This window comes from Lepidochelys olivacea, assembly GCF_965140295.1.
Source record: "Lepidochelys olivacea isolate rLepOli2 genome assembly, chromosome: 2".
Lineage (NCBI taxonomy): Eukaryota > Metazoa > Chordata > Testudines > Cheloniidae > Lepidochelys > Lepidochelys olivacea.
The window spans coordinates 22615755-23112579 of record NC_140412.1 but is presented as its reverse complement, the minus strand read 5'-3'; the positions used below and the strand labels follow the sequence as shown (position 1 = coordinate 23112579).

The window sequence follows — 496825 nt, the reverse complement described above, 5'->3', positions numbered from 1 at the left end:
GTTATAGAAAGCTTTGTGGGCCAGATCCTCAGCTGGTGTGAACTGAAGTAGCTCCATTGACTTCTTTGAAGCTACACTGATTTACACTAACTGAGAAGCTGGCCTTAAGGATGGAAAGAATATGAACACCATGGATCTCAAACTTCTCCTGCTTTAACTGTATTAAAATAACATTATTAAGGCCGCCAAGTCAAGCACTACAAAGTTAGGAGATGCCAGAAATCAGGTTGCCTGTACAATCTTAACTCTGTCCTCTTGTGCATACACATTATGATCTAGTCTTTAATTACATCATCACATGCTATTTTTTCCATAGAACCTCATTCAGGGCACAGGATGGACAGTGCTCACTGAATGAGCAGCTATTCAATATTTTGTTTTTCCCTAACTGCTCAATGTGTGGCCCTAGACTTTATTTGCTGCAAACTATTCAAACCCTACTACGCAGATTTATTAATTTCCTCATGGGCTTTTCTCTGGCACTCATCATTTTAGGATCTGGTGCTTCGGAAGTATTAATGAATTTATTTTCACAACACCCTTGTGAGGTGAGGGCGTGGTATTATCCCACAGGTGGGGAGTTGAGACACAGAGATTAAGGTCAAAAGTTTGAGTTTTGGGTGCCCAATTTGAGTTGTGTAGAACCTGATTTTTAAGAGTACTTAGCATTACATAGTACTTAAATGTTCAAAGCACAACTCCCATTGACATCAGTTGCAGCTGTGAGTGCTCAGCACTCTGCAAAGCAAATCCCAGGATCTCAAGTCGGGCACCCAGAAAATGAGGAACACACAATTGGTGCCCAGCTGTGAAAAGTTTTGGTCAAAGTGACTTGCCCAGAATCATGTAGGAACTCTGTGGCAAAAGCAGGGATAGAATTAAAATCTCCATGGAGGCATTTGACTGCCTGAACCATGTGATCCTCCTTTCTCTTCCTGCAGTCCCCTGCCTGATTCCCTACTCACCTTTCAACTCGACACCAAGTGGCAGAACCTGCTGCCACCAAAAAAGGGAGAGGACTCTCAGTGGGCCAGTCTGTGCTTTCCTTTGGTCCAGTGGCCCACTGCGGATATCAGCTGACAGCTCCTTCATGGAGCCATGAGCAGGTACCTGGCACAATTCACAGACTTCCCCAATGCTTTCCCCTTTTCCAGCGAGAGGGAGACCCTTGCACACATCTACATAGAGGTGTCAGGTTGCAGCCCCTCTTCTGATTCCCCAGAACCTCTTACTGAGGTTCTGTCTGCACTTCTCTCCACACCTCCTGATCCTGGCACACCCCATCTGTGGCCCCACAAATTTGCAAGGCCATCCATCACTCCAGGAGGAGGAAGCTTGTCAGAGGGGTGTTCTGTGACTGTGGGGCCTATTTCTGGTCCCTTACCCAATCACGCCTCTGGGCAGAGTTCCTCTGGGCAGTGTCCACTGACTTCCTTGATACCGTTAGGCACTGTTGGTGGTTCTCTGCTCAGTGTCCTCTTCTGGACACTGATTTTTGCCCAGTGACCTTCACGCCTGTTCCTGTTTTTTTATTTGTTGTTGCCAGTAATCAATTGTTGCCTAGGTTCAATGGTTCCTTCCCCATAATTGAGGGGAGGGCCTTTAGTTTTGGGCAGGCCAAGACCCACCTCTCCCAGTACTTTCAATTAATACTCGCCTCTATGAAAGAAGGGTTTTGTGTAATCTGAGGCGAGTTGTGCTACCCGTCTCAAAGCACCCTACCATGGTCAGCACCATTCTCTTTTCCATTTGTCCCCTATTCAGGAAATATTAAAAGCTGTATGCTCCAAAAGTTGCTTGTCTGTTTTTCGCAAGCATCACTCTGTCCGTGTGCCTCACTCTGGTTGTCACACCTTGCAACTCCTGGATGTCACACATTCTGGGTTCTTGGCCAGGTGTGAGCTGCATTTGATTATGTCCCTCTGCTGCAGCAGATCTATTGTGCCAGTTCACACAGCAGCCCAGACAATTTTAATGAGTGTTTAATTTCTGTAGCAGTATTTCTCCGGCCCTTCAGCCCTCAGAATCTGATCTGCTTAGGTTGCTGTTGCTCTCCTAAGTGCTCTGAAGTCTGTATATGCTAGAGTTGCCAGGTGTCCGGTTTTCAACCAAACACCCAGTCGAAAAAGGACCCCCTCCGCAGCCCGGTGAAAATGAGCGAGTGAGGGCAGGGGAGAGTGAGTGATGGAGGAAGTGGGGATAGCGTGAGCAGGGCAGGGCCTCAGAGGAGGGACGGGGCAAGAGGATTTAGTTTTGTTTGGTCAGAAAGTTGGCAGCCCTCTCAGTAATATTGTTTGTTGTTAAAGAGTACGTCCCACATCACAAACAACTCTGAAAATCATGTTGTGTGACTTATCTTCCCCCTGCCCCTCTGATGGACTTGTGCAGATTCACCCCCTTCATCAAACAAGGAAGGCCTGTTCCACTGTCTGACACCTTCCCCCACCAGTAAGGTGACATCACCATGGCTGCAGGCAGAGACTGCTAGACATTTACTTGTTGCCATCCTGCTGTCATACTGCTTTGAGCAACATCTGCCAACCAGACAAACCCTGCAGAGACGCCTACAGGAGATGCTGGGGAGGGAGCAGGATGGTGGGTGGAGAGGTGCTATGCTGGGCTGTATGGCATTCGGGGAGAGGAGAGGGACTGGGAGTGTAAGGGATTGGTGGATTTAGAGGATGGAGTGCTTGTGGAATTTGAGGAGGGGAGAGAGCATGGGATTGGTGGATTTGAAGATGTCGGGGAACGTGTGATGCTGATGGATTTTTGCGGGGGGTGGGTGGTTAGTATAGTTTCCTCAGGGCATGTGACTTGCAGACCTCTCAACTGTAAGGCATTGTGAGAGAGATTCTCCTTGTCCTACTGCATGGCATCCTCAGATGGCTTTCCCCAGGATACAGGCTGCCAGCCGGCATTCTGCTCCCCTCCAAGCAACAGAGAGGCCTGGAAGGGGAGCTGCCCAATGGAAGCAGACAAGCTTCCCGGGGGAGGGGTGATGATGGTGTGGAACTATTACCATTATCACCAGCAGAGAGAAGGGAGCAGAGCCAGCCCTGAGTCGCTTGTGATCTTTCCACTCCCTCTTCCCGCAACCCTGGAAAAAGTGGTATGGCTTGGCTCAGGTCCCTCCCTTCCTCTGATCCCCTCCCCTATCTTAAATCTTTCAGCTCCTGTCCTGGGCAATGCCCCCAAGACACAGGAGCAGCTGGGAGTCCCTGTGCCAAGAAGCCAGCAGAGGTGCAGAAACAAAGTAGGGAGGGGCTCAGCCTGCAGGAATTGGGGAAGGAGTGAAGAGCTGCATTAATTGTGAGGGTGTAGGGGATACTCTGTGTATGTAGATGCTCATGGGAGTGGCAAAAAGCTGCACTAGTTGATTTAAGGCACAGCCTAGGCAGGGACCCCCAATCGGGTGCCAAGTGGCCAAAATACAATTGCCTGTTGGGTTCTACTGTAGTGGATGGCTTACAATGGTTTAAAAATATAAAATGTTTGTCTCACTATTGTGACTCAAATCAACCAGTTTTCAGTCTGTTACTGGCTTTCCCCTGCCCTCCAAATTAACCTGTAACAGAAAACTGGTTGATTTGATTCACAGAATGAGCAAATCCATTAGAAATAGATTTTATACTTAAAACCATGCTAGGCTGTCAATTATGGTATGACACGCAATCTGACACAGGTGTCACACCTTTTGGTGGCTTGTGTCATACACTGGAGGTTGAGCGGTATGCTCACATATATTTGCCCACTGAACCAAAAAGCTTTTGAGGGAGAGCCTTGTTAAAATCTTGGACACAAGTCACTGCCTGGCCCTCAGGACACCCTCAGAACAGAAGCAGAATTTTCAACAATGTTACCCCAATGAAAAGCATTCATGAAGCAATTTTGTAGTTCCTGCATTTTTTAAGTGTCAAAGACCTTACTGGAGAGACCCTGCAAAAAATTCAAAACTCTAAATCTCAAAAACAGACCTTTGAAAACTTCATGCACTGCATCACATCTAAAATTAGTTGGCAAGGTGATTAGCTCAGAGACTTTGTATTTTTATGTGTTTTGTAAAGCACCTAGGCCCAGATCCACAAAGGGTTAGAACTCTCACCTGGGATGTGGTAGACCCAGGTTCTTGAATCAGGGACTTGATTCTGGCTTTCCCACATGCAGGTTATAACTTCCAGGCTATTCTGGGATGGGGGGACTCTCCTCTCATTTTGACCAGAAATTCCATCCTGGCCCTGAGAAACCACTGACTAAAGCTTTGTTGAAACTGGTACGTTCCCGCTAAAACCTTTTGGATTTGACAAATCGGCATTTTCCAATGAAAACCTGCTATGTCAGAAATTTCCTGGTCAGCGCTAAACATGAGTTAGCCGTTTTTTTTCTAGAGAAGAAAAGGCCTTCTAGCGGATGTTTGGGGTTCACATGTTTTTATAACATACCCTAATGAAAGAGCAATAAAGATTCAGAGGAGTGGGGGAGCAGACGTCTCTATAGTTAGGTTTTCCTTTACTGCAGATTCATAATTAGTGGATTGCATGGTTCTGCAACATAGTTCTGAAGTGCTTGTACTATAAAAAAAACCTAACAAATTCAGAGAAAGAGAATTTATAAGGAGAAAAGAGGAGGAAAAAGCCACCCAAAAGATGCGGCAATGTTTCTGAGGTGTTACACAGCTGAACCATATCTAAATTAGATTATTCCAAGCACTGGTGAAGGAGGGATGACTTGAGTGACCAATAAATTGCCAGCTCTGGTCACAGAATGTACATTATTTGTGCAGTTGGTGAAAGCAATTTTTTTCATAGTTTCACTGTTTGAAGCAGGGAGGTGTCCTAAGGTGCTGTAAATTAGCACTTACACTGTACTACAGTTCTCATTATTTAAACAAGATCACCACATGGCCAGTAAACTCACTGGGAAATGTAACTGGGATATCTGTAAACACCCCCAGAACACAACATGGTCCTTCTCTCTCTTTTTAAACTGTAAACACTACATAATCCCACGTGTGATATACTATATTAATATTTAGCATTTTTCATTTTCACACACCTGATTTAATCCAGGAGTGTTTGTGTGAGGTAGGTCAGTTTACAGGTGGGGAGATTAAGGCAGAGAGCTATATGGAAGCAGGGCCTTGGTCCCACTAATGTGAGGAACTTTCCTGATTTATATGCTACCCCAGTGGAATTGGCTAGTGAAAGGGTCTGAGTCCTCTCTCCCATTCCCTTTACCCGAAGGCCTATCTGACCTAAAGGACTCCCCTTCCTCCATCCCGTGAAGCAGAGTCCTTGTGACCCTGACAAGGCTGGACCCAGGATTCCTAGGAAGCTCAACCCCCCAGTCTTATTGTGGTTACTTTGGACAGGGGCTAGGGTGTCCCCGCTTAGGGGTACTGTGACAAAGTGGGACTGTTCTTAATGTTTTCTCTGAATACTGTAGGGGTACCTCAGTTTCCCCTATGCATTTCTTAAGTCTCTAGGTAGTGGGATAAGGGGGTGTATTTGTTGCAGAGCAAAGGGCCAGTGTACATAAATGGCCGACACTCTGTCTCCTGGCAGACAATGGCCTGGGCCTTCCCCCCTGCAAGGTGATAGCTAAAGGGTTGGAGAACAAAGGAATCAGATGACCTCCTGGCCTGGGAAAGGGACAAAGCCCAGAGGGGGAGGGGGTGGAGAGTAAGTCAGTTTGGAGCTGGCTGGGGAAGTGGAGTGAAGTGCAGACACGGTTGTCTGGCTCACTGCCCCCCAAAATGGACCCGGGTGAGGGGTCCTGTTCTCTGTACCTACAAGCTCTGTTTTAGACCTTGTTCCTGTCATCTAATAAACCTCTGTTTTACTGGCTGACTAAGAGTCACGTCTGACTGCGAAGTTGGGGTGCAGGACCCTCTGGCTTCCCCAGGACTCGCTGTGGGAAGCGCACAGAGGGGCAGAGGATGCTGAATGCTCTGAGGTCAGACCCAGGAAGGTGGAAGCTGTGTGAGCTTTTTGCCCTGAAGACAGTCTGCTCACAGAGAGGAGACTTTACCAGAGTCCGGACTGGCTTCGTAGACAGCAGTTCCAGAGCATTGCCCGGGGACTCCATGACAGGTACTCTCTCCTCACCGGACACTTCCCTGACCCACTGATCACTGCATGTCGTTCAAAGCAAATACAATTTATTAAACAGCAACAACTAAAAAAATAAGGAAAAAATGGGACAGGTTAAAGGAAACAAGTAACTCCGCTCTGTGGGCCTGGGGACACCACAAGCAGCGGTCTCTGGAACGTAAGGAAAGTTCACAGTCTTTTCCTCACATTTCCCAGGCCCTGGCTTGGCTGTGCTTTGTGATACCGCAGGTCGGACACTGGCTCTGGTAGTGGCCACACGTCCTCAGGCTCTAGGTGGCAGGACCTTTCTTTCCAGCATCGGCCTTCCCCTCCCCATCCCCGTTGGGGTTATGATCTCCTCCAAGTCCGGCCTGCAAGCCCTCTTGGCTGGTGGCATCTCCCTGTGCTGGGACCTCGCTGCCCAGGGTTCCCCTTTGCTCTCCTCAGTCGTTCACTGTGCTCAGTTCTGGACTTCTCCAGATACAACTCCACTCTGTCTCAGCGCTGCTGCAGCTCTGCCTCCAGCTGTGCTCTCTGGGTTGCTCCTCTGGCCTCTCTGGCTCTGGCTGCTGCTGTTCTGCCTCCAGCTCAGCTTTGCTCTCTGGGCTGCTGCGGCTCTGCTCCCAGCTCGGCCCTGCTCTCTGGCCCTCTGGCCCTGGCTGCTGCGGCCGGGCTCCCAGCTCGGCCCTGCTCTCTGGCCCTCTGGCTCTGGCTGCTGCGGCTGCGCTCCCAGCTCGGCCCTGCTCTCTGGCCCTCTGGCTGCTGCGGCTGGGCTCCCAGCTCGGCCCTGCTCTTTGGCCCTCTGGCCCTGGCTGCTGCGGCTGGGCTCCCAGCTCGGCTCTGCTCTCTGGCCCTCTGGCTCTGGCTGCTGCGGCTGGGCTCCCAGCTCGGCCCTGCTCTTTGGCCCTCTGGCCCTGGCTGCTGCGGCTGGGCTCCCAGCTCGGCCCTGCTCTCTGGCCCTCTGGCTCTGGCTGCTGCGGCTGGGCTCCCAGCTCGGCCCTGCTCTCTGGCCCTCTGGCCCTGGCTGCTGCGGCTGGGCTCCCAGCTCGGCCCTGCTCTCTGGCAACTGGCTCTGGCTGCTGCGGCTGGGCTCCCAGCTCGGCCCTGCTCTCTGGCCCTCTGGCTCTGGCTGCTGCGGCTGGGCTCCCAGCTCGGCCCTGCTCTCTGGCCCTCTGGCTCTGGCTGCTGCGGCTGGGCTCCCAGCTCGGCCCTGCTCTCTGGCCCTCTGGCTGCTGCGGCTGGGCTCCCAGCTCGGCCCTGCTCTTTGGCCCTCTGGCCCTGGCTGCTGCGGCTGGGCTCCCAGCTCGGCTCTGCTCTCTGGCCCTCTGGCTCTGGCTGCTGCGGCTGGGCTCCCAGCTCGGCCCTGCTCTCTGGCCCTCTGGCTCTGGCTGCTGCGGCTGGGCTCCCAGCTCGGCCCTGCTCTCTGGCAACTGGCACTGGCTGCTGCGGCTGGGCTCCCAGCTCGGCCCTGCTCTCTGGCCCTCTGGCTCTGGCTGCTGCGGCTGGGCTCCCAGCTCGGCCCTGCTCTCTGGCAACTGGCTCTGGCTGCTGGGCTCCCAGCTCGGCCCTGCTCTCTGGCCCTCTGGCTCTGGCTGCTGCGGCTGGGCTCCCAGCTTGGCCCTGCTCTCTGGCCCTCGGGCTCTGGCTGCTGCGGCTGCGCTCCCAGCTCGGCCCTGCTCTCTGGCCCTCTGGCTCTGGCTGCTGCGGCTGGGCTCCCAGCTCGGCCCTGCTCTCTGGCCCTCTGGCTCTGGCTGCTGCGGCTGGGCTCCCAGCTCGGCCCTGCTCTTTGGCCCTCTGGCCCTGGCTGCTGCGGCTGGGCTCCCAGCTCGGCTCTGCTCTCTGGCCCTCTGGCTCTGGCTGCTGCGGCTCGGCTCTGCTCTCTGGCCCTCTGGCCCTGGCTGCTGCGGCTGGGCTCCCAGCTCGGCCCTGCTCTCTGGCCCTCTGGCCCTGGCTGCTGCGGCTGGGCTCCCAGCTCGGCCCTGCTCTCTGGCCCTCTGGCTCTGGCTGCTGCGGCTGGGCTCCCAGCTCGGCCCTGCTCTCTGGCAACTGGCTCTGGCTGCTGCGGCTGGGCTCCCAGCTCGGCCCTGCTCTCTGGCCCTCTGGCTCTGGCTGCTGCGGCTGGGCTCCCAGCTCGGCCCTGCTCTCTGGCCCTCTGGCTCTGGCTGCTGCGGCTGGGCTCCCAGCTCGGCCCTGCTCTCTGGCCCTCTGGCTGCTGCGGCTGGGCTCCCAGCTCGGCCCTGCTCTTTGGCCCTCTGGCCCTGGCTGCTGCGGCTGGGCTCCCAGCTCGGCTCTGCTCTCTGGCCCTCTGGCTCTGGCTGCTGCGGCTGGGCTCCCAGCTCGGCCCTGCTCTCTGGCCCTCTGGCTCTGGCTGCTGCGGCTGGGCTCCCAGCTCGGCCCTGCTCTCTGGCAACTGGCACTGGCTGCTGCGGCTGGGCTCCCAGCTCGGCCCTGCTCTCTGGCCCTCTGGCTCTGGCTGCTGCGGCTGGGCTCCCAGCTCGGCCCTGCTCTCTGGCAACTGGCTCTGGCTGCTGCGGCTGGGCTCCCAGCTCGGCCCTGCTCTCTGGCCCTCTGGCTCTGGCTGCTGCGGCTGGGCTCCCAGCTTGGCCCTGCTCTCTGGCCCTCGGGCTCTGGCTGCTGCGGCTGCGCTCCCAGCTCGGCCCTGCTCTCTGGCCCTCTGGCTCTGGCTGCTGCGGCTGGGCTCCCAGCTCGGCCCTGCTCTCTGGCCCTCTGGCTCTGGCTGCTGCGGCTGGGCTCCCAGCTCGGCCCTGCTCTTTGGCCCTCTGGCCCTGGCTGCTGCGGCTGGGCTCCCAGCTCGGCTCTGCTCTCTGGCCCTCTGGCTCTGGCTGCTGCGGCTCGGCTCTGCTCTCTGGCCCTCTGGCCCTGGCTGCTGCGGCTGGGCTCCCAGCTCGGCCCTGCTCTCTGGCCCTCTGGCCCTGGCTGCTGCGGCTGGGCTCCCAGCTCGGCCCTGCTCTCTGGCCCTCTGGCTCTGGCTGCTGCGGCTGGGCTCCCAGCTCGGCCCTGCTCTCTGGCCCTCTGGCCCTGGCTGCTGCGGCTGGGCTCCCAGCTCGGCCCTGCTCTCTGGCCCTCTGGCCCTGGCTGCTGCGGCTGGGCTCCCAGCTCGGCCCTGCTCTCTGGCCCTCTGGCCCTGGCTGCTGCGGCTGGGCTCCCAGCTCGGCCCTGCTCTCTGGCCCTCTGGCTCTGGCTGCTGCGGCTGGGCTCCCAGCTCGGCCCTGCTCTCTGGCCCTCTGGCTCTGGCTGCTGCGGCTCTGCTCCCAGTTCGGCCCTGCTCTCTGGCCCTCTGGCCCTGGCTGCTGCGGCTGGGCTCCCAGCTCGGGCTTGCTCTCTGGCCCTCTGGCCCTGGCTGCTGCGGCTGGGCTCCCAGCTCGGCCCTGCTCTCTGGCCCTCTGGCTCTGGCTGCTGCGGCTGGGCTCCCAGCTCGGCCCTGCTCTCTGGCCCTCTGGCTCTGGCTGCTGCGGCTGGGCTCCCAGCTCGGCCCTGCTCTCTGGCCCTTTGGCTCTGGCTGCTGCGGCTGGGCTCCCAGCTTGGCCCTGCTCTCTGGCCCTCTGGCCCTGGCTGCTGCGGCTGGGCTCCCAGCTCGGCCCTGCTCTCTGGCCCTCTGGCCCTGGCTGTTGAGGCTGGGCTCCCAGCCTGGCCCTGCTCTCTGGCCCTCTGGTTCTGGCTGTTGAGGCTGGGCTCCCAGCCTGGCCCTGCTCTCTGGCCCTCTGGCCCTGGCTGTTGAGGCTGGGCTCCTAGCCTGGCCCTGCTCTCTGGCCCTCTGGCTCTGGCTGCTGCGGCTGGGCTCCCAGCTCGGCCCTGCTCTCTGGCCCTCTGGCCCTGGCTGCTGCGGCTGGGCTCCCAGCTCGGCTCTGCTCTCTGGCCCTCTGGCCCTGGCTGCTGCGGCTGGGCTCCCAGCTCGGCCCTGCTCTCTGGCCCTCTGGCCCTGGCTGCTGCGGCTGGGCTCCCAGCTCGGCCCTGCTCTCTGGCCCTCTGGCCCTGGCTGCTGCGGCTGGGCTCCCAGCTCGGCCCTGCTCTCTGGCCCTCTGGCCCTGGCTGCTGCGGCTGGGCTCCCAGCTCGGCCCTGCTCTCTGGCCCTCTGGCCCTGGCTGCTGCGGCTGGGCTCCCAGCTCGGCCCTGCTCTCTGGCCCTCTGGCTCTGGCTGCTGCGGCTGGGCTCCCAGCTCGGCCCTGCTCTCTGGCCCTCTGGCTCTGGCTGCTGCGGCTCTGCTCCCAGCTCGGCCCTGCTCTCTGGCCCTCTGGCTCTGGCTGCTGCGGCTCTGCTCCCAGCTCGGGCCTGCTCTCTGGCCCTCTGGCCCTGGCTGCTGCGGCTGGGCTCCCAGCTCGGGCCTGCTCTCTGGCCCTCTGGCCCTGGCTGCTGCGGCTGCGCTCCCAGCTCGGCCCTGCTCTCTGGCCCTCTGGCTCTGGCTGCTGCGGCTTTGCGCCCAGCTCGGCCCTGCTCTCTGGCCCTCTGGCCCTGGCTGCTGCGGCTGGGCTCCCAGCTCGGCCCTGCTCTCTGGCCCTCTGGCCCTGGCTGCTGCGGCTGGGCTCCCAGCTCGGCCCTGCTCTCTGGCCCTCTGGCCCTGGCTGCTGCGGCTTTGCTCCCATCTCGGCCCTGCTCTCTGGCCCTCTGGCTCTGGCTGCTGCGGCTGGGCTCCCAGCTCGGTCCTGCTCTTTGTTCCTGTAGCTCTGGCTGCTGCGGCTGCGCTCCCAGCTTGGCCCTGCTCTTTGGCCCTCTGGCCCTGGCTGCTGCGGCTTTGCTCCCAGCTCGGCCCTGCTCTCTGGCCCTCCGGCCCTGGCTGCTGCGGCTGGGCTCCCAGCTCGTCCCTGCTCTCTGGCCCTGGCTGCTGCGGCTGGGCTCCCAGCTCGGCCCTGTTCTCTGGCCCTCTGTCCCTGGCTGCTGCGGCTGGGCTCCCAGCTCGGCCCTGCTCTCTGGCCCTCTGGCCCTGGCTGCTGCGGCTGGGCTCCCAGCTCGGCCCTGCTCTCTGGCCCTCTGGCCCTGGCTGCTGCGGCTGGGCTCCCAGCTCGCGCCTGCTCTCTGGCCCTCTGGCCCTGGCTGCTGCGGCTGGGCTCCCAGCTCGGCCCTGCTCTCTGGTCCTCTAGCTCTGGCTGCTGCGGCTGCGCTCCCAGCTCGGCCCTGCTCTCTGGCCCTCTGGCCCTGGCTGCTGCGGCTTTGCTCCCAGCTCGGCCCTGCTCTCTGGCCCTCTGGCCCTCTGGCCCTGGCTGCTGCGGCTGGGCTCCCAGCTCGGCCCTGCTCTCTGGCCCTCTGGCCCTGGCTGCTGCGGCTGGGCTCCCAGCTCGGCCCTGCTCTCTGGCCCTCTGGCTCTGGCTGCTGCGGCTGGGCTCCCAGCTCGGCCCTGCTCTCTGGCCCTCTGGCTCTGGCTGCTGCGGCTGGGCTCCCAGCTCGGCCCTGCTCTCTGGCCCTCTGGCTCTGGCTGCTGCGGCTGGGCTCCCAGCTCGGCCCTGCTCTCTGGCCCTCTGGCCCTGGCTGCTGCGGCTGGGCTCCCAGCTCGGCCCTGCTCTCTGGCTCTCTGGCCCTGGCTGCTGCGGCTGGGCTCCCAGCTCGGCCCTGCTCTCTGGCCCTCTGGCCCTGGCTGCTGCGGCTGGGCTCCCAGCTCGGTCCTGCTCTTTGTTCCTGTAGCTCTGGCTGCTGCGGCTGCGCTCCCAGCTTGGCCCTGCTCTTTGGCCCTCTGGCCCTGGCTGCTGCGGCTTTGCTCCCAGCTCGGCCCTGCTCTCTGGCCCTCTGGCCCTGGCTGCTGCGGCTGGGCTCCCAGCTCGGCCCTGCTCTCTGGCCCTGGCTGCTGCGGCTGGGCTCCCAGCTCGGCCCTGCTCTCTGGCCCTGGCTGCTGCGGCTGGGCTCCCAGCTCGGCCCTGCTCTCTGGCCCTCTGGCCCTGGCTGCTGCGGCTGGGCTCCCAGCTCGGCCCTGCTCTCTGGCCCTCTGGCCCTGGCTGCTGCGGCTGGGCTCCCAGCTCGGCCCTGCTCTCTGGCCCTCTGGCTCTGGCTGCTGCCGCTGGGCTCCCAGCTCGGCCCTGCTCTCTGGCCCTCTGGCTCTGGCTGCTGCCGCTGGGCTCCCAGCTCGGCCCTGCTCTCTGGCCCTCTGGCCCTGGCTGCTGCGGCTGGGCTCCCAGCTCGGCCCTGCTCTCTGGCCCTCTGGCCCTGGCTGCTGCGGCTGGGCTCCCAGCTCGGCCCTGCTCTCTGGCTCTCTGGCCCTGGCTGCTGCGGCTGGGCTCCCAGCTCGGCCCTGCTCTCTGGCCCTCTGGCCCTGGCTGCTGCCGCTGGGCTCCCAGCTCGGCCCTGCTCTCTGGCCCTCTGGCTCTGGCTGCTGCCGCTGGGCTCCCAGCTCGGCCCTGCTCTCTGGCCCTCTGGCCCTGGCTGCTGCCGCTGGGCTCCCAGCTCGGCCCTGCTCTCTGGCCCTCTGGCTCTGGCTGCTGCGGCTGGGCTCCCAGCTTGGCCCTGCTCTCTGGCCCTCTGGCTCTGGCTGCTGCGGCTGGGCTCCCAGCTCGGCCCTGCTCTCTGGCCCTGGCTGTTGAGGCTGGGCTCCCAGCCTGGCCCTGCTCTCTGGCCCTCTGGCTCTGGCTGTTGAGGCTGGGCTCCCAGCCTGGCCCTGCTCTCTGGCCCTCTGGCTCTGGCTGCTGCGGCTGGGCTCCCAGCTCGGCCCTGCTCTCTGGCCCTCTGGCCCTGGCTGCTGCGGCTGGGCTCCCAGCTCGGCCCTGCTCTCTGGCCCTCTGGCTCTGGCTGCTGCGGCTGGGCTCCCAGCTCGGTCCTGCTCTCTGGCCCTCTGGCTCTGGCTGCTGCCGCTGGGCTCCCAGCTCGGCCCTGCTCTCTGGCCCTCTGGCTCTGGCTGCTGCCGCTGGGCTCCCAGCTCGGCCCTGCTCTCTGGCCCTCTGGCTCTGGCTGCTGCCGCTGGGCTCCCAGCTCCGGCCTGCTCTCTGGCCCTGGCTGCTGCGGCTGGGCTCCCAGCTCGGCCCTGCTCTCTGGCCCTCTGGCTCTGGCTGCTGCGGCTGGGCTCCCAGCTCGGCCCTGCTCTCTGGCCCTCTGGCTCTGGCTGCTGCGGCTCTGCTCCCAGCTCGGCCCTGCTCTCTGGCCCTCTGGCTCTGGCTGCTGCGGCTGGGCTCCCAGCTCGGCTCTGCTCTCTGGCCCTCTGGCTCTGGCTGCTGCGGCTGGGCTCCCAGCTCGGCCCTGCTCTCTGGGCCTCTGGCCCTGGCTGTTGAGGCTGGGCTCCCAGCCTGGCCCTGCTCTCTGGCCCTCTGGCTCTGGCTGTTGAGGCTGGGCTCCCAGCCTGGCCCTGCTCTCTGGCCCTCTGGCCCTGGCTGTTGAGGCTGGGCTCCTAGCCTGGCCCTGCTCTCTGGCCCTCTGGCTCTGGCTGCTGCGGCTGGGCTCCCAGCTCGGCCCTGCTCTCTGGCCCTCTGGCTCTGGCTGCTGCGGCTGGGCTCCCAGCTCGGCCCTGCTCTCTGGCCCTCTGGCTCTGGCTGCTGCGGCTGGGCTCCCAGCTCGGCCCTGCTCTCTGGCCCTCTGGCCCTGGCTGCTGCGGCTGGGCTCCCAGCTCGGCCCTGCTCTCTGGCCCTCTGGACCTGGCTGTTGAGGCTGGGCTCCCAGCTCGGCCCTGCTCTCTGGCCCTCTGGCCCTGGCTGCTGCGGCTGGGCTCCCAGCTCGGCCCTGCTCTCTGGCCCTCTGGCCCTGGCTGCTGCGGCTGGGCTCCCAGCTCGGCCCTGCTCTCTGGCCCTCTGGCTCTGGCTGCTGCGGCTCTGCTCCCAGCTCGGCCCTGCTCTCTGGCCCTCTGGCCCTGGCTGCTGCGGCTGGGCTCCCAGCTCGGCCCTGCTCTCTGGCCCTCTGGCTCTGGCTGCTGCGGCTCTGCTCCCAGCTCGGCCCTGCTCTCTGGCCCTCTGGCTCTGGCTGCTGCGGCTCTGCTCCCAGCTCGGCTCTGCTCTCTGGCCCTCTGGCTCTGGCTGCTGTGGCTGGGCTCCCAGCTCGGCCCTGCTCTCTCCTTAGCTTGGCCTGCTCTGGCTCAGGCAGCTCCAGCTCTCACAGAGAACGGAACCCCAGGCTCCTGACTCCCTTATTGGTCTGCCAGCCTGATCTGGAGCATTGGCCCCTCCCCATTTGCCCTGGGGACTGTCAGTCTCAGGATCTTGATTTCTCATCAGCCCTTCCCCTTTCCTTTGGTACTGGGAGAGGGCCAACTTGAAACGCTTCCAAGTTTCAGTAAAGGGCCAACAGTCCCCTTCCATACATATGATTTTCACAATAAATCTGTGTTAGATTTGAGACTAAACAGTTTAGGATTTCCTCGTTTTGAATCCTGCACTCCCCCTGACGCTAAGAGACCTTTCTTCTGTATTACTATGTAGAATTCATTGTTGTCGTCATCCCTGTTTTGCCTCTTACTTTAGACCACGTTAAAAGAGAAGGGAAACTTTCCAAGAGGTGAAAGCATGCGGGACAGAAAATAAGTGTACTGGGCTGATTAACTTCTAAGGCATAGAGCAGAGTCCTGATTTGTATTTCAGACACACCCATCCCATGCTTCTGTCTTGGCATCACCTGTTCCCTGGCAGAAGATGAGTTCTCAGATTTACTGCCCTATCCAACCTGAACTATCTCCCTCCAAGCCACTGAGTCTCCATTCAGTCTCACCCTAAAACCTTCTTTCTGGCTCCAATTTATGACTGACTCTCTGAGCATTTTGTGGCCCACCTGGAGCTGCTGAGCTCTCTGAGAATCTGGCCCCAAAACTCAGTCATGCTGACACTTCAATCTGATAATGTATCTGTTCCTTTATGACTGCTGAGGGCGAATTTCTCTCTCTTTTAAAACTGAAACTTGCTGAGTGCCTCTGGGTGTTTTATAATGCATTAGTATGCATAGTGTATGTGATTAAATTCCTCTCAGTATTGAAACCATCATTGTCTCCTCAGCTCAAGTGAGACAGAGCTGCTCATCCTTTCTGGTCCTGTCCATACCACTCATATGCTGTCACTAATGTCAAAAGAGACTTACTTATAAGTAGGTGTAGGTATATATAGATATAGATATAGATACACACACAACCAATATAATACATTCCTTTCTTTCAAGACCCCATCCTCTAATCCCAACAGGAGCATTTAGTTTAGACTACAGTGCAGCAGGATAGTGCTGATTAATGATTAGCAATTCTCCAGGGAGCTGGAAATAATCAACTTTGCCTTATGCCTCAATATGCTCCCAAGATGTGCTTTAAACAATACAATTATGTCTTATTGCCTGACTGTTAAACGTCTTATTCCCTGTTGTCTATTAATTGTGACCACACCTACAATTTAATTCAGGTTTACTGACTGCTCCTTAAAATAGTCTGTAGTCTGCAACTTTCTTTTCAGGTTTCTCCAGACAGTTCTTAACATTTCCTGCATCTGAGATGTTTGTAGCTTTGCTCTTTGATCCAGATTCTCTGTTGATTTGGTGAGGGGTCAAATTCTCCCCTCAGATACGTGTACACAACCCCCATTAAGTCAACAGGAGTTGAGCATATGTAACTGAGAGGCAAAATTTTAACCTACAAAGCCCTGACGTCGCAATAAATAAATCAGCAATAATTTTTTTTGTTGCTGTTATCCATTCCTGTTTGTACACCTAGCCCAGCTGAGTGGCCTCACTATCCTAGGCCCTGCACAAACATAAGGGACAGTGCATGCCCTGAAGAAGTTACCATTTACATAAACAAGATAGACAAAACATGTGAGAAGGATGGTATTTCATCCCCATTATACAGATGGGGAACTGAGGCACAGGAGCTGTACAGGAAGTATGTAGCAGGGCTGGGAACTGAACCAAGATCTTACAAGTCTAAGTCCAGTGTTTTAACTACAAGCTCTTCTTTGAGTGATGGTCCTTATTGTATTCCGCTGAGGGTTAAACACATGCACTATACACCCAGAGCTGGAGCTTTTAACAGTAGTAGATTCTGTTGGTTCGCATACGCAGCCTTCCTCTGCCTCAGGGTTTCATCCGAGGCAATAAAGGGCAGGGCATGGCAACCGCACCCTCAATTCCTTCTCACTGTTGCATGGTTCGAGTTGGAGCTGCTAGTGTTCTCTCATCTCTGATGCACTTTAAAAAAAAACTGTTTTAGATTTGTACACAGTTTTTTTTGTTGTTTTTAGTGTTAGATTTTAGGAATTAAGAAACTTTGAGAACTCCATTGTCTACAGTTCCCCCGCACCCACTCACCCCACCCCAGCACCCACACGTGGGTACTAGATTATGCTGAAGATGCCAGGGTTCAAGATCAGCACATCCTGCCTGCATTCGTTCTCGGTCAGTGACAAGCACCAATGCTGCCTGTACTGCTTGGGAGAAGTGCTCATTTCATCCACGCGCAATATCTGCCTCTCTTCCCAAGCCATATCCCGGAAGGCTGGGCTCTCCGCCTCAAGAAGCACCTCATGGAGGTTGCCAGGAAGCTGCAGTTGGACCCACCCTGGCGGACAAGGATGGCAAACGACTGGACCTTCTGGGGCACAAGGTCTTCTCATTAGCTAGCCTTCAAATTTCAGATTTCCAGCTACCAGACGTTCTCAATTACAGTAAACTGGCGGACTTTACAGACAAGCTTCCCCAGCAGGATCCTGCCCGCTTCCAAGCTATCTTGGAGGAGGGTAAGCTAATCATGAGGATGATACCGCTTCACACACAATGGCCACGGGGATTGTCATGAGAAGGAAATCATGGCTGCATTCGTCAGTTTCCCCAGGGAAGACCTCCCTTTCAATGAATCTCACCCCTTTAATCAGAAGACCGATGATTCTCTCCACTCTCTAAAGGATTCTAGAGACACTCTACAATCTCTGGGTATCTACACAGCTGCACTCAAGCACAAGTTCTTCCATCCACCGCCTGCCCAGTGGTTCACAGCTCCTCAGTTTATCCATCAATGGCACTACAATCCTCCTTGAAAACAGCAGAAGACTCAAAGATCCCATCCTTCAGGTCCATCGTCACAGTCTTCAACATCGCATACTCAGTCTTCGCAGAAGCAATATTTCTGAGTGCACCTAGAGAGACACCAACCACCATGCCTCGTGCTATATACCCAATCCATGCCCTTTGGGCAGTGTCTAGCACTCTTTTGACCAGGTTGGAGTACAATAACAATGGACAAATGGGCCCTGGATGTCATTCAACATCACTGTGCAATTGAGTTCACAATGCTACCTCATCCACATCCTGCCCCAAGGACCATCCTTGTGACAGTATCCTCTAACTAGAGGTGGACTCCAAAGGGGAGCGACAGAACCTTTTCCTCCAACCTATCAGGGTGCAGGATTTTATTCCACTTATTTCCTAGTACCCAAGAAGAAGGGTACGTGAAGACCAATCTTAGACTCCATCATCTCAAATGGTTCATACACAAGCCGAAGTTTCATATGGTCACCTTAGCAGCCATCATTCCTTCACTAGAAAAAGGCATGTGATTTATAGCTCTCAATATGTAGGATGCCTATTTTAAGATCGACATCCATCCAACCGACAGAAGGTGCCTGAGATTCACAGTCAGCCTTCAGCACTTCCAATAGAGGATCCTACCGTTCAGACTCACCATGGCTCCATGGGTCTTCACCAAAGTTTTCTCTGTAGTAGCAGCCCACCTCCAGCATCAAGGAGTCTTTATATTCCCATATCTCAACAACTGGCTCCTAGCAGTGCGATCCATGGGATAGGCTCGAGCCTCAACCTCCACATTGCTCATTCTCCTTCACCCTGGGGGTGAGTGTAAACATTGAAAAATCGACTTTGGATCCCACACAGTCCCTAGAATTCATTGGGACCTCCACTAATGTGGTCTTGGCATTAGCCTTCCTACCAAGGGACAGATTTCAGGTCCTGCAGGAACTGATTGCCAAAGTAGTTCTGTTCCAATGGGGACTTGCCTTTCCCTCCTTGGCCACATGGCAGCATGTACATATGTCACCACCTGTGCTTGTCTTCACCTTTGCTGCCTTCATCTGTGGCTCCAGAAGGTCTATTCTCCCACGTGACATACCATGGACCTCCTGCTGACAGTTCCCCCCACTGTACTCTCCTCCCTCCGATGGCGGACAGATCCGGTTCAGGTCTGCATCAGGATACACTTCCTTCCATCCTCCCCAGACATGATGATTCACAGATGTATCACTCGCTGGATGGGGTGCCCACGTGGGTGAGCACATGACACGTGGGACTTGGACCACTTGGGAATCCAGGATGCACATCAACACTCTAGAGCTTCAAGTAGTGTGAAGGGCGTGTCACACATTTCTCCCAAATATTTGCTCCTGTCATGTCCTCATTATGTCGGACAACACTACCACCATTTATTACATCAACAAACAAGGGGGGCATGTAGTCACCAGCACTTTGTGCAGAAGCACTTCAGTCGTGGGATTAGTGCATTGCCCACAAGATTCTATTGTCAGCAACCGGGGACTCAGAACTTGACTGAAGACTCTCTCAGCAGGAAATTTGTGACTGACCATGAATGTGAGCTCCACGACATCGTAGTCAGCGATGTTTTCGACCAATGGGGGACTCTGATCAGGGACCTTTTTGCCTCCCATGCTAACAGCAAGTGCATCACATACTTGTTCCAGAGGGACCTTGGCACCCATTCCCAAGGCAATGCCCTCATCATACATTGATCCAACCAGATCTGCTACCTGCCACATGTCCTCTACAAAATCAGGCAGAAGAGGGCCGTGGTTATTCTGGTTGCCACATTTTGGCCTCATCAGTTCTGGTTTCCCCACTTTCTCTGCATGTCAGCACATCCCCCACTTCCACTGCCAACTTTACCAGAACTGCTCACACAACACGGCGGCAGGATTAGGCATCTCAACCTGTAGAGACTTCACCTCAGAGCTTGGTTTTTGGATGGACATCTTCACTAGAACAGGACTGTTTGTTGGCAGTACAAGACATCCTCTCGAGTAGCAGGAAAGCGTCAACGAGGTGTTCTGATCAGGCCAAGTGCAAGCGTTTAACTTCCTGGGCCCAGCAGAGGGGCCTTGCCCCTGAGGACACGGACAGTCCCCTTCTATTAGATTACCTTCTGTCCCTGAAGACACCAGGGCTCAGTCTCAATTCCATCTATTAGTGCTTTCCACCCCCACCCCCTGTGGAAGAGCATTCTGTGTTTACTCACCCATTGACTACCAGGTTTTGGAAGAGCCGCCTTAGAATTTACCCACCTGTTCAACCTATTGCTCCCCATTGGGACCTCAACCTTGTCCTCCTGACACTAATGAAATCGCCCTTTGAAACTCTGGCTTCATGCTTCCTGTCTCTACTTTCTATGAAGATCGCCTTCCTGGTACCTATTACTTCTGTGAGAAGAGTAGGAGAATTGGAAGCCATGATGGTGGACTCCCCTTTTACCACATTCCATAGGGACAAAGTTTCCCTGCATCTGCACCCCAAGTTTCTACTGAAGGTGCCATCACACTTTCATCTAAACCAACCTACACACTTACCTGCTTTCTTTCTGAAGCCTCATGTCTCGGCAGAAGAGCAGCACATTTACTCTCTCAATGTCTGCAGGGCCTTGGCCTTCTACTTGCAGAGGACAAGACCATTCAGGAAGTCATCTAGACAGTTTATCACTATAGCTGAATTAATTAAAGGGTATGCTGTCTTCACACGAGAATCTCCAAGTGGGTTTAAGGTGCATTATGCTTTGCTATCGGTTATTGGGACTGTCCCCACCCCTTAGAGAGAGAAAGCCCATTCCACGAGGGTGCACACATCAAGTACAAAAAGAAAAGGAGGACTTGTGGCACCTTAGAGACTAACAAATTTATTTGAGCATAAGCTTTTGTGAGCTACAGCTCACTTCATCGGTGTACTGCTTCCAGACATATTAGGGCAGCCATGTGGAGTTTGGTACATACTTTCGCTTCACATTCAAGATTCTGCCACAGATGCCTCGTTTCACAGAGGTGTCCTCCGTTCAACCGTTCCGTCCTCTTCCTCACACCCTCCACCTACTTCAGTACTGCTTGATAATCACCCTCAGTGGAATACAGTAGGGACTATCACTCGAAGAAGAAGAGGAGGTTACTTACCTGTAACTGGAGGTTCATCGAGATGTGTGGTCCCTATCCATATTCCAGTCCCGCCCTCCTTCCCCTCTGCTGTGGATCTGTTCGATTTACGGTGGAGAAGAAACTGAGGGCAGTCGGTCCATGCTGCCCTTTATTGCCTCAGACAAAACCACGGGGCAGAGGAAGGGCACATATGTGGACCAACGGATACTACTACTATCAAATCCTCTGGCTCCAGATGCATGGCACATGCATATAACCCTCAGTGGAATAATGATAGGGCCCACCCATCTTGAAGAATCTCCAGTTACAGGTACATAACCTCTTTATCTTTCCTTCTTTTAAAATTCATTTGCTCAGAGCTTTAAACATCAAAAGGAACTTTAACCTGTTTTTGAGGGACGGGGGAATGGGAAGGGAGATTTGACTTGACCCTAATTTTGAAGTCCTTACTTAGGCAAAGCACACATTGACTTCAATAAAATCACAAGGGATACCAATCCTGATGTTTCAGGGCATAATCTAAACACCTACTTTGATCAAGAAGAAATCACTCCATAACCACCCATGGTTTAGTATTGAACAGAGGTAGCTGCTGAATTTAGACGTGGTGAAAAGCAGTTCACATCTTCCTTTGAAACACCTGCTATTGTCCTATGACCATGACAGGACACAGGTATACTGCCTACTATTCCACTTCCACTCTACTATGGCAACTTCTAGTAAAATCATATACACAGTCATAGGCTTTTCTCTCACATGGGAGTTGTTTTGCCTGTGTAAATCCAAAATAAGGTAACTTTTTTTTTTTTTTGCCTTTGGTACTTGAGCTAAGTTCTCTGAGTGTCCTCTACCCTCTGTTTGCCAGAAGCTTGGAGTGAACAAAAGGGAATGGATCACTTGATGACTGCCTGTTCTGTTCATTCCCTCCGAAGCACCTGGCTTTGGTCACTGTCAGCAATCAGGATACTGGGCTAGATGTATCATTGGTCTGATCCAGTATAGCCGTTCTTATGTTAAATGAGAACCTGGACAGTACTTCATCCATTTCAAAGCTCAAAAGCATGAATTTTACAGTGTGCAAGGGGAAAGAATTTGATGCATCAGCAGAGCTTCATGAAGATGCTACTATGTAACTGAATTAAGTAGTTACGCAGAGTCGTTTCTGCTGTCACAGTGGCAGATTAGAGCACCTTATCACAGAACGGTTTGTGACAACACACTGTACAGCTTTATCACCAAACTACCACCTCTAGGTGGAATTTGCTTTCAAGGGCATTTAAGCATCTAAACTGTCACTGAGCATGTTGTTACGGAGATTTAGGAGACTATCTTGCTTTACTGCACAGTTCTCAAGAATTGAAACATGATCACACTCTAAACTCATTTTATTGACAGTGTGTTTGGTGTTTAAATTTTTGAATTGTTTTGTTGAGCCTAGAACACAGAAGTGACATGCAGAAAAGAGGTGGTGGAAACAGAAAAAGAAGAGTGGGGAAGGAAGAGCAACAAAGGTCAAAAATAGCAGTGGCCCAAGATGGAGGGGCATATTTTCCCAATGAATGATCCTAAAGTTGGCACTAAAGTACTTCATAAATAATAGCAGCTAAACTTTTCATTACTATGTAAAGGTCCAGTTCTATCCTCGGCCTGTGTACAACCCTTCTGCTCACATCAGGGGCGTCCTTTTGTGGAGGGAGGGGGATGTGGAGTCTTGAATGTATAATCTTGGCCCGTGGACCATAACTGAAAGTGGAATCTGGCCAGTAGTTTTAACACTATACCTTTAGTCATTGCATAATTTTAGACAGTTTTTGACAATTTTTGAATTTTTCCACATCTTCTTTTGGATACAATTTAAACATTGCAAGAGGACACAAGGAGCTACATGATGATGCTGAAGAACTAGTAGGGTTACACTTAAAGGACAAAATGATCTATTGGGGAACAAATGCATTAGCTTGTTTTGTTTGCATTGGCATTAAATTATACAGTAATTATTCGGTGCCAGTGAGCTGTGATCTAATGGCAGATATAGCGCTGTCTTTCAGACATTGCATTACAGGGTTTTCATCCAGCTGGAAAACTCCCTATCCATTTAGTTACTCAACCGAAAAATAAAACTGTAGTGCCTATTGTTATCTGCCTGGTTTTGGAAGATTAGACTGTGGTACACAGAGATTTACTAGACCTTCAGATGCTATTTCACCATGCCACAGATATAGGATTTTCCCCCCTCCATGCTATAATCACCTTGCCGAGCAAGATTGAATAGCATCATTTTTAAGGTTATGATTTTACAGCTAACTTTTCAAATTTCTATTGACCTTCCATCTTGTATTTGTAGATGCAAAATTACACATGAGAATTGGGGGACTTTTGGGGGGAGAAGGAGGAGGGAGTCTGTACCTCAGTTGATGATCTTGTCTACACTGGGGATTTGCCCCAATTCCAGCCATTGGCTGCCAGACAACAACTGCTACTCTGGTAAAGGATTCCACAGCTGGGATTCCCAGTCCTGAGAATGCTCTGCTCCCTACATGTCGGAGTCTTAGTTTGGGCCTGCCTAGTGGAAGCCTGTGGACTGCAGCTGGCTTGGTGGGTAACAAATAAGACATCTCTGATATAGCCAATTCAGGCCTCGTAGAATAGAACTAGGATTTTGAATTCTATATATTAGCATCAGCTGTGCATGACCCCCATGATCAATGTCCTGGTTCTGTAGGGGAGGCACTGGTGGACCGCAGTCATTGCCATCTCCTTTGTTTCTTTCCAAAGCGCACAAGCCCCAGTAACAGCCATACAGAACAGGGCCTAGGCAGTGCATAATGTAGCAATTTCCATTTCACATCAGCTATTCCTAACTTGCCGAAACAACTTCCATTTGGGCTGAACTGATCCAGGCTAGGTCTCAGCCCAGAGAGGCAGTTTTTTGGGGAAGAGTTTGAGCAAAATCTCTTCATTATAATTAGCTGATTTCAGAAAACTAAAGGCCAGATTGCTACTCTCGCCAGGTGAGCAGGAGAGGCTGGGAGGAGCTCCTTCCCCAATAGGCAGCACCTTCTGCTCACTAGAGACCACATCTTCACAACTCTCTGAGCACAAAGGGAGGGTAGAAGATTTAAACCTACCAACAGCACTTAACTTTAGAGCTTGTGGAGAACAGATATTCCATATTGTGAAGGATTTTGAGATTTCAAAATGTTTTCTTTCCAATTAGGAACAAAACCCAAACATTTCTAAATCCCCAATAAAGGAGAATTTGGGGAGAGGAGTGCAAGTGGGGGGGAGGATTGTTTGGGATAAATCAAAACATTTTGCGTTGACAAAATCAAAATATTTCAGTTGCAAAAATGTTTTATGACTTTGAACTTTTTTATTTTAAATCATCATATGTAATATCACACCAAAAAGCTCAAAAAGACGGTGAAAGGAAAAATAAAAATATTTCATTCCTAAACTGTCCATATGGAACATTTCAACGCTGTCAGAATTTCTTTCCCTTTTGGCTTTTTTAACTCTAAGTCAAGACTTTTGTGAAACAGACAAGATTCCACAGAGCATTTTGATTTTGACAGAAGTGCAGTCTTCAACAGAAAACTTCCATCACAGTTCCTCTGACTAGCTCTGCTCAACACACCAGAAAGGGGGTGTGCCTGGGCTGAGGGGGGGAGAGGCGAGGCCATAATCCTGCAACCCCCATCTCCAATCTTTTGTTGGAAGGATGATGCACTAGAGGGGTACAAATTGCACCTTTTCCATAGCTATATCAGGGGCTGCCAGCAAATGTGCTTCTGCTGAGGCTGTGGAGGTATTATACCACCTCCTCCCCTATGCAGGCATAAAACATCCATCCATTGCACTCACCTCTTTGCCTTTATATCCACCTTGGTGTATAGCTCTAACCACCCTATAAGTTAGGCAGTTTCAATTCAGTTACTTTTTCTTACACACCCTCAAAGCCTAGGAACAGCCTACTATTGCAATATAGCCAGGGATCAAAGTGGGTTGTCTTGTTGGTTCTGGAGGCTGTCGCCTTGTGTTCTGTAATCCAAGGAGATCAGTTTGTGCATGGAATGGGTGATGAGCTCTTCAGGCAGGGCTTGCCTCTTCCATGCTGGGGCTCTAGGCACTATTCTAATACAAATACTGATCAGGAATTGGGAGGGAATTCAAACACTTTTGGAGTACAGAGAGGACAGTTGAGAAGGTGCAGAAAAAGCCATGCATTCTCACTGTTCTCAGCCTTAAAAAAAAAAAAAGAGAGATGTGAATTCATCATACAGCTGAGATTGGTGCAGAGACTATAAGGAACAGCCCTGCTTACAAGATTGTGTGTTAATTGCTATCTAATATGCTGGGTCCATGGAGCAAACTGCTGCTTTAGTGCTGCCCCCTGGGCCAGTGACATCATGGTGTCATTGGGATTTCAATGGAACATTGGCCCCATCTGAAGGACATGCAGGTGCGAGGCTGGAGGCCAGCAGCAAAACAGCTACATCCCTTCCTCACAGACATGGCCAACTTCTCTTAAATCCATTGTCTACAGACCCGCAGTGACACACTCCTTACTGCTACATACAAACTCAATTTTGGCATCACAATAGACTGCACCAGAATACACAGGGAACTTCTCACTTGGACAGCGATCGTGATCCTTCTATTTGCCCTCAAACCCCCAACTGGGAACAATTTTTGTCCCTTCCTATTCCTTTTATAGCATGAGTCAACTTTATCTCCACAGGCACAAGGGGATGTAACTTGTACTCCCAAGTACCTACAGGGATAGCTGTACTGGAAAAGGTGTCCTAAGCCAGAGAAGGGCAGCTTTAAAATCTGGTCAGGGCTTCACAGACAGAACCCAGCTAGGAAGGGTTGTCTTGCAGAGGTGCTGAAGCAGTGCATCACGGTTAGGCCAGCCCCATCCCTTCCCAGGCCAGCCGCACCCACACTGAGGCTGAGCCAACTTCTGGCAGAACAAGGTTTGCAGGTGGCCTGTGACCCAGCTCCAGGGGGAGTTGCTGCCACCTGAGAAACACAACATGGGATACTCTGGCAGAAACCAAAGCCAGCACAACCTAGGGTGCAAATCAGTCCCAAGAAACAGACATGGGGAGCAGAAGCAGTGTTTAGATTTGATTTTAGCTAGGACTGCGCTTTGAAGTAAACTAGGATTATATCTGAGATTCAGCTTTGACTGCGTTGTAAGGTCAATAGCTCTTTTTACCTGATTTCAGCAGAAACTATTGGACACTACACAGTGTTAGCTGCTCTTGCACAATTCCTGCCAGGTGGGGCTCCAGGCTCCCATGAGAATGGCTGCTCCTGCAAGCTTCCACCCCCAGTTAAACCACGGTTTTTCATGTTAGCACAGCCAGGGCTGAAGGGACTGTTATGCTAACAGCTGCTAGAGGATTTGGAAAGGTTCAGGTTCCTTAATACCATACACTATCTTTGCTCTATACACTTCATTCCCATCAGAAAGTTCTAATCGTATCTAACTACATTTTGAGGAATAGAGAAGTTGGGACTAGAAGTCAACATTTAAGAAAGGTTAACCGGGGCATACAAGCTTCTAAGAAAGAAAAGGCTGAAACATGTCATTTGTTTGTTAGCTAATTCAAACCTATGTCACAGCCTGAAATGAATGAGGAGGCCAACGCAGAAATAATGCTGGTTCCATTTTCTTTTCACAACTGCTGAAGTCAACAACAGCAGTAAGTGCAGATGCTGCAGATAGAGTGAACGAAATCACTGCTTTGAAAAGCAGAGAATAGTGTGGTACCAAGTTCAGGCCTGATGCAGAAGGGGGCATCTGCCATCTTATTCCAATTAAAATACAAACACAGAGTGGACCCTGCCCTTCCTCTTTTGGGATTAAGATGGAGAAGAGGACTGGCATTTCTTATATTTAGGTACAGAAAGTAAACATAGCTCTCTCTAAGGCATTTGTGTCCTAGTGAAATATGCACCTTTAAAATCAGTCTGTGATCTATCAAAGAACAAAACCATCAGCAATACTCTGTCTCTTCTCAAAACCCAGTCAAAGCAACTCATAAAATGTAGTTTTGTATTCTTTGAAAACACGGATCCGCTCCTAGTGGTTGGACAAGATTGCTTGTTCCACTGATACTTTATTAGACTTGGTTGCCTCTTCTAGCCTCCAATAGCGTGTGCTCACTGGCCATTGCCTGACCAGGAAGTGGAGCGTATAACCCAGCTTATTTCTTATGACAGAATTTGGAGCCCATGAATCACAGCCTTCACTTCACTACCCACGTTCTCCTTCCTGGATGGTGCATCCAAAAGCATAAGGTCCCAGATCCACAATCCTTTCCACCTATTCTAGGCCATGCAGAGTTTAACATGCCTTGGAATGACAGATTGCAGAAGCCTCACATTGACCGACTCCAGTGCCCTTTTACATTCTGTAATTCACATGCACTAGGTAAGAGTGTAGGGACTTTGGTGCAGCAGGGACTTTGACTTGGTTTTGTTTGAGGAGAGGCATAGCAGGAGGAGTGATGGGAAACCCAGCACACATTTTTCCACTGTGGTAAAGTGAAACATTGTGCATTGGTCATCTAATGAAAAAATGGCAGAGAGTTTTCACAAGCACAAAGTTTGGACAATGAAAACTGTCAATGGCCATTTTCAGTCATGGCAATGGACACACTAGAGACGGTGGATATGGTTTCAGTTAAAGACAGCTATCCTATCACTGTAAACCTTTCTAGTTTGAAATTGATGGGCTTTTATATTTTGAATGGGGACTTTTAAAAAGTTACTTTCTTTTTTAAGCTAATTTTTAAATGTTTTTTAACTTCATAACCATACAAGTTACTTGAAATTGAAGGGAAACAATATTGCTCTAACAGAAGGGCAAGTCACCCACAGCTTTAGTCAATTGAAACTGTGGGTCCTCCACATCTCTGAGAAGTCAGACCCTAAAAGTCCAGAAGTTAGTTGCCCAAAGTTAGAACCTTGCAGTGAGGTTCCCTTGTTACCACTTTGGCAAATCATACAAAAATCTTATTAATGAAGAGATGTTGAATAATCAAACTACTGTGAGTATCCTGCCTTTTGTGCCTGTCTCTACACTACTTTGACTTTACAATTGTGGGTTTTCCCCCCCTTCTAACCTTGTTTAGAGGTGTTCATTCTGCAAAAAAATATAGGGATCAGCCACTATTATATGTTTAGTAAAACTTCCAAAACTATTGAAAAAATCCTCTTAATGAGTCTATAGGAACAGCTGCCAACATGAGTTTATTGTTTTTCAACACAGGAAAAGCAGCACGTTTTCATCTTTTAGACATTAGTACTTCTGCTTCATATGCACACAGTTAGCTTAATTTAAAAAAAAGCTGTCGTTTTGAATTGCAAGTTTGTTATCTCCATCTAGACTTGGCAGAATTCAATTTTGGTAATTTCAGTGGATAATAGATGTTAAATAAAAATGGGGAGGATGATTAATTTAAATTTCTACAGTTGCACAAAATTCTGGGTTTTTAAGCATTACTTTCACTGCTGTGGGAAATCATGATGGGGGGGAAGTCAGAAAATTATTTCGTGTCAGTAACATTCAGTTTCAAAAAGTTAAAGCTTTATAACCATTAAACACAAATTGGCAATATCACAGGTCAAAATACACATCTGTGTTCTTAAATGAAACAAAAAAGTTCTCAAGCAGCATTTTTCTTACTTTGTCTCTGTAAATTTCAATCATCTACAAAATAATTTTTCATGGGGGCAGGGGGTATGGTGAAGGTAAAACTGACATTTACCTATTAAAAACGTAATCCTTCCAAGCCTACTTACATCTAGGACAACGAGAAAAAGTTGATCATACATAATATCAGATAAACAAAGAGCTGTTTATTCCTTGTTAGGACAGTGAGTAAAGGACCACAACTGAGATTAGGGCTCTACTATATTGTGCACTGTATAAACACATAGAAAGGGACAGTCCCTGCCCTACACTATGATTACACAAGACTAAGAGTTGGAAAAAAACTGTATTATCTCCATTTTACAGATGGGGCATGGAGGTACAGTGAGATTAAGTTATTTGCTGAAGGTCACACAGGAAGTCTGTCGTAGAAGCTGGAAATTAATACAGATCACTGGAGACCCCTTAGGCCAATCTCCTTCATTTTCTTCTCCCCTAATCCCATAACAAAATGAAGTAAATTCTCAATGGCATCACCATGTAGCAAGCTTCCTGTTAGCCTGTAATGCAGAGAGCGAGCTCATCTGGAAGGTAAAAATATCACCATGAGAGCTACAAATTTGCATTACTATAATGATTAGGTAGTAGCAATATGAAGCATGACCAGTCCAGTTTCTCAGTAAACCATTCACAGATTATACTGCGAGCAGAGACATAGGCAAGGATTATTACTGAAGAGCCCTGGGGGATGAGGAGCTTGACTCAAAAGAAGAAAAAGTGACAGAGTAGTGGAAGATTAATATAGTCTAACTAGCAGCATTATGAATAGATGGGTGGGAGGAGAAAGAACATGAGGGCCACAGAGAAGGGTGTCATTGGACCTGCTCAAAAAATGGGATTAAGTTTTTCCCAAAACTTCCATCCTGTTTGTCAAGGTTTTCCTAACCATCTCTAATAGATCAGGAACCATCTTATTTAGCAATAGGAAATGAGGGCAAAGGATTGATAGTAAAAAATTATATAGAGCAAAATAAATTTGGAATAAATGACAGCTTGGATGTTGAGGGTGAAAAGGCAGAGTGGCCCACCAAATAGGGCACAAGAATGGCTCTTCCCCTGACCCATGCTTCTGTTTCCCCGCTTGCCTGTTTTATAGTAGGAGACCGTGCAGTCGTTGGGCCAGAGACAATGTGTTTGCACAGCACCTTGCACAACATGGCTGTGATCTCAACTGAGGCCTTGGTGCTAATTCAATAAATAAGGAACAAGAGGAGTCAGATGGACAATGAGGTTATGAATGTGGCTGACAGACTAGTCACTCATCGGCGAGAGGGTGGCAGTTGGGGCACAGTTTTAGACAATGAATTTGGACACCCAAAAGAGGACATGGAAGAGACAGACACTTACCTGGAGAGATGATGCAAGGACATGAAGTAGGCTTCAGAGTTATCAATGTAAGGGTCAGAGCTAAATCTACAGGCTTCACTAAAGTCACCCAAGGAGAAGGCTTGAGTGATCAGAGGGGCTTCCAGGGTATGTTCTCGGGAAAATTCCAGGAGGAGGAAGGACACTGAGAAGGGTAAAAAGAGAACCATGAAATGACAAGCACAAGGAGGAGAGAGGGATGCAGCAGACTGTCAAAGATGGGGGGACAGGCACGATAGAAAACTATAACAGAGAGGCAGAATGACGACAAAGAAGAGGACATTAGGCAGCTGGTGACTTTGGTAAGAGTAGTTTCAGTGAAGAGGATGAGATCCAGAAAATGGATCATTCTCCTAAGGATTTTGATGAAGGAGGAGAGATGGCATGAAACAGGGTGGTGTTAGAGGCTCTTGAGAGTTCTATCAAAAGCCTGTGGAAAGTTTAAGCGTGATTTAGCAAAAACAGACAACTTCAGAGATTAAAACTTTAATTTAAACTTTGCCAACAAAAAAATTAGTTACAAAAAGGGAAATTCTCTGTACAGAAGAATGAGTGCCTCCTTATAACAAGAGAATGTGCCTTGTCAGTGTAGATTCAAGTACACATAGGTACAGCTGTAGGTCAAATGGGAAATGCAGAATATTCAAAGTGAATTTAAGATTAGTTCAGGGTTTCAAATTTGCAAGATTAGTCATCTCAGTCTTTGAAAAATGTTTAAATCAAGAATCTCATGTCAAAAGCTTCTCCTTTCCTTGAAACACATTTGACTTGTGATGCCATAGAAGGCATTGCTCATGCAGGGTGCACTGGAAAGTGAAATTCACCCTCTTTGCAGAGGGACAACCCCAACACTTAAGCCCTTGTGCTATCCCTCAGCACAGAGATGAACTCACCTGGAATACATGTAAATCATAACTTATATGACAATCACTTAAACTGTCACTTTGCTTAACAGTTAGATACTGCTTCTAAAATGAAGACCACTGCTTTGAAGACAGTGACATACACAACTAATTGGAGACCAGCTGCAACATGACTACTGTATACATGATGGCTCCTGGACTACCACAAGTCAGCATTACTAATGGTAACAGGTACAGTAACATTTACACCAGTGGAGTCTTTCCACTTACCATTATTAAAATATAAATAAGGCAAGGCAAGAGCATCTTTAAAACTCAATTACTGAAACTAGAAAGGCTAAGTGAGTTCCGAACCTCTATATACCTGCACAGCCATGAACATGTAACATGATCACCAGTTCCCTGCATTCATCCATGAGCCAGAAAGACCACCACAACTATGGTGTTAAAGAAAATGCATCCTCTTGAAGCCAGTCACAGATAAAAGGATTAAATCCAATTTGCTTATTTTCTCCCAGGTTCAGGGTGAGTGGAAGTATTTAGAAACCTACAAGTTGCTGCTGGAAGAAAAACAGCAGTAACAACAATAATAGTATTTAGGACTTTCATGGCACTTCCCATTTTCACAGCACTATATAAAATGAACTGAGCCTGTGCGGTAAGTACCAGTCCCATTTTACAGATGGGAAAATGCGGAGGCTAAGTAACTTACTCAAGGCCACATGGTGAATCAGTGGAAAGAGCAAAGATTAACTTCCTGGCTCCTAGCCATGCACTCAGCTCACTAGAACCCACAGCCTTATGATTCTATTAGGAGAAGACTGTGGACGTCTCTCAATCATACCCCTCACCCCCACTCCACAATAAGAAAAAAAATGGAGATATTGCAAAAAGAGAAACTGATTAACAGCTTTATATAGTTCCTTTTTTGAGAATGAGAAAGGCCTTAGAAAATCAAATCAATTCTATTGTATCTTGTAACCTGGACTAAGTTTATTTCCAGTTCTGATTATTTAATTTCTTAAAGCTTTTAAAGAGAATGCAGTGGTCTCATTTTATTAATACAAACATAACTCTGCAGTCAGTACCCTTTACATGAACACACAAAATATGTGACATTTTCTACTTGTAAAGTAAGATTTGTTCTATTTAATTTTGCAACTAAAATATGAACCTGGAAGCCAGCCTTTTTCAGATTTCAGGATAGTAAATGACAGCTGTAACCTTGGTTTAAACACACCAAACCATGTACATTACACCGAGGGTTCGGAGAGATTTAGATATCCAGGAATATTGGCAATGGTCATAAGAAACTGAAAAGAAAGCTGTTGTTCTTATCCTTTCCCCTCTCTTGCTGCAGTACATAGGGTAGCATCTCCATCACTGTTGCATGGCAAGAGAAAAAAAAACTGCTTTCCTGAAATACAGTTTGATAACTGAAAGGAAGCTTCTAAAACTTTTAGTCTTGCTTTATGAATGCAGAGCAGTTACTGCCACCTAACAAGTTATTGAAGACTAGAATCCCAGCATAAATATTGACGAATCAGTCTTTTAGATGTACAGATGGAGACATTACTTTGAGCCATCCTTTGGCCAAGGACTGGTTCTTAACTCTTTGCGTATCAGAAGAAGAGAAACAGACAAAACCCATCAGCATCTTCCATCAGAGAGGTGGAATGGATTCACTGTGACAGATGGACAATACTAAGGTGGCTTTTTTAATGGCAGTTTGAACTTAGCACTACTTTCTAACCTGGGGTAAAATCTACATTTATCTTCAAGAGTTCTTAATTTTGTCTTGTGCTAGAAAAGTTATTTATGGGTCAACTCCAAAAGCACTAGAGAGAACTCAGTTCTGAAGTACACTCTGCACTAGGAAGGAAGCAGCAGTTTTTCATTGGTCACCTAACCGAAAACCTTGGCCCCAGTTGTGTCTTCCACCACCCTGATGATCTTCTGCAGCCCTGCGCACACTAGCGGGTGGAATGCCAAATCCTGATACCCCTCCTCTCCTGTTTGGCAGCCAGCGGTATCTGGAACACACAGGGAGGGCAAAGCAGAAGAGGGGAGAAAGAGACCAAGAGCTGAATGTAGGAGTAGTTGTTTACTGTTCAAAGCTCATTTTAGCTGCTAAAACTTATAAAAATATGGCTTTATATTTATACAGGGAACCATCACGTAATTTGCTTTACAAATACTAAGTCTCAACACCCTATGAAACAGGTATTTACAATCCACCTAAAAAACCTCACAAACTTATATGGTCTTATACCATGACTGAGACAAGAGGTGTAGAGAAAATTCTGTTAGATACCTATATGGCCCCCTTTACCACAGTAACTGAGGACCTCCCAATCTTTCAGTAGATTTTTCCTCAACATCCTTGTGAGGTAGGGATTCCCATTTTACAGGTGGGGAATTAAGGCAGAGAGTAAGTGATTTGTCCAAGGCATATCAGGGAATAAAACCCAGGTCTCCCAAATCTCAGGCTGGCACTCCAACCACTGGAGCATTCTTCCTCTCTGGCATAGCAACTCTTGAATAAATTCAAATGTCCTACAGATCTAGAGTCAAATCCAGCTCTGGAGTAAATGGCTGAATCTAGCCATTGAAATCTGATCTTTATGGAAAAATTAGGCTTACCAGGAGGGCCTGAAACAGCAAAGACAGTTGAAGTTTAAGGCTGAGCCCCCCACCATGCTGTTGAAAGTTGTACAGTGTTATCTGAATGTAATTCAATCCTGTACCTCATTTTATAATTGACAACTCAGGTTTTAAAGAGGGGTCAACTTAAAGTCATCAGCAAGAGCCTGGCAGGGGAAAAGCATGCACCGCCCAAAGGCTGAGGCATTAAGACAAGGGAATCTGGAGCAGTGATCCTGGACTTTTACTTGCCTTTTAGCTAGAGGAATGGTGCAGAAAAATGGGTAAAACATAATTAACAGGAGAGAGAAAAAACCCAATTAGAAAGTAAAATAAAGACAATTCTATAATCAAGATAGATACTTCCTTTCTACTACTTCCAGGGATGTCTCTTTATTGCCATGATTACACTACACACCACATTTCCTTGGCCTAGAAAAGAGCATAAGCCAATCACTGGCTGACAGTGGAAGACATTTCCCGTATGGGCTTTTTATTCCACAATTACGTACTACCAGGTTTCTTGCACCTTCCTCTGACGCCATCCATGATTAGAGATAGATCAATCTGATATGTTAGTGTCTGTGTGAGAAGGTATGGCAGTTGTCCCAATCACTGGCTGATTAGCCTAGGGAAGCAATCTTATGCCCCCAATCCCAGCAAATGTATTTAAGAGGGGATACACAAGTCCTTTTAGTTCATAAATTGCAGTATCCCTAGAAGATTATGCCAAAGAAATGACTTGTTTAAAAAACAAAACTTACAGAAACAAGGGTGTGGTTAGGAAATTCCTTCCTCCCAAGTCCATTGGATATTTAAACATTAAGAAGAAGTATAGGTGTCCAACCAGATTTCCTATCAGCTCATTGATGATGCTGCAAGACAAGAAGAAAGATTTCAATTTCAGAACTTGTTGATTTCATAAAACCTTTCAGCTACTTATTGTGTACCCACTACAGGTGTCACAGGCATTAAAGCCTCATCTTCCCTCTACTCCCCACCCCAATAACACATTTTCCAGGTTATTGCGGACTACCTCTTTGGTCAACTGCATTATCACCATCAACACTTCAGCAAGCGATTCCAACACCCTCCTTCCAGGCCTTCTCCAGCCAGCCGTGAATGATACAATCCCATTAACACTTGCACTGGGAAACAGACTTTATAGCGATCAATGGCTAGAATAGTGGTCCACACCTCCTGAAAAATTATTGCTATTTCCACTACACTGCCTGCTCTCTGCTGTATAAAACTTTTCTTAGGCCCCGATTCAGCAGCTGGCCTTGGAGTATTTTATTCCATGTGTAGAAACAGCAAGTATCTAGCAAGCAGCAGTTTCCTGAAGTGACGGATGACTCAAACATGAGGTAGAACCAGAATCTTAACACAGAAAATCCTGACTCCCTATCCACTTCTCTAATTAGTAGACCACATAACATTATTTGTATTACAGGGCCACCAAAAGATTAGGGCACCATTGTACAAGAGACTGCAAGAACATAGATAATCCCTACCCCAAAGAGCTTACAATCTAAACTAGGGGTTCTCATACTGGGGGTCAGGACCCCTGAGGAGGTTATTACATGGGGGGAAGGGGGTCGCAAGCTGTCAGCCTCCACCTCCGCTTTGCCTCCAGCATTTATAGTGGTGTTAAATATATTAAAAAAGTGTTTTTAATTTATAACAGGGTGCGGGGGTTGCACTCAGAGGCTTGCTGTGTGAAAGGGTCACCAGGACAAAAGTCTGAGAAACACTGATCTAAACAGACAAAACAACAACAAAATAGAAGCAGACTGCAGAGTGCTCAAAGGGATGGTAGGAAAGTGTCATGTTAGTTTGGAGGGGCGGACGGTGGGAGAGAAGGGTTGTTGCTGTTTCTCTATTTTTTCCCCCTCATCATTAAATGCACTGGGCAGGGGGAGAAACAGGCTTGGGGAAAAGGCAGCAGGAGAAGAGTTCACAGGAGGAAGGGAGCAGGACGTAACTACTCCATCAGAGGCATTATTTAAGCCTGGGCTTTTAGGAAGAACAATAGCTGCAAATCCTGATGATTGAAATTTTCCTTTTCAAGAATATCCATACATTGAAGGATTAGGTTTGACAAGATTTCAGAATCGCATTTATTTTCTGGTTTAGTTTAGAGTCCTCATATTACAAAAATACAATAATCATATTGCTAGTCTATCAGTTGGCTTGAAGCCCCCTTATTTTGATGTTACTGCTTCCGAACATCCTCTTAATGGGCAAGATATACAACTCTACAAGATCAAAGAAAATATTTATAGCTCATGTAAACAAGCATAATGAAGACTTACGATCCTCCAATGATGTAGTTGAACCCCAGAATAACCCATGGTAGATAACAAGCCTAGCAAAAAACAAACAAAACAGAGAAGTCATGAATGCCGAAGGAGAGTACAAGGCTGCACAAATTCCTTTGCATCTTCATCAGTGTAATCACTGCATCTTTTAAACATAGTTACTAGACAAATTCTGGTACGTTAACAACCAACACATTTTAAATTAAGTCTAAGCATTTTATGATGTTTTACATTTATTCAAAACTTAGGACTGTCAAGTGATTAAAAAAAGTTAATCGCACAATTAATTGTACTGTTAAACAATAACAGAATACCATTTATTTAAATATTTTGGATGTTTTCCACATTTTCAGATATATTGATTTCAATTACAGCACAGAATACAAAAAGTGTACAGTGCTCACTTTATATTTTTTATTACAAATATTTGCACTATAAAAAACAAAAGAAATAGTATTTTTCAATTCACCTAATACAAGTACTGTAGTGCAATCTCTATTACGAAAGGTGAACTTACAAATGTAGAATTAAGTACAAAAAATAACTGCATACAAAAACAAAACAATGTAAAACTTTAGAGCCTACAAGTCCACTAAGTCCTATTTCTTCTTCAGCCAATCGCTCAAACAAGTTTGTTTACATTTGCAGGAGATAATACTGCCTGCTTCTTGTTCACATCACCCGAATGCGAGAACAGTTGTTCGCATAGCACCGTTGTAAATATCTTGCGATGCTGGCTACATGCCAGATGCACTAAAGATTCATATGTCCCTTCATGCTTCAACCACCATTCCAGAGGACATGCGTCTATACTGATGATGGATTCTGCTCAATAGCAGAGCGGACTGACGCATGTTCATTTTCATTATCTGAGTCAGATGCCACGAGCAGAAGGTTGATTTCCTTTTTTGGTGGTGCGGGTTCTGTAGTTTCCGCATTGGAGTGTTACTCTTAAGACTTCTGTAAGCATGCTCCATACCTGTCCCTCTCAGATTTTGGAAGACACTTCCAAATCTTGGATCAAGTGCTGTAGCTATCTTTAGAAAGCTCACATTGGTACCTTCTTTGTGTTTTGTCAAATATGTAGCGAAAGTGTTCTTAAAATGAAGATGTGCTGAGTCATCATCTGAGATTGCTATAACATGAAATATATGGCAGACTGCGGGTAAAACAGAACAGGGGACATACAATTCTCCCCCCAAGGAGTTCAGTTACAAATTTAATTAACACTATTTTTTAAATGAGCATCATCAGCATGGAAGCATGTCCTCTAGAACGGAGGGGCTGAAGCATGAAGGGGCATACAAATGTTTAACATATCTGGCACATAGATATCTTACAATACCGGCTACAAAGGTCCCCTGTGAACGCCTGTTCTCACTTTCTGGTGACACTGTAGATAAGAAAAGGGCAGCATTATCTCCTGTAAATGTAAACAAACCTGTTTGTCTTAGCGATTGGCTAAATGAGAAGTAGGACTGAGTGGACTTGTAGGCTCTAAAGTTCTGCATTGTTTTGTTTTTGAGTGCAGTTATGTAACAACAACAATCTACATGCTGTAACAGATAACCATCAGGAAAAAGGAAAAAAGCTAAGATGGAACTTCACTGCAGGCTCAAACAAAAAGAATCTGGCTTGTAGAAGAGAAAATTTCTCAAAACATGAACATTTTACTGAGCAGTAGTGAAAACTCTGACTGATGAAGGAAACTGTTTATTGCAGAAAGGTGGCTTTTATTCAAGTTATGGGTGGCCAGAAAGTCTTTTTATTTTGGTGTCAGTTTTTCAGATAAGTTGATTTCTATTTTGGGGGCACCTATGGCAGTTTTATACTGCAACAGCTAACACCATATGAGACACAGTGGGGACTGAACTCTGATCTTCTCCCACCAGAAGAGGGTCAGGAGCTCTAGGAAGACAGCAAAACCTCTCTCTGAAGAGAGGATCTACCATTTGTTGATAGCTTGTGGCTGACCCAGAAGTGACTGACTCCAGAAGGAATTTCATCCAGCCCCTGCCAATCTGAAACTCTTTTAGACTTTTTTTTTGGTGGGGGGGGGAAGGAATTCCAGAAGAGAACTGTGCCAACAACCTGTATACTGTACCTTAAATCTTGTCCCAAACCAAAATGATACAATCATGTCTCTGTTCAGCTGGGCCCAGACATAAAGCACTGACATGATCAGGGGAATCATCAACAACTGCAATACAAAGAAACAAAGCAAAAATTATTACATCCACCTAAAACTTCTGAGGAACACAAACAGATGGCTAGCTTTAGAAATGCTTTGTTAGCATGATACGTCAGCATAGATCCTTTAACAACTACACTGCAAGCCTTTGCTGCATGCATACACTCATGACCTAACAAGTTCATGAGGGTAGTGGTGAGCAAGTGAACCAACGAGTCATTCTGTTTTATAATGTGGGAAACTGGTCTATCTCACTAGCTTCCTGGGGCTGCAACCCCATTGGTAATATACTTCCACTTATGTGTCCGCCAAAAATATTACAGACTTCCCATTTCTTCGAAGACTTTAAAAAAATCTGATGTACATTTGTTTCAGGGTTCACTCAGACTTTAGATGCACAATCATGATTTATCTGCCGGGATAGTACGGTGAATTGTCTCAGGGATTATCAGCAAGGTTTTATGCAAGACACTAGAAATGTAACAGGGGAGGAAGTGGGGACAGAGAGGTACAGAATATATGTGAGAAGTGGTCAAAGACAGGAAGAGAACAGCAAAAACACACAAGACTAAAAACAAACATACCTCAGAAACAACATATCTGTGACTCAAGATAAGTCATCCCCCCCCACCCAAAAAATCACTTTAAGACAACTGACCTGATCCAAGACTCTTATTAAGATCTATTTTAATCATTCCTGTGATATTCTCCCACTTTACATTTTTGACATGTACCCTGAGTGGTGTTTGTCATAGAAACATGCACCACTTCATATACCCTTAAATTTTGCTCTTTAGATGATCAGAGCTTTTGTAAAGTAATGTGAATTCACCTAAAATGGCATTCCTTCTGAGGAGTCTCACTACTGAACTCTAACCCAAGAACTGTTTTTTAGCTCAAAGGGTCAAGTAGTAAATGGCCATAATGTTAATCCATCAGCAGGGGAAATAAAGTCGATGGATGAAATCCTGGCTCTTTTGAGATCAATGGCAAAACTCCCATTGACGTCAATAGGGCCAGGATTTCACCCCTTCATTCCTTAGTTGTGCGACTGATTTCCACAATGCACCCATGCCTGCTATGCCACAATGAGTTAATTACCTCTAGTTTACAGCAAAAAGATTAACAACGTTTATTTCTCTTCTAAGATAGCCCCAGCAAGAGAAGTCAGCGATTTTCCAAAATACTGATGTGTAACGATAGATACTTTAGTGACATTAAAAAAATACTCTGCCTAGAAATAAATGTAATATTATAAAGCTTCCTTGGAAAATTGTATCCTGCTTACCTGCATGTCCATCACCAAGCCGGTTATCTTTCATTGGACTATTAAGGAAAATATAATAAAAATAAGTGCTAGACGCATGGTGATTTTTAAACTGATTCAGCTTTTAATTTTACTTTTAAAAGTAAACTTAGTGCTCCTGAAAAGTGACAGATCGACAGCCATGGCAAATGAACTCCTCTAAGCATCCACAGAGCAGATTCGGTCCAAGTTTTCCCACATTGCCATGCCAATGGGACTCAATTATGACATGAAGTGACCCCACCTAGACCTGAGAGACCACGCTCATTTTTCATGCCCATTCAATCCTCTGCTTTGTGCCGAGATTAAGCAGGCGGGAGCTGGCCGTCCTTTTTAAAAAGCATGTTTAAAAGGACCAGAACTTCGTCATATACTTGTCCTTCAGTTTGTTTAAAGTTATCAAGAAAAAATGCTGTATTCTTTATTACCTCAAGGAAACAAACAGCAAACAGATTACCTGAAAATTTAATATCGCTAATAAGAAAACAGAAAACAAATACTGTCTCGAAATTTACTGATGAAGTCTTTCAATGCTACTATGAGGATGAGGAAACTGAAGTACCTGCTTGCTGTTTTAACAGATAATTGTGTCTTTTTTCAGTAATTGTTTGTAGTATCAAAATGCAGTTGTACTCAGAAAAGGAAACAAATATGACACGGTGGGCGTGTGAGTTTTTCTACAGACTTCTGTATCAAGTGTGCTCTATTTGTAAATGAGGAGAAATATTCCAATTACAAACTCTACCTGGGGCTCTGAAAGTCAGGCTGTGATCAGAATCTTACATGAGCACCGATCCAAGATTCTACAGCCAGAATTCAGCTAACAGCTTTGTTGGTGGTGTAGCAGAATCCAGCTCATCTTCCAGTTGCTCTGTTGGGCTAACAGGAGTAAAGATTCTCTCTATACACTGAAGTCAGCAGATATGAAAGAAAAACAGGGAGCATATCCACTGATTAAGAAGGTGCCATTTCTATATAGTAAGTCTCCTGACTATAACCACAGTTTGTGATAAAGTCACATCTTCGGTTCCTTCTCTGGGTAGAGTGCTGTCATAAGTGACCATACAGGGATAAAGGATTGCAGGAAGAGACTAATAGGAAAGGAAATTAATTCAATTTTAGGAAAACAAAGTGGGGTAGAGTGAAGAAGTAGCGCCAGGGAGGCCATTAAAATATACCAGTGCAACTTCTAAAGCAGCAGTTCGCAACCAGGAGTCTGAGACCCTCTGGGGGGCCATGAGCACATTTCTGGGGATCCACCAAAATAAACCAGAGAGCAGGGTTGGCATTAGACTCGCTGGGGAGCAGGGCAGAAAACTGCAGCACAAGCAACATAACTTTGCGGGGCCTCCTCTGGCGTGGGGCACTGGGCAATTGCCCTGCTTGCCACCCACTAATGCCAACCCTGACTTTTAATCTATTGGATATGCAGAAAACAGTTGTTGTGGCACAGGTGGGCAGTGAAGTTTTTACAGCATGTTGGGTGAGGGGAGCCTCAGAAAGTAAAAGGTTGAGAACCTCTGTTTTAAAGGATGGCCTGAAAGGCAGGGAAGTAAGTGACCCATGGAATTGCTAACAGGACATTAAGCCTTTTGCCTCAAGATCACTGACCTGATTCAGGCCTGGGTCGATACTGAAAGCTGTTGCCACCTGGTGGTCTTTATTACATTAGCTTTGTGGTCTCTGTATAGTTCACAGTGAACAAGAGTTCACCCAAACCTCAGCAAAACTGACAATCTTTTTGGCAGCTAAGGATTGGATAGACATGAGCCCTAAATTTGCTCCCAACCCTAGTGGAGGTCCATAAACGGTCAGCAGAGAGACACGCTATCAGTGAACTCTGGAAAAGCCTGTACTGCTTTGATGTTCTTTTGTGTAAACAAAACCACAGTCTCCAAAGTTGTCAGACAAACTGGAACTTTGAACTAGCACAATTATAGTGTTTTCCCTCAAAAATAATCCCACTGGCTTGCCCTGAAGGGTAGGAGCCATCTTTAAATGTCTATGGAAATTATATTTAAGTGCTTTTAGGTGATAAAAACTGGTTTATGAAACAGCCTTATCTTAGGCATAAACACAAGACGCAAAATGTGCCAAGAACTTGATGAACAGAAGGATACAACAATGCAAATCCAGTTAAACAGAAGCATGAACATATAATCCGCTGGCCTTCCATCAAAAGCACCTATAAACAAATAAAGCAGTTAGCAGAACAGTTGTCAAGATTTCAGATCACACTATATCCCAAGAACTACCTCAGTTCTTGGCCAGTGGAAACACATGGTGCCAAATGCAACCCTCTTGTGTTTGAGTGTACTAGAATTGCAACATTTGAGAAAGTGGTACTTTCAACATGTGATCAAGTTCTTTTAAATGATCATTTTTGTGAGCAAATCCCCAAATACTCCAAATTATTTTTAAAAATCCATCATTATTCCTTTTTGATTTATCTGTACACAAATTGTAAGTTTACACTCTGCCTTTCTAAAAAAGTTAAGCATTCCTCCTCCTTCCCTAAGTTGAAAGCAGACTGAGCTGCTACAGCAAGAAGGTGCTATCTTGCCTTGATGCTTCAAAGAACAGGCAGACTGGATAATGAGGGTAGATTGCATCAGTTACAGAATTGTGTCAGGGTTGGTTTGTTTGGTTTTTTTTTTTTTTTTTTTTGACACCACAGACTGTAAAGAAGCCAGTTATTTTTCACTGCAAATGAGTTTTCCTGTTCCATTCCCCGACATACAAGCTTCTTCCAGGGAGCATCAGTAGGAAGGGACACAAACAGAGATGGGAATAGAGGTTGGGGCATATGTGGATATAACAGAACCCAGTATATCAAAAGGACATAAACATGGCAAGCAAACATGCAAGTTTTCTGCTCCATCTTCTTTTGGCTTTCTTGCTTTCAAGAAGCTTAAACTAGGGTTACCATACGTCCGTATTTTCCCAGACAAGTCTGGCTTTTTGGTTCTTAAATCGCTGTCTGGGAGGAATTTTTAAATATCTAAAAACATCCGGGATTTTGCCATTATTATTTTTCCCCCAAAGAAGAGTCGATCATTCAAGAAAGAGAGTGAATGCTGATTACTCAAGAGAGTGCCCACTTTTTCCCCCTAGCTCCCAGTGCCTGCAGTGCAAAATAGCGGTTTCATGTGGCTGGGAGGGATGGGGGAGGAGGGGGAACACAGCGCGCTTAGGGGAGGAGGCGGGGCCGAGGCGGGGATTTTGGGAAGGGGTCCAATGGGGCAGGGAGGGGATGGAGTTGGGGCGGGGCCGGGGGCAAGAGCAAATAAACCCCCCCGTGGAGTTTCCTCTTTTTCTGAATGTTCAAATATGGTAACCCTACTTAAACATCAGATTCTGGCAGTTATCCAAACCATAGGCCTTTTGTAGTTTAATTTAGTTAAAAACAAAATTTAAAGAAACCATAAAACAAAGTGTCCTATAATATAAACTCAAACAATCTACAAGTTGAAAGACTGAAGACGCTCAGTATATTGCATAAATGATGTGCACATCCAGACAATTTCTAAAAAAGCCAATACCATTCAGTGAGATTTGTACTTAAACCACTAAGTGGAATTTTGACTCTACAAATCTTAACAGGTATTTAACACAGTCTTTCACAACAAATCAATTACTGGCAGGGAGAGGTTAATTAGGAAGAGCAGCCTATGTACAAACATTAAGGTATGGTTCTACTCGGACATATAAAAACTGGTAACTTCTTATTCAACAATCTCCTCCCTGTGTCAATTTAACCATTTTAGTCACTAAAGTGAGAAGATAAGGAGTTTGGTATTTAGCTCTGCAAAGCCAACATTGGTGAATGAGAGCGAGCTAGAGTCTATTTCTTTTTGTGAATTGGAGTTGTGGATCAAGTTCCAGTTTCTAACATGTCCAAAACCTCTGAGAAGAGTGAGACTCCGCATGTGTCACACAGTATAATTTTACCAACAGACCCTTTGCTATTAGTGATGAACAAAAGAGAAACCATCCTGATCTTTAGATCCCAGGCTGAGTTTGCAGATCTGGCAGTCAAAAAGCAAGACTGCTAGGCTCATCTTTACAAGTTAAAAAACTAGCCTTTTTTAGATTCCAATCCTGCACTGGGATATGCTAGCATGGGCCCTGGCATTTGTAAAAGTCCCACTGACTTTTATGAAACTTTGCCTAGATCTACATCATCAGATCCCAGGATAGGCTCAAAACATAGGTGAGGATCTCACTGAGACACAGACAGAGACCACCACAATGATTAACAAATCAAGTGTTCTACTTTTTTTGTTTTTTAGAAACTTCAGTATTCATGCACAGCCCATGAAAAGTGAAGTAGAAAGGATGGAGTTCTGTTTATAAACATTTGAATTCCATAGCACCTAGAAATTTCCTACAACTATGTTAAGTTTCCACAATAAGAAAAGTATATACCTGTTGTTAAAAAGAGTAGCTATTAACATCTGAGGCAGTTCAACCTACTTAAAATGGGACACCATCACCTTTAAAGCTAATCATCTTTTAAAAGTTAGTTGAAAGTTTCATGCCCTTTCCCTGAGCCTTTTTCTTATATCTTATTATATATGTTTTTCTCCCTACTGTTGTTGTAGAGAGATCCATGCAAACAAAAGGGGACAGTGACTGATGATGCCAGGGAAACTGATCATGACAAAATGAACAGACTGAAAAAAAAACCCCTAGAATGATACTTTTTTCTCTAGCCTTTTTCACTTGTACTAATCTTGGGGTTTACTTGTAAGAATAAGACACCAATAAATAAATAATACATTGTCACTTTAAATGCCTGAGAAAAAATGAGCTGTAGATTTTCTGATTTCTGTACCAGACAAAGTGACATAAGTACCACTAAGGTCTGAAAGAACCATCTAATTATAGCCCCTTATTTTAGTTCCTTTTTCATACTTGGTAGTAGTGAAGACAGTCACTCTGACAGAAAAACCGTGCCATCAGAATCTTGGTTTCCACAGGAATTTAGGGAAGTAGTTGTTGTTAACCAGTAACGCAGGGATACAATCTACTTTCCAGCCTCTTCTAGAGTTTTGCACTGTTTATAAAAAAAATTAGCATAAACTTTGAAATTCATCTTTAACATCAGTGACTGCCCAAAGCCATGCACAGCCCTTCAGATGTAGGCTATAAATTCTTAAAGAGACGGCTAAGGATGACTTGCTTAGTCTACAAGTACCTACGTGGGGAACAAATATTTAATAGGCTCTTCAATCAAGCAGAGGAAAGTATAAACACAATCCAATGACTAGAAGTTGAAACTAGCCAGAGTCGGACTGGAAATAAGACATAGATTTTTAACAATGAGAGTAATTAACCATTGGAACAATTCACTAAGTGTTTTGTTGAATTCTCTATCACTGATGATTTTGAAATCAAGGTCGGATGTTTTTCTAAGAGAGATGCTCTAGAAACTATTTTGGGGAAATTCAATGGCCTGAGTTACACAGGTCAGACTATATAATCACAGGTGTCCCTTCTGGCCTTGGAATCTATGACTTCATAAGCTAGCCCCAAGGGCCATTTACTTCCCTCAATCATACTGATAATGAGAGCTGTGCTCATAGAGTTATAGCAGCACGGGATTACATTATAAACAACCTGCAAATGTTCCACTGAAAGTTCCAATAGTACCCAAAAAAGTTTTTAAAAGGGGATAAAAGAGTTGGTGGAAGGGTACTGAACCAGTCAATTTTTTTGTACTCCTACAAAAATCACTAAATTACATTTTTGGAACATGCATATTGCATCTTATCATGGTAGTATAATCTGTCTTCCTACAAGTGGGATGTAACTTATTAATAAAAATGTACAATTTCATTTGACATTCAGTACAATAAGTGCAACATAAGATATCTAGATTTCCCATTGAGACCTCATTGTTCATAGATGAGCTACAAGAGCACATACAACTAAGAACTGCAATATGTTTATTTTATACAATGTTATCATAGATATCGTCATTTTGAATATTTTGCTTTTGGGAGTTTGGGTTTTTTTAAACAAATACACAAACATTTCTTTCTGTGTTTTATTTAGTTCAGCCTGGTACCAAGCCAAGCATTTTACTTTTTTACCCTTTAAGATGTAATATAAATGAGGTACTTACATACAACCACTTGGCAAAGAAGAGGTTTACCATAGACACCTTCTGCATACCAATGCTACTACTTTGCTCTTCTAGAGCATCTATAAATCTGATCATTTGCAATTACTTTATAAACATTAAGACTCCACTCTTTAAACACCACTCTTTACAAATGAGCAAACTGAAACAAACAAAGAGGTTAAGTGACTTGCCCAACATGGACTATCTCCCTCAGTGGTTTGGACTATGTCTTCTGGTTCCTTTATTTTAAGTGACCCTATAACGATGCAAAAGAGCAGTAGAGTCCCCTCCTACTGCCCCAAATCCAACAACTGAAAGTCCCAATCCTTAGTCATAGGAGTGGTCCCACAGAATGGCTGCAGGACTGGGTCTTAAGTGACTAGAGACCCAAAAGTCACTTCTAGACAACAGAGGGAAGTGTAATGAATTGATTTTTCAAAAATTCCATTTTCTATTGATTAAGTGAACATAAAGGCATGCACATTGCTATCTTTCTCTTTCAGAGCTTTGCCTGAGTCAGAGTCACTGATCACTCCCACAAGCTATTCTGAATGGAACTGTATATATGTAAAGATATTCAATCTCTTTGCTACACTCATGTTAAATCCTATAGCATGCACATACTGCAATTATTAACATACCTGTTTCTAGTCGTGATGAATACTGATACAAAAAATATAAGTTCACCAAATAGAGAAATCCAGTTCCTGGGCCCACTGGGAAGTAGAATGTTGCAGTTAATGGCCTCCATATCTGTCCAGACCAAAAAAGTGAGTGCTGTTACATAAATTAAAGATGAATGAATAATCATGATGTTCCATTTTTAGATTAAGGAACAAATTTAAGATTCCTGTGTATCAAATTTTTTATTCAGTGTTATCACTTCAAAAGCCCTTGTAGCTTATGTCTTACTTGCTATAATCAATTAAGCTAATAGGGTTTTATGAGTAGTTTCCAGATACAGCATAGTTGGCTTCAAAAGGGACCCAGAGAACAAGACAAATCCTCACAACTGTTCTACGCTATTTTAAAGGCATCCAAACAGAATCCTTTCTACTTAGTCCAGGGATCGGCAACCTTTGGCACACGGCCCATCAGGGAAATCCACTGGTGGGCCGGGACGGTTTGTTTTCCTGCCGCATCCACAGGTTTGGCTGATTGCAGCTCCCACTGGCCACGGTTCGCCATTCCAGGCCAATGTGGGCTTTGGGAAGTGGCGCAGGCCGAGGGATGTACTGGCCACTGCTTCCCGCAGCACCCATTGGCCTGGAAGGGTGAACTGTGGCCAGTGGGAGCTGCAATCAGCCGAACCTGTGGATGCTGCAGGTAAACAAACCATCCTGGCCCGCCAGTGGATTTCCCTGACAGGCCGTGTGCCAAAGGTTGTCGATCCCTGATTTAGTCCAATGGAAGGCAACACTGAGCAAGAAACTCATATGATAACCTTCTGAGTGTAATTTCCTTCAGATAATATCGCACATTATTTTTAGCATTTATGCACCTGCTTTATGAAAATCCCTGTTTATCGACATCATAAACAGTCTTTAACTAGGCTGCAAACAGTAGTCGGCACAGACAATCTTGCCGCTTCTTAGCTGACGTGAGACACTCCAAATCTGCAACATTTCAGAATGATGTGTTCAGATCCCAGATTCCGTAAATCAGCAGGGACTATCAGCATTAGAGATACAGGACTCTAACTTCACAGTAACCACTTTGCGGCTGATACTTGGAACAAGGACAAGCTACAGAGGGAATTGTGTTCAGCCCTTCTCAGTTAGGCACACCATTAGCACAATGATATAGGATCCACATCCTTTAAGGCTCCTTCTCCTCCTTCCCCGTTTTTGGGGGGGAAAGGGAGAGGACACTTCCTACCATATACACACAGAATGGGCACTGAAGCAATTGTCTCCTAATACAAGAGATCATTCAGTGTGGGACCTAAGCAGCCAGAACACTGATCCCAACAAGCACCTCCCTGACCTGGGCCCCCTCATCTATAAACAGCCCACTAGTGGGGCTAACCCAAGTGCCAGCTCCCACTGCTTGGAGTGCCCACACCTTTACTACAGAAGTGAGCTACCCTGAGCAGATAGCCTGGGTAACCAGGACAGGGCACCTGGACCTAGTACCCTCTAGGTCTAACGGAGGCTTCGAGAGCAGGGCTAGGATTCAAACCCACGTCTGCCGCTGCTCGCCCACACGGACCCTTCAAGCGCGAAAAGACTACACATCCCAGCAGCCACAGCCTCACCCTACTGCACCTCCCAACATGCAACGCGCTCCCCAGAGTGGCCCGCCTACAATTCCCGGCAAGCGGAGCGCAGCCCCGTGCCGAGCTGCCTTAGAGCTCTGGAGGCGCTCTGCATGCCGGGACTTGGAGTCCACCCCTACCTGGAAGCGGTATATGAAGGCATCGGGCCATAGGAAGAGATAGGCGGGGCTGATGAGGCCTAGTTTGCCGACAAGCGGCACCGCGATGGAGCTGGCGAACCAGTAGCGGGTGATGAAAGGGATGCTCCGGAACCAGTCCCCCAGGTCCGACATCTCCCCGAGCTCAGCCGCCGCCGGGACCTCGCTACACACCGGCCACCGAGCTACCGCGAGATCGTTGATCCAGCTCGCGCCGAGGCCGGCCTCCAACTCCGAGGAAGCTGCCGCAGCCGCCGGGCGTGTGGCGCAGGCGCCGCCGAATCGACTCGTAGCCAGACGTGTCTCCTGCGAATCCGGCCCCCACCAGCTACTTCCGGTTCCGCTTCCCAGGCGTCGGAAGCGCCGGAAGTCCCACCTCGTAAGGGGACAGCGCGACCCGCCAATGTGCGCTACTTATGTGCCTCCTTCCGGCGACGCGCTGCAGGATCACGTGACATCCCTCCCCGTCATTCGTCCCTCCCCCAGACCGCCCCCCCCCCCCGGCAGTGCCCAGGGCAGCTCGTTCTTGGGGCGCTGCTCAGCGGGCGTAGGCGCTTTCTGGCCGGCCGAGAAGACTGTGGGCTCGATCAGAGCGGCATCCCCTCTGTGGGGGCCACGTGGAGGGGTTTGGACAGTCACAGTAGTGGGAACAAGACAGTACCGGGTTTACCATGGCGCCGGGGCCCCGGCCCGGCCCGCTCTCAGGGGAGGGGCTCGGAGCACCCCCAGCACCCTGGCCTGACTCCTGTCCCTCATCCTGACTCCTGCACCCCCACATCCTCCCCCCCACGCTGAGCACCAAACGGGAGCTCCTGCACCCCTCGCACCAAACAGGAGCTGCCCTAGGTAAGTGCTCCACGCCCCAACCTCCTGCCCCAGCCCACACCCCCCTCCTGCACCCTAACTCCCTCCGAGACCCTGCAATCCCACCCCTGAGCCCCCTCCCGCACCCTAAGTCCTGACCACACCCTGCACTCCAACATTTTTTTAAAAAAGAATTATAAAGTGTTCTTATCCAAAATGCTTTGGTTAGTCTCTAAGGTGCCACAAGTCCTCCTTTTCTTTTTGCGAATACAGACTAACAGGACTGCTACTCTGAAACCTTACACTAGCTAGCTAATGGTACAAATAACATTTGGAAAGATCATTAAGTGGTCTGCAGAGACCCTCAGCGATTTTCAAGTGGTCTGTGGAAAAATAAGTTAGACTACACAAACAATCAAGATGCCTCACTTTATTTTCATGTACTTGCTATTACTTATAGGAGGAGGATGAAGAAAAAAAGGATGAAAAACGGGAGTGGGCGGGGAGATAAGAGAGAATGTTCTTTTTCTTGGCTGGGTCCCAAGGAGGGGCCACAAAAATGAAGCTGAGCACAGGGCCCCAATAACTATAAATCCGCCACTGTGGCTGACGCCTGCCCCACAGCTCCCCACGCCACAGCCAGGGGGCTAACCCCTGCCCCCGCCCGAGCACCATATACCGCTGCATTTGTTAAAAAGCATTTACATAAAAGGGGCAGTGTTGGAGTACATTTGGTTACACCCAAACAACTGCTCAGAGTTATACAACATACCAACATTCTTATAAACTGGATTTTCAAGAGGATACAATTTCTGCTGTTTTTCCATTGGTTTTTTGACTTGGAGCTGAAGTCTTGCCGTCTCCTGTTGCATCTGACTCATAGAATATCAGGGTTAGAAGGGACCTCAGGAGGTCATCTAGTCCAACCCCCTGCTCAAAGCAGGACTGATCCCCAAGTAAATCATCCCAGCCAGGGCTTTGTCAAGCCTGACCTTAAAAACTTCTAAGGAAGGAGATTCCACCACCTCCCTAGGTAACGCATTCCAGTGTTTCACCGAAAAAGCTTTTCCTAATATCCAACCTAAATCTCCCCCACTGCAACTTGAGACCATTACGCCTTGTTCTGTCATCTGCTACCACTGAGAACAGTCTAGAGCCATCCTCTTTGGAACCCCCTTTCAGGTAGTTGAAAGCAGCTATCAAATCCCCCCTCATTCTTCTCTTCCATAGACTAAACATCCCCAGTTCCCTCAGCCTCTCCTCATAATTCATTTGTTCCAGTCCCCTAATCATTTTTGTTGCCTTCCGCTGGACTCTTTCCAGTTTTTCCACATCCTTCTTGTAGTGTTGTTGGATCATATTAAAGAAGTTCTGTATTAAAATCACAAATGAGCTTGATTCTCCATAGTTTAAATTCCAGGGTATTACTAATTAAGAGGCCTCTTGGTTTTTGGTGCTGTTTCTCTCCCTCTATGTGTGAAACTTGCAAGCTGCTAATTGCGTTAGTACATTCTAAGACCGAGTCTGTTCTCAAAGCAATTCACAGAGAGAGAGAGAGACTCAAAGCAATACTCTAACAACAGAAACAGCACCCAGAGACTCCCCGCCCTTTTGTTGTATTAACAATTGTGATTAAAATAGAGATAGAGGATGTATGTGGATGGATGCTTGGTGTGGATAATAACTGAATGATCAGGGAGGTGCCATCTTAAGAATCCAGTGTCCACTGGCTGAAGAAGGCGTCAAGTGGAAATAACCAGAGGACCCCCCCCCCCAGGGCAGACTGGAATCCACCCAACAGCCTCAAGAATGGGAGAACCAAAGAACAAGATAACATCTGGCAGCACGGAGCCATCAGGAATGTGCTATCTGCTGATTGATTCAGCAACAGCATGATGAAGCAATTCCCACAGACTGGCCTAGGAATAAATTCCTATAAAAATAGACTCTAGAAAGTGAGAACTTTGGGGGGGGTCTGATTCTGCAAACCAACTTCCAGAAGCATCAGATGAGCATCTAACAAGGCCCTGCTCCCTCCTAATGTCCAGGCCACCTGGCCAGTGGCTTGGCATGAGCAACTCTAAGGCTGGTAACTATGATAACAACCTTTCAGAACCTCTGTGTGTGTGTGTGTTTGTATGAATGAATGTGTGAATAAATATGAGATTGAATGGAATGTTATAACTATAACTAACTGCTTACTATGATTCTTTCTGTATTCACAATAAATGTGGTATTTTGCCTTTTTCCCTTTAATAAGATCCTGCTGGTTTTTAATTTATTGGTACAAAAGTGTGGGGCCCAAAACTGGACACAGTACTCCAGATGAGGCCTCACAAGTGTCGAATAGAGGGGAACGATCACGTCCCTCGATCTGCTGGCAATGCCCCTACGTATACATCCCAAAATGCCATTGGCCTTCTTGGCAACAAGGGCACACTGTTGACTCATATCCAGCTTCTCGTCCACTGTAACCCCTAGGTCCTTTTCTGCAGAACTGCTGCTGAGCCATTCAGTCCCTACTCTGTAGCGGTGCATGGGATTCTTCCGTCCTAAGTGCAGGACTCTGCACTTGTCCTTGTTGAACCTCATCAGATTTCTTTTGGCCCAATCCTCCAATTTGTCTACGTCTCTCTGTATCCTATCCCTACCCTCCAGCGTATCTACGTCTCTTCCCAGTTTAGTGTCATCTGCAAACTTGCTGAGGGTGCAATCCACACCATCCTCCAGATCATTTATGAAGATATTGAACAAAACCGGCCCCAGGATCGAACCTTGGGGCACTCCACTTGATACCGGCAGCCAACTAGACTGGAGCCATTGATCACTATCCGTTGAGCCTGACAATCTAGCCAGGTTTCTATCCACCTTATAGTCCATTTCTCCAGCCCATACTTCTTTAACTTGCTGGCAAGAATACTGTGGGAGACAGTGTCAAAAGCTTTGCTAAAGTCAAGGAACAACATGTCCACTGCTTTGCCTTCATCCACAGAACCAGTTATCTCGTCATAGAAGGCAATTAGATTAGTCAGGCATGACTTGCCCTTGGTGAATCCATGCTGACTCTTCCTGATCACTTTCCTCTCCTCTAAGTGCTTCAGAATTGATTCCTTCAGGACCTGCTCCATGATTTTTCCAGGGACTGAGGTGAGGCTGACTGGCCTGTAGTTCCCAGGATCCGCCTTCTTCCCTTTTTTAAAGATGGGCACTACATTAGCCTTTTTCCAGTCATCCGGGACTTCCCTAGATCGCCATGAGTTTTCAAAGATAATGGCCAGTGGCTCTGCAATCACATCCGCCAACTCCTTTAGCACTCTCGGATGCAGCACATCTGGCCCCATGGACTTTTGCTCGTCCAGCTTTTCTAAATAGTCCCGAACCACTTCTTTCTCCACAGAGGGCTGGTCACCTCCTCCCCATGCTGTGCTGCCCAGTGCAGTCTGTGAGCTGACCTTGTTCATGAAGACAGGTTTCAGAGTAACAGCCATGTTAGTCTGTATTCGCAAAAAGAAAAGGAGTACTTGTGGCACCTTAGAGACTAACCAATTTATTTGAGCATAAGCTTTCGTGAGCTACAGCTCACTTCATCAGATGCATGCTGTGGAAACTGCAGAAGACATTATATACACAGAGACCATGAAACAATACCTCCTCCCACCCCACTCTCCTGCTGGTAATAGCTCATCCAAAGTGACCACTCTCCCTACAATGTGCATGATAATCAAATTGGGCCATTTCCAGCACAAATCCAGGTTTTCTTACCCCCCTCCCCGCTTTTTCCAAAAACCACACACACAAACTTACTCTCCTGCTGGTAATAGCTTATCCAAAGTGACCACTCTCCTTACAATGTGTATGAAACTCAAGGTGGGCCATTCTCCAGCACAAATCCAGGTTTTCTCACCCCCCCCCCAAAACACACACCCCCAAACTCACTCTCCTGCTGGTAATAGCTCATCCAAAGTGACCACTCTCCTTACAATGTGTATGATAATCAAGGTGGGCCATTTCCAGCATAAATCCAAGTTTAACCAGAACGTCTGGGGGGGGGAGGGATAGGAAAGAACAAGGGGAATTAGGCTACCTTGCATAATGACTTAGCCACTCCCAGTCTCTATTTAAGCCTAAATAAATAGTATCCAATTTGCAAATGAATTCCAATTCAGCAGTTTCAGAAACTAGAGACTGGGAGTGGCTAAGTCATTATCTCCCCCCCCTCCCCGAGACGTTCTGGTTAAACTTGGATTTATGCTGGAAATGGCCCACCTTGATTATCATACACATTGTAAGGACAGTGGTCAGTTTGGATGAGCTATTACCAGCAGGAGAGTGGTTTGTGGGGGGCGGGGGGTGAGAAAACCTGGATTTGTGCTGGAAATGGCCCACCTTGATTATCATGCACATTGTAGGGAGAGTGGTCACTTTGGATGAGCTATTACCAGCAGGAGAGTGAGTTTGTGGGGGGGCGGAGGGTGAGAAAACCTGGATTTGTGCTGGAAATGGCCCAACTTGATTATCATACACATTGTAAGGAAAGTAATCACTGCTGGGAGCGGCGGGGATGTTCCTTCTGGTGGTGATGTCTCGACAGGCTGGCCTCTGGGTGCGGGATCTGTCTGGAACAGCATCTCGGAGGGGGTCCTTCGGGCAGTCGCCGGCCTTCCTTTTTGTGCTGCTGGTCTGTAGTGTCCTGGAGGCACCGAGGGTTTTCTTTGTAGTCGCTGCTTGAGGGGCCTTCTGTGGAGCAACAGCAGCGGTGGTACACAGAGCAGCTGACGATGTCTCGGTAGCAGGAGAAGGAGTTTCTTCTAAAGCAGCAGCGCTAGCATATACCTCCAGGGCAGCATCGATTTTCTCAAGGAGGGCAGCTGGGGAATCCATCTACGGTGCATGTGTTGCGATATGTTTATAGCAAAATAAAAGACATCAAACTGATAAGAACAGATTTAATAATTTTATTTGAGATAATGTTGAAATAAGGAACGGTACAGAGTTCAAGCATAGGAGTTTCTGGTCGTCAGGGCATAAGGTACAGATTATCGAGGGGTGCAAAATGCGATTTAGGAGCTGGTGGAGCAAGGATCACATAATAATCTGCAAATTCCCCGACTGGGGGAAAAGTTTAACCGGTCAGAGTACAGACATCGGGATATGGGGTAAGTTATCCACACAACAGCTACATTCGGTATGCCGGGTATAGTGAGTGAATACGGGGGTGGGGATGGGTCTACCCTCATTTGGTAGGGTTTAATGTTCAGCGGGTTTACGGTTCCAGTTCATACGGTCCGATGGGGAAGGCCTCTCAGTCTCTTTCCCACAGTGTGTGCACAGTGTCGTACCGGCTCACTCCTCCTGGTACTGTCGGTGGCCGGTGATGTGCTCGATATAGATGTCCCTGGACCATCGGATGGTGTCCGAGACCATGAGGCGCCGCATGAGTCGTGCGTAGCGTCTACCGATCCCGCAGGTCCGCAGCACACGCTCGTTGCAGGGGTCCCAAGCGCCCAGGGCTCCGACAATCAGGGCGTCCAGCTGCACCTCGTAGCCCTTCGCTCTCAGGGTGTCGGCCAGAGGGGCGTATTTTTCCAGTTTCCGAGCTCGAGCTTCTCGGAAGGCCGGGGTCCTGTTCTCGAAAGGGACCGTAATGTCGACGAGGATGATTTTTTTCTGGGTTTCGTTGGTGAAGACCACGTCGGGTCGTAGCGGGCTGTCGGTACCGGAGATGGCGCAGTTCACGGCGACCTCCCCCAGGCTAGGTGAGATGGCTTTCACCAGGCGGTTCTGGATGGCGTTGTGGCGCAGCTGCCAGGCTCTGGAGTGGGGCTTGCAGCTGCACAGGACGTGGGGCAGGGTCTCGTTGGAGTAGCCGCACTTCCTGCAACGCTTGTCTCGGTTCCCGTGGCGGACGGCTCCGTTGAGCGGGACGCAGTTGAGCCGGGCGCGGTGGATGAACCGCCAGTCGGCGAAGCGGGTGAAGCCGCCCCCGGCGAGGAAGTGGTTGCTGGCGTCCCACTTGCTGGTCAGTTCGAAGGCTTTTCCCTGGTCCGGCTTGCGCTTCAGGGCTTCTACGTACAGCGAGTGGGTGGCTGCCTTCAGGGTCCTTTCCAGCAGGCCCCTGGCGCTCGGGGTGACGATGGTGTTGCCCTCGGACCCGATCTGTGGCACCAGGACACCCAGCTCCTGGCGCTCCTCACACCACTCCCAGCGGCAGCCGATGCGTTTCCCCAGGCGGCGCGTGGCATTGCGGGCGCGGGACCACAGCGAAGCGATGTCGCCCCCATCTCGGCCGAATTCGCCGTCCAGGGAACCGCTCAGGAAGCTGGCGGTGTCTTGGCTGGACGGGGCTCTACCGATCCGCTTTTGCGTTACGTCGTGGAGGGCTTTCGCTGCGATGCTCTTTACCGTGGCATCGGGGCACGTCAGCAGGCGGAAGGCGTGGGTGATCACTGCGATGTCACCCAGGTCACCCATGCGGGGGACATTGGCACCGCCGTGCCTGTGGGTGATATAGACCAGCTCGTTGCTGGCTCTCTGGGGAAGGAATAACCACTTCTTCACCAGCTGCCGGATGACCTTGTCCGCCTTGTTGAGGGGTACCTTTGCCACGGCGGAGCCCCTCAGGACGAACGAGATGCGGGGGATCAGGAAGGTGTTCAGGGCATTTATCTTTTGCCACGGTGCTAGCAGGGAGGTGTCGATCTTGGCGGTATCCTGTAGGATCTCTTGGATGGTGTCCTCGGGCGTCTGGCGGACACGGAAACCCGTCGGTGTGCCGAGGTGTCGGTAGGCCTGCCCCTCTGCCAGGGGGATGACGGGCTCGCCCTGAATCTGGAATTCCGTCCCCTGCACGGAGTCCCTTTTGCTGCCATCTATGTGGAGGGATGCGCATTTCTTCGCGTTGAAGCGGAGCCCCATCCAATCGGCAACTCGACTGGTGGCATCTAGCATACGCTGGAGGTTCTCTGGGTCGTCTGCGGTCAGGACCAGGTCATCCGCGTAAGCCAGGACACTCACCCTCTCGCCGTGGAGGTTGAAGCCGCCTGCGCCCTTGGAGATCGCTCGCAGCAGCGGCTCCATGGCGAGGTTAAAGATGATGGGGCTGAGGGGGCAGCCCTGCTTGACTCCGCACCGGATCGGGATCTCGGCTGTCTCTCCTTCGACCGAGCGAATGGTGGTGCTGCATCCCTCGTACATCTCTCGGATCGCCCGGCGGAAGTTCTCTGGCATCCCAAACTCCTGGAGCGTGGCAAAGATGTGGTGGTGGGGCATGGACCCAAAGGCGTTGGCCAGGTCCAGCCATGCTATCGTACCCTGCCTCCGCGCCCTTCTGGTCGTATCGATGATGGTTTGGAGGACAAAGTTATGTTCGTAGCAGCCCTCGCAGGACATGAAGCCTTTCTGGGTGGAGCTGATGGCCCCCCCACGCACTGACCACTCCGTGATCCTGGACACCAGGCAGCTGGCATAGAGCTTGTACATCGTGGAGCAGAGGGAGATGGGCCTCCAATTGCTGGGGTCATCGCGCTCACCCTTTTTGTACACCAGAACAGTCATGGCCTTTTTCCAGGAGCTGGGAGTCCGGCAGAAACGCTTGCACTGGTTGAAGAGCGTGGCGAGGACCAGGCAGCCGGGATCTCGCTTTTTCAGGAGACTGTAGCGGATGCCATCTTTCCCGGGAGCTGTGTTTTTTGTTTTTGAGAGCCTGGCCAACACTTCCTTGGGCGTGAAGTCAGCTTCCAGGACGCCCGCTTCGTCGACACGGGGCAGGGGGCGGAGGCACTCGGGGCGCAGCGCACCGTCCTGGGCTGTGTGGTCGAATACATCCTTGAAGTAGCTGTAGAGGCGTTCGGGTGGGATCGTGCAGTAGGGCGAGGGCCCGTCGAGGATCTCTCTCATGGCTTTGGGGCGGTTTGCCTGGTACAGCTTCTGGATCCTTGAAGCCGCTGCTGGATCGTAGCGGCAGTTGGCGCCTCTCCTTCTGGTTCCCCTGGCGGTGGTGTTGGGGTTTGGAGCAGGCGGTCTGTGGGCAGGCGGGGCGTTCTCCTGGGTGGGACGTCTCCTGGGAGCGGTTTCTGCAGACAGTTCTTGGGTGAGTCTGTCTACGAGGAGGTCAAAGTCGTCGAAGGAAGCTGTCGCTCTTAGCTCCGCGGTCCAGGCAGTCTGCCACGGAGTGGCAGCCCTCTCCACCGGCTGCTGGCCCTCATGGTCCTCGACCTTGTCTGAAGCAGACTCGTCACCCGCACAGTCGACCCGCCGTCCATCCCGCGAGCCATCGTTCCCTTCGGTTGGGGGCTGGGGCGGAATCTCCGGCGGGATGCTGGCGTTACTAGTGGTCGGAGGGACGCGGTCCGGCTCGGGGATTGCCGGGACGTTGCTGGTCCTCCTAGGGGTGGCTGGTGCTTGGGCGGCTGCTGCTGGAACGTGAGATCCGCTGTTGGCAGCGTCCCGCAGGATGGACTCGGGGGTCGTGCTGGGCTGTCTGGTGAGGAGGGCCCGGTGGTTTTCTGTGGCTGCGGGGTTGGTTTCTCCAGTAGTGCGTGGAGCTTGCTGAGCGGCCTGTGACTGGGCACTGGCTCCCTCGGCTGCTGGAGTTTGCAGGGCAGACTGAGGCGCGGCTCGGGCTCCTCCGGCGGTTGGGGTTCGCAGGGCGGCCTGAGGTGTGGCTCTGGCTCTTCCGGCGACAGGATCTCGAGCCGCTATGCGCGAGGGGGCACTGATCCGTCTGGGGACGGGAACGTGCTGGGCCGGGGGTGAGGTAGTGCTGAGCCGTCTCAGTATGGAGATTTGCCTGGCGACGTGGGAAGGTGAGACGGGCCTCCTGCTGCCGAGGACCTGGGTGGCATTTCCCGCGGCAGCAGGCACCTTCTCGATCGCAGCACCCTGTTGCGCTGGTCTGGCGACGGGGGCAGCCTTCTTGACGGCAGCTTGCACCATCGCTGTTCTTTGTTGCGGCTCAGGAGCGGTGGGGCGGCGCACAGCGGCAGGGCTGGGAGCCGGGGCAGGAGGCCGTGCGGTTCCTTTGGAGCGCTTCCTGCAGGTGACTTGGTGCGCCTTGCATTGTTTCTGTGTCTCGAAGGGCAGGCTGCAGAGGGCACAGCTGAAGGCGACCCGCTTGTTGTGGCATCGCTTTAGGTGCCTGGTGACTCCACCAAGGAGGTGGAAACTTCGGGGAGGGAAGCAGATGGGGCAGATGAGCGCGTCCGCCGCGAGGGGGTACTGCAGGTAGACGGTGTCCTCATTACCTTGCAGCGGGGGGGTGCCGGTGGCACCAGCAGTATCGCTGGCTGGTTCATCCCGGCGCGGGCGAGTGGGGTCGAGAGGTCCGGCTGGGGGCGCATCTGGCAGGGGCCTGCTGACTCTTTGGGTAGTTTCGGAGGCTGGGCAGGCATCTGGTAAGATGCTGGTGACCCTCTGGGTGGTCTCTGGAGAGGTGCTGGTCCCATCAGCGGAGATTCCTCTCTTGCTGGTGTGTAGAGGAGTGGGGCCACCCTCCACGACCTGGGCAGCTGCGGGGGTGGGAGGTGGTTGCCTGGGAGCCTCTTGCAGTGGCGGGGTGGGGGTGCTCTCCGGTGGCGGCTGGTGTTGCTGGAGAGCGGGGGGACTCTTGGTCAGCAGCTGCTGTAAGGCGGGGGGGCTTGCCCTCGGAGCCTCTTGCAGTGGCGGGGTGGGGGGGGCTCTTCAGTGGCAGCTGGTGTTGCTGGAGAGCGGGGGGGCTCTTGGTCAGCAGCTGCTGTAAGGCGGGGGGGCTTGCCCTCGGTGGCTGGCGCTGCTGGGGAGCGGCGGGGATGTTCCTTCTGGCGGTGATGTCTCGACAGGCTGGCCTCTGGGTGCGGGATCTGTCTGGAACAGCATCTCGGAGGGGGTCCTTCGGGCAGTCGCCGGCCTTCCTTTTCGTGCTGCTGGTCCGTAGTGTCCTGGAGGCACCGAGGGTTTTCTTTGTAGTCGCTGCTTGAGGGGCCTTCTGTGGAGCAACAGCAGCGGTGGTACACAGAGCAGCTGACGATGTCTCGGTAGCAAGAGAAGGATTTTCTTCGAAAGCAGCAGCGCTAGCATATACCTCCAGGGCAGCATCGATTTTCTCAAGAAGGGCAGCTGGGGAATCCATCTACAGCACATGTGTTGCGATCTGTTTATAGCAAAATAAAAGACATTAAACTGATAAGAACAGATTTAATAATTTTATTTGAGATAATGTTGAAATAAGGAACGGTACAGAGTTCAAGCATAGGAGTTTCTGGTCGTCAGGGCATAAGGTACAGATTATCGAGGGGTGCAAAATGCGATTTAGGAGCTGGTGGAGCAAGGATCACATAATAATCTGCAAATTCCCCGACTGGGGGAAAAGTTTAACCGGTCAGAGTACAGACATCGGGATATGGGGTAAGTTATCCACACAACAGCTACATTCGGTATGCCGGGTATAGTGAGTGAATACGGGGGTGGGGATGGGTCTACCCTCATTTGGTAGGGTTTAATGTTCAGCGGGTTTACGGTTCCAGTTCATACGGTCCGATGGGGAAGGCCTCTCAGTCTCTTTCCCACAGTGTGTGCACAGTGTCGTACCGGCTCACTCCTCCTGGTACTGTCGGTGGCCGGTGATGTGCTCGATATAGATGTCCCTGGACCATCGGATGGTGTCCGAGACCATGAGGCGCCGCATGAGTCGTGCGTAGCGTCTACCGATCCCGCAGGTCCGCAGCACACGCTCGTTGCAGGGGTCCCAAGCGCCCAGGGCTCCGACAATCAGGGCGTCCAGCTGCACCTCGTAGCCCTTCGCTCTCAGGGTGTCGGCCAGAGGGGCGTATTTTTCCAGTTTCCGAGCTCGAGCTTCTCGGAAGGCCGGGGTCCTGTTCTCGAAAGGGACCGTAATGTCGACGAGGATGATCTTTTTCTGGGTTTCGTTGGTGACGACCACGTCGGGTCGTAGCGGGCTGTCGGTACCGGAGATGGCGCAGTTCACGGCGACCTCCCCCAGGCTAGGTGAGATGGCTTTCACCAGGCGGTTCTGGATGGCGTTGTGGCGCAGCTGCCAGGCTCTGGAGTGGGGCTTGCAGCTGCACAGGACGTGGGGCAGGGTCTCGTTGGAGTAGCCGCACTTCCTGCAACGCTTGTCTCGGTTCCCGTGGCGGACGGCTCCGTTGAGCGGGACGCAGTTGAGCCGGGCGCGGTGGATGAACCGCCAGTCGGCGAAGCGGGTGAAGCCGCCCCCGGCGAGGAAGTGGTTGCTGGCGTCCCACTTGCTGGTCAGTTCGAAGGCTTTTCCCTGGTCCGGCTTGCGCTTCAGGGCTTCTACGTACAGCGAGTGGGTGGCTGCCTTCAGGGTCCTTTCCAGCAGGCCCCTGGCGCTCGGGGTGACGATGGTGTTGCCCTCGGACCCGATCTGTGGCACCAGGACACCCAGCTCCTGGCGCTCCTCACACCACTCCCAGCGGCAGCCGATGCGTTTCCCCAGGCGGCGCGTGGCATTGCGGGCGCGGGACCACAGCGAAGCGATGTCGCCCCCATCTCGGCCGAATTCGCCGTCCAGGGAACCGCTCAGGAAGCTGGCGGTGTCTTGGCTGGACGGGGCTCTACCGATCCGCTTTTGCGTTACGTCGTGGAGGGCTTTCGCTGCGATGCTCTTTACCGTGGCGTCGGGGCACGTCAGCAGGCGGAAGGCGTGGGTGATCACTGCGATGTCACCCAGGTCACCCATGCGGGGGACATTGGCACCGCCGTGCCTGTGGGTGATATAGACCAGCTCGTTGCTGGCTCTCTGGGGAAGGAATAACCACTTCTTCACCAGCTGCCGGATGACCTTGTCCGCCTTGTTGAGGGGTACCTTTGCCACGGCGGAGCCCCTCAGGACGAACGAGATGCGGGGGATCAGGAAGGTGTTCAGGGCGTTTATCTTTTGCCACGGTGCTAGCAGGGAGGTGTCGATCTTGGCGGTATCCTGTAGGATCTCTTGGATGGTGTCCTCGGGTGTCTGGCGGACACGGAAACCCGTCGGTGTGCCGAGGTGTCGGTAGGCCTGCCCCTCTGCCAGGGGGATGACGGGCTCGCCCTGAATCTGGAATTCCGTCCCCTGCACGGAGTCCCTTTTGCTGCCATCTATGTGGAGGGATGCGCATTTCTTCGCGTTGAAGCGGAGCCCCATCCAATCGGCAACTCGACTGGTGGCATCTAGCATACGCTGGAGGTTCTCTGGGTCGTCTGCGGTCAGGACCAGGTCATCCGCGTAAGCCAGGACACTCACCCTCTCGCCGTGGAGGTTGAAGCCGCCTGCGCCCTTGGAGATCGCTCGCAGCAGCGGCTCCATGGCGAGGTTAAAGATGATGGGGCTGAGGGGGCAGCCCTGCTTGACTCCGCACCGGATCGGGATCTCGGCTGTCTCTCCTTCGACCGAGCGAATGGTGGTGCTGCATCCCTCGTACATCTCTCGGATCGCCCGGCGGAAGTTCTCTGGCATCCCAAACTCCTGGAGCGTGGCAAAGATGTGGTGGTGGGGCATGGACCCAAAGGCGTTGGCCAGGTCCAGCCATGCTATCGTACCCTGCCTCCGCGCCCTTCTGGTCGTATCGATGATGGTTTGGAGGACAAAGTTATGTTCGTAGCAGCCCTCGCAGGACATGAAGCCTTTCTGGGTGGAGCTGATGGCCCCCCCACGCACTGACCACTCCGTGATCCTGGACGCCAGGCAGCTGGCATAGAGCTTGTACATCGTGGAACAGAGGGAGATGGGCCTCCAATTGCTGGGGTCATCGCGCTCACCCTTTTTGTACACCAGAACAGTCATGGCCTTTTTCCAGGAGCTGGGAGTCCGGCAGAAACGCTTGCACTGGTTGAAGAGCGTGGCGAGGACCAGGCAGCCGGGATCTCGCTTTTTCAGGAGACTGTAGCGGATGCCATCTTTCCCGGGAGCTGTGTTTTTTGTTTTTGAGAGCCTGGCCAACACTTCCTTGGGCGTGAAGTCAGCTTCCAGGACGCCCGCTTCGTCGGCAGGGGGCGGAGGCACTCGGGGCGCAGCGCACCGTCCTGGGCTGTGTGGTCGAATACATCCTTGAAGTAGCTGTAGAGGCGTTCGGGTGGGATCGTGCAGTAGGGCGAGAGCCCGTCGAGGATCTCTCTCATGGCTTTGGGGCGGTTTGCCCGGTACAGCTTCTGGATCCTTGAAGCCGCTGCTGGATCGTAGCGGCAGTTGGCGCCTCTCCTTCTGGTTCCCCTGGCGGTGGTGTTGGGGTTTGGAGCAGGCGGTCTGTGGGCAGGCGGGGCGTTCTCCTGGGTGGGACGTCTCCTGGGAGCGGTTTCTGCAGACAGTTCTTGGGTGAGTCTGTCTACGAGGAGGTCAAAGTCGTCGAAGGAAGCTGTCGCTCTTAGCTCCGCGGTCCAGGCAGTCTGCCACGGAGTGGCAGCCCTCTCCACCGGCTGCTGGCCCTCATGGTCCTCGACCTTGTCTGAAGCAGACTCGTCACCCGCACAGTCGACCCGCCGTCCATCCCGCGAGCCATCGTTCCCTTCGGTTGGGGGCTGGGGCGGAATCTCCGGCGGGATGCTGGCGTTACTAGTGGTCGGAGGGACGCGGTCCGGCTCGGGGATTGCCGGGACGTTGCTGGTCCTCCTAGGGGTGGCTGGTGCTTGGGCGGCTGCTGCTGGAACGTGAGATCCGCTGTTGGCAGCGTCCCGCAGGATGGACTCGGGGGTCGTGCTGGGCTGTCTGGTGAGGAGGGCCCGGTGGTTTTCTGTGGCTGCGGGGTTGGTTTCTCCAGTAGTGCGTGGAGCTTGCTGAGCGGCCTGTGGCTGGGCACTGGCTCCCTCGGCTGCTGGAGTTTGCAGGGCAGACTGAGGCGCGGCTCGGGCTCCTCCGGCGGTTGGGGTTCGCAGGGCGGCCTGAGGTGTGGCTCTGGCTCTTCCGGCGACAGGATCTCGAGCCGCTATGCGCGAGGGGGCACTGATCCGTCTGGGGACGGGAACGTGCTGGGCCGGGGGCGAGGTAGTGCTGAGCCGTCTCAGTATGGAGATTTGCCTGGCGACGTGGGAAGGTGAGACGGGCCTCCTGCTGCCGAGGACCTGGGTGGCATTTCCCGCGGCAGCAGGCACCTTCTCGATCGCAGCACCCTGTTGCGCTGGTCTGGCGACGGGGGCAGCCTTCTTGACGGCAGCTTGCACCATCGCTGTTCTTTGTTGTGGCTCAGGAGCGGTGGGGCGGCGCACAGCGGCAGGGCTGGGAGCCGGGGCAGGAGGCCGTGCGGTTCCTTTGGAGCGCTTCCTGCAGGTGACTTGGTGCGCCTTGCATTGTTTCTGTGTCTCGAAGGGCAGGCTGCAGAGGGCACAGCTGAAGGCGACCCGCTTGTTGTGGCATCGCTTTAGGTGCCTGGTGACTCCACCAAGGAGGTGGAAACTTCGGGGAGGGAAGCAGATGGGGCAGATGAGCGCGTCCGCCGCGAGGGGGTACTGCAGGTAGACGGTGTCCTCATTACCTTGCAGCGGGGGGGTGCCGGTGGCACCAGCAGTATCGCTGGCTGGTTCATCCCGGCGCGGGCGAGTGGGGTCGAGAGGTCCGGCTGGGGGCGCATCTGGCAGGGGCCTGCTGACTCTTTGGGTAGTTTCGGAGGCTGGGCAGGCATCTGGTAAGATGCTGGTGACCCTCTGGGTGGTCTCTGGAGAGGTGCTGGTCCCATCAGCGGAGATTCCTCTCTTGCTGGTGTGTAGAGGAGTGGGGCCACCCTCCACGACCTGGGCAGCTGCGGGGGTGGGAGGTGGTTGCCTGGGAGCCTCTTGCAGTGGCGGGGTGGGGGGGCTCTCCGGTGGCGGCTGGTGTTGCTGGAGAGCGGGGGGACTCTTGGTCAGCAGCTGCTGTAAGGCGGGGGGGCTTGCCCTCGGAGCCTCTTGCAGTGGCGGGGTGGGGGGGGCTCTTCAGTGGCAGCTGGTGTTGCTGGAGAGCGGGGGGACTCTTGGTCAGCAGCTGCTGTAAGGCGGGGGGGCTTGCCCTCAGAGCCTCTTGCAGTGGCGGGGTGGGGGGGGCTCTTCAGTGGCAGCTGGTGTTGCTGGAGAGCGGGGGGGCTCTTGGTCAGCAGCTGCTGTAAGGCGGGGGGGCTTGCCCTCGGTGGCTGGCGCTGCTGGGGAGCGGCGGGGATGTTCCTTCTGGCGGTGATGTCTCGACAGGCTGGCCTCTGGGTGCGGGATCTGTCTGGAACAGCATCTCGGAGGGGGTCCTTCGGGCAGTCGCCGGCCTTCCTTTTCGTGCTGCTGGTCCGTAGTGTCCTGGAGGCACCGAGGGTTTTCTTTGTAGTCGCTGCTTGAGGGGCCTTCTGTGGAGCAACAGCAGCGGTGGTACACAGAGCAGCTGACGATGTCTCGGTAGCAAGAGAAGGATTTTCTTCGAAAGCAGCAGCGCTAGCATATACCTCCAGGGCAGCATCGATTTTCTCAAGAAGGGCAGCTGGGGAATCCATCTACAGCACATGTGTTGCGATCTGTTTATAGCAAAATAAAAGACATTAAACTGATAAGAACAGATACTACACTTGATCTGAGCTCCAAGGAGCCGAGAAGCGATGCTGAGAGTCTGCGACGCACCGCACACCTCTGCGCCCACCGCTTTCTACCTCACCGTGACGAGCTCCCAGACACGCAACAAACACCATAACTAGGTAACTCTAAGTGAGGAACCCTTCCCCAAAATGACTCCCGTGGAAGAATTCAAAGCAAGAACCCTTAACACACAATTCTGTTCAAAGACAGACAAGTCTTGCAGCCGCCTTCCTCTTGCTGGTTTTCCTGTACGCTCCTAATTTGCACAAACCCACCCACTGACGTGGGACTAGCAATCTCTCACTGTTAACTCTTACAGCAAAACAGGGCAAAGAAAGCCTATGCAAGTGCTATACCGCAGCTCCTTCCCACAGGCTGACCCCTCCCCCACAGCTCCCCACACCGCAGCCAGGGGCTGACCCCTCCTTCGCCCCGGCTCCCCCCACCACTGCCAGGATCTGGGGCTGACACCCTCCCCACACCGCTGCCAGGGGCTGGGGCTGGCCCCTATTCCCCCCCCCCCCCAAGCTCCATTCTACCTGGGGCTAGGGCTAGGGCTAGGGCCCCGCCCCCGACAAGCCCTGCTGCCTGACACCTCGTGTCGCCACTCTTCCCCCCCCCCACACACACACACACGCACGTTCCTCCACGCCCCGCTAGGGGGTCGCACCGGACTTTTTTGGTAAACTGGGCATTTGCTTATTTGCTCTTGCCAACTCATCAGTTGGCAAGAGCAAACGGGATAAATGGCCGTTTTTGTCAAAAAAGGGAAGAAGAAAAAAAAAAAAAGGCAGGATGGCCGGAACAGAGCTTAAAAAGGGAACTGCTCCAGCCAAACGGGGACATATGGTCATCCTATCTCCAGGCAAGTGGTCCTGAGGGAGTCTGGCCAGGGTTGGGGGCAGACCCTGACCTGGCTAATCGCACCACTCCCGAGAGAACGGAGTGATTCCCCGTCCTGGCACTGGACCGGCCCCGGCCGCGCTGCCAGCTCAGCCTGGCGGACACCATAAACGGCAGAGTAATGGAGGCCGTTAGAGGCCAAAAGTCATCCTTCAAAATTTGGAAATCAAAGCCTAGTGAGGATAATAGGAAGGTGCACGAACTCTGGCCGGGTAAGTGTCAAAGTATAACAAGTCAGGCCAAGAAAGAATCTGAGAAGCAACGTGCTAACGACACAAAAGCTAACCATAAGAATGTTTTAAAGTACATCAGAAGCAGGCAGCCTGCCAAAGAGGCGGTGGGGCCACTAGCTGACAAAGGAGCACTCTAGGAAGACAAGGCCATTGCAAAGGAGCTTCATGAATTCTTTGCAGCTGTCTTCACTGCAGAGGACGGGAGGGAGAGTCCCACATCGGAGCTGTCCTTATTGGGTGACAAATCTGAAGTCCCATCCCAGTATAAGAGGTTTTAGAACAAATCGTTAAATTAAACAGGAATAAGTCACCAGGACCAGATGGCATTCGACCACGAGTTCTGAGGGAACTCAGAGATGAAATTGCACAACTACTAGCCGTAGTACGCAAGCTACCACTGAAGCAAGCCTCTGTTGCAGACGACTGGCAGGTAGCTAATGTAATGCCAATTTTTAAAATGGGCTCCAGGGGCGACCCTGGCAATTGCAGGCTGCTGAGCCTAACTTCAGTCACAGGCAAATTGGTAGTAAAGAATGATCAGGCACCCAGATAAACAGGATGTATTGGGAAAGGGTGAACACAGCTTTTGTAAAGGGCACTCCTACCTCACCAATCTTCTAGAATTCTTTGAGGATCTCAGCAAGCATGTGGATGAGGATGATTCAGTCGATACTGCGAACTGGGATTTTCAGAAAGCCTTTGACGGGGTCCCTCACCGAAGGCTCTAAAAGAAAACTTAAGTGGTTATGGGATAAGCGCGTAAGAACGGCCAAACTGGGTCAGACCAAAAGTCCATCTAGCCCAGTATCCTGTCTTCTGACAGCGGCCAATGCCAGGGGCCCCAGAGGGAATGAACGGAACAGGCAATCATCCATCCCCTGTCGCCCATTCCCAGCTTCTGGCAAATAGGGGTTAGCTAGGGATACCACTGGCTGAGTGCCATCAATGGACCTATCCTCCATGAATTTATCTAGTTCTTTTTTGAAACCTGTTATGTTCTTGGCCTTCGCAACGTCCTCTGGCAAAGAGTTCCCCAGGTTGACTGTGTGTTGTGTGAAGAAATACTTTCTTTTGTTTGTTTTAAACCGGCTGCCTGTAAATTTAATTTGGTGACCCCTAGGTCCTGTATTATGAGAAGGAGTACATAACACTTCCTTATTTACTTTCTCCACGCCAGTCATGATTTTATAGACCTCCATCGTATCCCCTCTTAGTCGGCTCTTTTCCAAGCTGAAAAGGCCCAATCTTAAGAATCTCTTCTTATACAGAAGCTGTTCCATACCCCCTCATCATTTTTCTTGCCCTTTTCTGAATCTTTCCAATTCCAATATGCCTTTTTTGAGATGGGGCGACCGCATCAGCACGCAGGTATTTTCTGTCTTATTATCTATCCCTGTCTTAATGATTCCCAACACTCCACTGCACATTCAGTGGATGTTTTCAGAGAACTGTCCACAATGACTCCTAGGTCTCTTTCTTGAGTGGTAACAGCTCATTTAGACCCTCCCCCTCCCCCGCCCCCAATCGTTTTATAGGTATAGCTGGGATTATGTTTTCCAGTGTGCGTTACTTTGCATTGATCAACACTGACTTTCCTCTGCCATTTTGTTGCCCAGTCACCCAGTTTTGCGAGAGCTCTTTGTAGCTCTTGGCAGTCTGCTTTGGCCTTAACTATTCTGAGTAGTTTTGTATCGTCTGCAGATTTTGCCACCTCACTGTTTACCCCTTTCCCCCGGTCATTTATGAATAAGTTGAACGGTACTGGTCCCAGTACAGACCCCTGGGGGACCCCTGGGGATAAGAGGGAAGATCCTCTTCTCTGACACTGGCAGACCAGGTGCCAGCTTATGCCAAGGCCCCTAGAAAAGTGACAAATGCATGGCTGGAAACTAGTCTTGCTCACCTGTGTGTTAGTGTTGTTAAAACGGGCATTATTTTTATAAAAATGTGTTTCGTGTTTAGACTTTATGAAAAGCTGGTGAGTTGCTGCATGCATTCTTCTCACCTATAATATCTGTATCCCACGTTATAAGGTGATATATAAGCCTTGGCTCTAAAACTGTAAACCCCCTGGCCGCCACCAGTCAGGAGAGAAGCATTCCCAAGTGTGAAATGCTAGTTTACCAGAAGAGGAGTCATCTCCTTTCCACCAAGAGAAGACCCTGAGACATCAGACAAGCCACTGTGGATCACCCGTGGACAAAAGGCTTGGTTGATTGCTCCGCCTCACACCCCCACCCACGAGGAGGCGGAGACCTGCACAAACACTTGCCCCATCAGCTCTGGGGGGAATGGAATAAAAATCCCTGTCGAGAAGACACTGTTGTCCCTGTGCTGCTTGGACTTCAGGGGGATGGCATGCCTTACAAGCATAAGCATAAGCAAGGGATCCCGGCTGTTTGGCTAGGGTTAACCCTAAAGGATCTACAGAGCTTGCATGTTCCAGCAGCTTCTACTACTTTTTGAAACCTCAGACTGTAACTCCTTTGTGTGTATGTTTCCCTGCTTTAACCTGGTAAATAATTTCTTATTTCTTTTCCTAGTTCGGAAAGATTTAGCTAGTTTATTATAGGATTGGCCACGAACATTGTCTTCGGTTTGAGATCTGAGGTGCAATTCAGCTGGCTGAGTGACCAGTCCGAGGGACCGGAATATTGTTATGGTTTTTGGTGCAAGGGACCATCTGTCACAAAGGCAGGCTCACCTGGGTGGCAAGATGGATTCAGGGTGCCCAAGGGGGCTGTCTGTGACTCCATGTTAAGGCTGTTCTAGTGGAGTTCACATTTGATACTTGGTTGGTGAAATGGAAGTCTGGAACACACAACCACGAGGAGCCCCCTGCTGTCTGCCAGCCCTGGGTGTCCGGGGCTCCTGCTCTCTGGAGCCCTGGCTGCACTAGAAAGGTAAGTTTCTATCTTGCCTGGTTCAGAAACCGGAAGGGAAATAAAGAGAACCCACATTACATTTTTTTTTTTAAGAATCCTCATGATTTTTAAGCCAATCTCGTGATTTTGGGGAGTCTGACTCACAGGGTGGCAACGCTGAGAAGTTAAGGATTATTATTTAGCGTTTACATTACAGTAGGTTCGGGGGTGGGGGGGGAAATCAGGATTGGGACCCCTGTGTGCCGGGCGCAGCGTGACACCTAGTGCCTTGTCTTGATCTGACAAACCAAGACACATGGGACATGGGCTGGGTGGGGAGAAGTCTGTGTAACTCACACAGCTGTTGAGATACGTGTGACCTCAAATATTACTGATCCCCGCCCCGCTCCTCCCAAAACAAACAAACAAACAAACAAACAACCGACTCCCCAACAGCCCCACAGTCTGGAAAGCATTTGTCCCTCATTACTGTTGAAAAGACTCACAGCAGAAAGAAGGATCCCAGCTTCTCAAACAATCCTCTAGTGAGACAGAGAACCCTACATCTGTAGAAACCACAGCGGTACAGATTTCAGATTTTTCAACTACTTGAAAAAAATCTGCTTTAAAGAAGCATCATCACAGTAAAACTCTTTCTACTTTTCAAACCAGAACATTCTCCCCAAAAGGAGATGCACCGTTCCTGGAGACACTGCAATACCAGGTCAATGCATGGGGTGGGCAGAGCAAGCTCCTAGTCCAGCCCCCTGTTCCAAAAATCAATTTAATATACAGTCCTTAAATAAAGGACATATCAGATATCAAACTGATAAGAACAGATACTACACTTGATCTGAGCTCCAAGGAGCCGAGAAGCGATGCTGAGAGTCTGCGACGCACCGCACACCTCTGCGCCCACCGCTTTCTACCTCACCGTGACGAGCTCCCAGACACGCAACAAACACCATAACTAGGTAACTCTAAGTGAGGAACCCTTCCCCAAAATGACTCCCGTGGAAGAATTCAAAGCAAGAACCCTTAACACACAATTCTGTTCAAAGACAGACAAGTCTTGCAGCCGCCTTCCTCTTGCTGGTTTTCCTGTACGCTCCTAATTTGCACAAACCCACCCACTGACGTGGGACTAGCAATCTCTCACTGTTAACTCTTACAGCAAAACAGGGCAAAGAAAGCCTATGCAAGTGCTATACCGCAGCTCCTTCCCACAGGCTGACCCCTCCCCCACAGCTCCCCACACCGCAGCCAGGGGCTGACCCCTCCTTCGCCCCGGCTCCCCCCACCACTGCCAGGATCTGGGGCTGACACCCTCCCCACACCGCTGCCAGGGGCTGGGGCTGGCCCCTATTCCCCCCCCCCCAAGCTCCATTCTACCTGGGGCTAGGGCTAGGGCTAGGGCCCCGCCCCCGACAAGCCCTGCTGCCTGACACCTCGTGTCGCCACTCTTCCCCCCCCCCCACACACACACACGCACGTTCCTCCACGCCCCGCTAGGGGGTCGCACCGGACTTTTTTGGTAAACTGGGCATTTGCTTATTTGCTCTTGCCAACTCATCAGTTGGCAAGAGCAAACGGGATAAATGGCCGTTTTTGTCAAAAAAGGGAAGAAGAAAAAAAAAAAAAGGCAGGATGGCCGGAACAGAGCTTAAAAAGGGAACTGCTCCAGCCAAACGGGGACATATGGTCATCCTATCTCCAGGCAAGTGGTCCTGAGGGAGTCTGGCCAGGGTTGGGGGCAGACCCTGACCTGGCTAATCGCACCACTCCCGAGAGAACGGAGTGATTCCCCGTCCTGGCACTGGACCGGCCCCGGCCGCGCTGCCAGCTCAGCCTGGCGGACACCATAAACGGCAGAGTAATGGAGGCCGTTAGAGGCCAAAAGTCATCCTTCAAAATTTGGAAATCAAAGCCTAGTGAGGATAATAGGAAGGTGCACGAACTCTGGCCGGGTAAGTGTCAAAGTATAACAAGTCAGGCCAAGAAAGAATCTGAGAAGCAACGTGCTAACGACACAAAAGCTAACCATAAGAATGTTTTAAAGTACATCAGAAGCAGGCAGCCTGCCAAAGAGGCGGTGGGGCCACTAGCTGACAAAGGAGCACTCTAGGAAGACAAGGCCATTGCAAAGGAGCTTCATGAATTCTTTGCAGCTGTCTTCACTGCAGAGGACGGGAGGGAGAGTCCCACATCGGAGCTGTCCTTATTGGGTGACAAATCTGAAGTCCCATCCCAGTATAAGAGGTTTTAGAACAAATCGTTAAATTAAACAGGAATAAGTCACCAGGACCAGATGGCATTCGACCACGAGTTCTGAGGGAACTCAGAGATGAAATTGCACAACTACTAGCCGTAGTACGCAAGCTACCACTGAAGCAAGCCTCTGTTGCAGACGACTGGCAGGTAGCTAATGTAATGCCAATTTTTAAAATGGGCTCCAGGGGCGACCCTGGCAATTGCAGGCTGCTGAGCCTAACTTCAGTCACAGGCAAATTGGTAGTAAAGAATGATCAGGCACCCAGATAAACAGGATGTATTGGGAAAGGGTGAACACAGCTTTTGTAAAGGGCACTCCTACCTCACCAATCTTCTAGAATTCTTTGAGGATCTCAGCAAGCATGTGGATGAGGATGATTCAGTCGATACTGCGAACTGGGATTTTCAGAAAGCCTTTGACGGGGTCCCTCACCGAAGGCTCTAAAAGAAAACTTAAGTGGTTATGGGATAAGCGCGTAAGAACGGCCAAACTGGGTCAGACCAAAAGTCCATCTAGCCCAGTATCCTGTCTTCTGACAGCGGCCAATGCCAGGGGCCCCAGAGGGAATGAACGGAACAGGCAATCATCCATCCCCTGTCGCCCATTCCCAGCTTCTGGCAAATAGGGGTTAGCTAGGGATACCACTGGCTGAGTGCCATCAATGGACCTATCCTCCATGAATTTATCTAGTTCTTTTTTGAAACCTGTTATGTTCTTGGCCTTCGCAACGTCCTCTGGCAAAGAGTTCCCCAGGTTGACTGTGTGTTGTGTGAAGAAATACTTTCTTTTGTTTGTTTTAAACCGGCTGCCTGTAAATTTAATTTGGTGACCCCTAGGTCCTGTATTATGAGAAGGAGTACATAACACTTCCTTATTTACTTTCTCCACGCCAGTCATGATTTTATAGACCTCCATCGTATCCCCTCTTAGTCGGCTCTTTTCCAAGCTGAAAAGGCCCAATCTTAAGAATCTCTTCTTATACAGAAGCTGTTCCATACCCCCTCATCATTTTTCTTGCCCTTTTCTGAATCTTTCCAATTCCAATATGCCTTTTTTGAGATGGGGCGACCGCATCAGCACGCAGGTATTTTCTGTCTTATTATCTATCCCTGTCTTAATGATTCCCAACACTCCACTGCACATTCAGTGGATGTTTTCAGAGAACTGTCCACAATGACTCCTAGGTCTCTTTCTTGAGTGGTAACAGCTCATTTAGACCCTCCCCCTCCCCCGCCCCCAATCGTTTTATAGGTATAGCTGGGATTATGTTTTCCAGTGTGCGTTACTTTGCATTGATCAACACTGACTTTCCTCTGCCATTTTGTTGCCCAGTCACCCAGTTTTGCGAGAGCTCTTTGTAGCTCTTGGCAGTCTGCTTTGGCCTTAACTATTCTGAGTAGTTTTGTATCGTCTGCAGATTTTGCCACCTCACTGTTTACCCCTTTCCCCCGGTCATTTATGAATAAGTTGAACGGTACTGGTCCCAGTACAGACCCCTGGGGGACCCCTGGGGATAAGAGGGAAGATCCTCTTCTCTGACACTGGCAGACCAGGTGCCAGCTTATGCCAAGGCCCCTAGAAAAGTGACAAATGCATGGCTGGAAACTAGTCTTGCTCACCTGTGTGTTAGTGTTGTTAAAACGGGCATTATTTTTATAAAAATGTGTTTCGTGTTTAGACTTTATGAAAAGCTGGTGAGTTGCTGCATGCATTCTTCTCACCTATAATATCTGTATCCCACGTTATAAGGTGATATATAAGCCTTGGCTCTAAAACTGTAAACCCCCTGGCCGCCACCAGTCAGGAGAGAAGCATTCCCAAGTGTGAAATGCTAGTTTACCAGAAGAGGAGTCATCTCCTTTCCACCAAGAGAAGACCCTGAGACATCAGACAAGCCACTGTGGATCACCCGTGGACAAAAGGCTTGGTTGATTGCTCCGCCTCACACCCCCACCCACGAGGAGGCGGAGACCTGCACAAACACTTGCCCCATCAGCTCTGGGGGGAATGGAATAAAAATCCCTGTCGAGAAGACACTGTTGTCCCTGTGCTGCTTGGACTTCAGGGGGATGGCATGCCTTACAAGCATAAGCATAAGCAAGGGATCCCGGCTGTTTGGCTAGGGTTAACCCTAAAGGATCTACAGAGCTTGCATGTTCCAGCAGCTTCTACTACTTTTTGAAACCTCAGACTGTAACTCCTTTGTGTGTATGTTTCCCTGCTTTAACCTGGTAAATAATTTCTTATTTCTTTTCCTAGTTCGGAAAGATTTAGCTAGTTTATTATAGGATTGGCCACGAACATTGTCTTCGGTTTGAGATCTGAGGTGCAATTCAGCTGGCTGAGTGACCAGTCCGAGGGACCGGAATATTGTTATGGTTTTTGGTGCAAGGGACCATCTGTCACAAAGGCAGGCTCACCTGGGTGGCAAGATGGATTCAGGGTGCCCAAGGGGGCTGTCTGTGACTCCATGTTAAGGCTGTTCTAGTGGAGTTCACATTTGATACTTGGTTGGTGAAATGGAAGTCTGGAACACACAACCACGAGGAGCCCCCTGCTGTCTGCCAGCCCTGGGTGTCCGGGGCTCCTGCTCTCTGGAGCCCTGGCTGCACTAGAAAGGTAAGTTTCTATCTTGCCTGGTTCAGAAACCAGAAGGGAAATAAAGAGAACCCACATTACATTTTTTTTTTTAAGAATCCTCATGATTTTTAAGCCAATCTCGTGATTTTGGGGAGTCTGACTCACAGGGTGGCAACGCTGAGAAGTTAAGGATTATTATTTAGCGTTTACATTACAGTAGGTTCGGGGGTGGGGGGGGAAATCAGGATTGGGACCCCTGTGTGCCGGGCGCAGCGTGACACCTAGTGCCTTGTCTTGATCTGACAAACCAAGACACATGGGACATGGGCTGGGTGGGGAGAAGTCTGTGTAACTCACACAGCTGTTGAGATACGTGTGACCTCAAATATTACTGATCCCCGCCCCGCTCCTCCCAAAACAAACAAACAAACAAACAAACAACCGACTCCCCAACAGCCCCACAGTCTGGAAAGCATTTGTCCCTCATTACTGTTGAAAAGACTCACAGCAGAAAGAAGGATCCCAGCTTCTCAAACAATCCTCTAGTGAGACAGAGAACCCTACATCTGTAGAAACCACAGCGGTACAGATTTCAGATTTTTCAACTACTTGAAAAAAATCTGCTTTAAAGAAGCATCATCACAGTAAAACTCTTTCTACTTTTCAAACCAGAACATTCTCCCCAAAAGGAGATGCACCGTTCCTGGAGACACTGCAATACCAGGTCAATGCATGGGGTGGGCAGAGCAAGCTCCTAGTCCAGCCCCCTGTTCCAAAAATCAATTTAATATACAGTCCTTAAATAAAGGACATATCAGATATCAAACTGATAAGAACAGATACTACACTTGATCTGAGCTCCAAGGAGCCGAGAAGCGATGCTGAGAGTCTGCGACGCACCGCACACCTCTGCGCCCACCGCTTTCTACCTCACCGTGACGAGCTCCCAGACACGCAACAAACACCATAACTAGGTAACTCTAAGTGAGGAACCCTTCCCCAAAATGACTCCCGTGGAAGAATTCAAAGCAAGAACCCTTAACACACAATTCTGTTCAAAGACAGACAAGTCTTGCAGCCGCCTTCCTCTTGCTGGTTTTCCTGTACGCTCCTAATTTGCACAAACCCACCCACTGACGTGGGACTAGCAATCTCTCACTGTTAACTCTTACAGCAAAACAGGGCAAAGAAAGCCTATGCAAGTGCTATACCGCAGCTCCTTCCCACAGGCTGACCCCTCCCCCACAGCTCCCCACACCGCAGCCAGGGGCTGACCCCTCCTTCGCCCCGGCTCCCCCCACCACTGCCAGGATCTGGGGCTGACACCCTCCCCACACCGCTGCCAGGGGCTGGGGCTGGCCCCTATTCCCCCCCCCCCCAAGCTCCATTCTACCTGGGGCTAGGGCTAGGGCTAGGGCCCCGCCCCCGACAAGCCCTGCTGCCTGACACCTCGTGTCGCCACTCTTCCCCCCCCCCCACACACACACACGCACGTTCCTCCACGCCCCGCTAGGGGGTCGCACCGGACTTTTTTGGTAAACTGGGCATTTGCTTATTTGCTCTTGCCAACTCATCAGTTGGCAAGAGCAAACGGGATAAATGGCCGTTTTTGTCAAAAAAGGGAAGAAGAAAAAAAAAAAAAGGCAGGATGGCCGGAACAGAGCTTAAAAAGGGAACTGCTCCAGCCAAACGGGGACATATGGTCATCCTATCTCCAGGCAAGTGGTCCTGAGGGAGTCTGGCCAGGGTTGGGGGCAGACCCTGACCTGGCTAATCGCACCACTCCCGAGAGAACGGAGTGATTCCCCGTCCTGGCACTGGACCGGCCCCGGCCGCGCTGCCAGCTCAGCCTGGCGGACACCATAAACGGCAGAGTAATGGAGGCCGTTAGAGGCCAAAAGTCATCCTTCAAAATTTGGAAATCAAAGCCTAGTGAGGATAATAGGAAGGTGCACGAACTCTGGCCGGGTAAGTGTCAAAGTATAACAAGTCAGGCCAAGAAAGAATCTGAGAAGCAACGTGCTAACGACACAAAAGCTAACCATAAGAATGTTTTAAAGTACATCAGAAGCAGGCAGCCTGCCAAAGAGGCGGTGGGGCCACTAGCTGACAAAGGAGCACTCTAGGAAGACAAGGCCATTGCAAAGGAGCTTCATGAATTCTTTGCAGCTGTCTTCACTGCAGAGGACGGGAGGGAGAGTCCCACATCGGAGCTGTCCTTATTGGGTGACAAATCTGAAGTCCCATCCCAGTATAAGAGGTTTTAGAACAAATCGTTAAATTAAACAGGAATAAGTCACCAGGACCAGATGGCATTCGACCACGAGTTCTGAGGGAACTCAGAGATGAAATTGCACAACTACTAGCCGTAGTACGCAAGCTACCACTGAAGCAAGCCTCTGTTGCAGACGACTGGCAGGTAGCTAATGTAATGCCAATTTTTAAAATGGGCTCCAGGGGCGACCCTGGCAATTGCAGGCTGCTGAGCCTAACTTCAGTCACAGGCAAATTGGTAGTAAAGAATGATCAGGCACCCAGATAAACAGGATGTATTGGGAAAGGGTGAACACAGCTTTTGTAAAGGGCACTCCTACCTCACCAATCTTCTAGAATTCTTTGAGGATCTCAGCAAGCATGTGGATGAGGATGATTCAGTCGATACTGCGAACTGGGATTTTCAGAAAGCCTTTGACGGGGTCCCTCACCGAAGGCTCTAAAAGAAAACTTAAGTGGTTATGGGATAAGCGCGTAAGAACGGCCAAACTGGGTCAGACCAAAAGTCCATCTAGCCCAGTATCCTGTCTTCTGACAGCGGCCAATGCCAGGGGCCCCAGAGGGAATGAACGGAACAGGCAATCATCCATCCCCTGTCGCCCATTCCCAGCTTCTGGCAAATAGGGGTTAGCTAGGGATACCACTGGCTGAGCGCCATCAATGGACCTATCCTCCATGAATTTATCTAGTTCTTTTTTGAAACCTGTTATGTTCTTGGCCTTCGCAACGTCCTCTGGCAAAGAGTTCCCCAGGTTGACTGTGTGTTGTGTGAAGAAATACTTTCTTTTGTTTGTTTTAAACCGGCTGCCTGTAAATTTAATTTGGTGACCCCTAGGTCCTGTATTATGAGAAGGAGTACATAACACTTCCTTATTTACTTTCTCCACGCCAGTCATGATTTTATAGACCTCCATCGTATCCCCTCTTAGTCGGCTCTTTTCCAAGCTGAAAAGGCCCAATCTTAAGAATCTCTTCTTATACAGAAGCTGTTCCATACCCCCTCATCATTTTTCTTGCCCTTTTCTGAATCTTTCCAATTCCAATATGCCTTTTTTGAGATGGGGCGACCGCATCAGCACGCAGGTATTTTCTGTCTTATTATCTATCCCTGTCTTAATGATTCCCAACACTCCACTGCACATTCAGTGGATGTTTTCAGAGAACTGTCCACAATGACTCCTAGGTCTCTTTCTTGAGTGGTAACAGCTCATTTAGACCCTTCCCCTCCCCCTCCCCCGCCCCCAATCGTTTTATAGGTATAGCTGGGATTATGTTTTCCAGTGTGCGTTACTTTGCATTGATCAACACTGACTTTCCTCTGCCATTTTGTTGCCCAGTCACCCAGTTTTGCGAGAGCTCTTTGTAGCTCTTGGCAGTCTGCTTTGGCCTTAACTATTCTGAGTAGTTTTGTATCGTCTGCAAATTTTGCCACCTCACTGTTTACCCCTTTCCCCCGGTCATTTATGAATAAGTTGAACGGTACTGGTCCCAGTACAGACCCCTGGGGGACCCCTGGGGATAAGAGGGAAGATCCTCTTCTCTGACACTGGCAGACCAGGTGCCAGCTTATGCCAAGGCCCCTAGAAAAGTGACAAATGCATGGCTGGAAACTAGTCTTGCTCACCTGTGTGTTAGTGTTGTTAAAACGGGCATTATTTTTATAAAAATGTGTTTCGTGTTTAGACTTTATGAAAAGCTGGTGAGTTGCTGCATGCATTCTTCTCACCTATAATATCTGTATCCCACGTTATAAGGTGATATATAAGCCTTGGCTCTAAAACTGTAAACCCCCTGGCCGCCACCAGTCAGGAGAGAAGCATTCCCAAGTGTGAAATGCTAGTTTACCAGAAGAGGAGTCATCTCCTTTCCACCAAGAGAAGACCCTGAGACATCAGACAAGCCACTGTGGATCACCCGTGGACAAAAGGCTTGGTTGATTGCTCCGCCTCACACCCCCACCCACGAGGAGGCGGAGACCTGCACAAACACTTGCCCCATCAGCTCTGGGGGGAATGGAATAAAAATCCCTGTCGAGAAGACACTGTTGTCCCTGTGCTGCTTGGACTTCAGGGGGATGGCATGCCTTACAAGCATAAGCATAAGCAAGGGATCCCGGCTGTTTGGCTAGGGTTAACCCTAAAGGATCTACAGAGCTTGCATGTTCCAGCAGCTTCTACTACTTTTTGAAACCTCAGACTGTAACTCCTTTGTGTGTATGTTTCCCTGCTTTAACCTGGTAAATAATTTCTTATTTCTTTTCCTAGTTCGGAAAGATTTAGCTAGTTTATTATAGGATTGGCCACGAACATTGTCTTCGGTTTGAGATCTGAGGTGCAATTCAGCTGGCTGAGTGACCAGTCCGAGGGACCGGAATATTGTTATGGTTTTTGGTGCAAGGGACCATCTGTCACAAAGGCAGGCTCACCTGGGTGGCAAGATGGATTCAGGGTGCCCAAGGGGGCTGTCTGTGACTCCATGTTAAGGCTGTTCTAGTGGAGTTCACATTTGATACTTGGTTGGTGAAATGGAAGTCTGGAACACACAACCACGAGGAGCCCCCTGCTGTCTGCCAGCCCTGGGTGTCCGGGGCTCCTGCTCTCTGGAGCCCTGGCTGCACTAGAAAGGTAAGTTTCTATCTTGCCTGGTTCAGAAACCGGAAGGGAAATAAAGAGAACCCACATTACATTTTTTTTTTTAAGAATCCTCATGATTTTTAAGCCAATCTCGTGATTTTGGGGAGTCTGACTCACAGGGTGGCAACGCTGAGAAGTTAAGGATTATTATTTAGCGTTTACATTACAGTAGGTTCGGGGGTGGGGGGGGAAATCAGGATTGGGACCCCTGTGTGCCGGGCGCAGCGTGACACCTAGTGCCTTGTCTTGATCTGACAAACCAAGACACATGGGACATGGGCTGGGTGGGGAGAAGTCTGTGTAACTCACACAGCTGTTGAGATACGTGTGACCTCAAATATTACTGATCCCCGCCCCGCTCCTCCCAAAACAAACAAACAAACAACCGACTCCCCAACAGCCCCACAGTCTGGAAAGCATTTGTCCCTCATTACTGTTGAAAAGACTCACAGCAGAAAGAAGGATCCCAGCTTCTCAAACAATCCTCTAGTGAGACAGAGAACCCTACATCTGTAGAAACCACAGCGGTACAGATTTCAGATTTTTCAACTACTTGAAAAAAATCTGCTTTAAAGAAGCATCATCACAGTAAAACTCTTTCTACTTTTCAAACCAGAACATTCTCCCCAAAAGGAGATGCACCGTTCCTGGAGACACTGCAATACCAGGTCAATGCATGGGGTGGGCAGAGCAAGCTCCTAGTCCAGCCCCCTGTTCCAAAAATCAATTTAATATACAGTCCTTAAATAAAGGACATATCAGATATCAAACTGATAAGAACAGATACTACACTTGATCTGAGCTCCAAGGAGCCGAGAAGCGATGCTGAGAGTCTGCGACGCACCGCACACCTCTGCGCCCACCGCTTTCTACCTCACCGTGACGAGCTCCCAGACACGCAACAAACACCATAACTAGGTAACTCTAAGTGAGGAACCCTTCCCCAAAATGACTCCCGTGGAAGAATTCAAAGCAAGAACCCTTAACACACAATTCTGTTCAAAGACAGACAAGTCTTGCAGCCGCCTTCCTCTTGCTGGTTTTCCTGTACGCTCCTAATTTGCACAAACCCACCCACTGACGTGGGACTAGCAATCTCTCACTGTTAACTCTTACAGCAAAACAGGGCAAAGAAAGCCTATGCAAGTGCTATACCGCAGCTCCTTCCCACAGGCTGACCCCTCCCCCACAGCTCCCCACACCGCAGCCAGGGGCTGACCCCTCCTTCGCCCCGGCTCCCCCCACCACTGCCAGGATCTGGGGCTGACACCCTCCCCACACCGCTGCCAGGGGCTGGGGCTGGCCCCTATTCCCCCCCCCCCCAAGCTCCATTCTACCTGGGGCTAGGGCTAGGGCTAGGGCCCCGCCCCCGACAAGCCCTGCTGCCTGACACCTCGTGTCGCCACTCTTCCCCCCCCCCCCACACACACACGCACGTTCCTCCACGCCCCGCTAGGGGGTCGCACCGGACTTTTTTGGTAAACTGGGCATTTGCTTATTTGCTCTTGCCAACTCATCAGTTGGCAAGAGCAAACGGGATAAATGGCCGTTTTTGTCAAAAAAGGGAAGAAGAAAAAAAAAAAAAGGCAGGATGGCCGGAACAGAGCTTAAAAAGGGAACTGCTCCAGCCAAACGGGGACATATGGTCATCCTATCTCCAGGCAAGTGGTCCTGAGGGAGTCTGGCCAGGGTTGGGGGCAGACCCTGACCTGGCTAATCGCACCACTCCCGAGAGAACGGAGTGATTCCCCGTCCTGGCACTGGACCGGCCCCGGCCGCGCTGCCAGCTCAGCCTGGCGGACACCATAAACGGCAGAGTAATGGAGGCCGTTAGAGGCCAAAAGTCATCCTTCAAAATTTGGAAATCAAAGCCTAGTGAGGATAATAGGAAGGTGCACGAACTCTGGCCGGGTAAGTGTCAAAGTATAACAAGTCAGGCCAAGAAAGAATCTGAGAAGCAACGTGCTAACGACACAAAAGCTAACCATAAGAATGTTTTAAAGTACATCAGAAGCAGGCAGCCTGCCAAAGAGGCGGTGGGGCCACTAGCTGACAAAGGAGCACTCTAGGAAGACAAGGCCATTGCAAAGGAGCTTCATGAATTCTTTGCAGCTGTCTTCACTGCAGAGGACGGGAGGGAGAGTCCCACATCGGAGCTGTCCTTATTGGGTGACAAATCTGAAGTCCCATCCCAGTATAAGAGGTTTTAGAACAAATCGTTAAATTAAACAGGAATAAGTCACCAGGACCAGATGGCATTCGACCACGAGTTCTGAGGGAACTCAGAGATGAAATTGCACAACTACTAGCCGTAGTACGCAAGCTACCACTGAAGCAAGCCTCTGTTGCAGACGACTGGCAGGTAGCTAATGTAATGCCAATTTTTAAAATGGGCTCCAGGGGCGACCCTGGCAATTGCAGGCTGCTGAGCCTAACTTCAGTCACAGGCAAATTGGTAGTAAAGAATGATCAGGCACCCAGATAAACAGGATGTATTGGGAAAGGGTGAACACAGCTTTTGTAAAGGGCACTCCTACCTCACCAATCTTCTAGAATTCTTTGAGGATCTCAGCAAGCATGTGGATGAGGATGATTCAGTCGATACTGCGAACTGGGATTTTCAGAAAGCCTTTGACGGGGTCCCTCACCGAAGGCTCTAAAAGAAAACTTAAGTGGTTATGGGATAAGCGCGTAAGAACGGCCAAACTGGGTCAGACCAAAAGTCCATCTAGCCCAGTATCCTGTCTTCTGACAGCGGCCAATGCCAGGGGCCCCAGAGGGAATGAACGGAACAGGCAATCATCCATCCCCTGTCGCCCATTCCCAGCTTCTGGCAAATAGGGGTTAGCTAGGGATACCACTGGCTGAGCGCCATCAATGGACCTATCCTCCATGAATTTATCTAGTTCTTTTTTGAAACCTGTTATGTTCTTGGCCTTCGCAACGTCCTCTGGCAAAGAGTTCCCCAGGTTGACTGTGTGTTGTGTGAAGAAATACTTTCTTTTGTTTGTTTTAAACCGGCTGCCTGTAAATTTAATTTGGTGACCCCTAGGTCCTGTATTATGAGAAGGAGTACATAACACTTCCTTATTTACTTTCTCCACGCCAGTCATGATTTTATAGACCTCCATCGTATCCCCTCTTAGTCGGCTCTTTTCCAAGCTGAAAAGGCCCAATCTTAAGAATCTCTTCTTATACAGAAGCTGTTCCATACCCCCTCATCATTTTTCTTGCCCTTTTCTGAATCTTTCCAATTCCAATATGCCTTTTTTGAGATGGGGCGACCGCATCAGCACGCAGGTATTTTCTGTCTTATTATCTATCCCTGTCTTAATGATTCCCAACACTCCACTGCACATTCAGTGGATGTTTTCAGAGAACTGTCCACAATGACTCCTAGGTCTCTTTCTTGAGTGGTAACAGCTCATTTAGACCCTTCCCCTCCCCCTCCCCCGCCCCCAATCGTTTTATAGGTATAGCTGGGATTATGTTTTCCAGTGTGCGTTACTTTGCATTGATCAACACTGACTTTCCTCTGCCATTTTGTTGCCCAGTCACCCAGTTTTGCGAGAGCTCTTTGTAGCTCTTGGCAGTCTGCTTTGGCCTTAACTATTCTGAGTAGTTTTGTATCGTCTGCAAATTTTGCCACCTCACTGTTTACCCCTTTCCCCCGGTCATTTATGAATAAGTTGAACGGTACTGGTCCCAGTACAGACCCCTGGGGGACCCCTGGGGATAAGAGGGAAGATCCTCTTCTCTGACACTGGCAGACCAGGTGCCAGCTTATGCCAAGGCCCCTAGAAAAGTGACAAATGCATGGCTGGAAACTAGTCTTGCTCACCTGTGTGTTAGTGTTGTTAAAACGGGCATTATTTTTATAAAAATGTGTTTCGTGTTTAGACTTTATGAAAAGCTGGTGAGTTGCTGCATGCATTCTTCTCACCTATAATATCTGTATCCCACGTTATAAGGTGATATATAAGCCTTGGCTCTAAAACTGTAAACCCCCTGGCCGCCACCAGTCAGGAGAGAAGCATTCCCAAGTGTGAAATGCTAGTTTACCAGAAGAGGAGTCATCTCCTTTCCACCAAGAGAAGACCCTGAGACATCAGACAAGCCACTGTGGATCACCCGTGGACAAAAGGCTTGGTTGATTGCTCCGCCTCACACCCCCACCCACGAGGAGGCGGAGACCTGCACAAACACTTGCCCCATCAGCTCTGGGGGGAATGGAATAAAAATCCCTGTCGAGAAGACACTGTTGTCCCTGTGCTGCTTGGACTTCAGGGGGATGGCATGCCTTACAAGCATAAGCATAAGCAAGGGATCCCGGCTGTTTGGCTAGGGTTAACCCTAAAGGATCTACAGAGCTTGCATGTTCCAGCAGCTTCTACTACTTTTTGAAACCTCAGACTGTAACTCCTTTGTGTGTATGTTTCCCTGCTTTAACCTGGTAAATAATTTCTTATTTCTTTTCCTAGTTCGGAAAGATTTAGCTAGTTTATTATAGGATTGGCCACGAACATTGTCTTCGGTTTGAGATCTGAGGTGCAATTCAGCTGGCTGAGTGACCAGTCCGAGGGACCGGAATATTGTTATGGTTTTTGGTGCAAGGGACCATCTGTCACAAAGGCAGGCTCACCTGGGTGGCAAGATGGATTCAGGGTGCCCAAGGGGGCTGTCTGTGACTCCATGTTAAGGCTGTTCTAGTGGAGTTCACATTTGATACTTGGTTGGTGAAATGGAAGTCTGGAACACACAACCACGAGGAGCCCCCTGCTGTCTGCCAGCCCTGGGTGTCCGGGGCTCCTGCTCTCTGGAGCCCTGGCTGCACTAGAAAGGTAAGTTTCTATCTTGCCTGGTTCAGAAACCGGAAGGGAAATAAAGAGAACCCACATTACATTTTTTTTTTTAAGAATCCTCATGATTTTTAAGCCAATCTCGTGATTTTGGGGAGTCTGACTCACAGGGTGGCAACGCTGAGAAGTTAAGGATTATTATTTAGCGTTTACATTACAGTAGGTTCGGGGGTGGGGGGGGAAATCAGGATTGGGACCCCTGTGTGCCGGGCGCAGCGTGACACCTAGTGCCTTGTCTTGATCTGACAAACCAAGACACATGGGACATGGGCTGGGTGGGGAGAAGTCTGTGTAACTCACACAGCTGTTGAGATACGTGTGACCTCAAATATTACTGATCCCCGCCCCGCTCCTCCCAAAACAAACAAACAAACAACCGACTCCCCAACAGCCCCACAGTCTGGAAAGCATTTGTCCCTCATTACTGTTGAAAAGACTCACAGCAGAAAGAAGGATCCCAGCTTCTCAAACAATCCTCTAGTGAGACAGAGAACCCTACATCTGTAGAAACCACAGCGGTACAGATTTCAGATTTTTCAACTACTTGAAAAAAATCTGCTTTAAAGAAGCATCATCACAGTAAAACTCTTTCTACTTTTCAAACCAGAACATTCTCCCCAAAAGGAGATGCACCGTTCCTGGAGACACTGCAATACCAGGTCAATGCATGGGGTGGGCAGAGCAAGCTCCTAGTCCAGCCCCCTGTTCCAAAAATCAATTTAATATACAGTCCTTAAATAAAGGACATATCAGATATCAAACTGATAAGAACAGATTTAATAATTTTATTTGAGATAATGTTGAAATAAGGAACGGTACAGAGTTCAAGCATAGGAGTTTCTGGTCGTCAGGGCATAGGGTACAGATTATCGAGGGGTGCAAAATGCGATTTAGGAGCTGGTGGAGCAAGGATCACATAATAATCTGCAAATTCCCCGACTGGGGGAAAAGTTTAACCGGTCAGAGTACAGACATCGGGATATGGGGTAAGTTATCCACACAACAGCTACATTCGGTATGCCGGGTATAGTGAGTGAATACGGGGGTGGGGATGGGTCTACCCTCATTTGGTAGGGTTTAATGTTCAGCGGGTTTACGGTTCCAGCTCATACGGTCCGATGGGGAAGGCCTCTCAGTCTCTTTCCCACAGTGTGTGCACAGTGTCGTACCGGCTCACTCCTCCTGGTACTGTCGGTGGCCGGTGATGTGCTCGATATAGATGTCCCTGGACCATCGGATGGTGTCCGAGACCATGAGGCGCCGCATGAGTCGTGCGTAGCGTCTACCGATCCCGCAGGTCCGCAGCACACGCTCGTTGCAGGGGTCCCAAGCGCCCAGGGCTCCGACAATCAGGGCGTCCAGCTGCACCTCGTAGCCCTTCGCTCTCAGGGTGTCGGCCAGAGGGGCGTATTTTTCCAGTTTCCGAGCTCGAGCTTCTCGGAAGGCCGGGGTCCTGTTCTCGAAAGGGACCGTAATGTCGACGAGGATGATCTTTTTCTGGGTTTCGTTGGTGACGACCACGTCGGGTCGTAGCGGGCTGTCGGTACCGGAGATGGCGCAGTTCACGGCGACCTCCCCCAGGCTAGGTGAGATGGCTTTCACCAGGCGGTTCTGGATGGCGTTGTGGCGCAGCTGCCAGGCTCTGGAGTGGGGCTTGCAGCTGCACAGGACGTGGGGCAGGGTCTCGTTGGAGTAGCCGCACTTCCTGCAACGCTTGTCTCGGTTCCCGTGGCGGACGGCTCCGTTGAGCGGGACGCAGTTGAGCCGGGCGCGGTGGATGAACCGCCAGTCGGCGAAGCGGGTGAAGCCGCCCCCGGCGAGGAAGTGGTTGCTGGCGTCCCACTTGCTGGTCAGTTCGAAGGCTTTTCCCTGGTCCGGCTTGCGCTTCAGGGCTTCTACGTACAGCGAGTGGGTGGCTGCCTTCAGGGTCCTTTCCAGCAGGCCCCTGGCGCTCGGGGTGACGATGGTGTTGCCCTCGGACCCGATCTGTGGCACCAGGACACCCAGCTCCTGGCGCTCCTCACACCACTCCCAGCGGCAGCCGATGCGTTTCCCCAGGCGGCGCGTGGCATTGCGGGCGCGGGACCACAGCGAAGCGATGTCGCCCCCACCTCGGCCGAATTCGCCGTCCAGGGAACCGCTCAGGAAGCTGGCGGTGTCTTGGCTGGACGGGGCTCTACCGATCCGCTTTTGCGTTACGTCGTGGAGGGCTTTCGCTGCGATGCTCTTTACCGTGGCGTCGGGGCACGTCAGCAGGCGGAAGGCGTGGGTGATCACTGCGATGTCACCCAGGTCACCCATGCGGGGGACATTGGCACCGCCGTGCCTGTGGGTGATATAGACCAGCTCGTTGCTGGCTCTCTGGGGAAGGAATAACCACTTCTTCACCAGCTGCCGGATGACCTTGTCCGCCTTGTTGAGGGGTACCTTTGCCACGGCGGAGCCCCTCAGGACGAACGAGATGCGGGGGATCAGGAAGGTGTTCAGGGCGTTTATCTTTTGCCACGGTGCTAGCAGGGAGGTGTCGATCTTGGCGGTATCCTGTAGGATCTCTTGGATGGTGTCCTCGGGCGTCTGGCGGACACGGAAACCCGTCGGTGTGCCGAGGTGTCGGTAGGCCTGCCCCTCTGCCAGGGGGATGACGGGCTCGCCCTGAATCTGGAATTCCGTCCCCTGCACGGAGTCCCTTTTGCTGCCATCTATGTGGAGGGATGCGCATTTCTTCGCGTTGAAGCGGAGCCCCATCCAATCGGCAACTCGACTGGTGGCATCTAGCATACGCTGGAGGTTCTCTGGGTCGTCTGCGGTCAGGACCAGGTCATCCGCGTAAGCCAGGACACTCACCCTCTCGCCGTGGAGGTTGAAGCCGCCTGCGCCCTTGGAGATCGCTCGCAGCAGCGGCTCCATGGCGAGGTTAAAGATGATGGGGCTGAGGGGGCAGCCCTGCTTGACTCCGCACCGGATCGGGATCTCGGCTGTCTCTCCTTCGACCGAGCGAATGGTGGTGCTGCATCCCTCGTACATCTCTCGGATCGCCCGGCGGAAGTTCTCTGGCATCCCAAACTCCTGGAGCGTGGCAAAGATGTGGTGGTGGGGCATGGACCCAAAGGCGTTGGCCAGGTCCAGCCATGCTATCGTACCCTGCCTCCGCGCCCTTCTGGTCGTATCGATGATGGTTTGGAGGACAAAGTTATGTTCGTAGCAGCCCTCGCAGGACATGAAGCCTTTCTGGGTGGAGCTGATGGCCCCCCCACGCACTGACCACTCCGTGATCCTGGAGGCCAGGCAGCTGGCATAGAGCTTGTACATCGTGGAGCAGAGGGAGATGGGCCTCCAATTGCTGGGGTCATCGCGCTCACCCTTTTTGTACACCAGAACAGTCATGGCCTTTTTCCAGGAGCTGGGAGTCCGGCAGAAACGCTTGCACTGGTTGAAGAGCGTGGCGAGGACCAGGCAGCCGGGATCTCGCTTTTTCAGGAGACTGTAGCGGATGCCATCTTTCCCGGGAGCTGTGTTTTTTGTTTTTGAGAGCCTGGCCAACACTTCCTTGGGCGTGAAGTCAGCTTCCAGGACGCCCGCTTCGTCGACACGGGGCAGGGGGCGGAGGCACTCGGGGCGCAGCGCACCGTCCTGGGCTGTGTGGTCGAATACATCCTTGAAGTAGCTGTAGAGGCGTTCGGGTGGGATCGTGCAGTAGGGCGAGGGCCCGTCGAGGATCTCTCTCATGGCTTTGGGGCGGTTTGCCCGGTACAGCTTCTGGATCCTTGAAGCCGCTGCTGGATCGTAGCGGCAGTTGGCGCCTCTCCTTCTGGTTCCCCTGGCGGTGGTGTTGGGGTTTGGAGCAGGCGGTCTGTGGGCAGGCGGGGCGTTCTCCTGGGTGGGACGTCTCCTGGGAGCGGTTTCTGCAGACAGTTCTTGGGTGAGTCTGTCTACGAGGAGGTCAAAGTCGTCGAAGGAAGCTGTCGCTCTTAGCTCCGCGGTCCAGGCAGTCTGCCACGGAGTGGCAGCCCTCTCCACCGGCTGCTGGCCCTCATGGTCCTCGACCTTGTCTGAAGCAGACTCGTCACCCGCACAGTCGACCCGCCGTCCATCCCGCGAGCCATCGTTCCCTTCGGTTGGGGGCTGGGGCGGAATCTCCGGCGGGATGCTGGCGTTACTAGTGGTCGGAGGGACGCGGTCCGGCTCGGGGATTGCCGGGACGTTGCTGGTCCTCCTAGGGGTGGCTGGTGCTTGGGCGGCTGCTGCTGGAACGTGAGATCCGCTGTTGGCAGCGTCCCGCAGGATGGACTCGGGGGTCGTGCTGGGCTGTCTGGTGAGGAGGGCCCGGTGGTTTTCTGTGGCTGCGGGGTTGGTTTCTCCAGTAGTGCGTGGAGCTTGCTGAGCGGCCTGTGGCTGGGCACTGGCTCCCTCGGCTGCTGGAGTTTGCAGGGCAGACTGAGGCGCGGCTCGGGCTCCTCCGGCGGTTGGGGTTCGCAGGGCGGCCTGAGGTGTGGCTCTGGCTCTTCCGGCGACAGGATCTCGAGCCGCTATGCGCGAGGGGGCACTGATCCGTCTGGGGACGGGAACGTGCTGGGCCGGGGGCGAGGTAGTGCTGAGCCGTCTCAGTATGGAGATTTGCCTGGCGACGTGGGAAGGTGAGACGGGCCTCCTGCTGCCGAGGACCTGGGTGGCATTTCCCGCGGCAGCAGGCACCTTCTCGATCGCAGCACCCTGTTGCGCTGGTCTGGCGACGGGGGCAGCCTTCTTGACGGCAGCTTGCACCATCGCTGTTCTTTGTTGTGGCTCAGGAGCGGTGGGGCGGCGCACAGCGGCAGGGCTGGGAGCCGGGGCAGGAGGCCGTGCGGTTCCTTTGGAGCGCTTCCTGCAGGTGACTTGGTGCGCCTTGCATTGTTTCTGTGTCTCGAAGGGCAGGCTGCAGAGGGCACAGCTGAAGGCGACCCGCTTGTTGTGGCATCGCTTTAGGTGCCTGGTGACTCCACCAAGGAGGTGGAAACTTCGGGGAGGGAAGCAGATGGGGCAGATGAGCGCGTCCGCCGCGAGGGGGTACTGCAGGTAGACGGTGTCCTCATTACCTTGCAGCGGGGGGGTGCCGGTGGCACCAGCAGTATCGCTGGCTGGTTCATCCCGGCGCGGGCGAGTGGGGTCGAGAGGTCCGGCTGGGGGGGCATCTGGCAGGGGCCTGCTGACTCTTTGGGTAGTTTCGGAGGCTGGGCAGGCATCTGGTAAGATGCTGGTGACCCTCTGGGTGGTCTCTGGAGAGGTGCTGGTCCCATCAGCGGAGATTCCTCTCTTGCTGGTGTGTAGAGGAGTGGGGCCACCCTCCACGACCTGGGCAGCTGCGGGGGTGGGAGGTGGTTGCCTGGGAGCCTCTTGCAGTGGCGGGGTGGGGGGGCTCTCCGGTGGCGGCTGGTGTTGCTGGAGAGCGGGGGGACTCTTGGTCAGCAGCTGCTGTAAGGCGGGGGGGCTTGCCCTCGGAGCCTCTTGCAGTGGCGGGGTGGGGGGGCTCTTCAGTGGCAGTTGGTGTTGCTGGAGAGCGGGGGGGCTCTTGGTCAGCAGCTGCTGTAAGGCGGGGGGGCTTGCCCTCGGTGGCTGGCGCTGCTGGGGAGCGGCGGGGATGTTCCTTCTGGCGGTGATGTCTTGACAGGCTGGCCTCTGGGTGCGGGATCTGTCTGGAACAGCATCTCGGAGGGGGTCCTTCGGGCAGTCGCCGGCCTTCCTTTTCGTGCTGCTGGTCCGTAGTGTCCTGGAGGCACCGAGGGTTTTCTTTGTAGTCGCTGCTTGAGGGGCCTTCTGTGGAGCAACAGCAGCGGTGGTACACAGAGCAGCTGACGATGTCTCGGTAGCAAGAGAAGGATTTTCTTCGAAAGCAGCAGCGCTAGCATATACCTCCAGGGCAGCATCGATTTTCTCAAGAAGGGCAGCTGGGGAATCCATCTACAGCACATGTGTTCCGATCTGTTTATAGCAAAATAAAAGACATTAAACTGATAAGAACAGATACTACACTTGATCTGAGCTCCAAGGAGCCGAGAAGCGATGCTGAGAGTCTGCGACGCACCGCACACCTCTGCGCCCACCGCTTTCTACCTCACCGTGACGAGCTCCCAGACACGCAACAAACACCATAACTAGGTAACTCTAAGTGAGGAACCCTTCCCCAAAATGACTCCCGTGGAAGAATTCAAAGCAAGAACCCTTAACACACAATTCTGTTCAAAGACAGACAAGTCTTGCAGCCGCCTTCCTCTTGCTGGTTTTCCTGTACGCTCCTAATTTGCACAAACCCACCCACTGACGTGGGACTAGCAATCTCTCACTGTTAACTCTTACAGCAAAACAGGGCAAAGAAAGCCTATGCAAGTGCTATACCGCAGCTCCTTCCCACAGGCTGACCCCTCCCCCACAGCTCCCCACACCGCAGCCAGGGGCTGACCCCTCCTTCGCCCCGGCTCCCCCCACCACTGCCAGGATCTGGGGCTGACACCCTCCCCACACCGCTGCCAGGGGCTGGGGCTGGCCCCTATTCCCCCCCCCCCCAAGCTCCATTCTACCTGGGGCTAGGGCTAGGGCTAGGGCCCCGCCCCCGACAAGCCCTGCTGCCTGACACCTCGTGTCGCCACTCTTCCCCCCCCCCACACACACACACGCACGTTCCTCCACGCCCCGCTAGGGGGTCGCACCGGACTTTTTTGGTAAACTGGGCATTTGCTTATTTGCTCTTGCCAACTCATCAGTTGGCAAGAGCAAACGGGATAAATGGCCGTTTTTGTCAAAAAAGGGAAGAAGAAAAAAAAAAAAAGGCAGGATGGCCGGAACAGAGCTTAAAAAGGGAACTGCTCCAGCCAAACGGGGACATATGGTCATCCTATCTCCAGGCAAGTGGTCCTGAGGGAGTCTGGCCAGGGTTGGGGGCAGACCCTGACCTGGCTAATCGCACCACTCCCGAGAGAACGGAGTGATTCCCCGTCCTGGCACTGGACCGGCCCCGGCCGCGCTGCCAGCTCAGCCTGGCGGACACCATAAACGGCAGAGTAATGGAGGCCGTTAGAGGCCAAAAGTCATCCTTCAAAATTTGGAAATCAAAGCCTAGTGAGGATAATAGGAAGGTGCACGAACTCTGGCTGGGTAAGTGTCAAAGTATAACAAGTCAGGCCAAGAAAGAATCTGAGAAGCAACGTGCTAACGACACAAAAGCTAACCATAAGAATGTTTTAAAGTACATCAGAAGCAGGCAGCCTGCCAAAGAGGCGGTGGGGCCACTAGCTGACAAAGGAGCACTCTAGGAAGACAAGGCCATTGCAAAGGAGCTTCATGAATTCTTTGCAGCTGTCTTCACTGCAGAGGACGGGAGGGAGAGTCCCACATCGGAGCTGTCCTTATTGGGTGACAAATCTGAAGTCCCATCCCAGTATAAGAGGTTTTAGAACAAATCGTTAAATTAAACAGGAATAAGTCACCAGGACCAGATGGCATTCGACCACGAGTTCTGAGGGAACTCAGAGATGAAATTGCACAACTACTAGCCGTAGTACGCAAGCTACCACTGAAGCAAGCCTCTGTTGCAGACGACTGGCAGGTAGCTAATGTAATGCCAATTTTTAAAATGGGCTCCAGGGGCGACCCTGGCAATTGCAGGCTGCTGAGCCTAACTTCAGTCACAGGCAAATTGGTAGTAAAGAATGATCAGGCACCCAGATAAACAGGATGTATTGGGAAAGGGTGAACACAGCTTTTGTAAAGGGCACTCCTACCTCACCAATCTTCTAGAATTCTTTGAGGATCTCAGCAAGCATGTGGATGAGGATGATTCAGTCGATACTGCGAACTGGGATTTTCAGAAAGCCTTTGACGGGGTCCCTCACCGAAGGCTCTAAAAGAAAACTTAAGTGGTTATGGGATAAGCGCGTAAGAACGGCCAAACTGGGTCAGACCAAAAGTCCATCTAGCCCAGTATCCTGTCTTCTGACAGCGGCCAATGCCAGGGGCCCCAGAGGGAATGAACGGAACAGGCAATCATCCATCCCCTGTCGCCCATTCCCAGCTTCTGGCAAATAGGGGTTAGCTAGGGATACCACTGGCTGAGCGCCATCAATGGACCTATCCTCCATGAATTTATCTAGTTCTTTTTTGAAACCTGTTATGTTCTTGGCCTTCGCAACGTCCTCTGGCAAAGAGTTCCCCAGGTTGACTGTGTGTTGTGTGAAGAAATACTTTCTTTTGTTTGTTTTAAACCGGCTGCCTGTAAATTTAATTTGGTGACCCCTAGGTCCTGTATTATGAGAAGGAGTACATAACACTTCCTTATTTACTTTCTCCACGCCAGTCATGATTTTATAGACCTCCATCGTATCCCCTCTTAGTCGGCTCTTTTCCAAGCTGAAAAGGCCCAATCTTAAGAATCTCTTCTTATACAGAAGCTGTTCCATACCCCCTCATCATTTTTCTTGCCCTTTTCTGAATCTTTCCAATTCCAATATGCCTTTTTTGAGATGGGGCGACCGCATCAGCACGCAGGTATTTTCTGTCTTATTATCTATCCCTGTCTTAATGATTCCCAACACTCCACTGCACATTCAGTGGATGTTTTCAGAGAACTGTCCACAATGACTCCTAGGTCTCTTTCTTGAGTGGTAACAGCTCATTTAGACCCTTCCCCTCCCCCTCCCCCGCCCCCAATCGTTTTATAGGTATAGCTGGGATTATGTTTTCCAGTGTGCGTTACTTTGCATTGATCAACACTGACTTTCCTCTGCCATTTTGTTGCCCAGTCACCCAGTTTTGCGAGAGCTCTTTGTAGCTCTTGGCAGTCTGCTTTGGCCTTAACTATTCTGAGTAGTTTTGTATCGTCTGCAAATTTTGCCACCTCACTGTTTACCCCTTTCCCCCGGTCATTTATGAATAAGTTGAACGGTACTGGTCCCAGTACAGACCCCTGGGGGACCCCTGGGGATAAGAGGGAAGATCCTCTTCTCTGACACTGGCAGACCAGGTGCCAGCTTATGCCAAGGCCCCTAGAAAAGTGACAAATGCATGGCTGGAAACTAGTCTTGCTCACCTGTGTGTTAGTGTTGTTAAAACGGGCATTATTTTTATAAAAATGTGTTTCGTGTTTAGACTTTATGAAAAGCTGGTGAGTTGCTGCATGCATTCTTCTCACCTATAATATCTGTATCCCACGTTATAAGGTGATATATAAGCCTTGGCTCTAAAACTGTAAACCCCCTGGCCGCCACCAGTCAGGAGAGAAGCATTCCCAAGTGTGAAATGCTAGTTTACCAGAAGAGGAGTCATCTCCTTTCCACCAAGAGAAGACCCTGAGACATCAGACAAGCCACTGTGGATCACCCGTGGACAAAAGGCTTGGTTGATTGCTCCGCCTCACACCCCCACCCACGAGGAGGCGGAGACCTGCACAAACACTTGCCCCATCAGCTCTGGGGGGAATGGAATAAAAATCCCTGTCGAGAAGACACTGTTGTCCCTGTGCTGCTTGGACTTCAGGGGGATGGCATGCCTTACAAGCATAAGCATAAGCAAGGGATCCCGGCTGTTTGGCTAGGGTTAACCCTAAAGGATCTACAGAGCTTGCATGTTCCAGCAGCTTCTACTACTTTTTGAAACCTCAGACTGTAACTCCTTTGTGTGTATGTTTCCCTGCTTTAACCTGGTAAATAATTTCTTATTTCTTTTCCTAGTTCGGAAAGATTTAGCTAGTTTATTATAGGATTGGCCACGAACATTGTCTTCGGTTTGAGATCTGAGGTGCAATTCAGCTGGCTGAGTGACCAGTCCGAGGGACCGGAATATTGTTATGGTTTTTGGTGCAAGGGACCATCTGTCAGAAAGGCAGGCTCACCTGGGTGGCAAGATGGATTCAGGGTGCCCAAGGGGGCTGTCTGTGACTCCATGTTAAGGCTGTTCTAGTGGAGTTCACATTTGATACTTGGTTGGTGAAATGGAAGTCTGGAACACACAACCACGAGGAGCCCCCTGCTGTCTGCCAGCCCTGGGTGTCCGGGGCTCCTGCTCTCTGGAGCCCTGGCTGCACTAGAAAGGTAAGTTTCTATCTTGCCTGGTTCAGAAACCGGAAGGGAAATAAAGAGAACCCACATTACATTTTTTTTTTTAAGAATCCTCATGATTTTTAAGCCAATCTCGTGATTTTGGGGAGTCTGACTCACAGGGTGGCAACGCTGAGAAGTTAAGGATTATTATTTAGCGTTTACATTACAGTAGGTTCGGGGGTGGGGGGGGAAATCAGGATTGGGACCCCTGTGTGCCGGGCGCAGCGTGACACCTAGTGCCTTGTCTTGATCTGACAAACCAAGACACATGGGACATGGGCTGGGTGGGGAGAAGTCTGTGTAACTCACACAGCTGTTGAGATACGTGTGACCTCAAATATTACTGATCCCCGCCCCGCTCCTCCCAAAACAAACAAACAAACAACCGACTCCCCAACAGCCCCACAGTCTGGAAAGCATTTGTCCCTCATTACTGTTGAAAAGACTCACAGCAGAAAGAAGGATCCCAGCTTCTCAAACAATCCTCTAGTGAGACAGAGAACCCTACATCTGTAGAAACCACAGCGGTACAGATTTCAGATTTTTCAACTACTTGAAAAAAATCTGCTTTAAAGAAGCATCATCACAGTAAAACTCTTTCTACTTTTCAAACCAGAACATTCTCCCCAAAAGGAGATGCACCGTTCCTGGAGACACTGCAATACCAGGTCAATGCATGGGGTGGGCAGAGCAAGCTCCTAGTCCAGCCCCCTGTTCCAAAAATCAATTTAATATACAGTCCTTAAATAAAGGACATATCAGATATCAAACTGATAAGAACAGATTTAATAATTTTATTTGAGATAATGTTGAAATAAGGAACGGTACAGAGTTCAAGCATAGGAGTTTCTGGTCGTCAGGGCATAGGGTACAGATTATCGAGGGGTGCAAAATGCGATTTAGGAGCTGGTGGAGCAAGGATCACATAATAATCTGCAAATTCCCCGACTGGGGGAAAAGTTTAACCGGTCAGAGTACAGACATCGGGATATGGGGTAAGTTATCCACACAACAGCTACATTCGGTATGCCGGGTATAGTGAGTGAATACGGGGGTGGGGATGGGTCTACCCTCATTTGGTAGGGTTTAATGTTCAGCGGGTTTACGGTTCCAGCTCATACGGTCCGATGGGGAAGGCCTCTCAGTCTCTTTCCCACAGTGTGTGCACAGTGTCGTACCGGCTCACTCCTCCTGGTACTGTCGGTGGCCGGTGATGTGCTCGATATAGATGTCCCTGGACCATCGGATGGTGTCCGAGACCATGAGGCGCCGCATGAGTCGTGCGTAGCGTCTACCGATCCCGCAGGTCCGCAGCACACGCTCGTTGCAGGGGTCCCAAGCGCCCAGGGCTCCGACAATCAGGGCGTCCAGCTGCACCTCGTAGCCCTTCGCTCTCAGGGTGTCGGCCAGAGGGGCGTATTTTTCCAGTTTCCGAGCTCGAGCTTCTCGGAAGGCCGGGGTCCTGTTCTCGAAAGGGACCGTAATGTCGACGAGGATGATCTTTTTCTGGGTTTCGTTGGTGACGACCACGTCGGGTCGTAGCGGGCTGTCGGTACCGGAGATGGCGCAGTTCACGGCGACCTCCCCCAGGCTAGGTGAGATGGCTTTCACCAGGCGGTTCTGGATGGCGTTGTGGCGCAGCTGCCAGGCTCTGGAGTGGGGCTTGCAGCTGCACAGGACGTGGGGCAGGGTCTCGTTGGAGTAGCCGCACTTCCTGCAACGCTTGTCTCGGTTCCCGTGGCGGACGGCTCCGTTGAGCGGGACGCAGTTGAGCCGGGCGCGGTGGATGAACCGCCAGTCGGCGAAGCGGGTGAAGCCGCCCCCGGCGAGGAAGTGGTTGCTGGCGTCCCACTTGCTGGTCAGTTCGAAGGCTTTTCCCTGGTCCGGCTTGCGCTTCAGGGCTTCTACGTACAGCGAGTGGGTGGCTGCCTTCAGGGTCCTTTCCAGCAGGCCCCTGGCGCTCGGGGTGACGATGGTGTTGCCCTCGGACCCGATCTGTGGCACCAGGACACCCAGCTCCTGGCGCTCCTCACACCACTCCCAGCGGCAGCCGATGCGTTTCCCCAGGCGGCGCGTGGCATTGCGGGCGCGGGACCACAGCGAAGCGATGTCGCCCCCATCTCGGCCGAATTCGCCGTCCAGGGAACCGCTCAGGAAGCTGGCGGTGTCTTGGCTGGACGGGGCTCTACCGATCCGCTTTTGCGTTACGTCGTGGAGGGCTTTCGCTGCGATGCTCTTTACCGTGGCGTCGGGGCACGTCAGCAGGCGGAAGGCGTGGGTGATCACTGCGATGTCACCCAGGTCACCCATGCGGGGGACATTGGCACCGCCGTGCCTGTGGGTGATATAGACCAGCTCGTTGCTGGCTCTCTGGGGAAGGAATAACCACTTCTTCACCAGCTGCCGGATGACCTTGTCCGCCTTGTTGAGGGGTACCTTTGCCACGGCGGAGCCCCTCAGGACGAACGAGATGCGGGGGATCAGGAAGGTGTTCAGGGCGTTTATCTTTTGCCACGGTGCTAGCAGGGAGGTGTCGATCTTGGCGGTATCCTGTAGGATCTCTTGGATGGTGTCCTCGGGCGTCTGGCGGACACGGAAACCCGTCGGTGTGCCGAGGTGTCGGTAGGCCTGCCCCTCTGCCAGGGGGATGACGGGCTCGCCCTGAATCTGGAATTCCGTCCCCTGCACGGAGTCCCTTTTGCTGCCATCTATGTGGAGGGATGCGCATTTCTTCGCGTTGAAGCGGAGCCCCATCCAATCGGCAACTCGACTGGTGGCATCTAGCATACGCTGGAGGTTCTCTGGGTCGTCTGCGGTCAGGACCAGGTCATCCGCGTAAGCCAGGACACTCACCCTCTCGCCGTGGAGGTTGAAGCCGCCTGCGCCCTTGGAGATCGCTCGCAGCAGCGGCTCCATGGCGAGGTTAAAGATGATGGGGCTGAGGGGGCAGCCCTGCTTGACTCCGCACCGGATCGGGATCTCGGCTGTCTCTCCTTCGACCGAGCGAATGGTGGTGCTGCATCCCTCGTACATCTCTCGGATCGCCCGGCGGAAGTTCTCTGGCATCCCAAACTCCTGGAGCGTGGCAAAGATGTGGTGGTGGGGCATGGACCCAAAGGCGTTGGCCAGGTCCAGCCATGCTATCGTACCCTGCCTCCGCGCCCTTCTGGTCGTATCGATGATGGTTTGGAGGACAAAGTTATGTTCGTAGCAGCCCTCGCAGGACATGAAGCCTTTCTGGGTGGAGCTGATGGCCCCCCCACGCACTGACCACTCCGTGATCCTGGACGCCAGGCAGCTGGCATAGAGCTTGTACATCGTGGAGCAGAGGGAGATGGGCCTCCAATTGCTGGGGTCATCGCGCTCACCCTTTTTGTACACCAGAACAGTCATGGCCTTTTTCCAGGAGCTGGGAGTCCGGCAGAAACGCTTGCACTGGTTGAAGAGCGTGGCGAGGACCAGGCAGCCGGGATCTCGCTTTTTCAGGAGACTGTAGCGGATGCCATCTTTCCCGGGAGCTGTGTTTTTTGTTTTTGAGAGCCTGGCCAACACTTCCTTGGGCGTGAAGTCAGCTTCCAGGACGCCCGCTTCGTCGACACGGGGCAGGGGGCGGAGGCACTCGGGGCGCAGCGCACCGTCCTGGGCTGTGTGGTCGAATACATCCTTGAAGTAGCTGTAGAGGCGTTCGGGTGGGATCGTGCAGTAGGGCGAGGGCCCGTCGAGGATCTCTCTCATGGCTTTGGGGCGGTTTGCCCGGTACAGCTTCTGGATCCTTGAAGCCGCTGCTGGATCGTAGCGGCAGTTGGCGCCTCTCCTTCTGGTTCCCCTGGCGGTGGTGTTGGGGTTTGGAGCAGGCGGTCTGTGGGCAGGCGGGGCGTTCTCCTGGGTGGGACGTCTCCTGGGAGCGGTTTCTGCAGACAGTTCTTGGGTGAGTCTGTCTACGAGGAGGTCAAAGTCGTCGAAGGAAGCTGTCGCTCTTAGCTCCGCGGTCCAGGCAGTCTGCCACGGAGTGGCAGCCCTCTCCACCGGCTGCTGGCCCTCATGGTCCTCGACCTTGTCTGAAGCAGACTCGTCACCCGCACAGTCGACCCGCCGTCCATCCCGCGAGCCATCGTTCCCTTCGGTTGGGGGCTGGGGCGGAATCTCCGGCGGGATGCTGGCGTTACTAGTGGTCGGAGGGACGCGGTCCGGCTCGGGGATTGCCGGGACGTTGCTGGTCCTCCTAGGGGTGGCTGGTGCTTGGGCGGCTGCTGCTGGAACGTGAGATCCGCTGTTGGCAGCGTCCCGCAGGATGGACTCGGGGGTCGTGCTGGGCTGTCTGGTGAGGAGGGCCCGGTGGTTTTCTGTGGCTGCGGGGTTGGTTTCTCCAGTAGTGCGTGGAGCTTGCTGAGCGGCCTGTGGCTGGGCACTGGCTCCCTCGGCTGCTGGAGTTTGCAGGGCAGACTGAGGCGCGGCTCGGGCTCCTCCGGCGGTTGGGGTTCGCAGGGCGGCCTGAGGTGTGGCTCTGGCTCTTCCGGCGACAGGATCTCGAGCCGCTATGCGCGAGGGGGCACTGATCCGTCTGGGGACGGGAACGTGCTGGGCCGGGGGCGAGGTAGTGCTGAGCCGTCTCAGTATGGAGATTTGCCTGGCGACATGGGAAGGTGAGACGGGCCTCCTGCTGCCGAGGACCTGGGTGGCATTTCCCGCGGCAGCAGGCACCTTCTCGATCGCAGCACCCTGTTGCGCTGGTCTGGCGACGGGGGCAGCCTTCTTGACGGCAGCTTGCACCATCGCTGTTCTTTGTTGCGGCTCAGGAGCGGTGGGGCGGCGCACAGCGGCAGGGCTGGGAGCCGGGGCAGGAGGCCGTGCGGTTCCTTTGGAGCGCTTCCTGCAGGTGACTTGGTGCGCCTTGCATTGTTTCTGTGTCTCGAAGGGCAGGCTGCAGAGGGCACAGCTGAAGGCGACCCGCTTGTTGTGGCATCGCTTTAGGTGCCTGGTGACTCCACCAAGGAGGTGGAAACTTCGGGGAGGGAAGCAGATGGGGCAGATGAGCACGTCCGCCGCGAGGGGGTACTGCAGGTAGACGGTGTCCTCATTACCTTGCAGCGGGGGGGTGCCGGTGGCACCAGCAGTATCGCTGGCTGGTTCATCCCGGCGCGGGCGAGTGGGGTCGAGAGGTCCGGCTGGGGGGGCATCTGGCAGGGGCCTGCTGACTCTTTGGGTAGTTTCGGAGGCTGGGCAGGCATCTGGTAAGATGCTGGTGACCCTCTGGGTGGTCTCTGGAGAGGTGCTGGTCCCATCAGCGGAGATTCCTCTCTTGCTGGTGTGTAGAGGAGTGGGGCCACCCTCCACGACCTGGGCAGCTGCGGGGGTGGGAGGTGGTTGCCTGGGAGCCTCTTGCAGTGGCGGGGTGGGGGGGCTCTCCGGTGGCGGCTGGTGTTGCTGGAGAGCGGGGGGACTCTTGGTCAGCAGCTGCTGTAAGGCGGGGGGGCTTGCCCTCGGAGCCTCTTGCAGTGGCGGGGTGGGGGGGCTCTTCAGTGGCAGTTGGTGTTGCTGGAGAGCGGGGGGGCTCTTGGTCAGCAGCTGCTGTAAGGCGGGGGGGCTTGCCCTCGGTGGCTGGCGCTGCTGGGGAGCGGCGGGGATGTTCCTTCTGGCGGTGATGTCTTGACAGGCTGGCCTCTGGGTGCGGGATCTGTCTGGAACAGCATCTCGGAGGGGGTCCTTCGGGCAGTCGCCGGCCTTCCTTTTCGTGCTGCTGGTCCGTAGTGTCCTGGAGGCACCGAGGGTTTTCTTTGTAGTCGCTGCTTGAGGGGCCTTCTGTGGAGCAACAGCAGCGGTGGTACACAGAGCAGCTGACGATGTCTCGGTAGCAAGAGAAGGATTTTCTTCGAAAGCAGCAGCGCTAGCATATACCTCCAGGGCAGCATCGATTTTCTCAAGAAGGGCAGCTGGGGAATCCATCTACAGCACATGTGTTGCGATCTGTTTATAGCAAAATAAAAGACATTAAACTGATAAGAACAGATACTACACTTGATCTGAGCTCCAAGGAGCCGAGAAGCGATGCTGAGAGTCTGCGACGCACCGCACACCTCTGCGCCCACCGCTTTCTACCTCACCGTGACGAGCTCCCAGACACGCAACAAACACCATAACTAGGTAACTCTAAGTGAGGAACCCTTCCCCAAAATGACTCCCGTGGAAGAATTCAAAGCAAGAACCCTTAACACACAATTCTGTTCAAAGACAGACAAGTCTTGCAGCCGCCTTCCTCTTGCTGGTTTTCCTGTACGCTCCTAATTTGCACAAACCCACCCACTGACGTGGGACTAGCAATCTCTCACTGTTAACTCTTACAGCAAAACAGGGCAAAGAAAGCCTATGCAAGTGCTATACCGCAGCTCCTTCCCACAGGCTGACCCCTCCCCCACAGCTCCCCACACCGCAGCCAGGGGCTGACCCCTCCTTCGCCCCGGCTCCCCCCACCACTGCCAGGATCTGGGGCTGACACCCTCCCCACACCGCTGCCAGGGGCTGGGGCTGGCCCCTATTCCCCCCCCCCCCCAAGCTCCATTCTACCTGGGGCTAGGGCTAGGGCCCCGCCCCCGACAAGCCCTGCTGCCTGACACCTCGTGTCGCCACTCTTCCCCCCCCCCCCCCCACACACACGCACGTTCCTCCACGCCCCGCTAGGGGGTCGCACCGGACTTTTTTGGTAAACTGGGCATTTGCTTATTTGCTCTTGCCAACTCATCAGTTGGCAAGAGCAAACGGGATAAATGGCCGTTTTTGTCAAAAAAGGGAAGAAGAAAAAAAAAAAAAGGCAGGATGGCCGGAACAGAGCTTAAAAAGGGAACTGCTCCAGCCAAACGGGGACATATGGTCATCCTATCTCCAGGCAAGTGGTCCTGAGGGAGTCTGGCCAGGGTTGGGGGCAGACCCTGACCTGGCTAATCGCACCACTCCCGAGAGAACGGAGTGATTCCCCGTCCTGGCACTGGACCGGCCCCGGCCGCGCTGCCAGCTCAGCCTGGCGGACACCATAAACGGCAGAGTAATGGAGGCCGTTAGAGGCCAAAAGTCATCCTTCAAAATTTGGAAATCAAAGCCTAGTGAGGATAATAGGAAGGTGCACGAACTCTGGCCGGGTAAGTGTCAAAGTATAACAAGTCAGGCCAAGAAAGAATCTGAGAAGCAACGTGCTAACGACACAAAAGCTAACCATAAGAATGTTTTAAAGTACATCAGAAGCAGGCAGCCTGCCAAAGAGGCGGTGGGGCCACTAGCTGACAAAGGAGCACTCTAGGAAGACAAGGCCATTGCAAAGGAGCTTCATGAATTCTTTGCAGCTGTCTTCACTGCAGAGGACGGGAGGGAGAGTCCCACATCGGAGCTGTCCTTATTGGGTGACAAATCTGAAGTCCCATCCCAGTATAAGAGGTTTTAGAACAAATCGTTAAATTAAACAGGAATAAGTCACCAGGACCAGATGGCATTCGACCACGAGTTCTGAGGGAACTCAGAGATGAAATTGCACAACTACTAGCCGTAGTACGCAAGCTACCACTGAAGCAAGCCTCTGTTGCAGACGACTGGCAGGTAGCTAATGTAATGCCAATTTTTAAAATGGGCTCCAGGGGCGACGCTGGCAATTGCAGGCTGCTGAGCCTAACTTCAGTCACAGGCAAATTGGTAGTAAAGAATGATCAGGCACCCAGATAAACAGGATGTATTGGGAAAGGGTGAACACAGCTTTTGTAAAGGGCACTCCTACCTCACCAATCTTCTAGAATTCTTTGAGGATCTCAGCAAGCATGTGGATGAGGATGATTCAGTCGATACTGCGAACTGGGATTTTCAGAAAGCCTTTGACGGGGTCCCTCACCGAAGGCTCTAAAAGAAAACTTAAGTGGTTATGGGATAAGCGCGTAAGAACGGCCAAACTGGGTCAGACCAAAAGTCCATCTAGCCCAGTATCCTGTCTTCTGACAGCGGCCAATGCCAGGGGCCCCAGAGGGAATGAACGGAACAGGCAATCATCCATCCCCTGTCGCCCATTCCCAGCTTCTGGCAAATAGGGGTTAGCTAGGGATACCACTGGCTGAGCGCCATCAATGGACCTATCCTCCATGAATTTATCTAGTTCTTTTTTGAAACCTGTTATGTTCTTGGCCTTCGCAACGTCCTCTGGCAAAGAGTTCCCCAGGTTGACTGTGTGTTGTGTGAAGAAATACTTTCTTTTGTTTGTTTTAAACCGGCTGCCTGTAAATTTAATTTGGTGACCCCTAGGTCCTGTATTATGAGAAGGAGTACATAACACTTCCTTATTTACTTTCTCCACGCCAGTCATGATTTTATAGACCTCCATCGTATCCCCTCTTAGTCGGCTCTTTTCCAAGCTGAAAAGGCCCAATCTTAAGAATCTCTTCTTATACAGAAGCTGTTCCATACCCCCTCATCATTTTTCTTGCCCTTTTCTGAATCTTTCCAATTCCAATATGCCTTTTTTGAGATGGGGCGACCGCATCAGCACGCAGGTATTTTCTGTCTTATTATCTATCCCTGTCTTAATGATTCCCAACACTCCACTGCACATTCAGTGGATGTTTTCAGAGAACTGTCCACAATGACTCCTAGGTCTCTTTCTTGAGTGGTAACAGCTCATTTAGACCCTTCCCCTCCCCCTCCCCCGCCCCCAATCGTTTTATAGGTATAGCTGGGATTATGTTTTCCAGTGTGCGTTACTTTGCATTGATCAACACTGACTTTCCTCTGCCATTTTGTTGCCCAGTCACCCAGTTTTGCGAGAGCTCTTTGTAGCTCTTGGCAGTCTGCTTTGGCCTTAACTATTCTGAGTAGTTTTGTATCGTCTGCAAATTTTGCCACCTCACTGTTTACCCCTTTCCCCCGGTCATTTATGAATAAGTTGAACGGTACTGGTCCCAGTACAGACCCCTGGGGGACCCCTGGGGATAAGAGGGAAGATCCTCTTCTCTGACACTGGCAGACCAGGTGCCAGCTTATGCCAAGGCCCCTAGAAAAGTGACAAATGCATGGCTGGAAACTAGTCTTGCTCACCTGTGTGTTAGTGTTGTTAAAACGGGCATTATTTTTATAAAAATGTGTTTCGTGTTTAGACTTTATGAAAAGCTGGTGAGTTGCTGCATGCATTCTTCTCACCTATAATATCTGTATCCCACGTTATAAGGTGATATATAAGCCTTGGCTCTAAAACTGTAAACCCCCTGGCCGCCACCAGTCAGGAGAGAAGCATTCCCAAGTGTGAAATGCTAGTTTACCAGAAGAGGAGTCATCTCCTTTCCACCAAGAGAAGACCCTGAGACATCAGACAAGCCACTGTGGATCACCCGTGGACAAAAGGCTTGGTTGATTGCTCCGCCTCACACCCCCACCCACGAGGAGGCGGAGACCTGCACAAACACTTGCCCCATCAGCTCTGGGGGGAATGGAATAAAAATCCCTGTCGAGAAGACACTGTTGTCCCTGTGCTGCTTGGACTTCAGGGGGATGGCATGCCTTACAAGCATAAGCATAAGCAAGGGATCCCGGCTGTTTGGCTAGGGTTAACCCTAAAGGATCTACAGAGCTTGCATGTTCCAGCAGCTTCTACTACTTTTTGAAACCTCAGACTGTAACTCCTTTGTGTGTATGTTTCCCTGCTTTAACCTGGTAAATAATTTCTTATTTCTTTTCCTAGTTCGGAAAGATTTAGCTAGTTTATTATAGGATTGGCCACGAACATTGTCTTCGGTTTGAGATCTGAGGTGCAATTCAGCTGGCTGAGTGACCAGTCCGAGGGACCGGAATATTGTTATGGTTTTTGGTGCAAGGGACCATCTGTCACAAAGGCAGGCTCACCTGGGTGGCAAGATGGATTCAGGGTGCCCAAGGGGGCTGTCTGTGACTCCATGTTAAGGCTGTTCTAGTGGAGTTCACATTTGATACTTGGTTGGTGAAATGGAAGTCTGGAACACACAACCACGAGGAGCCCCCTGCTGTCTGCCAGCCCTGGGTGTCCGGGGCTCCTGCTCTCTGGAGCCCTGGCTGCACTAGAAAGGTAAGTTTCTATCTTGCCTGGTTCAGAAACCGGAAGGGAAATAAAGAGAACCCACATTACATTTTTTTTTTTAAGAATCCTCATGATTTTTAAGCCAATCTCGTGATTTTGGGGAGTCTGACTCACAGGGTGGCAACGCTGAGAAGTTAAGGATTATTATTTAGCGTTTACATTACAGTAGGTTCGGGGGTGGGGGGGGAAATCAGGATTGGGACCCCTGTGTGCCGGGCGCAGCGTGACACCTAGTGCCTTGTCTTGATCTGACAAACCAAGACACATGGGACATGGGCTGGGTGGGGAGAAGTCTGTGTAACTCACACAGCTGTTGAGATACGTGTGACCTCAAATATTACTGATCCCCGCCCCGCTCCTCCCAAAACAAACAAACAAACAAACAAACAACCGACTCCCCAACAGCCCCACAGTCTGGAAAGCATTTGTCCCTCATTACTGTTGAAAAGACTCACAGCAGAAAGAAGGATCCCAGCTTCTCAAACAATCCTCTAGTGAGACAGAGAACCCTACATCTGTAGAAACCACAGCGGTACAGATTTCAGATTTTTCAACTACTTGAAAAAAATCTGCTTTAAAGAAGCATCATCACAGTAAAACTCTTTCTACTTTTCAAACCAGAACATTCTCCCCAAAAGGAGATGCACCGTTCCTGGAGACACTGCAATACCAGGTCAATGCATGGGGTGGGCAGAGCAAGCTCCTAGTCCAGCCCCCTGTTCCAAAAATCAATTTAATATACAGTCCTTAAATAAAGGACATATCAGATATCAAACTGATAAGAACAGATTTAATAATTTTATTTGAGATAATGTTGAAATAAGGAACGGTACAGAGTTCAAGCATAGGAGTTTCTGGTCGTCAGGGCATAGGGTACAGATTATCGAGGGGTGCAAAATGCGATTTAGGAGCTGGTGGAGCAAGGATCACATAATAATCTGCAAATTCCCCGACTGGGGGAAAAGTTTAACCGGTCAGAGTACAGACATCGGGATATGGGGTAAGTTATCCACACAACAGCTACATTCGGTATGCCGGGTATAGTGAGTGAATACGGGGGTGGGGATGGGTCTACCCTCATTTGGTAGGGTTTAATGTTCAGCGGGTTTACGGTTCCAGCTCATACGGTCCGATGGGGAAGGCCTCTCAGTCTCTTTCCCACAGTGTGTGCACAGTGTCGTACCGGCTCACTCCTCCTGGTACTGTCGGTGGCCGGTGATGTGCTCGATATAGATGTCCCTGGACCATCGGATGGTGTCCGAGACCATGAGGCGCCGCATGAGTCGTGCGTAGCGTCTACCGATCCCGCAGGTCCGCAGCACACGCTCGTTGCAGGGGTCCCAAGCGCCCAGGGCTCCGACAATCAGGGCGTCCAGCTGCACCTCGTAGCCCTTCGCTCTCAGGGTGTCGGCCAGAGGGGCGTATTTTTCCAGTTTCCGAGCTCGAGCTTCTCGGAAGGCCGGGGTCCTGTTCTCGAAAGGGACCGTAATGTCGACGAGGATGATCTTTTTCTGGGTTTCGTTGGTGACGACCACGTCGGGTCGTAGCGGGCTGTCGGTACCGGAGATGGCGCAGTTCACGGCGACCTCCCCCAGGCTAGGTGAGATGGCTTTCACCAGGCGGTTCTGGATGGCGTTGTGGCGCAGCTGCCAGGCTCTGGAGTGGGGCTTGCAGCTGCACAGGACGTGGGGCAGGGTCTCGTTGGAGTAGCCGCACTTCCTGCAACGCTTGTCTCGGTTCCCGTGGCGGACGGCTCCGTTGAGCGGGACGCAGTTGAGCCGGGCGCGGTGGATGAACCGCCAGTCGGCGAAGCGGGTGAAGCCGCCCCCGGCGAGGAAGTGGTTGCTGGCGTCCCACTTGCTGGTCAGTTCGAAGGCTTTTCCCTGGTCCGGCTTGCGCTTCAGGGCTTCTACGTACAGCGAGTGGGTGGCTGCCTTCAGGGTCCTTTCCAGCAGGCCCCTGGCGCTCGGGGTGACGATGGTGTTGCCCTCGGACCCGATCTGTGGCACCAGGACACCCAGCTCCTGGCGCTCCTCACACCACTCCCAGCGGCAGCCGATGCGTTTCCCCAGGCGGCGCGTGGCATTGCGGGCGCGGGACCACAGCGAAGCGATGTCGCCCCCATCTCGGCCGAATTCGCCGTCCAGGGAACCGCTCAGGAAGCTGGCGGTGTCTTGGCTGGACGGGGCTCTACCGATCCGCTTTTGCGTTACGTCGTGGAGGGCTTTCGCTGCGATGCTCTTTACCGTGGCGTCGGGGCACGTCAGCAGGCGGAAGGCGTGGGTGATCACTGCGATGTCACCCAGGTCACCCATGCGGGGGACATTGGCACCGCCGTGCCTGTGGGTGATATAGACCAGCTCGTTGCTGGCTCTCTGGGGAAGGAATAACCACTTCTTCACCAGCTGCCGGATGACCTTGTCCGCCTTGTTGAGGGGTACCTTTGCCACGGCGGAGCCCCTCAGGACGAACGAGATGCGGGGGATCAGGAAGGTGTTCAGGGCGTTTATCTTTTGCCACGGTGCTAGCAGGGAGGTGTCGATCTTGGCGGTATCCTGTAGGATCTCTTGGATGGTGTCCTCGGGCGTCTGGCGGACACGGAAACCCGTCGGTGTGCCGAGGTGTCGGTAGGCCTGCCCCTCTGCCAGGGGGATGACGGGCTCGCCCTGAATCTGGAATTCCGTCCCCTGCACGGAGTCCCTTTTGCTGCCATCTATGTGGAGGGATGCGCATTTCTTCGCGTTGAAGCGGAGCCCCATCCAATCGGCAACTCGACTGGTGGCATCTAGCATACGCTGGAGGTTCTCTGGGTCGTCTGCGGTCAGGACCAGGTCATCCGCGTAAGCCAGGACACTCACCCTCTCGCCGTGGAGGTTGAAGCCGCCTGCGCCCTTGGAGATCGCTCGCAGCAGCGGCTCCATGGCGAGGTTAAAGATGATGGGGCTGAGGGGGCAGCCCTGCTTGACTCCGCACCGGATCGGGATCTCGGCTGTCTCTCCTTCGACCGAGCGAATGGTGGTGCTGCATCCCTCGTACATCTCTCGGATCGCCCGGCGGAAGTTCTCTGGCATCCCAAACTCCTGGAGCGTGGCAAAGATGTGGTGGTGGGGCATGGACCCAAAGGCGTTGGCCAGGTCCAGCCATGCTATCGTACCCTGCCTCCGCGCCCTTCTGGTCGTATCGATGATGGTTTGGAGGACAAAGTTATGTTCGTAGCAGCCCTCGCAGGACATGAAGCCTTTCTGGGTGGAGCTGATGGCCCCCCCACGCACTGACCACTCCGTGATCCTGGACGCCAGGCAGCTGGCATAGAGCTTGTACATCGTGGAGCAGAGGGAGATGGGCCTCCAATTGCTGGGGTCATCGCGCTCACCCTTTTTGTACACCAGAACAGTCATGGCCTTTTTCCAGGAGCTGGGAGTCCGGCAGAAACGCTTGCACTGGTTGAAGAGCGTGGCGAGGACCAGGCAGCCGGGATCTCGCTTTTTCAGGAGACTGTAGCGGATGCCATCTTTCCCGGGAGCTGTGTTTTTTGTTTTTGAGAGCCTGGCCAACACTTCCTTGGGCGTGAAGTCAGCTTCCAGGACGCCCGCTTCGTCGACACGGGGCAGGGGGCGGAGGCACTCGGGGCGCAGCGCACCGTCCTGGGCTGTGTGGTCGAATACATCCTTGAAGTAGCTGTAGAGGCGTTCGGGTGGGATCGTGCAGTAGGGCGAGGGCCCGTCGAGGATCTCTCTCATGGCTTTGGGGCGGTTTGCCCGGTACAGCTTCTGGATCCTTGAAGCCGCTGCTGGATCGTAGCGGCAGTTGGCGCCTCTCCTTCTGGTTCCCCTGGCGGTGGTGTTGGGGTTTGGAGCAGGCGGTCTGTGGGCAGGCGGGGCGTTCTCCTGGGTGGGACGTCTCCTGGGAGCGGTTTCTGCAGACAGTTCTTGGGTGAGTCTGTCTACGAGGAGGTCAAAGTCGTCGAAGGAAGCTGTCGCTCTTAGCTCCGCGGTCCAGGCAGTCTGCCACGGAGTGGCAGCCCTCTCCACCGGCTGCTGGCCCTCATGGTCCTCGACCTTGTCTGAAGCAGACTCGTCACCCGCACAGTCGACCCGCCGTCCATCCCGCGAGCCATCGTTCCCTTCGGTTGGGGGCTGGGGCGGAATCTCCGGCGGGATGCTGGCGTTACTAGTGGTCGGAGGGACGCGGTCCGGCTCGGGGATTGCCGGGACGTTGCTGGTCCTCCTAGGGGTGGCTGGTGCTTGGGCGGCTGCTGCTGGAACGTGAGATCCGCTGTTGGCAGCGTCCCGCAGGATGGACTCGGGGGTCGTGCTGGGCTGTCTGGTGAGGAGGGCCCGGTGGTTTTCTGTGGCTGCGGGGTTGGTTTCTCCAGTAGTGCGTGGAGCTTGCTGAGCGGCCTGTGGCTGGGCACTGGCTCCCTCGGCTGCTGGAGTTTGCAGGGCAGACTGAGGCGCGGCTCGGGCTCCTCCGGCGGTTGGGGTTCGCAGGGCGGCCTGAGGTGTGGCTCTGGCTCTTCCGGCGACAGGATCTCGAGCCGCTATGCGCGAGGGGGCACTGATCCGTCTGGGGACGGGAACGTGCTGGGCCGGGGGCGAGGTAGTGCTGAGCCGTCTCAGTATGGAGATTTGCCTGGCGACATGGGAAGGTGAGACGGGCCTCCTGCTGCCGAGGACCTGGGTGGCATTTCCCGCGGCAGCAGGCACCTTCTCGATCGCAGCACCCTGTTGCGCTGGTCTGGCGACGGGGGCAGCCTTCTTGACGGCAGCTTGCACCATCGCTGTTCTTTGTTGCGGCTCAGGAGCGGTGGGGCGGCGCACAGCGGCAGGGCTGGGAGCCGGGGCAGGAGGCCGTGCGGTTCCTTTGGAGCGCTTCCTGCAGGTGACTTGGTGCGCCTTGCATTGTTTCTGTGTCTCGAAGGGCAGGCTGCAGAGGGCACAGCTGAAGGCGACCCGCTTGTTGTGGCATCGCTTTAGGTGCCTGGTGACTCCACCAAGGAGGTGGAAACTTCGGGGAGGGAAGCAGATGGGGCAGATGAGCACGTCCGCCGCGAGGGGGTACTGCAGGTAGACGGTGTCCTCATTACCTTGCAGCGGGGGGGTGCCGGTGGCACCAGCAGTATCGCTGGCTGGTTCATCCCGGCGCGGGCGAGTGGGGTCGAGAGGTCCGGCTGGGGGGGCATCTGGCAGGGGCCTGCTGACTCTTTGGGTAGTTTCGGAGGCTGGGCAGGCATCTGGTAAGATGCTGGTGACCCTCTGGGTGGTCTCTGGAGAGGTGCTGGTCCCATCAGCGGAGATTCCTCTCTTGCTGGTGTGTAGAGGAGTGGGGCCACCCTCCACGACCTGGGCAGCTGCGGGGGTGGGAGGTGGTTGCCTGGGAGCCTCTTGCAGTGGCGGGGTGGGGGGGCTCTCCGGTGGCGGCTGGTGTTGCTGGAGAGCGGGGGGACTCTTGGTCAGCAGCTGCTGTAAGGCGGGGGGGCTTGCCCTCGGAGCCTCTTGCAGTGGCGGGGTGGGGGGGCTCTTCAGTGGCAGTTGGTGTTGCTGGAGAGCGGGGGGGCTCTTGGTCAGCAGCTGCTGTAAGGCGGGGGGGCTTGCCCTCGGTGGCTGGCGCTGCTGGGGAGCGGCGGGGATGTTCCTTCTGGCGGTGATGTCTTGACAGGCTGGCCTCTGGGTGCGGGATCTGTCTGGAACAGCATCTCGGAGGGGGTCCTTCGGGCAGTCGCCGGCCTTCCTTTTCGTGCTGCTGGTCCGTAGTGTCCTGGAGGCACCGAGGGTTTTCTTTGTAGTCGCTGCTTGAGGGGCCTTCTGTGGAGCAACAGCAGCGGTGGTACACAGAGCAGCTGACGATGTCTCGGTAGCAAGAGAAGGATTTTCTTCGAAAGCAGCAGCGCTAGCATATACCTCCAGGGCAGCATCGATTTTCTCAAGAAGGGCAGCTGGGGAATCCATCTACAGCACATGTGTTGCGATCTGTTTATAGCAAAATAAAAGACATTAAACTGATAAGAACAGATACTACACTTGATCTGAGCTCCAAGGAGCCGAGAAGCGATGCTGAGAGTCTGCGACGCACCGCACACCTCTGCGCCCACCGCTTTCTACCTCACCGTGACGAGCTCCCAGACACGCAACAAACACCATAACTAGGTAACTCTAAGTGAGGAACCCTTCCCCAAAATGACTCCCGTGGAAGAATTCAAAGCAAGAACCCTTAACACACAATTCTGTTCAAAGACAGACAAGTCTTGCAGCCGCCTTCCTCTTGCTGGTTTTCCTGTACGCTCCTAATTTGCACAAACCCACCCACTGACGTGGGACTAGCAATCTCTCACTGTTAACTCTTACAGCAAAACAGGGCAAAGAAAGCCTATGCAAGTGCTATACCGCAGCTCCTTCCCACAGGCTGACCCCTCCCCCACAGCTCCCCACACCGCAGCCAGGGGCTGACCCCTCCTTCGCCCCGGCTCCCCCCACCACTGCCAGGATCTGGGGCTGACACCCTCCCCACACCGCTGCCAGGGGCTGGGGCTGGCCCCTATTCCCCCCCCCCCCCCCAAGCTCCATTCTACCTGGGGCTAGGGCTAGGGCCCCGCCCCCGACAAGCCCTGCTGCCTGACACCTCGTGTCGCCACTCTTCCCCCCCCCCCCCCACACACACGCACGTTCCTCCACGCCCCGCTAGGGGGTCGCACCGGACTTTTTTGGTAAACTGGGCATTTGCTTATTTGCTCTTGCCAACTCATCAGTTGGCAAGAGCAAACGGGATAAATGGCCGTTTTTGTCAAAAAAGGGAAGAAGAAAAAAAAAAAAAGGCAGGATGGCCGGAACAGAGCTTAAAAAGGGAACTGCTCCAGCCAAACGGGGACATATGGTCATCCTATCTCCAGGCAAGTGGTCCTGAGGGAGTCTGGCCAGGGTTGGGGGCAGACCCTGACCTGGCTAATCGCACCACTCCCGAGAGAACGGAGTGATTCCCCGTCCTGGCACTGGACCGGCCCCGGCCGCGCTGCCAGCTCAGCCTGGCGGACACCATAAACGGCAGAGTAATGGAGGCCGTTAGAGGCCAAAAGTCATCCTTCAAAATTTGGAAATCAAAGCCTAGTGAGGATAATAGGAAGGTGCACGAACTCTGGCCGGGTAAGTGTCAAAGTATAACAAGTCAGGCCAAGAAAGAATCTGAGAAGCAACGTGCTAACGACACAAAAGCTAACCATAAGAATGTTTTAAAGTACATCAGAAGCAGGCAGCCTGCCAAAGAGGCGGTGGGGCCACTAGCTGACAAAGGAGCACTCTAGGAAGACAAGGCCATTGCAAAGGAGCTTCATGAATTCTTTGCAGCTGTCTTCACTGCAGAGGACGGGAGGGAGAGTCCCACATCGGAGCTGTCCTTATTGGGTGACAAATCTGAAGTCCCATCCCAGTATAAGAGGTTTTAGAACAAATCGTTAAATTAAACAGGAATAAGTCACCAGGACCAGATGGCATTCGACCACGAGTTCTGAGGGAACTCAGAGATGAAATTGCACAACTACTAGCCGTAGTACGCAAGCTACCACTGAAGCAAGCCTCTGTTGCAGACGACTGGCAGGTAGCTAATGTAATGCCAATTTTTAAAATGGGCTCCAGGGGCGACGCTGGCAATTGCAGGCTGCTGAGCCTAACTTCAGTCACAGGCAAATTGGTAGTAAAGAATGATCAGGCACCCAGATAAACAGGATGTATTGGGAAAGGGTGAACACAGCTTTTGTAAAGGGCACTCCTACCTCACCAATCTTCTAGAATTCTTTGAGGATCTCAGCAAGCATGTGGATGAGGATGATTCAGTCGATACTGCGAACTGGGATTTTCAGAAAGCCTTTGACGGGGTCCCTCACCGAAGGCTCTAAAAGAAAACTTAAGTGGTTATGGGATAAGCGCGTAAGAACGGCCAAACTGGGTCAGACCAAAAGTCCATCTAGCCCAGTATCCTGTCTTCTGACAGCGGCCAATGCCAGGGGCCCCAGAGGGAATGAACGGAACAGGCAATCATCCATCCCCTGTCGCCCATTCCCAGCTTCTGGCAAATAGGGGTTAGCTAGGGATACCACTGGCTGAGCGCCATCAATGGACCTATCCTCCATGAATTTATCTAGTTCTTTTTTGAAACCTGTTATGTTCTTGGCCTTCGCAACGTCCTCTGGCAAAGAGTTCCCCAGGTTGACTGTGTGTTGTGTGAAGAAATACTTTCTTTTGTTTGTTTTAAACCGGCTGCCTGTAAATTTAATTTGGTGACCCCTAGGTCCTGTATTATGAGAAGGAGTACATAACACTTCCTTATTTACTTTCTCCACGCCAGTCATGATTTTATAGACCTCCATCGTATCCCCTCTTAGTCGGCTCTTTTCCAAGCTGAAAAGGCCCAATCTTAAGAATCTCTTCTTATACAGAAGCTGTTCCATACCCCCTCATCATTTTTCTTGCCCTTTTCTGAATCTTTCCAATTCCAATATGCCTTTTTTGAGATGGGGCGACCGCATCAGCACGCAGGTATTTTCTGTCTTATTATCTATCCCTGTCTTAATGATTCCCAACACTCCACTGCACATTCAGTGGATGTTTTCAGAGAACTGTCCACAATGACTCCTAGGTCTCTTTCTTGAGTGGTAACAGCTCATTTAGACCCTTCCCCTCCCCCTCCCCCGCCCCCAATCGTTTTATAGGTATAGCTGGGATTATGTTTTCCAGTGTGCGTTACTTTGCATTGATCAACACTGACTTTCCTCTGCCATTTTGTTGCCCAGTCACCCAGTTTTGCGAGAGCTCTTTGTAGCTCTTGGCAGTCTGCTTTGGCCTTAACTATTCTGAGTAGTTTTGTATCGTCTGCAAATTTTGCCACCTCACTGTTTACCCCTTTCCCCCGGTCATTTATGAATAAGTTGAACGGTACTGGTCCCAGTACAGACCCCTGGGGGACCCCTGGGGATAAGAGGGAAGATCCTCTTCTCTGACACTGGCAGACCAGGTGCCAGCTTATGCCAAGGCCCCTAGAAAAGTGACAAATGCATGGCTGGAAACTAGTCTTGCTCACCTGTGTGTTAGTGTTGTTAAAACGGGCATTATTTTTATAAAAATGTGTTTCGTGTTTAGACTTTATGAAAAGCTGGTGAGTTGCTGCATGCATTCTTCTCACCTATAATATCTGTATCCCACGTTATAAGGTGATATATAAGCCTTGGCTCTAAAACTGTAAACCCCCTGGCCGCCACCAGTCAGGAGAGAAGCATTCCCAAGTGTGAAATGCTAGTTTACCAGAAGAGGAGTCATCTCCTTTCCACCAAGAGAAGACCCTGAGACATCAGACAAGCCACTGTGGATCACCCGTGGACAAAAGGCTTGGTTGATTGCTCCGCCTCACACCCCCACCCACGAGGAGGCGGAGACCTGCACAAACACTTGCCCCATCAGCTCTGGGGGGAATGGAATAAAAATCCCTGTCGAGAAGACACTGTTGTCCCTGTGCTGCTTGGACTTCAGGGGGATGGCATGCCTTACAAGCATAAGCATAAGCAAGGGATCCCGGCTGTTTGGCTAGGGTTAACCCTAAAGGATCTACAGAGCTTGCATGTTCCAGCAGCTTCTACTACTTTTTGAAACCTCAGACTGTAACTCCTTTGTGTGTATGTTTCCCTGCTTTAACCTGGTAAATAATTTCTTATTTCTTTTCCTAGTTCGGAAAGATTTAGCTAGTTTATTATAGGATTGGCCACGAACATTGTCTTCGGTTTGAGATCTGAGGTGCAATTCAGCTGGCTGAGTGACCAGTCCGAGGGACCGGAATATTGTTATGGTTTTTGGTGCAAGGGACCATCTGTCAGAAAGGCAGGCTCACCTGGGTGGCAAGATGGATTCAGGGTGCCCAAGGGGGCTGTCTGTGACTCCATGTTAAGGCTGTTCTAGTGGAGTTCACATTTGATACTTGGTTGGTGAAATGGAAGTCTGGAACACACAACCACGAGGAGCCCCCTGCTGTCTGCCAGCCCTGGGTGTCCGGGGCTCCTGCTCTCTGGAGCCCTGGCTGCACTAGAAAGGTAAGTTTCTATCTTGCCTGGTTCAGAAACCGGAAGGGAAATAAAGAGAACCCACATTACATTTTTTTTTTTAAGAATCCTCATGATTTTTAAGCCAATCTCGTGATTTTGGGGAGTCTGACTCACAGGGTGGCAACGCTGAGAAGTTAAGGATTATTATTTAGCGTTTACATTACAGTAGGTTCGGGGGTGGGGGGGGAAATCAGGATTGGGACCCCTGTGTGCCGGGCGCAGCGTGACACCTAGTGCCTTGTCTTGATCTGACAAACCAAGACACATGGGACATGGGCTGGGTGGGGAGAAGTCTGTGTAACTCACACAGCTGTTGAGATACGTGTGACCTCAAATATTACTGATCCCCGCCCCGCTCCTCCCAAAACAAACAAACAAACAAACAAACAACCGACTCCCCAACAGCCCCACAGTCTGGAAAGCATTTGTCCCTCATTACTGTTGAAAAGACTCACAGCAGAAAGAAGGATCCCAGCTTCTCAAACAATCCTCTAGTGAGACAGAGAACCCTACATCTGTAGAAACCACAGCGGTACAGATTTCAGATTTTTCAACTACTTGAAAAAAATCTGCTTTAAAGAAGCATCATCACAGTAAAACTCTTTCTACTTTTCAAACCAGAACATTCTCCCCAAAAGGAGATGCACCGTTCCTGGAGACACTGCAATACCAGGTCAATGCATGGGGTGGGCAGAGCAAGCTCCTAGTCCAGCCCCCTGTTCCAAAAATCAATTTAATATACAGTCCTTAAATAAAGGACATATCAGATATCAAACTGATAAGAACAGATTTAATAATTTTATTTGAGATAATGTTGAAATAAGGAACGGTACAGAGTTCAAGCATAGGAGTTTCTGGTCGTCAGGGCATAGGGTACAGATTATCGAGGGGTGCAAAATGCGATTTAGGAGCTGGTGGAGCAAGGATCACATAATAATCTGCAAATTCCCCGACTGGGGGAAAAGTTTAACCGGTCAGAGTACAGACATCGGGATATGGGGTAAGTTATCCACACAACAGCTACATTCGGTATGCCGGGTATAGTGAGTGAATACGGGGGTGGGGATGGGTCTACCCTCATTTGGTAGGGTTTAATGTTCAGCGGGTTTACGGTTCCAGCTCATACGGTCCGATGGGGAAGGCCTCTCAGTCTCTTTCCCACAGTGTGTGCACAGTGTCGTACCGGCTCACTCCTCCTGGTACTGTCGGTGGCCGGTGATGTGCTCGATATAGATGTCCCTGGACCATCGGATGGTGTCCGAGACCATGAGGCGCCGCATGAGTCGTGCGTAGCGTCTACCGATCCCGCAGGTCCGCAGCACACGCTCGTTGCAGGGGTCCCAAGCGCCCAGGGCTCCGACAATCAGGGCGTCCAGCTGCACCTCGTAGCCCTTCGCTCTCAGGGTGTCGGCCAGAGGGGCGTATTTTTCCAGTTTCCGAGCTCGAGCTTCTCGGAAGGCCGGGGTCCTGTTCTCGAAAGGGACCGTAATGTCGACGAGGATGATCTTTTTCTGGGTTTCGTTGGTGACGACCACGTCGGGTCGTAGCGGGCTGTCGGTACCGGAGATGGCGCAGTTCACGGCGACCTCCCCCAGGCTAGGTGAGATGGCTTTCACCAGGCGGTTCTGGATGGCGTTGTGGCGCAGCTGCCAGGCTCTAGAGTGGGGCTTGCAGCTGCACAGGACGTGGGGCAGGGTCTCGTTGGAGTAGCCGCACTTCCTGCAACGCTTGTCTCGGTTCCCGTGGCGGACGGCTCCGTTGAGCGGGACGCAGTTGAGCCGGGCGCGGTGGATGAACCGCCAGTCGGCGAAGCGGGTGAAGCCGCCCCCGGCGAGGAAGTGGTTGCTGGCGTCCCACTTGCTGGTCAGTTCGAAGGCTTTTCCCTGGTCCGGCTTGCGCTTCAGGGCTTCTACGTACAGCGAGTGGGTGGCTGCCTTCAGGGTCCTTTCCAGCAGGCCCCTGGCGCTCGGGGTGACGATGGTGTTGCCCTCGGACCCGATCTGTGGCACCAGGACACCCAGCTCCTGGCGCTCCTCACACCACTCCCAGCGGCAGCCGATGCGTTTCCCCAGGCGGCGCGTGGCATTGCGGGCGCGGGACCACAGCGAAGCGATGTCGCCCCCATCTCGGCCGAATTCGCCGTCCAGGGAACCGCTCAGGAAGCTGGCGGTGTCTTGGCTGGACGGGGCTCTACCGATCCGCTTTTGCGTTACGTCGTGGAGGGCTTTCGCTGCGATGCTCTTTACCGTGGCGTCGGGGCACGTCAGCAGGCGGAAGGCGTGGGTGATCACTGCGATGTCACCCAGGTCACCCATGCGGGGGACATTGGCACCGCCGTGCCTGTGGGTGATATAGACCAGCTCGTTGCTGGCTCTCTGGGGAAGGAATAACCACTTCTTCACCAGCTGCCGGATGACCTTGTCCGCCTTGTTGAGGGGTACCTTTGCCACGGCGGAGCCCCTCAGGACGAACGAGATGCGGGGGATCAGGAAGGTGTTCAGGGCGTTTATCTTTTGCCACGGTGCTAGCAGGGAGGTGTCGATCTTGGCGGTATCCTGTAGGATCTCTTGGATGGTGTCCTCGGGCGTCTGGCGGACACGGAAACCCGTCGGTGTGCCGAGGTGTCGGTAGGCCTGCCCCTCTGCCAGGGGGATGACGGGCTCGCCCTGAATCTGGAATTCCGTCCCCTGCACGGAGTCCCTTTTGCTGCCATCTATGTGGAGGGATGCGCATTTCTTCGCGTTGAAGCGGAGCCCCATCCAATCGGCAACTCGACTGGTGGCATCTAGCATACGCTGGAGGTTCTCTGGGTCGTCTGCGGTCAGGACCAGGTCATCCGCGTAAGCCAGGACACTCACCCTCTCGCCGTGGAGGTTGAAGCCGCCTGCGCCCTTGGAGATCGCTCGCAGCAGCGGCTCCATGGCGAGGTTAAAGATGATGGGGCTGAGGGGGCAGCCCTGCTTGACTCCGCACCGGATCGGGATCTCGGCTGTCTCTCCTTCGACCGAGCGAATGGTGGTGCTGCATCCCTCGTACATCTCTCGGATCGCCCGGCGGAAGTTCTCTGGCATCCCAAACTCCTGGAGCGTGGCAAAGATGTGGTGGTGGGGCATGGACCCAAAGGCGTTGGCCAGGTCCAGCCATGCTATCGTACCCTGCCTCCGCGCCCTTCTGGTCGTATCGATGATGGTTTGGAGGACAAAGTTATGTTCGTAGCAGCCCTCGCAGGACATGAAGCCTTTCTGGGTGGAGCTGATGGCCCCCCCACGCACTGACCACTCCGTGATCCTGGACGCCAGGCAGCTGGCATAGAGCTTGTACATCGTGGAGCAGAGGGAGATGGGCCTCCAATTGCTGGGGTCATCGCGCTCACCCTTTTTGTACACCAGAACAGTCATGGCCTTTTTCCAGGAGCTGGGAGTCCGGCAGAAACGCTTGCACTGGTTGAAGAGCGTGGCGAGGACCAGGCAGCCGGGATCTCGCTTTTTCAGGAGACTGTAGCGGATGCCATCTTTCCCGGGAGCTGTGTTTTTTGTTTTTGAGAGCCTGGCCAACACTTCCTTGGGCGTGAAGTCAGCTTCCAGGACGCCCGCTTCGTCGACACGGGGCAGGGGGCGGAGGCACTCGGGGCGCAGCGCACCGTCCTGGGCTGTGTGGTCGAATACATCCTTGAAGTAGCTGTAGAGGCGTTCGGGTGGGATCGTGCAGTAGGGCGAGGGCCCGTCGAGGATCTCTCTCATGGCTTTGGGGCGGTTTGCCCGGTACAGCTTCTGGATCCTTGAAGCCGCTGCTGGATCGTAGCGGCAGTTGGCGCCTCTCCTTCTGGTTCCCCTGGCGGTGGTGTTGGGGTTTGGAGCAGGCGGTCTGTGGGCAGGCGGGGCGTTCTCCTGGGTGGGACGTCTCCTGGGAGCGGTTTCTGCAGACAGTTCTTGGGTGAGTCTGTCTACGAGGAGGTCAAAGTCGTCGAAGGAAGCTGTCGCTCTTAGCTCCGCGGTCCAGGCAGTCTGCCACGGAGTGGCAGCCCTCTCCACCGGCTGCTGGCCCTCATGGTCCTCGACCTTGTCTGAAGCAGACTCGTCACCCGCACAGTCGACCCGCCGTCCATCCCGCGAGCCATCGTTCCCTTCGGTTGGGGGCTGGGGCGGAATCTCCGGCGGGATGCTGGCGTTACTAGTGGTCGGAGGGACGCGGTCCGGCTCGGGGATTGCCGGGACGTTGCTGGTCCTCCTAGGGGTGGCTGGTGCTTGGGCGGCTGCTGCTGGAACGTGAGATCCGCTGTTGGCAGCGTCCCGCAGGATGGACTCGGGGGTCGTGCTGGGCTGTCTGGTGAGGAGGGCCCGGTGGTTTTCTGTGGCTGCGGGGTTGGTTTCTCCAGTAGTGCGTGGAGCTTGCTGAGCGGCCTGTGGCTGGGCACTGGCTCCCTCGGCTGCTGGAGTTTGCAGGGCAGACTGAGGCGCGGCTCGGGCTCCTCCGGCGGTTGGGGTTCGCAGGGCGGCCTGAGGTGTGGCTCTGGCTCTTCCGGCGACAGGATCTCGAGCCGCTATGCGCGAGGGGGCACTGATCCGTCTGGGGACGGGAACGTGCTGGGCCGGGGGCGAGGTAGTGCTGAGCCGTCTCAGTATGGAGATTTGCCTGGCGACATGGGAAGGTGAGACGGGCCTCCTGCTGCCGAGGACCTGGGTGGCATTTCCCGCGGCAGCAGGCACCTTCTCGATCGCAGCACCCTGTTGCGCTGGTCTGGCGACGGGGGCAGCCTTCTTGACGGCAGCTTGCACCATCGCTGTTCTTTGTTGCGGCTCAGGAGCGGTGGGGCGGCGCACAGCGGCAGGGCTGGGAGCCGGGGCAGGAGGCCGTGCGGTTCCTTTGGAGCGCTTCCTGCAGGTGACTTGGTGCGCCTTGCATTGTTTCTGTGTCTCGAAGGGCAGGCTGCAGAGGGCACAGCTGAAGGCGACCCGCTTGTTGTGGCATCGCTTTAGGTGCCTGGTGACTCCACCAAGGAGGTGGAAACTTCGGGGAGGGAAGCAGATGGGGCAGATGAGCACGTCCGCCGCGAGGGGGTACTGCAGGTAGACGGTGTCCTCATTACCTTGCAGCGGGGGGGTGCCGGTGGCACCAGCAGTATCGCTGGCTGGTTCATCCCGGCGCGGGCGAGTGGGGTCGAGAGGTCCGGCTGGGGGGGCATCTGGCAGGGGCCTGCTGACTCTTTGGGTAGTTTCGGAGGCTGGGCAGGCATCTGGTAAGATGCTGGTGACCCTCTGGGTGGTCTCTGGAGAGGTGCTGGTCCCATCAGCGGAGATTCCTCTCTTGCTGGTGTGTAGAGGAGTGGGGCCACCCTCCACGACCTGGGCAGCTGCGGGGGTGGGAGGTGGTTGCCTGGGAGCCTCTTGCAGTGGCGGGGTGGGGGGGCTCTCCGGTGGCGGCTGGTGTTGCTGGAGAGCGGGGGGACTCTTGGTCAGCAGCTGCTGTAAGGCGGGGGGGCTTGCCCTCGGAGCCTCTTGCAGTGGCGGGGTGGGGGGGCTCTTCAGTGGCAGTTGGTGTTGCTGGAGAGCGGGGGGGCTCTTGGTCAGCAGCTGCTGTAAGGCGGGGGGGCTTGCCCTCGGTGGCTGGCGCTGCTGGGGAGCGGCGGGGATGTTCCTTCTGGCGGTGATGTCTTGACAGGCTGGCCTCTGGGTGCGGGATCTGTCTGGAACAGCATCTCGGAGGGGGTCCTTCGGGCAGTCGCCGGCCTTCCTTTTCGTGCTGCTGGTCCGTAGTGTCCTGGAGGCACCGAGGGTTTTCTTTGTAGTCGCTGCTTGAGGGGCCTTCTGTGGAGCAACAGCAGCGGTGGTACACAGAGCAGCTGACGATGTCTCGGTAGCAAGAGAAGGATTTTCTTCGAAAGCAGCAGCGCTAGCATATACCTCCAGGGCAGCATCGATTTTCTCAAGAAGGGCAGCTGGGGAATCCATCTACAGCACATGTGTTGCGATCTGTTTATAGCAAAATAAAAGACATTAAACTGATAAGAACAGATACTACACTTGATCTGAGCTCCAAGGAGCCGAGAAGCGATGCTGAGAGTCTGCGACGCACCGCACACCTCTGCGCCCACCGCTTTCTACCTCACCGTGACGAGCTCCCAGACACGCAACAAACACCATAACTAGGTAACTCTAAGTGAGGAACCCTTCCCCAAAATGACTCCCGTGGAAGAATTCAAAGCAAGAACCCTTAACACACAATTCTGTTCAAAGACAGACAAGTCTTGCAGCCGCCTTCCTCTTGCTGGTTTTCCTGTACGCTCCTAATTTGCACAAACCCACCCACTGACGTGGGACTAGCAATCTCTCACTGTTAACTCTTACAGCAAAACAGGGCAAAGAAAGCCTATGCAAGTGCTATACCGCAGCTCCTTCCCACAGGCTGACCCCTCCCCCACAGCTCCCCACACCGCAGCCAGGGGCTGACCCCTCCTTCGCCCCGGCTCCCCCCACCACTGCCAGGATCTGGGGCTGACACCCTCCCCACACCGCTGCCAGGGGCTGGGGCTGGCCCCTATTCCCCCCCCCCCAAGCTCCATTCTACCTGGGGCTAGGGCTAGGGCTAGGGCCCCGCCCCCGACAAGCCCTGCTGCCTGACACCTCGTGTCGCCACTCTTCCCCCCCCCCCCCACACACACACGCACGTTCCTCCACGCCCCGCTAGGGGGTCGCACCGGACTTTTTTGGTAAACTGGGCATTTGCTTATTTGCTCTTGCCAACTCATCAGTTGGCAAGAGCAAACGGGATAAATGGCCGTTTTTGTCAAAAAAGGGAAGAAGAAAAAAAAAAAAAGGCAGGATGGCCGGAACAGAGCTTAAAAAGGGAACTGCTCCAGCCAAACGGGGACATATGGTCATCCTATCTCCAGGCAAGTGGTCCTGAGGGAGTCTGGCCAGGGTTGGGGGCAGACCCTGACCTGGCTAATCGCACCACTCCCGAGAGAACGGAGTGATTCCCCGTCCTGGCACTGGACCGGCCCCGGCCGCGCTGCCAGCTCAGCCTGGCGGACACCATAAACGGCAGAGTAATGGAGGCCGTTAGAGGCCAAAAGTCATCCTTCAAAATTTGGAAATCAAAGCCTAGTGAGGATAATAGGAAGGTGCACGAACTCTGGCCGGGTAAGTGTCAAAGTATAACAAGTCAGGCCAAGAAAGAATCTGAGAAGCAACGTGCTAACGACACAAAAGCTAACCATAAGAATGTTTTAAAGTACATCAGAAGCAGGCAGCCTGCCAAAGAGGCGGTGGGGCCACTAGCTGACAAAGGAGCACTCTAGGAAGACAAGGCCATTGCAAAGGAGCTTCATGAATTCTTTGCAGCTGTCTTCACTGCAGAGGACGGGAGGGAGAGTCCCACATCGGAGCTGTCCTTATTGGGTGACAAATCTGAAGTCCCATCCCAGTATAAGAGGTTTTAGAACAAATCGTTAAATTAAACAGGAATAAGTCACCAGGACCAGATGGCATTCGACCACGAGTTCTGAGGGAACTCAGAGATGAAATTGCACAACTACTAGCCGTAGTACGCAAGCTACCACTGAAGCAAGCCTCTGTTGCAGACGACTGGCAGGTAGCTAATGTAATGCCAATTTTTAAAATGGGCTCCAGGGGCGACCCTGGCAATTGCAGGCTGCTGAGCCTAACTTCAGTCACAGGCAAATTGGTAGTAAAGAATGATCAGGCACCCAGATAAACAGGATGTATTGGGAAAGGGTGAACACAGCTTTTGTAAAGGGCACTCCTACCTCACCAATCTTCTAGAATTCTTTGAGGATCTCAGCAAGCATGTGGATGAGGATGATTCAGTCGATACTGCGAACTGGGATTTTCAGAAAGCCTTTGACGGGGTCCCTCACCGAAGGCTCTAAAAGAAAACTTAAGTGGTTATGGGATAAGCGCGTAAGAACGGCCAAACTGGGTCAGACCAAAAGTCCATCTAGCCCAGTATCCTGTCTTCTGACAGCGGCCAATGCCAGGGGCCCCAGAGGGAATGAACGGAACAGGCAATCATCCATCCCCTGTCGCCCATTCCCAGCTTCTGGCAAATAGGGGTTAGCTAGGGATACCACTGGCTGAGCGCCATCAATGGACCTATCCTCCATGAATTTATCTAGTTCTTTTTTGAAACCTGTTATGTTCTTGGCCTTCGCAACGTCCTCTGGCAAAGAGTTCCCCAGGTTGACTGTGTGTTGTGTGAAGAAATACTTTCTTTTGTTTGTTTTAAACCGGCTGCCTGTAAATTTAATTTGGTGACCCCTAGGTCCTGTATTATGAGAAGGAGTACATAACACTTCCTTATTTACTTTCTCCACGCCAGTCATGATTTTATAGACCTCCATCGTATCCCCTCTTAGTCGGCTCTTTTCCAAGCTGAAAAGGCCCAATCTTAAGAATCTCTTCTTATACAGAAGCTGTTCCATACCCCCTCATCATTTTTCTTGCCCTTTTCTGAATCTTTCCAATTCCAATATGCCTTTTTTGAGATGGGGCGACCGCATCAGCACGCAGGTATTTTCTGTCTTATTATCTATCCCTGTCTTAATGATTCCCAACACTCCACTGCACATTCAGTGGATGTTTTCAGAGAACTGTCCACAATGACTCCTAGGTCTCTTTCTTGAGTGGTAACAGCTCATTTAGACCCTTCCCCTCCCCCTCCCCCGCCCCCAATCGTTTTATAGGTATAGCTGGGATTATGTTTTCCAGTGTGCGTTACTTTGCATTGATCAACACTGACTTTCCTCTGCCATTTTGTTGCCCAGTCACCCAGTTTTGCGAGAGCTCTTTGTAGCTCTTGGCAGTCTGCTTTGGCCTTAACTATTCTGAGTAGTTTTGTATCGTCTGCAAATTTTGCCACCTCACTGTTTACCCCTTTCCCCCGGTCATTTATGAATAAGTTGAACGGTACTGGTCCCAGTACAGACCCCTGGGGGACCCCTGGGGATAAGAGGGAAGATCCTCTTCTCTGACACTGGCAGACCAGGTGCCAGCTTATGCCAAGGCCCCTAGAAAAGTGACAAATGCATGGCTGGAAACTAGTCTTGCTCACCTGTGTGTTAGTGTTGTTAAAACGGGCATTATTTTTATAAAAATGTGTTTCGTGTTTAGACTTTATGAAAAGCTGGTGAGTTGCTGCATGCATTCTTCTCACCTATAATATCTGTATCCCACGTTATAAGGTGATATATAAGCCTTGGCTCTAAAACTGTAAACCCCCTGGCCGCCACCAGTCAGGAGAGAAGCATTCCCAAGTGTGAAATGCTAGTTTACCAGAAGAGGAGTCATCTCCTTTCCACCAAGAGAAGACCCTGAGACATCAGACAAGCCACTGTGGATCACCCGTGGACAAAAGGCTTGGTTGATTGCTCCGCCTCACACCCCCACCCACGAGGAGGCGGAGACCTGCACAAACACTTGCCCCATCAGCTCTGGGGGGAATGGAATAAAAATCCCTGTCGAGAAGACACTGTTGTCCCTGTGCTGCTTGGACTTCAGGGGGATGGCATGCCTTACAAGCATAAGCATAAGCAAGGGATCCCGGCTGTTTGGCTAGGGTTAACCCTAAAGGATCTACAGAGCTTGCATGTTCCAGCAGCTTCTACTACTTTTTGAAACCTCAGACTGTAACTCCTTTGTGTGTATGTTTCCCTGCTTTAACCTGGTAAATAATTTCTTATTTCTTTTCCTAGTTCGGAAAGATTTAGCTAGTTTATTATAGGATTGGCCACGAACATTGTCTTCGGTTTGAGATCTGAGGTGCAATTCAGCTGGCTGAGTGACCAGTCCGAGGGACCGGAATATTGTTATGGTTTTTGGTGCAAGGGACCATCTGTCAGAAAGGCAGGCTCACCTGGGTGGCAAGATGGATTCAGGGTGCCCAAGGGGGCTGTCTGTGACTCCATGTTAAGGCTGTTCTAGTGGAGTTCACATTTGATACTTGGTTGGTGAAATGGAAGTCTGGAACACACAACCACGAGGAGCCCCCTGCTGTCTGCCAGCCCTGGGTGTCCGGGGCTCCTGCTCTCTGGAGCCCTGGCTGCACTAGAAAGGTAAGTTTCTATCTTGCCTGGTTCAGAAACCGGAAGGGAAATAAAGAGAACCCACATTACATTTTTTTTTTTAAGAATCCTCATGATTTTTAAGCCAATCTCGTGATTTTGGGGAGTCTGACTCACAGGGTGGCAACGCTGAGAAGTTAAGGATTATTATTTAGCGTTTACATTACAGTAGGTTCGGGGGTGGGGGGGGAAATCAGGATTGGGACCCCTGTGTGCCGGGCGCAGCGTGACACCTAGTGCCTTGTCTTGATCTGACAAACCAAGACACATGGGACATGGGCTGGGTGGGGAGAAGTCTGTGTAACTCACACAGCTGTTGAGATACGTGTGACCTCAAATATTACTGATCCCCGCCCCGCTCCTCCCAAAACAAACAAACAAACAAACAAACAACCGACTCCCCAACAGCCCCACAGTCTGGAAAGCATTTGTCCCTCATTACTGTTGAAAAGACTCACAGCAGAAAGAAGGATCCCAGCTTCTCAAACAATCCTCTAGTGAGACAGAGAACCCTACATCTGTAGAAACCACAGCGGTACAGATTTCAGATTTTTCAACTACTTGAAAAAAATCTGCTTTAAAGAAGCATCATCACAGTAAAACTCTTTCTACTTTTCAAACCAGAACATTCTCCCCAAAAGGAGATGCACCGTTCCTGGAGACACTGCAATACCAGGTCAATGCATGGGGTGGGCAGAGCAAGCTCCTAGTCCAGCCCCCTGTTCCAAAAATCAATTTAATATACAGTCCTTAAATAAAGGACATATCAGATATCAAACTGATAAGAACAGATACTACACTTGATCTGAGCTCCAAGGAGCCGAGAAGCGATGCTGAGAGTCTGCGACGCACCGCACACCTCTGCGCCCACCGCTTTCTACCTCACCGTGACGAGCTCCCAGACACGCAACAAACACCATAACTAGGTAACTCTAAGTGAGGAACCCTTCCCCAAAATGACTCCCGTGGAAGAATTCAAAGCAAGAACCCTTAACACACAATTCTGTTCAAAGACAGACAAGTCTTGCAGCCGCCTTCCTCTTGCTGGTTTTCCTGTACGCTCCTAATTTGCACAAACCCACCCACTGACGTGGGACTAGCAATCTCTCACTGTTAACTCTTACAGCAAAACAGGGCAAAGAAAGCCTATGCAAGTGCTATACCGCAGCTCCTTCCCACAGGCTGACCCCTCCCCCACAGCTCCCCACACCGCAGCCAGGGGCTGACCCCTCCTTCGCCCCGGCTCCCCCCACCACTGCCAGGATCTGGGGCTGACACCCTCCCCACACCGCTGCCAGGGGCTGGGGCTGGCCCCTATTCCCCCCCCCCCGCAAGCTCCATTCTACCTGGGGCTAGGGCTAGGGCCCCGCCCCCGACAAGCCCTGCTGCCTGACACCTCGTGTCGCCACTCTTCCCCCCCCCACACACACACACGCACGTTCCTCCACGCCCCGCTAGGGGGTCGCACCGGACTTTTTTGGTAAACTGGGCATTTGCTTATTTGCTCTTGCCAACTCATCAGTTGGCAAGAGCAAACGGGATAAATGGCCGTTTTTGTCAAAAAAGGGAAGAAGAAAAAAAAAAAAAGGCAGGATGGCCGGAACAGAGCTTAAAAAGGGAACTGCTCCAGCCAAACGGGGACATATGGTCATCCTATCTCCAGGCAAGTGGTCCTGAGGGAGTCTGGCCAGGGTTGGGGGCAGACCCTGACCTGGCTAATCGCACCACTCCCGAGAGAACGGAGTGATTCCCCGTCCTGGCACTGGACCGGCCCCGGCCGCGCTGCCAGCTCAGCCTGGCGGACACCATAAACGGCAGAGTAATGGAGGCCGTTAGAGGCCAAAAGTCATCCTTCAAAATTTGGAAATCAAAGCCTAGTGAGGATAATAGGAAGGTGCACGAACTCTGGCCGGGTAAGTGTCAAAGTATAACAAGTCAGGCCAAGAAAGAATCTGAGAAGCAACGTGCTAACGACACAAAAGCTAACCATAAGAATGTTTTAAAGTACATCAGAAGCAGGCAGCCTGCCAAAGAGGCGGTGGGGCCACTAGCTGACAAAGGAGCACTCTAGGAAGACAAGGCCATTGCAAAGGAGCTTCATGAATTCTTTGCAGCTGTCTTCACTGCAGAGGACGGGAGGGAGAGTCCCACATCGGAGCTGTCCTTATTGGGTGACAAATCTGAAGTCCCATCCCAGTATAAGAGGTTTTAGAACAAATCGTTAAATTAAACAGGAATAAGTCACCAGGACCAGATGGCATTCGACCACGAGTTCTGAGGGAACTCAGAGATGAAATTGCACAACTACTAGCCGTAGTACGCAAGCTACCACTGAAGCAAGCCTCTGTTGCAGACGACTGGCAGGTAGCTAATGTAATGCCAATTTTTAAAATGGGCTCCAGGGGCGACGCTGGCAATTGCAGGCTGCTGAGCCTAACTTCAGTCACAGGCAAATTGGTAGTAAAGAATGATCAGGCACCCAGATAAACAGGATGTATTGGGAAAGGGTGAACACAGCTTTTGTAAAGGGCACTCCTACCTCACCAATCTTCTAGAATTCTTTGAGGATCTCAGCAAGCATGTGGATGAGGATGATTCAGTCGATACTGCGAACTGGGATTTTCAGAAAGCCTTTGACGGGGTCCCTCACCGAAGGCTCTAAAAGAAAACTTAAGTGGTTATGGGATAAGCGCGTAAGAACGGCCAAACTGGGTCAGACCAAAAGTCCATCTAGCCCAGTATCCTGTCTTCTGACAGCGGCCAATGCCAGGGGCCCCAGAGGGAATGAACGGAACAGGCAATCATCCATCCCCTGTCGCCCATTCCCAGCTTCTGGCAAATAGGGGTTAGCTAGGGATACCACTGGCTGAGCGCCATCAATGGACCTATCCTCCATGAATTTATCTAGTTCTTTTTTGAAACCTGTTATGTTCTTGGCCTTCGCAACGTCCTCTGGCAAAGAGTTCCCCAGGTTGACTGTGTGTTGTGTGAAGAAATACTTTCTTTTGTTTGTTTTAAACCGGCTGCCTGTAAATTTAATTTGGTGACCCCTAGGTCCTGTATTATGAGAAGGAGTACATAACACTTCCTTATTTACTTTCTCCACGCCAGTCATGATTTTATAGACCTCCATCGTATCCCCTCTTAGTCGGCTCTTTTCCAAGCTGAAAAGGCCCAATCTTAAGAATCTCTTCTTATACAGAAGCTGTTCCATACCCCCTCATCATTTTTCTTGCCCTTTTCTGAATCTTTCCAATTCCAATATGCCTTTTTTGAGATGGGGCGACCGCATCAGCACGCAGGTATTTTCTGTCTTATTATCTATCCCTGTCTTAATGATTCCCAACACTCCACTGCACATTCAGTGGATGTTTTCAGAGAACTGTCCACAATGACTCCTAGGTCTCTTTCTTGAGTGGTAACAGCTCATTTAGACCCTTCCCCTCCCCCTCCCCCGCCCCCAATCGTTTTATAGGTATAGCTGGGATTATGTTTTCCAGTGTGCGTTACTTTGCATTGATCAACACTGACTTTCCTCTGCCATTTTGTTGCCCAGTCACCCAGTTTTGCGAGAGCTCTTTGTAGCTCTTGGCAGTCTGCTTTGGCCTTAACTATTCTGAGTAGTTTTGTATCGTCTGCAAATTTTGCCACCTCACTGTTTACCCCTTTCCCCCGGTCATTTATGAATAAGTTGAACGGTACTGGTCCCAGTACAGACCCCTGGGGGACCCCTGGGGATAAGAGGGAAGATCCTCTTCTCTGACACTGGCAGACCAGGTGCCAGCTTATGCCAAGGCCCCTAGAAAAGTGACAAATGCATGGCTGGAAACTAGTCTTGCTCACCTGTGTGTTAGTGTTGTTAAAACGGGCATTATTTTTATAAAAATGTGTTTCGTGTTTAGACTTTATGAAAAGCTGGTGAGTTGCTGCATGCATTCTTCTCACCTATAATATCTGTATCCCACGTTATAAGGTGATATATAAGCCTTGGCTCTAAAACTGTAAACCCCCTGGCCGCCACCAGTCAGGAGAGAAGCATTCCCAAGTGTGAAATGCTAGTTTACCAGAAGAGGAGTCATCTCCTTTCCACCAAGAGAAGACCCTGAGACATCAGACAAGCCACTGTGGATCACCCGTGGACAAAAGGCTTGGTTGATTGCTCCGCCTCACACCCCCACCCACGAGGAGGCGGAGACCTGCACAAACACTTGCCCCATCAGCTCTGGGGGGAATGGAATAAAAATCCCTGTCGAGAAGACACTGTTGTCCCTGTGCTGCTTGGACTTCAGGGGGATGGCATGCCTTACAAGCATAAGCATAAGCAAGGGATCCCGGCTGTTTGGCTAGGGTTAACCCTAAAGGATCTACAGAGCTTGCATGTTCCAGCAGCTTCTACTACTTTTTGAAACCTCAGACTGTAACTCCTTTGTGTGTATGTTTCCCTGCTTTAACCTGGTAAATAATTTCTTATTTCTTTTCCTAGTTCGGAAAGATTTAGCTAGTTTATTATAGGATTGGCCACGAACATTGTCTTCGGTTTGAGATCTGAGGTGCAATTCAGCTGGCTGAGTGACCAGTCCGAGGGACCGGAATATTGTTATGGTTTTTGGTGCAAGGGACCATCTGTCAGAAAGGCAGGCTCACCTGGGTGGCAAGATGGATTCAGGGTGCCCAAGGGGGCTGTCTGTGACTCCATGTTAAGGCTGTTCTAGTGGAGTTCACATTTGATACTTGGTTGGTGAAATGGAAGTCTGGAACACACAACCACGAGGAGCCCCCTGCTGTCTGCCAGCCCTGGGTGTCCGGGGCTCCTGCTCTCTGGAGCCCTGGCTGCACTAGAAAGGTAAGTTTCTATCTTGCCTGGTTCAGAAACCGGAAGGGAAATAAAGAGAACCCACATTACATTTTTTTTTTTAAGAATCCTCATGATTTTTAAGCCAATCTCGTGATTTTGGGGAGTCTGACTCACAGGGTGGCAACGCTGAGAAGTTAAGGATTATTATTTAGCGTTTACATTACAGTAGGTTCGGGGGTGGGGGGGGAAATCAGGATTGGGACCCCTGTGTGCCGGGCGCAGCGTGACACCTAGTGCCTTGTCTTGATCTGACAAACCAAGACACATGGGACATGGGCTGGGTGGGGAGAAGTCTGTGTAACTCACACAGCTGTTGAGATACGTGTGACCTCAAATATTACTGATCCCCGCCCCGCTCCTCCCAAAACAAACAAACAAACAAACAAACAACCGACTCCCCAACAGCCCCACAGTCTGGAAAGCATTTGTCCCTCATTACTGTTGAAAAGACTCACAGCAGAAAGAAGGATCCCAGCTTCTCAAACAATCCTCTAGTGAGACAGAGAACCCTACATCTGTAGAAACCACAGCGGTACAGATTTCAGATTTTTCAACTACTTGAAAAAAATCTGCTTTAAAGAAGCATCATCACAGTAAAACTCTTTCTACTTTTCAAACCAGAACATTCTCCCCAAAAGGAGATGCACCGTTCCTGGAGACACTGCAATACCAGGTCAATGCATGGGGTGGGCAGAGCAAGCTCCTAGTCCAGCCCCCTGTTCCAAAAATCAATTTAATATACAGTCCTTAAATAAAGGACATATCAGATATCAAACTGATAAGAACAGATTTAATAATTTTATTTGAGATAATGTTGAAATAAGGAACGGTACAGAGTTCAAGCATAGGAGTTTCTGGTCGTCAGGGCATAGGGTACAGATTATCGAGGGGTGCAAAATGCGATTTAGGAGCTGGTGGAGCAAGGATCACATAATAATCTGCAAATTCCCCGACTGGGGGAAAAGTTTAACCGGTCAGAGTACAGACATCGGGATATGGGGTAAGTTATCCACACAACAGCTACATTCGGTATGCCGGGTATAGTGAGTGAATACGGGGGTGGGGATGGGTCTACCCTCATTTGGTAGGGTTTAATGTTCAGCGGGTTTACGGTTCCAGCTCATACGGTCCGATGGGGAAGGCCTCTCAGTCTCTTTCCCACAGTGTGTGCACAGTGTCGTACCGGCTCACTCCTCCTGGTACTGTCGGTGGCCGGTGATGTGCTCGATATAGATGTCCCTGGACCATCGGATGGTGTCCGAGACCATGAGGCGCCGCATGAGTCGTGCGTAGCGTCTACCGATCCCGCAGGTCCGCAGCACACGCTCGTTGCAGGGGTCCCAAGCGCCCAGGGCTCCGACAATCAGGGCGTCCAGCTGCACCTCGTAGCCCTTCGCTCTCAGGGTGTCGGCCAGAGGGGCGTATTTTTCCAGTTTCCGAGCTCGAGCTTCTCGGAAGGCCGGGGTCCTGTTCTCGAAAGGGACCGTAATGTCGACGAGGATGATCTTTTTCTGGGTTTCGTTGGTGACGACCACGTCGGGTCGTAGCGGGCTGTCGGTACCGGAGATGGCGCAGTTCACGGCGACCTCCCCCAGGCTAGGTGAGATGGCTTTCACCAGGCGGTTCTGGATGGCGTTGTGGCGCAGCTGCCAGGCTCTGGAGTGGGGCTTGCAGCTGCACAGGACGTGGGGCAGGGTCTCGTTGGAGTAGCCGCACTTCCTGCAACGCTTGTCTCGGTTCCCGTGGCGGACGGCTCCGTTGAGCGGGACGCAGTTGAGCCGGGCGCGGTGGATGAACCGCCAGTCGGCGAAGCGGGTGAAGCCGCCCCCGGCGAGGAAGTGGTTGCTGGCGTCCCACTTGCTGGTCAGTTCGAAGGCTTTTCCCTGGTCCGGCTTGCGCTTCAGGGCTTCTACGTACAGCGAGTGGGTGGCTGCCTTCAGGGTCCTTTCCAGCAGGCCCCTGGCGCTCGGGGTGACGATGGTGTTGCCCTCGGACCCGATCTGTGGCACCAGGACACCCAGCTCCTGGCGCTCCTCACACCACTCCCAGCGGCAGCCGATGCGTTTCCCCAGGCGGCGCGTGGCATTGCGGGCGCGGGACCACAGCGAAGCGATGTCGCCCCCATCTCGGCCGAATTCGCCGTCCAGGGAACCGCTCAGGAAGCTGGCGGTGTCTTGGCTGGACGGGGCTCTACCGATCCGCTTTTGCGTTACGTCGTGGAGGGCTTTCGCTGCGATGCTCTTTACCGTGGCGTCGGGGCACGTCAGCAGGCGGAAGGCGTGGGTGATCACTGCGATGTCACCCAGGTCACCCATGCGGGGGACATTGGCACCGCCGTGCCTGTGGGTGATATAGACCAGCTCGTTGCTGGCTCTCTGGGGAAGGAATAACCACTTCTTCACCAGCTGCCGGATGACCTTGTCCGCCTTGTTGAGGGGTACCTTTGCCACGGCGGAGCCCCTCAGGACGAACGAGATGCGGGGGATCAGGAAGGTGTTCAGGGCGTTTATCTTTTGCCACGGTGCTAGCAGGGAGGTGTCGATCTTGGCGGTATCCTGTAGGATCTCTTGGATGGTGTCCTCGGGCGTCTGGCGGACACGGAAACCCGTCGGTGTGCCGAGGTGTCGGTAGGCCTGCCCCTCTGCCAGGGGGATGACGGGCTCGCCCTGAATCTGGAATTCCGTCCCCTGCACGGAGTCCCTTTTGCTGCCATCTATGTGGAGGGATGCGCATTTCTTCGCGTTGAAGCGGAGCCCCATCCAATCGGCAACTCGACTGGTGGCATCTAGCATACGCTGGAGGTTCTCTGGGTCGTCTGCGGTCAGGACCAGGTCATCCGCGTAAGCCAGGACACTCACCCTCTCGCCGTGGAGGTTGAAGCCGCCTGCGCCCTTGGAGATCGCTCGCAGCAGCGGCTCCATGGCGAGGTTAAAGATGATGGGGCTGAGGGGGCAGCCCTGCTTGACTCCGCACCGGATCGGGATCTCGGCTGTCTCTCCTTCGACCGAGCGAATGGTGGTGCTGCATCCCTCGTACATCTCTCGGATCGCCCGGCGGAAGTTCTCTGGCATCCCAAACTCCTGGAGCGTGGCAAAGATGTGGTGGTGGGGCATGGACCCAAAGGCGTTGGCCAGGTCCAGCCATGCTATCGTACCCTGCCTCCGCGCCCTTCTGGTCGTATCGATGATGGTTTGGAGGACAAAGTTATGTTCGTAGCAGCCCTCGCAGGACATGAAGCCTTTCTGGGTGGAGCTGATGGCCCCCCCACGCACTGACCACTCCGTGATCCTGGACGCCAGGCAGCTGGCATAGAGCTTGTACATCGTGGAGCAGAGGGAGATGGGCCTCCAATTGCTGGGGTCATCGCGCTCACCCTTTTTGTACACCAGAACAGTCATGGCCTTTTTCCAGGAGCTGGGAGTCCGGCAGAAACGCTTGCACTGGTTGAAGAGCGTGGCGAGGACCAGGCAGCCGGGATCTCGCTTTTTCAGGAGACTGTAGCGGATGCCATCTTTCCCGGGAGCTGTGTTTTTTGTTTTTGAGAGCCTGGCCAACACTTCCTTGGGCGTGAAGTCAGCTTCCAGGACGCCCGCTTCGTCGACACGGGGCAGGGGGCGGAGGCACTCGGGGCGCAGCGCACCGTCCTGGGCTGTGTGGTCGAATACATCCTTGAAGTAGCTGTAGAGGCGTTCGGGTGGGATCGTGCAGTAGGGCGAGGGCCCGTCGAGGATCTCTCTCATGGCTTTGGGGCGGTTTGCCCGGTACAGCTTCTGGATCCTTGAAGCCGCTGCTGGATCGTAGCGGCAGTTGGCGCCTCTCCTTCTGGTTCCCCTGGCGGTGGTGTTGGGGTTTGGAGCAGGCGGTCTGTGGGCAGGCGGGGCGTTCTCCTGGGTGGGACGTCTCCTGGGAGCGGTTTCTGCAGACAGTTCTTGGGTGAGTCTGTCTACGAGGAGGTCAAAGTCGTCGAAGGAAGCTGTCGCTCTTAGCTCCGCGGTCCAGGCAGTCTGCCACGGAGTGGCAGCCCTCTCCACCGGCTGCTGGCCCTCATGGTCCTCGACCTTGTCTGAAGCAGACTCGTCACCCGCACAGTCGACCCGCCGTCCATCCCGCGAGCCATCGTTCCCTTCGGTTGGGGGCTGGGGCGGAATCTCCGGCGGGATGCTGGCGTTACTAGTGGTCGGAGGGACGCGGTCCGGCTCGGGGATTGCCGGGACGTTGCTGGTCCTCCTAGGGGTGGCTGGTGCTTGGGCGGCTGCTGCTGGAACGTGAGATCCGCTGTTGGCAGCGTCCCGCAGGATGGACTCGGGGGTCGTGCTGGGCTGTCTGGTGAGGAGGGCCCGGTGGTTTTCTGTGGCTGCGGGGTTGGTTTCTCCAGTAGTGCGTGGAGCTTGCTGAGCGGCCTGTGGCTGGGCACTGGCTCCCTCGGCTGCTGGAGTTTGCAGGGCAGACTGAGGCGCGGCTCGGGCTCCTCCGGCGGTTGGGGTTCGCAGGGCGGCCTGAGGTGTGGCTCTGGCTCTTCCGGCGACAGGATCTCGAGCCGCTATGCGCGAGGGGGCACTGATCCGTCTGGGGACGGGAACGTGCTGGGCCGGGGGCGAGGTAGTGCTGAGCCGTCTCAGTATGGAGATTTGCCTGGCGACATGGGAAGGTGAGACGGGCCTCCTGCTGCCGAGGACCTGGGTGGCATTTCCCGCGGCAGCAGGCACCTTCTCGATCGCAGCACCCTGTTGCGCTGGTCTGGCGACGGGGGCAGCCTTCTTGACGGCAGCTTGCACCATCGCTGTTCTTTGTTGCGGCTCAGGAGCGGTGGGGCGGCGCACAGCGGCAGGGCTGGGAGCCGGGGCAGGAGGCCGTGCGGTTCCTTTGGAGCGCTTCCTGCAGGTGACTTGGTGCGCCTTGCATTGTTTCTGTGTCTCGAAGGGCAGGCTGCAGAGGGCACAGCTGAAGGCGACCCGCTTGTTGTGGCATCGCTTTAGGTGCCTGGTGACTCCACCAAGGAGGTGGAAACTTCGGGGAGGGAAGCAGATGGGGCAGATGAGCACGTCCGCCGCGAGGGGGTACTGCAGGTAGACGGTGTCCTCATTACCTTGCAGCGGGGGGGTGCCGGTGGCACCAGCAGTATCGCTGGCTGGTTCATCCCGGCGCGGGCGAGTGGGGTCGAGAGGTCCGGCTGGGGGGGCATCTGGCAGGGGCCTGCTGACTCTTTGGGTAGTTTCGGAGGCTGGGCAGGCATCTGGTAAGATGCTGGTGACCCTCTGGGTGGTCTCTGGAGAGGTGCTGGTCCCATCAGCGGAGATTCCTCTCTTGCTGGTGTGTAGAGGAGTGGGGCCACCCTCCACGACCTGGGCAGCTGCGGGGGTGGGAGGTGGTTGCCTGGGAGCCTCTTGCAGTGGCGGGGTGGGGGGGCTCTCCGGTGGCGGCTGGTGTTGCTGGAGAGCGGGGGGACTCTTGGTCAGCAGCTGCTGTAAGGCGGGGGGGCTTGCCCTCGGAGCCTCTTGCAGTGGCGGGGTGGGGGGGCTCTTCAGTGGCAGTTGGTGTTGCTGGAGAGCGGGGGGGCTCTTGGTCAGCAGCTGCTGTAAGGCGGGGGGGCTTGCCCTCGGTGGCTGGCGCTGCTGGGGAGCGGCGGGGATGTTCCTTCTGGCGGTGATGTCTTGACAGGCTGGCCTCTGGGTGCGGGATCTGTCTGGAACAGCATCTCGGAGGGGGTCCTTCGGGCAGTCGCCGGCCTTCCTTTTCGTGCTGCTGGTCCGTAGTGTCCTGGAGGCACCGAGGGTTTTCTTTGTAGTCGCTGCTTGAGGGGCCTTCTGTGGAGCAACAGCAGCGGTGGTACACAGAGCAGCTGACGATGTCTCGGTAGCAAGAGAAGGATTTTCTTCGAAAGCAGCAGCGCTAGCATATACCTCCAGGGCAGCATCGATTTTCTCAAGAAGGGCAGCTGGGGAATCCATCTACAGCACATGTGTTGCGATCTGTTTATAGCAAAATAAAAGACATTAAACTGATAAGAACAGATACTACACTTGATCTGAGCTCCAAGGAGCCGAGAAGCGATGCTGAGAGTCTGCGACGCACCGCACACCTCTGCGCCCACCGCTTTCTACCTCACCGTGACGAGCTCCCAGACACGCAACAAACACCATAACTAGGTAACTCTAAGTGAGGAACCCTTCCCCAAAATGACTCCCGTGGAAGAATTCAAAGCAAGAACCCTTAACACACAATTCTGTTCAAAGACAGACAAGTCTTGCAGCCGCCTTCCTCTTGCTGGTTTTCCTGTACGCTCCTAATTTGCACAAACCCACCCACTGACGTGGGACTAGCAATCTCTCACTGTTAACTCTTACAGCAAAACAGGGCAAAGAAAGCCTATGCAAGTGCTATACCGCAGCTCCTTCCCACAGGCTGACCCCTCCCCCACAGCTCCCCACACCGCAGCCAGGGGCTGACCCCTCCTTCGCCCCGGCTCCCCCCACCACTGCCAGGATCTGGGGCTGACACCCTCCCCACACCGCTGCCAGGGGCTGGGGCTGGCCCCTATTCCCCCCCCCCCCCAAGCTCCATTCTACCTGGGGCTAGGGCTAGGGCCCCGCCCCCGACAAGCCCTGCTGCCTGACACCTCGTGTCGCCACTCTTCCCCCCCCCCCCCCCACACACACGCACGTTCCTCCACGCCCCGCTAGGGGGTCGCACCGGACTTTTTTGGTAAACTGGGCATTTGCTTATTTGCTCTTGCCAACTCATCAGTTGGCAAGAGCAAACGGGATAAATGGCCGTTTTTGTCAAAAAAGGGAAGAAGAAAAAAAAAAAAAGGCAGGATGGCCGGAACAGAGCTTAAAAAGGGAACTGCTCCAGCCAAACGGGGACATATGGTCATCCTATCTCCAGGCAAGTGGTCCTGAGGGAGTCTGGCCAGGGTTGGGGGCAGACCCTGACCTGGCTAATCGCACCACTCCCGAGAGAACGGAGTGATTCCCCGTCCTGGCACTGGACCGGCCCCGGCCGCGCTGCCAGCTCAGCCTGGCGGACACCATAAACGGCAGAGTAATGGAGGCCGTTAGAGGCCAAAAGTCATCCTTCAAAATTTGGAAATCAAAGCCTAGTGAGGATAATAGGAAGGTGCACGAACTCTGGCCGGGTAAGTGTCAAAGTATAACAAGTCAGGCCAAGAAAGAATCTGAGAAGCAACGTGCTAACGACACAAAAGCTAACCATAAGAATGTTTTAAAGTACATCAGAAGCAGGCAGCCTGCCAAAGAGGCGGTGGGGCCACTAGCTGACAAAGGAGCACTCTAGGAAGACAAGGCCATTGCAAAGGAGCTTCATGAATTCTTTGCAGCTGTCTTCACTGCAGAGGACGGGAGGGAGAGTCCCACATCGGAGCTGTCCTTATTGGGTGACAAATCTGAAGTCCCATCCCAGTATAAGAGGTTTTAGAACAAATCGTTAAATTAAACAGGAATAAGTCACCAGGACCAGATGGCATTCGACCACGAGTTCTGAGGGAACTCAGAGATGAAATTGCACAACTACTAGCCGTAGTACGCAAGCTACCACTGAAGCAAGCCTCTGTTGCAGACGACTGGCAGGTAGCTAATGTAATGCCAATTTTTAAAATGGGCTCCAGGGGCGACGCTGGCAATTGCAGGCTGCTGAGCCTAACTTCAGTCACAGGCAAATTGGTAGTAAAGAATGATCAGGCACCCAGATAAACAGGATGTATTGGGAAAGGGTGAACACAGCTTTTGTAAAGGGCACTCCTACCTCACCAATCTTCTAGAATTCTTTGAGGATCTCAGCAAGCATGTGGATGAGGATGATTCAGTCGATACTGCGAACTGGGATTTTCAGAAAGCCTTTGACGGGGTCCCTCACCGAAGGCTCTAAAAGAAAACTTAAGTGGTTATGGGATAAGCGCGTAAGAACGGCCAAACTGGGTCAGACCAAAAGTCCATCTAGCCCAGTATCCTGTCTTCTGACAGCGGCCAATGCCAGGGGCCCCAGAGGGAATGAACGGAACAGGCAATCATCCATCCCCTGTCGCCCATTCCCAGCTTCTGGCAAATAGGGGTTAGCTAGGGATACCACTGGCTGAGCGCCATCAATGGACCTATCCTCCATGAATTTATCTAGTTCTTTTTTGAAACCTGTTATGTTCTTGGCCTTCGCAACGTCCTCTGGCAAAGAGTTCCCCAGGTTGACTGTGTGTTGTGTGAAGAAATACTTTCTTTTGTTTGTTTTAAACCGGCTGCCTGTAAATTTAATTTGGTGACCCCTAGGTCCTGTATTATGAGAAGGAGTACATAACACTTCCTTATTTACTTTCTCCACGCCAGTCATGATTTTATAGACCTCCATCGTATCCCCTCTTAGTCGGCTCTTTTCCAAGCTGAAAAGGCCCAATCTTAAGAATCTCTTCTTATACAGAAGCTGTTCCATACCCCCTCATCATTTTTCTTGCCCTTTTCTGAATCTTTCCAATTCCAATATGCCTTTTTTGAGATGGGGCGACCGCATCAGCACGCAGGTATTTTCTGTCTTATTATCTATCCCTGTCTTAATGATTCCCAACACTCCACTGCACATTCAGTGGATGTTTTCAGAGAACTGTCCACAATGACTCCTAGGTCTCTTTCTTGAGTGGTAACAGCTCATTTAGACCCTTCCCCTCCCCCTCCCCCGCCCCCAATCGTTTTATAGGTATAGCTGGGATTATGTTTTCCAGTGTGCGTTACTTTGCATTGATCAACACTGACTTTCCTCTGCCATTTTGTTGCCCAGTCACCCAGTTTTGCGAGAGCTCTTTGTAGCTCTTGGCAGTCTGCTTTGGCCTTAACTATTCTGAGTAGTTTTGTATCGTCTGCAAATTTTGCCACCTCACTGTTTACCCCTTTCCCCCGGTCATTTATGAATAAGTTGAACGGTACTGGTCCCAGTACAGACCCCTGGGGGACCCCTGGGGATAAGAGGGAAGATCCTCTTCTCTGACACTGGCAGACCAGGTGCCAGCTTATGCCAAGGCCCCTAGAAAAGTGACAAATGCATGGCTGGAAACTAGTCTTGCTCACCTGTGTGTTAGTGTTGTTAAAACGGGCATTATTTTTATAAAAATGTGTTTCGTGTTTAGACTTTATGAAAAGCTGGTGAGTTGCTGCATGCATTCTTCTCACCTATAATATCTGTATCCCACGTTATAAGGTGATATATAAGCCTTGGCTCTAAAACTGTAAACCCCCTGGCCGCCACCAGTCAGGAGAGAAGCATTCCCAAGTGTGAAATGCTAGTTTACCAGAAGAGGAGTCATCTCCTTTCCACCAAGAGAAGACCCTGAGACATCAGACAAGCCACTGTGGATCACCCGTGGACAAAAGGCTTGGTTGATTGCTCCGCCTCACACCCCCACCCACGAGGAGGCGGAGACCTGCACAAACACTTGCCCCATCAGCTCTGGGGGGAATGGAATAAAAATCCCTGTCGAGAAGACACTGTTGTCCCTGTGCTGCTTGGACTTCAGGGGGATGGCATGCCTTACAAGCATAAGCATAAGCAAGGGATCCCGGCTGTTTGGCTAGGGTTAACCCTAAAGGATCTACAGAGCTTGCATGTTCCAGCAGCTTCTACTACTTTTTGAAACCTCAGACTGTAACTCCTTTGTGTGTATGTTTCCCTGCTTTAACCTGGTAAATAATTTCTTATTTCTTTTCCTAGTTCGGAAAGATTTAGCTAGTTTATTATAGGATTGGCCACGAACATTGTCTTCGGTTTGAGATCTGAGGTGCAATTCAGCTGGCTGAGTGACCAGTCCGAGGGACCGGAATATTGTTATGGTTTTTGGTGCAAGGGACCATCTGTCAGAAAGGCAGGCTCACCTGGGTGGCAAGATGGATTCAGGGTGCCCAAGGGGGCTGTCTGTGACTCCATGTTAAGGCTGTTCTAGTGGAGTTCACATTTGATACTTGGTTGGTGAAATGGAAGTCTGGAACACACAACCACGAGGAGCCCCCTGCTGTCTGCCAGCCCTGGGTGTCCGGGGCTCCTGCTCTCTGGAGCCCTGGCTGCACTAGAAAGGTAAGTTTCTATCTTGCCTGGTTCAGAAACCGGAAGGGAAATAAAGAGAACCCACATTACATTTTTTTTTTTAAGAATCCTCATGATTTTTAAGCCAATCTCGTGATTTTGGGGAGTCTGACTCACAGGGTGGCAACGCTGAGAAGTTAAGGATTATTATTTAGCGTTTACATTACAGTAGGTTCGGGGGTGGGGGGGGAAATCAGGATTGGGACCCCTGTGTGCCGGGCGCAGCGTGACACCTAGTGCCTTGTCTTGATCTGACAAACCAAGACACATGGGACATGGGCTGGGTGGGGAGAAGTCTGTGTAACTCACACAGCTGTTGAGATACGTGTGACCTCAAATATTACTGATCCCCGCCCCGCTCCTCCCAAAACAAACAAACAAACAACCGACTCCCCAACAGCCCCACAGTCTGGAAAGCATTTGTCCCTCATTACTGTTGAAAAGACTCACAGCAGAAAGAAGGATCCCAGCTTCTCAAACAATCCTCTAGTGAGACAGAGAACCCTACATCTGTAGAAACCACAGCGGTACAGATTTCAGATTTTTCAACTACTTGAAAAAAATCTGCTTTAAAGAAGCATCATCACAGTAAAACTCTTTCTACTTTTCAAACCAGAACATTCTCCCCAAAAGGAGATGCACCGTTCCTGGAGACACTGCAATACCAGGTCAATGCATGGGGTGGGCAGAGCAAGCTCCTAGTCCAGCCCCCTGTTCCAAAAATCAATTTAATATACAGTCCTTAAATAAAGGACATATCAGATATCAAACTGATAAGAACAGATTTAATAATTTTATTTGAGATAATGTTGAAATAAGGAACGGTACAGAGTTCAAGCATAGGAGTTTCTGGTCGTCAGGGCATAGGGTACAGATTATCGAGGGGTGCAAAATGCGATTTAGGAGCTGGTGGAGCAAGGATCACATAATAATCTGCAAATTCCCCGACTGGGGGAAAAGTTTAGCCGGTCAGAGTACAGACATCGGGATATGGGGTAAGTTATCCACACAACAGCTACATTCGGTATGCCGGGTATAGTGAGTGAATACGGGGGTGGGGATGGGTCTACCCTCATTTGGTAGGGTTTAATGTTCAGCGGGTTTACGGTTCCAGTTCATACGGTCCGATGGGGAAGGCCTCTCAGTCTCTTTCCCACAGTGTGTGCACAGTGTCGTACCGGCTCACTCCTCCTGGTACTGTCGGTGGCCGGTGATGTGCTCGATATAGATGTCCCTGGACCATCGGATGGTGTCCGAGACCATGAGGCGCCGCATGAGTCGTGCGTAGCGTCTACCGATCCCGCAGGTCCGCAGCACACGCTCGTTGCAGGGGTCCCAAGCGCCCAGGGCTCCGACAATCAGGGCGTCCAGCTGCACCTCGTAGCCCTTCGCTCTCAGGGTGTCGGCCAGAGGGGCGTATTTTTCCAGTTTCCGAGCTCGAGCTTCTCGGAAGGCCGGGGTCCTGTTCTCGAAAGGGACCGTAATGTCGACGAGGATGATCTTTTTCTGGGTTTCGTTGGTGACGACCACGTCGGGTCGTAGCGGGCTGTCGGTACCGGAGATGGCGCAGTTCACGGCGACCTCCCCCAGGCTAGGTGAGATGGCTTTCACCAGGCGGTTCTGGATGGCGTTGTGGCGCAGCTGCCAGGCTCTGGAGTGGGGCTTGCAGCTGCACAGGACGTGGGGCAGGGTCTCGTTGGAGTAGCCGCACTTCCTGCAACGCTTGTCTCGGTTCCCGTGGCGGACGGCTCCGTTGAGCGGGACGCAGTTGAGCCGGGCGCGGTGGATGAACCGCCAGTCGGCGAAGCGGGTGAAGCCGCCCCCGGCGAGGAAGTGGTTGCTGGCGTCCCACTTGCTGGTCAGTTCGAAGGCTTTTCCCTGGTCCGGCTTGCGCTTCAGGGCTTCTACGTACAGCGAGTGGGTGGCTGCCTTCAGGGTCCTTTCCAGCAGGCCCCTGGCGCTCGGGGTGACGATGGTGTTGCCCTCGGACCCGATCTGTGGCACCAGGACACCCAGCTCCTGGCGCTCCTCACACCACTCCCAGCGGCAGCCGATGCGTTTCCCCAGGCGGCGCGTGGCATTGCGGGCGCGGGACCACAGCGAAGCGATGTCGCCCCCATCTCGGCCGAATTCGCCGTCCAGGGAACCGCTCAGGAAGCTGGCGGTGTCTTGGCTGGACGGGGCTCTACCGATCCGCTTTTGCGTTACGTCGTGGAGGGCTTTCGCTGCGATGCTCTTTACCGTGGCGTCGGGGCACGTCAGCAGGCGGAAGGCGTGGGTGATCACTGCGATGTCACCCAGGTCACCCATGCGGGGGACATTGGCACCGCCGTGCCTGTGGGTGATATAGACCAGCTCGTTGCTGGCTCTCTGGGGAAGGAATAACCACTTCTTCACCAGCTGCCGGATGACCTTGTCCGCCTTGTTGAGGGGTACCTTTGCCACGGCGGAGCCCCTCAGGACGAACGAGATGCGGGGGATCAGGAAGGTGTTCAGGGCGTTTATCTTTTGCCACGGTGCTAGCAGGGAGGTGTCGATCTTGGCGGTATCCTGTAGGATCTCTTGGATGGTGTCCTCGGGCGTCTGGCGGACACGGAAACCCGTCGGTGTGCCGAGGTGTCGGTAGGCCTGCCCCTCTGCCAGGGGGATGACGGGCTCGCCCTGAATCTGGAATTCCGTCCCCTGCACGGAGTCCCTTTTGCTGCCATCTATGTGGAGGGATGCGCATTTCTTCGCGTTGAAGCGGAGCCCCATCCAATCGGCAACTCGACTGGTGGCATCTAGCATACGCTGGAGGTTCTCTGGGTCGTCTGCGGTCAGGACCAGGTCATCCGCGTAAGCCAGGACACTCACCCTCTCGCCGTGGAGGTTGAAGCCGCCTGCGCCCTTGGAGATCGCTCGCAGCAGCGGCTCCATGGCGAGGTTAAAGATGATGGGGCTGAGGGGGCAGCCCTGCTTGACTCCGCACCGGATCGGGATCTCGGCTGTCTCTCCTTCGACCGAGCGAATGGTGGTGCTGCATCCCTCGTACATCTCTCGGATCGCCCGGCGGAAGTTCTCTGGCATCCCAAACTCCTGGAGCGTGGCAAAGATGTGGTGGTGGGGCATGGACCCAAAGGCGTTGGCCAGGTCCAGCCATGCTATCGTACCCTGCCTCCGCGCCCTTCTGGTCGTATCGATGATGGTTTGGAGGACAAAGTTATGTTCGTAGCAGCCCTCGCAGGACATGAAGCCTTTCTGGGTGGAGCTGATGGCCCCCCCACGCACTGACCACTCCGTGATCCTGGACGCCAGGCAGCTGGCATAGAGCTTGTACATCGTGGAGCAGAGGGAGATGGGCCTCCAATTGCTGGGGTCATCGCGCTCACCCTTTTTGTACACCAGAACAGTCATGGCCTTTTTCCAGGAGCTGGGAGTCCGGCAGAAACGCTTGCACTGGTTGAAGAGCGTGGCGAGGACCAGGCAGCCGGGATCTCGCTTTTTCAGGAGACTGTAGCGGATGCCATCTTTCCCGGGAGCTGTGTTTTTTGTTTTTGAGAGCCTGGCCAACACTTCCTTGGGCGTGAAGTCAGCTTCCAGGACGCCCGCTTCGTCGACACGGGGCAGGGGGCGGAGGCACTCGGGGCGCAGCGCACCGTCCTGGGCTGTGTGGTCGAATACATCCTTGAAGTAGCTGTAGAGGCGTTCGGGTGGGATCGTGCAGTAGGGCGAGGGCCCGTCGAGGATCTCTCTCATGGCTTTGGGGCGGTTTGCCCGGTACAGCTTCTGGATCCTTGAAGCCGCTGCTGGATCGTAGCGGCAGTTGGCGCCTCTCCTTCTGGTTCCCCTGGCGGTGGTGTTGGGGTTTGGAGCAGGCGGTCTGTGGGCAGGCGGGGCGTTCTCCTGGGTGGGACGTCTCCTGGGAGCGGTTTCTGCAGACAGTTCTTGGGTGAGTCTGTCTACGAGGAGGTCAAAGTCGTCGAAGGAAGCTGTCGCTCTTAGCTCCGCGGTCCAGGCAGTCTGCCACGGAGTGGCAGCCCTCTCCACCGGCTGCTGGCCCTCATGGTCCTCGACCTTGTCTGAAGCAGACTCGTCACCCGCACAGTCGACCCGCCGTCCATCCCGCGAGCCATCGTTCCCTTCGGTTGGGGGCTGGGGCGGAATCTCCGGCGGGATGCTGGCGTTACTAGTGGTCGGAGGGACGCGGTCCGGCTCGGGGATTGCCGGGACGTTGCTGGTCCTCCTAGGGGTGGCTGGTGCTTGGGCGGCTGCTGCTGGAACGTGAGATCCGCTGTTGGCAGCGTCCCGCAGGATGGACTCGGGGGTCGTGCTGGGCTGTCTGGTGAGGAGGGCCCGGTGGTTTTCTGTGGCTGCGGGGTTGGTTTCTCCAGTAGTGCGTGGAGCTTGCTGAGCGGCCTGTGGCTGGGCACTGGCTCCCTCGGCTGCTGGAGTTTGCAGGGCAGACTGAGGCGCGGCTCGGGCTCCTCCGGCGGTTGGGGTTCGCAGGGCGGCCTGAGGTGTGGCTCTGGCTCTTCCGGCGACAGGATCTCGAGCCGCTATGCGCGAGGGGGCACTGATCCGTCTGGGGACGGGAACGTGCTGGGCCGGGGGCGAGGTAGTGCTGAGCCGTCTCAGTATGGAGATTTGCCTGGCGACATGGGAAGGTGAGACGGGCCTCCTGCTGCCGAGGACCTGGGTGGCATTTCCCGCGGCAGCAGGCACCTTCTCGATCGCAGCACCCTGTTGCGCTGGTCTGGCGACGGGGGCAGCCTTCTTGACGGCAGCTTGCACCATCGCTGTTCTTTGTTGCGGCTCAGGAGCGGTGGGGCGGCGCACAGCGGCAGGGCTGGGAGCCGGGGCAGGAGGCCGTGCGGTTCCTTTGGAGCGCTTCCTGCAGGTGACTTGGTGCGCCTTGCATTGTTTCTGTGTCTCGAAGGGCAGGCTGCAGAGGGCACAGCTGAAGGCGACCCGCTTGTTGTGGCATCGCTTTAGGTGCCTGGTGACTCCACCAAGGAGGTGGAAACTTCGGGGAGGGAAGCAGATGGGGCAGATGAGCACGTCCGCCGCGAGGGGGTACTGCAGGTAGACGGTGTCCTCATTACCTTGCAGCGGGGGGGTGCCGGTGGCACCAGCAGTATCGCTGGCTGGTTCATCCCGGCGCGGGCGAGTGGGGTCGAGAGGTCCGGCTGGGGGGGCATCTGGCAGGGGCCTGCTGACTCTTTGGGTAGTTTCGGAGGCTGGGCAGGCATCTGGTAAGATGCTGGTGACCCTCTGGGTGGTCTCTGGAGAGGTGCTGGTCCCATCAGCGGAGATTCCTCTCTTGCTGGTGTGTAGAGGAGTGGGGCCACCCTCCACGACCTGGGCAGCTGCGGGGGTGGGAGGTGGTTGCCTGGGAGCCTCTTGCAGTGGCGGGGTGGGGGGGCTCTCCGGTGGCGGCTGGTGTTGCTGGAGAGCGGGGGGACTCTTGGTCAGCAGCTGCTGTAAGGCGGGGGGGCTTGCCCTCGGAGCCTCTTGCAGTGGCGGGGTGGGGGGGCTCTTCAGTGGCAGTTGGTGTTGCTGGAGAGCGGGGGGGCTCTTGGTCAGCAGCTGCTGTAAGGCGGGGGGGCTTGCCCTCGGTGGCTGGCGCTGCTGGGGAGCGGCGGGGATGTTCCTTCTGGCGGTGATGTCTTGACAGGCTGGCCTCTGGGTGCGGGATCTGTCTGGAACAGCATCTCGGAGGGGGTCCTTCGGGCAGTCGCCGGCCTTCCTTTTCGTGCTGCTGGTCCGTAGTGTCCTGGAGGCACCGAGGGTTTTCTTTGTAGTCGCTGCTTGAGGGGCCTTCTGTGGAGCAACAGCAGCGGTGGTACACAGAGCAGCTGACGATGTCTCGGTAGCAAGAGAAGGATTTTCTTCGAAAGCAGCAGCGCTAGCATATACCTCCAGGGCAGCATCGATTTTCTCAAGAAGGGCAGCTGGGGAATCCATCTACAGCACATGTGTTGCGATCTGTTTATAGCAAAATAAAAGACATTAAACTGATAAGAACAGATACTACACTTGATCTGAGCTCCAAGGAGCCGAGAAGCGATGCTGAGAGTCTGCGACGCACCGCACACCTCTGCGCCCACCGCTTTCTACCTCACCGTGACGAGCTCCCAGACACGCAACAAACACCATAACTAGGTAACTCTAAGTGAGGAACCCTTCCCCAAAATGACTCCCGTGGAAGAATTCAAAGCAAGAACCCTTAACACACAATTCTGTTCAAAGACAGACAAGTCTTGCAGCCGCCTTCCTCTTGCTGGTTTTCCTGTACGCTCCTAATTTGCACAAACCCACCCACTGACGTGGGACTAGCAATCTCTCACTGTTAACTCTTACAGCAAAACAGGGCAAAGAAAGCCTATGCAAGTGCTATACCGCAGCTCCTTCCCACAGGCTGACCCCTCCCCCACAGCTCCCCACACCGCAGCCAGGGGCTGACCCCTCCTTCGCCCCGGCTCCCCCCACCACTGCCAGGATCTGGGGCTGACACCCTCCCCACACCGCTGCCAGGGGCTGGGGCTGGCCCCTATTCCCCCCCCCCCCCCCAAGCTCCATTCTACCTGGGGCTAGGGCTAGGGCCCCGCCCCCGACAAGCCCTGCTGCCTGACACCTCGTGTCGCCACTCTTCCCCCCCCCCCCCCACACACACGCACGTTCCTCCACGCCCCGCTAGGGGGTCGCACCGGACTTTTTTGGTAAACTGGGCATTTGCTTATTTGCTCTTGCCAACTCATCAGTTGGCAAGAGCAAACGGGATAAATGGCCGTTTTTGTCAAAAAAGGGAAGAAGAAAAAAAAAAAAAGGCAGGATGGCCGGAACAGAGCTTAAAAAGGGAACTGCTCCAGCCAAACGGGGACATATGGTCATCCTATCTCCAGGCAAGTGGTCCTGAGGGAGTCTGGCCAGGGTTGGGGGCAGACCCTGACCTGGCTAATCGCACCACTCCCGAGAGAACGGAGTGATTCCCCGTCCTGGCACTGGACCGGCCCCGGCCGCGCTGCCAGCTCAGCCTGGCGGACACCATAAACGGCAGAGTAATGGAGGCCGTTAGAGGCCAAAAGTCATCCTTCAAAATTTGGAAATCAAAGCCTAGTGAGGATAATAGGAAGGTGCACGAACTCTGGCCGGGTAAGTGTCAAAGTATAACAAGTCAGGCCAAGAAAGAATCTGAGAAGCAACGTGCTAACGACACAAAAGCTAACCATAAGAATGTTTTAAAGTACATCAGAAGCAGGCAGCCTGCCAAAGAGGCGGTGGGGCCACTAGCTGACAAAGGAGCACTCTAGGAAGACAAGGCCATTGCAAAGGAGCTTCATGAATTCTTTGCAGCTGTCTTCACTGCAGAGGACGGGAGGGAGAGTCCCACATCGGAGCTGTCCTTATTGGGTGACAAATCTGAAGTCCCATCCCAGTATAAGAGGTTTTAGAACAAATCGTTAAATTAAACAGGAATAAGTCACCAGGACCAGATGGCATTCGACCACGAGTTCTGAGGGAACTCAGAGATGAAATTGCACAACTACTAGCCGTAGTACGCAAGCTACCACTGAAGCAAGCCTCTGTTGCAGACGACTGGCAGGTAGCTAATGTAATGCCAATTTTTAAAATGGGCTCCAGGGGCGACGCTGGCAATTGCAGGCTGCTGAGCCTAACTTCAGTCACAGGCAAATTGGTAGTAAAGAATGATCAGGCACCCAGATAAACAGGATGTATTGGGAAAGGGTGAACACAGCTTTTGTAAAGGGCACTCCTACCTCACCAATCTTCTAGAATTCTTTGAGGATCTCAGCAAGCATGTGGATGAGGATGATTCAGTCGATACTGCGAACTGGGATTTTCAGAAAGCCTTTGACGGGGTCCCTCACCGAAGGCTCTAAAAGAAAACTTAAGTGGTTATGGGATAAGCGCGTAAGAACGGCCAAACTGGGTCAGACCAAAAGTCCATCTAGCCCAGTATCCTGTCTTCTGACAGCGGCCAATGCCAGGGGCCCCAGAGGGAATGAACGGAACAGGCAATCATCCATCCCCTGTCGCCCATTCCCAGCTTCTGGCAAATAGGGGTTAGCTAGGGATACCACTGGCTGAGCGCCATCAATGGACCTATCCTCCATGAATTTATCTAGTTCTTTTTTGAAACCTGTTATGTTCTTGGCCTTCGCAACGTCCTCTGGCAAAGAGTTCCCCAGGTTGACTGTGTGTTGTGTGAAGAAATACTTTCTTTTGTTTGTTTTAAACCGGCTGCCTGTAAATTTAATTTGGTGACCCCTAGGTCCTGTATTATGAGAAGGAGTACATAACACTTCCTTATTTACTTTCTCCACGCCAGTCATGATTTTATAGACCTCCATCGTATCCCCTCTTAGTCGGCTCTTTTCCAAGCTGAAAAGGCCCAATCTTAAGAATCTCTTCTTATACAGAAGCTGTTCCATACCCCCTCATCATTTTTCTTGCCCTTTTCTGAATCTTTCCAATTCCAATATGCCTTTTTTGAGATGGGGCGACCGCATCAGCACGCAGGTATTTTCTGTCTTATTATCTATCCCTGTCTTAATGATTCCCAACACTCCACTGCACATTCAGTGGATGTTTTCAGAGAACTGTCCACAATGACTCCTAGGTCTCTTTCTTGAGTGGTAACAGCTCATTTAGACCCTTCCCCTCCCCCTCCCCCGCCCCCAATCGTTTTATAGGTATAGCTGGGATTATGTTTTCCAGTGTGCGTTACTTTGCATTGATCAACACTGACTTTCCTCTGCCATTTTGTTGCCCAGTCACCCAGTTTTGCGAGAGCTCTTTGTAGCTCTTGGCAGTCTGCTTTGGCCTTAACTATTCTGAGTAGTTTTGTATCGTCTGCAAATTTTGCCACCTCACTGTTTACCCCTTTCCCCCGGTCATTTATGAATAAGTTGAACGGTACTGGTCCCAGTACAGACCCCTGGGGGACCCCTGGGGATAAGAGGGAAGATCCTCTTCTCTGACACTGGCAGACCAGGTGCCAGCTTATGCCAAGGCCCCTAGAAAAGTGACAAATGCATGGCTGGAAACTAGTCTTGCTCACCTGTGTGTTAGTGTTGTTAAAACGGGCATTATTTTTATAAAAATGTGTTTCGTGTTTAGACTTTATGAAAAGCTGGTGAGTTGCTGCATGCATTCTTCTCACCTATAATATCTGTATCCCACGTTATAAGGTGATATATAAGCCTTGGCTCTAAAACTGTAAACCCCCTGGCCGCCACCAGTCAGGAGAGAAGCATTCCCAAGTGTGAAATGCTAGTTTACCAGAAGAGGAGTCATCTCCTTTCCACCAAGAGAAGACCCTGAGACATCAGACAAGCCACTGTGGATCACCCGTGGACAAAAGGCTTGGTTGATTGCTCCGCCTCACACCCCCACCCACGAGGAGGCGGAGACCTGCACAAACACTTGCCCCATCAGCTCTGGGGGGAATGGAATAAAAATCCCTGTCGAGAAGACACTGTTGTCCCTGTGCTGCTTGGACTTCAGGGGGATGGCATGCCTTACAAGCATAAGCATAAGCAAGGGATCCCGGCTGTTTGGCTAGGGTTAACCCTAAAGGATCTACAGAGCTTGCATGTTCCAGCAGCTTCTACTACTTTTTGAAACCTCAGACTGTAACTCCTTTGTGTGTATGTTTCCCTGCTTTAACCTGGTAAATAATTTCTTATTTCTTTTCCTAGTTCGGAAAGATTTAGCTAGTTTATTATAGGATTGGCCACGAACATTGTCTTCGGTTTGAGATCTGAGGTGCAATTCAGCTGGCTGAGTGACCAGTCCGAGGGACCGGAATATTGTTATGGTTTTTGGTGCAAGGGACCATCTGTCAGAAAGGCAGGCTCACCTGGGTGGCAAGATGGATTCAGGGTGCCCAAGGGGGCTGTCTGTGACTCCATGTTAAGGCTGTTGTAGTGGAGTTCACATTTGATACTTGGTTGGTGAAATGGAAGTCTGGAACACACAACCACGAGGAGCCCCCTGCTGTCTGCCAGCCCTGGGTGTCCGGGGCTCCTGCTCTCTGGAGCCCTGGCTGCACTAGAAAGGTAAGTTTCTATCTTGCCTGGTTCAGAAACCGGAAGGGAAATAAAGAGAACCCACATTACATTTTTTTTTTTAAGAATCCTCATGATTTTTAAGCCAATCTCGTGATTTTGGGGAGTCTGACTCACAGGGTGGCAACGCTGAGAAGTTAAGGATTATTATTTAGCGTTTACATTACAGTAGGTTCGGGGGTGGGGGGGGAAATCAGGATTGGGACCCCTGTGTGCCGGGCGCAGCGTGACACCTAGTGCCTTGTCTTGATCTGACAAACCAAGACACATGGGACATGGGCTGGGTGGGGAGAAGTCTGTGTAACTCACACAGCTGTTGAGATACGTGTGACCTCAAATATTACTGATCCCCGCCCCGCTCCTCCCAAAACAAACAAACAAACAAACAAACAACCGACTCCCCAACAGCCCCACAGTCTGGAAAGCATTTGTCCCTCATTACTGTTGAAAAGACTCACAGCAGAAAGAAGGATCCCAGCTTCTCAAACAATCCTCTAGTGAGACAGAGAACCCTACATCTGTAGAAACCACAGCGGTACAGATTTCAGATTTTTCAACTACTTGAAAAAAATCTGCTTTAAAGAAGCATCATCACAGTAAAACTCTTTCTACTTTTCAAACCAGAACATTCTCCCCAAAAGGAGATGCACCGTTCCTGGAGACACTGCAATACCAGGTCAATGCATGGGGTGGGCAGAGCAAGCTCCTAGTCCAGCCCCCTGTTCCAAAAATCAATTTAATATACAGTCCTTAAATAAAGGACATATCAGATATCAAACTGATAAGAACAGATTTAATAATTTTATTTGAGATAATGTTGAAATAAGGAACGGTACAGAGTTCAAGCATAGGAGTTTCTGGTCGTCAGGGCATAGGGTACAGATTATCGAGGGGTGCAAAATGCGATTTAGGAGCTGGTGGAGCAAGGATCACATAATAATCTGCAAATTCCCCGACTGGGGGAAAAGTTTAACCGGTCAGAGTACAGACATCGGGATATGGGGTAAGTTATCCACACAACAGCTACATTCGGTATGCCGGGTATAGTGAGTGAATACGGGGGTGGGGATGGGTCTACCCTCATTTGGTAGGGTTTAATGTTCAGCGGGTTTACGGTTCCAGCTCATACGGTCCGATGGGGAAGGCCTCTCAGTCTCTTTCCCACAGTGTGTGCACAGTGTCGTACCGGCTCACTCCTCCTGGTACTGTCGGTGGCCGGTGATGTGCTCGATATAGATGTCCCTGGACCATCGGATGGTGTCCGAGACCATGAGGCGCCGCATGAGTCGTGCGTAGCGTCTACCGATCCCGCAGGTCCGCAGCACACGCTCGTTGCAGGGGTCCCAAGCGCCCAGGGCTCCGACAATCAGGGCGTCCAGCTGCACCTCGTAGCCCTTCGCTCTCAGGGTGTCGGCCAGAGGGGCGTATTTTTCCAGTTTCCGAGCTCGAGCTTCTCGGAAGGCCGGGGTCCTGTTCTCGAAAGGGACCGTAATGTCGACGAGGATGATCTTTTTCTGGGTTTCGTTGGTGACGACCACGTCGGGTCGTAGCGGGCTGTCGGTACCGGAGATGGCGCAGTTCACGGCGACCTCCCCCAGGCTAGGTGAGATGGCTTTCACCAGGCGGTTCTGGATGGCGTTGTGGCGCAGCTGCCAGGCTCTGGAGTGGGGCTTGCAGCTGCACAGGACGTGGGGCAGGGTCTCGTTGGAGTAGCCGCACTTCCTGCAACGCTTGTCTCGGTTCCCGTGGCGGACGGCTCCGTTGAGCGGGACGCAGTTGAGCCGGGCGCGGTGGATGAACCGCCAGTCGGCGAAGCGGGTGAAGCCGCCCCCGGCGAGGAAGTGGTTGCTGGCGTCCCACTTGCTGGTCAGTTCGAAGGCTTTTCCCTGGTCCGGCTTGCGCTTCAGGGCTTCTACGTACAGCGAGTGGGTGGCTGCCTTCAGGGTCCTTTCCAGCAGGCCCCTGGCGCTCGGGGTGACGATGGTGTTGCCCTCGGACCCGATCTGTGGCACCAGGACACCCAGCTCCTGGCGCTCCTCACACCACTCCCAGCGGCAGCCGATGCGTTTCCCCAGGCGGCGCGTGGCATTGCGGGCGCGGGACCACAGCGAAGCGATGTCGCCCCCATCTCGGCCGAATTCGCCGTCCAGGGAACCGCTCAGGAAGCTGGCGGTGTCTTGGCTGGACGGGGCTCTACCGATCCGCTTTTGCGTTACGTCGTGGAGGGCTTTCGCTGCGATGCTCTTTACCGTGGCGTCGGGGCACGTCAGCAGGCGGAAGGCGTGGGTGATCACTGCGATGTCACCCAGGTCACCCATGCGGGGGACATTGGCACCGCCGTGCCTGTGGGTGATATAGACCAGCTCGTTGCTGGCTCTCTGGGGAAGGAATAACCACTTCTTCACCAGCTGCCGGATGACCTTGTCCGCCTTGTTGAGGGGTACCTTTGCCACGGCGGAGCCCCTCAGGACGAACGAGATGCGGGGGATCAGGAAGGTGTTCAGGGCGTTTATCTTTTGCCACGGTGCTAGCAGGGAGGTGTCGATCTTGGCGGTATCCTGTAGGATCTCTTGGATGGTGTCCTCGGGCGTCTGGCGGACACGGAAACCCGTCGGTGTGCCGAGGTGTCGGTAGGCCTGCCCCTCTGCCAGGGGGATGACGGGCTCGCCCTGAATCTGGAATTCCGTCCCCTGCACGGAGTCCCTTTTGCTGCCATCTATGTGGAGGGATGCGCATTTCTTCGCGTTGAAGCGGAGCCCCATCCAATCGGCAACTCGACTGGTGGCATCTAGCATACGCTGGAGGTTCTCTGGGTCGTCTGCGGTCAGGACCAGGTCATCCGCGTAAGCCAGGACACTCACCCTCTCGCCGTGGAGGTTGAAGCCGCCTGCGCCCTTGGAGATCGCTCGCAGCAGCGGCTCCATGGCGAGGTTAAAGATGATGGGGCTGAGGGGGCAGCCCTGCTTGACTCCGCACCGGATCGGGATCTCGGCTGTCTCTCCTTCGACCGAGCGAATGGTGGTGCTGCATCCCTCGTACATCTCTCGGATCGCCCGGCGGAAGTTCTCTGGCATCCCAAACTCCTGGAGCGTGGCAAAGATGTGGTGGTGGGGCATGGACCCAAAGGCGTTGGCCAGGTCCAGCCATGCTATCGTACCCTGCCTCCGCGCCCTTCTGGTCGTATCGATGATGGTTTGGAGGACAAAGTTATGTTCGTAGCAGCCCTCGCAGGACATGAAGCCTTTCTGGGTGGAGCTGATGGCCCCCCCACGCACTGACCACTCCGTGATCCTGGACGCCAGGCAGCTGGCATAGAGCTTGTACATCGTGGAGCAGAGGGAGATGGGCCTCCAATTGCTGGGGTCATCGCGCTCACCCTTTTTGTACACCAGAACAGTCATGGCCTTTTTCCAGGAGCTGGGAGTCCGGCAGAAACGCTTGCACTGGTTGAAGAGCGTGGCGAGGACCAGGCAGCCGGGATCTCGCTTTTTCAGGAGACTGTAGCGGATGCCATCTTTCCCGGGAGCTGTGTTTTTTGTTTTTGAGAGCCTGGCCAACACTTCCTTGGGCGTGAAGTCAGCTTCCAGGACGCCCGCTTCGTCGACACGGGGCAGGGGGCGGAGGCACTCGGGGCGCAGCGCACCGTCCTGGGCTGTGTGGTCGAATACATCCTTGAAGTAGCTGTAGAGGCGTTCGGGTGGGATCGTGCAGTAGGGCGAGGGCCCGTCGAGGATCTCTCTCATGGCTTTGGGGCGGTTTGCCCGGTACAGCTTCTGGATCCTTGAAGCCGCTGCTGGATCGTAGCGGCAGTTGGCGCCTCTCCTTCTGGTTCCCCTGGCGGTGGTGTTGGGGTTTGGAGCAGGCGGTCTGTGGGCAGGCGGGGCGTTCTCCTGGGTGGGACGTCTCCTGGGAGCGGTTTCTGCAGACAGTTCTTGGGTGAGTCTGTCTACGAGGAGGTCAAAGTCGTCGAAGGAAGCTGTCGCTCTTAGCTCCGCGGTCCAGGCAGTCTGCCACGGAGTGGCAGCCCTCTCCACCGGCTGCTGGCCCTCATGGTCCTCGACCTTGTCTGAAGCAGACTCGTCACCCGCACAGTCGACCCGCCGTCCATCCCGCGAGCCATCGTTCCCTTCGGTTGGGGGCTGGGGCGGAATCTCCGGCGGGATGCTGGCGTTACTAGTGGTCGGAGGGACGCGGTCCGGCTCGGGGATTGCCGGGACGTTGCTGGTCCTCCTAGGGGTGGCTGGTGCTTGGGCGGCTGCTGCTGGAACGTGAGATCCGCTGTTGGCAGCGTCCCGCAGGATGGACTCGGGGGTCGTGCTGGGCTGTCTGGTGAGGAGGGCCCGGTGGTTTTCTGTGGCTGCGGGGTTGGTTTCTCCAGTAGTGCGTGGAGCTTGCTGAGCGGCCTGTGGCTGGGCACTGGCTCCCTCGGCTGCTGGAGTTTGCAGGGCAGACTGAGGCGCGGCTCGGGCTCCTCCGGCGGTTGGGGTTCGCAGGGCGGCCTGAGGTGTGGCTCTGGCTCTTCCGGCGACAGGATCTCGAGCCGCTATGCGCGAGGGGGCACTGATCCGTCTGGGGACGGGAACGTGCTGGGCCGGGGGCGAGGTAGTGCTGAGCCGTCTCAGTATGGAGATTTGCCTGGCGACATGGGAAGGTGAGACGGGCCTCCTGCTGCCGAGGACCTGGGTGGCATTTCCCGCGGCAGCAGGCACCTTCTCGATCGCAGCACCCTGTTGCGCTGGTCTGGCGACGGGGGCAGCCTTCTTGACGGCAGCTTGCACCATCGCTGTTCTTTGTTGCGGCTCAGGAGCGGTGGGGCGGCGCACAGCGGCAGGGCTGGGAGCCGGGGCAGGAGGCCGTGCGGTTCCTTTGGAGCGCTTCCTGCAGGTGACTTGGTGCGCCTTGCATTGTTTCTGTGTCTCGAAGGGCAGGCTGCAGAGGGCACAGCTGAAGGCGACCCGCTTGTTGTGGCATCGCTTTAGGTGCCTGGTGACTCCACCAAGGAGGTGGAAACTTCGGGGAGGGAAGCAGATGGGGCAGATGAGCACGTCCGCCGCGAGGGGGTACTGCAGGTAGACGGTGTCCTCATTACCTTGCAGCGGGGGGGTGCCGGTGGCACCAGCAGTATCGCTGGCTGGTTCATCCCGGCGCGGGCGAGTGGGGTCGAGAGGTCCGGCTGGGGGGGCATCTGGCAGGGGCCTGCTGACTCTTTGGGTAGTTTCGGAGGCTGGGCAGGCATCTGGTAAGATGCTGGTGACCCTCTGGGTGGTCTCTGGAGAGGTGCTGGTCCCATCAGCGGAGATTCCTCTCTTGCTGGTGTGTAGAGGAGTGGGGCCACCCTCCACGACCTGGGCAGCTGCGGGGGTGGGAGGTGGTTGCCTGGGAGCCTCTTGCAGTGGCGGGGTGGGGGGGCTCTCCGGTGGCGGCTGGTGTTGCTGGAGAGCGGGGGGACTCTTGGTCAGCAGCTGCTGTAAGGCGGGGGGGCTTGCCCTCGGAGCCTCTTGCAGTGGCGGGGTGGGGGGGCTCTTCAGTGGCAGTTGGTGTTGCTGGAGAGCGGGGGGGCTCTTGGTCAGCAGCTGCTGTAAGGCGGGGGGGCTTGCCCTCGGTGGCTGGCGCTGCTGGGGAGCGGCGGGGATGTTCCTTCTGGCGGTGATGTCTTGACAGGCTGGCCTCTGGGTGCGGGATCTGTCTGGAACAGCATCTCGGAGGGGGTCCTTCGGGCAGTCGCCGGCCTTCCTTTTCGTGCTGCTGGTCCGTAGTGTCCTGGAGGCACCGAGGGTTTTCTTTGTAGTCGCTGCTTGAGGGGCCTTCTGTGGAGCAACAGCAGCGGTGGTACACAGAGCAGCTGACGATGTCTCGGTAGCAAGAGAAGGATTTTCTTCGAAAGCAGCAGCGCTAGCATATACCTCCAGGGCAGCATCGATTTTCTCAAGAAGGGCAGCTGGGGAATCCATCTACAGCACATGTGTTGCGATCTGTTTATAGCAAAATAAAAGACATTAAACTGATAAGAACAGATACTACACTTGATCTGAGCTCCAAGGAGCCGAGAAGCGATGCTGAGAGTCTGCGACGCACCGCACACCTCTGCGCCCACCGCTTTCTACCTCACCGTGACGAGCTCCCAGACACGCAACAAACACCATAACTAGGTAACTCTAAGTGAGGAACCCTTCCCCAAAATGACTCCCGTGGAAGAATTCAAAGCAAGAACCCTTAACACACAATTCTGTTCAAAGACAGACAAGTCTTGCAGCCGCCTTCCTCTTGCTGGTTTTCCTGTACGCTCCTAATTTGCACAAACCCACCCACTGACGTGGGACTAGCAATCTCTCACTGTTAACTCTTACAGCAAAACAGGGCAAAGAAAGCCTATGCAAGTGCTATACCGCAGCTCCTTCCCACAGGCTGACCCCTCCCCCACAGCTCCCCACACCGCAGCCAGGGGCTGACCCCTCCTTCGCCCCGGCTCCCCCCACCACTGCCAGGATCTGGGGCTGACACCCTCCCCACACCGCTGCCAGGGGCTGGGGCTGGCCCCTATTCCCCCCCCCCCAAGCTCCATTCTACCTGGGGCTAGGGCTAGGGCCCCGCCCCCGACAAGCCCTGCTGCCTGACACCTCGTGTCGCCACTCTTCCCCCCCCCCACACACACACACGCACGTTCCTCCACGCCCCGCTAGGGGGTCGCACCGGACTTTTTTGGTAAACTGGGCATTTGCTTATTTGCTCTTGCCAACTCATCAGTTGGCAAGAGCAAACGGGATAAATGGCCGTTTTTGTCAAAAAAGGGAAGAAGAAGAAAAAAAAAAAGGCAGGATGGCCGGAACAGAGCTTAAAAAGGGAACTGCTCCAGCCAAACGGGGACATATGGTCATCCTATCTCCAGGCAAGTGGTCCTGAGGGAGTCTGGCCAGGGTTGGGGGCAGACCCTGACCTGGCTAATCGCACCACTCCCGAGAGAACGGAGTGATTCCCCGTCCTGGCACTGGACCGGCCCCGGCCGCGCTGCCAGCTCAGCCTGGCGGACACCATAAACGGCAGAGTAATGGAGGCCGTTAGAGGCCAAAAGTCATCCTTCAAAATTTGGAAATCAAAGCCTAGTGAGGATAATAGGAAGGTGCACGAACTCTGGCCGGGTAAGTGTCAAAGTATAACAAGTCAGGCCAAGAAAGAATCTGAGAAGCAACGTGCTAACGACACAAAAGCTAACCATAAGAATGTTTTAAAGTACATCAGAAGCAGGCAGCCTGCCAAAGAGGCGGTGGGGCCACTAGCTGACAAAGGAGCACTCTAGGAAGACAAGGCCATTGCAAAGGAGCTTCATGAATTCTTTGCAGCTGTCTTCACTGCAGAGGACGGGAGGGAGAGTCCCACATCGGAGCTGTCCTTATTGGGTGACAAATCTGAAGTCCCATCCCAGTATAAGAGGTTTTAGAACAAATCGTTAAATTAAACAGGAATAAGTCACCAGGACCAGATGGCATTCGACCACGAGTTCTGAGGGAACTCAGAGATGAAATTGCACAACTACTAGCCGTAGTACGCAAGCTACCACTGAAGCAAGCCTCTGTTGCAGACGACTGGCAGGTAGCTAATGTAATGCCAATTTTTAAAATGGGCTCCAGGGGCGACCCTGGCAATTGCAGGCTGCTGAGCCTAACTTCAGTCACAGGCAAATTGGTAGTAAAGAATGATCAGGCACCCAGATAAACAGGATGTATTGGGAAAGGGTGAACACAGCTTTTGTAAAGGGCACTCCTACCTCACCAATCTTCTAGAATTCTTTGAGGATCTCAGCAAGCATGTGGATGAGGATGATTCAGTCGATACTGCGAACTGGGATTTTCAGAAAGCCTTTGACGGGGTCCCTCACCGAAGGCTCTAAAAGAAAACTTAAGTGGTTATGGGATAAGCGCGTAAGAACGGCCAAACTGGGTCAGACCAAAAGTCCATCTAGCCCAGTATCCTGTCTTCTGACAGCGGCCAATGCCAGGGGCCCCAGAGGGAATGAACGGAACAGGCAATCATCCATCCCCTGTCGCCCATTCCCAGCTTCTGGCAAATAGGGGTTAGCTAGGGATACCACTGGCTGAGCGCCATCAATGGACCTATCCTCCATGAATTTATCTAGTTCTTTTTTGAAACCTGTTATGTTCTTGGCCTTCGCAACGTCCTCTGGCAAAGAGTTCCCCAGGTTGACTGTGTGTTGTGTGAAGAAATACTTTCTTTTGTTTGTTTTAAACCGGCTGCCTGTAAATTTAATTTGGTGACCCCTAGGTCCTGTATTATGAGAAGGAGTACATAACACTTCCTTATTTACTTTCTCCACGCCAGTCATGATTTTATAGACCTCCATCGTATCCCCTCTTAGTCGGCTCTTTTCCAAGCTGAAAAGGCCCAATCTTAAGAATCTCTTCTTATACAGAAGCTGTTCCATACCCCCTCATCATTTTTCTTGCCCTTTTCTGAATCTTTCCAATTCCAATATGCCTTTTTTGAGATGGGGCGACCGCATCAGCACGCAGGTATTTTCTGTCTTATTATCTATCCCTGTCTTAATGATTCCCAACACTCCACTGCACATTCAGTGGATGTTTTCAGAGAACTGTCCACAATGACTCCTAGGTCTCTTTCTTGAGTGGTAACAGCTCATTTAGACCCTTCCCCTCCCCCTCCCCCGCCCCCAATCGTTTTATAGGTATAGCTGGGATTATGTTTTCCAGTGTGCGTTACTTTGCATTGATCAACACTGACTTTCCTCTGCCATTTTGTTGCCCAGTCACCCAGTTTTGCGAGAGCTCTTTGTAGCTCTTGGCAGTCTGCTTTGGCCTTAACTATTCTGAGTAGTTTTGTATCGTCTGCAAATTTTGCCACCTCACTGTTTACCCCTTTCCCCCGGTCATTTATGAATAAGTTGAACGGTACTGGTCCCAGTACAGACCCCTGGGGGACCCCTGGGGATAAGAGGGAAGATCCTCTTCTCTGACACTGGCAGACCAGGTGCCAGCTTATGCCAAGGCCCCTAGAAAAGTGACAAATGCATGGCTGGAAACTAGTCTTGCTCACCTGTGTGTTAGTGTTGTTAAAACGGGCATTATTTTTATAAAAATGTGTTTCGTGTTTAGACTTTATGAAAAGCTGGTGAGTTGCTGCATGCATTCTTCTCACCTATAATATCTGTATCCCACGTTATAAGGTGATATATAAGCCTTGGCTCTAAAACTGTAAACCCCCTGGCCGCCACCAGTCAGGAGAGAAGCATTCCCAAGTGTGAAATGCTAGTTTACCAGAAGAGGAGTCATCTCCTTTCCACCAAGAGAAGACCCTGAGACATCAGACAAGCCACTGTGGATCACCCGTGGACAAAAGGCTTGGTTGATTGCTCCGCCTCACACCCCCACCCACGAGGAGGCGGAGACCTGCACAAACACTTGCCCCATCAGCTCTGGGGGGAATGGAATAAAAATCCCTGTCGAGAAGACACTGTTGTCCCTGTGCTGCTTGGACTTCAGGGGGATGGCATGCCTTACAAGCATAAGCATAAGCAAGGGATCCCGGCTGTTTGGCTAGGGTTAACCCTAAAGGATCTACAGAGCTTGCATGTTCCAGCAGCTTCTACTACTTTTTGAAACCTCAGACTGTAACTCCTTTGTGTGTATGTTTCCCTGCTTTAACCTGGTAAATAATTTCTTATTTCTTTTCCTAGTTCGGAAAGATTTAGCTAGTTTATTATAGGATTGGCCACGAACATTGTCTTCGGTTTGAGATCTGAGGTGCAATTCAGCTGGCTGAGTGACCAGTCCGAGGGACCGGAATATTGTTATGGTTTTTGGTGCAAGGGACCATCTGTCAGAAAGGCAGGCTCACCTGGGTGGCAAGATGGATTCAGGGTGCCCAAGGGGGCTGTCTGTGACTCCATGTTAAGGCTGTTCTAGTGGAGTTCACATTTGATACTTGGTTGGTGAAATGGAAGTCTGGAACACACAACCACGAGGAGCCCCCTGCTGTCTGCCAGCCCTGGGTGTCCGGGGCTCCTGCTCTCTGGAGCCCTGGCTGCACTAGAAAGGTAAGTTTCTATCTTGCCTGGTTCAGAAACCGGAAGGGAAATAAAGAGAACCCACATTACATTTTTTTTTTTAAGAATCCTCATGATTTTTAAGCCAATCTCGTGATTTTGGGGAGTCTGACTCACAGGGTGGCAACGCTGAGAAGTTAAGGATTATTATTTAGCGTTTACATTACAGTAGGTTCGGGGGTGGGGGGGGAAATCAGGATTGGGACCCCTGTGTGCCGGGCGCAGCGTGACACCTAGTGCCTTGTCTTGATCTGACAAACCAAGACACATGGGACATGGGCTGGGTGGGGAGAAGTCTGTGTAACTCACACAGCTGTTGAGATACGTGTGACCTCAAATATTACTGATCCCCGCCCCGCTCCTCCCAAAACAAACAAACAAACAAACAAACAACCGACTCCCCAACAGCCCCACAGTCTGGAAAGCATTTGTCCCTCATTACTGTTGAAAAGACTCACAGCAGAAAGAAGGATCCCAGCTTCTCAAACAATCCTCTAGTGAGACAGAGAACCCTACATCTGTAGAAACCACAGCGGTACAGATTTCAGATTTTTCAACTACTTGAAAAAAATCTGCTTTAAAGAAGCATCATCACAGTAAAACTCTTTCTACTTTTCAAACCAGAACATTCTCCCCAAAAGGAGATGCACCGTTCCTGGAGACACTGCAATACCAGGTCAATGCATGGGGTGGGCAGAGCAAGCTCCTAGTCCAGCCCCCTGTTCCAAAAATCAATTTAATATACAGTCCTTAAATAAAGGACATATCAGATATCAAACTGATAAGAACAGATACTACACTTGATCTGAGCTCCAAGGAGCCGAGAAGCGATGCTGAGAGTCTGCGACGCACCGCACACCTCTGCGCCCACCGCTTTCTACCTCACCGTGACGAGCTCCCAGACACGCAACAAACACCATAACTAGGTAACTCTAAGTGAGGAACCCTTCCCCAAAATGACTCCCGTGGAAGAATTCAAAGCAAGAACCCTTAACACACAATTCTGTTCAAAGACAGACAAGTCTTGCAGCCGCCTTCCTCTTGCTGGTTTTCCTGTACGCTCCTAATTTGCACAAACCCACCCACTGACGTGGGACTAGCAATCTCTCACTGTTAACTCTTACAGCAAAACAGGGCAAAGAAAGCCTATGCAAGTGCTATACCGCAGCTCCTTCCCACAGGCTGACCCCTCCCCCACAGCTCCCCACACCGCAGCCAGGGGCTGACCCCTCCTTCGCCCCGGCTCCCCCCACCACTGCCAGGATCTGGGGCTGACACCCTCCCCACACCGCTGCCAGGGGCTGGGGCTGGCCCCTATTCCCCCCCCCCCGCAAGCTCCATTCTACCTGGGGCTAGGGCTAGGGCCCCGCCCCCGACAAGCCCTGCTGCCTGACACCTCGTGTCGCCACTCTTCCCCCCCCCACACACACACACGCACGTTCCTCCACGCCCCGCTAGGGGGTCGCACCGGACTTTTTTGGTAAACTGGGCATTTGCTTATTTGCTCTTGCCAACTCATCAGTTGGCAAGAGCAAACGGGATAAATGGCCGTTTTTGTCAAAAAAGGGAAGAAGAAAAAAAAAAAAAGGCAGGATGGCCGGAACAGAGCTTAAAAAGGGAACTGCTCCAGCCAAACGGGGACATATGGTCATCCTATCTCCAGGCAAGTGGTCCTGAGGGAGTCTGGCCAGGGTTGGGGGCAGACCCTGACCTGGCTAATCGCACCACTCCCGAGAGAACGGAGTGATTCCCCGTCCTGGCACTGGACCGGCCCCGGCCGCGCTGCCAGCTCAGCCTGGCGGACACCATAAACGGCAGAGTAATGGAGGCCGTTAGAGGCCAAAAGTCATCCTTCAAAATTTGGAAATCAAAGCCTAGTGAGGATAATAGGAAGGTGCACGAACTCTGGCCGGGTAAGTGTCAAAGTATAACAAGTCAGGCCAAGAAAGAATCTGAGAAGCAACGTGCTAACGACACAAAAGCTAACCATAAGAATGTTTTAAAGTACATCAGAAGCAGGCAGCCTGCCAAAGAGGCGGTGGGGCCACTAGCTGACAAAGGAGCACTCTAGGAAGACAAGGCCATTGCAAAGGAGCTTCATGAATTCTTTGCAGCTGTCTTCACTGCAGAGGACGGGAGGGAGAGTCCCACATCGGAGCTGTCCTTATTGGGTGACAAATCTGAAGTCCCATCCCAGTATAAGAGGTTTTAGAACAAATCGTTAAATTAAACAGGAATAAGTCACCAGGACCAGATGGCATTCGACCACGAGTTCTGAGGGAACTCAGAGATGAAATTGCACAACTACTAGCCGTAGTACGCAAGCTACCACTGAAGCAAGCCTCTGTTGCAGACGACTGGCAGGTAGCTAATGTAATGCCAATTTTTAAAATGGGCTCCAGGGGCGACGCTGGCAATTGCAGGCTGCTGAGCCTAACTTCAGTCACAGGCAAATTGGTAGTAAAGAATGATCAGGCACCCAGATAAACAGGATGTATTGGGAAAGGGTGAACACAGCTTTTGTAAAGGGCACTCCTACCTCACCAATCTTCTAGAATTCTTTGAGGATCTCAGCAAGCATGTGGATGAGGATGATTCAGTCGATACTGCGAACTGGGATTTTCAGAAAGCCTTTGACGGGGTCCCTCACCGAAGGCTCTAAAAGAAAACTTAAGTGGTTATGGGATAAGCGCGTAAGAACGGCCAAACTGGGTCAGACCAAAAGTCCATCTAGCCCAGTATCCTGTCTTCTGACAGCGGCCAATGCCAGGGGCCCCAGAGGGAATGAACGGAACAGGCAATCATCCATCCCCTGTCGCCCATTCCCAGCTTCTGGCAAATAGGGGTTAGCTAGGGATACCACTGGCTGAGCGCCATCAATGGACCTATCCTCCATGAATTTATCTAGTTCTTTTTTGAAACCTGTTATGTTCTTGGCCTTCGCAACGTCCTCTGGCAAAGAGTTCCCCAGGTTGACTGTGTGTTGTGTGAAGAAATACTTTCTTTTGTTTGTTTTAAACCGGCTGCCTGTAAATTTAATTTGGTGACCCCTAGGTCCTGTATTATGAGAAGGAGTACATAACACTTCCTTATTTACTTTCTCCACGCCAGTCATGATTTTATAGACCTCCATCGTATCCCCTCTTAGTCGGCTCTTTTCCAAGCTGAAAAGGCCCAATCTTAAGAATCTCTTCTTATACAGAAGCTGTTCCATACCCCCTCATCATTTTTCTTGCCCTTTTCTGAATCTTTCCAATTCCAATATGCCTTTTTTGAGATGGGGCGACCGCATCAGCACGCAGGTATTTTCTGTCTTATTATCTATCCCTGTCTTAATGATTCCCAACACTCCACTGCACATTCAGTGGATGTTTTCAGAGAACTGTCCACAATGACTCCTAGGTCTCTTTCTTGAGTGGTAACAGCTCATTTAGACCCTTCCCCTCCCCCTCCCCCGCCCCCAATCGTTTTATAGGTATAGCTGGGATTATGTTTTCCAGTGTGCGTTACTTTGCATTGATCAACACTGACTTTCCTCTGCCATTTTGTTGCCCAGTCACCCAGTTTTGCGAGAGCTCTTTGTAGCTCTTGGCAGTCTGCTTTGGCCTTAACTATTCTGAGTAGTTTTGTATCGTCTGCAAATTTTGCCACCTCACTGTTTACCCCTTTCCCCCGGTCATTTATGAATAAGTTGAACGGTACTGGTCCCAGTACAGACCCCTGGGGGACCCCTGGGGATAAGAGGGAAGATCCTCTTCTCTGACACTGGCAGACCAGGTGCCAGCTTATGCCAAGGCCCCTAGAAAAGTGACAAATGCATGGCTGGAAACTAGTCTTGCTCACCTGTGTGTTAGTGTTGTTAAAACGGGCATTATTTTTATAAAAATGTGTTTCGTGTTTAGACTTTATGAAAAGCTGGTGAGTTGCTGCATGCATTCTTCTCACCTATAATATCTGTATCCCACGTTATAAGGTGATATATAAGCCTTGGCTCTAAAACTGTAAACCCCCTGGCCGCCACCAGTCAGGAGAGAAGCATTCCCAAGTGTGAAATGCTAGTTTACCAGAAGAGGAGTCATCTCCTTTCCACCAAGAGAAGACCCTGAGACATCAGACAAGCCACTGTGGATCACCCGTGGACAAAAGGCTTGGTTGATTGCTCCGCCTCACACCCCCACCCACGAGGAGGCGGAGACCTGCACAAACACTTGCCCCATCAGCTCTGGGGGGAATGGAATAAAAATCCCTGTCGAGAAGACACTGTTGTCCCTGTGCTGCTTGGACTTCAGGGGGATGGCATGCCTTACAAGCATAAGCATAAGCAAGGGATCCCGGCTGTTTGGCTAGGGTTAACCCTAAAGGATCTACAGAGCTTGCATGTTCCAGCAGCTTCTACTACTTTTTGAAACCTCAGACTGTAACTCCTTTGTGTGTATGTTTCCCTGCTTTAACCTGGTAAATAATTTCTTATTTCTTTTCCTAGTTCGGAAAGATTTAGCTAGTTTATTATAGGATTGGCCACGAACATTGTCTTCGGTTTGAGATCTGAGGTGCAATTCAGCTGGCTGAGTGACCAGTCCGAGGGACCGGAATATTGTTATGGTTTTTGGTGCAAGGGACCATCTGTCAGAAAGGCAGGCTCACCTGGGTGGCAAGATGGATTCAGGGTGCCCAAGGGGGCTGTCTGTGACTCCATGTTAAGGCTGTTCTAGTGGAGTTCACATTTGATACTTGGTTGGTGAAATGGAAGTCTGGAACACACAACCACGAGGAGCCCCCTGCTGTCTGCCAGCCCTGGGTGTCCGGGGCTCCTGCTCTCTGGAGCCCTGGCTGCACTAGAAAGGTAAGTTTCTATCTTGCCTGGTTCAGAAACCGGAAGGGAAATAAAGAGAACCCACATTACATTTTTTTTTTTAAGAATCCTCATGATTTTTAAGCCAATCTCGTGATTTTGGGGAGTCTGACTCACAGGGTGGCAACGCTGAGAAGTTAAGGATTATTATTTAGCGTTTACATTACAGTAGGTTCGGGGGTGGGGGGGGAAATCAGGATTGGGACCCCTGTGTGCCGGGCGCAGCGTGACACCTAGTGCCTTGTCTTGATCTGACAAACCAAGACACATGGGACATGGGCTGGGTGGGGAGAAGTCTGTGTAACTCACACAGCTGTTGAGATACGTGTGACCTCAAATATTACTGATCCCCGCCCCGCTCCTCCCAAAACAAACAAACAAACAACCGACTCCCCAACAGCCCCACAGTCTGGAAAGCATTTGTCCCTCATTACTGTTGAAAAGACTCACAGCAGAAAGAAGGATCCCAGCTTCTCAAACAATCCTCTAGTGAGACAGAGAACCCTACATCTGTAGAAACCACAGCGGTACAGATTTCAGATTTTTCAACTACTTGAAAAAAATCTGCTTTAAAGAAGCATCATCACAGTAAAACTCTTTCTACTTTTCAAACCAGAACATTCTCCCCAAAAGGAGATGCACCGTTCCTGGAGACACTGCAATACCAGGTCAATGCATGGGGTGGGCAGAGCAAGCTCCTAGTCCAGCCCCCTGTTCCAAAAATCAATTTAATATACAGTCCTTAAATAAAGGACATATCAGATATCAAACTGATAAGAACAGATTTAATAATTTTATTTGAGATAATGTTGAAATAAGGAACGGTACAGAGTTCAAGCATAGGAGTTTCTGGTCGTCAGGGCATAGGGTACAGATTATCGAGGGGTGCAAAATGCGATTTAGGAGCTGGTGGAGCAAGGATCACATAATAATCTGCAAATTCCCCGACTGGGGGAAAAGTTTAGCCGGTCAGAGTACAGACATCGGGATATGGGGTAAGTTATCCACACAACAGCTACATTCGGTATGCCGGGTATAGTGAGTGAATACGGGGGTGGGGATGGGTCTACCCTCATTTGGTAGGGTTTAATGTTCAGCGGGTTTACGGTTCCAGTTCATACGGTCCGATGGGGAAGGCCTCTCAGTCTCTTTCCCACAGTGTGTGCACAGTGTCGTACCGGCTCACTCCTCCTGGTACTGTCGGTGGCCGGTGATGTGCTCGATATAGATGTCCCTGGACCATCGGATGGTGTCCGAGACCATGAGGCGCCGCATGAGTCGTGCGTAGCGTCTACCGATCCCGCAGGTCCGCAGCACACGCTCGTTGCAGGGGTCCCAAGCGCCCAGGGCTCCGACAATCAGGGCGTCCAGCTGCACCTCGTAGCCCTTCGCTCTCAGGGTGTCGGCCAGAGGGGCGTATTTTTCCAGTTTCCGAGCTCGAGCTTCTCGGAAGGCCGGGGTCCTGTTCTCGAAAGGGACCGTAATGTCGACGAGGATGATCTTTTTCTGGGTTTCGTTGGTGACGACCACGTCGGGTCGTAGCGGGCTGTCGGTACCGGAGATGGCGCAGTTCACGGCGACCTCCCCCAGGCTAGGTGAGATGGCTTTCACCAGGCGGTTCTGGATGGCGTTGTGGCGCAGCTGCCAGGCTCTGGAGTGGGGCTTGCAGCTGCACAGGACGTGGGGCAGGGTCTCGTTGGAGTAGCCGCACTTCCTGCAACGCTTGTCTCGGTTCCCGTGGCGGACGGCTCCGTTGAGCGGGACGCAGTTGAGCCGGGCGCGGTGGATGAACCGCCAGTCGGCGAAGCGGGTGAAGCCGCCCCCGGCGAGGAAGTGGTTGCTGGCGTCCCACTTGCTGGTCAGTTCGAAGGCTTTTCCCTGGTCCGGCTTGCGCTTCAGGGCTTCTACGTACAGCGAGTGGGTGGCTGCCTTCAGGGTCCTTTCCAGCAGGCCCCTGGCGCTCGGGGTGACGATGGTGTTGCCCTCGGACCCGATCTGTGGCACCAGGACACCCAGCTCCTGGCGCTCCTCACACCACTCCCAGCGGCAGCCGATGCGTTTCCCCAGGCGGCGCGTGGCATTGCGGGCGCGGGACCACAGCGAAGCGATGTCGCCCCCATCTCGGCCGAATTCGCCGTCCAGGGAACCGCTCAGGAAGCTGGCGGTGTCTTGGCTGGACGGGGCTCTACCGATCCGCTTTTGCGTTACGTCGTGGAGGGCTTTCGCTGCGATGCTCTTTACCGTGGCGTCGGGGCACGTCAGCAGGCGGAAGGCGTGGGTGATCACTGCGATGTCACCCAGGTCACCCATGCGGGGGACATTGGCACCGCCGTGCCTGTGGGTGATATAGACCAGCTCGTTGCTGGCTCTCTGGGGAAGGAATAACCACTTCTTCACCAGCTGCCGGATGACCTTGTCCGCCTTGTTGAGGGGTACCTTTGCCACGGCGGAGCCCCTCAGGACGAACGAGATGCGGGGGATCAGGAAGGTGTTCAGGGCGTTTATCTTTTGCCACGGTGCTAGCAGGGAGGTGTCGATCTTGGCGGTATCCTGTAGGATCTCTTGGATGGTGTCCTCGGGCGTCTGGCGGACACGGAAACCCGTCGGTGTGCCGAGGTGTCGGTAGGCCTGCCCCTCTGCCAGGGGGATGACGGGCTCGCCCTGAATCTGGAATTCCGTCCCCTGCACGGAGTCCCTTTTGCTGCCATCTATGTGGAGGGATGCGCATTTCTTCGCGTTGAAGCGGAGCCCCATCCAATCGGCAACTCGACTGGTGGCATCTAGCATACGCTGGAGGTTCTCTGGGTCGTCTGCGGTCAGGACCAGGTCATCCGCGTAAGCCAGGACACTCACCCTCTCGCCGTGGAGGTTGAAGCCGCCTGCGCCCTTGGAGATCGCTCGCAGCAGCGGCTCCATGGCGAGGTTAAAGATGATGGGGCTGAGGGGGCAGCCCTGCTTGACTCCGCACCGGATCGGGATCTCGGCTGTCTCTCCTTCGACCGAGCGAATGGTGGTGCTGCATCCCTCGTACATCTCTCGGATCGCCCGGCGGAAGTTCTCTGGCATCCCAAACTCCTGGAGCGTGGCAAAGATGTGGTGGTGGGGCATGGACCCAAAGGCGTTGGCCAGGTCCAGCCATGCTATCGTACCCTGCCTCCGCGCCCTTCTGGTCGTATCGATGATGGTTTGGAGGACAAAGTTATGTTCGTAGCAGCCCTCGCAGGACATGAAGCCTTTCTGGGTGGAGCTGATGGCCCCCCCACGCACTGACCACTCCGTGATCCTGGACGCCAGGCAGCTGGCATAGAGCTTGTACATCGTGGAGCAGAGGGAGATGGGCCTCCAATTGCTGGGGTCATCGCGCTCACCCTTTTTGTACACCAGAACAGTCATGGCCTTTTTCCAGGAGCTGGGAGTCCGGCAGAAACGCTTGCACTGGTTGAAGAGCGTGGCGAGGACCAGGCAGCCGGGATCTCGCTTTTTCAGGAGACTGTAGCGGATGCCATCTTTCCCGGGAGCTGTGTTTTTTGTTTTTGAGAGCCTGGCCAACACTTCCTTGGGCGTGAAGTCAGCTTCCAGGACGCCCGCTTCGTCGACACGGGGCAGGGGGCGGAGGCACTCGGGGCGCAGCGCACCGTCCTGGGCTGTGTGGTCGAATACATCCTTGAAGTAGCTGTAGAGGCGTTCGGGTGGGATCGTGCAGTAGGGCGAGGGCCCGTCGAGGATCTCTCTCATGGCTTTGGGGCGGTTTGCCCGGTACAGCTTCTGGATCCTTGAAGCCGCTGCTGGATCGTAGCGGCAGTTGGCGCCTCTCCTTCTGGTTCCCCTGGCGGTGGTGTTGGGGTTTGGAGCAGGCGGTCTGTGGGCAGGCGGGGCGTTCTCCTGGGTGGGACGTCTCCTGGGAGCGGTTTCTGCAGACAGTTCTTGGGTGAGTCTGTCTACGAGGAGGTCAAAGTCGTCGAAGGAAGCTGTCGCTCTTAGCTCCGCGGTCCAGGCAGTCTGCCACGGAGTGGCAGCCCTCTCCACCGGCTGCTGGCCCTCATGGTCCTCGACCTTGTCTGAAGCAGACTCGTCACCCGCACAGTCGACCCGCCGTCCATCCCGCGAGCCATCGTTCCCTTCGGTTGGGGGCTGGGGCGGAATCTCCGGCGGGATGCTGGCGTTACTAGTGGTCGGAGGGACGCGGTCCGGCTCGGGGATTGCCGGGACGTTGCTGGTCCTCCTAGGGGTGGCTGGTGCTTGGGCGGCTGCTGCTGGAACGTGAGATCCGCTGTTGGCAGCGTCCCGCAGGATGGACTCGGGGGTCGTGCTGGGCTGTCTGGTGAGGAGGGCCCGGTGGTTTTCTGTGGCTGCGGGGTTGGTTTCTCCAGTAGTGCGTGGAGCTTGCTGAGCGGCCTGTGGCTGGGCACTGGCTCCCTCGGCTGCTGGAGTTTGCAGGGCAGACTGAGGCGCGGCTCGGGCTCCTCCGGCGGTTGGGGTTCGCAGGGCGGCCTGAGGTGTGGCTCTGGCTCTTCCGGCGACAGGATCTCGAGCCGCTATGCGCGAGGGGGCACTGATCCGTCTGGGGACGGGAACGTGCTGGGCCGGGGGCGAGGTAGTGCTGAGCCGTCTCAGTATGGAGATTTGCCTGGCGACATGGGAAGGTGAGACGGGCCTCCTGCTGCCGAGGACCTGGGTGGCATTTCCCGCGGCAGCAGGCACCTTCTCGATCGCAGCACCCTGTTGCGCTGGTCTGGCGACGGGGGCAGCCTTCTTGACGGCAGCTTGCACCATCGCTGTTCTTTGTTGCGGCTCAGGAGCGGTGGGGCGGCGCACAGCGGCAGGGCTGGGAGCCGGGGCAGGAGGCCGTGCGGTTCCTTTGGAGCGCTTCCTGCAGGTGACTTGGTGCGCCTTGCATTGTTTCTGTGTCTCGAAGGGCAGGCTGCAGAGGGCACAGCTGAAGGCGACCCGCTTGTTGTGGCATCGCTTTAGGTGCCTGGTGACTCCACCAAGGAGGTGGAAACTTCGGGGAGGGAAGCAGATGGGGCAGATGAGCACGTCCGCCGCGAGGGGGTACTGCAGGTAGACGGTGTCCTCATTACCTTGCAGCGGGGGGGTGCCGGTGGCACCAGCAGTATCGCTGGCTGGTTCATCCCGGCGCGGGCGAGTGGGGTCGAGAGGTCCGGCTGGGGGGGCATCTGGCAGGGGCCTGCTGACTCTTTGGGTAGTTTCGGAGGCTGGGCAGGCATCTGGTAAGATGCTGGTGACCCTCTGGGTGGTCTCTGGAGAGGTGCTGGTCCCATCAGCGGAGATTCCTCTCTTGCTGGTGTGTAGAGGAGTGGGGCCACCCTCCACGACCTGGGCAGCTGCGGGGGTGGGAGGTGGTTGCCTGGGAGCCTCTTGCAGTGGCGGGGTGGGGGGGCTCTCCGGTGGCGGCTGGTGTTGCTGGAGAGCGGGGGGACTCTTGGTCAGCAGCTGCTGTAAGGCGGGGGGGCTTGCCCTCGGAGCCTCTTGCAGTGGCGGGGTGGGGGGGCTCTTCAGTGGCAGTTGGTGTTGCTGGAGAGCGGGGGGGCTCTTGGTCAGCAGCTGCTGTAAGGCGGGGGGGCTTGCCCTCGGTGGCTGGCGCTGCTGGGGAGCGGCGGGGATGTTCCTTCTGGCGGTGATGTCTTGACAGGCTGGCCTCTGGGTGCGGGATCTGTCTGGAACAGCATCTCGGAGGGGGTCCTTCGGGCAGTCGCCGGCCTTCCTTTTCGTGCTGCTGGTCCGTAGTGTCCTGGAGGCACCGAGGGTTTTCTTTGTAGTCGCTGCTTGAGGGGCCTTCTGTGGAGCAACAGCAGCGGTGGTACACAGAGCAGCTGACGATGTCTCGGTAGCAAGAGAAGGATTTTCTTCGAAAGCAGCAGCGCTAGCATATATCTCCAGGGCAGCATCGATTTTCTCAAGAAGGGCAGCTGGGGAATCCATCTACAGCACATGTGTTGCGATCTGTTTATAGCAAAATAAAAGACATTAAACTGATAAGAACAGATACTACACTTGATCTGAGCTCCAAGGAGCCGAGAAGCGATGCTGAGAGTCTGCGACGCACCGCACACCTCTGCGCCCACCGCTTTCTACCTCACCGTGACGAGCTCCCAGACACGCAACAAACACCATAACTAGGTAACTCTAAGTGAGGAACCCTTCCCCAAAATGACTCCCGTGGAAGAATTCAAAGCAAGAACCCTTAACACACAATTCTGTTCAAAGACAGACAAGTCTTGCAGCCGCCTTCCTCTTGCTGGTTTTCCTGTACGCTCCTAATTTGCACAAACCCACCCACTGACGTGGGACTAGCAATCTCTCACTGTTAACTCTTACAGCAAAACAGGGCAAAGAAAGCCTATGCAAGTGCTATACCGCAGCTCCTTCCCACAGGCTGACCCCTCCCCCACAGCTCCCCACACCGCAGCCAGGGGCTGACCCCTCCTTCGCCCCGGCTCCCCCCACCACTGCCAGGATCTGGGGCTGACACCCTCCCCACACCGCTGCCAGGGGCTGGGGCTGGCCCCTATTCCCCCCCCCCCCAAGCTCCATTCTACCTGGGGCTAGGGCTAGGGCCCCGCCCCCGACAAGCCCTGCTGCCTGACACCTCGTGTCGCCACTCTTCCCCCCCACACACACACACACGCACGTTCCTCCACGCCCCGCTAGGGGGTCGCACCGGACTTTTTTGGTAAACTGGGCATTTGCTTATTTGCTCTTGCCAACTCATCAGTTGGCAAGAGCAAACGGGATAAATGGCCGTTTTTGTCAAAAAAGGGAAGAAGAAAAAAAAAAAAAGGCAGGATGGCCGGAACAGAGCTTAAAAAGGGAACTGCTCCAGCCAAACGGGGACATATGGTCATCCTATCTCCAGGCAAGTGGTCCTGAGGGAGTCTGGCCAGGGTTGGGGGCAGACCCTGACCTGGCTAATCGCACCACTCCCGAGAGAACGGAGTGATTCCCCGTCCTGGCACTGGACCGGCCCCGGCCGCGCTGCCAGCTCAGCCTGGCGGACACCATAAACGGCAGAGTAATGGAGGCCGTTAGAGGCCAAAAGTCATCCTTCAAAATTTGGAAATCAAAGCCTAGTGAGGATAATAGGAAGGTGCACGAACTCTGGCCGGGTAAGTGTCAAAGTATAACAAGTCAGGCCAAGAAAGAATCTGAGAAGCAACGTGCTAACGACACAAAAGCTAACCATAAGAATGTTTTAAAGTACATCAGAAGCAGGCAGCCTGCCAAAGAGGCGGTGGGGCCACTAGCTGACAAAGGAGCACTCTAGGAAGACAAGGCCATTGCAAAGGAGCTTCATGAATTCTTTGCAGCTGTCTTCACTGCAGAGGACGGGAGGGAGAGTCCCACATCGGAGCTGTCCTTATTGGGTGACAAATCTGAAGTCCCATCCCAGTATAAGAGGTTTTAGAACAAATCGTTAAATTAAACAGGAATAAGTCACCAGGACCAGATGGCATTCGACCACGAGTTCTGAGGGAACTCAGAGATGAAATTGCACAACTACTAGCCGTAGTACGCAAGCTACCACTGAAGCAAGCCTCTGTTGCAGACGACTGGCAGGTAGCTAATGTAATGCCAATTTTTAAAATGGGCTCCAGGGGCGACGCTGGCAATTGCAGGCTGCTGAGCCTAACTTCAGTCACAGGCAAATTGGTAGTAAAGAATGATCAGGCACCCAGATAAACAGGATGTATTGGGAAAGGGTGAACACAGCTTTTGTAAAGGGCACTCCTACCTCACCAATCTTCTAGAATTCTTTGAGGATCTCAGCAAGCATGTGGATGAGGATGATTCAGTCGATACTGCGAACTGGGATTTTCAGAAAGCCTTTGACGGGGTCCCTCACCGAAGGCTCTAAAAGAAAACTTAAGTGGTTATGGGATAAGCGCGTAAGAACGGCCAAACTGGGTCAGACCAAAAGTCCATCTAGCCCAGTATCCTGTCTTCTGACAGCGGCCAATGCCAGGGGCCCCAGAGGGAATGAACGGAACAGGCAATCATCCATCCCCTGTCGCCCATTCCCAGCTTCTGGCAAATAGGGGTTAGCTAGGGATACCACTGGCTGAGCGCCATCAATGGACCTATCCTCCATGAATTTATCTAGTTCTTTTTTGAAACCTGTTATGTTCTTGGCCTTCGCAACGTCCTCTGGCAAAGAGTTCCCCAGGTTGACTGTGTGTTGTGTGAAGAAATACTTTCTTTTGTTTGTTTTAAACCGGCTGCCTGTAAATTTAATTTGGTGACCCCTAGGTCCTGTATTATGAGAAGGAGTACATAACACTTCCTTATTTACTTTCTCCACGCCAGTCATGATTTTATAGACCTCCATCGTATCCCCTCTTAGTCGGCTCTTTTCCAAGCTGAAAAGGCCCAATCTTAAGAATCTCTTCTTATACAGAAGCTGTTCCATACCCCCTCATCATTTTTCTTGCCCTTTTCTGAATCTTTCCAATTCCAATATGCCTTTTTTGAGATGGGGCGACCGCATCAGCACGCAGGTATTTTCTGTCTTATTATCTATCCCTGTCTTAATGATTCCCAACACTCCACTGCACATTCAGTGGATGTTTTCAGAGAACTGTCCACAATGACTCCTAGGTCTCTTTCTTGAGTGGTAACAGCTCATTTAGACCCTTCCCCTCCCCCTCCCCCGCCCCCAATCGTTTTATAGGTATAGCTGGGATTATGTTTTCCAGTGTGCGTTACTTTGCATTGATCAACACTGACTTTCCTCTGCCATTTTGTTGCCCAGTCACCCAGTTTTGCGAGAGCTCTTTGTAGCTCTTGGCAGTCTGCTTTGGCCTTAACTATTCTGAGTAGTTTTGTATCGTCTGCAAATTTTGCCACCTCACTGTTTACCCCTTTCCCCCGGTCATTTATGAATAAGTTGAACGGTACTGGTCCCAGTACAGACCCCTGGGGGACCCCTGGGGATAAGAGGGAAGATCCTCTTCTCTGACACTGGCAGACCAGGTGCCAGCTTATGCCAAGGCCCCTAGAAAAGTGACAAATGCATGGCTGGAAACTAGTCTTGCTCACCTGTGTGTTAGTGTTGTTAAAACGGGCATTATTTTTATAAAAATGTGTTTCGTGTTTAGACTTTATGAAAAGCTGGTGAGTTGCTGCATGCATTCTTCTCACCTATAATATCTGTATCCCACGTTATAAGGTGATATATAAGCCTTGGCTCTAAAACTGTAAACCCCCTGGCCGCCACCAGTCAGGAGAGAAGCATTCCCAAGTGTGAAATGCTAGTTTACCAGAAGAGGAGTCATCTCCTTTCCACCAAGAGAAGACCCTGAGACATCAGACAAGCCACTGTGGATCACCCGTGGACAAAAGGCTTGGTTGATTGCTCCGCCTCACACCCCCACCCACGAGGAGGCGGAGACCTGCACAAACACTTGCCCCATCAGCTCTGGGGGGAATGGAATAAAAATCCCTGTCGAGAAGACACTGTTGTCCCTGTGCTGCTTGGACTTCAGGGGGATGGCATGCCTTACAAGCATAAGCATAAGCAAGGGATCCCGGCTGTTTGGCTAGGGTTAACCCTAAAGGATCTACAGAGCTTGCATGTTCCAGCAGCTTCTACTACTTTTTGAAACCTCAGACTGTAACTCCTTTGTGTGTATGTTTCCCTGCTTTAACCTGGTAAATAATTTCTTATTTCTTTTCCTAGTTCGGAAAGATTTAGCTAGTTTATTATAGGATTGGCCACGAACATTGTCTTCGGTTTGAGATCTGAGGTGCAATTCAGCTGGCTGAGTGACCAGTCCGAGGGACCGGAATATTGTTATGGTTTTTGGTGCAAGGGACCATCTGTCAGAAAGGCAGGCTCACCTGGGTGGCAAGATGGATTCAGGGTGCCCAAGGGGGCTGTCTGTGACTCCATGTTAAGGCTGTTCTAGTGGAGTTCACATTTGATACTTGGTTGGTGAAATGGAAGTCTGGAACACACAACCACGAGGAGCCCCCTGCTGTCTGCCAGCCCTGGGTGTCCGGGGCTCCTGCTCTCTGGAGCCCTGGCTGCACTAGAAAGGTAAGTTTCTATCTTGCCTGGTTCAGAAACCGGAAGGGAAATAAAGAGAACCCACATTACATTTTTTTTTTTAAGAATCCTCATGATTTTTAAGCCAATCTCGTGATTTTGGGGAGTCTGACTCACAGGGTGGCAACGCTGAGAAGTTAAGGATTATTATTTAGCGTTTACATTACAGTAGGTTCGGGGGTGGGGGGGGAAATCAGGATTGGGACCCCTGTGTGCCGGGCGCAGCGTGACACCTAGTGCCTTGTCTTGATCTGACAAACCAAGACACATGGGACATGGGCTGGGTGGGGAGAAGTCTGTGTAACTCACACAGCTGTTGAGATACGTGTGACCTCAAATATTACTGATCCCCGCCCCGCTCCTCCCAAAACAAACAAACAAACAAACAAACAACCGACTCCCCAACAGCCCCACAGTCTGGAAAGCATTTGTCCCTCATTACTGTTGAAAAGACTCACAGCAGAAAGAAGGATCCCAGCTTCTCAAACAATCCTCTAGTGAGACAGAGAACCCTACATCTGTAGAAACCACAGCGGTACAGATTTCAGATTTTTCAACTACTTGAAAAAAATCTGCTTTAAAGAAGCATCATCACAGTAAAACTCTTTCTACTTTTCAAACCAGAACATTCTCCCCAAAAGGAGATGCACCGTTCCTGGAGACACTGCAATACCAGGTCAATGCATGGGGTGGGCAGAGCAAGCTCCTAGTCCAGCCCCCTGTTCCAAAAATCAATTTAATATACAGTCCTTAAATAAAGGACATATCAGATATCAAACTGATAAGAACAGATACTACACTTGATCTGAGCTCCAAGGAGCCGAGAAGCGATGCTGAGAGTCTGCGACGCACCGCACACCTCTGCGCCCACCGCTTTCTACCTCACCGTGACGAGCTCCCAGACACGCAACAAACACCATAACTAGGTAACTCTAAGTGAGGAACCCTTCCCCAAAATGACTCCCGTGGAAGAATTCAAAGCAAGAACCCTTAACACACAATTCTGTTCAAAGACAGACAAGTCTTGCAGCCGCCTTCCTCTTGCTGGTTTTCCTGTACGCTCCTAATTTGCACAAACCCACCCACTGACGTGGGACTAGCAATCTCTCACTGTTAACTCTTACAGCAAAACAGGGCAAAGAAAGCCTATGCAAGTGCTATACCGCAGCTCCTTCCCACAGGCTGACCCCTCCCCCACAGCTCCCCACACCGCAGCCAGGGGCTGACCCCTCCTTCGCCCCGGCTCCCCCCACCACTGCCAGGATCTGGGGCTGACACCCTCCCCACACCGCTGCCAGGGGCTGGGGCTGGCCCCTATTCCCCCCCCCCCCCAAGCTCCATTCTACCTGGGGCTAGGGCTAGGGCTAGGGCCCCGCCCCCGACAAGCCCTGCTGCCTGACACCTCGTGTCGCCACTCTTCCCCCCCCCACACACACACACGCACGTTCCTCCACGCCCCGCTAGGGGGTCGCACCGGACTTTTTTGGTAAACTGGGCATTTGCTTATTTGCTCTTGCCAACTCATCAGTTGGCAAGAGCAAACGGGATAAATGGCCGTTTTTGTCAAAAAAGGGAAGAAGAAAAAAAAAAAAAGGCAGGATGGCCGGAACAGAGCTTAAAAAGGGAACTGCTCCAGCCAAACGGGGACATATGGTCATCCTATCTCCAGGCAAGTGGTCCTGAGGGAGTCTGGCCAGGGTTGGGGGCAGACCCTGACCTGGCTAATCGCACCACTCCCGAGAGAACGGAGTGATTCCCCGTCCTGGCACTGGACCGGCCCCGGCCGCGCTGCCAGCTCAGCCTGGCGGACACCATAAACGGCAGAGTAATGGAGGCCGTTAGAGGCCAAAAGTCATCCTTCAAAATTTGGAAATCAAAGCCTAGTGAGGATAATAGGAAGGTGCACGAACTCTGGCCGGGTAAGTGTCAAAGTATAACAAGTCAGGCCAAGAAAGAATCTGAGAAGCAACGTGCTAACGACACAAAAGCTAACCATAAGAATGTTTTAAAGTACATCAGAAGCAGGCAGCCTGCCAAAGAGGCGGTGGGGCCACTAGCTGACAAAGGAGCACTCTAGGAAGACAAGGCCATTGCAAAGGAGCTTCATGAATTCTTTGCAGCTGTCTTCACTGCAGAGGACGGGAGGGAGAGTCCCACATCGGAGCTGTCCTTATTGGGTGACAAATCTGAAGTCCCATCCCAGTATAAGAGGTTTTAGAACAAATCGTTAAATTAAACAGGAATAAGTCACCAGGACCAGATGGCATTCGACCACGAGTTCTGAGGGAACTCAGAGATGAAATTGCACAACTACTAGCCGTAGTACGCAAGCTACCACTGAAGCAAGCCTCTGTTGCAGACGACTGGCAGGTAGCTAATGTAATGCCAATTTTTAAAATGGGCTCCAGGGGCGACGCTGGCAATTGCAGGCTGCTGAGCCTAACTTCAGTCACAGGCAAATTGGTAGTAAAGAATGATCAGGCACCCAGATAAACAGGATGTATTGGGAAAGGGTGAACACAGCTTTTGTAAAGGGCACTCCTACCTCACCAATCTTCTAGAATTCTTTGAGGATCTCAGCAAGCATGTGGATGAGGATGATTCAGTCGATACTGCGAACTGGGATTTTCAGAAAGCCTTTGACGGGGTCCCTCACCGAAGGCTCTAAAAGAAAACTTAAGTGGTTATGGGATAAGCGCGTAAGAACGGCCAAACTGGGTCAGACCAAAAGTCCATCTAGCCCAGTATCCTGTCTTCTGACAGCGGCCAATGCCAGGGGCCCCAGAGGGAATGAACGGAACAGGCAATCATCCATCCCCTGTCGCCCATTCCCAGCTTCTGGCAAATAGGGGTTAGCTAGGGATACCACTGGCTGAGCGCCATCAATGGACCTATCCTCCATGAATTTATCTAGTTCTTTTTTGAAACCTGTTATGTTCTTGGCCTTCGCAACGTCCTCTGGCAAAGAGTTCCCCAGGTTGACTGTGTGTTGTGTGAAGAAATACTTTCTTTTGTTTGTTTTAAACCGGCTGCCTGTAAATTTAATTTGGTGACCCCTAGGTCCTGTATTATGAGAAGGAGTACATAACACTTCCTTATTTACTTTCTCCACGCCAGTCATGATTTTATAGACCTCCATCGTATCCCCTCTTAGTCGGCTCTTTTCCAAGCTGAAAAGGCCCAATCTTAAGAATCTCTTCTTATACAGAAGCTGTTCCATACCCCCTCATCATTTTTCTTGCCCTTTTCTGAATCTTTCCAATTCCAATATGCCTTTTTTGAGATGGGGCGACCGCATCAGCACGCAGGTATTTTCTGTCTTATTATCTATCCCTGTCTTAATGATTCCCAACACTCCACTGCACATTCAGTGGATGTTTTCAGAGAACTGTCCACAATGACTCCTAGGTCTCTTTCTTGAGTGGTAACAGCTCATTTAGACCCTTCCCCTCCCCCTCCCCCGCCCCCAATCGTTTTATAGGTATAGCTGGGATTATGTTTTCCAGTGTGCGTTACTTTGCATTGATCAACACTGACTTTCCTCTGCCATTTTGTTGCCCAGTCACCCAGTTTTGCGAGAGCTCTTTGTAGCTCTTGGCAGTCTGCTTTGGCCTTAACTATTCTGAGTAGTTTTGTATCGTCTGCAAATTTTGCCACCTCACTGTTTACCCCTTTCCCCCGGTCATTTATGAATAAGTTGAACGGTACTGGTCCCAGTACAGACCCCTGGGGGACCCCTGGGGATAAGAGGGAAGATCCTCTTCTCTGACACTGGCAGACCAGGTGCCAGCTTATGCCAAGGCCCCTAGAAAAGTGACAAATGCATGGCTGGAAACTAGTCTTGCTCACCTGTGTGTTAGTGTTGTTAAAACGGGCATTATTTTTATAAAAATGTGTTTCGTGTTTAGACTTTATGAAAAGCTGGTGAGTTGCTGCATGCATTCTTCTCACCTATAATATCTGTATCCCACGTTATAAGGTGATATATAAGCCTTGGCTCTAAAACTGTAAACCCCCTGGCCGCCACCAGTCAGGAGAGAAGCATTCCCAAGTGTGAAATGCTAGTTTACCAGAAGAGGAGTCATCTCCTTTCCACCAAGAGAAGACCCTGAGACATCAGACAAGCCACTGTGGATCACCCGTGGACAAAAGGCTTGGTTGATTGCTCCGCCTCACACCCCCACCCACGAGGAGGCGGAGACCTGCACAAACACTTGCCCCATCAGCTCTGGGGGGAATGGAATAAAAATCCCTGTCGAGAAGACACTGTTGTCCCTGTGCTGCTTGGACTTCAGGGGGATGGCATGCCTTACAAGCATAAGCATAAGCAAGGGATCCCGGCTGTTTGGCTAGGGTTAACCCTAAAGGATCTACAGAGCTTGCATGTTCCAGCAGCTTCTACTACTTTTTGAAACCTCAGACTGTAACTCCTTTGTGTGTATGTTTCCCTGCTTTAACCTGGTAAATAATTTCTTATTTCTTTTCCTAGTTCGGAAAGATTTAGCTAGTTTATTATAGGATTGGCCACGAACATTGTCTTCGGTTTGAGATCTGAGGTGCAATTCAGCTGGCTGAGTGACCAGTCCGAGGGACCGGAATATTGTTATGGTTTTTGGTGCAAGGGACCATCTGTCAGAAAGGCAGGCTCACCTGGGTGGCAAGATGGATTCAGGGTGCCCAAGGGGGCTGTCTGTGACTCCATGTTAAGGCTGTTCTAGTGGAGTTCACATTTGATACTTGGTTGGTGAAATGGAAGTCTGGAACACACAACCACGAGGAGCCCCCTGCTGTCTGCCAGCCCTGGGTGTCCGGGGCTCCTGCTCTCTGGAGCCCTGGCTGCACTAGAAAGGTAAGTTTCTATCTTGCCTGGTTCAGAAACCGGAAGGGAAATAAAGAGAACCCACATTACATTTTTTTTTTTAAGAATCCTCATGATTTTTAAGCCAATCTCGTGATTTTGGGGAGTCTGACTCACAGGGTGGCAACGCTGAGAAGTTAAGGATTATTATTTAGCGTTTACATTACAGTAGGTTCGGGGGTGGGGGGGGAAATCAGGATTGGGACCCCTGTGTGCCGGGCGCAGCGTGACACCTAGTGCCTTGTCTTGATCTGACAAACCAAGACACATGGGACATGGGCTGGGTGGGGAGAAGTCTGTGTAACTCACACAGCTGTTGAGATACGTGTGACCTCAAATATTACTGATCCCCGCCCCGCTCCTCCCAAAACAAACAAACAAACAAACAAACAACCGACTCCCCAACAGCCCCACAGTCTGGAAAGCATTTGTCCCTCATTACTGTTGAAAAGACTCACAGCAGAAAGAAGGATCCCAGCTTCTCAAACAATCCTCTAGTGAGACAGAGAACCCTACATCTGTAGAAACCACAGCGGTACAGATTTCAGATTTTTCAACTACTTGAAAAAAATCTGCTTTAAAGAAGCATCATCACAGTAAAACTCTTTCTACTTTTCAAACCAGAACATTCTCCCCAAAAGGAGATGCACCGTTCCTGGAGACACTGCAATACCAGGTCAATGCATGGGGTGGGCAGAGCAAGCTCCTAGTCCAGCCCCCTGTTCCAAAAATCAATTTAATATACAGTCCTTAAATAAAGGACATATCAGATATCAAACTGATAAGAACAGATACTACACTTGATCTGAGCTCCAAGGAGCCGAGAAGCGATGCTGAGAGTCTGCGACGCACCGCACACCTCTGCGCCCACCGCTTTCTACCTCACCGTGACGAGCTCCCAGACACGCAACAAACACCATAACTAGGTAACTCTAAGTGAGGAACCCTTCCCCAAAATGACTCCCGTGGAAGAATTCAAAGCAAGAACCCTTAACACACAATTCTGTTCAAAGACAGACAAGTCTTGCAGCCGCCTTCCTCTTGCTGGTTTTCCTGTACGCTCCTAATTTGCACAAACCCACCCACTGACGTGGGACTAGCAATCTCTCACTGTTAACTCTTACAGCAAAACAGGGCAAAGAAAGCCTATGCAAGTGCTATACCGCAGCTCCTTCCCACAGGCTGACCCCTCCCCCACAGCTCCCCACACCGCAGCCAGGGGCTGACCCCTCCTTCGCCCCGGCTCCCCCCACCACTGCCAGGATCTGGGGCTGACACCCTCCCCACACCGCTGCCAGGGGCTGGGGCTGGCCCCTATTCCCCCCCCCCCCAAGCTCCATTCTACCTGGGGCTAGGGCTAGGGCTAGGGCCCCGCCCCCGACAAGCCCTGCTGCCTGACACCTCGTGTCGCCACTCTTCCCCCCCACACACACACACACGCACGTTCCTCCACGCCCCGCTAGGGGGTCGCACCGGACTTTTTTGGTAAACTGGGCATTTGCTTATTTGCTCTTGCCAACTCATCAGTTGGCAAGAGCAAACGGGATAAATGGCCGTTTTTGTCAAAAAAGGGAAGAAGAAAAAAAAAAAAAGGCAGGATGGCCGGAACAGAGCTTAAAAAGGGAACTGCTCCAGCCAAACGGGGACATATGGTCATCCTATCTCCAGGCAAGTGGTCCTGAGGGAGTCTGGCCAGGGTTGGGGGCAGACCCTGACCTGGCTAATCGCACCACTCCCGAGAGAACGGAGTGATTCCCCGTCCTGGCACTGGACCGGCCCCGGCCGCGCTGCCAGCTCAGCCTGGCGGACACCATAAACGGCAGAGTAATGGAGGCCGTTAGAGGCCAAAAGTCATCCTTCAAAATTTGGAAATCAAAGCCTAGTGAGGATAATAGGAAGGTGCACGAACTCTGGCCGGGTAAGTGTCAAAGTATAACAAGTCAGGCCAAGAAAGAATCTGAGAAGCAACGTGCTAACGACACAAAAGCTAACCATAAGAATGTTTTAAAGTACATCAGAAGCAGGCAGCCTGCCAAAGAGGCGGTGGGGCCACTAGCTGACAAAGGAGCACTCTAGGAAGACAAGGCCATTGCAAAGGAGCTTCATGAATTCTTTGCAGCTGTCTTCACTGCAGAGGACGGGAGGGAGAGTCCCACATCGGAGCTGTCCTTATTGGGTGACAAATCTGAAGTCCCATCCCAGTATAAGAGGTTTTAGAACAAATCGTTAAATTAAACAGGAATAAGTCACCAGGACCAGATGGCATTCGACCACGAGTTCTGAGGGAACTCAGAGATGAAATTGCACAACTACTAGCCGTAGTACGCAAGCTACCACTGAAGCAAGCCTCTGTTGCAGACGACTGGCAGGTAGCTAATGTAATGCCAATTTTTAAAATGGGCTCCAGGGGCGACCCTGGCAATTGCAGGCTGCTGAGCCTAACTTCAGTCACAGGCAAATTGGTAGTAAAGAATGATCAGGCACCCAGATAAACAGGATGTATTGGGAAAGGGTGAACACAGCTTTTGTAAAGGGCACTCCTACCTCACCAATCTTCTAGAATTCTTTGAGGATCTCAGCAAGCATGTGGATGAGGATGATTCAGTCGATACTGCGAACTGGGATTTTCAGAAAGCCTTTGACGGGGTCCCTCACCGAAGGCTCTAAAAGAAAACTTAAGTGGTTATGGGATAAGCGCGTAAGAACGGCCAAACTGGGTCAGACCAAAAGTCCATCTAGCCCAGTATCCTGTCTTCTGACAGCGGCCAATGCCAGGGGCCCCAGAGGGAATGAACGGAACAGGCAATCATCCATCCCCTGTCGCCCATTCCCAGCTTCTGGCAAATAGGGGTTAGCTAGGGATACCACTGGCTGAGCGCCATCAATGGACCTATCCTCCATGAATTTATCTAGTTCTTTTTTGAAACCTGTTATGTTCTTGGCCTTCGCAACGTCCTCTGGCAAAGAGTTCCCCAGGTTGACTGTGTGTTGTGTGAAGAAATACTTTCTTTTGTTTGTTTTAAACCGGCTGCCTGTAAATTTAATTTGGTGACCCCTAGGTCCTGTATTATGAGAAGGAGTACATAACACTTCCTTATTTACTTTCTCCACGCCAGTCATGATTTTATAGACCTCCATCGTATCCCCTCTTAGTCGGCTCTTTTCCAAGCTGAAAAGGCCCAATCTTAAGAATCTCTTCTTATACAGAAGCTGTTCCATACCCCCTCATCATTTTTCTTGCCCTTTTCTGAATCTTTCCAATTCCAATATGCCTTTTTTGAGATGGGGCGACCGCATCAGCACGCAGGTATTTTCTGTCTTATTATCTATCCCTGTCTTAATGATTCCCAACACTCCACTGCACATTCAGTGGATGTTTTCAGAGAACTGTCCACAATGACTCCTAGGTCTCTTTCTTGAGTGGTAACAGCTCATTTAGACCCTTCCCCTCCCCCTCCCCCGCCCCCAATCGTTTTATAGGTATAGCTGGGATTATGTTTTCCAGTGTGCGTTACTTTGCATTGATCAACACTGACTTTCCTCTGCCATTTTGTTGCCCAGTCACCCAGTTTTGCGAGAGCTCTTTGTAGCTCTTGGCAGTCTGCTTTGGCCTTAACTATTCTGAGTAGTTTTGTATCGTCTGCAAATTTTGCCACCTCACTGTTTACCCCTTTCCCCCGGTCATTTATGAATAAGTTGAACGGTACTGGTCCCAGTACAGACCCCTGGGGGACCCCTGGGGATAAGAGGGAAGATCCTCTTCTCTGACACTGGCAGACCAGGTGCCAGCTTATGCCAAGGCCCCTAGAAAAGTGACAAATGCATGGCTGGAAACTAGTCTTGCTCACCTGTGTGTTAGTGTTGTTAAAACGGGCATTATTTTTATAAAAATGTGTTTCGTGTTTAGACTTTATGAAAAGCTGGTGAGTTGCTGCATGCATTCTTCTCACCTATAATATCTGTATCCCACGTTATAAGGTGATATATAAGCCTTGGCTCTAAAACTGTAAACCCCCTGGCCGCCACCAGTCAGGAGAGAAGCATTCCCAAGTGTGAAATGCTAGTTTACCAGAAGAGGAGTCATCTCCTTTCCACCAAGAGAAGACCCTGAGACATCAGACAAGCCACTGTGGATCACCCGTGGACAAAAGGCTTGGTTGATTGCTCCGCCTCACACCCCCACCCACGAGGAGGCGGAGACCTGCACAAACACTTGCCCCATCAGCTCTGGGGGGAATGGAATAAAAATCCCTGTCGAGAAGACACTGTTGTCCCTGTGCTGCTTGGACTTCAGGGGGATGGCATGCCTTACAAGCATAAGCATAAGCAAGGGATCCCGGCTGTTTGGCTAGGGTTAACCCTAAAGGATCTACAGAGCTTGCATGTTCCAGCAGCTTCTACTACTTTTTGAAACCTCAGACTGTAACTCCTTTGTGTGTATGTTTCCCTGCTTTAACCTGGTAAATAATTTCTTATTTCTTTTCCTAGTTCGGAAAGATTTAGCTAGTTTATTATAGGATTGGCCACGAACATTGTCTTCGGTTTGAGATCTGAGGTGCAATTCAGCTGGCTGAGTGACCAGTCCGAGGGACCGGAATATTGTTATGGTTTTTGGTGCAAGGGACCATCTGTCAGAAAGGCAGGCTCACCTGGGTGGCAAGATGGATTCAGGGTGCCCAAGGGGGCTGTCTGTGACTCCATGTTAAGGCTGTTCTAGTGGAGTTCACATTTGATACTTGGTTGGTGAAATGGAAGTCTGGAACACACAACCACGAGGAGCCCCCTGCTGTCTGCCAGCCCTGGGTGTCCGGGGCTCCTGCTCTCTGGAGCCCTGGCTGCACTAGAAAGGTAAGTTTCTATCTTGCCTGGTTCAGAAACCGGAAGGGAAATAAAGAGAACCCACATTACATTTTTTTTTTTAAGAATCCTCATGATTTTTAAGCCAATCTCGTGATTTTGGGGAGTCTGACTCACAGGGTGGCAACGCTGAGAAGTTAAGGATTATTATTTAGCGTTTACATTACAGTAGGTTCGGGGGTGGGGGGGGAAATCAGGATTGGGACCCCTGTGTGCCGGGCGCAGCGTGACACCTAGTGCCTTGTCTTGATCTGACAAACCAAGACACATGGGACATGGGCTAGGTGGGGAGAAGTCTGTGTAACTCACACAGCTGTTGAGATACGTGTGACCTCAAATATTACTGATCCCCGCCCCGCTCCTCCCAAAACAAACAAACAAACAAACAAACAACCGACTCCCCAACAGCCCCACAGTCTGGAAAGCATTTGTCCCTCATTACTGTTGAAAAGACTCACAGCAGAAAGAAGGATCCCAGCTTCTCAAACAATCCTCTAGTGAGACAGAGAACCCTACATCTGTAGAAACCACAGCGGTACAGATTTCAGATTTTTCAACTACTTGAAAAAAATCTGCTTTAAAGAAGCATCATCACAGTAAAACTCTTTCTACTTTTCAAACCAGAACATTCTCCCCAAAAGGAGATGCACCGTTCCTGGAGACACTGCAATACCAGGTCAATGCATGGGGTGGGCAGAGCAAGCTCCTAGTCCAGCCCCCTGTTCCAAAAATCAATTTAATATACAGTCCTTAAATAAAGGACATATCAGATATCAAACTGATAAGAACAGATTTAATAATTTTATTTGAGATAATGTTGAAATAAGGAACGGTACAGAGTTCAAGCATAGGAGTTTCTGGTCGTCAGGGCATAGGGTACAGATTATCGAGGGGTGCAAAATGCGATTTAGGAGCTGGTGGAGCAAGGATCACATAATAATCTGCAAATTCCCCGACTGGGGGAAAAGTTTAACCGGTCAGAGTACAGACATCGGGATATGGGGTAAGTTATCCACACAACAGCTACATTCGGTATGCCGGGTATAGTGAGTGAATACGGGGGTGGGGATGGGTCTACCCTCATTTGGTAGGGTTTAATGTTCAGCGGGTTTACGGTTCCAGCTCATACGGTCCGATGGGGAAGGCCTCTCAGTCTCTTTCCCACAGTGTGTGCACAGTGTCGTACCGGCTCACTCCTCCTGGTACTGTCGGTGGCCGGTGATGTGCTCGATATAGATGTCCCTGGACCATCGGATGGTGTCCGAGACCATGAGGCGCCGCATGAGTCGTGCGTAGCGTCTACCGATCCCGCAGGTCCGCAGCACACGCTCGTTGCAGGGGTCCCAAGCGCCCAGGGCTCCGACAATCAGGGCGTCCAGCTGCACCTCGTAGCCCTTCGCTCTCAGGGTGTCGGCCAGAGGGGCGTATTTTTCCAGTTTCCGAGCTCGAGCTTCTCGGAAGGCCGGGGTCCTGTTCTCGAAAGGGACCGTAATGTCGACGAGGATGATCTTTTTCTGGGTTTCGTTGGTGACGACCACGTCGGGTCGTAGCGGGCTGTCGGTACCGGAGATGGCGCAGTTCACGGCGACCTCCCCCAGGCTAGGTGAGATGGCTTTCACCAGGCGGTTCTGGATGGCGTTGTGGCGCAGCTGCCAGGCTCTGGAGTGGGGCTTGCAGCTGCACAGGACGTGGGGCAGGGTCTCGTTGGAGTAGCCGCACTTCCTGCAACGCTTGTCTCGGTTCCCGTGGCGGACGGCTCCGTTGAGCGGGACGCAGTTGAGCCGGGCGCGGTGGATGAACCGCCAGTCGGCGAAGCGGGTGAAGCCGCCCCCGGCGAGGAAGTGGTTGCTGGCGTCCCACTTGCTGGTCAGTTCGAAGGCTTTTCCCTGGTCCGGCTTGCGCTTCAGGGCTTCTACGTACAGCGAGTGGGTGGCTGCCTTCAGGGTCCTTTCCAGCAGGCCCCTGGCGCTCGGGGTGACGATGGTGTTGCCCTCGGACCCGATCTGTGGCACCAGGACACCCAGCTCCTGGCGCTCCTCACACCACTCCCAGCGGCAGCCGATGCGTTTCCCCAGGCGGCGCGTGGCATTGCGGGCGCGGGACCACAGCGAAGCGATGTCGCCCCCATCTCGGCCGAATTCGCCGTCCAGGGAACCGCTCAGGAAGCTGGCGGTGTCTTGGCTGGACGGGGCTCTACCGATCCGCTTTTGCGTTACGTCGTGGAGGGCTTTCGCTGCGATGCTCTTTACCGTGGCGTCGGGGCACGTCAGCAGGCGGAAGGCGTGGGTGATCACTGCGATGTCACCCAGGTCACCCATGCGGGGGACATTGGCACCGCCGTGCCTGTGGGTGATATAGACCAGCTCGTTGCTGGCTCTCTGGGGAAGGAATAACCACTTCTTCACCAGCTGCCGGATGACCTTGTCCGCCTTGTTGAGGGGTACCTTTGCCACGGCGGAGCCCCTCAGGACGAACGAGATGCGGGGGATCAGGAAGGTGTTCAGGGCGTTTATCTTTTGCCACGGTGCTAGCAGGGAGGTGTCGATCTTGGCGGTATCCTGTAGGATCTCTTGGATGGTGTCCTCGGGCGTCTGGCGGACACGGAAACCCGTCGGTGTGCCGAGGTGTCGGTAGGCCTGCCCCTCTGCCAGGGGGATGACGGGCTCGCCCTGAATCTGGAATTCCGTCCCCTGCACGGAGTCCCTTTTGCTGCCATCTATGTGGAGGGATGCGCATTTCTTCGCGTTGAAGCGGAGCCCCATCCAATCGGCAACTCGACTGGTGGCATCTAGCATACGCTGGAGGTTCTCTGGGTCGTCTGCGGTCAGGACCAGGTCATCCGCGTAAGCCAGGACACTCACCCTCTCGCCGTGGAGGTTGAAGCCGCCTGCGCCCTTGGAGATCGCTCGCAGCAGCGGCTCCATGGCGAGGTTAAAGATGATGGGGCTGAGGGGGCAGCCCTGCTTGACTCCGCACCGGATCGGGATCTCGGCTGTCTCTCCTTCGACCGAGCGAATGGTGGTGCTGCATCCCTCGTACATCTCTCGGATCGCCCGGCGGAAGTTCTCTGGCATCCCAAACTCCTGGAGCGTGGCAAAGATGTGGTGGTGGGGCATGGACCCAAAGGCGTTGGCCAGGTCCAGCCATGCTATCGTACCCTGCCTCCGCGCCCTTCTGGTCGTATCGATGATGGTTTGGAGGACAAAGTTATGTTCGTAGCAGCCCTCGCAGGACATGAAGCCTTTCTGGGTGGAGCTGATGGCCCCCCCACGCACTGACCACTCCGTGATCCTGGACGCCAGGCAGCTGGCATAGAGCTTGTACATCGTGGAGCAGAGGGAGATGGGCCTCCAATTGCTGGGGTCATCGCGCTCACCCTTTTTGTACACCAGAACAGTCATGGCCTTTTTCCAGGAGCTGGGAGTCCGGCAGAAACGCTTGCACTGGTTGAAGAGCGTGGCGAGGACCAGGCAGCCGGGATCTCGCTTTTTCAGGAGACTGTAGCGGATGCCATCTTTCCCGGGAGCTGTGTTTTTTGTTTTTGAGAGCCTGGCCAACACTTCCTTGGGCGTGAAGTCAGCTTCCAGGACGCCCGCTTCGTCGACACGGGGCAGGGGGCGGAGGCACTCGGGGCGCAGCGCACCGTCCTGGGCTGTGTGGTCGAATACATCCTTGAAGTAGCTGTAGAGGCGTTCGGGTGGGATCGTGCAGTAGGGCGAGGGCCCGTCGAGGATCTCTCTCATGGCTTTGGGGCGGTTTGCCCGGTACAGCTTCTGGATCCTTGAAGCCGCTGCTGGATCGTAGCGGCAGTTGGCGCCTCTCCTTCTGGTTCCCCTGGCGGTGGTGTTGGGGTTTGGAGCAGGCGGTCTGTGGGCAGGCGGGGCGTTCTCCTGGGTGGGACGTCTCCTGGGAGCGGTTTCTGCAGACAGTTCTTGGGTGAGTCTGTCTACGAGGAGGTCAAAGTCGTCGAAGGAAGCTGTCGCTCTTAGCTCCGCGGTCCAGGCAGTCTGCCACGGAGTGGCAGCCCTCTCCACCGGCTGCTGGCCCTCATGGTCCTCGACCTTGTCTGAAGCAGACTCGTCACCCGCACAGTCGACCCGCCGTCCATCCCGCGAGCCATCGTTCCCTTCGGTTGGGGGCTGGGGCGGAATCTCCGGCGGGATGCTGGCGTTACTAGTGGTCGGAGGGACGCGGTCCGGCTCGGGGATTGCCGGGACGTTGCTGGTCCTCCTAGGGGTGGCTGGTGCTTGGGCGGCTGCTGCTGGAACGTGAGATCCGCTGTTGGCAGCGTCCCGCAGGATGGACTCGGGGGTCGTGCTGGGCTGTCTGGTGAGGAGGGCCCGGTGGTTTTCTGTGGCTGCGGGGTTGGTTTCTCCAGTAGTGCGTGGAGCTTGCTGAGCGGCCTGTGGCTGGGCACTGGCTCCCTCGGCTGCTGGAGTTTGCAGGGCAGACTGAGGCGCGGCTCGGGCTCCTCCGGCGGTTGGGGTTCGCAGGGCGGCCTGAGGTGTGGCTCTGGCTCTTCCGGCGACAGGATCTCGAGCCGCTATGCGCGAGGGGGCACTGATCCGTCTGGGGACGGGAACGTGCTGGGCCGGGGGCGAGGTAGTGCTGAGCCGTCTCAGTATGGAGATTTGCCTGGCGACGTGGGAAGGTGAGACGGGCCTCCTGCTGCCGAGGACCTGGGTGGCATTTCCCGCGGCAGCAGGCACCTTCTCGATCGCAGCACCCTGTTGCGCTGGTCTGGCGACGGGGGCAGCCTTCTTGACGGCAGCTTGCACCATCGCTGTTCTTTGTTGCGGCTCAGGAGCGGTGGGGCGGCGCACAGCGGCAGGGCTGGGAGCCGGGGCAGGAGGCCGTGCGGTTCCTTTGGAGCGCTTCCTGCAGGTGACTTGGTGCGCCTTGCATTGTTTCTGTGTCTCGAAGGGCAGGCTGCAGAGGGCACAGCTGAAGGCGACCCGCTTGTTGTGGCATCGCTTTAGGTGCCTGGTGACTCCACCAAGGAGGTGGAAACTTCGGGGAGGGAAGCAGATGGGGCAGATGAGCACGTCCGCCGCGAGGGGGTACTGCAGGTAGACGGTGTCCTCATTACCTTGCAGCGGGGGGGTGCCGGTGGCACCAGCAGTATCGCTGGCTGGTTCATCCCGGCGCGGGCGAGTGGGGTCGAGAGGTCCGGCTGGGGGGGCATCTGGCAGGGGCCTGCTGACTCTTTGGGTAGTTTCGGAGGCTGGGCAGGCATCTGGTAAGATGCTGGTGACCCTCTGGGTGGTCTCTGGAGAGGTGCTGGTCCCATCAGCGGAGATTCCTCTCTTGCTGGTGTGTAGAGGAGTGGGGCCACCCTCCACGACCTGGGCAGCTGCGGGGGTGGGAGGTGGTTGCCTGGGAGCCTCTTGCAGTGGCGGGGTGGGGGGGCTCTCCGGTGGCGGCTGGTGTTGCTGGAGAGCGGGGGGACTCTTGGTCAGCAGCTGCTGTAAGGCGGGGGGGCTTGCCCTCGGAGCCTCTTGCAGTGGCGGGGTGGGGGGGCTCTTCAGTGGCAGTTGGTGTTGCTGGAGAGCGGGGGGGCTCTTGGTCAGCAGCTGCTGTAAGGCGGGGGGGCTTGCCCTCGGTGGCTGGCGCTGCTGGGGAGCGGCGGGGATGTTCCTTCTGGCGGTGATGTCTTGACAGGCTGGCCTCTGGGTGCGGGATCTGTCTGGAACAGCATCTCGGAGGGGGTCCTTCGGGCAGTCGCCGGCCTTCCTTTTCGTGCTGCTGGTCCGTAGTGTCCTGGAGGCACCGAGGGTTTTCTTTGTAGTCGCTGCTTGAGGGGCCTTCTGTGGAGCAACAGCAGCGGTGGTACACAGAGCAGCTGACGATGTCTCGGTAGCAAGAGAAGGATTTTCTTCGAAAGCAGCAGCGCTAGCATATATCTCCAGGGCAGCATCGATTTTCTCAAGAAGGGCAGCTGGGGAATCCATCTACAGCACATGTGTTGCGATCTGTTTATAGCAAAATAAAAGACATTAAACTGATAAGAACAGATACTACACTTGATCTGAGCTCCAAGGAGCCGAGAAGCGATGCTGAGAGTCTGCGACGCACCGCACACCTCTGCGCCCACCGCTTTCTACCTCACCGTGACGAGCTCCCAGACACGCAACAAACACCATAACTAGGTAACTCTAAGTGAGGAACCCTTCCCCAAAATGACTCCCGTGGAAGAATTCAAAGCAAGAACCCTTAACACACAATTCTGTTCAAAGACAGACAAGTCTTGCAGCCGCCTTCCTCTTGCTGGTTTTCCTGTACGCTCCTAATTTGCACAAACCCACCCACTGACGTGGGACTAGCAATCTCTCACTGTTAACTCTTACAGCAAAACAGGGCAAAGAAAGCCTATGCAAGTGCTATACCGCAGCTCCTTCCCACAGGCTGACCCCTCCCCCACAGCTCCCCACACCGCAGCCAGGGGCTGACCCCTCCTTCGCCCCGGCTCCCCCCACCACTGCCAGGATCTGGGGCTGACACCCTCCCCACACCGCTGCCAGGGGCTGGGGCTGGCCCCTATTCCCCCCCCCCCAAGCTCCATTCTACCTGGGGCTAGGGCTAGGGCTAGGGCCCCGCCCCCGACAAGCCCTGCTGCCTGACACCTCGTGTCGCCACTCTTCCCCCCCACACACACACACACGCACGTTCCTCCACGCCCCGCTAGGGGGTCGCACCGGACTTTTTTGGTAAACTGGGCATTTGCTTATTTGCTCTTGCCAACTCATCAGTTGGCAAGAGCAAACGGGATAAATGGCCGTTTTTGTCAAAAAAGGGAAGAAGAAAAAAAAAAAAAGGCAGGATGGCCGGAACAGAGCTTAAAAAGGGAACTGCTCCAGCCAAACGGGGACATATGGTCATCCTATCTCCAGGCAAGTGGTCCTGAGGGAGTCTGGCCAGGGTTGGGGGCAGACCCTGACCTGGCTAATCGCACCACTCCCGAGAGAACGGAGTGATTCCCCGTCCTGGCACTGGACCGGCCCCGGCCGCGCTGCCAGCTCAGCCTGGCGGACACCATAAACGGCAGAGTAATGGAGGCCGTTAGAGGCCAAAAGTCATCCTTCAAAATTTGGAAATCAAAGCCTAGTGAGGATAATAGGAAGGTGCACGAACTCTGGCCGGGTAAGTGTCAAAGTATAACAAGTCAGGCCAAGAAAGAATCTGAGAAGCAACGTGCTAACGACACAAAAGCTAACCATAAGAATGTTTTAAAGTACATCAGAAGCAGGCAGCCTGCCAAAGAGGCGGTGGGGCCACTAGCTGACAAAGGAGCACTCTAGGAAGACAAGGCCATTGCAAAGGAGCTTCATGAATTCTTTGCAGCTGTCTTCACTGCAGAGGACGGGAGGGAGAGTCCCACATCGGAGCTGTCCTTATTGGGTGACAAATCTGAAGTCCCATCCCAGTATAAGAGGTTTTAGAACAAATCGTTAAATTAAACAGGAATAAGTCACCAGGACCAGATGGCATTCGACCACGAGTTCTGAGGGAACTCAGAGATGAAATTGCACAACTACTAGCCGTAGTACGCAAGCTACCACTGAAGCAAGCCTCTGTTGCAGACGACTGGCAGGTAGCTAATGTAATGCCAATTTTTAAAATGGGCTCCAGGGGCGACCCTGGCAATTGCAGGCTGCTGAGCCTAACTTCAGTCACAGGCAAATTGGTAGTAAAGAATGATCAGGCACCCAGATAAACAGGATGTATTGGGAAAGGGTGAACACAGCTTTTGTAAAGGGCACTCCTACCTCACCAATCTTCTAGAATTCTTTGAGGATCTCAGCAAGCATGTGGATGAGGATGATTCAGTCGATACTGCGAACTGGGATTTTCAGAAAGCCTTTGACGGGGTCCCTCACCGAAGGCTCTAAAAGAAAACTTAAGTGGTTATGGGATAAGCGCGTAAGAACGGCCAAACTGGGTCAGACCAAAAGTCCATCTAGCCCAGTATCCTGTCTTCTGACAGCGGCCAATGCCAGGGGCCCCAGAGGGAATGAACGGAACAGGCAATCATCCATCCCCTGTCGCCCATTCCCAGCTTCTGGCAAATAGGGGTTAGCTAGGGATACCACTGGCTGAGCGCCATCAATGGACCTATCCTCCATGAATTTATCTAGTTCTTTTTTGAAACCTGTTATGTTCTTGGCCTTCGCAACGTCCTCTGGCAAAGAGTTCCCCAGGTTGACTGTGTGTTGTGTGAAGAAATACTTTCTTTTGTTTGTTTTAAACCGGCTGCCTGTAAATTTAATTTGGTGACCCCTAGGTCCTGTATTATGAGAAGGAGTACATAACACTTCCTTATTTACTTTCTCCACGCCAGTCATGATTTTATAGACCTCCATCGTATCCCCTCTTAGTCGGCTCTTTTCCAAGCTGAAAAGGCCCAATCTTAAGAATCTCTTCTTATACAGAAGCTGTTCCATACCCCCTCATCATTTTTCTTGCCCTTTTCTGAATCTTTCCAATTCCAATATGCCTTTTTTGAGATGGGGCGACCGCATCAGCACGCAGGTATTTTCTGTCTTATTATCTATCCCTGTCTTAATGATTCCCAACACTCCACTGCACATTCAGTGGATGTTTTCAGAGAACTGTCCACAATGACTCCTAGGTCTCTTTCTTGAGTGGTAACAGCTCATTTAGACCCTTCCCCTCCCCCTCCCCCGCCCCCAATCGTTTTATAGGTATAGCTGGGATTATGTTTTCCAGTGTGCGTTACTTTGCATTGATCAACACTGACTTTCCTCTGCCATTTTGTTGCCCAGTCACCCAGTTTTGCGAGAGCTCTTTGTAGCTCTTGGCAGTCTGCTTTGGCCTTAACTATTCTGAGTAGTTTTGTATCGTCTGCAAATTTTGCCACCTCACTGTTTACCCCTTTCCCCCGGTCATTTATGAATAAGTTGAACGGTACTGGTCCCAGTACAGACCCCTGGGGGACCCCTGGGGATAAGAGGGAAGATCCTCTTCTCTGACACTGGCAGACCAGGTGCCAGCTTATGCCAAGGCCCCTAGAAAAGTGACAAATGCATGGCTGGAAACTAGTCTTGCTCACCTGTGTGTTAGTGTTGTTAAAACGGGCATTATTTTTATAAAAATGTGTTTCGTGTTTAGACTTTATGAAAAGCTGGTGAGTTGCTGCATGCATTCTTCTCACCTATAATATCTGTATCCCACGTTATAAGGTGATATATAAGCCTTGGCTCTAAAACTGTAAACCCCCTGGCCGCCACCCGTCAGGAGAGAAGCATTCCCAAGTGTGAAATGCTAGTTTACCAGAAGAGGAGTCATCTCCTTTCCACCAAGAGAAGACCCTGAGACATCAGACAAGCCACTGTGGATCACCCGTGGACAAAAGGCTTGGTTGATTGCTCCGCCTCACACCCCCACCCACGAGGAGGCGGAGACCTGCACAAACACTTGCCCCATCAGCTCTGGGGGGAATGGAATAAAAATCCCTGTCGAGAAGACACTGTTGTCCCTGTGCTGCTTGGACTTCAGGGGGATGGCATGCCTTACAAGCATAAGCATAAGCAAGGGATCCCGGCTGTTTGGCTAGGGTTAACCCTAAAGGATCTACAGAGCTTGCATGTTCCAGCAGCTTCTACTACTTTTTGAAACCTCAGACTGTAACTCCTTTGTGTGTATGTTTCCCTGCTTTAACCTGGTAAATAATTTCTTATTTCTTTTCCTAGTTCGGAAAGATTTAGCTAGTTTATTATAGGATTGGCCACGAACATTGTCTTCGGTTTGAGATCTGAGGTGCAATTCAGCTGGCTGAGTGACCAGTCCGAGGGACCGGAATATTGTTATGGTTTTTGGTGCAAGGGACCATCTGTCACAAAGGCAGGCTCACCTGGGTGGCAAGATGGATTCAGGGTGCCCAAGGGGGCTGTCTGTGACTCCATGTTAAGGCTGTTCTAGTGGAGTTCACATTTGATACTTGGTTGGTGAAATGGAAGTCTGGAACACACAACCACGAGGAGCCCCCTGCTGTCTGCCAGCCCTGGGTGTCCGGGGCTCCTGCTCTCTGGAGCCCTGGCTGCACTAGAAAGGTAAGTTTCTATCTTGCCTGGTTCAGAAACCGGAAGGGAAATAAAGAGAACCCACATTACATTTTTTTTTTTAAGAATCCTCATGATTTTTAAGCCAATCTCGTGATTTTGGGGAGTCTGACTCACAGGGTGGCAACGCTGAGAAGTTAAGGATTATTATTTAGCGTTTACATTACAGTAGGTTCGGGGGTGGGGGGGGAAATCAGGATTGGGACCCCTGTGTGCCGGGCGCAGCGTGACACCTAGTGCCTTGTCTTGATCTGACAAACCAAGACACATGGGACATGGGCTGGGTGGGGAGAAGTCTGTGTAACTCACACAGCTGTTGAGATACGTGTGACCTCAAATATTACTGATCCCCGCCCCGCTCCTCCCAAAACAAACAAACAAACAACCGACTCCCCAACAGCCCCACAGTCTGGAAAGCATTTGTCCCTCATTACTGTTGAAAAGACTCACAGCAGAAAGAAGGATCCCAGCTTCTCAAACAATCCTCTAGTGAGACAGAGAACCCTACATCTGTAGAAACCACAGCGGTACAGATTTCAGATTTTTCAACTACTTGAAAAAAATCTGCTTTAAAGAAGCATCATCACAGTAAAACTCTTTCTACTTTTCAAACCAGAACATTCTCCCCAAAAGGAGATGCACCGTTCCTGGAGACACTGCAATACCAGGTCAATGCATGGGGTGGGCAGAGCAAGCTCCTAGTCCAGCCCCCTGTTCCAAAAATCAATTTAATATACAGTCCTTAAATAAAGGACATATCAGATATCAAACTGATAAGAACAGATACTACACTTGATCTGAGCTCCAAGGAGCCGAGAAGCGATGCTGAGAGTCTGCGACGCACCGCACACCTCTGCGCCCACCGCTTTCTACCTCACCGTGACGAGCTCCCAGACACGCAACAAACACCATAACTAGGTAACTCTAAGTGAGGAACCCTTCCCCAAAATGACTCCCGTGGAAGAATTCAAAGCAAGAACCCTTAACACACAATTCTGTTCAAAGACAGACAAGTCTTGCAGCCGCCTTCCTCTTGCTGGTTTTCCTGTACGCTCCTAATTTGCACAAACCCACCCACTGACGTGGGACTAGCAATCTCTCACTGTTAACTCTTACAGCAAAACAGGGCAAAGAAAGCCTATGCAAGTGCTATACCGCAGCTCCTTCCCACAGGCTGACCCCTCCCCCACAGCTCCCCACACCGCAGCCAGGGGCTGACCCCTCCTTCGCCCCGGCTCCCCCCACCACTGCCAGGATCTGGGGCTGACACCCTCCCCACACCGCTGCCAGGGGCTGGGGCTGGCCCCTATTCCCCCCCCCCCCAAGCTCCATTCTACCTGGGGCTAGGGCTAGGGCCCCGCCCCCGACAAGCCCTGCTGCCTGACACCTCGTGTCGCCACTCTTCCCCCCCCCCACACACACACACGTTCCTCCACGCCCCGCTAGGGGGTCGCACCGGACTTTTTTGGTAAACTGGGCATTTGCTTATTTGCTCTTGCCAACTCATCAGTTGGCAAGAGCAAACGGGATAAATGGCCGTTTTTGTCAAAAAAGGGAAGAAGAAAAAAAAAAAAAGGCAGGATGGCCGGAACAGAGCTTAAAAAGGGAACTGCTCCAGCCAAACGGGGACATATGGTCATCCTATCTCCAGGCAAGTGGTCCTGAGGGAGTCTGGCCAGGGTTGGGGGCAGACCCTGACCTGGCTAATCGCACCACTCCCGAGAGAACGGAGTGATTCCCCGTCCTGGCACTGGACCGGCCCCGGCCGCGCTGCCAGCTCAGCCTGGCGGACACCATAAACGGCAGAGTAATGGAGGCCGTTAGAGGCCAAAAGTCATCCTTCAAAATTTGGAAATCAAAGCCTAGTGAGGATAATAGGAAGGTGCACGAACTCTGGCCGGGTAAGTGTCAAAGTATAACAAGTCAGGCCAAGAAAGAATCTGAGAAGCAACGTGCTAACGACACAAAAGCTAACCATAAGAATGTTTTAAAGTACATCAGAAGCAGGCAGCCTGCCAAAGAGGCGGTGGGGCCACTAGCTGACAAAGGAGCACTCTAGGAAGACAAGGCCATTGCAAAGGAGCTTCATGAATTCTTTGCAGCTGTCTTCACTGCAGAGGACGGGAGGGAGAGTCCCACATCGGAGCTGTCCTTATTGGGTGACAAATCTGAAGTCCCATCCCAGTATAAGAGGTTTTAGAACAAATCGTTAAATTAAACAGGAATAAGTCACCAGGACCAGATGGCATTCGACCACGAGTTCTGAGGGAACTCAGAGATGAAATTGCACAACTACTAGCCGTAGTACGCAAGCTACCACTGAAGCAAGCCTCTGTTGCAGACGACTGGCAGGTAGCTAATGTAATGCCAATTTTTAAAATGGGCTCCAGGGGCGACCCTGGCAATTGCAGGCTGCTGAGCCTAACTTCAGTCACAGGCAAATTGGTAGTAAAGAATGATCAGGCACCCAGATAAACAGGATGTATTGGGAAAGGGTGAACACAGCTTTTGTAAAGGGCACTCCTACCTCACCAATCTTCTAGAATTCTTTGAGGATCTCAGCAAGCATGTGGATGAGGATGATTCAGTCGATACTGCGAACTGGGATTTTCAGAAAGCCTTTGACGGGGTCCCTCACCGAAGGCTCTAAAAGAAAACTTAAGTGGTTATGGGATAAGCGCGTAAGAACGGCCAAACTGGGTCAGACCAAAAGTCCATCTAGCCCAGTATCCTGTCTTCTGACAGCGGCCAATGCCAGGGGCCCCAGAGGGAATGAACGGAACAGGCAATCATCCATCCCCTGTCGCCCATTCCCAGCTTCTGGCAAATAGGGGTTAGCTAGGGATACCACTGGCTGAGCGCCATCAATGGACCTATCCTCCATGAATTTATCTAGTTCTTTTTTGAAACCTGTTATGTTCTTGGCCTTCGCAACGTCCTCTGGCAAAGAGTTCCCCAGGTTGACTGTGTGTTGTGTGAAGAAATACTTTCTTTTGTTTGTTTTAAACCGGCTGCCTGTAAATTTAATTTGGTGACCCCTAGGTCCTGTATTATGAGAAGGAGTACATAACACTTCCTTATTTACTTTCTCCACGCCAGTCATGATTTTATAGACCTCCATCGTATCCCCTCTTAGTCGGCTCTTTTCCAAGCTGAAAAGGCCCAATCTTAAGAATCTCTTCTTATACAGAAGCTGTTCCATACCCCCTCATCATTTTTCTTGCCCTTTTCTGAATCTTTCCAATTCCAATATGCCTTTTTTGAGATGGGGCGACCGCATCAGCACGCAGGTATTTTCTGTCTTATTATCTATCCCTGTCTTAATGATTCCCAACACTCCACTGCACATTCAGTGGATGTTTTCAGAGAACTGTCCACAATGACTCCTAGGTCTCTTTCTTGAGTGGTAACAGCTCATTTAGACCCTTCCCCTCCCCCTCCCCCGCCCCCAATCGTTTTATAGGTATAGCTGGGATTATGTTTTCCAGTGTGCGTTACTTTGCATTGATCAACACTGACTTTCCTCTGCCATTTTGTTGCCCAGTCACCCAGTTTTGCGAGAGCTCTTTGTAGCTCTTGGCAGTCTGCTTTGGCCTTAACTATTCTGAGTAGTTTTGTATCGTCTGCAAATTTTGCCACCTCACTGTTTACCCCTTTCCCCCGGTCATTTATGAATAAGTTGAACGGTACTGGTCCCAGTACAGACCCCTGGGGGACCCCTGGGGATAAGAGGGAAGATCCTCTTCTCTGACACTGGCAGACCAGGTGCCAGCTTATGCCAAGGCCCCTAGAAAAGTGACAAATGCATGGCTGGAAACTAGTCTTGCTCACCTGTGTGTTAGTGTTGTTAAAACGGGCATTATTTTTATAAAAATGTGTTTCGTGTTTAGACTTTATGAAAAGCTGGTGAGTTGCTGCATGCATTCTTCTCACCTATAATATCTGTATCCCACGTTATAAGGTGATATATAAGCCTTGGCTCTAAAACTGTAAACCCCCTGGCCGCCACCAGTCAGGAGAGAAGCATTCCCAAGTGTGAAATGCTAGTTTACCAGAAGAGGAGTCATCTCCTTTCCACCAAGAGAAGACCCTGAGACATCAGACAAGCCACTGTGGATCACCCGTGGACAAAAGGCTTGGTTGATTGCTCCGCCTCACACCCCCACCCACAAGGAGGCGGAGACCTGCACAAACACTTGCCCCATCAGCTCTGGGGGGAATGGAATAAAAATCCCTGTCGAGAAGACACTGTTGTCCCTGTGCTGCTTGGACTTCAGGGGGATGGCATGCCTTACAAGCATAAGCATGGGATCCCGGCTGTTTGGCTAGGGTTAACCCTAAAGGATCTACAGAGCTTGCATGTTCCAGCAGCTTCTACTACTTTTTGAAACCTCAGACTGTAACTCCTTTGTGTGTATGTTTCCCTGCTTTAACCTGGTAAATAATTTCTTATTTCTTTTCCTAGTTCGGAAAGATTTAGCTAGTTTATTATAGGATTGGCCACGAACATTGTCTTCGGTTTGAGATCTGAGGTGCAATTCAGCTGGCTGAGTGACCAGTCCGAGGGACCGGAATATTGTTATGGTTTTTGGTGCAAGGGACCATCTGTCACAAAGGCAGGCTCACCTGGGTGGCAAGATGGATTCAGGGTGCCCAAGGGGGCTGTCTGTGACTCCATGTTAAGGCTGTTCTAGTGGAGTTCACATTTGATACTTGGTTGGTGAAATGGAAGTCTGGAACACACAACCACGAGGAGCCCCCTGCTGTCTGCCAGCCCTGGGTGTCCGGGGCTCCTGCTCTCTGGAGCCCTGGCTGCACTAGAAAGGTAAGTTTCTATCTTGCCTGGTTCAGAAACCGGAAGGGAAATAAAGAGAACCCACATTACATTTTTTTTTTTAAGAATCCTCATGATTTTTAAGCCAATCTCGTGATTTTGGGGAGTCTGACTCACAGGGTGGCAACGCTGAGAAGTTAAGGATTATTATTTAGCGTTTACATTACAGTAGGTTCGGGGGTGGGGGGGGAAATCAGGATTGGGACCCCTGTGTGCCGGGCGCAGCGTGACACCTAGTGCCTTGTCTTGATCTGACAAACCAAGACACATGGGACATGGGCTGGGTGGGGAGAAGTCTGTGTAACTCACACAGCTGTTGAGATACGTGTGACCTCAAATATTACTGATCCCCGCCCCGCTCCTCCCAAAACAAACAAACAAACAAACAAACAACCGACTCCCCAACAGCCCCACAGTCTGGAAAGCATTTGTCCCTCATTACTGTTGAAAAGACTCACAGCAGAAAGAAGGATCCCAGCTTCTCAAACAATCCTCTAGTGAGACAGAGAACCCTACATCTGTAGAAACCACAGCGGTACAGATTTCAGATTTTTCAACTACTTGAAAAAAATCTGCTTTAAAGAAGCATCATCACAGTAAAACTCTTTCTACTTTTCAAACCAGAACATTCTCCCCAAAAGGAGATGCACCGTTCCTGGAGACACTGCAATACCAGGTCAATGCATGGGGTGGGCAGAGCAAGCTCCTAGTCCAGCCCCCTGTTCCAAAAATCAATTTAATATACAGTCCTTAAATAAAGGACATATCAGATATCAAACTGATAAGAACAGATTTAATAATTTTATTTGAGATAATGTTGAAATAAGGAACGGTACAGAGTTCAAGCATAGGAGTTTCTGGTCGTCAGGGCATAGGGTACAGATTATCGAGGGGTGCAAAATGCGATTTAGGAGCTGGTGGAGCAAGGATCACATAATAATCTGCAAATTCCCCGACTGGGGGAAAAGTTTAACCGGTCAGAGTACAGACATCGGGATATGGGGTAAGTTATCCACACAACAGCTACATTCGGTATGCCGGGTATAGTGAGTGAATACGGGGGTGGGGATGGGTCTACCCTCATTTGGTAGGGTTTAATGTTCAGCGGGTTTACGGTTCCAGCTCATACGGTCCGATGGGGAAGGCCTCTCAGTCTCTTTCCCACAGTGTGTGCACAGTGTCGTACCGGCTCACTCCTCCTGGTACTGTCAGTGGCCGGTGATGTGCTCGATATAGATGTCCCTGGACCATCGGATGGTGTCCGAGACCATGAGGCGCCGCATGAGTCGTGCGTAGCGTCTACCGATCCCGCAGGTCCGCAGCACACGCTCGTTGCAGGGGTCCCAAGCGCCCAGGGCTCCGACAATCAGGGCGTCCAGCTGCACCTCGTAGCCCTTCGCTCTCAGGGTGTCGGCCAGAGGGGCGTATTTTTCCAGTTTCCGAGCTCGAGCTTCTCGGAAGGCCGGGGTCCTGTTCTCGAAAGGGACCGTAATGTCGACGAGGATGATCTTTTTCTGGGTTTCGTTGGTGACGACCACGTCGGGTCGTAGCGGGCTGTCGGTACCGGAGATGGCGCAGTTCACGGCGACCTCCCCCAGGCTAGGTGAGATGGCTTTCACCAGGCGGTTCTGGATGGCGTTGTGGCGCAGCTGCCAGGCTCTGGAGTGGGGCTTGCAGCTGCACAGGACGTGGGGCAGGGTCTCGTTGGAGTAGCCGCACTTCCTGCAACGCTTGTCTCGGTTCCCGTGGCGGACGGCTCCGTTGAGCGGGACGCAGTTGAGCCGGGCGCGGTGGATGAACCGCCAGTCGGCGAAGCGGGTGAAGCCGCCCCCGGCGAGGAAGTGGTTGCTGGCGTCCCACTTGCTGGTCAGTTCGAAGGCTTTTCCCTGGTCCGGCTTGCGCTTCAGGGCTTCTACGTACAGCGAGTGGGTGGCTGCCTTCAGGGTCCTTTCCAGCAGGCCCCTGGCGCTCGGGGTGACGATGGTGTTGCCCTCGGACCCGATCTGTGGCACCAGGACACCCAGCTCCTGGCGCTCCTCACACCACTCCCAGCGGCAGCCGATGCGTTTCCCCAGGCGGCGCGTGGCATTGCGGGCGCGGGACCACAGCGAAGCGATGTCGCCCCCATCTCGGCCGAATTCGCCGTCCAGGGAACCGCTCAGGAAGCTGGCGGTGTCTTGGCTGGACGGGGCTCTACCGATCCGCTTTTGCGTTACGTCGTGGAGGGCTTTCGCTGCGATGCTCTTTACCGTGGCGTCGGGGCACGTCAGCAGGCGGAAGGCGTGGGTGATCACTGCGATGTCACCCAGGTCACCCATGCGGGGGACATTGGCACCGCCGTGCCTGTGGGTGATATAGACCAGCTCGTTGCTGGCTCTCTGGGGAAGGAATAACCACTTCTTCACCAGCTGCCGGATGACCTTGTCCGCCTTGTTGAGGGGTACCTTTGCCACGGCGGAGCCCCTCAGGACGAACGAGATGCGGGGGATCAGGAAGGTGTTCAGGGCGTTTATCTTTTGCCACGGTGCTAGCAGGGAGGTGTCGATCTTGGCGGTATCCTGTAGGATCTCTTGGATGGTGTCCTCGGGCGTCTGGCGGACACGGAAACCCGTCGGTGTGCCGAGGTGTCGGTAGGCCTGCCCCTCTGCCAGGGGGATGACGGGCTCGCCCTGAATCTGGAATTCCGTCCCCTGCACGGAGTCCCTTTTGCTGCCATCTATGTGGAGGGATGCGCATTTCTTCGCGTTGAAGCGGAGCCCCATCCAATCGGCAACTCGACTGGTGGCATCTAGCATACGCTGGAGGTTCTCTGGGTCGTCTGCGGTCAGGACCAGGTCATCCGCGTAAGCCAGGACACTCACCCTCTCGCCGTGGAGGTTGAAGCCGCCTGCGCCCTTGGAGATCGCTCGCAGCAGCGGCTCCATGGCGAGGTTAAAGATGATGGGGCTGAGGGGGCAGCCCTGCTTGACTCCGCACCGGATCGGGATCTCGGCTGTCTCTCCTTCGACCGAGCGAATGGTGGTGCTGCATCCCTCGTACATCTCTCGGATCGCCCGGCGGAAGTTCTCTGGCATCCCAAACTCCTGGAGCGTGGCAAAGATGTGGTGGTGGGGCATGGACCCAAAGGCGTTGGCCAGGTCCAGCCATGCTATCGTACCCTGCCTCCGCGCCCTTCTGGTCGTATCGATGATGGTTTGGAGGACAAAGTTATGTTCGTAGCAGCCCTCGCAGGACATGAAGCCTTTCTGGGTGGAGCTGATGGCCCCCCCACGCACTGACCACTCCGTGATCCTGGACGCCAGGCAGCTGGCATAGAGCTTGTACATCGTGGAGCAGAGGGAGATGGGCCTCCAATTGCTGGGGTCATCGCGCTCACCCTTTTTGTACACCAGAACAGTCATGGCCTTTTTCCAGGAGCTGGGAGTCCGGCAGAAACGCTTGCACTGGTTGAAGAGCGTGGCGAGGACCAGGCAGCCGGGATCTCGCTTTTTCAGGAGACTGTAGCGGATGCCATCTTTCCCGGGAGCTGTGTTTTTTGTTTTTGAGAGCCTGGCCAACACTTCCTTGGGCGTGAAGTCAGCTTCCAGGACGCCCGCTTCGTCGACACGGGGCAGGGGGCGGAGGCACTCGGGGCGCAGCGCACCGTCCTGGGCTGTGTGGTCGAATACATCCTTGAAGTAGCTGTAGAGGCGTTCGGGTGGGATCGTGCAGTAGGGCGAGGGCCCGTCGAGGATCTCTCTCATGGCTTTGGGGCGGTTTGCCCGGTACAGCTTCTGGATCCTTGAAGCCGCTGCTGGATCGTAGCGGCAGTTGGCGCCTCTCCTTCTGGTTCCCCTGGCGGTGGTGTTGGGGTTTGGAGCAGGCGGTCTGTGGGCAGGCGGGGCGTTCTCCTGGGTGGGACGTCTCCTGGGAGCGGTTTCTGCAGACAGTTCTTGGGTGAGTCTGTCTACGAGGAGGTCAAAGTCGTCGAAGGAAGCTGTCGCTCTTAGCTCCGCGGTCCAGGCAGTCTGCCACGGAGTGGCAGCCCTCTCCACCGGCTGCTGGCCCTCATGGTCCTCGACCTTGTCTGAAGCAGACTCGTCACCCGCACAGTCGACCCGCCGTCCATCCCGCGAGCCATCGTTCCCTTCGGTTGGGGGCTGGGGCGGAATCTCCGGCGGGATGCTGGCGTTACTAGTGGTCGGAGGGACGCGGTCCGGCTCGGGGATTGCCGGGACGTTGCTGGTCCTCCTAGGGGTGGCTGGTGCTTGGGCGGCTGCTGCTGGAACGTGAGATCCGCTGTTGGCAGCGTCCCGCAGGATGGACTCGGGGGTCGTGCTGGGCTGTCTGGTGAGGAGGGCCCGGTGGTTTTCTGTGGCTGCGGGGTTGGTTTCTCCAGTAGTGCGTGGAGCTTGCTGAGCGGCCTGTGGCTGGGCACTGGCTCCCTCGGCTGCTGGAGTTTGCAGGGCAGACTGAGGCGCGGCTCGGGCTCCTCCGGCGGTTGGGGTTCGCAGGGCGGCCTGAGGTGTGGCTCTGGCTCTTCCGGCGACAGGATCTCGAGCCGCTATGCGCGAGGGGGCACTGATCCGTCTGGGGACGGGAACGTGCTGGGCCGGGGGCGAGGTAGTGCTGAGCCGTCTCAGTATGGAGATTTGCCTGGCGACATGGGAAGGTGAGACGGGCCTCCTGCTGCCGAGGACCTGGGTGGCATTTCCCGCGGCAGCAGGCACCTTCTCGATCGCAGCACCCTGTTGCGCTGGTCTGGCGACGGGGGCAGCCTTCTTGACGGCAGCTTGCACCATCGCTGTTCTTTGTTGCGGCTCAGGAGCGGTGGGGCGGCGCACAGCGGCAGGGCTGGGAGCCGGGGCAGGAGGCCGTGCGGTTCCTTTGGAGCGCTTCCTGCAGGTGACTTGGTGCGCCTTGCATTGTTTCTGTGTCTCGAAGGGCAGGCTGCAGAGGGCACAGCTGAAGGCGACCCGCTTGTTGTGGCATCGCTTTAGGTGCCTGGTGACTCCACCAAGGAGGTGGAAACTTCGGGGAGGGAAGCAGATGGGGCAGATGAGCACGTCCGCCGCGAGGGGGTACTGCAGGTAGACGGTGTCCTCATTACCTTGCAGCGGGGGGGTGCCGGTGGCACCAGCAGTATCGCTGGCTGGTTCATCCCGGCGCGGGCGAGTGGGGTCGAGAGGTCCGGCTGGGGGGGCATCTGGCAGGGGCCTGCTGACTCTTTGGGTAGTTTCGGAGGCTGGGCAGGCATCTGGTAAGATGCTGGTGACCCTCTGGGTGGTCTCTGGAGAGGTGCTGGTCCCATCAGCGGAGATTCCTCTCTTGCTGGTGTGTAGAGGAGTGGGGCCACCCTCCACGACCTGGGCAGCTGCGGGGGTGGGAGGTGGTTGCCTGGGAGCCTCTTGCAGTGGCGGGGTGGGGGGGCTCTCCGGTGGCGGCTGGTGTTGCTGGAGAGCGGGGGGACTCTTGGTCAGCAGCTGCTGTAAGGCGGGGGGGCTTGCCCTCGGAGCCTCTTGCAGTGGCGGGGTGGGGGGGCTCTTCAGTGGCAGTTGGTGTTGCTGGAGAGCGGGGGGGCTCTTGGTCAGCAGCTGCTGTAAGGCGGGGGGGCTTGCCCTCGGTGGCTGGCGCTGCTGGGGAGCGGCGGGGATGTTCCTTCTGGCGGTGATGTCTTGACAGGCTGGCCTCTGGGTGCGGGATCTGTCTGGAACAGCATCTCGGAGGGGGTCCTTCGGGCAGTCGCCGGCCTTCCTTTTCGTGCTGCTGGTCCGTAGTGTCCTGGAGGCACCGAGGGTTTTCTTTGTAGTCGCTGCTTGAGGGGCCTTCTGTGGAGCAACAGCAGCGGTGGTACACAGAGCAGCTGACGATGTCTCGGTAGCAAGAGAAGGATTTTCTTCGAAAGCAGCAGCGCTAGCATATACCTCCAGGGCAGCATCGATTTTCTCAAGAAGGGCAGCTGGGGAATCCATCTACAGCACATGTGTTGCGATCTGTTTATAGCAAAATAAAAGACATTAAACTGATAAGAACAGATACTACACTTGATCTGAGCTCCAAGGAGCGGAGAAGCGATGCTGAGAGTCTGCGACGCACCGCACACCTCTGCGCCCACCGCTTTCTACCTCACCGTGACGAGCTCCCAGACACGCAACAAACACCATAACTAGGTAACTCTAAGTGAGGAACCCTTCCCCAAAATGACTCCCGTGGAAGAATTCAAAGCAAGAACCCTTAACACACAATTCTGTTCAAAGACAGACAAGTCTTGCAGCCGCCTTCCTCTTGCTGGTTTTCCTGTACGCTCCTAATTTGCACAAACCCACCCACTGACGTGGGACTAGCAATCTCTCACTGTTAACTCTTACAGCAAAACAGGGCAAAGAAAGCCTATGCAAGTGCTATACCGCAGCTCCTTCCCACAGGCTGACCCCTCCCCCACAGCTCCCCACACCGCAGCCAGGGGCTGACCCCTCCTTCGCCCCGGCTCCCCCCACCACTGCCAGGATCTGGGGCTGACACCCTCCCCACACCGCTGCCAGGGGCTGGGGCTGGCCCCTATTCCCCCCCCCCCCAAGCTCCATTCTACCTGGGGCTAGGGCTAGGGCTAGGGCCCCGCCCCCGACAAGCCCTGCTGCCTGACACCTCGTGTCGCCACTCTTCCCCCCCACACACACACACACGCACGTTCCTCCACGCCCCGCTAGGGGGTCGCACCGGACTTTTTTGGTAAACTGGGCATTTGCTTATTTGCTCTTGCCAACTCATCAGTTGGCAAGAGCAAACGGGATAAATGGCCGTTTTTGTCAAAAAAGGGAAGAAGAAAAAAAAAAAAAGGCAGGATGGCCGGAACAGAGCTTAAAAAGGGAACTGCTCCAGCCAAACGGGGACATATGGTCATCCTATCTCCAGGCAAGTGGTCCTGAGGGAGTCTGGCCAGGGTTGGGGGCAGACCCTGACCTGGCTAATCGCACCACTCCCGAGAGAACGGAGTGATTCCCCGTCCTGGCACTGGACCGGCCCCGGCCGCGCTGCCAGCTCAGCCTGGCGGACACCATAAACGGCAGAGTAATGGAGGCCGTTAGAGGCCAAAAGTCATCCTTCAAAATTTGGAAATCAAAGCCTAGTGAGGATAATAGGAAGGTGCACGAACTCTGGCCGGGTAAGTGTCAAAGTATAACAAGTCAGGCCAAGAAAGAATCTGAGAAGCAACGTGCTAACGACACAAAAGCTAACCATAAGAATGTTTTAAAGTACATCAGAAGCAGGCAGCCTGCCAAAGAGGCGGTGGGGCCACTAGCTGACAAAGGAGCACTCTAGGAAGACAAGGCCATTGCAAAGGAGCTTCATGAATTCTTTGCAGCTGTCTTCACTGCAGAGGACGGGAGGGAGAGTCCCACATCGGAGCTGTCCTTATTGGGTGACAAATCTGAAGTCCCATCCCAGTATAAGAGGTTTTAGAACAAATCGTTAAATTAAACAGGAATAAGTCACCAGGACCAGATGGCATTCGACCACGAGTTCTGAGGGAACTCAGAGATGAAATTGCACAACTACTAGCCGTAGTACGCAAGCTACCACTGAAGCAAGCCTCTGTTGCAGACGACTGGCAGGTAGCTAATGTAATGCCAATTTTTAAAATGGGCTCCAGGGGCGACGCTGGCAATTGCAGGCTGCTGAGCCTAACTTCAGTCACAGGCAAATTGGTAGTAAAGAATGATCAGGCACCCAGATAAACAGGATGTATTGGGAAAGGGTGAACACAGCTTTTGTAAAGGGCACTCCTACCTCACCAATCTTCTAGAATTCTTTGAGGATCTCAGCAAGCATGTGGATGAGGATGATTCAGTCGATACTGCGAACTGGGATTTTCAGAAAGCCTTTGACGGGGTCCCTCACCGAAGGCTCTAAAAGAAAACTTAAGTGGTTATGGGATAAGCGCGTAAGAACGGCCAAACTGGGTCAGACCAAAAGTCCATCTAGCCCAGTATCCTGTCTTCTGACAGCGGCCAATGCCAGGGGCCCCAGAGGGAATGAACGGAACAGGCAATCATCCATCCCCTGTCGCCCATTCCCAGCTTCTGGCAAATAGGGGTTAGCTAGGGATACCACTGGCTGAGCGCCATCAATGGACCTATCCTCCATGAATTTATCTAGTTCTTTTTTGAAACCTGTTATGTTCTTGGCCTTCGCAACGTCCTCTGGCAAAGAGTTCCCCAGGTTGACTGTGTGTTGTGTGAAGAAATACTTTCTTTTGTTTGTTTTAAACCGGCTGCCTGTAAATTTAATTTGGTGACCCCTAGGTCCTGTATTATGAGAAGGAGTACATAACACTTCCTTATTTACTTTCTCCACGCCAGTCATGATTTTATAGACCTCCATCGTATCCCCTCTTAGTCGGCTCTTTTCCAAGCTGAAAAGGCCCAATCTTAAGAATCTCTTCTTATACAGAAGCTGTTCCATACCCCCTCATCATTTTTCTTGCCCTTTTCTGAATCTTTCCAATTCCAATATGCCTTTTTTGAGATGGGGCGACCGCATCAGCACGCAGGTATTTTCTGTCTTATTATCTATCCCTGTCTTAATGATTCCCAACACTCCACTGCACATTCAGTGGATGTTTTCAGAGAACTGTCCACAATGACTCCTAGGTCTCTTTCTTGAGTGGTAACAGCTCATTTAGACCCTTCCCCTCCCCCTCCCCCGCCCCCAATCGTTTTATAGGTATAGCTGGGATTATGTTTTCCAGTGTGCGTTACTTTGCATTGATCAACACTGACTTTCCTCTGCCATTTTGTTGCCCAGTCACCCAGTTTTGCGAGAGCTCTTTGTAGCTCTTGGCAGTCTGCTTTGGCCTTAACTATTCTGAGTAGTTTTGTATCGTCTGCAAATTTTGCCACCTCACTGTTTACCCCTTTCCCCCGGTCATTTATGAATAAGTTGAACGGTACTGGTCCCAGTACAGACCCCTGGGGGACCCCTGGGGATAAGAGGGAAGATCCTCTTCTCTGACACTGGCAGACCAGGTGCCAGCTTATGCCAAGGCCCCTAGAAAAGTGACAAATGCATGGCTGGAAACTAGTCTTGCTCACCTGTGTGTTAGTGTTGTTAAAACGGGCATTATTTTTATAAAAATGTGTTTCGTGTTTAGACTTTATGAAAAGCTGGTGAGTTGCTGCATGCATTCTTCTCACCTATAATATCTGTATCCCACGTTATAAGGTGATATATAAGCCTTGGCTCTAAAACTGTAAACCCCCTGGCCGCCACCAGTCAGGAGAGAAGCATTCCCAAGTGTGAAATGCTAGTTTACCAGAAGAGGAGTCATCTCCTTTCCACCAAGAGAAGACCCTGAGACATCAGACAAGCCACTGTGGATCACCCGTGGACAAAAGGCTTGGTTGATTGCTCCGCCTCACACCCCCACCCACGAGGAGGCGGAGACCTGCACAAACACTTGCCCCATCAGCTCTGGGGGGAATGGAATAAAAATCCCTGTCGAGAAGACACTGTTGTCCCTGTGCTGCTTGGACTTCAGGGGGATGGCATGCCTTACAAGCATAAGCATAAGCAAGGGATCCCGGCTGTTTGGCTAGGGTTAACCCTAAAGGATCTACAGAGCTTGCATGTTCCAGCAGCTTCTACTACTTTTTGAAACCTCAGACTGTAACTCCTTTGTGTGTATGTTTCCCTGCTTTAACCTGGTAAATAATTTCTTATTTCTTTTCCTAGTTCGGAAAGATTTAGCTAGTTTATTATAGGATTGGCCACGAACATTGTCTTCGGTTTGAGATCTGAGGTGCAATTCAGCTGGCTGAGTGACCAGTCCGAGGGACCGGAATATTGTTATGGTTTTTGGTGCAAGGGACCATCTGTCAGAAAGGCAGGCTCACCTGGGTGGCAAGATGGATTCAGGGTGCCCAAGGGGGCTGTCTGTGACTCCATGTTAAGGCTGTTCTAGTGGAGTTCACATTTGATACTTGGTTGGTGAAATGGAAGTCTGGAACACACAACCACGAGGAGCCCCCTGCTGTCTGCCAGCCCTGGGTGTCCGGGGCTCCTGCTCTCTGGAGCCCTGGCTGCACTAGAAAGGTAAGTTTCTATCTTGCCTGGTTCAGAAACCGGAAGGGAAATAAAGAGAACCCACATTACATTTTTTTTTTTTAAGAATCCTCATGATTTTTAAGCCAATCTCGTGATTTTGGGGAGTCTGACTCACAGGGTGGCAACGCTGAGAAGTTAAGGATTATTATTTAGCGTTTACATTACAGTAGGTTCGGGGGTGGGGGGGGAAATCAGGATTGGGACCCCTGTGTGCCGGGCGCAGCGTGACACCTAGTGCCTTGTCTTGATCTGACAAACCAAGACACATGGGACATGGGCTGGGTGGGGAGAAGTCTGTGTAACTCACACAGCTGTTGAGATACGTGTGACCTCAAATATTACTGATCCCCGCCCCGCTCCTCCCAAAACAAACAAACAAACAAACAAACAACCGACTCCCCAACAGCCCCACAGTCTGGAAAGCATTTGTCCCTCATTACTGTTGAAAAGACTCACAGCAGAAAGAAGGATCCCAGCTTCTCAAACAATCCTCTAGTGAGACAGAGAACCCTACATCTGTAGAAACCACAGCGGTACAGATTTCAGATTTTTCAACTACTTGAAAAAAATCTGCTTTAAAGAAGCATCATCACAGTAAAACTCTTTCTACTTTTCAAACCAGAACATTCTCCCCAAAAGGAGATGCACCGTTCCTGGAGACACTGCAATACCAGGTCAATGCATGGGGTGGGCAGAGCAAGCTCCTAGTCCAGCCCCCTGTTCCAAAAATCAATTTAATATACAGTCCTTAAATAAAGGACATATCAGATATCAAACTGATAAGAACAGATACTACACTTGATCTGAGCTCCAAGGAGCCGAGAAGCGATGCTGAGAGTCTGCGACGCACCGCACACCTCTGCGCCCACCGCTTTCTACCTCACCGTGACGAGCTCCCAGACACGCAACAAACACCATAACTAGGTAACTCTAAGTGAGGAACCCTTCCCCAAAATGACTCCCGTGGAAGAATTCAAAGCAAGAACCCTTAACACACAATTCTGTTCAAAGACAGACAAGTCTTGCAGCCGCCTTCCTCTTGCTGGTTTTCCTGTACGCTCCTAATTTGCACAAACCCACCCACTGACGTGGGACTAGCAATCTCTCACTGTTAACTCTTACAGCAAAACAGGGCAAAGAAAGCCTATGCAAGTGCTATACCGCAGCTCCTTCCCACAGGCTGACCCCTCCCCCACAGCTCCCCACACCGCAGCCAGGGGCTGACCCCTCCTTCGCCCCGGCTCCCCCCACCACTGCCAGGATCTGGGGCTGACACCCTCCCCACACCGCTGCCAGGGGCTGGGGCTGGCCCCTATTCCCCCCCCCCCAAGCTCCATTCTACCTGGGGCTAGGGCTAGGGCCCCGCCCCCGACAAGCCCTGCTGCCTGACACCTCGTGTCGCCACTCTTCCCCCCCCCCACACACACACACGCACGTTCCTCCACGCCCCGCTAGGGGGTCGCACCGGACTTTTTTGGTAAACTGGGCATTTGCTTATTTGCTCTTGCCAACTCATCAGTTGGCAAGAGCAAACGGGATAAATGGCCGTTTTTGTCAAAAAAGGGAAGAAGAAGAAAAAAAAAAAGGCAGGATGGCCGGAACAGAGCTTAAAAAGGGAACTGCTCCAGCCAAACGGGGACATATGGTCATCCTATCTCCAGGCAAGTGGTCCTGAGGGAGTCTGGCCAGGGTTGGGGGCAGACCCTGACCTGGCTAATCGCACCACTCCCGAGAGAACGGAGTGATTCCCCGTCCTGGCACTGGACCGGCCCCGGCCGCGCTGCCAGCTCAGCCTGGCGGACACCATAAACGGCAGAGTAATGGAGGCCGTTAGAGGCCAAAAGTCATCCTTCAAAATTTGGAAATCAAAGCCTAGTGAGGATAATAGGAAGGTGCACGAACTCTGGCCGGGTAAGTGTCAAAGTATAACAAGTCAGGCCAAGAAAGAATCTGAGAAGCAACGTGCTAACGACACAAAAGCTAACCATAAGAATGTTTTAAAGTACATCAGAAGCAGGCAGCCTGCCAAAGAGGCGGTGGGGCCACTAGCTGACAAAGGAGCACTCTAGGAAGACAAGGCCATTGCAAAGGAGCTTCATGAATTCTTTGCAGCTGTCTTCACTGCAGAGGACGGGAGGGAGAGTCCCACATCGGAGCTGTCCTTATTGGGTGACAAATCTGAAGTCCCATCCCAGTATAAGAGGTTTTAGAACAAATCGTTAAATTAAACAGGAATAAGTCACCAGGACCAGATGGCATTCGACCACGAGTTCTGAGGGAACTCAGAGATGAAATTGCACAACTACTAGCCGTAGTACGCAAGCTACCACTGAAGCAAGCCTCTGTTGCAGACGACTGGCAGGTAGCTAATGTAATGCCAATTTTTAAAATGGGCTCCAGGGGCGACCCTGGCAATTGCAGGCTGCTGAGCCTAACTTCAGTCACAGGCAAATTGGTAGTAAAGAATGATCAGGCACCCAGATAAACAGGATGTATTGGGAAAGGGTGAACACAGCTTTTGTAAAGGGCACTCCTACCTCACCAATCTTCTAGAATTCTTTGAGGATCTCAGCAAGCATGTGGATGAGGATGATTCAGTCGATACTGCGAACTGGGATTTTCAGAAAGCCTTTGACGGGGTCCCTCACCGAAGGCTCTAAAAGAAAACTTAAGTGGTTATGGGATAAGCGCGTAAGAACGGCCAAACTGGGTCAGACCAAAAGTCCATCTAGCCCAGTATCCTGTCTTCTGACAGCGGCCAATGCCAGGGGCCCCAGAGGGAATGAACGGAACAGGCAATCATCCATCCCCTGTCGCCCATTCCCAGCTTCTGGCAAATAGGGGTTAGCTAGGGATACCACTGGCTGAGCGCCATCAATGGACCTATCCTCCATGAATTTATCTAGTTCTTTTTTGAAACCTGTTATGTTCTTGGCCTTCGCAACGTCCTCTGGCAAAGAGTTCCCCAGGTTGACTGTGTGTTGTGTGAAGAAATACTTTCTTTTGTTTGTTTTAAACCGGCTGCCTGTAAATTTAATTTGGTGACCCCTAGGTCCTGTATTATGAGAAGGAGTACATAACACTTCCTTATTTACTTTCTCCACGCCAGTCATGATTTTATAGACCTCCATCGTATCCCCTCTTAGTCGGCTCTTTTCCAAGCTGAAAAGGCCCAATCTTAAGAATCTCTTCTTATACAGAAGCTGTTCCATACCCCCTCATCATTTTTCTTGCCCTTTTCTGAATCTTTCCAATTCCAATATGCCTTTTTTGAGATGGGGCGACCGCATCAGCACGCAGGTATTTTCTGTCTTATTATCTATCCCTGTCTTAATGATTCCCAACACTCCACTGCACATTCAGTGGATGTTTTCAGAGAACTGTCCACAATGACTCCTAGGTCTCTTTCTTGAGTGGTAACAGCTCATTTAGACCCTTCCCCTCCCCCTCCCCCGCCCCCAATCGTTTTATAGGTATAGCTGGGATTATGTTTTCCAGTGTGCGTTACTTTGCATTGATCAACACTGACTTTCCTCTGCCATTTTGTTGCCCAGTCACCCAGTTTTGCGAGAGCTCTTTGTAGCTCTTGGCAGTCTGCTTTGGCCTTAACTATTCTGAGTAGTTTTGTATCGTCTGCAAATTTTGCCACCTCACTGTTTACCCCTTTCCCCCGGTCATTTATGAATAAGTTGAACGGTACTGGTCCCAGTACAGACCCCTGGGGGACCCCTGGGGATAAGAGGGAAGATCCTCTTCTCTGACACTGGCAGACCAGGTGCCAGCTTATGCCAAGGCCCCTAGAAAAGTGACAAATGCATGGCTGGAAACTAGTCTTGCTCACCTGTGTGTTAGTGTTGTTAAAACGGGCATTATTTTTATAAAAATGTGTTTCGTGTTTAGACTTTATGAAAAGCTGGTGAGTTGCTGCATGCATTCTTCTCACCTATAATATCTGTATCCCACGTTATAAGGTGATATATAAGCCTTGGCTCTAAAACTGTAAACCCCCTGGCCGCCACCAGTCAGGAGAGAAGCATTCCCAAGTGTGAAATGCTAGTTTACCAGAAGAGGAGTCATCTCCTTTCCACCAAGAGAAGACCCTGAGACATCAGACAAGCCACTGTGGATCACCCGTGGACAAAAGGCTTGGTTGATTGCTCCGCCTCACACCCCCACCCACGAGGAGGCGGAGACCTGCACAAACACTTGCCCCATCAGCTCTGGGGGGAATGGAATAAAAATCCCTGTCGAGAAGACACTGTTGTCCCTGTGCTGCTTGGACTTCAGGGGGATGGCATGCCTTACAAGCATAAGCATAAGCAAGGGATCCCGGCTGTTTGGCTAGGGTTAACCCTAAAGGATCTACAGAGCTTGCATGTTCCAGCAGCTTCTACTACTTTTTGAAACCTCAGACTGTAACTCCTTTGTGTGTATGTTTCCCTGCTTTAACCTGGTAAATAATTTCTTATTTCTTTTCCTAGTTCGGAAAGATTTAGCTAGTTTATTATAGGATTGGCCACGAACATTGTCTTCGGTTTGAGATCTGAGGTGCAATTCAGCTGGCTGAGTGACCAGTCCGAGGGACCGGAATATTGTTATGGTTTTTGGTGCAAGGGACCATCTGTCAGAAAGGCAGGCTCACCTGGGTGGCAAGATGGATTCAGGGTGCCCAAGGGGGCTGTCTGTGACTCCATGTTAAGGCTGTTCTAGTGGAGTTCACATTTGATACTTGGTTGGTGAAATGGAAGTCTGGAACACACAACCACGAGGAGCCCCCTGCTGTCTGCCAGCCCTGGGTGTCCGGGGCTCCTGCTCTCTGGAGCCCTGGCTGCACTAGAAAGGTAAGTTTCTATCTTGCCTGGTTCAGAAACCGGAAGGGAAATAAAGAGAACCCACATTACATTTTTTTTTTTAAGAATCCTCATGATTTTTAAGCCAATCTCGTGATTTTGGGGAGTCTGACTCACAGGGTGGCAACGCTGAGAAGTTAAGGATTATTATTTAGCGTTTACATTACAGTAGGTTCGGGGGTGGGGGGGGAAATCAGGATTGGGACCCCTGTGTGCCGGGCGCAGCGTGACACCTAGTGCCTTGTCTTGATCTGACAAACCAAGACACATGGGACATGGGCTGGGTGGGGAGAAGTCTGTGTAACTCACACAGCTGTTGAGATACGTGTGACCTCAAATATTACTGATCCCCGCCCCGCTCCTCCCAAAACAAACAAACAAACAACCGACTCCCCAACAGCCCCACAGTCTGGAAAGCATTTGTCCCTCATTACTGTTGAAAAGACTCACAGCAGAAAGAAGGATCCCAGCTTCTCAAACAATCCTCTAGTGAGACAGAGAACCCTACATCTGTAGAAACCACAGCGGTACAGATTTCAGATTTTTCAACTACTTGAAAAAAATCTGCTTTAAAGAAGCATCATCACAGTAAAACTCTTTCTACTTTTCAAACCAGAACATTCTCCCCAAAAGGAGATGCACCGTTCCTGGAGACACTGCAATACCAGGTCAATGCATGGGGTGGGCAGAGCAAGCTCCTAGTCCAGCCCCCTGTTCCAAAAATCAATTTAATATACAGTCCTTAAATAAAGGACATATCAGATATCAAACTGATAAGAACAGATACTACACTTGATCTGAGCTCCAAGGAGCCGAGAAGCGATGCTGAGAGTCTGCGACGCACCGCACACCTCTGCGCCCACCGCTTTCTACCTCACCGTGACGAGCTCCCAGACACGCAACAAACACCATAACTAGGTAACTCTAAGTGAGGAACCCTTCCCCAAAATGACTCCCGTGGAAGAATTCAAAGCAAGAACCCTTAACACACAATTCTGTTCAAAGACAGACAAGTCTTGCAGCCGCCTTCCTCTTGCTGGTTTTCCTGTACGCTCCTAATTTGCACAAACCCACCCACTGACGTGGGACTAGCAATCTCTCACTGTTAACTCTTACAGCAAAACAGGGCAAAGAAAGCCTATGCAAGTGCTATACCGCAGCTCCTTCCCACAGGCTGACCCCTCCCCCACAGCTCCCCACACCGCAGCCAGGGGCTGACCCCTCCTTCGCCCCGGCTCCCCCCACCACTGCCAGGATCTGGGGCTGACACCCTCCCCACACCGCTGCCAGGGGCTGGGGCTGGCCCCTATTCCCCCCCCCCCCAAGCTCCATTCTACCTGGGGCTAGGGCTAGGGCTAGGGCCCCGCCCCCGACAAGCCCTGCTGCCTGACACCTCGTGTCGCCACTCTTCCCCCCCACACACACACACACGCACGTTCCTCCACGCCCCGCTAGGGGGTCGCACCGGACTTTTTTGGTAAACTGGGCATTTGCTTATTTGCTCTTGCCAACTCATCAGTTGGCAAGAGCAAACGGGATAAATGGCCGTTTTTGTCAAAAAAGGGAAGAAGAAAAAAAAAAAAGGCAGGATGGCCGGAACAGAGCTTAAAAAGGGAACTGCTCCCAGCTAGGGCTAGGGCCCCACCCCCGACAAGCCCTGCTGCCTGACACCTCGTGTCGCCACCCCCCCCCAACAGGCACCCCCCACAGCCGAGAGGCTAGAACAATTCCCTACCCTGGCGCTGGACCTGCCCGAGTTGCGCTGCCAGCTCAGCCTGGCAGACACCGTCAGCTTCCAGCAGGGACCATGAGTGTGGCCAGTGGGCAGGGTGTCAGGGAGTGTGTCTGGGGGCTGCTGGCCAGTGGGGGATCTCTTGCGGGGCTGTGGGGGAGGTCTATGTGTTGGGATGCTGGGCAGTGGGGGGGTATGAGTGGGGTGCTGTGTAGTTGTGGTGTACTGTGGGGAAGGTGCATTGAGCAGTAGTGATGCGGCTGTGTGTGGGGTGCAGGGCAGGGGTGGTGATGTTCAGGCCGCTGTGCATTTGTGGTGGAGGGTCTTTAGGTGGGTTGCTGGGCATAGCAATTCGAGGGGATGCTGGGAATAGGGAGTTGGGGGCTGTGTGGCATGGCATGGGCCCATCCCAGAGGGGAAGGGGCACGCTGGCAGCAGAGGGCTGGGTGGGTCAGTGTGCGCCTGGCAACTGCCGTTTTGTGTACAGTGCCATTGCACTGGGCTGGGTGGAGTGGGGCCAGCCCCACCATGCTATGCCCCATTTCCCCTGCTGGCCCCATGCTCTGGGGACCGACCTCCCCACGCCACGCTCCTTTGTCCCCATGAGGGCCCACAAATATGTTTCACACTGGGCCCATAAAAGGTTAATCTGGCACTGCACAGAACTGTTTCAAACATACAGGCAATCGCATGAAATCAATTCCTTTCCATTGTAGGGCCTCCGTCATTGGTGCACCTCAGTCCCTCTGAGGTGATCCGCTGGTTCCTTCTGGCCTTGAATCTGACTCAAAGGGCCACGACCTTCCTCCCCTAATGCAAGATCAGGCATTATATGCATGTGTTTATATTGCTTTCTCATGGCAAGGCTGCGGTTAAGAAAGAGCAGGAGGCCTTATATGCTGACAGCTAACAGAGCTATTCCATTAGTTCAAATATTAGCTATCTATGTTTCTGGGGTTATAGGATTCTAGGGTTCTGTGTATGTAATTTATTGTGGGAAGAAATAATTTCTCTGTAAGTAAAATTGCAAGCATGGTCCCACTAATAAAGCTCATTTTGATCCCTCTTGTAATTCCATTGACTTAAATTGAAGTTGTGTGCTCAGCACCTCTAAAAGTTATGCCCTAGGAGTCTAAGCATGGGTATCCAAAACCAATGGTCACTCTTGAAAATGTGGGCTGTTGAAAACGTGCCTGTTTTGTCATCTGTAAAGTGGAAATATTAATAATACATACTCAAAGGGATTCTGTGAATGTTTGTAAAGAACAGTGAGATCACTAGATCTTAATGGAAAAAGTAAAGGAATAATATTTTGATACCTAGATATTACTGTGATGGGCACATTAAAGATATATGCAATTGATTATGAAGATCTTTTTCCACTTCCTTTTGTAACATGATATAGTTAAATTAGCCACACTGTAACTAATATCCACCATGTTGTATGTAAATCCCAAGCACCCATCTAGCAAAAATATCTATTTTAGGGTTTTACTTAACATTTCTTTTAATCTCCCTTAATTTCGTTCCCATATAGTAACAGGGGGATTATATTTGACAATTTGACAAGTCACAGTACAGAAATACAGTCTGCTGCTGCAAGCCAACATATTGTCTTTCTTGGTGATTACTAAGAACCAGTGGAGAACTCCCTAAATCACAATGAAGCAATCTTTTAAAAAAGAGAGCATCCAGGCCCCAATCTCATTGGCCTCAGCCAATCCCTTGAGTCCAACTTCACTGAAAAATGGGAGAGATAATAGGCAAGTGGTGGAAGATGAGATTTGGGCTCTGCAGGCCACTACTGTTTTATTATTCAGCAAGCTTGGAGTCCTGTATGCATCCGACAAGTGAGCTCCAGCTCACGAAAGCTCATGCTCAAATAAATTGGTTAGTCTCCAAGGTGCCACAAGTACTCCTTTTCTTTTTGTGTATTCAAAGAGTTATTTTTTGGAGGAAGTAAAGAAAACGCAGGGAGGGAGTCTCCCCTGGGGGAAGCTATTCCCTTGGGTGCCTTCCTGACCCGCTCACGCTCCCCTCTTGCCCCGCCCACTCAGCTCAGGCCGGAGCCGCTGGCCCTTTTGTCTGTCAAACACGCACAGCCTCCCCAACCCACAAAGGGAACTACAGTTCCCGGCAGGCGCCAGTGCTTCCGGGATGCGTGGCCTGTTCCATTACCCCTGGGGTGGGGGTGGGGGCTAACTCTCCCGTCACCGCGCTGCATTCATCAGGTCCAACGGACTGTACCATGGTTCGGACACCCCCTATTCTCCTTTTCCCGCGCCGCGGCCGGCGGGAGAAGTGGCGGTTGGTGCGGAGCCGCCTCGGGGTCCGTGCAGCTGTGAAGCAGGGAAGCGCCTCCCGCCCCTCGCTGCGTGAGGATGCAGAGCTCCGACCTGGGCAACAGGGCGCAGGGCAAGATCTGGCACCGCAAGCCGGCCCCGGCCGCGCCGCAGGGGTAACGGGACGGGGACGGGGGCGGACTCGGAGGGAGGGGGCAGGTGGGAAGAGGAGGCCGCCGGAGGGCGGTCATACTTGTATTACTCATCTTAGGCTGGCACTTAGTGGCCTGGCTCACGGATCCGCTTGTGTGAGGCGCTGTACAAACCGAACGCAGCCAGGCTCGGCCCCGGGGAGTTTCTAGTCTAAGCGTAAAACCAAGGACCTCAGACGGGCACCGACAGAGGGGAGAGGACGGAGAAACAATGAGGCCGTAGGGGTCAGCGTGATAGGCCTTGGTCTCAGCCCACCCCCTATCCTAACTCAGGGGTTTTCAAACTGGAGGTCAGGACCCCTCAGGGGGTCGCAAGGTTATTACATGGGGGCTTGCGAGCGGTCAGCCTTCACCCCAAACTCCCTTTGCCTCCAGCATTTATAATGGTGTTAAATACATTAAAAAGCGTTTTTCATCTATGGGGGAGGGGTCACACTCAGAGGCTTGGTATGTGAAAGGGGTCACCAGTACAAAAGTTTGAGAACCACTGTCTAACTGTTACTAAGTATTTTGTAGGCTTCATGGCCAAGAAGAGTTATAAAGCGGGATTTGAAGGTAGATAATGAGCTAGACTTGCAGATGTTTACAAGGACACCACCTCCTGCCTTGTGGGGCAGCATGGGAGAAAGTACAGAGGTGCTTTTCTGGAAATTGAACATACTCAGTGGAGGCGGGTGCTTTGGGCTGATCAGAGGTGAGCTGAGAGAGTGCTTGAGAGATGTTAGCGAGGGTGGAGACTGAAAACAAGCATCTTATGTTTGATGCAACAGAGAGGAAAGAGACAGTGGAAGGACTCAGAGAGGGGTGACATGGTCGAAGTTATGGGCTAGGAAAATAATATTAGCAGTAGCATTCTGAGTGGCTGTGAGTGGGACAAGATTGCATTTAATGTCAGGTCTAGAGAGAAGGATGTTGTGGTAATCAAGATGAGAGATGAAAGCCTGGACCAGATTTTTAACTGTTGATGGCTAGGAAATGCCATATTTTAGAGATGTTATGCAGAAAGAGAGAGTTCTCAGTTGAGCGGTTTCAGAGTAACAGCCGTGTTAGTCTGTATTCGCAAAAAGAAAAGGAGTGAGTGAAGTGAGCTGTAGCTCACGAAAGATTATGCTCAGATAAATTGGTTAGTCTCTAAGGTGCCACAAGTACTCCTTTTCTTTTCTCAGTTGAAGATGACACACAGGTTACGGTCCAGGTGACACACAGGATGATGGTATTGTCCATAGTGATCAAGAAAGGAGATGGTGGAGAGATTTTGGGGGAGGAAAGTTAGAAGCTCTGTTTCAATCATGTTCAGTTTAAGATGGACATCAGCAAGGAGACGTCAGAAGGACAGTAGCATTCGCTTATAATTTTCCAGCAAACATATTTTCAACACCCCAGCCTACAAGGATGTTTGTTACTAACCAAAGCAATATCGCCTACAAATAATAAAAAACAATATCGAACATAGCTGCTGAATTATGTTCTCTTTGTGGAATTGTTACTGCAGCCCTTATCCTTGCTCCTTCCTACATCTCTCCTGCTGACTGCTATCCCATTGTCCAGTGTTCTCTTATTGTGCTGTATATAAACTTAGGATGAGGTCCTGCAAGTACTTTTAGGTGGGCAGCACTGAATCTGTGCAGAGCCATTTCCAAGATCTAGCCCCTCGTCTGTAATCTCTTTCAGCAGAGAATTATCAAGCACAGTACTGTATAAATAATACATGTCCTCCACAATTAGAGATTTTTCAAAATCAGGTACTACTTTAGGATACTATTTGTTTATCCCTCATGCACATCACACCATGCCCTGAGCAGTCAGGAGTTTGAACAACATAAGACATTCTGTGATCTTGCAGACTGTGGAGTAAAGATTATGAAGAAAAGCACAATACCCTGTGAAATGGGAATGATTAGAAAAAAAAGAGAAGGAGACCCATTGGCAGGCTAAGTAAGAAAATACCCTGAATCCTCAAGACTGGAGCTGTTTAAGGCTATGGCTTGGAGAGAAATCCCCTCCTATGGGCCTTCTGATCTGCCACCAAGGAGAGATAGGGCCTGTGTGTTTATATCCCCACAGGACATCTCTTAAACAGGGATTTGCTTTCAACAGGATGACACAGGATTGGTGTTTAAAAATGACAAACTTCCTGAAGAAAATTAAACAATTCTAATAGTATTGCAGTAAATTTATGTGTGAATTATTTTGAGGCATCATCAGTGTGAATAGCAAAAATATGCATAATCTCATTTTTAAAAATTGCATTAGACAAAATTGCTTGAAAGTTCCCAAGAAAGTTTATTAGAAATATAGGCATGTGATGGTAGAGAACAAGTGCAAAAGATGAACTGGTATAACTAGCATGTATATTGTATTCAAAAGTTGAGAAACTTTTTGTGTAATAGTTAGGTAGAGAGGTTCTGATTGTGACTCCATAAATTGAGTTTATTATCAGTTTTCTTTTTATTCCACTTAGAATGTAGCTGGGTTACTTTATTTTTAGAGAAGAGTTTGGGTGGAGAGGTGAGTTAAAGAATTAATCTTCTGTAAATATTGCAGACTGACACAACCACTCCTGTGGAAAAGTTGGCTTTTAATTTTTGATGTTGGGGTAATTTTCCCATTGTACTTTTTTAATGGTGTTCCTGATATTCTCCCATGATGAAAATATTACCAGTTACCATTATAATAAGAAACCTAAAATAAGTAAGCTTAAAGTCCATCTGGACTCATTCTTATTGACCCTCACTTCTTTTCTAAAAATAATAATATAAATAATAAATTTAGCAGGCAGTTTACAGTAAAGCCAGCCCTTGCCTCCTCCTGCCAGCTGGCCCATTTCTTTTGCCCTCTTGAAGACTACCTTATCTGGAGAAGAGAGGAACCTGGGCCTGGGCCTCTCCTTTCCCCTTCTATTGATTCCACTTCAAGCTGTAGTGGGTGAATCCCTTTTGAGAGATGCCCTGTGGGGTATAATCACACAAGAGGCTCTGTCTCCCCTTTCCACTTGGTGGTCAATTAGAGGGCCCCTCAAAAGGGATTTTCTTCCAGGCAATTGCCCCGATTCTTGAAGGGAGGGTCAGACCCATGTGCTCTTCGCTCTCCTACCCCAATCTTTTGGTGCTAGCTACTGCTTTTTAGACTACCAGTATCTCCTTGGCTGCTGCTACTACTCCCATCCCCTGCTAATATACAAACCCAAAGGATAGATACCCGTGAAAGACAGAAATGGAAGAGAGCCAGTTTGGGCTCATAACATCTTAAGTTATTAGTGTGACATGATAGAGATTGGGCTGACCCTAATTTTTAAGAACACAGATAAAAGCTGTCTTCAGTGATTTCCCTCCACCCCCCAGCATATAGTTCCTCACTCCACCTAATCTAAATGAATTTTTCTCATGAATCATAGCTACTTTTCAGTTTTTCATTAGATTTCTTTACAGAAGGTCTGTTTACTGCTTGTCAAGACAGCAGATAATCTCTTGTGTAATATGCTTTTAAAAACTTTTACAAGTGTATGTTCTTCCTCAAAAGTCAATGTCTAATCAGAATTGCAAGAACATAACCTACGAATATTTTTATATTGGATATATTTTAATGATTGTAGAGAAAAGTATGCTAAAGATGGTGTAATAAACAAAGTGATTTGTTTGCTTTCCTCATAGAATCATAGTAAACATTATTCACAGTGCCACAGGATATCATTCAAAGACAATACGTTTTCTGAATGTGGCCTTTGACAGTTCTGGAGATTCTTTACTTGCTGGAGACCACCAAGGGAATATCTATGTTTTTGACTTGACTGGAAACAGGTAAACATTTCTCTTGCCGTGTGGCTCTCAGTTACTCTTTTTGTTAATCTATATTGTTGTCTTAGGTTTCTTGACATACATAACAGTCAGTTTTTTGCAACAGACCTCCCCCTTAAGACACCCGTTTTTGTTCGTTAAACGGGGTTTGTTTGGACTGGGACTGGTTGGGAGGGGAAGGGAAGACTGCATGAAATTTTCTTTCACAAGGTAAAGTATGTTCAAACTGATTAGCATATTTAGTTCATTGGACACTGAGTTGAAGTGTTTCTGACACTATTGAGCTTTTGTTGGTTTTTGTTTTTCTTTTTAAATAGATTCCATCTTGTTCAGCGAACAATGCAGGCTTGCACTGCTTTGGCGTTTAATCTTCGCAGGAGGACTGAATACCTTGTGGCTTTGGCAGATTATTCCATTAAATGCTTTGATACAGGTAAGACGTATTTAAAAATCTGACTAAAAAAATAAGAATAGCTATATTTTCATAGCAAATCCATATCACAATTAATCAAGCACAATAATTAGTTATTTCTGATCTGACTAGCAGTTGAATGGCTAACAATATTGGCAATTCGTTGTTCAGAAGTTAATCTTCAGAGATGATGTTACTTCCCTTCCCCACCCCCCATTTAGGAAGTGCATTCTTACTGCTACTGTTTCAGACAATCTGGATTTAGACTCTTTTAATTAAGTAGTGAAAACCAACCAGATATAGTTCTGTACTCTGGTATTCTTCCACCAGTATAATTGCTGAGAATTGTAACCAACGATAGAACTAAATAGCTACTAATCAGGTTATAAAGAAGTATATTCATCAAAAAACTAGCTTGCAAAATGGTGAAATAGAAGTATGAAAATGTGTTAAACTCCCAGGCCTAAAAAATTAATTAGGATGTTGCATCTGAATATATGATCCTGTGATCATAGCCTGCTATTCATTAAACCAACCTTCCTTGTATGTATAAATAGGAACTTCAGTACTCACTCATTTCACCCACAAGTTAAAACAGGTGTATAATCCTGACTTAAGCCTGCAGACTATGTTGTTTTTTGAAGGAGGGCGGGTAGTTTAATATTGATGTTCCCACTGGCAAAGTCTGCCTAGGAGACATATCCAGCTTGTTTGGTGGGCCCCGTTCACAACTTTTAAGACTGATCGCTGAAGACAGATTAAACAAGTCTATGCAAGATAGCTGTAGAAAATAACTTACGAAATCCATTACTTCACACTGATCAGCAGGATGGTTTTTTCCATAATGTATAGGATTACATGAAGGAGAACTCACTTGTTCCTCATTTGTTGGATAGTGATGATAAATAAAGGTACATTAGGCATTCTCAAGAGACCACACCCTTCATATTGTTTGTACTGAAAAATACTAGCACTTGTTGCTTCACTTTGCTTAACTTTTTAATCAATTTCATATACACCATAGACACCAAGGAGCTGGTTAGTTGGATGAGGGGACATGATTCTTCAGTATCTTCAATCTCCATCCATGGTTCAGGCAGATATGCCATTACTACATCCACTGACACAGCACAACTCTGGGATCTCGATACCTTCCAAAGAAAAAGAAAGTTGAACGTCCGCCAATCTGTGGGTATTCAAAAGGTCAGTAAAGAGTCATTGTTAAACAAATGGTCTATAAACATACCAGAGAATACAACTACATACTAAAATCAGGAGTACTTTAAAAATATTCTTTAAAAAAAATAGATCAATCTTTTCTTTGTCCTCTAACCATCTCACCTTTGCCATCAGATCTCACAAGATAAGGTTATGGGATAGTAGTTGTGGAGATCTGCAGGGAACACCTAAGCACTGCATAAAGTAGTAATGTTTCGTCAGTATTGAAGCAATGTTAGAGGGCACTATGCTGCAGGAGATTCATTTGAAAGACTGTGCCTTAAGACGGAGGTCTTCACCACTTGTGGCCACTGAAAACCCATTACACTTTTTCTAAGAGTAGAGCTATTAACTCCGGTTTCTTTACTGGATTCTAGCTAGTGCTATTATATTCAGGAAGTCACCCTGTAGCTTCAATTAGAGATACATCTTTCACTTCCTGTCCTAAAATTGTTGTGTAGTGAGCACTGTTCAAATAATTGTCATGTTTATCCCTGAGGTGTCTGCACTTCATTAGGGGATGAATTTGATATATCCCTTATCAATCAGCAAGTGATTGTAGTGTATTCCACATTTAGCATATGTGAGTGGGTAAAGTTTTCTGCCAATAGCCTTTGGAATGTGGTAGAATCCATGAGTTATACTGGCATTAGATAAGATTCAGAGAAGGGCAACTAAAATGATTAGGGGTTTGGAACGGGTCCCATATGAGGAGAGATTAAAGAGGCTAGGCCTTTTCAGCTTGGAAAAGAGGTGACTAAGGGGGGATATGATAGAGGTTTATAAAATCATGAGTGGGGTGGAGAAAGTGAATAAGGAAAAGTTATTTACTTGTTCCCATAATATAAGAACTAGGGGCCACCAAATGAAATTAATGGACACCAGGTTTAAAACAAATAAAAGGAAGTTCTTCTTCACACAGTGCACAGTCAACGTGTGGAGCTCCTTGCTTGAGGAGGTTGTGAAGGCTAGGACTATAACAGGATTTAAAAGAGAACTGGATAAATTCATGGAGGCTAAATCCATTAATGGCTATTAGCCAGGATGGGTAAGGTATGGTGTCCATAGCCCCTGTTTGTCAGAGGGTGGAGATGGATGGCAGGAGAGAGATCACTGATCTTTACCTGTTAGGTTGACTCCCTCTGGGGCACCTGGCATTGGCCACTGTCGGTAGACAGGATACTGGGCTGGATGGACCTTTGGTCTGACCCAGTATGGCCTTTCTTGTGTTCTTATGAGTTTGGTTCCATGTTGAAATAAACGATTAAACCAACAAAATAAAAAATAATTATGTAAACTTTGAATGAAAATTTACCATGTTGGATGCTGATATATAATAAAATAATGTAACAATGCAGTACAAAGATAATAGGGCTAAGCTGAAAGCCCTTGAAGTCAATGGATACCTTCCCGTTGATTTCAGTAGGACTTGAATCGGACTCAGCATAAGGAAATTCTCTGAAGAATAGGTCTTAGGTCTCTTGTGGGTTATGCTATCACTTCAGTAGAATTATTTCCCTGTATTTGATTATCTGTTATTGTTGTATTACAAATTGTCAACCATGTAGTATTAGGTATATACAAATTTTGAGAATGCTGAATGAAGCTTCTATTTTAAAATGCCAGCTCAGCTGAAGTTCAGGAATTTGTCTTTGTAGTCTGTGTACGTATTGTGGAAACTTTAGATGACTATTATTTTTACCTACATAGTGGCCATTGTAATATGAGTGTATTACAGAAATTAACATGAATTGTTTCATTGAAATGGCACAGATCAGACCCACCTCACCATCTGCCATTCCTTTCCATGAATGAGATAATTGCCTTCAGTCTGTGGTCCAAATTAAGGAAAAGCCAGGGTGATTAATGTTGCACTACATCCTCAACATAAGGTAAACTTGGACTTCAGCTGGCTGAACCTGGTCACTGACAGAACGAATACTATGTGTGCTGAGAGGATTTTACTAAAATCCCAAACTAGTGCCTCTCCTTTCTAAAGGTGATAAATTCATACAGCCCCTAATGTAAAGAATCTTCTCATCAGGAAGCTGTGTGATTCAGTGGATAGGGCACTGAATTGGGAGTCAGGAGATCTTGGTTCTGTTCTTGGCTCTGCCATTCATTTGCTGTGTGTCCTTAGGTTAAGTGATTTGTCTATCTGAGCTTCAGTTTCCCATCTTTAAAGTAGGGATAATGATTCTTACCCACATTTAGTGCGTTAAGAGGTATGGCTAAGAAGTGCTAATATTATTATTAGAGTATGACTGGGGACACTGACTGTAAAGTTACATTCCGTTTACTTCCTGAACCATCTTGATGGTTTTGCACCAGTCCCAGCAGTGCACAGCTGGGATCCTATCAGTTAAACACAACTAGTAAGATCTATACCACCTATGCTCAAAAAGTGCAGGAGCAAAAGCTAACGAATGAAACAAAAAGCCCCTCGTGAGGTTGGTAGGTGAAGAGAGGCAGTTTTAATTGGGAGGGGAAGAAAAGAGATGAAAAAGGGACATTTTGTTCTGTCCCTTCTCCCAGAGTGCCAAACTGCCATTTCAACATCACTTTGTGGCCCTTTTTAACACACTTTTTAGAGTAAAACAAAAACCAGGAAACGAACAGAATACCCCAATTTATTAAAATAAAAGAACAGCAACTTTCAACTTGCTTTAGGGCAGAAACTGCTGCTGGAAGGGTAGCTGGGTTTCTGAGGAGCAAGGAGTAGGGAAGGGCCCAAAATCATATATTTTAAAGGCCAGAAAGGATCATTACCATCATCAAGGTCTGACCTACATGGCACAGGCCAAAAATTTCATCCAATAATTATTGTATCTAGGCCAATAACTTGTGGATGAACAGAAGTATAACTTTAAGAAAGACATCCAATCATGGTTTTACAATGCAGGTGATTTTATACAAAAGACTTCATGTAAACAATAAATATATTCAAAAGAGTTGAGAAAAGGTGTTTGTTACATTTTTCCTATTTTTCATTTATCATAATAGGAACTACTTTGACAGTGGAACAATAGTTTTCATAACTTCTGACAGCTGTGTTTATATTTTTTTTTAAATGATACATGAAATTAATGAGCTATACACTAAAAATAATAAACCACTTCAGGGACTGAAGGCAATTGGTACACTTCTGAAGACTTGCAAAGAGCTTGAGGAAGACTTCTGATATGTGCACTGATAGTACACTAATGTGCACACTACCATGTCTTATTGCTAGGGCCTATCAAATTCATGGTCTGTTTTGGTCAATTTCACAGTCATAGGATTTGAAAAATTGTAAATTTCATGATTTCAAATATTTAAATCTGAATGTCATGTTGTTGTAACTGTAGGGGTCCTGACCCAAAAGGGGGATGTGGTGGGGTCGCAAGGTTATTGTAGGGGGGTTTTGGTATTGCCACCCTACTTCTGCACTACTGCTGGAGATGGTGCTGCCTTCAGAGCTAGATGACCAGAGAGCTGCGTCCGCTGGCCAGGAGCCCAGCTCTGAAGGCAGTGCCGCCACCAGCATCAGTGCAGAAGTAAGGATGGCATGGTATGGTATTGGCACCCTTACTTCTGTGCTGCTGCCTTCAGAGCTGGGCCCTGGGCCAGCAGCCACCACTCTCCGGCCACCCAGCTCTGAAGGCACCGCAGAAGTAGGGGTGGCAGTACTATAACCCCCTTACAATAACCTTGTGACCCCCCACCCCCGCAGCCCTCTTTTGGGTCAGGACTCCAGTTTGAGAAACGCTGGTCTCCCCCATGAAATCTGGACTTTTGTGTACTTTTATTCTATACTACATAGATTTCATGGGGGAGACCAGATTTCACGGTCTGTGACGTGATTTTCATAGCCGTGAATTTGGTAGGTCCCTATTTATTGCTATATTATTCTGACGTTTCTGAAGTTCAAATGTAATCTTTCTTTTTTTATAGTATGTAAGGCAACTAGCCTGAAAATTATTCAATTTTTTTTCCTTTTCCATATGAACTCTTTCAGGTTTTCTTTCTTCCACTAAGCAACACCATCCTCAGCTGTTTCAAAGATAATTCTATCTTTGCATGGGAATGTGATACTCTTCAGTGTAAATACCAGTTGCCAACTCCAATAGAAGGCTCTACGTTGCATTATAAAGTCTTTGCCATTACCAGGTAAATTGCTACTTTAAATACTCAGAAAGAAAATATTACAAAATTCTTAGCAGACAATACAAATTTTTCTCTCCTTTTTCTAAAATATTTTGCACAAGTGTTGAGCTGTAGTTTTTCACCTCTAAACTAGATACCAAAGTTATTTTTAACAGAAGTCAAAATGTTAGTGTGAGATGTTTTTTTTCCCCCTCAAAAAAGTATTTAGGTTTTCATACAGAAAAGAAAAGCAGACTAATCACTCTCTCCAGCAATCTCTATGCAGGGCTGCACTCCAATAAAGGTGAGGAGTTAACAGAAAACACTTTTGGTACCAGCTCTAAGTGTATTCAATACAAAGAAGAAAAATGAACTCAGAATTGTGTGAGTCAACCATGTCCGCTTTAGGCCATCTCAATTTGCATGCCAGCAAAGAAAATATAATTGCTGCCAAAATTACTTATGAAGATAAGCAATTACAGCAATATTGCTATTGCTGAGAATAGTGACGTAGCTGGACAGCGATCCAAACTTACTACTATCAATAGGAAGTCTTTTATTTTAGAAAGGTGCACAACAGTAGTAGTCCATCGATAACGCTTGTTTGTTTTTAGTTTTTACTAAATGAGTTAATGTTTCCCCATACTTATCCAGCAACTTACTTAAGCTATTTTATAAACTCATAAAGGATATCCCTCTCTGCCACTTGAACATATTATTTTGTCTGAACAATCTAAAGATTTTTAACTGAAGATGAATCAAAGCCCACAACTTTGGAATCTCAACTTAAAGTTCTGTGGTGATCAGTGGTAGCATTTTGAACCCATCTATAGATTGCACCATTCCTTGCTGAGAACAGCAGCACCACTGTGTACTGCAAACCCATGACCACTGGGGGGAAAAGACCTCTTTTTTAATTTACACTGAAAATTAAGTTTATAAATGTCCACTACAAAACCTGCTTTTTATTTCATTTGAGAGCTGTTTCCACATTATATGCTTGCAACACAATACAACAGAAATGATGATCTTCAGCAGTGATGATTTGTGAGCATGGAAGGTAATATATGGCCCTACAATTGTAACTAGCAGTAGATTAGATTGGTCTAATTCAAACTTAGTCCTGTTTCTGATGCAGAGATGGCCGGGTGCTTGTAACAGGAGGAAAATCGAATCATCTTCATTTGTGGTGTCTGGAGTCAAAACAGCTGTTAAGAATAATCCAGATGCCTACAAAAGTACGAGCTGTTCGCCATCTGGAATTCCTTCCTGATAGTTTTGATGGTGGTTCTAATCAGGTCAGTTGTATAGGAAGTTTAAGAACGAAATCACTTGGTTTCTTAACTGAAATCACACACTTTCTGAGATTTACTTTCCTTATTCTATACTATATGCAGGAAAGTTACTACATTAAATATTTGCTCTGTTGCTGCTTCAATTTTTTTATTTCAGAATTTTGAATTCATTCTTTTCTATTTTGCATTAGGACTAATTTATAGAAGTCTCCTTTATTTCTAGGTTCTTGGAGTGCTAAGTCAAGATAATATTATGAGATTTATCAATATACAGACGTGCAAACATCTGTTTGACATTGGGAATCATGAGGAGGGAATCAACACAGCAACTATTAGCCCAAATGGACGGTATATTGCATCAGTAATGCAAAATGGTAGCCTCAACATATACAGTGTCCAGGCTTTAACGCAGGAAGTAAATAAGGTAGAATTATAAGTAAAATAAATCACAAAAACAGCATTAAGATACCAATAAAAGTCAGTCTCCCGCACCCAAAAATTCAGTACTGAAAATACAATTTGTCATTGACATATACGTTGTAGCTATGTAATATAGGATGCAAAATAAACAACATAGGGATTATAGACCTCACTTTGTGGTTACTCCAGTCTGTTAGGCAAATTTTGTTTTAAAAATATTTAATCATGTTCTATCTTCCAGTTTTTCTGTTCTTCTCACAGCAATTTAGTCTGTGCACACCTTTTTCTCAGCTTGGTTTGGATCATACAGCTTTTTGTCCATTTCCTTCTTGGAAATACCATGAAACAGATCTTGCCTTATCTGCAGACACAAATGAGTTTTGTGATGCTGTGTTTGTCAAGAAGTATTCCCAGTTTATTCATCAGGCCTTGGAAGCCATGATTATAAAACAATCATATAGCTAGTCCCTTATGTAAATAATACATATTATAAAGACTAGCTTTTATTTTACTAAGAAAATAACTTCTGTAGGTAGACATAGGGGGGAGAGACACTCTTCTAAATCCAGAATTCCGTATATCATAAATCATCACACACTAAAAGTAAGCATATAAGGCTTACTGTGTAATAAGGGAGCTGAGCACAGGCCTTCAAGTCATGTGACCTGATTTCCATTCCCAGCTTTAATGCTGAGTTTGAGTAGGGTTTTTGGGCAATTTACTTAACTACTTTATTACTCACTTTTCCTCATATTTAACATGGAATATTACACATTCTACACGGGTCTTGTGAGAATTTGCTAATGGTTGTATAGCACTCTGAAGTGCAAAGTAGTATAGTAACATTCAAGCACACACTGAAGTAATTTATTTTAAACACAGAACAATACTTATATGTTGGTCAAACTACATACTAGTGTGCATCCTTGTACATCTGATACAGAAGATACATTGTTTCTGGTTGAGTCAACATTTGAAAATCATGATTAAGATAGAACCTACGTAAATTTGCTTGTAACATACCTCGTTAAGTGTGTTTGACTTTCATTCACTTATCACATCTGTTTGGGTTTTGGTTTACACTGTGTGTCTCATCAAGTCATGTTTTATAACACAAACATCTTTCAACATTGGTCATCAAGTTAAAGAACACTGTATGTAAACTAAAGTGTGCTCATTATAAAGGTGGGCATTGTAAAATGTTCTTTCCTACAGTGTCATAAGATGTTAACTGTATCATTCTTATTTGATGCTAGCCACCACCACCCTTGGTTAAAGTAGTTGAAGATTTGTCAAAAGGCAAGTTGGGAGCAAGTAAACTTACAATGAGAGTAATATCAGGAAGGTCAGAGAGGCCTTGGAAATCGAGAGGAAGTAAAACTCAGACCAGAGTGCTAAAACCACAAGTGAACACATCACTTGAAAATAAAGAGGTAAGAGCAAATTGTAAATACTTTCTCTTCTCTAATCTGTAGCATTTGATTTTCATTGCCAGAACAACTCTCCATTGACTGTTTCCCCAACAACTTACTTTTCTACATCCAAATGCTTGCTAAATCTTTAATCTGACCAATGCACTGTTTGCACCTTTTACCTTCCTTACATATCTCTGCTGTAGAGCATTACTTCTAAACTGTTTCCCAAGGCTTTCACTTGGTCTATTGTTATCTATATATTTCAGTATTGTTACTCTCTGATACCACTGTTTATTTTCTTCTTCAACTACCTTGCTAATTCTCCTCAATTCTTATCTTAAATCACATGTGTATCCTCCTTACAATAATATTAATTACAGCAAAAGGCATTCATTTCTGATTTTTTAATTTATGTGTAAACTTAACTTATGGTTATATCCTGACTTTACTGGTAAATTAATCATATATATATTTAGTCATTTAGGGCAGTGGCTCTCAATCTTTCGAGACTACTAGACCCCTTTCAGGAGTCTGATTTGTCTAGCGTACCCCCAAATTTCACCTCACTGAAAAACTATTTGCTTACAAAATCAGACATAAAAATACGAAAGTGTCACAGCACATGATTACTGACAAATTGCTTACATTCTCATTTTTACCATATAATTATAAAATAAATAAATTGGAATATAAATATTGTACTTACGTTTTAGTATATAGAGCAGTATACACAAGTCATTATCTGTAGGAAATTTTAGTTTGAACTGACTTTGCTAGTGGTTTTTATGTAACCTGTTGTAAAACTTGGCAAATTTCTAGATGAGTTGATGGACCCCTGGTTGAGAACCACTGATTTAGGGTCTGATCCAACTCTCACTGAAATGAGTGGGAGTCTTTCCATTGAGTTCTGTAGGTATTGAATCAAGCATTTAATTTGTATTTTGTTGCAAAATGCCTAGAATATTGTGGCAGGTACTACTATAAATAAAATGTTTGCTATAGTAGGTGTTGCTAGTGGATGTACTTAAGGTTGAATTCCGGTTTCTATTAGGGAACTGGACTAGATGACCTCTCAAGGTCCCTTCCAGTTCTATGATTATAGCCTCCCTCTTTCATTTTTTTATAGTTTTCTCAAAACATCATTTTGTACTAAAATTTTCTATGCTTTTTCTCAACCCAAAGTGATACTTTTTTAAAGTCTGAGCAGAGTAGGTTATACCATTTTAAAAATGAACTTGATTATAAGTATCAGAAGGGTAGCTGTGTTAATCTGGATCTTTAAAAGCAGCAAAGAGTCCAGTGGCACCTTATAGACTAGCACCTTATAGACTGTTTGTTAGTCTATAAGGTGCCACAAGTCTATAAGGACTCTTTGCCGCTTGATTTATAAGTACTTCCCCATATGGTCTGACTAGAGATTTTACACTCGGTTATACAAACGGTTGAAGCTAGAAACCTGTATTTGGGTTTAGCCCTAGGGAAACTTAAATCAACACACACACACAAAAAAAAGTCAAGATTAACGGAAATTGATTCAGTATTTTTTAAAGTAATTAATGCTTTCAAGTAATAGTACTTCACGTTTCCTGGCACCTTTGATCTGAAGATCTCAAACCACTTAAACAGCTAAGCTTCACAGCCCCCTGTTTCCCTGGGTAGGTCACTGTTCACCAGATGGGTTTACTGATATACAAAGAGGTCAGACTTACGCATGAAGGATCATTAAGTATGTTGTGAATTTTTGTTTATATTAATTTTATCACAGTGCCTAAAGATTGGTATAGGGCAGTTAGTCAACAAGTCTAAATAAATACATTACTTGCCAAAAGCCACATGGTGAATCAGTGGCAGAACTGGGATTAGAAGTCAGGGTCCTGAGACCCAGTCCTGGGTTCTGACCATTATAAATACACATTTGAAAACCAAAACCACATGCCCCCGACCAACCATGTCCATCACCTCTATGAATAATAAATAGAGATTATTGGGACAAAACCACTATTTAAAATTACTGTTTGTTTCCTGTTTTGTAGAATGAGTTGCCAGATGGATTAAACAAGAAACGTCTACAAGCCTTACTGAAAGGATTTGGAGAATATCCAGCAAAATACAGGTGAATGTGGGTGTGCCCCGGTGTGCATATGCATGCAAATTTAAAATCTCTTTTGCTGTACTGATTTAACAAAGGGAATTCTCTTTGCTAAATCTACGTTTTACTTGCAGGATGTTTGTTTGGCGTGCCTTACTACAAGTTCCTGAAAACCACTTAGCATTTAGTAGCCTAATAGATAAAGGTATCCATTCTGCATTTGTGCACCTAAAGGACGAATACCCCATGAAAAGTAGGAAACTGTTGAGAGTCTTACAAAGGTAAATTTATGTGAACGTTCATTTATGTGACTGGGACCATCTCTGGGGAAGATTGGTTTATTTTGCAAAAATTAAGCCCAACATAAAGTAGTACCTTCTTATTGCACCAAAGTCGTTCTTAATTAGCAGTTTTCTGGTTGGTATGTTTTATGACTATAGATGCTTTCAACTTATAAAATATTTCCTGTAACAGCTACAAGAGAGTTAATTGTCCCCTATTCTTCCGCCTAGTTGTTCATAGAAAACCACAGTGTTTCTTGCTATACTTCAGTGCTATTTAACATAATAAACTTCAGATGCCTTATTGCATTTTTGTGCTATGATAACAAAGCAGGCAGAACTGTCATATTCCAGGTGGAGTCAAGGTTTATTTGGTTAGTGGGATCAGTCAGAAGATGCCTTCTGCTTGTGTGTAACATTACAGCTATAAATATACATATAAATATCACCGAAAGTGTTCTGTGCAAGTTTGGCTGTTAATTCTGTACAAAAAAAATGCATGAAGTTAACATAGGGTATCTATTAAACTGACGTGAGCAAAAAAGTAAAATTAAGGATCTTCCTATGCTAAATTCAACCTGTTTTGTGCCAGGGTTTAACAAGATCTGTGATAATAGTGTGTAATATTGCTTATGTGAGCTAAAATTTCTAGGAAATGTAGTCTGTCCAGGACAATGACAAGCTAAGCCTGCAATTCCCTACTAATGCAAGTCTACTCTAAACCAAAGTTACTTTAATGCAGCTTTTTAAAATAAAATTAAAAAAAAAAAGGTTTGACACCAGTATCTTTCTGTTTTATAATTACTGTTTATATGTTATGGCAAGTTACACATGATTCTCTTCCTCCGTACAGATATTTTTCTAAGTACTTTTTTGTCTTCGTATACAGGACCTTATCTGCTTTAGCTCACTGGTCTGCTATCTTTGGTGAGACACCATACATTCCTCTGCTAGCATTCCCATTTGTAAAATTATTCCAGAACAACCAGCTAATCTGCTTTGAAGTTGTTGCTACTGTAATAGGTAAGCAAGGATTTTTACTACACACTTAACTTATTTAGTTCCCCCAAATTTGCCTTGTTTGAAACAAAGTGGTGTGCGTGGATTCTCTTATAGGTCACTGAGGAGTTCATGTACTGTTTTAAAATGTATAAAAGGCATCCACCAGGAAGTATGATAAAATGCAGCTGTTGCAAAAAAAAATCATAGCTAACAAACACAATTTAATTTCCTTATATTGACTTTAAACAGGCATATTTATTTTATCAGTATCTTTTAAGTCTAATCAGTAAAAGAACACTCGTCCAATACAATTTTGTTGTCGTGTTAATCCTTTAAATTCTGGCTTGAGACCTGGCGTGACAGTAGTCAAAAGAAATAACTGTCTCAGTTTAAAAGATTTATTGTACTAGCTGGAGTTATCAATTGATTAGGACAGCTAGCATTTAGTAACTTGGCTTCTGAAGAAAAATAGTAAATTTAAAGTATCTTTCACTGAAATTAGTCATTGCAGCTGCTGCAAAGTGCACACATAGCATATAGTTACCTTGCATAAAAACCCATTTCGCAAAATACATAGTTTGGTTGCAAAATAAGTATCCAGATTTGGTCCTAACAGGTTAAAAATATTTTGATGCTCAGTGTCCAAGCCATAAGAGCCGATTACAATGGGATTAAAAAGAGCATCTTTGAATTAAGAATATAACAATGGCCGTACTGGGTCAGACCAATGGTCCCAGTATCCTTTATTCTGACAGTAGCTAGTGCCAGATGCTTCAGAGGGAATGAACAGAACAGGCAATTTTGAGTGATCCATCCCCCGTCATCCAGGCCCAACTTCTGGCAGTTGGAGTTTTAGGGACACCTGGGGCATGAGGTTGTATCCCTGACCAACTCGGCTAATAGCCATTGATTGACCTGTCCTCCATGAACTTACCTAATTCTTTTTGGAACCATGTTATACTTTTGGCCTTCACAACATTCCATGGCAGCGAGTTCCATAAGTTGACCATGCGTTGTGTGAAGAAGTAAATATATACATTGAATAACAGATATATGTGTAATAGAAGTATTAACAGATATTATAAAACTAAACCTCTGTTTAGTGGGTCTGCAGATTATAGAACGTTGAATTTGTAAGTACTGTAATGTAAGTGTATGAATCAAAGTGGAGGGAACGTCATTTGAAAAGTAAGATGATTTCAATAGTGTGCCATCCCTCAGTGTTAGAGGGATTAAGCTACAAATGGTTTGTTTTATTCCTTTTGTAGTTAATTGGTGTCAACACTGGTTTGAGTATTTTCCTAATCCTCCAGTCAATGTCCTTAGTGTGGTGGAAAATATCTTGGCACATCATGACAAGGAATTGCTTCAACACTTAATAAATTGCAATGTGACTTCACAGGTAAAACTCCAACCTAGCTTCATAGTTTATATAAAACTGTTCATAAATGGGAGTGTTCAAATGCCTCATTTTAGTTTAAACCTTTATATGCTCATTAAATGAATTCAGAGTAAAATGTGTACTTTTAGGAGTATAAAGAACATATGATCATTTGCCTGCAGCTTATCCTGTTGCATTACATCGTATGTCTCCTTATACATGCTTTAGTATGACTTAAAGTTGCCCTTTCTTGCAGTCATATAGATTCAGAAATCTAACAGGGAAAATTATAAATCCATTTTTTATATAATTTTATCTTGGTTTTTAAAATACACACAACTGTGGTGACTGAACTTAGTAAACAGACATAGTAACATAAAACAAATATTCAATTAAGCTAAAATATACAGTTAATTTATATATTAATAATTATCTAGTTACTAAGAATAATTCTAATTTGAAACATCATACATCAGGGGTCTTTGAGTAAATGAAAGAAAAAAGGTAAGAATGAGAGAGGTAAGAAATATATTTATATAAACCACATCTAGTTCATCAGCTGCATATGGTAGGGACCTTCTCTTTGTATCTTTTGGTATAGTTCCAATGTGCTGTGTATTTACAAATAGATTAAAATCTCAACATCAGATAAGAAAGATCCCCCTATATATTCAGATTTGACTTCCTTTGTAATATTTCTATGATGGGAACTGAGAAGCTCTACTAATGGATTATTTTATTAATTTTCCCAATTAATTTAGCTATATGCCTGGCCTCTTCTAGAAACATTGTTCTCTGAGGTTCTGACAAGAGAAGAATGGCTGAAAGTGTTTGATAATATCTTTTCCAACCATCCTTCATACTTTCTCATGATGGTTGCTGCCTATATCATATGTTCCAGAGCTCCTTTGCTTCACTGTAATCAAACAGAGGACTTTGAGGTAAACATCTTACTATGTAAGTCAGAGCCTTGCTACCTATATTAGGTAGGTTCAGAAAATTATAGTGTATAATATTTATTTTTAGAGAGCTTAAAAAGAAAAGTTACAATTGAATGTTAGTTATACTGTGCCTGTTTGAGCAATGTCCTCTAGTATCTAATATATTCACTGTGGAATTAATAAAATATTACTCAATTTACTGCACTTGATTGTATGGACAGAGAGGAGTATAAAGAAACTTAAGAGCTTTCAGAAATTCTTTTGTTGCCAAGGAAAACGTTTTTGAAATTTAATGCCAAGGAAAATGTTTTTTAATATGGAAAATTCATTACCCATTAAACTATTCTTTGTTTTCTGGTTCTCTTTCTGGACATAGGATTGACATCTGTATGTTAGGACAATATAAAGTGGTTCTGGCATTTTGATGCTTCATTAATTTGCCTTCTAAAATGCAAGTACAGTGAGGCAGTCTTGGTTGACTGCCTCTCAACTAAAATGAAAATATTTTATTGTACTTCTGAAGTTATCGGGAGGATTGGGGGAAGAAAAGCATTCTTTATATGGAAAAATCTCCATTTGCAAATATTAGGGCCTAATTTTGCAGACGCACATGTGAGTAATCGATTACTCATATGGGTAAAATTATTCTCGTGTTCCAGAATGGATGCCATAACTCATGAGCAGAGTTGAAAGCACTTCCTATTCTTCTCTCACTAAGTATGGCAAAAAGATATATACATATGGGAGAGAGGGCAGACTAACATTCCTAGCATTTGGAGTAAAGAGAGTGGAGCAGAGGAAGTTCTTTCAGGGTTAAGTGGTTTGGGTTAAGTCAATTGAGCCATTATTTATTTATGTATTATATTAACTAGTGGTGCCAGGATGATAACAATTCTGTATGCTAAAAGCTGATTAAAAAAATAACTAATATATTTACATATCTTTTGGGAAAGTGTAGTGACTTGTTTAACTTTTTGTAGGATTTAAAATGAAAAATTTTTCTTACAGTATTTCTTCCATCATCGGAACAATCTGGATATTAATGTTGTGATTAAAGAAGGCTATCATCTTATGGAAGCTACTCCAGCAGACATCCATCCACAACGTATGCTTGATGACTTCATACCACTCACAAAGGGCCAGTACCCAGTATTTAATAAATACCCCAGGTTTATTGTGGATTATCAGACTCAGGAGCGAGAGAGGATCAGACAGGATGAAATAGAATACTTACGAGAAAGGTATTCATGGGAAAATAGAAGGAAACCTTAAAATTGGGAGAGGGGGTAGATATCTGTTGGATTTACTGGAAACTGGAGTGATGCCAGGGGTGCCAACTTTTGAATCGCACAAAACCGAACACCCTTACCCTGCCCCAAGACCCCACCCCTTCTCTGAGGCCCCCACTGACTCCATTCCCCTTCCCTCCGTTGCTTGCTCTCTCCCACCCTCACTCACTCATTTTCACGGGGCTGGGGCAGAGGGTTGGGATGCGGGACGGGGTACAGGCTCTGGGGTGGGGCCAGAAATGATGGGTTGCGTGGGGGGTGAAGGTTCTGGCTGGGTGGGGGGGGCGAGCTCTGGGGTTGGGCTGGGATGAGGGGTTTTGTGGTGCAGGAAGGGGCTCCAGGCTGGGGATGAGGGGTTTGGCGTGCAGGAGGGGGCTCAGGGCTGAGGCAGGAGGTTGGGCTGTGGGAGGGGGTGCAGGCTGTGGGCTCCAGGAGGGAGTTTGGGTGTGGGATAGGGCTCAGACTGGGGCAGGGGGTTGAGGTACGCTCCAGGTGGCGCTTACCTCAGGCAGCTCCCAGGAAGCAGCTGGCATGTCCCTCTGACTCCTTGGTGGAGGTGTGTCCAGGCGACTCTGCATGCTGCCCCCGCACGCAGGCGCTGCCTCCGGAGCTCCCGTTGGCACGGTTCCTGGAGCAGGGGCAATGCGCGGAGGCCCCGTGGCCACCTAGGAGCTGGAGAGACATGCGGGCCGGTTCCCGGGAGCCATGCAGAGCTGGCCATGGAGCCTGCCAGCCCCATGCCAAATGAACTTTGAATGGCCCATTCAGCGGTGCTGACCAGAGCTGCCAGGCTTCCTTTTTGACTGGGTGTTCCAGTAGAAAACTGGACACCTGGCAACCCTAATGAAGACTAGAAAAAGGGAAATGTATGTGCTTGGAAAAGGAGAGAATGGTTAGAGGAATAGAAAAAAGTGGATTTACACCTTACCTTTTGATGTCTGTTTGGCTTGTTGGATTTTTTAGTTAGATGGATTAGCCGGCATTAATTGCTGCAAGTAACGTTAAGCTTAAAATCAACGTGTTTGTTAATTCTCTGAAAACACCTAGGTCAAAATTTTCAAACTTGAGTGCTAAAGTGAGGTACCTAAATCCACTTAAGATGGCAAAGTAGAAGTGATCTGGCTTCCAGAGATGCGGAGAATTCTCTGCTCTCCATTGAAATCAGCAGGAAATGTGGATTTTCAGCACCTCTGAAAATTAGGTCAGTTTCACTTAACCATCTGAATAAGACCTTTAGTGCCTGACTTCAGTCACCCAGGTTTGAAAATTTTGATTTTAGCAGATAAGCCATTTTATAGTTAAACAAATCTGAAATTCTCTTCCCAATAGAAGGCAGCTGCAAAATGTTGTTTGAGTAGCTAAATGTCTTCAACAGCCTGAGAAGTGCTAGTGTCGATTATGGCACTTGAAGGGTACTATTGCTTTTACCATCTGTGAAGCTGGAAGCTATGTAAGCCAATCAGCTTCATCCTCTTGTCATAATTCTCATTTTCTATTGTAGATCTCTCTCTTGCGCTATAGCTAATTTACTTTAGAAGACATGGTTCAAACTACTTCATCACTGGGCAATTTGAGCATAGACATAGCTTTTGTAATGATCTTAATTAATATTTTTCCAATATATGACCAGCAGTTTTTACTACCTGAATAATTTCTTGAAATCTATTTTGGTTTCTATGGTAATATATAAAAAAAATTTATTCAGACAATTAGTTCACGAAATAGAAGCTAAAGCAGTACAGCGAAAAGTAGAAGATGAGGCCTGGTACCGGAAGCAAGAGCTGCTTCGTGAGGCTGAAGAACAGAGGAGAAAAATTCTGCTGCAAGAAGAGGAAAAATTGGCAGATCAAAGACAGAGGTAGTAGTAGTAGTATGAAGCATGGCAATAACACCGTGCTATTAAATCTTTTATCACAAGTAGGGACAGAGATGGCCACTATTTTGTTCAAATTGAAATGTGCGGAAGCAGTGAGGTCTAGTGGGTAGGGCATTGGACTGGGAATCTGGCAATCAGGATTCTGTTCCTGGCTCTGCCACTGACCTGCTGTGTGACCTTCGGCAAGTCACGTAGTCTCCAGTCCCACTTTTTCTCTTCCCAAACAGCTTATATACCTGCCTCTTTAGACTATCTTTCACTATGTGTTTGTGCATTCAAGTTCAGTTGTTGCCTTTAGCTGCTACTGTGACAGAAGTTATTTATATTAATGAGGGTGCATATTCTCAAATTTCTATTGGAGTTAAGAATTTTTCTTTTAATTACCTACCAAGTCCTAATTTATAATGTAGAAAGAGTCTATAAACTTTGGGATTATAAACTGTGAGAGAAATTCAAGATCCCCATGAGGATTCTTTTTGTAAAGGGGGATTTTTTTTTAGACCCATAAAATTTACACACTTTTTTTTTTTTTTTAATTGAGAGTTGCGGATTAAAGGAGTTAAGTGACTTTCCTTATCTACTAATGAATGAGGAGTACAATTCTGGTCAAGAGGTGGTGTAATATTGTGAAATTCTCTCAACAAACTAAAGTGCCCTTTTTTTTTTTTTCAGTTAACACCAATAGTTATAGAGTTGATGGGACTTTTGTGGGAAATGGGGAGAGAGTGCCACTCTTTGGATTTAAGTTTGTCTTATAACAATGCAGTTTTTATTTCCAAAACAAAACTATGATGTCAAAAGTGTTAGCAGTTAAAGAGAGTAGTTTGTGACAGGTAATGGTTAGCTATTATGGAACATCACAGTCATCCGTGTCAGCTTTCCACCAGTAGCAGTTTATTTGTTCCTATTTCATTTTTGCCTTGAAGACTAGCAGCTGTGAAGAGAGAGTTAAAAGTAAAGGAACTGCAGCTATTGGATGCTGCAAGAAGCCGTTTCCTGAAGCATCAGCAGGATCAGCGTCAAATGGAGCTAAAACGTCTGGATGATGAAATTGCAAGAAAGGTTTGTTTTCCTCATCTAATCAATATTTCCTCCAATGTTTATTAAGAGAAGTAAACAAGAAAAAATTCATAACTTATGATAGGTAATGAAACCAGTTGTAGCATGTTTTGTGAAACAAGATGTATTTAGAAGTTGGGTGGGTGTCTGATTCATTCATATTTATATAGTTTAATTTGGCACCTGTTGCTGTCCACATGGTTTACTTAAATTAGCAAAATTTCCTGAGAAAAGCCAGATTGATCCAAATGTTGGCATTGCTGAAAAACGAAGTGAGCTGCCTAAGGTTCTAAACCTACTGGCTGGAGTATTTTTAAATGTGTGTGTATGCAGTAAAAGGAAAGGAAAGATGGTGGTATAGGAAAAACAACTTTTCCATTTTGGGGTTTTTATGTGTATATTTCTTTCCTCCAGGTGTCCATGAGAGAGCGAGAAACAGCTGCTACTGTTCAAGATGTAGAAGTGCGGCAAATAGAACTTGAATCTCAAAGACAGCTTTTTGAACAGGTATATGGCAATGAACTACATACAGTCTCTTGGGTTTTTTTCTATTTATTTTTTGTTAAACTTTTTTAAAATATGTATACAGAAAAAACAAATTATACATAAACTTCTCAAATATATTAACCATTTGCTACCTAACCTTAGCTATACTTGCAATACTGAATTATAGATAATATGAATGCTTAAAATATAAATGAAGTATTTGTATTACGTAACTTACAAACAAACATTTGTTTATAAAAATCCAACTAGTTAAAGTATTGAAATAAGATAAAGAATAGAAGCAAAGTTCAGAGGAGGGGGGATAGAGACTGGGAGGGAAGGAAGTAGATAGAGAGGAAGGAGAGGCAAGTGGTGGGACCCGTGCGTTTAGCTGGATCATTCAGATACTTCCAGGAAAGCATCCCATGTTTCTGAGAATTTTTCTTGGGTATTTGTTACCATATACAATTCTTTCCTTGGTGGCCAAGTTTACAGTGTCTATGCTCCAGTCTTCAAATGCTGGTCGTTTTTTTGATTTCTGTTGTTGTAGTACGAATCTTTAGGTAATTGTAAGTGCTCTGCTGAGCCAATGTTTTTTCAGATGTATTCAGCTTCCAATCAACGTACATTAGGTTTAGTTTTTAATACAATTTTATTTGATAGGAAAAAATTCACTGAAATTAAGTTCTTCCCAAAATGTACAGGTATAGGAGCATTCTTAGAGCATGTGGGCTAAGTGTGCACCTGCTGAATCACAGTGCAACTTTTTTTGACTTAGCGCTACCTGTTTTGAATAGTTGGAGTGGGGTCAAGTGCATCCTCCATGTGATTTTTCTGCTGGATTAATCTTAAATGGAGGTCCAAGGAACAGTTCAGAGCACTGACTAAAATTTGTTTTCATTGGTTAGCAGAGAATAATTGGCCTAGTTCCTTCTCCCATTTCTTTTTTAGGGAATCTGTGTTTAATTCAAATTTGCAGGCCAGGTGTGTATATGATGTTGCCATAGTTCTTGGCAATCTGGGTAATATCTGGAGAAATGACAGCAGTTCAGGTGGGTCATGGGTGGCGCAGGCATCGGGGCCAAACAGATCAGAGATGGCATGTTTAAGTTGGATATATTGCCACTCTTTCTTAGTCTCTAGATTGAACCTCCCTTTTGATATTGTAAAAGGGAGGAAGGTATCATTTGTATTAAATTGACTGATGGTCAGAATCCCTTTCCTAATCCAGTCTGGCCAAATGATGGGGTTGCATGCTATACAGAGTTTCGCATTACCCCAGATAGAGGCCCTGGTATGTAGAAGGGGGTGCCTGTTAAATTTAGTAGACATAATATGCCAATTATTTTTGACTGCCACAATAGATTGGTAATTGCTCTTTAGGGAATCGGTAGTAATCTGAGTGCAGTGCATTGGAAAGGGGTAAAGGAGTAATGAATTCTGCTTCTAGCTGGAGACAGCCTAAGGTTGTACACCATGAGGGAATGAGCCACTATGCTGCTTGACTAAGAATTATTGTCTGATAAAGTTCAAAGCTGGGAAATCTAAAACCACGTGTTTTGACAGGGAACTGTAATCTGTGTAGGAGATTCTGGGTTTGTTACCAACACCCCACAAGAAGGACCTGAACATGGTGTTGGTTTTGGTAAAATAAAAGGGAAGAATATGGAATTCAGAATAAAAAGGATCTTGGGAAGAGCATTCATTTTGATTGTTTATTTTTTCCCAAAGTGAGAGAGAGAGAGTGCCTGCCATCTATTTAAACTGTTGGTTAACTGCATGATTAATGGGGCTAGATTAACCTTGACTATGCTTTTAATTTCCTTAAGGAACAGGTACCAAGATATCTGAAGTTTGTCTGTTGCCATCTAAGGCTTTATGTACACTGGACTTTCGTCAGTAAAACTTTTGTCGTTCAGGGGAGTGAAAAAAGCACACAGACACCTGAACGACAAAAGTTTTACCAACAAAAAGTGCCGATGTGAACAGCGCTTTGTCAGCGAAAGAGATGTCCTGCTGACAAAGCTGACGCTGCTCATTGGGGGTGGAAGTTTTTTGTCTGCAGGAGAGCTCATTCCTGCCAACAAACAGTGGCTACACCGCGCACCTTTTAGCGGCATGGTTGAAGCAGCACAGTTGTGTCGCTAAAAGGCGCATAGTGTAGACATAGCCTCAATGTCCCTATAGGAGAGCCACTTCCAACTAGATCCAGTGAGCTCTTCATTGCTTCTGACTTATCCCAATTTATCTTCTAGCCAGAGAGTTTACCAAAGTTATCTATTGTTTGTGGGATATTTAGAAGAAACTTGTTTTGAATGGTTGTCCCTTTGCAGTTCTCAAATTCCATATTATTGCTTTGGCCAGATTGGGGGGAGGGAGGCGAGAGAGAGAGGCCTCTTTCTTTAATTTTTTTAATTTGATTCTTTAATTAATTTAATCAGTGGCACCTCAGGACTGCTTCTTTGTGCCATTTTTTTCTTCATGTACATACAAATATAACTTGGTTGTTACAAGTTGCATCTGCACACTTGGTTGAGGAGGATTACTGAGGAAAAAGTTACCATCAGTAGAAATGAGTCTAAAAGTAATGCTGTTCCTCTTTGCAACTCCTGTGTTAGTCTGTAGTATCCTGATGTTTACTGAAGCAATCCGTGTAATGCAGTGATACTCAGATGTCAGTGGTTCAGGAGCTCAATTAGTGATGAATATTACGCAAAAGAGCCACAGTAGTGTGAATTCATTGTTGCATTTACTATAGTACTATATATTCATATTTAAACAGTATGACCGGGGTAATATTTAGTTTTTATATAGATATAATTCTCACAGCAAAATGACTGACCAAGTATTATTATTTTATCAGTTGCAATTGGTTAATACCATAGTAAAAGCATCCTGATTGGTTAATAACTTAGATCACTTAATTAAATTACAGAGTCCTTTTCATACCATGTGCGGCAAAAAGCCACAGGAGACACATTAAAGAGCCACTTGCGGCTCTCAAGCCTCAGTCTGAGTATCAAATTGTCAAATAGCATTATTTTTTTAAAAAAAGGGATGGGGAAATGTTTATGGAAAAGGAGTGTTTTTCTTCATTAGTACTGTTCATAAAGCAGTTTCTGTTCTGTAATCCTGCTATAAAAATCAGAAAAGAACTCTACTGGGTTTTAAAATATTTCCTGCTTAAAGATAGAAAGTCAGTTTCGCATGACGAATGGCTTCTCGCCTGTTGAGAAGTGCTGCTGCCTGCAGGTAGCTTTAGAAATGCCAACTTTAGTTACAAAGATTGAGCCAGGTTTTCAAAACCCACCTGTGCCCATCTCGAACACCTGCAAAGCCCAACTTGCATGCACACAAGTGGACTTCTGAAAAATCTGACCAGTTATTTTCAAATGCACCTTCACATCACTTGTATGTGATTAAAAAATGCTTCTTGCCATATGATATTTCAAAATCTGTGCTGAGCACAATGGGGTTAACTGTCTTTAAGGGTTCACTTATTAAATATACAGTCAGCTGCAGTGTGGGTATTGTGGCTACGCAACACAAACCAGTCTAAACCTATTTATACTCAGTAACTGTAAAGTCAGCAGCTGAAGGAATTAGTCTTATAATGATCAGGACCTTTAGGATAAGGGGGTAGTGCTTATTTAGCTAATTGATCCATTTTAGAAAAGGGTACGGAGAGTCAGGATTTCTAGCTGTGCTACTGACTTGTATGGCCTTTAGCAAATAATTTAATTTCTCTGTGCCCTAGTTTACCATCGAGATAGTGGATATGATGATATCTCTGTATCTCGTATTGGTGCTGTGAAACTTAATTCAAATTTGAATTATTTTGAGATCCTTGGATAAAAGGTGCTGTAGATGTACAACGTATTTACAATGGGCCTGGTTCATCATGATAGTATTCCAGCTTTACATTGGGGTAATTCTACTAAAGTCCATTGAATGGAGTTATGTCAGTATAAACTTCCAGGTGCAGCGTATATGTTAATATAGAGTGGATAAAGCAATGTGGGGGAGGGAGATACTTATGGTTGGTTATGAAATACGTTAGGGTGCGGTGTATCTGATATCCTTGGACATGTTTGTTTCTGCACTGAAGTTTTCAATATGAAAAAGCTGTAATTATCTTTAATGTATAGCATTAGCTTAATTATTGTATTTTTATGCACAACTGTTTTTACAGCAACTTGTCAAAGATCAAGAGACAGTGACACAGGAAGTAAAAGGAGAGATAGATGCCAGTCGAAGAAGGGCCGATCTTGAAGAACATCTAGTTCAGAGGTTGATAGAAGTTAATCAGGATGAGGACCGTAAAGCTCAGATGGTAAGAAAATGGATTTAACTTGTATATTTGGAAGGAATGCCTCTTCCTGCAAACAAGCATGAAAATCTTTCAAAGAAAAAGAATCCTAATTTTTCCTGACAACTATACTTACTACATTTTGACCTTATGCAAAGAATCCCACTTTAAGTGCTGTTCAGACAGTTGGAGTATATTGAAGTCCTGCTAGGCATGGCTTGCGTGAAAGCCCTCCTTTGTTTTCCCAGAGACTGGAAGACATATGAGAATTAGCATGATCCTTCTAGTAGATATTGCTGGTTCCCAGGTTATCTTTCTGTCAAGAATATTGGATCTCATGGCCACAAACATCTGGGTTTTGGTTCTTTGTGTTCACTAGTGATGCTTCCTAAAGACTTAGATGGAATCAGCAGGCAATTTAACTATAGACATTGACTTCCAAATTACAATACTCAACAGATGCATCCAGCTTGGCATTATGAGCTTGTTTGGGTTTCCAAGCTCAGAACTCTTAGCAGCACAATTGAAAGACAGTTGAAGCTTACCCACTGTCCCAGTGCTTAGCTTGTCTCTGTAGTTCGTCCAGAAATAATCATATATGTCTTAATTTTTTTAATCTGCATTCAATTTTGTGGGTGCAGTTGACTGTGGGTAGAAATGGTAGTATTTAGGTGTCTGATTTAATTGTACTTGCAGATCAGGTAAATATTTAAATGTTAGCAAAATGGCACCCCTAAAATATTTGAGGTTCAGTTAAGTCTTCTTTAAAATATGCCCATGTATAAATAAGAAGATAGCAGAGGTGAGAGATAAGCAAAGGGAGAGACTTGTAAAGAAACAATTTGCTGTAGTGCATAAACGGGAGTTCTACTGCAGCGATAATTCTCTGGAACCTATTGCTGGTAGAGATCTTTAACAATGGCAGTGAAATAAATTTAAGTTTGAATGGAGAACGTTGTTCTTGATCTGTAATCGGATAGTGTGCTAAAGTTAAAGTAAGTGCGTTTGGCTGATCACTTTTTCTTAGCTGGCTGAAGAAAGTTTAGCAAAAGCTGATCAGAAGTGCATCGACACAGACTGGAGAATCCAAGCCTTGTATAAACAAAGATGTGATGATCTAGACCGTGAGGCACATTACGAAGAGATAGCTAAACTTCTTCATGACAACAGAGTAAAAGAAGCAGAGTTGCTAAAAGCAATGAAGGAAGAGCAGGATAAAAGGGTAAGCGTGTCTTTGCATTTCTGGGGAGATGACGTGCAAAAGAGAAAAAGTATGTGGCTGCGGCATGGTGCAGAATGAAAAGTCAAAAGGGTTTTACCAAAAAAGTGTCCCCCCAACATTTGTTTTTCCCCTAATGTCTTTTCCCTGATTTTGCTGGTCAACTAACAGTGTATAGCTAGACTCAATGTTTTTCCTAGTCTAGACCCAGAATAATATCTTCTACCTCCCTTTAGCTGCTTCAAGAGGACCCTGGTGGGCATCAGCAAAAGCTCTTCTCAAAAGTAGAAAACATTAACTCAGTGTCTTACAGCACTTTTTTGTGTTAAATGAATGATGGTATGTAATTGTAAATCATTCAAATGGCTTTCTGTGAAGCTTGCTTTTTGCATGTTGCACTTCTATTGAAAATGTACTGAAATGTGTCTGTTGTATAGTGGGAAGAAGTTACAGAGAAAAGAGCTCAACTGGAAGCAGAGCAGCTAGCTGTCGCTGCTTTGGACGCAAGGAGGAAGCAGTTCTTAGAAGATGAAATGAACGATGCAATAGACCTGGCTGAAAAGCTACAATGTGAAGATGGCTATTTTGGTGAGCATACAGTAGTACTTCCATTTACACTGTACATGTTGTGGATATTACACTAACTCATCTATGTAAATATATTTACATATATCATAAAAATGTAGGACTGGAAGGGACCTCGATAGGTCCTCTAGTCCAGTCCCCTTCACTGAGGCAGGACTAAGTATTATTTAGACCAAACTATTGTACTGGTGATCCCTTTCACACAGCAAGTCTCTGAGTGCAACCCCCTTATAAATTAAAAACACTTGTTTATATATTTAACACCATTATAAATACTGGAGGCAAAGCAGGGTTTGGAGTGGAGGCTGACCGCTCGCGACCCCCCATGTAATAACCTCCAGACCCCCTGAGGGGTCCTGACCCCCAGTTGAGAACCCCTGATCTAGACCATTCATGACAGGGGGTTGTTTAACCTGTTCTTAAAAACCTCTAATGATGGAGATTCCACAACCTCCCTTAGATAATTTGTTCCAGTGCATAACTACCCTTACAGTTAGGAAGTTTCTCCTCATGTCCAACATAAACCTCCATTGCTGGAATTTAAGCCCATTACTTCTTGTCTTGTCCTCTGTGATGAGCAGAACAATTTATCATCCTCCTCTATATAACAACCTTTTATGTACTTGAAGACTGTTATCATATCCCCCCTCAGTCTTCTCCAGTCTTCTCAAACAAACCCAATTGTTTCAAGTTTTCCTTGTAGGTCACGTTTTCTAGACCTTTAATCATTTTTGCTACTCTCCTCTGGCTTTTCTCCAGTTTGTCCACATCTTTCCCAAAGTGTGGTGCCCATAACTGGACACAGCACTCCAGTTGAGGCCTTATCCGTACTGAGGAGATTGGAGGAATTTCTTCTCATGTCTTGCTTACAACACTCCTAATATATCCCAGAATGATATCCAGTTTTTATGCAGCAGTATTACATTGTTGACTCACATTTAGCTTGTGATCAACTGTAACTCCCAGATCCTTTTCTCCAGTACTCCTTCCTAGGGAAAAACAACGAGGAGTCCTTGTGGCACCTTAGAGACTAACAAATTTATTTGGGCAGTCATTTTCCATTTTGTATTTGTGCAGTTGATTATTCCTTGCTAAGTGTAGTGCTGTGCATTTGTCCTTATTGAATTTCATCCTGTTTGTTTCAGACCATTTCACCAGTTTGTCGAGATCACTTTGAATTCTAGTACATGCCAGATATCCGTCCATAAGACTGACAAATAGGGCCAAACTTTTAAAAGAACCTCTATTTGTTCTCTTCCATCAATTCCAAACACAAATAACATTTAGAAGCTAACTTACTTCTGTATGTAGTTAAGAATCTAAATTCTGCAACTGGCACCCACAGTTGATTTCCACCCATAAAACTGAAGACCATTTTTAAAAAAAATCAACCCCTACTTTATATTGTTTTAAAATCTTTGTTGGGTGTGTGAATAAACGGAAGGAGAGGGGGCAGTGTGCTTTAAATTTTCATTGAACCAGAAACTTTCAATTAACTACTAGTCATCTACTGTCGTGAGAGATGGTGACAGTGGTGGTTTCCCATTATATAAAATATTTTACATAAATATACAAGAAGTTTCTCTGCAGGTTTTACTTCTTCCATCCCAGCATCAGATTCTTTTCAGACAGAAGAACCAGCAATGTTCCCTTCTCACACCATTAATACAGTTTCAGTTTAATTCTTGACTTTGCCGTCTCCTCTTACTGCCCCATTGCGAGTGGACGGGGACAGACCTTAGGCATATAGAGTGCAGACTCCATAGCATAGTCTATATATAGTTAGAGGATACAAAACATAATACCAAATTGCTCATTTTGCCTTTGTTCCTTTCACTACTGTGGTGTATGTGTACAAATATGTCTTTCCTTTGCCACTGGGATTTTGTAAATTCCTAGAAATTGGAGTTGGAAAATATCCGTTAAATCATCTAATCCTAAATCAAAGCAGGATTGTTCCCTATGGTGGATTTACCCATCCAACTCTTTGATCAGCATGATGACGCGGAAAAGCTTTAAAAAAAAAAAAAAGGGTACTGTACTTTAGAGGCACTCTAAAATTAAGTGGTATAATAGAGCACTGTTTAAATAATATCTCCAGAAATTTTTGTAAAAAGTTTGTTCTTCCTTCACTGTTTAAAAAACTCTTGAGAGAGAAACACCAACAAAATGATCAGGCCCCACCCCTTATTATCTTCTACACAGATACACTCGCACAAAGTTTGTCCAAGTGAGGTCACAACGGTAGCTTGCGGAAGTGCCTAATTCACATCATGTGAACTAAACTGCAGTTGTCTTAGTCTTCTTACTCAAGGTGCCATCCACTAAGACAACAAGTGCCAGTATGCAATATTCTACCTTAGTGGCCCATTTGTCATCAGCTTAGTCGTATTTTAAAAAATATTGCATTGTGGGACCTATAGTTTCTGAAATTTAGTAAAAATGTGTGGTCTTGGCCCCACAGACTGACAATTTGTGTTATGCATTTTCCAATCCCTACTTAATTGGAGCTGCCTGCACACTAAAATCTAAGGCCAGGTCTTCTAGATGGCAAGCCAGGTGCAAATCTACAGCATGCCACCTTGCCATGCAGCAATATCCCATGTGAATACTGCTATGCCCGGTGAAAGTCCCAGAGTGCAGTTTAGCCTACCATGCTTTCTAGTAGTATGCTATGCTGTACTCCAGGACTCTGGCTGCACTGTTGCAGTGTTCACGTGGGACATTACTTTGTGGCAAGGTGGCACTCATTAGATTTGCACCCTGACTTGCCATGTAGTAACTCACTGTGAAGACATGGTCGTAGATTTAGTGTGCAGGCAGCTCCAATTAAGTAGGGATTGAAAAATATGGCTTTTAATAAACATTAGCTATTAAATTCTTACAGTTTACAAAGAAACTTCTCTCCATTTCCCACAGAGAGATTGCGTGATTTGAAGACTGGGTGTGTACAGCAAGATTTAAAATTCCAGCAGGTGCCGAGGGAAGCCCAACCCAAGTCAGGATATGTCTGTCTAAATGACTTATCTACAGCAGAGTCCTCAGCACACTGTAAGTTGCTAAACTTCAGAATAATCTTTCTCTCACTTCTAATTTTGGAAGCATTACCCAGGCACCAAGGTGGGTGAATCAGTCTTTCATAAATGTACAAATTTATTTTTAATTGATTTCACACCTGAAAAATCCCTTTAAAAACAGTATTGTGAAGGCAGTAGGCAACTCAACTCTGCCAGATTATGAGAGATGCCTCTTGTGTTAGACCCAGCTATATCTCCACCCCATAGTTTTGTGGGATTTGCATTTGTATCTAGAGCTTAAACACCGTTACATAGCTCTCTGTGGCTTTTGGGAGTGGAGAAAATGTAGAATTACCTATCATTCAAATCATCTTGGGAGGACTCATTTGTTCTGGTCAATAACTAGTCTCTAATTATCTATTCCGGGCTATCTCTGCTTCTACAGCCAATGAAAATGCTTGTTAAAAGCTATTCTTTAGTTGTACATCTTATTGGTGAAATCCTCCTGACACTACAGGAAACCTTAATACCTTTGAAACTTTAATAGTGCGTTAGCTTCTCCATTTGCCACAAAGTACAGTATAGTAATGATACACTTTGCAAAGGACCTAAAAGAACCCCATGGAAGTCGGAGTTGCTCTCCACTTGCAGTATTTAGAGCTGTCTTCTTGATAATCAAGGGACTGAATGAAGGAATAGAAGTGCAGTAATTGTCTTGTTATATATTAAAGACAAAGCCGTGCAGTATTATTCTCCAACAAGAAATAACTTTGTACCAGTTTAGTCATGAAAAAACTGAATCCCATACAGGAGGTCAGACTAGATGATCATGATGGTCCTTTCTGAACTTAAAGTCTATGAGTCTGAATCTTTTTAATGGTTAGTTGCAATATTAATTCTGAGCCTCTTTCATTTCTAGTTTCTTTAGATAGAAGACGAGAAGAACTGGAATGCAGAGAACGGGAACTGATGGCAGAAGTCAGAGGGCTCAGGCAAAAACTTACTTCACAGGCCCGAGCTACATATCCGCTACCTCATTTTCCAGACACAAAGTGGACCACTTAAGAAAGCACACTTTATACTTTAGCAGTAACTTATTAATCACTGGAATTCTAAATAGTTATGTTGTGATCAAAGAAACTGATTTTTAGATTATTTATTATAAATGCTTTTGGAAATACTTTTGTATATAAAAATAAAATACTAACTAGAAATGTTATAGTTGCACACTTCTGATTGTTCTGTCCATAATGACACTTCATTCTTGATTTTTTTAAAAAATAAACGTACTTTTTTTTATTGCTGAACCACTGAATAGTCAATATTTGAGTACAAGGCATATTCTGATTACACCAATTCCCTGAAAAATCAAAGCACTGTTAAAATTATTTATTTGTCAATAGTGTTTAATGGGAGCCTCTTTTGTAATCATTTTAATGTTTTCCATCTGTCTGTTATCTGGTACAGTCAACCCGTGGAACTGCTTGCCAAGGAGAAGTCGTGAAGGCCAAAAGTATAACTGTGTTCAAAAAAGAATTAGATAAATTCATGGAGAATCGGTCCATCAGTGGCTATTAGCCAAGAAAGTCAGGGATGCAACCCCATTCTCTGGGTGTCCCTAAACCTCTGACTGCCAGAAGTTAGGACTGGATGACGGCTCATTCGATAAATTGCCCTGTTCTGTTCATTCCCTCTGAAGCATCTGGCATCAGCCACTGTTGGAAGACAGGATACTGAGGTAGATGGACTATAGGTCTAATCCAGTATAGCCGTTCTTACGGTGTATTCCAAATGAGGCAAAGGTGATCTAAAAGTAAAACTAGATATAGTGGCCAGATCCTTAGCTCCTGTAAATCATCTGATGCTCCACTGATTTTGATGGTGCTAAAATCAATTTAATCCCAGATGTGAATTTTGCCCAGTATAGGAGTTGGAACATCATGTAGAAGCTGTAATATGAGAAATAAGAAATGAAAGTAAAATAATGTCAGATGTTTTTGAAAATTCTAAAGCTGGAATCTGCCATGCCAATGTATAGTGATTTAGAATCAATTTCTTAAACAAAATTAGTATCCATAGCTTAGCTAGTCAAAATAAATATGTGGGCCTGGAAACTGAGTTGCTCATTCTCTGTGCTGAGGACTGAAGTTTCCTGTATCCATCTACTCTATCTCAGCTATCCACTTGTTTCTGCCGAAAATATTTCTCTTCATGTTTGGGAGCAAAGAGTAAACAGTCTTAAAGTCCTCAAAGCAGCAATTTCCCAAAGGCTGAGTAACACAATTTAAATTTCAAAAATGGAAAAAATGCTGTAGCTCAAGTGCTGTTTCTCTTATATATATATTCCACTTTTAGTGTGCGTGCACTCGAGGTTGGAATCTTTTGGCCAGTAATGTCTGTTAGGGCCACAACTGCATCATGAGTGCTTTCATATCTCCCACCCAATGGCATAAAGGGCAGAGTGGGGCCAGCCAACCCTCAGTTCCTTCTTGCCCATGGGTGTGGGACAGAACTGAGAGCAGTGGCTGTGTCTCTTACATATTTGCAATAAAACTGATATTTTCATACATAGTTACAATTTAGTGTAGGTTTATATTGGAATTGGAAAAGGTTCAGAAAAGGGCAACAAAAATTATTAGGGGTATAGAACGGCTTCCGTATGAGGAGAGATTAATAAGACTGGGACTTTTCAGCTTGGAAAAGAGGAGACAAGGGGGGGATATGATAGAGGTCTATAAAATCATGAGTAGTATAGAGAAAGTAAATAAGGAAGTGTTATTTACTCCTCATAATACAAGAACAAGGAGTCACCAAATGAAATTAATAGGTAGCAGGTTTAAAACAAACAAAGTATTTTTTCACACAGCGCACTGTCAACCTCTGGAACTCCTTGCCAGAGGGTGTTATGAAGGCCAATACTATAACGAGGTTCAAAAGGGAGCTAGATAGATTCATGGAAGGTAGGTCCATCAATGGCTATTAGCCAGGGTGGGCAGGAATGGTGTCCCTAGCCTCTGTTTGCCAGAAGTTGGGATTAGGTGACAGGGCATGGATCACTTGATGATAACCTGTCTGTTCATTCCCTTTGGGGCACCTGCCATTGGCCACTGTCAGAGGACAGGATACTGGGCTTGATGGACCTTTGGTCTGATCCAGTATGGCCGTTCTTATGTTAATAGTTCGATAGTCAGCTTAGGACAGTTTTTGTTAGGTGTCCATTCCAGATAGGGGTTTTTTTAATGGTTTTAGCATTTATGGCTGAGCAAAAATCACCAGCATTCAAATATTGTCCTTCATACTAGGTGAATGCTCCTCAGTGATGACAATATATGTGCCTGTTTAGTTTGAATGAGGGGCATATCACTGACAAATGCTCCATTTATCAATTATTTTCTAAAAATCCAAAAAGGGAGGGAAACTGGCTTAAAGCTTTATTCCCTGGGCAAATTGGAGACCAGCTTCTGATCTAGGTAAATAAGATCTACCCACATCTCCAGCAGAAGTGCTCCAGTGACTGCATGCTATAACCTCCTCTAACGCTTCAGTTCTTGAAAAGCACTCCTATGCTCCTAACACTTCTGAGCCCACTTCATCAGCAGAAGGAGTTAGGATGCAGCACTGCCCTTCTGAAGTGCTGGAGAACAGGTCTTCGTGTTAAGAAAAGGCTTAGATCACCTCATGTCTCCTCTGAAGCTCGAGGGCAGAATAAGGCCGGACTTAGGCCTTTCTGGCACCTGAAAATACTGGTACTAGCTAAGGAGCACCCACAAGCAGCCTCTATACTGCCTCTACGGCACCGCCTGCTGAGCTCTTGGTGCCAGAGCTTCTCTCTTTAGTACCCATAACCTTGGTACCAATCTTGTCAGCACATTTTATTCTGATACCACGTCCTTAGAATGGCTGCTCATGCTACAGTCTCAACACCAAGATTCATATCTCTGGAAGATCTAGCAATGTCCTTCTCCCTTGAGTCACTACTACTACTGTTGGTAGTAAACATTCCTCCAATGATACCTAGTGCCAAAGAAGTATCCATGGTCAGTATGTCTGCAGTACCAATGAAAAAGAGTTTGCAGTTCCTGGGTTTCCATCTGTCACCGCCAATAGAGGTGCCACATTATTCCTTTTTTTTCATTGGCATCAGATAATAGGGAAGTTCATCTACCTACTCTCTAAGATCCCTCTCATATGGCCCCTATTCATCTAACAGGGAATGTAGAGTTCATGATCACTATAGTAAAAATATGAGCTATAGACAAATATTTCTCCTGGTACAAAAGCCCTCCTCCCCAACTTACTTTTCTTACAGCCCTCATTCCTGGCTGTATTGAGCACCATGGTGCTTCCACCAGGCTAGGAAATCATCCTTCCTGGCCCCCACATGACCTAAAGCTCCCTCCCCAGTAGGGTCTATCAGAGTCCAACAACAACAGCCACCCCCAAATGGCAATTGCTGATCCTCAGCTATTAATTATTTGTATTACCATAGCATCTAATTGCTTGTCTCTAATGAAGAAATAAATCCGCCACCTGAACTGCTCCCACTGCCATCTTGTCATCTTCACCTTATGAAGCTGTGGGTCCTGTATGCTCCATCACACCCTGACAACTACAACGTCTTTCAAGACCACCTTTGTTGAATGGCAGAAACCTTAGGATTCCAGTTGAGGTAGTGCAGGAGAAGTCCCAAGAACTATTGGACACCTTGCCCAACTCTATGCCAGACAGACTGGCTATGCCAGTAAATGAGGAACTATTAGAACCTGTACAGTTCTGGCAGAAAACTGTATCTATTCCTCCAACATCTATAAAGACAAACGAAGTAGAAGGTGCCATCTTTGGGGTTTGAGTGCCTTTAAACTCATCCCACACTTAGATCTCTTGTTCACTGTTCAGAAGAGAACAAAACAACAAAGCTCTAAGCAACATGTACAGAAAAGGAGCCCAAATGTCTAGATATTTTTGGATGGAAGAGTTACTCTCTCTGCCAGCCTCCAGTTTAGGATTGCCAATTACCGGGGACTCCTTGCCAAGTATGATTACATAAATTGGAACTAGGATTCGGACTTTACAGACAAATCTCCACAAGAGTCAAGAGAAAGAATTAAGATCCTTAATTGCAGAGGGTCAGTTAACCTCAGACCTCCTTACAGGCAATGGTTGATATGTCGGGTCCTGCAAAGAGATCACGGACAACAGCAGTGACAATGATATGGGCATCGTGGTTGCAATCCTCGGGGATCCCCAAAGACATATGAAGTACAGACAATCTCCCTTTTGAGGATTGTAATCTCTTCATCAGCAAGGCAGCTGCTGCATTACACTTTTTAAAGGACTCCTGAGCTGATGTCCCTGGGTGTATACACACCACAAAGAAACAGGTTAAGCAAACCTATGCCAGGCTGACTTTCAGCCGTTTTCTATCTTCCATGCTACAGTTCATTGGAATCTCCTAGGAAGAAAAAGACATGGCATAGAACACCACCTTCTGCTTCTGCTTCATCCGAAAAGGTGCGGCAGATTTCTCCCTTGAGGTAGCCAGTTTGACAATTTAGATGAAAGCTGCTTAAAACATACCCAAAGGACTTGTACCCCTTCCCTACCCAAATGGGAAACACTTATTTTATCGCCAAGCTACTTAGGCAATGTCCCCTCAGATTGTTGGGGCCTGGAAATCATCCAGGGTGGATATTCAGTCCAGTTTCAGGCTCCCCCTACTTACCATTTACTCTCACTATTCCTTTTCAGGGATCCCTCTCACAAGAGATGATTATACCAGGAGATAGATGTGACATTACCCAGGGTACAATCTGGACTGTTGAACAGCTGTGTCCCCTCAATTCTCTAATGTGGGGTGCCTTTTATACTGCTTTGCTGTGAGAGCAACCACTCCTGATCTGCTCTCACACAGCCTCCCACATGTAAACGGCTGCCAGCTCTACTGTCTGAGTGCTATGGCCAGCCACTCTTGAATTACACTGCAGAGCAGCACCAGCAAATTCCCAGTCCCAGACTTTCCCCCAGAAATGTCTGTCTCATAGTGCTGGAAAACACAAGCTCATATAAAGTCTGTCATTTTATTCATAGAAAATGATATGCACACATCCTGTTATCTCAAATGGACTTTCCCAAACACTTCAATCCAAGCACACTGGTTTAAATAAAACAATAAAAAAAAACTTTAACTACAGAAATATAGATGTTAAGTGATTACAAGTAACGAGGCATAAAAGTCAGAATTTGTGTTTTATGTTTTATTTCTTTGCAACCAATACCTAACTGAACAAGGTAAGTGAGTTCAAAGCAAAAGTCTCTCTCACCCCATGCTTCAGCAGTCTTACTGGCTAAATTCCTTTCAGACAAGATCCAAAGCTGTTTCTTTGTTCCTCAGGTGTTGTGTCTGCTGTGGGTAAAGAGAAAGGGAGGAATAACTTGGGGCATCTGTTTCCCATTCTTATACCTTTTTCTCTTCCTTGAGAATCATTTCCAACTGGGATTTAGGAGACAAAAATCTGTGAGGATGGGAGCCTGCATCTGTTTCTTTGCCAATATGTAAATTTCTCACACCCTTTCTTCTGTCAAAGAACGGCTGCTTAAACAGATGGTAGTCCATTTGGTTTTGTTGACATCTGGCTGAGGTGTTGGCTAATTATCGAGCTAGCATCCTAAAAATAAACTAGTCGCATCAACCCCAGGAGTGGGAGGGGCTGGCTGACCAGAATACGTACCCATTCAAGACACTGGCATGTTCACAGGGCAACTAGCCGCCCTCGCCACCCTGGATGCACTCTATTTTTTAGCACACGAGTTCAATCAGAGCTATCATGGGTGACTCTCGTGCTGACAATCACATCCCCAGCTCAAAGTATAGGCATGCGCTACCTTTCATCCAAGGCACAAGAGTGAGGCTGCCAACAGACAACACATGGTGATGTTCTAAGTGAATAGACAAGGAGAAAAACCGTCAACCCGTCAGGCAGCAATCTGCTTGTGGTGTTGGTGCATCTGTTACCAGCCAGACAGCTGTGCACCTACCAGACTACAGAACACTAACAAATCACCTGAGCAGGAAGTTTTGAGAAGCTCACACATGGACTATAAAAGCCTACCATTCCGACAGTTTTTCAAAGTGGTCATCTTCATGTGGTCTCGTTTGCTATAGAAATAAACAAAAATTGTCCAACCTTATGCTCCAGGGGAGACCCAAGTCCAGGATCTCTCTGACACATTCATCGCTCCTCGACCTCCCCCCGAAGGTTTGATGTAAGCAAAACCAACCAGAAATTTGGTAGGAAGAGCCAAACAGCTATTTTTTTTCAGCATCAAATGCCTTTATTAATGCTGGGACCAGCTTTTTATTCTGTGTTGGTGGGCCTAGCACAGTGGGATCCTGGTTCATGTGATGCTATGGCAATACAAATAATAAATATAGCATCATAGTTGTGTATAGCACTTTACAGGCAAAACACCCCCCAAGACACCACGTGAAATCCTAACCCCAGAGACAGCGAAGGCAAACCTAACCCTAATTTTAATGAAGCCAGGATTTCAACAATTGTCAATACCCCAAATGGCCTACCAATGTAACAGCTTTTACTCTCCCATCCCCAGGCTCCAACTCCCCTGCTCCCTGCTCGGTCATCTGTTCCTTTGATTCCTGCAGCTACCATCTAGCTCAGGGATGGGCAAACTCTGGCCCAGGGGCTGCATCTGGCCCTCCAGATGTTTTTATCCAGCCCTCAAGCTCCCGCTGGGGGAGCAGGGTCCGGGGCTTGCCCCATGCCGTGCAGCTCCCAGAAGCAGCGACATGTTCTCCCTCCGGCTTCTACGCGTAGGTGCAGCCAGATGACTCTGCACACTGCCCTCCCCCCCCCCAAGCGCCGGCTCCGCAGCTCCCATTGGCTGGGAACTGTGGCCAATGGGACCTGCAGGGGCGGTGCCTACGGACAGGGCAGCGTGCAGAGGCGCCTCGCTATGCCTCTGCTTAGGAGCTGTAGGGGGGGACATGCCGCTGCTTCTGGGAGCTGCTTGAGGCAAGCGCTGCCCGGAGCCTGAACCCCTGACCCCCTCCCACGCTCTGAATCCCTTAGTCTCAGCCCAAAACACCCTCCTGCACCCCCAACCCCTAATTCCCAGCCCCACCTCAGAGCCCCTCACCCCCCCCCCACAAACTCCAACCCCCTGCCCCAGCCCAGAGTCCCCTCCCACACCCTGAACTCCTCATTTCTGGCCCCATCCCAGAGCCTGCACCCTCAGCGGGAGCCCTCACCCCAACCCCCAGTTTGGTAAGCATTCATGGCCTGCCCTACAATTTCCGTAGCCAGCTGTGGCCCTCGGGCCAAAAAGTTTGCCCACCCCTGATCTAGCTGCTGCTCCCCTCAGCCCAGTGAGTATACAGTATCCCCCAGCACCCCTGCCTCTCTGCCCATTCCTGTCACTCACTTCACCACATGCACTACTCTCCTCCCCACCCCCCCCCCACCTCCCGCAGGAAGGGCAAATGTCTCCTTGGCCTGTGGGGGCCTGGCCGGCCAATGGCAGGGTGTGGGGGCTGGGACGGATACAGCCGGAGGGGAGGCGTGGACCAGCACGGTGGGGGGCTCACTTCAGCGTGTTGGGTGACTGAGGGCTGCAGGGTGGGGCTGCACCCCCCCCCAGGTCACAACCCAACCTGGGCCCCTTCCACGTGCAGGGGTTTAGAAGCAGGATTTTGTAGTGCAACACTGGGGGGTGGAGGGGGGGGGCTCAGCTAAGTGCTTCGGCCTTGTAGCCCCCTCCTCGCAATAACCCTGCAGCCCCGGGCCTCAGGGGGCTTCTGAAACCCAGCGACCGAGCTCAGACCAGCGTTGGGAGGGCGTGGGGAAAAAAAGCAACCGCTGCCCCGTGTGAGGATCGAACTCACGACCTTCAGATTATGAGACTGACGCGCTACCTACTGCGCTAACGAGGCGGCTGGAAGCGAGGGCCGCGCGCCGCCCCTCCAGCCGGGCCCGCTCGCCTTGCAGCGTTCGGCGCCCAGGGGGCCGCGGCGAAAACGGAGCCCCCCAGGGAAGCCGGGGCGGGGAGCTGCGGGGCTCTGGCCCCACCGGCTGCCCCCCAGCACCACCGGGAGACGACTGCGCCCGCCCGGCTGCTCCGCTTCCCCCGCCCCGTTGCCCGACCCCCAGTGAGAGGGGCACCCCGCCGGCTGGGGCGCTGCCAGGGTGGGCCGGGTGCGCCTCAGGGAATGGGAGGGAGGCCGCTCGAAGGGCGGGGTTGGGGGGCCCAGCCCCCAAGATCCCCCCCCAGCAGCCCCCCCCCACGCGGCGGCCGCGCTCGCCGCAGCTCCCGAGGGAGGCGGGGACGTCGCTTCCCGTTACTGTTCGGGAGCCCCCCGGGGTGTGTGCGCGGCTCCCCGCCCCGCCAAGGGGCCTCCGGGACCCGGCAGACTTCGCCGCCCCTGTCCCCGGTCCGGGGGCAGCGACGTTGGGTGCTCGGTGCCCCCAGCGCAGGCAGTTCTGAGAGGGGGCTGTCTGTGCCGTCGCCCCGCTGCTTCCGACACCACCAGTGCAACAGAAACTCTTCTGAGCCCCGCCAAATCCCTTTGCGTTTATAACGGAGGCATTCAGCTGGCGCGGAAAGGAACAATGGTTTAAGCGTCCTGGAGCTGGGCGTGTGCGCTGCTTTAATGAGCCTTCTCCATTTTCTCTGCCATAACGAGCAACAGGAAGACGAATAGGTGTTTTTTTTTTAAAGCCACGACAAGCGACTTTAATGACTGTATGTGTTCAGGTGTTAACTGGATTGATTTATGTTGGCAAGGTGCTATTTTACATGACTAATTAATTATGCCAAATAATTTTCCATCCACATACTTGCACTTAGCAGGTCACTGAATAATTACTTTTTGGCACTGCTGATGCAGCTGCACGCCAATGCTGAGGGCAAACTACAGTTTATTAAAGTCAAATAGTCAACTGTTTCTTAGAGACCAGCACGTAGTAAACTCGTTTAATAGAGCAGGCAGGAAAGACTCCAAATACAATTCTCCTTCGGAACTTCAGGGTTGGCATTTTCCACCCATTTATTTCAATTTAAAAATATTAATGATTTTATAAGAGTGTGACATTTATCAATAACATAAGCATACTTTCTTCCTTTTTTATTATGAATTACATTAATTCATAAAGTAGCCACCACTGTTGGATCTGGGCTACATTTACATTGAAAATATTAGGACCTATAATGTTTAAATGACACTGTGGTGAAAACATTTGTGCTCTGAACTGCATTGGTGGTGAATTACTGGTCTCATTTTCGCTAGCCTAGCCCAGACCCCAGAGCCCTCAACACCTTCTTTGAAAGCTCTGTATGTCTAGAAGTTAGGTCCCATCTTGTAAGTTGCTCCACGGGATCCCAGAATCAGGAGCTGAGACAGTAAGTGATGCATAGGTGTGGGAATGCTGCAGTGTGGGGCTCTGCTGCCAGTCCCACTTCTCAAGTCCCAGCTGCCACAGGCACAGTGAAATAAAGAGTGATATTCACAAAGGTATTTAGGTGCCTAACTCCCACCAATGTCAATGGCACTTACCTAAGAGACTTCACAGCAGGTGAATGGCAGCACCAGAGTCAAACACAGGTATTGTGCCTGCAATATTCGCAACCCCACACATTCAAAAATCAAGAGTCGGGGCCCAAAATCATGAGATTCTTAAAAAAGCAATAAATTTCGGGCTCTTTATGTTGTCCTTTTGGTTTCTCAGCCTTTCAGGTGCACTTGCACCATGTTTTTTAGATTTTCTCCACCACCAGGATGTTTTTTAAATAAAAGGTGCGATTCTTGTGCAATCACTTGGCACCAGGAGCTGGGGGTTTAAGGAAAAAGATCACAAGATGTGATCAAATTATGAGAATCTGAAACACTGTGAGACTTTGATCCCTGCATGAGCCATCTGACAACATTCCCACCCAGTAATAAGCTTGTTTTATTTTCACTCAATGGTGAGTAGTTTTAAAAGAAATAAATTACTGAAATCCCTAAAGTAATGGTCAGGTATTATGCATGGGGCACAACTGTCACATTTAGTCCATTTTAAAACTTGTTTTCTTTTCTTCTTTTTGTTTAAACAAACAGTCATGGTGGCACCAGATGCAGCCAGTGGCCAGGGCCCCTTTAAACTGTTTTGAAATTATGGAACGGCTGATGTCTCCATTCAGATTAACATCTGAGTTGGTTTGGCTCCACAATAAATGCTATAGGGACCCCTAGAAGCCTCGAGCTGTTTTGGAGATTGTGCAACAGTGCTTGGAAAGGTATCTCCTTTTGCCTCAATGCTTCACACCCTTCAGAGAGTACTGCAAGGAGGGGATTAAAGAAGTGTGATTAAATCAGACAGCACTGGGTAATGTGAGGTTGAACTCTTCATGTGCCCTCCAGGCAAGGTGTGTGTCTATCAGATAAGCAAACTAATCAGCTTTAAACCTATGTTCCATCTGGGGCAGAATCCTTGCTTAAGCACGACATCTGCAAACCAGCCTCTTCAGTTTTTGGATACACTTGTACCAACAAAATCAGCGAGAGCTTGTGGCGCCAATTTGCCTTCAGTAGTAACATTTATTTGTTTTTACTAACAAATGATTCCTTCAACAAAAGGGAATTTACAACAGAGTGGAGTCTGCAAGTGGGAAGCTCATTTGTTCTTTGTTTATATGCAAGGTGAGCTGTGTTGGTCTCTTATGTATAGTCTATATGCACAGTGCTTGCCATACACATCAGTCAACTGCTGATCCAAAGAATAATGAGCCGATCAAGACATGTGGGCAAGATAAGGAAACGGCTGGAGGAGATCAAGAATCAGTCAGTCAGGCCAATAAAAGCAGATTTCAGCCACCATGAAAGTGTAAGACTAGCTACTGATGCCCTTTTGGATGGTGGGACTGAATCCTATCTCCAAGCCTTAAATGAAGAAGGAGAGGTGGCTTTTCTGTCATCCGTGGAAGTTCAGTATATCAAGAAAAATGCCAGAGAGCCTTACTATGCTAATGAATCTCACGCAGAGAAGGAGACTGGACCAAGGCAGAATGATGCTGGCTCTCTTCAGTCAGGAACATACTTCCCTATATCTGAAGGTAGTGAACCAGCCCTGCTTCACACCTGGAGCACAGCAGAGAAGCCCTATCTAAAGGAGAAATCCAGTGCCACTGTGTATTTCCAAACAGAGAAGAACAGCAACATCAGAGACATTATACGCCGCTGCATCAGCAAGACCAGTCAGGTAAAGAGAAACTCCATGTTTCCTTTGGGTTTGTTTTTCTCCCTCCTTATAAATACTGTTGAATGTGGTGCTTGGTTAGAACAGGCCCTGGTATGTGCCTTACCAATGCAACTCTGTCTAAGCAGGGGTGATACAGGTCATTCTATGCTTGCCCTATCTCCTTTGCAGACAGTGAAAGACACCTCTCACATCGTCTTGTGAAAAACTGGAGCTGGTTTTGTTATGTGAAGGCCTTAAGGTAACAACTGTGCCGTTTGGGCTTGGCATTAAGGGAAACCAGAGTAAGACCAAGCAAGCAGCTAACAATTTCGCTAATATCCCAGACTGAGCTAAATTCAAACCCAGACCTCCAGTGATTAGAAGCTAGTACATTAATTCACTGGCACACCTAAATTCTCTTGTTCTTCTTATTTAAAATAAATGTACCCAAATAAAATAAATGTATCTTAGTTGCGCAGCCATTTTGTATTTGGGACACCAGCACGCAGCCTGTCTGAACCAGATAGCTGCATAGTCACTGTAAAAACCTTAGCATGCAGTTTTGCTTTGAAAAGTGACTGTAAGAATGGCACTTACTCACCAGATTGCTCGCTGTGTGTATTCAGAGCAATGTCTTCTTACTTCAGTGACTAAAATAAGTGTTCACTGCTCTTTTTGTCTCCCCTTATCCCTTCAGAGCCAACAAAGCTAAGGAAGTAGGAGCTAGGTTTTCTTTTTGTGCACTGCAAACAGGTTTGTTTAGTAAGTTCTAACCAAGTACATCTGTGCAACCCATGAGTTTGGACAGGTGTCACTGAGGTCATAATTTGAAGACAATAGATAGAATAGGTGTCAGTGAGGGTCTAATCTGGCCTGTGGAACCTTTGTTACTGGTGATGGTGCAGGAGAAGGAAAGAATCGGTTTAGAAGCTCAGACTCCAAGTTGGGTTTGAAGGGTTGGCAGTTAGAAAATACATCATTGTATTTGTAAACTGAACAATGTTTTATCTGGAGATGTTTGCAAGACAATAAACATGGAACTTGCAAGACACTAGTACCCATCGTCTGTGTAATTTCTGAGTTTATAAACAACCCACAACTAGTGCTGCAAGTTACTCTCTCTAAAGGCATGGGACACGTGGCACTTCTGTCAGCCTGCAGCTACTTTGGCTTATCTAAACAGGTTATCCTTCAACCAGGAGGCACCTATTCCTCCAGAATGTTGCTGAGTCATGTGAATAGAATGGAGTTGTGAGTGAGACTTTGGAGGAGACTATTAAAAAGGCTTTTACAGTGAAAGTTGCAAGAGCTCTTATGCTGTAGTCAGATAAATTTCATTTTTTGTTGATGACTCCAGGAGACGCAGCACAGAATGTGCAGCTCAAGGAATATAGGGGGCAAAGGTGGCTTTATACCTCCATCTTGAATCCTGGATGTTGTGGGGCCAGTTTAACCCACTTGTGTAAATTAGAGCAGCCAGAAGATTTGTTTCCGTTGGTTTCTAGTCAGTTTTACTTTGAGACTCTCATGCACTAGCTCAGTTTGGGTGTAATCAGTGCAGGGGCGGGGGGGGGGATGTTTAATCCCAAATAAAATTACATTAAAAATAATTGAAAAAAATTCTATTAATATTAGTGTAACCCTTCTGCCCGTCAGAGTTGGCAGCAACAAGGGCCAGGTTCAATATCTAGGGGTTCCATTCCAATAACACAATGCAAAACCGGCTTGAGCCCCCACCCAGTGACCTGGGACAAATATATACCACCCCCGCTGCGCGCCTCCAAGAGGCAAGACTTCCCCTCTTGCAAGCACATAGTCAGAGTGTAGCAAAAAGCCTTTTAATAACAGAGAGAAACAATGCAGCATTATGTTGGGGAAACACCACCAACAGGATTCATAACACAACCCAAGCAAATTGGAGCGTGTCCATTCCCTTTGGTTCTTGAGTCCAGCAACCCAAAATCACCCAAAGGTCTCTGTCCCTGGTCAGGGCAGCCCCAGAGTTCAAAAGTTTATCTGCAAATGTTTACCTCCCAACCTGGGTGGAGATGGGGTGGGGTGGGGGGATTTAAGGGGCACCTTACATGGTCCAAAACTGATTGCCCCACCTCTCTATGGGGCTCTGCTTTGCCAGCCATCCCCATGAGCTGCTCAGGCTCCCCCACTACTTACTACAAGCTGAAATCAGTGATTGTTGTGTTAGGGGAGCCTCAGTGCTGGTGCACCATTAGCCCAAAGTGAATTCAGCTCAGCAGCCTATAACTAAACTCCTAATAGAATCAAAATTAGCTCTGTTTCAGAGTAACAGCCATGTTAGTCTGTATTCGCAAAAAGAAAAGGAGTACTTATAGCACCTTAGAGACTAACCAATTTCTTTGAGCATAAGCTTTTGTGAGCTACAGCTTACTTCATCAGATGCAACTTAGCTCTAATATTCTACAGTGGAGAGAGGAGGAAGTGCAATTAGCATGTAAGGCCCTCACCAGAGAGGCCATGCCACCCAGTACCTGTCTCCAACCTCTCTCTCTATTACTGGGTGTTGGAACCTGTGACCCTTGCCTATCGAGGGCTGCTTAGTTGATGGTGAGTCCCTCCATCATAACAAAAGGCCGAGTACAGTTCCACTGTCCTTGATTCATATAGTCAGGATAATAACAGTTTATTCCTGCCCCAATAACAGAGAAACTGGGACTCCTACAGCAGCCAAAGTGACCACCTAGGCAGGGTGGGTGTGCCTATGCAAATGAGATCAGGCCCTGAAGTTCTTTTCCATAACCCACCATGACTCGCCACCAGATGTCAGGATAGAGCTCATCTTGACTCTGCTTACATTAGGTTTTATGAAACTCATTCTGAAAATGAACTCTAAATGTTGGTTCTAACCTGCGTCCACCCACATACAGAAAGTTGTACAATTGAGGATTGCTCCAGGCTTGAGGGGTAACATGGAAGAAGCTTCTTTCTATGAATTCATACTGCATACATTTGATCTGTGGGAGAAATTCACCTACTTGCTAAGCCCTGTGTGTATCTTGTATGAAATAATTCTGTTTTAGCTATTTTCCTATTGTTTTCTGGTTACTGTTTAATTATTTTCCCCAGTACTGAACCCGGGGCTACAAATTCCTAGGCCACTCTAAGGTTTCTTAGTAAAAGGACCTATAAAGAAAAAATATTTGAGGCTGGTTCTATATGAGCAATAAAGCAATAGCAAGATATTCCTTTGAACTGGGTGCTCATCTATATACAAGGAAAGGGATCTATATAAAATTTTCCCTTCTCCAACACAACATTTCAACTTATATTTGTAAAATAAGCATTATATTTTCTTGGTATCCCAAAATCATATATCTTTGCTCTGTTTACACCAATGTCTTTTCTCCCTAGGTTCTGGCCATTATGATGGATGTTTTCACTGATACTGAGATATTCTGTGATGTGTTAGAGGCAGCTAACAAAAGAGGTGTTTTCGTCTATCTGTTGCTTGATCAAAGCAATATAAAGCTCTTCAGTGAGATGTGTGATAAGGTGCAGATTGGAGAGGATCACGTCAAGGTATCGCTGATTACACAAAACTCTTAAAGCCTTAGAGCTTTCGTTCCTAATGTCGAACTTGTTTTGACTCATACTCCTCTGTTGTAACTCAGTATCATGGGTATTAATTTGAATTGTGATATAACAAGTATCTGGCTGCTAGCCTAATTTGTCTTCAACTATGTGAAAGAAAACTGAATAAAGAAATAAACTTTCTTCTATAAATAGCCCCCAAGTTTCTAATAAATTGAGGCTAATTAAAAATTTTCATGATGGTGTTTGAACCATTGTTAAATCCCAAAGCCGGGGAAGCACAAGAACTAACGGGTTGGTTTGTTTATTGAAAATATGCCTTCATGAAACACAGGGTTTAAAAACTTATGAGCCAAAGTGTGCTCCCCTTTATTCATCCAACGAACACGACTGATCTGTTAGGACTCTGATCCTACAAAGACTTAAGCACATGTGCTTAACTTTATACCTGGCAAGTAGTGCTGTGGAAATCAGTGGAAATAGAGCCAAGCACAGTGGCATCCTGGTCTATGCTAGGGCATTATGGGCTAGATTCACAAAAGGATTTAGGTGACTAACTGCCACTTTAGATGCCTAAATCCCAGAATTGGGCCTCACTGGGATTCATAAAGTCCCTGCTCTGCTGTCACCAAACCCTAAACTCACTCAGTGCCTACAGTCTCACAGTAAAAGCTCCCGAGGCACCTATGTGTCTGCCTCTGAGCGTGTGCACTGCAGCCCCATGCCAGTTGTCCGGATGCCTAAGCCCGAAAGCATTGCGTGAATATTGAGAAGTCAGGCTTTCTGCCACCTAACTCACCTACAGGGCCCGATCCAGCAAGCACACTGAGAACTCACGTAGCAGATTGGGCCCGTATAGGCGAGCTTCTACAAAGCAGCTGGGAGTAAGGGGAGGAAAGTTTCACTGTGAAGAAATCATTTTAAAAAGTCTTCGGAGCAGAGGGACTGGATCCTGGCTGTCCAATGTGAGTGCTTTAACCACCAGGCTACAGAGTCATTCTTGGGCTTGCTTGCTTGATGTCTGTCTCTGGCCCAATGACTCTTTCATTAGTTAATCCACAGTGGAGCAGCATCAACAGCTGTGAGATCAGAGGAGGGCTATGTCAGAATATCCCAGAGGCCAGCGATTAGGGCAGTCAACTGAGGAGAGACTTGGACTGGGGGGGGGGGGGGGTGTCTCTACCAAAGCCCAGGTGAGTACCCTAACCGTTGGGCTAAAAGCTGTGAGGGAGCACCTCCCCCTCTACTCCCAGCTTCTTGCCAAAATGGTGCTGGCACCTTACTGCAAGAGAGGGAATGCCGCTGAGAATCCCAGGCAGAGGGAAGAACCTTCCTGTGGCCCAGACTTAGGCCTCTATCTCTGAGACGAGAGGGGCTTTCACACACCCTTCCTCTTGGCTCCTCCCATTGGCTAGCTTAGGTGGGCCAAGGAACCACTTAACATGATGACATTTGGGAACCCCATTCTAGGGCACCTTTCCTTCCCCATTCATTGTCTAGGGAGCCAAGGCACCTAACCCAGGCTTTGTGATTCCCAGTGATTTTCTAGATGCCTAAGTGTAGCGATGCGTAAGTTTCTTTGTGACACTAGCCCTATGGTACTACAAATAATAATAATCCTCACAGGGTGTAAAGTGCAGCATATGTGTAAGTCTTTGTAGGCTCAGGGCCTCATTAGTAAGAGGAGTGGGTTTTAGCCCGAGATGTTTTATACTAGAGACCACGTAAAACACTAAGACCTAGATCCTCATCTGGTGCAAACAGACACAGTTCCCTGGAAGCTAGTGGAGTTACACTGATTTACACTAGCTGAGGATCTGACTCTAGGGATCTAATTCTAGTCACTGCTATGGACATACCCCTGCCGTTCATTTCCAAAGGTGTTGCGTCACAGTCATAGAGCTGGGGGGGGCCCAGCTATGTCCAAAAATTTACAATACTGTACAGCATAGCTCCCTTTTGTATAGGTTTCCATACAAAGGCCAAATATATAGCCCAGTTTGTGCACCCATTGAAATCAATGGCATTGCATCACATGACAAAGTCTGACGAAGATTTAGTCTAAATTCTATGCAACTGCACTTTACAGTATTAAAATATACAGTTGGGGAATTAAATAAGAAATCCTAGCAGAGGGAGGGGGAAATTAAGCATTACAGGCTAGCGGAGAAGAAAGATTACCAGCTAAATTTTGCAATAGGATGATGAATTTTAATGTGTTTACTGGTTGTTGTTGTTTTTGGTCTTCTCTAGAATATTTCAGTCCGAAGTGTTACTGGAGAGGTTTACTGTGCCAAGTCAGGCAGGAAATTCTCAGGGCAAATCCAGGAAAAATTCATCATCTCTGATTGGAGATACGTTCTCTCTGGATCATACAGGTGAGACCAGTCATCACATGTTCTACCTGAGGTTAATTCTATTATTATTTGAATTGAAGTTGTACTTAGGGGGGCCCTACTCAGGGATCAGAGCCCCATTGCGTTAGGTGCTGTACACATGAAGGCTGGGTTACAGATAAAAGTATTTTGGAAAGTAAAGGTTTACTCTGGATTATGATTCATAGGCACTAACCACACTGAGGATCAAGAGTGGTTCCCCTTAAAGTGTTTTGAGGTGTGTTTTTTTTTTTTTTTCCTTCTGAGAACCATTTTATAACCGTGCAATGGTCAAACTGTGTTACAGAGACTATTTACCCTGCATAGCAAAGTTTGGCTATCCTCATTCTCAGAAAAAAAGATCCCTGTCTCCAGTGGTCATGGATAGCATGTCGCAAGTCATTCATGGTTATACATGGTAGTTACTGTGCAGTCTGGAACTGTGGCAAGTTCATACTAAAGCTCTACTGCTGAGAGGAAGGCTGGCGATGTGGTTAGGGTGTTGAACTGGGACTCAGGAAATCTGGGTCCAATTCTTAGCCCCACCACCCCCCCCCCAGACTTCCTGTGTGAGGTTTGCCATTGACTTCTGTGGTGCTAAGCTTTCACCCTTAATCTTTCTGTAGTTTGGTTACGCAACTATAAAAAATGTGATGATAAGCCTTATTTTCCCACACCCTTTGTCTGTCTTGATTGTAAATTATTCAGGGTATAATGCCTAGTACAGAGGACTCTGATCTCAATTGGGACATCTAGGCACTACTCTAATACAAATAATAAATAACATTTATACACATAACACCACTTTTGTGGTTTTAAGACACAGGGTGTACAAAGGGCAATAGGCTGCGAAGTTTGAAGTTCCTTGGATCTAAATATTAATTGGTTCAGTCTCTACCAGAGAAAATTGGAGCTAATTGGAACTGGTCAACATTTTTCCTTTTTTCATGAAACATTTTGAAAATATAATTGTTTCTGTTTTGAATATTGCAAGGAAATATCTTTTGTGCTTTCTGAAAACTTTCCAAACCAAAGAGGTTCTTGTATGAGACACAGCTGGAGTGAATATCTCATGTATTTATGTGTATATCCATCCAATCAAAGAGTCAGGAAAACATCAAGTGACAGCATGCCACAACCTGTACCCAATCACAATTTACACAATAGCAAACCAAAAATAAATCAGTAATTTTTTAAAAAATTGCTATTTTCCCCCTCACAAATAAATTGAAAATTTGTAGCTGGAAGTTTTCAAATAACTGAAACATATTGCTGGAACCAAAACATTCTCATAAAAGCTATAATTTTCAAATATATGCTGCTTAAAAAAAAAAAAAGTTCAAAAAATGTTGACCAGCTCTAGAGCTGATGGCCTATCCTAGTAGAGACTAGGATGTACCTTAACTGTTCATGGCTGACTCAAAAGAGATTGTGGAGCAGAACTAGAAAGCTGCCCATAATACTTACCACATTTTTCATGTCATCAGCAAATCATTACCAAGAGGCATGTACATTTCCATCACCTTACAGAGCTCTTAATGTGGCATAGGTCAGCCTCTGTTTGGAGATTCACTCTCTATTTTCCTTTCAACTAGCTAACTTGTCATATAGAAACGCTAGATTCCTGCCATCCACCTTAGCAGATGTGATACGTCTAGCCTTTATTTTCTGTTAATTACGCCTGTAACATCTGGCCTGCAATGTTTTCATACCGGTATAACTATTCTAGTTAAAGGTGTGGTTTTATTGTTTTTAACCGAGCAGCCCACTTTAATTTCCCTTCCAACATGTAGTGTTGCTAATTCTTGCAATTTTATTATAAGTCTCACAACATTTGGAGTATTAATTAAAGTCCCAGATGCTAAGGTTAGGAGATTGCATGAGCATCTGAGCGTTCATGTTTAAAAAACTACATTTCTAATCTTCATGGTTACAGAGAAAATCTTGAAAACTTGACTCACGTGAATCCTACCGGCTCAGAAACCAGAAGGTGAAGAAAAAGATCCAAATTGTATTATATTTTTTTTAAATGTCATGCTCTTTGGGAGGTCTGACCAGTATAAGAACTTTTATACCAGTATAAATGTGTCCACACTGTGTGTAGAGGGAGTGGGGGATACAGATAAAGTGGTACAACCTGTGTGCATAGACAAGATCTCTGCTGGCCATAGAGACAGACAGCCATTTTGTGTTCAGTTCTCATCAGACCGTGAGACACACCTACATTGGGTGCTTTTTCAAGGACAGTTTATTTTTGTTCTTTCTACTTTTGTGTTCTTTTAATCTTCTGACTGAAGATGCTTGAATGCTATTAGTATATGTAAAAAACATACCAGCAAATCCATGTTGTATTGAATGTGTATGTAAGGAAAGCAAATGTGAGGGAATGGAGCAAGCAGACTTTTTCTCTAGCAAAGATTTTCTCTTTGCTGTAAAATGGCTAGCACACCCACCCACCCACCATTCATATTCAGAGTCGTGCCTTGCATTTGTCATTGCTGTTGCAAGCTGCTCTAACCTCAAAAGCCTTGTCAAACTGCATAACCTTATACTCAGGCCAGCAGAGGGTGTGGTGAATACCAAATCTTTTATACACAGTTTAACTCCATCAAGCCCTGCCGTGTTTACCATAGGCTCACACACCATGTGTTGTTTTTATAGGCTTGCTAGCTTTTACTTTGTTCACTCTTGTTGTTTTCTCCTCATTCCCCTATCCCAACCCCAGTTAACCTTCAGTCTTAGCCAGCAGCTTATACTCCCTGGGGAAGATCAATGCAAACGAGCCTTTTTGATGAGTGATGATAATAGAGACACTTTTGCAACCGATGTTCCTTAAGAGTCTCATTTGTGTAGGCCTTAAAGGTAACGCAAAATCACGTCAGCTTAGCTTTTTGTCGTGGATCATTAGAAGGGTTTGAATCTGGTTTAGGGGGTAGTTTCCATACAGTTTTATCACCTGTTCCTCTGGCTTTGGGCTGTTGGAACATTGTATGTATTATAAACCCTACTTTTTCTAATTCTCTCATGTATATAATCAAATCAGTCTTTAGCAATGTTAGGTCAAGTATTTATTTGGGTGCGCGCTCTCAGTGCTCATAAAAGAGGCCCAATTAAAAGCCCTGGAGAGTGAACCCCTTGCCTAGGGTGACCATATTTCCCTTAGCTGAAAACGGGACACGGGTAAGAGATGGTCCCTGCTCAGGGAAGGTTACTTTATACATCTCTGAGGCACAATCCTTTAAGTAAACTCCTCACTATCCTGGGATGCAAGCTGTCCCAGGTTGACCCAGACCACCTGTAGTGTCCAGCCAGAGAGCGGGGGCTGCTGCCCAGGGGACAGGTTTGAAAGCATCCCTGCCTGCCAGCAGCAGTAAATCTCTCCAGTCATGCTGGTGGTGGGCAGCACTAACTTCAGAACTGACCCCCTGGCAGCAGCCGCCGCTCTCCCCGGGTCTGCCAACACCACAAATGCCATCTTGCTGATTACCCAGATCTCATGATTCCAAATCCGAGCCCATTAAAGGCAAAAAAGAGCAAACACGAACAAATATGAAACACATCATAAGGTTTTCAGCTGATTTTACTCATCAGATCAATTAGTATGACTTTTTCATGGAATCTGAAGAAATAATTTCTGCTGTAGTGTCTTCAAAACGCAAAAAGACAAAGCATTTAAAATAGTGCCTGTTCTATACAACTGAGCACAAGGTATACTGAAGCTAGTAGTAGATCTAACTGCCCTTCTTATAACATGCAGTGTTGTATCCTCTTCAGTACAAAGAGACTTAACTCGGATGGGATTTTCAGAAATACTCACAACTCTGCTCCCATTAAAGTCAATGGTAAAAACATCAGTGGGAGAAGAGCTGGAGCAAAACTGAGCTCCCATCCACAAGGTATGTTCAGATTTAAATCTGATCTCTGAAGCACCTCTCATGCACACCTATGGTGTTGTAAATGTGAGCTATAAAGGAAAAGTAAAGAATTTCAGGGTCAGGAGCTGCCAGTGAAGTCTACAACATTGCACTGACAGTTTCCAAATGAACTTGCTGAGAGAGGTGAGAGGATACAGTCAAAAACAGGACTCCAGTGTATTAAGAATAAACTCGGAACAGGCTGTTCTACATGGTTAGGGAGGCAAAATACTAGAATTACTCCACAGAAAGATCTACTAAGGAGTGAATTAATAAAACAGCATTAGTCTCAGGCTGGAAGGATCCTTTTCACACCCAGTATTTCTTACCTAACGTGATTCATCTTAAAATTGTACATTAGGCAGTGTTTTCAGCTCTTCGCATAAACTGCACAAATAGTCTATTGTGTTTTGAATTATGCTTTTTGGATGAGTTTATACTAATAGTAAAAATTACTGCCTCCCCTGAGCCTTCCCCTCAGAAGCGGGAACGCTGTACATAGAAAATATGCTAATGACCCAACGTGGAGATAAAAGTTTCCACTGGAAGAGTTGGATAGTTCCTGAAAGAAGATGCAGCTATGGATACAACTGCAGGAAACAGGTTAATATAGGTTTATTATTCTCAGAACTATTACACATAAGGTATGTGGCTCTTCCTTTAAAATCAGCCAGCTCCTGCTTGCCTTATTAATTTAGTGCCTGCTCCGTTTCTCATTAGTCAAGGGAGAGTCTCTTTAACTTAGTATGAGTTGGATCTGGCTCTTTCTGCTTATTAGATACTCAAATACTACAGTGTTGCTTGTAGGATAGACAGACAGGCATCGTGTGTCCTTTGGCTCAGTATCCACATAGTCTTTTGCATTAGTTAACTAAAATTGATTCAAGATCGCTCCTTTGGCTAAAGTGATGCAACTTTGAATGCGGACAGTTCTCTCTTTGTGTGCGTGTATGACGTACAACCAGAGTAATACAACACGAAAGCCCAATTAAAGGTACAGATTTTGAAATATTCAAACATACTTGCTGTTTAACACCATATTAGTGATACTAGTTAATGCAACAAGGTACACATGTCAGCTGCAGGGCTTCCACTGCACACATTTCAGAATTCTTGTTTGTTTTGATTTTTGCTGGAAGGCACTTTATTAAAGTGGGATATTATAGTAAAAAGACCCATTCCCTCACTCTGACAAGGTGAAAGAGATGTGTGAATAAGTAAGGGATTTTGAATAAGATTCAAGTGGTAGATTTGACTCATTGTGATCTATACAAATACCCAAACTATCACTGCGCTTGTTGGAATTAACTTTTATATAACAGACTTGTCTCACACCACTCCCTTTAGAGGGTTAGTCAACTTGACAAGGTTCTTGAAGGCTTCAGAGGCAGTTGTAATAACACTGTTTATCATATCAAAGACGGGATTGACATTAAGTTACTTGCATCTCACCTGGAAAACCAATCTTGTTAATACGTTTGGACCATAGGTTTCAACAATATAATACACAAGCCATTGGCATAATCTTTGCATTGTTCTCCAATTTCTCATGGACAAGGTTAACACTGACTTTATGTTCTCTTTTCTTCCAGCTTCACATGGTTGTGTGGCCAGGTTCACCGGAACTTCCTTTCCAAGTTCACTGGCCAAGTTGTAGAGCTCTTTGATGAAGAGTTTCGACATCTCTATGCTTTGTCCAAGCCAGTGATGGGACTGAGATCTCCCACACACACAGTGCCCTTCTTGCTAAACAAGAGTACCACCACCCAAGGCAGCCTCACTAGCAGCAGCAACCAGGGAAGTGCCAATACTCCTTCAGATCCATTCAGTAGCTTGTCGGCTAATAGCACATATCAAACCAAACAACCCTCCAGAACTCACATGTACAGCAGCAACCCAACATCACAGTCACCACTTCATAGAGGTAACTCCTTCCATGGCTACACCTCATTCATGTCAACCCAACCATGGAAGGCCACCCAAACCAACTATCATCAGTGGCAGTTTGGTACTGATACCCCAGCAGTCCTTTATAATAATGTTAACATCTACAAACCTATGCAACTTAGACAAGACAATGTAAACAGGTCAAGGTTAAACCCAGTGTGGAGATGCCTTCATAAAGCTAACCTGATTACATAACCACCTTGTTTTGTATTGCAAATGTATTGAAGATTCATTTTAGCAATAGCCTGTTTAATAATGAATACTCAGCATAGAAATTATGTAGAATACAGAAGGGGGAGACTTGCAAGACTGTGTTCTCTCTTTATTTTGTTTCAAGCCTTAGGGATGATTGTATGTTTCAGTCACAAAGGACAACCACCACCAAATGTTTCTCAAATTAATAAAACCTAAGTCTGCTAGCACTGAAACCTTGCATTTATGATACCACCATTTAGGAACAGAAGTAGTAGCATTGTTTAAAATGTCGGTCTGCCCTTACATGACGTATTTGTGGTCAGGTGGTTAGCATTGCCAAATGAAAGTGCATAAAATAACAGTTTGATGATGATTTTTATGTGCTTGTGAAGTTTTCTGTTTATTCACTAAAGATACTGGCAGCAGTCGTGCAAGTTCTCTCATTCGCTGCCACCATGCCTCAATCCTGACTTGGAAGGATCACTTGAAGAGTTGAGAGAAGCACAGCCTCCATCTCCATTCAGTCATCTCTGCTGAGACTGGTAACAAGGGTGCCAGTTGTGGTCGTGCTTTCTGTGAATAGACCTGTTGTGACATTCCCCTGGTGTTATCTGGACTGGTGATCTGCTAGGTCACTCCAATCCTTGACTCTGGGAAACAGCCTTACCCTGCTCTGCTGTGAGAACCCCCACTCCTGGGCTGGTCCTGCACAGACTCTGGCATGGAAGCTGCTCCCAGCTACATGAGCACTTTCTGCCAGCTGCTGCTCAGATTGTGCAACCGAATGACACTAGTCAATATCTCCGGTCCCAGACACAACCCTAGGAACCTCCATCTTGCAGTGTCCAGTTATGCTGCTGGATGCTGCAAGCTTACATGAGTTCATCAATTTAACAAAGAAATTGATTATGTCTAGGCTTGTTATCCCAAGGGGAGTTTCTGACACACCACAAACCAAACAAACTGCTTCAGGTAGAATAAACAAATTTATTAACTACAAAAGATTGACTTAAAATCTAAGCACAAGTCAGATTTGGTCAAATGAAATAAAAGCAAAACACATTCTAAGCTGATCTTAACACTTTCAATGCCCTTACAAATTTAGATGCTTCTCACCACAGGCCGGCTCGTTGCCCTTCAGACAGGCTCTCCCCTTTGACCAGTGCTTCAGTTGCTTGGTGGTGATGTCTGTAGATGGAGGTGGAAGAGAGAGGAAGAGCATGGCAAACATCTCTCCTTTATCATGTTCTTTCTTCCCTCTTGGCTTTGCCCCCCCCTTCAGAGTCAGGTGAGCATTACCTCATCCGTAGTCCCAAACTGACCAAGGGAAGGGGGGTGACTCATTTGAGATTCCAACAAATCCTTTGTTGCTGCCTAAACCAGTGTCCTTTGTTCCTGAGAGGCTGGGCTGGGTTTGTCCCATACATACCCTGATGAGGTGTGAACTGCCCCTCTGCTCCTGGAGAGTTTTGCCTGGGCTTGTTTTAAGCCATGAGGACACATTTTCAGCCTCATAACTTTACACATGAAATTGCAACCTATAATATTAAACTACAACAACAATGCTCAGTGCATCATGAGCCTTCCAAAGACACCTGACATGACAAATTTTGCATCAGATACCACATAATCATATTATAAGGATGAACATGGCGGTACAGGGTGTTCCCCTGAGGTAGAGTGTCACACCTGTCAACTATGAATTAGATTGAGACCACCAGTTTATGTTACACAGGTCACCAGAAGCCAGTAGATGGTAACAACTTTCAGTTACTATCACCTTCAGCTAGCTTTAGTCCATTAACCTATATGTGAAAAGCGTTCTAACCCATTAGCCCAGTACCACCTATTCTCTCATCACAGTTAGTTACACAACTGGAAACTGAAGCCTCCCATTTAGGAGAGACTCCCATTTCTAGAGGAGAATTTTACCTTGAAAATATTTGCATAGATTCGGACTGGAAAATGGTGTGCAGTAAAGGAGATGAACAGTCTGAAAGCAAAGTCTTATCAATCACACACCTTACAGATAGTAGGCTTAAAGGGCTCAGTTCATCCTAGAGGATGAATCTGTTATAAGTGCATGAATCTTTGAAATCCTCCCAGTGGTCATTTGGTTAAGTGAGAAGATAATGAAATAGACAGCAATTGGCAGTCAGAGTTTTGAAAACAAAAGGGTCTGCTCCTCAGAGGTGCTGTGTGTCTGTATCTCTGATTAAAGTCAATGGCCAGTACAGGTGTTAAGCACCGCTAGAGATCATGCCCCAAAATGGCATATCCTATATTTGAAAGGATCCTTAGAAATGAGGAAGTTTCCATAACTGTGAGGGAGGCATAAAACAATCATAAGGAAATTCAGTCGACATACATAGAATGTCCTTTATTTAACTCTTTATGTACACCAGAACACTAGTAAATCCTGGGGGAAATCTGTGCAAATTTTTTTTTAAAATTCTGCATATTTTATTAGTCAAAATAACAATATAATCATGCCGGTTTCAATTATTTTGGTAATTTATTTTAAAATACCTGTCACAAGTATGTCTAACAGTACAGACAACAAAAGATTCAGGAAATGTTTTTTGACAAATAGATTCCTTACTAGGCATATGAATACAGAACTTTGAGTAATAATTCATTTATACTACAATACAGACTTTCCTGCATCCCTCAGAAGCAGTGCAAAGGCTTGTGGGGAGTCAGGGGTAATGGAGGAGCTGAGGGGGAGGGAAGTAATTGCTGGGCAGGAGCCTGGGAGTGAACCCGGAATGTTGTTGAGTGCGGGTGGGAGAAGTATGGAAAGTTTTCTGTTTGTTTTTTGGGGGTGGGGGAAGGGAGGGAGAGATTGTTAGGGAGTTGGGGAGCCTCCCCCATGCAGACCCTGACTGACCCCCAGCCTTTCCCATTCAGGCACATCTGCCCTGTATCCATATGTCCCTGCATCCCTCCTCACCCCTGCACCACCTCTCAGCCACTCCCCTCCATCCTGTCCCCATAATGCCCTGCATCCCCACTTACACATTCTCATGAGGCCCTGCATCCCAACTCCCATTCAGCTACTGGCTCAATGCTGTTAGCCCACTAGCTCCTGTGCCCCTTCCCCAATCTGTCCCCCCCACTAGCCCCTCTGAACCCCCCAGCAGACCCATGTGCCTATTCCCCCCCCAATATCCCGTGTCCCCTCACCTGACCCCGTAGGCAGAGTGCTGTGAGGAACACAGCCTCTCCTTCTCCCTCTCTGAGGCTGGCTGCTCCAGTCCAGAGCCAGCTGCCCTCACTTCTGGCGCCACAGCAGCTACTGGTGGGCAAAAGGTGTAACTGCAGTGTCTCTAGCAGAATCTATTTTCTGGGGAGAAAAAAAAAAAAATCTACGGAGGACATTAATTCTGTGCATGCACCAGAAGTGCAGAATTCCCCCAGAAGTAACACTAGGCAATAGATTTTTGCAGTAAGATCTTCAAGCATTTGCAGATTATAAACAAGGAAAAAATGGAATTGTTTGAGGTGGTGCAAGGAAAGGGAGTGATCAGAAAATTTTCCTGACAATGAGTTGTCTGAGGTTGTAGAACAATCTCCGCCGGGAAGCCCCTTCTTACCTAGTAAAATGGACAAAACACTAGAAAATGTACTGCAGGGAACAGTCCTGCACTAGCAGGAGGATGGTCTCTAACCATCTTGGCCTTTTCCACCACTAACATCTATGATAATGACTAGAGCACAGAATTGTGTTGATAAGCCACTGAATAAAATTGCAAAAGCATTTTGTGGCATCTGTTTTTATTTGATTTTCATTAACACCTTGTTCTGTTATCTACGAATAGCCATCAGGACAACCATGACCTATTCTCTTTGTAAAACAGATTTCAGAGACCTCCATTAAATTCCCTTTGTGAGCAATGTTTTGCTTATTCCTTTCCTCTTAACTTGTGCACCTTCTACTATCTTTTCCAATAGCATAACTTGTTTCTATATAGTCATAACAAAACTAAAAGAAAAATTAATTTTATTTCCACTGACATCGATTAAACCCATACAGCCTATTGGCCTACTTGGGGTGCTAATGTATTCTGTTCATATTTTTAATAGGGATGTGCCAAAGGGGTCAATAAAATATTTTGATAGTGCCAGCTTTGTAATTCAGTTAGTGTAAATGCAGTTGCCAGAGAGAGCTTATTGCACCTGTCCTCTGGTATTTATATTACCTAAAAGACCCAGTCAGCACTGGGGACTGCGTAAATACTTATTAGAAGACGAGCCCTAGCCCAACCAGTGGACACTCCAGGCTTAGGTCTCTAAAGCTCGTAGTGGCTTTACATTTAGTTCCAGTTCCAACTCAAAGTAGAAAGTTTTATAAGTTAATTTTTTACTGACTTGGGTCCTGCATATCTTTTTTGGTACAGTAGAAATCTGCTGAGACAGCCGGAGGCTGGTTATAGGGGGTACACAATAGAGGTCCTTCTACTCTAGAACTTACTTCACCCTTTGTAAGGCCTGTATATTTACAGGATTTTCTGAGGAGCTGGAGCGTGGTTTGGGAGCTTTTCCTGGTAACCAAACTGATAAACAATTTTCCTTGTTACTGTGAAATCATAGCTTGGGGACTGCAGAATCATAGGCTGTGCACAGCTAACCAGGAGAGTGGATTGTTAATAATGATGGCCACAGGACTAGAATATCACACAAACTTGCAACTTGCCAGTAAACATTTATGGTTACGTTCCATAAAAGACCCTTTTTAAATGGGAGCACTGTGATAAAGGGAGCTGCTGACTAGCCAGTACATTTAATCAGAGGACTCATATTTTGGTCCTTTAAAAATATTTTGTAGCGTAGAGTTTCACTACCAGGTGGACGATTTACCTATTCAGTCATCTGTTCATGCCAAATTGCAGCAAGGTGACATTATGACTTGCATTGTGCTTTAGTTCAATTTTTAAAGCTGAACACCAGGGATATAGCTTCTTCTTTGATGAGGAATTCACTGGCATAAAATTTCAAGCCAATTTAATGGTGTGCTGCAAGTTCCCAAGACACGTCTCAAGATGATCCACCAACAATAGTGCCCACTGGCTAAAACAGCCAGCCAATAATAATAAAAAGCATAGCTATCCTAGCACCAGCTCTAGAGTTTTCAAAAAAAAGCAACTGCTACCAACCAGCCCGTTATACAAATCATCTATCACAAAACATTTTGCTGGTCCTAATATTTTATAGACCTAAGCAACTGATAGTTCCTCAGAATAAAGCCAACTCTTGAGATTTGACCTAGTCATTCATAGCCCAATGAAATATACAAAAGCAGTCTCAGTGCTGTGTAAATATTAAACTATATGAAATTGATCCAATACGGTAGTGGGGGATACTTTGTGCAGCTGAGTTCTCCAAAACTTTAGAGGAAGTGTAGATTGGAGACAAACGGATAATAATGTGGGAGGTCCACTTTGGATAGAGTATAAGGGTCAAATTCAGCCCTGGCATTAATGGGTGCAGCTCACATTAATTTACGTAAGGGCTGAGCTTGAATGTCAAGTGAATGTCATTTCTGTTCTGATGGAAAGTAGTTCACAATTTCAGCAAAAAATTAAGCAAAAAATCCTAAACAGGCTCCCACAAGCTAAACTGGCCAATGATCAACAGCACATGTAATTACAAGCAGCTGCAGAAGTGTCCCAACTTTCAGCAAAGCCCGAGAAAGATACTGACACACCACTTACATTTGCTTGAGGAGAAAGGCTCATGTAAACACCACCATGAGACTCCACTCCAACTCTGCTAACTGTGGCAGTGAACAGCTGGTTATGTCTGCCATAAACTAGAATTACTGCATTCAAATGCTTATTAACAGTATTAAATAGCATATAGTTAGTGTGCTCCCATGCAACAATCACTTTAGAACCATTATAACTAGCTTTCCATAAATCTTCCTATCCAAAAGTAGAAACTGACAGTCTAGGAAGTACATATAGTTGTATGTAAGCATCAGTTTATTCAGTGTCGTCTTTAAAAGAGCCCAGTAAAGTGTTCTAAAAGTAAAGAACACACATGACTAAAAGGAATACTTGGTTATATTTAAGTATACTTGCCAAACAACTACCTTCCATAACAAGCTGTCCAGGATGTGGTTTAACATTAAGTTACAAAACCACCATAAATAATTTGATATGACAGGGAGGCAATTTTTTTTTCCCCCTGGAGAAGCCCGATACTTAACTTTTACTGAACACAAATGATTACTGAGCATTACATAACAATGCTGAATAATTGTTTTAAACTCCATTTCAAATTAGCAGAGACGTGTGGCTTTGAGTGGGGGAATTACAGTCCAGTGTATTTGTTTTTAAAAGCTTCAGCATTCTTTAGTACACTGAAAAGAAAGGCAAGCACAAGATAAGGAAAATCCCCAAGAAAACAAAATCATGCTGAAAGAGTATATTTTGATTTGGTAACAGTTAATGAAAAATTAATGAGAACAGAATACATTTCATGTTTGAAGAGGAATAGGGAATAATTTTTTTAAAAAAATTAAGAGCACACCTTGGTTGCCTGGAATGCAAATGATGCTGAACAGAGAAAACCAAACAAAGATCTCTGCCTTTTCCAAAGCACAGAACAAGTCCAAACCATGTAATTTCACTGCTTTTAAATGTACAGCAAACAGGTGTCTGGATTCATTATAAATTGACGGTTTAACATGAAAAATCTGTACAGATGAGAGAACTGGTTTGCAGTACGATCAACAATGCATTTTTCTCTTGCACAATTTCACAGAGTACAATCGGACTAAGTTCTCTCCAGTATGTATAGCCTCAGAAACTTATTACTCTGAGCCCTCTGCACAAGCAAAAGTGAGGATGTATAGTGAGTTCTACACTTGCACAGAGAACCCATTAGTCTTGAAGAGAGACTCCCTGTGCAGACTAGAAGGGACATATTAGCATTACATTTTTAGAAAGTCATAGAGAGTTGCTCCTTATTGAAAATGTTCTGAATACAACTTAATATATTAAGGTTCTCAGCTATCTGAATTTGAATAGTAGAAATATCTCTACTTATAAAGAAATACTAATTTTAAAAACACACCCACCAGATTTTACAATAAGAAACTGCTAATTCTACAGCTCTAAATATAGCAAGATAAAACCAAATACTGAAGAAATTTCAGACTAGATATTGTGGTGAGACTCCCCTAAGGACATCAGAGCTGCAAAGAAATCATAGGTGAGGTGTGCCCAAGAAGTAAACTTTGTGATGTTTGTGTTGCAATATGCCTTTGAAGGCTGAGAATGTACCTTGCTGTGGCCCAGTTTTAAACCAGATCTGTCACTTCTATTGGAAATGTTGTAGCACAGAAAGAAAAAGCCTACAAGTATGCAAGGAGACTGATGATTATAAATGCAGCCAATATATGCTTTTAAAAGATATACAATCACGTTACTTTAAAAATAAAGAAATATGAACTTTATTCCATAAGTTATTCCATCATCATTAGAGGTAGAGAGGATAAAAAAAATAAATACAATAGCCTGTAAGTTACTTATGATGGAATACATATATCTGGACAGAATTGTCTCTCAAAATGACAAAATGTCTTGGAGCTTTTTGAACCATTTGCCTTCAAATTCTATAGCTGATGTAGTTACCAAGGATGTCAGGGCTGAAGGGCCTACAGATTTTATCTCTCCCTGAACACCCTCTTTCAGTTTTTCTGGAATGAGATCCTCTCCCATAACCTGCAGGTGAAATAAAAAGGGGGAAGAAAAAAAACCTGAAAAATTAACAGCAGGGAAAATAATACAGTTTACAGCAGTGGTTCTCAAAGCCAGTCTGCAGCTTGTTCAGGAAAAGCCCCTGGCATGCCGGACCGGTTTGTTTACCTGCCTCGTCCGCAGGTTTGGCCAATTGTGGCTCCCATTGGCCACGGTTCACCGCTCCAGGCCAATGGGGCTGCAGGAAGGGTGGCCAGCATGTCCCTTGGCCCGTGCTGCTTCCCGTTGCCCCCATTGGCCTGGAGCGGCGAACCGTGGCTAGCGGGAGCCACAATCGGCCAAACCCGCGGACGCAGCAGGTAAACAAACCGGTCCGACGAGCCAGGGGCTTTCCCTGAACAAGCAGCGGAACGGCTTTGAGAACCACTGGTCTACAATAAATAAACAGACACTTACATCTAGGAACACTAATAATACAACCGAGCTAAAATTTCCAGCACATGGTCAAACTGTTCACCTACTGCATTGTGCAACAAGAATGGGACACTGAAGGCCCATGTGACATAGCTGCAAAACTCCTCTCAGTTGGTCTTGGCTGTGCTCTGATGTTGGGGTTTTTGCTCACAGGATGAAAGTGAGAAACCTCAATGCCAAATATAAATTCAAGTAATTCACACACGGCAGCAGCATTTTGATTTCCCAGGAAGGCAGGCATTATACCAACAAATGCACAAGAAGGGAGTCATTTCCTTTCCCATATTTCTTTGTAATGTACTAGATAATCTGCATACTACTGCCCTCTAGTGGATGGAATCAGTCCTGCTCTAAAGTGTCAGCTTGCAATGGACTTGCCTTTTAGTGGCTGATTAAATAAAAAGTATAAAGCCCTACTAGTGACAGCAAAAGGAGATTCTCCTTGAGTTCAAAGTATATAGATGCCTATGTGTCATGAACTCAACACCTCAAAATCCATCTTTGAGGCTGCATGTTTGTAATCTCTATGAACTCAGACATGGAATATATTCCCACTCTTATGGCACCATCTAAAACTAGTATAGAACCTAGTACACAGAATAAGACGACAAAAATTAATACTGTTAAAATAATTATTGCAAGGAAGTTTCAGTTTGGTTTTCTGGAAAACTAATAAGAAACTGGAGTGTTTAATAAGACTCCATGTGTTCTCAGTTTGTTGTATGTTTATAATTTTCTCTCCTGGACACATTTTTCTTAAAATGAAACTGTGTCCTAATCAAAGCAAAAACAATCAGGTAATAACAGAATACCCCAAAACAACAGGCACCTCTTCAAAGTACCTACAAATGTAAGTCTGAAGAGTCGGTGCTTACATAATGCCCCTTCCCCTTCCCCAGGAACATTTCCAATAGACAAATCTCTGCAAACTAAGTGGATCAATATAAGACAGTGTCTATGAACTCTTGTTTCACAATGAAATGGTACACTCACCTCAGTAATCAATAGCAAGGATTCTTCCTTTAAACCAAAACCTTTTACTTTGTCTTCAGTTTCCTGCTGAGCCTTTAAATTCTTCTCCAGAGCAAAGGATGACTGTTGCAACTGTGTAATCTGAAGTAAAAGCCTGAAAGTAGAAAGTCTCAGTGAAAATATGCAGCCAATTCAGAGGAGTGCTGACTGTAAAAATATTAGACAACATGAAATCAAGTCTTTTTAAGTATTGTTTTAAAACAAACGTTTTTTCTTGGGATTTTTAACCAGGGAAGTGGAGAAAGAGGAGAAATCTGTACACATCTGTGCAGGTTATATTATACTCAGCACTGTGATATGAGATACACCATGGTTTGATATGGGATACCCAGCTTCAGCGTTCATCCTGTGCTCAATATCTGATTTCAGACTTAACAAGAAAGCAGCATCTTGCCGCATATAGAGATGACTATCATTGTAAACAGGAGAGAGAGAAACTTCAGTTTTAAGACAAAAAGGCACCTTAGATTGCGGGGGAGGGATAGCTCAATGGATTGATCATTGGCCTGCTAAACCCAGGCTTGTGAGTTCAATCCTTGAGGGGGCAATTTAGGGATGTGGGGCAAAAATTGGGGATTGGTCCTGCTTTAAGCAGGGGGTTGGACTAGATGACCTCCTAAGGTCCCTTCCAACCCTGATATTCTAGGATTCTAAAGAATCTCGTAAGTTCATACTCATCTCCACACAAACTAGTCCTCAGACGTGGCTCTAAAATCTTTTAGAACTGTACCCATTTCAGAGGAAGTGCTGCAAGCCTCAACATGATGCTTTTAGTGCATTTATAGACAAGCTCTTTCACCAGCAGAAGTTAGTCCAATAAAGATATTACACCTCACCCACAGTTTTAGTACAGAACCTTATTCGCTGAGGGGTGAAATTCATAGGAACCTCTCTCCCCCCCTTTTGAGGGACAGTTATACCTCACCTGTTCTGAGGTGTACACTAAACATTTTAAAATTCCACAGGATGATTTTAACATATTCAATGACTTATGAAAATCTTGGATTTCTTAGAGGCAAGGACAGAAATTCATAAGAGCTCATTTCTAATAATTTTTGTCAAAGATTATGTTTTTGGTTGGGAAGAAAGGGGGAAGAGAAACAGTTATGCAATTCATTGTTTTCTCTTCAGCCAACTGTCACAGAATTAAATTTATTTTTCAACTTCATCCATTGTGGAACCTGGTGAATTATAAAAATAATTCATTTTTCTCTGAGCTATCTAAGCTGCAAGCAAATAAGACAGGCTGTATAACCAGGAAGGAAGTCAGCTATCCCTCTCCATTGCTCAAGTTGTTGCTGTACCATGAATTCCAAAACTAAAAGCAGCACGACAACGGAAATAGCACAGTATTAGTAGTGTAAGTATGGGAAGCTTTCCATGTAAAATCATTTTTAAAAAGACCATTGAGAATATATATTACCACTTTAGGGTATTAAGGCAAAGAATTTAAAAAATTGAATTAATTTACATTTCATCCATTCACAAGAGTGGTTTGCTTTTTGCATTCAACTCAGATTGCACAGTGAAATCAGACTGGTCAGTTTTATTTTCTGGTGCTCTTGCAGTAGTACGTTTGTGTGTGTGTTTGCAACAATGAGGGAAATATTTAAATTGACAATGTCAAATTTTGATATTAAGGTTTAGGAATACTACATTTTTAAAATAAAATCTTTTTGGACTAAGGGTAGTTAAGGTTTTCCCTTTAGTTATATATTTAGTTACCTTGTTCTAACAAAGGAAGCACATGCCTTTATCCAAACATCTTTCAATGCTTCCTGTCCCCAGAACTCAAAGGTAGCATGTTTCATTTTGTCCCGTGTTTCACATTCTTCTGTGATATGGAGGGATCCCTCTACCATGTGGTTATCGCTGTAAGATACTGAGCTGTCTCTGATTGTTTTTGTAGAAAGTGTTGACCAAACGTCTTCTCCCCCGCTATGCGTTTTGTGACATTGAAGGTTCATTTCTTTTCCAAACAGTCCTGGTGAGGTTTGGAAAACTTGGTCATTTGCACTACAATCTTTGCATTGAACAAGTTTTGTTTCTGAAATGAATGATGGAGGCAGAGTCTGTAAAAAGTACATATAAGCCTCAGCAAGTAGCTTCCAGTTCCATGGGTTAAAAGGATGTAAGGAAATCAGTTGCTGTAGGCATGTGACCTTTTTCTTGATATTTTTCAGGCGACAGTAAATGGCAAACTGCAGGTTGAGGACAGTTGTTAAATGATCTGTGTTAGTTGCCCCATTTCTCTAGAAACAAATTATGACAGATTAAATACAGTAGAATGGACAGAGTCATCATTGTTCAGGAGGATATTTTTTCCAGTGATGCACAAATCCCTCCCTCCACTTATGATTTCCAAAATTAATTCTCCAAATTCTGTTAAATATTTTAAAGATAATCTGATATAATGATGTGCAATCAGCCACAGCAGATTCAAGAATGCACTCCCCTAAGTGGTGCCTTATCCCAATCTGACATTATCATCCTTGAATTTTATCACCACTTATCTTTTTTATAATTTTATACTGCCACCCATCGACACAGTATCTTAGTGTCTTCCACATAAAACAGCAAAAGCAAAATCCCTAGTGGACTTCATGAAGTCTCTGGCACTTCTCCTTTTACAGGAACAGAACTCTGCTTGGGGTAAGATTTTTGGAGGCGTGTGGGAGGAGTTGGTAGCGAATGCTTGGGAGTAAGAGGGTGTTCAAATTGGGGATGCCATTTACGGTGAAAAGGTATGGACTATTCATTTACTCCCTTTCTTAATTACATTAATCCTGGCCAGAAGAGCAAGATTCTACTCCTCTCTAAGATTACCACCAACACTTTTGTGGCAAAGCATTTTAATTTGTAAAGAACAAATACATATATTAGTGACAACCACTCTCCCTTTACCAAACATTCCTTGCACTGAGCTCACACAAAGGGGTTATTTTACAGGAGAAGGATATTTTTTCAGAAAACAGTTATGTGTTAATAAAAAAAAAAAAGTACTAATCATGGTAGGGTGGGTGTGTAGGTGTTGCGGGGGGTGGGGGGAAAGGACTGCTTAACTAACCAGTTTTTCTGCAATATCCAGAGCCTCCTTGTGCCTTCCTAAGTGAGCTAAACACCGAGCTTGGCCCTCTTGGACATCTCTTCTCATTGCAACGTTACTGGAAGGTAACAGCAGCAAGCAGCTTGAGTACTCATACAGTGCTTTCTAGTAGGATGTTTGCAAAAATAAAAGTTAAAATGAAAAGCAACAGGATATAGGACTAAACAGATCTAAAAGAAAAAGATCAAAAGCTATAACTTAAATATGCACCACAATTACAGCTATAATCTGAATGGATAGGAATTCGAAGATCAAATCAACAACCTATTTTGTTTAAGGTGACCTGCCAAGTACTTTGAAAAACTGGACATGAGCTGGCTTTTTAGAGGGGGTGTGGAGAGAAATGGTGAACTTCTTTATTATGTATAAAGACTAATAAGGAAGATGAATATAAAAAGTGTTAAACACAATCCTTCAGGTTGATGAACAATCTCAACTATCACTGATGTAAATGGGGTTTGCTCAGCACATGAAAGGATCATGTACTCATTCGGGAAAAAAATAAAAGGTTAAAAGAGAGCAAGGAAGGTCTGAGTATCAGAAAACATCTGTAGAAATCTAATAGCTCAGCCGATAAATCAAGCCTTACAAAATGTATTTGATCACAGAAACCATTTTTCATTTGGACCTAGTCGGTTTTAGGTGGAATCCGCTATATTTAAAGTTTTGAGCTTTATCTACTTGAGGTTCCCTTTAAGAACTACAGGACAAACATTCAAGCTGTTGATGCAGAAAGCTTCAATAATCCAAGATCTCAATCTGACTCATATCCCTGTTTCACAGAAAGTACTGGAACCATAAAAATACCTGAAACTCTTGTTGTCTGTATGCCAAATCCCCTCTGAATTTTTTGGCAGTTAGAATTTCAACATTGTCCTTGCTGTTTGCTTCCTCACAAAACCACTGTAAACACAAAGGAAAATATTCAAGTGTATTGTGGAAACTGAAGTTATGATTTTTAACTTGGCTATTAAGCAGTTTACAACAACAAAATACTAATGTCAGGACTGAGTACAGTATTTCAGGATGAGACTACACAGCAGTAGATTTGTAAGTGGGGAGACAGCATGAGGGCCAATGCAGCCATCATATTTAGAACAGGGTGAGCAAACTTTGGCCTAGGGACCAGAAATGGCCTGCGAGCCATTTTAAGCCAGCCCGCAAGCTCCCGCTGGGGAGTGGGGTCTGGAGCTTGCCCTGCTTTGGTGCTCCAGCCGGGACATTGGATCTGGGGCCGCACCACGCGGCTTGGCCCTGCTCCGGTGCTCCAGCTGGGGTGCTTGGTTGGGTGCCGCACCATGCGGCTCCTGGAAGACGTGGCATGGCACTGGTCTGACTCCTACACACTCCAATGGCCCCCTCTGGTGCTCCAATGGGAGCTGCAGGGGCGGTGCCTGTGGATGGGGCAGCGAGCAGAGCCGGTCACCCAGCACCACCCCAGAGCCCACACCCCCAACCAGAGCCCTCACCTCCTCCCGCACCCCAACCCCAATTTTGTGAGCATTCATGGCCCACCATACAATTTCTATTCCCAGATGTGGCCCTCAGGCCAAAAAATTTGCCCACCCCTGATTTAGAAGCTACCACACCAAGTTCACAAACAAGTTCACCATAATGGGTAAATATAATACTGCATTAAATGCAAACATTTATGGTATTATAAAGTTAAGATTGTGAACCAGACATCTAAAAAATAAGGAAATTAAGAAGTTAAGGTTTCAACAGCAATTTATCTCAGGTAGGTTACACAGCCTCTGTATTTTATAGCAGCAGTTCTCAACCTATTTCTTTCCGAGGCCCCCTCCCAACATGCAATAAAAACTCCATGGCCCACTAGTGCCACAACAACCGCTTTGCTGCATACAAAAAACAGGGCCGTCGTTAGGGAATAGCACGCAGGGCAGTTACTTGGGGCCCTACATCACAGGGGCCTCCACAAAGCTACATTCCTCAGGCTTCAGCCCCTGATGGCAGGCCTCGGGGCTTCAGCCCCAGAGAGTGGGTCTTTGCCTTTCTGCCCTAGGCCCCAACGAGTCTAATTCTGGCCCTGCTTGGCAGACCCCCCTGAAACCTGCTTGCAGCCCCCTAGGGGGCCCCAGACTCCTTGTTGAGAACCATTGTTTTACAGCATACCCAAGTACTGGCAGGCTGAAGTGTATAGTCAACAAATAGAGTAGAAATCTAAACTTTTCAATTTCCTGATTCACATTCTTGGTTTTCTCAATCTTAATGTTGCATTCACAGTCATTTTCACTTCTTCTTTTTTTTAAAAGAAAGATTAGAGACATGCTGCTGAAAAGTTTTCACAAAGTTCTCCCCCTTCTAAAGTGTCACAGCAGCATGACTATTCTATTTGACAGATTCTTATACCATCCTCATCACCATAGTATCTAAGCATCTTCCAGTAGTGCCTTAATCACCATAACTAACATTTGCCATGTGAGGTTCATTCTCTCTCTCATCCTCTCCTCAGGATGTGTTAAATGGAGAGTTTTGGTTTGGTAGAGTGTGGGTGGAGGCTGGAGGAGTGTGTGTGTTTTAAATGTACATGCTGCTATATATTTATGTTACAGTAGACAAATGACCTACACTCAGAAACACTGTAAAGACAACTCTCAAAGCCAAGGTGGACTATCTACTGTCAGCACTCATTTTACCATTTGGACACCGTGAAAAACTGTATGGATTATTATTTGTATTACCATAGAAGCCTCAGTCATGGACCAGGACCCCAGAGTGCTAAGTGCTGTATGAACACAGAGCAAAAAGCCCCAGTCCCAAAGAGTTTACAATCTAAGAAATGGATACAGGTCTAATGCACATGGGTGAACACTGCAGGCCCCATTCTGCTCTCACTTAGACTAGGCACAGATCTGGCACTGCAAGAACCCCACCCCCCAACAGTGGCATGGCACAGCCCCTTCCCACAATGCCCCCCCCACTACCCATACAACAGTGTCCCTCAATCCAACCCCCCCAACAGTTCACCTGACCCAGCCCCCACACACGTTACCACCCCAATAGTGCTCCCCAGCCCAGCCCCCACTGCCTGTACAACAGTCCTTAAGACTGCCACCTTTCTAATTGCTGTTAACCAGACCCTGCAGGCCCTGCTCCGCCTCTTCCCCTAAACCCCCATCCTGTTGCTCATTGGACATCTCCACATCCCTCCCCCCAGCTGGGCTCCCTCTGCTGAGTAGAAGTTGGTGCGGGTTAATGATCTGGTGCCTCCCCCTGCCCTGTGGTAACCAGACTGTTGGTGTCCACTCAGTACATCTGACTGGACACTGCCAGGTCCCTTTTTCAACTGGACTTTCCGGTCAAAAACCAGATACCTGGCAACCCTGACATGGTATCCAGACGCCAAAAACTTAACTGTCTGGATAAACCCCAGACAGGCGGCAACCATAACATGGCCCCCCACTGCCCGTACAACAGTGCCCCCCCCAGCCCAGCCCCCACCGCCCATACAACGGTGCCCCCACAGCCGTGTTCGCCAACCCCCTAACAGTGCTCCCCAGCCCAGCCCCTGTTGCCCATACAACAGTGCCCCCCACCCCAGCCCCCACTGCCCATACAATGGTGCCCCCCCCAGCCCAGTGTTTCCCAGCCCAGCCCCCCGACAGTGTTCCCCAGCCCAGCCCCCACTGCCCATACAACGGTGCCCCCCCAGCCCAGTGTTCCCCAGCCCAGCCCCCACTGCCCATACAATGGTGCCCCCCCAGCCCAGTGTTTCCCAGCCCAGCCCCCCGACAGTGTTCCCCAGCCCAGCCCCCACTGCCCATACAACGGTGCCCCCCCAGCCCAGTGTTCCCCAGCCCAGCCCCCACTGCCCATACAACGGTGCCCCCCCCAGCCCAGTGTTCCCCAGCCCAGCCCCACTGCCCATACAACGGTGCCCCCCCCAGCCCAGTGTTGCCCAGCCCAGCCCCCCGACAGTGTTCCCCAGCCCAGCCCCACTGCCCATACAATGGTGCCCCCCCAGCCCAGTGTTTCCCAGCCCAGCCCCCCGACAGTGTTCCCCAGCCCAGCCCCCACTGCCCATACAACGGTGCCCCCCCAGCCCAGTGTTCCCCAGCCCAGCCCCCACTGCCCATACAACGGTGACCCCCAGCCCAGCCCCCCGTGGGCCCGGCCCAGAGGCAGAGGACACTCCCCGGGGGCTCCCGCGAGCCGCCGCCCCTCACCCGAGGCTCGCAGCGCTTGGCGCTGTAGGCCGCGCAGCCGCCGCCCCGGCCCCTGTCCCTGCTCCGCGCGAACACTGAATCCTCGAATTCGGACCCCAGCGCCGGCTCCATCGCCCCAGCACAACCGGCCTCCCTGGCCACAGAGTCCCGGCTAGAGCGCCCCCCGTGCGGGAACAGATAAAGCCGTGGCTAGAGTGTCCCCTGGCTGAGCCTAGCCAGAAGGCGGTGCCGCGCAGCGGCTAGCGTGCTCCCCCACGGAGACCATAGAGAAGCGCGGACCCGCGCCCGGAGCGTCTCCCCTGATGGGGTACTGAGCAAAAATCAAGGAGGACGCGGCTAGAGAGTCCCTCCCTGGCTATAGAGACGCAGTGGCAGCAGCTACAGTGCCGCCCCGTGCTTCCGGGAGCCGTCTCGGGTTCGGCCTAGGCGCGCCCGCGGCGGCGCTGCCACTGAGAGGGGAAAGAGCCGAGACGCTGGTGGGAACCGAGCAGTCGGAGGGCATTGGGTCAGGCACTGCGCCCCAGGGCCGCCCGGTGACTGTAGCTCCCGGCATGCAACACACCTTCCTCTGCCAATCGGGGGTGTCAGACGCGGAAACTACAACTCCCAGCATGCAATGCTCTGTGTGCTGGGAACTGTAGGCCTTTCCATGCCCCACTGCATGCTGGGAACTGTAGTCCGAGGCTGTGGCCACGCAAAGGTCAGAGGCAGGGTAGGAGCTGCTCCCGGAGGCACGTGGGCTTCTCGCCACTTTCTCATTTATCCCCTGCCCGTAAAGTTAATATTTGCATTAGCACCAGCCACCAGTATCCAAGATCAGGAGGAGCATTGCCAGGAGATGGAGGGACGTGGTTATTCCCCTCTATTCGGCACTGGCTAGGCTGTTCTCAGTTGTGGCAGCTGACAGCACCAGGAGCAATGGTCTCAAGTTGCTGGGGGAGGTCTAGGTTGTGTAAGCAGAGTCAGTATGAGGCCACCCTGACATCTGGTGGTGAGGTGTGGCAAGTCCTGGAAAAGAATTTCAGGGGCTGATCTCATTTGCATAGGCACACCCACCCTGCCTAGAATGAGGCCATAGCTGCCCAAATGGTCACTTGGGCTGCTGTGGGATCCCCAGTGTCTCTGTTATTGGGGCAGGAAGAATAAATTGTTATTACCCTGATTCTGGGAATCAAGGACAGTGGAACTGCACTTGGCCTTTTGTCATGATGGAGGGACTCGCCATCAACTAAGTAGCACTCACTAGGCAAGGGACGTGGGTTCCAAATTGAGAATTTGTGTGTGAATTGAGAGAGAGGCTGGGGATAGGTATTAATACTTGGTGGCATGGGGCCCTGATGCGGGCCTTGCATGCTAATTACACTGTCTCTACTGTGGACTATCAGAGCTAATTTTGATTCTATTAGGAGTCTAGTTACAGGCTGTTAAGCTGAATTCACTTTACACTAGCACTGAGGCTCCATTACTACAAGCTAAAATTGCAAAAGAACTAAACTTACTAAGAGCTGAAATCATTGAGTGTTGTGTTAAGTAGCGGGGGAGCCTGAAGACATATGGTGGAGCAGTTTGTGGGGTGCCTGGGGCAGCTCATGGGGGCCTTATTGGGATCCAGGAAGTGGGTGGGTGAAGCCCCATGGAGAGGTGGGACAATCAGCTTTGGGCCATGAAAGGTGCCCCTTACACACACATGCCCCCGCCCCCCATCTCCACCCAGGTTGGGAGGTAAAACTCTGCAGATAAACTTTTGAACTCTGGGGCTGAACCAGGGTCAGAGACTTTTGGGTCATGGGACTTTGGGTGATTTTGGGTTGATGGATTCAAGAACCAAAGGGAAAGGACACATCCCAATTTGCTTGGCGTGGGGTTTTTTTGGGTTTTTTTGCTCATGGGTTGTGTTATGAATCCTGTTGGTGGTGTTTCCCCAACATAATGCCACATTGTTTCTCTCTGTTATTAAAAGGCTTTTTGCTACACTCAGACTATGTGCTTGCGAGAGGGGAAGTATTGCCTCTTAGAGGCGCCCAGCGGGGGTGGTATATATTTGTCACAGGTCACTGGGTGGGGACTCGAGCCGGTTTTGCATTGTGCTATTGGAATGGAAACCCTAGATACTGAACCCGGCCCTTGTTGCTGCCAACTCTGACAGGCAGAAGGGTTACAGTTGGATATTAGGAAACACTCTTTCACTAGGAGGATGGTGAAGCACTGAAATGGATTACCTACAGAGGTAGTGGAATCTGCATCCTTAGAGGTATTTAAGGCCCTGGCTGGGATAATTTAATTGGTGTTGGTCCTGCTTTGTGCAGGGGGTTAGACTAGGTGACCTCCTGAGGTCTCTTCCAACCCTCATCTTCTATGATCAGGAGCCCAAGCATCACCATGTGCACAGGTAGGGAGGGAACTTTAGCTTAGTGCAGGGGTTCTCAAACCTCTTTCTGAGGGCCTCCCCCACCCACCCATGCTATAAAAACTCCACAGTCCACCTGTGCCACAACAGCTGGTTTTCTGCTTATAGAAGCCAGGGCCACCATTAGGGGATAGCAAGCAGTGCAATTGCCTGGAGCCCCATGCCACAGGGGCTTCCACGAAACTAAGTTGTTTTGGCTTCAGCCCCTGGTGGCAGGGCTCAGATCCCCAAGGTTCAGCCCCATGCAGCAGGACTTTAGCTTTCTACCCTGAGACCCAGTGAGTCTACCCTGGTCCTGCTTAGTGGACACCCTGAAACCTGTTTGAGGCTCCCCCAAGGGGCCCCGGACCTCTGATTGAGGGTGGGGGGTGTGGCTCCTGCAGGCTGCAGCAGATGCATGCAGGCGGCAGCCCCAATGCACACCTCTGCTCCCCCCGTCGCCGCGCTTGGGCTCTGTGGCTGTCGGGGGGGCTGTCAGGGAGCAGGGGTGTGGAGAGGGGTTGGAACAGACAGGAGACGGGAGGGTTAGACGGGTCAGGAGTTCTGGGGGTCCTGTCAGGGGGCGGGGGTGTGGAGAGAGGTCGGAGCAGGCAGGGAGCAGGGGGGGTTGGATGGGTCGGGAGTTCTGGGGGAGCTGTCAAGCGGTGGGGGTGTGGAGAGGGGTCAGGGCAGGCAGGCAGGGGACAGGAAGCAGAGGGGGTTAGATGGGTTGGGAGTTCTGGGGGTCCTGTCAGGGGGCGGGGAGTGGTTGGATGGGGCGTGGGAGTCCCAGGGGTCTGTCTGGGGGCAGGGGTGTGGATAAGGGTTGGGACAGTCAGGGGACAGGTAGGGAGTAGGGTTCTAGGGGGGCAGTTGGGTGGGGAGGGTCTCAGGAGGGGGCAGTCAGGGGACAAGGAACAGGGAGGCTCAGGTAGGGGGTGGGTTTCTGGGGGGAAGTTAGGGGCAGGGGTCCCAGGAGGGGTTGGGAGTTCTGAGGGGGGCAGTCAGGGGGTGGGAAATGGGAAGGAGTGGAAGGGGGTGGGGCTAGGGTGGGGCTCTTCCCCCTCTCCTCTTTTTTATTGTTGAAATATGGTAACCCTGGGGGAGGGGCGCATGATGGCATAAGAATAAGATCCCTTCTGAGCTTGGATAGTACCAGGAACCCATTTGTGGTCACTCTGTAAACTCAAGTGTAACCCGTCTGCCAGGTGGGGCCAGCAGCAACTAGGGCTGGGTTCAGTATCTAAGGGTTCCTTTTCAACAATACAACACAAAATTGGCACAAGCCACCACACAGTGACCTCGGACAATTACACACCACCCCCTGGATGCCTCTAAGAGGCAATACTTCCCCTCTTGCAAGCACAGAGTTTGAGTGTAGCAAAAGCTTTTACTAAAAGGAGGGAATTAACTCAGTATTAATTTGGGAAAACACCACAACTAGGGCTCATAAACACAAGCCATGAGCAAAAGACCCACCCCCAAGTAAGTTGGGCAGTGTTCTTTTCCCCTCAGGGTCTTAAGTCCAGCAACCCGAAAGTCCCTTTAATGTGTCCGTCCCTTCTCTGTACCCCACTCACAGTTGCTGTCCTTGGCCAGTGCAGCCCCAGAGTTCAGAGGTTCATCTGCAGAGTTCACCTCCCACCCTGTGTGGAAGGCGGGGGGAGGGGTAAGGAGGCACCTGCTGCATTGCTCGGGTACTCATTCATCGCCCCAACGGCTGATTGCCATGCCCCTGCAACCACCTCTGGCAGCATAAAACTCTCGGATAGGCTTAAGTGGCACTATCGTGCTGCAAAGGCCTCACACTGGTCTGGTGCATGGGTTGAATTTCACCCTCCTTGGGAAAACCCGGTGCTAGCAGACATCCCCAAAGCAGGGTGAGCAATCTGCAACGCCAGCAAGTGGCAGGGGAGCCCCTCTGCTGGGTGCGTTCAGCAGCTGGGTTTGTCGTCTGTCGCTCTTAGGAAAATAACACTGGTTTATGCGAAGGGCTCTGCTCTGGCCCTCTCTACTAGCTTCTCTTCTGGCTGCTTGCCATGTCTCTCCGCCAGCCACCCTGCTGGCTGCACCTCTCTGCCAGCTGCCCACTCATCAAGATGTCTTCAGGCCCCCCCACAAACACACACTTAACAGCTCTCAATGATTTCAGCTGTTGTGGTGGAGCTTCACTGCTGGTGCACACTGGGCAGTCTCTTGCAATAGAGATACTGTCCCAAAGTAGGTCTAATACTTAGACCTAGGTATCAGTGATTTCAGCTCTGCAGCATGTAACAAGACTCTCGGTTGGTCTAAATTAGCTCTTTTATTATATCATGGAGCAAGAAAAAAGCAAATGGTGTCCAGGACCCACACCACCCAATACAAATACCCGTCTCCACCTTCTCTCAACTCACTTGGGCTTTGAGACCCATGTACAATGACCAGAGAGCAAGTATGCAAAATTGGGATGGGGGTAATAGGAGCCTATATAAGAAAAAGACCCCAAAATCAGGACTGTCCTGATAAAATCAGGACATCTGGTCACCCTAAACCCATGTCTCCTGCCTAGCAAGTGCTGTTCAGTTGAGGGTGAGTTCCTCCATTGGGGTATGCCAGGTACGGTTTTGCTATCCTCGGTTCACACAACTAAGGATAGCAACCCTTTATTACTCCTTCCCCAATAACAAGGAAATTGGGGATCCAACAGCATCTGCAAGTGATCATTTGGGCAAGCAGTCCCATTATGCTGAGCACCTAGGCAGGGAAGGTGTATCCATGCAAATGAGATCAGCTTCTGAAGTCTTCTTCCCACAGCTCACCACTAGATGTCTGTTTACATAAGCAAGAACATGTCTCATCCATAACTCTCTAACTGACAAGTGTCCAGAGTCCCTTGCTTGATCAGTCTGCTTGTTGATTACCTCTCTTCACAGATCAGATTTTAACAAATCCAGGCAAGATCAGAAGTTGTGTCCTAGAAAGAAACTTTCATGTGACTGGTTTGGTATGGCATGTGCAACATTTCAATACGCAAACACGAAGTTTGCATGTTTGGCCTATAATGAACCTGATTGTTCTGTTGAAGCTCCGAAAGCTTGTTTCATGGTTTGAATAAAGTGTTCTGTGAAGCCACTTGTTGCAGGATGGTACAGTGCAGATGTAACATGATTTGATGCCGTTACTTTTCATGAAAGCTTGGAAATCTGCTGAAACAAATTGTGGATCATTGTCACTTACAACATGTCCTGGCAGTCCCATGTGAGCAAAAGGGCTTGGTAGAACTTGTATGATATTTGCAGATGTTGTGGATGACATGCAGAAAACTTCAGTATCTAAGGGTTCCACTTAGACTATCAGTCCACTACTACTAGAAAATTGGTACCCAAGAATGTTTCAGTGACACGCAGATTAATTTGTTCCTAGGGAGCAGACAGACAGCTCCAAGGATGAAGTGGTGCCAGTCATATTGTGCACCCTCTGACAGCCAGAACAGAATTCTCCATGTCAGACAACCTTGAACAATTGTGATTTCATTCCTCCAATGGAAGAATAGCTTTAAGCTCTACACTTGTTCTGTCTTCCAGTCTTTTAAGATAGCTTCATATACCTCTGCTAAAGTTATGTCTTTGCTTGTTTCTTGTTTCAGAATTGCCTGACTAATAGGAAGTATGCTAATTTGTGCCACATTGAACATATTAACAGCTGTAGTCCATTTCCAGCATTTCCCTTTCTGAAGCAACTGATTCAGTGGGTACAACTGTTGCCAGGTTTTGCAAGAATTTATGGTAATAGTTAATGAACTCAGTGACTGAACAAACCTCTGTCATGGCTTCAACTTTCTCCGGTGTCTTATGCATAGTCCTTCAGCATCTGTGATGCGTCCACAATATGTAACTATTTCCTCGAAGACCTCACATTTGTCTGGATTCACCTGTAATCCATATTCTTCCAACCTTTTGAAAACTTGTACCAGATTCTTCAAATGATCCTCGTCACTGGATCTGGTGACAATGTCATCTAAGTAACAGCTACAGCTTGATCTATTTCCCTCTGCCAGACTTCCAGGATGGATGCCACTCCAAATACTAGTCGGTTATACTGGAACAAGCCTTTGTCAGTGATGATGGAGAGGAATTTCCTCAACCCTTCCTCTACTTCCATTTGCAGGTAAGCCTGAGCTAAATCCAGTTTGATAATTTCTTCACTTTGGCCAGCAGTAAGAAAATATCTTCAGTGCAAGGTAAGGGGTATTGTTAAGTATGGTAAGGTAAGAGTATGGGATTAATGGTCACCTTAAAATCACCACAAACCCTGACTGCACCATTTTTCTTCATGACAGGAACAATGGGAATCACCCATTCATTCCAGTCAGTCGTGGTTAGTATGCCCATACCATCCAGACATTCCAGCTCCTTGTCAGCTGCATCTCTGATAGCAAGTGCTATTTGTCAAACCTTGAAGAACTGAGGGTTTGCTCCTTCTGTCAGGATGATCATAAAGTCATAGGACTGGAAGGGACCTTGAGAGGTCATCTAGTCCAGTCCCCTGCACTCCTGGCAGGACTAAGTATTATTTAGACCAGGGATCAGCAACCTTTGGCATGCGGCCTGTCAGGGAAATCCGCTGGTGGGCCGGGACAGTTTGTTTACCTGCAGCGTCCACAGGTTTGGCTGATTGCAGCTCCCACTGGTCGTGGTTCACCGTTCCAGCCAATGGGGCTGCAGGAAGCAGCAGCTAGCACATCCCTTGGCTCGCGCCACTTCCCGCAGCCCCCACTGCTGGGGAACAGTATTCTGCACCAGGCCTGTATCAGCTCCCACCCTCATTCTCAGCACAGCCGCACTTGCTTACAGGCTCTTGGTGCTGGAGGACAGTTAAACCAGCAGCTGTGTATGAGCCCTACTGCTTCGTCACCATTGTTGGATCTGTTATGTCTGGACTCAGGAACCTGCTGATTAAGACACAGGCAGAGAGTTAAATAACCTACTTTTTTATTCAACTGATGCATTGTTTCTTGCTCCACCACACGCTGCTACTCCACTACAGGGGATCTTGATACATAAAGATGCCCTCTAGTGGTTAGCAAGGAATATGCACAATTACATTACAGACCTTACAGGAATCAGCAGGTGTGCTCCCCCAACTGGAATTTTTTTTAGTTACAAACTCCAAAATATGTGAGTTCATGTTGTTTGCAAAGCATAAGGTCATATTTAGGCCCTGATCTTGCCCTGTGTCCATGCAGAGCCCTACTGAAATCCTAGACTGCACTCTTTAAAAAAGTGTGAGCATGAATGAGCCTCTGCACTGCAGGAAAGGACAGAGGGCACTGGGAAACAATACACTTAGCCCTGGTCTACACTAGGACTTTAGGTTGAATTTAGCAGCGTTAAATCAATGTAAACCTGCACCCGTCCACACGATGAAGCCCTTTTTTTCGACTTAAAGGGCTCTTAAAATTGATTTCCTTATTCCACCCCCGACGAGGGGATTAGCGCTTAAATCGGCCTTGCCAGGTTGAATTTGGGGTACTGTGGACACAGTTTGACGGTATTGGCCTCCGGGAGCTATCCCAGAGTGCTCCATTGTGACCGCTCTGGACAGCACTCTCAACTCAGATGCACTGGCCAGGTAGACAGGAAAAGAACTGCGAACTTTTGAATCTCATTTCCTGTTTGGCCAGCGTGGCAAGCTGCAGGTGACCATGCAGAGCTCATCAGCAGAGGTGACCATGCAGAGCTCATCAGCAGAGGTGACCATGATGGAGTCCCAGAATCGCAAAAGAGCTCCAGCATGGACTGAACGGGAGGTACGGGATCTAATCACTGTATGGGGAGAGGAATCCGTGCTATCAGAACGCCGTTCCAGTTTTCGAAATGCCAAAACCTTTGTCAAAATTTCCCAGGGCATGAAGGACAGAGGCCATGACAGGGACCCGAAGCAGTGCCACGTGAAACTTAAGGAGCTGAGGCAAGCCTACCAGAAAACCAGAGAGGCGAACGGCCGCTCCGGGTCAGAGCCCCAAACATGCTGCTTCTATGATGAGCTGCATGCCATTTTAGGAGGTTCAGCCACCACTACCCCAGCCGTGTTGTTTGACTCCTTCAATGGAGATGGAGGCAACATGGAAGCAGGTTTGGGGGATGAAGAAGATGATGATGATGAGGTTGTAGATAGTTCACAGCAAGCAAGCGGAGAAATCGGTTTTCCCGACAGCCAGGAACTGTTTCTCACCCTGGACCTGGAGCCAGTACCCCCCGAACCCACCCAAGGCTGCCTCCTGGACCCGGCAGGCGGAGAAGGGACCTCCGGTGAGTGTACCTTTTAAAATACTATACATGGTTGTAAGCAGTGTCAGGATGAGCTCCACCCTGACATCTGGTGGTGAGGTGTGGCAAGTTGTGGAAAAGAACTTCAGGGGCCGATCTCATTTGCATAGGCACACCCACCACGCCTAGAATGAGGCCATAGCTGCCCAAATGGTCACTTTGGCTGCTGTGGGATCCCCAGTGTCTCTGTTATTGGGGCAGGAAGAATAAATTATTATTACCCTGATTACGGGAACTGTGCTTGGAACTGCACGTGGCCTTTTGTTATGATGGAGGGATTCACCATCAACTAAGTAGCACTCGCTAGGCAAGGGTCATGGGTTCCAAAACTGTGTGAATAGAGAGAGGCTGGGGACAAGTATTAATACTTGGTGGCATGGGCCCCTTGGTGAGGGCCTTACATGCTAATTGCACTTCCTCCTCTCTCCACTGTGGAATATCAGAGCTAGTTTTGATTTCATTAGAAGTCTAGTTATAGGCTGCTAAGCTCACTTTGGGCTGACAGTGCACCAGCACCGGGGCTCCCCTATTATAAGCTGAATTCACTGAGTGTTGTATTAAGTAGTGGGGGAGCCTGAAGATATATTGTGGAGCAGTTTGCAGGACGGCTGGTGAAGCAGTTCGATGCGGCGCAGTGTGTGGATGGCAGGAGCTGCTTGTGGGCCGTGGAGCTGAGTGAAGGAGTTCGTGGTGTGGCTGGCGGAGCGGAGCGCAGCTGAGCAAAGGAGTTTGTGGGGCGGCTGGCGGAGCGGAGCGCCACTATGGAGCTATGGGGCGGTCAGCTTCAGATCGCGTAAGGTGCCTCTTACCCCTGTCCCATTTCCACTCGGGTTGGAAGGTAAAAAGCTCCGCAGATTAGCTTTTGAACTCTGGGGTGCCCTGACCAGGGACAGAGACTTTTGGGGCATTGGACTTTTGGGACTTTGGGTGATTTGGGGTTGCTGGACTCAAGAACCAAAGGGAAAAGGGCATGCCCCAATTTGCCTGGGGTGGGTTTTTTTTGCTCATGGGTTGTGTTATGAATCCTGTTGGTGGTGTTTCCCCAACATAATGCCACATTGTTTCTCTCTGTTATTAAAAGAGTTTTGCTACACTCAGACTATGTGCTTGCGAGAGGGGAAGTATTGCCTCTTGGAGGCGCCCAGCGGGGGTGGTATATATTTGTCCCAGGTCACTGGGTGGGGGCTCGAGCCGGTTTGCATTGTGTTATTGGAATGGAACCCCTAGATATTGAACCCGGCCCTTGTTGCTGCCAACTCTGACGGGCAGAAGGGTTACATGGTTTAAAAGCAAGCATGTGAAAGGATTAATTTGCCCTGGCATTCGCGGCTCTTCTGGATCTACTCCCAAATCCTTTGCAAAAGGTTTTTGGGGAGGGCAGCCTCATTGCGTCCTCCATGGTAGGACACTTTACCACTCCAGGCCAGTAACACGTTCTCGGGAATCATTGTACAACAAAGCATTGCAGTGTATGTTTGCTGGCGTTCAAACAACATCCGTTCTTTATCTCTCTGTATTATCCTCAGGAGAGTGAGATATCATTCATGGTCACCTGGTTGAAATAGGGTGCTTTTCTTCAGGGGACACTCAGAGGTGCCCATTCCTGCTGGGCTGTTTGCCTGTGGCTGAACAGAAATGGTCCCCGCTGTTAGCCACAGGGAGGGGGGAGGGTTGAGGGGGTAGCCACACGGCGGGGGGAGGCAAAATGCGACCTTGTAACGAAAGCACATGTGCTATGTATGTAATGTTAACAGCAAGGTTTACCCTCAAAGAGTGTAGCGACTGTTTTATAAAATGTGTCTTTTTAAATACCGCTGTCCCTTTTTTTTTCTCCACCAGCTGCATGTGTTTCAATGATCACAGGATCTTCTCCTTCCCAGAGGCTAGTGAAGCTTAGAAAGAAAAAAAAACGCACTCGCGATGAAATGTTCTCCGAGCTCATGCTGTCCTCCCATACTGACAGAGCACAGACGAATGCGTGGAGGCAAATAATGTCAGAGTGCAGGAAAGCACAAAATGACCGGGAGGAGAGGTGGAGGGCTGAAGAGAGTAAGTGGCGGGCTGAAGAGAGTAAGTGGTGGGCTGAAGACAGGGCTGAAGCTCAAATGTGGCGGCAGCGTGATGAGAGGAGGCAGGATTCAATGCTGAGGCTGCTGCAGGACCAAACCAGTATGCTCCAGTGTATGGTTGAGCTGCAGCAAAGGCAGCTGGAGCACAGACTGCCACTGCTGCCCCTCTGTAACCAACCACCCTCCTCCCCAAGTTCCATAGCCTCCACACCCAGACGCCCAAGAACGCGGTGGGGGGGCCTCCGGCCAACCAGCCACTCCACCACAGAGGATTGCCCAAAAAAAAGAAGGCTGTCATTCAATAAATTTTAAAGTTGTAAACTTTTAAAGTGCTGTGCTTAAAGTGCTGTGTGGCATTTTCCTTCCCTCCTCCACCACCCCTCCTGGGATACCTTGGTAGTCATCTCCCTATTTGTGTGATGAATGAATAACGAATGCATGACTGTGAAGCAGCAATGACTTTATTGCCTCTGCAAGCAATGATTAAAGGGAGGAGGGGAGGGTGGTTAGCTTACAGGGAAGTAGAGTGAACCAAGGGGCGGGGGGTTTCATCAAGGAGAAACAAACAGAACTTTCACACCGTAGCCTGGCCAGTCATGAAACTGGTTTTCAAAGCTTCTCTGATGCGTACTGCGCCCTCCTGTGCTCTTCTAACCGCCCTGGTGTCTGGCTGCGCGTAACCAGCAGCTAGGCGATTTGCCTCAGCCTCCCACCCCGCCATAAACGTCTCCCCCTTACTCTCACAGATATTGTGGAGCACACAGCAAGCAGTAATAACAGTGGGAATATTGGTTTCGCTGAGGTCTAAGCGAGTCAGTAAACTGCGCCAGCGCGCCTTTAAACGTCCAAATGCACATTCTACCACCATTCTGCACTTGCTCAGCCTGTAGTTGAACAGCTCCTGACTACTGTCCAGGCTGCCTGTGTACGGCTTCATGAGCCATGGCATTAAGGGGTAGGCTGGGTCCCCAAGGATACATATAGGCATTTCAACATCCCCAACAGTTATTTTCTGGTCTGGGAATAAAGTCCCTTCCTGCAGCTTTTGAAACAGACCAGAGTTCCTGAAGATGCGAGCATCATGCACCTTTCCCGGCCATCCCACGTTGATGTTGGTGAAACGTCCCTTGTGATCCACCAGAGCTTGCAGCACTATCGAAAAGTACCCCTTGCGGTTTATGTACTCGGCGGCTTCGTGCTCCGGTGCCAAGATAGGGATATGGGTTCCGTCTATGGCCCCACCACAGTTAGGGAATCCCATTGCAGCAAAGCCATCCACTATGACCTGCACATTTCCCAGGGTCACTACCCTTGATATCAGCAGATCTTTGATTGCGTGAGCTACTTGCATCACAGCAGCCCCCACAGTAGATTTGCCCACTCCAAATTGATTCCCAGCTGACCGGTAGCTGTCTGGCGTTGCAAGCTTCCACAGGGCTATCGCCACTCGCTTCTCAACTGTGAGGGCTACTCTCATCTTGGTATTCATGCGCTTCAGGGCAGGGGAAAGCAAGTCACAAAGTTCCATGAAAGTGCCCTTACGCATGCGAAAGTTTCGCAGCCACTGGGAATCGTCCCAGACCTGCAACACTGTGCGGTCCCACCAGTCTGTGCTTGTTTCCCGAGCCCAGAATCGGCGTTCCACAGCATGAACCTGCCCCATTAGCACCATGATGCATGCATTGTCAGGGCCCATGCTTTCAGAGAAATCTGTGTCCATGTCCTGATCACTCACGGGACCGCGCTGACGTCGCCTCCTCGCCCGGTATCGCGTTGCCATGTTCTGGTGCTGCATATACTGCTGGATAATGCGTGTGGTGTTTAATGTGCTCCTAATTGCCAAAATGAGCTCAGCGGCCTCCATGCTTGCCTTGGTATGGCGTCCGCACAGAAAAAAGGCGCGGAACGATTGTCTGCCGTTGCTCTGACGGAGGGAGGGGCGACTGACGACACGGCTTACAGGGTTGGCTTCAGGGAGCTAAAATCAACAAAGGGTGTGCCTGTACATCAAGGAGTATTTCAGGCAGGACTGCACGGAGGGTTCCAATAAGAAATGGTGCACCTAAGTTATCGTTGTTATTGGAACAAGGAGGTTAGCCTGGCCTCTGATTGATACATGGCTAGATTTACCTCGCTGCACCTTCTCTGTGAGTGACTGCAGTGTGATCTAGACAGGGGAGGAGGCAAATGAGTACAAAACAAATCTGGTCTATTTCTTCTTCTGACCCACTCCATCTATCTTTTACATCTTTGGCTGGCAGCAGACGGTGCAGAAGGACTGCATGCCATCCACATCTCTTGCCTGCCTGGCAGAAGATGGTACAGTACGACTGCTAGCAGTCCGTATCGCCTGCCCGCTCACCATAAGACGGTTCAATAGGACTGCAGGACTAAAGAGAATGACCTGGTCAAGTCACTCCAAATTTAGTCCCTGCGCTCATGTCTGCCCAGGCGCTCCCAGCCGACGTGGCCAGGAGCACCTCGGACACGACGAGGACAACTACCAATCGTATTGCACCGTCTGCTGCCAGAAGGCAATGGGTTGCTGCTACTGTGCAGCAAAGCCGTACCGCGTCTGCCAGCACCCAGGAGACATAGGGTGACGGTTACCTGAGCTGGCTCCATGCTTGCCGTGGTATGATGTCTGCACAGGTAACTCATGAAAAAAGGCGCGAAATGATTGTCTGCCCTTGCTTTCATGGAGGGAGGGAGGGAACGGGGGCCTGATGACACGTACCCAGAACCACCCGCGACAATGTTTTAGCCCCATCAGAGTGCTCCATTGTGAGTGCTCTGGACAGCACTCTCAGATGCCCGATTGTTTGCCATTGCTCTGATGCTGGGAGGGGCGCTTACAGGGTTGGCTTCAGGGAGCTAAAATCAACAAAGGGGGTGGCTTTACATCAAGGAGTATTTCAGGCAGGACTTCATGGAGGGTTCCAATAAGAAATGGTGCACCTAAGTTATTGTCCTTATTGGAACAAGAAGGTTAGCCTGGCCTCTGATTGATACATGGCTAGATTTACCTCGCTGCACCTTCTCTGTAAGTGACTGCAGTGTGATCTAGAAGAATGAGTCCCCTAGACAGGGGAGGGGGGGAAGCAAATGAGTACAAAACAAATCTGGTCTATTTCTTGTTTTGATCCACTCCATCTATCTTTTACATCTTTGGCTGGCAGCAGACGGTGCAGAAGGACTGCATGCCATCCACATCTCATGGCTGCTCGGCAGAAGATGGTACAGTACGACTGCTAACAGTCCGTATCGCCTGCCCGCTCACCATAAGACGGTTCAATAGGACTGACTGCAGGACTAAAGAGAATGACCTGGTCAAGTCACTCCAAATTTAGTCCCTGCGCCCATGTCTGCCCAGGCGCTCCTGATCGACCTCACAGAGGCGACCAGGAGCACCTCAGACATGACGATGACGGCTACCAGTCGTACTGTACCGTCTGCTGCCACAAGGCAAGGGGTTGCTGCTACTGTGTAGCAATGCCGTACCGCGTCTGCCAGCACCCAGGAGACATAGGGTGACGGTTACCTGAGTGGGCTCCATGCTTGCCGTGGTATGGCGTCTGCACAGGTAACTCAGGAAAAAAGGCGCGAAACGATTGTCTGCCCTTGCTTTCACGGGGGGAGGGAGGGAACGGGGGCCTGACGATATGTACCCAGAACCACCCGCGACAATGTTTTAGCCCCATCAGGCATTGGGATCTCAACCCAGAATTCCAATGGGCAGCAGAGACTGCGGGAACTGTGGGATAGCTACCCACAGTGCAACGCTCCGGAAGTCAACGCTTGCCTCGGTACTGTGGAAGCGCTCCGCCGAGTTAATGCACTTAATGCACTTAGAGCATTTTCTGTGGGGACACACACACTCGAATATATAAAACCGATTTCTAAAAAACCGACTTCTATAAATTCAACCTAATTTCGTAGTGTAGACATACCCTGAGAGTTCAGCTTCATCACAAATCTATCAAATTAGTGTAGTTCCATGCTTTTGAAAAGCAATGGCAGGAAGTGAGCGGGAAACAGAAGCCCGTAGGGAATTTCAGTAAAGCAGAGATTAAGAAATTATTGCTGTTGACAGAAGCCCAAACCTTTATAAGTAAACACTTACCTGGAATGGTGAAGAGGGAATGCATATAAAAATGCAAATTAAATTTCCTGATCCACCCTAACACACTATAGTCCCTTCAGATTGACTTTAAACAATGTTACTAGGTCATAATCCCTCCCTCCCGACCCCACAAAAACAATAAAGCTATCCTTACCCAAATGGTGCACTGAATGCAGATGTTTTCAGCTTCAAAGTGCTTTGCAACTATTTTCTGTCTAACAAGATAAACGGTCAGCAAAATACACACCCCAATGGGTTCAACCATCTAAGTGAGAACATGACGGAAGAGTTTTAAAATAGTATTATTCATATACAGGTTTGGCATCCGGCATTTCCAGATCACTCTGATTCAGAACTCTGACCTGCTTCACTGATCCAGACAGTTATAGCACATACTAAATGTTGCTCAAGATGAAACCAGTAGATGAAGCCTGTGTTGAGTGTGTGTCTTTGTGCGGGCACTTCACTTTAAAGGTCTGTTCCCATCCTGCTGAAAAAGCTCTTCCAGAACCCTTTTGTGAGCCTGTGCAGCCAGAAGTGGACCAGGAGTGCCCCGGGTAGCAGCTCAGAGCTTTTCCCATTTCTTATAAAAAACTTTTTCTGGGTACTGGTAGCCATATTTAGTTGCTTAGAAGTCGTAACTGTATCTATTAAACTGAGCTGTCTTTCCTACAACCTTGTCTCAGTTTCTTGTCTTAACGGGACACCTTCAGACAAGCTAGACAATTTAAAAGTAGTTCCAGGCACTATACCTACCCAAGTCACCCTCCCAATATTTTTGCTTTAACAGTCAGATTTTCCTTTCTTTCTTTTTCTTTCCTTACTTTTGTTTTGTTTAAGTGTTTCTTCTCTCCCCTCTCGTGTGAAGAGACCACAGGGGAAACTCACTATACAGAGGCAACAGTTAAACTAATGATGTAGCTGTATGATCTGATTCTCCACTGCCTTGTACAGTAATTTACTCCTAGGCAAAGCAAGTGTAAATTGCTAACAACTCAGAATGATAGTGTTTTACACTCACTCTGCACAGGTGTAAGTGACTACACAAGGCAAGTGGAAAATGGGGCCCAAAGTACTTCCATCAAATGCACAAACACAATATAGATATAGCACCTGTTCCTGCACTTTGTTGTTGTGCAGACAGATTGCTGTGCCCATGTTGAGCCTCATTAAAATCAGTGGGATTCCACATGGGCGCAGCAGTCTGCTGCATGCAACAAATTGCAAGGTCAGGGTCTTGTTAGGCAACGCTCCATTTTAAAAGTATCTTTAAAGGCTTCAAGTACTGCGTGACTGCACTTAGATTAGAGACCATCTCTGCCAAGTAACCCATTTTTGTTTATCCCTTAAGAGAGGCGTCACTATACTTCTGTTTATAACTATTTGATTTTCATTTAAGAAAATGGAAAATCACTAAAAAGAAAATTACTACTGAATGCTGACCTTTATTATGCACTCAAAGACACAAATCAACTGGGTAAGACAGATTTTTTTCTTCTTCTCTGTCAAATAAATATTTTAAGCTAGCAAACATCAGATCAGCATTAAGCACTGAGCCTGTAAGGAAACACATACTGTTAAGAATTATTTACAACTATAGATGGTTAAACATTATTGCAGTGGAAACAGATGATAATATAAATATATTCAAAGGCTTCATTTTACAATACCTGAAGCACAACAAATCTGTTCAACAGCTGAAAAGGTTAAGAAACTGTCAAATAGATCAAAGACCACAATCAGCAATGCTGAAAGACAAAACAAAACAAACCCCTCCCCGCAAACAGCAATTTAACATTACACTTCAGAGTGCTCTACAGAGTAAAAAAGAAAAATAAAGCAGTGCACGAAATTTCTGCATATTTTACATTATTAAAAAAATAGTAATTGACAGCAGTATGGAAAAGAAATAAAGACACCAACTCACAAAGCCAGCTGGGCTGTTGCGAAAACATCAACTAAATCCCAGTATTTTGGAATCACTAATAAAGCTGTAGTTTAAAAAGGTAACCATTTGTAAAAATGACAGCAGCATGCATATTCAGGGCTCCTCTGTAACTCTTTCGTTAGTTGACAAATGCTTAAGTAAAAAACATTCTTTATGATGTCGCATTCTATGAGTTGTGTAAAACAGATTGCTCAAACAAACAGTCTATAGTTTTTGGACTGGTATAACGATCAATAATCAGGTTGATTTTACACCGGGATGCGTATTCCTCTTAGTGTATGGGAATAGCTATGCCAGTGTAAACCACTCTTATATAGATATCAGTGCATTCACGCTAGGGAGTTGTTCCACTTTAAGTATACTAGTATAGTCAAAATATTATAACTTGTGCATGTAGACAAGCCCTTAGTCTTATTCAGGCTAAGCTCACGTACTGGCTCCAACTGGAAGTTTGTGTGAATGAAGGCAAGCAGGTTTTTCTCTGCAGTTATTTGTACATGAGCGGGGCTTTAAATGGAACATGCTCATTTCAAAAAAAATTTCTCTGAAGAAAAAGCACATTTAAAAAATAGTCCTGTAGCCACAAATGGGGAAATTTTCAAAAGGCACAAAGGGGATTTAGGTGCTCAGCTCCCAATGACATTCGGGGGAATTGGGTGCCTAATCCCCTTTGTCATCTTTAAAAATATCCTCCCAAAATTATTTTAAAAATATGAATGAAGTGCATCTGCCTTAACAGAAAGAGTTTACATGAATGTTCCAGGCCTCCTGACATGGCAACGTAGTTAACAATTAACAAAGAGAATGATGCTAGAAAAGCTCTGGACTGCTACATATTTGAACAAAGACAGTTTCTAATTTCTGCATAATCCTTATATAAACACACACACACACATTCAGTAAGCACGTATTACATTATTTCTGGTTTCAAATTTTTGGTACAAAGTTTATTTCAGTGGTTCCCTCAGCATTCATTCTTCTGACAGCTTCTTTTTATTTTCCTCTTTCCCTTGTTGTTTTCTTCAGGCATTAAAGCAAACTAGGCCTCTACTGAAAGCAATAATGGAAATTACAAATATTTTAACAGTGGCACTCATTCATATCTTCACCTCAAAAAAAAAAAAAGAAATCCAAAGACAAGACCCATACTGATCCATAATGCCATGAGGCTTAGTTTTGTAATATTGAGAATCATCCCAGGCATTCCCAATTGTATGTGTAAGTTGTACAAGTGTATGCACAACTTTCAAAGTTTGTGCAGAGCCTGATAAATAAGACACAAATATCAGTTACATTTACTTTTTCTAAGAACTTTTACTCTGTAAAATGTTTGGTCACTCAAAGCTATAAGCTTAATCACATATCAAAGAACACAGGCAATAAAGCCCATCTTACTAGAACGTACAGTATTAAGCTGGACAAAAATCTAGTGGTCACTGAAGCCCCTTCAAAAAAGGTCTAAAACAGAAAGTTTCCATCATGTATCAGAATAAAAATGTACTGTATTAAAATTTGTTTTACAAGTAGTCTTTTAATCAGTCTTCTATTTACAGTGCAGAACTTCTACCAGCTGCAGTAGTTTAACTTTGGCACAACACTAAGTTCCAATCCTTTTGAGTATTCAATCCTGTGTGTGTCCCAAAATTTTCTTGGTTTCACGAAAGATTAGGCCCATTCACAGTAAACCAGATATCTTGCTTCCCCTTCACCACTTTGGGCAGCTACAAAGGAAAGACACTGTAAGCTACTGAATCATTCAAGAAAAAAACGCTTTTTTCTAAAATGCCACAACGGCTTCCTTTAACATGATTACATACAGCAGACGTAGATCATACCGCTTGCTACATGCTGTTCACCTCCCAAAGCTTTGCTGGTCATTAGTCAATCACTTTTCTTGTACTTCAAATACCCTACAAAGCATTAACTTGATTGCATTTCACATGTGAAACAAGACACAAATATATTGCAGTTACTGAAAACTGCAGAGCACTATCATTTATGTAAACCAAATTGATTCCTGTTAACTCTCCTGTGCACATGAAGAGTGGAATCCAGTGCAACATTTTCTATAAATAAAGCCTTCCCAGGGAGGACAACTAATTTTTAATATTGGTATTATACAAACTGCAAATATGCCCAGATCAGACTACTTGACATATCTAGAAACATTTTCAGAAGCTGGGACTAAGGAAGAAAGCTACTTGGAAGTCATAACATACCAGGAATTCCTGTGGTTTGTCTTGTCAGAACACAGCTGATGGCTTTGCAACTCATGCTTTCCCGTTATGTTAGCAGATAATTTAGGGAAAGTATCATGGAATCTTTTTGATCCGAAGAGGCACATGAAACACTTTACTCAATAGAAGGCAAATAATATCTCAACTTAATTTACTGTGCTGTGATAAATAAAACCCAAGATGTCTATAGCACCTTTCACCTCCAAATGCTCTACAAACTGAAATTGAAATATAAGACAGACTATTAGATCCAGGCACCATTTCAGCCACAACTATAGTGCTGCCAGCTCTGGGGTGAAATGTGGAGGTGGCGTGGAAAAAAGGCACACCACTACACAAAAGTTTAGGACAGCGAAGGAAGGCAAGTACCATATCTAACAAACTGCAGAGAGAATTCAGGTACTGAATGCAATGATCAAAGCTGGAACTTGGCCAGGACACAAGTTAATCCATACTCCTGTGAAGAGTGCCATAGAATTATTAATGACCACTCTGTGACCTTGGGAATCTTGCTTAAGCCAAATTTTTCAAACTTTAGTACTCACAGTCAAGGAGCTAAAAAACTGCCGAGTTTTCAGAGGTGCTGAGCACCCAGTGAGCTCACTGAAGTCAGTGGCACGTACTGGAACTCAATACCTGGGAAACATCAGGCCATTAAGTTTAAGAATATAGGCCTTAACCCTTCTAAGCCTCAGTTTTCCCATTTCAGAATGGGGATAATAATCTCACACCTCTGTAAAGTGGTTTGAGATAGTGGGATGAAAAATGCTATATAAAGTGCAAAGAACTATTATTAATTTGTTTCTTCTTTAACTGACCTCATTTTGAGTCATTTTCTCCATAATACTAATACAGTACAAAAGCTCCAAAGTAACCTGAAGCCCCTGCCATACTATTTGCGAAGTCTGTTTATCCTATGACACACAAGGTATTTAAAACCTAGACAGAGCAGGAAACAATCCAGCATTGCATAGGGAGGGATAGGGAATGGACTCTTTCATAGATCTTTTCCATCTGTAGTTTATATGATTCTACCAGTTTGAACAATTTTCAATATATTTATTGATCTCTTGATCACTAATATTCCTATCTCTTCATTAGTAGCTAATGTTTTTTAAGCCCTATTGCCAAGCAAAGCCCAATTAAATCCCCGACAGTCAATATTATTTCACTGCATGCCCAGTTTTCAAGCTTCCAGGTTGGGGTTTGGGTATTAGCGAGACAGCAGCCGGAAAACTTGCCTTCTCTCTTTGGGAGGTACTATGAATATATAGAGGTATGGTGCTGGCTCCACTGCTGTCAGGTGGCTGAAGCTAAGCAAGTCATAATTACCGAAGGAAACACTAAGCATCCATAGAACCATAGAATATCAGGGTTGGAAGGGACCTCAGGAGGTCATCTAGTCCAACCCCCTGCTCAAAGCAGGACCAATCCCCCAATTTTTGTCCCAGATCCCTAAATGGCCCCCTCAAGGATTGAGCTCACAACCCTGGGTTTTAGCAGGCCAATGCTCAAACCACTAAGCTATCCCTCCCCCCATTAAAATTTATGTACCAGGTATTTCTCACCTATGGTCACAATTCTGTTTGTAGCATCACAATTAGTTAGAATATAAGGGTTGGAAGGGACCTCAGGAGGTCAACTAGTCCAACCTCCTGCTCAAAGCAGGACCAATCCCCAATTTTTGCCCCATATCCCTAAATGGCCCCCTCAAGAATTGAACTCACAACCCTGGGTTTAGCAGGCCAAAGCTCAAACCACTGAGCTATCCTTCTCCCCCCCAACCAGAGTGATCCATTAGTGTGAAAGGGGCAATACCCCTCCCCAGCCCTGAGCTGAGGAGTGGCAGCACAGCTATTACGTGGCCTGAGACTGCCACTGTCCTAGCTACTGCTGTGTTCCCACTTCAGGGGGAGAAGAGCTAATGGATCCACACCTCTGGGCTTTGTACCTCTTGTGCGGTGGCTCCAGAAATCCTGCCCCAACCCTGTACGGCAGAAAGAAATCTCTTCAGCTGCATCAGAGATCCCCAGCGATCACAACGGGGAGAGGATTTTGCCCCAAGTCTGTAAGCAACATGTGAAAGATTCCTCGGGGGGGGGGGTGTACTGTGTTCACATTATCCCCAGCGATCAATATTACAGCTCGGTAGGGAAGCTTCGTACGAATTTATTCAAAAGCAATTTCAATAGTCTGGTGGACAAACGCACCCACTGAGTGGCCCAACTTTTATCGTGTATTGGGAAAAATCACTCAACTTCCATCACTATGTAGAAAAAAGGGAGGAAAAGGAATTAGCTCCTTCTTTGCGTTCAACGCTATGCAGCAGTTCATAATAGTTAAAGTGAGGGAGGAGAGGGGCACAAAACCTAGCTTATTACACCCCTTGCTATTCTGACAGAACAAGAAATGGATCATGGTTTGCTTATGAAATTTTAGAGAAGTGGATTTTTTTCTGGGCAAGTGAAGAAAAATTTCCAGGCTTCTCCATTTGCCCCTCCTCTCAAAGGACTTGTATCTGGTGGTTCTCATCCATGTGGCCACGGAAGGCTGGCTTTGACTCCCTCTCCAGCCAGCCAACAGCACTTCTGGGTCTGTAGGAGAGGATCACTTGAAAGATATCAAACACTCCCTCTTCCTTAAGAGCCAAATGAGCTGGTTGCATAGTGCTTGAGGGATTCCCTAGGAGGCAGCATACTGTGGTAACACTGGACCATGAGCCCACCCAGACACCCATTTCTTTTCATGTCTCATGTCTCTCCCCATTCTGGCATGGAAAATGTCTTTATTTTTCCATCAGCTAAGATTCAAAGGCAGCAGCAACTACATAATCAGATCAGATATTCTTGGTAGAAACATCAGAGGAAAAGGAAGGAGAACATTCTGGCTCTGTATTTGTTCTCAGCTAGCCACATTCACAGGTGCATTCTAAAACACTGGTTCCTAATCTTTTTTTTTTGTTCAACTCCACCATCTACCTAGGGCTAAGACTTGAGCTCTACAAGACAGTTCCCCCACACCTCCCACTCAACAGTACATGCTTTAATGCCATCACAGAGAGCCTAGGCTACTTCTGATCTTGACATTCCAAGCTTTACAGAAATAATAAAGGCTTTTCTACATTTGGAAATTTACCAAAATAGCTATTCCCAAATAATTATTGGAAATAGTTATTTCAGTATAAGCCTCTGTATGGACACTCTTATTCCAGAATAAGAGTGCCTTTCTCTGATTTAGCTTAATCCAAGTGATGATTATTCCAGAATAGTTTATTTCAGTCAATTTCCAAGCAGACACAAACCCACAGAGGGAGGCAAGCATCAGCAGCGCATCGCAGGGCTGAGCAGCAAGACTTTGGAGCCACTGTTGTAAAGTACATTTTGCTTCCTACCTGCCTTTGCTACAATTACAGAAACAGACAATCCTGCAGTCTTCCACACAGAGAGTACTTTTTAGTGATTCATTTTCATGTCAGTTGTGGTGAGATGACAGAAGCATCCATAAGAAGGAACCCCCTCCTCTTCACAGAAATGTATAAATGCTATAAATGGTAATTATTTTTTTAAGGGTCTGTTAATAGGGCCAGATTATGAGCAGTGCTGAGCGCACACAATTCCTAGGAACGTCACTGGTTATCTAGTCAGCATTTTATCATCATGCTCAGTCTTGGGAGGCTCAGAACACTCAATTTGTCTTTAATAAGGGTGGTGGATGCTCAACGCTTCCGATGAGCAGGCCCCTAGTGTTTGTTTTGTTTTACATCTTCCAGAATTCAAAGAGGTAGTGGTCCAGATCCTCAGCTCGTGTAAGTCACTGTTACTCCATTGGAGTCAATGGAGCTATAACATTTATACCAGTTGAGAATCTGACCCAGTATATGTTAAAAGTAATCCTCAGAGTATCTTACTGAAAGACTTTCATCCCAGGAGTATCAGAATAAATACTTAAATCTATTATCCCTTCATGTCTCTCTCATCTCGTATGTGGTGATATTTAAGAGACCACAACCAAAGTGATCTGGAGATCTTCCCAATTAGATCATACCACATTTTTTAAAAAGTTCAGTTCAATACTGGCCTAAAAACAATCTCTTAAGAAAACAGGAAAAAGTTTATTTTAACAATGTTAAAAGAAAAATCTAAACTTCTGGTCACCCCTAAAGAAGCAAAGTCTGGATTTGCCTTAATAGAGAGACAGTGCCAAGGATTTTCAGGGTTTAATATTATTGGAAGCTCAAAAATAGCGTTTCTCTCCCTACTGGTTTTGTCGTTTCCCATTTGGCAAACACTGATTTTTGACCCTATATTCGCAATGGAGCTTGAAATTAACATGACTTTTTTTAAAAAGATTTTTCTTCTAGCTTGCTCAACAGCCTCATCTATATCAGCATCAGCCTAACAAGACTATTTGTTAATCACTGAGACAGTTTTAGAAGTTGAAGCCCAAAAAGAATAGGCCAGATATTGATCTCTTGTCAAACTAGCATATATCCAGGGTCATGAACTCCACTGGAAACATCAGTGTGCTTCCCCCAAAGTTGTAACTGGTAATTACATTTATTGCAGGGGTTATAATTTATCCTCACAGTGATAGGTACCAACAAAAGACCAATCACACTGCTGGACTTTTGGTGCTCGTTCTGGTCCCTCAAGCCACCCGATACTTCCAAAGTTGAATCCTGCAACATATGCTCAAATGCATACTGCCTTAACATTTGTCTGTAATATTGAACAGACAAGGAGAACACACTCGATCACGTGCTTTGGAATTTCAGACAGAGTATCCTCCTGCAGCTGAGCCAGCACTTTAGACATCAGATTACAGAGGTGGCTGCAGATATGTCTGGAGAGGGAGCACAAATTAAACACAAATAGTCCGCTGCAAGATGTTTCCTAGAGAAAGCATATTTTTCCCTTCTTTTTTGTTTGATCTGTCAGCCATAAACAGAGAGCGAGCGAGCGCTTTGTAAGAGCTACTGGTCTCCACAGCTTCAGAAGCTCACGGTCAGAGGGAAAGTGATTGATCTTTTGTCACCACTTAACTCTGCGAGGAAGAAGAGAGCCCCAGGAGTTCTGAACTTGGTTACTGAAGGTGCAGAAACACTGGGATAGATTTGACTCAGGTTTACGCTGCCTTCTATAGGCCCCTGAAAGCAGGGTGCCCACTGGGGAGAAGGCACAAAGGGAGAATGTGTGTGATAACAGGATGTTTTTTGTAGGGACTAATGCCACCCAAAAAGTAGACAGCACTGGCCAGGGGACCAGGAATATTGTTTCAGCATCTCTTCTCCATGGTGGAATTCAAAGACCTAGTGAAATTTTAAGTTGCTTCTCCTTCCAGCAGGAAATAAGGGAAGATGGCAGTAGAAACACTGACTGCCTATCCTTAGTGTGAGGCACCTTCCTGAGCAGTATTTAGTGAATCTAGACCATTGTTTTAAAGCGGTCTGTTCAAGCACTGGAAAATTCTTTTTTCTTAGGACCAAGTGGTTGATTTTTAGAGAAACTAATATTTAAGATTCAGAAGACATTCTCTATCAGATTCAAATACTTCTGGAGTTCAGTCCAGGTAGGTCAAACTTTGAGTTGAAACCAGAATACTTGACCGTGTAGTTTTATTGCCCTACACATTCATGGAAGTAATCATCACACTGATGGGCTGAATCCATAAGGATGGAGTATGGTTAATCTTGCATGCAAATCGTTCAGCTGGGCTGCCACTAGAGATGAAAAGTGAGATGTGTACACATATCATTTGTTACACCCAAAGACTAAGAGGCAATAGCAGTCATGTTTTAATTTTCTCTAGGAATTAAAATACTGGGGTTCTGCCATAGCTACTTTAAAAAGCTGAAGTGTTTTTCCTAACATTCAGTGACTTTGCAGATGCTTTTAATCTCTGCCCTGTCTTTTCATGTCTTTGTTTCTAAACAAAGCAGCTGATTCTGAACAGTTTTTAAAGCAACTTTCCTAACTCATCTGCATATTTACCTTTTTCAGAATACTGCACTTGATTTCAAGGACTTTTATGTTACCATTTTCCAACATAAAACCAAATGCGTAAGCAAAAAATGAATGCTGATATGGATCACATCAGGTCTACCATGCATTTAAATTAAATGGATGTAGAATGGATTTCTGGATATGCTGATTAAGTTTAATGAACAGCACCTTATAGCCCTACATTTAAACTGACTCAGCTCATGATAACAAAGACATTTTCAGCACAAGTTCCGTAAACCTGAAACACTTTGAAAAACATGACACTCATTTCACCTATTTTCTAAAACCAAGTAATCCTCACCCCTGTGGTTATTGATTCCTTTGTCACAGTTTTCCCCTTCTTTTCTGTTTTTGAATTCTTTCCTTTAAAAAACAAACACCAAAAGCTCTGAAGCCTTAGGAGGTAAAGCGAGGTTTGCAAAAAGACATTAGGTTTTTATATTTTCCTCCTCCAAGAGCGGGTTATTTTCTCCTATAACAATGAAAAATGCAGCTGTGTTTTTTTGGAATTAAACACAAGGCAATTAAATATTTATAAATAGTCACTTAAATGATGAGCCCTCAGCAGTGATGTGGAGGAGGAGGAGGAGCAGCAGCAGAATTTGGGTTGGATTTATAGTTCCAAACCCTGAGTTAGCACTGAGCATATCCATCTCTGCTAGCCAGGAAGCAAATATTTGGTGGCTGCACAGGTAGCATCTTGTCCACTCTCTCAGGTGGAGGGAACATGCTAGGCAGGTGTTCACTAAAACGGAAAGCCTTTAAAAACTATTTGGCTCTTCAAAATAATGTCAGATATAATTTATGGGTTTTTGCCCCAAGCCCCAAACTTACATGTCAATCTGATTTTGAGAATTTACGCTTAACATGTCGGGGGGGTTCCCAAGTGTCACTATCATCCGTTTCTTCCTCCTCTTCCTGATCATCCAGCATTTCTTCTTCATCCTCATTCTCCTCAAACAGCTCTATGCCTAGCTCTGATCTTCTTTGCCTTTCTGCAAACCACTCTCTGACCTGCTCATATCCCATGTGAGATTTGGCAACAAGTTCATCAAGGTCTTGCTCGTTGAGGAATTTATGCTTCAGATAATAATCCTTAAGGATCGCTGTTCCAGTTTTGAATTTGATGACTGACGATCCTCTGTCCCAGTTGTTTATCCTTTTGCTTCCCCGAGGCCGCCCACGAGGCCTTCCTCTTCCCCTTCCTTTTGGTCTCCCTCTCCCCCTCCTTCTGACAAAGCCTTGACCATTCATACAATTCCCACTGGAACCCTGGTAGTAATAGTACCATTTCAAACCACCATTTTTCCAGGCATAGCGAGTATCTCCAAACCAGCTAACAATGTCCGATCGCGGGAGGCCAGTTTCTTCTGCCAGTTTGTCGTATTCTTGTGGGGATGGCCACTGAGTACGGACAAATGAACTTTTAAGCATATGTAACTGCTCTGGTGACTTTTTACCCACCTTGCTTGCAGAACCCCCTGACCGTAGCCATACAGATCCCTCTCCCTGAGAGGTTTCTCCAGCCTCATCTTTTGAACTGTTTGCACTGCTCTCTTTTAACTCAGCTTCTTCTTCCTTTAAAGCATTTGTTTTCTTTCTCTCTGTAAACCAGGCATTGATCTCTCGCCTGGTCAGTTTAGTTTGTGCCCTTAACCTATTCAGCTCTTCGTCGGTCAGGATAGGGTTATTGAGAAAACTTGCTTGGAGGTTGTGCAACTGTTCAGCGGTCTTTTCTTTGAATTTCTGTGGGGTGAAATCAGGGAACGCATTCCATGATTGCTTATGTTGTGGCGTGACTACTGTTGGGGACTCGTTTGTTTCATCACTTGAATCAATAATAATGGTGGTGGAAGAATCGTTGTTGAGATGAATGCCGTGATTATTTTTTGAGTTTCTCTGGTTGTATCGTGTATCACTGAACCACTTTTTGATTTCTCCTTTGGTCAGGCCTGTTATTTTCATGAGCCTAATAATCTCTGAATCATGAGGGAACTGATTTTTAAGGTAGCTGATTTTTAATTCCGCCAGCTGTTCTTTCGTCTTCTTTGCACGGATGCCGAATGAATCTGGATTTACTAACGTGGTTTCGTGTTTGATAAGCTGAGGGGCTGGAATGGCAGCTACTTGCTTGGTTTCTGCAACAGGCTGGGCGGTATGGATCTGGCTCTTCTGTAACTGTGTCTGATTTGGGACTCCTGCTACTGTCAGAGCTATAGGGGCTGTTACTGGCAATGTGTTTGTACCAGCAACTTGAGTGAGGACAAGACCTGGCTGACCAACAATTTGGCATGTCTGCAAGATGGATGGCAAACCATTGCCAGCAGCTGAAATGTGTGCTGGAATAACCGTAATTGTCTGTGGTACTGTATGCACAGTGCCATTAAATTGCTTCCTCCTTGCTTCTTCCACTTCTTCTGGCGTCCAGCTCACACCATGTTTCAGACGTTGGGCAGAAAACCATATTTTAATCTGTTCCTCAGTATATTTAGCTTGAGCAGAGAGAACGGTGATTTCTGACATGGTTGGATAGGGAAATTTGTTATAGGTGTTGAGCAGAAGAGGATTGTTATCCAAAGAAGTGTTGTAGGTTGGAATGCTGTTTACAGGTATTAAGACTTTTGGAATCAAGTTAGAGTTCTGTGGAGCCGTGACAGCAGTTATTACCTGTGCCACCCCAGGTTGAATCACGGGTGCTGGCGTCATTACAGGGCTAGTTGTATCTGCTGCACCGCAAGCAGCTGGATTGTTCATTTTGGACTCGGAAACTGCTGATTGTGGGTTTTCGACTACTTCCTCGCAGTCTGGCTCATTTTCAGTTTCCTTTTCTTCACCAGGAATGTCTTCAGCTACATTGTGGAACACAGCAATTCGTTTAGTCTCGGTTTTGTTTTTCATTTTCATAATAGGAGTTTTGCTAATTGAGATTCCTGATGAGGGGATCTCTGAGGTGTTGGATTGTTCACCGTTCTCCTCTTTCACAAAACTCCCATCAAAAGTGAGATCGTTCACTGTTTGCTCAAAGATTGTCTGATTATTACGTTTCACCATGGTCAGTTTAAAATTCTCTTCTCCAGGGTGGTACTTCAGATTGTGCTCTGAAAGAGCATCATACCTTTTGGTAAGAAAATTGCATTCCACACAAACATAGGATGAATTTAATACTACATTAGGGTGTTCTGAATCAACATGAAAAGTAAACATATTTAGATCTGGCGTCTGAAATGTACAGTATTTACATTCATAGCCACCTTCAACTTTTTTATTTTGCTGATTGTCTGAATCCATATATTCTTGAATGTCTTCATCACTTGATATACTCTCAGCTGTAGCATTCTCTGCTGGTGTAAGTAGAGGAGGTCCTTCATCCAAATCTGATATCATTTCTAAGTCTGGATCCTGCTCACTTGCTAGGACCATGCATGGGGTAGTTGATTTTCGTTTACTTGCCATTCTGTTGTGAGGAAATAATATTCACTGAATGATACTGATGTAGGTTCAAGCTCTTCTTGATTTTCAATAAGGGCTTTTGGTATTTCAAGTCAATTCTTGAAACTTCTCAGCATTTATCCCATTAGCAGCTTTTTTGTAGTGCAATCAGATTAAAAAAACCCAAAAAAACGTTGTAGTTCAAGGATGAAATGTTGAGTCACAGCTTCTTAAAGTCCATTTCCACCACCTGCAGTAAAGGAGGGAAAACATCATTATATAAGTTTGAAATGAGTAATTTCTATTCATTAGCCAGAAAAATATTCTGTGACTACAAGTAATTTAACACTATGTGCTTGATGCTGCCATTCTTACTCCCACCGAAGTGGACCCACTGAAATTAATAGCACTAATCAAGGAGTAAGGTACTACTCAGCAGAAGTAAGTGTGACAAGATCAGGCTCTTTACATTAACAGTGTCAAAGATTTCTAATATATATCAACGCAGATGAAGGACATCAAACATGGGATGGCATCAGAACAGTGACTTTCCAATTGTTCCTTTTCTTTAAATGCTGGGTGCAATTCTGAGATCAGAAGCGTTAAGCCACCTTTGCACCCTCTCAATCCCATGGTGCTCTACTGAAATGACTGAAGCCTTGCTAGGGCATAGCACTGCCTGTTATGGCTCCTCTCTTGACACAACCCTCTTGACCAACATTGCCTGGCACACCCCCATATGCCAGGGCTTTTGAGGAGGGCTCAGAAGACAACCTTAGGGTGGTTTTTCCACAGTGTCTATGCTGGAGTCATCTTCCCCCAGTGTGAATATAGGACTTCTAGAGCCCTTTTTAATGGCACCCTGGCAGAGAAGGGGTGAGGACCTCATTCATAGATTCATAGATATTTAGGTCAGAAGGGACCATTATGATCATCTAGTCTGACCTCCTGCACAACGCAGGCCACAGAATTTCACCCACCACTCCTACAAAAAAAACCTCACACCTATATCTGTGCTATTGAAGTCCTCAAATCGTAGTTTAAAGACTTCAAGGAGCAGAGAATCCTCCAGCAAGTGACCCGTGCCCCATGCTACAGAGGAAGGCGAAAAACCTCCAGGGCTTCTTCCAATCTGCCCTGGAGGAAAATTCCTTCTCGACCCCAAATATGGTGATCAGCTAAACCCTGAGCATAGGGGCAAGATTCATTCTCTGTCCCACAAATATCACTGAAATTCAGGATTTGAAAATTCTATTCCAAACTAGTTTAAATTAATTGCTACACAGGCTTGTTAACTAAAGCGTGTCTGCATGCATCACTGTGCACACTACTGAGAACATGGTTGGTTGAATTACCGCAGAACAAACATGGGCTGAAACAGCAAAGGGACACTAACCAAAATTATGCACTTCAGGCACAGAGATCCTGGTCTATTTCTCAGAAAAGAACGAATGAACAGATACAAAATATATCTACAATTTAAAATATACCAAATTATGCATATTTACATAGATTAAGAAAGAGCAACTTCAGATATTCCTAAAAGGTGCCAAATGATTGAGTTTCATCCTGTGGGCACAGTGCATAGGAAAGTGTCCCACAAACTTCTGCAGAGTGTTGTTATCTCTTTAATTGTTTTCTCCTTGAAATATAGTCAGATGTTAGCTTCTACACAAGAAAATCCTCAGAGACATGAGTTTACAACCAGAGGATTAGAGTCTGACTCTTGAATGTGGTCCTTAGCTTCCAAGGTGGCAGAGTACTCAATTAGAGAAGAATTTGGAGCAGCAATCCATCTTGGCTGTTTCAGATGGCATTACAAAGGGAACAGTATTTAGCAGACCTCAACTGGAAGGACAGTGCCTTCATGAAACAGCTTTAGACGAAAAAGAGAGAAGAGTATAAATGGAAGAAAGGAATGGAAACTGAAAAAAATGAGGAAGGGAACGAAATATTTGTTCTACATAGTATAGTCACTTGATTCCTTATCCCCCATTTCGAAAAAAAAAAAATTACCCTTAGCTTCAACCTTTTCTTCAGCGCAAAGGAGAAACAAGTAATTATACTTAGCTGCACACAGAGCTATACACCACACTCAGGTTTTGAAAGAGTACAACACTATTACCCCACAGGCTGCTACCGGTGTATCAGTTCACCTAATTGTCAGCATCCAGTTATGCACTGCGATTGCTAGCAGAAAGTAGGGTTCCCTTCTGCTGCATAATACAGCACATGAAATCATATATTATAAAGGAAAAAGCTGGCAAAGACACAGTTTGATGAAGTTTATCTTAAGTCGGTTGCTTGTGAATGCACCTGTTTTAAAAGAACTTCTCCTGCTAGAAATGTAAACCTGAGCATATCCTGTCTTTTCAAGGAGTGAACAAAGTCTGTCTGTTTAAAGTATGAAATGTACCAGATGTTTACAAATTCTTTTGTTTACTGATTGAGGCCCTGATTCAGGAAAGTACATAAGCATATGCTTAAACACTTTCCTGAACAGAGGTCTAAATCAAATACCTTCTTTTACTGAATCACAACTCCACACGTGCACCTTCTTTGGAATATTTTTCCGTACACATACCTTTTTACTCGGTTTTAAAAAAGAGATTTACACTTGAGAAATCTCTGCTAATGTAATCTTTACATAAGACCCTTCAAAAGAGATGCCAGAGTATCCCTGTAGTGTATATTATATATTATATTCAGAGAATTCCTTTCATCAGAATGATAAAAAACGCACTTGAGCATATCCGACATTAGCTTATTTACTTGGATTGGAAAAAAAAGAATGAAATGGGTAGGCTGATAGACTAAAAAATAAATAAAATAAAATGTTAACAGAACATTACAAAATCATATTCCAAAATAATTTCCCCCCTAAATTTAGAACCACGAGATAAAATATAAAACATTTTGAAACACAGTTTACATTTAGAAAAAAAAGAGATGGCAATATTGAAAAATACTTTAATTTGTATTTAAGAGTTTATGGGTAAGTGTCAAAAACACTTAGCCAGTGGCCTACCTCTGCTCCCACTGAAGTCAATAGTAAAACTCCTATGGACTTCAATGGGATCAGTCAGGTTAACTGACTGATTCTGAAACTCGCATCCTACATGTCTAATTTGAGCTCACCCTACTCCCAAAATTTTAGCATGGCCCTTACCTCAACTGTTAATACTGAGCAACTGACTTTCAATGAGACTTAGGATCCCAAGTGCCCAAGTCACTTTTGAAAATGTTACCCTCCTCTAGATCACAAAACATAACAGTTCTTTCACACAGGGCTGCCATAGCCTGGTCTACACTACGGAGTTAGGTTGAATTTAGCCACGGTAGGTCAATTTTAAAATGATTGCATCTACACAACCAACCTTGTTCTGTCGACCTAAAGGGCTCTTAAAATCCATTTCTGTACTCCTCCCCAGCGAGGGGAGTAGCGCTAAAATCAACCTTACTGGGTTGAATTTGGGGTAGTGCAGACGCAATTCCACAGTATTGGCCTCCGGGAGCTATGCCAGAGTGCTCTAATGTGACCGCTCTAGACAGCGCTTTGAATGCTGATGCACTAGCCTGGTACACAGTAAAAGCCCCGGGAAATTTTGAATTTCATTTCCTGTTTGGTCAGCATGGCGAGCTCAGCGGACCATGCAGTCCCCCCAGAATTGCAAACAAGCTCCAGCACGGACCGAAAGGGAGACACTGGATCTGATTGCTGTATGGGGAGAAGAATCTGTGCAGGCCAAACTCCGATCAAAAAGAAGAAATGCTAATATATATGCCAAAATCGCACAGGGCATGGTGGAGAGAGGCTACAACAGGGACACACAGCAGTGCTGCGTGAAAGTTAAGGAGCTCAGGCAAGCCTACCAGAAGACAAAGGAGACAAACGGTCACTCTGGGTCAGCCCCCCATACATGCTGTTTCTATGATCAGCGACATGGCATTCTAGTGGGGGACCCTACCACTACCCCACCACTGTCCGTGGACACCTGCAAGGGGGGAGTCTCACACAACAGGGAGGAGAATTTTGTGGATGAGGAGGAGGAAGAGGAGAATGCACAGCAGGCAAGCAGTGAATCTGTTCTCCCTGGCAGCCATGACCTTTTCATCACCCTGGAGCCAATACCCTCCCAAGGCGGGATCCCCGACCCTGAAGCCGGAGAAGACAGCTCTGGTGAGTGCACATTTGTAACTACAGTACAGGGTTTAAAAGCAATAGTGTTTAATGTTTGATTTTCCCTGAAGAATTGGGATGCATTCGCAGCCAGTACAGCTACTGGAAAAGTCTGTAAATGTGTCTCAGGATGGAGTGGGAATCCTCCAGGGACATCTCCCTGAAGTTCTCCTGGAGGTACTCTGAAAGCCTTTGCAGAAGGTTTCTGGGGAGGACTGCCTTATTTTGTCCTCCACAGTAGGACACTTTACCACGCCAAGCCAGTAGCAAGTAGTCTGGAATCATTGCAGCACAAAGCATGGCAGCGAATGGTCCTGGGTTTTGGTCGCATTCAAGCAACATTTGGTCTTTATTTTTGAATGCATCCGATGAAGTGAGCTGTAGCTCACGAAAGCTTATGCTCAAATAAATTTGTTAGTCTTTAAGGTGCCACAAGTCCTCCTTTTCTTTTTGCGGATACAGAGTAACATGGCTGCTACTCTGAAACCTCAGGAGAGTGATATCATTCATGGTCACATGGTTGAAATAGGGGAATTTTTGTAAGGGAACAGTAAAAGGACCCCGTTCATGCTGGGTTGTTTGCGCTTGGCTAAAAGGGATCATCCCGGAGAATAGCCACGTGGTGGGGGGAGGGGTGAAGGGATCATCCCAGAGAATAGCCATGAGGTGGGGTGGGGGGAGTTGTGTGCTGCACATCCACCCGAAAACCGCAGCTCCTCCTTTAAATGTGAAACCCAATTGCCATTGCTTGCTATGGGAAAGGATGGCACTGCAGTTTGAAACCATTCCCACATGTTATGAAGGCGGAAGAAGCCAACCCCGCGTACCAAAAGGCTTACCATGGCTGCCTGGGAACCGAATTCTGTTGCCCAGCTGTGTGAGATATGTCACCATACCGGCAGGGGCTCAACATAAAAGGCAAAATGCGACCTTGTACCTAAAGCATGTGTGCTGTGAATTGCTTGATTCACTGTGAAAGAGTCTCCCTTTTGTTCTCAGAAATGTAACATCTTAAATTTTACTCTCCCTTTTTATCTCCCCCCAGGTGCAAATGTTTCTATGCTCCCCCTATCATCTCCATCCCTGAGGTTATGGCAGATTAGAAGGCGAAAAAAATGCACCTGTGATGACATATTTTCTGAGCTCATGCAGTCCTCCTGCACTTGATAGGGCATAGCTTAATGCATGGACGCATTCAGTGGCAGAGGCCAGGAAAGCATTAAGTGAGCGCGAAGAACAGAGGCAGGAAGCGATGCTGAGGCTAATTGTATAACTGCCTGCCCTCCTCCCCAAGTTCCATATCCTCCTCACCCAGACGCCCAAGAATGCAGGCGGGGGGTGGGGAGGCTCCGGGCACCCAGCCACTCCACTCCAGAGGATGGCTCAACCAACAGAATGCTGTCATTCAAATAGTTTTGATTTGTAGTGTGGCTACAATAAGCAATGTGGCCTTGTCCTTTCCTCCTCCCACACCCCACCCCACCCGGGCTACCTTGTCAGTTATCTCACTATTTTTTTTTTAATTAAGAAAGAAAGAATGCATGGTTTGAAAACAATAGTTACTTTATTTCCTTTGCCAGCTGTGATTGAAGGGGGGAGGGTGGTTGGCTTACAGGGAATTAAAATCAACAAAGGGGGTGGGCTTGCACCAAGGAGAAACACACACAGCTGTCACACCGTACCCTGGCCAGTCATGAAACTGGTTTTCAAAGCCTCTCTGATGCGCAGCACGCCTAGCTGTGCTCTTCTAATTGCCCTGGTGTCTGGCTGCTCAAAATCAGCCACCAGGAGATTTGCCTCAACCTCACACCCCGCCATAAATGTCTCCCCCTTACTCTCACAGATATTATGGTGCACACAGCAAGCAGCAATAACAATGGGAATGTTGGTTGCGCTGAGGTCTAACCTAGTCAGCAAACAGCACCAGCGAGCTTTTAAATGTCCAAAGGCACATTCTATCACCCTTCTGCACTTGCTCAGCCTATAGTTGAGCTGCTCCTTACTACTGTCCGGGCTGCCTCGGTATAGCTTCATGAGCCATTGGAGCAAGGGGTAGGCTAGGTCCCCAAGGATAACTATTGGCATTTCAACATCCCCAACAGTTATTTTCTGGTCTGGGAAGTCAGTCCCTTCTTGCAACTGCTCAAACAGCGCTGAGTTCCTAAAGATGCAAGCGTCATGCACCTTTCCTGGCCATCCCACGTCGATGTGGGTGAAACGTCCCTTGTGATCCACCAGTGCTTGCAGCACCATTGAGAAGTACCCCTTCTGGTTTATATACTGGTTGGCAAGGTGGTCCGGTGCCAAGATAGGGATATGTGTTCCATCTATTGCCCCACCACAGTTAGGAAACCCCATTGCAGCAAAACCATCCAGTATGACCTGCACATTTCCCAGAGTCACTACCCTTAATAGCAGAACGTTAGTGACTGCATTGGCTACTTGGATCACAGCAGTCCCCACAGTAGACTTGCCCACTCCAAATTGATTCCCAGTTGCAGTCAGGCATTGCAAGCTTCCACAGGGCTATCACCACTTGCTTCTCAACTATCAGGGCAGCTCTCATCTTGGTAATTCTGCGCTTCAGGGCAGGGGAAAGCAACGCACAAAGTTTGAGGAAAGTGGCCTTATGCATGCGAAAGTTTCGCAGCTGCTGTGAATCATCCCATACCTGCAACACTATGCGGTCCCACCAATCTGTGGTTGTTTACTGGGCCCAGAATCAGCATTCCACTGTATCAACCAGCCCCACTGGTTGGGACATGATGTCCCAATTGCCACAGCCCATGCTTTCAGGAACATCTGTGTCCATGTCCTCATCACAATTGTCCTCGTGCTAGCATCTCTTAGCCTGGTTCTGCACATACTCCAGCATAATGCACGAGGTGTTTACAATGCTCACAACAGCAGTGGTGAGCTGACTGGGCGCGAAACGATTGTCTGCTGTTGCTTTCCACGGAGGGAGGGAAGAAGGGGCGACTAACAACATGTACCCAAAACCACCCTCGACAATGTTTTTGCCCTCTCAGACATTGGAAGCTTAACCCAGAATTCCAATGGGCAGTGAAGACTGCAGGAACTTGGGATAGCTACCCACAGTGCACTGCTCCGTAAGTTGATGCTAGCCCCAGTATTGAGGACACACTCGCTGACTTAATGCGCTTAGTGGGGACATACACAATTGACTGTATAAAATCAATTTCTAAAAATCAACTTCTATAAAATTGACCTAATTTCATAGTGTAGACATTACCCAAAGAGTCTTACCAACATACTGACAGTCCAATTCTCAAGTGGTACATGTTATAAGTGAGTGCAGAATTTAGCCCCAAGTCTCTATTTTGGTTTGCGGTGCCTACATTTAAACATACTATGCCATCCCTCTAGCCTTTTTACCAGGAAAGCAACATGCTTCTTTGTGCAAGCAGTTCTATGAAATAAAGAAAGCTGTGTGCTTACATACCGTCGATCACATTAGATAAGATTTTTTAAAAGGATAAAGTAATTTCAGAAAATCGTATTTATTTTGACACAATGCTGCTAACAGCAGATGAAAATTACTAAAGTCAGTTTTCTAAACGTATCTGGGTGCTTATCTCCCACTGATTTAAATGGGAGTTAGGTGCTTAAATGCCTTAAAAAAAATCAGGTCTTTTAATCCCTTAAGTTTTACTCATTGCTAAAAACGCCTTACTTTTGTAATTTTACCTTGAACTTTCAGGTTTGAGCCACAGTCCTGGAAAGATTTACACATGTGCTTAATTTTATGCACTACGAATAATCCCACTGACTTCAAAGTTACAGCATATGAAAAATCCTTGCAGGTTCACAGCCTTCAACCTTAACTGTTAAAGCTGAAGGAGAAATTGCTGTGAAAAATTACGTTCAGAAAACTGAAAACAAAAAAGTAAATTGTTCACATTACCAGTTAACCCTTTCCTATTATTTTAAGTGTCAAAAAGTTCTCAGTTAATGTCAAAAGTTGGGTGAACGGTGAAGCTGCATATAAATATTTTTGAAACAGACAGAAGCCTGCTGCCTCCTACAGGTAAGAAGCTGAGGGAAAATAAAATGGGAATTACAGAGGAAATCTATTTAAAGGGGGGGGGGAATCACATTTCTATCGGAATTTTTATCTGGTCATTCAACAAGAAACAGCTTACATTGCAAGAAATGAAGATTTCTTTCCTCCCTGTGTTCATACTGTTTACTTTGTGAATAATCATGTCTCCCTGCTCATATGGAACTTTCACCTAGCATGGGCTGAGAGAATTTAAAAAAAACAAGAAACAAACCAACCCAAAATGTGATTGTAAAAACAGAAACGTTAGTATGTGACTCAGGAGGCGCTGAAGTACCTGAAACTACTTTTCACTTTTTGTTTTAATTTACCAGCTGTCAAGTTGCCTATAACATTTCAACTTGTCAATCCTGAGTAGTAGGATTCCTTACACTTCCTGTATTTTCATGGTTTAATAGTATCGATGATCACCAGGCTGGTCATCTTTTATCAATTATTGACGGGCTGAATTAATTGTCTTTAGTTTGCTCTTATATTGGCAATTCCTCCAGGTGTTCTGCCTGCCTGGCTCTGAGGACACTATTGCTTAAAGATGAAGTACAAAGTAAAACTGAATCAAGGGCCAGAAATTTTCACAAAATTCCCCCTCTAACAGAGCTCTGGCCCTGATTCAACAAGCTGCTTAAGCACATGAATTGACTTCAGTGGGACTACTCATGCTTGAAGTTAGCCATGTGCTCAAGTTTCTTGCTGAATTAGGAGGCCTCTAGGGACCTTTCACACTTACAGCATAAATTCTTAAAAGTTAAAACGTTTTTTCTGTGCTGAATGTCAGTTAGTGGGGCACTCTGCGCATATTTCCAAGTTTATTGCAATTTTCATTTTCATTTTCCCCACTCACCATTAATAGAAACTTTATCTAAATTGAAATTTTCATGAAATGTAAGAGAAATTGCACCAATTAAGAAGTGAAAATAACTTTTTGTTTCATAAGCCGCAATATTAGTCAATCAGCAATGTGGTGTCATCTCAGGCAAGGAGTTTATTTTTAGAAGACTTGCCAATGACATCCTGAATCTCAAATTTGAACATGGGATAAGAAACCACAACACTCCCATATTTAAAAAACAAAAACAAAAAAACCCCCCAAAAGCGCTCCCCTTTTCCCCCCAAAAAACAAAGCAAAGAAAAAAATTAAGTAAAAAAAGCTAAGCAGTGTTGTATGTAAGAGTCACATTGATATATATGGACCTATTTTTTTAGTGTTCTGTTCAATTTGTTGATCATTGTCATGCATCTTTTTTCATTTCTTTACACTAACAATAACACCCCAGATTCACAAACTGCTGTATTTTGTAATGAACAGATGTTTGTGCTCTCTAATTAAGCATGGTTGCAGGATTCATAGAGCTGCAGAGCCTTTATGCACACCATTAGAAACCTAGATAGCTGGGTATGCAATGACTGGGAGAAACTCATAGTGACTTGCCTGCCTGGTGCGAAGGTTGCGGATCTCTCGAGACATCTAGATAGCCTTGTGTGTAGTGCTGGGGATGAACCAGTGGTCGTGGCACATGTAGGTACCAATGACATAGGGAAGGACAGGAGAGAGGTTTTGGAGGCCAAATTTAGGCTGCTAGGTAAGAGACTGAAGTCCAGGACCTCCATGGTAGCATTCTTTCAAATGCTTCCAGTTCCACATGCAGGGCCAGTTGGACAGGCAGAACTGCAGGGTCTCAATGCATGGATGAGATGATGGTGTAGGGAGGAGGGGTTTAGATTTATTAGGAATCGGAGAAACTTTTGGGAAAGGGGGAGCCTATACAGGAAGGATGGGCTCCATCTAAACCAAAATGGAACTAGATTGCTGGCGCTTAAAATAAAAAATGTCGTAGAGCAGTTTTTAAACTAAGGGCTGGGAGGAGCCAGCAAGTGCAGAGGAGCATGTGGTTTGGACAGGAACATCCTTTAGGGGAGGATCTCTACATGGAGATTCCTTATGTCCTAATAAGGAGGAGAGGATGGAAGATAAAATACAGGTAGGATCTGATGAGAAACAGTCAAAAGAAAAAAAATCCCATTCAATTACATCATGTAATGGCAGACAGCTAAAAAGTGACAAGTTTTTCAAGTGCTTATATACCAATGCTAGAAGTCTAAATAGTAAGATGGGCGAACTAGAGTGCCTTGTATTAAATGAGGATATTGATATAATAGACATTGCAGAAACTTGGTGGAATGAGGATAATCAATGGGACACAGTAATACCAGGGTACAAAATATATTGGAAGGACAGAACAGGTCATGTTAGTGGGGGAGTTGCACTATATGTGAAGGAAAGCATAGAGTCAAATGAATTAAAAATCTTAAATGAACCAAACCGTACCATAGAATCTCTATGGATAGTAATTCCATGCTTGAATAATAAGAATATAGCAGTAGGGATATATTACAGACCACCTGACCAGGATGGTGATGGTGGCTGTGAAATGCTCAGGTAGATTAGAGGCTATTAAAATAAAAAACTGAAAATAAAATAAAAAACTGAATATTAATGGCGGATTTCAACTATCCCCATACTGACTGGGTACATATCACCTCAGGTAAGGGATGCAGAGATAAAGTTTCTGACCCCTTAAATGACTGCTTCTTGGAGCAGCTAGTCCTGGAACCCACAAGAGGAGAGGCAATTCTTGATTTAGTCCTAAGTGGAGTACAGGATCTGGTCCAAGAGGTGAATATAGCTGGATCGCTTGGTAATAGTAACCATTATATAATTAAATGTAACATTCCTGTGGCGGGGAAAACACCACAGCGGCCCAACACTGTAGCATTTAATTTCAGAAAGGGGAACTACACAAAAATGAGGAGGATAGTTAAACAGAAATTAAAATGCACAGCACCAAAAGTAAAACCCCTGCAAGCTGCATGGAAACTTTTTAAAGACACCATAATAGAAGCTCAACTTAAATGTATACTTCAAATAAAAAACTTAGTAAGAGAACCAAAAAAGAGCCACCATGGCTAAACAAAGTAAAAGAAGCAGTGAGAGGCAAAAAGGCATCCTTTCAAAAGTGGAAGTTAAATCCTAGTGAGGAAAATAAAAAGGATCATAAACTCTGGCAAATTAAGTATAAAAATATAATTAGGAAGGCCAAAAAAGAATTTGAAGAACAGCTAGCCAAAGACTCAAAAAGTAATAAAAAAAATTTTTTTAAGTACATCAGAAGCAGGAGGCCTGCTAAACAACCAGTGGGGCCACTGGACGATCAAGCTGCTAAAGGAGAACTCAAGGACGATAAGACCACTGCGGACAAACTAAATGAATTCTTTGCATCAGTCTTCACGGTTGAGGATGTGAGGGAGATTCCCAAACCTGAGCCATTCTTTTTAGGTGACAAATCTGAGGAACTGTCCCAGATGGAGGTGTCAGAGGAGATTTTGGAACAAATTGAAAAACTAAACAGTAATAACTCACCAGGATCAGATGCTATTCACCCAAGAGTTCTGAAGGAACTCAAATATGAAACTGGAGGACTACTAACTGTTGTCTGTAATTTATCATTTAAATCAGCTTCTGTACCAAATGACTGGAGGATAGTTAATGTGATGCCAACTTTTAAAAAGGGCTCCAGAGGTGACCCCGGCAATTACAACCAGTAAGCTTGACTTCAGTACCGGGCTAACTGATTGAAACTATAGTAAAGAACAAAATTGTCAGACACATAGATGAACATAATTTGTTGGGGAAGAGTCAACATGGTTTTTGTAAAGGGAAATCATGCCTCACCAATCTACTAGAATTCTTTGAGGGGGTCAATAAGCATGAGGACAAGGGGGATCCAGTGGATATAGTGTACTTAGATTTTTCAGAGAGCCTTTGACAAGGTCCCTGACCCAAGGCTCTTAAGCAAAGTAAGCTATTATGGGATAAGAGGAAAGGTCCTCTCGTGAACTGCTAACTGGTTAAAAGATAGGAAACAAAGGGTAGGAATAAATGGTCAGTTTTCAGAATGGAGAGAGGTAAATAGTGGTGTCCCCCAGGGGTCTGTATTGGGCCCAGTCCTATTCAACATATTCATAAACGATCTCGAAAAAGGGGTAAACAATGAGGTGGCAAAATTTGCAGATGATACAAAACTACTCAAGATAGCTAAGTTCCAGGCAGACTGCGAAGAGCTACAAAAGGATCTCATAAAACTGCGTGACTGGGCAACAAAATGGCAGTTGATAAATGCAAAGTAATGCACATTGGAAAACATAATTCCAACTATACATATAAAATGATGGGGTCTAAATTAGCTGTTACCACTCAAGAAAGAGATCTTGGAGTCATTGTGGATAGTTCTCTGAAAACATCCACTCAATGTGCAGTGGCAGTCAAAAAAGCGAACAGAATGTTGGCACTCATTAAGAAAGGGATAGATAATAAGAGAAAATATCATAGTGCCTCTATATAAATCCATGGTACACCTACATCTTGAATACTGTGTGCAGATGTGGTTGTCTCATCTCAAAAAAGATATACCGGATTTGAAAAGGGTTCAGAAAAGGGCAACAAAAATGATTAGGGGTCTGGAACAGCTGTTGTATGAGGAGAGATTAATAAGACTGGGACTTTTTCAGCTTGGAAAAGGCGACTGAGGGGGGATATGATAGAGGTCTATAAAATCATGACTGGTGTGGAGAAAGTAAATAAGGAAGTGTTATTTACTCCTTCTCATAACACAAGAACTAAGGGCCACCAAATGAAATTAATAGGCAGCAGGTTTAAAACAAACAAAAGGAAGTACTTTTTTACACAACGCAGAGTCAACCTGGGAATTCCTTGCCAGAGGATGTTGTGAAGGCCAAGACTATAACAGGGTTCAAAAAAGAACTAGATAAATTCATGGAGGATAGGTCCATTGATGGCTATTAGCCAGGATGGGCAGGAATGGTGTCCCTAGCCTTTGTTTGCCAGAAGCTGGGAATGGGTTACAGGGGATGGATCACTTGAAGATTACCTGTTCTGTCCATTCCCTCTGGGGCACCTGGCATTGGCCACTGTTGGCAGACAGGATACTGGGCTAGATGGGCCTTTGGTATGGCTGTTCTTATGTTCTTAGCACAAGCAGTAAGGGATTGCCAAGCCACCACCTGAACTGTGATGAGACTGGGGGCTAGGAGCCTAATAGATAAAGCCCCTTGGAGGCAATGGAAAGACTCATTCATTTTAATGGTCAGGCCCCATAAGAGCAGCTTCTCTTTCTTTTTCTTTTTTTTTTCCCCTTCCCCACAGAGTTTAGGGCCAGAAGGGATAATTACATCATCCAGTCTGTATTTTTTTAAAAGAAAAATGAATAGAAGAAAGTCCTTCATGTGCAACTATATTCTAGACAGCAGGAGAATGTGGACATCAGGATTGTTGGGTCCATTCCTGGCTTTGGTAAGGGATTGCAGTGTAGTGGCAAGAACAAGGGATTCAGAGTTAGGACTACTGAAATTTTTCTTTAAAAACAAAACAAAACAATACTTTGCGCATTTACACAGTATTTATTCATCTGTTGATCTCAATGCAGTTTGAGAAGATGGGCATACAGAAGTAGCTCCATTTTACCAATAGCATAACTAAGCACAGATTTCCCATTTTTTCTGAGAGGCAGTGTGGCTAACTGAATGAGATATGCCTGCTATATTGGAAATGAACGCTGACAGCAGTGACTTTCTGCAACCTGTGTTGGTCTATGTACTGATATTTGCCTTCTCCTAGAGCAGTAGTGTTAAACCTTGCTCAATAACAACAGTTTTGTAGACTTTTCAATCCTTCACACCTGTCAGTGGAATAGGCGTGACAAGAACGCATGGACTCCTGGCTCCCAACTTGGTGCTCCTTCTTCTACAAAAAATGGCATTTGCAGGTACATAAGCAGCATCATTTCAGATACCATAGTGATAGTTGCCAATATAAGAATCAAGACAGATAAAGGAAGAGGACCCATTTTGCCTGCACCACAAATAGAGCTATAGCTGCATGACATCACTTTGGAATAATAGTGAAGGCTTTAGAGCAGTCTGGAAGAATATTCTGTGTAATGTAACAACAGTTCCAATTTTGAGATACTATGATTAAAACAGAACAACTAAATGTTCTACAAACTATCACATATGCAAGAATGGCTATTATGTGGCGGTCATATTTTTACAGGAACAGTGGAAAGCACTTCTCTGACCTGTGCTATTCCTCTGCCAAATTTCAACTATAGTTTCTACTTCCAACCCAAGGCACTAGAGCTGTTCAGAAAAAGGTGGGGGGAAACTTACAGTGACAAAAACTCCCTGTTTTCGCCTCCATTAACTTTGCTCTTGAAACAAATTAAACTTTCTGGACCAAAATTTCCAGGGGGAAAAAAAAAACAACCTCCCAAGAAGAGACCAACTATCAGAAATTTAAAGTAAACTGAAAATGGGTTTATAATGGAAAGCAATAGGCAACCTTAATAGGCAGCACTACATGCTCCACATGTATAAATGTCACACATCCTATATTCTCCACGTAAGAACTTTTCAACAATCACAAAGCACATTATAGATACTGAATTACTAAGTCTCAGCACCTCTGTGAGAGAATTTATCAGCCCCTTTTCACAGAGGGTATGTCTACACTACGAAATTTAGGTCGAATTTATAGCAGTCGGTTTTTTAGAAATCGGTTTTATATATTCGAGTGTGTGTGTCCCCACAGAAAATGCTCTAAGTGCATTAAGTGCATTAACTCGGCGGAGTGCTTCCACAGTACCGAGGCAAGTGTCGACGTCCGGAGCGTTGCACTGTGGGTAGCTATTCCACAGTTCCTGCAGTCTCCGCTGCCCATTGGAATTCTGGGTTGAGATCCCAATGCCTGATGAGGCTAAAACATTGTCGCGGGTGGTTCTGGGTACATATCGTCAGGCCCCCGTTCCCTCCCTCCCCCCGTGAAAGCAGCAGCAGACAATCGTTTCGCGCCTTTTTTCTTGAGTTGCCTGTGCAGACGCCATACCATGGCAAGCATGGAGCCCGCTCAGGTAACCGTCACCCTATGTCTCCTGGGTGCTGGCAGACGCGGTACGGCATTGCTACACAGCAGCATCAACCCATTGCCTTGTGGCAGCAGACGGTACAGTAGGACTGGTAGCTGTCATCGTCATGTCCGAGGTGCTCTTGGCCACGTTGGCCAGGAGCGCCTGGGCAGACATGGGCGCAGGGACTAAATTTGGCGTGACTTGACCAGGTCATTCTCTTTAGTCCTGCAGTCAGTCCTATTGAACCATCTTATGGTGAGCAGGCAGGAAAAACGGATTGCTAGCAGTCCTACTGCACAATCTTCTGCCAAGCAGCCACGAGATGTGGATGGCTGGCAATCCTTCTGCACCGTCTGCTGCCAGCCAAAGATGTAAAAGATAGATGGAGTGGATCAAAACAAGAAATAGACCAGATTTGTTTTGTACTCATTTGCTTCCGCCCCTCCCCCGTCTAGGGGACTCATTCCTCTAGGTCACACTGCAGTCACTCACAGAGAAGGTGCAGTGAGGTAAATCTAGCCATACATCAATCAGAGACCAGACCAACCTGCTTGTTCCAATAGGAACAATTACTTAGGTGCACCACTTCTTATTGGAACCCTCCGTGAAGTCCTGCCTGAAATACTCATTGATGTAAAGCCACCCCCTTTGTTGATTTTAATTCCCTGTAAGCCAACCCTGTAAGCCATGTCGTCAGTCGCCCCTCCCTCCGTCAGAGCAATGGCAGACAATCGTTCTGCGCCTTTTTTCTGTGCGGATGCCATACCAAGGCAAGCATGGAGGCCGCTCAGCTCACTTTGGCAATTAGGAAAACATTAAACACCACACGCATTATCCAGCAGTATATGCAGCACCAGAACCTGGCAGAGCGATACCGGGCGAGGAGGCGACGTCAGCACGGTCACGTGAGTGACCAGGACATGGACACAGATCTCTCTCAAAGCATGGGCCCTGCCAGTGCATGCATCATGGTGCTAATGGGGCAGGTTCATGCTGTGGAACGCCGATTCTGGGCTCGGGAAACAAGCACAGACTGGTGGGACCGCATAGTGTTGCAGGTCTGGGACGAGTCCCAGTGGCTGTGAAACTTTCGCATGCGTAAGGCACTTTCATGGAACTTTGTGACTTGCTTTCCCCTGCCCTGAAGCACATGAATACCAAGATGAGAGCAGCCCTCACAGTTGAGAAGCGAGTGGCGATAGCCCTGTGGAAGCTTGCAACGCCAGACAGCTACCGGTCAGTTGGGAATCAATTTGGAGCGGGCAAATCTACTGTGGGGGCTGCTGTGATGCAAGTAGCCCACGCAATCAAAGATCAGCTGATATCAAGGGTAGTGACCCTGGGAAATGTGCAGGTCATAGTGGATGGCTTTGCTGCAATGGGATTCCCTAACTGTGGTGGGGCCATAGACGGAACCCATATCCCTATCTTGGCACCGGAGCACCAAGCCGACGAGTACATAAATCGCAAGGGGTATTTTTCAATAGTGCTGCAAGCTCTGATGGATCACAAGGGACGTTTCACCAACAGCAACGTGGGATGGCCGGGAAAGGTACATGACGCTCACATCTTCAGGTACTCTGGTCTGGTTCAAAAGCTGCAGGAAGGGACTTTATTTCCAGACCTGAAAATAACTGTTGGGGATGTTGAAATGCCTATAGTTATCCTTGGGGACCTAGCCTATCCCTTAATGCCATGGCTCATGAAGCCATACACAGGCAGCTTGGACAGTAGTCAGGAGCTGTTCAACTACAGGCTGAGCAAGTGCAGAATGGTGGTAGAATGTGCATTTGGACATTTAAAGGCGCGCTGGCGCAGTTTACTGACTCGCTTAGACCTCAGCGAAACCAATATTCCCACTGTTATTACTGCTTGCTGTGCGCTCCACAATATCTGTGAGAGTAAGGGGGAGACGTTTATGGCAGGGTGGGAGGTTGAGGCAAATCGCCTGGCTGCTGATTATGCGCAGCCAGACACCAGGGCGGTTAGAAGAGCACAGGAGGGCGCGGTACGCATCAGAGAAACTTTGAAAACCAGTTTCATGACTGGCCAGGCTACGGTGTGAAAGTTCTGTTTGTTTCTCCTTGATGAAACCCCCCCGCCCATTGGTTCACTCTACTTCCCTGTAAGCTAACTACCCTCCCCTCCTCCCTTTGATCACCGCTTGCAGAGGCAATAAAGTCATTGTTGCTTCACATTCATGCATTCTTTATTCATTCATCACACAAAGAGGGGGATGACTACCAAGGTAGCCCAGGAGGGATGGTGGAGGAGGGAAGGAAAATGCCACACAGCACTTTAAAAGTTTACAACTTTAAAATTTATTGAATGCCAGCCTTCTGTTTTTTGGGCAATCCTCTGTGGTGGAGTGGCTAGTTGGCTGGAGGCCCCCCCACCGTGTTCTTGGGTGTCTGGATGAGGAGGCTATGGAACTTGGGGAGGAGGGCGGTTGGTTACACAGGGGCTGTAGTGGCAGTCTGTGCTCCAGCTGCCTTTGCTGCAGCTCAACCATACACTGGAGCATACTGGTTTGATCCTCCAGCAGCCTCAACATTGAATCCTGCCTCCTCATCACGCTGCCGCCACATTTGAGCTTCAGCCCTGTCTTCAGCCCGCCACTTACTCTCTTCAGCCCATCACCTCTCCTCCTGGTCATTTTGTGCTTTCCTGCACTCTGACATTATTTGCCTCCACGCATTCGTCTGTGCTCTGTCAGTGTGGGAGGACAGAATGAGCTCAGAGAACATTTCATCATGAGTGCGTTTTTTTTTTTCTTTCTAATCTTCACTAGCCTCTGGGAAGGAAAAGATCCTGTGATCATTGAAACACATGCAGCTGGAGGAGAAAAAAAAAGGGACAGGAGTATTTAAAAAGACACATTTTATAAAACAGTGGCTACACTCTTTCAGGGTAAACCTTGCTGTTAACATTACATACATAGCACATGTGCTTTCGTTACAAGGTCGCATTTTGCCTCCCCCCGCCGCGTGGCTACCCCCTCAACCCTCCCCCCTCCCTGTGGCTAACAGCGGGGAACATTTCTGTTCAGCCGCAGGCAAACAGCCCAGCAGGAATGGGCACCTCTGAGTGTCCCCTGAAGAAAAGCACCCTATTTCAATCAGGTGACCATGAATGATATCTCAGTCTCCTGAGGATAACACAGAGAGATAAAGAACGGATGTTGTTTGAATGCCAGCAAACATACGCTGCAATGCTTTGTTGTACAATGATTCCCGAGTACGTGTTACTGGCCTGGAGTGGTAAAGTGTCCTACCATGGAGGACGCAATAAGGCTGCTCTCCCCAAAAACCTTTTGCAAAGGCTTTGGGAGTACATCCATGAGAGCCGCGAATGCCAGGGCAAATTAATCCTTTCACATGCTTGCTTTTAAACCATATATAGTATTTTAAAAGGTACACTCACCGGAGGTCCCTTCTACGCCTGCTGGGTCCAGGAGGCAGCCTTGGGTGGGTTCGGGGTTTACTGGCTCCAGGTCCAGGGTGAGAAACAGTTCCTGGCTGTCGGGAAAACCGGTTTCTCCGCTTGCTTGCTGTGAGCTATCTTCTTCATCCCCAAAACCTGCTTCCGTGTTGCCTCCATCTCCATTGAAGGAGTCAAACAACACGGCTGGGGTAGTGGTGGCTGAACCCCCTAAAATGGCATGCAGCTCATCATAGAAGCAGCATGTTTTGGGCTCTGACCCGGAGCGGCCGTTCGCCTCTCTGGTTTTCTGGTAGGCTTGCCTCAGCTCCTTAAGTTTCATACGGCACTGCTTTGGGTCCCTGTCATGGCCTCTGTCCTTCATTCCCTGGGAGATTTTGACAAAGGTTTTGGCATTTCGAAAACTGGAACGGAGTTCTGATAGCATGGATTCCTCTCCCCATACAGCGGTCAGATCCTGTACCTCCCGTTCAGTCCATGCTGGAGCTCTTTTGCAATTCTGGGACTCCATCATGGTCACCTCTGCTGATGAGCTCTGCATGGTCACCTCTGCTGATGAGCTCTGCATGGTCACCTGCAGCTTGCCACGCTGGTCAAACAGGAAATGAGATTCAAAAGTTCGCAGTTCTTTTCCTGTCTACCTGGCCAGTGCATCTGAGTTGAGAGTGCTGTCCAGAGCGGTCACAATAGAGCACTCTGGGATAGCTCCCGGAGGCTAATACCCTTGAATTGTGTCCACAGTACCCCAGATTCAACCCGGCAAGGCTGATTTAAGCGCTAATCCACTTGTCAGGGGTGGAGTAAGGAAACTGATTTTAAGAGCCCTTTAAGTCGAAATAAAGGGCTTCATCGTGTGGACAGGTGCAGGTTTACATCGATTTAACGCAGCTAAATTCGACCTAAAGTCCTAGTGTAGACCAGGGCAGATTGGAAAATGTAGGCGCTTAGACCCTCTCTTGACAGGCAAAAAGGATGTTTTTCAATTGTGTTAGCTCATGTGAAATTAGCTCAATAGGATTGAAAAGCCCTCTTAATGCTTGCTAAAATGCAGGCTAACGTGTTTGAACGCATACTAGCCAGGCTACAAACACAACCAATTAACATGATTGGCCCTGTTTTGAAGGACTGAGAAGTTAAATGACTTGCACAAGATCCTAGCGGCCAGAGCAAGGTAGACCGCTCTGATCCCCCTATCTACTTGACCACAAGACTAGTCTCCCCGCTTTCTACAAAGCAGAAAATAGAGATTATGATTTGATCTTTGATTTTTATGAAGTCAACACAAAAATATTTTCTATACTGAACCGTTAACAGATTATACATGTAGCCTTAAAGTTACAAACAGAATCACAGAAATCAGAGATGGACAAGAGCTAGCAAATCATCTAGTTCACCTCCATGCTAGAGCAGGACTGTACCCTATCTATTGGGAAGAGACAGAGTCTGTCCACACTACAGGTACAATGGTGTGTTTTCAGATCCAGTCTGGGATATACTCCTCTGACCTGGTAAAGAAAATATGGTCCACACAGCAGCCTTTTTCAGAATGCATCCACATGTCAATTAAGTTTCTCTCTCCATACTTTAGTTCTCTAACAGAGTATCTACATATGCACTCTGGAAAAATCTGGGCAGGTATTACAGTGTCTCAGTATAGGACAAAATGTCCGGGGAACATGCAACAGAGCACGTGGCAGTGCATTCTGGGATACCCTATTTCAGAGAGACGGAAGGAAGAAGGATCTACCAGAACCGGTTGCATAGGCAGGGGGTCCCCCTCCACTCAGGAAAAAAAAGTTACTATAAGACAACCACATGCCAAAATAAGCTCTGCCTTAGGCAAAAGACAATTAGTTGCCATAGCACCTGAGGGCCAGATTCTGCCACCTTACTCCATGAGTACTCCCATTGATTTCAATGGGACTTCTTGAAGAATAATGGACTACTCAATATGTGACAGAATCTGGCACTGAGTATTATCTGCATTGCGTGTGGCTATAAACCATGTTTAGAGCCAATCATGGTAGTAACAAATTTATTTTAAGATAGTAGTGTAGATAGCTGTAATGTAGACAGGGCCACAGCATTCCACTGTGGTCTTGTCTACATGAAAAAGTTGTCTGATTTAGTTAAACCAATTTAGTTCAATCAGTGCAAAGCCCTGTGTGGACATGTGTATTTCAGTTTTGCTCAAGTCAATTGGGAACAGCTTTAAACTAAATATTTGAAATTTTACCAACTTAACTATGTTGGCAAGGGGTATGTGATTTTTGCTGAGGTAATTATACTCATAAAAGCCTTCATGTAGAAACAGTTATATTGGTATAAGGTGCTTTATTCCAATATATCTTATTTCAATTCACAAATTAGAATAAATTATATCGATATAAGCACTTTTATACTCTTATAACTGCATCTAATGTGGTTTTTGCAGCTGCAACTATACTGTCACAGATAAATGGAAAAACTTTTAAAGTGCAGACAAGGCCTTAAACTGAAGTAAGAGTATCCACACAGGACACCAGTTTAACTAAAGAAGTTTAAAAATCGGTTTAAGTTAAACCGATACAGCTCCCATGTAAACAAGACCTGTGAAGAAAATTTTTTATCTGGAAAAAAATATCTGAATTTAAACATTTACAGTTAATATATTTTTAAGTTTAGCTATATTCAATATAAAATAGATCTATTTTAAGAAGGCAACAGAGTACTTGTCAAGACCTGAGTTCAGGATTCCATGTTTTTATGAAAGAGTTGATGACATCATTAACATTCAGGCAATACAGGGGGCTGCATCCTTTTTTTAAAACAGAGTAGCTGTTGTTCATATGACCAACTCTTGTAGGAGAACAAGAGAACCCTGCTCTTAGGTCCTGACAGGAAAGCAAAAGAGGAAATCCCTTTTAACCTGATGCTATAATTTTTCTAAAATAAGGAAGTTTGTTTTTCAAAAATTATATTACCCAAGTTACTAGCACAACAGCAGAATAGTGAAAACTGAAAAAAAAAATTAGTTATTTTAATTATTACGTGCCATACTTTTTGCATTTAATTCACTTTTTTTGTTACACTGAATACAGAAAATAGAATAATGACTGGTTCTCATGCACTAGCATAATGCTGCAAAGTTTGCACAGGAAGGGTAATGTGAAAAAAAAATCTCTTGTTATTTTTATGCAAACATTTCTATTAAAATTAGATCTGTACTCTTTTTAAACAAAAAATTTAAAATACCCAATAACGTCCCTTTAAAGATTGTTTTAAAATATACTGGCAATTTGAATCTATTTGTGCAGCTTGCTCATGCTTTAGGGTCCAATCCTCCTCCCACTGGAGTTAAAGGGAGTTCACCATTGACTTCAACAGGAGCAGGCCCCTAGAATGTTATAAACAGATTCTGTATTTACTTTAAAACCATTGCAGTTCACATTTAAAAAGCAACAGAAAAAGAACTAGGAAAATGCAAGCTGCCCAAGGAAATCAGAATCCACTCTTATTTCAAAGACCCAAACGGCATAATACTGAGAGGTGGCGAAGAAACCTCAAACCTCAAATTGTATCGTATAACATCTGATGTAAAATAATCAAATCAGTTTTAATAAAAATCACCTTGTTAATGCTGATGTTTATACTTGCCTTCCAAACAGAATACACACTAAAAACATTCCATTAAATTATATATTACATTGTTGCTCCATATGTCAACATTAAAACTACTATTCTCAGTAACATAATTGAGGATTATTTTAGAATAGATGAAGCATCATTCCTATATTGGACAGGTAAATAATAATCTCAGAGTAGAGGGACAGTGTGTTTAAATCAGGGTGGATCAAAATAAAAATTAAATAAGTACATTTATTTTTAACAATTATTATTTCCCTTAAAAGTAAATCAATTTAAAATTAAATGAGATAATAACAATTTATGTTAAGGCCTAAACTTTAATTTAATCTATTAAAATAATGTAAATTAATTAAAAAATATTCAAGCAGTACCTGTTTGCTGCTGAAATTTTGAAGTCAAACCACTGCACTGGTGAAAGTCACTGGCTAAGCACTTGAGACTGGTGTTCAAAGTGCTAAACCAGCTTTTGACAGAAGTAGCTTCTTCTGCAGACGCAGAATGAATATTTTCTTCATTTCAGTTTATTCAAGTAGTTCAGTTCAATGACTAGGTGATTCAAAGTTGAGAAACCAACTGGGAGTCAAAAAAGCAGAAAAACTCATTTTCCTCTTTCAATCTATTAAAAAAAAAGAATGTGAGAGGAGGAGATCTACTAGTTCTAAAATCTTGAAGAATACGGTGACGAAACTATCAGTTCAATTCATTAACTACAGATATTTCATTTGTTTAATACATCAGTTTTAAAAGCAAGTAATATTTTGATAAACACACTTCTCTTGTGAATCCATCGTATTTAATATAGTTTTTAATTAATAAAAGCAATTTTAAAATGCTGTTTTTGTGCATTTTAATTGAATTCCACTTTCCATCCAAGTGCAGCTTGACACAAATCATGAGTAAAAAAATTAATCAGTAAACAAGATATGGATCATTCATCATTCTCTATCATAAAAAAAATGGAAAACTTAAGAATCTGAATAAATTTATGTTAGGCTACATAATTGCTTAAATAAATGTGTATAGATATAGTTAGGGCCCTACCAAATTCACAGCCATGAAAAACACGTCACAGACTGTGAAATCTGGTGGTCCCCTGGGAAATCTGGTCTTTTGTGTGTTTTAACCACGTATTATACAGATTTCAAGGAGGGGAGGCCAGCGTTTCTCAAATTGGGGATCCTGACCCAAAAGGGACTTGCAAGGTTATTTTGGGGGAGGACAGGGGACACACGGTATTGCCACCCTTACTTCTGCGCTGTCTTCAGAGCTAGGTGGCTGGAGAGCAGCGGCTGTTGGCTGGGCGCCCAGCTCTGAAGGCAGCGCCCGCCCGCAGCAGCGCAGAAGAAAGAGTGGCAATAGTAAGAGCGCCATCCTTACTTCTGCGCTGCTGCTGGTGCCAGCTCTCCAGCTGCCCAGCTCTGAAGGAAGCGCCGCCATCAGCAGCGCAGAAGTAAGGGTAGCAGTACCCCAACCCCACCCCCAATAATTTTGTGACCCCCCCCCACAACTCCTTTCTGGGTCAGGACTCCGACAATTACAACACCGTGAAATATCTGATTTAAATAGCTGAAATCATGAAATTAATATTTTTAAAAAATCCTACGACCGTGAAATTGACCAAAATGGACCGTGAATTTGGTAGGTCCCTAGATATGGTGTATTCTTTTGGTTAGAAAAAGGAAGTACCAAATTATACCAACCAGTGAGAATCACCCTTTCTTTGGGAAAATAATTAAAAAGTACAAATGCAAAGCAAGATTAAAATAGGTTATTTAAGTCAAGGTTTCCTGCTTGCTGATTTAAATAATTATTTAAACAACTGATTTAAATCAGTCCACCCTGGGTTAAATGTACTTGGCAAGTTTCTATACTACTGTATTAGATAGGTGATTTTGGGGGGTGGGGGAAGAGGTAAGGCAGAGAAATCTAATCTCATTATTAAATAAGCCCAAGTTAAATCATTTCAGGATAAAACAGGGGTGTGGTATTCAAAGAGAACATTTAAAGAGACTGTCCAAAAGTTTACCATAAGAAAACAGGCAGACTGTGGGAACCTCATGGGAATAAGATGCATCTGTTGTTGAATGTAGCCTTGCAAAATTCTACTGGCTCACTTGCCTAGGGTGAGTAATTTTTTTTTTTTGACAGCCAAGTACAATATTAGCTTTTTCCACCATCATCAAGCTAAGGGTGGGTAAAAATATTTTGTACCTAGACTAAAAAACGTTCATGAAGATTTTGCAAGTTTGGTTTTATGGGAACAGAAACCACTTCTTTTTTTGGGGGGGCTGATAAAGGTTAACATCAAATGAACAAAACCTCACCTTTGTTTCAAACTGCATATTGCAGTGCTACTATTTTATATCCAATCAATACACAATTCAGAAAGATTGCTTTTAAAATTCAAAGCTATTTGCATATCCCTGCACAGCTAGGGATTTCCTGGAAAACTGAAGAAATCGAAAACTGAAATCTCAAATTTTTCTTTTGTTTGAATCCTCCATTGGGGAAGGCAACACACAAAATGCTTTGAGGCAGCATGAATCATTTAAAATAAAGGGTGCCCTCTTTCCCTCATTTATATATTACATATAAAAACTGAATGCAGGACAAAGGTAAACTTTTAAGATCGACTCTGTTCTCCCGCACATGTTCACAGGGGTAATAAAAATAAGTCGTAAAATGACTTTGTAACTCCCAAACTTCCACTTGTGAAATTAAATGCAATTTTGCAAAAACCTGGCTTTATTGGATTCTAGAGAGAAGTGTCAGATCCATCACTGGAAACTATTGCATACTGTATGAATGAATCCTACATTTTCATTTTGATACAGTTGAAGGTGGTATTTAAATGAAATGTTTGAGTAAGCTTTTTATTTTCTTGTTTTATATCTAAATTACTGAACATCTCCATGCAAAACAGCACAGAGAAGTTACTCCAGCCTAGAGTGGTCTTCAGTCCTGATCCGCCAATAAGATCAACACTGATGCAGTGGTCCGTCTGCATGAAGCTCATTGCGTTATTGGGACTTAAGTGCTTACAAGCGAGGAGACAGACTGTCCCCAAAATCAGAAGTACAGTCCATTCACCAACCCAGGAGTAAAAATCGGTAAGCACCTACACTTCCCCTCTGTACCAGGTCACAGATAATTTCAGCTGGATCAAATCCATAGAAATTAAAATATTTGAAAAGCTTTACAGGTGACTGCCAAAGGGGGGGAAAAGTCCATTTTGCATCCTTCTGATGTGTGAAAAAAGTCTGAAAAAAGGTTACGGGTTAAAATTTTATTTTTTTGCCTTAAAAAAAAAAAAAAGAATCAGGTCTTATCTTCCTTGTTTTAGCCGGAGGACTTTGATAACCAGAGAACTGGGGAGCAGTTTGTCAAGATTCTGAGTTAAATTTAACGCTTGTTAACTAAAAAATACAAATCCCTAAAGTTTTGAACTGCAAATCTCTTCCCCTATTAAATTGCTCAGATTTGATTTCTTGTGGTGCTTTATTTTCACTAGTTCTCTAGTCACCCATAGACTCCTCCAGCAAAAGCAAGATATACAAGTTATCCTATGTAAAAACAAGTTAAATATAAACATCCAGGCCTTCTTTATTTTATATTTTCGCTTTTGTAGGTCCCCTTTGGGGTGTGTGTGTCTGTCTCTCTCTCCATATACATATACATACAGGGGACCTACAAGGGCTTAAAAAAATGTATTTGTTTGTTTATGATGTATAAAGAAGGTCTGGATATTTTTTAACTTCCACTTGTTTTTACATATATATTCCAAGCAGATACATGTTATAGGTGCCAAACCTGCAAACTGCTCTATGTGTGAAGATCCAGATGCTCCACCCACATGGAATGGCAAGACTTCTGTGTGGGTAAACCTGTGTCTCCATGCAGAGTTCCACTGAGCAATTTGCAGGATCAGGGCCTAAATAAGTATCCAGTCCTACTAACAGTTACTGTTGGGTTTAATACAGAGCTAGGCCAATGCTGAGTACTTCTGAAAATCTCACCCATAGAATTTAACAAGTTATCAGTGGATGCTAATGTAATCAGTGGGCTGAGAACACTGTTGGGAGTCAGGAACGCCTGAGTTTTGATTCTGGCTTCACCTAACTAAGGCCACGTCTACACTACAAAATTATATTGACCTAACTTAAGTTGGCATACTGACACCACAGTTATTAAATCGCTTGTGTGTCTGCACAGTTGGCTCAGTGTGTCAGTGTCCTTACCAGGAGCACTTGTATCGATTGTATTGTCAGTGTGGAGCGGTTCCTGAAAGCTAGTAATAGTTCACATAAGCAACACAGGGACTCCTACATTGACACTGCATCAACCTAATTACATCAGCTGTGACTCGATGCCACTCAGGCAGGTGGTGTTACTACATCGGCGCAGAGAGGCACTTACATTGGCAGAAGCCAAATCTAAGTGAAGACACTTCCACAGCGAGGTTGATGCAAGGCAGCTTACGTCAACCTAACCCTGTAGTGTAGGCCAGACCTCACTCTGTGATCTGTGCCAAGACATTTAACCAGTGTGCTGATCCACCTTGGGAGGTGAAGAGCACCCTCAACTCAGCACCATGCATCTTTAGGCCCCCCTTGCTAGACTTTCCTCCTATTTGAACAGGAAATAGTTCCATACCTTATAGGTATTTTAAGGATTAACTGGTAATTTGTACAGGCCTTTGAAGATGTATACTGCTGCAACAAGCCTAAAAAGTACAATCTTATTACTATACTACAGGCCCTTCCCTACCCCTATTCTCTCCCCACAAACCTGACTCATAGAATAGAATATCAAGGTTGGAAGGGACCTCAGGAGGTCATCTAGTCCAACCCCCTGCTCAAAGCAGGACCAATCCCCAATTTTTGCCCTGATCCCTAAATGGCCCCCTCAAGGATTGAACTCACAACCCTGGGTTTAGCAGGTCAATGCTCAAACCACTGAGCTATCCCTCCCCCCTTATATGGAACATTATTTGGCCCCATTCCTGCAAGGTGATCCTTTATGCCCATGCACAAGCCCCTGGGAACAGAGCCTTAGTTAGAAAGCTCTTTGGGGTACAGACTTTGTCTTTATTAGTTCTGTGAATTGGAGCACTTTTGGAAACTTTTAACAATAAAATAATGATGAGGGTATACACAAATAGCAAAAATAAGGACATAAGGATTCAAGTTCAGGTTAATTTTTAAATATACAGAAAAAAAGTGTTCCTAATTTTCAGGTTTTAGTCAAAAACTGTACCATTATTACATTTAATAACATCTAGGTAAGATGCTTTGTAACATGCTTTGACAATTTAGAGTGCTATGCAACTGCCAAGTATTTTTATTTCCATTATTTTGGAAGGTATCTGAATTACTGTAATGATTATAAAGTTCTAGTTCAAAAGCCTGTTTCTACCATTCCACAAACTGTGTTAATATAGTGCTCATGACACTTGAAGAGCAACGCTGGCTATACCAAAGAAAGACAGTGCTATGCAAGCTGTCTCACTCAGTTCTGTCCATCCATATTGACAGACATTACTTCCAGTCATCCACGCCCCAAGACTCTCCTGAACAGTGACTACAAACTGTGAACTTGATCCGCAGCTTGTTCAACTCCCACTGAAATCCATAAATATGGAGAGTGATTACAGCAGATTACAAGATCGGATCCTGCATGATGCAATTTTGCAATATGAACATGAAACTAAGTTAAGATCCAAATACTTTAACTGAAGATCTTAAAGAAATTTGAATTCAGTTCTTTTGAGGGGAACGTTAACGTGGTACTTCATCGCTACTCTTAATCATAGCACATATTAAATAGACTAAAAACTGGGTAACTGACAGGTCTCAAAATGTAACTGTAAATGGGGAATCTCTTCATCATCAAGCGGGTGCGTTTCTAGAGGGATCAGTTCTTGGCCCTAGATTATTTAACATTTTTATCAATGACCTGGAAGAAACCATAAAATACTTACTGATTAAGTTTGCAGATGACACAAAGATTAGGGGAGTTATAAATAATGAAGGGTACAGGCCTCTGATACAAAGCAATCTGGATTGCTTGATAAACTGGGTACAAGCAAACAATATGTGTTTCAGTACAACAAAATGTGAAGTCACACAAAAACAAAGAATGTGTTCATACTTCCAGGATGGAGGATTCTATCCTGAGAAACAATGACTTTGAAAAAGTGGTTGAGGGTGGATCATGATGCATAATCAGCTGAATGAGCTCTCACAAAAAAGGCTAATGTGATCTATAAACAGGGGAATATCAAATAGGGCTAGGTAGGTTATTTTACTTCTGTATTTGGCACTGGGGTAATCACTATTAGATTATTGGATCCCCTTTGGGTTTCTACAATTAAAGAAGGATGTTAATAATTTGGAGAGGATTCAGAAGATCCATGAAAATTTTTAAAGAATTGGAAAACATGCTTTCTAGTGAAAGGCTCAAAGGGCTCAAGATGTTCAGTTTATCAAAGAAAAGATTAAGGGGTGATTTAAGTTAGGTCACAGTCTGTAAGTATCTACATGGGGAATGGAAGTTTGTTAGTAGAAAGACCCTTCACTCTAATAGACAAAGGTATAACAAGGTCCAATGGCTAGAAGTTGAAACTAGACGAATTCAGACTGGAAGTAAGACTTAGTGAAGGTAATTAACCACTGGAATGATTTACAACGGATTATGGTGGATTCTCCATCCTTAGCAATTTCTATATTAAGCTTCGATGTTTTTTTAAAAAAAAGATATGATCTCATCCAAACATGAATTAATTCAGAGGAGTCTTGTGGTCTATGTTGTAGAGGAGGATCACAGTGGTCCCTTCTGGTCACATCTATGAATCTACTTTAAACTTTATTTTTTGCCATATTAGATTTTGTAAAATCCTTGTAAACAAAACAAGTTTTTGGTCTAAATGGACTGTAGTTTTAATGCCTCTTCATCACAGAGCCTTTAAAAGAAGATTTAGATTGCACTTCACAGCTTTTTTCATGAAATTCATGTTTCTGAATATCTCCAACATGCTCCCTGTGTACTGGTGCAATTATTTTTAAAATAAGGGCTATTTATTTCTGGTTGCAAATCCATTTACATCCCAGCTTCTTATGTTTTAAATGACAAACAGAGAAAGGTAAACTGTAATTGTCCTCCCAGAAAGATGAAAGTGCTCAGAGGTAAAGCATAGGTACCTACCAGTTAGTGTTCACTACCGCAGGTGTTCTGACCCATTTCAGAGGTCCAGCACCTTTTCGAAGTATGTGGTTTATTGATTGTGCTTTGGATCTCTATTACTGTGCATCCTGATCTGGGGAAGAGTTGAAAATCAGAATGCAGAACTGGGTATCTATGTCCCAGAAAACAAAGTAAAAATGACATTTCACAAACTTTGCCTGCAAACATTGTTTGAAAAGATGGAACAGGTAGCAAACTCATTTTACATTTTAAGATGATTAAAGAAAGCTAGAACTGTATGATCTGAGCCCATGACCACATCAGTTAAATAAAAGACCCACACGGGTAAATTAAAAAACACACACATATTGGGTTCCTCAAATTTATGAAAATTTTAAGTTCATTATGCTGCTTTTCATCTGACTTGTCCAATTTTCCTCGACCATTTGCAAAAAACAAAAACATACACAAGATCCCCTCTACACAGCTGCCAAACTCTCATATTTGGAGGTGGGAGAGAGAAGTGGGGAAAGAAGAAAATCTCCCTGGTTCTTCAGCAATTTTACAGCAGTTTAAAAAAACAAAACAAAAACCCAAACCTAACATTACCTCATGATGAAAGATTTTACAGCATGTTCCCAGGAGATTTAAAAATCTCATTGGCCTGGGACAGAGATCATCAGGCTTGTACATTTCAAAACTGTAATTAGTTTTTAGGTACTACTCCCTCCCCACCCAACACAGAGCCTCCCACTCTCCCAAAAAGCTGCCCCCAACAGTATTTAGGGCCTCCTCTAAATCACCATAGGGAGAACCCACAACATAGGTCTCATCAGTTGCAGACAAACAATAGGGAGGCGAAGAATACACACTCAACCCCTCCCATCGCAAAAATCTTAAAAGTATCCAAACATCTCCATGAAGACATCCCCTCTTTCCTGTCTTTGGCGGTTAGAAATAAACTAAGGGGGAGTTCTTTCTCCTTGCTTCTGGCTAAACCTTGAGGCAACGTCTCTTTCCTGTAAAATTTCCCCACACTAATCCAGGGTGTGAGGAGTTTGTTGATCCAAACACACTTCTCCCATATTATAAATGATTGAGAACTGAAGGGGAGAATCCCTCACAAATTTCAGTTACAGAAGCAATGGCTGGAGATGTGTGAATGTGTATGTGAGAGAGAAATACCTCCCAGCTTCCACCAGAGATATTTCGCTCAGTCTTTCTTTCACACACTCCAATCAGCCCCTACACGGCCCCCCCAGCTAAGAAAGCAACGAATGCTAAAATCCCTACCTTGAAATGCTGCTCTCTGCCTCTCTCCCACTCAGCCTGTGTCAGTACCTCCTCCTCTTACTGCCTCGTCGCCATCTTGCATTTAAAAAACTACTGCACTTTTTTTGGGGAGGGGTGGGTAACTGAACTTTGAACTCACACAGCACTTTAAACCTACCCACCCTAAGCACACAGACCCTGATTTTATCCCTACATTAAACCTGAGTTTTCCTCATAACTCTGTATCTATGCTATGATCCGGGCGTGGGAAAGCAGTGTGACAATAGGCAGAGTGTGTGTGTGTGTGTGTGTCTCTCTCTCTCTCTCATACATGCATTCGGGGAGGGGAGGGGAGGGGAGGGGAGGAGCTGCTCTAGCAGTGATACAATCTCCTCTCCTCTGCGTGTGAAGCTGGGGAGTGGTAGTTGCCACCATTTATAAAGCTGGCACAACAGAAGGCTGCCCTGTGATTGGTCCCGTAGGGTTTCATTCCAGCCATAGGGATCAGGGCAAGAGATTGGACAAGAAGGCTAGTGATCACATGGATGACTTCCACACATCTCTCACTTAGGGAGCTGCTAAGCTAAGACGCCAAAGCCTATCCTGTCCCAAGGCTCTGTGTGTGCGTTTCTCTCTCTCTCTCCCCTAAGGTTACAATGTAGTTGTGTTAACTAAGGAAGCAGATTATTACAACTATTTTTAGTCTAATTTCCTTTTCACCATTTGTGCGGTTTGTGTCTGAAATGAATAAATGCAGTCAAGCCAACTAGATAGTTTCATTTTCCAGTTTACATATTAGCTGGGTGCTGCAACATTTGGGTTTCAAACATCTTTTTTCTTTCTGTGTTGGAAACACTGAAAGGAGTGGGCACTACTCTTAAAGGTGACCTCCAAGGAGGAAAAAGAATGGGTCTGTTCTCTTTGTTTCTTTACCAGTGGAGCTGGGAGCAACTATAGTGAATGTAAAAAGAAAAGGAGGACTTGGGGCACCTTAGAGACTAACCAATTTATTTGAGCATAAGCTTTTGTGAGCTACAGCTCACTTCATCAGATGCGAAAGCTTATGCTCAAATAAATTGGTTAGTCTCTAAGGTGCCCCAAGTGCTCCTTTTCTTTTTGTGGATACAGACTAACAGGGCTGCTACTCTGAAACCTATAGTGAATGTGACTTACCACTTTCCATTATAAGACTGTTTTTCAGTTACTTATAATTTTAACACATTTCAGCTGGTTGGTCAGAAATGTCTTATGCCCAGTGTCAGCCTCAGATGGATTTTTTTTTTTTTTTAAACATTTCAGAAAAACTGGTTCAGTCGTTCTCAGAATGAGGTGAGTGATAATTTTCTGTTTCACCTTCTTTCCTCATTCATCACAAATGGGTAATGCTGGTCATCTGTGGAATTCAGAGGTGGTCCAGTATTGTTGCTGGAGGCTCCAGGACTCCGCAAGGGACTGTTTCTCCGAACAGGTATTGAGTGTGATCTTGTCCATGAATGAGTTTAGATTTGTTACTCGCAACCTAAGCCTTGTTGTCTGCTAACAGCCATTTAAGACTTTGGGTGCAGCTGGTAGGGGGTGAGGGGGAAAGGCAGTCTTGCACAGGAATTGTAAGCTCTGACAGACTCTCATTTTGTCTGGTCATATTGAGGATTGTGTTGGTTTGGGAAGAAAATGCATCAGGATTTCTTTGGAGATCCAGCTCCAGATTTTTTCTTTCGTTATGGGATTAGTCCCTTCTTGAATACCATTGCTGTTGAGAGAGACCAACAGATTGCTATGCTGGCTTTGACAGTGAGGGATGAGGTCTCTTTGTATTCTCCACTACTCATTTCTCTGATGTTTCCCCAAACATCCTCAGACCTGTGCATTTGGATGAACAGAATATCTGGTTGTTATGACTGGTTGCTACTGATTTAACACAGCTTTCTTGTAGCCTCTGAGGTAGGAGCCATCCCCCACTGCCCATTACATCAAAGATTTTACCACAATGTGAACCTGAAGCCTGTCATATATTCCTAAATGTTAAGCCACTTGCTTACCACCAAGTAGGTTTTCCTTACTAAGGCCATGTTTACCCTACCATCTTTGGTTGTCAGTTATGTCAGCATATGGCTGCTGAAATTTTTATAAGCACTTTTATAAGTGCTTGCTTCAGCACTGCAAGTACTCACTAGAAGTGCTTGGGTCGACGCAAAGTCGATGCACTATGGGTAGGTATCCCAGTGTGCCATGCATTGCTGCATAGTGCAATGCCTTTTGGGATAGAAATGACTTGCCCAAGGATGTCTGAGAGTAAGGGGTTAAGTTCTTAGCATGCAACTTTCTCCATCCCATAATGCCACTCACATACCATAATTACTGTGCCTTAAAAAAAAAAAATCCACAAAATCCACCCGGCACTTTTTGGTCTCTGCCATCTCTGACAGAAGCGAGGAGCCAGCAGAGATCTGCACTACCATCATGAATGTTGCAAATACAGGATGCACAATTCTCTTGTATTTACAGACTTGCAGGAAATACCGCAACAACAGGGGCATGCCAATTTCTTCTAGGACAGCTTGCTAAGGGTATGTCTACACTACGAAATTAGGTTGAATTTATAGAAGTCGGTTTTTTAGAAATCGGTTTTATATATTCGAGTATGTGTGTCCCCACAGAAAATGCTCTAAGTGCATTAACTCGGCGGAGCGCTTCCACAGTACCGAGGCAAGCGTCGACTTCCGGAGCGTTGCACTGTGGGTAGCTATTCCACAGTTCCCGCAGTCTCTGCTGCCCATTGGAATTCTGGGTTGAGATCCCAATGCCTGATGGGGCTAAAACATTGTCACGGGTGGTTCTGGGTACATATCGTCAGGCCCCCATTCCCTCCCTCCCCCCGTGAAAGCAAGGGCAGACAATCATTTCGCGCCTTTTTTCCTGAGTTACCTGTGCAGACGCCATACCACGGCAAGCATGGAGCCCGCTCAGGTAACCGTCACCCTATGTCTCCTGGGTGCTGGCAGACGCGGTACGGCATTGCTACACAGTAGCAGCAACCCCTTGCCTTGTGGCAGCAGACGGTACAGTACGACTGGTAGCCGTCATCGTCATGTCTGAGGTGCTCCTGGTCGCCTCTGTGAGGTCGATCAGGAGCGCCTGGGCAGACATGGGCGCAGGGACTAAATTTGGAGTGACTTGACCAGGTCATTCTCTTTAGTCCTGCAGTCAGTCCTATTGAACCGTCTTATGGTGAGCGGGCAGGCGATACGGACTGCTAGCAGTCGTACTGTACCATCTTCTGCCGAGCAGCCATGAGATGTGGATGGCATGCAGTCCTTCTGCACCATCTGCTGCCAGCCAAAGATGTAAAAGATAGATGGAGTGGATCAAAACAAGAAATAGACCAGATTTGTTTTGTACTCATTTGCTTCCCCCCCTCCCCTGTCTAGGGGACTCATTCTTCTAGATCACACTGCAGTCACTTACAGAGAAGGTGCAGCGAGGTAAATCTAGCCATGTATCAATCAGAGGCCAGGCTAACCTTCTTGTTCCAATAAGGACAATAACTTAGGTGCACCATTTCTTATTGGAACCCTCCGTGAAGTCCTGCCTGAAATACTCCTTGATGTAAAGCCACCCCCTTTGTTGATTTTAGCTCCCTGAAGCCAACCCTGTAAGCGCCCCTCCCAGCGTCAGAGCAATGGCAAACAATCGGGCATCTGAGAGTGCTGTCCAGAGCACTCACACTGGAGCACTCTGATGGGGCTAAAACATTGTCGCGGGTGGTTCTGGGTACGTATCGTCAGGCCCCCGTTCCCTCCCTCCCTCCGTGAAAGCAAGGGCAGACAATCATTTCGCGCCTTTTTTCATGAGTTACCTGTGCAGACGCCATACCATGGCAAGCATGGAGCCAGCTCAGGTAACCGTCACCCTATGTCTCCTGGGTGCTGGCAGACGCGGTACGGCTTTGCTGCACAGTAGCAGCAACCCATTGCCTTCTGGCAGCAGACGGTGCAATACGATTGGTAGTCGTCCTCGTCGTGTCCGAGGTGCTCCTGGCCACGTCGGCTGGGAGCGCCTGGGCAGACATGGGCGCAGGGACTAAATTTGGAGTGACTTGACCAGGTCATTCTCTTTAGTCCTGCAGTCAGTCCTATTGAACCGTCTTATGGTGAGCGGGCAGGCGATACGGACTGCTAGCAGTCGTACTGTACCATCTTATGCCAGGCAGGCAAGAGATGAAGATGGCTAGCAGTCGTACTGTACCATCGTCTGCCGAGCAGCCATGAGATGTGGATAGCATGCAGTCCTTCTGCACCGTCTGCTGCCAGCCAAAGATGTAAAAGATAGATGGAGTGGGTCAGAACAAGAAATAGACCAGATTTGTTTTGTACTCATTTGCCTCCTCCCCTGTCTAGATCACACAGCAGTCACTCACAGAGAAGGTGCAGCGAGGTAAATCTAGCCATGTATCAATCAGAGGCCAGGCTAACCGCCTTGTTCCAATAACAACAATAACTTAGGTGCACCATTTCTTATTGGAACCCTCCGTGCAGTCCTGCCTGAAATACTCATTGATGTACAGGCACACCCTTTGTTGATTTTAGCTCCCTGAAGCCAACCCTGTAAGCCATGTCGTCAGTCGCCCCTTCCTCCGTCAGAGCAACGGCAGACAATCGTTCCGCGCCTTTTTTCTGTGCGGACGCCATACCAAGGCAAGCATGGAGGCCGCTGAGCTCATTTTGGCAATTAGGAGCCCATTATCCACCACACGCATTATCCAGCAGTATATGCAGCACTAGAACATGGCAACGCGATACCGGGCGAGGAGGCGACGTCAGCGCGGTCCCGTGAGTGATCAGGTCATGGACACAGATTTCTCTGAAAGCATGGGCCCTGACAATGCATGCATCATGGTGCTAATGGGGCAGGTTCATGCTGTGGAACGCCGATTCTGGGCTCGGGAAACAAGCACAGACTGGTGGGACCGCATAGTGTTGCGGGTCTGGGACGATTCCCAGTGGCTGCGAAACTTTCGCATGCGTAAGGGCACTTTCATGGAACTTTGTGACTTGCTTTCCCCTGCCCTTAAGCGCATGAATACCAAGATGAGAGCAGCCCTCACAGTTGAGAAGCGAGTGGCGATAGCCCTGTGGAAGCTTGCAACGCCAGACAGCTACCGGTCAGTTGGGAATCAATTTGGAGTGGGCAAATCTACTGTGGGGGCTGCTGTGATGCAAGTAGCTCACGCAATCAAAGATCTGCTGATATCAAGGGTAGTGACCCTGGGAAATGTGCAGGTCATAGTGGATGGCTTTGCTGCAATGGGATTCCCTAACTGTGGTGGGGCTATAGACGGAACCCATATCCCTATCTTGGCACCGGAGTACCAAGCCGCCGAGTACATAAACCGCAAGGGGTACTTTTCGATAGTGCTGCAAGCTCTGGTGGATCACAAGGGACGTTTCACCATCATCAACGTGGGATGGCCGGGAAAGGTGCATGATGCTCGCATCTTCAGGAACTCTGGTCTGTTTCAAAAGCTGCAGGAAGGGACTTTATTCCCAGACCAGAAAATAACTGTTGGGGATGTTGAAATGCCTGTATGTATCCTTGGGGACCCAGCCTACCCCTTAATGCCATGGCTCATGAAGCCTTACACAGGCAGCCTGGACAGTAGTCAGGAGCTGTTCAACTACAGGATGAGCAAGTGCAGAATGGTGGTAGAATGTGCATTTGGACGTTTAAAGGCGCACTGGCGCAGTTTACTGACTCGCTTAGACCTCAGCGAAACCAATATTCCCACTGTTATTACTGCTTGCTGTGTGCTCCACAATATCTGTGAGAGTAAGGGGGAGACGTTTATGGCGGGGTGGGAGGCTGAGGCAAATCGCCTAGCTGCTGGTTACGCGCAGCCAGACACCAGGGCGGTCAGAAGAGCACAGGAGGGCGCGGTACGCATCAGAGAAGCTTTGAAAACCAGCTTCATGACTGGCCAGGCTACGGTGTGAAAGTTCTGTTTGTTTCTCCTTGATGAAACCCCCCGCCCCTTGGTTCACTCTACTTCCCTGTAAGCTAACCACCCTCCCCTCCTCCCTTTAATCATTGCTTGCAGAGGCAATAAAGTCATTGCTGCTTCACAGTCATGCATTCATTATTCATTCATCACACAAATAGGGAGATGACTACCAAGGTATCCCAGGAGGGGTGGTGGAGGAGGGAAGGAAAATGCCACACAGCACTTTAAGCACAGCACTTTAAAAGTTTACAACTTTAAAATTTATTGAATGACAGCCTTCTTTTTTTTGCGCTATCCTCTGTGGTGGAGTGGCTGGTTGGCCGGAGGCCCCCCCACTGCGTTCTTGGGCATCTGGGTGTGGAGGCTATGGAACTTGGGGAGGAGGGCGGTTGGTTACAGAGGGGCAGCAGTGGCAGTCTGTGCTCCAGCTGCCTTTGCTGCAGCTCAACCATACACTGGAGCATACTGGTTTGGTCCTGCAGCAGCCTCAGCATTGAATCCTGCCTCCTCTCATCACGCTGCTGCCACATTTGAGCTTCAGCCCTGTCTTCAGCCCCGCCACTTACTCTCTTCAGCCCGCCACCTCTCCTCCCGGTCATTTTGTGCTTTCCTGCACTCTGACATTATTTGCCTCCATGCATTCGTCTGTGCTCTGTCAGTGTGGGAGGACAGCATGAGCTCGGAGAACATTTCATCGTGAGTGCGTTTTTTTTTTTCTTTCTAAGCTTCACTAGCCTCTGGGAAGGAGAAGATCCTGTGATCATTGAAACACATGCAGCTGGTGGAGGAAAAAAATGGACAGCGGTATTTAAAAAGACATTTTATAAAACAGTGGCTACACTCTTTCAGGGTAAACCTTGCTGTTAACATTACATACATAGCACATGTGCTTTCGTTACAAGGTCGCATTTTGCCTCCTCCCACCGCGTGACTACCCCCTCAACCTTCCCCCCTCCCTGTGGCTAACAGCGGGGAACATTTCTGTTTAGCCACAGGCAAACAGCCCAGCAGGAATGGGCTCCTCTGACTGTCCCCTGAAGAAAAGCACTCTATTTCAACCAGGTGACCATGAATTATATCTCACTTTCCTGAGGATAACACAGAGAGATAAAGAACGGATTTTGGTTGAATGCCAGCAAACATACACTGCAATGCTTTGTTCTACAGTGATTCCCGAGTACGTGTTACTGGCCTGGAGTGGTAAAGTGTCCTACCATGAAGGACGAAATAAGGCTGCCCTCCCCAGAAACCTTTTGCAAAGGCTTTAGGACTACATCTAGGAGAACCGCAAATGCCAGGGCAAAGTAATCCTTTCACATGCTTGCTTTTAAACCATGTATAGCATTTTAAAAGGTACACTCACCAGAGGTCCCTTCTCCGCCTGCTGGGTCCAGGAGGCAGCCTTGGGTGGGTTCGGGGGGTACTGGCTCCAGGTCTAGGGTGAGAAACAGTTCCTGGCTGTCGGGAAAACCGGTTTCTCCGCTTGCTTGCTGTGAGCTATCTACAACCTCCTCCTCCTCCTCATCTTCTTCGTCCCCAAAACCTACTTCCGTATTGCCTCCATCTCCATTGAAGGAGTCAAACAACACGGCTGGGGTAGTGGTGGCTGAACCCCCTAAAATGGCATGCAGCTCATCATAGAAGCGGCATGTTTGGGGCTCTGACCCAGAGCGGCTGTTCGCCTCTCTGGTTTTCTGGTAGGCTTGCCTCAGCTCCTTCAGTTTCACGCGGCACTGCTTCGGGTCCCTGTTATGGCCTGTGTCCTTCATGCCCTGGGAGATTTTGACAAAGGTTTTGGCATTTCGAAAACTGGAACGGAGTTCTGATAGCACGGATTCCTCTCCCCAAACAGCGATCAGATCCCGTACCTCCCGTTCGGTCCATGCTGGAGCTCTTTTGCGATTCTGGGACTCCATCATGGTCACCTGTGCTGATGAGCTCTGCATGGTCACCTGCAGCTTGCCATGCTGGCCAAACAGGAAATGAGATTCAAAAGTTCGCGGTTCTTTTCCTGTCTACCTGGCCAGTGCATCTGAGTTGAGAGTGCTGTCCAGAGCGGTCAGAATGGAGCACTCTGGGATAGCTCCCGGAGGCCAATACCATCGAATTGTGTCCACAGTACCCCAAATTCGAGCCGGCAACGTCAATTTAAGTGCTAATCCACTTGTCAGGGGTGGAGTAAGGAAATCGATTTTAAGAGCCCTTTAAGTCGAAATAAAGGGCTTCATTGTGTGGACGGGTGCAGGTTTACATCGATTTAACGCTGCTAAATTCGACCTAAAGTCCTAGTGTAGACCAGGGCTTAGGGACATAGCGAAAACAATACAAGGCTGTTGGTGGCATTCATGGAGTAGTTGCAGATGACGGTGCACCACTTGTGGGTTTGAGAAATGAGCACTGACTGGCGGGATCACACCATAATGCAGCTTTGGGATGACAGGCACTGGCTGTTGAACTTTCTAATGTGGAAGGCCATATTCCTGGATCTGTATTCTGAGCTTGCACCAGTCCTCCACTGCAAGGACACCAGAATAAGAGCAGCATTGACAGAGGAGTGGCGATCACAGTCTAAAGGATTTCCCACTGGCATTGCAAGCTTCCACAGTTTGAAAATCCACAGTGGGGGCCATTGTCATGCAAATGTGCAAGGCCATTAATCTTCTCCTGCTACACAGGACAGGCAGTGTGCAAACATAGTGGATGGACTGTAGCAATAGGGTTCCCAAACTGTGGTAGGGGGATTGACAGAGCACATATACCTACTTTGGGATCAGCCCACTTTGCCACAGAGCACATAAAACAGAAAGGGCTACTTTTCCATTGTTATGCAAGGGTTGATTAATTGGGAATTCACTGATATCAATGTGGACTGGTCAGGGAAGATGGATGAAACTTGTAGGTTTAAGAACAAAGGGCTGTTCAGAAAGTTGAAAGCGGGACATTCTTTCCTGACTGGCAGATTACCATTGGTATTGAAATACCAATAGTGATTCTGGGGGACCTAGCCTACCACTTGCTCATGAAGTTGTATACTGGCTACCTTGACAGCATCAAGGAAAGAGTCAGCTACCAGCTTAGCACGTGCAGAATGACCACTGAATGCGTTTTTGGAAGACTAAAGGAACGCCGTCAACGTTTACTCACAAGATTGGATCTCTGTGAGAAAAACATCCCAATGATTATAGCTGCTTGTTGCATTCTGTGTAATATCTGTCATGCAAAGGGGGAAAGCTACTGCTAGGATGGAGGTGGAGTGGCTTTGAGCAGCCAGACACAAGGGCCGTTGCAAGAACCCGACATGGAGCTATGCAGTTGACAAAGGCTTTGGAAGAGCACTTGTAATAGTCAGCCTCACTTGCGTTCTGTGCTAGACTGTTCTCTGGGCCTGAAGCTTTGGGTGCTGTTAGTAATTGAGCATTTATAAATATTAAACTGTTTTGCTGAAGCTCTGAATTGTCATGCTTGCTGTACATGGTCAGTTGCACATAACAAAGGAGAGCTCCTAGGTGCACTCAACAAGGTGGAAAAATCAGGAAAAAGGATTTCAAAAAATACACAGGGGACTTGGGGAAATGGCTTCCAGTCTCCGTGAGCCCTGGGCAATAGAGTTTAAAATTGTGACCAGAGTGATCACTGTCGTAGGGAATGGGGACATTGTGGGACTGCTGCTACAGGGTCAACACAGGTCATGCCCTGGCTATACTCACAAAAGTTCACCTCAGTAGGTCAACCATAGCTCTATGTCACTAGGGAAGGTGCTTTTACTTTGTCACCATCATTGGGTGCTTATGCCGCCCAGAGACAAATTTTAGTGCACAAGTAGGTTGATGCAAGGCGACTTACGTTGAGCCAGCTTTAGAGTTTAGACCAGGCCTAAGCGTAGGAAATGGCTATAGTTGAGGCTTTGAAATTTCTGGGGGGTGTCTTCACTTTGTGTGGTCTACAGCAGTGTCTCCAAAGTTGGGTGCGCACGACCATCCGTGGCCATGGGGGTGCGCGATTCAAAAAGTTTGGAGACCCCTGATTTACAGGGTCTTTGGGAAATAAATCCTTTTCTGAAGGTGTGATGTCTTTCACTGGTGCAGCTACTGCTGCACGAAACTTGGGTTTCCAAAACCTAAGAAATGTTTTTTGGTTTTATGTAATGCTTTTAATATTTGGTTTTATCCAGAAATCTGTTTAGATCTTATAACATCCTCAAATGAGGCATGTGCAGGAAACCTTGTGTCTAAATAATGCTTGAAAAACACAGGTTTTAAAAAAAATTAAAATAGAGTTCCTTGCAAACCACAGGCTTCCTGCCCTGAAGAGTCATGCAGGGTATTTTTTGGATGCTGTGTATATATGATATTTCCCTTGGTTGTTTACAGAAGAAAGGTAGCATCCCAAGCTGGCTGCCACTCATTTGAGTGCTAGAGAATCTGCACGTTTCTGCTTGAGCCTTCCCACAGTGAAGTCATGGCTCCAAGCATATGGGAGAGGTATGTCAAAGCCTCAGCAATGCCTATCTTACTCAAAACCTCATACTCTGGTAGAGCAAGGGTCAGCAGTTTGTGGCAGCAGGCCATAGCTCACCCTCTCCCTCTAAGGCTCCTGAAGAACTGGATCCACCACATACATGCTCCCCCCCCCCCCGGCATCATGTCTGCTCTTTGCCACAGTCTTAATTGATGTATAAGTGCTAAATAGTTATTCTAAATTGTGAAAGAATCACATGCTTATGTTTTCAGTCTTAAAGAACTGAGATTGTAACATCAATTTATCCTGTGGTTAGAGTACAGAAAAATCAACTAGATGATCCAACTTCTAATACAGCACCAAACAATACTGATCTATATTCTGTAGGGTGAACCCCTCCCCACAAAAAAACTTCACACACATTAAGGCTGAATCATTAAGATCTCAAAATCATGAGATGCTACGTCAATTTGCAAGCAAATCTGTGACTGCCCCTTTCTGCTTGTGCATTACACAACTCCGTAGTTACATAATCAAATATTACTCAGATATTTTGCACAATTTTAAATACATTACTTTGTATTTTTTCATATTTTTGTCGTCATAATTGTACAGTATATCTTAATTGACTTATGCAGCTCTTTGAGTGAACACGTGAGAGGGGACTGCTGGGCAGACTGATCTCAATAGACCAAAAGCCCTCCTGCTCTTCCATTTTACTATTTATCATACTAAAGGTAGCATTAAAAAAACCACAATTAGAAATAAGCAGTTAAAAGACTTGACCTGATCTTGTCTCAATATAGTTTAATATATTTATACATGTATATGCACTCTGATATTGAACTATGCACAGGTAACAAAGGACCATAACATTAAAGTAAAAGATTAGAAAAGTAGAAATCAGTTAATTTTAGATATTATCATCTTCAGTTTGCTTAAAGACTGCAATTTCTTTTTTCATTTCCTGAAAGAGAACAAAAAACAACAAGCATGAGTGGAAACTGTTATTTTATTTATATTATATAATGATTTCTATAGTTTTTCAAGATTTGTAAATATCATTAACCATTGTATATATTTGACAAATTCAGCTAAAATAACTATAATAAGAAAAAGGTTACTCACCAGTAACAGTTTTTCTCCAAATGTATTGCCTTTGCATATCTATACTGTAGAGCTATGTGCCCTGCCACATGAGATACACAGTCCTTTCTGGACACATTCACATTCAGGATTCTAGAATCAATGGCATCAAAGCCACCTAACTGTCCTTTCCTCTCTAGCTTCAGACACATCCTTACATATCCAGAAAAAAGGGAAAGATGGGAAAAAAGGGATTCTGGGTTGAGAAAGGCATCCATTTCAGGACATTGTGCAAGAATGCAGATGGCCTCGTTGGATCCAATCAGAACAGAGGATCCTTTCGGATCATCAGACGTGGAAGACTGGATCTGGAGGACCAGTGCATGGAGGAGGAAATCTTTCTTTTAAGAGAAGTTGTAGAAGGATCAGCAGAGCAACTGGAGCCATTCATAGATGAACAGCTCAAACACTAGGACAAACATCCATGCATTTTGGATCTAAAGACTAGATTTCAGACCACCTAAGAGTCTCAGTGTTGGAATTGCCTGATGTGGACCTTTGATGCCTCCTGAAGATTTCAGCTCAAGTCTGGCTGAACATAAAGCCTCTTCATGAGAAAGAGTTTGAGAATCATGCTCTCTGCGTAGTTATTGTAAATCTGCACAGGCAGAAAAAATTCTTTAAGACAGACATTAAAGATGTTCAAGAATTGGACACATTAGCCCAAAATTGAGAGAGTTTAGTGGAAAAAACGGTTACCTACCTTTTGTAACTGTTGTTCTTTGAGATGTGTTGCTCATGTCCATTCCAAGTAGGTGTGCATGCCGCATGCATGATTGTTGGAAGGTTTTTCCCTAGTGGTACCAGTTGGGTCAGCTGTGGAGCCCCTTGGAGTGGCGCCTTCATGGCAGTGTACATAGGTCTCTGCCAACCTGCCGCCTCTTCAGTTCTTTCTTGCTGGATACTCCGACAGAGGGGAGGCGGGTGGGTCTTGGAAAGGATATGAGCAACACGTCTTGAAGAACAGTTACGAAAGGTAGGTAGCCATTTTTTCTTCGAATAATTGCTCATGTCAGTTCCAAGTAGATGACTTCCAACTAGTCCCCCAGAGGAGGGGTCAGAGTTCACCAATTGGCAGACTGCAGCACTGCTCTCCCAAACGTGGCATTGTCTCTAGCCTGCTGTGTGATGACATAGTGCGACGTAAAGGTGTGAACAGACTACCACGTTGCCACTCTGCAGATATCTGAATGGGGACCTACACTAGGAACGCCGTAGATGAAGCTTGCACTCTCATGGAGGTGCATCGTCAATGCTGGGGCTGGTATCTTTGCCAGGTCATAGCACGTCCTGATACAGGCTGTGATCCAAGAAGAGATTCATTGGGATGAGACTGGCAGTCCTTTTAATTTTTTCAGCAACGGCGATGAAAAGTTGTGTTGACTTCCTAAATAGCTTTGTCCGCTCAATGTAAAAAGCCAGTGCCTGTCTAACATCTAGGGAATGGAGCATGCATCAGGGAAGAACACCGGTAGAAAGATGTCCTGATTTGCATGAAATTGTGAGCCTACTTTAGGGAGAAAGGCTGGGTCCGGCTGCAACTGCTCCTTGTGCTTATAAAACATTGTGTAAGGGGGCTCAGACATTAAAGCTGAGCTCAGACACTCTTCTGGCTGCAGTTATAGTCACAAGAAATTCCACTTTCCAAGAGAGAAAAAGCAGAGAACAAGTTGCTAGAGGTTCAAAGGGGGGGCCTATGAGCCTTGAGAGGACCAGGTTATCGGGCCGGTTGCTGCACCTATGGGTACAGCCTGTCTAGCCCTTTAAAGAAGCGTCCAACCATGGGGTTAGCAAATACTGACTGCCCTGCTGCACCCAGGTGGAAAGCAGAAATAGCAGCCAGGTGCACCTTGATTGACGAGACTGCCATCCCTGGCTGCTTTAAGTAGAGTAAGTAGTCCAGTATAAAGGGGATTGAGGACAGCAGTGGAGAAGTGCCCTTCTGTGAGGACCAAAGAGAACCTTTTCCACTTGGCCAAATAAGTGGCACAAGTGGAGGGCTTTCTACTGCCAAGGAGAACCTCTCTAACCAAATTGGAGCACTGGAGCACTAACAAATTTAGGTCACGTAGTTTCCACATGGTGATGTGGGGAGACCCCAGGTTGGGGAGCTGAAGGCAGCCGTGGTCCTGCGTGATGAGGTCTGGAATCATGGGCAAGGTCATTGGCGTGTCCACAGAGAGGTCCAACAGTGTGGAAAACCAGTGTTGGCGGGGCCTTGCGAATCATAGAATCTCAGGGTTGGAAGGGACCTCAGGAGGTCATCTAGTCCAACCCCCTGCTCAAAAGCAGGACCCATACCCAATTAAATCATCCCAGCCAGGGCTTTGTCAAGCCTGACCTTAAAAACTTCTAAGGAAGGAGATTCCACCACCTCCCTAGGCAACGCATTCCAGTGTTTCACCACCCTCCTAGTGAAAAAGTTTTTCCTAATATCCAACCTGAACCTCCCACACTGCAACTTGAGACCAGCGATGCCTTGTCCTGCTAGACCTTGAGGAGGACCTTGTGGATGAGAGGAAATGGTCGGAACATGTACAGCAAGCGCCCTTGTCCACGAGAGGAGAAAGGCGTCTGCAATCAAGCTGGGGCTGAGATTCAGGAAGGAGCAAAACTCCTGGCACTTCCTATTGCTTCATGTCGTGAACAGGTATACCTGGGGAGATCCTCACCTCAGGAAGATATTGCTGACAACATTCGGTTTTAGAGACCATTCGTGGCCATGGAAGGATCTGATGAGGCAATCAGCCAGTTCATTGCGTGTGCCCAGCAGATACGACGCCTCCAACTGTATTGGGTGTGCAATGCAAAAGTCGCACAACCTGAGGGCTTCCTGGCACAGGGGGGAGGAGCAAGCACCACCCTGTTTGTTTATATAGAACATCGCTGTGGTGTTGTCCGTCAACACCGATACACATTTGCTCTGAAGATGGACGCGAAACATCTGGCAAGCTAGACGCACTGCACGCAGCTCCCTGACATTGATATGGAGCGATAGTTCCGCTTGGGACCATAGGCTTTGAGTTCTGAGGTCGCCCAGGTACGCTCCCCACCCCAGTGCCAGTGCATCTGTGACTAGCAACAGCTGAGGTTTGGAGAAGGGTAGTCCCGCACAGACTGCCTGTGGATCGAGCCACCACTGGAGAGACTTGAGAACCCAAGGAGTGTGTGTGACCAGTCTGACTAGATGGTCCCAGTTCGGCCTGTACACTTGGGCCAGCCACGCCTGAAGGGGACATAGGCGCAGCCTTGCATGCTGCACTACATAAGTACACGCTGCCATATGTCTGAGCAATTTTAGGCAATTTCTGGCTGTTGTGGTGTGGAACCGGTGGAGATGGTGCTCATGGCCAGAAAATGAGACTCTTGCAGGAACACCCTGGCCTCGGTGGAGTCCAAGAGGCCCCCGATGAAGTCTATTCTCTGAGTGGGAGCTACTGTTGACTTTACCACATTGAGGATGAGACAGAGTTTGAGGAACAGAAGACATACCAGGTTCATGTGTTCCTCCACCTGGGCTCAGGACTGGCCCTTGATGAGCCAGTCATCTAGGTATGGGAAGATTTGCACCTGACTCTTTTGAAGAAAGGCTGTCATGCACTTGGTGAACACCCAAGGGGCCACCAATAGGCCGAAGGGGAGGACCGTGAACTGACAGTGTGTGCTGCTGACCACAAATCGCAGAAACTGTCTGTGGGAAGGGATTATGGAGATGTGGATGTACACGTCCTTCAAGTCGAGGGCGGCATACCAGTCCCCCAGATTCAGAGAGCGAATGATGGAAGCCAGGGAGACCATGCGGAACTTCAATTTCTTCATGAATTTGTTGGAGGTTTCGCAGTCTAAAATGGGCCTGAGCCCACCCTTGGCTTTGGAGATTAAGTAGTAACGGTAGTAGAATTCCCTGCCCCTGAACTCCAGAGGAACCTCCTCTACTGTCCCAAGCTATAGAAGTGTTTGCACCTCCTGCACTAGAAGTTGCTCATGAGAAGGGTCCCTGAAGAGAGACGGGGACGGGTGGGAGGGAGGGTGGAAGGAAACAGAATTGGAGAGACTATCCCAATTCTACCATGCTGAGGTTATTTGAGCCCAGGCATGCTAGAAATGGGATAGATGTTCACAAAGGGAGGGGGAAGGATCTGGGCATTGAACTGGTGTTCCATCCTCAGGCGTACCTTCAAAAGTTTGGCTTTGAGCTCAAAGGCTGCTTAACTGAGCCCTGGCCTTGGCTGGAGGAGGACTGAGATGGGCACCTCCTCTTACTTCTGCCCTACTTTCTGCTGTAGTCCTATCTAGGATGGGCAGAATAGAAGTGTGGAGCGGCCTGGGGCTTAAATGTTTCTTTGAGGGGCCAGCATGTGCAGCCCCAAAGACTTGAGGGTCACCCGCGAGTCCTTAAGGCTATGAAGCCTTGAGTCAGTCTGTTCCCGATAAAGGCCAGAGCAGTAGAAAGGCAGCTCCCGGATTAGAGACGGGTGTGTGCCACAGCATGTTGGTGATATTCTGAATAATTCTGATGCGGGGCAGAGCTACCCTTGAGGTCCCTTCAGGGGACATAATATCCACCATGAGATCCATGTCCTCAGAGACCTCTTCTGCCCGCAAGTTCAGGTACTGGGCCACCCTCCTGAGCAGGTCTTGATGGGCCCTGGTGTCCACAACGGGCAGGTGTGGTGGAGGTGCCTGCTACCAGCTCATCTGGGGAGGACCCCCAACTAAAACAACTACTGTACTTATCAGTAACTATAACTTTATTACTAACTATACTTTCAGACTATTTACAGGGAGAAAAACAGAGTCCACTATGGAATCGCTTGCTGACGCAAGAGTGGAATCGCTTGCTGACGCTTGCTTGACAAAGCTGAACTGAAGAGGTGGCGGGTCAGAAGGGATCTATATACACGGTCATAAAAGCACCACTCCAGGGGGCTCCACAGCCAACTCGATGGGTACCGCTAGGAAAAAACCTTCCGACGATCGTGCGTGCGGCGTGCACACACCTCCTTCGAATTGAAATAAGCAATCACTCGAAGAACAAGAGGAGCACCCCTTTCTTCTCCATATCTAATAAGTACAGTAACTCCCTACTTAATGTCCTCTCGCTTAACGTTGTTTCGATCTTACGTCCCTGCTCCATTACAGAACATGCTCATTTAAAGTTGTGCAACGCTCCGCTATAACGTCGTTTGGCTGCCTGCTTTGTCCACAGCTGGCAGCCCCCCATCAGCTCCCCTATGCCCCCCATCCCCCAGCGCCTCCTGCCTGCTGGCAGACCCCGCAGACCAGCGCCTTCCCCCTGCTCCCCCCGCCTCCTGCCTGGAGCAATCAGCTGGTTTGTGGCATTCAGGAGGCTGCAGGGAGGAGTGAGGACGCGGCGCACAGGCTCCCCCTCCCTCCTGAATGCCGCAAACCAGCTGATTGCCGCAGGCAGGGGAGGAACGGGGGAGGCTGTGCGCCGCATCCTCGCTTCTCCCCCCAGCCTCTTGAATGCCGCAAGACAGGTGATTGCCGCAGGCAGGAGGCAGAGGGACCAGGGGGAAGGCACTGATCCGTCGGCGAGCAGGAGGTGCTGGGGGGCAGAGGGAGGAGCTGATAGGGGGGTTGTCAATCTGTTTAATACCTGTATTAAATTGCTTGTTTAATGGTATAATGAATGGTATAATGGTATAATAAAGGTATATAATGCCTTTTGTCTGGCAAAAAAAATTTCCCTGGAACCTAACCCCCCCCCGCATTTACATTAACTCTTATGGAGAAATTGGATTCACTTAACATTGTTTCGCTTAAAGTCCATTTTTCAGGAACATAACTACGTTAAGTGAGGAGTTACTGTAGATGAATCCTTCATGAACACAAGCCTAAGCACTACACAGAAAACAAGCTTAAATGACTATACTTGCAAAAATAATAAGATTAATCCTCCACAGGGTGAGGTTGGATTATATGCCTGCACTGGCAGGCTAAAAGAGAGGAAATAACAGAGTGGGGCCCTTTTTGTTCCAAAATGTTGGCTCTGAAGAGTACATATGTGGTTTAATGTTTTGAAAAAAGTTGTGTGGGTGAGACTGTCTCCATATTCAGTCAATTTTTTTGTCTGCTGAATCTGACAACAGTTGTGCCAAATATGATGGTAGTTTTGTGATATGGATACATGTCCGTTAGATGGAGATCAATAATTTATTTCAGACAGGCTACTAAGATGTGAACAGATTAGTGAAAATGAAACAAGATAATCTTTACATTAGGAATACTCATAAATATCAGTTGTGTAAGTAGAATGCAGTTTATTATCTAACATTTAAAAGAGTGATTTAATATTTAAATATATGTTTACCTGTATTAATTTGGTCTTGTCATAGTCTTTGCGATGTCGATAAATACATTGGCTGAGTATTGCATAAAGTTTTTCCAAGTGAAATATATTGTAGTCTCTACTTTTTTCGGTGACAATCTTTAACAGTTTCTGGGGGGGGAAATGTATACATTTAAAATTGTGTTAAAAATCTGCATAGGCTTTTCACATGTCCAGTATCTGAACATATACAATAAAGCAAGACATTTCAATGGCAAAATAACTGGGGAATTTTGTATCATTAACAAAAAAGTAATACACAAGAGAATAGTTTTCAGAAAGAATTGAGATATGCCTGTTAGTGTTAAGCAAAAAGTTAATTTTTTTATGCTTCATAGAAAAAGGAAGTCTAAAAATTCTCAGCCAGACCAGCAATAGCACAAACACTGTCATGTGAAGGATTACTGTTACAAGTTAACTCTTCTCCCAGAACAGCAGGAAGTGACTCTTAAATGACTAAGCCATTCCAGCAGTAGCTACATCTTGCCTCACTTGACAAGAGGAAGGGATGTTGCAATGCAGGGCCTTCAGGAGTGGGTGTCAGGCCATAAGATACCCTTAAGTCTCATTCACCCCAAGGAAATCTAGCCAGCTAACCCAGAGAGTCAGTGGGCTGGGAGCAGTTACAGCCCACAGACACTTTTCCAGCGGAACGGGGCTGAGACAGAAGGAGCTCAGTTAGGAGGTCTCATTCAGGGCTGAAGAGCCCCAGAAATTTGGTTCCTCATAAGAGGAGCAGAAGGAGGAAAGATTCTTCTCACTGCTGCATCACCCCCAAAAAGCTTTAGAAGCTGGGATGGCAGGGGTAAGGAGGAGTGATGAACTGCAACTCTTTGGAGATGGTGGCAGATAATCTGAGGTGAGAGCAAAGGGCATATGTCTGAAAAAGCTATGAAGAACTCCATTAAACTTTCCTTTAAGTTTCTATGACAGAATTCCCACATAAAAATGATTATAGTTCCTGAAGCACCTATGAATTGTGCCCCTTAGTAGGTCCTTAAGGTTCTAGGCCTACTATGAAAAAAAGAAATCCTCTTTCTTGGAGAGATTCACTGAATGTATCGAATAATCTGAAACAAATAAATTTGAAGGGATTTAGTCTGTTTCATATAAAAAAAGTTATTTACCTCTACAAATTAGGTCTGAGCCTCAGGATAGAGGAAAAGTTGTAGTAGGGTGAAAGTAAAAAGAGAAAGTTACACCACAAGGTGAGTAACAATGGTTCTTTGAGATGTGTTCCCCTATGGGTGCTCCACTGTAGGTGGATCTGTGCCCCTGCACCTCTACTTGGAGATTTTTGATAGCAGTGTCCATTCAGCCTGCACTTGCACTGTCCCTCCCTTGAGGCTATCTAGCACTGCGCAGACAAACTCCCTCAGTTCCTTCTCTACCGCATTGTCCCATATTTACTCCTCGGGGAATTCTGCGCCACTGCACAATTTGCACGGAATTCCATGTTTCTCATGTAGAATTGGGACCACAGAGCTTCTGGCTGCCACTAGACTCTGCAGAGCCCAGCTTGCAGTGAGCAGAGCATCCAGCTCAGCAGGGATGAAGGCTCTGCACGCTCTGACTGCCTTGCTTGATCCTCATTCTCTGGGGGATGGGAGAGGGCCCAGGAGACCCAGCTGTGGCAAAGGGCGAAGAAGGACTACACCACACCACATCCCCAGGGGAGACAGTAAGGAAGCTGTGGGGGAGTAAAGGTTCTGGGGGTGCCTCACAGCTGGGCTCTGGGGGAAGAGGGGTGCAGTGTCTGATCTTTGGGGCCAGGGAGTAACCCATAGCTGGGCTCTGGGGGAAGATGAGTACCGGTGTCTGGACTCTGGGGGCCCACGCATCCCCTCCAGCACCCCTCAACTGGAACTGGGTTGTCATAGGGGTTTCTTTAACTCTCTGCTCCTGGGGGAATCTTTTCTGTTGTGTGTATTGTTGATATACTTGTTGACAGGTATTTTGAAATAAATAACCAAAATAATTGAAACTGGAGGGATTATAGTGTGTTTTGACAACATATGCAGAATTTTGCAGAACTTCAAAATATATTATGTGCAAAATTTTTATTTTTTGGTGCAGAACTCCCCCAGGAGTACATATTGAGAACTCTGAAGTAGAGGGGAGGAGGGCAGGTTGTGGAGCACCCATAGGGACACGCATCTCAAAGAACCATTGTTACTGCACAGGGTGAGTTTCTTTTCTTTCCCTTTCTCTCCTTCTTCTAGTAGTGTCCCTATGGGTGCTCCACTGTAGATGACTTCACAGCAGTATCCCCCATGGAAGGCTTGGGCTTTGGAATGGAGTCTGTTACTACAGAGAGTACTCAAAGGGGGGTCTAGTCAAAGCTCTAAGAATTAGGTTAAGATCCCAAGTTGGAGTATGTGGTCTCACATGTGGGAAGAGATACACAATGCCCTTAAGGAATGTATGTATCAATGGGTGAGTGATCACATAATATCCAGCTACTTGATGGTGGAAGGCTGTCACAGCTGTGAAGTATACCATAAGGGAGCTGGGCGAGTTTTGACTTTTTGAGGCCTAAAACGTAGTCTAAAATCAGAGAGAGGGAGGATGAGGCTGGGTCTACGTGCTTAGAATGACACCAAATTTGGAATCATTTCCATTTTTGTAGATAAGTACGTTGAGTGGTCAACTTTCATCTGTGTAGCAACACATCTTTCACCTTGTCAGAGCACTCAACCTCTAAGTCTTGGAACCAAGAAGGAGCCAAGCATGGAAGCGGAGGATCTGCAGGTTGGGGTGAAGGATCAGGCGGTCATTTTGAGAGAGTAGGTGAAGAATGGACCAAAGAGGAATACCGCCATCTGTGCCACGTAAGGGAACCAGACTTGTCTTGGCCAGGAGGGGACAATCAGAGTAACACTTGCTTTGTCTCACTGAATTTTCAGCAGGACTTTGGCTAGAAGAGGAAACCGGGGGAAAGGCATACAATACCACGTGTCCCACAGGAGGATGACGGTGTCTTCCAGTGAATGGTTCCACAGACTGGACCTGGAACAGTAACAAGGACATTTCTTGTTCTGGTAAGTAGCGAAGAGATCTGTAGTCAGGATTCCCCAAGGGGCGAATATGTTGCAAAGCACCTCTGAATTCAGTTCCCATTAGTGGTTGTTAGAAAAGTTCCGACTGAGACTGTTGGCTGTCATGTTCTGTATCCCTGGTGGCTGATATGAGCACGTTATGAAGGATGCACCAAGTCCAAAGTTTGAGTGTTTCTGTGCAGAGGGAGACAGATCGCCCCATGGAGATTTATGTAAAACATACAGGTCATATTGTGTGTCATAACCTTTGTGTGGGTATTCTTGATGAATGGTAGAAAGAGTGCACAGACATTCCTGACGGTCCTCAGCTCCAAAAGACTGATATGGAGGACTGATTCTGTGGAGGACCACTTGCCCTACACCTTGCAGTTGTGTAGGCGGGCTCCCCAGCCTATCAGGGAGGCATCTGTCATAAGAGTCAACGGTGGTGGTGGTTGCATGAATGGAACGTCTGCTCGAACATTGGATGGGTCTTTCCACCAGTCCAGGGAGTGCCATATTGTGGAGAGCATTGATACCAGTTTGGTTAGTCTGCCTCTGTTCAGGGAATAGACAGAATGGAGCCACATCTGAAGATACCTCAAGAATAGTCGAGCATTTGGACTGACCAAGGTGCATGCTGCCATATAACCTAGCAGCTGCAGGCAGTTCCTGGCCAATGTTTGGGGGCTGGCTAGGACTGTCTCTATGAAATTCGTGAGGGTGGTTAGCCTGTGCAGCAGGAAGAACACTCTCACTTGTACTGCATTGAGTTTGGTACTGAAACTCCAGTCACTGTACAGGGATCAGTGTTGATTTCTGTATGTTGAGTTGCAGGCTCGGCTGTGCAAGGTCATCTGGGTAGCTCGTACTGTGTCCTCGAATGAGGAAGCCCTAAGGAAGCAGTCATCCAAATATGGGTAGATAACAATACCCAGTGTTTGCAGGCAAGCCGCCATGACAGAGAGAACCTTGGAGAATACCCTGGGTGTGGACGAGAGGCCGAATGGGAGCACTCTGTACTGATAATGATCCTGGACAGTAACGCTGTAGGAGACAGTTTGGCAGACTCTCAGAGACACTAGATGCCTGCAAAGTATGTGATTCGTACGTCGCCCAAGGATCCCAATACAATCATTGGTGCGGGGGAGGGGGAAGGGCATAGCTGGTGGAGGTTCCCAAGGAGGCCTGTACCATGATTGCATGTCAGCTTGATGGAACTGTTGGCCTCAGTGCTGGCATCTGCAACAGTCTCTGTGCCGAAGTCCGAACCTGCCTCGGTACCATGTGGTGGGAGACAGTCCCTGGGCGACGGAGAATCATGCCCTTCTGAGGTGACAGACTGGGAGCCCCTGGAGTAGGGACAATGGGCCTAATGGCACACCCGCACGGTCCAGAATGGCCACTGCGCCGGCTGTAGCACCATGGGGTGGAGGGGGGGAGTGGTTTGAGCTGCCTCCTGCCTATAGTGGCACCGTTCCAACCAGTGCCGGCGGCGTCTTAATAGTAGGACTCCACCTCTGAGTCCAATGACTGAGACTTCAAGCATGGAGACTACAGCAGTGCCCAGTGGGACAGTGCTGGGGAATGGTGCTGAGGGGAAGGCAAGTGATGCTGCATCCTTGCTGGTTTGCCTCTGGACAGCACCGTGCTCACTTGAGGTGCCAGAGGTCTGTCTTGCCTGGCGGGGGGACTGCTGTGCAGTCATGGCGATCAGGTCCCTGGCCGCCTTGAATGTGTCCGGGGTGGAAGGGAGCTCCAACTCCTCCACTTGACACTCCTTAACAGGGGAGTCCACTGGCACTGGACTCAATGGACCCTGGTGCTGGCCTGAAGTCACCAGTGCTACCTCCTGTGAGGTAGGCCTAGGTGCCCCTGCATGGGATGCACATCACTAGCTTTGTCTGTCCCAGCTGCTCTAATCGTGGGTGAGTGCCCTCTATCAGTCTTCTTGTGAGGCACCAGCGAGTGCCAGTCGCTGAAGATGCGAACTTCGATGCCGGGGAGCGTGTTGAGGGTTTCTATGCAAAGAGTCTTTCCTTGGTGCCGTAGTCTCTCTAAACAAGGCTGCTCCACTCCGCACGGATGTGCTGAGTGCCAGGTGCTGGCTGGGGGCTGGTTGGGGGACAAAGGGCTGCCTTCATGACGAGTTGCTTAAGCCTGAGTCCCTTTCCTTCTTGGTTCTATGGTGGAATCCCTTGCAAATCTTGCACCGATCTGTTTGATGGGATTCCCCCAGGCACTTCAAGCAGGTGTTGTGGAGACAGCCCTTTGGCATCCATTTGTGGTAGGTCACACATGATTTAAAACCTTGGGATCGAGGCATGCCCTGAACCCCAAGAGGGGGAAACAAATGGGGGGAGGGTCCCAAACACTAACTAAATGAACTACAACTAGTACTATCTAACTATTCACAGGCTGGAAGAACAGAAACCACTCAGGGAATGCTTGCCAAAGCAAGAGAAGAGATACTCAGCTCCACCGACCGTCACTGGCAGAACTGAGGAGGTGGTGGGTTGGCATATGCGGCGCCATAAAGGCGTGACTCCAGGGAGCACCTAAACCGACCCGACTGATACCGCTAAGGGAAAAACCCTTCCAACAACTGTGCACATGGCACACGCGCGCGCACACACCCCCCCCTCTACTTGGAATGGATATGAGCAATTACTCGAAGAACTACTGAAGGTTAAAACACAGACCACTCTGGTTAGCCCAGAGAAGCTGTAATGAACCTCATTGTTCAAGCTGTGTGTGTGTGTGTCTCCATCTGACCTCCTTGGCCAGATTCCAGATGAAAGCCCCAACTCCTTCCAGCAGCCAACTCTTATCCCCCACCTCTCAAGTCCTTTGTTCTCAAGCTGGTGAACGTTGCTTAGCTCCTCTGCAGAAAGAGGGGAAATCTGGGGAAATCTATATCCCTCTGAGTCGTTGGTTGCTAGGTGTCTATGTCCAAGTGACTGGATTTGTCATTGTCTTCTCAGATGCTCCACTGATATGGGGACTAAGGCTCAGACAGCTAAGCAACACCCGCACCTATGTCTCTCAGCCTGCCAACAGAAAACAGCCCTTTCCTCCCTTTTAATGGTAACAATGCAGCATATAGGGGAAACTGAGGCACACAAATTATAGAAAATTCCCACTTTGTCACATTTGGCATAATTGGTAAAATCACATTTAGCTAGGAGAATCTGATAATTTCAGATCCTGAAAAGGAGGGAGATGAAAGAGAAGACTTCTTCCCAGGAGGTTGAGCTGCTTGTGTCCCTTATTAGACAGAATAGCCTTTGGGTGTTGCTGCCTTGTTCTTTCGGTAACCGCTTATATCACCGAAGAGTTAGGTGGTGGGTGCGAGAATAAAATGAAGTGGATGGAACAAAGTAACGCTTCTCAGCCCTCTCTCTTTTTTTTGGGGGGGGGGGGCGGGGGGCGGAAGAAGCACAAGAAGCAGAACTGTGCCACACCAGCTTTGCTGGGTCCCTGATGGCCTTGTTGATTGGGAGGCTCATCCAGCTGAAAGGGACTGAAAGGCTGCACAATGTCCAGCAATTGTGCTGAGGCTCGTGAACTTCCACAAGCTGAATCTGGAGCTTGGATACCACCCTGTGCATGAGCATCTGCTACTGCCTCATCCAGTGAAAACAATTAAATCGTCCCCAGAACTAACTTGCCTTCATCTTCCATATACTCCAACGGGCTGGTTTGTGTTGGCCTGACAACAGTAAACAGGGCTCATGTATCGATCCCCGGTGTCTAGGGTAGGGCTCCCACAGCCCTCAGCAGTGCCAGTACGAGAGATCAACTGGCACAGGAGAAGGACCCCATAGCACAGGATACCACCTGTCCCTTGCCAATCGTGTCTGGTCCAAGGCCCAGACCTTCTAATGGCTTCTGTGCAGGGCTGACTCTACCTGCTGCTACAGAGATGCCTGAGGCACTTCCGACTCATCGGAAGAAAAGACCGGATCCTGAATTACTGGTGGGACTGACAGTAGCAATGTCGGCATACCAAGGCTGACAGGTGGGATGGGAGAATGACCTGCATCCTTGGGATAGCCTCTTCCTTTGGAGTAACAATGGCCCAGAACAGAGATGGTCCCAACAGGAGAGATGAATGAGGACAAGGTAGAGCAAAAATGTTCTCTGTGAGACATAGGTCTCAGGCTGCCCTGGGATGAAGGGAGAGTCCATTGGTGGACCATCGGATCTGGGGACACATTATAGGCGCCATGTTGACTCTAGATATGGAAGTGTGCACCAGAGGCTGTTTGTCCTTAGTCACTGGAACCAGTGCTGGAACCGACAGATCTGTATCCTTGAACACCACTTTCTCTCACCAAGACGATTTACTTGTGCCCAAGTCCCTAGCGCCCATGTGCCCAGGGTCTCCTGACTTTGACATGGCCAGGAAGGGATCCTCTTTCTTCGGGGCAGTCTTTGAAGACTGTTTATCCCTATGCCTATGAACATGCCTCTTAATCTCATGGGAAGCCTTCTTTTTAGGCTTAAAAGTCTTAGCCTCCATTCTTGCACTTGTGCTTAATGAGGCACTGACTGCTTGATAAGACTAATGTACTGGGGAGAGGGGGTGGGGGGAGGAGAGGAGGCCCCGGCCCAGATCTGACTGGGGGTCTCATTGCTTTCTACATCAAGTAATTAAGCCCTGGTTCCTGACTCTCTCAAATTCTTGGAGGAAACGGAGCAGCACACGCTGCACTTGGCTGAGACGTGCGCCTCACCTAGGCAGTAGACGCAGCATTGACATAGATAACTCAGAAAAGAAGTGAGGGCAAGAAGCACAGTTCTTGAATCCTGGAACCCTGGGCATAATCCCAGCCTTCTCAGAGGGGAGAAATTCCCCAGAGTGGGGAACAAAGGGGAAACAACTAACAACACTATACCAGAAAAATATTAGTACACACTATTTATAATATATTTATAGAAATGATTCAGTAGATGGGAGATAAGTATACTGAGGATTCAGGCTCAGACCATGCAGCACTAAGAAGGAACCGGAGAGGAATCAGCCCACCTTTTATGCGCTCAGTTTGGAGTATGAGGACAGCTATGGCGAATGTATAGACCAATGGCCACTGCTTGCCAAAAATTCAAGACTCAGGAGCATGGTACACATGCATACCCATGTGTGAAATACACATAGGGACCATCACTCAAAGAAAAATTGTAACATCATGTTTTGAAACAAATCAATTAAGTACATATTACCACCTTATCCAAACAAACTTGGTGTGAGAGATAACTGGAGCCTGAAGCTAACTTACTATGTTTTGAACGCATTCCTACCAGAAATAAGGTCTTTATATTAGGAACGTAAGTTTAAAAAGACTTTCACGATCATAGTAAACACTGTATTAATAGCTAACACTACTAAGAGCTTTTAAATATGTGGTTCCAAAATTTAACAAGCCCTTTTATGAATTAAAATCTGGGCAGAAACTGATCTTTTCTAGAATTTAATGGAAAGCAGAAATAGGTCACTACCATTTTCATCAAGGAAAAAGTAAGAGCTATAATTATCTCATAATCTTCAATTAACCAATGCCAGTTATAGTAAATTATTAGCTTATTTAACCCTACTTCAGTTTCAGAAAATAGAAAGTATACATACTTTAAGATCTTCGTAGTCCACAATGAGAGGGGAAGCTGGCTCAGTGAGGATCTCTATGGCTCTCTCAGCACTGATGAGCTGCTGCTGTTCTACTTGAGAACGTCTACAACGGGTCATACGAAGTACACACACATCTAGGATGAAAAATTAAACTTTAAAATCAGGATTTCTGTCAAATTATCTGGATTAATTCATGGACCAAAGATCCAACAGTTCTGTTGAACTAGACTAGGGTATCATCTCTCTCTGGAGTGCCAAAGGTAGGATTTCAAAACGGAAATTGTATTGCCCAGTGATTTCCTGTTCTTTGCATTTCCCAGTTTGCGATGTTTGGTTTGTGCTTCTTTTCCAGTACACACAAGAGGCAGTTCAGACTTCACCATGCCATGTCCCAAAAAACCCTCTCTAGATGAAAGCATCTAAAGCTGTAATGAAATACTAAAATCCTATTAGCTGATTAAGCATAAATGCTTAACTGTAACATCCTACAAACTTAACTATATACATGGATTTCAAAGCAGGCAATATAAAAATCACTCAAACGGTTTCTCAGAGGGAAAAGACTGGGGAGAAAATCATAAATAGGTAACATTTACAGGCACACAGAAATTGCCATATTGAATCAGATCCACAATCCATCTAGTCCAGTATCTAACACTGGATACTTCAGAGGAAGGTGCAAAAAACCTTATATGAGGCAGATGTGGGATAAGTTAGACCTCCCACCACCCACCCAATTAATCCCTAGCAGTTAAAAGATTTAAATACTGGAGCATAAGGTTTAGTATCTCTTCCAAGAATTGTTAGCATTAACAACTCTGGATATTCCTATTATCCATAAGCGTGTCCAATCTCTTTGAATCTAGCTAAATTCTTGGCCTCAACAACATCCTGTGACAATGAGTTCTACAGTTTAATTGCGTACTGTTTGAAAAAGTATTTCCTTATACTGGTTTTGAATTTGCCATCTCTTGATTTTATTGAACATCTCCTTGATTTTGGGTCAAACGATGAAAACAGAAACTCCCAATCTACATCACCTCTTAGTCTTCTTTAAAGGTAAACAATCCCGGTCTCTTCAACTTCTCTTTATATAAGAATTTTTTCATGCCCTTAATCATTTTCATCGCCTTTTTCAGAACCCCCAGTTCTATAATTTTTTTTTTTTTTTTTTAAGATGGCATGACCACGACTGCACACAGTATTCTAGAGCAGTGTTTCTCAACCTTTTTGATACCAGGGACCTGCTTGCTGCTTTTCTAAACTGTGTCAGGGAAATCTCAGGGACCGGTGCTGGTCTACGAACAAGTCGTTGAGAAACACTGTTCTAGAGGAGACTGCACTGCTGAGTTATATAATATTTTCCATGTTATTCTCCACCCCATTCCTAATGCATCCTAATATCTTGTTTGCTTTTCTGACTACAGCTATACGTTGAGAAGAGGTCTTCACTGAGCTGTCTACAATGACGCCCAGATCCCTTCCCAAGTTGACACAATTAATTTAGAAAACTATAAGATATACGAGTAGTTAGAAGTTTTCTCTCTGATATGCCTCAATTTGCATTTATCAACAATGAAGAATTTCATTTGCCATCCTGTTGCCTACTCTCCTTGCTTGAGATGGTCCCTCTGAAGTTCCTCATAATCTATTCTCAACTTGACTAACCTAAATAACTTGTCTTATGTGAAAGATTTGCTACCTCATTGCTCACAAACATTAATAAATATATTAAATAATATGGAACCAGGATGCACCCTGCAATTAACCTTTCACCATGATGAAAACTGACCCTTTATTCCTATTTTGTTTCTGGTCCCTTAAGCAGTTTTTGATCTAGGACTATACTTTCCCACCGGCCCCCTCGCTATTTAGTTTCTTCAGTAGACTTTTGTGCGGTACCTTGTCAAAAGCCTTTGAAAATAAAAATGAACTACGTCAACTGGTTCCACTTTATCCACTACTTAATTGACACTATTTTTTTTCCAAATTATTTTTTCAATCGATATACCACCTATAGATCTAAGACTGGTCTGAATTCCCCAGATCACTACTAGTGCCTCTTCAATATAGACACCGTTTGCTATCATTCTCTGGATTTTGACCAGTCAGACATCTGGGATATAGCAACCAGTTATGGACAAGAAAGCAGGGAAGGAAAATTTTTTTTTTTTAAAAAAAGAGGAAAACAGTCAGTCCCCCCTTTTTCCTAAAAATTAGTGCTGTTGCAATTATCATTTGGAACATTGTACTTCCAAAGGATACTTCTGATGAGAACTGCATGCTGAGCCTGTTACATTTTGTAAAGATGTTGGTGCTGGATATATAAGAAAAATAAGGGAGGAAGTAACATATTTGGATTTTAGTTAAGCATTTAATTGAAAACTCGGAGAAACCTCTCAATTACCACCACTTGCCTGGATATGAGCAATATTGCATAAATTGGAATCTGGCTGAAGGACAGACACACAAAGGATTATTACAAATGACGAGTTATCGGGATGACAGAAATGTTTCTAACAGATACTGAACCATTAGAAACTAAACCAACTTGAAGAAATACATGCAAATACATCTGAAGATGCTAATCTGATGGTAAAGAATTAAGCTGCAGCAACAGAAAAAAGAAAAAAATAAAACTGGATGCCTCATAAAAAGGCAAATTAGACAAAAGACTAGAAAACAGTAATGTCAGGAGAGGCAGGGTAAGAGTGGATGGTAAATTACACACGAGTTTGCACGGTGATATCGCAGCATAAGAAAGGCAAGGCAAGTTTGAAAAGAATACAGAGGCATCATATCACATGACAGAGAGATAACAGTCCTATCTCTGGTACAACTCCACCTGGGTTATTTGATTAATTCTGGGCACCGTGTTATCAGGAAAATACTAATATAGTAAAAGGAACTGAGTGAAGAGCAACAGATGATTAGGTGCAGCTAGAAGAACTGACGTAAGAGGCAAGATTTGAAAGTTAGCCAACTAAGTTTAACTTTGTTTAAGTGATGACAAGAGATTGGTCTGGTTGGAACATTTATAAAAATATTTGAAGGATATCAACATTAAGAATGGAGAAGCATTATTTAGAATAATAAAAACTATAAAATAAAATAGGATGAAATTGAGAAGTTTAAAATTAATAAATGTACAATAGAAAACAATATTTCATTAATAAGAAGAGGGGATCAATGAGCTATTAGGTCTTTTCATCTCTAGATTCTGTGATTGTCCACTTACCATTGCAATCTTTCTCTTCAGAGTTTTCCATTATTTGAGAATTGGGAATTTCTCCATTACATCCTTCACTTTCCTTTCTCAGTTCTAAAAATACAGGAATCTTATTGGTTTCCTTTTCAGATCCATGCTTAGCATTGTCACAGATGGCTCTCTCTTTCCCACCTTCTGCCTCAGATTTGTTTTCACAACCATTTGTCTGCCGTTCCTGAAGAGCAGTTTCCTCTTCTTCCACTGAAGAATCACGTGTGACCTCAGCTTCAGTTTGATCCACACTAGAATCTTGATTTTCCAGCAACACTTCTCCATCACTCTCAATTTCATCCTGCTCTTCTTCTGGAATTTTGTTCTCTTTATTGAATTGAAAAATCTTCCTCCTCTTTTTTATACTACCCAAGGACCACCTATTCTTTCTGCGAGGTTTTTTCTTTGATAAAGCTACAAAAGAGAGTTACAAAAAAACCCAGGAGTAACCCAAAAATATTTGTCAAAATCATTTTTCAAAATTTTTATCTACATCCCAAGTCTTTCTTACTTGATGAGCAAGAAAAATGACCAGAGAAAGAAGGTTACTCACCATGTGCAGTAACTGAGAGTCTTCGAGATGTCTCCCCCTATGGGTGCTCCACTGAAGGTGCGGCAGTGTTCCCTGTGCCTGGGATCAAAGAGATCTTCGGTAGCAACACCTGTTGGGCTGCACACATGCTCCTCCCCGTCTCGCGCTGTGGATATTATCTATATATAGCACTGCAGTCCAATTGCCCTCAGTTCCTTCTCTACCACAAAAATCATTGAGCTCTGAAGCAGAGCAGAGGAGGGCAGATAGTGGAGCACACATAGGGACACACAGCTTGAAGAACTTGAGTTACTACACAGGGTGAGTAACCTTCTCTTATTCTTAAAGTAATGTCCCTGTGCATGTTCCACTGTAGATGACTGTAGAACAATGCCACTAGATGGAAGGCTGGGGCTTCAGAGTGGCGTCAATTAAGGAGGAGAGGACAGTACATCCTAGTGGGGTATCTGATGCTGCATCATGGGTAATTGCATAGTGTTGTCTAAAATTGTCTGCGGATGCCCAGGTGGCCACTTTGCAAATGTCAGTGATCAGTACATTGTTGAGAAGGGCAATCTAGGTGAAGAGAGTGAGTGGAATGTGCTTGAGTTCTGGGTGGAGGTAGCTAGTTGTGCAGTTGATAACAAAAGGTGTATGCACTGAGAAATCCCCTCAGAAAGATGTTGTTGGGATACAGCAGCTCCCTTCGATCGTTTGGTGGTTGAGAGGAATAAGCATGGCGTTTCTCTGAAAGATTTTATTCTATCAATGTAAAAGGCTAATGCTTGCCTAACTTCCAAGGTGTGTAGCGTCGCTTCATGTGGATTGGTATGTGGCTTCGGGAAGAAGCAGGGAAGGTGGATAGGTTGGTTCAAATGGAAGGACGACAGCAGCTTAGGTAGGAATTTTGGATGTATGCATAATGTGACCTTGTCCTTATGAAAACGTGTGTGTATGGGGCGGGGGGGGGTATACCATGAGAGCATCTATTTCTCCTATTTGTTGTGATGACTACAAGAAATGCTGTTTTCATGAAAGGATGAATGTAGGTGCATGTTGCCATGGGCTCAAATAGTAGTCTGGTGAGAGTGCAAGACAAGGTTGGGATCCCAGGGTGGAACAGGATGTCATACGTGAGGATAAAGGTTCAAAAGGCCTTTAAGGAGTCTCATCACGAGCATGTGTGTGTGTGTGAGAGAGAGAGAGAATACAGACTAGACATTATCTTGGGGTGGAATGCTGTGATGATGGCCAAATACACACAAACGGAGCTTGTAGATAGGCACAATCTTTTTAAGGTCTAGAGTATAATCTAGAATGAGAGGTAATGGGGAATTCATCACTGAGACATGATTGGCTATGCACCAGGACAGGAATCTTTCCCATTTTTGGATATAAGTAGGGCGAGTCATGTCACGTGTGCTATTTAAGATAATCTCTTACTGTCTCTGCTGAACAGGTCATATCTGAATTCCAAAACCATGAAGGAGCCATGCCTTCAGATGAAGGAGACATAGATTGGGATGGAGGATTCAGCCCATGTCCTGCAAGAGGATGTGTGGAATCAATTGCAGGGTTATCGGAGAACATACCGTCATACATAGGAGGTAAGGATACCACATTTGTTGTGGCCATGAGTATGACTCCAGCTCATTCCACCTGTATTTTGTGAAGTACCTGGAACAAGAGGGGAAAACGTGGAAAGGTGTAGAGTATTAGAGCATCCCACATAATGAGAAAGGCGTCTCCCAGAGACCCATGGCCTAGACCCGCCTATACAAAGAGATCTCTGTGGGGAAATCCCCAGCAGTTGAATATGTGCTGAAGAACTCTTGCATCTAGGTCTCACTTGTGGTCTTGTGAGAATCCTCTGCTCAGCGAGTCTGCCGTGGTGTTCTGGTGTCCAGGCAGATACGTGGCCAAAATGTTGATGTCGTGGTGGATATACCAGTTCCACAATTTCAGTGCTTCTGAGAATAGCAAGTGGCACCTCACTCCGCCTTGTCTGGGGATGTAGAACATGCAGGTGATATTCTCTGTCATTACTTGGATATTACTCTGTCATGCCCGATGTCGAATAGGGTAGGAAATGTCGGCACACATTGTGAACTGCTCGCAGTTTTAGGTTAACTTGCATGGAGGATTCTGCCGGGGACCATCTTCCCTGCACTGTGGGTGTCTGAAGGTGTGCTCCCCAACCTATTAGGGAAGCATGGGTTGTTAGAATCAGGGATGGTCCAGGTTGGAGAAAAGGGACCCCTATTCAGACATTCTGGGGTTGTGTCTAGTGTAGAGTTTCCTTGGTCTTGATAAGCATTGTTAGGAGTCTGTGAAGACTGCATCTGAGGTACGTACACTTTGCGTAGCCACACCTAGAGACAACGCATGTGCAACCTGGTGAGTTTTACCCCGAACGTGGCTGCTGCCATATGGCTGAGCAGCTGTCTTGGCCGAGATCTGCAGGCTGTTTCTCACAATGGATACAAGGTTGACTATTGTAGAAAATCTGTGAGCTGAAAGGAAGGCTCTGGCCTGTATTGCATCCTGGTGTGCCGCAATGAACTCCAGATGTTGTACTGGTGACAGTGTTGATTTTTGTATGTTTATTTGAAGGCTGAGGTTTGAGAAAAGGTCCATTATCTTTCACATTTCATGAATTGCGTTGGATTCGGATGAGCCTTGAGAAGACAGTCACCTAAGTATGGGAATATGACGATGCCCTGTTTGCAAAGGTAGGCTGCACTGTGAGGACTTTGGAGAATACTCGGGGGGCTGTAGAGAGTCCAAAGGGTACTACAGTAGAACCTCAGAATTACAAACACCTCGGGAAGGGAAGTTGTTAGTAACTCTGAATAAAACGTTATGGATGTTCTTTCAAAAGTTTACAACTGAACATTGACTTAATACACCTTTTAAATTTTACTATGAAGAAAAATGCTGCTTCCCCTCCCCCCTTTTTTTGTAGTTTACTTTTAACACAATACTATTCTATATTTCTTTTATCTTTTTTGGTCTCTGCTGCTGCCTGATTGTGTACTTCCGGTTCCAGATGAGGCATGTGGTTGACTGGTCAGTTCGTAACTCTTGAGGTTCTCCTATACCTTGTATTGGAAAGGATCAGTCCCCAGGATGAATCTGAGGAATAATCTGTGAGCAAGGTGTATGATGTGAAAATATATGTCTTGGAGGTCAAGGGCTGAGAATCAGTCCCCCTGTTCCAGTGCTGGGATAATGGTTGATAGCGTAGCCATCTTGAAGGGTTGCAGTTTGATGAACTTGTTGAGATTTCGTAAGTCTAGGATTGGTCTCCATCCTCTGGATTTGTGTTTGATCAGAAAATAGTGGGAATAAAAACCTTCTGTGACTGGGAGCCATAGAACCAGTCCCATCCCAACACAGAAAAGGTTATTTATTTTTTCTCGTAGAAGGTGTTTGTGGGAAGAGTACCTGAAGAAGGAGGCAGAGGAGAGGTGGGAGGGATTGGAATGCATTACCCTTTTATGATTATTTCCAGGACACACTTGTCCTAAGTGATTTGACACTATGATGGATAAAAAGGGGTTAAATGGTCACCAAACTGGTGGGTTATTAAAGATGGCTGCAGCAACTGGAACAGGGGAAGGCTTCTCGGGGCCTCAACCAAAACTTCAAAACTGTTGTTTAGAGAGAGGTGCACGAGAGGTAGGCCCTTGAGGCAGCATTTGTCTGCGCTTCAGTGAAGGGTCTCATCTTCGTTGCATGTCATACTGACGATGAGTGGTGAAAGATAGAGGTCAGGGTATGCTGGTATTTCACCTGACATCTCTTCGGCGCTGATGTATATATACCGAGAGAGTGGAGAGTCACTCTAGAGCCCTTTAGAGAAAGTAGGGACTCATTCTTGCATTCGGCAAATAGCTTGGAACCCTCAAGGGTAGCTCTTCAACTGTACTCTGCATCTCTTTAGGGAATCCAGAGCGGTGAAGCCATGACACTCTTCTTATTACCATGGCTGTTGCGATGGAGTGGGCAGCTGTGTATGCAGAATCCAGGGAAGTTTGTAGTGCCATGCGGGCCAGAAGATGTCCTTCAGACGTGAATGCCTGCAATTGCTCCTTCTTATGATCTGGCAGATGGAGACAGAATTCCTGTATTTCAGAATAGTTCATATTATTGTATTTGGCCACGAGAGCCTCATAATGGGCAATACGAAACTGGAGTATCACAGAAGAACATGCTTTGTGACTGAACAAGTCTAGTTGCTTCCAGACCCTGTTGTGGGGGATTGTCCTGGGGTGGTGTTGGAGTCCTTTCTTGTGTATTGCATGGATGACCAGGGAGTTTGGAATAGGAGAGGGAAAACGTTTCCAGATCCTTAACGGGGACATGGTATTTTTTGTCCACTCACTTGCAGGTTGGTGGGATGGACACTGGAGTCTACCAGAGCACCTTGACAGGGTCCAACAGAGCCTCATTAATAGGGAGGGCTATCTTAGCCAACATGGAGGTGTGTAAGATATCGAACAGCCTGTGTTTTTGCTTTTGACTTCCCCAGTGGGATCTGGAGATATTCTGCAATTCTGTGGAATAGTTCTTGAAAGCGTCTGAAATCATCCACTGATGTAGAAGATGGTGGCATGATGGCCTCATCAAGGGAAGAGGAGAAGTGGAGTGGTGGTGTAAGTTCTTTCTCCATTTCTTCCTGTTGTTCCCCCATCGGTACTGGATCAACATCACATGGTCAAGAGATGGATGAGAACGGCGATCGTGCATATTTCTGGCTCTGCTCTATGGGCGTTTTGGGAAACTGCACCCTGTACATAACCCATGGGTCCCAGTAGGGCCAATGCAGAGGAACTGGCATGTGGGGTTGCATCCATGGGGGACTGTACCAGGGTCCTGGTTTGGTTTCAGGCTCTGGATAACGTGGACGAGCAGAGGATTGTGTGGGTGTTCTGGAAATGTGGGTAGAATGGAGTACTCTTCATCCTCGCTGGGGAAGGGTGGTATGGTTTTTGGTGGTAAAGGGGAGTAGTGTTGTGACTCCGGGGAAGAGGCATAAACTATCAGGAGCTTGCTGTAGAGGAGCGGAAACTCAGGGAGTATCAGAGATGACTAGGTCCCATGGATATCTGTACTCCTGTGGAGCAGTCAGGAGCATCATCGGCACCGGTGGCTGTTTGGAAAGTGAAGGAACTATCGGTGCCAAGGGTGGAGTGTATTCCCTTGAGTGGCCAGTAGATGGCGTAGATGGTTTGCCCGGTGCCGAGAGCCTCATTGGTGCCAAGGATTTGGTCGGTGCTGAAGCACCCAAGGTTGTCTTGGATGAGGCACTTGGTACCGTTTCGGAAGCTCTTGCACTGTGGTTCTCGGTCCCGAGAGACAGTGTGTCCATCTGTGGTCCTGCCCTCTGGACTTCTGTTCATCTCCAGTACCAGACGTACCCGGACAGTCATGGGAGCGAAGTTTCACCCTGATGATGTTGAGGCTACTGACCTCATAAGAGATGGCTTTCTCTGAGGTAGCTCCTTCGAAGGCAATGTAGTGGCCTGTTTCTTCCTGTCTAAGCAGGAAAGAGGATTTCCTCTTGGATGACTGGTGAGTGGGGTTCAGTTGATGACCAAGCCAAATGAGAGAGCCACGCCAGAAAGGTATCCGGGCCGGGGCCAGGGTCTGAAGCTGGCAGGAGAGAACTTTCTATGAGGAGAAGTTTCAGTCTGAGTTCATGGTCCTTTCAGGCCCAGGTGGTCAAGCTGATGCAGTGGGTGCACTTGTGTGACGTGGCCTTCACCAAGGCAGTGGATGCACCATGAGTTAAACGTCGCTCTGGGAAAGGTCTCCCGAAAAGAGAGGCACCTCTTGAACCTGGGAGATCCCAGCACAGTCCCAAGGGGGTGGGGGAGAGCTCTCATTTGGGGAGGACGGGAAACATGGAAGCATAAGGTAATGGGGAGGGAAGAGAAAAAAAAAATCTTTTAATTATTATTATTTTTTTTTTTTTAAGGGAGAAAATTAATGGAAATGGCTAAACTACTAATGTAAGGTAAGTTAATGAGAGTATCTCTAAAAGTTAAGGAGGTAGAAGGGCTCTGCTCCTGATCTGGTCCCAGACCAAAGGCTGTTGAGAAGGAACTGAGGGTGGTTGGACCGCACAGTGCTATATATTGATGGCGCCCACGGTGCAAGACAGGGAAGAACCAATGCATATCCCAACGGGCACTGCTATCAAAGATCTCTAATCCCAGGCACAGAAGGTGCTGCCACACCTACAGTGGAGCACCCATAGGGACACTACTCAAAGAAGAATTTAAGTATTTTAATGCTAGACCTTGTCTTGACAAGTCATAGGTTTGCTATTAGATTTAAAAGCATTAAAAGTTAATTATGCAACAGCATTCACAAAATGTTATCAACTTAAAATTTGTGGGGAGAATTCTTATGTTATTAAATTATATATAGTGACAAAAAAACTAAGCACTTTACAAAACACTAAATAAGACCATTCTCTGGCACAAACCATTAAGCCACTGTAAAGACAAAATATTGGGACAATTATTCAGGTAATTGCAGATGTAGATAGATCGTTAACAAGACAACCAAAATCAGAACATGAAGTAGGTGGTTTTATGGGCGGATTTGAAGAAGTGACTGCAACTGTACAAGGTTTAGGAGTCCTTCTACTGGACACTTTCCAGATTGTATATGAAACTATACCCAGAGCTACTTAACTTGCATGGAATAGAGTTTGCTTATGTCTTCCACAATGGAAGGACCCTTTGTTTTGACTGAGTGCAATACCAAAGAACATGGGTGAAATCCTGGTCCTAGTGAAATGAATGGGAGTTTTGCCATTAGACTTCAGTGGGCCCAGGATTTCACAATATATCATCTAATCTGGTTTACACCTAAATTGAATTGGAAGCTAAACTTATTTGTGCTTCAAGTCCTTTTCACAGTGTAGGGAAAAGGTGGTGAATATGAAACCGTTTTCCCTTCAGATATCTACAACTTATGATCCCACATTCATTTGCTTATTTTGCAGCTGTTTAGTCATTCTTGTTTGGAATTACAGTAAGAAGCGGGGATTTGCATTACAAGGAGTATTATGGCTCAGATTTGGGGGAGCTTTGGGTGACGAAGGGAGGGAAAGGTCATGGCAGGGAAGAAAAGGATTAAGGCGGTCTCCAACTGAAAGAAAGATTTGAGAAGCTAAGTCTTCAGAAACTGTTAAAATGGAAAATTTTGTTTTAAGTATTCACAACTTGACCAAGCATGTCCAAAGTCTTATTAAGAGACCACTTGCCATTAGAAAGGAAAGGTGAGCTGGAATCCACAGGCATAGCAGGTATCTTCATTTTTTCACTACACTCAAGATCCAATTTCTTACATTCAGATATAGAATTCTGCTTTGGCATCACATAATAGTAAGATGGAGCATATTTTGAAGAGCTGCAACCTTGAAATGAAAAACAGTTATACAGTAAAGGACTTTGTGTTTCTTGATATAGATATTTAGACAAACTTTATTATCCCTGGCATTAAACACACACCTCTTTTCTTGCGAGACTCCTGAATTTCTTCACACAGTTGTTCAAAGTCTTCATCCATTTCTTCCTTGACTATTGCATACGCTGTATCTCTCAGAGTACAGGCTCGATGTCTGATGAGACGATCTGAAAGTTAATGGGCAGAACTAAATACTTTCCAACAATGTTCTTTGCTTTTATCACAGACAAAAGTTCAGCTCTTCACTATTAATTATATTTGTGTTTTGAAAAGATTGTTTCAGTTTATAATTTTAGCATAACTTATTATGAAATAGGGCGACACAGAAAGGATAGTAATAATTAAACCAGAAGAAAATGCTAAATATCAATTTAAATTAGCATCAGATAATTCAGGCCCAAAGTTTAATACAACAATACTTAAAATCTAGTGAGGAATGTTCCCTAGTGGATACTAAGTTATTTAATCCACAATATTAAAGATACAGTATTGTTACCCTATACATTTTTAAAGGTGGTTTACAATAATGGAATAAAATGAATCCTCACCTCCTGGGTCTCTATCTGGATTGTACTCTAAAGCATTGCTACAGATTAGATCAATATCTCTCAGATAGTCTCTTGCAGTCAGATATTGGTGCAGGTCAATTTTACAGATAACTGTTGAAAGATCCATTGGCTGTTTGATAACTGTAACATAATCAGGTACCTACAAATGAAATATAAAAATGTGTTCAAAAGTTTTGTAATTAAACTTTCTTCACAGCTGACAAATTAAGGATCATACACCTGCAGTTAAACGAGTTGCCCCAAACAATGCTGGGTATATATGTTGTTTGCCTACAGAAGTTCTTCAGATTTATGATGAGGTTTCTTGAAAATGGAAGTTTGGATATCATGTTATATACAGTTTCCAAGTTCTTATTTACACTGAAGATGAAATCCGGTGTTATTTTGCCATATATTCTTGTAATAGATTCATAGTTATTTATTTCTAAATAACCTATAGTTGCTGCATCTCAATTCGATGCCATATTTAATCTGATAGATTTTATCAGACATTCAAAGTTTTAACCCTTCTCTCCCTCTAACAATATTTCTAAGTTCAATTTTCTTCTGTCAAGAGTTGCAAGTGGTTCCCATCATTTCATAAAGTAAAAAAACCAAAAAACTAAATCAATTACCTTCATGGCCCTCGAGGGAAACTAGACATTGTACTACCTAGCTCAGCAATAAGATTCTCCTCAGCTTCTCTCAAACTCTAAGGCTAGAAAGGACCATAACGATCATTTAGGCTGATTTCCTGCACAGAACCATACCCACCCACTCTTGTAATGGAGGACTCAACCTCTGGCTGAGTTACCGAAGTCCTCAATCTATATTTGAAGATTTCAAGTTACCGAGAATCCACAATTTACTCAAGGTTAAGCCCGCAAATGACCTAGGCCCCACGCACAGAGGAAGGTGAAACCCCCCAGGGTCTCTGCCAATCTGACCTAGGGGGAAATTCATTCCTGACCCCAAACATGGTGATCAGTTAGACTCTGAGCATATGGGCAGGACCTACCAGCCATACACGTGGGAAAGAATACTCTATACTAACTCAGAGCCCTCCCCATCTAGTGTCCCATCTCCAGCCGTTGGGGATATCAGCAGTCACAGATATGCCTACAATAGCATATGGCCTATCATCATACTATCCCCTCCATACACTCATCAAGCTGTCTTGAAACAAGTTGTTTTTTCCTCCCAATATTCCCCTTGGAAGACTGTTTCAGAACTTCACTCTTCTGATAGTTAGAAATCTTCATCTAGTTTCAAGCCTAAACTTCTTGATGGCCAGTTTATATCCATTTGTTCTTGTGCCAACATTGACCCTTAACTTAAATAACTCCTCTTCCTCCCTGGTATTTATCCATCTCATGTATTTATAGACAGCAATCATATCTTCCCCCCTCAGCCTTCATTTGCCCTCTTATAAGGCAGGTTCTCTATTCCTCTGATCAACTAGTACCCTTTTCTGAACCTGTTTGAAGTTTGAATTAATCTTTTTTAAACATGGGAGACCACAGCTGCACACAGTATTCCAGATGAGGTATCACCAGTGCCTTGTAGAATGGTAATAACACTTCCTTATCTCTACTGGAATATCTCATTTGATGCATCCTAGGATTCCATCAGCCTTTTTCACAGCTGCATCACACTGGAGGCTCAGTTATTCTGTAAATTGACTAATACACCCATGTCTTTCTCCTCTGTCGCTTCCAACTGATACATCCCCAGTATATAGTACAAATCCTTGTTGTGAGTCTCTAAGTGCATAGCCCATCTGGAACGTACTCCTGGAGGAATTCTGCACCATTATGCAATGCAGAATTTGTGCAGAAATTAATAAAAAGAAAAGGAGTACTTGTGCGACTTGTGCCATTTCCTTTTTGCAAATACAGACTAACACGGCTGGTACTCTGAAACCTGCAGAAATCAATGTTATGTACAGAATTTCCTTTTCCTCCTGCAGAAATGGGCTGCAGAGCTGCTGGCTGCCACTAGGGGACACTGGACCAGGCAGAGCCCAGCTCATTAACAGACGACTCTGCTGGGGGCAGGGGGATGGAGCTGCAGGGTTGCCTGCAGCTGCAGTACCCCAAGCACTCCCTGAAGGAAGGAGGCAGCGTGCAGGAAACTCCCTACAAGCCTGGACCCAGCATCAGGCTGTTTCTCCTTCTGGATCCTGAGCTCTGGTGGGGAGGAGGTGTGGGTGTCTGGGCTGGGGGTGGGCAGGTTGGCTCTGGGGGATGGACGGTGCAGGTGTCTGGACTGGGAGGCACCCCACAACTGGGCTCTGGAGGGATAGGGTGTGCGCGCGCGCAAGTGTCTGGGGTGGGGGAGGCTCCTATAGCTGGGCTCTGGGGGCAGAGGGGTGTGGGTGCCTGGCCCCCCTGCTGGTCTCTGAGAGGGAGGGGCAGAGAAACAGGAACTAGGTTGTCGTAGGGGTTTCCTTAACTCTCTACTCCTGGGGGAATTTGTGTGTGTCTGTATTGTTACAGGCACAACTGCTGATAGGCATTTTTGAAGTAAATTACAAAATAATTGAAACTAGTGTGATTATAGTGTTATTTTGACAAATAAAACATGTAGAATTTTAACATTGTGCACAGAATTTCCTCAGGAGTAGGAACCGTATCAAACGCCTTACTGAAATCCAGGTAGATTAGATCTATTGCATTTTATTTATTTGTCTAGAAAATAGATCATCTTCTCAAAGGAAGATCACGTGGTCTGGCATGACCTACCTTTTGTAAAACCATGTTGTATTTTATCCTAGTTACCATTTACCTCTATGTTCTTAACTACTTTCTCTTTTAAAATTTGTTCCAAGACCTTTCATTAGTTTGACCTGAGTTTTATGCGTCTGTAGTTTCCCATATAACTCCCCCCCACCACCACTTTCTTAAATGTTAGTACTATATTTAAGAACAGTATTAACAACTCTCCTCTAAATAAAGAAAGCTATATTCTTTTTCTGCTTATCAAACAGTGGTTGCAACCAATTTGAATTTCAAAAAAGCAAGGAAGGGTCTTTTACTGAATGCTAAATGTTTAGATCAACCTTAACTTTACCTCATCGAGGTCAACAGGTTTTGTAAATGCTCTGAAACGTTTGTCAACGGCAAGTCTGTGTGTAACATTCCTCAAGAAAATCCTAAGTTCACGTAATGTATCCTCCTCTTGCTCCTCAAGCCGTTTCACCTCCTCTACTGTCAACTGTCGTGGCTCAGGCGGTGGTGCTACTGGAAGGACTTCTAATGCCTGCAAAACTTAAGTCAAACAGAGGATTTAAGCCAATTTGCAGGGTTTAGTTTTTCAAACAAATGCATTCTACAACACTCCAATATTTATTTTAGTGATGTGAGAGCACAGCTGGTAAAATAATGTTTGTAGCACATCCTAACCTGCTTTCTTTTTTGATACAGGAGGCTTAGCAGCTTGATTCAGAATTAAATCTTCAAAAAATTTCCTTCTTTCGTCATTGTTTGGCAACTGGACATTGAAAACTTCTCCATAATCATCAACAAATAATTCCTGCACCTAAAGGGGGGAAAAAGGATATTTATAAAATACAAGTCACAGGATTCCTGTGATATCACACACACAAAACAAAGTGCATTTTATGTGCATTTTTATACTAAATTGAAGGACAAACTGAAGAACACTATACAGAAGCATCAGTGATAAAAATTAGCTTATTGCTCTAGAAAGCTAGATTTCCTTAATGACTTAAAATTAGGCCTTCGTGGAAGCAGCCACATGTGGAATATGAAATAAATTCATTTCACTTGGCCCGCCAAACTGAAGACCATTGTATTAAAGTGCCTGACTGAACTGCAGACTGCATTACACTGACAACTAAGTAGGAAACAACTGGGAATTCTGCACTAAGGTAGATTTTTTTTTTTAAAGTTCTGATTTAAAAGAATATATAAATTAGATTTTTTTAATTACATGTGTGACGCTGCACTCCAGAATGTTGTGTATAAATAGGATGTAACCGGAATATGCTTTACGCAAAAGGTCTCTTTAAGGTATCATTACAAAGGTTATAACCTACTGAATACATTCATACAAATAGGATGAATATATCATTCTTGTATCTAAAACTAGGAATATGAAGTAGAACTCTGAGGTCCTATTGTAATTATGCAAAGTGTGGGCCATTAATGGTGGTTTAGAATCTTGATAGCTCCCATTGACTAGGAAAATTGGTTGTAAATGGTTTATCTACCTGCAAGCCTTCCTGTGTATGTGCGGGCCAGCCCTGGAAGAATGGAGGGCATCTCACAGGACAAGTAAACACGTCACCTGATACTGGAATCCATCTTAAAACTGGTGCTTTTCCATTTAGAAGGAGGGTTGGGAACCCAGAGACACAAAAGATTCCCGCCTTGTGCCAAAGATATAAAAGGGGGCAGAACTGAACAAAGTGGGTCCCAGTCATGAAAAAGCCCCTGCTTTTCACCTAAGCTGCCTGCTGGAACTAACAAGGACTGTACCAGCGGAAAGGATTGGGCCCAGACTAGGAAGGAGTCTAGTCTGTGAAAGAAATCTATTGGAACATCTCTAGGGGTGAGATTTACCTGTAATCAGTTACTTAATGCATTAGGCTTAGACTTGTGCGTTTTGTTTCATCTTGCTTGGTAACTTACTTTGTTCTGTCTGTTATTACTTGGAATCACTTAAATCCTACTTTTTATACTTAATGAAAATCACTTGTTTATTGATAAGCCCAGAGTAAGTGATTAATACTGGGGGAGCAAACAGGCATGTGCATCTCTCCCTATCAGTGTTATAGAGGGCGGACATTTTATGAGTTTACCCTATATAAGCTTTATACAGAGTAAAACACATTTATTTGGGGTTTGGATCCCATTGGGAACTGGATGTCTGGGTGCTGGAGATAGGTGACCCCCTGAGCAGTTTTTGGTTAAAGTCTGCAGCTTTGGGGGTGTGGACCAGACCTGGGTCTGTGTTGCAGCAGGCTAGTATGTCTGGCTCAACAAGACAGGGTTCTGGAATCCCAAGCTGGCACGGAAAATGGGCTCAGAGGTAATCTCAGCACATCAGATGACAGTCCCAAGGGGGTCTCTGTGACTGAACCCATCACAACATGTTACTAATTTTTTTACTTTTTCTCCATGTCAGTCTTAAATCGCTAATGTGGACATTTTGCACTTGTTTATTTAGTTTCCTAATTTGTAGAAATGCAGATTCTACATAAAGATATTTCTTCTACTAAAGAGAGAATTCTAAGTATGAAACATTTTCGCTGAAAGACGAATCCAGGGCCTCATCATCATCTGAGAGATCACCACAAACTCAAAAAAAGACAACATTGATAAGCAAATGGCCTGCACTATATTTGCAACCAACAACACCTTCTACAAGTCAAGAAAGATGAAATATTTCAACAAGGCTGTAGTCTTCCATCAGGGTTTGCTGTAATAAGTAACAAGATTTTTGGCCAGGATATCCACAACACTGAAATACACGCTTAACTTTAAGCACATAAGTAGTCCCCTTGAAGTTAATACGATTAACTTCCTGGCGCAAGTGCTAGAGGAGCCAACTAGGGGGGGTGCTTTTCTTGACCTGCTGCTCACAAACCGGGTAGAATTAGTGGGGGAAGCAAAAGTGGATGGGAATCTGGGAGGCAGTGACCATGAGTTGGTTGAGTTCAGGATCCTGATGCAGGGAACAAAGGTAAGCAGCAGGATACGGACCCTGGACTTCAGGAAAGCAGACTTCGACTCCCTCAGGGAACGGATGGCCAGGATCCCCTGGGGGACTAACTTGAAGGGGAAAGGAGTCCAGGAGAGCTGGCTGTATTTCAAGGAATCCCTGTTGAGGTTACAGGGACAAACCATCCCGATGAGTCGAAAGAATAGTAAATATGGCAGGCGACCAGCTTGGCTTAATGGTGAAATCCTAGCGGATCTTAAACATAAAAAAGAAGCTTACAAGAAGTGGAAGGTTGGACATATGACCAGGGAAGAGTATAAAAATATTGCTCGGGCATGTAGGAATGTTATCAGGAGGGCCAAATCGCACCTGGAGCTGCAGCTAGCCAGAGATGTCAAGAGTAACAAGAAGGGTTTCTTCAGGTATGTTGGCAACAAGAAGAAAGCCAAGGAATGTGTGGGCCCCTTACTGAATGAGGGAGGCAACCTAGTGACAGAGGATGTGGAAAAAGCTAATGTACTCAACGCTTTTTTTGCCTCTGTTTTCACTAACAAGGTCAGCTCCCAGACTGCTGCGCTGGGCATCACAAAATGCGGAAGAGATGGCCAGCCCTCTGTGGAGATAGAGGCGGTTAGGGACTATTTAGAAAAGCTGGACGTGCACAAGTCCATGGGGCCGGACGAGTTGCATCCGAGAGTGCTGAAGGAATTGGCGGCTGTGATTGCAGAGCCACTGGCCATTATCTTTGAAAACTCGTGGCGAACCGGGGAAGTCCCGGATGACTGGAAAAAGGCTAATGTAGTGCCAATCTTTAAAAAAGGGAAGAAGGAAGATCCTGGGAACTACAGGCCAGTCAGCCTCACCTCAGTCCCTGGAAAAATCATGGAGCAGGTCCTCAAAGAATCAATCCTGAAGCACTTGCATGAGAGGAAAGTGATCAGGAACAGCCAGCATGGATTCACCAAGGGAAGGTCATGCCTGACTAATCTAATCGCCTTTTATGATGAGATTACTGGTTCTGTGGATGAAGGGAAAGCAGTGGATGTATTGTTTCTTGACTTTAGCAAAGCTTTTGACACGGTCTCCCATAGTATTCTTGTCAGCAAGTTAAGGAAGTATGGGCTGGATGAATGCACTATAAGGTGGGTAGAAAGCTGGCTAAATTGTCGGGCTCAACGGGTAGTGATCAATGGCTCCATGTCTAGTTGGCAGCCGGTATCAAGTGGAGTGCCCCAAGGGTCGGTCCTGGGGCCAGTTTTATTCAATATCTTCATAAATGATCTGGAGGATGGTGTGGATTGCACTCTCAGCAAATTTGCGGATGATACTAAACTGGGAGGAGTGGTAGATACGCTGGAGGGGAGGGATAGGATACAGAAGGACCTAGACCAATTGGAAGATTGGGCCAAAAGGAATCTGATGAGGTTCAATAAGGATAAGTGCAGGGTCCTGCACTTAGGACGGAAGAACCCAATGCACAGCTACAGACTAGGGACCGAATGGCTAGGCAGCAGTTCTGCAGAAAAGGACCTAGGGGTGACAGTGGACGAGAAGCTGGATATGAGTCAGCAGTGTGCCCTTGTTGCCAAGAAGGCCAATGGCATTTTGGGATGTATAAGTAGGGGCATAGCGAGCAGATCGAGGGACGTGATCGTTCCCCTCTATTCGACATTGGTGAGGCCTCATCTGGAGTACTGTGTCCAGTTTTGGGCCCCACACTTCAAGAAGGATGTGGATAAATTGGAGAGAGTCCAGCGAAGGGCAACAAAAATGATTAGGGGACTGGAACACATGAGTTATGAGGAGAGGCTGAGGGAGCTGGGATTGTTTAGCCTGCAGAAGAGAAGAATGAGGGGGGATTTGATAGCTGCTTTCAACTACCTGAAAGGGGGTTCCAAAGAGGATGGCTCTAGACTGTTCTCAATGGTAGCAGATGACAGAACGAGGAGTAATGGTCTCAAGTTGCAGTGGGGGAGGTTTAGATTGGATATTAGGAAAAACTTTTTCACTAAGAGGGTGGTGAAACACTGGAATGCGTTACCTAGGGAGGTGGTAGAATCTCCTTCCTTAGAGGTTTTTAAGGTCAGGCTTGACAAAGCCCTGGCTGGGATGATTTAACTGGGAATTGGTCCTGCTTTGAGCAGGGGGTTGGACTAGATGACCTTCTGGGGTCCCTTCCAACCCTGATATTCTATGATTCTATGATTGTTTATATGAATAATGTTCCATACCTGTCTGAGTGTTTTCAGGATCAGGGCCTTCCTTAATTTTCAATATTTTGGTTGTCTCCCCTATAGCAGCAGTTTTATAAAATTCAAGTAGAATACCCTACCAGTAGGGGCATAAAAACTAAAGCAGCATTTCTAATTCAGCTACTTAAATTTAAATCAAAAGTTGCAATAGCACAGATTTTCAAATTAGTTTTCACAAAACCTCAACATGATTTAAATCAATGATAAACTGCTTGTAGTTTTTCTAAAGCTTCTTGACTTAAGTCACTCTACCCTGTTTGGTATTCAAGATTTGGTAGGCTATTTGGAATTTTGTTATCCAGAAGACATTTGAGTCTTTTAGTACTGGGAAGGGGCTGCCTCTCCTTTGAACAGGGCAGATGCCACTTTAAGTTTAGCGAATGTCTGAAAAAGTTATCTTTGCCTCCTCACTAGTCCCAGACAGCAATTAGCTTCCCAATTCACTTTGTTCAACAACATGCCACTACAGCACATCCAAGAACAATGGATAAGCACATTAGTTTGAGGATTCTGGTAAAACCAGTACCAGAATAGTTTACACTGGTATTTTAAAACTGTAAGAATTCAGTGTTAACACTACATTGCGATGAATGGGAGGACTTTACTTCTCTCAGAGATACTGTTTCAGAGTATCTACAGGCTCAGGCACACTTCATTACGTTTGTTAACATACAGGAGGTTTTCTTCTTAGCTTTTTAAAACACTGATTCTGGAGCACAAACGTGTGGCTGCATAATCATATTTTATATATAAAATCTATCCTGCAATTACAGAAAAAAAAAAATTGGAAGTGTAAACACTCAAGTCCACTTACATAACTTCTCTCCTGACATCTACCATGAAGCAGTATTTTTTTTACAAGTGAAATCTACTGTAAGCAAGGATATTTGTATCTGCTTCTTGTTATGTTTGACCAAAAGGTCACAATCTTGACAGGTTTATAAACCACCAGAACTAGGTTATTATTAAGAAGTCATTTGAATTGAAGAGATGAGGATTATATTAAATGCACTGACAAACGGTACCTCTTCTGGTAGAGCTGTATGATGTACATCTGATGTTGCAAGCAGCAGAACTGGAGCAAATGATGGAATATTCTGTAATAATGTTGTAAATGTAGCTTTCAAAGTGAATCCAACAGTCTCCCACCATAAGTGGACATGTGGAATGTATAATATACTTGGTGCTGTTCTTTTGGCTTCATGGATCAACTAGTAAAAGAAAAGTATTAATTTGGAAATACTGAGAAACACATGAATAGGTCACTAATAAATAATTAAATATCAACTAGTCACTCCTATTTCACAGTTGATATACTAAACAAGCAACAACTGGGAAAGAATAATTCTTAATACTGAGGCAAACTTCTACCTTGAGTCAACTATGAAACAAACCCAGTTATAAATTATTACAGGTGATTTTGTATAATTTTATTAAAATTAATGTCTTGTCTAGAGTAAAAAAATAAACAAAACACACACAACAAGAAACAGGATTGAAGCCTATTTGAATATTACTATAGGAGTGACTTTTCCAGAGAAAGGTAGAAACATTAAGAAAATGTGCATTGATGTACATCAAGGAATTTAAAATTCCAGAGAAAAGTGTTTGTTTTAAATTACCTTCTTATTGTGCACGGTTTACCAGTGCGGACACCAAGAAAGTGGTAGGGGGGGAAAGAATTTTGATGGGATGAGGATAATCCCTGTTAGCCTGACAGCACGGATTCTAATGAAAGATCAATGTGTATTTTGGAAAACTGTCTCCTACCTTCCTTCTGGAAACATAAAAAACTGGGAGCAAGAAAAGATGCATTATTTTAAGATGAGAACCTATGCTGCCAGAGATCAGACAGGGAGGAAGGATGGCCAGTTCAGTGGTTAGAGTGCTGTCTTGGTCCATGGAATACCTAGGTTCAATTCCCTGCTCTGCCACAAACATCCTGTGTGACCCTGGGCAAGTAACTTAGTCTCTCGAGGTCTCAAGTCCCCATCTGTGAAATGGAGATAATAGTGCTTCCCTACAGAGGTAGAATAAAGATTACAAGGCACTCAGATATTACTGTGATGGGAGGGCCACCTAAGTGAAAAAACAGACATGACCACAGATTCAGTCAGCAAAAATCATGGTTTTAGATTTCTGAAAGCGGCACTTTTATAACTATACTAATAGAATTGTTGGGGAACAGCTAAACACGGTGCTACCTGAATAAGGCCCTCAAAATGCAACAGGTGAAATTGCTGATAAGGCTTGCTAAATTTTGAGCAAAAAGTCCCCTGAAAACCCACATTTGGAAAAGATAAGAACATGCTGACATTAGGTAGGGCATGGTGTTTTCCATAACTTTCCGAACTCTCATAAGCAAAATAAATGTTATGTTACGTACACCTCTACCCAGATATAACATGGTCCTCCGGAGACAAAAAAAATCTCACCGCATTACAGGTGAGACTGCGTTATATTGAACTTGCTTTGGCCCCCCCATTCCTTGTTCCCTGACCGCTCCCTCCAGAGACCCCCCCCCCCACAATCACCCCCAGGACCCCACCCCCCCTGCTCCGTCCTGACTGCTCCAACCCCTATCCACACCCCCTGCCCCCGACAGGCACTCACCGGCAGCGGCTGGAAGCGAAGCAACGTGGTCCCAGCCCGCTCCACTCTGCCACCTCCCAGCTGCAGCGCTCTGCTTTCCGCTGCTGATGAGTGCAGGGAGGTTGGGGAAAGGACGCCCCCTGCACTCACCAGCAGCGGGAAGCGAAGCAATGCGGCCCCAGCCTGCTCTGCTTTCCTTGCCCTGGCCCTAGCCGTGTCGTTTGGGGGGGGGGGGGGGGGGAGAGACGACAGGAGGGGTGTTGGGGAAAGGTCCCGCACTCACCTGCGGCGGGAAGCAGAGCGCCACGGCTGGCAGAGTGGAGCGGGCTGGGGCTGGGCTGCTCCGCTTCCGCCGCTGCCGGTGACTACGGGAGGGATCCCTTCTCCCAAGCCCCCTCCCCCGAGCGACATGGCCGGGGCCGGGGCAAGCGAAGCAGAGCGGGCTTCTCCCAGGCCCCCCACTAATCCCCTGGGCCACTCTGGGACTGCGGGGCCCCCAAAAGTGCCTGCCCCACAGCTCCTGCCTCCCAGACCTTCCGGGGGGAGCCCTTGACCACCCCCGAGACCCTCTGCCCCTTATCCAACCCCTCGGCCCAGCACCCTTAACACGCTGCTCAGAGCCGTGTGTCGGAGCTTTACCATGTTGTATGCGAACCCGCATTATATTGGGGTAGAGGTGTATGTTCTGAACCATAATATTAAAAGATAGAAAATTGCTGAATGGTTAAAAAAAAACCAAACAAACAAACATAAAAAACCCCAAAAACCATTACTAACCTTCCATAACTGCTGTTCTTCAAGATGTGTTACTCATGTCCATTCCGAAGTAGGTGTGTGCTTGCCCCAAGCACCACCGGCCAGAACGTTTTCCCCTCAGTGGTATCTGTCAGGTTGGCTCTGGTTGCATACTCCTGAGGTTGCACACTTACAGCACCAGTATAAAGGGTCCCACCAACCCGGAGCCTCCTCACTTCCTTCTTGCTGGCTAACTCCAACAGAAGGGTAGGTGTGGGAGGGACTTTTGGAATGGACAAAAGCAACACATCTTGAAGAACAACAGTTATGGAAGGTTAGTAACCGTTTTGTCCTCCTTCACATGTTTGCGCATAACCATTCCAAAGTAGGTGACTCCCAAGAAGCTGCACAGATGGAGGGTTCAGATTTCATTGGCATGCTGATTGTAATACTGCTCGGTCAAAACCCATGTAATCTCTCACTTGCTGGCTGATGGCATAATGAGATGCAAAGATGTGGACTGACAATCACATTGCTGCTCTACCAATGTCCTGTATAAGAACCTGAACTACAAACGCTGCTGGAGATGCTTGAGACCTTGTGGAACGCGCCGCCAGCGTAGGAGGAGTGGGGACCTTCACCAGGTCATACATTTGCGGATACAGGAAATGATCCGTGAAGAAATTCTCTAAGCTGAGACTGGAAGGCTTTCATTTTGTCTGCAAAGGCTACAGACAGCTGAGTAGATTTCCAAAATGACTTAGTCCTTTCTATGTAGAAGGCTAGTGCACATCAGACATCCAGTGAGTGGAGTCTCTGTTCCTATCTGTTGGCATTTGGCTTCAAAACAGAAAACAGGTAGGAAGATATTCTGGTTACTATGGAATTGCGAGACTACCTTTGGAAGGAAGGCCAATTGTGGCCACATCGGAACCTTGTTTTTGAAGCAGACTGTATAAGGTGCTTCCGACATAATGGCTTGGATCTCAGAGATCCTTCTAGCAGAAGCAACGGCCACCAGGGAGGCCACTTTCCAGGATAGTTAGAGCAGAGAGCATGTTACCAGTGGTTCAAATGGAAGACCTGTTAGCCTTGCCAACACCAATTTGAGGTCCCAGGGAGGGAGTGGCTGCTGTACCTGGGAGTATAATCTCCAGGCCCTTAAGGAAAGGACTACACACAGAGTTTGAGAAAACAGAACGGCCATTCACCCATAGATGGAAAGCTGAAACTGTCACCAGATGAACCCTAATACATGACAATGCTAGGCCTTGTTGTTTCAAGTGGAGCAAGTAATCTAAAATGAAAGGTAGTGTCAACTGTGTAGGTGAGGCCCCTTCTGCACAGATCAGATCAAGAATCTTTTCCACTTTGCTAAGTGGCGCTAGTGGATGGTTTTCTGCTCCCTAAAAGCGCTTCTTGAACCAGTACAGAGCATGCTAGCTCTGCAGTGTTGAGCCATGGAGCTTCCGGCTGTGAGATGAAGGGACTCGAGGTTCGGATGACAGAAACAGCTGTGGGAGATCAAGTCTGTTTGGGAGTTTTATTAACAACTTATCAGTACAACAGGGCTTCTTTCAAATACATGGCTAGAACATGTCAAAACACAAAGGCGTTTTATGAGTATTAAGGAGGAAAAGAAAAGAAGCCTTTTTCTTTGGTAAATTCAAGGGTATATTAGAATGTGTTCTCAAAACTATTCTCAATAACTGGGGTGGGGGTGGCAGGAGAAACGAGAAAGACAGAAGGAAGGGGAAAGGATTGAGAGAAAGGAGTTGCTATGATGGAAGATTAAAAAAAACCAAAAACCTCTTACTGTTCTTTTATAAACAACTTCATTGCAGAAGGCTAAAAAGGACAACGTTCCATTTTATCTGTATGATCATTACCCAAAGAAAAGAGTGGCCTTTCCAACAGAGATGAAACAGGACACACAGACAGACACAAAAAAGTTAGAAGATACCCATTAAAACTGAACCACAAGTCATAGTTTTGCTAGTCTCACATGAATCATTTTGCTCCAAAACCACTCTGGAAAACAATTTATTATTCTTAACAGATTTAAAAAAAAAAAATAAATAAAAATACCTGTGCACATGTTTCTTCAGGTGATGTGGTACTGATTCCAAACAGAACTGAGAGATCTAACGTGTACACAGTGAACTTTTCCAAAGCATGTATTACTGCTGGTGCCAAATGAGAGCCCTGTCCAAACCCGGGCTCTCCAACTATCAAGAGCCTTGGTCTATAAGATGTTGGCTGACGATAAGCACTTCTAAAACAAGAATTGTGAAATCAGGAAGTTTTAAATAATTAAAAAAACCCAAAAAACAAGAACTAAAAACAAAACAAAATAATTTCCCATCAATGTATGAATGCATAGGTGTTGTCGCTCTCTACTCTACCATAATTTTAGAATACAAAATAAATAAATAAATAAAATCTGTACTGTCAACAATTCTGCTTATTCTCTTACATAAGGCATCAGATATACCAGAAAAAACAGTAAAGCTGTAGTAGTATAGGTTATGGATTACAGTAAATACATATACTTACATTACTTCTATCACTGATTTGTTTTTATTTGATTCATTTCACTTGTTCAGTCTTTCCACACAGTTTGGTCGTTAATCTAATACAGTGAGCAAAGTCTTTCCAGTTTCTTAATTGTTTTGTTCTTATGAACCATGTTTCTGAGTGTAGTACTGGTTTTTGCAACCATACTATTACAATGCACTTAATGGCTAGAATCTTTGACATGAAATAGGCATACGTCTTTAAATTCAGTAAATTAGAACATCTCCTCAACCACCATAGTAATAGGAATTTGGCAGTATCTCTCACTGCAATAACTGGTGGTCCAACCCAAACTAAGACTCCATAAAAGTATGATTTTTTAAACAAGTTTTTGAGGATTCTGATAATAAATCAGTAAAATTTATTATTTTAAAAAGATTAACGTAGCTATTGTCAAATTAAGTAGCAAATTACATAACAGCGGGGGCGGGAATAACAATCTGTTAGTTATCAGAGTAACAGCCGTATTAGTCTGTATTCGCAAAAAGAAAAGGAGTACTTGTGGCACCTTAGAGACTAACCAATTTATCTGAGCATAAGCTTTCGTGAGCTACAGCTCACTTCATCGGATGCATACTGTGGAAACTGCAGAAGACATTGTATACACAGAGACCCTTCATGCTCAGATAAATTGGTTAGTCTCTAAGGTGCCACAAGTACTCCTTTTCTTTTTGCGAATCTGTTAATTACAATGGAATACAAGTATGTTCAAATATATAAACTTTGAAACTAAAAGTATAAGGCATCAAAAATGTCTAAAAGAAAAATACCAATGTGATTTAGAGACAGGCCAAACTACATACTTTAGATCTCAATCCTGTAAGGTGCTCTAAGGGGTGGGTGGGATGAATCTCCAAATCTCTGTACCCCAAGCTTGAGAATCTCCTTGAAGGATTAGGGCCTTTTCCCCTAAATTTTGTCAGTTCTAATCAGATACTTTCACAACAATTTTATCTGCCTGTTTCTATGTTTATTTCTGGCAAAGACTGGTGCAAGAAAGCAAAACCCTTCCCTTACCCGAAAAAGGAAACAAAACCCAGAACATCTCTCTTGCACCAAAGGATCCAGCAGCCTAAATCAATTTGAAGAACAAAAAGACAAGTACCTGTTAAAATTAAGGACATTTGCTTTCTGTTTATTAGATGTTTTCTGGGAAAGTGGATTTTCAAACACTGAAGGCATTTCCTCATCACTATACATTAAGTCACTTTCTAAAATATGACTTACAACATCTGAAAAAACAAAAAGGTTCGTTAATTCTCCTGGGAACTTTGTATCACTCACTTGCAAAGAAAAAAAGTTTTATTTACAATTCAACACGCTAGTCTGTGGTTTATTCAATCCAAAGACAATTTTAAAACACTTTAGAGAAACAGCCATTAGTCTGGGAGCACGTGCATTCTGTGGGCAAGTTAATGATAGAAAGAAAATTAGCAAAAATCTACAGAAATAATTTCAATGGTGTTGCCCTCTGCTGCATGGCAGGCGGGGCTTGCTGCCCCCCTGGCTGCCAGCTCCAGGTCTTCTGGTTGGTGGTAATGGGTCGAATTTCGTATCATGCAAAAGCCCTTTCTACACAAAAACAATGGTACCAAACATGACAAACATAGAACTGTGTAGATATATATTCAAGAAAATGTTAAAAAAAAATTAAAATTGTACTTTAATACAAGCCTGTCAAACATTTAGCCCTCACAAAGTTAAAATGTGGCCCTTGACTGACAGTACTGTGTTATCAGCTAATGCTCAGAATATACCTGATTAATTTTTTTTTAATGTTACATATTACTATAATGGAAAGAGTGCTTCAAGGTAGGGCAGTCAAGCAATTAAAAAAACTCAATTGCAATTAATTGCACAGTTAAACAATAATAGAATACCATTTATTTAAATATTTTTGGATGTTTTCTACATCTCAGTTACAATACAGAACACAAAGTGTACAGTGCTCACTTTATATTTTTTTATTGAAAATATTTGCACTATAAAAAACAAAATACTATTTTCCCAATTCACCTAATACAAGTATTGTAGTGCAATCTCTTTATCATGAAAATTGAATTTACAAATGTAGAATTGTGCAAAAAATAGTTGCATTCAAAAATAAAATAATGTAAAACTTTAGAGCCTACAAGTCCACTCAGTCCTATTTCTTGCTCAGCCAAACGCTCAGACAACAAGTTAATTTACTTTGCAGAAGAGCATGCTGCCTGCTTCTTGTTCACGTCACCCTAAAGTGAGAACAGGTGTTCGCATGGCACTGTTGTAGCTGGTGTCGCCAGATATTTACATGCCAGATACACTAAAGATTCATATATCGCTTCATCCACCATTCAAGAGGACGTGTGTTCATACTGATGACAGGTTCTGCTCAATAGCAATCCAAAACTGTGCAGACCAACGTTCATTTTCATAATCTGAATCAGATGCCACCAGCAGCAGGTTGATTTTCTTTTTTGGTGGTTTGGGTTCTGTAGTTTCCACATCGGAGTGTTGCTCTTTAAAGACTTCTGAAAGCATGCTCCACACCTCGTCCCTCTCAGATTTTGGAAGGCACTTCAGATTCTTAAATCTTGGGTCGAGTGCTGTAGCTATCTTTAGAAAGCTCACATTGGTACCTTCTTTGCGTTTTGTCAAATCTGTAGAGAAAGTGTTCTTAAAATGAACAACAGCTGCTGAGTCATCATCTGAGAGTACTATAACATGAACTATATGACAGAATGTGAGTAAAATAGAGCCGGAGACATACAATTCTCCCCCAAGGAGTTCAGTCACAAATTTAATTAATGCATTGTTTTCTTAACGAGCATCATCAACATGGAAGCACATCCTCTGAAATGGTGGCTGAAGCATGAAGGGGCATACGAATGTTTAGCATATCTGACACATAAATACCTTGCAATGCTGACTACAAAAGTCCCATGCAAATGCCTGTTCTCACTTAGTTGTGACACTGTAAATAAGAAGTGGGCAGCATTATCTCCCGTAAATATAAACCAACTTGTGTGTCTTACCGATTGCCTGAACAAGAAGTAGGACTGAGTGGACTTGTAGGCACTGAAGTTTTGCATTGCTGTGTTTTTGAGTGCAGTTATGTAACGACCACAACCAAAAAATCCCCTACATTTGTAACTTGCATTTTCACGATAAAGAGATTGCACTACAGTACTTGTATGAGGTGAACTGAAAAATACTATTTCCTTTGTTTATCAATTTCACAGGGCAAATATTTGTAATCAAAAATAATACAGTGAGCAGTATACATTTTGTATTCTGTGTTGTAATAGAAATCAATATATTTGAAAAAGTAGAAAAACCAGCCAAAAATATTTAATAAATTTCAACTGGTATTCTATTGTTTAACAGTGTGATTAAAACTGCGATTAATCACGATTAATTTTTTTGAGTTAATCACGTGAGTTAACGGCAATTAATCAACAGCCCGGCTTCAAGGTGATTTGCCATCATGGCCAAAAAAGCAGTGATTCAGGGTATTGCTTATGATCTTTATTAGGTTAAGAATTGTCATGAGGCACTGGTTAAGTAAGACATCAGCATGCAGCCTGACATTACTGGAATCCACCCACAAATGGTATGCACATAGTTACATAACATAACAATTAATTACAATCCCAAAGAAATTTATAACAAATGGATGGAATGGCTAAGTAGCAGAGGCTAAGTACAGATTTGGTTGGCTTTGCTTTGATTGGCACTGAAGAGGAACAAATGGTTAGCAGAAATGCTCCTAAAGCACTTATCGAAGATGAACTGTGGGACACTGATGTAGTTTTTAGTAATCCTATCTGCAACAATGAATCACCTTATGTCAAGGTTCCTTCCCCACTCTGAATCTAGGGTACAGATGTGGGGACCTGCATGAAAAAGCCCCTAAGCTTATTTTTACCAGCTTAGGTTAAAACTTCCCCAAGGTACAAACTATTTTTCCTTTTGTCCCTGGACTTTACTGCTGCCACCACCAAATATAACAGGGAAAGAGCCCACTTGGAAACGTCTCCCCCCCCCCATCCCCCTTTCCTTGGGAAGGCTTGATAAAAATCCTCACCAATTTGCATAGGTGAACACAGACCCAAACCATTAAGGTCTTAAGAACAAGGAAAAGGCAATCAGGTTCTTAAAAGAAGAATTTTAATTGAAGAAAAAAAGTAAAAGAATCACCTCTGTAAAAGCAGGATGGTAAATACCTTACAGGGTAATCAGATTCAAAACATAGAGAATCCCTCTGGGCAAAACCTTAAGTTACAAAAAGACACAAAAACAGGAATATACATCCCATTCAGCACAACTTATTTTATCAGCCATTTAAACAAAACAGAATCTAATGCATATCTAACTAGATTGCTTACTGACTTTTTACAGGAGTTCTGACCTGCAATCCTGCTCTGGTCCCGGCAAAAACCAACACACACACAGACAGAGAGAACCCTTTGTTCCCACCCCCTCCAGCTTTGAAAGTATCTGGTCTCCTCATTGGTCATTTTGGTCAGGTGCCAGCAAGGTTGTCTTAGCTTCTTAACCTTTTACAGGTCAAAGGTTTTTTTCCTCTAACCAGGAAGGATTTAAAGGTGTTTACCCTTCCCTTTATATTTATGACACCTTAAAAGCCCCAAAAACCATGGTAATGAAAGTGCTGATGTCACCAGTAATACATAGTTTTTTCCTGACAAGAGAAGACTGTTTGCAGCTACCAAATGTTTTATGGAAAAGCATTTTGTCCCGCAGTTCGTGGGAGTTTTAGGGATCCACACTGAATGCCAAACCTGAAAAAATAAATACATTTGACCTGTACTGCTACTTTAAATGGTGCATCTGTGATTGCAGTGACTTCAGCACCTGCAAAACAGGACAGTAAGCAAGGGAAGTACAAGGGTTTCCTTTTATCACAAAGTCTCATGCACGAGCGCTTCAGTGAAAGACAGGTTTCCAAACACACACACACACACACACACACACACACATCCCCCCCAAGGCATATGCATAATCTACCACTACAAGTGGCCATTGGTTTAACAATTAATTCCAAAACCTATAATAAATTCCTTGTGCAGTTTATGCACAGCATTGCTGTAGTCTGTGGAGGAACCAAAGTACTCTGTCTGGAGACTGCAATTGCAAATGAGGTTCTTTACCCTTGATGAGGTCTAGAGGAATGTACAACCCTTCATTGAATTCCATATGGCAGTTTTATATTTTGTCCTGCCGATTACTTAGACTTCCTTGAAGATACAGCAGATAGCAAAGGTACCCTTCATGCTACTGTTATGGTCTGCTATCAGGAATGTATTAATGGGGATCAGTCCCTCAATTTCTCTCTGAACCAGCAAAGAACCGTTCCTTGAAGGAGCTTCCTGACTTCATGACTCACTCACTTTCCTATCAAGGTCCAAAAATTCTGAAGTCCAAGAAGTCCAGTTTTCAATAAAGCAGCAGCTAAATCAACTACAGTAGAGCTTTCTACATTCACTAACCTTGTTAACCTTCCCAAAATTATTGCGAATGTTAGTGGGAGTGCATCCCACTAACATTCACAACAACTTTGTTATTGTGCAGAAGTGATAGAAGATGTACCCTCAAATGTTCCAGACATGCAGGTCATACCATACTACATCATTTCAGGAGAAAGGTATATTCCACCATGGTCAGTCTTTAACTCAGGAATCCATGAGATGCCATAGCAAATGACCGAGTATGTATCCTGCCAATGATACCTGCTAACCCCACTGATTACTCAGTTCAATTAACATTCCTTATGCAGATGGAATGCATGAACAAATACAACTGCTACTCCTTGAGGAGTTCTGAGCCACTGTGCACACACAGAATTCATGTCCCATGCAGAATTTTTTTTCTCTCCACAGAAAATACGTTCCTCTGGAGAAGTAGCACCTTTTGCCCACTGGGAGTTGCTGTGGCACTAGAACAGAGAGCAAATGTGGATAGGGAAGAGAAGAGGCTACGTTCCTCATAGCGTCTTGCCCAGGGGGCCAGTAAGGAGGCACAGGACATGGGAGGAATGGACAGCATAGGACACATGGAGGACAGGGAGAAAAGAGACAGACTGGGTGAGAACATTTCATTCTGAGGCTACAGAGAAAATACTGGACTATGAAGAAGTCTACCTCATGTTTGATATGTATGCAGAGGAATCAATTAAAAAATATCATTAGAAAGAAGTGACTCCATGGTATTGCATCTGTCCAATACAAAAAATCAATGACTCCATGAACATTTCCAATGTCACAGTGAAGAAGCTAGTGTCTCGTACTTGCATGAAGGATGAGTTAACCACATACCTTGCAAGTAAAATGCTCCAACACATGAAGAATTGTTTGAAAAATTGTGTCGTCACATGGCATAATGAAGGTGCTGCCTTGTGAAGTTCAGTGGAGTTTCTTTGTTGGTTCCCATGAGGAGGATGACACTAAAATTTTCTTGACTGCCGTCAATGCCACAGAGAGGTGTTCTTCTAAACTCCGGATGTTTGCACAAGACAGATGTTCTAGTGCTCTTAGAGATGCTACCCAAGACCTCTGTAAGATTCTGTTTTTGTGCTGCTGGGGAACGGAATTGCTATATATTCCTCAGAGATATGTTCCTATCACTCGGACCATTGAGAGCCGCTCTTTCCAGCCAGCCTTCCAGTAGCGTCATATCCTAAAAGACCATATTATCCTGCTGGAAAGCATTTGATTCAGCCTCTGTAGAGACTCTCCTCACTCTGAAGGTGCTTGTAATGGCAGAGACTGTCGCTGATGAAATCATAAATGCACTGGAGGAGTTCATATGCTGAGTTTATCATTTGAAGACCAACATTATGACACATGCAGAGCTACATTGATGAATGTTTTCTAAGAAGCAGACAAATGGAGAAAAACTGCCCCCAACAAGGGGAGCATTAATACCTGCTATTACAAGGGCAAATGATCAAGCAATGGAATGGCTCCGGGATGACTAAGAACATCCAAAACTATCCTCCTTTATCAGGCATGGATATGTCTGATCACAACAGTTGTGTGTGAAATACCATGTACTCCTGGAATTAATTCTCCAGCTACTCAAATGCTTGTGTGAAAAGAACAGATGCTCACCACCCTGCAAATGTTTAGTCAGCAGCCTGCCTTGTACAGAGATATAGAATCATAGAACTGGAAGGGACCTCAAGAGGTCATCTAGTCCAGTACCCTGCACTCAAGGCAGGACTAAGTATTATCTAGACCATCCCTGACAGGTGTTTGTCCAACCTGCTCTTAAAAATCCCCAATGATGGAGATTCCACAACTGCCCTTGGCAATTTATTCCAGTTTTTAACCACTCTGATGGTTAGGAAGTTTTTCCTAATGTCCAACCAAAACCTCCCTTGCTGCAATTTAAGCCCATTGCTTCTTGTCCTATCCTCAGAGGTTAAGAAGAACAATTTTTCTCCTTCCTTCTTGTAACAACCTTTTATGTACTTGAAAACTTATGTCCTTTCTCAGTCTTCTCTTCTCCAGAGTAAACAAACCCAATTTTTTCAATCTTCCCTCATACATCATGTTTTCTAGACCTTGAATCATTTTTGTTGCTCTTCTTTGGACTTTCTCCAATTTGTCCACATCGTTCCTGAAATGTGGCACTCTGAACTGGACACAATACTCCAGTTGAGGCCTAATCAGCGTGGAGTAGAGAGGAAGAATTACTTCTCATGTCTCGCTTACAATACTCCTGCTAATACATCACAGAATGTTTGCTTTTTTTGGAACAGCGTTACACTGTTGGCTCATTTAGCTTGTGGTTCACTAGGACCCCCAGATCCCTTTCTGCAGTACTCCTTCCTAGGCAGTCATTTCCCATTTTGTATGTGTACAACTGATTGTTCCTTCCGAAGTGGAGAACTCTGCATTTGTCCTTACTGAATTTCATCCTGTTTACTTCAGACCATTTCTCCAGTTTGTCCAGATCATTTTGAATTTTAATCCTATCCTCTCCTAGCTTGGTATCGTCTGCAAACTTTATAAGTGTACTCTCTATAACATGATCTATATCATTGAAGAAGATATTGAACAGAATCGGACCCAGAACTGCAGGACCCGCTCGTTATGCCCTTCCAGCATGACTGTGAACCACTGATAACTATTCTCTGGGAATGATTTTCCAACCAGTTATGCACCCACCTTGTAGTAGCTCCATCTAGGTTACATTTCCCTAGTTTGTTTATGAGAAGGTCATGCGAGGCAGTATCAAAAGCCTTACTAAAGTCAAGATATACCACATCTACCTCTTCCACCCTATCCACAAGGCTTGTTACCCTGTCAAAGAAAGCTATCAGGTTGATTTAACACTATTTGTCCTTGACAAATCCATGCTGACTGTTATTTATCACCTTATTATCTTCCAGGTGTTTGCAAATTGATTGCTTAATTATTTGCTCCATTATCTTTCCGGGTATAGAAGTTAAACTGACTGGTCTGTAATTCCCTGGGTTGTCCTTATTTCCCTTTTTATAGATGGGCACTATATTTGCCCTTTTTCAGTCTTCTGGAATGTCTCCCGTCTTCCATGGCTTTTCGAAGATAATTGCTAATGGCGCAGATACCTCCTCAGTCAGCTCCTTGAGTATTCTAGGATGCACTTCATCAGGCCCTGGTGATTTGAAGATATCTAACTTGTCCAAGTAATTTTTGACTTGTTCTTTTCCTATTTTAGACTCGGATCCTACCACTTTTTCTTTGTTTGTTTTTTGGCCAGTGAAATTGTTACACTGATCCTCATGTGTGCTGCACTATGTGTCTAGTAGTGGTGCCCTAGACAGAGACTACTTTGATAAATAAATGTTTTCAATCCTATACATCAAGGCTAACCTTCCTAAGAGTATCTGTCTTTTTTTTTTTTTTTTAAATTGTAAGCAATGCACCCCTGTGTTAAAATATAATTTTAAAAAGTTTTAAAATAAACATTTTCTAGCATATATATCTACATAGTTGTTCTAAACTTGTCATGTTTGGTACTATTGTGTTCGTGGATGAAAGGGCTTTTGAAGGATACCCAACTTGGCAGATTTCAATGACACTATTGTCAATATTTCCACCAGCCAGAGGACCTGGAGCTCGGAGGGCAGGGAGTACTGCCTTTCCCACTCCCCACGATACCGCCGAGGGTGATGCTTGTATCTTTTTACAAATTAAATGTCACCTCTTACTTTTTGATCTCTAATTTGCCCAAGGAATGAGATTTTACTACATCATGTTCCCAGACTAAATATATAAAAGTGCAAATAATATACAGCTGTTAGAACAACATGTTTATTCTCAAGAGGCACATATAGACTATGTGAGGGATTGTCACTTAGAGTGCAAATACTAAATACAATTATAAATTGGATTATAAAATTCTTCAGGGTAAAAATTCTGTTGTTTCTATGCCTGAAAAGAGCCATGCATATTTGCAGACAAGTAGAACCTTTGCACAACATGAACTCTAATTCTGCAGGAGAGTGATGCTTAATATAATAACTCTGAAATGCAAGTTGTAGTGTAATTATTATTTGTTTTGTATTAGATATAAATCTTAATTGTGAAATGTTTTACAGTTTACTTTATGCTTTTTTCAAATGCATTACAATTCTGTATGCTCATATTCAAGTGCAGCGTATGTGTCGTTGGGCAAAACTAGAGGTTTTAGCTTCAGAAAAAAGGGCAGAAGAGGAGCTGGATATATGGCAGTTGGAAGGAAGGAATTTTCTCACCCTTAACCGCTGGTGGGCAGAGGTTTGCACATGTCAAGACACGACTGCTAGCCATGACTGAAATCAGGACTATTAATTCTCAGTAAAGACAAAGTTTTGAAGTTGTTCAGAGAGGGATTGGATGTTTAGGTATAAGTAGAATTTCCAGAATTATAACAGTTAATGTTAAAAAGGTTTGGGGAGGGACATAAAATCCTCATACTTTAGGTTTTGCAACCAATCCCTACCTATTAGGGATGATGAGGAGACTTTACCGGGCATCTAGATTATTCCATGTCTGCCTACTGGGGGTTTCTTGCACCTTCTCTGAAGAATCTGGTGATGGCCGTTTTTGGAGACAAGCTACTATAGTACATGAATCACAGGTCTGCTCCAGTATGGCAATTCCCATGTTCTCTGGGCTTTAGCATTACCACACTGAGATGAATGAGTGTAGTTCACACCTCTCAGATCTATTATTTCATGCTATCTCAGGACAAAGGAATACAATTACAGTAGAACCTCAGTTATAAACACCTCAGGAGTGGAGGTTGTTCATAACTCTGAACAAAACGTTATGGTTGTTCTTTCAAAAGTTTACAACTGAACATTGATTTAATGCAGCTTTGAAACTTTACTAAGCATTTTTCTTCTGCAGCTTTCCTTTTTTTAATAGTTTAAGTTTAAACACAGTACTGTATTTGGCTGGGTTTTTTTTTTGGTCTCTGTTGCTGCCGGATTGTGTACATCCGGTTTCATGTGAGGTGTGTGTTTGACTGATCAGTTCGTAACTCTGGTGTTCATAACTCTGAGGTTCACTGTATGCACTGTTTTACATATGGGATGTTCTTGTAAATGTAAGGAATGAAGTTAAGCCTAAATTTCTTTCAACAAAACTCTGTATCTGGGGTAGATTCCATGGCCGCAGAACCATGGAAGACTCAGCCATCACAAATAACCAAAATTCTACTGTCCAAAAGTTTACATGCACACACAGAAATTGGGAAATGTAAATACATTTAGTGTGTTAACGTCACAAATTAAAAAAAAGCTTTTACCGTGACAGAAATATGCAAGAATTCAAAATAAATTAATAAAATAAAAATAATAATAGAGTGTTTTACCTGTCTTTTGTCCTTTTTTTATTCCAAGCTCCACATGTGGAAACACTCTTTGTAGGGCTCCTAAAATTCTGTGAAGTGTTTTTTCAAGCAGTGGTTTAGAAATGGCTGAGAGTGCTTGGCCAGGTGAAGTCACAGCTCTTTGAGAAGCTGGTATAGTCTTCTGCATAGCCACAACAAAATCCTTAGCTGTTATTTTAATAGAAGAGATATCCAACTGCAACTTCTCACTGCTAGTGTATATCTGAGGATAACGTCGGCGCAAGGCACACAAAGCAGCTTCAGAACATATGGACTTAATATCTGCACCACAATATCCTATGAACAAATAAATGAAATTTAGTTCTTTGTCTCAGACAACCAAAAAAGGTCTAGAAGCAGCATACGCAAAGCTAGAGTATGTAACTATCTGGCCCAGCAGGAGATGAAGCCTAACAGAGGCAGCATGCTCAACCTTCTGGGAGAAAAAGGAAGGGATATAAGTAAGAAATGCCTCATACTGCTATCGCCCAACTACTCTGCTGGTGGTCTTCTCTGCCTGTGCAAAGCCTCACTGACGTAAGTGGGGCCCTGAGCAGACCCATTACAAGATTGCATTCTTAGTGGTCTAGATGGACTTCTAATAAAAGAGAACTGCATCCAGCCCCCTTTGCCAGAAGAATGGTGAAAGTGTGAGTGTGGTTAAAAATAAATGTCTATATTCATATAAAAACAACTTCTAACAATTAGTGGATGAAAAGAATCAAAGAAAAATAAGTATTTTAATTAAATAAGCTTAGTATTAAGCTTTTAGATGAGAATGTGCTAAACTATAAGTTAGTCACTTGTATTCTCTGATAACTCTTTTGGTTCTTAATCTTACCAACACATTTTTCTGCTAACTCTTCAAGAAACGCGTCCAATGGCTTAGGGGTCCAGTCTCTTGTGTGAATCTTGAGAATCTCTTTTCTAGCCTAGAAATAAAGACTTTTTTTTTTAAAAAAAGAGCACATCCTGTTTTTCCCTGTAAAAATCTTTAGTTTAAAAGTAGATGACAATATAATCACCTCTTTTATTAAAAAGGAAATGTTAATATATTACTAGAATTTACTTTCCTAAAATAGTGACTATTCTTTTCAACAAATTTAAGGTTTTAGATGCTTCTTAAATTGGACACACTTCTTTTCAGGTGTTCCTTTTAACAAGGAAAGCCATTGAAAGCTCCCAGGACAAAAAGTGAGTTCTCTTAAGTTTAAGCCTAATGATCTTGAAAGAATTCTCTCCACTTCTAGCTAAGGTTGGTAACGATATATTTTTCCTAAGGAAAATTTCCCAAATTTATAGAATCACAAGTTCAAGATGGGAGACCTGTTAGTTCAGCTACCTTCCCAGTGGATTGATTTAAAATCAAGGCAATGTAAATTATTTTAATCAAGATGAAAGCCTTAATTTAAATCATTAATTTTCCATCAACTTTTCAATTTTTACATCAGGTTTTTTTTTTTTTTTTAAAAAAGGAAAATAAGGTACATCCTTCTTGCTTGATATAACCATTAAACCTGTTGATTTATAGCTAAATAGAGCCATTATACTAGATTTGGTACATCTTTTTGCTACCTAGAAGGGTACACTATAAACTGTATACATTTATTTAAACAACTATATAGCTTAATATTTTCAGTTTATTAATTGTACATTTTTAGTACGCTAAAAATGATGAACAATATATTGCCTATTTACTAGTACCATGCCATATTTATAAGGCTTGACCTCAAAAGTTAGATTTTTTCCCTCATGATTTTTTTTTGTACAGCAAAAGCAGACTTTTACTCAGTTTTGGGTAGTGGCTCATGGATTCAGCATTTTTTTTTTATTTAAAATGTTTTAAGAGATAATAGGAAGTTTAGGCCTTAATATATTTTGTATTAAATTCAGATTTCATTTTAAACACATTTATTTTTAAAAACAAAGTGGCCTTGGCTTTATGTTTAATATTTAGACTAACAGTAGCAATTAAGACAAGTTTTATAATGGTAATAATTGCTATTACCTGGCCTAAACAACTGTCACTGAACCAGAAAACCTGCAAGGGGTGCTCTGTCCCCATTCGGTCTTCAAAAATTGAATCTCTGGCTAAATACAATGATTCCTGAAGTATTTCCTGGCATTCAGATTAATAAATTAGATTAGGGGTTGGTAGAATTCTTCCACAGTGCAGCTCACGTAAAATAGAAATTATATTTTAAGACCAATTTATTTGAGCATGAGCCTTCGTGAGCTACAGCTCACTTCATTGGATGCATACCGTGGAAACTGCAGATGAAGTGAGCTGTAGCTCACGAAAGCTCATGCTCAAATAAATTGGTTAGTCTCTAAGGTGCCACAAGTACTCCTTTTCTTTTTGCGAATACAGACTAACACGGCTGTTACTCTGAAACCTATTTTAAGACCACCTCCTTTCCCATTCATAATCACACTATCTATGCAGGAACTATGGCAATTATTTTAAAGTAGTATTTATGTATTTTTACCAGTCTTTAACCCATTAACCTTTCTGGCCCTTCTCAAAAAACCGTCAGTCACAGTGTATTTTTTGCTTTTCATTTCATATCCCCTCATCTCCACTTTCTTCTCTTCTCCCTGCCCTTGCTTTGGCCACATGTTTCTCCATTACCTGGTCTTCCACTGCACATACTTCCTTCCTCTCAGTTTGGTTCCCTTCATCCCCTGGACATTCTTCTTCCACTGCTAGTTGGTAGCCCTTGTTTACTGTTGGCTGCATTTCCTTCTCACAACCACAATTAGTGTAAGCAAATAAACTAGCTCCTCCAATTTTGCTTCCAGTTATTTTCACAAGCCTCCAACACGCTCTTCACAATGAAAACCTTGGACACTTAAGGAAGCAGCTGGAAACTAGGATGACAACCAGCACAATAAAACTAGCCATCTCTGTGCAGAGAACCAGTATCTGCTTCAATGACAACAGTCTGGGAACTGCCAAGTTAGTTCAAAATGATTTTCAGTATGCTAACACTACTTTGCCTCTCACATACTACTCACTTTATCCATCTAAAAGTTTGTAGTCATTCAGTCAGCTTTATCTAGATCTGAAGTTCTCTCCTTCATAACAGAGATTCTTCTTAACACATTAATAGAAGTACTAGCAGTTCAGATTTTTAGCTTGTATTCAACCTATTTAAAAAAACAAACCACACAGTCCCTCTACCAGAAAGGGTCAAGATTATTCTAAATAGGTGAGGCATGCTTTTGTGTTATACATTTTAGGCCACATTAACAGTACAGTGTGTCAGTCCACCAGCCAACTGGCCTAGTGGCCAGGCAATGGCTCCACAGTTCTCTTCAGTCTGCTCATCCTGGAGGGAGCCCTGCTGGGTTGTATACCATGGGCCACGGTTCCTTCCGTATGCCTCTTCTCCTCCCCCCCACCCCTTGAGATTCTGACACAACAAAGACTAGGGGGTCCCAAACCAGGGCCCTAAAGGAGTGGTGCAGTGTCTGGACCACTTGGTCCTCCCAAAGTTACGCTGCCTTACGGGTCACTTCCTACTGGGCTGTGGCTCCTCTGTCTGGGACATGGTCCCAGTCTTAGCAGTACAGTATCAGCACAGTCTACCAGGGAACAACGTCTCCTCCTTTGAGGCCTCTCTTGGGTTCCCAACTGCAAAATGGGGTGGAGAATATGGATCACTGCTTCCACAGTGGCGTTACTAATGCTGTAATCACTCTTCCTAACAGTTCCCTGTGTCAGCCTCACTTTCTGGTACAGCCTGCAGCTCTTTCCCCCCCTTGCCTCTGGGCTCCCAATGCCCTTTTAAGCTGTTCCTTCAACTGCAGCATGCCTAGCAGCTGCTAAGGAATGTGGTCTTCCTTGCCCAGTACTGACCCATGCCTTGCTCTAGGTTAGTATGGGGTCTGTAAAACCCATCATACAGTGAAAACTGGTTTCAATCTCAAGTGTCATTTACTTTAAAATGATTTTTACCAATACTGATGTTTGCTCTAAAAGATCTTAACAGACCATTTCCCCAGGAGTTATGCTTTACTAAGACAAAATTCAAAGGTTCACATTGCCGTAGAGCCTTAAGTGGCCCAGGCAGCTCTGCTCCATAGAATAACTGGGTCACCAGTTCCTTTTTAAAAGGTGGTAACACAGAGAGAAGTAGAAATACAGTAAGAGGAAGATAGTGTTTCCACATGCCTCAGTTGGTAGACTTGTAGGCACGTGCATCAGGGAAGTAGAGGTGAGACTGATGTACAATTAGGACAAGAACCTTCAGGCCTTTCATAGAATGTGGAGGGAAGAATTTGGATTATAGATCTTTGGAACTAGCCATCTACTTCTAAAGTGTCAAGCTATCCCCAAATTTATTATAGTGCAACTCCCATTTCCTTAAATTTTTATTTTATATTAAACAGAGAAAACCCTCAACTTAAAAAGTATTTGACATCAAGGAGAAGGACTAGCTATTCTGAGTTATTTATATTTAATATTTTAACTCATACTTTTGATTAAACAGCAAGAACATTTTCAACGAACGGAACAAAATTTAAAGCTCTTCAGCCCAGCTGAGTTTGAATGTTTGCAAAAGCCCAGTTTAAGTATGTAAGAGAACAGGCACTGAGAATCTACCAACAAAAATAACTAACTGTTACATAGACAACTTCAATCCAATAATGCCTAATAGGTAACCTAATCGTATTCTGTGTTGCATCTGAGCTAACCTGCACCTCTTTTCTTAGGTTTTAATAATTTTAGTATGATTAGAAATATCTGTCACTAGGTACCAGGATTAATATATTTTATTTTTAAGGATATTATTTTTTATTTTTAAGTGTTTTACAGTAGCTAGAAATTATAGAGGGGTAAGGTTAGGACAGTGCTGACAGCATGGCTGCAGGAGCTCCGAGCACTGCCAGTGATCCTGCAGGTGGCTGCCTGCCTGGACATGGAGCCCAAGATAAAGTATGGAAGCAGAAACTCCAGGCCAGGACTGAAAGGAGGATGATGAACACTCAGCTGTGGGGTTCTACTGAACCATTCCCGCCTGGGGATGGCCCCCACGTTACTGGCTGGTGGGTGAGTGAGTGGGGCCACAACAGTGGAGCTGCAGAGGGTTCTTTGCATGGCTGTAGGGTTGGTGACACCTAGTTCCTGCAGGTGTGAGAAATGCTGCGATCCTGGTGAGACAGAGCAGAGACCCTGGGCCTGGACTGTGAGGAGGAAGACAAATCCCCAGCTTCAGGGGAAGCTGCCCCACTGCTGAATGGCTCTGTCCCCATCCAAGAGCCATTCAGCAGTTGGTGGCCTCCCCTGTGTGGCTGGAGGCTCGTTCTCCTGGCCAGGGTGTCTCTGCTCTGTCACACCAAGACTGCAGCCTTCCCTGCACCTTCTGCCTACAGGGACTGGGTGTCACTAGCTGTGCAAGAAGCCCTCTGCAGCCCCGCTGCCATGGGAGTGTGGCCGTGACAATGGAGCTTCAGAGGGCTCTCTGCACCTGCAGAAATCTAGCGTCACTGGCCCTGCAGCAGTGCAAGGAGGGTCGGGGGAGTTGCACTCCCGCTGACTGTCACCAGTCAATATTTTTTACTGACATACTTCAATTACAATAAAATGCTGCCAAGCCTAAACACAGAATGTTAATGATGAATTCAAATGTTTAAGGCACTGGTACATCGTAGCACTTTAAGCACTGCGCCCAACTTTACCATGTGACTATTCACACACTTAAAAGATAAACGTGTGCTTAAATACGTTACTAGATGGGGATTTAAAATACACACCCTCCCCCTTCCCCAAACCTCAAAACAGCAGAACTGATATCCATATCAAAACACAAACTTCAGATTAAAACGAGTCTAGTGCGGTTGCCCACCATGCAGATGTAAACACCACAAAATTAATTTTTCACAAAGGCAACTTTGAACCAGGCTAACATCAGAAGTGTTAAGTAAGCTGGAGCACATTTAAAATGTTAATCCAAGAGTGGCTCATAATTAAATGTAGTTCTGTCACATATACCATTCTCTCATTTTCAGGTTCTCTCTGCTATGTAGACTGCCATATTTTACAGCTAATTGCAGGCCACTGTAATTGCATCATTAAGTGTCATTATTTGGGGACATTCAACTTTTCTGCATGGTCAAAGTGGAACTAGTGCTACAAAATTGATGGTCAATGAAAGGGTTTTGTACAAGTGGTGTTTTCAGTACCCTACCTACGCTCCACAAGAAACAATTACCTCACCTCTTTATCACTCAAGTAGTAAAGCACAGAATCCCAACTTCACCATTCCCAAACATCCTTCATTTCTCCACAATATACGGTGGCTTATGCTATAAAGAAATAATTTGACACCTTATTGTTAAGGTTGAATCAAAGATTTTACCTCTTTATCTGGCAAGGTGAAAAGGAATTCTCTGTCAAAACGTCCAGGTCTTCGTAAAGCAGGATCTATTGAATCCAGTCTGTTGGTAGCTCCAATTACCACAATCTCTCCTCTGCTATCCAAGCCATCCATAAGTGCCAGTAGCGTAGATACAATAGAACTGACAGAGAAATGCTTTTATTCACTCAGTTTACTAAGCCTTTGTTACATTGAGCGTGACCTCTCTTCCCAAGTTTCAATCAAGAAAGGAAAAGATTTTGTTGCTGGAATTATTTTTTGGTCACTAAAAGAGCCTTTTATGATATTTTGTGTAGAACATTCCCCCCCCCCCCCCCAAGATAAGCAAACAAAGACCACACAGACACCATGATAAGAATCAAAGTCTTGAACAAGCCTTTTTGAATCCAAAAGGTAAAGATTGTACTTGCAATCTAAGTAACAAGAGGATACTTACCCCAAAGAGGGCATGTCTGTATAGAATCTACCACAATATGAATAGGGCCTCTGGGCACTACTCAATACAAACAATAGTATTACTTGTAATAAGCATACTATGGTCAAGCCTAACTTATACAGCAGGGAATCCCAAGTTATGCAAATACCCCTCTCTGAGCTCTAAAGGGTTAAAATCCATTGCTGACATAATAACCTGGTATATGGATTTGTGTACAGGCCCAAAGTCCAGAGTTTGGTCAAGAGGTCAGAGGCCTAGCAATAGCTAAGAGAAGGCAGAATAACCAAAGATAACCTTGCTTTTGCTAAGATATGCCTGGTCAGCAAAACACCAGATGTTGGGGGCAATAATTGCTTCTTATTTAAAGTTGCAAATAGAACAAAGAAGCCCTGTTTCTGTTGTGTCAGTTTCTTCTGTAGGGAGATGTTCTTCCCACACATCCAACCTTGAGTTTATGAAAGGTTCAAGCATGTCAGTATAAGATATGGCCTCCTCCCACCTCCCTTTCCCAGGGACCAATGCCTGCCTTAAAATACAAATGAGCAACTTGAAAGACAATCTTTACTGCCATATACTTTCATGGTCTCTTTGCTTTTACTCCTAGATATGTATCTGTTGGACAATCAAAGGAGCTACTTCATTCCTTTGGACCTCAAATCAGAATTCAACGTATATATTTTATACTAATACATTTATTAAAGTACTAATTAAATGTTAAATTGTTAACTTGAGACCCTGGGCAGAGACATTATGTAACCTTTGACCATTGGCTACTGTGCTATCATGTCTTGCTGCTAGACCTATCCAGGGAAGTGGGACTGCCTACCCTGTCACTCTCCCCCGTCCATGGAAAATCCATATATTCCATTGTGATCAATTAATTGACAGCATCTCTGAGCCTAATAAGCAAGATGACACTTTGTCAGTGCTGTACATAATAAACACTCGTGCTTGAACTCTACACGGTGTGGATTTATGTCCCTCAAGCTCTCTTCTATTTATACCTGTGCTGCTGTATGTCATCCATTGTTATTTTTTAATGTTCTTCATTTTCATACTGGCCCAAAGTTTCAGTGTATTGCCAATTTCTGTACTAAAAGTGCCAAATGGAAAAGTTGTTGCAGGAAAGCTAGAGATGTTGACAGCTGGAGCTTTTGGCACCCCAGAAGACCTGGGGCTTGTTTACAGTTAAAAAAGCTGTAGCGCTTCAGCGTAGACACTACCTACGCTAACAGGAGCTTCTCCCATCAGTGTAGGTAATCCACCTCCAAGAGAGGTGGCAGCTAGGTAAACAGAAGAATTCTTCCTAGTGCCATCTATACAAGGTGTTAGGTTGTTACAGCTACAGCTCTCAGGGGTTTGAATTTTTCACACCCCTGAGAGATGTAGCTATACCAAAGTAGAATGCTAGTGCAGACCTGGCCCTAGTGGTGCCTTTTTTTTTTTTTTTAAAAAGCAACCAGGAGGCAGCTGATTCTCAGTGCTATGGTGAAGATATACCACCTCTTTCAGATTGGGGGACATGCAACTTCAGATGTTGGGGATGTAGGACTGAACTTCTCATAACTCTACCTCAGCAAGCTCTGACAGTAACTTCACGCTACCACAAAATACACCCAAGGCAAAGTACATTAACTTGATGGTTTTTGGACTTCAAAAGATGACACCCTAAGAGGATGAATGGAAGCAAGTCACACTTCTCTCAGAGCTATGGTTTCAGGCTGCATACTGAGACAGCAGACATAACTGCACTGGTTCACACTTGGTTCTCATTTGAAGGTTCTCATTGCAACCATAAAGGCTAAAGACTTTGTTTTAAAATGAAGTTTTGGATATTGCAACAAAATTATAAGGAAAAGGAGTACTTGTGGCACCTTAGACACTAACAAAAAATTTATTTATTTAACAATTATAAGGCAGATTCAAAGAGAATTTTGCAGTTCAAAGGGCAACAACTGATTTTATATGTATGGCCCTGATGATGATATTGCTTGAAAAGGGTTAAATCCACAAGGAAAGCAAACAGACAGACTGGAAATATAATTTCATTTGGAGGGTTGTACAAACATAGGAGCATGTCAGAGAAACTAAATTACAAAAAATTAAAACACCACGCTGAGCTTGCATCCGATGAAGCGAGCTGTAGCTCACGAAAGCTTATTCTCAAATAAATTGATTAGTCTCTAAGGTGCCACAAGTACTCCTTTTCTTTTCACACTGAGCTTGGTATCACAAGATCTAATTACTTGCAACTTAATACTACTCAAGTTTAGAGAGGCCTCCCAATGCTGATGCCCATATATATATAAAAAAATAAATACACACACACACACACACGAATAAAAGACTACTAACACTATAGCCTCCCCCTCTTACAAGGCTCAAGCAGATTTTAACTCTCTTCGACTTTTTAAAATATAAAGTGTAATACCTGTGAATTTGATCTTGTCTACTGGATCGTACAGGAGCCAAACCATCTATCTCATCAAAGAAAATAATTGAAGGACGCATCTGATAGGCCTAAAAGGAAAGGCAGACTCAGGAATATTGAAACAATAATAGATGTAAAATATAATGCACCCAAAAAACTACATTAGAAGAACATTAAGCACTCAAAAGTTAAGAAATGCCAGAATTAATGCCACACAGATTCCTGGACGTTATTTACTTTAAAAAAAATCCCCCAAAACAAAAAAACCCTACCCTTAAAAAACAAGTTCTATCATGTACAACCATATTGACCCTCCTACCCCACATGGAGTCATCAGGAAGGTTCAGGCTTTTATAGCCACAGCACCGACCTCTACCACTTGAGGTAACTGAATAACTGGTAGCAATAGTAGGTAGTTATTTTCTATATGGACCAGCCACTATGAGCAGATGAGACACACCCTTTGCCAGTCAGTTCACAGCTATTTGCTGATGAGAGAGAAATGTAGAGACACATGACTCCTGGGGTACAGCACCAGGTCCTGGAGGTGAGCATGCCCTAGTAGATATAGGCCTGTCAGACTCCATGTTCTCAGACTGTATCCTTCTCACTTTGCTCCCCATCCATACCAACCCAGCTCCTGCAACCCCCCTCTGCACCTTTTTATATCCTCCCCATGCACCTGCCAAATTTCAAGTATCTCACCAAAGCATGGAGGCACTAAAGCTTCTCAATGAAACACTTGTAAGACTATTTTTTATATATATATAAAAAAAGGCAAAAATAAATTTCCTCCCCATCTTACCCTAATCACATTACCTGAAACATTTGGACAATTTTTACTAGAACTTTACAAAATTCAGACAGGCACCACCATGTAAAATTTCAGCCCCAAGAGTTAAAGACTTGAAAAGTTATAAGCAAGTGAAAACAGAGCCTTATAATAGAAAGTGTTTGGCAACCTTAACTACAGATATCAATACCAGCTCCACATAGAATAAAAAAAGTGTATAGTCTAATTCTAATATTACCTGATCAAATAATAGACGAAGCTGTCGTTCAGATTCTCCCACCCATTTACTGAGGCAATCAGCACCTTTTCTCATAAAGAAGGCTACTCTTCTATCACCCTGACTGCACTCATTAGCAAGTGCCCTAGCAACAAGGGTCTTTCCAGTACCAGGTGGACCGTAGAATAGACAACCCCTGTAAAATACAAGAGTTCCCATGTTTCAGTTGTGATACATTGGAAAAGAACAGTACCTGTTCCAAAGAGCTTTAGGTCTAAGACAACAAAACAGCAATAATATGAAGGTTGATGAGGGTGCGGGGGTGGGGAGGGGGAAGAGAATAGAGCAGGGAACATAACAGATTAAAAATCAAAATATATGTACAAATTTGATATACATATATACAGTTTTATTTAACAAAAATATATTCATGTATTTTGTTAGATACACAGATTTAAAGGCTTGAAGGGATTACTATGATCTAAGTCTAACTAAAGGCCATAAAATTTCACCCAGTGAAGAGGAGGTTAGTTACCGGATAGTAACTTGAGTTCTGAGATGTTTTGTCCAGACCGTAGGATGTGTGTGTGCCTGTGTGCTCTCAATGGGAGACTGCAAAGTAGTGTCTGCGTACCCATAACTTTGCAGAACAGCACCTTGTGCTCCAAATGAGGGCATATAGGGAGGACCAAGCTTGCCACCACTCAGTTCCTTCTCGACCATGAAGCCAGAACTCCATAACACAAGGAAAGGAGAATGGCAAGTGGAGCACCATAGAGAGACAAAACATCTTGAAGAACTCAAGTTACTGTAAACTAAGTAATCTCTACTATTTCTTATATACGTCCCTATGGGTGCTCCGCCATAGTAGACTCCCCTTAATGAGTAGGTGTGTGCTGAGGGTGTAAGTCCAGGACAGTCTGAAAGACTACATTGCCAAAGGCAGCATCATCTCTGGAAGCAGATATGATAGTGTAATGTTTAGCAAATGTACGGATAGAAGACCAATTTCCAGAACTGCAGATTTCTGCTGTTGCAACGTCCTTCATTAGAGCTATAGATGTGTACTAGAGCGCTGGTGGAACGTGCTGTTACTTTGTGAGGAGACTGCTCCCCAGCATTTTCATAATAAGTCAAGATGCAACACCAAACCCACTTCGACACTCTTTGCATGGAAAACTGTTGGCCCTTCATCCTATCTGTAATTGATACAAATAGCCTGGGAGACGCCCGGAATGGTTTAGTTCTACACAGATAGGAGGCAAGGGCACTTCTGACATCCATGCATGAAAACTTTATTCTTCTCTGGGTACATGAAAGACAGACAGACGGAAAGAGGATATAGCATAATTTTCTTTGTAGAAGGTGGTGTACGGTGGGTCCACCATGAGTGCTCCCAGCTCCCCCATCTGTCTCACTAAGGTGATAGCAGTAAGGAATTAAGTTTTGAGGACATGGTGGAAGAGGGTTGCAGGTCACCATTGGTTTGAATGGGGGTTTCTCCTCAGGGTGTTTAGAACAAGGTTGAGGTCGCACTGGTGGGCTGGGTGTCAAATGGAAGGAAACAAGTCGCATAGGCCCTTAAGAAATCTGGTTGTTGTAGCATGGGCAAAAACCGAGAAGCCCTGGATGGGTGAGTGGAAGACTGTGAGGGTGATCACATGTATCCTGAAAGTTCATTGAGAAACCCTGTTTTTTTAATTCTAATAGGCAGTCCAGGATCTTAGAAAGCAGGACTCATGAGGCTCGAGACGATGGAGGGAGCTCCACGATTGGAAGCGCTTCCACCCTTAGAGGTAGGTCTTGCAAGTACTGGGCTTCCTGTTGGATTAACAAAAAAAACTGACTCAACTCAATCCAAAGAGGTTAATCCCAAGCTTGAGAGCCACTGAGGGGCCATACCTTCATATTCAGAGAGGAGGGGTTTGGATGGGTGAGGGTTCTGAGCTCTGTATCAGAAGGTCCTTGTTGATAAGATGTCTGAGGGGTTATGCCTCCATGAAATTCAGGAGGTTTGACTCCCATACCTGTCTAAGCATGGGATATAAAGGTATGCCGAGAAGGAATGAGAGCTATCTTGAGAAGGGTCTTGAGGATCAGCGGTACAGGTGAGTAAGCATAAAGGATACAGAGACATGGTGTTATCAGGCCATCGCTGAGAGAGCTGCAACAATGACCTCCCTTGGAGCAGAACAGGTGACATTTCACCCATTCTATACCCCACGTCTGGCAGATACTGCAGATGACAGCCTCTGATCCTCCATTTGTGATCTTGCCAGAAGTGTCTACTCAGGGAGTTTGCAGGTGTATTCTGGAGGCCTGGTAAACTGACCACTGATATTTCTTATGGGAAATGCACCAGTTCCACAGCCTTAGTGACTCTGCACATAAGGACTGGGGTCTTGCTCCTCCATGCCAGTTGACATAATACTTTGTCACCCTGTTGTCCAGCATGACTGATTAACTGATCTTGCATGGCTTAAAGAAAGTGTTGGCATACATATCATACTGCTCTCAATTCCAGAATACTGATACAGAGCATCGACTCCTGTGTCAACCATTTGCCTTGTGCTGTCTCTCTCTGTAGGTGAGTTCCCCATCCTAACAGACACACATCTGTTGTGAGGGTCTTCAACAGCGCTGGATGCAATAATGGGGTTCTAATGCAGACCCTCCATAGGTTCTTCACCATGTAAGAGAGTCTATTACCTTCTGAGATACTGACATACATTTGGAGAGGCTGTGTCTGTTTAGGATATATATTGTTCTTATCCATATCTTGAGGCATTTGAAGTTCATCCTCGCATGGGGAATCACATACATGGCGGGCAACATGTGGCTCAAGATCTGTAGACAAATCCTCATTGTTGTTAGTAGGCTGCATTCTAATGTTGAGATTAGGTTGGATAGGGTGATGAATCTTTGCTTAGGCAGGCAGGTTCTTGCTGTTGTGGAGTCAAGAGTAGCTCCTATACAGTATATTCTCTGTACTGGAGTTTGTATAGATTTTTTGAGGTTGACAGAGGCTCAGAAATTGGAATAGCATTAATGCTCTGGATGCTGCCAACTGAACTTCTTGGGGTGACCAGACCCTGCGAAGCCAGTCATCTGAATATGGAAATACTGATATTTCCCCTGATGGCACTGTGCTGCTACCACTGAGACAATCTCTGAACACCCTTGGGACACGGAGAATCCAATGTTGGTGATGTTGATAGTGATCTGTCCCTATTACAATGCATGGGAAATGCTTGTGGGAGGAGTGGATAGATAAGTGTGCAGGTGTGGGCCTTCTATGTTCTGACTGGTATCGAAGTCTGGAGACTTAAGCAAGTCTCAACTTGCTGCTTTCATAGTGGTACTGAGAAGGTGGCACTGTTAGATCTTTCCAGTACTGGTGACTCAGGTTTATCAGAGATAATGAGATCCTCTGTAGAAAGGAATCTGGAACAAAGTAGAGTTCTGATAGCCTTCACACAACATCTGGGTCAGTACCATCTGGTAAGATGGAGGTTGTTGCAGTATCACAGTGATTGTGGTGTCATCTCCCCTTTCAGAGGTATGGTGAGATGCTGGTACTAGGGCACAGATGGTAGCCCTGTGTCTCTCACAGTGCTGCAAGGTGTTAGATGGTGCCAACAGGCGGTAGTTGCTCTGGTGGTAGGCATCTCTGAATGGGGTTTCTTTCCTGTACTGATTTGGTGGTACCGGACTCCTACAATCAGAGGGACAAAAGGTCTCCCAACAGTGGGTCTTACAGGGTGATATACATCTCTAAACAAGGAAATGAAGAAAAGTTGTATATTTCTTCTTCTTTAGAATTTTGTTTGTTGCAGATGAGGCAGCAAGGGCTGTAGAGGCTGATGGGGGGAGGGAAGAAGACCTCTCTGTAGCTATGGCATGGTGCACTAATAAGAGCTTAGATCTAGTCTCCCTGTCTTTCTTGGATCTGCATTTGAAACCCTGACAGACTTTGCATTCAGAAGGGTTGTGGGAGTCTCCCAAACACTGAAGGCAGCTGGAGTGTCCACTACAGAGTGGAAAAGACCTGTGGCAAGTCTCACAGGTCTGAAATCCTGGATCATAACAAATAGTGCTCTGACATAAACAAAAAATCCCTCTTCTACCAACACAAGTGTTCTATAAAGTAAACAGGTACTGAATGAAAATAATGAAAAAAATTACTAAAACCAAACAAAATAAAGAATTCACACTGTGAAAGCAGGAAGCTGAATACAGCAGACAGCTGACCTTTCCACCTGAAGCTGCATGCAGTTGAGAAGGAACTGAGTGGCAGTGGGCTAGCACCTTCCTATATGTTCGGAGCACAAAGCGCTGCACTGCACAAGGGAAGATTCCACAGATGCCACTCTGCAGACTCTGATTGAGAGTGCACAGGCGTGTGCACATCCTACAGTGGAGTACCCATAGGATATACTCCAAGAATTATTCTTCCCTAATATGTGAGTGAACATTATTGAGTTCAATAACTTGTGATTGAACTAGATCATATCTTTTATAAAGACATTCAAATCTTCATATAAAGACCCCAACTGGTGACTAATTAGCCCACTTCTCTTGGTAAGCTGTGCCAATGGTTGATTATGCTCACTGTTAGGTTCCATCTTATTTCCCATTTGACATTTTCTATCATCAAAAAATGGAAGTCTTAAGACAGGTCAGAAACTGAAGAGATTATATATAGACATGGTTTCTTGAGAAAAAGTCTAACAGCCATTTGTTTCAAGCAGTGGTGGGCAACCTGTGGCCTGCATGCGGCCCATCAGGGTAATCTGATTGTCGGCCGCGAGACATTTTGCAGACGTTGACCGTCCGCAGGCATGGCCTCCCGCAGCTCCCAGTGTCCGCAGTCCCAATGGCCTATCAATACAAATGATATTATGTGTATTAGAGTAGCTAATAGAGGCCCCACCTGAGATTAGGCTCCATTGTGTAAGGCACTGTTCATACACACAGTAGACAGTTCTTGCTCCAAAGAGATTACAACCTCATTAGATACAGGGGGAAGTGAAGTTAGAGGAAGTATTATTAGCCTAGGGTAAGTGACTTGACCACGAGCAGGATATGCCCAACATTCAGTACAACCCCATAAATCAGATCCAGATTGATTCAATTAGAGGCCCTTGTTTTCAAAGAATTACAACTTGGTAATAAAATGATTAATTCTTCCTCCCCTAAAAGACTTAAATTTCCAGGTTCTGATTCCAGAATCTGCTGACAATTGTATCAGGAGGATGTCTGAAGGTGACCAAAAAAGCTCAGATTTCCAGATACTTTTAGAGGTTTTAGAGTTGGCAGTTAAGTCATTTTAAAGAGACATTCAAGAAAAACAATTAAAAAACAAAACAAACAAAACCAACACAACACACACATTTGAGGTTTTTAAAAATTATGTGTGATACTGTAGACTGTTATATTGTGGTAGGTTTTCATGCATTTAATTCAGCAGGGTGGTTTGTTTTTTTATTTCAATGTATTGACATTGTTTCCTGTACAAAGTAGTAACACTATATAAAAGTGGCTCCTTCTTAAATCACATCTGCTCACTGTATTTGTCTAAAGTCATATCCCAGTATTTCAGAATTGCGGAACACTTACTACTATATCTTACTATCTAAAAGTAGTCACCTTATACTGCATATCAGCTAGCAATGCATACAGCTCTCAGAGGGGAAGCTAACATTTTTATTTTGTTCCATGGATAAACAATATTGCTAGTATTGCAATTGCAGTTTCTTCAGCACTGACTTGCAGATGTCAGAAAAGTTTGCAGAGCTGGTAGCTAGAAAGTCCCTCTTCACTTGTAAACTAATCAAATTGTATACGAAATATAGAACTCAGACCGTAAAAATGCCATTTTCACTGGATCACTTTTCAGGGTATACCTTTACCTTAAAGGCCAGACACTATGTCTCTGGTTTTGGCGAGGCACTATATTAATCTTGAAACTCTGCACATTCTGGGTTTTGTCTGTTTAAAGTCTTTGTCTTTAACTGTTACTTCAATAAAGTTTGCATATAAATGCTTTATAGGACATGAAAAAGATATTTAAAATGCAATATTCTTCTGTAAACAAGAGCATGAGTTTTCAAGTTGCAATACATGTCACATTACCTTGGAGGCTGAATTCTGAATCTCTCAAATACTTCTGGGTAAAGCAATGGAAAAACCACCATCTCTTTTAAAGCTGAAATATGGCTAGATAGTCCACCCACACTATCAAATCGTACCTAATTCAGGGAGAGTTAAAACAAAACAAATCACGTATGTCATACATGGTTCAAATCGGGCAGGGTCAACAGCACAACTATACTAAGCATCTAATAATAGAAGACCTCATATGCAACTACAAAAGAAAACGTACTTGGCAATCATGGCAATTTTGGAACATGTTGAGGGGAGGCTTATGTGCAAAGGTAGAGGTAAACAGATTGTTAACTTTGAAAGAGAGTTATGGAAAAACTGTATAATCAGTGGGTAACTGACAGTATTTGAGACAAAGAACTTACTGAAAAATCTATTTGCATTGGATCAACATCAGCCAGGCTTGCTCCAATTTTCATCCGATCCTTGTGAACTCCTTTTAATTCGTCTTTCCGAAAGTTTAGTGGAAGGCACCTGATTTGAAAGTCAAGGAAATGGGAAGACAAACACTAAAGTAAGATATAACCAGATTTTTCTTGGCAAATTATACAAACTTATGATAAGCGCTCCTGCACTACCAAATCCCTCAACTGAATTAAGTTCCAATGTCCAAATATGAACAAAAGAAGAGGGCCAGTTATCCTAAATACCACCAGCTTCCTTGGGATGCCTACAGATCTGCGCTTCTACATACTTGGGCACTTTTGAAAATCCCACCCCAAGGAAGTTTGGCAGTATCTGGAATAATTAACCTTCTCCCTTTGTTCACTTTTGGACATTGTGAATTTAGAATGATTTTCATCCTTAAAACTAAACTTTCACAGATTGGCTATTTCTATACTCAGAATTGGAACGGCAACATGACAGGTTCGTTATTTCAATGTTTTCTGTGGATCAGGCCTGCAGTTGCTGCACCATCTCAAGTTTGTTGTGTAACAATGGACCTAAATTCTGTAGCAAATCCCCCAAAATTTAGTTACATGCTAGCTCTGTGACTGAAGAATCTAATGCATACAACAATACACAATTTTCATTAAAGTAACACCATTCTACTTGGACATCGCACCTGAGATCTGCCTGAAAAATCTGTACCTACGATGGTTAGAAACAGTATTTAGATAATTTAAAAAAAAAAAATGTTCTTGATTTTTTTGAAGTTCACTTTTGCATTTTACAGTACAGTATCACTGTTTCTCTCTTGCTAAAAACACCCTTGTAAACAGGGCAGCAGCAGAACTGTATACACTACAAAATAACTTAAATTCAGTACATGCTATGTAAGAGGTTCTTTAAAAAACAAACCCAGTTTCTGATAGTTAATTCCAAAAGTCAAAAACTGAGTCAAATATATCAATAGATTTGACTACAAGTTGTCACAATGCAGAGAATCTGCAGTATAAGAATTAAGAGACTAATATTTTACGTATGTGAAGATGCCATTTCTCCCAAAAGCGCGGAAGGGAGAAGCTACGTAATTACACTTACCGGCTTAATGCTCTGTTACGACTGCATTTCCTACGCCTTTCAAAGCGTTGCTCATCATCAGACGAAGAGGAGGAGGATGTGGAATCACTGTTATGGATTGCATGCTTTCGTCTGTATTATAATAAAATGTTTAAAGAAAAACAGTAACAAGCTTAAGTATGTGCTCACTCTGAAAAGCTAAAGGTCAAGTTATTAACTGTTCATTCCAAATTCCACCTCAGAATTTACATAGGGTAAAGATCCATTAGGTTATCTAGTCCATTCCCTGTAAATGTAGGATTGCTTCCCTACTTGTTATTTCCCCCCCGCCCCAGGGAAGGAAGAGAGAGAATAGGAATCCTCACTGGAACAGAACTGTTTTTTGGGGGGGGTATATAAAAAGGTTAAATGTTTACTTAAAAAACACATGAAATTACACGACCAAGATTTCAAATGCAACTACTGATTTTGGTTACTCAAATTGACATTTAAAACAGTGGTGGGCAACCTGCGGCCCATCGGGGTAATCTGATTGTGGGCCATGAGACATTTTGCTGACGTTGACCGTCCACAGGCACGGCCCCCGCATAGCTCTCAGTGGCCACGGTTTGCCACTCCCAGCTAAAGGCTAGATTTACTTATAAATTCTCAGAAAATTAATTCTATACCCAAGAGCAATGCTGCAAATTTGAGGAAGATAGACTGTATCTTTCATATGTAACAGAGGTTGAATCCTTGCTTTATGTGCAAAATGGAAACCAGCCTTAACAGAGTCATAGCACCTCCATAAATTACTACTATTCTGAAAGTCATTTTAAGCAACATTCCATGATGTGACTGCCGCCAATATGGATAAATGAGAATGATCCCCATCCATATACCAACCTGTTAATCCTTTTACAGTAGGGACTTCGTGGTCCTGCAGGGCTAAAAGGATATCTGCGTCTCACAGGAGAGGACGGACCAGTATAAAATAGGTTGGGCTTTCTTTGGTGCCTTGGCTCTGTTAAAAGCAAAAAAGTTTAATTTAAGATAGTTCTGTAGATCTTTTAATCAGAGTAAACACCACAAAGAGCAGGGAACAAGTGAAATTTTATCGGACAGATGAAAGTCATAACTAGGAATTACATTGCTTTTGTCTATGCATGCCGAATTTGTTTAGATTTAAGAAAAGTCATGAAAAACTTAATGGTTTTCAACTGCTTTTTAAATGTAACACTGAAAACTGATTGGCAAGTCATTGTATTTGTTATTGTTTCTTCAGGACTATTTAAGATGACTTTCTTAATGAAGATTTTAGATCAAGATCAGGAAACAGCAGGCATACGTAGAATTCATTTGTAATTTATTAGAAGTTTATAAAATAAAGTTGAAGAGTAATCGTGTTGTAAACTGGAAATACCTAAATATATAGGTTGAATTATGCAGTGATCTTAAACCACAAGATCTTTTGTAGGTTAACACCATGGAAGCAAATACTGAACAGATAATGCAGTATTTAAATCCTTTTGGGACATACTGGTGTGTCACAAGATTAAAGGACACAGAGTGGTGTGCTACTAGCTTATTGAGTGCAAAACAGTGGAGAAGATGCAGGGGAGAATAAAAGAGGCCAGATAGCTCTGAAAAAAGGAGAGAAAGCTAAGAAAATAAAAGTTTGTTTTGCCAAAGATGGTGTTTCTGTAGCCTCTAACCACAGACAGGAAACAAGGCCACCAGAAAGATCTATATAACCTACTTTCCAATGGGGCTTGGTAACGTACAACAGTTTTCCTCTGTCTAAGGTCATAGCGCTTTTGATTATCTTCTCCATCCTCATCTTCCTGGTCTTCAGCTTCTTCTTCAGAAGACTCTATAATTATAAATTACACTTACCCTTAGTTCAATGGAAAACAACATGGTACATATACTATGAATACCACCAACCATACTTAACGTTCATAATAAACCTAGCTAACTGATATAATAGAAATGCCCTCTATATTCTGCAATGTTAAGGTTCAGAAGCCCTTTCTGTTTAAAAGATGAGCTTTCCAAGTGCTCTAAAATCTTCATGCTTATTCAGATTGCATTGAAATTTGGTGTGCCTCATGGGAGTGCCGGGTAGAGTTAGCGACGTAAATATGGGGTCATTTGAGCACAGGGTTTCCAAGATGCAATTTTTGGTGGGAAGCTGTATTTCTTAAGGTTGAAAGACTCTACCAACTTTTTTTGCACATGCCTGGTTGTCAAACAAGGCTCTGATCGTCACCCAAATGGTCTCAATCATTTGATTGTTATTCCAGAGAATGCATGGTGCTACCTCCCTCTTTGGGGAAGCAACACTGAAAATGTTAAGGAAAGTGTTTAACTCTCTAACTTAGTATGTGCTAAACATACATTACATGGACATGTGCAGAAAGACTAAGCAGGAGGATTTCCAGCCAGACAGTTTCACTTGACCTGGGGGGCTCAAGGGGACATGCTGTGGCCATGAAATCTGAATTACGCTGAGGCATCTTAAGTTTGAAGCCTCTTCTTTGCAGATATCTGAGAAAACTGTAGGCATGTTAATCAATCTGCCTCTGTCAAGGGCTTTTATTTTGGGGAAAAATAAACTGAGTATAGCAGATAATTCAGAAGGCAGTCAAACGAAAAATAAATTACACATGTGAATGCTACGCTGGGAACTTGGAATATAGGGAGAAGGGTTTGGGGGATTTGAGGAAAGAAGGGGAAAGGGTCTAGGGGCTCAGACAGATTGGGAGGGCAAGATGGGGTGGGTGGCCAGTCAACATCACAGTCTCCCCCCTAGTTGTGTGCCAGGATCTTGGCACTGGGGGAGGGGCGAGGGGAGAAGGACCCCTGACCCTATGGGTGGGTTGGAACTCCTCTCTCTGCCATCTACATGGGCTCTGAGGGCTATGCCTTTCTACGGGGATCAGAGGTCCTCTCCCTTCCTCCAGTGTGTGTGCTGGGCTCTAGGGAGCTCCTAAAAGTAGATCAAATTAAACTTCTGAAAAGCAGTGAATGAAGAGTTAAGGACATGCCATTCTCACATAGGGTAGAGGGGCTTGCCAAAGTGTGGGAGAAAGCAGCCAGCTTGAAGGGGGGCAGACTGGGTGGGCCTGGGGCACTGCCAGGAAGGCCTGGCTGCAGCAGGGGTGATGATCCTGGCTGGGGTGGGACATAGTTAGGGCGTGGGACCTAACACAGTGTGCACACAGGTAACACACAAACCTCCAGTGAGCTGCTGCCTGTGATTTGTGTGCATCAGCAGAGGGCACCAGACAACAAGGAGCAACTTTTTATGCACAAAGGGCTTACTAGGACGGAAAGGGAAGGCTGAGCTGAGCTGAGCAGGCTGGCAAGGAGGCTATATGATACGGGAAGGGAGAGAAGAATGACGCCATGCCAGGTCTTCTCTCATGCTCTTTAAGTTACTGTTACCAACATAAAAATAAAAAAATGTCAAGACTTGGAGAAACAAATTAATGTCTGTGATTTCTCTCTGATCTGTCAGCACCACCACCCTCCAAACATTTCAAAGCACAACGATTACACCATTCCAGTATAACAAACTGAACAGGAGGTGGGAGAGCCATTAAGGAATCACATACCATTGTTTAATCTTTGGCTAGCCACAGTAGCACCTCAACTGCAAAAACAGTGAGAACTACAACTGCCTAAATGACCACTAACTCCTACAAAGCACACTTCTCTTCCAGTTAAAGAAAAAGAAAATTAAGAAATTCACTGACCAAAAACTTGGTTAACGAATAGTTATGGTTGCCAGGTAGTATTTCATGCCCTTCCAGAACATTAAGTTCTGCAAAATACAAGTTAAAGGTAGAGGACAATGCAACCGTAACTTTGCCCTTTTTAAGCAATGCCCCAATATGCCCATAACACATACTTACACACTGCCTTTATAAATATTGCAGAACACTCATGTAATAGGACATGTGACCTATACCTGCCCTACTCTCAACCACTTAGCCTACTGCACCGAACCATCACCACACCTGCTAAATTTCACAACGCTGTTACCCTTTTGAAAAGAGTACCATTTAAAATATTTTATTAAAGCTAATGTTAAAAAATTATATAAGGCATAGGTTGAAAAAAATGTCTGTACATCTGGGCAGTGGTGAGCTGGAGCCGGTTTGCTGGAATCGGTTGTTAAATGTAGAAGCCCTTTTAGAACCGATTGTCCCTTGTGGGACAACCAGTTCTAAAAGGGCTTCTACATTTAACAACCTGCTAAAAGTGGCACCTTAGGCCCCAACTCCGTGGGTGCTCTGGGGCTGGAGCACCACCGGCAGCTCCCCACCCCACCCCCAGCTCACCTCCGCTCCGCTCCCACCCCTGAGTTATGTTCCACCCCACTCTGCTTCTCAGCCCTCCCAGGCTTCCCGTGCAAATAGCTGATTCATGGGAAGACTGGGGGCGGGGCAGAGAAGCAAGCAGCAGCTTCGCGCTCAGGCCCAGGGAGGTGGAGCAAAGGTGAGCTGGGGGGGAGGAGATGCACGCAGGGGAACCACTCCCCACCCCAGCTTGCCTCCACCTCCCTGGGCCTGAGTGCAAAGCTGATTCGTGGAAAGCCGGGGGCGGAGGAGGGGGGCAGAGAAGCAGAGCCGGGCGGCGAGCTGCACAGAACCACAACCACACCTGCTAAATTTCACAACCCTGTTACCCTTTTTCCCCCATGGGTGCTCCAACCTCGGAGCACCCACGGAGTCGGCGCCTATGGCGCCACTTTTGATGTGATCAGTGGGAGGAGCGGCCGCTTCCTCTGCTCCCCCTAGCTACGCTACCCCACCCCTCCCCTAGGAGCCAGAGGAACCTGCCGGATGCTTCCCAGGAGCCGTTCCAGGTAAGCATCGCCAGGACTCCTCCCCTTGCCCCCCAGCAGGTCCCTCTGGCTCTCAGTGGCATGGTGGGCACACACTACGGTGGCCCACAAGGCCCTCCTGCCCGGTTCTGGGGGCAGTCAGGGGACAGGGTTGGATGGGGCAGGGGTGGGAAAGGTGTGTCAAGGAATGCGGGGGGTTGGATGGGGCAGAGGGCGGGCCACGACCACCTCGTGGGGTGAGGAGGGAACCGGTTGTTAAGATTTTGGCAGCTCATCACTGCATCTGGGTATAGTGCTTAGATTATACACAAATATAAAGTTTTTTTTAAACAAGTCATAAGATACATGTAGTGCACAATCAGCAATGACCCAAATTTAGGTGAATAAATTTAAGAATACAGTTTAGATATTGGCATCCAAGTATTTGGGTACATCCCTCATGAAAAGTTATACAGAGAATTGGTTGTGGAAAGCAAATACAGCAATGAGTGAAGATTGTCCCTCAGTAATTGAGCATTTAGGGTAGGTTGCCCATTTAGAAAATACTATACTCCCACATACTAACATTAAACCAACAGACCATTCCTATCCTACTTCGCTCCTGACAATCCCGATGAGAAGAAAACACCCCTGTGCACTGCTAGTGACAACCTTCAGATCTCATTGCTGAAGTGAGTATAGACAGGATACACATGCACCTCTTTCCTTTGATCGCATACTGAAGTGAGGAGATGGGGTCAGGGAGAAAGGTTCTGCTTCTCAGAGAGGCAGAGTCCCCAGATCTCTTATCACAACTCAGCCAACCTGCTCAATCTAATCTATCCACAATTCAGTACAGCTATATTTAATACAATGAATCCAACAGCAGATGATGCATATAATTCCCAGGAGTTATTGCCTGTTCCAGAGAGGCAGAGTTAAAGTTGCATTTGTGCATATCTTAACTCTGTATTTCCTGGTTTTCAATCAGTTCTGCTGAACTTTACATTGCAGAAGGGCACAAGATACTACAAGGCAACCTTAACTCTGACTTAATGAAGCTTTTTGCCAATGAATATTCAAAAACAGGCAGCAAAACAAATGCCATCAGTTATGACAGGACTAGTTTCTATGAGTTAAAATCAATTATACTAAACCTAAACTTCTCCCTGCATAGATTTCTAAAATTGTGTTACATTCCACTACATACTGGACCTGAAAGACTGCAGACTTCCAAGAGCAATTTACGCAAGATAGTGTCCAGGGTTAGGAAATCAGTAAAGAGGGACATTCATATAGAAACAATGGGTTACATCTTGGCCTCATTAAAGTCAACAGCAAAACATGCACTGACTTCAGTAAGTCCAGGATTTCCCCCACTGTTAATTATCTCAGATGAAATGTCAATGCTATTAGAATATTTTTGAGGTGATAACTGTATTTTCTGTTTTCAGTGTTGGCCTCTGGATATTAAGAGACAAGGTGGGTGAGGTAATATCTTTTATTGAACCAACTTCTGTTAGTGAGAGAGACAAGCTAGAGCTCTTCTTAGCCATGGTATTTCCTGTTATTCCAAGACCAAACCGTAAAGAAAAAGCTCTTGTGGCTAACAAAGTTCAGGACTGGGATTCAGGAGATATAAATTATTCCTAGTTCTGCTGCAGATTATGAGCAACAATGGGCAAGTCACTAACTTCTCTATGGCTCATTTTCCTCCATACATAAAATGGGGATATCTACCTATAGGAGAGAGGCTTATTTTATTAGCCTTCGTAAAGTAGTATGTGGTAATCTGATGAAAGGCAGTAAAAGGGAAAAAACAAGTAGAGTTATCTAGTATCTTATTTAAAAATATCCTCATCTTAAAAGACAAGCTTTATTTGGAACATTATTTCTACTTTGTTCAAGGGACATCTCTTGCCTCTATTAGCTTTTGACATCAAGAAAAGATGGAAGCTTGCAATTGCAAACAACACAGAGAGCCATGCTTTATGAAAAAAATTTCTGTAGTGTAGAACCCTTCAATAGACCATATTAGAAATTTTAAATACAAAACAAAGAAAATTAAGATAAATGGTGACCTGCACTGCCATCTTGATTATCAGTGGTTTCTTCATCAGTTCTTTGCTCTCTCTTTTGCTTTCCTCGAGCGTACATATCAAGATTTTCCTAATTACGGGACAGGGAAAAACAAAAAAAAACAAAAAAACACCCAATTATATAACAAATTTGCACCTGCTCCAGTCCTTGCAGCATGAACATCATATATACACAGCAAATTTATCAAGGTATTGCACATGCATAAAAGGCTAAATTAAAGTGTGGTTGTACTTAGCAGAAGAACTAAAACTGGCTTTGGAAGGCCAAGTTTATTGTGTCTCAATATTCACATCAAGCATACGCCATTTCAGTTTATGTCACAAATTAAACCCAATCAGAAAACTATATATCAGAATACCTAATATTGAGCAGAATAAATGTTAAGTAATCTAAGAATTAGAAAAGGCCCATCTATTTAAAGTCAGTTCACTATCTGCTTTGCCTCTGTCTTCTCAGCTAGCACCTTCATTCGCGGACAATAAAATTAGGAAGAAGGATAATCAGCACCCTGAAAACTTCTTCCAGCACCAGTGAAAAGTATGGAGCTGCACACATAAGTTGCAAGTTCCTCAACTGTATGTATCTATCTTTAAGAGACTATTTAAGGTGGTAACATATCAAGATGTAGCTGGCAAAGAGGAACTGAAACCATAGCCATAGCAACACACACACAGGAAGAAGATAGCTTTTTAAAGCTATAAATTTTCCAGTCCAGCACCATTCTCTATGTTTGCTTTAACCAGCAAAATAGGATAGAAACTGACAGCTGAGGGTCAAAGCTACAACCAGTAAACATATTGGTTGCGCTTATGCACTGGAAGCCTGATCAGCTAGCAAATCTTTTAAAGATTTCAGTCAAGTTTATTTTCTTTTAGTAAGAATCAAAGTTTTAAAAGATTGAAACAATTGTTAGTAAATATAAAATATCCATTCAAAAGTGGTAATAAGGCTATTTAGAAGTTAGATCATAAAATACTGGCATATGGCTAACAACATCTTACCATGATAACATTACATTCTCTACCCCTCTCAATATAGCGAATATGGATTGTTAGACACTGTGGCTGAAAAAACAGTCTCTGGTTACTGGAGATATCATGTATTATGACCATCATTATAGAAAGCAAAAATAAAAATGGTATTGGATTACGTTATTCTCTTTGCAACACTTCAATTACATTAAAAATAAAATACAAATAAACAAGTCATTTTGCTGCCTAAAAGACAGCCCCCTTATACATCTAAAGAAACATTATGAGTGCATATTTACTTCCTCGGCATCATTGAACACCCCAAGGTCTTCCAAGTCTATCATTCGACGTCTACGCATCTTCTTCATGTCATCCATTTTTTGTAATACTGCTTCTGCAGTGCTGATATAAAAAGTGACACATATGTAAGGTCAGACAGAATGAAAAAAAATGCGTATCAGCATGAAATTTCAATATGATGTGCTTAAAGTGACACAGTCAAACGGATGCATAATCAGTTTTTAAAAAATAGTTTTTTAAAAAAAAAAAAAGTTTCATGTGCTGCACCTGCCCCAACTGTTTTTGTGGATTTACAATCACATTTAAAAAAAAAAAAAAAAGTTTCTTTCCTGTCTACTGTGTGAAAAACCCACCTAAATGGGAAAAAACAAACTATAATATAGAAAAATATTTTTCTAATGTCTTACAGTTATAGTAGTTTTTAGTACTAATTATTCACTTAGTGCGATCACAAGTTTCAGTCAGAGCATTATTTTAAATTGACAGTGTCCCTTTAAGAGACAACAGGACAAAATGTTTACTCACCCATAACTGTACTTCTAGACTTAGTATTGTTTTTCCATAGTTTAAATTTACTGACATGCACCCTATTGCTGTTGAGCTTTGAGAATCTTCAGGAGAGCAATGCCCACTGGGGCTGCACACGTGCCATCCTATAGCACCAAACATTCACAGGCTATAAAAGGAAGAAAACTCCAGCACTAATATAGTCACTAAGCAAACCAATTCTTTCCTCAGCCAAAAGAGAAACTCCATCACTTAACCCCGCACTTGTACATATGTGGCATGAGATCTATTTAGTACATAAGAAACTCCTGACACCAAGGAAGTTGCTGCACCAATCCATTACTGTCTGGATGTATACTTCTTTGACGCCTAAGATGGTGACAGGAACACTAGGGTCCCAGAATCAACCAACTCCTTTCTTGGAATGGTTTATTCCTAAACCAGAACAGATGCGAGACAGTATTTGGTGTTTTGGTACCATGCAACTGGCTTCCTCATAACTGGCATTTTATGAGCTGAAGAGGATAGTGGAACCAGTTGTAGATTGCAAAATGGACTGGGGCCCTGGCTTATAAGACAAACCTCGAGCCACCTCACCTTATAAGCAAGGGTCAGAACAGTGGTCCCCAAACTTGTCATGTTGCACCCCCTCCTTACCCTTGTCTGGGCCTCCCCATCGCCCAAGGTTGGGGGTGTGGGAAGAAGGGCATGTGGACAGGGTAAGGGGGCAGAGGCTGAGGCGGAGCAGAGGCCGCAGCCAGGGGCCGTAGGCCGGGGTGAGGCCAGAGCAGAGCTGGGGGAAGAGCGGGGCTGGGTGGCACGCCCTTCTTGTCCCCCACGGAGGTTGGCCCGGGCCTGTTGTGCCCCCCGAAACGTTCCTCTGTGACCTCTAAGGGGTGCGCCCCCACAGTTTGGGGACCACTGGCTAGAGGTAAACAGGCTTTACATCAAGCAACAATCCAGGAACAGGGTCTCCAAGGCAAATTAAACAAAAGATGTATGCATCAGATTCTAAGGACATAAGCCACACCTTTGAACTCAGTCTTGGTAGACCTTTGAAGACTGGATTAGTCATAACTCTTCAGGGGCTAAAACCAGGGTCAAACTGGCCTAGCTGCAAAACAGCAAAGACTATGATAAAATATTAAATTAAAATGTCTAAAAATACTAACCTCAGGCCAAGAAAAGTTATCCCAACAGGGAAGAAAGGCCCTACCATTTACAACTGACTACAGACAGAAAGGAAACAATGTGACTGGGACCATACTGTCCTTGTATAAGCTTGATTCTCAACATGCGGTGCCATGAGCAGGTGGTTGTGCATTCCAATGGGTACTGCATTATAGAAGGCTCCTGGAACTCAGCAGTATTGTAGAGACATAGATAAAGAATTCTCATAGTTAATCTATTTTTGGCAAACATTTTTAAGAAGTTTAGCCCACATGGTACTCAAGCACGTGCTTGTAAGTAAGCCTTTAAGGACGGTTTTACCATCTTTGAAGGACAGAAAAACACTTACTTTGTTATAAGTTTGTCAAACAAAACAGATTGGTTTGTAGTACTATAACGGCTTCGCCTGATTCTGCAACTGCGACGCACCTCCACATCCCCACTCTCTCCATGGACTTGTTCAGCAGCTTTCACATCAGCTCTGGTTTTCAAAGATCTAGTGACTGGAATTACTATGTTTATAAATATACAATATTGAACATATTATTTTCCCTCAAATATGGAGAAAAAAAAATCTTACAAATATCCACCAGTGTTGGACTTTTATTTAAATACATGATTATGTGAGTTACTGTTATGACTGCAACTTTCAACTTTAAATTAAAATAAGTGGTAAGTACTTCTACACATTATATTCTATTCTTAGAAATATAATTTGTATCTGAGTGATTTTAACAGATTTTTAAAAATGTAACCAGCCAAGGTAAGTATGCAGTTTACATTCTAGCTAAGAGCAAACTGTATTAATTATTCCTATCTTGCAAAACAGAACTGTGCCCAATTTTAGTCTACATATTTTACTTTTAAGATGTTTTCCTTTACTGATTTATACAAAGTTGTATCGTACAAATATTTTTAAATACTAGAGGCAAGCTACTCACAAGTCAATCTTTTGAGTACTCAACTTTACAGATTAAAAGGGATCAGATATAGAGGGTCAATATTCATGCTTTCAGGAGATTTAATTTGTCTCAAGTTGCATACCCACATACAGACATACTCAGAATCTCAAGTCACTTTTGAAAAACCTGGCAAACATTTATACATGGCATCCTTAACCTCACACTAAAAAGGCATGCTTTAAAAATAGTTACACACAGACACACACAAATAATCACTACTGTAACACACAGTTAAAATTGTGCACAAAACAACCACTTTGATCAAAAACACTTTACAAAACCTAAACTTGATTATAAACACGCAGGTTTTAATTACAGGATTACCAGTTTACTTTAAACAATGAGAAGTTGATTGCAAAACCTATAGGTTTACATATTCTAAGTGCTGTTCAGGCAACTACATTTAATAGCAGAACTAAAATACACTGTATGCAGTGTTCCATCAGTTACTGGTTGGTCAGTACTAGGGTGTCTGCATTTTATATGCATATAAAATTCAGACACCCTAGTACTGACCAACCAGTAACTGATGGAACACTGCATACAGTGTATTTTAGTTCTGCTATTAAATGTAGTTGCCTGAAAATGAGCTATTAACACATAATTTATTCAGCACTGCAGGTTGATTTCAAGTGAAACAATTCAAGTTAAACAAAAACACAGGCATTTTAAAACCTAACACTAACTAAAAATTGGAAAGATTTGTATTTTCTTTCTTTACCTGCTTTACAATCTTCATTTTTTTGGTCAGCCTGCAGTTTAGCCAACTGCCTATATAAAGGAAGGGGAAATATAAGAGTTATTGTACCTGCTTAATCTATTTGGGCATCAAGTTCTAGATTTCACTAGTTTAAAACACAGACTTATGCAGACAAAAGATCTATTATTTTTATAGTGCCCAAAGATCACAAAAAGGATCGGGGTACTATATGCACATACATAGGTCTGGGAGAGCATTTGTAATTCCAGACTTGGAAAGATATCATTGATTTGCCCCACTGAAGTTTTAAAGTTTGAAAAACCAATTCTGAAGTCAAAAAAGGACTGATATGTGAAGCAAACATATATAACTGTGAAGTTTTTCTTGGCTTGACTATGGTAGGTAAGGCAAAGAGGTAGTATGCCCTCCTTATACAAGCAACAGTGGTTACAGGCAAAAAAATTTACGTTATTCAATTGTAAGGTTATTTTTGAAGTGAACATTAAAATCCACTTGGCCATGGTACACTCATCTTTTCTATTCCCTTTTTAGTTTTAAGTGTAAAAATTTAACCAAGCATGGTTCAAGCCTTATATTGCTCCATTCCCTGGTCAAATGAAGCATAAACTGACCAGAAAGTAGATGGAAGAACCAGTTAGGCAGGAATGCATAAGCCAAGTCAACTTGCTGCTAGCGAATGGGGAAGTCTATTCTCGGCCACCAACAAGGACACAAAATGTGACTGTACTGAGAAAGCAAAAAACTTCAGCACTGAAAGTATTATCCCCCAAGAAGTTAAACATTTGACTGTTAGAATAAAAAAGTCTGCCAACTTAAAATTAAAAGGGACACTATCAGCTTATATACCACTCTTATGTCTGAATAATTTGAAACAATGGTAGGTTAATTTCAGTTAATATTACCATAAGAAGATGATTTGTAAAGAGTATCTTTATTTTCTCTTGCTCTGTTCAGGATAACATTGCGTATAATTAGTTCCACCTTTCCCTGTTTGCAGAGATTCTTAACACAGCAATGGAAGACACATTTCTCCCCCCACAAAAAAAGAAATGCGTTTGTAAAAGAGCAAAAATTAGGAAGACTATTTAGGAGCTGATGGAATATTTGAAGTTACTTTTACTCCTCCCCTGCTTTAAGTGACTAGATTTCAATTTAACAGTGATTATTAAGAGACATGGAAAGAGAGCAGTTACCTTGTAAAGTGTCTTCCATTGACATTCTCATTTAACATTTCCATACTTTTGTCAAAGCTAGAGTCTGAAGAGTGCAGGTTACTTTTTCTCATTGGTCTTAAGGAATGTCCAGTGAAACATTCAGCTTTGCCAGAAGAAAATTCCTAGGAAGATGAAGAAAAAGAAAAATGTTCTAGTTAAAGCATGTACATTTAGTAAAATGGGAAAATTACTTCTTTCCTGCGATTTTTCATTCTAGGACCTTCCAAGTCAGAGAGTATTCACAGTATTCTACATCGCCATGATCTTTATTCAGAGTCTGGGTTTAAGATTGCTCCTCAGGAAGAGCCCTCTAAAACGATAGTATTTTTCCATTTTGGAAGCTATGAGTATGTCACCGCTACAGCAGCGCAGCTATGGTGCTGCAGCTGTGCCGCGGTAGCACTATGTCGTAAACGCTTTTTAAATTGCCAGAAAGGATTAACTCCATCGATGGAAAAATCCATGTCTCAGAGAAGCAATAGCTAGGTAAACAGAAGAATTCTTCCATCGACCTAGCTGCATCTACACTGGGGGTTAGATGAGCAACATAGGTAGGTCAATCTAATTTTTAAATGTAGACCAGGCATCAGAACTATTCAATTCAAACCATTTGCAGCAGAGCCTTGACTTGAAATTTAGGGATTTCCTGGAAGAACACCTTCTCCCTTTTCAAAATACTTAAGGAAGCAACAACCAGGAGAAACCCTAGATATAATGCAATCCTCTGAAGGTCAGACTGTTGGACATGGAGGGTCCCAGAATGAAAATTCACAGGTAAGACAGAATTTTCCCTTCTCTCAGTCCCCTCCATGGCATACAGTCTTCACTATGGGATGCAGAATGCAGTAGGTCATCCCAAGGGAGAATTCAATTTACCCATGCAGTTAAGGTTACTAGAACACCTTGTTTTGTAAGCGCCTTCTATAAAATGCTGCATCGGCAGGGATGAGGATCTCTCTTGTTAGAGAAGTGTGGATGGAGGTCTCTGTGGTAGCCTTGCAGGCCTCCTCATAAGATGTGTGAGCTCTGCTCACAAAACTGCTGCTTTTTTCAGAATGCATAGTAATGTGAAGTTTTACCTGAGACGCTGAATAAATAGGTATATCTAACTTATGCACTTCTACTTTCTGAAGATGTTTGGATTCAGTCAGAAGGGCAATAATACCACTTCATATTATATGACACTGTGGACACCTTGGTGATGGAGGCCTGGTTAGTTCACAGAACTACCATCTTTGACAGAAAATTTGACTGAAGTTTCATTAAGAGCATACCAAGCTCTGAAATCCCAGTTGGACAAGGAGACGGTAAGCAGGCAACTTATTTTCAGTCAGAAAGAGACTTGCCACCAATGTGGTTTTATTAGGACTCACAGGCCACAGATCAAGATTATGACAGGAATATGCATATTGCCAAAGGACTGAGAAGAGTGGTGGTCTTCAGGAATGTGTTATGTAATGGTGATGAGGGGTTGGTTTCTTATAATGCAATATGCCTGGCTGACTTGCCCATCTAAGAAACGTTGACCTTGAGCCCCAGGGTGAGGCCACCTTATAAAAAAACCAAACATAGAATGTCCTTTGTTTCAGCTGATTGGTGTCCTTGTAATGCCAACATCTAAACCTCAGATGACTCACAAAATAACGTCTGAGATGCTAGGAGGGCTTTCTATCACTTTCTCAGAACAACTACAGCTCCTTCCTCGGAGCTTCCCAGCTGATGGGTTCATGGATACTACTTAGGATAGGTCCCTGTTGGCACTCTGTTGTGCGTGCATGGGTTTGCTGGGAGTTTGAGAGGCGGTTCCAGTTACACCTAGTTCAGGTCTGAGAACCCAGACCTGAGAATTAATGAGAAGTTGATTATATTCACTGTGGCCTTTCCTTCATAATCTCCTCTACCATCTTCACTCTCAGTGATTAAGGGGGGGGGAGGGGAAATAAAGGAGGTGGTCACAGAGTGACTGGCACTTAAGGGCGAGCTAGGGGTAAGTGCACCTGTGCCTTATTAGTACACCCCAGTTTTGTTAACTGATTGGGCCTAGGAGGAGGGCACCTGCATCTTGTAACAGGATGAGTGCCTTCTAGGAAAGGGAAATGAACTCCTTCTCTGAGGAATGAAACAGGAAGAGAAATAAGCATAGCTGGGAGCTCAGTAGCAGCTGGAGAGTACTCCTAGATCCAGACAGGACCAGTTCAGGGCTGACTCAGCAAAAGCTGAGCTCTAGAAGAGGGACTCTGTGGAGCAGCCTGGAATTAGGTGAGACTACATGAGGAGAAGGGTGCTGCGAAGCCCCTACACCTGAAGAGCATTGTGAAATATCCAAGGAGGCTGGAGTTTATGTCCAGGTGCTTAAGGAAGGCTGACCCAAAACGGAGCAAACTGCTCCCTTAAGGAGAAGCCTGCAGCTGTAAGAGAAGAATCCTGGGAATCCTCCCACCCCTCTACAGGAAAGGAGGGCTAAGGAAATAACTGAGGAGGCTGGAGTTCATATTCAGCATTGAACAACATAAGACTACCTCTGAGAGGAACTGTATTTGCCTAGAGAGGGCGAGGCTGTGAAAGACAGTTTGTCACCAGCGACCTGTAGGAAATGCTGCAGAGCAGCTCCATACCCCTTGACTGAGGACTTTTTGCCAACTTCATGAGATTAAATCACCCTCTGATTTTGGGTGTCTGTCTCTCTCTCATGTAGTACCTATTGATTTTTTTCCAAGCTGGACTTAAATGCCTGTAGGTGATTAACAGGCTTTCAAACTGGTCTGTAATCCAGCAAAAGGCTAAATGATCTAGACTGCATTCCCGATTCTAAGTGCTTCTTGCTGAGACAGCTGGCCTGGATTTTCTTTCTTGGTGTAGAACTCTGGGGAATAGAGCATCCACTTCTGGATCGAACAGGGCTGCTTCTCTTAAGGAAGATTGTATACATAAATACATACCATGTTCCTGAAGAGTCATCTGCTGAAAGTGGAGGGGTGCACTTGACAGTTCATAGGACGAGACAGATTTACTCCATATCTACTTCTTGAGCTACATGTCCCGCCTTGCCTTGCCCCACATCATAATGGGATCCAGGTATGTTCCCCATGCACAAGGTCTTCTATCTGGACTCAACATCACGTAGCTGTTAAATAATTAAGAATTAATTCACCAAAGATGCTAGTACTAGACCTCTGATGAAGTTGTTTATATATTGATTTGTTGTAATTACAGGCTAGATGCAAAGCTAGAATTGTGTTGGGAATCCACACAAGGATAACCTGGAGTTGAATCTGAGCCTTTTCTCTCAGCCCTGGTCTACACTAGAAGTTGAGGTTGAATTCAGCAGCATTAAATCGATTTAACCCTGCCACCGTCCACACAACGAAGCCCCTTTTTTCAACTTAAAGGGCTCTTAAAATCAATTTCCTTACTCCACCCCTGACAAGGGGATTAGCGCTGAAATCGGTCTTGCTGGGTCGAATCTGGGGTACTGTGGACACAATTAGACAGTATTGGCCTCCGGGAGCTATCCCAGAGTGCTCCATTGTGACCAGTCTGGACAGCACTCTCAACTCAGATGCACTGGCCAGGTAGACAGAAAAAGGCCCACGAACTTTTGAATTCAATTTCCTATTTGGCCAGCGTGGCAAGCTGCAGGTGACCATGCAGAGCTCATCAGCAGAGGTGACCATGATGGAGTCCCAGAATCGCAAAAGAGCTCCAGCATGGACCAAATGGGAGGTACGGGATCTGATCGCTGTATGGGGAGAGGAATCCGTGCTATCAGAACTCCCTTCCAGTTCTCGAAATGCCAAAACCTTTATCAAAATCTCCAAGGGCAGGAAGGACTGAGGCCATAACAGGGACCCGAAGCAGTGCCATGTGAAACTTAAGGAGCTGAGGTAAGCCTACCAGAAAACCAGAGAGGCGAATGGCCGCTCCGGGTCAAAGCCCGAAACATGCCGCTTCTATGAGCTGCGTGCCCTTTTCGGGGGGTTCAGCCACCACTACCACAAACATGTTGTTTGACTCCTTCAATGGAGATGGAGGCGACACGGAAGCAGGTTCTGGGGATGAGGAAGAGGATGATGAGGTTGTAGATAGCTCACAGCAAGCAAGCGGAGAAACTGGTTTTCCTGACAGCTAGGAACTGTTTCTCACCCTGGACCTGGAGCCAGTACCCCCCGAACCCACCCAAGGCTGCCTCCCGGACCTGCCGGGCAGAGAAGGGACCTCTGGTGAGTGTACCTTTTAAAATAGTATACATGGTTTAAAAGCAAGCGAGTTTAATGATTAATTTGCCCTGGCATTCGCGGCTCTCCTGGATGTACTCCCAAAGCCTTTGCAAAAGGTTTCTGGGGAGGGCAGCCTTATTCCGTCCATCATGGTAGGACACTTTACCATTCCAGGCCAGTAGCACATACTCGGAAATCATTGTACAACAAAGCATTGCAGTGTATGTTTGCTGGCGTTCAAACAACATCTGTTCTTTATCTCTCTGTGTTATCCTCAGGAGAGTGATATCATTCATGGTCACCTGGTTGAAATAGGGTGCTTTTCTTAAGGGGACATTCAGAGGTGCCCGTTCCTGCTGGGCTGTTTGCCTGTGGCTGAACAGAAAGGTTCCCCGCTGTTAGCCACGGGGAGGGAGGAGGGGCTAGCCATGCGCTGGGGGGAAGCAAAATGCGACCTTGGAATGAAAGCACATGTGCAATGTATGTAATGTTAACAGCAAGGTTTACCGTGAAAGAGTGTACCCATTGTTCTATAAAATGTGTCTTTTTAAATACCGCTGTCCATTTTTTTCCTCCACCAGTTGCATGTGTTTCAAGGATCACAGGATCTTCTCCTTCCCAGAGGCTAGCGAAGATCAGAAGGCGAAAAAAACGCACTCGCGATGAAATGTTCTCTGAGCTCATGCTGTCCTCCCACACTAACAGAGCACAGATGAATGCGTGGAGGCAGACAATGTCAGAATGCAGGAAAGGACAAAATGACCGGGAGGAGAGGTGCTGGGCTGAAGCTGAAAGGTGGTGGCAGGGTGATGAGAGGAGGCAGAATTCAATGCTGAGGCTGCTGGAGGATCAAACTAATATGCTCCAGCATATGGTTGAGCTGCAGAAAAGGCAGCAGGAGCACAGACCGCCGCTACAGACCGTGTAACCAACCACCCTCCTCCCCAAGTTCCATAGCCTCCTCACCCAGACGCCCAAGAATGCGGTGGAGGGGCCTCCGGCCACCCAGCCACTCCACCCCAGAGGATTGCCCAAGCAACAGAAGGCTGGCATTCAATAAGTTTTAAAGTTGTAAACTTTTAAAGTGCTGTGCTTAAAGTGCTGTGTGGCCTTGTCCTTCTCTCCTTCACCACCCCTCCTGGGCTACCTTGGTAGTTATCCCCCTATTTCTGTGATGAATGAATAAAGAATGCATGAATGTGAAGCAACAATGACTTTATTGCCTCTGCAAGTGGTGATCGAAGGGAGGAGTGGAGGGTGGTTAGCTTACAGGGAAGTAGAGTGAACCAACGGGCGGGGGGTTTCATCAAGGAGAAACAAACAGAACATTCACACCATAGCCTGGCCAGTCATGAAACTGGTTTTCAAAACTTCTCTGATGTGCACCGCGCCCTCCTGTGCTCTAACCGCCCTGGTGTCTGGTTGTGCGTAACCAGTGGCCAGGCGATTTGCCTCAACCTACCACCCCACCATAAACGTCTCCCCCTTACTCTCACAGATATTGTGGAGTGCACAGCAAGCAGTAACAGTGGGAATATTCGCAAAAAGGAAAGGAGAACTTGTGGCTACAGCTCACGATACCTTATGCTCAAACAAATTTGTTAGTCTCTAAGATGCCACAAGTACTCCTTTTCTTTTTGTGAATACAGACTAACACGGCTGCTACTCTGAAACCTGTCATTATGCAAGTAGGAATATTGGTTTCGCTGAGGTCTGAGTCAGTAAACTGCGCCAGCGTGCTTTTAAACATCCAAATGCACATTCTACCCTTGCTGAGCCTGTAGTTGAACAGCTCCTGACTACTGTCCAGGCTGCCTGTGTATGGCTTCATGAGCCATGGCATTAAGAGGTAGGCTGGGTTCCCAAGGAGAACTACAGGCATTTCAACATCCCCAACAGTTATTTTCTGGTCTGGGAATAAAGTCCCTTCCTGCAGCTTTTGAAACAGACCAGAGTTCCTGAAGATGCGAGCGTCATGTACCTTTCCCGACCATCCCACGTTGATGTTGGTGAAATGTCCCTTGTGATCCACCAGTGCTTGCAGCACTATTGAAAAGTACCCCTTGCGGTTTATGTTCTCGCCGGCTTGGTGCTCTGGTGCCAAGACAGGGATATGGGTTCCATCTATGGCCCCACCACAGTTAGGGAATCCCATTGCAGCAAAGCCATCCACTATGACCTCCACATTTCCCAGGGTCACTACCCTTCATATCAGCAGATTTTTGATTGCATTGGCTACTTGCATCACAGCAGCCCCCACAGCAGATTTGTCCACTCCAAATTGATTCCCAACCGACCGGTAGCTGTCTGGCGTTGCAAGCTTCCACAGGGCTATTGCCACTCGCTTTTCAACTGTGAAGGCTGCTCTCACCTTGGTATTCTTGCACCTCAGGGCAGGGGAAACAAGTCACGAAGTTCCATGAAAGTGCCCTTACGCATGCAACTGAGAATCATCCCAGACCTGCAATACTACCTGCAACACTATGTCTCACCAGTCTGCACTTGTCTCCCTAACCCAGAATCGGCGTTCCACCGCATGAACCTGCCCCATTAGCACCATGATGCCCACACTGCCAGGGCCCGTGCTTTGAGAGAAGTCTGTGTCCATATCCTCATCACTCTCGTCACCGTGCTGACGTTGCCTACTCGCCCGGTTTCGCTTTGCCAGGTTCTGGTGTTGCATATACTGCTGGATAATGCATGTGGTGTTTAATGTGCTCCTAATTGCCAAAGTGATCTAAGCGGGCTCCATGCTTGCCGCGGTCTTGCATCTGCACAGAAAAAAGGCGTGGAACGATTGCCTGCTGTTGCCCTGACAGAGAGAGGTACGACATGGCTTACAGGGTTGGCATACATGGAATTCAAATCAACAAAGGGGTGGCTTTGCAAGAAACAGAATGGCCCCCTCAAGGGCAGAACTCAAAACTGGGTTTAGCAGGCCGTTGATTTCACGGAGGGAGGGAGGAGAAAATGAATGCAAAACAAATCTGGTCTATTTCATGTTTTGAGCCACTTCTTCTATCTTTATACATCTTGCTGGCAGCAGACTGTGCAGTACTACCACTAGCCATCGTCATCTCTTGGGTGCTTGGCAGAAGACGGTGCAGTATGACTACTGGCCATCGTCTTCTGTTGGCTGCTGATTAAAAGACAGTGCACTGCTGGTAGGACTGAATCGCCATGAGACGAAACTTAAAAGGGAAACGACCTGGCTGCGTCACTCCCGTTTGCCCAGGCGCCCCTGACCTCATCGAGGTCAGTTAAAAGAGCACCCAGGACTATGGCGACGACGGCTACCAGTCATACTGCACTGGCTGCTGCCAAAAGGCAATAAACTGCTGCTGTGTAGCAATGCAGTACCGCATCTGCCAGCGCCCAGGAGAGATACGGTGACTGTTAGCTAAGCGGGCTCCATGCTTGCCGTGGTATGGTGTCTGCACAGGTAACTCAAGAAAAAAAGGCGCAAAACGATTGTCTGCCCTTGCTTTCATGGAAGGAGGGAGGAAGGGAAGGAGGACCTGACGATATGTACCCAGAACCACCTGCGACAATGTTTTAGCCCCATCAGCCACTGGGATTTCTACTCAGAATTCAAATAGGCGGCGCAGACTGCAGGAACTGTGGGATAGCTATCCACAGTGCAACGCTCCGGAAGTCGACGATTGCCTTGGTACTGTGGACACATTCTGCTGACTACATGCACTTAGAGCATTTGTGTAGGGGGGACACACAATCGACTGTATAAAAACACTTTCTACAAAACCGACGTCTATAAATTCAACCTAATTTTGTAGTGTAGACATACCCTTAGTCTGATTTGCCAAACGTTAGCACACCCTCCTATCTTCTGTCTCTCTCCTGAAATCAAGATGGTGTTGGCCAATGACTGAGCTGCTAGAATTTTGTGAGGGCTGTAACTGGCCCTTCCACTTGTTCATTCAAAGCCATGCTTCAGAAAGCTTTTAGCAATGGCTGCTGCACCCTGTAATCCAAGCAAGGACAGACACATTTACCTTTCACTTATGGCATTCCTCAGGGACATGTATTTGGAAGTTTTAAATGCACAGCAAATCAGAAACTGGTGAAACATCAGTCTTGGAAAAGTAGGCTAGGGAAATCTAGTTTAAAGAAGGTTTTATGTAGGTTTTTTTTAATGCATGCTCACAGGGGTCCCAGTTGAGCACAGACCTCTACAATTAGATCACTGCAAATAGTCTCAGAGCTGAAACTACTCCAAAGTTTTCTCTCAGTGAAGATCTTATTCGCCTGTCTGGGGAGTTGGCAGAACACTTCAGCTGGTATAACTATGCCCTTTACTAAGGAAGCCACAGCAGGCTTAACCTTAGGTAGAAATAGGTCTTGATAAGGAATTTCCAGTCCACCTTAATCACATCTTCAAACCAGTTGAGGAAGAATTACAGAGCTTTTCACCTTTGAGGTTTGTGTTTCATTTTCTACACATGTATCTGTAAAGTTAGCCCTCCCTCTTCATGCTTAGCGCTGAGAAACTTGGTTGAAAGTCTGAGGTATCTAGCTCAGCAGTTCTCAAACTGTGGGTTGGGACCCCAAAGTGGGTCACAACCCCATTTTAAAGAGGTTACCAGAGCTGGCTTAGACTTGCTGGGGCCCAGGGCTGAAGCCCAAGCCCCAACACCTGGGGCTGAAGCCCTAGTGCTTCAAGACTGGGCGGTAGGTCTCAGATTATAGGCCCCTTGCTGGGGCTGAAGCCTTAGAGCTTTGGCCCCCCACCCAGGGAGGCGGGGCTTGGGCGGGCTCAGGCTTCAGTTCCCCTGAATGGGGTAATATAGTAATTTTTGTTATCAGAAGGGTTCACAGTGCAATGAAGTCTGAGGAACCCCTGGTCTAGCTCAAAGCCCCAGCTTTAGAGATTTCTCCTGTTCTTTAGAGCTGTCCTCCCAAACTTCTTAGTAGTGTGGCTCACTGCAACCAAGCTTTTCCCCCCCACTAAAGCAGGGCATTAGATTCAAGATACTAGAGTTTGGATGGTTTTGAGACTCACCAGGCATCACCTGACAAAAGTATCAGTTCTCTCCATAGATCCAGTACAGGAAGAGAAACATGCTGGAGGACTCAAGTTCAGGAGAAGGGACTCTGACCAATTCTCAAAGAATGCTCAAGAGTTGTGAAGATACTGGGCAGGAATTGCATATAGAATTTTCTTATTTTACACAGATCTGTATTCCTCTCATGCTGTCTAAAGTAAAGTGTGATTGTTTTTGGAAAAGCTTGTGTCTGTTGGCTTCAACTTTCATGTCCCCCCAAAGAGGTAAACTAGAAGCCAGAGTATCCACAAGAATGGAGATCTGGAAAAGGGTATACTAAAGTGCTGAGGTGATATTGTGGGAGGGGAGATCAGCACTGGTTCCCAGGGTCAAGGGCAGCTGGACCATGGGCTCCCACTCCTAGGAAAGGATTATGAGACAGTCTGTGTGCTGGAAATTTGCCAGAAAGTCTAGAACCAGAGGTGGTGACTTAAGCCTGTGCAGACAAAAGGGAGCCTAAGACGACTTAGGCCCTACATGTGGGTCCAAACAGAGCAGCCTGGCAAGTGTCCAGCAGGGGGAACTTGACCAGGGCTGAGAGAGTCTGCAAGCATGTATCCCACGTGTCACCCTTACAAAAATAGTAGCCACTTCATGACCTTCTGTAGGATCACTTGAAGGGGAGAGGAGGTAGGCCTAACAGGGAAAGGAATCAGGAGCGTGGAGTGAAGTGATTCTGAGTGGGGACTGACTGCACAGAATGGAGTGAACCAGAGCCACTGGAGACAAATGACTCATTAGTAAGGCTGTGTCATAAATATAAAGGGAAGGGTAAACCCCTTTGAAATCCCTCCTGGCCAGGGGAAAGCTCCTCTCACCTGTAAAGGGTTAAGAAGCTAAAGGTAACCTCACTGGCACCTGACCAAAATGACCAATGAGGAGACAAGATACTTTCAAAAGCTGGGAGGAGGGAGAGAAACAAAGGGTCTGTGTGTCTGTCTATAGTCTGTCTTGGCTGGGGATAGACCAGGAATGGAGTCTTAGAACTTTTAGTAAGTAATCTAGCTAGGTACGGGTTAGATTATGATTTCTTTAAATGGCTGAGAAAAGAATTGTGCTGAATAGAATATCTTTTTTGTAACTTAAGGTTTTGCCTAGAGGGGTTCTCTATGTTTTGAATCTAATTACCCTGTAAGGTATCTACCATCCTGATTTTACAGGGGGGATTTCTTTATTTCTATTTACTTCTATTTTTATTAAAAGTCTTCTTGTAAGAAAACTGAATGCTTTTTCATTGTTCTCAGATCCAAGGGTTTGGGTCTGTGGTCACCTATGCAAATTGGTGAGGCTTTTTATCCAACATTTCCCAGGAAAGGGGGGATGCAAGTGTTGGGAGGATTGTTCATTGTTCTTAAGATCTAAGGGTCTGGGTCTGTAGTCACCTAGGCAAATTGGTGAGGCTTTTTACCAAACCTTGTCCAGGAAGTGGGGTACAAGGTTTTGGGAAGTATTTTGGGGGGGAAAGACGTGTCCAAACAGCTCTTCCCCAGTAACCAGTATTAGTTTGATGGTGGTAGCGGCCAATCCAAGGACAAAGGGTGGAATATTTTGTACCTTGGGGAAGTTTTGACCTAAGCTGGTAAAGATAAGCTTAGGAGGTTTTTCATGCAGGTCCCCACATCTGTACTCTAGAGTTCAGAGTGGGGGAGGAACCTTGACAGGCTGCGAGTTTGTCACAGGTTCAGTGACTTCTGCAGCAGCCGGTGCACCTGGCTCAGGGGCAGCTCAGACCACCAATGCACCAGCCGCGCCAGTCACTGCTGGGGCAGTCTCAGGCCACCGCTCCCTGCCCCAGCAGCAGAGTTAGTGTGTGGGAGGTGGCAGAGGCTGGGGTGAGGCGGGCTCTGGGCGGAACTTACCTGGGGGACTCCCCAGAAGCATCAACATCCCCTTGCTCAGCTGCTAGGCAGAGGCGTGGCCAGGCAGCTCTCCGCACTGCCTCTGCCCAGAGTGCTGGCTTCACAGCTCCCACTGGCTTTGGTTCCCAGCCAATGGTGCTGCGGGGGCGGTGCCTACAGGCAGAGGCAGCCATGCCTCCGCCCAGAAGCTGAGCAAGGGGATGTCGCCACTTCTGGGGATTCCCCCAGGTAAGCACCGCCCAGAGCCCACCTCACCCCATCCCGTGCCCCAACCCCTGCCCCCTCCCTAACTCTGCTGCTGCTTGGGGCGGGGCAGAGGGGGAAGGTATGGAGCCATGTAGAGACCTACCGGCCCCACCAACCGCCCCTTCCCGCAGGGGTCCTTGGCAGTTGCCCCTCCCTTCCCAAGTTTTAGTCACAGTCATGGACAGGTCACAGGCCATGAATTTTTGTTTATTACCCATGACCTGTCCATTACTTTTACTAAAAATACCTGTGATTGAAACGTAACCTTACTCATTAGTATCAGAAAGTTTACAGAAGCTAGCACCTTTCATGCAGCTGAGCATTTGTAGGTAAAATAGCTTGCAGAAACAGGAAATGCTTTGCAGCCTTCTCAATAATCTCAGCATGGACATTGCCTACGTAATGGCTGGGAGCAGAAATTTCTTCCTCCTGGTTGTTCTAGTGGACCTTGCCTTCCCCTGAGATTCAGGAGGCCCAGGAGAGGCTTTCCTGCTTGCTCTGCAAACTGAGAGAATACAGATCCCATGTGTGGGAGGGAGGTTGTGGGGAAAAAAACAAAAACCACCACCACACCTCGAGTTTCATGCCACTGATAATGGCCTGGTCTCAGTGAGCACAGCTTTCATGCAACTTGCTCAACTATCTCAGCATGGATCTTGCTCCCATGGTGAGTTTTGCTGGAGCCCGGTCAACTGTCTCTGGATGGATCTTGGCTGCATGCCATCTGGAAACTGGGTTCCTGGAGCTGCTGTCTATGACTGCCATTTCTAAGGGGAGGAGAGGTTCTGTCTTTCTCACCCACCTCGGAAAGTTTGTGTGTGGGGGGAAATTTTTTAAGTTTAGAGGAGAAAAGCCTTGAAGCCACTGAAGAAACTGACAGTTTGTTAAAAGTCCTGCAAAAGCTCTGCTACAAAGGGAGACCTAAAATCTCTTGTGTGCTGCTTGGAGGCAGAGAATTCTGGAGAATTCCTCCTGAGGGACAGGACGAAGCCCAGGCTCGGAGCAAAGATCTGTTCTGCCTCCAGCTGCTATGGAGACAGGGAATGCCCCACTGAAAACTGTTTGCCACAAAGGGGACCAAGAACTTAGTTTTCAAAAGATACTCAACCACAGAGGCCTAACATTTCTCAAACTAAGTTCTGACATGCAAGTCAGAATTTCATTCAGTTGTGATGTTTTGCTAACTGGTAGCGATCATGGAATTTAGTTAGGCACTTCAAATCCCTTTAAACAGCAAACTCCCAAATGTTCCTTCTGGGTTGATCTCATACATACTTTGCTGGGGAAAGTTTAAAATTTAGTTCTGCCTTTAAATTATGCAAATATGAAGCTTTACAACTATTTTGCAATTAACTGAAAAACCCTTTGTTTTGCACTTCAGAAGTGACATGACATTCCCACATGTATATCAGAAAGGCATTTAGTTGTGAAGTAGTTTTGGACATTTGAATTCCATATACTGGCATGTACCAGTGAGACACCTGATGTTCTCTCTGTGAATATGGCAACATTTAAGCGTAAATTCCTCTGGAATACAAGGAACAGATCTGGGTGGAACATTTTGACCTGGTTTAACTTCGAAACCTAGAAAGTCATTTGGTCAGAAACAGCTATATTCTGAATAACCAATAAAGAGCTTAGATATTTTATTTAGGATAAACCACACACACATCATTCCCCACAATAATCCCTTAACTTTTCAATTTGTTACCTGTGAAGTGGTCTAAGTAATAAACTCAGAACATACTGCTGCAGCAGCTGTAAAACCCCTTCACAGGCTGATATGGGAGCGCAGAAGTTGCAACTGAAGTACAGTAACTCCTCGCTTAACGTTGTAGTTATGCTCCTGAAAAATGTACTTTAAGCAAAACGATATTAAGTGAATCCAATTTCCACATAAGAATTAATTTAAATGGGGGGGAGGGGGGATATTAAGGTTCCAGGAAATTCTTTTTAGCCAGACAAAAGATGTGTATGTGTGTGTTTCTGACTCTACCACCTCAACCAAGCTTCACAATCATCATTGCTGTGTACAGTATTAAATTGTTTGTTTAAAACACAAAGTTTTAAACAAACAATTTAATACTGTACACAGCAATGATGATTGTGAAGCTTGGTTGAGGTGGTAGAGTCAGAGGGTGGGATATTTCCCAGGGAATGCCTTGCAGCTAAATGATGAACTAACACCGGGCTGAGCCCTCAATTGAATTAGCTTAACATCATTTTGCTTAAAGTAGCATTTTTCAGGAACATAACTACCATGTTAAGTGAAGAGTTACTGTACTCTATGTATACTCTGTCAATTGTTTTTAATAGGTAAACCAGGATGAGCGTGGCCAGCTCTGGGATCTGAGACATAACGAGAACAGGGGTGGAGGGAAAAAAAGACATATAGTTTGTGTTCAGAGGAAGCAGGATATGCCTGTGCATTTGTCACACAGTTGGAACTGACAAGATTTACCCTTCCTAGTTTCCAGAAGTTCTCTTTTAGATAAGAGGCTCAGGTCTATTCTTAGCAGTTCCCTCCCTAGCAGGGAATCCTTCCCCACTCTCCATATGGACATGAATTAAATTAAGATGGGCTCAGCAACCTGGTACTCTTTAGGCTGCTACAACTTTGTGCTCCAGCAGCTTCAGTCATTGTGTAAAATCAATGAGGGCAGATCCTGTCTTATGCAAAATGTTAACTCTGAAGGCTAATGACAATTAACAACATTTTAAACTTTCATTGCTGACTACATGTTAATCTGCACAATCCACTACAGTAACATCTCACTGCAGTGGCCTCCTCTTCACTGCTAAAAGCGGAGTTCTCATCTGGGGTGACTAACTCATGAACTAGCCTTCTGTTAAAAAAAAAAAAAAAAAGAAGTGGAAACAAGGAGATAAACTAAGCAGGGCCAACCACAGGAGAATAGTGATGACCTCACCAAGTTTACATCGGAGTGAGACGGAAGTGCTTTATCTCCACTGTGGAGCCCATGATGTTACTCAACCGCACACGCGCGCACACAGTTAAAACTCTAAAGACAAGGCCTAAGGCTCTGACCCTCAAACGGTAGGTGCGCAGGAGGCTCTGGAGCCAGCACGTGGGGAATGAACACAGCTTCGCGGATAATCCGGTTACCTAAAGCCAGAGCAGAGCCGACCCCAGCAAAGGGGAGCCAAGCCGGACGTGTCTCAGCACAGGCTCCCGCTGTAGAGTGCCCTCAGCCCCTAGACCCCGCCACACTATGGGGATGGGCCCCGTCTTCTGGGCGGAGTTCAGACCACCCCAGATTTCCCGGGGGAGGGGGTCACCACGGCCGCTCGCCGGCGCCAGGAGAGCTCGGGCCCCTCCGCCCCCCGGACCCCGCAGCCCGTGGGGACAGTCGCCGCCAAGGACCGGGGGGAATCGCACTCTTCAGGCGGGCCTGGGAGAAGGCATCAGCATAGCTGTCCGCCGCAAGGCTGCCCCGGTACTCACGCCGCCCGTGGCCTCCGGCGCTCTCCCGGCTCCTCTGCTGCACTTGCTGCCGGAGGCGGCTGCGGCCGAGCGGGTGCCCATCCTGCGGCTCCGGGGCGCCGGGGAGTTCAGGGATAGGAACTCGGAGCTTGAGTCCATCAGGTCGTAAAGGGACCCCTGACCGCTCGGGGCGGCGGACGGGACGGGGCGGCCGCGCCCGCTACCCGTGTTGCTCCGTAGCATCACCATGGCCGGACCCGTTCCGGCTCAAGCGGGTGGTGGGGGGCGGCGGCTTCTCTCCGAATTCTGGCGCCACAAACCGCGGGCTGTCGCTTCACCGCCCTGCCGTCGTATCTCTCCGCCTCCGCCCCTCAGCAGAGCCGTGGTGCGACTCCTGAGAGTCAGCAGGTCGCGTGGTACCTGTTGCTGCTGTTACCCTCAATCACTGAGCCTGCGGCCGCACCGACAGAAATCGTTCCGCCCCCCTCGTCCCGTGGGACTCTTTCCCCTGGTCGGTTAGTCCCGGACAGGGTGCGGAGAGACACGTACCGGTACTGAGTCCCTTTGGAATTTTTGGCGCGTGCAAAGTTGGGGGGGGGGGGCAAGTGTTTTGCCCGGTTCTGATTGGCTAAGAGAAAGGCGCTCAGCCCGCCTGCTCCGTCGCTTCCCGCGGAAAGGAGATTCAAATGCCAGTCCCTTAAAGAGCCACTGCCCGAGATCTCAGACAGCTGTTCCCCGCGGAGCCAGATCCCCGCCAGGCAGGGGCAGGTGTTGCAGGAGCCTGCCGCAAAAGGCAGGGCTCTAATTCAATGGGTCCTTGTCACCCTGTCATGCCCCCCCCCCCCAGGGGAAGAGCGTTCAGGGGCAGGGCCCTACACACACGCTGCACCCCAGTCAGGCGGGGGTGGGGGAGCATGCACACACGTTGCAGCTGGACAGGGCTCAGGCCAGGGGGAGCTTACTGGCAGCAGCTGCTGTCTCAACTTGCTGATATACTTAAAAAGGCAGCGTATTTAGAGTGGGGTCCACATACCTAAAGGGGCAATGTGCACCTCTCTCTCTCTCACACAGACACACACCATCATCATCATGTTTCCGCAGGGAATATTTGCGGCCACTGCCATGCATCTGTTGTGTCTCCTCCCTCCATTTGTGGTGCCTTGTAGAGTGTGAGGCTACATTAACAACCATGTGTTAACCCTTGAGGGCTCAGCCGAATGCTAGTTCATTTAGCAGCAAGAAGGGTGGGAAATATCCCACCCTCTGATTCTACCACCTCAACCAAGCTTCACAATCACCATTGCTGTGTACAGTATTAAACTGTTTATATACACACACAGTATAATTTTTAAACAATGTCTTTTGTCTGCAAAAAAAATTTCTCTGGAACCTGAAACCCCCCCCCCCATTTACATTAATTCTTATGAGGAAATTGGATTCGCTTAACATCATTTTGCTTAAAGTAGCATTTTTCAGGAACATAACTACAACATTAAGCAAGGAGTTACCGTATTTACTTAGTAGCCTATCTGTACATTCTTATTTTAGAAAATATTGGCCTTTGGCTCTCATGGGCCCAGCTAAGTTTGGGACATAACACTAATAGCCAGCACATTCCATCACAAAAAGAGTGCAACAACATTTTCATTCCAAAATAGACTGTTTAAGCAAAACAGGTTAATTTTTCATTAAAGTCCTTCCCCTGCTTCCCCTATTTTGCTTCCATCCTCCTGAGCAATAAAGCAAACTAAAGTTTCAAATATGAAGGTTTCATTCTCTCGAAAAGTTTAGCACATTTCAGTTAAAAGTCCATTGTCAGCTACAAAGGTCATATCTAAACACCGCAAATACTGATGTATTCTCATCCACAAAAAATTGAGAGCCTGCTGTAGTTTTGATGTGACACAGCATTTTGCTCAAGTGTCATGGCCTGGAAATAAATTAAGGATTTTTTGTGATGTCTGGCACAAAAAAAACAACAAAAAAACCACACCCCCAAACTTTCCACACAGTCCTACCTAATGTTAGCCCTACTCATCACCAAACTATGGGGCAAGACATAATAGCTACTAGAGAAGTGAACAGCAATGAATACAGCTTTAAATAAAAAAAAAGTCTTTTTCATGATTAAACCTCGTGACTGTGTGGTGCTACCTGTAAGCACCTTATAAAAATAAACTCTTTTGTGTATTTTATGGCCCAGGAGATGAAAGGCCCTTGTGCAGCCATTAGTTTTGCCAGGTTAAGCAAGCTTCTGCCAGTTTTCAGGGCTTAAAACTATCTCAAGAATCTCTTCCTGCTGATTTAACAAAAGAGACAGCCAGAAAGAAAGGTACTGTATTTAACTTCAAATATCTGTTTGGCCATGTACAAGTCAGATGGAAAACACTTCTCTGGGGAGGTTTTCCATGCACGCTGTGAACAGGCTTCCTTTTCGTCCTCAACATCTTCTTCCCTGTGGCTCAGGGCCAGTCTCTCCCACACTAACAGCTCCAGATTCCATTCCTCTGCCCTTCTTGATTAGTAGCAGCTCACCCTACCCCCTTGCTAAGGCTCAGCCTCTGTCCTGACCTCTCCCACCCCTCCACTGTAAGCTCAGGATCTCTCCTAGGGTGACCAGATAGCTAGTGTGAAAAAATCAGGAAGCGGGGATAGTAAGAGCCTAGATAAGAAAAAGCCCCAAATACAGGGACTGTCCCTATAAAATCGGGACATCTGGTCACCCTCCTGATATTATCTCTCTCCCCACTCAAGCCCTCTCTCTCCACCCCTTGTTTTGGCTCAGGATCCTCCCACCATCTGAGCTAGACTTAAGCTACCCGTTTTGCCCACCTTGGCTCAAACTTTGCCCTTTTTCTGGTTTGGGTTCAAAACTTCCCCTTTCTCCGCTCTTCTGGCTCAGCCTGCCCCCTCCTTTGATGCAGCATGCTGGAGCTTAACAGAGCAATAGAAATGATCTCACTTTATATCCAAGTTAAAACGCCTCCCACCTGCCTGAGCTCCTAGTAGTCGTGCAATAACAGCCAGATTTCCTAGGGGAAGAAATTGCTTGTAACTCACCCATTTCCTGCACAACCCACAAACACTTCCTGAGCAAACTGCTGCTTTATACAGTTGGGGGAAGCTTTAGTGCTGCCTTCTGGTATATGAGGCTGTTAAACCCGCCCCTAGCCAGTACTCCTATACACCTGGATGAGGGTCACCTATGGAACAGCCAAGGGTAGCAGCAGTAACTGCTGGCTATCAGCCAGCTGCCCCTGCTCGGCACTCCTGTGTGTACACCAGCTGCTATTGGTAAGGAGCAATAGACATGTAAGAAATGTGGCGTGCTGGGTACATTTGCTTTCTTCTTCACTAGTCAAGTAATAAGTGCACCAAGAGAGGATGCACTGAGGACCAGGGTTCCCTATTGCCATCTCTCATGTTTCCCTTTCTCTTTAGAAATTCTGCACATATTCTTGCAGGAGGCAAAGTGGAAGAAATGAGATCGTAAGAGCCAGGAGAGAAAGAGTATTCTTCTTACAATAACATTTGGTATTATAGGATAAAAGGGTGCATTGGTTAGAGAGTACTATAATTTACAGTGTCCAAATCAGGATTATTGAAGGATGATTTACTGGGGAATAACAATATACAGGGTCATTGTAACCTCCTGGATAGTTTATCACTTGGAAAATAATTTGTGATTCCATTAGTATTTATTGTATGTCATATGCAGTTATTGTTATCAGTGGCATTGTTTATTTGGAATTATACAGAACTATTACAATAGTAATATTAGGTAACAATGATTTTATATACAGGGATTGTTAATACTTTCTGCTAGCATCAGATAGAAGTCTATTTAAAAATTACAAATATTTTTAAAAGCTGTTACATACACTTGATAACATTTATTTTTACAGTTAAGATTTTTACAGTAACTCCTCACTTAATGTCGTCCCAGTTAATGTTGTTACATCGCTGACCTATTAGAGAACGTGATCTTTTAAAGTTGCGCAGTGCTCCCTTGTAATGTTTTTTGGCAGCTGCCTGCTTTGTCCACTGCTTTCAGGAAGAGCAGCCCGTTGGCGTTAGCTGGTAGGGGCTGGTTGGGCCAGCATCCCCCTATCAGCTCCCCTAAGTTCCCTATGAAGCAGCCACGCAGCAGGCTATTAACTGCCGGGCAGTTCAGGTGTCTCTCCCCCTACTGCCATGTGCTGCTCCTGCCCTCTGCCTTGGAGTTGTTCCTGGAAGCCTCCTGATTGCTGTGCAGGGGCGGGGGCGGGGGGGGGGGGGAGGGAGACGGGTGCTGATGTCAGGGTGTGCCCCTTCCCCTGCTCCTGTACCCTGTCTTCACAGAGTGGAGGGGGGTGGGAGGGCGGACACTACAGGTCTCGGGACAGAGGGAGCTTGCTGTCAGCAGCTGCTGTCTCAACTTCCTGATATACTGAAAAAGGCAGTGTACTTAGAATGGGGTCAGCATACTTAAAGGGGCAATGCGCGTCTCTCTCTCTCTCGCTCACACACACACAAACGGTGTGTGTCTCTGTCTCATAGACACATTCACCACCCAGCACTTTGGAAAGTGGAGGGAGTGGAGTGCTCCAGTGGGATAGCGTGGGTTCATCCTCCTGTTCAGTTACTGTAGGGAATGTTTGCAGCCACTGCCATGCCTCTATTGTGTCTCCTCCTGACTCCCTCCATTCGTGCTGCCTTATAGAGTGTGAGGCTACATTAACAACAATGTGTTAATCCTTGAGGGCTCAGCTGAGTGTTAGTTCATCATTTAGCAGCAAGGCATTCCCTGGGAAATATCCCACCCTCTGATTCCACAACCTCAACAAAGCTTCACAATTGTCATTGCTGTGTACAGTATTAAATTGTTTGTTTAAAACTTATAGTGTGTGTGTATATATATAATATATACACACACACACACAATGTCTTTTGTCTGGCAAAAAAAAATTTCCCTGGAACCTAATCCCCCTATTTACATTAATTCTTATGGGGAAATTGGATTCACTTAACATAGTTTCACTTAAAGTAGCATTTTTCAGGAACATAACTACAACCTTAAGTGAGGAGTTACTGTATTTAATATAATTTGTTGATACTTGAATCAAAACTTTGCCATAGACAATGAGGAAAAGACTAAACACTAGATACACCAGTCATTTGGTATTACAAAGCATTTCTTGACAGAGTAAACCAAATGATGCTTCCTCTTGTCTGTTAAACAGTAGTTAAGCCTAAAAGTCTATGAATTAATTGTGGAAACATTTTTATAAGAGCTTGGACCTAAATTTTAGAGATTAAAAACAGATGTGTGAAGGGGAGTTGGGAAAAAGTCTTCAACAGAAAAATTAATCCAAAAGTGGAAACATCACAACATCTATCCTGTTTTTATTGTGTAAATCAGAAATAAAACAAGAACTGTAAAAAACTTGTATTTTACAGTGAGGAAAATGTTTGGAAACTTTGTGAATACATCAGAAGTTATGATCAATACCCTTTAGAAGAATTTTATGCCGTTTTCATATCCAATGAGAGAAGGATGGTAAGTTGATGAGTTGTGATATAGAACAAAGGTCAAAACAGATTCACTGTGAAGGAAAGATGGGGATCCAGGCATATAGGTGACCTGAGCCTGGTAGCTCAGCTGGGCCCCATGGTCACACAGATACTGGAAAAGATCCTAAAAGGCAGGTCTTTTAGTCATATATGGCAGTCTGGGCCTTGGAGCTGACATTTGGAGACGTATCATCTCCCTGAGGATGGCAGGGATCCATTTGCTGCTATCAATCAGCTGAGGAGACTGAATGGTCTGTGTGGTCCCCAACTAAGAGCTCAAAAAGACCAAAAGACAATCTGATAAAAGCTTAATTATTGCATTGCAGATGTAACGCAAGCTGACTAATTTTATCATTCAGTGAAGACCGACCTAACTTGTATTAGACTGAAATCCTAGATATTTCTTTGGTTTACTTAAAATTAGCTTCTAACTTGTAATTTGCAGATACCGCTCTGGAAGCAGCAGTCAGGATGTGGAGATGAACCTGTGGTTTGGGTAAGACATTCTATTCTGTTCTATGTAGATCCTTATAGCATGCTCATTTCCCTAGTATCTCTAGCACATTAAGCAATAAGGGGAATCAGGCCTCACCAACCTATTAGAATTCTTTGAGGGTGTCAGAAAACATATAGAGAAGGGAGATCAAGTGGATATAGTGTACCTTTCAGAAAGTCTTTGACAAGGTGCCTCACCAAAGGCTCTTAAGCAAAGTAAGGAGTAATTGGATAAAAGGGAATGTCCTCTCATGTATCAGTAACCTGGCCGCTAAGAACGCTATTGCTTGGCTTAGCAAATAGTCAAGCGCTAAATAAAATAAATAGTACCTGGTTAAAAGATAGGAAACAAAAGAAAGGAATAAACTGTCAGATTTCAAGTACAGAGAAGTAAATGGCAGGGTTCCCCAAGGATCTCTATTGGGACCAGTGCTGTTCAACATATTAATAAATTAAAAAAGGGTAAACAGTGAAGTGGCAAAATTTGCAGACAATACAAAATTACTTAAGATAGTTAAGTTCAAAGCTGACTGTGAAGAGTTACAAAGGGATCTCACAAAACTGGGTGATTGGGCAAGAAAATGCCAGATGAAGTTCAGCATTGATAAATGCAAAGTAATGCCACTGGAAAAATGAATCCCAACTATACATACAAAAAGATGGGGTCTAAATTAGCTATTACCACTCAGGAAGGAGAAATTGGAATCATTGGATAGTTCTCTGAAAACATCTACTCAGTGTGCAGCAGCAGTCTAAAAAAGCTAACAGAATGATAGGAACCATTAGAAATAAGATAGATAATAAGGCAGAAAATATCACAGTGCCACTATATAAATCCATGATACACTTACACTTTGAATACTGTGTGCGGTTCTGGCTGCCCCATCTGAAAAAAAAAATTAGAATTGGAAGAAGTACGGAGAAGGGCAACAAAAAAGATTAGGGTTATGAAACACCTTCCATATGAGGAGAGAGTGAAAATACTGGAACTGTTTGGCTTAGCTAAGAAATAACTAAGGGGGGATATGATAGAGGTAAAAAAAATCATGAACTGTGTCAAGAATGTGAATAAGATAGTATTATTTACCCCTTCACCTAACATATGAACAGGGGTCACTTGATGAAATTTATAGGCAGCAGGTTTAAAACAAACATACAGAAGTACTTCTTCACACAACACACAGGCAACCTGTGGAACTCATTACCAGGGCATGTTGTGAAGGCCAAAACTATAACTGGGATTAAAAAAAGAATAAGATAAGTTCATTGCAGATGGGTCCATAAATGCTATTAGTCAAGATGGTCAGGGACACAACTCCATGCTCTGTGTGTCCCTAACCCTCTAACTGCCAGAAACTGGGACTGGATGACAGGGGATGGATCACTCTATAAATTGTCCTGTTCTGTTCACTCCTTTTGAAGCATCTGGTAGCGGCCACTGTCAGAAGCCAGGATACTGGGTTAAATGGACCATTGGTTTGACCCAGTATGGTCATTCTTAGGTTCTTAACAACATCCCATGTGTGCTTTCTAAGGTCAGGTCTACACTACAGACTTCTATTGGTATAACTACATCACGTAAGTCACTACCCGGATCAGCGGGTAGTGATCGATCTATTGGGGATCCATTTATCGCGTCTAGTGTAGACATGATAAATTGATCCCCGATCGCTCTGCTGTCGACTCCGGAACTCCACCACGGCGAGAGGCAGAAGCGGAGTCGACGGGGGAGCGGAGGCCGTTGATCCCGCGCCATGAGGACGCGAAGTAAGTGATTCTAAGTCGATCTAAGATACGTCGACTTCAACTACGCTATTCTCGTAGCTGAAGTTGCGTATCTTAGATCGATTCCCCCCCCCCCCCAGCCCCGTGTAGACCAGGCCCCAGACTTATATTGGTATAACTACATCAAGGGTGTGAAAAATCATGCCTGAGTGACATAGTTATATCGACCTAACCCCTGGTGTAAACAGCGCTATGTCAGAGTGTGAGCTTTTCCCATTGATATAGCTACCACCTCTCGCAGAGGTGGATTAACTACGCCGATGGGATTCTCCCATTGGCATAGGAATGTCTTCACTTAGGCACTTCAGCGATGCAGCTGCACCAATGCAGCATTTTAAGTGGGGTAGACCACTTTTATATAGTAAAAGAACAATGGAACATCCAATGAAACACTTAAAACTTCTAACACAACACATAATAAACCTGTGGAACTTATTGCCACAGGATATCATTGAGGCCAAGAGCCTAGTTGGATCCAAAAAAGTGTAGATATTTACATGGATAATAAAAATATCAACATAGGATAGAAAAATCTAAGGGTTATACAGCTTCATGTGTCAGGGCATATGCCCTATGGGATGGTATTAAGGGAAAATTTCCTTTTTGGACATAATTATCACTGAACTTTTCTCTGAAGTGTCCGGTACTGGAGCACTAGTCCAGTTTTGGTGCGGCAATCTTCTATTCTAGAAAGTGAAGGTTAAGATGGCACTTTCAATATAAATGCCCTATTCAGGTACCTATAACTTTGTTTTTTTTAAAAAAAACTGGCACATGCCATCTCAGACTGGGAATGAATTGTTTGGGAAAATCAGAAAAAAAAAACTGTTTGAGCCATTTTAATTATATCCTTGCATGGCCCCTTCTCCACCCTGCCCCCAAGTGTAACTCAAAAATAACTTAGTTTAAAAACAAACCAACTTTACAAATAATTAGTTTTGAATGAGATCTAAGTGGTATGAGAAGGAAGGTAGAAGAGGGATAGAGAAGGCCGTTACAGATTTTAAGAGTTTTCCCACCAAAATGTATTGAATTCAAGTTTTTTTGGTAGACAATCCAACTAGAAATGCAAACTTGTATAAGCATATAGTTGGTTTCCCGGTTCTCATCGTCACTATTCCGTCCCTTTTAAATTTTGTTGTTGCACAAAGCTTCACTTCCAATACAGTGTATTAGTATGGCAAAATAATTTGCCTAAGAACTTTACAATTTCTTACTCCAAATAGCTAGGCTTGTTTACCCCTGAAAATGTTATATGAAAGCTCCTCAAAAGCTTTCCATAAGTGGATTTTGTATTCACTTTACTAGGGTACAGTTAATTGTGATTAATTGTACAAAATGAGTTATCAAACACAGCATTAAAATTACCTGGTAATCACTTCACAAAGAGGCAAGTTGTCGTCTTTTATCTGTGCCAGCCTTTGGTTGGGATTGAGATGAACACAAAGGACATGTTATCCAATTCAAATATTTTATTGTATTAGGGTGTGGAAATTAAGAAGATATCTATATCATTTTGTATGAATACTATGTGTCTTGGTTTCCCTGTTTTGAGATTCTATCTGACTGCCTACAGTTAAATCAAAGGGAGGGGGGAGGAAGAAGGGAGGCATTAGGCATCAGCAAACAGGAAATGAAACTGACAAAGATAAGGTATCTCTAGGGATCAGAGTAGCAGCCCTGTTAGACTGTATTCGCAAAAAGAAAAGTAGTACTTGTGGAATCTTAGAGACTAACCAATTTATTTGAGCATAAGCTTCCGTGAACTACAGCTCACTTCATCGGATGCATAAAGTGGAAAATGCAGTGAGGATGTTTTATACACACAGACCATGAAAAAATGGGTGTTTATCACTTCAAAAGGTTTTCTCTCCCCCCACCCCACTCTCCTGCTGGTAATAGCTTATCTAAAGTGATCACTCTCCTTACAATGTGTATGATAATCAAGGTGGGCCATTTCCAGCACAAATCCAGGGTTTAACAAGAACATCTGAGGAACAGTGGGGGGGGGGTGAGGGGGGCGTAGGAAAAAACAAGAGGAAATAGGTTACCTTGCATAATGACTTAGCCACTCCCAGTCTCTATTCAAGCCTAAGTTAATTGTATCCAAATTGCAAATGAATTCCAATTCAGCAGTCTCTCGCTGGAGTCTGGTTTTGAAGTTTTTCTGTTGTAATATCGCAACTTTCATGTCTGTAATCGCGTGACCAGAGACATTGAAGTGTTCTCCGACTGGTTTATGAATGTTATAATTCTTGACATCTGATTTGTGTCCATTTATTCTTTTACGTAGAGACTGTCCAATTTGACCAATGTACATGGCAGAGGGGCATTGCTGGCACATGATGGCATATATCACATTGGTAGATGTGCAGGTGAACGAGCCTCTGATAGTGTGGCTGATGTTATTAGGCCCTGTGATGGTGTCCCCTGAATAGATATGTGGACACAGTTGGCAACGGGCTTTGTTGCAAAGATAGTTTCCTGGGTTAGTGGTTCTGTTGTGTGGTATGTAGTTGCTGGTGAGTATTTGCTTCAGGCTGGGGGGCTGTCTGTAGGCAAGGACTGGCCTATCTCCCAAGATTTGTGAGAGTGATGGGTCATCCTTCAGGATAGGTTGTAGATCCTTGATGATGCGTTGGAGAGGTTTTAGTTGGGGGCTAAAGGTGACGGCTAGTGGCGTTCTGTTATTTTCTTTGTTAGGCCTGTCCTGTAGTAGGTGACTTCTGGGTACTTTTCTGGCTCTGTCAATCTGTTTCTTCACTTCCGCAGGTGGGTACTGTAGTTGTAAGAATGCTTGATAGAGATCTTGTAGGTGTTTGTCTCTGTCTGAGGGGTTGGAGCAAATGCAGTTGTATCGTAGAGCTTGGCTGTAGACAATGGACTGTGTGGTGTGGTCTGGGTGAAAGCTGGAGGCATGCAGGTAGGAATAGTGGTCAGTAGGTTTGCGGTATAGGGTGGTGTTTATGTGACCATCGCTTATTAGCACCATAGTGTCCAGGAAGTGGATCTCTTGTGTGGACTGGTCCAGGCTGAGGTTGATGGTGGGATGGAAATTGTTGAAATCCTGGTGGAATTCCTCAAGGGCTTCTTTTCCATGGGTCCAGATGATGAAGATGTCATCAATATAGCGCAAAGAGTAGGGGCATTAGGGGGCGAGAGCTGAGGAAGCGTTGTAAGTCAGCCATAAAAATGTTGGCATACTGTGGGGCCATGCGGGTACCCATAGCAGTGCCGCTGATTTGAAGGTGTGCATTGTCCCCAAATGTGACACCATTACAATCTACTTACCACACAGACTATGCTGACAACTTGTGCCACACGCTCTCAAAGAAACTGCGGAACCACCTGATCAATATCCTCTACAGCAAACAGGGAAAGATTAAGAATGAGCTCTCAAAACTGGATACTCGCATAAAAAAACAACCTTCCACACAAACTTCCTCATGGCTGGACTTTACTACAACTAGACAAGCCATTTACAACACACATTTTGCTTCTCTACAAAAGAAAACGGACACTAAACTTTCTAAACTACTACATGCCACAGGGGGCCACATCAATGGTTCCCTCAACCCACCCAGCAATATTGTTAATCTATCCAACTATACTCTTAGGACAGCTTCTTCTGCTGGGTTATCTCGGTGCCTCTCCTTCTGCCCCTCTACTCCCATGAACATGATACAGTTCTGTGGTGACCTAGAATCCTATTATTGACGTCTCCGACTCAAGGAATATTTCCAACACTCCTCTGAACAACATGCTAATCCACAGAGACCTCCCTACCAACACTACCAAAAGAGGGATTCTAGGTGGACTCCTCCTGAAGGCCGAGACAGCAGACTGGACTTCTACATAGAGCGTTTCCGCCGACGTGCACAGGCTGAAATTGTGGAAAAGCAGCATCACTTGCCCCACAACCTCAGCCGTGCAGAACACAATGCCATCCACAGCCTTAGAAACAACTCTGACATCATAATCAAAAAGGCTGACAAAGGAGGTGCTGTTGTCATCATGAATAGGTCGGAATATGAACAAGAGGCTGCTTGGCAGCTCTCCAATACCACTTTCTACAAGCCATTACCCTCTGATCCCACTGAGGGTTACCAAAAGAAACTACAGAATTTGCTCAAGAAACTCCCTGAAAAAGCACAAGATCAAATCCGCACAGACACACCCGACCTGGGATATTCTATCTACTACCCAAGATCCATAAACCTGGAAATCCTGGGCACCCCATCATCTCAGGCATTGGTACCCTGACAGCAGGATTGTCTGGCTATGTAGACTCCCTCCTCAGGCCCTACGCTACCAGCACTCCCAGCTATCTTCGAGACACCACTGACTTGCTAAGGAAACTACAATCCATCGGTGATCTTCCTGAAAATACCATCCTGGTCACTATGGATGTAGAAGCCCTCTACACCAACATTCCACCCAAAGATGGACTACAAGCTGTCAGGAAAACTATCCCCGATAATGTCACAGCAAACCTGGTGGCTGAACTTTGTGAACTTTATCCTCACCCATAACTATTTCACATTTGGGGACAATGTATACGTTCAAATCAGCAGCACTGCTATGAGTACCCGCATGGCCCCACAGTATGCCAACATTTTTATAGCTGACTTACAACAACGCTTCCTCAGCTCTCGCCCCCTAATGCCCCTACTATACTTGCGCTATATTGATGACATCTTCATCATCTGGACCCATGGAAAAGAGGCCCTTGAGGAATTCCACCAGGATTTCAACAATTTCCATCCCACCATCAACCTCAGCCTGGACCAGTCCACACAAGAGATCCACCTCCTGGACACTATGGTGCTAAAAAGCGATGGTCACATAAACACCACCCTATACCGGAAACCTACTGACCGCTATTCCTACCTATATGCCTCCAGCTTTCACCCAGACCACACCACACAGTCCATTGTCTACAGCCAAGCTCTACGATACAACTGCATTTGCTCCAACCCCTCAGACAGAGACAAACACCTACAAGATCTCTATCAAGCATTCTTACAACTACAATACCCACCTGCTGAAGTGAAGAAACAGATTGATAGAGCCAGAAGAGTTCCCAGAAATCACCTACTACAGGACAGGCCTAACAAAGAAAATAACAGAACGCCACTAGCCGTCACCTTCAGCCCCCAACTAAAACCTCTCCAATGCATTATCAAGGATCTACAACCTATCCTGAAGGACGACCCATCACTCTCACAAATCTTGGGAGACAAGCCAGTCCTTGCCTACAGACAGCCCCCCAGCCTGAAGCAAATACTCACCAGCAACTACATACCACACAACAGAACCACTAACCCAGGAACCTGTCCTTGCAACAAAGCCCGTTGCCAACTGTGCCCACATATCTATTCAGGGGACACCATCACAGGGCCTAATAACATCAGCCACACTATCAGAGGCTCGTTCACCTGCACATCTACCAATGTGATATATGCCATCATGTGCCAGCAATGCCCCTCTGCCTTGTACATTGGTCAAATTGGACAGTCTCTACGTAAAAGAATAAATGGACACAAATCAGATGTCAAGAATTATAACATTCATAAACCAGTCGGAGAACACTTCAATGTCTCTGGTCACGCGATTACAGACATGAAAGTTGCGATATTACAACAGAAAAACTTCAAAACCAGACTCCAGCGAGAGACTGCTGAATTGGAATTCATTTGCAATTTGGATACAATTAACTTAGGCTTGAATAGAGACTGGGAGTGGCTAAGTCATTATGCAAGGTAATCTATTTCCCCTTGTTTTTTCCTACGCCCCCCTCACCCCCCCCCACTGTTCCTCAGACGTTCTTGTTAAACCCTGGATTTGTGCTGGAAATGGCCCACCTTGATTATCATACACATTGTAAGGAGAGTGATCACTTTAGATAAGCTGTTACCAGCAGGAGAGTGGGGTGGGGGGAGAGAAAACCTTTTGAAGTGATAAACACCCATTTTTTCATGGTCTGTGTGTATAAAACATCCTCACTGCATTTTCCACTTTATGCATCCAATGAAGTGAGCTGTAGTTCACGAAAGCTTATGCTCAAATAAATTGGTTAGTCTCCAAGGTGCCACAAGTACTCCTTTTTATCTCTAGGGAGAATACCAAGGGACCTTAACAGAAGGAATGGGCGAGCTATTCATTGATAATTCCTTACCTGCCTGTGACCAGAAAGGTGACAGGCCTGCTTTTTCAAGGCCAGAGACCAAGACCAAAAAGAACACTAAGGTCCAGATCCTCAAAGGTATTTAGGTTCCTAATTCTCACTGAAATCAATGGATCTTGGCCTAAACAATTTCAACCTCAAGCCTAGAGGAAAAGGAGCGGGGAGCAGGCAGGAGCTTCTTGGGGAGACAAAACTTATTTTGGTGGTGTATTCAACAGGGCTCTGGAACTAAGGCAGGGGCTCTTCAGGCTGTGCCTGAGATAGCTCGGTTGCCTAAGCTTGAGAGAGGTGATGACTTGCAGGCAAACCTTGGGTGTGCAGGACTGTTGTAGGTTTAACCTTTTCTCCCTGTGTACTGGCTACCTTTGGGTGAATGGACGCAAGCTGTTTGGAGTCACTTTAATCAGCCCTGGGTCACAGGTACCCAACGAGGAGTGTCTTGCTGGTTCCAGTTTCAGTTGGCTCTGCGTTACAGCTGGAAACAGGCAGGCTGCTACTCTGGGATCCACTCTTAGAGTGGTAAAATTGTGGGCCAGAGAGAGGTGAAGGCAGTGAAACTTGTCACCTGAGTTGCACTCATGAGAGGCTGCTAGAGGGTATAAAGCACTGTTTGCACTGTAACTGTGGCAGGATGGTAGGAATAGACGGCATTTCACCCAGGTGATCCAGGCTAAAGTGGGATAAGCTGTGGAATGCCACTTGGAAAGGGTATCCACTGGACAGACTGGGGGAGAGATCACAGTCGCAGCCATCACATATGGATTATGCTTTGGGGTGATTTCTGTCCCCTTTTCCTAATATCTCTAAGGTTTGTCTATGACCATTTACAACTGTGTTGTTAACTGTCAATGACCTTTACTCCTAGGATTACCATGTTATTTTACTTCATGTTTCAAGTAGAGACCAGAACTTCATTTACGATCTCGACACAGTGTTGCCATTTCCATGTCCATTTGACACGTACATTGAGGAGGCCTTTAAATCAGATGATATTCTTCTTCCAGGATTCAGAAGGTGAGAAAATTAAAACAAATGTGGTACAGAATATTTTACAAAAGCCAAGCCTCAACAATTGATATAGTTGACATTTTTCTTTGTATGCATAGTCACCTATGTATAATCTGTTACTATGCAGGAAATTAAACACACCACACTGCTCTTCTAATGATCCTGACCTTAAAGGTACAATGGTTCATCCATCAATAAAACTTTCTATTTCCTTGCATTGCTTCCTGTTAGTCATTCAGCTACCTGACACTATTAATATACAACTAAACTATATGAATTTGATTTAACTGCTCAGAGTCAACACTCAGTGAGGGCAGGAAAAGGCTTTGGTAATGTTTAGTAATGTTTAATACAGTATTACATGACTCCATCACTTAGTATGTTCTTGAATTATATGTTTGTTTAGAAAAATCAGACTGATTCGAGCAGATTTGTATCTGAAGACATTTGCTTCTGACCGATCCCACATGAAAGATGCCAATGGACACTGGCAGAAGCCTCCTCCTTCCTACCCTTGCATTGAAACTGCAGGTAAATAGCATTCCACAGCCAAAACAAAAAAATCCTGTTCCTTTTGATTTAAGAAAATGAAACAAAATAAAACCAAAGAATTGCATAAGTGATATTTATGCTTCCATAATATACTGTATTAGAGCATAAGCTTTCGTGAGCTACAGCTCACTTTTATGAGCTGTAGCTCACGAAAGCTTATGCTCTAATAAATTGGTTAGTCTCTAAGGTGCCACAAGTCCTCCTTTTCTTTTTGCGAATACAGACTAACACGGCTGCTACTCTGAAACCTGTCATAATATACTGTGAAAGCACTGCCACCTTTCCTTTCAAGACAAAGTACTTTATTATTTCATCAGAAAAAAGTATGAACTCACATCTTGCATGTACCTACGGGATTATATAATGTTCAACACCGTTTCTGGCATTTATCAAACATTAACTAGCTAATCCTCACAACACCTTGTGTGAGGTGGGCAAGTAAGCATTAATGTCCCCTCATTACCGGAGCTGATGCAGAGAGGATAAAGGGACTCGTTCACAATCACATAGTGAGTCTCTGATAGACTTGGGATTGGAATTTCAGAGTCACAAGTCTCAGACTTGTGTTCAGATTGTACCTCTCATATGCAAGTCAGTCTTCACAAGGAGAAAGTCCATGTCCATGTGATCCACAGGGCTGAGTTCAGATAACCCAGGACTGTAGGCACATCCCACATGTTGGTCCCATGGTATGGCCCTGCCTCTCCTTGGGGTAGCACAGGTGTCAGAGTTAAGAAGAATGGGACAGTTCACACCTCTCAGAACCAATGTTTTAGGTTTTTCTGCCAACCAGACAGGCATCAGTTACACTCAGGTCACATCAAGCTTTTCCTTACATACATGAGGGGTAGAAACATAATTTAAAAAGAAAGCCAAGGTTCTGACCTCCTCATGGGACTGCAGGAATTGGGGCTTTGTGAATAAGCCTATAGTGCCTATGCTTTGATTTGGTCCTGGGGCTCAAAAAGCACAGTGGGTATTTTTTTGTTTTTGTTTTTAAAAGATCATTCAAGCCCCGATTCAGGAAAGCACTTAAACATGTACAGATGTTCATCCCTATTCAGAATGGTGCTTAAGCACATGCTTAAGTCCCACTGTCTTCAGTGGGGCTTGGCATTTAAGCATGTACTTATGCTGAGTAGGGATGCTTTATTGAATCGTATCCCATCAAGCTTGATCTTACAGGCTGCTGAGCACTCTGGCCCCACTCCAGCTAAGCACTTAAGCACGTGCTTAACATTAAGCACATGAGTAGTCCTGTTGCAGTCAGTGGGATTACTAATCTGTTTAAAGTTTAAGCACATGATTAAGTAGTTTGGTCCTGAACATTCTGACCCTGATCTAGTAAACACTGGATATTTTTCTTTTTTTGTTTTGTTTCCATTCCCTTCCACACTCTTCTTAAATACCGTATATACTCAATCATTAGCCCATTCGTTTATAAGCCGACCGACCCCCAAGATGGATAGGTAAAAATAATAAAAACTGTATGACCCTTTCATGAGCAGACCCTATATTTCAGGGATTGGCAAACTTTGGCTCCCGGCCCGTCAGGGTAAGCCGCTGGCAGGTCAGGACATTTTGTTTACCTGGAGCATCTGCAGGCATGGAGCCCCTCAGCTCCCAGTGGCTGCGGTTCACCATTCACAGCCAGTGGGAGCTGCAGGAAGTTGTGCCACTTCCCGCAGCTCCCATTGGCTGGGAATGGCGAACCGTGGCCTCTGGGAGCTGAGGGGCTCCATGCCTGCAGATGCTCCAGGTAAACAAAACTACAATGTATTAGATATTCAGTTCAATGATTTATAGAGATTTTTAAAATCATCATCAGATTTTGGTGTAGACCCATTTATAAGCCGACCCCCAGTCTTTGGTGCATCACTTTTTTACCAAAAATATTCAGCTTATGACCAAGTATATATGGTATGTGCTATCCTGATACTACTTTCTTTTCCTTTCCTTTCCAGCCAGGTTCAATTTCTTCTCCTCCAGCCTTATTCCTTCATTCACTTGAGATATTCATATACATATGTGTTTGTACCTCAACAGCTACCTAATGTTCTTAAGCTTGACTTCAGTGGAACTACTCACGTGTTTAAAGTTAGGGACATGCCTAACTACCTTGAGGCCACAGTCACCAATTGAGGCCACAGTCACCAATGATTCAACCCCTAAGCTCAGCGTGAACCCTGTAAATCACTAAAGTTCTACAAATAATTTGTTAGAGTTCACTGTAGCTCAAAGTTTGTACTTTGAAGATAGAAGGGGGACAAGAAACTGAACTCCTTTGCTACTGGTCAATCAGTAGGTGGCACTCTTCCCTCAGTCAGTAGTGAACTAATATTTCAGCACTGTGTTCCAAGGGAACTGTTCTTCTGGAGGGGTCTTTTTTCCCCCCAAATGAGAAAGAAAACTGAGGGGTTTGACCTCCTGTGACCAGTAAAGAGCTAATGGGTGTTCGCCCCAGTATCCCAACCAAATTCCAGTTGGAGTAACTACATTCTCTCTGCCAAAATTCTCCATACAGTTTCAGTTAGCTATGGTATTTCACTTTCTTCATTAAATTGCTAACACATTTCACTCTAGCATTTACTGCATTGCAGTGGTCGGCAAGTGGTTCCTGCTTATTTGTTTTATATCCGTTTATTTGTAAGGAACCATACCTGTTTTTCTACTTGTGTATTCTTTTTCATAATTTAGAGTAGTTGATTTCCTTACAAAGTCACAGAGAAGACATTTTTATATTAGTACAGTTTGCTGCATGCTCTGTATTTTCCCTTGGGATGTTACTAAAGTGAGCACCTTATATGTTTTAAAATATATTTAAAAGATTGATACATTTCGAAATGTATCAGTATTTCTAAAGCACTTATCACCATAATATTTAGGAATTGTTTATACTTATTAAAGATGAAGATCAACATAGTTTTGCTGCTCTGCTCCTACAAAACATTTGTATTTTTCAATATTAATTACATTATCGCTCCTTTCATTTTGAAGGATTCAAAAGCTTTAATAAAACTTAAAGACAAGAATTTGTTTTTCCTATTACTGAAATGTTTCCACTTTAGTGTGGAACATAGCAGCTGCTTAACGGCTCTTAACACTTCAGAACAGGAAGTGACCCAAGAATATCAAATGGACATGACAGTGGAAATGTAGATACAGTAAAAGCAGTTATTTAGTTTGACTAGGCCAGGACACTGGGAGTACCACCGTCACTTTTATGGAAAATGGCATGGGATTTTTAATGATCCCAAGTGGTCAGGAGTTGTTTTCCATCTCCTCTGAATAATGGTACAGTGCCTTTCCCTAATGAGGCATTAGTTCAGTAGTGACTCAGAAGGCAGAGGACTGCCTACAGCCATTACCAATATAACTTCCTGTACCATTTTCAGGATTGTCAACTTTCATGATTTTATCACAAGCCTCATGATATTTCAATTATAGCCCCATCTTAATTAATTAAAGTTGGAATCAGGCGATTGTATGATAATCTCAACTTCAATTTTTAAAAATTAAAGTTTCTAATCCTGATGGTTGCACAAAAAAGGCTTGAAAACATGAACAAAGTAAACTCCAAAAAGTCTCAAAGCCCAATGCAAATAAAAAGAACCCAAAATGTATTGGTTTAAAAATCATGATTTTTAAGAATGTTTCCTAATTTGGGGTGGATGGAGAAGGATAACATGATTTTTAAAAACTTGGGGTTCGCAATACTGCATTTGGGTTATCCTTTGGAGTCTATCATATATATATTGATCAGGCTTGATCCTGCTTAGCTTGTGAGCTCTGATACGATCACAGTTCTAACTGCAGGACAACATAAAATATATCTTCCAAAAAGCATTTCAAAATTTCCTGGAACAGATGGCCTTACTACTTAGAGCTGCTACAAACAGTTGAATATTACATTGCAAACCATGGTTCAAATCTGAAGTCTTCCCAGGTGTTGGGTAGCACACCAGCAAGATTGGTGCAGCAGGTTTCTTAGTTATAGTCGTGAGGTGGTTGTAAATGATGCATTTTGTTTTCAAAAAGAGTGGATAAGACAGCTGACAAATAAAAGTTGGAGGGCACTGTATCTGACACATCTGTTAGACATGTAGGCTGCTAGACTGAAGCTATGTAGATATCTGCAGCTTCTACCTTTGTCTTCTCACAAAAGTGGTGGTAGAATCATAGTGAACCCAACAAAGAAAGCATCAGTGAGAAAAAGAGCAGCACATACACGCTGTCTAACCTGCTGTTATTTTTATCTAAGGAAAAAAATTGTTATGAGCTTTGTGTGAACAAAGGAGAAAAACAGGATAAAAGCAACCAAGGACATAACATTAAACTTTCTTTACATGCTGTAGAGCTTATTATTAAAACTACACAGTTATAAGTTAAAGGAGACTGAAAGGTTCAGTGGTAAAAAAACTACAAACTTCCTGGAACAAGCCCTGCTGAAGTAAACCTGAACACTGCAGGGTCAAATTTCATGTGCAGTTTAATAATTCTACACTATTATTGTTATCTAACTGCCAATTCTCTTCTCCCACTGCTCTCCTCATGTCTCCAGAGCCTCCCTTTTGAATCTCAATATTTGGGCTACCCATAATCTACACGCTGTAATGGTCAAGCTTCCCACTTTCAAAGTGTAACCTTTGGGTGGACTAGAGTTTACTTCATTGCCTTTCTCCTAATGCCTAAAAACAACTGCCATAGAAAAGCACATGGACACCCAGAATTCAGTCATTGAGGATTTTCAACAAGGATTGCACAAGGTCAACCTCCCCACAATCAAGTCCAAAAGAACAAAAGGAGTGAACTTAATTCTTAAGTATCAAATTTATAAAATCTTATGATAAAGAAAATAATTAATAATAACTTAATTTCTACAACATAACATGGATACTTTATAATCCACATCCATTATCTTCACAGTTATACATAAAGAAAAATTAAATCTAAACAGGTCCGTCCGCACAGAAATACAGTGAGAAGAAACTCAGAGTTCCCAAAAATCTTAGGTTGAGTTCACCTGTCTCAGTTACAATCATTGATCACCAAAATCTATACAATCAGCAGAGTCAAAAGCAATATCTTCCCTCTACTTGCTTGTAGAAATCTTCAAATGGAGTCCATGCATACTCTTCCTCCTCCTCTGCTAAAATCACTCAGGTAGGTATATAGATTTTAAAATAAACCCATTACAAGAAAAATACAAAACTGAGAATAGCAAAATATAAATGACTCTTTACCCATGATCACATTTAAACAAGAGAAAAATAGGTCCATCATAGTAGTGGAGAGAACTTAACTAAAAAAACAGTTTGGCTAAAATCAAGCAACATTCCAAGCATACAATTAAAATGAAGGAAATTAGTTTTCCCTCCCAAATTTCTCCTCTCTGTAATTAACCCTGCCAGGGCATCCCTGTTCGAGGGTTAAAAATATCAGTAACCTAAAAGCTTCACAGTTAGGGTAAAATAGCCTGCTTTCTGCTCCTGTGGCTCAGCTTCTCTCAACCCACAGAGGGCCCATGGCCTTTTGTAAAGTAGCTGCCTGACTGCTTGCCTTCAGGGAGTCTTGAGTCCAGCTACATCAATCCTATTGAGCATATCCAAAACTATCACACCCAATTCCAGAAACTTCTGAGTGTTGAGTGCTAATTGTACATTTGCCTAGCAACAATGACTCATTCCTACCCACTCCCCATAAATCTCTTAACGAGATATCCCTATGAAGCACATGGGTTACAAATGCACCCAACATCTCCTTTATAGCCTACATCTAGGCTTCTTGGAAAATCACAGTCTGTCTTTGTAATTAGTATAAGGATGTACAGCACCTTGCATCCAATGCTTGTAAATGCCTGGAATAGCTCTAGCATAGGGTTGTTAAATCTGGAATAAGCTCTTTGCAATGATTCAGCTGAACCAGAACTAATCTACCCACTATGGACAGAAACCACAAGCAGTGCAGCTGTATCAGTTACTAACTCCATCCCACAGTGCATGGCCTAGAATATTTGGAAACTACCCATAAGCCCCTGCTCATAGCAAGTGTGTCAGGCATAATGGACAAGTGCCTTAAGAGTCCCAGAATTCACAGCATGGCTGCAGTAATAAAATGTATTGTGCGTGGCTCTACTAAAATGGTTCTGTCAGAAGAAGTGTTGCTATGTGGATACGCAGAAACAAGCAAATCAAACAGCCGTTTCATTCAATCAGTGTCTCGGCAACAATTTCCATCCTTAGGGCCTGGTCCTGCTCCTAAATAGGATTAGGTCCAGAATGTAAACACAATTTGTCTTCTCTCACCCCTACTTTCTTCAATGCCAACCCCTACGCTTGGAAGAGCCTTTCTACTTGCTCTCACTCCAGTCCTTTTTGAAAAACCAACTGTTTTGTCAGCAATAACATCTGCATTCTGTTCTTATGTGTTAGCTCTCCTATTCCACTGTAGGCCTTAGAACCTCAGATGAAGGACTTTATCTGGATTATGATATCTTTTGCCTAGCAATTTTTTAAAGTTGTAAGGCACTATGTAAACTAACAGGCCTGTAGTTTCCCAGATCACTTTTATTTCCCCTTTCTTAAAAATAGGAACTACATTTGTAATTCTCCAGTCATAGGGTACGACCCCCGATTTATTCATTAAAGATTCATTAAAATCCTTGCTATTGGACTGGCAATTTCATGTGCCAGTTCCTTTTAGTATTCTTGGATGGAGATTATCTGGAGCCCCCAATTTAATCCTATTAAGATGTTTGAGTTTGACTTCCACCTCAGATGTGGTGATTTCCTTGTTCCCATTAGCCACCTTGCCACTACCTCTAAACTCTTCATTAGGCTTATTAAAAACAAAGGCAAAGTATTTGTTTAGGTGTTGAGCCATGCCTAGATTATCTTTAATCTCCAACCCATCTTCAGTGTTCAGCAGTCTCACTTCTTTCCTTGTTTTCTTTTTATTTATATAGCTATAGAACCTTTTGCAATTGGTTTTAATTCCCTTTGCAATGTCCAACTCTGCTTGGCTTTTGGCAGTTCTCACTTTATCCCTTTATCACTATCTGACCTCCAAGAGGTAGCGTTTCTTGCTGGTCCATCCCATCTTCCATTCCTTTTAGGCTTTCTGCTTTGAGATGCTTTCTCATCCAGGTTGGTCTGCAGCCCTTCCCTATGTATGTTTTCCCCTTGCTTAGGATGCAGGCTTCAGATAGTTTCTGCAACTTTCACAAAGTAATTCCAAGCCTACTCCACATTCAGATCCTTGAGTTCTTCGATCCAGTCCACTTCCCTAACTAATTCCCTTAATTTTTTAAAGTTTGCCCTTTTGAAATCAAGGACCCTAGCTGCAGATCTATTTTTGTTTATTCTTCCATTTAGTGTAAACTGAATTAGTTCATGATCACTCAGACCAAGCTCGTCCCCTACAACCAGTTCTTCTATGAGGTTCTCACTGCTCCCCAATACCAAATCTAAAATGGAATCACCTCTTGTTGGTTCAGCAACTATTTGGTTAAGAAATCTGTCAGCTATCACATGCTGGAAAATCTGGGCCCTACTATTATTAGTAGCACTTGTCCTCCAATCTATATCTGGGAAGTTAAAGTTTCCCATAATCACACAATTCTCAGTAGTATTTATTTCATTAAAACATTAAAGAGGTCTCTGTCCATATTTAAACTGGATCCTGGGGGTCTGTAGCATACCCCAAGCACTATCCCAGGGGAACCTCTGGTAGCTTTCTCCCCCAAAGTGATTTTGGTCCAAATAGACTCTGTCTTATCCATTTCATCACTTCTAATTTGCTTACAGTCTACCTCATTATTGATATACAATGCTACACCATCACCTTCATTTCTGTCCTGAACGGCACATATCCTTCAATACCTCTACTCCAGTCATGACTACTATTCCAACATGTTTCTGTTATTCCTATAATATCTGGTTTCACTTCATGCACCAGTGGTTCTAATTCCTCCATTTTGTTACCCAGGCTCCTTGCATTGGCATACAAACATCTTAATTGTTGCTGCTTTGCTTTGCCCACATTCCTTGCCCTACTGAGTACTGTCATTCTACTGCCAGTATTGCCTACTTGATTGATAGCGCTGATACCAATGAAGCTATCTTTTCTCTTAAACTCCATTCTCCTACCCACAGCTGTTCCTTTCTCCAGTGCTGTATTCTTTCTTACTTGATTTTTCTCCCTCTCAGTGTTAATCAGATGTAGAGATTACACGAGCATCTCCCAACTGTCTCCCCCAAGTTATCATGGCTCTGGTTTCAGAATTTATGGCTTGAACCAAAGCACTCAAAGTCACTGGGAGTCTTTCAAATAAGTCCATTGGACCTGATGAAGTCCATTAATTATTTTCCTAGTTGGGGCATGATCCCGAGGCTGATCAGCATCTCATAGGAAGTGATCAGCACCTTCTAATTCCTATTAATTGCTATGTCCCTGATCTAATGCCCCATTGAAGTCAATGGGAAAAAGCTTCCATTGACTCCAATGGGCTTTGGATCAGGCCCTTAAATAGGAGCAAGGTTTTGCAGGACCTTGCAGGATCAGGCTCTTTTTGAATAGAGAGATGCTGTAGGACCCATAGTTTTTACTATAGCAGTCCTTTTTTTTGAATTCTCTAGTTTTGGTCACCCTTTATCCTGCACTACAACTCCGTAGCATGATACAAGTGCCTTCTGGGACTGCTGCAAATCTCTAGTGTATTCCTTCATACTCTTTCTTTCAATCAATAAAAATGCTGCTCAGGCAACAAAATTATTGACATGGGCAGAAAGGGATCAGAGACAAATGCTACATCCTGAAAATGAAATGAAGGAAATGAAGACTCTGATGGTATATTACAATTTGCAGGATTCCCTCTGAGTGGTATTTTCCCTATGCAATGGCTTTTCATGACGGGGAAGTAGCTCTTGACATGAGCTCTTTGCTGGTATGTATGTGTATATTAATCCCTACCATCAAAACAGGTTTCTGTCTGCATTTGATTGACAAATAATGTTCATGTATTCTTGTGCTAAATAGATGCCTTATCTAGGACTCTAATATTCTCTGTTTATCCTTATCTAGACTCCAAGATGAACCTGGATGATTTTATCAATATGAATCCCAAGGTGGGATGGGGCTCAGTATTTCTGCTACCTGACTTTGTGGATCGGTATGGCAGACAGAGCTGATTTCAGGTTCACCTTGAAAGGACAGTGATGTAAACAAAGGACACATCAGCTTCCCTTTTTTGTTTTGTTGCAGTTGCTCTTGTCATTCTATTTATAAATTGGTTTATTCCGATGACATTTATTGTTTTGTCAAATACAAGAATTGAACAAAAACGCAATGAACTGAATAAAATATTTTGACTATATAACAAGAGTTAAAACTTATATAATGGATCAGACTAATTCTATAGCATCTGTACTGACCCTACTAAACTTAAACTTCAATCTGTTAGCTGAGATTACTGGACCCCAGTCCTGTAGCTACATCGTTACAGGTGGAAGCTTGTGCCTGTATGGAGCCCATTGACTTCAATGAGAGTCTGAGCAATGTAAGGATCTTCCTGCATGGATCCAACTGCAGGATCAAGGCCTTAGGTATGAGAACATTGTATATTCTGAAGAAAATATTGAAAGTTAAATAAATCAACTTGGAAATACACCACCATGATTTTCCTCTCTAATTCGTCCAGAACAGATGTTTAGTTCCATATAGAGCATGATGGATATTAGAGATGATCCCTGTTAACTCTTATAGAATAAATAATCTGCCTATTCCTGTAGCTCTTATAAAAAAAAAAGTCACTCTGTTGAGATAAAGGCCAAGGAACATTTTCACTCAGCATTGAATGTACTCAGATCAGCGTAATATTTATATCTCTGGCACTTGAAGCCTGACAGCATTTCATCAACATTTCCAGAACGTATGCTGTTAGAATACCAACATTTAGGGCTAGAGTGAGCCTTTGCTCAATGTTCTAAATACAGTGCTGGCCTGTGAGAAGGCCAGGGAAGGAACTGCATGCATCTCTCAATTTCATCCCTGCTCAACCCATGTTTCCTGGGTGCAGTAATGTATGCCAGTCCTTTGACTGTCCCTCTGCTGGTGTGTGTGGTGCAAAGTCAACACCTCATGCACTCCTTGCTCATCTTCACTCTCTCCCTACCAGCTTGTTTGCAGTGGAGTAAAGGTTGTGTGAGACCTGTTGTTCGCACCACATGTGGAGCTGAAATGTAGGTGCCCACAGCCAGGCATCTTACTCTCTTTCATGGCCATATTTGAGCAAGCCATTGTAACCAGCTAGATTGAAAACCACAGATTGTTTGGAACCATTCAGTAAGATACTGGGAAATATCTACACAAATATCTGTCTCTAAAGTAAAAATGGAGAACTGCACTGGTTATTCTAAAAGTGAGGAGAGGGAAAATAGTCCAAAGGACATCAGTATTTGCTTATATAGTGGTCATCACTGTGGCGTCTGAGCATCTAAGATGCAAGGGGCTTTTCAGTGTGGACTACTGTATGTACTAAAGAAAAATTCAAGGGCCGGATTCTGTGACCTTACTCCATAAGTAGTGCCACTGAAGTCAATGAAATTACTCACAGAGAAGGGTCTACTCAACATGAGTAAGTGGTAGAATTGTACTCTAAGCAGCCTAAAGCTTTTAAATCTCTTCTTGTACAGAAGATTCCACATTGCCTAATCTCTCTTATAATTTTTACTCCTTTTTTGGGAAGCAGGGGAAGAGATCTTTCATTTCTGCCATGAGTTTGTTGAGAAGGTATATTATCAATTTACATGACTCATTTTCTGTATTGCTCTGTCAATACAGTTTAAGATTTTATTCACTCTTCAGTGTGCATTGCCTTTCCTGTTCTATAATGAAATGCACCTGCCATTGTGTGGCCCTACTATTATTATGTAGCACTTCGGAGCCTCGGTCATGGACCAGGACCCATTGCAGTAGGTGTGGTACAAACAGAAGATCTCTTCCCTAACAAGCTTAATTGCCTGACTTTGTAAGGTCCTTGTGAGTGCCTCACAATCCTGTTTAGTCTTAATTAGACTAAGTTATGTTAGTACATATGGATTTTTCCAATACTTTTATCAGTAGAAGTTATGGAACAGATTCTGGTATCCTTATATTTGCATTGGCTAGCATCTAATGCCACACGTAATCCTGTGATAGCATGGAGGTCACATTAATCATCTCAGGCTCAGTCCCACTTTCCTGCAGGAGACGCTTTTTCTTTTTGTGCCTGTGAACAGTCTCTGTTCCTGGATCCCTTCCCGGTTCCCTCTGTTCCTGGATCCCTTCCCGGTTCTTTCCCTAGGCTACTCCTTTTCAGTCCCTCTTTACGCAGGAGCCCTTAGCTCTCCTCTCTGGAGCCAAACTGTATTAGTCCCTCACTCCTTAAACAGGGTTCTCCCCTCCACTCTGGAGCTGGGTTCTGCTAATCAGATTCTCTGGTCCTTTTTAAGCAGGAACCCTGAGCTCTCCTCTCTGGAACTGAGCTGTGGAGTAAGCAACTTTGCCAGCTTTTCCCTCAGCTGGCCCCGGCCCTTTTCCTTCATGAGCCCTGAGGCTTCAGGATGCTCAGCAGGCCAGCCTTTCCCTTCTGATGCCTCCTGGTGTCTGACCTGGTACAAGGGAGGGGGCAGCCTTTATAGTGGTCCCCTTCTCCCCAGTTGGCTGGAGAGAGGGGAGCCTTGCCCTACCCTCCCTGCCAGGCTCTTTGCCCCAGGCTCTTAAAGATACAGTGACAGGTTTGCCTCCTATGCACCATTCATTCCCAGGACCACTTCCTGTCTATCCACACCCCCCATAGGCCCTTATATAGCTATATCTATTAGTCCTAACAAAACCCTTAAAGGGCCATGCCATGCAATGGGTTGACCACTAGGCCCTACAACCCTTAAAGGCTGACTATCCTGTCACAAGTCTCATTGGCTTGGATGAAAACTAGTGTCTTTCCTGCCTTCTCTTCTTTGCTTCCTCTCAATCATTGGTGACATATGGTGTTTAGTGGATACTTATATAATTGCTTTTACTGTAGCTGTTCAGGGCCCAAAAGGAGAAAACTGGTTTCCTGGAGTACATTTGCCCTATCGTTACTTTTCTGCGAGTTTATAAACATTCTGATTTTGTAAAATATAGTTTTTCAGCTGGCCAGCAGGGGGAGCAGGTGCCATTCAATAAACATGCATGTTCAGGCACTTAGCTAGAGAAAGTTTGTTTGTTTTTTCTATTTGTTCCTGCAACAGTTAGTAGTTTTTAAATTCTGGCACGAGTACTGATGTGAGCTGCATCTTGCAAGATCATTCTTCATCACTAAGGGGTATGTACTGCCTTTGTCTGCTTGCACAACCCCCATTAACATCAATAGGAGTTCTTTCTAGAGATCAAAGACTCTAAGGCCAACATTTTCGAGCTCCATAGTTTGGCACCTAAGTAAGAGACCTGATTTTCAGAGGTGCTGAGCACTCAGAGCTCCTATTAAAACCAGTGCTCACCACCTTTGAAAATAAGGCCATTTACTTCGGTGCCAAAATATGGATTTAGGTGGCTAAGTCGGCACTGAGAGCCCTGCCCTTCAATCTGATATGCACACAGTTCCATGGGCACAGAGGTCCACCTGTATGGATCAGATTCCAGGATCAGGGACCAACGTTGATAATTTTAACCTTTTTGGCTTTCCCCTTTTACCTATTACCAATATAGCCCAAACCTGATGCATGTTTTCAGGTGCTGCTTTGCTCTGAGCACTGACTGTAAAAATGGCATTGTGGGGTCCCACTCTTCCCCTTCTAATAACTTTATACTGAATTTTCTCACTTTACAGGTAAAATTATTTTAAACCCCCCCCCCCCCATGTGAGGCTGTTGCCTGTCACTGGAACCCTGAGGAGGGCCCCCTCAGGAGTCTGTCACCCGTAACTGGAACTTTGCAGGGGACCTCCTGTTGCTGCTGTTGCCTGTCACAGGGCCCCACTGGCTGTCAGCTCGAGTCCTGCAGCTCCTGGGGCTGAAGCAGAGACTGTCACAGAGGTCTCTGGAAGCCAGGGATGGATTCTGTGACTTCCATGACCTCCGTGACATAAATGTAGCCTTAATCACCATCCATGCAGATTGCGTCTGCCTCAGCAACGGTGGGGATGCCCTTCCAATGATCCCAGGAGTTACAGGGTTGGGAAACCATAGCTCCCCACTATGCATCACTTTCCCAATTCCCTCCCTTTTGTGGGGATTCTGTACAAGAAATTCTAGCAAGCTTGTGAAGTTTTTATTCTCCTCTGGCCCCCTCTTGTCAGTTTCTCTATAAGCAGGGAGGGGTGACCTGAGCCAAAGTATTGATCTAGTTCAGTAAAGGGTATCCAGGAATTCCTGAAAACACATGTGCAGCTTTGTATGAATTTATAGTGCTTAGCAGCTGGATGTGCTTCTCAGGTTGGAGTTTAGCTGAGAGTGAAGATGTTTTCAACTATCACGGAAGTCAGCAAAGAAATCCTGCAGATAAATGTGGACTTTTGCAGAATTAAGTGTAGCTGCAGTGGTGATACCAGGAAAAGCTCTCTGTTTTGACCTAAGGTAAATACAGCTATGTCAGAATCTTCATTGTTTCCCTATAGTTACAATAGGATATACCTTGAACATTTCAAGTACATAAAAGGTTGTTAAAAGGAGGACGGAGAAAAATTGTTCTTCTTACCCTCTGAGGATAGGACAAGAAGCAATGGGCTTAAATTGCAGCAAGGATGGTTTAGGTTGAACATGCGGAAAAACTTCCTGTCAGAGTGGTTCAGCACTGGAATAAATTGCCCAGGGAGGTTGTGGAATCTCCATCATTGGGGATTTTTAAGAGCAGGTTGGACAAACACCTGTCAGGGATGGTCTAGATAATACTTAGTCCTGCCCTGAGTGCAGGGGACTGGAGTAGATGACCTCTTGAGGTCCCTTCCAGTTCTATGATTGAAGGTAGCTAAATGCAAATCTTATTTAGTTATCCAAGGCAACTGGCAAGTTTCTAAGAGTCACCATTGTGATCTAAGAGTTCCAGGGATGGGGTATTCATTTTATAGCAATAAAAGCATTCAACATAAGGGCTTGCTCACAGGTGAAGTCAGTGGAATCATAGGCGCTGACTCCTTGGGTGCTCCGGAGCTCAAGCATCCACAGGAAAAAAAAAATAGAGGGTGCTCAGCACCCACCAGCCACAGCTGTTTGGTGGGGCCACCTGATCAGCTGTTTGCCGGCTGGTGGGAGGCACTGGGGGAGGGCCTAACAGCAGTGGGAAGAGGCGTAGAAAGGGTAGGGCCTCACTGGGAAAAATAAAAGTCAGCGCCTGTGAGTAGTATTACTCATCTCAGGAAGGGTTTGCAGGATTGGGCTGTAAGTGTGTGTAAAATATTTGCCATTTGTGCTAACCAGGGAGTGAAAAGAGCAGAGAGTTTCCAATGAGTTGGGCTCCTGTAATTATGTTACTTAAATGCAGGAAATCCTCATGTGGGTTGGTTCTATGTAATACCAATCTTCTCAGAAGAAACTATATCTGGAATGTTAACATTGCAATAAGGCAGGCGTTATTATATGTAATTTTTTTTTAAAAATGGCCTACACAGTAAGAATATGGTAGTTATCTCAGCCTTCCCTTCTTTTTAATATGTAATTTTGGTGGCACTCTTCCCATCATTTCAGCTTTTGTTGTTTAAATGGCAGTGCACCAGTTTGTGTGTGGAGCCGTCCAAAGAAAATGTTCTGGTGTAGCAACACAGCTTTTAACTATTGCTTCTACCGCTCTAGATGCAGCTATTACTTCTAACTTGTGGGAACAAAGCAAGGACTTTGCAGCATATGTTTACATCTAATCCGTTTAGATATTTATACTGCACTCATCACAGTGCACCTCTCTAAATGGAGTAGACATATTAATATTTATACCCACACTCTCACAATAAGAATAATAAAGTAGGCACAACAGAATGACACAACGTTTAGAAATAGTATTTTTCTTTTAGATGACAGGCTATTTCTTCCACAATTCAAACTTTACCCGACAAATTCTACCCCTGATATAAGTAGAAACAAGTTGATTGATGTCAGAGCCACATCGACTTGTACCAGAGCTGTGTTTGGCCCTACACTTCTTGCACAGAGTAAATGTAGTTGCTTTTGCATCAGTTAGTTAGTGGGAGAAGTTCTAATCTCAGTTACATAAGTGTGAATCTAGAGGAATTACAGCAAAGTCAATAGAGTTACTCTGGATTTACAGAGTAACTGAAAACAATTTACCCACTGTGCAGAGTCTCTAAGAGTACCACTTAATAATTTTAAGGCACACAAGTCCAGTCAGAATTTGTGTTCAAAATCATTGTTTCATGTAGCTGTGGATCTCTAATAGTATGAAATTTTACAATGATCATAGAGCTTCATAGTAGCTAGAGCTGGGAATGGCTTATTAGAGTGAATCCACCCCTTGCCTGGCAGGGTACAAGCCTTCCCCAAAAATACAGTATTCGATAGAAAACTGACCCTATACCTGTCCTGAACCAAAAGGTTGAGAGAAAGGGATCCCTGTTTTTCCACTGGGGATTTGCAATGTTCCACTCACTATCTTTAGCACGAGTATTTTTGTTATTATTTTGCTGATTAGTTTAATTTATTTGATTTGATTTAAAAAAAATAGTTTGGCTGTTTTTTTGATAACTTAAAAGCCAAGCTAGGGACTTAGTTGTCTGAGCCATGCATTGCTTTATACCCCTGTGATTCTGGTAGCCACCCTCTCTTCTTTCAAGGAAGGTCTACCTTAAAAAATAAATTATATATATATATATAATCACTTCTTGTGCCAAGCTCACAGCTGCCAACCACATTCTGGTGGAAATGCTGTTGCTGAATTGCTGTCATCAGACCTTCACTCTGAGGCCTAAATCCAGGGACCCAGCACCTAGCCCAAGTAGTAGGCTTTGTGCTGGATACATCTCTAGGGACAGAAGGGGAAGTTATCCTCCCCCTACAAGCTGTGGAGTGGTGATGCAAACACACTGACTTAACCAGTAAAATCACAGCTATAATCAGTAATGTAACTTGCTCTGTAGCCAACTACATTCTTAGGATCCACTGCGCAGATCAGAGATCCAAACTAGCTCTAGAATCTTTCCTGTGGCTCAGCTTATGTTCAGTACTGAAAAAAAAATGGAAAAATATATTTATTGATATCCTTAACCGTCAAACTCGGGTCTGTGTTTGTACAGCACCTAGAGTAATGGGGTCCTGGTCCATGACAGAGGCTCCTAAGCGCTACCACAGTTACCACAAATAATAATAGATGATTTTTGCAGGTAAGCAAAATGACGGGCTTGGAGCACTCAGTTATTCTTCACAAAACTGGATAACTAAAACCCTGCCTGGTGGCAGGACAGAACTCATTTGGTTAACAACATTTGGAGAGTGATTTATAAGGGTCAAACAGTCCAGCCATCAATACTGATGGACTTTATCAAGGCGAACCTTTCAAGCTTTCCATCTGCTGTTTTGCTACATCACTCAGACAAGCTGCTCATTCATTGTTAACTTAGGAAAATAATGAAAAAAGCTGATTAAGTATTAACCAGGATGCAAGATCCTAGCTGGTGTCATTCCTTTTGTAACATGATACAGGACATGAATTAGGGGTTGAAGGAGAAATACACTAGGTAGATGAGAGAATTACTCAATAGGGAGAAGGGAAATTACTGAAACTTTTACTCTGAAGCAAGTGGTGTATATTTGGCTTGCCTGCACGGCTGTCATCTCTGACCATTGATCTTAGAGGCTATATAATAGTACAAGTTTAGTGTCACATTTGTGAAAACTAATTTGCACTTGCATAACACTTTTCATCCACCAGTTTCAAACTCCTGTTAACGTCCTGTGACATCAATGGGTTGTGCATGTCAGGGCAGCTAAGACTAGCATCCTGTTTTACAGGTAGTGGTATTGGTGATAAGAGAACTTGGACAAGATAGAGATGTTCAGGAACTGAAACGGATTTAATTATAAAAAACAAAACCCCTTAATTTATCTTAAAGGAGGTCAAAGACTAGATTCCTGCAGGAAGATAAGCAGGTAGTATAAACACTGACAAATATCTGCAAAATACAATAATGCTTTAAGACCTTGGTTTGAGCTGTTCTATCTCAAATTTTTTGGATGGCCTTACTAAAGGTGCTGTACAGTTAGCTACAATATTATTCCAGCATATTGTACACCACAAATTCATATTCCTTAGAACTTAAAAAATAACAACATGAAATAAATGAACATGCTTAGTCAGGCTATAATCCTTGCCTTCCACACTCAAATCAAATACTGGAGCCAATGGGCTGCGCAACAAAGGCAGGATCGCAGCCTAAGTGTGAAACTTGGCAAAATCATTTTGAAGACTTTGTTGCTCTATTATGGGGATATTCGCTTTGCTGTCAAGCACACACTGTGTGCTTAGATTGTAAACATTTGGCTCCAGTAAAAGTTTCAACAAAGAAGATTAGTTTGATGAAAAGATAAACATGGATTTCTGTGATGTTGCCTAACAGCACAAGGGCTAATGGCTCCCAAAGAGCTGCATTTCAATCAACCAGCCCCAGTTACCACCAAATTCATTACAATTATACTGATGTTAGTGGGAATGAGTATGGGGCTCCCAAAATGGCCCTAAGAGATAACACAATATGTTCTGAAAGATATAGAGTCCGTGGCAGAGGAACCATGTTCTTGCACCCACCAACCACAATGTTCACTCTGTGGAGGTTTCTCCCTCCAGAGGCCAAGTTCTTCAGCCTGTCAGTCCCAGCTAGTCCTTCCTAGAGTCTCTGGAATTCAGGGAGGTCTCTGGCTTTGTACAGCAGCAACCCAACAAGGGCCTGTTCTACCTGCCAGCCAGCTCCAGACTCCTTCCTGCCTCACATGTAACCTAGCACAACATGGTTCCTTCCCCCTAGGTGGAGCTGCAGAACACAGGGTTTCCTCTTGAATGGGGCAGTGTGCTGCAATCCACTGTCATTATACGGTTCAGAAAATTGATATGCTGCAATTTGTATATATTAAAGATGCTGTTGGGACTGCTTGCCTGTAAACAATTCATCTGGCCCTACAGACAGTTCTCTCATTCAAACACACACAATTTTTTGCCACAGATAAATTAGTCAGACTTGACCAAAAAACACAAACACACACACACACACACACAGGTTTCAGAGTAGCAGCTGTGTTAGTCTGTATTCGCAAAAAGAAAAGGAGTACTTGTGGCACCTTAGAGACTAACCAATTTATTTGAGCATGAGCTTTCGTGAGCTACAGCTCACTTCATCGGATGCATACCGTGGAAACTGCAGCAGACTTTATATATACACAGAGAATATGAAACAATACCTCCTCCCACCCCACTGTCCTGCTGGTAATAGCTTATCTAAAGTGATCATCAGGTGGGCCATTTCCAGCACAAATCCAGGTTTTCTAACCCTCCACCCCCCCACACAAATTCACTCTCCTGCTGGTGATAGCCCATCCAAAGTGACAACTCTTTACACAATGTGCATGATAATCAATTTGGGCTATTTCCTGCACAAATCCAGGTTTTCTCACATCCCCCACCCCACACACACAAACATCAAAAACCCCAAGCCAAAAAACAAAAAAAAGACATTTTGATTGTATAAATAGAAATATATAAAGACCCTATGTAAATTTTGTGATGTTTACTCATTTTTATGTGGCATTCATTTATCTTTCTTTTATATTGCATTGCAGTTATGCCATATAAATATATATATAATTGAAGTGAAACAATATCAGATGAGGAGACATCCCTATCTCCCTACCCTCAAATAAATCCACCTGTCACTAGAAACCCCTTCATGTAAAAGCTTGACTATACAGCTAAGCCATGCATCATACACTGCGGGCCTACAAACTACAAAACACTTAAGCACATAAGTGCTCTCATTGAAGTCAGTGGAACTGCCCATATGCTTAACTTACCCCACACATACATGTATTTGCAGGATTAGGGTGCAAGTGAGCGTTCATAGGGAAAAGGAGTTCCAGAATTGCAGGTCTTCACAACTCTGGTGATTTTGTCACAAATCTCACAACATTTGGTGTTTCTGTGAAAGCTCCAGCTGCTATTGCACTGGACACTCGCACTATTCACAGTTTAGCTGCTTCCAAAGAAGCAGTACACCCCAGTTTACCACAGGGGCTCACACTCTGCATAACAGAGCAGTCACATGAGATCACTGCTCTGCATAACATACAGCACTCACATATGTTTATAGTGAGAACAAGTAAAAATTTATTTAACAAAACAGAGATTCAAGTGATATCAATGTAGAAGTATTGGAAACAAGTGGTTACATATAAAATAACACGCATTCTAAAAATGTAGACTTAACTAGATACTTTCCTGTCTTACAGAGTAATGTTCACCCAAAGTTCTTCCAGTGTTTTACAGACAGGCTTGGCTATGATCTTCTGTCCATGAGACAAGTCAGGCTGTCCGCTCTTATATCCTCGATGGAAGATCCCAAACCCTTGTTTGCATCCCCAGATATATCAGAACAATCCATTGTCCTTATTCATAAAAAGGGATGCCCCCGGTCTGGTTATTTTTCCTGAATACTCCTTTCTTGTGGATTTCACAATCTCTTAATCAGCATCTGGCTCTGTACTCAAATAGGCCTCCATGGAGACACACAATGACCCAAATGGGAGATTAGCATCTGTTACCCCGGACTGAAAGGAACATGTCACCTTCTGGTTACCTGCCATACGAACATAATTTCCAGTATAGGTACATGTAATGGGGTGCACTCGCCTCTCGTGAGCATCCTCACTCCCCCGGCCGAGCACATGTGCCTGCACTCTCTACCTGTTTGTGGTGGTTCTTTGCTGACTCAGTCTTCCGGCCAAGTCACACACGGTCTGTATGTGAAATAAAAACAAAGGAAACCCCTTCTGGGGTACAAGTCCAACAGGGGACTCTCTCAGTGTCCTCTGTAATGCCTCTCTCAAATTGTCCCTGCTCCAGCATGGAGAAGTGCCCCAGGGCTCCCTCCCTGGAGGCAATGTCTTTTCCCTCTCAGGGCCTTTCTGGCCCCAGCTCTTCAGCTGGGCCACTAAAAGAGTTTAGTTCCCCCTCTGGGTGTATCAAAGTCCAGGCCACTTTTCCAGTACCCGGGGGGAGGGAAGGGGGTGCGACAGACCCAGGCTCAACTTTTACTCCAGGTCCCAGCCCAGGGACCCTATCGATAGCAGCCATCCACCATGTCCCTTTCAATAAACGGTGTTGCTGCTACAAATTCCCTGGGCCACTTCCCCGTGGCTCCACCACATTCTTCACCCTGACCTCAGGGCCTTGTCCTGGTGGAGTCCCAGCTGCCAGCCTGGAGCACCATCTACTCTCCTCCAGCTCTAGCAGGGAACTAAACTCGCTCTGGCCCTGCAGCTCTTCTTATACTGACCTGCTGGGTGCTGACTGGCTGCTTCCCACACAGCTGCCATAGGCAGCTTGGAGGACCTCTCTACTGACCTTTTCTGGGGCAGGGTGTGGCAGGACCTCCAGCAGGTGGCCTCAGGGACTAGTTCACCCCATCGCAGTACATAACTCCTTAAATGTTCTCCTTACATGCATTTCAGAATGGTTATGACCACCACTGTGTTACTGGCTCTCAGTAGCTTCCTCACATGCCACCATTTAGGGAATTATTATGCTTATAATTGGTCCAGTGGATCCCTGTAAAATTTTATGTACACCCCTTGCCCTCTGCCAGTTGGCAACAAGAGGTCCCCAGGTCATTGGGGTTGTGTGGAGGGGAGGGTCCTGGCTGGTGTTTCTGTTGGGGAGGAAGTTGGGAGAGGTCCTGGCTGGTCCCAGTCTCTCCAGTAGGAGCAGAGGGGGGACAGTCCCAGTCTCTCTGATGGGAGCGCAGCAGGAGAGAGGTCCTCGTCTCTCCAGTAGGAGGGGAAAGGGAAGATAGGAATGTATTTGAGACAATTTTTTATTTCAGAAGGTGATCATTTTTGAAAGTTTGTGGAAGCAGAGAATGATAAAAATGCAGCTTTTCCTCAGGGGCTGAAGGAGGGGAATCATCATAGGGGTGTAATTAAGGGCACAATTTGGCTCAGCATTTTCTGTGAAATAATTCCCCATGGAAAAGCTGCCTTTTTATTGCTCTTTATTTCCTCAAACTTTCAAAAATTCTCTGCAGTAAACCAATTTTTTCCAAATGGTCACATGCTATAGCTAGAAGAGAAAAGGTTAAATTCTCCTTTCATACTATAATGTAATTCCTTTTCTGTTTTTCTACAACCGTCTAGAGATAGACCTAACAGGCATTAACCCTTAATTCCACCATTGGGTTAAAATGGAGGGTATAGTTATAAAAATTGTGTGGTGAAAGAAAGATTGTAGGTTTCCACTTAGATCCATGAGCCAGTTATTTTAGAAAAAGAACCAAATAAAACTGCTATTTCAACATCAGAAGTTTCAACAAAACAACAAAACAAACTCTGATGACCCATTGCATGGAAAGTCCTGTCCCTTTGCAGGAGTCATATTTATCTGGATTTAGACTTCAAGATAATGAAAAATGAATGAATAAATTACAATTTTGGAGCAAGAGCTGTGAAAAAACTGGGAAAAGATGTAACCACTGAAAACAATGGCACACCTGTTTGAAGACCTTCTGGATCTTTTCAGAGTAGGGAGACCACTTGCTCGGTTTTATCTCTTTTTTGACTGGTCTGTCCCCCATCCAGTACTGGGCCAAAACTGGATGTGGTTTTGTCCAGTATCAGACCAGGGATGCCATTTTGAATAGCGTGCTGTGCTGCTCCGCCCCCACCAGCAGGAACTCATACACACACTGCATGCAAGGTCAGGTCGGTGGGGTAGGAGAGCGCTCTGTTGAAAATGGCATCCCTTGTATGGTCTGACTTCACATGTAGTGGTAGGGTTATGCAGGCAGGGGTAGGTCCGTGCTGTTCCCAGATGTGCCGGAGTGTCTGGTACACTGGGAACATGTGAGTGGCCACCCTATTTCAGAAGTATGCTGAGTAGATAGATCGCTGCATATTGTATGCTGGCTTTGAAGGACTGCAAGGCCCATGATGCAGTTGTGGTGCCCTCTGGGACTGGACTGAGCTTCCTGTGTCAGACTGCTGCAGAGGGTTGGCGGCCTCCATCTTGTGGGCTGGGAGCTGGAACAGAGAGCTGCTGCTCCCCTTTGAGTCTGGCCCAAGGAGAAGCTGTGACGGAGCCCTGTTGTTGAGTTGCCGAGGTTGAAGACACGCAACCAGGGTTAAGACTACACTACATCTGATGACTTGTTAGCACTGATCCCTAGCTCATAGATGCCTTCTCCACAGCTAGCCATTGAGAGAGGACGCTGGAGGCTGTCAGTTGTGTAGCAGGTCTGACTTTGGCTTACAGACAGTTGGGAGAAGGGAGGGTTACATTAGAGAGCTACAGCCCAAGGGTAACAACTGTTCCTGCCAGTTGTACTGTGCAACCTAAGCTGGTCACAGGACAAAGTTGCCTCACTCCTTGTTTCACCTGGACTGCCTTTGCCATACTTACAGAGTGCTGGCCTGAACTCCTGCTTACCCAGCACAGCCCAATGCAAGAGAGGTCCCAGGACTACAAGCTTAAAGGAGAGTGTGCAGTCAGGGCTGAGGTGGATCTGTGTATAATGCCATGAGTATCAGTGACTCAACTTTTCCAGACTATAGTACCCCTTTAAGGAGTCTGATTTAGTCTAGCGTGCCCCAAGATTCACTTCACTTAAAAACTTCTTACAAAATCAGACATAAAAATACAAGAGTATTACAGCACACTATTACTGAAAAATTGCTTACTTTCTCATTTTTATCATAGAATTATAAAAAAAATCAATTGGAATATAAATATTGAACTTTCATTTCAGTGTATCATATATAGAGCAGTATAAACAAGTTATTGTCAATGTAAGCAGAGTCAGGATGTGCTCCACCCTGACATGTGGTGGTGAGGTGTGGCAAGTCGTGGAAAAGAACTTCAGGGGCTGATCTCATTTGCATAGGCCCACCCACCCTGCCTAGAATGAGGCCATAGCTGCCCAAATGGTCACTTGGGCTGCTGTGGGATCCCCAGTGTCTCTGTTATTGGGGCAGGAAGAATAAATTGTTATTACCCTGATTATGGGAATCAAGGACAGTGGAACTGTACGTGGCCTTTTGTTATGACGGAGGGACTCGCCATCAACTAAGTAGCACTCACTAGGCAAGGGACATGGGTTCCAAAACTGTGTGAATTGAGAGAGGCTGGGGACAGGTATTAATACTTGGTGGTATGGGCCCCCTGATGAGGGCCTTACATGCTAATTGCACTTTCTTCTCTCTCAGCTGTGGACTATCAGAGCTAATTTTGATTCCATTAGGAGTCTAGTTACAGGCTGCTGAGCTGAATTCACTTGGGGCTAATAGTGCACTAGCACTGGGGCTCCCCTCCTACAAGCTGAAATCACTGAGTGTTGTGTTAAGTAGTGGGGGAGCCTGAAGATATACAGTGGAGCAGTTTGCGGGGTGGTGAGCAGAGCGGCTTGTAGCGCAGAGCAGTTTGTTGGATGCCTAGAGCAGCTCTTGGGGCGGCTGGCAGAGCAGAGCCCCATGGAGAGGTGGGGCCATCAGCTTTGGACCACGTAAGGTACCCCTTAACCACCCCCAAAATCTCCACCCAGGTTGGGAGGTAAAATGCTGCAGATCAACTTTCGAACTCCGGGGCTGCCCTGACCAGGGTCAGAGACTTTGGGGTCATTGGACTTTTGGGACCTTAGGTGATTTTGGGTTGCTGGACTCAAGAACCAAAGAGAAAGGACATGCCCCCAATTTGCTTGGGGTGGGTTTTTTGCTCATGGGTTGTGTTATGAATCCTGTTGGTGGTGTTTCCCCAACATAATGCCACATTGTTTCTCTCTGTTATTAAAAGGCTTTTTGCTACACTCAGACTATGTGCTTGCGAGAGGGGAAGTATTGCCTCTTGGAGGCGCCCAGCGGGGGTGGTATATATTTGTCCCAGGTCACTGGGTGGGGGCTTGAGCTGGTGTTGCATTGTGTTATTGGAATGGAACCTCTAGATACTGAACCCGGCCCTTGTTGCTGCCAACTCTGACAGGCAGAAGGGTTACATCTGTATGAAATTTTAGTTTTTACTGACTTCGCTACTGCTTTTTATGTAACCAGTTGAAAAACTAGCAAATATCTACGTGA

At 47.1% G+C, this 496825-nt stretch overlaps 8 protein-coding genes and 1 long non-coding RNA gene across 22 annotated transcripts; 3 read left to right on the top strand and 6 right to left on the bottom strand.

Moving 5' to 3' along the window:
- Window positions 1-27998: 27998 nt before the first annotated feature.
- Window positions 27999-47462, bottom strand: DERL1 (derlin 1). Its single transcript, XM_084621395.1, has 8 exons — window positions 47089-47462; window positions 45333-45444; window positions 40682-40746; window positions 38544-38570; window positions 37169-37264; window positions 35059-35111; window positions 33508-33618; window positions 27999-32133 (listed from the first exon to the last, which is right to left on the bottom strand). The coding sequence occupies exons 1-8, from the start codon at window positions 47239-47241 to the stop codon at window positions 31995-31997; spliced, it is 756 nt and encodes a 251-aa protein (XP_084477521.1). The 5' UTR covers window positions 47242-47462; the 3' UTR covers window positions 27999-31994.
- Window positions 47463-215892: 168430 nt separating this feature from the next.
- TBC1D31 (TBC1 domain family member 31) lies at window positions 215893-249553 on the top strand. Its single transcript, XM_084618206.1, has 22 exons — window positions 215893-216076; window positions 219763-219909; window positions 220224-220339; window positions 221343-221521; window positions 225534-225685; window positions 226800-226959; window positions 227180-227380; window positions 228633-228809; window positions 230825-230904; window positions 231015-231161; window positions 232051-232184; window positions 233432-233565; window positions 234306-234485; window positions 235494-235726; window positions 237480-237632; window positions 238577-238712; window positions 239124-239216; window positions 243388-243528; window positions 244532-244726; window positions 245161-245311; window positions 248228-248359; window positions 249245-249553. The coding sequence occupies exons 1-22, from the start codon at window positions 216000-216002 to the stop codon at window positions 249388-249390; spliced, it is 3264 nt and encodes a 1087-aa protein (XP_084474332.1). The 5' UTR covers window positions 215893-215999; the 3' UTR covers window positions 249391-249553.
- A 189-nt stretch (window positions 249554-249742) lies between these two features.
- Window positions 249743-257527, bottom strand: LOC311516827. Its single transcript, XR_014710505.1, has 3 exons — window positions 257262-257527; window positions 254646-254728; window positions 249743-250274 (listed from the first exon to the last, which is right to left on the bottom strand). It is a non-coding gene; the product is annotated as an uncharacterized lncRNA (long non-coding RNA).
- A 157-nt stretch (window positions 257528-257684) lies between these two features.
- Window positions 257685-272901, top strand: FAM83A (family with sequence similarity 83 member A). Of its 3 annotated transcripts, XM_084621748.1 has the most exons (6): window positions 257685-258084; window positions 259439-260579; window positions 263946-264113; window positions 266379-266503; window positions 268437-268490; window positions 272007-272901. In XM_084621748.1, exons 2-6 carry the CDS (start codon window positions 260103-260105, stop codon window positions 272554-272556), a joined length of 1374 nt encoding a protein of 457 aa, XP_084477874.1. In that variant the 5' UTR covers window positions 257685-258084; window positions 259439-260102; the 3' UTR covers window positions 272557-272901. The 3 variants fall into 3 exon arrangements, with proteins under 3 accessions (XP_084477874.1, XP_084477873.1, XP_084477875.1); XM_084621747.1 differs by lacking the exon at window positions 257685-258084 and having other exon boundaries at window positions 259179-260579; XM_084621749.1 differs by lacking the exons at window positions 257685-258084; window positions 268437-268490 and having other exon boundaries at window positions 259179-260579.
- A 7086-nt stretch (window positions 272902-279987) lies between these two features.
- Window positions 279988-289558, bottom strand: LOC311516221 (uncharacterized protein C8orf76). Its single transcript, XM_084620062.1, has 6 exons — window positions 289062-289558; window positions 285682-285777; window positions 284836-284979; window positions 283494-284020; window positions 281730-281862; window positions 279988-280286 (listed from the first exon to the last, which is right to left on the bottom strand). The coding sequence occupies exons 1-6, from the start codon at window positions 289170-289172 to the stop codon at window positions 280128-280130; spliced, it is 1170 nt and encodes a 389-aa protein (XP_084476188.1). The 5' UTR covers window positions 289173-289558; the 3' UTR covers window positions 279988-280127.
- A 15835-nt stretch (window positions 289559-305393) lies between these two features.
- On the bottom strand, window positions 305394-348703 carry ZHX1 (zinc fingers and homeoboxes 1). 7 transcript variants are annotated; one of them, XR_014710592.1, is made up of 5 exons: window positions 348351-348703; window positions 347079-347190; window positions 340247-340491; window positions 314439-317816; window positions 305394-307619 (listed from the first exon to the last, which is right to left on the bottom strand). XR_014710592.1 is itself a non-coding variant. In XM_084621683.1 (5 exons), exon 4 carries the CDS (start codon window positions 317588-317590, stop codon window positions 314975-314977), a length of 2616 nt encoding a protein of 871 aa, XP_084477809.1. In that variant the 5' UTR covers window positions 317591-317816; window positions 340247-340491; window positions 347079-347190; window positions 348351-348703; the 3' UTR covers window positions 305394-307619; window positions 314972-314974. The 7 variants fall into 7 exon arrangements, 3 of the variants coding, with proteins under 3 accessions (XP_084477809.1, XP_084477811.1, XP_084477810.1); XM_084621683.1 differs by having other exon boundaries at window positions 314972-317816; XM_084621685.1 differs by having other exon boundaries at window positions 314972-317816; window positions 347079-347185.
- A 5903-nt stretch (window positions 348704-354606) lies between these two features.
- On the bottom strand, window positions 354607-358989 carry LOC311517117 (uncharacterized protein). The gene is made up of 2 exons (XM_084621697.1): window positions 355691-358989; window positions 354607-355105 (listed from the first exon to the last, which is right to left on the bottom strand). The coding sequence occupies exons 1-2, from the start codon at window positions 356271-356273 to the stop codon at window positions 354951-354953; spliced, it is 738 nt and encodes a 245-aa protein (XP_084477823.1). The 5' UTR covers window positions 356274-358989; the 3' UTR covers window positions 354607-354950.
- Window positions 358990-359597: 608 nt separating this feature from the next.
- On the bottom strand, window positions 359598-457494 carry ATAD2 (ATPase family AAA domain containing 2). Of its 4 annotated transcripts, none has more exons than XM_084620483.1 (29): window positions 456980-457494; window positions 442108-442250; window positions 440915-440964; window positions 439581-439734; window positions 437554-437656; window positions 436265-436352; window positions 431109-431222; window positions 430256-430373; window positions 429392-429502; window positions 428272-428380; window positions 427877-427992; window positions 421763-421937; window positions 420732-420820; window positions 417847-418006; window positions 412323-412413; window positions 411464-411778; window positions 404798-404872; window positions 401724-401850; window positions 400130-400316; window positions 395740-395925; window positions 390179-390314; window positions 389847-390043; window positions 386775-386934; window positions 386271-386393; window positions 386024-386176; window positions 378189-378623; window positions 374951-375084; window positions 366266-366394; window positions 359598-359752 (listed from the first exon to the last, which is right to left on the bottom strand). In XM_084620483.1, exons 1-29 carry the CDS (start codon window positions 457205-457207, stop codon window positions 359699-359701), a joined length of 4260 nt encoding a protein of 1419 aa, XP_084476609.1. In that variant the 5' UTR covers window positions 457208-457494; the 3' UTR covers window positions 359598-359698. The 4 variants fall into 4 exon arrangements, with proteins under 4 accessions (XP_084476609.1, XP_084476608.1, XP_084476611.1 ...); XM_084620482.1 differs by having other exon boundaries at window positions 439581-439743; window positions 456980-457493; XM_084620485.1 differs by lacking the exon at window positions 404798-404872 and having other exon boundaries at window positions 456980-457493.
- A 2545-nt stretch (window positions 457495-460039) lies between these two features.
- Window positions 460040-482204, top strand: NTAQ1 (N-terminal glutamine amidase 1). 3 transcript variants are annotated; one of them, XM_084618288.1, is made up of 7 exons: window positions 460040-460252; window positions 462398-462497; window positions 462957-463007; window positions 471844-471992; window positions 472393-472517; window positions 481404-481482; window positions 481620-482204. In XM_084618288.1, exons 1-6 carry the CDS (start codon window positions 460164-460166, stop codon window positions 481457-481459), a joined length of 570 nt encoding a protein of 189 aa, XP_084474414.1. In that variant the 5' UTR covers window positions 460040-460163; the 3' UTR covers window positions 481460-481482; window positions 481620-482204. The 3 variants fall into 3 exon arrangements, with proteins under 3 accessions (XP_084474414.1, XP_084474413.1, XP_084474415.1); XM_084618287.1 differs by lacking the exon at window positions 481404-481482; XM_084618289.1 differs by lacking the exons at window positions 481404-481482; window positions 481620-482204 and adding an exon at window positions 477645-477706.
- Window positions 482205-496825: the final 14621 nt, after the last annotated feature.

Coding starts and splice junctions, on each gene's coding strand:
- LOC311517117 (XM_084621697.1), bottom strand. CDS start 356,273: ATGCAGAGCTCATCAGCACAGGTGACCATGATGGAGTCCCAGAATCGC. Junction 355,106..355,690: donor AGGCGGAGAAGGGACCTCTG/GTGAGTGTACCT, acceptor TTCCTCCACCAG/CTGCATGTGTTTCAATGATC.
- ATAD2 (XM_084620482.1), bottom strand. CDS start 457,207: ATGGTGATGCTACGGAGCAACACGGGTAGCGGGCGCGGCCGCCCCGTC. Junction 375,085..378,188: donor TGAAGAGAAAGATTGCAATG/GTAAGTGGACAA, acceptor TTTTCATCCTAG/ATGTGTGTGTACTTCGTATG. Junction 359,753..366,265: donor ACAAGACCAAATTAATACAG/GTAAACATATAT, acceptor GTTCTCTTTCAG/GAAATGAAAAAAGAAATTGC.
- LOC311516221 (XM_084620062.1), bottom strand. CDS start 289,172: ATGGAGCCGGCGCTGGGGTCCGAATTCGAGGATTCAGTGTTCGCGCGG. Junction 284,021..284,835: donor TGGATATTGCAGAAAAACTG/GTTAGTTAAGCA, acceptor ATTTGTTTCTAG/AGAAATGGGGCAACTAACAC. Junction 280,287..281,729: donor CCTTGCTATTGATTACTGAG/GTGAGTGTACCA, acceptor TTTCACCTGCAG/GTTATGGGAGAGGATCTCAT.
- FAM83A (XM_084621748.1), top strand. CDS start 260,103: ATGAGCCGATCAAGACATGTGGGCAAGATAAGGAAACGGCTGGAGGAG. Junction 260,580..263,945: donor GCATCAGCAAGACCAGTCAG/GTAAAGAGAAAC, acceptor TTTTCTCCCTAG/GTTCTGGCCATTATGATGGA. Junction 268,491..272,006: donor ACCGGCTCAGAAACCAGAAG/GTGAAGAAAAAG, acceptor CTTTTCTTCCAG/CTTCACATGGTTGTGTGGCC.
- DERL1 (XM_084621395.1), bottom strand. CDS start 47,241: ATGTCGGACCTGGGGGACTGGTTCCGGAGCATCCCTTTCATCACCCGC. Junction 45,445..47,088: donor CCTTCATATACCGCTTCCAG/GTAGGGGTGGAC, acceptor TGGTCTGGACAG/ATATGGAGGCCATTAACTGC. Junction 35,112..37,168: donor GGTTTGGGACAAGATTTAAG/GTACAGTATACA, acceptor GTTTTTTGCTAG/GCTTGTTATCTACCATGGGT.
- ZHX1 (XM_084621683.1), bottom strand. CDS start 317,590: ATGGCAAGTAAACGAAAATCAACTACCCCATGCATGGTCCTAGCAAGT.
- NTAQ1 (XM_084618287.1), top strand. CDS start 460,164: ATGGAACAGCCAAGGGTAGCAGCAGTAACTGCTGGCTATCAGCCAGCT. Junction 463,008..471,843: donor GAGATGAACCTGTGGTTTGG/GTAAGACATTCT, acceptor CTTTACTCCTAG/GATTACCATGTTATTTTACT. Junction 472,518..481,619: donor CCCTTGCATTGAAACTGCAG/GTAAATAGCATT, acceptor ATCCTTATCTAG/ACTCCAAGATGAACCTGGAT.
- TBC1D31 (XM_084618206.1), top strand. CDS start 216,000: ATGCAGAGCTCCGACCTGGGCAACAGGGCGCAGGGCAAGATCTGGCAC. Junction 234,486..235,493: donor ATCAAACAGAGGACTTTGAG/GTAAACATCTTA, acceptor TTTTTCTTACAG/TATTTCTTCCATCATCGGAA. Junction 238,713..239,123: donor ATGATGAAATTGCAAGAAAG/GTTTGTTTTCCT, acceptor TCTTTCCTCCAG/GTGTCCATGAGAGAGCGAGA.